This window comes from Moschus berezovskii, chromosome 24, assembly GCF_049115385.1.
Source record: "Moschus berezovskii isolate FMDL1 chromosome 24, NW_MosBer_1.0, whole genome shotgun sequence".
In the NCBI taxonomy this organism is placed as follows: Eukaryota; Metazoa; Chordata; class Mammalia; order Artiodactyla; family Moschidae; genus Moschus; species Moschus berezovskii.
Window position 1 is genome coordinate 15,599,638 of NC_142483.1, and position 470,531 is coordinate 16,070,168.

General features: G+C 40.8%; 1 protein-coding gene, 1 non-coding gene and 1 pseudogene across 2 annotated transcripts; 1 reads left to right on the plus strand and 2 right to left on the minus strand.

Moving 5' to 3' along the window:
- Positions 1 to 16,368: 16,368 nt before the first annotated feature.
- ERC2 (ELKS/RAB6-interacting/CAST family member 2) lies at positions 16,369 to 320,878 on the minus strand. Its single transcript, XM_088831678.1, has 5 exons — positions 320,141 to 320,878; positions 161,807 to 162,223; positions 41,552 to 41,626; positions 18,057 to 18,212; positions 16,369 to 16,383 (listed from the first exon to the last, which is right to left on the minus strand). Exons 1-5 carry the CDS (start codon positions 320,795 to 320,797, stop codon positions 16,369 to 16,371), a joined length of 1,320 nt encoding a protein of 439 aa, XP_088687804.1. The 5' UTR covers positions 320,798 to 320,878.
- LOC129548219 (U2 spliceosomal RNA) lies at positions 108,864 to 109,048 on the minus strand. The gene has a single exon (XR_008684300.2). It is a non-coding gene; the product is annotated as a U2 spliceosomal RNA (small nuclear RNA).
- LOC148774005 (uncharacterized protein MSANTD5 pseudogene) lies at positions 287,775 to 288,431 on the plus strand (annotated as a pseudogene).
- Positions 320,879 to 470,531: the final 149,653 nt, after the last annotated feature.

Sequence of the window (470,531 nt, forward strand, 5' to 3'; positions counted from 1 at the left end):
CTAGGTCATTTTATTTGCTTCTTTTTAAATTTCCTTGGTATTTTTATAGCCTCTTGCCCTTTAGCCATATTTTCAACTCCTTCTTTTATTTAACATATTAAACATACTTATTTCATAGCGTTTGTCTTAAAATTTCAATTTCTGAAGTCTTCCTCTTCTAGTTCTGCTGTTAATTCTTTCTACTAGCTTTTGCTTACAGTGGTTTGCTTTCTTGAAGGTTTAGTAAATTTTTTAAATTTTTACTCAAATGTTTGGAACTTTCTCTGGAGAAAAATACTGAGGCATCTTAGTTGAACATATGGTCCTTCAGAGCATTTATCTCAGCCAATACCTGGGCACTACCAACCACGGCTTCCTTTAAACTACATTCTATACTGAATTGTCTTGGATCACCTCACAGTGCACATCTGCGTAAGAGCCAGCTGTGGTTACAGATTCTCAGTGTTAGTTTTTTTCACCTTTATCTTGGCTCAAAGATTTAAAATAGGTAAATAAATGATTTTCCCCAGAGCCCTTTAGTCTAGGTGGGAGGAGAACAGAGTGGGCACTTTATTTTTACTTTACTCCTGCATTAAGAGTCTAGCTGTCTGGGATCCCAGCTTTATGTGGTAGTGGGATTCCTACTTGGCTCCTCATTTTGAGCAGGCTCAAGCTTCTGTCACTTTCCTTCAGTGTCACTGTGACTGTGAAAACTAAAGTTCAAGTTCATCTGTCTAGCAAAGCCAACAAGAAGACAAAACCAAGAATTTCCCTGGTGGTCCAGTGGTTGAGACTCCACACTCCCGATGCAGAGGGCCTGGGTTCGATCTCTGGCCAGCGAACTAGATCCTGGATGCCACAACTAAAGATCCAGAATGTCACAATAAAGATCCCATATTGTCTGCTACTGGAGCAGACAAAAGAGTTAGAAAAAGAAGAAGATAGAACCAGTGCTGTAGTTTTCACTCTAGTCCCCTGCTTTGGCTTAATCTTGGCCCTTCAGATTCTTTCTAACTTGAAAGTTGATAAGTACATTTTTTTTCATATGATTTTTTCATTTTTTAAAATTTATTTTTTAATTTTAATTGGAGGCTAATTACTTTACATTATTGTATTGGTTTTGCCATACATTGACATGAATCCACCCCGGGTGTACGTGTGTTCTTCATCTTGAACCCCCCTCCCACCTCCGTCCCCCTCCCATCCCTCTGGGTCATCCCAGTGCACCAACCCCGAGCATCCTGTATCATGCATCGGACCTGGACTGGCGATTCGTGTCACATATGATAGTATACATGTTTCAATGCCATTCTCCCAAATCATCCCATCCTCGCCCTCTCCCACAGAGTCCAAAAGACTGTTCTATACATCTGTGTCTCTTTTGCTGTCTCACATACAGGGTTATTGTTACTATCTTTCTAAATTCCATATATATGCCTTAATATACTGTATTGGTGTTTTTCTTTCTGGCTTACTTCACTTTGTATAATAGGCTCCAGTTTCATCCACCTTATTAGAACTGATTCAAATGCATTCTTTTTAATGGCTGAGTAATACTCCATGTGTATATGTACCACAGCTTTCTTATCCATTCGTCTGCTGATGGACATCTAGGTTGCTTCCATGTTCTGGCTATTATAAACAGTGCTGCGATGAACACTGGGGTACACGTGTCTCTTTCAATTCTGGTTTCTTCGGTGTGTATGCCCAGCAGAGGGATTGCTGGGTTGTTTCGCAGTTCTATTTCCCGTTTTTAAAGGAATCTCCACACTGTTCTCCATAGTGGCTGTACTAGTTTGCAGTCCCACCAACAGTGTAAGAGGATTAGGGTTAGGGTTAGGGTTAGAGTTGCTTGTATATTTTTGAGATTAATTCTTTGTCAGTTGCTTCATTTGCTATTATTTTCTCCCTCCCATTCTGAAAGCTGTCTTTTCACCTTGCTTATAGTTTCCTTCATTATGCAGAAGCTTTTAATTTTAATTAGGTCCCATTCATTTTTTTTTTTTTTGCTTTTATTTCCAATATTCTGGGAGATGGGTCATGGAGGATCCTGCTGTGATTTATGTTTTGCCTATGTTCTCCTCTAGGAGTTTTATAGTTTCTGGTCTTACATTTAGATCTTTAATCCATTTTGAGTTTATTTTTGTGTGTGGTGTTAGAAAGTGCTCTAGTTTCACTTTTTTTACAAGTGGTTGACCAGTTTTCCCAGCACCACTTGTTAAAGAGATTGTCTTTTCTCCACTGAATATTCTTGCCTCCTCTGTCAAAGATAAGGTGTTCATAGGTGCATGGATTTATCTCTGGGCTTTCTATTTTGTTCCATTGATCTATATTTCTGTTTTGTGCCAGTACCATACTCTCTTGATGACTATGGCTTTGTAGTAGAGCCTGAAGTCCGGCAGGTTGCTTCCTCCAGTTCCATTCTTCTTCCTCAAGATTGCTTTGGCTATTCGAGGTTTTTTGTATTTCCATTAAAATTGTGAAATTATTTGTTCTGCTGCTGCCGCTGCTAAGTCGCTTCAGTCGTGTCCGACTCTGTGTCCGACTCTGTGCGACCGACTGAAGCGACTTAGCAGCGGCAGCAGCAGAACAAATAATTTCACAATTTTAGTGGAAATACAAAAAACCTCGAATAGCCAAAGCAATCTTGAGAAAGAAGAATGGAACTTCTAGCTCTGTGAAAAATACCATTGGTAGCTTGATAAGGATTGCATTGAATCTACAGATTACTTTGGGTAGTATACTCATTTTCACTACACTGATTCTTCCAATCCATGAACACGGCATATTTCTCCACCTATTAGTGTCCTCTTTGATTTCTTTCACCAATGTTTTATAGTTTTCTATATATAGGTCTTCTGTTTCTTTAGGTAGATATACCTGGAAAAAGATATTCCATACAAATAGAGACCAAAAGAAAGCAGGAGTAGCAATACTTATATCAGATAAAATAGACTTTAAAATAAAGGCCGTGAAAAGAGACAAAGAAGGACACTACATAATGATCAAAGGGTCAATCCAAGAAGAAGATATAACAATTATAAATATATATGTACCCAACATAGGAGCACCGCAATATGTAAGACAATTACTAACAAGTATGAAAGGGGAAATTAACAGTAACACAATAATAGTGGTAGACTTTAATACCCAACTCACACCTACGGATAGATCAACTAAACAGAAAATTAACAAGGAAATACAAACTTTAAATGATACAATAGACCAGTTAGACCTAATTGATATCTGTAGGACATTTCACCCCAAAACAATGAATTTCACTTTTTTCTCAAGCTCACATGGAACCTTCTCCAGGATAGATCACATCCTGGGCCATAAATCTAGCCTTGGTAAATTCAAAAATTTGAAATCATTCCAAGCATCTTTTCTGACCACAATGCAGTAAGATTAGATCTCAATTACAGGAAAAAAAACTATTAAAAATTCCACCATATGGAAGCTGAACAATATACTGCTGAATAACCAACTAATCATAGAAGAAATCAAAAAAGAAATCAAAATATGCATAGAAATGAATGAAAATGAAAACACAACAACCCAAAACCTGCGGAACACTGTAAAAGCAGTGCTAAGGGGAAGGTTCACAGCAATTCAGGCAAGCCTCAAGAAACAAAAAAATAGTTAACTAAATAACCTAACTCTACACCTAAAGCAACTAGAAAAGAAAGAAATGAGGAACCCCCGGGTTAATAGAAGGAAAGAAATCTTAAAAATTAAGGCAGAAATAAATGCAAAAGAAACAAAAGAGACCACAGCAAAAATCAACAAAGCCAAAAGCTGGTTCTTTGAGAGGATAAATAAAATTGACCAACCACTAGCCAAACTCATCAAGAAACAAAGGGAGGGGAGAGAAACAAGATGGCGGAGGAATAGGATGGCGAGACCACTCTCTCCCCCACAAATTCATCAAAAGAACATTTGAACGTGGAGTAAAGTCCACAAAACAACCTCTGAATGCTGGCAGAGGACGTCAGGCACCCAGAAAAGCAGCCCATTGTCTTCGAAAGGAGGTAGGAAAAAACATAAAAGATAAAAAGCGAGACAAAAGAAGTAAGGACGGAGCTCCGTCCCGGGAAGGGAGGCTTTAAAAAGAGAGAAGTTTCCAAACACCAGGAAACACTCTCACTGGCGAATCTGTGGCGAGCCTTGGAAGCTCAGAGGGCCACATAACCCTCTTTTTTTTTTAAGATTTTTTAAAAACCCACAGATTACCCGCCAAACGGTAACTCCCAGGGGAGAAGCAGCGCAGACGCCTGCAGAAGCCATTAGCAAGCGGGGGCTGGGCAGGGAGGAGCCGGCTGAACTGCTTAGAGAGAGGACTGGGCTTGAATGCCGCGAGAACAATTTGAGAGAACTGGGGAGAGCAAAGCAGACTGTGGGATAGCTTCCCCACGAAAAGGCGGAAAGCTCTAACCTATGACTCGGCCAGCCCCGCTCACAGAATAAAGGACTGAACAGAGTGAGCCGGCTGCGGCAGTCCCATCCCCCATCCCCCGCCAAGACAGGCAGGGAGCGCAGCCAGAGCCAGAGCGGGCAACCGCGGCCCCAGAAAGGCATCTGATACAAACTGCAGACAGGCTTGTTGCTATTCAGGACTTCTTGGGCTCGGGCCGGTCAATCTCCCCCTGAGAAGGTGTGCCGGTTGTACACCCAGAAAACTGAATGGCGGGGACTGGGGCGGCAATAAGTCGCAGAGACCGCGCTCGCCAAACACCTGGTCCCCTGAGCTGCTCAGACCGGGGAAGGCACAAAACGCAGGCCCAACCAAGTCTGCGCCTTTGTGGAGTACCTGAGAACCTGAACTTGAGCCGCTCAGACCTGGGAAGTGCATACAACCCGGCGCCGGCCTCAGACAGTTCCCGGCAGAGCAATCTAAAGCCTGTGCAGTATAGACTGGGACTGCATATGTGCTGTGAGCGGGGGCAAACCCAGTGTGGCCGAGACGCTGCGAGCACTCCCCACAGACGCCAGAGATATTCGACTGCAGCGTCCCTCCCTTCCCAGAACAGGACTGAACAACTGAGCCTTAAAAAGTGTCCACCCACCCCCTAGTATCAGGGCAGAAATTAGACACTGAAGAGACCAGCAAACAGAAGCTAAAAGAGAGGGAACCACCTTGGAAATGACAGATAGAGACGTCTAGAGGCTACTCCAAGAATAAGACCAAAAACCAGAGGCAAGAGGCTTAAGGCCGAATCCTGAGAACACCAGAGAACTCCTGACTCCAGGGAACATTAATCGATAGGAGCTCATCAAACGTCTCCATACCTACACTAAAACCAAGCACCACCCAAGGGTCAACAAGTTCCAGAGCAAGACATACCACACAAATTCTCCAGTAACACAGGAAACTAGCCCTGAGCTTCAATATACAGGCTGCCCAAAGTCACTCCAAACCCACTGACATCTCATAACTCATTACTGGACACTTCATTGCACTCCAGAGAGAACAAATCCAGCTGCACCCACCAGAACACCGACACAAGCTTCCATAACCAGGGAACTTCAACAAGTCACCTGTCCAACCCCACACACAGAGAGGAAACTACATAATAAAGAGATCTCCACAAATGGCCAGAAGAGGGAAAGACCACCCCAAGCAAAGCATTATAAGCAAGATGAAGAGGCAGAGAAATACCCAGTAAGTAAAGGAACAAGATAAATGCCCACCAACACAAACAAAGAGGAAGATATAGGGAATCTACCTGATAAAGAATTTCGAATTTTGGTGGTGAAAATGATTCAAAATCTTGAAAGCAAAATGGAGTTACAGATAAATAACCTGGAGAAAAGGATTGAGAAGATGGAAGAAAGGTTTAAGAAGGACTTAGAGGAAATAAAAAAGAGTCAATATACAATGAATAATGCAATAGATGAGATCAGAAACACTCTGGAGGGAACAAACAGTAGAATAACAGAGGTAGAAGACAGGATAAGCGAGCTAGAATATAGAATTGCAGAAATAAATGAAACAGAGAGGAAAAAAGAAAAACAAATTAAAAGAAATGAGAACAATATTAGAGACCTCTGGGACAATGTTAAACGCTCCAACATTCGAATCATAGGAGTCCCAGAAGAAGAAGACAAAAAGAAAGACCATGAAAGAATACTTGAGGAGATAATAGTTGAAAACTTCCCTAAAATAGGGAAAGAAATAATCACCCAAGTCCAAGAAACCCAGAGAGTCCCCAACAGGATAAACCCAAGGCGAAATACTCCCAGACACATATTAATCAAATTAACAAAGATCAAACACAAAGAAAAAATATTAAAAGCAGCAAGGGAAAAACAGCAAATAACACACAAGGGGATTCCCATAAGGATAACAGCTGATCTTTCAACAGAAACTCTTCAGGCCAGGAGGGAATGGCAAGACATACTTAAAGTGATGAAAGAAAATAACCTACAGCCCAGACTACTGTACCCAGCAAGGATCTCATTCAAATATGAAGGAGAAATCAAAAGCTTTACAGACAAGCAAAAGCTGAGAGAATTCAGCATTACCAAACCAGCTCTCCAACAAATGCTAAAGGATCTTTTCTAGACAGGAAACACAGAAAGGGTGTATAAACTCGAACCCAAGGCAATAAAGAAAATGGCTACGGGATCGTACTTATCAATAACTACCTTAAACGTAAATGGGTTGAATGCCCCAACCAAAAGACAAAGGCTGGCTGAATGGATACAAAAACAAGACCCCCATATATGTTGTCTGCAAGAGACCCACCTCAAAACGAGGGACACATACAGACTGAAAGTGAAGGGCTGGAAAAAGATATTCCATGCAAATAGAGACCAAAAGAAAGCAGGAGTAGCAATACTCATATCAGATAAAATAGACTTTAAAACAAAGGCTGTGAAAAGAGACAAAGAAGGAAACTACATAATGATCAAAGGATCAATCCAAGATGAAGATATAACAATTATAAATATTTATGCACCCAACATAGGAGCACCGCAATATGTAAGACAATTACTAACAAGTATGAAAGGGGAAATTAACAATAATGCAATAATAGTGGGAGATTTTAATACCCCACTTACAGCTATGGATAGATCAACTAAACAGAAAATTAACAAGGAAACACAAACTTTAAATGATACAATAGACCAGTTAGACCTAATAGATATCTATAGGACATTTCACCCCAAAACAATGAATTTCACCTTTTTCTCAAGTGCACACGGAACCTTTTCCAGGATAGATCACATCCTGGGCCATAAATCTAGCCTTGGTAAATTCAAAAAAGTTGAAATCATTCCATGCATCTTTTCTGACCACAATGCAGTAAGATTAGATCTCAATTACGGGAGAAAAACTATTAAAAATGCCAACATATGGAGGCTGAACAACACGCTGCTGAATAATGAACAAATCATAGAAGAAATCAAAAGAGAAATCAAAATATGCATAGAAATGAATGAAAATGAAAACACAACAACCCAAAACCTCTGGGACACTGTAAAAGCAGTACTAAGGGGGAAGTTCATAGCAATACAGGCACACATCAAGAAACAAGAAAAAAGTCAACTAAATAACCTAACTCTACATCTAAAGCAACTAGAAAAGGAAGAAATGAAGAAGCCCAGGGTCAGTAGAAGGAAAGAAATTGTAAAAATTAGGGCAGAGATAAATGCAAAAGAAACAAAAGAGACCATAGCAAAAATCAACAAAGCCAAAAGCTGGTTCTTTGAGAAGGTAAATAAAATTGACAAACCACTAGCCAGACTTATCAAGAAACAAAGGGAGAAGAACCAAATCAATAAAATTAGAAATGAAAATGGAGAGATCACAACTGACAACACAGAAATACAAAGGATTATTAGAGAATACTATCAGCAATTATATGGCAATAAAATGAATAACCTGGAAGAAATGGACAAATTCCTAGAAAAGTTTAACTTTCCAAAACTGAACCAGAAAGAAATAGAAAATCCGAACAGACCCATCACAAGCATGGAACTAGAGGCTGTAATCAGGAATCTTCCAGCAAACAAAAGCCCAGGTCCAGACGGCTTCACAGCCGAATTCTACCAAAAATTTAGAGAAGAGCTAACACCTATTCTACTCAAACTCTTCCAGAAAATTGCTGAGGAAGGGAAACTTCCAAACTCATTCTATGAGGCCACCATCACCCTAATCCCAAAACCTGGTAAAGACCCCACAAAAAAAGAAAACTACAGGCCAATATCACTGATGAACATAGATGCAAAAATCCTTAACAAAATTCCAACAATCAGAATCCAACAACATATTAAGAAGATCATACATCATGACCAAGTGGGCTTTATCCCAGGAATGCAAGGATTCTTCAATATCTGCAAATCAATCAACGTAATACACCACATTAACAAACTGAAAAATAAAAATCATATGATTATCTCAATAGATGCAGAGAAAGCCTTTGACAAAATTCAACATCCATTTATGATAAAAAACCTCCAGAAAGTGGGAATAGAAGGGACATACCTTAACATAATAAAAGCTATATATGACAAACCCACAGCAACATTATCCTCAATGGTGAAAAACTGAAAGCATTTCCCCTAAAGTCAGGAACAAGACAAGGGTGCCCACTCTCACCACTACTATTCAACATAGTTCTGGAAGTTTTGGCCACAGCAATCAGAGCAGAAAAAGACATAAAAGGAATCCAAATTGGAAAAGAAGAAGTAAAACTTTCACTGTTCGCTGATGACATGATCCTCTACACAGAAAACCCTAGAGACTCTACCAGAAAACTACTAGAGCTAATCAATGATTACAGTAATGTTGCAGGATATAAAATCAACACACAGAAATCCCTTGCATTCCTATACACTAATAATGAGAAAATAGAAAGAGAAATTAAGGAAACTATTCCATTGACTGTTGCAACGAAAAGAATTAAATACTTAGGAATATATCTACCTAAGGAAACAAAAGACTTGTACATAGAAAACTATAAAACACTACTGAAAGCAATCAAAGAGGACACTAATAGATGGAGAAATATACCATGTTCATGGATTGGAAGAATAAATATTGTAAAAATGAGTATACTACCCAAAGTAATTTATACATTCAATGCAATCCCTATCAAGCTACCAACGATATTTTTCACAGAACTAGAACAAATAATCTCACAATTTATATGGAAATACAAAAAACCTCGAATAGCCAAAGCAATCTTGAGGAAGAAAAATGGAACTGGGGGAATTAACCTGCCGGACTTCAGGCTCTACTACAAAGCCACAGTCATCAAGACAGTATGGTACTGGCATAAAGACAGAAATATAGATCAATGGAACAAAATAGAAAGCCCAGAGATAAATCCACGCACCTATGGACAACTTATCTTTGACAAAGGAGGCAAGAATATAAAATGGAGAAAAGACAGTCTCTTTAACAAGTGGTGCTGGGAAAACTGGTCAGCCACCTGTAAAACAATGAAACTAGAATACTTCCTAACACCATACACAAAAATAAATTCAAAATGGATTAGAGAGCTAAATGTAAGACCAGAAACTATAAAACTCCTAGAGGAGAATATAGGCAAAACACTCTCCGACATAAATCACAGTGGGATCCTCCAAGACCCACCTCCCAGAATATTGGAAATAAAAGCAAAAATAAACAAATGGGACCTAATTAAAATCAAAAGCTTCTGCACAGCAAAGGAAACTATAAGTAAGGTGAAAAGACAGCCTTCAGAATGGGAGAAAATAATAGCAAATGAAGCAATGGATAAAGGATTAATCTCCAAAATATACAAGCAGCTCCTGCAGCTCAATTGCAGAAAAATAAGTGACCCAATCAAAAAATAGGCCAAAGAACTAAACAGACATTTCTCCAAAGAAGACATAAAGATGGCTAACAAACACATGAAAAAATGCTCAACATCCCTCATAATCAGAGAGATGCAAATCAAAACCACAATGAGATACCATTTCACACCAGTCAGAATGGCTGCTATCCAAAAGTCTACATGCAATAAATGCTGGAGAGGATGTGGAGAGAAAGGAACCCTCTTACACTGTTGGTGGGAATGCAAACTAGTACAGCCACTATGGAGAACAGTGTGGAGATTCCTCAAAAAACTGGAAATAGAACTGCCATATGATCCAGCAATCGCACTCCTGGGCATACACACCGAGGAAACCAGAATTGAAAGAGACACATGTACTCCAATGTTCATTGCAGCACTGTTTATAATAGCCAGGACATGGAAGCAACATAGATGTCCATCTGCAGATGAATGGATAAGAAAGCTTTGGTACATATACACAATGGAGTATTATTCAGCCATTAAAAAGAATACATTTGAATCAGTTCTAATGAGGTGGATGAAACTGGAGCCTATTATACAGAGTGAAGTAAGCCAGAAAGAAAAACACCAATACAATATACTAACGCATATATATGGAATTTAGAAAGATGCAAATGATAACCCTGTATACGAGACAGCAAAAGAGACACAGATATATAGAACAGTCTTTGGGACTCTATGGGAGAGGGTGAGGGTGGGATGATTTGGGAGAATGGCATTGAAACACGTATGTTGTCATATGTGAAATGAATCACTAGTTCAGGGTCAATGCATGTTATAGGATGCTCGGGGCTGGCATGCGGGGATGACCCAGAGGGAGGATAAAGGGAGGAGGGAGGTGGGAGGGGGGTTCAGGAGGGGGAACTTATGTAAACCCGGGGCGAATTCATGTCAATGTATGGCAAAACCAACCAATATAATATTGTAAAATAATTTGCCTCCAATAAAAAATAATTACCAAAAAAAAAAAAAAAAGAAACAAAGGGAGAAAAATCAAATCAATAAAATTAGAAATGAAAATGGAGAGATCACAACAAACAACACAGAAATACAAAGGATCATAAGAGACTACTATCAGCAATTATATGCCAATAAAATGGACAACTTGGAAGAAATAAGTACATTTTGAATTGTATGTTTTTAAACTGTATTTGATTCATCATTTGCCCCAGTAATTGAAACTAGAAGAACCAAGCTATTGATAATAACTACTGAGCATAAACAGAGTGAGATGCTTAAAAAGAAGTGAGACCTCCATCTTCAGAAATTTTCAGGGTTCAGCACTTTACTATAAAAGTTGATATAGAATCCCACTTGCAGGGTGAACCCAGACTAGATAGGCGGACATACAGGTTTCATCATACTTGCCACATCTACAGGTTTGGTAATGGCTGCCCGGAAGGCAGTCTTGAGAAGAATTCTGAGTATGCTGAAAAGTTCACTAAAAAGAACTGTGGGATATTATCAGTGCACTTTGGGTATGTGTGTCTGGGTGGCAGCACTACTCAAGTCTGTGCAATCCACGAAATACATTATTTCTTTGTAGTTTAACACATCACGAGTCTATGATTTTTAGCTAGAACAAAGTAAGTTCTCTCCCCATATCCCTCTCTTTTTCTCACACACAAGAACAGAATATAAATAAAATGAGGGGAAAGAGAAAATTATAAAATGAATTAAATCTGTTGTGATCAGCAACTACTCAAGGAATATATACTGTAATGTAATAGACATTACACTATAGAGTTGATTCAACATATGAAACAGATTCATCTGAAAATAAAACTCAAAAAACTTTCAACTCCACATGCCGAAACAATGATGATATTTATAGTAAAGAAAAAAAAGCTGATTAATGCTAACGTCTACAAATATCAGAGTAGAAACCTCATATGGGAGTGGGGTATTGAGAGAGGAATGTGAAAGAAATTAACATCAATGGAATGGTATTTAATAGGAAGGAAGACATGGCAGGTTCTACATATAGCTACTTCATTCAATAAAAATAGATTGATAATGATAAAACTATCTCAGTCTATAAATATTAAATAGGCAGTTGCTTTAAATAACTTGCAGACTATCACTGCCGTGAGGTAAATTTTAAATATTTTATGCAGACAATAACAGGAAAAAAAGTTTTTCTAAGGGGAATATAGTTGTGGGTTAAAAAAATCATATTCTTCCATAAAAATATGCCTTTGGCTTCTTTTATAGCCATAAACTCAATAAAAATGGAAAGTGATGCAATCGAACATACATGAGAACTAAGGCTGGGGAAGGTCTGTCTCCGTGACGGGAAGAAGAAAAACCAATCAGAATTACATCACATGCTTTATATGAAGTCCATGTGGACATCATGCACACTTCATCTCGTATGAAAGTTCTTCCATCACTTACATCTGTGACACAACTAACACCAATAAAACCGACTCTGCCAGTGAAAATCGCTTCTTTTTCACTGCAGATACGGCCCTCACATCTAGAAAGTGATGTACTTATTATCATGCAGTTTGGGTTATGAGGTTTGTAATCCGTCAGAGGTTAATAAGAAAATGTGTTACAAATTGAGAATAAAGGGGGAGATCTAAGACAGCAGAGTGGCATCTTTGGCAAACTCTGCAGAGGGAGTGGCTAACAGAGAAGTACTGGGGTCAGCAGATGAAAAATGTGTGAGACTAGGAACAAAGCCTTGTATACAACAGGGAATGCCATCATTCTTTCCCTAGTAGGAAAACAATTATTTATATGGTACATTCCATTCTTAAAGCCTTAACAGTGCTGCTGAAGGTAACTCATGCTTTTCATAGCCTCTTACATTCTGCCCTCACAGTTTGACTCCTCTAAACCTTGTGAGTATGGGTAGAAATTGGACTTTCCAACAGGGGAGAGCTGCACAGCTTGGGGGGTCTCCCAGAGTCTCAGTTCTCAGGGACAACATGCATGTGCCAGAGGGCTTGAAAGATGCACGTCTTTTCATCCTGACTGACTATGTTTGGTAGCCCAGGCTTTGCACAAGTTGCAATTCTAAACTCTGCCTTTAAATTTTTGAAATTCACCTTCTACTATTTCAAAAATGTTATGTCATGGCTATCTATGATATCATATTTATAAAAGCAATTTAGGTCTTCACTGCTACTTCATCTAATCACAAAGCTTGCAAGAAGCCCTACCAGTCCTAGTTATCTGCTCAGCAACAAAATGGAAGCACACGCTATTTCATGAGACTACTAAAAATACTTTCTTTCCCTCCAACCTACTGTCTTTACTCATTTTAATAATTAATCCAAGCAGCACTCACTTTGCATACCACAACATTGTTTCCATATCAAATTCTCAGCTAATGTGGAAGCTCCAATACTTTGGCCACCTGAAGCAAAGAGCTGACACATTGGAAAAGACCCTGATGCTGGGAAAGATTGAAGGTAAAAGGAGAAGAGGATGGTGGAGGATGAGATGGTTAGATAGCATCACCAACTCGATGGACATGAATTTGAGCAAACTCCAGGAGATACTGAAGGACAGGGGAGCCTGGCATGATGTAGTCCATGAGGTCACAAAGAGTCAGACACAGCTTAGTGACTGAACATCAACAGTGTCAATTTTTCATTGAAACATTTAAAATTATTTCAACACAATTCTATCTCTGAAAATGAGTCTGTATATATCACTATTAGCTGTCTTTATTATATATTTCTGGAGAAAGAAATGGCAACCCACTCCAGTATTCTTGCCTGGAGAATCCCATGGACAGAGGAGCCTAGCGGGCCACAGTCCATAGGGTTTCAAGAGTGGGACACAACTTAGCAACTAAATGACAAGAGTGATTATCTATTCGGAGCAAACAGTTACACACAGAAATTGAGATTGATTGAGATTAAACCCTGCTAATGACAAGGAATCAAATGCTGAGTTAAATGTATCACCAATGGGTCATGAAAGTACTTTTCAGCTAAAATTTTAAAAATATAAGCAAATGAGAACATAGATACTCTAGGAGCTATTTTTTAATGATTAGGTTGACTTTAAAACTTTTAAAATCTTTTTAATTAAAAAAAAAAGTAAGCTACCAAGTAACTAAGACAGAACACATTTAGACCTCTATTAAAGTAATAGATCAGTGGGCACTGCCAAGCCTGGCACCTTCGTAAACCCTGAAGATGCCTCTCCAGAAGACCTGGTAAAAGAAAGGGCACTCTGAAAATCTTTCTATATATTCATTACAAGAGCCACAGGCGGAAGTAACAATATACAGCTGCAATTTTCAGATTTAGTTTCAAAGAGTTCTAGTCCCCTCCTTGTGCAGAATTTCATAAGCATTTCTGAAATGTTCCTCTACCATGACTCTGAGTCTCTGTGTACTATTAAAACAACAGTTTCTGAAGTCAACTGTCCCTGCATTAAACTTACCATTTTCTGCTAGATGGGATCCAAAGTCACCTTATGATTTCCACTTCTACCACTGCTTCAGTAAACCAAATGAGTTTAACAATTACATTTCCATTTCCCAAGTACATTTCAGAATCTCTTGATTTTTGCAATTTAAATCTAATATTTCTTTTTTTTTTAAGTCTGTAATTTCATATAGACTGGAGTTGTTCTACTTCCTTAACTGAACAGAATTTGGGATAAAATGGTATTTTCACATATCCTTCTATGTATGCTCAGACATAGATTTGAGTTGGCAGTCTTCCCCAGACCTATCACTGTAGTTTTACCAATCTGATTACTTTGACCAAAACAAAAAACAAAACACTAACTTTAACCTTGCACAACTTGCATTATTCCAGCCAGAAATGAACTCTCCTCCTATCAAGTCTTCAGGGTGGTGTTTTGAGTACATTTCTTACTTTCCCAACTAAGTGGTAAGTATTGGGAAATGGGAAATATTTTGAGCATGCACAACTTTTAGTGCCCCTATGGGGACCACAGAGCTCAAAATCCACCATTGAAAGCTTTATCCATATAATCCCGCATATAAACAAAAGAATTCAAGAAACTCCAGTGGTGACACTAAACAGTTTCCTTGTCAATGTGTGTAAACAACTATTGCACAAATTAATTCCTCAGATATCTGTGATGTTCACAAGCAACACATTCATACAAACTATGTAGAAAAGTTACCCAAATAGGCTACAATGGACCATGAAGTACACTAGAAATCCAATTTTCAGTTCAGTTCAGTTCAGTCACTCAGTCAAGTCCCAACTATTTGTGACCCCATGGACAGTAGCACGCCGGGTTTCCCTGTCCACCACCAACTCCCGGAGCTTGCTCAAACACATGTCCATCGAGTTGGTATTGCCATCCAATCATCTCATCCTCTATCATCCCCTTCTCATCCTGCCTTCGATCTTTCCTGGAATCAGGTCTTTTCCGATGAGTCAGTTCTTCACATCAGGTGGCCAAAGTATTGGAGCTTCAGCATCAGTCCTTCCAATGAGTATTTGGGGTTGATTTCCTTTAGGAAAGTGAAAGTCGCTCAGTCATGTCTGACTCTTTGCGACCCCAAGGACTACACTGTCCATGGAATCCTCCAGGCCAGAACACTGGAGTGGGTATCCGTTCCCTTCTCCAGAGGATCTTCCCAACCCAGGGTTTGAATCCAGGTCTCCCAGGTCTCCTGCATTCCATGCAGATTTTTTACCAGCTGAGCCACCAGGGAAGTCTAATCCTTTAGGATTGACTGGTTTGATCTCCTTGCAGTCCAAGGGACTATCAAGAGTCTTCTCTAATACCACAGTTCAAAAGCATCAATTCTTCAGCACTCAGCTTTCATTACAGTCCAACTCTTACATCCATACATGACTACTGGAAAGACCATAGCTTTGACAACAAGGACTTTTGTCAGCAAGGTGATGTTTCTGCATTTTAATATGCTGTCTAGGTTTGTCATAGCTTTCCTACCAAGAAGCAAGCATCTTCTAATTTCACCTGCTGCAGTGATTTTGGAGCCTGAGAAGAAAAAAAAATCTGTCACTGCTTTCACTGTTTCCCCATCTTCACATCTATGAAGTGATGGGACCAGATGCCATAATCTTAGTTTTATGAATGTTAAGCTTTAAGCCAGCTTTTTCACTCTCCTCTTTCACCCTCATCAAGAGGCTCCTTAGTTCCTCTTCGCACTTACTAAAATTATTAACACATTTGATTATATTTCTTCAATAATAATGGATATAGTCATCGCCTATTTTTTTGAGTCAGATGCTTTAATTGCAGTATTTCGTTTAACATTTTGAGTCACTCTCTAAGTTTGCAGTGCTGCCCCCACTTCATAGATGAGGAAAGTGTGGCTGAGTGACTTAAGTCACTCCTGAAGGTCATGCAGCTATCAAGGGCAGGTCAGAAATCTGCCAGAGTCTGCTTCAGTCTTCAGCCTGCACTCTTTTCACCTAACTCCTTTTCTCTCCATGAACATCCTTCTGACTTAACCACTCTGGGAACCCTTGAAAGTAACTAACCATTAAAAGTTAAAACTAGCTCAAGGATGGATGGTGCCTCAGAAGACTGTGGGCTAATAAAGGCCATCACTTGCTTCCTGAAGACCATATACATGTTTTATTCACCGGGACACAATCTATATTGAGGGACAGGGTTTACAAATTTCAAGGCATTTTCAGTTGTACAAGTGGCTTGAACTATCTTCCACTGATATATGACAGGATAAGGTGGGGAGGAAAAGTTTGAGCCAAAACAATCATTTCCCCCAGTCTTCATGGATTCACTCAGATCTGTAAATCTGGTCTTCATTCCTAGAGTGATCTGGCCATTGTCTGCAGGCCACCCTACTACTGTGCTTGTGGCACGTCAGCTCAACTCTCCAAGGGGAAAGGACTGCAAAAAGAAACCAGAAGGGAGGACTTAGCAAGGAAACCTGCTCTGAATTTTGTGGCCATCACTAAAAGCAAGGGGTTACATTCAAATACACTGGACATTCTCCTTCTCATATCTCTACTCCTTGATGCAAATTTTTAGTCAAAATTTCAACATTAACTTACAGATGGAAGTTGACAGAAGTATAGCACGGTTTTTGTTTTTCCTAGAGAAACACATGTACACACACATACAGAGTAAACACTACATATTATTTCTCTCCTGTAATTTTGCAAATTCTCTGCAAAGACTATCCATGCATTTCACAACTGATAAAAATCATAACCATTATTTAACTTCCCACTGCTTTCTCACAGAAGCGTGCATCACTCAACTCTGCTGCATTTTATAAGGCAACAAACAGCAAAACCTGGAGTAAGAACAGGGGTACATAAGAGGAAGTGGTAGAAAAAAATAATAATTTTAATTGGTGTGGTTATTGTTTTCAAAAAGAAAATGGCTTAAATAGAGGAATAAATAAAAGTATTTCAAAGTCTCAAAAGGCTGATTGGGCTGCTCATAAATTGAATAACTCTGCATATATAAAAAGAATAGATTTTCAGGTGATTTGTCCATTTGCAACTCAAAGTTTCATTTTGAAAAATACAAGCCAAATTCTTTAAAACTAGCAATACTGATAAAAAGTAATGGAAATGATTCCTATAATATTATTTCATAAATATTCCACAGCAATAGGTAATAATAACACTCAACAACAATGTCTCACATGACTGAATGCTTTCTAGAGATCAGTCAAGGGAGTAAATATTTTAAATGCATAATCTCCTGGAATTGTCAAAGTGACCCGATGATGAAGGTATTTTTCTTTTTCTTATCAGTATTTCACGGATGAAGAAACTGAGGCTCACAGAGGTTGAATATTCAGCAAATGATAGCATTGGGGCTCAAAATCAGTTCTGTCAAATACTATATTAAAACCAAAAAATCTTCATACCATTGAAATCAGTTAAATTGGCTTCCAAGATTAACACCTTTTAAGACCATCACCTTCCAGGGATGGGCCAGAAATTTGGCAAAGATAGAAACTTTTAAAAATAGCAAACTTATGAAATCTCAGGAAATTTGGACAGCAAAGACTATTAAAAATAAATGTTAATTCCCAAGACAGAGGGACACTGAAAGAACTCATTAGAAAATCCTGAACCCCTTAGTAAGTAGAAATTCTACCAAAAGTTTTACCTGATTTTCCGGGAATCTATGCTTTTGAACTAAAAATTTTCCTCATTCTTCTTTATTGTCTATATATTTCATATATCACATAAAGCAGATTATGTGAGTATTTGGGGAAAGTATGTATATAAACCATAACTTTCCAGTCACATTAAGAATATAAAAGTTTATAACTTTGGACCATACCTTGGTTTTCATGAACTTGGAGTGACTTTTGTAAACCTCTATTTGTTTTATCTCTTCTTCACGGTCCTCAGTGTTCAAAACACCATTGGCTTTTAACATCTGGATCTCATCCTCAAGATCCCTTATGTTTCGCTCCAATGAAGCGATTTTTGTGTCCTGTTGGTAAAAAAAAAAAAAAAATAGAGAGGGAAAGAAAATTGCTTTTTAAATATTATCCAAACAATTTCAGAAAGCAATTTATTCAATGGTAATACATTAACTATGGTGTACACAGAGCCCTGAACTCAGAACAATTTACTTTTTTCACCTCTGAAGATCACTTGTGAGATTATTTTTTAAGCTCCCAATAAACAGTTTATATCAATACAAGACAGAGTGACCTAGATATGTTTGCTGCATATCTAGCAATCAAATTACTAAAGAAATAGTGATAAAAGTGATCTAAAGTTTTAAAAACAAAAATGACATTTAAGAAGACAAATTTATAATTTCAGAGATAGTTTACTAGTGAATATTTTTGAGTCTACTTGTACACACAAAAACGGTTTGTTCATGTGTGTATTTTGTGGCTAGTTTTATAAGGCATGCTTGGAATTTGACTGTGAAAGAGAAGGAAATTAAAATCTACTAATGGGGGAAAGGATTCTCATCTAAAATACAGACATAAGTAAAATTAAATAACTGAATCATGACCTAGTATGACTGACACACTAAATATTGAAAATTTATAGCAACTGGAAAGAATATATATATCACATCATGATTTACTTGGCAAGCAGACAGCTTCCTGTGTGACAAAAAAAAAAATCACGATCTTGAAGGGCATTTCTAACCTATTGATTTACAGAGTTAAAAAAAAAGCTAGAAATATAACACTCAAATGTGGGGTTAATTGAGGACAAACCATAGATAACTTTTTTAAAGAAGGAAATGACAGATTCTACACAGAAGGTAGAGTGTAATAAGAAACTGATGCACTAGAAAGAGAGGAGAGGAAAGAGGAGATGGATTATATAGGGAAAAACAGTTCCTCAACCTCAGGTATTAAACTGAAATCAGTGCTTGGAACGAAACACACTGGAAGTATGACGTCAAGTTTTCTCACTGTCACCATCTCCCTGCCATTGTATTGTGTAGATCCAAGGAGGTTATATTACATTTGCAATTGGAAGTTAATGAAAAATGAGCCACTAACTCATTTTTTTTTACCAATTCATTTTTTTAGAATCTAAGAAATTAAAGAGTCCTAAAAGTAAGGACAATGAATGGGCTATTCTATTTATCACAACTCAGAAAAAACTTTAACAATTATGTCTGTCCTGATTTTGTAGCTACCTTCTATTTTACTTTCCTATATTACATGCCCAATGGCATGTCTCATTATCATGAACATTGCCATCACTGTTAAAAGTAGAAAAACGAGAACCAGCAGCAGCAGCAGCTTACTGAGCTCCACTGTGTTCCCATACCTGGGTGCTCTAAGTGCTGAAGACACTTATTCTTAAAAAAAAAAAAAAATGCAAGAAGATGAAATCAAATGATTTTGAAATTTATAACATTATTATGGAATATAACGTTCCATTCTGTAGTATTTCATTTTCCTTTTAAAATAGTATTTATTGTATCTTTTCAGTTATAAAAGTAATATACTTGAAATTCACCAAAAAATGGAGAAAATTCCCTAAATTTCTATCATCCAGTGATAACTGGCATGTTTTTATTTATAGCCTGCAAGTCTTTTTCAACGTTAGATGCATATCTGGTAAATCTTGTATACTGCCAATTTGAGTGAGGAGAATGTTAGAGACCAAATGTCTAGGTGCCTCCAAAATTTATAAGTTGAAGTTTAATCAATCCCTGATGTGATTATATTTGGAGAGGAGGCCTTTGGGAGGTAATCAGGATTAGATGGAGTCATGAGTATGGAACCCTCATGATGGGATTAGCACCCTCATAAGAAGAAGAGAGCTTGTTTTCTCTCTCTGCCATGTGAGAACAGAGCAAAAGGGTGACTGAAAGCCAGGATTCTCACAGGAACACAACCATGCTGGCACCCTGATCTCAGACTTCCAGCCTCCAGAACTGCAAGAAAATAAATTTCTGTTTTTTAAGCCACCCAGCCTGTGGTATTTTCTTATAGCAGGCCAAGCTGATAAATGTAGGGAGTCCTTCTTAGTGATTCATTTGAATTCTAAGCTATGCTAACTCTGTAGATTTTAGCAGCAATAATGAAAAGGCTACCAAAAAAGAACTTTCACAATTTCATAAGAGTCTTTATAAATAAATGAGAGTCATCTTAAATCAACATTTTTTCTGACTATAAAATTAAGACATGCTCATTACAGAAAACTTGAAAAGTCACATAGATAACTATGATATCCACCCCAATCTCACCACCCAAATATACCCACTATTAACTATTTTATTTACCTCCCATGAAAGCCTTAAGACTATATTATTTCTTTAAAACATGAAGACATCTATTAAAACATTAATCATTAATCTATTAAAACATTAATGTACATTTCTGATCTTTACTGAGATACAAATTTTTGAGCACTTACAAATATCTAAGTACAATTTTTACAAGAATTTACCTATAAATTAAGTGTGAAAGAAACAGTCAACATTCCTGCTTTCTAATATAAAATCTCCTTTAATTTCAGATTCAAGTCTAAACTGACATATTTACATGTATGCACATGTATTTATACATAAGTATACACATACATAACGTATATAAATATATGTGTGTACAGAAATATACTTTGTAGTCCCATATTTTACGCTTTATTTCTTGGTAGCATTTGTTAAAATTTCATCTCAATCATGTAGGCAAAGGGAAAAGAAACCCTCAGCTTTCCTCTCAGTCAAATTCTAAGAGTTTAGTTAGCAGTGACCACAACTGCTAATTTCAAAATGGGTTAAAAGGAGCTTTTAACTGGACTTTTAAAAATTACACACTGCAAAAGAAAGATCAGAGTGAAGTCACATAGAAACACAGAAAATCTTTTTGATCTATACACATCTGAGCTAAAATTTCACCAAATTAGTAAAACATATTTTTAAAATAATATTTTAACTTTTACTATTTTTCTTAAATTAAGCAGTCTCTTTTTCCTCCCAAACTTTTTTCTTTTAGTCACAGATGTCCAAGAATCAGTTCAGTTCAGTTTAGTCACTCAGTCGTGTCCGACTCTTTGCGACCCCATGAATCACAGCACGCCAGGCCTCCCTGTCCATTACCAGCTCCCGGAGTTCACCCAAACTCATATCCATCGAGTCGGTGATGCCATCCAGCCATCTAATTCTCTGTCGTCCCCTTCTCCTCCCGCCCCCAATCCCTCCCAGCATCAGAGTCTTTTCCAGTGAGTCAACTCTTCGCATGAGGTGGCCAAAGTATTGGAGTTTCAGCTTTAGCATCAGTCCTTCCAATGAACACCCAGGATTGATCTCCTTTAGAATGGACTGGTTGGATCTCCTTGCAGTCCAAGGGACTCTCAAGAGTCTTCTCCAGCACCACAGTTCAAAAGCATCAATTCTTTGGTGATCAGCTTTCTTCACAGTCCAACTCTCACATCCATACATGACCTCTGGAAAACCATAGCCTTGACTAGACACACCTTTGTTGGCAAAGTAATGTCTCTGCTTTCTAATATGCTATCTAGGTTGGTCATAACTTTCCTTCCAAGGAGTAAGCGTCTTTTAATTTCATGGCGGCAATCAGCATCCGCAGTGATTTTGGAGCCCCCAAAAATAAAGTCTGACACTGTTTCCACAAGAATATCAAAAGAAAATAATGAAAGAAAAAAGATAAAAGAGAAATGGATATTGTAGAAATCACTTTAATAAAGATCTATTTTTCTGTCCTTATTGATATTTCTGTTCTTACAGTAAGAAGTCTATTTCAAGAACTCATAACCAAAATCACTAAACATGGAGAAAAGGAGATGGAAGAATATCAGCAAGATCTATGGAAGAGAAAAGATGCAAAATACGAACATATTAGATGGTACATTGATTCTGTCCAAGAAGATATTCAAAATGCTGAGCCAGAGAAAGACATGAGAAAATATAAGCATGAAAAATTAAGGCAAAGAAAATGACTGCCATGGTCACAGCTGCTTCACTGCTTCATTTTCAGGAATTCAAAGAGAACAATTTTTTTTTTTCTTTTTCAAAAATCTCTAAAACTAAGATAAATGACTAACAACATGTATTTTAGGAAGACTATGGAAGAAAACTATCTCACATGTCCTGATATGGCTCTATGTGGTACATAAACGTTGCCTTTCAAAACAGAGTTGCCTTTCAAAACAGAGGGCTTTCCTGATAGCTCAGTTGGTAAAGAATCAGCCTGCAATTCAGGAGACCCTGGTTCAATTCCTGGGTTGGGAAGATCTGCTGGAGAAGGGATAGGCTACCCACTCCAGTATGCTTGGGCTTTCCTTGTGGCTCAGCTGGTAAAGAATCTGCCTGCAACGTGGGAGACCTGGGTTCGATCCCTGGTTGGGAAGATCCCCTGGAGAAGGGAAAGGCAACTCACTCCGATATTCTGGCCTGGAGAAGTGCATGGACTGTATGGTCCATAGGGTTGCAAACAGTTGGACATAACTGATCAACTTTCACTTTTAAAACAGATACAAAATGCACATGCTCAGTAACTCAAGCACTGGTGTACAACGGAGAGAAAAAAGCTTAAGTGAAGACATATGCTGTGACATCCTCAAAGTGGAATTTTAGAAGGTAGAGCAATATTTTACTCTCAATCACCAAAGAATCTTCATCAGAATATCTTTACATACTATCTATAACTGATACTTTAAAATAATTTATGTAGTTATTTTCAAATACTCATCTAGATTGTATTTCACAAAGAAGCAAGCTCTCAAAGCAGCTAATTCTAGGCCTTCCTTAGAGATGGAGAAAGTGAAATAGAAACAGCTTTTCCTGAAGTTCACAAAAACCAAATGCTCTGTGAAAAGGGGCCTGCAGGGTCAAGTAAGTTTGAGAAATGATTATTGGGGATTCCCAATGCATATTACCATTAATCATTCTGCAAGGTCCTACAGCAAAGCATTCTATTTACTTTGATTTTTCCAGTGTTATTACTCCAGAAGTCAATTCTTGGGGGAAAAAATAGAACTTTAATGATCACACTAAGCCCAGGGTTATATACTGTAGAAAAGAGTCAAAACAACAATTTGGATTCTTCAAAAGAAAACCTGCCATGATTACCCCCAATTTAAAATAATTGAGGGCTTAAATATTCACATCACCTTGTCAGCTTCTGTCACTCAAGTCATTCACTGAGAGCCTGCTCTGAGCCCTGAGCAGTGAGAGAACAGGCAGACTCCCATGCTCCCTGAACTTGCCACTCCGTGTCTCAGGTGACATTTTTCAAATAGTCTTGGGATAGGAAAAGCATGAAATTGTTTTGCTTTTATAATATATTTTTGTTAAAAATTGCAGGAATGTTGTGGGGGAGACATTTCTCTGGGGGGCTAAAAACAACTGAAATATGTTTGCTTCATTCCCCATAAGTTAGAAAAAAATATCTGAATTGAATAGCTCTTTAAGTCATTTCTTTCCACATACTCATAAAATACTTGTATTAATACTTTATTTTATACATACAGATCATAACTCCTACTGAAAGATTCATGTCCAAGACTATTTTATATCCATCATCCAAAAGATGCAACTCTTTGCGACCCCATGGACTGTAGCCCGCCAAGCTCCTCTATCCATGGAATTCTCCAAGCCAGAATACTGGAGTGGGTAGCCTTTCCTTTCCCTTCTCCAGGGGATCTTCCCAATCCAGGGATCAAACCCAGGTCTTCCACATTTCAGGCAGATTCTTTACTGTCTGAGCCACGAGGGATACCCTTCTGATGGGCAAACAATAAATCACTGGAAGTGAACCCCTAGCAATCACCTACCCAATGGGCCCAGCCTGGTAATTCTGGAATCAGCCACGAATACTAGCAAGCACACGAGTGCAGGGACTATAGCAGTGAGGATAAATGCCAGGTGGAAAGATTTCATCTCTGCTTTATTATATATATATATATATATATATATATACACACACACATATATATAAAATCTTTGGATATATATAATCTTTGGATTTTTATAGGACATGTCTGCTATAGTTGACAGTAAATTTAGATACAAGAAGTTCTCTCAGTCATTCAACAAATGCATACTGAGCATCTACTGGCTACCAGGCGCCTTACCAGATGTGTGAGATACCAGGTAGATATGAACAAGATGGATGGGCACCCTTCCCTCTCTACCATGGAGCATGGTCTATATCCTTGTTACACAGTGTAGTCTACAGACAATAGCACTGACATCACCTGGGAGGTTTTTAGAAATGCAGAATCTCAGGCCGCAGCTCACAACTACTGAATCTGAATCTGCACTTTCATAAGGTCCTCGTGTGACTTGGGTATTTTAAATGACTTTAGGTGTCCAGCATATACAAAGGACAAGACTAATCAATGCAAAAGAGACAAGAACAACTTTACTGTTCAAGTACATTTAGAAAAACATGAAGCTATTCTCAAAAGATATCCAATTTGGCCTAAATGTATAGCAACTCTAGGAGTAAACTTTCTGGAGCAAATTTGCCAGTAAGGATGCCTTTATTATCCTTTTTGTGTTTGTCAAACATTATGTTCCTCTTAAACACCAAGAAACAGATTTCAATTCATGTCTAGGAACTGTGAACCCTGAAATGGTGAGTGGGTGGAACATCAAAAAAGCAGTATCATTTAGTCACAAAAAGTAACAATTATGTTATTGCTGAGTGTCACAATGTGCTTTCCTTTCAAATACAGAAAGAATTACTAGTTTCATTTTAATATCTGGCCAAGAAAGAAAATACAAGGTTTTTTTTTTTTTTTTTTGAGAGCATGGAACTCTCTGTGATCACATAACAGTCTACTCTATGGACATTAATCAACAAAAATAGGGCCGAATGGTTTAAAGAGAAGATGTGATCTAATGTTCAGGAAACATCCTTACATAATTATATTACACTTTATTCAGAATAAAATTCTAGACTATTATTACTGGATACCACAGAGGCTCTTGAAGGCTTAACTTTTAAAAATCATCTAGTTCTAGCTGCAAACATAACTGAGCAATCCTCAGTTTAATGCCCTGCTTTTTGAAGGATTTATTGTGTGGGATTCACCGTGGTTATGTGAGCCCAAGTTAAGTACTCCAGAAAGAAATCAACTTGGGCCTAAGGCATGTTAGAAGAAAAAACAAAATTTCAAAAACTCTTCTTCCTGAGCCTTATCAAACTATACAAAGATGATGACCTAGATTAGAAGATGACAAGGGACAAGCTGTTTTTTTTCATGTTGTTTTCTTGTTTGTCTGTTTATTCAGATGGTATCTAATTCTTTAGAACAAAATATACAAGCACAGAATCAGGTTGGGCTAGTTCAAATAAAGGCAGTTAGGGTGCTTTGATGCTTCTTTTCATGGTCTCACTGGCCTACTTCTGACTCATTCTTCACGAAATCCACACCCCAGGAATGTATCATTCTGCTGTACCATCTATGGGCACATTACTAATGACCCTCAGGGAGAAGATGCATCTCGAGTGGTTCTTGATGGACACACTGTGACCTCTGAAGTTTTCGTCTCCATGTATTAATTTGTTGTGGAGGTTAACAGACTCGTGTCTAACAAACAGAGCTAAAATAAAACAATCCAACTAACCCTTAGAGAGTCACAAACCTGAATGCAAATCCTGCTTCAGGTTTTTATGCCTTTGGGCAAAACACCAAGCTCCCCTAAACAAGACTATGCTCAAGAGCAGGTTATGAAAATTACAAGTGATCTGTAACGCATGCAAAGTATCTATCATGAAACTCCCTCAGGAGAATAAAAGGTTGCTGTATTGGCCAACAACAGTATAGTAAGTCCCTATCCACTCCCAGTTCTGTGAAATACACATGTAGAAGACAGTAGCATCTATTTTCAATCCACCTTAATGACAATATTCCTAACCTTGCTAATCCTATAACCTAATGAAGTGATGAGAATAAAACGAGTGACAAGATGCACACCTTCCAGAATAATACCTACCACACAGTAGGTCCTCTATCAAGATTCCTTTCCTTCCTCCTTCTAGCTGTAGCGTGTATCTATTTCTTTTTAACTATCTGCTCAACTTCTTCCCCTTTTGGGAACTACATCACCCCAACTCCCTGTGGTTTTAGTGGGTTTTCCAGTCTGACCCTTGGTGACAAGCACCACCTCTGGACACTGAATGATCCAGGAGTGAACTCATTAAGCCATCAAGGCCAAGCAGAGTTCTTTGACAGAACTGACACAAAATCAAGGACCGTTCCTTTTCTGAGCTTATGAATGATAAGAAAAATATGGGTCGTGGCTGGTTGGTGTCTTCTTTGATAACATGTAGTAAGAATCTGCCAAATAATGGGGCCCTTATAACATCATTTGAACAGCAAGATACAGCTACATCTGAAACCTACACTCTTCAGAATATTAAAATACAATAGAGTTTCAGTCACTCGTAACTAGAAAGCATAATATACAAGAAATAGTGCAAAAGATAATACCAAAATATAGTTAGATATAGCCCTGTGTAAGAACACAGAGAAAGAAAGAAAAGTGACATCACTCAGTCGTGTCCAACTCTTTGCGACCCCATGGACTGTAGCCCACCAGGCTCCTCTGTCCATGGGATTTTCCAGGCAAGAATACTGGAGTGGGTTGCCATTTCCTTCCCCAGGAGGTCTTCCCAACCCAGGGATCAAGAACACAGAGAAGTCAGAAATTAAATTTTAATTAATATAAGTTAAAGGAATAAGAGAACAAGTATGGACTATGTAGGGATTCCCAGGTGGCAGAGTGGTAAAGAATCCACCTGCCAATGAAGGAGACATGGGTTCAATCCCTGGGTCGGGAAGATCCCCTGGAGTAGGAAATGGCAACCCACTACAATATTCTTGCCAGGAAAATTCCATGGACAGCAGAATCTGGTGGGCTACAGTCCATGGGGTTGCAAAGAGTTGGACATGACCAAACATGCATGCATGGAATATGTATCAAGGAGGAGTAAGACAGGACAGATTAAAAAGTATAGATCACTTTCAGTTGCATTGGAGTAGGAAATGAAAGAAGGATGGAGATGAATGATAAGCAGTCTTCAGAATCAAGCTAAGAGTGTATACTTGAATCTGACTGGGAATTATTTATAAGCTGGTAAAAAGAATGCAATAAGATGGCCACAGAGAAGTTAATAATAAAAACCTCAGTTTTCATTCCAATCCCAAAGAAAGGCAATGCCAAAGAATGTTCAAACTAACACACAATTGAACTCATCTCACATGCTAGCAAAGCAATGCTCAAAATTCTCCAAGTGAGGCTAGAGAAGGTAGAGGAACCAGAGATAAAACTGCCAACATCCACTGGATCACAGAAAAAGCAAGAGTTCCAGAAAAACATCAACTTCTGCTTTATTCACTTACACCAAAGACTTTGACTGTGTGGATCACAACAAACTGTGGAAAATTCTTCAAGAGATGGGAATACCAGACGACCTTACCCGTCTCCTGAGAAATCTGTATGCAGATCAATAACCAACAGTTAGAACCGGACACAAAACAAAAGACTGGTTCAAAACTGGGAATTAGTGCATCAAGGTTGTTTACTGTCATCCTGCCTATTTAACTTATATGCAGAGAACATCATGTGAAATGCCGGGCTGGATGAAGCATAAGCTGGGATCAAAATTGTGGGGAGAATTATCAATAACCTTAGATATACAGATGACACCACCCTTATGGCAGAAAGTGAAGAGCAACTAAAGAACCTCTTGATAAAGGTCAAAGAGAGTGAAAAAGCTTACTTAAAACTCAACGTTCAAAAAACTAAGATCATGGCATCCAGTCCCATCACTTTATGGCAAATAGATGGAGAAACAATGGAAACAGTGAGACCTTATTGTCCTGGACTCCAAAATCACTGCAGATAGTGACTGCAGCCATGAAAGTAAAATGCTTGCTCCTTCAAAGAAAAGCTCTGACAAACCTAGACAGCATATTAAAAAGCAAAGACATTACTTTGCTGATAATGGTGTGTATAGTCAAAGCTATGGTTTTTACAGGAGTCATGTATGGATATGAGAGTTGTACTATAAAGAAAGCTGAGCATTGAAGAATTGATGATTTTGAATTGTGGTGCTGGAGAAGACTCTTGAGAGTCCCTTGGACTCTCAAGGAGAGAAAGATGAGACCAAGAGATCTCATCAAGATATCAAGAGATCTCCCTGCAAAGAGATCCAACCAGTCAATCCTAAAGGAAATCAGTCCTGAATATTCATTGGAAGAACTGATACTGAAGCTGAAGCTCCAATACTTTGGCCACCTGATGGGAAGAACTGACTTACTGGTAAAGACCCTGACGCTAGGCAAGATTGAAGGCAGGAGGAAAAGGGGATGACAGAAGACGAGATGGTTGGATGGCATCACCGACTCGATGGACGTGAGTTTGAGCAAGGTCTGAGAGACGGTGAAGGACAGGGAAGCCTGGCACAGTGCAGTCCTTGGGGTTGCAAAGAGTCAAACACAACTGAGTGACTGAACAACCAAAGCTAAAAGGGAAGTTGAAACAGTAGAGATGATGGGTCATTTGCCCAGCAGTGAAAGAATTCTCAGATACAGTTGAGAATCAAGTATTGAAAAACCAGCAGCAGAACTGCCAGAGGAAAGACAGGTTAAAAAAAAAAAAGAGAAGAAAAGAAAAAGTTATGGAAATCATGGAACAAGTTGCAGAAAATTAGCAAGTGAAGTTTCAAGAAAGAAAGGAGGTCAAACAAAGATTTGAAGACACTAAAGACTAAAAAAACATTAGCGTATTACTGGTGACATAAGGGCAGTTTCAATGGAGTTGTGTTATAACTGGAAACTGAATCCCAGTGTTTTAAGTCGGAGTGATTGCGGAGACATTCAACAGCAATACTGCACAGGCCAAGAACCAACCAGAACAGCGGCCACCTGGAGCACTGCAACCAGGTCTCAGAGTCCCTGCGGGAGCAGGGGATAACTCTTTGCTGAATTTGGGGTAAGAGCTAGAATGGGAGGCATTCTCTGAGGGTTTGGGATAACCACAGAAGTATTTCAGTATTTTACAATCATTACAGCTATATCTATGCCTCTCAACTGAGTATCAGCCCTTCATACAAAGCTGCTTTAATTAATATTGAAAGTTTCTCACATTTCCAATGCATGGAAGGGAGCAACGGTTAATTCAAAACTATATCCATATGTCTGTGCCACAAACTAACACAGAGCCTCTCCAGTACCAACCTGTGGACTCGGTGCATCAGAAACTGGTTTTTTGTTGTTGTTTGTGCCTGTGTTTAAAAATGACTTGGCCTCCAAGGACATTCCCTTTAAGAATGGGATGACACAAAAATCAGTATTTATTTATAAGTTTCTCAGGTTAGGGAAAAAAAATCAAAAGATTTTCTTTTTATCTATGTTTTCTTTCCCATTTATGTTAAAATATAAATATATTTGGATTATCTGAATATACAGAAATGAATAGCACAGGACAGAAGCAAACAAAGTTTCTCCATTCTGGTATTTAAAAATGAAGTTAATATTAATAACAACATCAGCTCATGTGTATTATTAATTAAGGCAAGCACTGTGCTAGAAAATCTCATTTTGTCTTGCCCATAACCCTATGAAGTAAGTATTTATTTTACCCATTTTATAGGTCACGATACCTACAAAAGGTAATTAACTTGCCTAAGATTTCCTCTTTTGTTGAAATAACTTTCTGGGCTCAAGAGGGTGCCACATCGACAAACCAAAATACTTTAACTTTCATGTCCCTGTAAACGTTCTACTGGACCAGAAACATCGTATATCCAGTCAGCCAATCCCCAAACACTAAGCCAACTGTACACTTATTTCCTTATTCATTTTTACTTCAAACAAGGTCCTAGCAAATCAGATACTTTCTATTTTTCTCTTTCTTGTTCTTTATTCCTTATCCTAGGAAAGTTTCCTACCTTCCACCCTATTTTGCAGTTCTCTAAATAGAGACTGTCTGCTTCATGATAAGACTTCATGAAGCGTTTCTATCACCTGAATTTTCATCTCTAATCATTTTTTTAAAACATCTTTCATAAACTAGAATGGCTTCTTCCATAAAACTTCCCTTGACTAGAAGTGAGGAAGCCACACTGGGACCTTACTGTTCCTGGGATAATTTCAGGAAAGACTGGATTGAGAGACAGTCAACCACCTAGAAGCAAGTCTATTTTGGCTCTTTCTTCCACATAGTACTTTTAGCCCTTAAAGATCACAGAGCAAGGTCAAAAGAAAATAATGACGATGCTGGAAAGAAGAAAAGGAGGAAGTTTAAGAAACTGCTTCCAGATGACAGGGGTAGCCCTTCGGTGTCTGCAGCCTGCTCTCCCAAGAATGGATCCATGTCATCTTTCACAAACATCTGAATACAAACAAGGCTGATTTCCCAGAAATTGAGTAAAATACTATTTTGCAAAACTGTGAATGCATTTCAGAGAGTAATAAAAAGATGGACATCTGACACCTCTGTTCTCTTCCAACTCTCTTTGGGAAAAGATCAGGTGAAGAAGTTCTCCTGCTGGCTTTCTAGAACCTGAACTTGCTCTTCCATTTCTTTTAACACTTCCCTGAAGTCCCCAATAGTCCTGGTTTGAGACCTCATTCTAAGGATCTCCAAAACATAGCACAAATCCTTCTACATTCAAAACGCTTATCTCATGGAAAAAGCAACAGGCGGCAGAGGAATTCAGGCCACCCCAAGTCACCAGCGTGGCCTGAGGGATGTGGAAACTGGACCATGCCTTAGGGATGAGGCATGAGACGGCCGGTACACTATCATTACTGAAACTTGAAGTGGGGGTTCACTTGAGGCCTGTGGTTGACTTCTCAACTCTGCTGGAGGGGGGCACACGCCAATAAGGAAATTGCAGTCCCTAAATAAACAATAAGTTGGGAACCTGAGCACCAACAAGGGAGAAGGCAGGGGCTGCTGGCCTGGGCAAAGCTGGCCACGAGGGAGCAAACAAAGCAAAGATGTAAACTGCAAGAATGCCTTGTCAATTCAGACTCCCCAGGCAGGCCCTTTGAGAGTCCAAATTGCCAGTCACCAATCCTTCAGATTTGGTAGAATTTTTAAAGCAGGACACTTTGTTCAATCCTTTCATTTGCCAAATGAGAACAGTGAGAGCCAGAGGGGACAAGTGACTTGCCAAGGGCCCAACAGAGTCCCGGATCATTTATTATACCACAGACCTACTGGGAGTTACTGTTTTTTCTCCACTGATTTCTCATTTCAAAGATACTTTTAAAGTCTTTCCACATGTAAACTGTGTGTGCATGCAGAGCTAAGACTCTGCCTGAAACAAGCTTGTTAAATTCTTTCTCTCCAGTGGTCCTTGCTCAAAGGTACCTCCTCTTTTTTACAGGTAAAATTCCATTTCCAGACTGAAAAGGACTAGACGGACAAGCAGAGAATTCCTTGAGTATCTAATGTATGCCAGGATATTGCCATGTCTTAATCCATTTTAATCCCCATCACAACTCTACGAAGCCTGGTATCATGGTTCCATTTCACAGAAGGGAAAGCTGGACTTCAGAGAAACAGCAAGTGGCAGAACCAGATTCTCAATTTCCATACATAATATAACCTTCTCCACTTTGGAGTCTTCAGTTCAGCAAAAGAAATCAGAAGAAACTCTTTAAGATTTTTGATAGACAATTTTTCTTTCAACAAACTTATTGCTGTTTTTCCTAAATAATAATTCCTGATTATCCCTATATGATGAATGCATATTACTGAAAACATAACAACACAGGGGGCAAAAGAAGAAAAAATCCTATATAATCTCCCCTTCTAGAATTAATGTCAAGAATCTCTAGAATTAATGGTACAATATTTTCCCCAAACTTTTATTTCACACTAATAAATAAATAAAATCTCTTCATTAAAACTAACTTCCATAAACCTCAGAAATGAATCTCCCAGCTGGTTATTCTATAGCTCATTTTATATTTTAATCTTTGAGTAATCAAAGTTATTGATCCTTTTGTTTGTAATATCTTCATTTTTTACAAATATCTTTATTAATATACAATATATATACCATAAGATTCACTATTTTAAAGTGTACAATTATACAGTACTTTATGTAACCATCACCACCAACTAATTCCAGAATACTTTCATCACCCCAAACTGTTGTAACTATTAGTAGTCACAACTGTTTCTCCTCTCCCCCTAGTTCCTAATCTACTTTCTACCTCTTGATAGAAACCACTAACCTACTTTGTATCTCTATAGAGTTGCCTATATTGGACAGTTCATATATATATATATGGAATCATATAAGATGTGTCCTTTTGCAGCAGGCTTCTTTCATTTAGCATAATGTTTTCAAGGTTCATCAATATTTTAGCATGTATCAGTCTTTCGTTTCTTTTTCATTGCTGAATAACATTTCACTACAGATATGCCACATTTTGTTTATTCATATAAGATAAGGAACGTTTGGCTTGTTTCAGACTTTTGACTATTACCAATAATTGTAATATGAACACATAGGGACAGGTTTTTGTGTGAACACGTTTCCAGTTTGGTTGGGTATGTATGATAACTATGTTTAACATCTTGAAGAACTGCCAAATAGTTTTCTAAAAGGGACAGAACTATTTTACATCCCTATCATCAACTTATGAGGGTCTGGCTTTTCCACATCTCCTCAATATTTTTTGTCTTTTTATCTTAACCATCCTGGGGGTGGGGGATAAGTTGTATCTAACTGCAATTTAGATTTGCATTTCCCTTACGAAAATCACACTGGACACCTTTTCATGTCCTTATTGGCCATTTGTACGTTTTAATTGGAGAAATGTTTATTCAAATCCTTTACCCAATTTTTAATAGCATTTTTTTTGTTTTTATTGTTTACCTTTTCTTCATTTTTCAATAGATGTTTTAACTAAGGTACACTATTCATAGGAAAGTAGCCAAAACGTAGGTTTTCAGAATGAATTATGATTAAAGCAAACACACCTGGTTATATACAAATCATATCATTAAACAGAATATTACTTCTACTCCAAAAGCTTTGTTCAAGCCCTCGCCAAACCTCCATACCCTACTTCTTCCTCCAGATTAACCACTATGCAGACATCTAACACCATTGATTATTTTTGCCTATTTTGGGAACACAAATAAACAATCAAATTGTGTGTGTTCTTTTGTGTCTGGCTTCTTTCTACACTGTTTTGGGGGTATTCAATGATGTTGCTACATGAAGCAATAGCGTGGTCCTTCTCTTGCCAAATATCGTTTCATTGTATGAATATTTCACTATTTATTCATCCACTGCACTGTTGATAGCTATTTCATTTGTTTCAAATATTTTGTTATTCCACATGTAATTATGTTTTGTATGCTCTATTAAGTCTTGTTCACCTCTGTTAGATTTGTTCTTAGATATTTTGGGTTTTTTAATATCATCCTAAATTATATTGCTTCTTAAATTTCATTTCATAATTGTTCCTGGTATGTAGATGATTCATGTTTATACAATGACCAGCTGTTCATTTATTAATCTAGTAGTCTATATATGGATTCATATTTTTTACACACAAACTTGTGAATAAAAGGGTTTTATTTCTTCCTTTACAATTCTTATACCCAGGATATCCAGAATATTGTTGAGGAGAAGCGACAGTAATAAGCATTCGTTCCTTATATCACAAGAAACACTTTAAATATTTTACCGTTAAATATGATACTTGCTCAAGTTTTTCTTATAGCTATCTCTTAATCAGATTAGAAAATCTCCTTCTAAGTTTGATAAAACCTTTTTTTTAAGCATGAATGAATGTTACATTTATCAAATGCTTTCTCCACATTCACTGAAATTATATTAATTTTTCTCCTTTATCCTGCTAATGTAAATAACACTGATTGATATCGAAATGTTAGTCCAACCTTGCCTTCCTGGAATAAGTACAACTTGGTCATTTCCACAGGGTTTAGCTCACTAGAATATTTTGCACTGGTGTTTATGAGACAGAATGCCTATAATTTTCCTTTCTTGCAATGGCTTTGTTGGGTATTGATATCAAGATTATGCTGGCCTCATAAAATGGGAAGTGTTCACTTGTTTTCTATTTTCTGATATAGTCCCTGTATAATTGATACAGTTTTTCTTCAAATGTCTAGTAAAAATTCATTGAAGAAGTCATCTACAACTACAGGGTTTTTGGTTTGGTTTGTTTTTTAAATATTTTTTGATGGTAAGATTTCAAACCACAGAAACATTTTTGTTTTTAATATATAGTCCTACTCAGATATGCTATTTCTCATGCAGTCTTAATAAGTTGTATTTTTAAAAAGAACTGACCTAAAATTTCAACTTTATTTTTCAAAATGTTGATTACATTCTCTCATATTTCTAAGTCAGTAAGATTGATAGTGGTGCCACCTTTTAATTTTCATATTGTTTGTCTCTTTTTCTCAGTGATTCTGAACAGGACACCTGTTAATCTCCTCAAAGAATCCGTGTTTAGCTTTTAAGTTCATCTCTTGTATGTGTTTAAAAGATGATTGTTCCTTGGAAGAAAAGTTATGATCAACCTAGACAGCTTATTAAAAAGTAGAGACATACTTTGCCAACAAAGGTCCATCTAGTTAAAGCTATGGTTTTTCCAGTAGTCATGTATGGATGTGAGAGTTGGACTATAAGGAAAGCCGAGTATCAAAGAATTGATGCTTTTGAACTGTGTTGTTGGAGAAGACTCTTGAGAGTGCCTTGGACAGCAAGGAGATCCAACCGGCCCATCCTAAAGGAAATCAGTCCTGAATATTCATTGGAAGGACTGGTGCTGAAGCTGAAACTCCAATACTTTGGCCACCTGATGCGAAGAGCTGATTCATTGGAGAAGACCCTAATGCTGGGAAAGATTGAAGGCACGAGAAGAAGGGGAGGACAGAGGATGAGATGGTTGGATGGCATCACCGACTCAACTGACATGAGTTTGAGTAAGCTCTGGGAGTTGGTGATGGACAGGGAGGCCTGGCATGCTGCAGTCCACGGGGTCGCAAAGATTTGGACATGACTGAGCGACTGAACTGAACTTGTATGTGTTTGGTTTCTATTTCATTACTTTCAGCTTTTTTCTCTATTATTTTTTCTCCCACTTTCTTATAATTTCATTTGATTTTCTATTGCTTTTTAAAGTCTTCTCTCAACCAAACTGAATGATTTGTTCTTCTCCAGATGTCTCATAATTTCCAACCCCCTTGCCTTTGCTGATATGGCTTCTACTGTTTATAAAGAATCCCTCTACCCTCTATCAAAATCATGCCATTTTTTTCAAGGCTCTTCTCAAATGCAATCTTCTTCAAAAACATTCCGTCCCTTTTTATTTAATATCCTCTGAGCTTTTGCAGCCCATTCTGCTGTTCTTAGGTCAGTATTTAGATCCTGGCTTGTATAAGAGCCCTATTCCTTCCATTAGCCCCTTAAAGACTAAGCACTCACTTTTTCTGAAAGGCCCACCATAGTGCTCTGCATAAAAAAGCTGCTTGGTAAGCAGTGGTATTTGTAATTCAACTTCATGAGTTATATTCACACAAAATAAACCTGTTTATAGCAGGAATTATAAATTAACAACTTGAACATTTAGAGTCAAACACATATAAGAAGAGTTTGAGCAAAAAAAAAGTTACATTTTTTAAAAAAATCTTCCCTGCTTCTAAATGACAACCATATATCATCCAGAGCTAACATTTAACTTGACATTTTGCTTTTTCTGGCTATCACTTAAAACCCACATTTTTTCCCCTTATTTAAGGAAAATAGTTAAATGGGACAAGGCTTTTTTTTTTAAGCTGAAAGATGAGAAGATGAAGAAATTGCTCAAGAAAAAAATAAGCTAAAGGATAATTTCTTATATTGTAAGTGGATAGTGCACATCAAAAACACAGGGCTTTGCAAGTTTAAATGAGTTATGCTCCAGGTCGCTATAAAGGCTTCAGGGCAAGACTTAAAACCCAGGAAAGAAAAAAAAACAAGACAGGGCATATGTTGGCTGTAGGGTACATATTTTGGAGGCCCATTTGCAGGGTTGATAACATATACATGTAAAATGGATGAATCTTACCTTACAGCACAAAGTAGAATATTGCAGCTTACTAAAAATATCAAATAGACCTCTCGAGCTCTCATGGGCTGCCTCAACCTATTCTAAGACGCAAAACTCAGTGCATAATTTCCAAATGGAAAGAAAAATCAGTTGAACTTAGGAATCGTCTTCAGTAAAAGCAGACTGTAAGAGTAGGGAGTCTACGAACTTCAGAGAATAAACCTGTGTTCATATCTCAGCTGCCAACCTACCTGCTGTAGGACCTTGGGCAGGCTGCTCATTTTCCCTAAAACATGGCTTTTTCATCTGTGAAATTTGGCTACTCATGCCTACTCATGGGTTATTACATGTCAGATGCCTCACATCTGGTTCTCCATGTGTGATTAATGGTGTTTGAGCTGTAGATGTCACTGGTGATAAAGGTAGTATTTTTTTTTTTCTTGTTGTTAATTCTTCTTAGTAGCCACAAAAAGAGTCACGGCCTATTTTTAAAGGCCTAAGATCTATCATAATGCCTTGACTAGAAAAACGAAGCTTGACACAAATTTGCAATGAACATATAATCTTGGGAGAAAAAATAATTCTGACTGCTGTGTTTTGACTCATATAAAATAACAGTTCAAAAGATGGGTAACATAAACCTAGGTAGGCCCTTGAGCCAAAGAAAACATTTCAGCCACTTCATGGTATTCCTGACTAGATCCCAGGACTCAAATTACATTCACACTGGGAAGTGGGATGCATTCAATGGTTTGAAATTGAAATCTTTCCCTTCCTAATTATGTGATGCTGGGGAAAGTTACCAGGTAGTTCTTGCCTTCCCATGCTCCAGTATATCCCTTCCACGCCTGGTGAAACTGAACTGCTTGAATCTGATCAAACACCAAGCTATCTCTTAACGGAAAATTAGCTCAACACAGGTCAGTCAACCCCATGCAGAAGAACAGCAGACATCTGCCTGAACAAAAAGACAAGGCTTGGTTTGTGGATTTAAAATCAAAAGATCAACCTCACCATTAGAGGTAGCACTTGAACACAAAGTCATATTCTTTCACCACTAGCACATCTACGAGGCAGCAACTTGGTCAAGCTCAGTCTTGAACTGCTTACTACTCGGTTTCCACAGAAAAGCTTAGTGGAAATAAATGTTACACAAGAAGAACCACTCGTGACATAAAAAGTGCCAAAGCTGATTGTGTGACAAGAAACCTAAATAACCACAATCCTCACTTCAGTTGCCACAGAAACATTGTCATATAGTCATATTACACCCCTAGCTTCTTAATCCACTTTAGCTGACAAGTTCACCAGATCAAGTATATTATCTGCAACTCTTACTAAAACATGTCACTCATATATCCCATCTGATAAACTGTGCTGAATTTAGCGCTAACAAAGTTTTTTTTGATGAATGTCATTTAATTTATTAAGCTAGTGGATTTTAGAGAATTTCAAGTTTTTTCTTACAGCCTGAGTTATTAAATTTGGAGTGAAATTTTATGCTTCATCTCAGTAATTGTTATTATTCTAGGGTTGGTTGCTTTTTTATTTTTTTTTTTTTTTTGCATTTTTTAAAAACACAACCTTCACCCTATCCCTTCCACTTGTGATTGTTGGAGATGCTGCAGCCACTTAGCTCAGACACAGAAAGGGGCTGTCTGAAAACAGACTTACATGAAGAAAGCTAAAATGAGAGACTGAATGAGAGAAAATGGAATCTGTTAACATCTTTGAGCCCCAGGAGCAAGCTATTCCTGAACAATATCTTGTTTTTCCCAGTTACATGAGTCAATACATTTCCTTTAGGCTTTAGCCATTTTAAATTAGATTTTCATTCACTTAGAAGTTTTAACTAACAAAGAAAAAAAACAGAGATTATCTGACAAGTACTGTCACTACCCTAATTCATTTTCATTTTAAAAAAAATCACTAGATACGGCTTTATGAATGAACCCAAGAAAGTGAAACTGGAACATCATGTTTATGACATGTCAAATTTATAACAGAAGTAGGTTGAAGGAAATGGCAACCCACTCCAGTGTTCCTGCCTGGAGAATCCCAGGGAAGGGGGAGCCTGGTGGGCTGCCGTCAATGGGATCGCACAGAGTTGGACACGACTGAAGCGACTTAGCAGCATCAGCAGCAGGTTAAAACACATTCTTTTCAAGGAATTAAAAGAAAAGGGGGGAAATCATTTAACTACAGTTTTAATTGTTCTCCATAAAAGCAGGAAAGGGAAGCTTAGTAAAGAATCTTAAGTCACAAAAGCAAGAAAAGGAGGAGCACTGCAACATCTACAGCAAAACTAATTTTTCTGAAAGACACAATATTCTAAGTGCAAACCTGGAACATACCTGCCAGACAAAATCAGGATCAAAATTAAAACTTGGAGCTTCCTGCAAGATAAATCACAAATAACTTCATTTACTTTGCTTCCTTTCATATTTATTCAGGTGACTTTAGCCCCCCCTGACTGAACTGGGTGACAGCAGTTGTGATGGCTGCAAGAGAATTGCCTCCACTTCGGTGTACGCAGATGGCCCTCCCCCACAAAGACGTATTTTCACAACTCTAAAAGCCCAGAGAGGTACATAAACATCTACTAGAACTACCATACTGTGGCTCTAAAAGAGCTCTAATTGGGGCAAGATTTCACAGATCTTCATAACAACTTTCTGAGTTGACATAAGCTATATTTTTGGAGAAGATGAGGACTCATAATTGCACCCTCAGTTTCTTTAAGAAGTAAGAGAAAAGTAGGGGTAGCTTCTAAACCCTTAATTCATGTCACTTCCCTGAAACTAAATGTCCAACTGACTCCAGGAAAGCTCCTTTTAACTTCAGGTTTTGCCAAGGTAGTGTATGACACCTTTATCCAAAGGTGTTTAAATTAAAATACAACCATGTCTCAAGTTACACCTATTAGTTTTAAGGGTTAGTTCTATTTGGTAGTCAACCCTAATGCTTATAAAATGTGGGTTTCCAATATTCCCTCCCATTTCACAGAAACATAATATACAAAATCAGAAGAGATCACAGCCTTCATCACAACCTTACACACATGACTGAGGAGATGACCTTCTACCAGCTGCCCCCATAACTCAATTTATGCACACTGAGTATAGATGCTAATGGGACCCAGACTTCTCCACTGATAAAACAGAAGGCAGTGCTTTGTAAATTAACAGGCATTCAAAGACAACAGAAAAACTCCAGGCTCAGTTCCCTGACACTATATTGATTATCAATTGTCCTAAAAATGTGTTCTACCAATCAGCATCACTGGCATCCATTTAAATAAAAACAAAACTCCAGACTCAAATTTACTGATAACATACGGAGTGAATTTGCCCTAAAAATTATATTTTATAATTTAAAACATATTTTATATGGCCTTCTTATGTAGATAGCCCAAAGGAGTATTTTTAATTAACTATTAAATTGTAATAACTATTACTATTTTTTGTAATAGTTTTTAGTTTTTAAAAATAGTTCTAAAAATATTTTTTAATAGTTTTAAAAAGTTTTATTTTTTCTAATAAAACATATGATGCTAAAAAGAGTAAGCTATAAGCAAACAGACTTTATACTTAAAATCACAAAAAAGCACTAATAGTCTTTGTATTGAGACCTTTAAAAAGAAAATGACCACTACTCTGGGAGAGATGCCACTCCTGGTTTCTCCAAAGAGTTTTGAAACACAATCTTTCCTTTAAAAAAAAAAAAAGAATGCTTTGGAAACAGTTTTATATACATCCTCTTCTATTACTAATTGTGTTGGAACTGGGGAGGTAGGTAGAAAGGAGACTGAATGACTCTGCAGAAAACTGAAATAAAATCTTTTGTCTTGTCTTTTTTCTTTTCTATTCTTTTTTTTTTTTTTTTAAGCCTTAGCCAAGTTTCAAGTTTGGTTCTGATGTGAAGTGAGGAAGAAATCTCTGTTACAAGATTCTACACTCCCCTACAAGTGTAGAATAGTTAGTTTATTTACAAAATAAATCAAAATTACGCAAATCCAAAAAGAACAGATGAACCAAGATTAGCAATTATTTTTTAACCTTGCTGGCATTTGATCCCGTTGATAATATTTTTCAAATCAATTTGTTGCAAATGTATTTATAAGTACCATGAATCATGTAACCTCACTTAGGTGACATAAAGTCTTAAAGTAAATGTTCTACATTATTTCCAAAAAAAATCCACTTGGATGAAGACATTGTCATTGACTAGGGGGAAAAAAAACAAAACTCAAGTTAGACTTGTAATGCCAGGAACTCAGTAGCTTGTATTAGTTTCCTTCCCCCCCAGACTTGGGAATTTTTTGGCAGACAATCCAAAATAATGTGTTCCAAGACAGAAAAATCATTACCCTATCAGCAAGCTTTAGAATTCTTTTGTAGAAAGATGGTGACCAACAAACTCTCAAATGTTATACTTAGGCATGAAATATCCAAATTGCAAACATCATCATGAATTTTTTTCTTCATGGAACTAAAATCAATAATTATTTATTCTTACAAGAAATACTCTACTATATGCTTCCTTTTCGCAAAAACTGAAAGTAAAAGACTTCAAATCTTTATAAACTGACAAAGCAACTGGGTTTCATAGATTGGTTTCTTAATGGCTCAGTCATCATTATTTACTACATTATTCTTTAAATGCCCTAAATCCATCCATGAGGATCTTTGCTTCTTTTAAGTATCTCTATGCTCCCCCAGTTAAATAGAATACTTTGTATCTAATAAATTATTATTAATTTCAGACTTAGGAGAAAATACTGAAGTCATAAGAAAGTTATTATTCTTTGAAAAATAAATTTTGCTGATAGCATAATTTTAATTATTTAACACCTCCATTGCACAAAAAGCAACTTATCTTTGCCAAATCTTAGTTTCTCAGGGTGTCTTTTCATTGTCATGTGAATAGAGAGGAGAAAAAAAATTATTCTAGCTTTAGAAATTTACTTTTAAGACACACACAAAACCCTCCCTTAGGGTTGAAAGCACTGGCTATGCTGGAAATGAAGCCAGCTCCTTTCTGCCACAGGATACTTGAGCCCTTTATTCTTTTGCCCAGAAAATGCATCCTCATTAAAGAGCCAATAAATTAAATATACCCGAGAAGGCAAAAAAAAAAAAAAATCCAGAAGAAAAGCACCCATGAGGGTGCCTAAGGAAAAACACAACTGTCCATTTCATGTGTTTGTGTTAGTCACCATCAAGTTTAGAACAAACTCTGGGGAAACAGCTGTTTTTGAAAAATGTGAATAGCTCCTACCTTCATTTCAATGACAGTCTGGAGAGCCTTCGTCTTAGCTGGCTCCGGCTGAAGTTGGCTTCTTCGGTGTAATTCCTGGGGAGGAACACGATAGAAATAAGCCTGACGGTTCATCTTTCCGTTACACCATGACTTTTGCACAGGTACCACTCAGCCCACCCGGTCCAGGCTCTCAGTGTACAGACATAAACAAGCCACAGGTGCCTCTTCCCCCACCCTCGTTAGCATCCCTGCTGCCTGGAGCTTGCGATCCGGTGAAAAGCTCCTGGCACATGCGCTATTTCTGAAACTTCCATCAATAATTAATGTCAACTGTGACAAAGCCAGCAAGTAATCATAATCCAAATACTGTTCAACACTGGGGCTGTTGCCCAGCCATCAAATCATAATTTACTAAATTACATTACTCTGTGCTCCCAATACAAACACAGCAAGGAAACAGAGGAAAGAAAATGACTAACGTGGTTGCAAATCTGCTGCACGCATGGTATTTTGCTACTGAAGTAGGTTTGAAATGAGCAATTTAAAACATTTTCAGTACAACTGTGTCACTTTTTGCAGTGAATTGGTCTGATGAAACCCTATGAATCTCTTGCTCCCTAATTTACAGTTTCAGTCCGTGCTCAAAACCACATCTGTGTGTGATATATTTGTGCATTCATGATGCCAAGAAATTAAAACTGGCATTAATATCAATAGTGTTAGAGGGGAGAAAAAATGGGTTAAAGCTAGATATAGACTCAAGAAATTCTTTATAGATAAAAAGTGAAAAAACATAATCACAATTTTAAACTTCAAGGCTTACTTTTTGTATGTCTCCAAAAAAAAGTCTATCAAGACTGAAAGATAGCCTTGGCAGAAGAGAAGAGATAAGGTTATTCAGTTCATACTTTATTTTTCTTAATGATAATTATCAACAGTTTTATGAAAGTAGCCAATGACAGGAATAAACAAAAATGCTTACACACATCAAAATTGCTGGTACAGTTACTCACCTATGGAATAATTCCATTAAGGCTTATTTGAATTATAAGTCACCTATAGATAATGCTATAAGATTTATTTGTTTCCAGAAAAGTCATTTAATATCAACATGGAGTAGTGCTAGATCTTTACATTCCCTGGGCTGGGAAGATCCCTTAGAGAAGGGAACAGCTACCCACTCCAGTATTCTAGCCTGGAGAATTCCATGGGCTATGCATGGGGTCACAAAGAGTCAGACATGACTGAGCGACTTTACACTCCACTGGACCACAAACATTTTTAAAAAGGAAAAGAAAAACCTTGAGTGTTAAAGAAGAGGACCAATATAATTTCTGGCTTTCTCCAAGTAAAGACATTAAAAATAACCCTACCATTACTACCATCTATTATCATCACCATTTCATTAAGAAAGAATATTTAATCAAGAAAGAAATTTTTCAGAACAGAGTCACAGAGAAAAAGATAGTCCTTCCCTGGATTCCAGGGTTAAGAAAACAGGCAACCTTCCACCCATATCCTATTACTTTGTTCTTAGTTTCCAGCAGCCCAAGAAGACCATGGTCATGGACCACGGGACATACATCTAGGGACTAGCACTGGGGAATTACTGCTACACCTCTGGACTATAGCATATTTTCTCCTCAAAGGCATCTCTGGCACAAATCAGCAGAGCTATGCAAAACTACTTCTCAACCTTGAATTTGAGAAGAATTAGAATTGGTGCTTGGGCAATATTCAAAATGATCTCAACATCAGTTAGGACATTTTTCCCCCTAAAATATTTCTGTAAGGAATGAGTCCAAGTATTACTGAACCTAGTTTCAGTATATTATCAGATACATCACATAAGGAATTCAGCCTTTAAAAAAAAAATAGTCGACTTAGCCCTCAACATTACTTCCAAGATTGTTGGAGTTCACTGGATCAATAAAATCTTACAGATGAGAAAACAGAAAGTAAGTAACCTGTCAGGACTGTTCCATGGTAAGTCACAGAAGAAACACATTTCCAGGTCAACAACTCTCATAACATGTGGTATCAAAAGTATCTTAATGAAAAAAACTGAGAATGAAATTCATAATTTCATACCATAGCCAGTAAAGTTTCAGAATAAAAATCATAAGATAATTTGAGGAGAGAGGTTAAGCTTGTATAAAACAAACAAAAATAATTGTGAAGCAACCAAGCAACACAACAAAAATAAAAACCATTAGGGTAAAAACATGTGCTGTTAAAATTTCTGCCAAGCACGAAAACATTTTTAAGGGCAAACATGCAATAACAAAGCTAAACTTGTAGTAATAGCTTTGCAAAAATGAAAACAGAGTTCTCTTTGCTGTGACTATACAAGTCCTATCATAAACCATTTAAAAAACCAGCCCCAAATCTCTCTGTCACTCCTTAATAAATAAAATTTCCAATTGCCCAAGAATTATAATTTTCCTATTTTAAATATATTTCAATCAAATCAGACTTCACAGTTTCTGAGGATCACCTTAATTCTTAAGGTGTCAGATAAGTGAAGATTATGAACCACATGAAAACTTTTATGTGAAAGTCACTCAGTTGAGTTCAATTCTTTGTGACCCCATGGACTATACAGTCCATGGAATTCTCCAGGCCAGAATACTGGAGTGGGAAACTTTTCCCTTCTGCAGGGGATCTTTCCAACCCAGGGATCAAACCCAGGTCTCCCGCATTGCAGACAGATTCTTTACCAGCTGAGCCACAGGGAAAACTTTATGGATTGCCTAAAAGTCCCATCTCAGCCACTTTATTCATCTCTTAGATTTGCGATCCTTAAAAAGCACACTCTGATTGTAGCAGAAAGGATCAGTTGCCCAATAAAGATTTGTGTTCCTCTTCATTAGTGTGGAGCTATTGTTAGGAAATACCACCACCACCACCACCCTTGTTTCAGGTGAGACATGACTTATTTCTGGCCAGTGGAATATGGTTAAAAATTAGGAACTCAAGGCCTTAAAAATCTCTTACCCTGTCCTCATTTCTCCCTCTTTTTCTGCCTGCTGCTAAAGGAACACAAGACCCAAGAGGATGGCAGAACCCCAAGAGAAAAGGAACCTGGGTTTCTAAAATGCCATGTGAAAAGTCTACTGAACACCCACATTGGATGGTGGTGCACATGAAAAATGAATTTGTCTTAAGTTAGTCTCAGTGTTTTCAGCCTTTATACGTGGAGATCCCAGCTCTCTATGCTTTAACTACTGCAAAGTGATTTTAACATGTGAGTGCTGGCCAATTTTTTCTAAACTTAGAGTAAGATGAGTTGGTTGCTGGTGCTCCAACTATCCTTAATCATCTGAAAGATGCACCCATTAGGCAACGATCTTAAATAAAACTAAAGAAGTTCCCCAGGAGCATCTGGGTGCAGGGATGAGGGAAGATAAGATTTTAATTACTCTTTAAGTTTTAAAATGACAATATTGAAACATCAAGTTCAGCGCTTCCTATGTTTTTCTGGGTCACTGATTTCTGTAAGAATCAGTCGGAAGCTACAGATTATCCCCAGAAATGGACATAGAGGCGTATACCAACAAAATGCTGCATCATTTCAGCTGGTTCACAGGGCCTAATCCAGCACCCAAGAAGTTCACCTTTGAGCCATACTACAGGCTAAAAACCACTTAATGAGACAAAAGACACTTAATGACAGTTCATGGGGATGGGCAGTCAGGACCCTGTCCAGTCCTAGCCTGAGACCTTGGTCATGTTCCCCTTTCTGATGAGTAAAAGAAGCTTTATGAGTGAGTTTCCATTGGCCTTCCAGATCTGAAAACATCCAGATTTTCAATAACAGCTGATTCTGAAAAGCTGGTCTCTGGTGGATAGTTCTAATCACACCCATTCTCATTTCAAAAACAATAAAAAGAAGAAAATTGGCTATTTCACTGTGACACTGATATTGAGGTTATTTTTCTATAATATAATGACTAGGATGGCCTTAGCTGGTATAAAACTGCCAGCTCCTCCAGGTGATCAACATGGAAATATAACAAGAACCCAGAATTTTGAGCATGAAACCTCAAGTGGTTCATCAGGATGACATTTCTTGGCAGTTAATGAGACTCTAAAGTCTAGTGAGTTAATCTGGATGGACACTGACAGGATGAGCCTGACAGGATAACGTTTGCACATACCATATACTTTCTTTGGCAGACAAAAAAAAAAATGCAAAACTTAACTTTCTATCCAAAAGTAATTTACTATTTATATCTGGCCTTTCCACCTTACCATTCTGGTAATCTACTGCCGTGTAAAAAATCACCCCAAATTTAGTGGTGTCCAATCACCACCATTTTATTATGCTCATGAATTCTGGGTCAGAAACTCATAACAGGCAGAGCAAGGAAGGCTGATTTTTAAAGCATGGTATTAGAGTGCTGAAACAGCTGTGGCTGGCGGATCCACTTCCAAGATGGCTTCTTCACCTGTATGTCTTCTTGGCTAGAAAATGCCTTGAAGACCAGGTTTACCTGAAATTCTAAATCTGAGCGACTATATATGGCCTCTCCATGTGACTTGGACTTCCTCACAACATGGCAGCCCCAGGGTCCTCCATACTGAAGCAAAGATTCCAAGAAATAAGCCAGGGACTTCATAGCCTTTTATTATCTACCCCCAGAAGTCCCATGAAAGCATTTACAAGCATTCTCAAACTTCAAGGAGGAGTGCAGAATATTCTGAAGCTGTACCTTTTAATTGCCACTTTTAAGGAATAAAACCAGTTGGAGAAACCAACAGGAAAGAAACTCAATAATCTCAACATCAACACAGATCAGTCTTAAGATACAGCAGATTCATATATACAAAAAACAATTTGATATAAGGGATATAGATAATATAGTAGTAAACCAAGCAGAAAAACATCCCAGCTCCATGTTTTTTCACTTCAAATTCCAACAGAAGAGAGGCATAACAGTACCTCTCTTAAAAAGATGACCAAAACAGTTTGTCATAAGTGTTGTATAAGTCACAAAGGTGGACCAGGACTTTGAGAGCTGAGGGACTCATAGCCATTTTAAATTGGGTGATTAGGCAAAGTTTCAGGAAAAAGTGACATGTGAACAAAAATCTAAAGGAAATGAGGGAACCAGTTACGCAGATATTCCAGGCAGAGGTAATAAAGAGTAAATGCTTGCGTACCTGCCTACAATTTTATAAGGGATACAGAAAGTGGTAGGTAGAGTTCAGGGGTAGGGGATGATTGGAAGATAGATATATATTTAGAGTCCACTGTATGGATACTTACTAGTTTCACTCTGAGGAAAATGGGGAGCCAGGGGAAGGCTCTGAGAAAAGACAAACCATGATATGGATATGATGCACATTCTTAAGGATTCCTCCAGATGCTGAACTGAAGTATGGTTTTGGATTGAGGAGGGAGGTAAGAGAAAAATCATAGGGCCTGGTAGAAGAAATTGGAAAAAAAAACAGCAAAAGACAAAAGAATCTTAGACTACAATGACAGAGTTGAAGGCTATGGCAAGGAATTGAGTTTGGATATGCTTTGAAAGAGAGGCTCACTTGATTTCATGATAGACTGCCTGGGACTACAGAAAGAGAAAAGTCAAGTATGGCTTCAGGGCATACCAAGACAGAGAAGACTACGGAGAAGTGGGAGTTAAAGGGAATCAAAAGTTGGGTTTTGCATGTGTTAAGTCTGTGATGCTATTAGACATTCAAGTGGAGATGCTAAGTAGGCGGTTGAATAGATACGCTGTATTTGAAGGGACAAGTAAAAGCTACAATTACAAATTTGATATCAGTGAATACACAGCACTTAATGCAACAAGCCTAGATAAAATCAACTAGGGGTTAAGCATAGAGAGGAGAGGAGAAATCACAGGACTGAGCCCAGGGGCAATCCAACATTAAGGGGTCTCAGAAGTAAGGAGGAAACAGCAAAGACGACTGAGGAAAAAATACCAAGAGAGGTAGAAAGAGAACAAGGAGAGTAGTATCCTGGAAATCAACTGGAGAAGATAAACACAGGAGGTAGGAATGATCACCTTATCAACCGCTGCTGAGCAGTTAATAGAATGAGGTCAGAGGAATGGTCATAGGACTCAGCAACACACAGGACATTAATAACCTTGACTAGAGTAGCTTTGGTGGATAGTATGAGTAAAAGTTGACTGAAATGTGCTGTGGGAGAATGGAAGAAAAAAAAAAGACCCTTAGGCTATAAGATTTGCTCAGGCTACTATATTGCACAATGATTTACTGATCATTTATTTCATCAAAACTCTGCTTTAGATTTGTACATCCACGTTCACAGAAGCATTAACAGAAGAGCCAAAAGGTGGAAGCAACTGAAATGTCTTTCAACAGATGGATGAATAATCAAATGTGGTGTATATATATACATTGTATTACTCAGCTTTAAAAGGATATAAGACGATTCATCCATCTATTACAACTTGGATGAAATTTGAGGATATTATGCTTACTGAAATAAAGCAGTCCCCAAAAACAAATACTGTATGATCTCATTTATATGAGCCATTAACAGTCAAACTCATAGAAACAAAAAGTAGACTGATCATTGCCAGGGACTGAGGGCAGGGGAAATGCAGAGTTGTTTAACAGGTATAGAGTTTCGATTTTGCAAAATGGAAAAGTTCTGGACATCGGTTGCATAACAATGTGGATATACTTAATACTACTGAACCACTTAAGAATAGTTAAAGTGGAAAATTTTATGCTGCGGGTTCTTCTATTTACAAAAAAATTTTAAAGCCAGAAATACAACAGAAACTTAAGTCCCTCAACCTTCACCATTTCCACTCTTCTAGAAAGAAACCATTATCTAAAGTTGGTGTCTATCCTTCTTATGCATGTTCTATGCATTTGTTACATATGAATGTCCTCATAAATAGTGAAATCTAACAGTAGAATACATTGTTTTCTCATTTACATAAATGACAGCTGTCCACACTGTACAAAGCTTTGCGTTTTAGTTTTTAATCTCAATAATATTTATGACTTCAGAATTTGTATGTGTAAATATGTTTTCTATTGTTTTTCTATTAACAATTTTACAGTAAACTTTCTAGCACATGAAAAAGACCTCTTTTTTTGCTATCTTTATATCTTAAATATAAAGATAATTACAGGGAGGCCTGGCGTGCTGTGATATGGGGTCGCAGAGAGTCGGACACGACTGAGAGACTGAACTGAACTGAACTGAACGTTCAATAATAAATGCACAATAATTACGTTCTTTCTGAAACACTCTGTTTCTTCTGCTTAGAATAATCCTCTACGCTTTTCATCTCTTTATCAGTAGGAATTGGCAGACTACAGCCCACCAGCCCACCATCTATCTTGGTAAATAAAGTTTTATTGAAATACTATTATATCCATTCACTTACATACTGTCTATGGTTGTTTTCATATGGTTTCACTTCATGGCAGAGTTGAGCAGTTATAACAGAGACAAAATGGTTTCACAAAGCAAGAAATATTTAAAATCCTATCTGGCCTTTTATAGAAAGTTTGTCAACCCCTAGTCTAGGTTATCTTCAAAAAGAGGGAGGGGACATATGTACACACTGTTGTATGACAGAAACCAACATTGTAAAGCAATTATTCTTCAATTTAAAATAAATTAAAAATAATCAACCTAGCAATCTCAGAAAAAAAGAAACACCAAATCTTTGTGTGGTAGTTTAAAATATGTTCACAATTTTTTTATATTCACTTTCTAAGATGAAGCTTAAATATCTTAACCTGTAGTGCCTAAAGACTGGACTTAATAACTCAGTTCCAACAAAAAGAATACAGTAGAAGTAACAAGTATGACTTATAAGGCTTCATCATAAAAAACATCACGGCATTTGTCTTGCTTATATTCTTGGGTCACTCACTCTGGGAGAAGCCAGCTACCATGCCATAAGAACATTTAAGCTGAAACCTATAGAGAGGCCCATACGACATGAAACTGAGGCCTCCCACCAACAGTCAGATGAATGAATCATCATAGAAGTGGATTGTTCAAACTTAGAGAAGGCTTCAGATGCCTGCAGCCTTACAGAGTAGCTTGACTGCAACTTCATGAGGTACTCTGGAGACAGAAACAATGAATTAAGTGATGCCAATAATTCTTATTGCAAAATTAAGGCTTAAATCAAAGAAAGTAGGGAAAAGGGCCATTTGTGACCTAAATCAAATCCCTATGATTAGATAGTGAGGTGACGACTAGATTCAAAGGCTTAGATCTGGTAGACAGAGTGACTGAAGAACTATGGACGGAGGTTCGTAACACGGTACAGGAGGTGATGATCAAAACCATCCCTCAAAAAAAGAAATGCAAGAAGGCAAAAGGGTTGTCTGAGGAGGCCTCACAAATAGCTGAGAGAAGAGAAGCTAAAAGCAATGGAGAAAGGAAGATATACACAACTGACTGCAGAGTTCCAGAGAATAGCAAGGAGAGATAAGGAAGCCTTCTTAAGTGAACAATGCAAAGAAACAGGAAAATGATAGAATGGGAAAGTCTAGATATCTCATCAAGAAAATTGGAGATATCAAGGGAACATTTCATGTAAAGATGGGCACAAAAAAAGACATAAAGGGCAAAGACTTAACCAAAGCAGAAAAGATTAAAAAGAGGTGGCAAGAATACAAAGAAGAACTATACAAAAAAGGTCATAATGACCCAGATAACCATGATGCTGTGGTCACTCACCTAGAGCCAGATATCCTGGAATGTGAAGTCAAGTGGGCCTTAGGAGTCATTACCATGAACAAAGCTAGTGGAGGTGATGGAATTCCAGTTGAACTAGTGCAAACCCTAAAAGATGATGCTGTGAAAGTGTTCCACTCAATATGCCAGCAAATTTGGAAAGCTCAGCAGTGGCCACAGGACTGAAAAAGGTCAGTTTTCATTCCAATACCAAATAAAGGCATGGCCAAAGAATGTTATGCTCATTTCACATGTTAACAAGGTAATGCTCAAAATCTTTCAAGTTAGGCTTCGACAATACATGAACCAAGAACTTTCAAATGTACAAGCCAGATGTAGAAAAGGTAGAGGAACCAGAGATCAAATTGCCAGCATCCACTGGATCATTGAAAAAGCAAGGGAATTCCAAACAAATATCTATTTCTGCTTCATTGACTATCCTAAAGCCTTTGACTATGTGGATCACAACAAATTGTGGGAAATCCTTAAAGAAATGGTAATACCAGATCACCTTCCATTCCGTTCCGTTCCGTCGCTCAGTCGTGTCCGACTCTTTGCGACCCCGTGGACTGTAGCCTACCCGGCTTCTCCGTCCATGGGATTCTCCAGGCAAGAATACTGGAGTGGGTTACCGTTTCCTTTACCTGTCTCCTAATAAACCTGTATGCAAGTCAAGAAGCAAAAATTAGAACCAGACATGGAACAACATACAAGTTCAAAACTGGGAAAGGAGTAGATAAGTAGATATTGTCACCCTGCTTATTTAACTTATATCCAGAGTACATCATGTGAAATGCTGGGCTGGATGAATCACAAGCTGGAATCAAGATTGCCAGGAGAAATATCAACCTCAGATATGCAGATGATTCCACTCTAATGGCAAAAACTGTAGAGGAACTAAAAAGCCTCTTGATGAGGGTGAAAAAGCAGAGCGAAAAAGCTGGCTTAAAATTCAACATTCAAAAACCTAAGATCATGACATCCAGTCCCATCCAGTCCCAGTCCCATCACATCCAGTCCCATGGCAGATAGATGGGGAAAAAGTGAAACAGTGACAGACATTATATTCTTGACCTCCAAAATAACCACAGATGGTGACTGCAGTCACAAAATTAAAAGACACTTGCTCCTTGAAACAAAAGTTATGATGAACCTAGAGAACATAATAAGAAGCAGAGACATCACTTTGTTGACAAAGGTCCATATAGTCAAAACTATGGTTTTTCCAGTAGTATTGTATGGATGTGAGAGTTGGACCATAAAGAAGGCTGGGCACCGAATAATTGATGCTTTCCAGCTGTGAAGCTGGAGAAGACTCTTAAGATTCGCTTAGACAGCAAGGTGATAAAACCAGTCAATCCTAAAGGAAATCAGTGTTAGTCGCTCATCACCATGGACTACAGTCCACCAGGCTCCTCTGTCCATGGAATTCTCCTTCTAAGAATACTGGAGTGGGTAGCCATTCCCTTCTCCAGAGGATCTTCCTGACCCAGGGATTGAACTCGAGTCTCCTACATTGCAGGCAGATACTTCACCATCTGAGCCACCCCCAGAGAAGGGAATGGCTACCCATTCCAGTGTGAATATACTACGTTACATGGCAAAAGGTGCTTTCCAAATATAATTAAGATTATAGATATTAAGATAGGAAGATTATCCCAGATAATGTGGCGAACACAACCTAATCACATGAGCACATTCAAAGCTCAGAACTTACTCTAACTGGAGGCAGAATTCAACAGTACATTAAAAGGATCATGCACTAAGATAAAGTGTGATCTATTCCAAGGAAGCAAGGATGGATTAATATCCAAAAATTAATCAATGTGATACACCACATTAACAAACTGAAGACTAAAAATTGTATGATCATCTCAACAAATGCAGAAAAATTGTATGGCAAAATTCAACAACTATTTATAATAACAATTCTCAAGAAAGTTGATATTACAAAAACATACTCCAACATAATACAATCTGTATATGACAAACCCACAGCAAACATCATACTCAGAGAAAAGATGAAAGCATTCCCTTTAGGTTAGGAACAAGACGAAGATGCCACTCTCACCACTTTTATTCAACGTAGTATCAGAAGTCTTACTTAGGCAAGAAACATAATACTGAAAATCCTAGCCACAGAAAGCAGACAAGGAAAAGAAATAAAGGGAATTCAAATTACAAAGAAACAAGTAAAACACTGTAGATGACATGATACTGTACATAGAAAATCTTAACTCCAAAACACTGTAAGAATAAATGAATTCAATAAAATTGAAGATTACAAAATATACAGAAATCTGTTGTATTTCTATACATTAACTATCAGAAAGAGAATTAATGAAAAAATCTCATTTACAATTACATCAAAAACAATGAAGTTATTAAAAATAATCTAAAAAAAGAGGGAGACGACTTATAAAACTCCTTAGAAAACTGTAAGACTATGATGAAAGAAAGTGTTGATGACACAAGCAGATGGAAAGAGACACCATGCTCATGGACTGGTCAAATTAATACTGTTAAAATGACCAAACGCAATGTGCAGATTCAATGCAACCCCTATCAAAATACTAATGGCATTTTTTCACAGAACTGCAATGAATATTCCTAAGATTTATATGAAAACATAAAAGTCTCTGAAACACCAAAGCAATTACAGAAAGAAGAACAAGGTATCATGTTCCCTGACTGCAAACTATACTATAAAGCTATGGTAATCAAAATAGCATTATACTGGCACAAGAAAAGCAATGTAAATCAATGGAACACAATAGAGAGTACAGAAATAAATCCATGCTTATATGATAGTTGATTTATGACGAAGGAAACAAGAATATACAATGGGGAAAAGGCAGTCTTGTAATAATGTGGGAAAAATGACAACTACATGCAAAAGAATCAAATTGGACTACTTTCTCATATCATATACAAAAACAAACTCAAACGGATTGAAGACTTAGATGTAAGACCTGAAACCATAAAACTGCAAGAAGAAAATACAGGCAGTACACTCTTTGATATTCATCTTATCTATAAATATATATATTTATAGATATATTTTGCTTTGTCTTCTCAGACAAGGAGAACAAGGGCAAAAATAATCAAATGTGACTATGTTAAACTAAAACGCTTTCGCACAGCAAGGACACTGTCAAGAAAACAAAAAGGCCGCCACTGAAAGGGAGAAGATATTTGCACATGACATATCTGTTAAGATATTAATCTTCAAAATAGACAAGGAACTTATACAATTCAACATCCAAAAAAACAACTCAATTTAAAAATGGGCAGAAGACTTAATAGACACTTTTTCAAAGAAGGCATGCAGATGGCCAACAGACACATGAAAAGATATTCACTAATCACCAGAGAAATGCAAATTAAAACCACAAGGAGCCATCATCTCACTCCTGTCAGGATGGCTATCAACAAAAAGAAAACATGGAACAAATGTTAGTGAAAATGTGAACAGGAGGAAATTCTTGTGCACTGCTAGTAGAAATGGAAACTGGGGCAATCACTAGGGAAATAGTATAGAAATCCATCCGAAAATTTAAAATAGAACTGCCGAATGACACAGCAATTTCACTTGTGGATATTTCAGTTCAGTTCAGTTCAGTTCAGTTGCTCAGTCGTGTCTGACTCTTTGCAACCCCATGAATCACAGCACGCCAGGCCTCCCTGTCCATCACCAACTCCCAGAGTTCACTCAAACTCATGTCCATCGAGTCGGTGATGCCATCCAGCCATCTCACTCTCTGTCATCCCCGTCTCCTCCCACCCCCAGTCACTCCCAGCATCAGAGTCTTTTCCAGTGAGTCAACACATCGCATGAGGTGGCCAAAGTATTGGAGTTTCAACTCTGGCATTAGTCCTTCCAACGATTTACTCCCCCCCTAAAAAAACCAAAAGCACTAATTCAAAGAGATATATGCACCCTAATGTTCACCGCAACATTATTTACAATAGCCAGGATATGAAAGTAACCAGTGTCCAGCAACAGATGAATGGATAAAGAAAATGTGGAATATATATACACAACTGAATGTTAGCCAAAAAAAATAAAGTGAAATCTTGCCATTTTCAACAATACAGATGGACCTGAAAAGTATTGTGCTTAACTGAAATAAGTGAGACAGAGATGAACTCATTTGATCTCACTTATATGTGGAATCTAAAAAACAAAACCAAGACACTCATAGATACAGAGAATGAAGGGTGGTTATCAGAGGGGAGGTGGGTAGGGGTGGAAGCAAAATAGGTAAAGGGAATTAAATATATAATAGCCTGCGATAAACCATAATGGAAAAGATTACCTAAAGCAGAATGCATTTATGTGTATAACTGACTGACTTTGCTATACAGCACAACACAACACTATAAATCAATTATACTTCAATTAAAAATAAGTTATTTTAATATATTTTTTAAAAGTCTAAGCCTCCATTTATAAAATAAACCACAGGGATATAATATACAGCAAAAAGAATATGATCAATAATATAGCAATAACCTGATATGGGGACAGATGGTTACTAGACTTTCTGCAGTGATCATTTCATAGTGTATACAAATGTCAAATTACTGTATAGTACACCTGAAGCTGAACATTATATTGTACTATTTAAAAAAGAAAGAAAGAAAGAAAATCAAGCCTGAGCCTTCAGGGAACTCTTGGGAGTCAACTGTGCCCCAGAATCTGCCTCACTTGATGCCAGGAGGCTGGGCTTCTATAACTGCTCGAGTTAATCACTGTGTGGTGGCTGCCTGGACACTTCTGGAAGGGAGGAAGTTCAGCAAATCTAGTCACATGAAGACACACCTCTAGCAAAGATCACAGGTGTGAGTTTTGTCAGCACCACCCACAGCTACTGGAAGATGGGCACAATGGCCTAGTGAATGGGATGCCAGGGAGTCTAGATCAGGCAAAATTACCATGTGCTATAGTTCATGATTCAGAGGTTGTACACAGAACTCCAGCTTTGGTGTGAACCAACATGGACAGAGTAGGATGTGATTCCATTTCTTTTAGTCTAGATAACTGGTAACTGGCTTTAAAACTATTTTAGCAGTATAAGCTTGTTTTGTTCCCAAACAAAATTTTACATTACATACACACACACAGATGATAAAATTAACTGAGCATCGACTATGTTTCAGTGTGACAACTCTTAGAGATAGGGAGGAAGTAAAACAGATTGGTCCCTGTCATCATGAGGCTTAATATCTGGTATGATAGGCAGAAGAAATATGAAAAGAAACAAATTAAAAACTGCAAGTATATACAGAAGGTAAGAACTATACAAACAATAGCAATAAATTGATACTGAGATGGATAAAATGGGGGAGGAGACCCTATGATCCAGATATTTGCTGAATATGTGGTCAGATTTCTAATTCTTTAGCTCTAAATTGTAGTATCAGTTAAGGTTACTTTATTTCTCCCTGTTATCATCCCCCTTAATTTTAATCTAGTGATCAGGGAAAGCCTCCCAGAATGGGGAACATTCAAGCCAAGACCTGGATGATGAGCAGGAGTCAGCCATGCAAACACCTGTTGGAAGAGAGGCTAAGATAGAGAACAAACAAGTAAAAAAAAGTGGGGTCTATTCTGATTGATGGGGTGGGAGGAAAGGAAAGGCCTGGAGCCCCTCCACTCCATTGTGGGGATCCCTGAAGTACCTTCTAGGAACTCCAGGGCTCCTCAAAACACCATTTAAGAGCCATAATTCTGGGGATCATACTTCTGGTCACATATTCTCAAACTGGATTGAGAAAAGTCACAGGCTTTCTGTCCAGTTACCCTCAGGGACCACCCAACCATCATTCTACATTCCTGGATCTTTATGTAATTTTCTTCATGTCCTTTTCTTTCTCAAGTACTTGAAGAAGGCGTGGGAGAGGGAGGGCCTGGCTGCTTCACAGCTCCAACCAGAGGGCCCATTTTAGAGATGCCAGCAGGGGATGGCATATGAGTCAACAGCGTGTTCCCGGCACACCCCCACGGTCCAGATGGCTGCACATCACAGGAGCAGAGGGCGGCTCCTACGCAAAAGACTTCCCTGGCTGGAGACACATGCCACACTTTAGACCACGAGGGAACACGCTGTGGTAGTGGTGGTAGCATTTTCACAAAAAAAGGACACAGTCTTTCTTCTGCTGCAGGTTTTCATTTCAAATACCCATCTGTAGTAAAACCTTATACTGTAAGATACTGAGGGCTCATAGAACTGGAAAGCACCACAGGAACAAGTTGGTACAGCTTCTCACACACTGTGCAAATCTCTTCATATCCCTGATGCAGGTCACTGAGCTGACGTTTGAAAGATTTTAGATCTGGGTAGTCACAGCTCCATGAAGCAACACAGATAGTTGGCAATTTTTCTCTTTATATACATCAACTCGAAATCTGCTCCCTCTTAATCTTGTCCATTCGATCTGGTTCTTCATTACATAAAATTTAATAACATCCATGTTGGCCATTCACTGAGGTCTTTCCATGTCCCAAGCCTTGGACAAAGTACTTGACATAAAATATCTCATCTAATCCTCAACCCGAACTTAGGAGACAAGCACTTATCTTATCCCCACTTGTCAGGAGGAAACCCAAGCCTCAGAGAATAATGAGCAACCCAAGACCAGATCACTGAGTAACAAATCTGAGATTTTTTTTTTTTTTTTACCCACAGCTATCCTTCAAAGTTCAGCTAATTCTTGACATGCAGTCTCCAAAGAACAAATCTAGCTCCTTTTCTTAAGAAGGCACCCCAAGTATGGGAAAGAAAGCCACATCTCTCTCTTACAGAATTTTCTTCTCTACCTGAAATATCTCCAGGCCCTTCAGCCATTCATGGTAGAATACGAGAGCCAAAATAAGAACCATCCTGATGACCCTTCTCTAGAAAAGCTCCATGTTCTATCTCATTCCTAAATCACGGTGCCAAGAACTGGCCATTCCACACACAATCTGACAATGGTAGAGTCCATCCATCCTTACCCATTTTCTAAAGGGGCCAAAAATTAGTCAGTCATTTCAGCCACTCTGAGCCACTTTATCAAGCAAAGATGTTCCTGAATCAGAAACGGTGTGACCATAACTATGTGGGACAGGGTTGAAGTCTCTCATGAATAAGCACAGAGCCAATCTCCCCAGAGAAGTGCCCTATCCACAAGTGATCTTTGGCTTCCCTTGTGGGACTTGCAAACATTTGGCTTTCAGGCATCACAGATGGAGACTTTCAAACCACCATCCATGCACTTGATCAGAATTTTAGGGTTTCAGATGCTGAACGAAACCTGTCGGTACTGTTTACAAGTCAACTCTAAATCTGCTCAGAATCCTCACCATCTAGTCTTAAGCTGCAGCAGATTCTGTGCAGTTTTGGAATGCTTCATTGCATTTCTCTTTATTATTATAGTACACTAGTAGGAAACTGAAGCTAAAGGATTGACATTAATAACAACAAACACAAACCAAAAAACAGAGACAGGTGGCACTAGTACACCCCTCGAAATGGCTCTTCTCCAGTGTGAATCTGACACTTGAGCCAGGAAACTCTCTTTCAAGTATGAGGTAACAATCAGCGATCCCTAATGATTGTATCTAAAAAAAAAGTTGAGATTTCAGAATTTTTTGGTATCTCTAAGAACAGTAGTCTCTTCCTCCTATAAGTGTAATAACTGATTTTTTGACATCTGATTTGCAAACCATATCTGGCATTACCACCAACCAGCTATAAAACCTCAGGTAGGGAGCTACACTACTCTGGGTCTCACAGCCTCATCTGTAAATGGCGATAAGAGCTGCACTCATCCCATTTGTTATAAGGATGAAATAAGTTAACAGGTATAAGTCCAGTATACAATGGCCCCTAGAAAAGTACCTGGAACATAGTTCAATATGTTGGCTATTTAACATGTATTTAATAGTGTGACCAACTTCTCATGACCATTCGGAGTTCAGAGAGCATTAAGATAAGCAAATGCAGGAAGAACAGGGAGCTGAAAAAGGAGCATGGACCCTGGGAGGAGACAGGGATGATCACAAGAAGATGATGTCCCCAAGATGACAGATGGTCCCTTTGGAAAAGCATAATGGGCGAAGAGGCAGCCTAGCCAGAAGGTCAGTGATGGGTCATGTGAGGAGTTCATTCACAGGCACAGCTGGTCAATGGGAGGCCCTGGCAGAGGCCTTGTTGAGGGAGCTGGCAGCAAGGGGAAACTGAGAGGTAAGTTATAGTACTCAGGAGGTCCAGAGGAAAAAACCTAGGCCCCAGTTGAAAAGCAAGAGCAGTGGGACCCCAAGCCAGGGACTAGACCAGGAGGAACTACACAGAAAACTGAGGGCACACTCTGCTGCTGCTGCTGCAAAGTCACTTCAGTCGTGTCCGACTCTGTGCGACCCCATAGACAGAAGCCCACCAGGCTCCACACTCTGAGCAGTTACCAAATCCCCAGCACACAGCATACCCTCTAGTACACAGCCAACACAAGAGCATTTAACATCTGTCACCAAGAATCTCTCTCACACAACACTAACAACTCCCCAAAGTCCTGTGATTATCCCCACTTTACAGATGAGGAGACTAAGGCCCAGAGAGAGAAGAAGACTAGCTTAAGTGCTCAGATAAGAGAGAGAGGGATGGATGGAAGGATAAACAAAATAAATTGGCAACATGGCCTCAAACCTAAGGCATAAGTCATTTCCTAGAAAGAAGCTACATATCATCCTCTAACCTCCTGCCCAACCATAACCATTTCAATATCTCCTGCGCATACAGTCGTATTCATCCATCCATTTCCCACCAACAGTCCCCAGGTTGTCCGTGCTATTATATACCTTTCACTCATTACAATCTCTCAAAGTTCAGTTCAGTTCAGTCACTCAGTCGTGTCTGACTCTTTGCGACCCCATGAATCACAGCACGCCAGGCCTTCCTGTCCATCACCAACTCCCGGAGTTCACTCAAACCCACCTCCATCGAGTCAGTGATGCCATCCAGCCATCTCATTCTCTGTCGTCCCCTTCTCCTCCTGCCCCCAATCCATCCCAGCATCAGTCTTTTCCAGTGAGTCAACTCTTTGCATGAGGGGGCCAAAGTATTGCAGTTTCAGCTTTAGCATTAGTCCTTCTAATGAACACCCAGGACTGATCTCCTTTAGAATGGACTGGTTGGATCTCCTTGCAGTCCTAGGGACTCTCAAGAGTCTTCACCAACACCACAGTTCAAAAGCATTAATTCTTCGGTGATCAGCTTTCTTCACAGTCCAACTCTCACATCCATACATGACCACGGGAAAAACCATTGCCTTGACTAGATGGACCTTGTAATGTCTCTGCTTGTTAATATTCTATCCAGGTTGGTCACAACTTTTCTTCCAAGGAGTAAGCATCTTTTAATTTCATGGCTGCAATCAGTATCCGCAGTGATTTTGGAGCCCAAAATAATAAAGTCTGACACTATTTCCACTGTTTCCCCATCTATTTCCCATGAAGTGATGGGACCAGATGCCATGATCTTTGTTTTCTGAATGTTGAGCTTCAAGCCAACTTTTTCACTCTCCTCTTTCACTTTCATCAAGAGGCTTTTGAGTTCCTCTTCACTTTCTGCCATAAGGGTGGTGTCATCTGCATATCTGAGGTTATTGATATTTCTCCCGGCAATCTTGATTCCAGCTTGTGCGTCTTCCAGCCCAGCGTTCCTCATGATGTACTCTGCATATAAGTTAAATAAGCAAGGTGACAATATACAGCCTTGACGCACTCCTTTTCCTATTTGGAACCAGTCTGTTGTTCTGTGTCCAGTTCTAACTGTTGCTTCCTGACCTGCATACAGGTTTCTCAAGAGGCAGGTCAGGTGGTCTGGCATTCCCATCTCTTTCAGAATGTTCCACAGTTTATTGTGATCCACACAGTCAAAGGCTTTGGCATAGTCAATGAAGCAGAAATAGATGTTTTTCTGGAACTCTCTTGCTTTCTCCATGATCCAGCGGATGTTGGCAATTTGATCTCTGGTGCCTCTGCCTTTTTTAGAACCAGCTTGAACATCTGGAAGTTCATGGTTCACATACTGCTGAAGCCTGGCTTGGAGAATTTTGAGCATGACTTTACTAGCATGTGAGATGAGTGCAATTGTGCGGTAGTTTGAGCATTCTTTGGCATTGCCTTTCTTTGGGATTGGGATGAATACTGACCTTTTTCCAGTCCTGTGGCCACTGCTGAGTTTTCCAAATTGGCTGGCATATTGAGTGCAGCACTTTCACAGTGTCATCTTTCAGGATTTGAAATAGCTCAACTGGAATTCCATCACCTCCACTAGCTTTGTTTGTAGTGATGCTTTCTAAGGCCCACTTGACTTCACATTCCAAGAAGTCTGGCTCTAAGTCAGTGATCACACCATTGTGATTATCTTGGTCGTTAAGATCTTTTTTGTACAGTTCTTCTGTGTATACTTGCCCCCTCTTCTTAATATCTTCTGCTTCTGTTATGTCCATACCATTTCTGTCCTTTATTGAGACCATCATCACATGAAATGTTCCCTTGGTATCTCTAATTTTCTCAAGGGTGCAGTTCAAATTCAATATATTTCAAGAAGTTACACACACACACACTAATTCTTACTTCTAGTACTGTACTTTGTTTTTATTTCCATTAGAATGTGGACAACAATAGCAAACATTTTAGTTTTCATGTACAAGGTACTGTGCTAAATTGCACATGTTTTGTGTCCTTCAATCATCACAATTCCTTCTATTTCACAGGCAAGGAAACTGAGGAGCTGAGTGGCCTATCATAATAATTGAGATTCAATTCCTTGTCTGTGCTCTTAGCCACGATTCAGTTCAGTTCAGTCGTTCAGTGTGTCTTTGCGACCCCATGGACTGCAGCATGCCATGATTACCAACATTCTTTCTGCACATGTATGTGTATATCCTCCATGGGGCCCTAGAAATGGAGCAGACGGTAGCTCCCAAAGCCTAACATAACTTCACAGTACCTGCCTACTGTTGATACTCATCACTGTTTACTAAGTCTAGCTGACTGGCTTAAATTCCATCCATGTTTAAAATGAGGGTACTATTTGAAACAGGACCTGGCATATGGTAAGCATGAAATGATAAATTAAAAAATACTTAAACTCCAAGAAAGATGTTGCACTAATCTCATATTCTATCCATTTATTTCTTGCTTCTATCCATTTATTCAACACTTTAGGAGATTTAAGACAATGTTTAACTCTTATACTAAAGCTCTAAGGGGCATATTATTGTTCCCATTCAACACTGAGAAAATGAAGGATCAGAGAATCAGGACTTTACTCAAGTCATGGGGTGGGTGAGCAGTTGAGACAATTTGAACCCAGACTTCCCTGAATGCAGAGATCATGCTTTTCTGATACACGGGTCTCAGGCTTGAGGCCATGGAGGAACGTGAATCAATTCAAGGTGGACTTGATACTGTGTGAGCTGAATCAGGTGAATTCCCTTCAATGAGAGGGCCCATGTAGTCTGAACTTGGGACGCAGCTGAGCCTGAAGGTGACCCACTGGCCTCAGCGACAGCCAAGTAGAGAGTTGGAGAGCTCTGGAGACTGGGATACAGGGAGATGATAAATCTAGACTCCAAGAAATATGATTGTTTGACCCTAGGTATCAGACAGTTCCCTAAGATCTCCCCATGAAGCAGTACAGCCAAGGCCAGTATCCATCTCCCAAAAGAAGGACCTCAAAGGCAGAGGCATCCTTTGAACTGCCTCTGCTTATAAAACTACCCCAATTTTGATAAAATCTCTGTGTATGTTTGTTCTATTAATTTACAAAACTGGTATATGATGAACTAGCAGCCTTTATTAATGATGTTGGGAGAGAAAATTCACTAATGTACAGAAATATTCACAATAAATTAAGAGTTGTTTTCAGAACAGTGCATAGTTTAGCATTAATAAAAATATTTTGGAAAAAGTGACATAAAGATATACCAAAATGCTACCAGAGACTAGTTACAGGTAAGAAGATCATAAGCAATTTTCATGTTACTTTCTTATGACTCTACACTTTTTAAATTGACTAAAGGAAATGTGCATTCATCTTTTAAGAATTTACACACACTTGTTTTTTCTTTAAACTGCAATGCATGAGTTTATTTCAATTGTAGTAAGAACCCAACATGGCACTGTTATTAACATTACCCCCATTTTGTAGCTCAGGAAACAGAGGCTCAGAAAGGTTCAGTCACTTGCCCAGTCTCAGAACACTGTGATGGTGCAGTCAGAATTCAGAGTCCAGATCCTGGGACTCGGAGGGACAGTATGAGCAAAGTCACAGCAATAAAACTGCCAGGTCAGGGTCAAGGACAATTTCACATGTATGGTCTTACTTGATCTTCATTATCATCTTGTGAATTAAGCAGACCGATAAACTGAGACCTGGGGAGCTTAATTCATTTGGGAAGATTATCTAACAAGGTAGCCATCAAGTCTGGTCAAATTCTTCACTGCCTAGTAACTCTATCTCCTACCTGGTCCGTAAGGTCCCCGAAGGCGAATGAAGCTTCTATCTTGGTCACTGTTGTATTCGAGCACACAGCAAGGACCCAGCAAACAGCTGTGTTGTTCTTCAGTCATTAAGTCATGTCCAACTCTTGGGAGCCCCATGGACTGTAGCTCATCAGGCTCCTCTATCCTCCACTATCTCCTGGAGTGTGCTCATATTCATGTCCATTGAATCAGTGATGCTTTCTAACCATCTCACCCTCTACCGCTCCCTTCTCCTTTTGCATTCCATCTTTCCCAGCATCAGGGTCTTTTCAAACAAGTCGGCTCTTGGCATCAGGTGGCCAAAGTACTGCTGAGCCACTAAGGAAGTCCCCAACGAACGGCAGGTATTCAATAAAGATTTGTTTGAAGAGTGAAAGAATGAACTTCAGAAAATAGCACATAGTAGGTTACATGTTGCTCATCCTCCAAGCCCCTGCCCAAAAGCATGTCATCCAAGTAAGCTGCAAATGTTACCTTATGTGGAAAAAAGATACTTGCATATGTAATTAAGTTAATGATTTTGAGATGAGATCATTCTGGATTACCCAGCTGGGCCCTAACTCTGATGAAAAGTGTCTTAATACGAGAAAGACAGAGATTTGAGACAGACAAGAGAGAAAGACACAGACGCACAGAAGAGGTGATACAGAGATGCAGCAGAGACTGGAGGAAGTTCGCCCACAAGCCAGGGAATGCCTGGAACTGCGAGAAGCTGGAAGAAGCAAGAAATAAATTCTTCCCTAAGGCCTCCAGAGGGAGTATGGCCCTGCTGACCCCTTGATTTCAGACTTTTGCCCTCCAGAGCTGTGAGAAAGTAAATTTATGTTGTTTTAAGTCACCAGGTAATTTGTTACAGCAGCCCAAGGAAACAAATATACAGCACCCCTAATGGCCATGCTGGTGTATACCACTTTCCAGTTGACAGCACTTTCTAAGACCTTACAGTATTGAACTTCACAAAAGCCCCAGGAAACATACAGTTGTTTGGCCCACTTTTCAGATCAGCAAATAACTAACTTGGCACAGTGGGTAAATGTAGGGGTGCAATGGAGGTAAAGGGGTGGCCAACTGTCATGAGCTGCTCAAGTTTAGTTTGTGGGTGTCAGGAGTCACCAGATCAGAAACACTCCCAGTGAAAATGAGACAGGCAACAGCTCAGGGAGTTCAAGGAAGGTGGGGGTCATCGGGAGCTATTTCAATAACTGAGGAACGGGGGCCTGCAGAGAAGGGAGGCCATGAGCGTGGAGAGGAAAGGGACAATGTGAGGGATGAGCAAAAAAATAACAACAGCTGCTGTTTACTGAATCCCTACTCAGGCCAGGCCCCATGCCAACTGCTGACAGGCATCACCGTATTTCTAATCCTCACAGGGTAACTGGCATTATTTCCATTTTAAAACTCAGATCTGGCTCTTGAGGAGTTTGCCTCAAGTACCCAGCTTGGAGCAAAGGAGACAAGCTTTGAACTGACACCTAACTAGAATGTCCACATGTTCCACTACAGCTGGTAATGAGTGGAGGGGGACATACATTTTTTTTAAAAATGCTGATCATAAGAGCCACTACCGAAAGTGGTGAGTGGCTTTTAAAGGGCTTGGGAGGGTATTTTTCACATAATGCTGGGGGAAAAGTGAAATTTACCTGCAATCCTAGTATCAGAGATAACAGCTATCAATAGCTTCATATAAACTTGCTTTCCAGACCTTTTTTCCATGAATGTGTGTAAGTGTGATATATTGGGGGTAAAGTGGGAGTAGTATATGAGTGTGTGTGTTCTTTTTAATTAAAACAGGACAACACTATACATTGTGGGAAATACTACAAAAGGAAAATTTAATGTATATTAAGAATACAGCCCATTCTCAATGGAGTCCAGACAGCCACATACAGTCAGGCTGTTCCCGTCTAAATTCACTGCTGAGTAACAAGACAGATGACTTCCTTCCTTCCTTCCTTTTTTAACATATCAAAGACTAAAACTTCTTGAGATGAGTTATTGAGAAGATATAATGGAAGTTGAATAAACTGCTCTGAAACAATCAAGCTGTCCACAAAGACACAACTGGAGTCTAGCTTCTAAAAGCTGCGATGGTATAATTTTCCTGTTGGTCATTCCCTTGAAATAATAATTGAACTAGTAAGCCCATTCCTCATAAACACTTTCATCATCTTTGGCTTGACGAGGCCTAGCTACTGAGCTACAGATAAAAGTTTCTTCAAGATAGTAAATCATGAGCCATATGTTAGAAATTACCCTTACTCCCTTATAAATGGGACTATACCCCCCACCCTTTGTCCTTTCCAAAACAGTGGAAGGGATTTTTGGCAGCCAGACTCACATCAGAATCCCTGGGAATAACACTGCTAATCCCCAACACGACACTTTGAAGACTTCAGAGTCATATTTCACAAAAGTATTTTCACAGTGTTTGTAGAGATCACGCTTATAAAAACTGATTCAAAACAATGGAAAAAGATAACTGAAAACTGAGCACCAGTCACCTCAGGTATGAGAAAAATCTCTTGGTATTGGCTGTGCTTGAAACAGACACTGTCATGAGAGAGAACACATCATGATGGAAATCCCAGCTCTGTAGACCAATGGCCTGGACTCTGGCTCCACTATCCTCTAGCTCTGTGACCTTGACCAAGCAAGTTAACCTCTCTGTGTCTTAGCTTCAGTGTCTATAAAATGGGAATGTTACTAGTACTTACTTCACATGGTTATTAGAATTAAATCTATAACATGAAAGCGTCTAAACTTTTTGATAGCAACTTTCTGAAATACACTTTAGAATAGGCCTCCAACTTTAGAAACCATCTTGAATGATGAGTTGAGTCAAGGTTTCTAGAGGGCATGCAAGTAAGTGAATATACCTTCACTTCTCCTCCTGTTCCACTGGTCAAAACTTAGTCACACAGCCAGACATAAGCGGATCTGGGAAATGCAGTCTAGCTGTGTGTCCATGAAGAACTGGGGGGTGGGCTACTTATGGCAACAGCAGTCAATAACAATATGGATTTAAACAGAAATGAAAAGTTTCTTGAAACAATTCCCTCTACTTATTCGATCTGAGGACTTCTAATTCTATTCCACTCCATTTTGTTCTGATCTTTTTTATGTAAATCATGTTGGTCATGACCCAATTAGATGATTTCCAAAATCCACTAATACGTTCCAATTCATCATTTGCTCAGCAAGTATTATTATTGAGGATGGTGGTGACAGCAAGTGAACAAATGGACAAACTAGATACTTTCAAATTTTTCAGAAAATTCTTGGCATTTGGGTTCACAAAACTTTACAACAAAGACATGCTTGGGTCCTGACTTCCGGTATGAGGAATCTGAAACATACATCTAGAAACACTGATCACTTCCTAGAGCTCAGGCTACCTAAGGAACTAATTACAATCAGACATTGTAGAAACTAACAGAAATAAACACATTTGTATGTATGTGCGCATACAAATGAAAAGTGACAACTAAGAAGAGTTAAGAGAAGACATGAAAAGGGGGCTGTGACAAGAAAATAGGAGATTTATCCTCTCTGAATACATAACAGAAAGCACAGAGCCCAGAAGAAGCAAAGAATTTGAACTTCCTCTCACCAGGAGAGGCTACATGAGGGTTTGAAAAGGATGTGACTTGCTCAGATGTGCATTTCAGAGAGATACCTTAGAATATACTGGAGTTGACCTGACCTGAAGCAGAGAGACCCATGAGGAGGCTGCTGCAACAGTAAGTCAGAGAAAACAGTGAACCTGAGCTAAGGCAGAGATGCTAGGTAGAGGAAGAAGGGCCCTGAGTTGGAGGATACAGAGAGGTTCAAAGTGGTAGGTTTCACTGACCTACTATAGGAGATAAGAAAAACTCCCCAAGGAAGATGCACAGATTTCTAACTTGGACAACTGAGCAGATGAAAGTGCCACTTGTTTAAGATGAGGAACACAGAGAAACAGAATTTGATGAATTCAGTTCTGTACAAGCTATGTTTGAAACACCTGGGGATCAGTCAAAAGGCACCCAGCTGGCATTAGAAACAAGGGCGAGAGGTGAGGTAACAGTGCTGTGAAGACCCAGATTTAGGGACTTTCAGCAAACGAATGATGGCTAAAGTCAGGGGGTAACCCTGGGACTGGATCTAGGCTGAAAGGACACTGCAGGCCAAACCTCAACCATTAGCCCACTACACGACATAAGGTGGCCGAAGAAGAAATGGGGATGACCTTAGGTGCTCACTAGAGAGAACGGGCAAAAGCAGGCAACCCAAGGGACCTTGGACTATGGCACAGTTCCATTATTCATTCAAGAGATGTTTATCAAACATATACTATATGACAGGCACAGCACCAGACACTGAAGAAACCATGATAAACAAGAGAGACACAGTGTCCACCCATGGTCTGGTGGGCAAGAAAGCTAAAGAAGCAAATTTTAAAAATAAAATAGACAACGCTAAGAAGGAAACAGGGGGCAGAGAGAGAGAGCATTAGAAAAGAGGTAGGATCTCTTTGAATTACAAGATCAAAGAAGCCTTCTTTTAATAAGTGGCATTGAAACAAAGGTCTGTCTAGTCAAGGCTATGGTTTTTCCAGTGGTCATGTATGGATGTGAGGGTTGGACTGTGAAGAAAGCTGAGTGCCGAAGAATTGATGCTTTTGAACTGTGGTGTTGGAGAAGACTCTTGAGAGCCCCTTGGACTGCAAGGAGATCCAACCAGTCCATCCTAAAGGAGAGCAGTCCTGGGTATTCATTGGAAGGACTGATGTTGAAGCTGAAACTCCAATACTTTGGCCACCTAATGCGAAGAGCTGACTCATTGGAAAAGACCCTGATGCTGGGAAAGATTGAGGGCAGGAGGAGAAGGGGACGACAGAGGATGAGATGGTTGGATGGCATTGTCAACTCGATGGACATAGGTTTCGGTGGACTCCAGGAGTTGGTGATGGACAGGGAGGCCTCATGTGCTGCAGTTCACGGGGTCGCAAAGAATCGGACACGACTGAGCAACTGAACTGAACTGAAATAAAGACCTCAAGAATGAGAAAGAACCCAACAGAGGAAAGGGAAGGGGAGAGAATGGGGTTTTAGACAAAGAAAAGACAGTGAATGTTTAAAAAACTGACAGATCAGTATTCTGGAGCTTAGAAAGCAAGGGACATCATTAATAAAGACTATATCATAGGAAGGAGTTTAGACTTCACTGTAAATGTCATGAGAGCTATGGAAGTCTTTTAAGCAAGAGAATAACATGATATGACATGCACTTTTAAGAGTGTCATTCTTGCTGCCATGTAGACAAGGAATGAAGGACGAACTCTGAACTTAGGGATACCAGATAAGAAGCGAACGATGATAGTGGCCTACACCAGGGGGTTAGTTGGGGACACGGAGAGGAGTCAAATGGCTGTGAAATGTAAGTGGAGGTATAGTCATCAGGACTTGGTTATAAATAGGATGCAGTGGGTGAGAGGAACAATCAAGGATAATTTCTAAATTTCCAACTTGATTGGGTATCTATCTCTCAAGGTTGCTGCAAGGAAAGAACAATATGCCCTGTATATCACTCAGCACCACGGCCAGAATATTAGGTGAGCAACTGTGAATAAGGACCTTCCTCATTCTTATTACTCCATGACATTCCAATTGCAAGTAGGTTTAAGGACTGCTCCATCCTCATTTACTACTTTCCTCTATTACACAGAATTCTGGACTGTTCTCTTCTTTCCCACATATTTTGCCTACTCAAATCCCCATCAGAAAAAAAAAAAAAAAAACTGAAAAAGACTTAGTATCTTTTTGCTAACAAAAATATCCTCCCCACCCCCCAGCTCTCACTTTTCTCCAAGCTCTAATAAGTAACTCACATTAGTCAGTTCCTCCCACTAGGGCCACCCTCACTCAACCAGGAATCAAAAACCATTCTTATTCTCCTGTCTAAAACTCCAAGAGGCTCTTGGCCAAAGATGTGAGTCCAGAAATTCCCGCAAGCAAAATTCATACCCCGGACTTAGCCATTATTTCCAATAATATACGTCACATTGACACCATTTGTCTTTTAGTAACTGAGTTGATTTTCTGCTGCTTAGGCCAGGGTGACTTGAGGAAAATAACCTTCAGATATTAAAAAAAGGGAAAAAAAAATTTAAAAGGAGTGCAAAGACCTCAAGCATCACATACAAGAGGAAAGGAGTCAAAGGAGTGCTGGAACCAGCTTGCTCCAGTTTGGGAGAGCTGATGGTGCACCTAGTCCCAATTCTGAATTCAAAGACATTGTGTCAGAAGCCTGAAATCAGCCACAGTGAGCATAACTACAACACAGAAATCCACAAAGGCAACAAATCAGGGGTTCCCCTCCCTTCTAAGAGCCTGTGGTTAAACCTTTACCAGTACACCACTGGAAGCAGCTTTTATTTTTAAGGTTCCATTTAATGGGGATTTACTGTGTACCAGGAGCTGTGCTAAATGCCTTATCATGTAATCTCACCGTGCTCAGCAACCCTCAGATACACCACCGACTCTGACAGAGCTCCTGTCACTCTTGCTGCCTATTCCTCTTCACCTAAACTCTCCTCAGTCCTTTTGTCTAGTTTTCCCCTCTCTCCTCACCCTATCTTCACTAGCATCTCACTAACACCCCGTTCAGCTCTCCTTACAAAACCCTGACTGAATGCCTCAAGAATTACATTCAGCAGACCATCTAGCATGTATCAAGTGAACAGAATTACCACTCCCTCCGTGTCCTTTCTGTTCCCAGTACAGACTTTCTCTCATGGAAGTTTATTATTTGTAGGCTTATCATTATTTATTATATGAACTATATGACAATGCTCATTCTTTTTTTTTTTTTATTTAAAAAACATGGGATGGAGTCATTTTGACGTCAGTCTTCTCAAGAGAACTGTATATTAACCAAAACTTTAGTCCAGGAGTGGAAGAAATCAGCATGACCCAAACCCATTTTCCTTAATTTTCTTCTCCTTTTTAAGGAACTAGAATTACAATTAGTTACTGAAAAAAAGAACAACGCAATTCTAAGCATCTCTTAAAACACAAACCTAGCTAAGTATCCCTTCCCAACACTCCATAATCTATCTATACAGATACAACTCTGCCACCAGGGGAGGAATGATCAAAGCCATTCACCTCAGTGGGTACAACAGGCTACACTCTAAGTAGAAACCCAGATTGTTAAGTGACTTCTATTAAAACACACACACACACACTAAGACAGTAGGTAACCATCAGGTACATACATTTTGCTATCAGCAAAGAATAAAGAGTTAAGAATATACTCTCATGCACAAAAAAATCAGTTCTTATGGAACAACTTTCTTTACAACACTAGAAGCATAAAGTCTTAATGTGTTTCTAGAGAATTCCTCTTCGCTTCTGGAAGGCAGGTCTCTGGACCACTTTCAGAAAGGGTGCTTTATTAACATGCTTGGCTACACAAGAAGCAAATGTTGCCATTAACTTAGAATCAAATTGCAAAAACATAACTTCTTCCAATCCCTGGATCAAAACAGCCATCAGAACATTGGTTTGGCCATCTTTGTATTCCACCATTAGGCAGAATACCACAAGACATTTGAGTGGAGCAGGAGGATTTAGCCTGCTGGCAATATCTGAAGTCTGCAATCACTTTCCCTAATAACCACTTGTAACCAAGAATGTCCTCAGGTGAAAACTCCGTTTTCCATTTTCAAAGCCTCAAGTTACCTTATCCATGAACTGCAGTGCATTTTGGGGGGATATAAAAATGTCACACGTTGAGGATGAAAACTGGTTTCTCTTAATTATCCAAAACATATTATATACCCTTATAAATAGCTATAACAGTAAATTGACAAAATCTGATTATAATAATTTTGTGTCTCTATAAAGCCTCCCAAAATGTCCTAGTTGAGGAACTCATATATGATTGTACTGCAAACCAGAATAAAGGACAGTTGGCAACCATAATAGAGAATTCTAAGCATCTCTAAACTCAAGCATTTAAAAGGCAGCCAAGTCTGTGCTACTAATTGCTTTGGAAAAATAAAATGCATTCCACAAGCACTGACATTGAAATCACACATGTCTCAAGTCCAAAGATTCTGGGGCCTTCCAGCTAAGACAGACCTTGGGCAAAATACAACTCTCTATTGCACCTGGACTCACATTTCCTGAAAGACAGCTTCTTTGTGCAGCTGAAACCTAAACCTCTTTGAGAAAACATTTCTGCCCATTACCAGGTTATCGGAGTCTATCAAGAATGGAATCACCAGCATCTCCCTGACTTGATTAAACTATCATTAAGTTCCTGAGAGAAGGACAGTGGCCTAACAGCCTATGACCTTAAGTAACTGTAAGAGTTGTTTGTGGAAGATGGAAGGGGTCAGGTTTTTCTGATCATTTTTGTAGTTTTTTACCTCTGGCTTAAAAGGGGTACAATTAAATCCTACTCATCCTAATTAGGACAAAAGGAAGGATTATTTCTTACGTGAGAATAGCCCAATTATCAAGTTATGGTATACTCTCTAATTATATATAATTTTACAACCATTTATTTAAAATCTACATAAAGTCTTTTCTTAAATGACTTAATAAATAAAATGCCAACTGAAAATGTTCCAGATTTGTTGAAAAGGCACATTCCCCTATCCATATTGTGTTTATGACAGATCAGGGATTGAGCATCCCCTGATTCATTCCAATTACTTTGTGACTACTCTCCCCACCCTCAATCCCACACACACAAAAAAAAACAGCATATTAAAAACAGAAAACACAAAGGATAAACTGAAACCTTGGGAACAGGAATTACAATATTTAAAATGAATTTGGAAGTGCTAAGTAAATGCCATCTCATAATAAGTTTGAAGATTAACCCAAAGAACAACCTTGTATAGAGGACCTGATGGGAGTTGTTTTTTATTGTCTTGGGGAAACTTTCAAGACAGTCTTGAGTGTATTAGTTGGGCTGCTCTAAGTTGCATGAGGGCAGGAGTTGTTTGCCTTGCTCACACCAGTGTACCCCATCTCCCAACATGGCGCCTGGCAGAGAACAGGCATTCAAAACATATTTGTTGCCTGGATGCATGATTTAATTTTTACTTTTGCTCTGCTAACTCTATTTAAGGTCTCAATTTCAATAAGAGACACACAAACATTTGTAATTAATTCCCCTGAAGCTTTTAGTGGGACATACACATTTAATTAGATGCACATTTAGAAAACACTGAAAAATCTTCCAATTACATCAATACAACATAACATTGCCCCCAACAGAGTCACTTATACTTAGCAAGAAAAGGTTTTTTGAAGAATAGTGTGTGTGTGTGTGTCTCATTATGAAGCCAAGAAGTTGGATTCAGGTTGTCTTTGAATTGTTTCTTCAAAAGTATTTTCACATAAACTCTTCTAACACTTCATAAAAAAAAAATAACTGCTTGTTTTAACGTAACTGTTAGTCTCATATAGAATCCTCATGTCTTAGAACAACATGAAATAGACCCAATCCCCCTTATTATCTGCCATTGAGAATCAACATCTTCTTAACTGAAGAAATTAGCAGGGAAATATATTAATCAGGTCATATTCTCTCAGATTTTATTTTCCTGTCCACAGATAACTAAATACTCAATTAGAGCAAGTAGGAGACTGTGTTCGTAATTGTGTATGACAATACTTACAATTACTGTGGAAATTTTCCCTATTAAGACCATCTCCAAATTCTCATCCCTGTGTCCAGGGTGCTCTCTTAGAAAAGGGCAGTATCTTTTCACAACATGGGTCACTGGAGAACATTGCATTCTGAGCAAGATCCCAATTACTCCAGCATCTGATTAATGTCTGTCCAAACTCTGGCCCAGTAACAAGACCCTCTGTATGTAACTCAACTAACCACCTAACAACCCACATCATTAGGGCCCATTATCTTTTTACAATGTTGATTCTTGGTATCCAAGGGCTGTGGTTCAGACAGACTATTTAAAGGCATTAAAATAACAACAGTCTTGCCAGCTGTGGGCATGGCCACCAAAACTACCATCAGGTCACAAGGCCAGATGCAAGAGATGCCAAGAGCCAGACTAAGGCAGAGGGAACACTCACTCAAGGAAACAAATCCATTTGTGTTCCCAAAGGAGAGCTGCTGCTGCTGCTGCTAAGTCACTTCAGTCGTGTCCGACTCTGTGTGACCCCCATAGACGGAGGCCCTCCAGGCTCCCCCGTCCCTGGGATTCTCCAGGCAAGAACACTGGAGTGGGTTGCCATTTCCTTCTCCAATGTGTGAAAGTGAAAAGTGAAAGTGAAGTCGCTCAGTCATGTCCGACCCATAGCGACCCCATGGACTGCAGCCCACAGGCTCCTCCATCCATGGGATCTTCCAGGCAAGAGTACTGGAGTGGCTTGTCATTGCCTTCTCCGCCAAAGGAGAGCACAGGGCAGCAAATACAACAGGTATGGAAAACCAATAGCAGGTGATGATAGTACCTCAAGTTATGTGTCTAATTCTGTTTAGCTGTCCCTTGAATTGATCTCTTTTCTTATCACATTTTAACTTGGGTTAAGGTTTGAAACGTTCAAATATTGAACAAATTTCATCTCCTTTTTCCTCTCACAAGACTCAACTCAACCAAAACAAAAAACAAAAAAAAACCCCACAGATGTGATACCTTAGAGCAAATGCCACTCATTGGTCTTTTTTTTCAAGTTAACCTGTGACTGTAAGCTCGTTATGAAAACAGGCATCATTATTGAGCCCTCTCTTTTTGTCAGGCACTGCTAAGGATTTTGTCTGTATTATTAATAATCTTGTACCAATTATTTCTATTTTACAAATGGGGAAAGGGATCAAGGAATGCTAAACAACTTTCCCAAAGTCACAAAGTCAGAAAAAGGTAGAGACAGGGTTTGAACCCAGGTCTTCCTGACACTAGAATTCGAGTTCTAACCCAAAAAACAACACTGCCTCCAAAGTTTTGGGGCCTTACGACTTACACCAACATTCTCAACTCAAGTAGTTCCCAGTTTTTTCCAAGGATAAAGACACCATTCCAAAGACACAACATTGCAAAAGTTAATATATAAAGAAGACCTTAACATAGAATCTGACACATTCTAAGGACCGGAGACACATTAGGTGTGTTATCATCATTAGCATTATTACTAAGGACCTCGGGATAGTGATTGTACTTTTAGGATACATTAATGATGGTGATCCGGGAGTTGGTGATGGACAGGGAGGCCTGGCGTGCTGTGATTCATGGGGTTGCGGAGAGTCGGACACGACTGAGTGACTGAACTGAACTGAACTGAACTGAATGATGGTGATAATGAGTGAAATGATTTCATATCTATTATAACAGTATTTAAAACTAGTACTATTATGCACTACTCTATACATCATTTGATCCCCAAAATATATGACATAATTTTCTAAGTACAAAAAATACTCATAGCACATGTATAGGCAGACCTTGTAAAACACAAACACACACACTACCAGATCCAGAACTCTTCTTGAGGTCCCAACTTTTCATTCAATGGCATTATAGAACCCTCTAGCAGTCTTCTTCCCCCTTTCATGAACAGTGTATCAATGGCACCGTACACCTTCAAAGGCACCACAAATGGATTTTCACATCATACAGATCTTCACTTAATTTCACCACTTTTAACATATCTAAGTTCTTGCCTATGCTGGTATTTAAATAGATGCAACACAGATAAGTCAGCCTATACTTTTACTATTATAATTTCTCCCACACACCAATAATAATCTAGCCAAATAACCAGAAGAAATGGATGGAGAGAAGCAAAATAAAGGGTGATTTCAAAGAGGGAGGTAAAGCATTTATAATATGAGAAATAGCCGACTGGAGAATTATCAGTTGCCATTCTGTTATTAAAAAGTTTCTCAAGATGTTTAGTGCTGCTGCTGCTGCTGCTGCTAAGTCACTTCAGTCGTGTCCGACTCTGTGCGACCCCATAGACGGCGGCCCACCAGGCTCCCCCGTCCCTGGGATTCCCCAGGCAAGAACACTGGAGTGGGTTGCCATTTCCTTCTCCAATGTGTGAAAGTGAAAAGTGAAAGTGAAGTCGCTCAGTCGTGTCCGACCCTCAGCGACCCCATGGACTGCAGACTACCAGGCTCCTCCGTCCATGGGATTTTCTAGGCAAGAGTACTGGAGTGGCTTGCCATTGCCTTCTCCAGTTTAGTGCGGGAATCTCTATAGCAATAAAATGTCTATTTCATAGGGATTCAAGACTGGGATTATTTTCAACAACATTATCCCCTGATTATTAAATTAATATGTATTATTTTTGAAAATAGGAATAATACAGAATAGTTTAAGACAAAAATGTAATTGCTATGACCCTTGTTGTTCAGTCACTCAGTCAGGTCTGACTCTTTGCAACCCCATGGACTGCAGCACACCAGGCTCATTAAATTAAAAGACACACTTCAACCCCCACATAATAACTATTAACATTTTTCTGTACTTACACTCAACCTCTTGTCTATGCATTTTATAATTTTTTAAAGTATTTACAAATCTGCTTATATCTCTGTAGTTATTTATAAAATAAAAATGAGATCATGTTAATGAGATATATTAACCTTATATTCTGTCTTTTTCATTTAACATTATGTCCTGAGGTTGGTGGTAGTGTTGTTCAGTCACTCAGTTGTGCCTGACTCTTTGCGACCCTATGGGCTGCAGCACGCCAGGCTTCCCTGTCCATCACCAAATCCCAGAGTCTGCTCAAACTCATGTCCATTGGGTCGATGATGCCATCCAAACATCTCAACCTCTGTCGTCCCCTTCTCCTCATGCCCTCAATCTTTCTCAACTTTAGGGTCTTTTCCACTGAGTCAGCTTTTCGCATCAGGTGGTCAAAATATTAGAGTTTCAGCATTAGTCCTTCTAATGAATATTCAGAACTGATTTCCTTTAGGATTGATTGGGTGGATCTCCTTGCAGTCCAAGGGACTCTCAAGAGTCTTCCCCATCACCACAGTTCTAAAGCATCAATTCTTCAATGTTCAGCTTTCTTTATGGTCCAACTCTCACATCTATACACAACTACTATAAAAACCATAAATATGAATATATAGACCTTTGTCAGCAAAGTGACATCTCTGCTTTTTAATACGCTATCTAGGTTTGTCACAGTTTTTCTTTCAAGAAGCAAGTGTCTTTTAATTTCATGGCTGCCATCAAGAAAAATAAAGTCTGTCACTGTTTCCATTGTTTCCCCATCTATTTGCCATGAAGTGATAAGACTGGAGGCCATGCTCTTAGTTTTTTGAATGTTGAGTTTCAAGCCATCTTTTTCACTCTCTTCTTTCATCCTCATCAAGAGGCTTTTCAGTTCCTCTTCACTATCTGCCATTACAGTGGTATCTCCTACATATCTGAGGTTATTGATATTTCTCCTGGCAATCTTGATTCCAGCTTGTGATTCATCCCGTCTAGCATTTCACATGATGTACTCTGCATATAAGTTAAATAAACAGGGTGACTATATACAGCCTTGACGTATTCCTTTCCCAATTTTGATCCATGTCCGGTTCTAACTGTTGATTCCTGACCTGCATACAGGCTTCTCAGGAGTCAGGTAAGATGGTCTGGTATTACCATCTCTAACTATTTTTCCAAAATATTATATGTAATGTCTTTAGAATATTCCATCTTATAGGCTTAAAGTATCTTAAAGATCACACAATTACCTTTTATTTAGAAATTTGAACATAGTTTTAGGAGAAGGTAAATTTTCTCAGGAAAAAAAGCAAGTTTTTATAAATGATTTGTATGGTATTTGATCTTTCCTGTAGCTCAGGCGGTAAAAAATCTGCTTTCAATGCAGGAGACCTGGGTTCGATCCCTGGGTTGGGAAGATCTGGAGAAGAGAATGGTAATTCACTCCAGTATTCTTGCCTGGAGAATCCCATGGACAGAGGAGCCTAGCAGGCTACAGTCCATAGGGTCACAAAGAGTCAGACATGACTGAGCAAGTAACACCATTTTATGGTATTCAGATACTTGGTAAATGCAAACAAAGGACACATCTCAATCTAGGCACCATGGGATCAAGAACATGTCTGTCTTGTCTACACCATGATATCTTCGGGGGCAGGAAGAATCCACGGCACAATATATAATCATTTAAAGGGAGGAAAAAGAAGGGATGGCGAGGCATTAGAGTTTGGAAGATACCCTTAGAGACTTGTACACTTGTGGATTCTAGGAAACTCAGTTCCCTCAAGGACTATGAGTCTCCTCTGGACAAAATGGAGATAAAGAAGTAAAAGGCTTGCACATGTAATAATGTTTTACTGTTTCATAGATGGCATTTTCACTAAGTGTAAACTGCTTCCATTTTGCAGCATGCAAACAAACTGGCAACACAGGAAAGTCAATTGTAGTAATTTGATCCCCCAAATGCATAAGGGTTTATCAGATCCAGACAATATGGGAATAAACTGACCCATCTTCAAGTAGATTTTCCAACTTCTTCTGAGACATCAGCTTGGGCAGGGTAGAATTTCCATGATTCAGCCTATCAAGTCATAAAGATACCAGAGAGACTACCACAAATAAATCACTAATCGATGCCAGAAATACCGTTTGTTCTTTCTGACTGAAAAAAAAAACGGTGATTCCAAAATTCAAGAACAGTTTCCGAACAAATATTTTAAAATAAAATTTTGCCCACAGTTACTTCTAGAAAGTTCCACTTGAGTCAACCAGTCAGGAATTCAAGACACCCGCTTGTTTTACCTATACATAAATTCTAGTTTTAAAGCAGTGCTTTACTATATGTTACCATTTTTGCAATGTAATGCCAAACAGTGCAAATATATTATAAACCCCCAATGTTCAGAGTAGCTAAAAAGAAAAAGCAACAGCTGAGGAAAGTAGAAATTTGTACTGTTCTTTACATTTAGAGTCTTTCTTGTCCTTAGAGTGCTCCAGAAGCTGGTAACTTTTTTCAAAAGCTAACTCAATAGCAAAGAACATACTGGTGCCTCTTTAGAAACAGGTAAATGGCAGCTTCTAATCTCTCCAGCGGGAAAGAACGCACACAGTGTAAGAAAGTACAGCCCAGGTAGTGATATGGGGTAGGGGACTGCTCTGTATTTAAGAGACACATTCATGAGATAAAGCAAAGAACCTGGACACAGAATAGCACACTGGGGCCCCTCTGCAAAAAACTTAAGTTACAACAACTTCAACTGACACTGCCAGAGGAACCAGGCACTAGAACAGAAAGACCAGAAAATTGTGGAATGGCCACAGACACCATCCCCTTCAAGTATTCAAGCTCAGAAAATGGGGTACATGGCGATGCAGTAGGGTCCCAGAGTTCACTTAGCCAGTTTCTGCAGAGCAGGGGGTCAAATTTCAAAACTCCTCTGCCTGCCAACGCAGGTTTTGGGATGTGGGTTCAGTCCCTAGGTTGGGAAGATCCCTGAAGAAGGAAATGGAAACCCATTCCAGTATTCTTGCTGGGAAAATCCCAAGGACAGAGGAGTGTGGTGGGCTACAGGCCCATGGAGTTGCAAAGAATCAGACATGACTGAGCGACTGAACAATTGCCCTGCTTAAACTCTTCAAAGCTCACCAATGACCCAATGGATCAAGTCCAAGCATTTGAGACTTTCTGCCATCCTGCCCAACCTCCTTTCACACCACTCCTCCCTGTCTCTCACTAGAGCTCAACTGATTTCAACTTCAAGAGAACATCCTACTCTTCCCTGTCTCAAATCTTCACCCCTGTTCTGCCTCCCACCTATGCACTTCTCTGCTCTCCACCTGGCCTGCTTCCAGTCTCTAATCAGCTCTCCAAATGCCCTGCTTGACCTCCCAGACTAAGCTGTGGTCTCCTAGCATTGGAGAAGGCAATGGCAACCCACTCAAGTACTCCTGCCTGGAGAATCCCAGAGACGGGGGAGCCTGGTGGGCTGCTGTCTATGGGGTCGCACAGAGTCAGACATGACTGAAGCGACTTAGCAGCAGCAGCAGTGTAGGTCTCCTTGGCTTCACTCCTCACTGAGGAAATTTCCTTTGAGGTGCCTTTAGATGAGAGCATGAGAGCACATAATCAGTGCTCAGTATTCATTTAAAAGTGGACAGATAGAATGTTGTTCCTCTTTCAAAGGGATTCAGAAGAAAGACCAGGGTCTTTCTTGTTGAAGCTTTAGCCCCAAAGTCCTCTCAAGAGTAGACACGAAACAAGGGTCTTCCTAGGGGCCCAGCCCAGCTGGGCTGCTCACTCTTACCACAGTGAACAGTTTCAATAAGCCCTAGTACTGTCCTATTTTTAACCTATAGATGAGTAACAGTTCCAAGCTCCAGAGAATTCTCAAATGAGTTGATCATGAAAAATACACTTGAAATTTCCACAGAGTCATGGCATTAAGTTCATTCAGACAAAAAAGCAATGCTCTGTGGAAATGAGGGGCAACATATTTCCCTTCTTTCTTCATTCTTGACAGCATAGTACAGTATAAAAATGTATACTTTAGACACAAACAAATCCCAAACATAAACTTTAAGAGTACTTTTACAATCAACAGACATTTTCCTAATATCAATGGGACATAAGTAAACACATACTCTAGCAAATTAAATCGCAAGTAAAGTTCCTGATCTTATTTCTTTCTCCTAATTAACTGACAATAGACTTCTTTTGCGCAAAAGTGAATTACCTGGGGGCTGATAAATCAGACACTTAAGAAGAGAACTTGGCAAGGGATTCTAGTCAGTTACCATGGAGATGTGCATTTCTGACATTTCCTTTAATAAAAGTTATTATCCATGGGAAAAATAATTTTTTGATGCTATCAAATTGAAAAGAAGAAAACAAGCCCCAAATGGCACATTTTAATATTTATGACTGACTCAAAATCTGCTTTTAAGTCTGAAGAATGCATATATAATAGAGTTAACCTGTTTCTGCATAATTTAATTACTGGTCTGATCGCATACTCTTGAGGGAATCCATATAGGTGTGTTTTGTATTAAATATTATATTTTATGCTCTAAAATGAATAATGCAGCCACACTGTAGGTGTGGGCTTTTACTTTGTGCTTTAGTTAAACTATCAGGCTTTCCTTCAGAAATTCCATAGCTGAAGACGCAAAATTGAATTCAGATAAGTAAACTGTCAAGGCCAGAAGTCTCCATTAAATGAAGAAATCTTGGATAAACCTCTGTGTCTTTTCAGTAACTGCTATTTTGTTTATGTCTCATCTTTCAAATTTGCATGTTATAAAAGCTGTAACATCAACATGAAAATTATTTGACTGACTGAAGTCATTCTTGATATTGAATTAACATTTAATAGAGGACACCATATACCCATATTTGAACATCTATAATACAACAAGAACTGACACATACTGATGCTTTGATCTTCATAGAAGTGCTACAAATTAGATGTTCCTAGCTATTTTATAGAAGTTTAAAATGAGAAATCAAAAGCTTGGCCAATGTATTCTTCACAGGGATGATACTGCCAACAAGCGACAAAAATTGGTTCTTAAGTAATGAGAAAATCTTCAATGTTATAATGGTTGGGGGCCATCCAAAGGCCAATCTTACCCCCATAAAATTTTATTCCCTAGTGTTTCATTTCTCTCATTATGGAGAATTTCAATTCAATTTAATTTTTCTTCCTAGGTAGGCAATAGTGGGAAAAAAAAAAAAGCAAGTTTGAGAAACTCTGACCTAACCCTAGTAAGTGATGGACCCATTCCTTTATTAAGTGACATTTCAGGAATGTCTATAGGCTAGGTACTGTGCAGGGGCAAAATATACAGTAGGAACAAAACAGACATGACCCTGGGGTTCCTAAAGCTTACAGCCCTAAAGGAGGATACAAATGTAAACCAAATAACTACACAAGTAAATATATCACTCCAGACCACAAAGAGTGCTCTGATAGAAAAATATGCAAACATGACTGAAAGGTCAGAAACTGCCTCTTTCCAGAAGTGACTTTAGGCTGAAACCTGAAGGCCAAGAAAGCTCAACCAAGGCAAAGAACTGTGAACAACAATGGTTGGCCTAGAGATTGAGCCAGAAAGACTGTAATGCTTTGAAAATAAGGAGATAAGAGAATTTGTGCTCCCTGATCTGTGAAACACTTTAATAGCTTAGTTTCAATTAGCCCAAAGAGCATGAGCAACAGGTTGAAATCACAGCTTTATGGCTAATAATCTTGGGTGGTTTATTTCATCTTGCTGTACTTCCACTTTGGCAATCAAAAAATAAAGATAGCATTGTCCACACATGGCTGTTATGAGGCTTTACATGGAATTTATGGAAAGCACCTGGCACATGGTAAGACCATAAAAACTGGTTTTGTACTATGATTGTTTATAATTATTATTATCAGAGTAAAACAACAAACAACAGTAGACTCCTGTGAATGACACAAAGGACAAAACAAAATCTAACCTTGATTTGGAGGTACTAGTAATTGCCTACCTATATTTATCCCCTACAATTGCTTAAACCATAATTATAAAGCTTTCTGCAGACAAGATCAGCTGCAGTCACACACAGGGACTTTCTAAGCATGGTCATTTTCATAGTCTGGCATGATCCCCAGGTTTTGCTACATTCTGCTATTCTGCATTCCCCATCATGTTTTCTAACATAATAATCTCATAAAAAGCTCTATGAAAAACAGGTTGTATGGGCAAATATAACACAATGTTGGTCAACTGCGTTTTGGGTTATAAGCCATCAACTGGATGACTGAAGTGGAAATGTATTGAAAGGTTATGGAGCAGCTCACAGGATCACTGGGAGGGATTGAGAACCAGGCTCAGATGCTTTGGATCACAATCCAAAGAACCACCACGGCATCTGGCATGGCTGTCCCAGCCATCACCACACTGACAGCTGCTGCTGCTAAGTCACTTCAGTCGTGTCTGACTCTGTGTGACCCCATAGACGGAAGCCCACCAGGCTCCCCTGTCCCTGGGATTCTCCAGGCAAGAACACTGGAGTGGGTTGCCATTTCCTTCTCCAATGTGTGAAAGTGAAAAGTGAAAGTGAAGTCGCTCAGTCGTGTCCGACTCATTGTGTCCCCATGGACTGCAGCCTACCAGGCTCCTCCATCCATGGGATTTTCTAGGCAAGAGTACTGGAGTGCCTTGACATTGCCTTCTCCGATGCATGTGACTGGTTGAGTCAATTACATACATTGCTTGAGGGATGGTTTCAAGGGAACTTGGAAAGCAAGCATTTGCTATTTTCCTCTTCTTTGGGGAAGTTAATTCTGATTCCTAGCGAGACTCATAAGGCAGAGATCTCCCTCCACCAAATATAGATACATTGTTTTCTATAAATAAAGTAGAAAAGAATGTCTACTTTATCAGTATGCTCTAAATGCTTTGAGCAGGTACTCTTAGGAATAAAAATAATTAACAATGTACTCTTAATAAATGTACATTCATTTATAAATTAAGGATAACAGTTTAATACTACATTCGTTGCAGCAACCTGTTGGAAGTCACACAAACAAATATCTGAGACATCCACTGTAACTTCAGAAGTCTGTAATTTAATTTGGCAGTTTGGCATCTGTTACTAAGATTCTCTTTTTTTCTCTGTTTTTTGTCAAGCTAACATTAGCTACTGACTAAGCATTAGCAAGTAAGTAACACAGAAGTCACCCACTTCTTCAAAACTAGAGAGTGAATTTAAACAGTGTTATTCTGCGGGAGTTGGTGATGGACAGGGAGGCCTGGAGTGCTGTGATTCATGGGGTCGCAAAGAGTCGGACACGACTGAGCGACTGAACTGAACTGAACTGATTCTGCTTGCTTTGGTTGCAGAAGTCAAAGGATGTCATTTCAGAACCCAACAAGGTATTAGCTCATTGAACAACAATCATTAACTCTTGCTTTTTGAATAACTACTATGCAGCACACCCTGGAGAAGAGTAAGTGCTTTACACGGAGTTCTGGTTCAGCTGCTTTTACAACCTCCTACAGAAGAGAAAACCAAAGACCACACATACAGGTACTAGCTTGCTCAAAGCCACACTCAATTCCAGGGCATGCTATCTACCTCCATGGAAATATCCTATCACTTTTGCACAAAACCTAAGAAGCAATTCAAAATTCCTGAAACACTCTACATGATAGTACAAGGAGAAGCTCTGGAATCTTCTGAGTAAAAAGTAAAAATTGAGGACACAAGAAATTATGATGAATCATGGAAGAAGCTCATATAATTCACTCACTGGTGCAAGGAGATACACCCTTTTACTATCATTTACTGTCAATAACATATTTAAATGTTTTTGAAGTTAAAGACAATGTTACTAACAACCCATCATGGGACTCAAAATGCTAAAAATCATTGAGGGTAGTGAGACCAAATGAAAATTCTCTGTGCTAAGAATGGCAGATAATATAAAATTTATCCTAGTTTATTGGAAGGGCATAGCTGCTTATGGTCATAAATTATAACCTCTGTTTTCACATTTGTGAGAAATATCCACAATGAATAGTTTGAACCCAAGGTCCTGAGTTCTCTTCGCTCCAATCATATTACTTTCCTCTCAGTTTCTTATACAAATAATTTCTCTTTCTCTGACTTTCTGCTTATGATGTCACTCTGCATGCAACACCAGGGTTACAAACACACTACCACCACCACCTGCTCCTTCCACCTGACTCCACTGGCCAACTGCAATTCCTCCCTCATCTCACCTGCAACATCACTTATGTGGGAAACCCTTACCAGACCATTTAAAGTAAGCTTAAGTACCCTCGCATAACCTTCCGCATCAGCTCTGTTCCTCTGTTCTTCCTCTTTCTGAACCATCAACACACTTTTACCTACTTACCAGTTTTGGACTCTCCATAGAATGGAAGGTCAGGAACCAAGCTGATTTTCAGAAACAAACTCTCTAATAATAAATTCTCAACAAATGTTCAGTTCAATCACTCAGTTGTGTCTGACTCTTTGTGACCCCATGGACTGCAGCATGCCAGGCTTCCCTGGTCATCACCAACTCCTGGAGTTATTTAAACTCGTGTCCATTGAGTTGGTGATGCCATTCAATCATCTCATCCTCTGTCATCCCCTTCTCCTCCTGCCTTCAATCTTTCCTAGCAACAGGATTTTTTCCAAAGAGTCAATTCTTCACATCAGATGGCCAAAATATTGGAGTTTCAGCTTCAGTCCTGCCAATGAATATTTAGAACGGGTTGAATCTCCATGTAGTCCAAGGGACTCTCAGGAGTCTTCTCCAACACCACAGTTCAAAAGCATCAATTTTTGGTGCTCAGCTTTCTTTATAGTCCAACTCTCACATCCATACCTGACTACTGGAAAAACCAAGTGACTAGACGGACCTTTGTTGGCAGAGTAATGTCTCTGCTTTTGAATATGCTATCTAGGTTGGTCATAGCTTTTCTTCCAAGGAGCAAGCGTCTTTTAATTTCATGGCTGCAGTCACCATCTACAGTGATTCGGGAGGCCCAAAAAATAAAGTTTCTCATTGTTTCCATTGTTCCCCATCTATTTGCCATGAAGTTATGGGACCAGATGCTACGATCTTAGATTTCTAAATGTTGAGTTTTGAACCAACTTTTTCACTCTCCCTTTTCACTTTCATCAAGAGGCACTTTCTGCCATAAGGGTGGTGCCATCTGTGTATCTGAGATTATTGATATTTCTCCTGGCAATCTTGATTCCAGCTTTTGCTTCAACCTGCCCAGCATTTCTCATGATGTACTACTCTGAAAATAAGTTAAATAAGCAGGGTGACAATACACAGCCTTGGTGTACTCCTTTCCTGATTTGGAACCAGTCTGTTTTTCCATGTCCAGTTCTAACTGTTGCTAGATGAATGAGCAAATGAATGGATGAACAGCTGCTATAGCTAGAGGCAAAGTCTGTCACAGTCAGAATGTTTCTATGGCTTAAAATACCATATAAAAGCCCCCTGGTTGTGCCATGGCAAAAGGAAAAAAAAAAAAGGAGACCTATAGGCAGACTCATTCAAGTCTGAGCAAGCTTCAGGTTATGCCCAAACCTTTCTTCCATCTTGCGAACAACCAGTTCCCAGAACAAGTTGGCTTTGGTTAAAGCCATTATACTTTTCCTCTCCCTCATCTTCCCAATAAACAGCCATTTTCAGCTGGGTGCCTTTTGCCATGTCAGGAATGAAGACACACACTGAACCAATACAGACCAAGCTCAGAATTTAACCGGTTCCCCCACACCACCAGATGTAAGGCAGCCATCCATGTCTGTCGACAAATGGAGCTCTGTGGAATCTGAACTGTCCTCACCTCTTCACATTTCATTTTTCAAAGGAATCTTTGTATCTAAAATGAATAGTTTGGAAACCAGAAATAGAGAATCAAAGTAGGTCAGTATGAATGATCCCATTCGAGGAGATTCCTTTCCTGGGAGGGCAAGGCTTGTCAGCGTTGTGGTGGCACCCCTGTTAACCACTGTCCCCATTTCACATCACACCGACTGAATTATTATGGAAAAAGCATTTTCCCAGAAGCCAAGATGGCACACACATTGAAGGCAATGTATGCTAAGAAATGGCGACCACGTTTGTCAAACATAAAGGGGACAATTAATAGAGGAACAACAAACTCTGGGCTACCAAAGAAAAATAGCTGAAAAATGACAACCAATAGTTGCCTTGGCAGGATAACCACACTATTTCTGCTGACACTTTAGCCCTATAATTTATGTAAGTCTACCCTTTTTTTTTTTTTTCAATCCACTGCTTCTTGGCACCTGCACTTTAGCTACTGAAGTTCTCTTTGGCATCACTCTATAGTAAGTAATCATGTCCCAGCACTGGTGGTCAACCAGAGGGTGGATTCTTTATCAGGGGGTCCTTACTCCTTGACAGACCATTTCCATGTTAAAATTTATTTGCAGTGTTCCCTCTCCACCAAATACATTTTAAAAAACATTCTACAAAACATCATCTTTGAAAGTTGAAAGCCGCCAAAATACACGTTAATTCACCCATATCTTTTTGCATTATATTTTTAAATAACATCAATATGAAAGAGATATGCATGGCAACATAGAATATGAAGAATGAAAAGTGATATACAGATTTAAATTTTCTGTATGTTCACTATATGTCAATTAGATTTACTAAGTAATATAGGAACACCCACAAAAAGTTGTGTATATTTTTAGATTCAGATCAGCAAAAATGCCCAGGTTTAGCACAGCCAAGGCTGACCAGAGTATGAAAAAAGAAGCCCTCTCAAATCCTATTGGTGTATAAATAAGCACAATTCATTTATGAGGTAATGTGGTGAAATCTTAATAGACTGGCCTACCATTCCTACTGCTAGAAATTTACCCAATGAATTTATTTACCCAAGCACCATGGTGTTTATGTAAAAGGGTGTCTAAGGCAGCACTATTTATGATCCAAAAAAGTCCAAATCCAGAATAAGGGGGAAACAAAATGGATTTTTAAAAAAAGAATCAGAAATTCTTAGAGCTACTGAGGTGTAAGGGGCCTTTCATAGGGATAGGAACAGGACTGATAGGTAAGAGAAATAGTAGGAGAGGAATGCCTTTGTTTATTACTATAAGGAAGTATTGCCACAGTCTATTCATCCTTCATGGTGTTTCAGAAATTTAACTACAGGAACTTTGAGCTACTTTGAAATTACTGTTGTAGTTGCAAGACAAAAACACTATGTAAAGACTGGACTAAGTAGGTCCAGGCTTTCTTAAAAATACACACACATACACACAAAGAGGATTTCTCTAAAAATACACACATACACCACAGAGGCATAATTTACTTACAATATTATGTAAGTTTCAGGTATACAATGATTCATAATTTTTAAAGGTTATACTCCATTTAAAATTATTATAAAATATTGGCTACATTCCCTGTGCTGGACAATATATCCCTGCACACACACACACGAATATTGAGGTGCATTTATCTTTTCTAGTTAGTGTTTTCTTCAGAAATAGAACTGGGACTGGAGTTGCTGGATTATATGATATTTTTATTTTTAGCTTTCTGAGGACTCTCCATACTGTTTTCCATAGTGGCTGCACTGATTTACAATCTCACCAATAGGGTATGAGGGTTCCCTTTTCTCCACATTCTCACCAACATTTGCTATTTGTGGTCTTTTGATGATAGCCATTTTGACAGGTATGAGGTGATATCTCATTGACACAAATGGGTTTTAATACACAAGTACAGGCGGCTGTGATGGCACACGAGTGTGGCCGAGAGGAGCTACCCCGGGCCTGAGGACAGGGGCCACAGCTGAAAGGAGCTACCCTGCATCAGAGGTAAGGAGCAGTGGTTGCGCTGTGCTGGAGCAGCCATGAAGAGAGACCCCACGTCCAAGGTAAGAGAAACCCAAGGAAGACGGTAGGCACAGAGAGAGGGGACCAGAGGGCAGACAGATTGAAACCACAATCACAGACAACTAGCCAACCTGATCACACGGACCCCAGCCTTGTCTAACTCAGTGAAACTAAGCCATGCCGTGTGGGGTCACCCAAGACGGGCGGGTCATGGTGGAGAGGTCTGACAGAATGTGGTCCACTGGAGAAGGGAATGGCAAACCACTTCAGTATTCTTGCCTTGAGAACCCCATGAACAGTATGAAAAGGCAAAATGATAGGACACTGAAAGACGAAGTCCCCAGGTCGGTAGGTGCCCAATATGCTACTGGAGATCAGTGGAGAAATAACTCCAGAAAGAATGAAGGGATGGAGCTAAAGCAAAAACACCACCCAGTTGTGAATGGGACTGGTGATGGAAGCAGGGTTCGATGCTGTAAAGAGCAATATTGCAGAGGAACCTGGAATGCTAGGTCCATGAAACAAGGAAAACTGGAAGTGGTCAAGCAGGAGATGACAAGAGTGAATATTGACATTCTAGGAATCAGTGAACTAAGATGGACTGCAATGGGTGATTTTAACTCAGATGACCATTATATCTACTAGTGTAGGCAAGAATCCCTTAGAAGAAATAGAGTAGCCATCATGGTCAACAAAAGAGTCCGAAATGCAGTACTTGGATGCAATCTCAAAAATGACAGAAAGATCTCAGTTCATTTCCAAGGCAAACCACTCAATATCATGGTAATCCAAGTCTAAGCCCCGGCCAGTAATGCTGAAGAAGCTCAAGTTGAACAGTTCTATGAAGACCTACAAGACCTTCTAGAACTAACACCCAAAAAGATGTCCTTTTCATCATAGGGGACTGGAATGCAAAAGTAGGAAGTCAAGAAACACCTGGAGTAACAGGCAAATTTGGCCTTGGAGTACAGAATGAAGCAAGGCAAAGGCTAATAGAGTTCTGCCAAGAGAATGCACTGGTCATAGCAAACACCCTCTTCCAACAACACAAGAGAAGACTCTACACATGGACATCACCAGATGGTCAACACCGAAATCAGATTGATTATATTCTTTGCAGCCAAAGATGGAGAAGCTGTATACAGTTAGCAAAAACAAGACCAGGAGCTGACTCTGGCTCAGATCATGAACTCCTTATTGCCAAATTCAGACTCAAATTGAAGAAAATGGAGAAAACCACCATACCATTCAGGTATGACCTAAATCAAATCCCTTATGATTACACAGTGGAAGTAAGAAATAGATTTAAGGGATTAGATCTGATAGACAGAGTGCCTAATGAACTATGGATGGACATTTGTGACATTGTACAGGAGACGGGAATCAAGACCATCCCCAAGAAAAAGAAATGCAAAAAAGCAAAATGGCTGTCTGAGGAGGCCTTACAAATAGCTGTGAAAAGAAGGGAAGCAAAAAGCAAAGGAGAAAAGGCAAGATATACCCATCTGAATGCAGAGTTCCAAAGAATAGCAAGGAGAGATAAGAAAGCCTTCCTCAGGGATCAATGCAAAGAAATAGAGGAAAACAACAGAATAGGAAAAACAAGAGGTCTCTTCAAGAAAATTAGAGATTCCAAGGGAACATTTCATGCAAAGATGGGCTCAATAAACGACAGAAATGGTAGGGACCTGACAGAAGCAGAAGATATGAAGAACAGGTGACAAGAATACACAGAAAAACTATACAAAAAAGATCTTCACGACCAAGATAATCACGATGGTGTGATCACTCACCTAGAGACAGACATCCTGGAATATGAAGTCAAGTGGGCCTTAGGAAGCATCACTACGAACAAAGCTAGTGGAGGTGATGGAATTCCAGTTGAGCTATTTCAAATCCTGAAAGATGATGCTGTGAAAGTGCTGCACTCAATATGCCAGCAAATTTAGAAAACTAAGCAGTGGCCACAGGACTGGAAAAGGTCAGTTTTCATTCCAATCCCAAAGAAAGGCAATGCCAAAGAATGTTCAAACTACCACACAACTGCACTCATCTCACGTGCTAGTAAAGTAATGCTTAAAATTCTCCAAGCCAGGCTTCAGCAGTATGTGAACCATGAACTTCCAGATATTCAAGCTGGTTCTAGAAAAGGCAGAGGCACCAGAGATCAAATTGCCAACATCCGCTGGATGATCGAAAAAGCAAAAGAGTTCCAGAAAAACATCTATTTCTGATTTATTGACTATGCCAAAGCCTTTGACTGTGTGGATCACAATAAACTGTGGAAAACTCTGAAAGAGATGGGAATACCAGACCACCTGACCTGCCTCTCGAGAAATCTGTATGCCGGTCAGGAAGCAACAGTTAGAACGTGGAATGACAGACTGGTTCCAAATAGGAAAAGGAGTGCGTCAAGGTTGTATATTGTCACCCTGCTTATTTAACTTCTATGCAGAGTACATCATGAGGAACGCTGGGCTGGAAGAAGCACAAGCTGGAATCAAGATTGCTGGGAGAAATATCAATAACCTTAGATATGCAGATGATACCACCCTTACGGCAGAAAGTGAAGAACTAAAGAGCCTCTTGATGAAAGTGAAAGAGGAGAGTGAAAAAGTTGGCTTAAAGCTCAGCATTCAGAAAACTAAGATCATGGCATCTGGTCCCACCACTTCATGGCAAATAGATGGGGAAACAGTGTCAGACTTTATTTTTCTGAGCTCCAAAATCACTGCAGATGGTGATTGCAGCCATGAAATTAAAAGATGCTTACTCCTTGGAAGGAAAGTTATGATCAACCTAGACAGCATATTAAAAAGCAGAGACATTACTTTGCCAACCAAGGTCTGTCTAGTCAAGGCTATGGTTTTTCCAGTAGTCATGTTTGGATGTGAAAGTTGGACTATAAAGAAAGCTGAGTGCCGAAGAATTGATGCTTCTAAACTGTGGTGTTGGAGAAGACTCTTGAGAGTCCCTTGGACTGCAAGGAGATCCATCCAGTCAATCCTAAAGGAGATCAGTCCTGGGTGTTCATTAGCAGGACTAATGTTGAAGCTGAAACTCCAATACTTCAGCTACCTGATGTGAAGAGCTGACTCATTTGAAAAGACCCTGATGCTGGGAAAGATTGAGGGCAGGAGGAGAAGGGGACGACGGAGGATGAGATTTTTGGATGGCATCACTGACTCGATGGACATGGGTTTGGGTGGACTCCGGGAGTAGGTGATGGACAGGGAGGCCTGGCGTGCTGCGGTTCATGGGGTCGCAGAGCTGGACACGACTGAGCGACTGAACTGAACTGATACCCAAGGTTACCAACACGTTCTTAATCCACCCACACACATGTAAGTCTACATCCAATATAGAAAGCCTTAACCCCATGGGAGACCCAGAGATACTAATAAAATTGAGATACTTTGTGTTCCCCTATGAGTCAGGCACATGCTAAGAGCTTTCCATGGCTACCAACTGAATGGAAGGCTGCCCACCAAAGAAGTGACTCACTCACTTAGAATACATTTCCTATCATCACCTCATTTCTTGGCCTCTGTTGGGAGGGAATCTGCGCTCCCTCCTTTCACTTTTCCATATCTGTCCCTTGTTTATCCTGTTAATCTCCCCTCAGGGAACCCCTTTCTGATGAACATCCGGCCTTCCATCGCCTAAGTAGGTTCTTCAGTAAAATCTCCCTTATAGGATTTGGTTTTCTCTTTCTGTATGCCATCTCTTTTTCCCCATTTGTTAACTGCTCCAAGAGGAAGCCTAAACTGTCAGCATACTTAGGAGGGGAAAAAAGTGTTATCTGACATCCAGAAGCTGGTTGGGCACTCACAGCAAAGCTGTGTTAATCCCCTGTTGGACATAAATGGCCTCAGAGAACACTGACTTCAGACAAGCTTACTCTGAGAAGTGAGACCAAACAAGACAATGTCATAATTTTGTCTAAGTACAGACAGTCATAGTAGTAAGGACCCTGTGTTACCAACATAATACCAAACACCCATTCTCATGGTTAAAATGAGTGACCACCACTTATTTACCAATGACAATTCTATCTTCAAACTATTCTGTCCTTCCTACACATAAGATTTCTTGAGCTACTCAGTCATACCCACTTTCTCACAGCCTCCAATCCAGAGCAGAGCCTCCTTCCCTGAATCACTCAACCCAAGCCCAAATCCTATATATTTTTTTCTAATATCCTCTTACTAAGACTCCCCACTTCCCTATAGAGCATGTTCTCTCTCACTACAAGTAATAAATTCAAAACGCTCAACAAGTGTGTTCTTGGTGGTCACTGGCTGGCTGATTGATGCTAACGTGGAAGGAAACAAAGCCTATGCTCTGAAGGAAAATGGGATGTCATCTTACCAATACTTTCAGCCCATCAACAGTCACTCACCCCCAATTCACAGGGCTGGGGCCAGGATTTCAGCTCCTCAGATCCAGCATTCTGCCATCCCAACCACTAGCATTTATGAAAAACCAGAACTATGCCTCATGCGATTGTATCATTTTTCTATTTATTAAACTAGTACTGCAACTGAGATACTATTATTCTGCTCCAAGATACATATTATCTACCTACAAAGGATTTTGTGACCTGCATTTTACTTATGATTTTTTCCTTTGAGCAACTGTCAAGTTAGAGAAAATACCTCCTGTCCATGTGCAAGAAGACAGTTTCAGTTTTGTTTTAAATTAATCCTCTGCAGTTTCCTTAGGTTAGGAATCCTGTTTGGCTTACCATCATCTTACCCAGCACCAAGCACCATGCTTAGAACATAGTAGAGGCTCAAAATATTTGCTAACATTTTGTAGTTACAAAATTTAAAGAACATGGAAAATGGTTATTAAACAAGGAAAAGAAAGAGGGACTTCCCCCATGGTCCAGTGGTTAATACTCCACTCCCAGTGCAGGGGACGTGGGTTCAATCCCTGGTTGGGGAACTAAGGTCCCACATGCCATGGGGTTCAGTCAAAAATATTTCTTTTAAAGCCGGATGCATTCATACAGGGACTTTCACCAGTGAAAAGATGAAAGTTTGCAGAGATGAGAAGAGAGTTGAAGGCACTATGGGTACGTGAGAAGGGTCTCCATCCCACTCCCAAGCTACCTTCCCAGCTGGTGGTCAAGAAGAAGAGCATACAAACAACTCCATCTAGAAGTCCTAGGCCCAGAGGCTCTCTTATCCATCTCCATTCCTAACAGCGTTTGGGTAACCCCCACATCCTTATGGAGGACGCATCCAAATCCTCTGATCTCTTTTGACTTCCTCCATCTCCAACTGTCTTTTTGTTTGCTCCGTTGCAACATGTTCACAATTCCCCTCAAAACTTTGTAAACCCCAAAAACTAACTCCATCAAACCTTTACACTAACATCCTGCGTTTTAACTTCACCTTCCACCCTCATCTTCCTTGCTCAACTACTTCCACCTCATCCTGATCTCCAACCCATGGATCCCAACACATCATCAGCCCTCTGGGCATTTCCTCACTTGCCCTGCTTAGATTCCAACCGGCTCATCATACCTACTCTTTTGCAAGGACCTTCGCATCCTTTGTTCCTCTCATCCCATAGCATTCTTAAGTTTACATACCTATACAGTGTGTTCTGCTACAACACGTGTCTTCATAAAACCAATTAGTTCAGATGTGACTGGTAAACAGGTGAAAGAATTCAGTAGAATGTAGAAGTTGGGTTGGTTCATAAGCAATTTTTCTGAGGCAACAGAGAGTAAGAATACAGGAGTAGATTTAAGCCTCTGACAGAAAAGACAAGAAATGGGTATCAGCTTGATTAAAGACTTTCCAACTCTATTTTTTAAAAATTAAAAAAAAAAAAAAAAGAAACCTCGTACATGTCCTCCTCCCTGCCCAGAGTCATACCCCAGGCTTACCTCAGGTTGTAGCAAGTAGTATTTCTTCCTATGCCCTCCTTAACACAAATCTTACCAACTCAGTTCTATTTCTATGTGCACTGCTTCAGCACCCCAAAACAATCTCTCCATCTCTCTTTTTTTGTGCTTTTTTATTTCCTGAGATACCAACAATACAAAGAGCTGTTTATAAAGAGGTAGCTCAGTTGGAATATTCATACCATGTTGGCAGCAGTGTAAACTGGAATGATCATCCTGGAAAACTATTTGACAGTATCTACTAAACCACCTTATAACCCAATAGTCCCACCCAAGATGAATGAATGAAGATGTCCACCCAAAGACATATATAAGAATATTCACAGCAGTTTTACTTATAATAAAAAATAGATGTAATATACAGCATGAGGAATACAGCCAATATTTTATAATAACTTAATGGAGTATAATCTATAAAAACATCAAATCACAATGTTGTACACCTGAAACTAATAAAACATTGTAAATCAACTATACTTAAAAAAGAAATAAAACTAAAAGCTTAAAACAACCTAAATGTCAACAACAGCAGATGGCATAAACAAGTATCAGTTCAGTTTCTCAGTCACGTCTGACTCTTTGCAACCCCATGGACTGCAGCACGCCAGGCCTCCCTACCTATCGCCAACTCCTGGAGTTTACACAAACTCATGTTCATTGAGTCAGTAATGCCACCCAACCATCTCATTCTCTGTCGCCCCCTTCTCTTCCTGCCTTCAATTTTTCCCAGCATCAAGGGTCTTTTCAAATGAATCAGTTCTTCGCATCAGGTGGCCAAAGTATTGGAGCTTCAGCTTCAGCATCAATCCTTCCAATGAACACCCAGGACTGATTTCCTTTAGGATGGACTGGTTGGATCTCCTTGTAGTCCAAGGGACTCTTAAGAGTCTTCTCCAACACCACAGTTCAAAAACATCTTTTCTTCGGTGCTCAGCTTTCTTTATACTTCAACTCTCACATTCATACGTGACTACTGGAAAAACCATAGCTTTGGCTAGACGGACCTTTGTTGGCAAAGTAGTGTCTCTGCTTTTTAATATGCTGGCTCGTTTATATATTCACATGATTTATTACACAATAATAAAACAAACTACTAATATGCATGGGCACATGGAATAATTTCGTAGATATGATGAGGAGAGAAGATGCCAAACACAGAATATAGAAGTCCACATATATATTACTACAAGGACTGGCAGGACTGTGGTCAGCTTGAGGGGATGTAATCAGGAGGTACACAAGGGTCTGTGGTAGACAGGGAATATCCTGTGTCTTGTTCTGAGTGATGATTACATGACTGTAAACATATTTTTTCTTTTCTTTCTTGCAGTTTTTTCTTTTACTTATAAAATACACAAAGCATAAAATTTATCATCTTAACCATTTTAAGTCTACAGTTCAGTGGCATTAAGCACATTCACAGTAGTGCAACAATCATTACCATCCATCTCCTAAACATTTTTCATTTTTCCCAAATTGAAATTACATACTTCAATAATAACTCCCCATAACCCTACATTCCAGCCCATGGCAACTACCATTCTACTCTGTCTCTGAGAAGTGGACTACTCTAGGTACCTCATATAGGCAGAACCATATGGTATTTGCCCTTTTGTGACGGCCTTATTTCACTGAGCATAGCAGTCATGTATGGATGTGAGAGTTGGACCATAACAGAAGACTGAGTGCCAAAGAATTGATGCTTTTGAACTGTGGTGTTGGAGAAGACTCTTGAGAGTCCCTTGGACTGCAAGGAGATTAAACTAGTCCATCCTAAAGAAAATCAATCCTGAATTTTCAATGGATGGATTGATGGTGAGGTTGAAGCTCCGATACTTTGCCCACCTGATGTGAAAAGTTGACTCACTGGAAAAGACCCTGATTCTGGGAAAGATTGAAGGCAGGAGGAGAAGGAGACAACAGAGGACAAGACGGTTGGATGGCATCACCAACTCAATCGACAAGAGTTTGAGCAAGCTCCGGGAGATGGTGAAAGACAGGGAAACATGGCGTGCTGCAATCCATGGGGTCGCAAAGAGTCGGACACGACTGAATGACTGAACAACAACAAACAACTTCACAGTCCACCCGCAGTGTAGGTTGAGTTAGATCTTCCTTACTTTTCAAGGTTGAATAATATTCCATTATATGGATATACCACATTAGCTTATTCATTTACCTATCTATAGACACTTGCATTGCTTGTGTCTTTTGGCTATTGACTAATGTCTCCTGAAAGAGCCTCTGGCTAGACTTAAATACCTGCTTGGGCTGTCCATGTTTCCCTGGTGGGGGGAGGGGAGAAGGACACCAATTATTGCTTTTGTTAGTGCTTTGGTTACAAATGTGCACAGATATTTAACAATCCTAATTTTATTTAGTTGCATAGATTTCTATTTAGTTAAAGAGATTTAACTAGTCCTATTTTTCCTATAAGTTCCCAATACCTTTAATGCACGATTTCACAGAATGTCATTTTCAAGACTTCATGTATTTTGTTATAATATTTAAAATATATGTTAACATTTATTTAGAATATATTTACCAAGTGCCTATCACGTTCCAAGCAATGTTTCTGTTTACTGAGACTACAACAGTAAACAAAATAGACCCAAAAGAGTCCCCCACCTTTCTAGAGCCTAGGTATGTAAAAATAGGTATTTTTAATGGGACAACTGATAGACATATTCATGTGTTTACTTTTAACAGTTCTCCCACTGCACTATCAACTCCATGACGGCAAGGTCTGTCCTCTTATCGAGACCCAAGCACAGTGCTATACACACAAAAGGTGCTTCTGCTATCCTTTAAAAACTTGAAAGGCACTTGCAGCCAAGCTTCAATTTTACAAATAAAAAAGATGGTTTGAGACATGACAATAGCCTCCCAAATCACACTGTTGATGAGTATCAAGCTGAATGGAATTGGGGTCTCCAGGTTCCCCTCTAGGACTTTTCAAGTACAAAGCAAACTCTAAGAACTAAGGAAACTTGTGTACTACTGTTGTCTAGTAGCTTAGTTGTATTTGACTCTTTGCAACCCCACGGAGTGTAGCACGCCAGGCTCCTCTGTCCATGGGATTCTCCAGGCAAGAACACTGGAGTGGGTTGCCATTTCCTCCTCGAGGGGATTGTCCTAACCCAGGGATCAAACCAGCATCTCCTGCATTGCAGGTGGATTCTTTATCACTGCACCACTTGAGAAGTACAATACTTTAGTACAAAGTCTGAAGGGTTTACGTCTTTGCTCAGAGATTCATCTAAGAAAAACTAAAAAACAATAACTAGCTAAAACAATCAAAGAAGATGTGACAGTCCTTGCCAATTTTTCCAGAAGGTTTCTAGTCATTTATAATGCTTGCTAATAACTTAAGTAGAACATATAACATTGATTGAGACATCTCCAATGATAAACAAAAAATGAGAATAAGCTCCATTGCTTTGAAATAGTGTTCATCACACTACTAACCCTTGTATTTGTAAAATAACTTCAGGGGCTTCCCAGGTAGCGCTAGTGGTAAAGAACATGTCTGCAATGCAGGAAACTTAAGAGACACAGGTTTGATCCCTGGGTCAGGAAGATCCTCTGGAAAAGGACACGGCAACCTACTCCAGTATTCTTGCCTGGAGAATTCCATCGACAGAGGAACCCGGCATGCTACAGTCCACGGGCTCATAGAGTCTCACATGACTGAAGATATAGTGAATTCATGAACACTATTTGAAAGCATGATAAAGACCATTTCAAACCCAGTATTGTTGAATAAGGCAAGTCAGCATCTATATATCATTACAGTAAGGTGCTTTTAAATTTTTCCAAATTATTATAGAGTAGTAGACTATTTCCTTGGGATCGTTGAATTCAAAATCATTAGGCAGGAAAAAAAAGAACTTCATAAATTATTCATGCCAGAATTATGTACTCAGAAAATATTATCTTCTTCACAGAACTAACTATATTTAATATTTGTGTTTTTTAACCATTTTATTGTTGACATAGGAATAGAAAGGTAAACTAAAGTTTGTGTCATAAAAAAAGTAATACTAAATGGCATTCAAATGTTCTTTGCCATTTCTCCCAGCATTTCCAAGATATGTACTACCTCTCATATAGATGATTATAATAGCTTTTATGCATATTTCACCCAAGTGAAAATAATAAAATTAAAAGTAAGGGAATAACAACACGTGTCATGTGTTAAGGAAAGCACCATGCCATGTGCTTTGGTCATCGTCTCTTAATCCTCACAGTAACTCTGAAAAGTAGAACTATTATTACCCTCATTTTATAGAGGTAGAAACTGACGCTTAAGCATATTCAAATCACTTGGAATTCAAAATAGGAAAGTGCAATCCCAGGGTTCATGTCGTTAACACTCTTCCATATACATATTTACTGCTTCCACTCTAAATTCAAATTTAGCTCTCTAAAGCATGGTGTTTCAATACCTTGCATGACTCCTTGTGTATGAAGAAAAAATTATTTCACTCAGCATTCAAAGCCCTTCCTGTCCTGACCCCAAATCTGTCTTCAAAACCTGTCTCTCACACTTCAATCACTGAACGGAGCATTTTTTTCCCCTAATATACAACAATTTCCCAAACCCTTCACCTGTGTGCATACTCTTAGGAATGCCCCACCAATTCATCTCTTCCTGTCAAAAACCAACCCATTACCCAAGACCTATCTACAAGCTGCCACCTTGTGGCAATCCTTCAACCAACTAGGCACATGGTGTATATATAGCAAATCTGATCAGAATATTCAAACACAAGGCAGCCAATCAGAACTCCATGAGATTCCAAGACATAACTATACGCAACACATTACAAAGTAAAGTGGTTGAACTTGAGGCAATTATGCATGGGTTACAGTTATGACACATTGATCTTCATTAACATATTTCTCTATGTGAGTCACAGAAAAATAGGCCGGGTCTGACAGGTTGAATTTTAGCAGTCAATCACCACCATTAGCTGTTCTCTTCAAAAATATAGAATGCTTAAATAAGAAAGGAAAATCATTCTAAAAAAATTATCTCTTCAGTTGCCAAATCAAGCGGAGTCTCTCTCAGGGAGGTTTCTCTTAACAATCTAGAATTTCTCTCTTTTTATCTTTCAGAAAGCATCCACCTATACTCCAATGGCCTCCATTCCAGAGGAGCTATGTGCATGTATCAGCTCTGCTGATGCCTGGGACTTTGTCCACGTGCACAATTCCCCTGGGCACAAGCAGATAACATAACACTCAACGAGCAACCCAAAGAAAAAAGTGAAAGTGAAATGGCCAGGGCCATGATATGGCCCTGCCATCCTTTTCACATCACAAAGAGAACCCTACCCACCACCAGTAAGTGCTTGCAACCATCCTTTACAGTGGGGAATTTGAAAGCATGTGGAAAGGTATGTGCAAAATCAGAATGGAGAAGGGGTCTTTAGGGATAAAATATAAAGTTGGAGTTCATCAATGAAATTGGAAAGATTAGAAGGAACAAATATACCCTGATGACCTTGCTGCCTGACAATGAGAGATGGTCATCTGAAGACACACTGTGGTGGTAAGTGCTGCTTCTCTGAAACGCAGTGCTCACAGGCTTACTTTGGCAGCTGCCTTGAATTTGAAACCTGGCTGACCAGGTATGTGACCTCAGGAAACTTACTTCTTGACCTTCAATTCCCTCATCTATAAAACAAAAATAGTACCTCTCCCAGTGACCTGGGAATTGAGACAACACTTAGAAAGCACAGTGCATGCCACAGAGTAAATGCCAATAAGTTATGGATGCTGCTCTGATCATTTTATATTTATTATCTGAAGGTATTAAAACAAAGACTTATCTGTCTAAAACTGCTGCCAATACACCTGGTGACTATGGAAATGCTCTATCGTTGGCTGTGCGGTCTACTACAGTAGTTACTGGCCTCATGTAACTCTTGAATACCAGAAAGATTGCTAGACCAATGAAGAAACTGAAGTTTTAATTTTTCTTAACTTTCAGTTCAGTTCAGTTCAGTCGCTCAGTTGTGTCCGACTCTCTGTGGCCCCATGAATCACAGCACGCCAGGCCTCCCTGTCCATCACCAACTCCCGGAGTTCACTCAAACTCATGCCCATCGAGTCGGTGATGCCATCCAGCCATCTCATTCTCTGTCGTCCCCTTCTCCTCCCGCCCCCAATCCTTCCCAGCATCAGAGTCTTTTCCAGTGAGTCAACTTGTCACATGAGTTGGCCAAAGTATTGGAGTTTCAGCTTTAGCATCAGTCCTTCCAATGAACACCCAGGATTGATCTCCTTTAGAATGGACTGGTTGGATCTCCTTGCAGTCCAAGGGACTCTCAAGAGTCTTCTCCAACACCACAGTTCAAAAGCATCAATTCTTCGGCGATCAGCTTTCTTCACAGTCCAACTCTCACATAGCCTTGACTAGATGGACCTTTGTTGGCAAAGTAATGTCTCTGCTTTTTAATACGTTATCTAGGTTGGTCATAACTTTCCTTCCAAGGAGTAAGCGTCTTTTAATTTCATGGCTGCAATCAGCATCCGCAGTGATTTTGTTAACTTTAATTAATTTAAATGTAAACAGTCTCATGTGGATACTGTATACTATATTGAATAGCATGCATCTAGAATAATTAAAATACTACTTTCATTTGAAGGGAGAATGATCTAGCCTAATGGCTCTAAAATCCCATCTGGTAGAACACTACCAATCAGTCATCAAGTTTTCAATAGTGCATAGCAAAAGAAACCAAAAAAGTTAAGTGTTTTGAATTTTTCATAAAACTAAATTCATTCCATTTTAAGGACTATGGCTGGCTCAGCGGTGAGGAATCTACCTGCAATGCAGGAGATGTGGGTTTGATCCTTGGGTTAGGAAGATCCCCTGAAGACGGAAATGGCAACCTACTCCAATATTCTTGCCTGGAGAATCCCAATCCATGGGATCACAAAAGAGTCGGACACGACTGGGTAACTAAGTAACAACAACAGTTCCTCCTTCTGAGACTGGATGCTCACTTTAAATTCTTAAGAAATTTCATCATTCCTTCAACAATTGTAACTCCTCTCTATATGTCACGTATTATTCAGGGGATACAGTTAAAGTAAAACATTTTTCTGCTTCATGAAGCTTACATTCTACTGGAAGAAGACAGACAATAAACACACACACAGAGAAGTCTACAAGGAAAAATAAAGCATGAAAAGATATAGAGACTACAACAGGGGGAGGGAAAGGATCAAGGAAGCACTTTCTCATGCTACAGCACTTGAGTAAATACCCAAAGGAGGTGAAGGAGTTAGCCATGCGCTGAAGAAAAAGTATTCCACACAAAAGACACAGTAAATACAAAGGCCCAGAAGCAAAAACAAATGTGACGTATCCAAGAGATAGTTTAGTATAGTTAAAGTGAGTAAGTAACAGAATATAAGGTTAGGGCATTTACCAGAACCAGCATGTGGATGGATACTGTATGGACTTTTTTTGTTTTTAGAAAATTTTTATCTTGCAATACTTTTGGACTTGTAGAATAATTAAAGCTAGTTCAGAGAGCAGATCGCTGTTTTCCCTAATAGCAAACATCTCACAGAACTATGGACAGTTGTCAAAAGCAGAAAACAGCATCAGTACAATAGAATTAATTAAACTCCAGACTTTATTCATGTTTCACCACTTCTCCCACTACTGTCTTTTTCTGTCCCAGGATCCAATCCAGGACACCACACTGCATTTAGACGTGTCTCCTTAGTCCTTTCTGCCCTGTGACAGCTTCTCGGTCCTTCCTTGTTTGTCATGTCCTTGCAGTGTAAAGAATATTGACCAGGTATTTTGTAGATGATCCCTCAACATGGGTTTTTCTGATGTTTTCCTTGTGTTTAGTCTAGAGTTATGGGTTTGGGGGAAAATACCACAGAGATGAAGTGCCCTTGTCATCACATTCTATCAGGTGATGATATGATATCCACATGATTTATTACTGGTGAAGGACTCTTGGCTTTTATTGTAAATGAGATGGGAGCCACGAGAGAGTTTTGAGCAAAGGAGGGACATAGCCTCATTTTTAAAAAGATCATTCTTGAGCTGTGTTGAGAACAGTTTGTAAGAGGCAAGAAACATGGAAAGCAATCAGGAGGTTATGAATGATTTGGGAGAGAGATGATCATGCTGGTTTAGACTAGGGCTGTGGCAGCTGAGGTGGTTAAAGAAAAAAAGAAAAGAAAGGTTGAATTCTAGATTAGAACAAAAGGAGAACAACCAAATCTGCCAATGTGGATGTAAGAGAGAGACCAAGGTAATGGAAAGATTTCTGTCCTGAACATCAGGTGGGAAACACTGAAAGAAGACCAAGGGGATGGGAGGAATTAAGAATCTAGGTTGCACTTACTGCATCTACAATCCCTATGAGATATATAAGCAGAGAGGTGGAGTAGCAATTGAACAGATGATTCTAGAATTCAAAGGTGATGCTGAGGTCAAAGATATAAATTTGAGAATCATCAATAAACAGATGGTATCTCAAGTCATAAACTGAGTGATCTCACCTAGGAATTGTGTGTTGAGAAAAGAGAAAAAGTCTGACATTGAAAACTAGCTGATGATAGCTAGGATTTTATTTTTCAATTTCCTAAGTTGGAAAAATTAAAAGCTGGCAACCCCTATGGCCATCTTCAAAGGTTTGGTGATATATATATAAATAATATATATACTAAACATGTACTTATTGTACAAAGTCCTGAGAGAGAACCATAGGTAACATCTCTAGTCCCCTCTACTATCTTCAGCAATTTTTCAAAGATTTCTTGGAAGGCAGTACTTTTCTTGGACTGGAAGTTTATACTTTGGAGAGGAGGGAAGGAGGTATGATTTTAAGGCATGATTCTAATATTTTTCTCCCTATCTTCTTAAGCACTGGTTTTCAAGCTTTGGTGTGAATCAGAATATTAAACTAGAGGACTTGTTAAACATGGACTGCTAAGCCCAGCCTCAGAGTTTCTCATTCAGCAGGTCTGGGGTCAGCCAGAAACGTTGAATTCCTAACAAGTTCTTAACTGATACCAATGCCGCTTATCTGAAGACCACATTTTGACAACTAGTGCTCTCAAGAATGTCCTTATGTCAAAGGCATAGCTGAGAAGATTTGTGTGGACACTAATCTCTTTTATTTACTTCCAGCAGGGCAATGATTGGTGGTCAACAGTGCCTGCAAGATTTTACCATATGATTTGCAAATCCAGCCCTAGATATTTACTGTGTGAATCATTTTCCAACCATCCAGAACTTCCAGGAATTCATGGACACCAAACCACACACTTCTGAAAGCCTTCCCTAAAAGGAAAGCTTAAGAGAAGCCCAGAGGATATGAAGTAAAGACACTCAAAAATAAATTCAACAATTACTTCATAGCAACACTGTCAAACTTTGACATAACCAAAGGCCATATGAAATCAGCTACAGCAAAACCTAAGTAATTCAGAAAAAAGACAGCCCAGCCAAACTGTGGGAAAAAATATTCTAATAAATCTTACTACTCCTTTTAAAAACTATACCACAATTGAGGACTAATAAGAAAAAGAAAGTTCAGTTAAAATTGTTCTACATTATTAAATACTACATTATTTTCTATTTTCATTATATTTCATTATTAAATACTACATTTTCATTATGTTCTACATTATTAAATAATTGTTCTAAATTATTAAATATATTCTAAAATATTAAATAAAAATTCAGAATTATGTCATGTATTCAGTCAAGTTTGCATTCGTAATTTAATGAAGTAAATATTTAGTGAAAGCATATTCTGGACAAGGCACTGTTGTAATAAACTATACTATCCACTTATCCCCTGACACAGTGATGTCTATGGCATGAGCTACTCAGTGTTGTAACAGAAATATATATATCATACTAAACACAGAGGTAAAACAAACCATTACACAGGGGAAATCAGTCCTAAGAAGGACCTGTAAGAATGGAAGGGCATCCCAGGTGGAAATACAGAAGACACCAAGTTTCAGAAACAGAAAACAGCTCAGCGAATTTTGGGGGAAGGCGGTAAAAAGTGTCAAAAGTGGAAGATGCTCTTAGGAGTATAGCAAAGGGTGAGGCTATTAAAGTGGGAGGGAGACCACCAAAGGCAACTGATAAGAATGTAGCCTTCACAGCACTTTCAACAAGAAGTAAATGGATAAAGCTTTACTCTATACAGGAAATAGAGCAACCCTGTCAGAAACCAGAATTTAGGCATAAAGAGAGTAATACCAATGTCAGGTATGAAAACTTTCCTGAGGTTCACACAATATGATAGAAAAGGTTAAGACAGAAATCAAACATTTGATTGCCAATATTCTTACTTGTTCCTCATAACCAGGTACTAGGCAGGAGTGGGGGAATTATCCCCTGTTGAGGCTCTAAGTGCTGCTTTAACAAAGGATTCTAATACAGCAAACCCTATTGATAATCACTGCCAGAAACCAGCGAGCTGATTAATATTCTCTAATGAGAGACCCTGGACTGTAAGGAGATCAAATCAGTCAATCCTAAAGGAAATCAACCCAGAATATTCATTGGAAGGACTATTGCTGAAGCTCCAATACTTGGACACCCGATGCAAGGGGCTGACTCACTGGAAAAGACTCTGATGTTGGGAAAAACTGAAGGGAAAATGAGAAGGGGTGACAGAGGATGAGATGGTTAGATAGCATCACCGACTCAAGCAACACGAATCTGAACAAACTACAGGAGACAGTGGAGGACAGAAGAGACCAGCATGCTACAGTCCATGAGGCTGCAGAGTTGGACACGACTTAGGGACTGAACAACAATCAGTAGGAATGTAACAAAAACTTAAACAGAAGCTGAAGAAATTTCAGTTCAAGTCCAGCCAAATCCAAGTGTCAAGTTCTATGGTGCATGCCTTTGCTTCCACTTGAGTTAGCTTGCACATCCCTTCAGAGGTAAGATCCATGGATTCTCTTATAGGAGGACAAAGGAGTCGGTTGTGGTGGAAAACATCAAGCCTTCTTACAGAGGCCAACATACAAAGCAGTTGGACCTGTTTGAAAGTATTTATTTAAAATTTTCATTCCAGTAAGAAATGAGCATCAAGGGCCAAGAGAAAAAGAAAGGCCCTCAAGGGGCCATCTTCACAGCTACCACGTGGCCCAGGCTACTACTGCTCTTATTCACTTTGGGACTGCAACAGTTTCCTAGTGTCCAGTGTGCTGGGGACGGTCAGAGTAAAGATTGTCCTGGTAAGTATTAAAGCACCTCCTCTTGCTCTCAGAAACATCCCAGTTTGAATGATGTATGGTCACTCTTCTTCTTATTTATTCTCACCTAACTTCAATCCCTCTCCACATCACAGGCAAAATGATACTTGCTACACTCCTACAATGCTGGATTCCTTCCCAGCCAAACCTTTCTTTTGCACCCACTGTGTTGGCATCCAAGGCCTGCCCTGCTAGGCTCATTCCTGCACCTTCACTTCTATCCCCCCAGAATGCTTTAGTTCCTCAGGGATGCTGGAGACTTCTGCCTTAGGCCCTCACACATGCTATTCCTGCTATCATGAATGCTCTTCCCCATCAATTCCCTTTCCCTGTAATTCCCAGTCAGCATGTAGAGCTCAACTCTAAAATCACTTCCTCAGGAAAGCCCTCCTTGACTACTTCTTCAGACTGTGCATTTGCCCTTCTACTTAAAACGCCTCATATGCAACTAAATACTTGTGTGTATAGTTGTTTAATGTTTGTCTCCACAGTACACAGCTCTCTCAGAGCAGGAAGTGTGATCGGGTTTGCTCACCATTGAATCCCCAGTCGCTAGAAGAGTGTCCTCCTCATAACAGGTGCTCAATATTACTAAATAAAAGAATTCACTTACCTGACCACATGTGGAAAATAAAGTCCTCATTTGTAAACTGACTTCATTTCTTCCAATGGTTTAGTGCTGAATAATTTCCCATTGATGTGCTTACAAATCCACAAACTTAATGGCTTAAAACAACACAAATCTTCTAATCTTATAGTTCTAGAGACAAGAAGTCCCAAATGAATCTCGCAGATTATAAGAAAGGTGTCAGCAGGATCGCTGAAGGCTCTCGGGGAGACTCCCCGTCTTTGCCTTTTCAAGCATTTAGAGGCTGCCTGCATTTGTTGGCTCCTGGGCACATTTCATCTCCAAAGCCAGTAATCACTTTACTCTAATATCCTCCTCTATCATCACATCTCCTTCTCTGAGTCTAACTCTCTTGCCTCTCTCTTTCACTTACAAACATCTTTGTGATTACCTTAGGCTTACGTAGATAATTCAGGATAATCACCCTATCTCAAAATCCTTAATTCGGAGACATCTGCAAGACCCTTTTGCCATGTAAAAGCAACACTCTCACACAGGTGTATAGAACAGTCTTTGGGACTCTGTGGGAGAGGGTGAGGGTGGAATGATTTGGGAGAATGGCATTGAAGCATGTATATTATATGTGAAACAAATCACCAATCCAGGTTCGACCCATGATACAGGATGCTCAGGGCTGGTGCACGGGGACGACCCGGAGGGAGGAAGTGAGGAGGAGGGAGGTGGGAGGGGGGTTCAAGAAGGGGAACACATGTACACCTGGGGCAGATTCACGTCAATGTATGGCAAAAACAACCAATATAATATTGTAAAGTAATTAGCCTCCAATAAAAAAAAATTTTTTTAAAACAAAAAAAAGCAACACTCTCACAGGTATCAAAGGATTAGACTGTCCACATCTTTGTTGGGGGGTATTATTTTGCCTATAAATGGTTTTAAATGTACTTCTTTCCCTCTAAGAATACTAAAAACAGCATCAACAGAAATGAAGATCTATTACAGTTCTGTATCTTAGAGAATTACTGTGAAAACTCACCTATAGACGAGGCAAAGAATTCAGTTCAGTTCAGTTCAGTCGCTCAGTCGTGTCCGACTCTCCGCGACCCCATGAATCACAGCACGCCAGGCCTCCCTATCCATCACCAACTCCCGGAGCTCACTCAAACTCACATCCACAGAGTCAGCGATGCCATCCAGCCATCTCATTCTCAATCGTCCCCTTCTCCTCCCGCCCCCAACCTTTCCCAGCATCAGAGTCTTTTCCAGTGAGTCAACTCGTCGCATGAGGTGGCCAAAGTATTGCAGTTTCAGCTTTAGCATCAGTCCTTCCAAAGAACACCCAGGATCGATCTCCCTTAGAATGGACTGGTTGGATCTCCTTGCAGTCCAAGGGACTCTCAAGAGTCTTCTCCAACATCACAGTTCAAAAGCATCAATTCTTCGGCTATCAGCTTTCTTCACAGTCCAACTCTCACATCCATACATAACCACGGGAAATACCATAGCCTTGACTAGACGGACCTTTGTTGGCAAAGTAATGTCTCTGCTTTTTAATATATTATCAAGGTTGGTCATAACTTTCTTTCCAAGGAGCAAGCGTCTTTTAATTTCATGGCTGCAATCAGCATCTGCAGTGATTTTGGAGCCCCCAAAATAAAGTCTGACACTGTTTCCACTGTTTTTCCTTCTATTTCCCATGAAGTGATGGGACCAGATGCCATGATCTTTGTTTTCTGAATGTTGAGCTTCAAGTCAACTTTTTCACTCTCCTCTTTCACTTTCATCAAGAGGCTTTTGAGTTCCTCTTCACTTTCTGCCATAAGGGTGGTGTCATCTGCATATCTGAGGTTATTGATATTTCTCCCAGCAATCTTGATTCCAGCTTGTGCGTCTTCCAGCCCAGCGTTCCTCATGATATACTCTGCATATAAGTTAAATAAGCAAGGTGACAATATACAGCCTTGACGCACTCCTTTTCCTATTTGGAACCAGTCTGTTGTTCCATGTACAGTTCTGACTGTTGCTTCCTGACCTGCATACAGGTTTCTCAACAGGCAGGTCAGGTGGTCTGGTATTCCCATTTCTTTCAGAATTTTCCACAGTTTATTGTGATCCACACAGTCAAAGGCTTTGGCATAGTCAATGAAGCAGAAATAGATGCTCTTCTGGAACTCCCTTGCTTTCTCCATGATCCAGCGAAGAGTTCAATTCAGTTCAGTTCAGTCGCTCAGTCGTGTCCGACTCTCCGCGACCCCATGAATCACAGCACACCAGGCCTCCCTGTCCATCACCAACTCCCGGAGCTCACTCAAACTCATGTCCACAGAGTCAGTGATGCCATCCAGCCATCTCATTCTCGGTCGTCCCCTTCTTCTCCCGCCCCCAACCTTTCCAAGCATCAGAGTCTTTTCCAGTGAGTCAACTCATCGCATGAGGTGGCCAAAGTATTGCAGTTTCAGCTTCAGCATCAGTCCCTCCAATGAAAATAAACACTTTCATTCTTTTGTTGGAAGAACTTCTCATGTACTGAACATCTCAGATGATTTGCTCTATTCAAAGCAACTGTCCTAGCCAAGTGTGATTTAAAGTAAAATGGCACACACAATTGAAGAGGATACCTTCCTGTGAGCGGGTTTATACACACACACACACACACACACACACACACACATATATAAACTCAATTGGGTAATTAGAGGGCAGAGAATCTAATTCAGTTAAACATTATACGTTTTATACCAACACACCAAAAATGTAATTCCATGAGATAGACTATAACTGACATCAAAGGTCTTGACACACAGCTCTTAATTTTTAGACTATAAACCTTGGAATTTCTAGGATATTCTGGTGGTTTAGTGTATTAAGACAGGCTAGTTTCTGTTGGGATACAGGTTCTATAACAAGAAGCAGCAGCATTTTTCCCCATTGTCTTGAAACAATTGATTCTTCCTGATCTTCTTTAGAGTTTACAGTGAAACAACTGCTTTCACAAAGTCTTTTCTGTCCAAAACCCTTCAGTGTATGCCACCTCTCTCCCTTCTCAGGGAACCAAGCATATTCAAGGCCACACACTGTGTTCTTGTAAGATCTGGTCTCTTTCCTTAAACCTATTGTGTACTGAGTTATATCCAGAAGAGTTCCCTCCATCCAGGCATCTGCTTATCCATGAAGACAAGCAAGCTGGATTTCATCTAAAAGTTAAATTTCCTGACTCTTGGTACTGACATTTGTCTTTCTCCCACCTCTTTTAATTTACTTTTACCTTATGCATTCAAGAAATATCACTGAGTACCTACTCAATACCAAACTGAGTATTGAGCTGTAATAGTGAACAAGATAGGCATGGCTTCTCTCTACGTGGAGCTTACATTCTATTGGAGAGATGCAACTAAATAATTATATTAGCAATTCTAGTAATAATACTTGCTACGGAGGAAAGACAGTAGAAGTCACAAAATGGTGGCTGCTGCTGCTAAGTCACATCAGTCGTGTCCGACTCTGTGCGACCCCACAACGGCAGCCCACCAGGCTCCTCTGTCCCTGGGATTCTCCAGGCAAGAATACTGGAGTGGAACAAAATAGCTACACCTGGGCAAAAACTGAACAAGAATTTCAGATAGTTGCCAACTTTAAAAAAAATAATACTAATAAGGAAATTTCACAGTAAAACAAGGACTTTTTGTTATTCTTAAAAACTGGCTAGAACTGAGGAACAGCTGTCCTTTTTTGATATGGCACAGGATTTCTGGGTTTTCTGAGTCCTCAGCACTCCCTTATGCCTCCCTGGCACTGAGCCCAAGTTCTATCATCATTTGTGCTATCATATTCTATCATATCATGTTCTATCATATTTATGCTACTATTCCTTTCTACTGATCTGAGCTACTAGCCATACATGATTATCTAAATTTAACTTTTAATTAATTAAAATGTAAATGGCAACTTATCATTTAGGTCCACAGTTACAGTAGCCACATTAAGTGTTCAGCAGCCACATGTTGCTAGTAGCTACCATCATAAACTAGGCAGATATAGAACAAGTCCATCATCATGGAAGGTTCTGCTATCAATAGTACATTAAACTGATAAGAACAGATACTACACATGATCTTAGCCAAAAGGCCGAGAAGCGATTCAATAGTACATTTCATTCTTTACATCACATACTTACCTCCTACAGACATACCAGCTTGCAAGTCCTGCTATAACATGATATGAAACTTCTTGAAAAGGAGAATCAAAGTGAATCTGGGAATTCAAGGAAGACACCCCTGTGGAAGTAACCACAAAGCTGGGGTCTGAAAGACAATCGGTGCTGCCAACTAATGTGCCAACATTAGCTGATTAAAAATAGCTGGAGAAAAAGTAATCTAGGTAGGAAGAACAAACCATAAAAGAATATAAAGTGGAATTTATCCTTATGGAAATCTTTCCTGATGATCTTAGTTCACTAATATCTCCTTACTAAAAAAAAATCCTTGGTTAATTACCACATATTGCAGTAGTAGTGGGCTGCTGCTGCTGCTAAGTCACTTCAATCGTGTCCGACTCTGTGTGACCCCATAGATGGAAGCCCACCAGGCTCCCCCGTCCCTGGGATTCTCCAGGCAAGAACACTGGAGTGGGTTGCCATTTCCTTCTCCAAGTAGTGGGCTACTACAGGTAAAGTCAGAGCTTCAGATAACACTGTCACACTTTTTTTTTCAAGTATCACTTAAGAAGCCATCTCCCTTTGAAGGGCACATACCCAGAAAATCAACTTTTCTTCCTCTCTGTTTCAGGATGATACTTTCCAATCCTGAGACTATTAAGTCCCTAAGTGTGAAGGCCATCTGCTGAGCAGACTGTTTCCATGGGAACAGCAAATGCTCTTGCATGGATTCCACTGTAATATTTTTTCTTTCTAAAGGACAACGACTTCTCTTGGAGGAAGGAATCCTCATTTTTTTTAGAACCTGCATCCTCTGTTAAAATGGTGTGCTTTGGGAGTTGTTTCGGGTCCCATGTGCTAAATTTGCTAACAGCTTCTCAAGCCCTAGGGTCTTTTTTTTTTTTTTTTGGAGGCATTTTTTAGACCCCTAGTGGTAAGAATGGCAAGCCACTCCAGTACTCTTGCCTGGAAAATCCCATGGATGGAGGAGCCTGGTAGGCTGTAGTCCATGGGTTCGCTACGAGTCAGACATGACTGAGTGACTTCACTTTCACTTTTCACTTTCACACATTGGAGAAGGAAATGGCAGCCCACTCCAGTGTTCTTGCCTGGAGAATCCCAGGGACAGGGGAGCCTGGTGGGCTTCCGTCTATGGGGTCACACAGAGTCGGACACGACTGAAGTGACTTAGCAGCAGCAGTGGTAAGAATATGGAAGCAAGTCTGATCTTCCCATAGAGGGAGACCTTATTTTCTGGTTCCATGCAACCAAACTCTGAGTAACAACTTTTCCAAAGTTTCATTAGTTTGTATAAGAATAGAGAGAAATATTGTAAATAAGTGAAGTGAAGTCGCTCAGTTGTGTCCGACTCTTTGCGACCCCATGGACTGTAGCCCACCAGGCTCCTCCATCCATGGGATTCTCCAGGCAAGAATACTGGAGTGGGTTGCCATTTCCTTCTCCAGGGAATCTTCCCAACCCAGGGATCAAACCCAGGTCTCCCGATTGCAGGCGGACGCAAATGACTTAAGTACTGACCTAAAAAGCTCATAGGCCAGAGATACAATCAGACTTGTAAACAAGCATAACCCTTCTAATCAGTACTAAAACAGACATATGTCACAGGTGCTAAATAAACAACCAACACATGTTGGTAAAAACATCAAGGCAAGTCAACATGTAAATTCTACAGAACCATCTCTCATATTGCTCTTCCACTGACCTCTCACAGGACACACAAGTGCAGTTTTTGAGGCAAAAATCAACTCAGCTTGTTACTTCCCAGCCTAAGCCATTTTGCCCACTCCCACATCCTTTAGACCAACAAGAGTTAAGGTTGTATTCCCATTAATAGACTCCCAAACCCACAGAATACCTGCGTGTATCTAATGCTACATTTTATATTTCATTGATCTGGTATTTTTCCAGCGTCAGTGGAGATCTCCCTCACGCCACCAGATGACGGCATCACCCTTCCTGGACTCCACATGTGTTTATTGCAAGAAGAAACAAAAATCCTCCATATTCGAGCCCTTCCAGTTGGCCTGTCTAATACTTGCTTGTACTTTCATCTTTGCTGTGAAGCAAACTTGTTAAAAAAATTTATTTTTCAGGTGCCACCATGGATAAATCTGTCTTTTGATCAGGGAGAAAGCATACGTGAAACTGGGAAAGGACACGTTTTCCTTTTTCTGGGAAGGTTTGGAGGATGTCAGTCACTGTAAAAATCTTTTCTTGGGAATGCCGTCCACATCTGCAAACTGTTCCTGTAAGGTCTATGTAGAAATCCATTTCAGAGCACAGCTTTGCTACATGATACGCAATCTTCTCTGAAAAACGCCACCCTTGGCCTCCTCAGCTGAACTATAAAGTCACGTTGCTTTCTTTTTTTCTATGACAGGACAGAAGGAAGTGATTCACACACCTGAATTCCCTAAGAAATGGAAAATGTCTCACAGAAGAGTGTTTTGATAGCTTTTCTTTCTTTCAAAGTCACGATGTACATGTGAGTTTCAAGGTTTCCTTATTTAGCACACAAAGGAAATTTGAGACGGGATAATGATGATGTGAATAATACATCATTTATATGATTTCTGCCTTTGCATTCTCCCCCTTTCTTTGCACTCTATCAAAGGCAAGCATGTTTCTAAATTTTAAGGTAGATTAAACAAATGTATAGTTTCTGAAGAAGATATTACCATGTTTGCAGCATTAGTTAGGTGTGTAATGTTGTCCAACTCCTCAACCTCTCTGACACTTAGATCAGAGGGGCCCTTCTCCTGGGCCTCACACTGTAAGGTGTCCTACACAGAACAACACTCAAAATGCAACTTTTTTCGTTTAAATCTCATAAGGAAGTTTTGTTTATTTATTTTTTAATTTGGTGACTGCCTGAACCAATAAGAGGGACTTGTCAGTGAAACCTGGCCTCCAGGCCAGAGGATGCTGAGCTGAGAGCACATGGAGGATGAACCAGTCTCTGCCACTGGGAACCAAGAACAAAATGGATGTCTGGATATACTGAAACCCCCAGATAACTCTGTTCCCTCCCTTCCTCTTGCTGGGAGGATGTGGTCGGAGAGGCACTTAGAACCCCTGGAAATCCTGCATCAGACAAGTGGGGCTTGGAGACAGAGAACCAGCCCACTCCACCTCCTACCATGTTCAGCCCAGCTGAGCCATGCCACTATATAGGCTCACAGGCCACAGGGCTGGCCCTGGAGAGAGTGAGGCTCCTGTAGTCTCCAGCCACTGTGCTGAAACCCCCAGGAGAAAAGGCAGGCACAGCTTAATTACACCTTTAGCATATTTGGATATTTGGTCTGTGTGACTCCATTAGCATTTGCCCTGGCTCCACTAATGGTAGGTAGGGCAGCCTGCCTCTGGTTCCCTGTCTAAAAATAAGAGAATTCAATTAAACTGCTCTACAGTTTAGACCTGCTCTAAAAAGTCATTATATTTTTCACTTAAGTACTTCAAGGTAAAGCGAGGTAAAAATTGCAATTCAAGGTGTCAGAAATAAATAAGATTTATTTTTCCAGAGTTATTCCAAGAAGAAATCTTTGAATGAATTGCCGCTTCTGGCTTGCCCTTTCCTACCTCTCATGCTCTATAAAAAGAATGTCATTAAGTAAAACTACAGTTTGAAATGCTTTGGGATACACACACACAAAAGTACCACAAATACCACACTGTAAAATTCTCCATGTGGTATAAGAATCACAGTTTCTCACTCGCTAATGATCAATTGCCAATTAACTTTTAACCACCTTTTTGCACCAAAGACCTTTCTTTTCTAAAATACACAAGAGGAAAAAACATGGAGACATTATTTCAAGACTCAGCATTCAAATAATATTTTTAAGAAAACAAATAAATGAAAGTTATGTCAAAAGTAACCAAAAACTACAAACACTGAGTCATGTTTACTATTTTTATTTAGGAACACTGACACAAAAACACTTAGATATGTCAGTTGTGAAATATTAATCTGAATTTTAATTTTTCTTTTTATACTAATTACAAAGACAGATGTGCTTACCATGCATGCTGCTTAGCCCATAAGCACAGCATAAGAAACAGCTTTCCCCTTCTGATCAGAGCCATAAATAATATTTCTATATTATGTCTTATTCCCATATATCATGGAACTGGTTGAAATGTATCTCTGGCTACTGTAAATCATAAATACAGTTAAGTGGAACCTCCTCCTTGAATGTAGAAAACAAGTACATAGCAACGAAATCTAGAGTAATACACGATTTAAGTGTGAGTTCCTTCATAGTCCATTTTAATTGATTTACACAGACAGGAAAGAGGGGGAACATTAAACCTTTTACAAACTTTCCCAAGCTCTCCTAATTAGGCCAGTCCTACATAAAGAGCTTCATAGTTTTAGAAAATCTGAGAGCAATGAAATAAAAATGAGATAAATTAGAGGAAAACACCCATATTCCAACACCTGTTCTCAAATTCTGTGCTTCTAACAAAGGGAAAGCTATAGTTAATAGACACAGTTCTGTGATCAGGTTCCTCACTGGGCCACAGAATGGTATTTCTGAAATTTTGGTCTATATTTTACCTTTATGAAGGAAATCTGTGAAACAAGCCAAAATCATCAAAGAGCCCAGAAAAGGCCATGCTTGACATGAGAGTTTATTTAACAGAACATTAACTGAGACATGTAAAGTAACCAATCTCTGTCAGAACTTAAGGTATCAGTTTAAAAAAAAAAGTAAATTTCTAATCTTTATTTAATATGTTCTCAGAATCTTTGTGTCTGGTAGGTTAGTGAGTAAATGTGAAGGCAAAAACTAAAATATCTAATGTAAGTAAATTTGTTTTAGATTCTAAGTCAATTATAAGACACATCTTAATTTATATCTGCAAAGAAAAAATTGTAATAACACCATCAACTGGGAGATGCATCCTAAACTCAGAGATACTAAATGTGTAAAAAAAAAAAAAAAAAAGTCTATCAATACACAGAAAATACTTCCAATCATTAAACTTACAAAAACTAGAATAAACATTCGTCTATAATGATCACTTAGCAATAATTTGTAAAATATATGAAAACACGAATGACTCTATAAACAACTTTGATAGGAAAGTGGAATGAAGAAAATTTTTTACATGTGTTCATAAAGACAAACAGTCCCCCTACATCAAGTCTCTGCCCTACTACTCTGGTTCAGCTTTCTCCCCCACCTCAGAGTTCCTACAATACTATCAGTTAAAAGCACACTAGTTTTATATGCATACACATATCCACTTATAAATACCCTCACCCACACTCCAGAGCAGGGGTCAACAAACTGGCACACAGGGTAAACCAGGCTGCCAGTTTTATAAACAAAGTTTTTTTAATTAATGTATTTAATTGGAGGCTAATTACTTTACATTATTGTAGTGGTTTTTGCCATACATTCACATGAATCAGCCATGGGTGTACATGTGTTCCCCATCCTGAACCCCCCCACCACCTCCCTCCCCTTCAGTCATGCTCTTTTGCTTATACACTGTCTATGGCTGCTGCGACCACACTACAGTAGCAGCACTGAACAATTCCAAGAAACTGAATGACCTGCAAAGCCTGAAACATGATATCATCAGACCCTTTAAATAAGAAAAAGTTTGCTGTGCCCTGTGCTAGAGCACAAGACCCTAGAGGGCAGGCAGGGGCCACATTATGAACTGGTCTTCCTCTCCCAGCATAGATTCTGGCACCAAGTAAAAAGCAGTCGATGATTGCTTAATGGTAGATTTTAGAAATCTAAGAGTAGCATGCCTTTATCAAGCAGAAAGATCTGAAGACTAATCTCCATTTCTAGAGAAGCTCTTCGCCCTGCTTTTTATCCTTCCTTATACAAGTTAAGATTCAGTATATGAATCAGCCCCACACTAGTCGTGCTGTCTGTGCTACTCTAGATAAGAAGATACCAAATAGAATTCAACATAGCATCTACCCTCAAGGGGCTAAAAGGCTACTTAGATTCATTTCAAAGTAAGCACATTGTAGACAGCACACAGAATCTCAAAGGGATCGCCCATTGAGTTATTTGAAGAGGACGTGGGTGCTTACTGTGTGCAAATACCATACAGGGACAAGGGTATCGTTGTGACTAGATCTAACAAAAGGCAAATGGAAGAAAAATGCAGTCCTTAAGGGTCCTCAATAGGGAAGAACTGATAGGACTTGTGACTGAAGATAAAACGAGAGAAGAAATAAGTGAAAGTCTTTCAGGTAGATTTTTAAAGAGACTATGAATTTCAGTAAGAACGTCTTCCACAGTGAGAAAGGAATGGGAGCACAAAGACGGGGAGACAACGTGTATAATATCATGTATTCTCCAAATATTTATGGAATGCCCATTCTGTGCCAGGTGATCTGTCTAGGAGAAAGGCAAGTTCTTTTTAGAGGCCCAAAACTGTCTTTAAGGAGAAGGCAATGGCAACCCACTGCAGTACTCTTGCCTGGAAAATCCCATGGATGGAGGAGTCTGGTGGGCTGCAGTCCATGGGGTCGCGAAGAGTTGGACATAATGAGCTACTTGACTTTCACTTTTCACTCTCATGCATTGGAGAAGGAAATGGCAACCCACTCCAGTGTTCTTGCCTGGAGAATCCCAGGGACGGCGGAGCCTGGTGGGCTGCCGTCTATGGGGTCACACAGAGTCGGACATGACTGAAGCAACTTAGCAGCAGCAGCAGCAGTGTAAACAGAGCACCGTGTAGGTGAGGAAAATAGTGGGAGTCAAGGCTTAACAGGTAGATTGGGGACCTAACTGTGTCATGGGAGGCTGGGCCAAAGAGGTTGGAGTCTTTTCTAAAGAATATAATATTTTAAAACTTACAATTTTGATATATATTTAATACATTATAATACAAGATCACTCGTCACACTAATCTTTAAAACCAATTCTATTCATAGCAGAGTACAGAGCAAAATGTGAATTCAACTCAACTAAGAAATGTACCACTGCTCATTCTCAAGTGTTTCAACTTGATCATTTGATCTGTTTCGAGATAAACAAAAGGAACCCAGCATATGTTAGTATAGCAGCCAGCACTGCTGGTTATGGAACAGAGGTTATTTCCAAATGACTCTACATTAACACTCCACATAATGTGCCACCCCTGTATTCAGGTGCATGTGTGTCTTAACACAACAGATGATATTACTGACAACTAACGTTGAATATTTCTTTGTTGTAGAGGGTTGACCTGTGCTTAGAGTGTTTAGCGCCATCCCTGTCCTCTACGCACTAAACGCCAGCAACACACACACATACACCCCACACTCTGATAAACAAAACTGCATCCAGTCATGGCTAAATATCCTCCGGGAGGCAGAATTATCTCCAACTAATCATCATTGCTCTAAATTTAATAATCCCATTTTCTATTAATAGTAAAAAATAACATATATTGAGATTTACAAACAGCCACTCACTATTTCAACCATGTTTATAAATTAATTCACTTAAGTCTCACAGTATTCCACTTTAAAGATGAAGCAATAATCAAAGAAAAGAAGTCCTAAGGCCACACTGCTAGTAAGTGGTAGAACCATTTACTGAACTTGAATTCACTGATGTCAGACCCTTAGCTCCTGATGGCTGCACCATTTTGCCTTTCTGTAAGCACACAAAACTGACAGCAGTAGACTAGATTCAATCTCTGTCTTTCCTATTCTGTGACCAGTGCCATGCAGGAGAGAGAGCACACATTTACAGCTGTGTCTGAAAAGCAGAAGCTCTGGATCTTCTGGAGAAGATCAGGAGTAAAATTCAACTACTGAACAACTGGTAGGACCCAGGCATGGATCAATTCCGTGACAGAGGTCATAAACACCTATACAAGTTTGACCATTTGATGCCGACAGGCTGAATATGAGCTCTACAAAATTTCGTTTTGCCCAAGCAAGCACTGCCTCAGTTGGAACCACGCATTCATAGAGACCCTGCAAGGTGCAGGGAACCAAAAACAGGCATAAAGTACTTGTAGCATCCAGCTACAAAATGGCTTCAAGAAAACTTTCAGTACATCAAACAGTAATAATTAATTTCAACTAAAAGTGAGGCGGACCCAAGTTGATCATATCATAAATTAGTATTAGAGAATATTTTTCATAGAAACAGTGCTTTGAAAGTAAGTAATGAATCAGGTTACTAAAATGCTGTGGACTAACAGTACTTAAGAAGTTTATTAATAGATGTTTAAATGACTTGCAATTCATCTATCAGTTATTTATAATGAATACAGTTTTCTATTATTTTTGAAAGCTGTTTGTGCTCTTTAATAGGATAAATGTTTCCCTTAAGCTGCAGTTTAATCCGTTAATTTGTTAAGCAAATCCTATGCAAAGGCAAACTTTTGCCAAGTCCATACAAACTGATGCAAATTTTAAATCAATTAATTAAGCTTCTACTTGAGAAATAATTGACAACTATTAAACTCGACTAGGAATAAAGGGCAGAGAGAAGAGGAGTTCTCAGCCAGCCTTTCCTGCACAGTAGAATCACCAGGGCCTACTTTCTAGTGAATCTGATTTAATTAATCAGATCTGGGGGTGGAACTTGCATACATTTTTAAGTTTCTGGGATAGTTCTCATGAGCCCCAGGAGTGAGAACAACTGAGTTAAAGGAATGACATTACAAAGGGGGAATCAGAAAACACTGGGTACAGCCCATGCATGCTGTAGGCTCTTGTATCCCAAAGTCTATCAGCTCTTCTACAAGCTCCTACTTCATGACCTTGAGCATATTACTTCCACTCTGATGTTTAACTTCTTCATCCGTAAAATGAGTATGTTCAGGGGAATAAAAGAGAAAACTCATTTAAAGAGCTTAGAGCATGTGTGCATGCTCAGTCACTAAGTTGTGTCTGACTCTTTGCAACCCCATGGACTGTAGCTCACTAGGCTCCTCTGTCTGTGGGATTTCCCAGACAAGAATGCTGGAGTGAGTTGCCATTTCCTTCTCCAGGGCATCTTCCCAACCCAGGGATCGAACTCACATCTTCTGCATTGGTAGGAGGGTTCTTAACCATGAGGAAAGCCCAAAAAGCTTAGAACACTCCCTGAAAGTGCTCAATATATTTAGTAGTTATCACACGCTTTCCAGAAGTGAATTGAGTCTTGGTCTTGACAATAAAAACGAATCTATGTGCCTCTGTCTAATAATGTATTAATTCCTATCAATTAATTTCTTAAAAAAAGAGAAATTCACAGAATTCAATTATATGCTCTATGGATTTCCTGTTTATAATTAACATGCAAATTAAATATCAAATTTTGTGTTTGCCCCTTAGGTGTCTGGTAACCAACAGATGTATTACTCTTTGCCACTTGAACCTCTGAGGTTTCTGATCTACATCTACAGCACGCGCATCCTTTCCAACAATTACACAAACATTTGCACCAACTGTCTTATCCCCAACTGCTAAGACAAAGATTTGTTCTCATCTACATTCTTCCTTGCAGTAATTAATCATGCAAACAAAATAAAGTAAGCTCCAGGTGGGGTTAAACTCTTTACAGTATTAGTTATAACACCCTAAAATAATTTATAATGGAAATTCTGAGATGTTCTTCGCTATGGAGCATGTTAGTCCTAGGCACTACGACAGAACATGTGTTCACGAGCGCATACAACTGTATGTATGCAATATGCATACACAGAAAAGGGTTCTGTTCATTTAACTCAAATTTATTCAGAACAGTTTTATGTTATTTATTTTCATGAGTTTTAGACAAGATCTTTTTTAGCACATTACAGAGGCCTGGAGGGGCTTTCTGCATACAAGACAAAGCCAGGCACTGTTAATGCAAAGCATAGTACCCCAGTGTTTTGAGAAACATGGCCAAACATATTTGAATATGAAGCCATCAGGCAAAGAAATCTTGGTGTCTAGAGCTGAGAAAAAAAATGACAGTTGAGTTCTCATTATCAGGAAATTTCTTCCTACCTTATTGCCACTTAGTCCAGCATACCTTGATCATACACACATTCCACAAAACATTTAGGATGTGAATATTTCACATCATTCATGTGGTAGTAAAATGTAAGGCATGAGAGACCAGATCTGCAGCCTTTGCCGGGCACTTAGCTGTGTAGACACTTCACCTTTCTAACCTTCAATGTGTTCATCAGAAAATGCCACAGAAATAGTATCTATCTCGTTCAGGTTGCTGTGAAGATCATATGAGCAAATATGTGTAAAATGCTTGGCACAGTCCCTAGAACAATACACTGAATACATATTAAAAATGATTATTATTATCTGCTTTATCTGATATTTCAATTATAAACCACACTCACAAAATCTGCATCAAATTTCTCAAAAAGGCTAACTAAATCAGAGTACAACACGCAAACTATGCTAAAAATCTAAGCTCCAAAAATAAACTAAAAACTAAGGCCCATGCCATGCTGAATACTAGGAAGGAAAAAGCTAAGAGAAAATGGAAAATGTGAAGCAGAATGTAGCAGCAGATCTGAGAGTCATGCTAAGAAAATCACAACTCATACAACTTACCTTAAGGAAGTATGAGAATTTTAATGTCCTTGGGGTGCTATTTGGGGTTCAGAAAGAATCTTTCACTATAATAATATCTCGGAGGCCTTACCAAGATTTCTTCTTCAAAAGATAGTATGAAAGAGCAAGATAAGACTTCACTCAGAAAGTGGCTTCTCACTACCCCTTGCAAATATACACATATTTCAGGTAATTCAGGAAGCTGTACAGGAAGCCTCCTCATTATATTTTTAAAAGCTCCCTTTCCATCATTAAAAAGGCACACATTTCTAATAGGTAAACATCCTTCAGTTGAACAAACTTGAAGCATGACTATTTCTAAGTAAAGTTGCCTTCATTTTCCAAAACTCCTGGGCACACTTAAACCAATGTGTGAAATTCCATGAACTCCAGGCAGTGGGGTGGCTGGCATGGGGGGCAGGGGGCAGCGGGGAGGGTAACAGCTAAAGTGCTTGAGCTTACAACAGTGAGACCCAGTGAAAGACAGACTGACAAACCCACAGACCAGCAAAATCTTAATGCCTAATAAAGCAATTTATTTTTAATAAATAGCCAATCACAAATTTACTAGATCATGAAGGTGACTTTAAGAGACCACTTAATATAGTCTGCCTGGAAAGGGAAACCGTCTGAAGGTGCACTGCCATCTAAATGAGTAATATTTCAGTGATCCCTAACAAAATTACATATATGTAATGGCTGAAGACACTTCTTATCCTTCAGAGAAACTAAAGAACATTCTCAACTGCCTCCAGATATCCTGACAGTTCACCATTTCAAGTAGATTAAAAGAACCACCCAAATGTCCAATTGAATTTTATCTGGCTAAAGTCCAACTTAAAACATGAAAAAAATAACACATACCGGTATTGTTCAGACAGTATTGTTTTTTGGGTTTTTGGTGTTTTAAGTTAGCTCCAGTGAGAAAAATTCATATACTATTTCAATTTACGCTGATATTTATCCTTACAGTTGACACAACTGCTTTATTTTAAATGGCTTGTAAAATGTTACAAGAATGGCCTTCAAATCAATTTAATAACTGATCTTTCCTCTCCAAGAGCGTGGTAAAAGCAATGTCCAAAAAGAAATCAGTCAAAAATAAAAAGGAAATCTCATTCAAGGCTGCCATCTAGTGGGAAAAACAGGTGGCTGTAACAAAGCTAAGCAACATTCGGATGGCACGCTTAAAATCCCAGAATGCTGAAACTCAGAAAAAAACTTAGTTCAGTGTTTTCCAAAATACGTTCCTTGCTAACAGGATTCTGTCATCAAATACATTTAAGACATGCTGGGTGAAACACTGGAAAACACATCTTTACTGCAGAATATTTCACAGCCTAGAATACACTCGCTCGCACTGGGAATCTTCAAAGAGAGATGTGGCATTTCTCACAGGCATTTGATCAAGAAAACTCTTTACTTGTGGATGCCTTTGAACTCCACACAGAGCATTGGAGTTTCACAGAATCATGTTTATGAAATGCTAATCCAGTCCATCTGAGTCACCAAGGAAACCTGCCCCCGAGACATTTTACAGATGAGGTCTCCAGCAATGTATGTAACTTGTCCTGGTTCCCAGCACTGCCTATAGCCTGTCAAGCCCCAGACCAGGTCTGTCTTGAAACCTGAGGGGTACATGCAAGTGATCTGAGGGTGGCAGACTACAGGACACTCTCCCGTACCCCCTTCTCTGACACTCAGTTCAGTCGATCAGTTGTGTCCGACTCTTTGCGACCCCATGGACCGCAGCACACCAGGCCTCCCTGTCCATCACCAACTCCCGGAACTTGATGCTCAAACTCATGCCCATCCAGTCGGTGATGCCATCCAGCCATCTCATCCTCTGTCGTCCCCTTCTCCTCCCGCCTTCAATCTTTCCCAGCATCAGGGTCTTTTCCAATGAGTCAATACTTCAAATCAGGTGGCCAAAGTATCAGAGCTTCAGCTTCAGCATCAGTCCTTCCAACGAATATTCAGGACTGATTTTCTTTAGGATGGACTGGTTGGATCTCCTTGCAGTCCAAGGGACTCTCAAGAGTTTTCTCCAACACCACAGTTCAAAAGCATCAATTCTCTGACATTAAAATTCTATTACGGAAGGCTTGGAGACTTCATTTAAAGTGCATATTAGGCTGGAAGGATATTCTAGTGCACTTAAATTCTGATTATAAAACTTAAAGGAGTATTCCTCCTTCAAGTTCTGATGGTTATTTTTAAATCTGGCTACAGATTGATCTTAACATTACATATCAACATAAGTGGGTTCATCTCTATAAGTTTTATTATTTTTAAAGTTAGATCTTTGCAGGAACAAATTTCAGTGTGTAAAATTTATTTCTGATGTCTCCCACACATGTCCCATTTGAGCATATGCCTGAAGGACAACCACAATACCTCGCAGTGATTATACATATCAAATATCAAAAAATTACAGGCTAGAATAATAAGATCAAAGGAAGACAGCCTTACATACCTTCCCTATCTCAACTACAGCAAACACGATGTAGAATAGTAACAAAAAACTACAAAAGCAACTTCACGCTACTGCTACAAATTATCCTGAAAATCTACTATTTTCATTTGGAAATAAATTTTTAATTTCAATAGCAAAAAAAAAACAACAACAACACTGTAGATGTTGTGTTTATTTGTATCCCAGTGAATCTATGGAGGACTCACCGTACACCTCGCTTGTTCAGGTGATGCTGGGTAAGGGGCCTCAGATCCACATCTTATATGGACAGCCTGTGCCACTGTCAAGTCTCCTAACACATGAGCCAGCGTTTGTCTCTGCTGTACCTTACCAGCTGCTTATTCTAAGGAACTACCTGTTCACAAACTCTGGTTCCACAGCCCACTCCCTTCTCTCAAGATTGAAAAATGAAATAATAATAGCATAATGGAAATTTTTAAAAGCAAGTAATAAAGTAACTTGTTTGGTATGTTTATAATCATTTTCATAATTATATAGTGTTCCATCACTGTTAGTTTCATATTTAGAGACGTTTAAGTTTTATCTTGTTTAAAACAGTTTTCCTTTATCTAAAAAAAGAAACAATTTTTTTTTTTTTTAAAGGAGAGAGATTGCTCTCAATACCTTTCGGCACAAATCGTTTTCTGTACTAAGAGTTATCTCAAAGGATAGACTCCAGAAGTAGAATTATAGAATTCAAAGCCCAAGACTCTTTTATACTGACAAGCTTTTTTCCTAATTTACACCCAGCATGAGACTTCTCATCCCTTTCTTATGAACAGGAAGCTTGAGAGTGCTCTGTAGGTGCAGATCCCCTCTCAGTGTAGTCCAGGACCAACATGCACAGCAACTGGGAAGCTCTGCAGATACTCATCTCTTTGCATACACACTCAGACCTGAACATAAAGAATACTCTCCCGTATACAACATGTAAATTCTAAAGACTCCCAAAACTCAAAAACAGTATGTTTTCAAAAAGGACTTGAGTTTCCATTAAAAAAAAACAATTCTTAATTAAGACCCCAACTTCAAGATGCTCAGGAAACATTTAACACTTACATATAGGATTGGTGTTTTAAACAGATTAACAGACCCAAGGGCAAAGTCCATTCTGAAGGAGATCGATCCTGGGTGTTCACTGGAAGGATTGATGCTAAAGCTGAAACTCCAATCCTTTGGCCACCTCATGCGAAGAGTTGACTCACTGGAAAAGAGTCTGATGCTGGGAGGGATTGGGGGTGGGAGGAGACGGGGACGACAGAGAATGAGATGGCTGGATGGCATCACCAACTTGATGGACATGAGTTTAAGTGAACTCTGGGAGTTGGTGATGGACAGGGAGGCCTGGCGTGCTGTGATTCATGGGGTCGCAGAGAGTCGGTCACGACTGAGCAACTGAACTGAACGGAACTGAACTGAAGGGCAAAGTGGAAACCAGATTAAACTACTGTCAGTTAGGTTGGACTAGTAGTTGAAAAACTTAGACTGATACCTAAGTTTGAAATTGGCACTGCTTTGCACCAGAGACCTGTTTGCAATTTTTCTTGGAAGACTGCTGCTGCTGCTGCTGCTAAGTCGCTTCAGTCGTGCCCGACTCTGTGCGACCCCATAGATGGCAGCCCACCAGGCTCCTCCGTCCCTGGGATTCTCCAGGCAAGAAGACTGGAGTGGGTTGCCATTTCCTTCTCCAAGGCATGCATGCATGCTAAGTTGCTTCAGTCATGTCTGACTCTGTGCAACCCTATGGACAGCAGCCCACCAGGCTCCTCTGTCCACGTGATTCTCTAGGCAAGAAAACTGGAGTGGGTTGCCATTTCCTTCTCCACTTGGAAGGCTATCCACTTTTATTCTGCTCATAGATTATAGTAACATGATGGGACGTTGTAAAGAGACTCTAAGAGGCATGACTGATCTGAAATACTTTCCTGGCCCCTCACGTATTTCCCCACACACTATACTCAGCCCAAGAGCTAACTCACCGCGTTCAGTTCACTTCAGTTGCTCAGTCATGTCCAACTCTATGCCACCCCATGGACTGCAGCACACCAGGCCTCCCTGTCCATCGCCAACTCCCAGAGTTTACTCAAACTCATGCCCATCATGTCGGTAATGCCATCCAACTATCTCATCCTTTGACGTCCCCTTCTCCTCCTACCTTCAATCATTCCCAGCATGAGGGTCTTTTCAAATGGGTCAGTTATCTGCATCAAATGGCCAAAGTATTGGAGTTTCGGCTTCAACATCAGTCCTTCCAATGAACACTCAGGACTGATCTCCTTTAGGATGGACGGTTGGACCTCTTTGCAATCCAAGGGACTCTCAAGAGTCTTCTCCAACACCACAGTTCAAAAGTATTAATTCTTCAGCACCCAGCTTTCTTTATAGTCCAACTCTCACATCCATATATGACTACTGGAAAAACCACAGCTTTGACTAGATGGACCTTTGTTGACAAAGTAATGTCTCTGCTTTTTAATATGCTGTCTAGGTTGGCCATAGCTTTTCTTCCAAGGAGCAAGCAGCTTTTAATTTCATGGCTGCAGTTACCATCTGCTTTGATTTGGGAGCCCCAAAAAATAAAGTCTGTCATTGTTTCCATTGTTCCCCCATCTGTTTGCCATGAAGTGATGGGACCAGATGCCATGATCTAAGTTTTCTGAATGTTGAACTTTAAGCCAACTTTTTCACTCTCCTCTTTCACTTTCATCAAGAGGCTCTTTAGTTCCTCTTCACTTTCTGCCATAAGGGTGGTATCATCTGCCTATCTGAAGTTATTGATATTTCTCCCGGTAATCTTGACTCCAGCTTGTGCTTCATCCAGTCCAGCACTTCTCATGATGTACTCTGCATATAAGTTAAATAAGCAGGGTGACAATATACAGCCTTGATGTACTCCTTTCCCAATTTGGAACCAATCTGTTGCTCCACGTCCAGTTCTAACTGTTGCTTCCTGACCTGCATACAGATTTCTCAGGAGGCAGGTAAGGTAGTCTGGTATTCCCATCTCTTGAAGAATTTTCCACAGTTTGTCGTGATCTACACGGTCAAAGGCTTTGGCATAGTCAATAAAGCAGAAGTAGATGTTTTTCTGGAATTCTCTCAGCTTTTTTGATGATCCAACAGAAGTTGGCAATTTGATCTCTGGTTCCTCTGCCTTTTCTAAATCCAGCTTGAACATCTGGAAGTTCATGGTTCACATACTAGTGAAGCCTAGCTTGGAGAATTTTAAGCATTAGTTTGCTAGTGTGTGAGATGAGTGCAATTATGTGGTAGTTTGAGCATTCTTTGGCATTGCCTTTCTTTGGGATTGGAATGAACTTTCCTCAAGAGACCCTAAACCACAAAACGTTTATTTTCCCCCACTTTTAAAACTCTTTTGCTGTTTCATTTTCTGACAGGACTCAGAAGTATTTCCACAGACTTGGCTATGAGTTAGAATGCATAGCACATGAAGGATAGCTAATTCATCAAGAGGAGAACCTAGCTCTGATTAATTTTTCTTCCCTCATCTTGCTTAGAAAAGGATTCCCAACATACTGGTCAGCTGATGCTGCCACACAACTGAGAAATCATTCATTCCTTTAAGTATTTATTGTACTTACTTTGTGTCCTGTTCCATACCAGGCTCTGAGAATCCAAAATGAATGCGAAATTAATAACTCAGCTTCACCCATGTATCAGTTGTGTGACCTTGGCCAAGTAAGCTAATTTCTCTGAGCCCCAGTTTCCTCAACTGAAACTGTGGGGTAACAGTGGTATATGCCTCACAATAGTAAATAATTGAACATACCTCCCGAATTAAGTGAGATAATGAACATGGTTTCCAACACCCATTAAATACTTGAAAAGTTCAGTCACTAATGTAAATAGAACCATAAATAAATTAGTTGATTCTGCTTAAAAACTATCCAAGCAATTGTTGAGATAATGTGCAAAATATAACATTATAAGTGATGTACAAAACTATGTTACATATAACTGAATTTCAATGTAGCCAAAAATTCCTAATTCCAATCCCTGCTGCTGCTGCTGCTGCTAAGTCGCTTCAGTCATGTCTGACTCTGTGCGACCCCATAGATGGCAGCCCACTAGGCTCACCCATCCATGGGATTCTCCAGGCAAGAACACTGGAGTGGGTTGCCATTTCCTTCTCCAACGTGTGAAAGTGAAAAGTGAAGTCACTCAGTCGTGCCTGACTCTTAGCGACCCCACGGACTGCAGCCTACCAGGCTCCTCCATCCATGGGATTTTCTAGGCAACAGTACTGGAGTGGCTTGCCATTGCCTTCTCCGAATTCCAATCCCTAGTGGAGAGTAAAGGTACAGGTGACTTAACCTTGTTAGAACCAGTTGGAAATAACTTGGTCACCACTAGTTTAACATCAGTCTTTTGCGATTCTCTTCCTTCCCCATCTTCTCATCTATCTCTAACTTCCTGATACTGGGAAAGCAGCATACTTACCATCTATAGGTCATGTCGGAGTAGCAGGTGCCACCTGACCTCTGCCATCAACTACGGATGACTGTAGCCCCGACCATTTACTCCAACAAGGCCCACATACTCTGATTCCTCCTTCTCCCTGCCCAGGTCTCCCCAGTCTTCATTCTCAGCATCTGCCATAGCTTCCCTTGAGGGTTCAGGTCCCATCAGTCGCTTTTCCCATACCACACTGGAGCTTGGGTCCCACATGGCTGGCCTTAGCCACTGCCACTTCATTCAAGAGGTCATTTAAATGTGCATCATCCAGTCTCCCTGGGAAGCAACTTCAGTTCCCTCACTGCTCGAGACTTGTCCTGGATTGTCCTGAAGTGTTCTGGATCTGAGGAGGCCATATCTAATTCTCTCTTCCCTCACATGTAACAGGGGAGGGTTCAGGGGTTCTCTTCCCAGGCACTCACTTGCTTTCCAACTTCAAACATATCTCCTTTGAAAACAGTGAGAAAATATGCTTAAGTACTTATTGACTGTAAGAAGGACTTAATTAAGCAGTTTCCATATCTGTAAAATAGGTATAATAATATTCATTTCATGGGACACTTAAAACTTCTGAAATGCAACAAGTGCTACCCATTTCCAACCCCTTTTGAGTTTTCCCTTCTAGATGGCCTTCTGGTCATTATATTCATAAGTTATGCCTGTTCTAACTATAAAATCCACCCTCCCTAATCTAACACCCAAAAATTCATTTGCAAACATATGCCCCAAGTTCCTGCCCACATAAACCAGCAAAACCTTGAGATTCTTTTGGTCTATAATATAGACCAAAATGCTGCTGCTGCTGCTAAGTTGCTTCAGTCGTGTCCGACTCTGTGCGACCCCATAGACGGAAGCCCACCAGGCTCCCCCGTCCCTGGGATTCTCCAGGCAAGAACACTGGAGTGGGTTGCCATTTCCTTCTCCAATGTGTGAAAGTGAAAGTGAAGTCGCTCAGTCGTGTCCGACTAGTAGCGACCCCATGGACTGCAGCCCACCAGGCTCCTCTGTCCATGCGATTTCCTAGGCAAGAGTACTGGAGTGGCTTGCCATTGCCTTCTCCGATACGTTAATGCATCACGGTTTAAATTCTTATCAGGCATGGCAAGCTTAATAACCATGCAGCTTAGGTGACTTATATTTCACCTAAGCCTCACCCTTACCACTCCAATCCCAAGAATCCGTGTCCCACCCTGAGTAACCCTTGAAACTCACATTTACATTTTCACTTAAGTTTTAAAAATTGAAATACTTGAAGAAATTAGCTAAGAGGTCATTTTCCAGGACATTAGGTTCAAGGTTACTAGTACATTGTAGACTTAAAAATTAAAACCAAAATCGAGGACGTGGCACATTTTACTTTTCAGCCAGTCCTTGCCTTTTGAGTATGAACTTTATCCTTTGATCAACTCTAGTCGTGAAAAGTGAAAGTCGCTCAGTCGTATCCAACTCTTTGCGACCCCATGGACTATAGAGTCCACGGAATTCTCTAGGCCAGAATACTGGACTGAGTAGCTTTTCCCTTCTCCAGGGGATCTTCCCAAACCAGGGATCAAACCCAGGTCTCTCGCACTGCAGGCAGATTCTTTGCCAGTTGAGCCACAGGGAAGCCCAAGAATATTGGAGTAGGTAGCCTATCCCTTCTCCAGCAGATCTTCCTGACCCAGGAATCACACTGGAGTCTCCTGCATTGCAGGCAGATTCTTTACCAACTGAGCTACCTTATCAGCTTATCATAGCTTCTTCATATCTTCTTTTTAAAATCTGACTACAGCACAGAAAGAAGGTTAGCTTCTTTCCCTACAGAAATGGAAAATGGGCCACCAGAGATTTAAAACCAATTCCCACCAAGTCAGTAATTACAGAGGTCCACCTTGGCATCCAAATTACCATCAGATTATTTTTTTTTTTAGAGATATCATGTCAAGGTAATCACTTCAGCTCACAATGAAGATGATTAGATATTCTGAGAGAATTCAGTTCCACAGATTAATCCCCGCCTCCCCCCAAAAAATGGTATCACATAAGGATCACATAAAATTACTTTTTGCCCTTTCTCTCTCCGTGTAAATAGCTGATATTACACAGCCTGAAAAACAGGGCAGAGTCACAGATTTCCTTATAACAAGCATTATAATAGATGGCTGAGGATGCAATAGGTACTGGAGGGATAACTTTGGTTTTAGAGTAACTTTAGGGCTTCCTCAGTGGCTCAGTGGTAAAGAATCCACCTTCCCTTGCAGGATACATGGGTTAGAATCCTGGTCTGGGAAGATCTCCTGAAGAAGGAAATGGCAACCCACTCCAATATTCTTGCCTGGGAAATTCAATGGACAGAGGAGCCTGGAGGGCTATAGTCCTTGGAGTCACAGAAGAGTCAGACAGAACTTATCAACTAAACAACAAATAGGTAATTTTTGATATAATATTCTAGATGCTGCTAAGGATATTAGTTATAATTTTCCATTTATGACATGATAGTACTCTTGCCTGGAAAATCCCATGGATGGAGGAGCTTGGTAGGCTGCAGTCCATGGGGTAGCTAAGAGTTGGGCACAACTGAGCAACTTCACTTTCACTTTCATGCATTGGAGAAGGAAATGGCAACCCACTCCAGTGTTCTTGCCTGGAGAATCCCACGGACAGAGGAGCCTAGTGGGCTGCCGTCTATGGGGTCGCACAGAGTCGGACACAACTGAAGCAACTTAGCAGCAGCAGCAGCAGATAACACCATAATGACCACCCTATGACAACAACCAAGCAGAACTCCATAACCCTAAGTAGGTACCCAAAAGGGGGGTGTCCAAACCTTTATTTTGTCCATGTGGTCATTCCAAGCAAGTCAGACCTGACTGGCTGAAACATGAAAACTGACCCAAGTTGGGCTCTCTCCCAGGTTCCAACTGGATCTATAAAAGCTAAATTTGAGAGCTTTGGGTTTGCTGATTTGATCATACGGACCAAGACAGCACAAGCGAGGCCTGTGCTCAAACAAGCTGGAACATCCTGGCAGTCCTCAGGCTCCTACCTCCAGCCCTTTCTCAGGGCCAGCAACATCCAGCACTTGAATTCCACATGCTGCCCTTGTTGTACAGACTCCTTTTCTAATTGTGCTAGCTATGATTTCTTGCAACCAGAGTCTTAACTTCCACATACACTGCCTGCTCAGATTCTCTTTGCACCTTCTTAGGCACCCCTCTCTGTCTTCTCTAGAGAGAAAGCAAATTTGTTCCACCAGTCTGTTTGGTCTGCAACCAGGGAAAGTAAGCTCTATGAGAAAGTTATGGGAGACCCTCAGGAAACCACTCCTCTCCCGTAAGTCCTGGGACACTCTGCCACTGCCAAACACTTTCTTATGGGAAACAGATGAGAATAACAGACTTTCCATAAAAGTTCAGTGAAAAGCCTACCAAATAAGGTAAAAAAAAAGATTGAATGAGATGTCACAAAGGGCCCTTAATTTCAGTACCAATTAAAAAAACAGGAGAACATCACCCCCATGCCAGATCCCCAGAATGGCAACCCACAGTGACTCCCAGAGACTTGGCTGCAAGTTTAGAGAGCCCCTCTGTCATGCGCCCTGTAGTTCTGTGAGGCAGGCCAGCTCTGGGGCCAAGCACTGCTCACACAGTTGAGGCATCCTTCTTCCAGGCAAATTGAAACTAGCAGGCCCGTAATTTGGCTCTGACAGTCAGACTCCAGAGCCTGCTTACTGACTACTCTCTACCTCTTCTCCCTCTGATCTCGTCACATCCCCCCATTTCCTGTCCAGTCCATCCCATACCCCATTCCAGATCAATCTTTCATAGGGACAGCTTTACTACGATCAACTTCGTGTTCAAATCCAGCAGCGGCATCGTTTCCCAGGCCAGTTGCAGAAAGCCAGTTTTATTACGTCCCACTCTTTCATAAAACCCTATAGTGGTTTCCTAAAGCAATTAACTGCTCACCATTGCCTACCATGTCTCACAAACTCTCTCTTCAGGCCTATTCAGCCTGATGAAAGCCTCTCTCCTTCTTCCTCGCTCTATTAGAGGTATTCTAAACCTGTGTTGTCCAGTATGGTAGACACCAGCCAGGAGTGGCCAATTAATTCAGTGCCTTGGTTGCACTAGTTACATTTCAAGTGCTTAAGGTCACATGAGACTATGGCTGCCATATGGCACAGCACAGCTCTAGACTGATTCTGACTATGGACCCATTATAAAGCCAATCCTTTTGCCTCCAATACATCTCATACCTTCCTTACCAATGCTCTCCTTAAATTCTTTTTAATCCTTCAAGCCTCAGCTTACACACCACTGATCCAGACAAGCCTTCTTTTTCCCCATGACTAGGTTAAGTAACCCTGTTAAACATTCCCAACCATATCTGATAACTGAAATGATTTAACTACATGCAATCTGTCTTTTTCCCCTAAAGATTGGCACTGTCTATCCTACGAACAGTTTTATCTACAGTGCCTGGTGGGTAGTCAATGCAGACTTCCAACTAATAACTTCATTAACACGAACAACACTTTGCAAGAAGGGTAAACTTTACCCGTCTTTCATCGTGGACTTCCTCTGATCCTCCCTGCCTGTCCTATTCTCTAGCCAAACTGCACACCCCACTGTCTTCTGGATCAGACCTGTATGTTCCTACCCTTGAGATTCTGCTTGACTGTTCCCTGTCTTGCACCCAGCATCATGTCTGGCACATATTTTGCACTCAGCAGACATGAGGTGGCAGGGAACCACTGGATCTCAGACAGAGCCAACAACAAGAGATGATCTGTGGAACTTGGATGACTACCAGGATAGAAATGCCAAAAGAGAATGATCTTAATAACAGTAAACTAAAGAAGCTTCTGGGAAATGTGAGGAAGTTCAACATATTTTTTGGCAAAATGACCCTTTTTTAAAAATGGTAGTGTGAAGGTCAAACACTGAATGACATATTGCATCATGGTAGCTGTCAGTTTTTTCAGAAACATTTTGCCTAAGTGAAAATTGATATTTATGTTTCATTCTTTTGTTCTGTCTGAAAATTAGCACAGGAGACTTCCCTGGAGGTCCAGTGATTAAGTCTTTGCCTTCCAATGCAGAGGGTGCAAGTTCAATCCCTGGTTGAGGAGCTAACATCCCATATCCCTCACTGTTAACAGAAGCAATATTGCAACAGATTCAACAAAGACTTAAAAAATGCTAAGGGGTTATTTTAAAAAACTAAAATTAACACATAGTTAAGTAAAGAGGAACTCAAAAGCCTCTTGATGACAGTGAAAGAGGAGAGTGAAAAGGTCGGCTTGAAGCTCAACATTCAGAAAACTAAGATCATGGCATCTGGTCCCATCACTTCATGGGAAATAGATGGAAAAGCAGTGGAAACAGTGTCAGACTTTATTTTTTGGGGCTCCAAAATCACTGCGGATGCTGATTGCAGCCATGAAATTAAAATATGCTTACTCCTTGGAAGGAAAGTTATGACCAACCTTGATAGTATATTAAAAAGCAGAGACATTACTTTGCCAACAAAGGTCCATCTAGTCAAGGCTATGGTTTTTCCAGTGGTCATGTATGGATGTGAGAGTTGGACTGTGAAGAAAGCTGATAGCCGAAGAATTGATGCTTTTGAACTGTGGTGCTGGAGAAGACTCTTGAGAGTCCCTTGGACTGCAAGGAGATCCAACCAGTCCATTCTAAAGGAGATCAGTCCTGGGTGTTCATTGGAAGGACTGATGCTAAACCTGAAACTGCAATACTTTGGCCACCTCATGCAAACAGTTGACTCACTGGAAAAGACTCTGATGCTGGGAAAGGTTGGGGGTGGGAGGAGAAGGGGACGACAGAGAATGAGATGGCTGGATGGCATCACCGACTCTGTGGACATGAGTTTGAGTGAACTCCGGGAGTTGGTGATGGACAGGGAGGCCTGGCGTGCTGTGATTCATGGGGTCGCGGAGAGTCGGACACGACTGAGTGACTGAACTGAACTGAACTGATTTCAGTCAGCTTTTTATTTTCTAGTTGATTCATAAATACAAGAGGTTTCTAATACAGCTATCTGTGCTAGGCTGCTATACACTCCTAGAAAGCAAAAACTTGAAAAATTTTGAAAGGTCAGAATAATACAGAGGCTTTCATTTGTAATGCACCAACTAAAACAGCTTCTAAATTGCTATATTAAGCCTAACTGGTATAAGTGGCTAACTTTCTCATTTAATGCAAAGCAACTCTTATTGTTCAGTCACTAAATCGTGTAAAACTCTTTGCAACCCCATGGACTTTCAGGCTTCCCTGTCCTTCACTGTCTCCCAGAGTTCACTCAAACTCATGTCCACTGAGTTGGTGATGCAATCCGACCACCTCAGAATCAGGGTCTTATTATAAGAAAGTTTAATTACTTTTAAATTTTAAACAAATATTAAAAGATAAAAACAGATAGGCTGGAAGTTTGATAAAATTTATTCTCACAGTCTAACAAAACAGGCTGAGGGAAATACATTGCTTTAAAAGTTACAATTTTCACCGGTCTTCTCCCAGAACTTTCAACACTATTCAGCTGACTTTCACAAGGTATTAAGGGATATGAATTCTAACCTGCTTTGGGGGTTCTCCAAATTTGGTTATTTAATGAGATATTACTCCTATTTTCTAGTTACACTCAGCTTGGTTGAGGATATACGAAGTCACTCAGTCATGTCCGACTCTTTGCGACCCCGTGGACTGTAACCCACCAGGCTCCTCCATCCATGGGATTCTTCAGGCAAGAATACTGGAGTGGGTTGCCATTTCCTTCTCCAGGGGATCTTCCCGACCCAGGGATCGAACCCAGGTCTCTCGCATTGCAGGCAGACACTTTAACCTCTGAGCCACCAGGGAAGGCCAGGGAAGGTGTATTGGTTGAGGATAAACATATATTAATAAACAGGAGGCTAAATTACTAACAATTTTTAAAATTTCCTTCTGTTCCGTTGCTCAGTTGTGTCCGACTCTTTGCGACCCCGTGGACTGTAGCCTACCAGGCTTCTCCGTCCAAGGGATTCTCCAGGCAAGAATACTGGAGTGGGTTACCGTTTCCTTCTCCAGGGGATCTTCCTGACCCAGGGATCGAACCCAAGTCTCCCACATTGGAGGCAGACGCTTTAACCTCTGAGCCACCAGGGAAGCCCACAATTTCCTTATCCACCATTAAAAAGAAAATGAAGGAAATTTCACAGTTATATATGAAATGTTATAATTTCATAAATACAAGTTTATAATGCTTACCATTATAAACATGAACATCCAAACAGCTTGAATAAAATTCTGTTACACATCCAAATATAAGAGAGCATATCTGAAAAGAATTGAGAATTCTTGACTAGAAAGAAGTTAATTCTGAGACCTGAGTTCCTCTTGGTCCTGATCTCAAATCTTCACAAGCTTTAGTTTCACCAGTGTCAAAATCCACAAGGAGATATCCAAATACACCATCATCAAAATTATCTAGAAGTCCTCTCTTAGATGATCCGAGTTAACCTTATTAAGACACACTCAATTAACTCTTGGTAAGTCTGTTCAAACCCTAGTTACTCTATACAATTTTAAAAAGCTTGGCAATTTAATTCACAGTCTAAACAGAATTACCATGAGAAATAAGTACAAGAGACACCGATACAATTAAGAAGAATAGGTTATTTCTAGCATGCGAAGTACAAGGAGAAAAAAAATACCAAAAGTGGACATTAAAGTGGATCATCTGAGACCACTTAGGAGAGAGGCAGATACCCTATATTCCCAAGACCACCCAAAGGTACCCACCCCTTCACAGGAAAAGAATAATAATAGATACTGCTCATCTCAACCCTGAGCTACGGGGAAAAAAAAAAAGGGCTCCAATATGTTCAAGACAGAATGTGTGTAAGAAAGCCAGGAAATATTCAAATAGCTGTAATTTATAAAGATTTCCCTCAAAGTGGTTAATCATTTTTAAAGTGTTGACATGTAAAGGGCGAGGCTCTGGTCACTTGGGGAATCGTCTTAGAAGAAAACCTTTCTCCCACAACATCATTTAATGAAGCACTGCATATGGATACTCAACATCGGAAGCTGTTCCAAGGACAGCATTCCAAAGTCAGCTATAACAACAAACAGCAGATGTCCTGAAGAGGCATAGTTATCTCCTCTGCACACCCAAGCTGTTTAATGGGGGTTGGGGGACAAAAAATTGTGTGACCAGATAGGCAAGCCACCAATTGCCGAAAAACAAATTTTCAAGGAAGGCACAGAATATCTAAAATAAAATTTAAAAAATAGACAAAGCATTCTCATTTTTACAAAAAAAAAAGAACCAAATAAATTCCCCTTGTACAACTGCCAGGCTCACGGGCAGATCTTCCAATATGAGATGATCAAACCTGAATAATTTCCTCAAGGGAATAGACACTAACAAGTAGCAAATTTACGTTTTAGAGTAAGCACATTTATTCTTTTTTTCTCCAAGACAACAACGTGAATGGTAGTAAAATATTAAAGTCTAGTTTCTAAACTCCTGTAATGAAAGAAAAACAGCCCCAATTCAGGGCAGGGTTGTGTGAGGGTATGATCGTCCAGCCCCTAGCATCAAATTACTGAGACCCATCAACTTGGTGCAAAACAGGACTTAGACATCTAGCTGAAATATAACTACTTCAGCCAAACCTGAGATACAATAAATGTGCTTCCCACCAGGTTCAGTTCAGTTCAGTCCAATTGCTCAGTCGTGTCCGACTCTTTGCGACCCCGTGAACCGAGCACGCCAGGACTCCCTGTCCATCACCAACTCCCAGAGTTTACAGAGTTTACCCAAACCCGTGTCCATTGAGTCAGTGATGCCATCCAACCATCTCATCCTCTGTCGTCCCCTTCTCCTCCTGCCCTCAATCTTTCCCAGCATCAGGGTCTTTTCAGATAAGTCAGCTCTTTGCATCAGGTGGCTGAAGTATTGGAGTTTCAGCTTCAACATCAGTCCTCCACCAGGTAGCCAGGCTATTTATGTATTTATTTACAACTTCTTCACCTGCTTCTAGAAAGACCCCAGTGAGCTGCTTTAAAAAAAAAAAAAAGTACCCTTAAAGAAGACCCCTGATTAGCTGCCTAAAAGACCAGCTCTGCATTTTCTTCACACATTTCCTTTATACCCTGAAAAAGTTTAATGGAAAAAACCACACCCTCATCCCAACCACCCAGACTATACATCACAAATTCACGGAGGGTGAAGCAATCCAGTGGTTTCCACCTTATCCTTATCTCATCCTTATCAAGGCATGCAGGAAGAGGGTGACCAGCTCTTTCCAATTTTCCCAGCACCATTCCAATTACTCCCCTCACTCCCAGACAACTGGGCAGTTAGTCATCCTACATAGGAACTGTGATATTCACACATCCCCGTGGCAGGGTCCAGAGATGTGGGTATATATAACCCTTTATCATTTTTTTTAACTCAGGGAAAAATAACTGAGTGGGAATCTCTTGGTCAGACTTGTATTCAAATTCCATTTTCTCCACAGCAATGTGAACTTAACCACTCTTAAGTCTCAGTGTATATAAGATAATGACAAAACCTTCCTCAGGGAATTATATAAGAACTAAATGAGATTATAGACTAAAACTTTTATATTATATAAGCTGTCTAATATTCCACCTATTACTTCTATCATTGGTATTATAATATTTTAGTTTTAACACATCATTTGCAAATTTCATGATCGCAACTATTAAGAATAAATTGTTTCCCCTATACCTCATAATTTACGCTCACAGTTAAAAAATCAGTCTATTAACATGACATCACCACCAAAAAATACAGGTGAGATCCTTCTTTGCAATGCAGTCAAAATGACCAATTTGGGCACATCCAGACCCAAGAAAAATAACCCCAGAAGTGTACCACTTCCAGACCCAAGAAAAATAACCCCAGAAGTGTACCACTTGAACAAAAGTTTTTTGTTCCACGTGAGTCCCTGTCAGTAACTTCCTTCTCTTTCCTACTCTGCCCTTCTAGAGGAGCCCTCTGTTATCTGCACCACAATTACTGTTACATCTGAAAAGGTTGAGCTGAAAGAGATACTTTTCCCTCCTCAGTGGCTGTTAAACACTGTGTAAAACTGCAGACTATCTCTAGAAGGAAATGGAAGTAAAAGTGGAATAAAATACAGCAACATGTGTAAAATGTGTCAACTCAAGGCATGACACTGAACAAACCAAAAATGCTCACATGACCAATACTAAGTTACAGAATAGCCCTGAGTCTAGGAGGCAAAGTCTTGAGGAGGAACATATACTAGCTGTGGTCTCATGTATAAAAAGAATATCACCATCACCGTGTCTCCAGCTGAATCGCCTGCAACCCACCTTTCTTCAGGGTGTCAGATGACCATCAACTGAGCTGATGAGATTCTTCGTTATAATCTGACTTATCTGCTGGACTTAGGTGGGCAGACTTCTATTTCTCCTTCACTCAAAAAGGATGGCAACATACACACAGACATCAGCAATAGCTTCAAGATGAAAGAAATATTCAAGGACCCCTTAAATGGGAAAATTAAACACATTATACTTTTCCTGTGGCTCAGCCACTTCTGGATGATAATTTGCATTGCTTTTCATACCATGGTAGGAGTTTACAAACAAAAGTAAGATTACAGGGTTGCCACCAGTCCATGTGGCTCCTTTGTGCAAATTAGAAAAGAAAGCACCTTCCTCAAGACATTTTACTTTCATTTGCTGGAAAACTGTTGGAATATAACGATATTGTTGGAACAAGGGACTGTGTTACCATCTTCTGACAAACTGTCATAATATTTATGCAAATCTATGATTCCATGATATACACAGCACATGAGTTGTGCAATGCCCAGTCTACACAACTGTACATTGGTTCTGGACAATGTCCCTTCATCTTCACAGTTATAATAAACTAGCTACTTTGTCCTGACAAGTCAAAAATTGTCTTGACAATTCATTTTTATACTGTTTGTGTGAGTGTGTGATTGCACATGTGTATGTATGTGCCTGCATTATGTTATTTTTAATGCATTTTAAAAAAAAAGATTTACCTATGTCAGATTAGATTACTGGCTCAAAGTGATGAAAACAGTTATTCTTATATATTGATATAAGGATAAGATATATTTTTATACCAAGGCAATGTCATGGTAGAAGAAACAGAAAAGGGGGAAAATTACAAGTCTCCAGCAATCAGTTTATTCCCAAGGCAAAAATGTACATTCTTATCTTGCATAACCAAAAATTTTACTAATGGTCATAAAAATAATTCCCCCATTTCAAAACTCACTTGCAATAGCAACAGGAATCAAGTTTACCATGTAAGATTCTTCTCCCATTAAATAGTTTACCGTTTAGCTGCCATCAGCTTTACCTTTCCCACCTTTAGACTCTGGCCTCTAAATGAGACCATTAAGAGTTCATGAGGCGCAAGATAATGGGTTTTCCAGAAATGGGATCCTGGTTTCCCAAGCAATGAGAAGGCCAGACCACAAGAGCCACAGCTTAAAGAAAGTAGATAACTCAAAAATAAAAATCAGTAAACAAGCAGATTTTTTACGGCCTCCTCTACTTGCAGAGCACTTAGACATACTGCTTTTCTTCGCCTCTTATATCATCACTACAAGTAATCGTGAGTGCAGCAGCAGCAGAGCCAAGTAAAACAGCTTTGTAAAGAGAGGGAAGGAAACCATTCCAATTAAGATCCTAGTAAGGGCCAGCTGCATATTTTGCTGCTTCAGCTGAATTCCCCCACTTTATTCTCAGAGTGCAGAAGGTTTTCTTAGTCCCATTTTACAGAAAAGGAAGCTGAGTCTCAGAGAGGTTGAACAACTTGCCTGAGGTCACACAGCATGGCTCTAAAGCTCTTCCCTTTCTGTTACACCATGCTGCCCTGGGCAGTGCTTTAGGTCAGAGCTTCTCAGACCTTCCTGTGCCCATAGGTCTCCTGCACATCTTGTTACTTGCAGGTTCTGACTCCAGAGCCCTAAGGAGAGCCAGAGATGCTACATATCAAACAAGCTCTCAGAAGATGCCCATGATCTGATGGTTGTTGGACCACACTTTGAGTAGTAAGGTTTGACCAATGGTTCTCATCTGAGGACAATTTTGGCCCCTACCCCTCCAAGGGACGTCTGGCAATGTCTAGAAACATCTGTCACAACTGGGGATGGTGGTACTTCTAGATCTTGCAAGTGGAGGTCAGGAATGTTGCTAAACATCCTGCAACACACAGGACAGCCCTCCACTCCAACAATAAATTGTCTAGCTCAGAATGTCACTGGGATGCAGTTACGAAATCCTGCTTTGGAGACCTCAAGTTCATTTAAACTTCCAAAGCTGCTGTCATTTGCAAACTTATACTGGGGTCAAATGTAGCTCCAGTATTTCAAAAAACTTCCTAAAGTAGAATAGAAAAGCAACCTGTGTCTAAAAAATGATGAAGTTTAATTTCCTCACAAAAATTCTGCCATTATACTGAAGAAAATCAAATCAGCAGATTACAAAGGGTTTCACACACTGCTCAGAGTTTCTGTAAGATCCTTGTTTCTTTGCACTGGAGGTCACAATTGAAAAGGCAAAGGATAAGATTATTTTTAGATGCGAATTTTATAATTTCCTGTTCTGGCAGCACAAACATTTACTCTGTTGACAAGGATCACATGAAACCATCTTTTATTATGCAACCTTAGCTATTGCTGCTGCTGCTGCTGCTGCTAAGTCACTTCAGTCGTGTCCGACTCTGCGTGACCCCATAGACGGAAGCCCACCAGGCTCCCCCGTCCCTGGGATTCTCCAGGCAAGAACACTGGAGTGGGTTGCCATTTCCTTCTCCAATGTGTGAAAGTGAAGTCGCTCAGTCGTGTCTGACCCTTAGCGACCCCACGGACTGCAGCCTACCAGGCTCCTCCATGGGATTTTCTAGGCAAGAGTACTGGAATGGCTTGCCATTGCCTTCTCCGTAGCTATTGCTACCTACCATCAATATCGTGCTGGGATTCTGCAGTGCTTTGCACCCAGCATCCACCCAGTTCCCAAAACTCAGTGAAGAAACCAATCATTCACCTGAATCTTTAATGTTCGTAGTACCAAAACACTAGATCAATTTTAACTTTTTTTAACTGAAGTAACTATACCTTGTTAAGAGAATCTCCAAATGTCATTTGTTTGACTATAGCATATACTTCAGGAAGACTGTACATGTGAACACAATTTGGAGGTAAGTTAAGGTTCGGTTAAATTCTTATAGTATTTTTGGGGGGTGGGGGGAGAATGGGCATCTAACATAGAATACTTGTGCTAACATATCAAGCTCCCAGGCTATCCACATCTGTCTGTCTTTCCTACTTTATCTATCAATAAACTTCTCACCCTAGGGACCTAGCCTGAAGGTCTCCCTCTAACACAGCCCCCATGAGAGGGTCTTTGTCATTTCAGTGTTCACCTCAAAATGTAGTTTACAGATGAAGACTCTCAGTAAAATGAATGAATGAACTCTCTGTCCTTGAATACTCTGCTTTCTGGGTTCTTCCTCCTTCCTAAAGAATCCATTCTAAGTTCTTACTTTCACTGCTTCCCTTCCTCCTCCTCGATCCTGAACACAGATATGCCGGGTTCTATCTTTGGACCCTCCTCCCTTTATGAGGGCTCTTTCCTTCCTCTTGGTGCAAAAGGCTCCCAAATCTACATCTCCAGCCCAGTCTTCTGCCTTGAGATGCAAACATACTTTCAAAAGTCAAATTCATCTGCCCCTTCCCAAACCCTGCCTCCCTCACAACTGTTACCCACGCTGAAAACTCCAGCTTCTCACTGACATCTCCACCCTCTTCGTCTTCACATTCTTAGCTGCCTCAAGACATTCTTTTCTATTCCCAGTCTGTCCCCAGTGTCATCACTTCAACTCCACTTCATGAATGGCGTCCTAAATTTTCAAAGCCAGCTCCTAATTGCTGAGTGCAGGTCTAAGGGAACCAGCATGGGGGTCAGCTATAGAAACAGTATGGCTTAAAACTTCCCCGTAAGAAGCCTTCACGACCCTGAATGCTACACTAACCCCATCCCCTGGTTCTCCCACACACACAAAAGAGGCAGTATCACCTAACGGTCAGGAACACAGGCCCTGACGCCACCCTGACTGTGACTCCCTGTAAGGTTCTGGACAGGGTAATCCACTTCCCTGTGACTCCATCTCTTCATCTGTAACAAGGAGAGATTAATAGGTTCTATTGGCTCAGAGGATAAAGCACCTGCCCCCAATGCGGGAGACCCGGCTTCGATCCCTGGGTCAGGAAGATCCCCTGGAGAAGGAAACGGTAACCCACTCCAGTATCCTTGCCTGGAGAATCCTATGGACGGAGAAGCCTGGTAGACTTACAGTCCACGGGGTCGCGTAGAGTCGGACACGACTGAGCGAGGGAACGGAATGGAACGGATTCCGTTAGGTTGTTGTGAGGATTAAGTGAGTTTCTGCATCTAAAGAGCTCAGAACAGTGCACGGCACATACCATAGGTGATTACTAAATGTCAGCCACATTGATGACAATGACCAGAATCTACTTAATAAGTCAGTATCACAAAGCAAAGCTCAGACTGGGGTACTCAGCAGTAACAGGGCACAGCAACATCATAGGCATCAAGATACAGGGCATTGAGAGGTACACCATTTATATAGTAGTATTGCCAGGAACACATAAGACCTTAGTCCAATCATGAGAAGATTTCAGAAGGATCAGAATTGAGGGAAACTCAGCAAAAGCACTGATCAATACTCTTCAAGGGTACCAAGATCACAAAAAAACAAAGAATAATTAAGGAACTATTTCATATTGCAGGAGACCAAGGAGAAATAACTACGGGATCCACAAAAGGACATTAGAAGAAAAATAGGTTCTTAGGTTGTTTCATAATATTGTACCAAACTAGGCAGAAACAATTTCATGGTTCTAATACTTTTACTAAAGTTATATAAGATATTAACACTGGGGGAGGCTGGGTAAGGAATGGATGAAAACTGCACTATTTTTGTAAATTTTCTATCACTCTAACAGTAGTTTCAAATAAAAGTTGGTTCTCCACAAAAGAACACCAATGCAACCTTACTCCAAAATCAGTCCACAGATATTTATAGAGCTCTCATCATGTACCAAAGACAGAACTATTGATAAGTCCCATGGATGCACAGTGAAGTTGAGAGGGTTCTTCCCTTGGACATTCACAGTAAACTGACACTTGATAATTTCTACGGAAATACATGCACAGGCAGGGACCCTAATTCAGTGCAGAGTGAGAGGGAGTAAAAATGAGGACTTCTGGAGATGGTAACATCCAGGCTGAATAATGCAGGACAAATACAGGTCGGTCAGGTGAAGATGCAGGAGTACAGGGTGCCCCCATTGTTTCTCAGACAGTAGGGGAGCCGCACCCACATAGGCACAGAGCCCAGAGGCTGGCTGTAGAGCAGAGTTTGAGGGGACTGGAAGGTTGAGGAGGAAGAAAGAAGAGGAGATAAGACTGGAAAAGCAAGGCCTTGCGAGCCTAGCTCAGGAGCCTGTATTTTTGTTCTACCAGCAACAAAGGGTTCTTAAAAGACATACAATAATTTTTCAAAGATGATTCTAACAACAGTGTGAAGAATTATAAGAGGTACAGAGCTGGGAAACTAGTTAAGAAGACCAGGCCAAAGGTAAGAGCAATGAAAATGGAAAAAAAAAAAAAAAACACGGACAGATCCAAGAGTTTGTAGAGATATTAAACAGGATTTAGTGACACCTTGGATACAGGGGTTATGGTAGGCAGAAAACTGGCTCCCCCCTCCACCCCCCACCACCACCAAGAAGGCCAAGCCCTAATCTCCAAAACCTGCACTTATTTTGTCTTACATGGCAACTTTGCAGATGGAATTAAAAATCTTGAGATGAGAAGATGATCCTAGATTATCTGGGTGGATCTAATGTAATCACAACGGTCCTTATAAGAGGAAGATCACAGTCAGAGGGAAGGAAACATGACAACAGAAACAGAAGTCACAGAAAGAGAGACCTGAAGGTGGAAGAAGGGGCCATAAGCCAAGGGTTGCAGCTAGCCTCCAGGAGCTGCAAAAGGCACAAAAAGGAATTGTACCATAGAGCTTCCAGAAGGAGCACAGGCCTTCCAGCACCTTGACTTTAACCCAGTGAAAATGATTTCAGACTTCTGACCCTCAGAACTGCATGAGAATTTATGCTGTAAACCACTAAGTCTGTAGTAACTTATTATAGCAGCAATAAAAAAGAAAAGTGAAGTCGCTCAGTCGTGTCCAACTCTTTACGACCCCATGGACTGCAGCCTACCAGGCTTCTCCGTCCATGGGATTTTCAAGGCAAGAATACTGGAGTGGGGTGCCATTTCCTTCTCCAGGAGATCTTCCCTACCCAGGGACTGAACCCGGGTCTCCCACATTGTAGGCAGACGCTTCACCATCTGAGCCACCAGGGAAGTGACAGGAAACTAATATAGGAGTGACAGAGAAAGAAACCGATAATGGCTCCAGTATCTGGCTGGGGTTGGGAGCCACACCACGCCGGCAGCCAATGAGACAGGAACACAGGAGGAAGAACAGTTTGGAGGAAGACAAGAACAATTTCTAGCAAAGCTTCAGATGACTCTTCAATGCACAAAATATTCATTTGCAAGTTACATATACAGCACTGGTACTCAGGAGACAGGTCCACACTGGGGATCGAGTTTCTCATAAAGCTGGTACTCAGTATATGTTTAGTTAGGCCTACTGAATTTATCTTCTTTTAACAAAAAAAGGAAAGATGGTAACGATAACCCTGTATACGAGACAGTAAAAGAGACACAGGTGTGTAGAACAGTCTTTGGGACTCTGTGGGAGAGGGTGAAGGTGGGATGATTTGGGAGAATGGCATGGAAACATGTGTATTATCATATGTGAAACGAATCACCAGTCCAGGTTCGACGCATGATACAGGATGCTCGGGGCTGGTGCACAGGGATGACCCAGAGGGAGGATAGGGAGGAGGAAGGTGGGAGGGGGGTTCAAGAAGGGAACACATGTACACCCAGGGTGGATTCATGTCAATGTATGGCAAAAAACAACCAATATAATATTGTAAAGTAATTAGCCTCCAATAAAAAATTAAAAAATAATTTTTTTTTAAAAAAAAGAAAAGAAAATAAGGATATGAACATGAGAAAAAAATAAAATAAAAGTTATGCTTATACTATTAAAAAAAAAAGTTAGCTGCAGGAGTATTACCATTACTATTACAAAAGGTTGTGAAATACACAATGAGAAATAATTACTTCTACAGGCAAGAGTGGGATTGTGGAAAGAATTCTATTCAACTTCCGACTCTAACATGCCAACTATATTTCCATGAGAAAATCACAACTTCTCTTGCCTCAGTTTCCTCATCTGTAAAACAGAGATTAATCCTATCCAGGATTAAAAGTACAATGGGTGGCGGGCACTTAGCTGAGTACCACGTATATACAACTCATTAAAAATATTTTGATGCATCAAAAGAATTTTTGTCATCCCAAAAGATGTAACAATTTCTGTTTCATGTTTTCTCTCCCCAGGCATTTTCTGTTTACCTCAAACACTTGGTCACCTACCATATTACATTCAAGATGTGTAAGATATGATCTCTGCTTTCAAGGAGTGCATAGTCCTGGCAGGAGGCAGGTGTGTCTCAATAATGATAAACCAACAGTCAGTACCATCTGTGTGCCAATTGCTTGTGATATTAAAAATGAGTTAAGATGTGAGTCCTGGTCTCAGGGAATGCACAGTCTTGAGAGGAGATATATATATATATATATATATATGTATATATAAAGAATGGTAAACTGTAAAAAAAAAAAACAACACACATTTACTGAGCACCTACTATGTGCCAGTCACTACATGGTAATTCATGGATCCTATGCATTATATTTAAGTTAATTTATTCAAGGTCTTCAAAGCAGGTATTTACAATTATAAACCACTCTATAACATTCTAAAACAATTACAAAGTGAAACCAGGATAGTCAAGCAAAGTGAAAGTGAAAGTCGCTCAGTCATGTCCAACTCTTTGGGACCCCGTGGACTATACAGTCCATGGAATTCTTCAGGCCAGAACACTGGAGTGGGTAGCCTTTCCCCTCTCCAGGGGATCATCAAACCCAGGTCTCCCACATTGCAGGCAGATTCTTTACCAGCTGAGCCACAAAAAGTCACACTCAAACCTGCCCAGCTAAGTACAAATGCCTATGCCCAAACAAGTGACCTATAAAATGCCACCAGGCAAGGTTTGTTTCTTAAGAAAGAAAGAAATCAATGTTTTGAAAAAGGAGTATGGATTTGCTTTACAAGGAAACCAACTGATACGAAGGTAACTCCTATCCCCTCCTCAATTTTCCTCAAGGAAACATAAATAGCATTTGTTGAACCAAGCCCTGTGGAAAGTGCTTTACATAGGTCACTTCACTGGAGACCAAAGAATAAACTCACAGGTAGATGAAAAGGTTTTGGAGGAGGCGGAGAAAACTGCAGATTACAATTACATTAAAACTACCAGAGGTCTCCTGTAAATTTCACTAGCATTCTTAGGTCTCTTGCAAAAGCCCAGAACTGCTATTAGACAACAAAGTAGCAGACAACAAAGACAATTAACCCCATAAAATAACCAGATGAAAACACAAAGGGAAGAAAAGAAGTGAGGTCAAAGTAAAAGAGAAAGAAACCAACATATGAAGAGACAGGATAAGATTTTAAATGAAGTCATAATAGAAACCAGATGAAAAATCTAAATGGAAATGCAAAGTTTCAAAGAAAACAAATCAGAGAGAAGGAGAGGAACTGGATGGGAAGCAATGACTAGAAGTTACTTCGACCTTATACAGAGCAGTAGATAATACAATGATTCTCATTTCTGAGGTCAGGTCTCACGTGAGATCTTGGGCAAGTTACTTAGCTCCCCAGCACCCACACCTCACAGGGTAGCACTGAGGAGTAACTTAACAAAGCACTAAGCTCTGGGCTGGCATCTAGATCCCCATGATCATTAATGCTATTAACACCCTGCCAGGACCTCCCAAGATGAGATTCCTTGAACCTTCCTCTTTCCACGTGATAACCCTCAGACAGTCAGTGCCACACAGATTTCTTGGAAGGCTGCTGGGAGATCTCAGAAAATGTGGTCATTTTGGACCATTCTCCTTCAGTTCTCTGTGCAAGAAGTAGCACGCTTGTGTTTGTAAGGCAACAAAGCAAGAAACCAGCATGCAGAGATAGCTACAGCCTAGAAAAGAGGGAAAAGAGAATCCATTTTCCAAGAAGCTTTCCTGTTCTCTGGAGAGCCCTGTGTCATCACAGGTCACAGTCTCCACTCAGCACAAGCATTCTCAAGTCTCCACTAGACTCCCATGATCACTCTGTCGGGAACAGTTGCTCACAAAGCATCCTGAGCATACCTAATGAGGTTAGCACCTGGCAGGTTTTTAAGGTGTCTCCAGTCACCAGTGTGGAATTGACAAGATTATTATAAAACAGTAGGCAACATTCTTATAAAATAGTCAAAGCTTGAGTCCTTAAAATAATCTCATCCTTGACTTGCATCATGAAAGTACTGCAAAGCAACAAATGGCGGTAACACCGCTGGGTATCACGAAGGTAAGGCAGAAGACCCACCTAAGTGGGTATTATTTCTATGTTTAAGGTACAATCAGGTTTTGCTTCTTCCTTGCTGTATGGCCCCTGCCAGAATGACAAAGCTCTCCACCATCCTTTAAAAGAAAATCACCTTGCAATGCATTGCTATTTGGCCAAGCACAGAAAAAACAAAGCCTTAAAGAAGATCATTTGTTTAAATCAGGATTAATTTTCAGCACATTTACAATGTGCACAGCATGATTCCACTTTTTGGTTAATAATATATGCAAAGATAGCTATTAAAAATCTCCAGAAGAGTATATGCATTAATTTTTAAATACAACTATCACTTAAATTTTTTCCACAATTATATTATGATATCTTAATAAAAGTGTACATACTGGTAAGGAAGCTCTTGATTCCAGATTCGAGTGATTGAATTGAAGAGGTGTTCTTTATAGCAACCATTTAGAGAAATATGTTTAAGTCATGCCAAGAAATATAAAAAGAAAGTGGCACTAATAAACCCCAAAGAAGTTAAAGGTGGAGAGGCAGCTAATCTATGTCAATCGGTTTCCGAATTTGAGCAGGAATCAGCAACCCACTCCAGTATTCTTGCCTGGGAAATCCCATGGACAGAGGAACCATGGGGTCTCAAAGAGTTGGACACGACTTAGTGACTGAACAACAGGTTTCTGGATGGGGGATGCATCAGGTGTTGATCAACATTTCCTTTCTATATGACCACTGGCCCCAGCATGCAGCATTTGAACAGCACAGAAACTCTGCCACACATCTGTGGGACTGTCTGTGAGAAGAGAACTTCCCACCATTAATAAGTTTTAAAAAAACATGCACTAACTAATTCATGCTGGAAGTCCAAATCCTCCCAAACTTCATTAAGTGATCAGACTGAGTTCAAAGATATATGCAGAATAAAAAGAAAAACTCAAGCCTAGAGAAAACTGAGGAAAGCAGGAAGGCTAGTGAACAAAATTTTACAGTCTGAACAAAGTTTTACAGTCAGGAAGAGGGTAAACTAGCGGACTTGGTTAAGTGGGTCAAAAATAAATATTTCAGTTGCATAAAAAGCCAAATTTGAGTTCAGATTTTTAGTGTGATATGCATAAATACTGCTATTTTAAAATTTTCCTTTACTTGAGATTTACTGGGACTCTGCCTGAGGCAAAGTATTTTAATAGTAATAATAAAATGCTAAATAGTACTTACAGCAAAGCATGTGTGGCCATGATGTTTTAAAGAGAAAGAAAAGGTAATTCTGAACATCTGTATTACATTTCCACGTGATAAAACCACCACACTCCAAAATTGTTCTGAAGTTTGGTGGAGCTGGGGTGGGGGTAGGGGTGGACAGTGGTTCATGCAGAGAAAAGTTTATTTAAAAAACAGAAAGGGAGACTCATAGGCCATTTGGGGGAAAGCAAAGATGACAACATTTATTGTAAAATAAAATTACCAATTAATAGAGTTCAGTAGTCAAAAAGTGAGGTCATGTGTCTTCTCAGATACATCTTTATTACCTTCTGAGGATCAAATGTCTCTAATTTTCACAAAGTCCCAACCTTCCCACGTAGAATCTCAGACCAAAACACCACCCCCAACTCCTTCCTTAAGATTTCTCTGTTACCTTTTCTCAGACGGAAGGAGAGAGGGGGAAATCAGAGAAAGCTTCACTCTTTCTCTCCTACACACACACACACGACAAACACACCTCTGGTTTTTCTCAGGCTTAAACTCCCACCTCCCCTCAGCACATATGTTTCCTAGTGCTATCCCCTGAGGTCAGTCTTTGGGTCAAGATCTGGGTTGCCCTTCCTCAGTGAAACAGAATCTCAAACAGGTGGGGCTGAGAATTACTGTATTTGCCATGTCCACAGGCTAACTACCAGAAGGAAGTGTCAATTGCTCTATACCAGAGTTCACAACCCAGGTGACTTTGGTCCCCAGAGGATATTTTGCAATGTGTGGGGCTGTTTTTGACTGTCACAACCGGGAAAAGGGGAAAGGTACTACTTGCATGTCGTGGACAGAGGTCCAGAATACTGTTAAATATCCTAAAATTGCACAGGACTGTCCCCACCACAAAACATTATCCTCCTCCAAGTCAGTCGTGCTAAAACTGGGAAACCCTGGCCTATACCAATGAAGCAAAATTCCATTAATAGGCAGAGTCCTCCCTCAACACTAAAAATGCTCAAAAAACTGGCAACCCAATTCACACAACCAAACATCACCAAAAGAGACCTGACTGCCCTGGGGCTGAAGGAAGGGCAAGGACAGTAAGGGGATTTCTCAGTTGTCATTCTGACCAGGTTCTAGGCTTCACCTAAATAGAAATACTTGCCATAGGAAAACCTAGCAATTATGGCGCAAGTGTGCTGTCTTCTGACTCTTTGTGACCCCATGAACTGTAGTCCACCAGGCTCCTCTATCCATGGAATTTCCTAGGCAATAATACTGGACTGGGTTGCCACTTCCTCCTCCAGGGGATCCTCCCAACCCAAGGATCAAACCCATGTCTCCTGCAGTGGCAGGTAGGTTCTTTACCACTTGGGCCACCTGGGAAGCCTAAGCAATTCTACAGCTCATCAAAAAATACTGTAAGTAAATACTTTTTAACACAACCTGTATACACATGGGCACTTTCTTTTTCATGCTAGTTCCTTCAAAGCAGCAGCAGACTTTTAACCACTAACTGCATAAGCCTAAAAAAATATCAATAAACACACTATTTTAAAAAACATAAGAGAAGGACAAACTGGAAGCCTGTGCTTTAGTTAGGCCAGAAATTCCTAATTCTAATGGAGTTTCAATGGCAATCTCCATTTCTCTGGTACTTTCTAGGTTAGTGAATACTTCACACAGAGTCCCTTTTTAATCCACACACGTTACCTTATCAACACCCACCTTTACTAAAAGAGCTGCAGGTTTTTGTGATAACTGGCAATACGCAATGTACTGTAACTCTGGAGATCAAAATCACCGATCTAATAATTATAAAAGAAAAATGTACAGAAATGAAAAAAAATGTGTCTTCCTATTTAAAAAAACTTAAAAGTTATACATAAAAGTAGTAAGATTTTTACACTCTACATATAATTAATACACATATGTTTTTAACCAAATATCTTGATTCAAAATCTGTTTACCTATTATAGAAATTAGAAATCTCCACTTTTTTCCTGAAGCTGAAGCTCCAATATTGTGGCCACCTAATGTGAAGAGCCGACTCACTGGAAAAGACTATGATGCTGTGAAAGATTGAGGGCAAGAGGAGAAGGGAGCGACAGGAAGAGATGGTTGGATGGAATCACTGACTCAATGGACATAAGTCTGAGCAAACTCAGGGAGACACTGAAGGATAGGGAAGCCTGGAGAGCTGCAGTTCATGGGGTCAAAAGAGTCGGACATGACTTTAGCGACTGAACAATAATAACCACAGCACTTTTTTAAAGGGCCAACCAGTTAATATTTCAGGCTTTGAGGGTCACAGGCCAAATAGAGGATATTACACAGGTGCTTACATAACCATTTCAAATGTAACTATTTAAACAGGTAAAACCACTCTTAGCTCCCAGGCCATAAAAAGCAAGTGGCACATCTTGCCACACACTATAACTTGCAACTCTTATTCTAAGTAAATAGTGATTCTTTATCACTATAAGGTCTCACTCATCTTTCTTTTTTCTACAAATAGTTCATATATAATTATATTTTTACTTTAGTAAGGAGGGTTTATTTCATTCTTTACAACTGATATCAGCCACTCAGAGGAATCAACCAGCAACCAATCTCACTGCCTTCTTTAACATTCTATCCAAAGCATTTAAGGCATCCTTCAACCTGTACACCAAACAGGAAACACAGATAAAGCCATCCCTTTCAACAGAGACAGGTGAATAGGAAAGTAGTTTTGCTTCACCAGATCTGTCCAATTAGAAAAGCAATGAAATGGGGCACCCATTAGGAGGTTGTAAATGCCATTTTAATGTCTCACAATTGACAAAGAAAGAAACCCACAATACCTAATAAAAACTAGATAAAAAGTAAAGTCAGTTTGAAGAGAGAAAGTGTTTCTTTTAGGCAATGAGGTAATGATAAAGCAAAAAAATTGAAAAAGAAGGCTAACTTTGAACAGATGAAATGGGAAGGTCTAATTCTAAGCACCCCCCATTTTCCCTTATTCTCTGCCATAAAAATCCACCTCTTCCCTGGGAATTCATGGAGCACCTACATGTGCAGTACCATGTTTATCTTAAGCAAGTACTTTCATTTTCATGAGCCACAAATGGACTGAAGAGGCCTAGCCCTGGTGGTACCTCCTACATGACACCGTCTAATCTTCTGCTTACTGACCTCACGGATTTACAAGCCCCAATTCAACAGGACCTGAAAAGATGCAGGTAAGGGGAGGAAACGAAGAAGGCAATGGCAAGCCACTCCAGTACTCTTGCCTAGAAAATCCCATGGATGGAGGAGCCTGGTAGGCTGCAGTCCGTGGGGTCGCTAAGGGTCAGACACGACTGAGCGACTTCACTTTCACTTTTCACTTTCCACTTTCACACATTGGAGAAGGAAATGGCAACCCACTCCAGTGTTCTTGCCTGGAGAATCCCAGGGAAGGGGGAGCCTGGTGGGCTTCCGTCTATGGGGTCACACAGAGTCGGACACGACTGAAGTGACTTAGCAGCAGCAGCAAGGGGGGGAAAAAAAAAGAGAGAGTGAGAATTTTGTATTTTTTTTCCTTTTTGGCCTTTGTGAAGAGAAAATATCCCTGAGCAAGAAGTCAGAAGATGAGGATTCTAGTCTCTAGTCTGTCCAGAGATTTCAGGCTGAAATCCCTGGCACCATCAAGGAGTGATTAGGGACAGATGCCTGGAACCAGAAGGCCCAGTTTTTAATTTTAGGCCCATCACTACTTGCTCTGAGAACCTGGAAAAGACACACCACCCATCTGGGCCTTGGCCTTCTCATCTGAGAGGCAGGAAACCACCACCTACCCCGGAGTATTGGTGGAAGGCACAAATAGCACTCCTGAAAAGTGATTAGCTTATGAGTGCTCAGTGAATGTTACCTGTCATCACTTCTTAACCTCTCGGAGCCTCAGTTTCCTCAGAGGGTTACCAGGTACATCACAGGAAATCATTAAAATGGAATGTGTTCTACAAACTATGAAGCCTCGTCCACATATAAGGTATTAGCTAATATTCCCATCCAAGACACACAGGACTTTGTTCCAGCTGAGCAACTTCCTACTGCTGCAATTTGAGATACACACTCAAATATCTGCAGTACCGCTGCTTCGAGAACTTTCTCACCCGTGAGGTTTTACTTGTGGTACACTTTTCACCAAATGATGACAATGAACCATTAGGTCAGCTGCCACAAAAATACATTTCAGAAAGCAGTCACACACAAGGTAGAGCAGGAGGACGGGGCAATGAGGACAGTAATCAGCATCTCTCCCAGCGAAATGTCCTGACTTCTCCCCAGTACCTCACCACATGCTCTCTGCAATATGCCTTGTGCCTAATGACTCCTTGGGGCTCCACAAGTCTCTGTTACTATAGAAAGCAACCAATTACACTCATTAAAATCAATATGGGGTAAAGCCTTGACCATTTCAAATTAGCATGCAGCGTTCAAATTTAAAGAGTGTGTTAGAATTTAAAGACAGGGCAAATGCTGCTAAACAGAAATGAGCACATTCCCTATGTCATCAGAAATGTGAGGGTAAAAGTTATAAAACTCTGCTTTTGGATGTGTGTTAGCAAGGTCCAGAAAGAGTGCTTTTCTGCAAAGATTCTTCATTGGGATCTATACTGATTTAAATGACTGGAGAAAATAGAACTCAGTGAGAACAAAGGAAATCTGTATCAAGTAGGCATCAGCAAATGAAAAGTCCATGTAATCTCAAAAGATACCATATTCAAAATTAGGTGCTTTTCTGAGAAAAGAAGCATGAAGAAGTAGGCAGTGCCTAGAGTCTTCTCTTAAGTAATAATAATAGTAAGTGACAATGCAGCCTTTAGAACAACCATACAAACTGGAAGCTCAGTGGTCACAGATAATGAAGTGTGTGTGAAAGCAATTGCAATAAAATGTGACCAGGAGTCAGAAGTACCTTGCGTATCTTGGGCAGAACTTCACGATCATTTCCTCTGTCACATTCTCGTCCTTGGTTGGACAGCTCCACCAGGATGCCATCAAACTCTTTTACATCCAAAGTCTCTTCTCAGCCCCAGCTCCTCCTACTGACAATTTTCTCCTGCTGTCTGTCCCACCACCTGCCTACACCAAGGCCCACGGTAGCTGTCTGCTCCTCACACTCCTGGTACTCAGTTCCTGACTTTCAAAGTCCTGCCTGCAGATGGGGATGACCTTGACCTTCAATTTCTTGGCCACCACCAGGATCCAGATTCTTGGTCATCTGAATGACAGTATCCTTCTAATTTATCTCCATCTCTTTATTCTCTCCCTATCTAACCCACTATCGATTAGCACTTAATCTTTTTTGATAATGCCATTCGCCAAGGACAATGTTTCCAAGGTTGCCCAAAGCCTACCAGGTAAAGACCAACTTCCTGTGTCACATGCTGAGAGCCCTCAGTGACATGACCTCAAAACTCCTGTTCAGTTTTATTTCCTTTTCCTCTTGACAGAGGGAGTTTCAGCTACTCCAAACTCCATATACTCCAAGCCCACCACAGTTCCCTCCTCTAATGCTTGGCTCAGCTATCTCTTCTCCAACCACCCTTCTCCACCACAGAGGTGGGGGAAATTCTTCCTGCCTTTGAAGACCAGCTCTGCCATGGATGAAGCCAGCTGTCAGCTCTCCTACCTCTAAGCTGCATACATTTAAGTGCTATCCAAGATCCTCTTGATGCACTAGCCCAAGAAGCAGTAGTATATCGTGGGGACAGATGTAGATTCTGGAACTAAATTTCCCAGGTTCTGCTCTTGGCTCCAACACTTACCTATGACAAGGTACAATTACTTACCTTTTTGTGCCTCAGCTTCCTTATCTGTATAATGGGGATTATGATGAGTTTTCCCTTAGTACAGCCCCTGGCACAGCACAAACATCAATAAAGTGTGAGCTGTTTCTTACTGCCCATCTGAATCCCTGACATACTTTCTATGGATGCTCCCACAGCATCCTGCATTTGGATGTTCACAATGTGCCCAATGATATGCAACACAGTTTAAAAAAACTAAAACTTCCAGTTAAGACTACCCTCGAAACTACTGCTCTATTCCAAACACAGAGCAATAATAGAGAAAACAAAAGAATGTGACACTTGTACAGTCATTATAAACTTTGCCAGTACTGACAAAATAAACCACAGAGCAACTCTCATGGTATTAAATTATTTTTTACTCTTCCAAATATTTACTGAGCATCTTGCAGGCAATATTTGAGGCCTGGAAATACTGGCAGAATGTATTGGTTAGGTTAAAAAGTACTTTATTAAAATAGCTATTGTTAGGTTCTGTATACACATATAAATATAAAACTCTTGCACAAAAAAATGCAAAATATTATGTTTATGTGGTCACTTGTGTTTGGGAATACTTTCTGTGATAAGTTTTCTTGGTAGAAATAGAATGTATAATCTGTAGAGTCAGAATTAGAAATGACTGCAACAGCAAAATCGTGGCTCAGCCAGCCCAACTGGAGACAAGTGTGTATTAAAGAGAAGGAGGCCATATGGTGTTGAGAGAGGGGGGACTAGGGTGGAGATTAGAAGTTTCGGCAATGATTACATAGGGGAGGTTTGAGCTGTCAGTAAAAGGTTTATGAGCTCAAGAACTTCTAGGTCAGACTTTGCCTTGGTGGATTCCTGCTGGCCTAGGGACAACTTGGATAAATAAATGAGGAGATCAAGAATTCATGTTGCCTTGCCCTTTTCGTCCCTGCACCCCTCCCCCAAGAGCATGGAGGGAAACCCAGGCCCAGTGTCCTGAGGGCTTTACTTGTCCTGGGTTAGTAGCAACTGTGGTCCTCAACGACTTCAGTGTTCCACCTTGCTTTCAGAGACAGGCAAGCTGCCCAAGGGTTTTAGTATAGGAAATCAACAAGCATGGCAGCAGAACATATATCCCTTCCCTTCAAACATCTTACAGTACAATTAAAGACGCCTAACTCTCAAGGGAACATTTTATGCAAAGATGGGCTCGATAAAGGACAGAAATGGTATGGACCTAATAGAAGCAGAAGATATTAAGAAGAGGTGGCAAGAATACACAGAGAACTGTACAAAAAAGATCTTCACGATGAAGATAATCACGATGGCGTGATCACTCACCTGGAACCAGACATCTTGGAATGTGAAGTCAAGTGGGTCTTAGAGAGCATCACTACGAACAAACCTAGTGGAGGTGATGGAATTCCAGTGGAGCTATTTCAAATCCTGAAAGATGATGCTGTGAAAGTGCTGCACTCAATATGCCAGCCAATTTGGAAAACTCAGCACTGGCCACAGGACTGGAAAAGGTCAGTCTTCATTCCAATCCCAAAGAAAGGCAATGCCAAAGAATGCTCAAACTACTGCACAATTGCACTCATCTCACACGCGAGTAAAGTCATGCTCAAAATTCTCCAAGCCAGGCTTCAGCAATATGTAAACCATGAACTTTCAGATGTTCAAGCAAGTTTTAGAAAAGGCAGAGGCACCAGAGATCAAATTGCCAACATCCACTGGATCATGGAGAAAGCAAGAGAGTTCCAGAAAAACATTTATTTCTGCTTCATTGACTATGCCAAAGCCTTTGACTATGTGGATCACAATAAACTGTGGAACATTCTGAAAGAGATGGGAATCCCAGACCACCTGACCTGCCTCTTGAGAAACCTGTATGCAGGTCAGGAAGCAACAGTTAGAACAGACTGGTTCCAAATAGGAAAAGGAGTACGTCAAGACTGTATATTGTCACCCTGCTTATTTAACGTATATGCAGAGTACATCATGAGGAACGCTGGGCTGGAAGAAGCACAAGCTGGAAGGAATCAAGATTGCCTGGAGAAATATCTATAACCTCAGATATGCAGATGACACCACCCTTATGGCAGAAAGTGAAGAGGAACTCAAAGGCCTCTTGATGAAAGTGACAGAGGAGAGTGAAAAGGTTGGCTTGAAGCTCAACATTCAGAAAACAAAGATCATGGCATCTGGTCCCATCACTTCATGGGAAATAGATGAGGAAACAGTGGAAATAGTGTCAGACTTTATTTTTTGGGCTCCAAAATCACTGCAGATGCTGATTGCAGCCATGAAATTAAAAGACGCTTACTCCTTGGAAGGAAAGTTATGACCAACCTAGATAGTATACTAAAAAGCAGAGACATTACTTTGCCAACAAAGGTCCATCTAGTCAAGGCTATGGTTTTTCCTGTGGTCATGTATGGATGTGAGAGTTGGACTGTGAAGAAAGCTGATCGCCGAAGAATTGATGCTTTTGAACTGTGGTGCTGGAGAAGACTCTTGAGAGTCCCTTGGACTGCAAGGAGGTAAAACCAGTCCATTCTAGAGGAGATCAATCCTGGGTGTTCATTGGAAGGACTGATGCTAAAGCTGAAACTCCAATACTTTGGCCACCTCATGCAACGAGTTGACTCACTGGAAAAGAGTCTGATGCTGGGCGGGATTGGGGGTGGGAGGAGTAGGGGACGACAGAGAATGAGATGACTGGATGGCATCACCGCCTCTGTGGACATGAGTTTGAGTGAACTCCGGGAGTTGGTGATGGACAGGGAGGCCTGGCGTGCTGTGATTCATCGGGTCACAAAGAGTCGGACACGACTAAGCGACTGAACTGAACTGAACTGAACTCTCTTGTAAGGATCAGCCAAGAAAACATTAAGGAGCGTGAATATAGGAGGATTTTAGCCTAGAAAATCCCATGGATGGAGGAGCCTAGTAGGCTGCAGTCCGTGGGGTCGCTAAGGGTCGGACACGACTGAGCGACTTCACTTTCACTTTTCACTTTCACGCATTGGATAAGGAAATGGCAACCCACTCCAGTGTTCTTGCCTGGAGAATCCCAGGGACGGGGAGCCTGGTGGGCTTCCATCTATGGGGTCACAGAGAGTCGGACACGACTGAAGTGACTTAGCAGCAGCAGCACATAAACTGCTTTTTCTTTAACGAGATCAGTAGTATTTTGGGTATTTGATTACTAAAACCTTCATATGGAACAGTATGTTCTCTGTGGAAAAAGCTAGAGAACAAGGTAAACTATTACTACATCAAACAATGTCTTATCAAATCAACCTGTATCCAAAAGCATCAGACGACACTAGTGAGTAATGCTTGTATTTGAGCCAATACTTCAGCTCACATTAGCCTGTCGGTTGTAGTTCTTGGGCAATAGTTCTGGTCTTCCAAATAAGTTGAGATCATAATCTTTTTGTTGTTGTTTCCTGCCAGGCAAAGAAGTGGTTTCACCCTCAGCCTTTTCCAGACCACCGAAAGACGAGACACTAAAGCAACCTGACTCTGCCCATGTGTGACTCCTGCCAATTCTAAATCTCCTGAAACAATAGGCTAAACAAGGCCAGGATTCTAGGAGATGAGGTTTATATGAGGTCCAACACCTCTGCCTGAGAATGAATCATAAAACCACTAACACTCCATTCCCCAGCATTACACCATTCAGCCCCAACTGGGTTGAATCGTGCAAAATGAAAAGGGAATCGGGAACACACTGAACTTAAAACCTCAAGTACATTTTAAATCCTGTTTCAGATTCATTTAAATTAACAGAGGTCAGGCGACTTCTTTTTTCAAGTTGGGTTATTCTTACTGGTTTAATACCAAAAGCAGTCAGCCACATTTTTCCACTAAAAAAAAAATAAAATAAAATAGGGAACAAACATTCTAAAACTCAGTAGAGAATGTGGAAACAGCTTACAATAAACTCTGCCTTCTAGAATAACTGATGGAAGAAATTACCCAGTTTTTTGACCGTGGGAAATTATATGTATACTATTACATATTTTGTAGGTCACAAATTAAAAGCACAATTATGGAATTTAGAAAGATGGTAATGATAACCCTGTATACAAGACAGCAAAAGAGACACAGGTGTATAGAACAGTCTTTTGGACTCTGTGGGAGAGGGCGAGGGTGGGATGATTTGGGAGAATGGCATTGAAACAGGTATATTATCATATGTGAAACGAATTGCCAGTCCAGGTTCGATGCATGATACAGGATGCTCGGGTCTGGTGCACTGGGATGACCCAGAGAGATGGGATGGGGAGGGAGGTGGGAGGTGGGTTCAGGATGGGGCACACATGCACACCCGGGGCAGATTCATGTCACTGTATGGCAAAACCAATACAATAATGTAAAGTAATTAGCCTCCAATTAAAATTACAAATAAAATAAATAAATAAAAGCACAATTTGTATTTTCTAGCACAGTGTTTTTCCAAACTGTTTTACAAAGAACAACAGTGCAACAAGAGAAAAGCAAATCAAGTCAATTTGAGAGGCTCTACCTTCCCCAGTCCTCTTCTTGGAAATCATTGCTACATATTTGCACATTAGAGAGAAACAGTCCTATAGTAAGCTCTACGAAATTCAACATTTTCCCAAGTTCATTTAGCCCTGCAGCCCTTTTCCTCTCAAAACACATATCAATATTCCACAAAATGGCCATACTGTGGAGTGTACTTTTGAAAAGATTCTTCTAGAACAGGAATATAAGAAATGGTGTAAGAGCTGAGACTCTGGAGGCAGCCTAACTCAAATATCAGCTTGTTCGCTGTGGGAACTTGGGCTAGATTTTTTACATCACTTTTCTTCAGTTTCCCCAGGCAAAAAGGGGAAAGCAGAAAATGGCCATATCTCCTAGACATGGGCCTTGCCATCTAACTGGAACAGTTTTCTGAGAGCCTTACATGGCTGGTTCCTTTTTGTCACTGCAGTTCACAATGTCACGTCCTCCAACAAGCCCTCCCTGACTATCTAATATGAAGTTGACCCCTCTCAGTTCCCCAGTACTTCACCCTCTTCTTTTCCTCTGATACTTTTCTGTTTAACTATTCAACTGCTGTTTCACCCCAATAAAATATCACCATGAAGTCAAGTTCTATCAGTTAACATTACTCTATCCCCAAACAGATCCTCAATAAGTAGTCACAAAACGGATGGGGGGATGGATGAATGAACAAATAAGTTGGCTGTGAGAATTAACCATGAATCAAGATCGAGCATTCTTCACAGTGCCCAACACATACGCATCTATCCAGATGTTTCTATAAAAACATGTGATGAACCATGAGTGCTTAATCGATTCATAATTATAATTCTTGCACTATTTAACTTACCTCTTCCTGCTGTATAGTGGGTAAACATTTCATGGCATTTATTCAGAGGTGTGTTGGCTCTCAGGGATGGCACCAAAGGGGCAGTAGACTCTGAGAGTCGCATCTGCTGACTTCCATGGTATCAATATTGCCACCAAAACCAATTTCAAACTACCGAAATTACTGGAAATATACTAAATGGCTCTCAGAAGCCGGTAACCTCTTTCTCTTGGGAAAAGTCCTTTCAGGCCTCGAAATCTTATTCAACATGTTCATCACAAGTTTAAAATGATAACTTTTTTTTTTAACAGACACCTTTTTCACATTTTCGATTCTTGATGAGTCAAGATAAGGGTTATCCACTGACTTTGGTCTGACGCTCAAGGAAAACAGTTGGATGTGTTGCCTGCATTTTCTGTACCACTTCTTGTGAGCTTTTGCACTAATGTTTAAGGTTTTAAGCATGACATGTATTTATGCTAGATCATTACAAGGACCAACTAATCTTATAAACATAAATCAAACAGTGTTTAGATTCATTTAAATGAAGATATCCTAAAAGAATCAAGCCACCATCAAGGCACCATTAAATACTACCAATGAGCAGAATCTGTCAAGAGAAGACTGACTATCTGATCCCAAGATCCCAACATGGTCAATGCTGCAGGTGGGGATTTCTCCAGTATCACAGCCTTGCTATACAGGAAACATGACCCCTTGGCATGCAAAATAAAACAGCAGCTTTTTTAAACTATAGCAATCAACCAATCTTTTCAAGGTCATCAGAGAAGACCCTGATGCTGGAAAAAATTGAAGGCAGGAGGAGAAGGGGATGACAGAGGACAAGATGGTTGGATGGCATCACCAACTCAATGGACATGAGTTTGCACAAGCTTTGGGAGATGGTGAAGGACAGGAAGCCTAGCATGCTACAGTCCATGGGGTCTCAAAGAGTCAGATACGACTGAGCAACTGTACAACAACAACAATCTACCAACCACAGTTTTGAGATAACACAATCAAAATTTCAAAATCCACAGACATTCTACATGAAATAATATGGCAATAATCACTACTTCTCCTCTGTAAATTAAATGGAAAGTCTATAGTGCAAGCCAGGAAGAGATTCTTTACACAGCAATAGATAGCTAATACAGTGGAGCAGAAACTAATTCACCCAAAATTCAGCAGCTTAAAAACATACATTTATTATCTCACAGTTTATATGGAAGAGGAATTTAAGCACATCTCAGCTGAGTCTCTCAGAAAAATGAAACCAAGTTGTCAGCCTAGAAACTGTTATCTCATTGAAAGAATCAACTGGAGAAGATCCACTTCCAAGCTTACTAAGTGATGGGTGGCAGTTCTCAGTTCTTTGTGTATGTTCGAGTGATCAATTCCTAACTGGGTGTCAGCTGGAGACTACCTAGAGGTTCCTTACCACACGAGCCTCTGCCACATGGCAACTTGCTTCAAAGCATCCCAGCTGAGATGGCAACAGACTGTACGAACAACATGGAAGTAACAGTCTTACTAGTAAACTATTAATCTGCTAAGTCACTTCAGTTGTGTCCGACTCTGTGCAACCCCACAGGCTCTCCCATCCCTGGGATTCTCCAGGCAAGAACACTGGAGTGGGTTGCCATTTCCTTCTCCAATCTATTAATCTAGTAATTAGATTTTTTTTTAATCTATTAATCTAGTAATTACTAATAATCTAATCATGGAAGTAATATTGGAATCCCACTACCTTTGTCATTCTATCATTCAGGATCAAGTCACTAGGTTCAGCCTAAACTCAAAGGGAGGAGATTACATAAAGATATGAATTCTAATAGGTATGGATATAGGGGCCACCTTAGAAGTCTTCCCACAACATTCACACTCTTGGAATATGAATGGGAAGACCAGGCCCAACAAAATATATCTTTAAGTATCTAATGTGAAGCCAAGCTCTCTGACTTCCCAAATATGTAGCTGGGGTCTCATGAGAACAAAACCAAGGAGAGTAAGCATGTTGCTGCTGCTGCTAAGTCGCTTCAGTCGTGTCTGACTCTGTGCGACCCCAGAGACGGCAGCCCACCAGGCTCCCCCGTCCCTGGGATTCTCCAGGCAAGAACACTGGAGTGGGTTGCCATTTCCTTCTCCACAGAGTAAGCATGGAGCATATTAAATCCAAAGACACAAAAGTCTACTCAAATGTTGTAAGCAAATACAATCTAATATCAGAGAAAACCACTGGGAGCAGCTGCATTACCAAGTCCCAAAATGAAAGCTATGCTTTCTGAGCAATCAAACAAATGACTCACTGGAAGGACTGCCCATCCAAAAAGGTACATAATGCCAAGAAATCTAGTTTGGTCTGAAAACAAACATCTTTTTGAATTTTTATTTATGGCTGCAGAATATTTTGAAAATATACTTAATGCCATTTCACTGCTTCCTGTTTTCTGTGAGATCTGTGTCTGTCACAGCATTTTATTTTGCCTACATGGTACTTTTGAGATTCACATCCACCGCAGTAGCAAGGAACTGCTATAAAAATTTCAAACCTTGAAGGTCACCTACATTCTTTCTAAGATCTATCCAACTGCATATTCTCAGATATCTGAGCATCCCAATATTCAATGGTAGTGGCAAGCCAGCGAGGCTGCCTCTGAGAAACTTCAAATGATTTAATTCACCAAGTACAAAATGCACACTCAAAACCAGGAACACTCTGTCCTACATGAATGTAAATGTAGGCAAAGATTATCTAAACGTTTAAAATTGGTCTGCACATTTTCCCATTGATTCCAGAAATATCCTTAGGCTTTACTTTCTAACAATCCCACACCAAATTTAGCTATGAAGCATTTAAGTTCATTGTTTTGCTAATCACCTATTCATTTTGCTCCTTTAAAAAGAGGATATTTAACATCTAAAACTTAAACAGTACTGTATTTAAAAGACCCTGAAACAATGGCCATCTGTAGGAAAGCAACTGTAAACTACCTTAGAGTTTATGTGTGCTGCACACACTTGGATCCTGAATAAGTGTTGAATAATAATGGAACACACGTGTGGTGGGCAGGGTGGGGGGAGACTAATGCCAAATTCCAGTTTAAAGGTGATAAGTAGACAGGAAGGTTATAAAACAGATGACAAGGGGAATTTTGTCAAGGCTATAGATAACGTCCAACCTGTGATAATAACTTGGTAATATATTTAATATATTTTAACTTGTAAAATATGACTTTAGAGAAATAAACTGAATGTCCTTACCTCTCTAAGATGTATGTTTTCCTTCTCTTTCTGGTCTAAAATCACTTCCAAGTGGCTGACTTGAGACTCAGCCTCTGCCATCCGACGTGTCCGTTCATTGTCATCCTCAAGACTTTTGGACGGCAAACCTTTACTCTGCAACATCTCAAGAAGCTTTTTAATTGACTCGTCTCGGGCATTGAGGGTCTGTTTCTGCGTTTCGATTCTCAGCTCCATTTCCTCCAAGGTCTTCCTCAACAGGAATAGCTCCTTAGCCTGTCTGTCATGCTCAGCTTGGAGCCGCCGGAAGTTCTCCTCGGTCAGTTCGATGGTGAAGTGCTCTGCTCCTCGGTTGCCACTCTCTTGCTGCAGGAGGTGGTTGAGGTCTCTCTGGGTTCGCAGCTCATCCTGAAGGGCCTGGATTGTCAGCTGAAGGTGCTATGATGAGAAAGACAGAGCAAGAGAGGAGAAAGAGAGGGGAAAAAGTCAATGAACATGCCAAATGCTGCTTGCTGCTATCACACTATGAAGATGGAATGTTAATCATGAGGTCCAGAGGGGCCAGCTGTTAGGTTCTCCAAGGTGACTTCAGAAGCAAGGGACAGCACATGGAGAAGGGGAGTTAATTCAATGATGCTTTCTGAATGTTTTAAGAGAAAGGTACACATACACAGAAACGGTGTATTAGTGTCAGTTACAAGGAAAATTACACATCTACAGAGTTTTAATTTAGAAGTGGAAAGGGTTAGAGGGAAACTTTCACAAACACACCTTCTTTACACCCACAATGCTCCAGACTCAGTATTCCTTGTTTCCTAAGGTTTCTTTATTCTACTATCCATTACATTCTGTGGTAAGTGTATGTCCATTTAAAAATAAAAATGATAGCATCCACTACAAGTAGACATAAACAAAGACTTTATTTTTACAAATAAAGCTGTGAACAGGTTTAGTAAACAGGATTACTGCATCTGCAAGCAAAAGGGGACAAATACAGACACACAGACAGACACACTCAAACACACAAGGAGGTGAGGCTGTGCAGAGCAAAACAAACGAGCGGCAAAGAGTGGACAAACCTTGGTTCTTCTGGCATCCAGTAACTGAACAGCATGGGAAACGAAAGAAAATGAAGCAAAAATCAACACAAAGAAAAGTCCAGGGCAAGCAAAGGATATTTAACAGAAAGAACTTAATCAACATAAAGTACCTTCACAGAGAAGAAAAAAAGAAAATCAGTTTCTTATTATAGCAAAGACCCATAAGCTACATAGAATTTACAGCACTGATGCTTGATAAACATGATTTTAAAAAAGAAAAAAATGGGGTTTATTCCACCTTTAATTTTCCTAAATCTCACCGACCCAGGAACCCAGTATCTTGGTTGCTATTACCAGAGAGGAAAGCACAACACTCCAGAGCTACCCACGCATCATCCCATGTCACCATTTTAATCAAAATCAGAGTGGAAGTGCCAGAGAAACAAAACTGCATGAAGACAGGTGGTGAATTCAGCAACACTTTCCCAAGAGGGGCAACCCCAGACAGATCAGACCAGGCAGCCATAAGCTGAAGGCATTTCTGTCCTAGGAAGTAACCCAGGGACTTCCAAAACACAGTCACTGATCCACTCACCAAACACATTCTCCTGATACAGACCAGACACAACACTAAGCACAGAAATCGATGAATGCAAGGCATAGGTCCCGCCTAAAGGGAATTCACAGTATTGTAAGGCATGGACAATAAAATAACATGAATAAATTACATAAATACTGGAGGAGTCCACATTGGGAAATCCTTCTAGAAGCATTCCCAAAGCTGATATCCAGAGGGGTTGAGATTTTTCGGAGTGGGGCCTGTACCCAGAAATTAGCACCAAGTGATGCCTTGCTTATTTAACTTATATGCAGAGTACATCATGAGGAACGCTGGGCTGGAAGAAGCACAAGCTGGAATCAAGATTGCCGGGAGAAATATCTATAACCTCAGATATGCAGATGATACTACCCTTATGGCAGAAAGTGAAGAGGAACTCAAAAGCCTCTTGATGAAAGTGAAAGAGGAGAGTGAAAAGGTTGGCTTGAAGCTCAACATTCAGAAAACAAAGATCATGGCATCTGGTCCCATCACTTCATGGGAAATAGATGGAAAAACAGTGGAAACAGTGTCAGACTTTATATTTTTGGGCTCCAAAATCACTGCAGATGCTGATTGCAGCCATGAAATTAAAAGACGCTTGCTCCTTGGAAGGAAAGTTATGACCAACCTTGATAGTATATTAAAAAGCAGAGATATTACTTTGCCAACCAAGGTCTGTCTAGTCAAGGCAATGGTTTTTCCCGTGGTCATATATGGATGTGAGAGTTGGACTGTGAAGAAGGCTGATCACTGAAGAATCGATGCTTTTGAACTGTGGTGTTGGAGAAGACTCTTGAGAGTCCCTTATACTGCAAGGAGATCCAACCAGTCCATTCTAAAGGAGATCAATCCTGGATGTTCATTGGAGGGACTGATGCTAAAGCTGAAACTGCAATACTTTGGCCACCTCATGCGATGAGTTGACTCACTGGAAAAGACTCTGATGCTGGGAAAGGTTGGGGGTGGGAGGAGAAGGGGACGACAGAGAATGAGATGGCTGGATGGCATCACTGACTCTGTGGACATGAGTTTGAGTGAACTCCGGGAGTTGGTGATGGACAGGGAGGCCTGGCATGCTGTGATTCATGGGGTCGCGGAGAGTCGGACACGACTGAGCAACTGAACTGAACAGATCTGATCTGATGCATTTATCAAACTCTATTGGTATCCAGGTCAACTTTTCACTTAAAAACATCCAATGAGAGATTCCTGTCTACTGTCTCATTTGTGTGTCACAGCATCTCCCAGGGTAGCAAATGCAGAGTAACCAACTGGTATGTATTTAATGACAGTGATTATAAATTTTTTAAAATATAACTCACCCCTGTAAAGTTACATTTCAATGCTTTTTAGTACATTTACAAAGTTATACAACCATAAACAAATGAATTTTAGAACATTGTCATCATCCCCAAAAGAAATCCTATACCCTTTAGAAGTCAGTCCCCATCTTCCTCCCTATCCTCAGGCTCTAGCAAGCACCACAACTTCCTGCCTCTATGGCTGTGCCTATCTTGGGCATTCCACACCAATGGGGTCATCCCGTTTTCAGGTCTATCCATGTTGTAGCATATATCATGCTTCATTTGATAGATGAACAATATTCCAATATAGGGACATACTACATGGTATTTATCCATTCAACAGTCAATTTACACACAAATATTCATATTTGAATATGAATTATTCATAGTAGCCAAAAAGTGGAAACAACTTAAATATCAGTCAACTGATGAATGAGTATATAAAATGTGGTATATGCATAAAAAGGAGCTGTATTTAGTCATATAAAGTATGAAGTACTGGTGGACACTGTAACATGGATGAATCTTAAAAACAGTATGCCACATGAAAGAAGCCAGTTATAAAATACCACATGTTACATGATTACACTGACAGGAAATATCCATAATAAGCAAATCCATTGACAGAAAACAAACTGGTAATTGTCAGGGGAGATTGTGGGGGAGATGAAGGATGTCTATTAAAGTAGCATTTCTTCTTGGGGGTGGTGATGAAAATCAGCCCTTGAAAGATGTTTGTTTTTGAGGGGTGTTTCTTTTAGGGGTGATGAAATGTTCTGGAATTAGCCGTTTGGTTGAACAACTTTGTGAATATACTAAAAACCAATGAATTTTACATGTTAGATGGATGAACTGCATGGTACATAAATTATATCTCGATAAAGCTGTCATAATAAATGTGAAGTGGGACTACAAGGTAATGTGACCTTCCTCCACCAGCCCACCAGCCCTAAACCACACCAAAACAAAGTACACAGGAGTATCGACAGCAGCCATTGATATGTCTGCTGCCAAGCCTCTTGAGAGCATGCCACTGTCTTCAAGCCATTTAAACATTCCTGACAAAGGCAAATCTTTGTCCTCTTAAAGTGGCTTGGATTTCTGGAATGACCAAAGTTTACTTGGAGACAAATACAATGAATCACAATGATCGTACCAGAAATTATCCCTTCTGAGAGTGACCAAAATAAGGTTAGTTGTCTTATGTAGTTCATAAACTAGTCAGAAGGGAATTCCAAAAAATGCCAAAATGCTTTGAGCAAAGACAGCAGCACAGGAAGACAACCCTGTTAAGGCTGCTGCCCCTTTGGATGGGCAGGTTGTCTAGTGCCCTGATCCTTTGCTTCCAAACCTGCAAAATGGGACTAATCATAATGCTTACCTCAGAGTTCCTGTGAGGAATAACTAAGGTAATGCATCAAGTGCCAGGCTTGAGAATGAAGGAGGAAAGGAAGTGTAGTAGACAAGAGAAGTAGCAAAGAAGAATAAGAAGGAGAGAGGAATGAAGGGGGGAAAAATCAGTCCATTTATCCATTCAATATGGATTTACCCAGTGTCTTCCTCATACCCGTGAAATATCAAAAAAAAAAAAGAAGCGGTCCTTGCTCCCAATCCATGTGGACACATAAACCAATAGCAGCAGTATGACGGAAGTCACAGCCAGGTGGCTAGAAAGGCAGGGAGGGTGTAGCCCAGGCTAGAGAAATGCAAGAAAACACAAGAGCTACCCAAACTAAGAGGTACCATGGAGCGACGTCTTGAAGAATAAATGAGAGCCAATCCTGGGAAGAATGAAGGAAAGAAAAGAGAAAGTATAAAAGCCCAGAGGCAAAGACAGACTAGACTTATTAAGGAACAGTAATGGGAAAAATCTTTATAGCCCTCCCATAGTCAAGGTACCGTTCTAAGCATTTTTCATCTTCACAAACACCCAGTGAGACAGGGAACTTAATGAATGACAACATGCAGACACAAAGTGGTTAAGTAACCTGCACTAAGCTACCCACTGGGTAAGTGCCACAGTCAGGTGTTCATCCACCTGGAAGTCTGACCTCAACATTTTGCATGAACCAGTATACTACCTGAACTCTGAACTGGTATAACTACTTCTCCAGGGGGTCTTCCCAACCCAGGGATTGAACCCAGGTCCCTACATGGCAGGCAGATTCTTTATCATCTGAGCTATCAGGGAAGCCCATATACACTTCAGGATGGCTGAAGAAAGAAAAGGGAGTGGGGGCAGGAGTGGTGAGAGCAGACAAGGCAGGCAACTGTGACAGCTATAACAATTCTCAAAATAAAACTTAGCCACTCTAACCAAGCAATACCTCACTCTGAAGTTGTCACAATGGATATCTCTAGGTTGTACATTAAGAAAATTTACTTTCCAGGTAATCATTTTATTAGTCACTGAATGACTTCAGCATTGACCAAACACAATCTGATAATCTATAATTCAGTGTTTAAAAATGTCTCAAATCTATTTTTCATTTAGTTCGTATTCTCTTTTTTAAAAGTTTATTTTTTAATAGGTGGGAAATTGCTTTACAAGTTTGTGTTGGTTTCTGCCGTGCAACAATAATCAATCATAATTACATATATATATATATATATATATATATATAGGCTAGGGTATGCTGCTGTGACAAAAACACAAAACCCACACCCTGAAAGACGAATCCATCTGACATCCTGATGGCATAGAATCAGAATTCTTAGAGCTCACAGAGGCCTTAAAGATTAGCTTGTTAACTTCATCTTACAAATGAGAAAATCAGATCCACACAGGTTAAATGACAGGCCCCAAAGCACACAAACATACTGCAAAACCCAGAATCTTGGTTTCTGGGATCCTCGACTCCATCCTCCAACAACCCTAAGAGAAGACCAAAAGGAGGTGGGTCTCCAGTTTGACAACTTAGAAAATAGCAGTGGTGTCTCTTATAGGGCAGATGAGAGACAACCTAAATTATTTGACTTCTACATCATCCAGTCCTATCCAATAGTTTAACAGCACCGGACACTCCAAGGGTAACTTATAAGACCTCATTTCTAAGACCTTGCAATTAGTAATGACTGCTATGCAGCGATTAGAGATGAGGTGTTAGTCACTCAGTCCTGCCCAGCTCTGCAACCCCATGGACTGTAGCCCACTAGGCTCCTCTGTCCATGGAATTTTCCAGGCAAGAACACTGGAATGGGTTGCCATTTCCCCCCCGACCCGACCAGGGATCTTCCCGGACCAGGGATTGAACCCATGTCTCCTGCATTGGCAGACAGATTCTTGACCACTGAGGCACCAGGGAAACTCTCTCTAAGGGTTAAATTTTAAAAATAAAAATGCAGTTTTCAATCTCCCCGCTTCTATAATTACTCTGTTCCTTCACACTGAATCATCTCCCAGTTCTCAACCATGAAAGCACATTTAAATCTCACTGGATCAATAATCAGAGGTATGCATTTCAGTTTGTAACCTACATCAGGGAACTATAAACCAGCAACTTGTTAGGATGTGTCCAGGAGCCATCTCTTTGGAGTTTCTCAGTCATCACTGTGGTGTCAACTCCCCAAAGCCTCAACCACTCTTCCTGCTGCTTCCATTCGACTGCATATTAGGAGAGAGAAGCCCTTCCAATATCCACCTGTGTTGGAATGGGACATTGCGAGGTGATCCAACCTCATTCCTGGGTGCCAATCAAATTTCTATCAACTTGGCACTTATAACACAAGTATCAGTTCAGTTCAGTTCAGTTCAGTCGCTCAGTCGTGTCCGACTCTCCGCGACCCCATGAACCACAGCACGCCAGGCCTCCCTGTCCATAACCAACTCCCGGAGTTCACTCAAACTCATGTCCACAGAGTCGGTGATGCCATCCAGCCATCTCATTCTCCGTCGTCCCCTTCTCCTCCCGCCCCCAACCTTTCCCAGCATCAGAGTCTTTTCCAGTGAGTCAACTCGTCGCATGAGGTGGCCAAAGTATTGCAGTTTCAGCTTTAGCATCAGTCCCTCCAATGAACATCCAGGATTGATCTCCTCTAGAATGGACTGGTTGGATCTCCTTGCAGTATAAGGGACTCTCAAGAGTCTTCTCCAACACCACAGTTCAAAAGCATCGATTCTTCGGCGGTCAGCCTTCTTCATAATAGGTGGCAAAACAGCTAATTCTCTTCAAGCACAGAAGTGAGTCTACGGTTGGATGAGTAATCAGAAAGCTTTTTACTTCCCTTCCTGATTGTGGGATCATCCTCCAGTTGTCCTCAAAGAATCAAAGCTAAGAAGGCAAACTTCCTTATCCACAGCTGACCACTGAGGACACCAAAGTAAGTAAAGCAGCTGTGACAACAGACATCCAGGCTTCTCTCTGCAGTCACTCTGCTAGGAGTCCAAACCTAGCCTTTAACCCAGTTCTTTTCAACCTTTTCTCCCCACGCTTTATTACATACTTTGAACTCTATCCTGGATAGTAAAGGCTAACCCCTTTACTGACTCACTGGAAAAGATTGAAGGCGGGAGGAGAAGGGGACAACACAGGATGAGATGGATGGGTGGCATCGCAAACTCAATGGACATGAGTTTGAGCAAGCTTCAGGAGTTGGTGATGGACAAGGAAGCCTGGCGGCCTGCAGTCCATGGGGTCGCAAAGAGTCAGACACGACTGAGCGACTGAACTGAAAAGCTAACCCCAAATCCAGTAAACAGAAGGAAAAAAGCTTAAAATCATTGGTCTGGCCATTAAACACAGGTAAATGGTATTGGAACCAAAGAGATGAGTTGTGCACTTTATTCCAAGTCACAGACAATAAAGTAGGTCATAAGGACTTCTGCTTCTGGTGTTATGGCAGGCTTATTTTCTGATACAACCTCCTAGTACTCAACAGTCAGATAAAGGCAAAGTATATCTTTCAAAGCATCGCTGTGCTCACAAAAAGGCAAGGGAAATTGCCAAAAAGAAGAGAGATTTAGAGAGAGACAAAGTGAGCTCCTCAAGGGCAGGTTCTGGGCCAAATGTGTATCGTACCCCCAACTCCAGCACATAATCAGTACCCAATAAATAGTGAGTAAAATATGGACAGAAGATGAGAGGACCAAACAGGAAACTGTCTACCCAACAGTCAGCACAGGAGGACACTGTAGGGGAGAAGAGTCTCCATTTTTCTTTGGTTTGCTGTAGTTAGGCTGGGAATGGGGCCGGCGGGGGCAGGAAGGGGAGGCAGTGGCGGTGGGAGAAGTAGGAAGAATATTCTTGACCTCAGATTACTCTGTCCTGTTCTCTCTCCCAAAACTCAAAATTCCTCACGTCCACCAGCTCACTTGTCTGACAATACTGCTCCAAAGCTGCCAGAACTATGTCCACTTCACAAGAGAATAAATTGAGCTGGCTTAAGGGATTTTATTGCAATCACATCATTAGCAAACATGGGCCAGAGTCTAAAATTGAGGTTTCCTCCAGCCAATTCTAAAGTCTCCCCTGCTCTAAAAATACTATAGAACTTCATTTTACACAATTCTTACAGGCTTCCATACTCACTTAATTTTGAAAAAAGAAGAACAATGAAAAATAAGAAACTAAGCCATATTTGAGTTTATATGGGAAAGGGGAGAAAATACACTTTGCTTTAGCCAATGTTTCGGAGAGTACTTCCAATAGCTACTGGAGTCAGAATCTAATCCAGATTTCAGAATGTCTAAAACACAAAAAAGGTAAATAGAATGAAAGCATAATTATATATGTATGATGTGCATGGAACACACAATTATTTAAGTAGGGCCTAGCCAGATGTTTAGAATCTACTGTGTCTTATCCCCAAACATGGAAAATGTGAGTTCCTGGCAGATTTGAAAAAATTTGTGACCTTAAGCTCTTTTCCACACTATGGGGAAAAAGCAAAAAATGATAAAGTTTTGGACTATAAAGCAGTTTAGAGTTTCACTGCTATGAAAACCGTCTCTGAGATTTATAAAAATATGAATTGGCTTATATCCAAAAGTCTTGAATTTTTTTTTTTAATAAATCCTTACTCCTTCTCAAGAAAGGGCTTAACATAACTCTTTCAAAGAAAGCAGAATCTCTTTGCAGACAACTTGGCCTGCTCTACTGATCCTGTGACTTTATTTTCCTATTTATCATTTTCCAGTTTGTCTCTAATCATATAATAAAGGCAGGTTCTCTGATCCCTTTTTCCATAATCCTGTGTGCAGGATGTGCAGTACTCCTTGTGGCTACAAACCTTCCACAGGCTGTGTCGTGTGTGTGAAAAGACAAACAGCAGGCATTGGCTAAAAACATGTGGCCTCAATGTGCTGTGGAAGAGGTGCTCTATTGAGAAGAGGACAAAAAATTAATAGTTAGACATATGATCTAGGCGTTCTCCTTTAGGGTTGAAGAGGCAAATAGCTAATAGAGAATACTGATAGGTGACTTTTTTAAGCACCAAAGTACCAGTATCCTGGGATTCTCACACAGATGCACTGTCAGAGAGAACTGCAGAACCCACTCTGGTTGATAAAATGTGACATTTTGCCAAGATTGATAATATTAAAAACAGTATACATGGGAAAGCCCTCTTGGCAGTTGCTTTTGTAAGCAAGAAGGAGTTCTGGTTTTCATTACAGACCAATACGATAAGGTGGCACAATACTGGAATATTGTACTGAGCTGAGAGCTAGGATTTAAGTTCTAATTCCAGCTTTCCTACTTATCAATTACACGATTGGGGAAAATCACCAGACTTGCCTGGGCTTCCAAGAGCAGTGGTGATGAGCTGGGTTTTGAATCCTGCAGCTACCCATGACAGCCTATGTTACCTTGAACAAGTTACTTAAGTATTGTGAGCAAATGATTCATCCATAAACAAGAAATAATCGTCATAACTAACTTACAGAATTCACACAAAGACAACAAGAGATGTTCATCAAGTGAACAAGTTCCCACAAAGCATGAAGCACAGCGCCTGGCACATAATGAGGGCTCAATAAATGTTCATTGTTTTCATTGCTGTGGAGACTGTGGTGGTGGCTAGAGGCCCAGAATTAAAATGTCTCTCCTTCCTCCTTTCATTTGGACAGGGAAAAGAAATGAATAAACATTAATTTTTGACCACTGAATACATGTAACAGTGAGAAACAAAATGCTAACTACTATGGCATTTTTTAAATAAGGGAAAACAGGAAACAGTTGTTTTAAGCCCAACTCAAAGATGGATAAAATTGATTTCCCATCAACTTGTCTATAAATAACTCTGCAAAGGGGTTCTAGGAAATAACTAACTGTTTCTATTTTGAAGGTCAGGGTGCTTTCCCTGTTACCCAGTAATATAAAAGCAACTAAAGCAAAATGGCACCCCTGACACTGACACTGTTCAACTTGTTACAGGTGGAAAAAAAAACAAAACAGAATATAAGATATAGATATTTTTTTAACGTGTTTAGAGAAGTAATCCCAAACATGTAATCATGAAAATAATGGTTAAAATTGGAATGTTTCCAATTATTAATAGTCACTGCCACATGCAGTTAGAGAACAGTTTTTCCATTTTAATTGCTTCAGTTCACTTCAGTTCCATTCAGTCACTCAGTCATGTCTGACTCTTTGCAACCCCATGAATCACAGCACGCCAGGCCTCCCTGTCCATCACCAACTCCTGGAGTTCACTCAAACTCATGTCCACAGAGTCGGTGATGCCATCCAGCCATCTCATTCTCTGTCGTCCCCTTCTCCTCCCGCCCCCAATCATTCCCAGCATCAGAGTCTTTTCCAGTGAGTCAACTCGTCGCATGAGGTGGCCAAAGTATTGGAGTGTCAGCTTTAGCATCAGTCCTTCCAATGAACACCCAGGAATGATCTCCTTTAGAATGGACTGGTTGGATCTCCTTGCAGTCCAAGGGACTCTCAAGAGTCTTCTCCAGCACCACAGTTCAAAAGCATCCATTCTTCGGTGATCAGCTTAGCAAATCTTTACTGTAAATGGTATTTTAAAATCTTTACTGCAATTTCCTTCCCTGTCACTTTCCTTTCACCTCCCAACATGTCCATTTAACAAAACTGCTTACCATCTAAATATTTTTAATACAAGTAAAATAACTTAGATTAATATCGATGTAAAATGTTGGGTGGCAGGCTTTGAACTACTGATTTTTCCCTACTCTAACCTACATCCTTGCTCAAACTCTAGCCCTTATTATTGAAGTTTTCATAAGGAGTTCAGTTCAGTTCAATTATTCAATCGTGTTCGACTCTTTGCAACCCCATGGACTGCAGCATATCAGGCTTCCCTGTCCATCAAAAACTCCTTAAGCTTACTCAAACTCACGTGCATAGTCAGTGATGCAATCCAACCATCTCATCCTCTGTCATCCCCTTCTGCTCCCGCTTTCAATCTTTCCTATCATCAGATCTTTTCAAATGAGTCAGTTCTTCACATCAAATGGTCAAAGTATTGGAGTTTCAGCTTCAGTCCTTCCAATGAACACCCAGGATTGATCTCCTTTAGGATAGACTGGTTAGATCTCCTTGAAGTCCAAGGGACTCTCAAGAGTCTTCTCCATCAACACAGTTCAAAAGCATCAATTTTTCAGCACTCATCTTTCTTTATAGTCCAACTCTCACATCCATACATGACTACTGGAAAAACCATAGCCTTGACTAGATGGACCTTTGTTGGCAAAGTAACGTCCCTGCTCTTTAATATGCTGTCTAAGTTGGTCATAACTTTCCTTCCAAGGAGTAAGCATCTTTTAATTTAATCACTGCAATCACCATCTGCAGTGATTTTGGAGCCCCAAAAAATAAAGTCTGCCACTGTTTCCACTGTTTCCCCATCTATTTCCCATGAAGTGATGGGAATGGATGCCATGATCTTAGTTTTCTTAATGTTGAGCTTTAAGCTAACTTTTTCACTGTACTCTTTCAGTTTCATTAAGAGGCTGTTTAGTTCCTCTTCACTTTCTGCCATAAGGATGGTATCATCTGCATATCTGAGATTACTGATATTTCTCCCGGCAATCTTGATTCCAGCTTGTGCTTCTTCCAGCCCAGCGTTCCTCATGATGTACTCTGCATATAAGTTAAATAAGCACAGTGACAATATACAGCCTTGACATACTCCTTTCCTGATTTGGAACCAGTCTGTTGTTCCATGCCCAGTTCTAACTGGTGCTTCTTCACCTGCATATAGGTTTCTCAAGAGGCAGGTCAGGTGGTCTGGTATTTCCATCTCTTTCAGAATTTTCCACAGTTTATTGTGATCCACACAGTCAAAGGCTTTGGTATAGTCAATAAAGCAGAAGCAGATGTTTTTCTGGAACTCTTGCTTTTTTGATGATCCAGCAGATGTTGGCAATTTGATCTCTGGTTCCCCTGCCTTTTCTAAATCCAGTTTGAACATCTGGAAGTTCACAGTTCACATACTGTCGAAGCCTGGCTTGGAAAATTTTGAGCATTACTTTGTTAGCATGTGAGATGAGTGCAACTGTGTGGTAGTTTGAACATTCTTTGGCATTGCCTTTCTTTGGTATTGGAAAGAAAATTGACTTTTTCCAGTCCAGTGGCCACTGTTGAGTTTTACAAATTTGCTAGCATATTGAGTGCAGCACTTTCATAGCATCATCTTTTAAGATTTGAAATAGCTCCACTGGAATTCCATCACCTCCACTAGCTTTGTGTATAGTGATGCTTCCTAAGGTCCACTTGGCTTTGCATGGCAGGATGTCTGGCTCTAGGTGAGTGCTCACACCATTGTGGTTATCTGGGTCATGAAGATCTTTTTTATACAGTTCTCCTGTGTATTCTTGCCACCTCTTCTAAGTATCTTCTGCTTCTGTTAGGTCTATACCATTTCTGTCTTTTATCGTGCCCATGTTTACATGAAATGTTCCCTTGGTATCTCTAATTTTCTTGAAGAGGTCTCTAGGCTTTCCCATTCTATTGTTTTCCTCTATTTCTTTGCATTGATCACTGAGTAAGACTTTCTTATCTCTCCTTGCTATTCTTGGAGAATAGCATGAGGAGAGATTCTTCCTAAGTACTCTCCTGCTTCTCGAGTCATTGCCTATGAAGAGGCAGGGGGAACTGACCTCCATGCTGCTCAGAATGTGACCACTGGACCAGCAACAACTGCATCTCCTGAAATCATGTAAGAAAAATGGAATCTCAGATCTCACTCAGACCTGCAGAATCAGAATCTGCATTTTAACAAGACTACCAGGTAATTTGTAGGTGCATAAAGTCCTGAGAAGCACTTTTCTGGACTTGAAAAAAAAAAAAGCTTTAGCACTATTAAAAATAATTATATGGTAATTGAAAGGTGAGGAAGGAAAATATAATGAAAATAGTACTGTAATATAGTGTTAAGGAGCACACTGAAAAGTGAGTTTGGGTGATATATAAAAACTGAGTAAACTATGAGTTCAGTTCAGTTGCTCAGTCGTGTCCAACTCTTTGCGACCCCATGAATCACAGCACACCAGGCCTCCCTGTCCATCACCAGCTCCCAGAGTTCACTCAAACCCATGTCCATCGAGTCGGTGATGCCATCCAGCCATCTCATCCTCTGTCATCCCCTTCTCCTGCTCCCAGCATCAGAGTCTTTTCCAGTGAGTCAACTCGTCACATGAAGTGGCCAAAGTATTGGAGTTTCAGCTTTAGCATCAGTCCTTCCACTGAACACCCAGGACTGATCCCCTTTAGGATGGACTGGTTGGATCTCCTTGCAGTCCAAGGGACTTTCAAGAGTCTTCTCCAACACCACAGTTCAAAAGCATCAATTCTTCGGCGATCAGCTTTCTTCACAGTCCAACTCTCACATCCATACATAACCACTGGAAAAACCATAGCCTCGACTAGACGGACCTTTGTTGGTGAAGTAATGTCTCTGCTTTTTAATATGCTATCTAGGTGTAGTGTCCCTTAATACAATACTAGATGAAATAGGCAAACAGGGTCATTCATTCATTCATTCAACTGTAATTGAACTATGCGCTGACAGGCATATACACTAACCTTCCTTTCCAAGTCAAAAAAAGAAATCTTGGGACTTCCCTGGTGACCCAGTGGCTACGATTCTGCACTCCCAATGCAGGGGACCTGGGTTCAATCCCTGATCGGGGAACTAGATCTCTCATGCCACAACTAAAACCCAGTACAGCCAAACAAATAGATTTTGTAAATTAAAAAAAAATAAGAAAGAAATCCTCCCAGGTTAAATATAGATAAATAAACATATTTTATTATACATATATTTTATTGTATATGTATATTATGACTTAAATATAAGTAATATATATTTTAAAACAAAATAGATGACTATATTATAAATATTATAATTATATAATATCTTCATATACACTGTTTATTTTTAAGTGATACATAATATCTGAATTTTAATTCTGTACTATTATGTCTCTTGCCGCTGCTGCTGCTAAGTCACTTCAGTCGTGTCCGACTTTGTGCGACCCCATAGACAGCAGTCCACCAGGCTCCACCATCCCTGGGATTCTCCAGGCAAGAACACTGGAGGGGGCTGCCATTTCCTTCTCCAATGTGTGAAAGTGAAAAGTGAAAGGGAAGTCACTCAGTCACGTCCAACTCTTAGCAACCCCATGGACTGCAGCCTACCAGGCTCCTCCATCCATGGGATTTTCCAGGCAAGAGTACCGGAGTAGGGTGCCATTGCCTTCTCGATGATATGCAATAATAGACATGAATTAAGAGATCAGCAAACTTAGAGAAGTATAGACTTCCAGATGGAAATAGAGTAAAAAATTAATTTGACAGTCGAAGTCCTAGATACTTGATTGAGAACACTACTCCCAGTTAAGAACCCTATCTTTGACGTCTAACAGTTTTGGGTCCTTCTCCAGCTTTGGAACTCACTAGCTGTGGGGTCAATCTGATCATTCATTAGCTATAGGGTTCCACATCCTTTGGTGGGCTGTGTGATACTAACAGGTTACTTCTGTTCTCTAAATTTTACTCTCCAGCTCTTTTAAAAGCTAACAGAGACATCCCTGATGATCCAGTGGCTAAGACCCTGAGTTCCCAGTGCAGGGGGCACAGGTTCAATTCCTGTTCAGGGAATTAGATCCTGCATGCTGCAGCTAAGATCCGGCATAGTCAAATAAATAAGTACTTTAAAAAAAAAGAGTGGTAATAATACAAACATGTCACAAAACCATGATGAAGCACACAGATAATGCATATCAGATACTTAGCAAGTCCCACTCCAGTCAGCAGGAAGCCATCATTTTTAAAAGCTGCTATTATTATTAATATACAAAACCAAAATGCAATGGAAAGGAACAATAGTAAAGTGGCAGGGTTGTGGGGGGAGGGTGAAATTAAGTTTGTCATATACAAATAAAAACCTTTAACCCAGAAAAAATTTCTGGCTTGGCCACTTCAAATGCTAATCTTTCAATATCAAATAAAATACTCTCAAAGAACAGCCACAGATTTTTCTACAAGCTGGTGTAACATTTTTAAAAGACAACAAATATCTAACAACAAAATACAGAATGTTGGTGATGAAAGGGATTAGAATAATCATTTTTGCTCCATTTTATAGGAGGATAAACTGAGGCCCAAAAAGCCGGACCACTCCTCACCCAAAGTCATAGCAGAGACGTCAGCACTACTAGCTATAAAGCCCAGGTATGAAACTCACAGCAGAATGTTTTCTCTTGGTCTGTACCTTCCAGTCCCCTGCCACCAGTTTTATTTGGTCACGTAACTACGGAAGGATCCTGTTACCACATAATTAGTGTCAGGACATGTGCAACAGCTGCCACGAACCGGATTTCCACACTGGAGTCAAACGTCTTTGGCCCAGGCACATCCCTTCTACCACATACCACCGATGGTGTAGCTGCCGTAACCACTCTCCATTCCCCAATGGCTCCAGGACTTCATGAGCTGGAACAGATGATTAAGTCCAACCACGATGAAGTAACTCATCTCTCTGAAAGGACTTCTTAAAGAATATCTTTTAGAGAATTTTAAAAGGTTTAGCATTCTTCCACCTGAGAGCTTCAGAGATTTGAAAAGGGTTTACAGGAATTTCCCCCCCAAAAAAACGTGAGATACATGTCAAGAATAAAGGGGTCACTTAGGAACCTGGAAAATATAAAGGTAAGTCACAGGAGATCCATGTTATCATGGGAAAGCCAAAGAAAAAACAGAGAGAAGGGATGGTTGTCTTACAGATACCATCACTGGAAGAATGTGCTACATGGCTGAGAAATAAGACCCCTCAATAGCAATCATGAATCATATCAATTTGAGGTTATTTTATCTGGATAATTTTATACGTTATTAATAATGAAAGTTTTCCTTAGCAGAGACTCAGAAACCCATGTAGGCATTCATAAGCATATGGATACATTTCATATGTTTTAAGAGTCTTTCTCAAATCTTTAAACCAGTGAAAGTGAATAGAACTTTCTCCAAAAGGATAGTAAAAATTATTTTTAAACAAGGACTTGCAAAGTACTTTTTTCATCCTTGGATATTTATTTTGTTTTATAATTCATTTGAGACCTTTTAAGTCAGGAAGGGAGAAAAAATGGCTTTCAAATTTGAGTCTGGAACAGAGCTAACCCATCAAGTCCAACAGGGATATAAAGAAAGTGTCTAACAGTGCAGACACTGCCGGTGCCCGGAACAAAAGCATTATTGAATGGAAGAAGAATTTAAATTGAAGCAAGTCCTAATGTAAAACCTTAGTAACTCCAAGTCCTACTGCCATTTTTTTCCTAATAAGATAAACTATTAGTTCTGGGTTACATAAATTTCAACATACCAGAGCCCTTAGCAAGTTACAGGGAGGCCCATGGCTCTCCTGAATCCACACATTTGTACATTATTTAAGATGCACAATTGTCCTTCTCACCATTACGAGTCCTTAGCTGTGGAGTACGAAAAGGTTGGTGTACAAAACCAGTGAAGATGGGGGCCTAAAAAAATGAGTGGAAGTTTTTTGCTGTGTCTTTAAAGGTTTTATTTCTTTACTTTAAAAATCCAAAGGGAAATAAGAGTGGAAAGAATTGCAGGCTTTATGGTTTTAGAAAGGAGGAAAAAAATAAACATAGGATGACTTTACAGTTTACAGTGTCTGCGAAGAGCCTCCTCATTTATTCCTTTAAATAAGCTTTCAAGTCATCTTTTAAATGGCAAAGAAAATTCTGTTATTGGAGGAGTTACTGAAATCCAGTGTGGATTTCAGTTAAGTGCCTGAGTCTTGGACTCAAACAAGAACTGGATCTACCACTGTTTATGTCTATACTGTTTAATCTCTGGCAAATAGTTTGCCCTCAGTTTCTTCCACTGTAAAATGAGGATGATACACTTTTACAGTGAATAGATTTAATATTTATGTTTTTATGTAAATTTGTATTTACACATTTATGTGGATACACATATATATATATGGATACACATATAGCTAAATACAGTTTACGAATTCAATACACACCCTCTCTTCATGTTGCAATCAGTACTACTAGTGAAAAACACCATTTTGCTAGAAAATATCTTTAAAGGTTATTTAGCAATTCACTCAATAAATTCTAGGCAGCATAACATTAACTAGTTTCCTCAGAAAGAAGTCTATTTCTTTTTTGAAAGAAGCCTTTTTTGTATTAAATGTTAACACAATCTTCCGTCAAATTCACTATCTGCTCTTCCTTCATTTGAGTCCAGTTGGACAGTTTAAGAGTATAAGCTGGTCATTAATTTCTGCCAAAACCACTTTCAGGCAACATTCACTCAACTCACGTTTACCTAGCACAAGATGTCCTTGGCCTTGAGAAGCTCCTAGTCAAAAGAAAGTGACACATGTGGAGACCAATAATCAAGACAGAAAGGGTAGGGAACCTAAGGGAGTGTGTGCAAATTGCTGAGGCAACACGGTGAAGGGAGGTGTCAATGTGGTCTGAGCACAAAAAACTCCACAGAAGATAGGAACTTTGAGCGGGGCCTAAGAACAAAAGAGAACTTCCCAGAGGCTAAAAGGGAAGGTATTTCAGGCAGGGTAAAGGATATGAGAAAAGTCTAGAAGTGTGGAAACACCATGGCGTATTGGTGTTTCCAGCAGCAAATACAGCAGCAAAAGTGGCAGGAAGTAGTTACAAAAGTGGCAATGATTATCATAAAGGACTCAAATGTCATAAAAAAGGATGTGAACTTCAAAAACAGTGGTATAAATCAAGTGTTTAATACTGCATATTACAAACTGTGGACTTATGAGTGCATTCTCAGAGGTCTGTGAGTTTCATAGAAATTTGAAATTTCTTTAATTTTAATAATAAAAATAAAATTTTATAAAATTAAGATATAACTTTGCTTTGTACTGACAATTTCTATTTTATTCATTCAAAAAAAAAAAAAAATACCTACTGAACATCTACTATGTGCCAGGCACAAAACAAGGCATTGGAGATATAACAATGAGCAAAAGAGACAAAGTACCTGAGTTCACAGAACTTAGAGAATCCAAAAGGGGAGACAATCAGTAAACAAATTAAAGTATAGCACACCAGGAAACAGTGCTTCAGAGATAAAACATGAAAATGGTAAGGGGGTATTAATTCATGCAGGATAGACAGGTAGTCCTACTTTCTCACCAATGTGACATTTGAACAAAGATATCTGAAAGATAGCTTCAGAAAATAAGATTTCATTTCCCCACAGTTGTCACAAACATTCTTAAAGGTCTACAAGAACGCTTCCTATTTTTACCTTAGAAGAGGTTCATATACCAAAGTTTGGGGGAAATATAGGGATATATTTTAGAAGTAGAAGACAGCTACAAAGGAAGGAAGATTACAGGCAGAGAAACCAGTAAGGAATGTACTTAATTCAAGCGAAAAGGACACTGAGGGACTAAAGATAACCTATACAATTTCCAGGAATATGGCAGGACAGGTAACTATAAACACCAGAAAATGCTAGAGAAAATACAAAATGAAAAGATAATACAAAAATACCACTTTGCATGCACAGATGAACATGCGTGTAAGTAAGAGAAATCCTCGGAAGTAAAAAACAAAACGGAAAACAGTGAAAGGAGGTAAGGGTTCATCTGTCAAGGGCTCAAGGCAGGAGCAGAGGGAGTTAGCTTGGGTTAACAGCCTTGGAAGTGTGCCAGGAGAACAGGCTCTAGACAAGTTAAAGCTGAGACCCCCTCCATAAAACTGGATCCATGAAACAGTAGACAATACCACAGAAAAATGATAGCCTGAACTCCGTACTCAGGTAAAAGTAGTTTCTCCAAGGGTCTACCTTCATGTGATTAGGGGGTTCATTTTACAAAGCCTAAAGGTCTGGGAACATCCAAATGGAGAAATAAAATTAAACACAAAAATGATCCTAAGGTGATACCTGCAAAAATAATCGCTATGAAGGTATGGTCTCTCAACCCAGCCCATGCAGAGCCTCAAAGATCAAATGATATTCAAAGAAAGAATGACTAAAAAAATTCTAAAACTAATTAAAGACTGAGGGAAGCAAAATGTATACAAGCAAGGTAAGTAAAATTAAACTCACACCCAAGCATAGCAAAGCAGAACTACAGAACAAACATAAAGAGAAGCAGAGAGCTATTGATACAAAAGAACAATGCAAGATGAAAATAAACTTCAAGGAAGTAACGCTATCATTTCAATAACAAAAGATAGAAACTGCTAAGACAAAACTGTCAACCTTAGAATTTTACTCCCAGGTAATCTGCCATTCAAGAATGAAGAAAAAATAAAGGTATCTGGAGACAATAAGAATTTACCGCTAACGTAATCCACCTGAAATACCAGTGTGTTATACTAGCTCATAAGAGCCAAATTTTTAGGACTCTTGAGAGTCAGTTGACAATATGTTGATTACATGAAATCAGCCATGGTGGGAGTATTTACACCTTGGAAAACAGCAAACAGTAAAAATCAGGGCTTTTTGCCCCCAGGGAACCAGCTGTTAAACATTAACCTGCACACCACTAATGTCAAGGAACTTCTAGAATATGTACTTCAAGAAAAAAGAAAAACCCAGAAGGAAGAATTGATACAAATGAAGGGCATGTGATCAAATAAATACGGTAAAAGTTGTAATTCTAAGCACTGATAATATAAAACAATAATAATGATAACTAATTTGGAAGGAATCAGGAGTTTATCAACTGGATAATGAGCTTATGCTATGGTAACAATTTCAAAACCTCTATGGCTTAAGACAACAGATGTTTATTTCTGACTCATGCTACATATCCTTCAAGGGCAGGAGGACGGGGCCCATTGTAGCCCCCCAAGGTCCTCATCTCAAAACATTCTTTAACAATTGCTATAAGTTATGTGGTGAATTATACACTAGCTCCCGAAACTTTCTGTGTCTCATACTTCACTGACCAAAGCAACCCATATGGCCATGCCTAATTTCAAAGGGGACAGGAAAAAACAAAACTACAATATGCCCAGGGGGATAGATAAAGAAAAACCATGTATGAGTGGAAGCAAATGACTGGTGTTAAAATGTTCCAAATTCTTCATGAATTTTTTTGAGAAAACTAAAATGAACAGGTTGACTTTAGACTTTAAGTCAAGTGTACATGTTAAAAATCAAATGTAATAGTTAAAAGAACAGAAAGTAGAATTATAACTTCCAAATTTGTAGAAAAGGAGGATAAAGAAAATATAAACAATCAAAAAAAGAGGAAATACACCTATAAATCCAAATATATCAGTAATTACAACAAAGGTAAATAGAACAAACTTACCACCTAAAAGGATAAAAATCATCTTTTAGCAATTTTTAATGCTGTTATATCTGTGTACAAGAAATATACCTAAAACTTAGGTCAGTGAATTCCAAGCTAAGGCTTCAAGACACCTTGCTACTTGCACTTTACAAAGGCACAATAATCTACTTGCCTGAAACAACTAATAAACCAGACAACATATAAAACAGAGGTTTCAAGAACAGGGACCCCTAAGAGATGGGAATCAAATGCGGTGAACACTATAATTGCCCCAGCCTATCACGTGAAGGGAAGATCCAGACTATAGCACAAAGAGGAGAATCCTAAGCAAAGACCCACAGTCTCCCTAATTTGGGAAGTATTTGGAAAGATCAAGGCAACGAGACTTCACAGAGCAGTGAGGTGCAGAGGGTCCCCCTTCGGCATTTAGGTATTAACCATCACATGGGTGTGAAGAACCTCCTGAGGCCAGGAAAAGAACCACTCAAAAGTGTAGAGGAAACCATACTTGGAGCTCAGATTTTGCCCTCTTCATATGAAGAAGCCCAAGATACCCTCTTTGAGACTATAAGACCATGCATGAAAAGAAGACCCAGCCAAAAGCCAGCACCAACTACAAGACAAGTGACAGAGGCCACCAAAAACCAAACAGCCCGGTGAAATCACCAGATGACTGCAGCCTCATGAATGACCCTAGAAAAGATCAAAAGAACCACCAAGCTGAGCCCAGCCAAGTTAGGCCAAAACAAATGATCCTCACAACTATAAGCAAATAAAAGCATTATTTTAGGTCCCCAAGTTTCAGTTCAGTTCAGTTCAGTCACTCAGTCGTGTCCGACTCTTTGCGACCCCATGAATCACAGCACGCCAGGCCTCCCTGTCCATCACCAACTACCAGAGTTCACTCAAACTCATGTCCATCGAGTCGGTCCCCAAGTTTAGGGCTGACTTATTACACTGCAATAGGTAAGTGATATAAAAGCAACCTAAAAGAATGTTGTTTATACAGAAAATGAGCCATAAGTGGCCCATCCTTGACACCTGTCAGCATAACTAACATATAAGGGCAGCCATGGAAAAGCTGCACAAATAGACCTTCATACCCAGATAACCACGACGGTGTGAGCACTCACCTAGAGCCAGACATCTTGGAATGTGAAGTCAAGTGGGCCTTAGGAAGCATCACTATGAACAAAGCTAGTGGAGGTGATAGAATCCCAGTAGAGCTATTTCAGTCCTAAAAGATGATACTATGAATGTGCTGTGCTCAATATGCCAGCAAATTTGGAAAACTCAGTGGTGGCCACAGGACTGGAAAAAGTCAGTTTTCATTCCAATCCCAAAGAAAGGCAATGCCAAAGAATGCTCAAACTACCGCACAATTGCACTCATCTCACACGCTAGCAAAGTAATGCTCAAAATCTTCCAAGCCAGGCCTCAGCAATACTTATAGTCTCAAAGAGGGTATCTTGGGCTTCTTCATATGTAGAGGGCAAAATCTGAGCTCCAAGTATGGTTTCCTCTACAACTTCCAGATGTTCAAGCTGGTTTTAGAAAAGGCAGAGGAACAAGAGATCAAATGCCAACATCCGCTGGATCATGGAAAAAGCAAGAGAGTTCCAGAAAAACATCTATTTCTGCTTTATCGACTATACCAAAGCCTTTAACTGTGTGGATTACAATAAACTGTGGAAAATTCTTAAAGAGATGGGAATACCAGGTCACCTGACCTGCCCCTTGAGAAATCTGTATGCAGGTCAGGAAGCAACAGTTAGAACTGGACCCGGAACAATAGACTGGTTCCAAATCGGGAAAGGAGTATGTCAAGGCTGTATATTGTCACCCTGCTTATTTAACTTATATGCAGAAAACATCATGAGAAACGCTGGGCTAGATGAAGCACAAGCTGGAATCAAAATTGCTGGGAGAAATAACAATAACCTCAGATATGCAGATGACACCACTCTTATGGCAGAAAGTGAAGAAGAACTAAAAAGCCCCTTGATGAAAGTGAAAGAGGAGAGTGAAAAAGTTGGGTTAAAGCTCAACATTCAGAAAACTAAGATGGCATCCGGTCCCATCACTTCATGGGAAATAGATGGGGAAACAGTGTCAGACTTTATTTTGGGGGGCTCCAAAATCACTGCAGATGGTGATTGCAGTGATTAATTTAAAAGATGCTTACTCTTTGGAAGGAAAGTTATGACCAACCTAGATAGTATATTAAAAAGCAGAGACATTACTTTGCCAACCAAGGTCTGTCTAGTCAAGGGTATGGTTTTCCCAGTAGTCATATATGGATGTGAGAGTTGGACTATAAAGAAAACTGAGTGCCTAAGAATTGATGCTTTTGAACTGTGGTATTGGAGAAGACTCTTGAGAGTCCCGTGGACTGCAAGGAGATCCAACCAGTCCATCCTAAAGGAGATCAGTCCTGGGTGTTCATTGGAAGGATGATGTTGAAGCTGAAACTCCAATATTTGGCCACTTGATGCGAAGAGCTGACTCATTTGAAAAGACCCTGATGCTGGGAAAGATTGAGGGCAGAAGGAGAAGGGAATGACATAGGATGAGATGGCTGGATGGCATCACTGACTCAATGGACATGAGTTTGAGTAAACTCTGGGACTTGGTGATGGACAGGGAGGCCTGGTGTGCTGTGGTCCATGAGGTCACAAAGAGTCAGATGAGACTGAACTGAAGGGCAGTCAGTCCCAACTTATAGCACAAGTCATCTCCCTCTTACAGGAAATTAAAACCATTCTGGAAACACATTTTAATTCAGAGAATCTGGAAATATCACAGTTCAAATGTCACATCTTCTGCAAAACACTCTCAAGAGTCTGCTGATGGAAATACCCACTTCTTCCTCTTGTTTCCATGAAACATTGAAGAAGGCCCTGCTTTTATACCTACGTCAGGCTATTGTGCGGGCCTCCCATCCTCAGCAGCAGTGGGCTGCACGCACAGCTGAACAGCTCACCTCTAACTTGTGGTGAGTTACTTAGCACAGTTACTGTCCCTCAGCAATAACTACACTGTGTGCAGCATGCTGGGCTATTTTAATCCTTGAGAAAGAGGTCAGGACAGAGATTAAAGGATGACTAAGGAGGGAGCTCTGTGGGAGTGATGACAGAGGGAGCTGGCTTTCCATTTATCAAGACCCACCCCCTGCCATGACTCACCCTACCCTGGTGGGGAGAAATACTGAGTGCGGTCTCAAGAGTCAATAGTCCACAATACGGTTCAAAACTCTAATGAGCCTTTGTGCATCCCCCAGTCAGGCTGCTTCCAAATGAGCATCTGTCTGCTGCTCTTGGTCACAGAGGAAGATGAGAAGCCCAGTCTGAAAAGCCCAGATGAACCATCGACACAATGTTACTGAGCCTGTTGTAAAGTTAAAAATTAAAATCACCCTCAGCCCAGGGCTACCTCTGAGACTCCCTTCTCACCACTCTCAGCTTCCTCACTAGGCTGCAGTGACCCTCGTCTCCTGGCTGTTCCTCAAGGACAACAAGCACACTCCTGCTCCAGGGCTGCTGCCTCTACTCTTCCCTCTGACTGGAATGCTCTTCCACCAAATGGCTGACTGGGTCCCCTCTCACTTTATTTAACTCTCCACTCAAGCATCATTTCCTCAGGGAGGTCATCGTGAACTACTCCATCTAAATTAGGCCCCTCACATACACTCTGGTATTCTCTATTCCCCACCCACTTTTCTTCCTCATACCACATTGCATCACCAGACATTTCCACCATCTACCTATCTTTAATTAGTGTGTCTATCTTCTAACTAGATGTGAGCCCCATGAATGTGGGGATTTGACTGCTTGTTAAAAACTGAACACTCAGTGCAGAAAATAGTGCCATGAACCTAGTGGACAGCCAATAAATATTTGTTCCATGAATTAATTTACTAACTATACAATGTGTCCTATACAGTACAAACGTGTCCTCAATATGTTTTGAGTGGCTCATGAAAATTGGATTACAAGCTCTATAAAGATGGGTGCTATACTTGTCTTGCTCATTTATATAAAAATAGTAACACTTAAAAAGTGCTTACTCTGCATTGAGCCTCACGTTAAACTCTTTATATGCATTTTATCTCATCTTCTTCAAAACAACTTTATGAAGTAGATTCAGTTCAGTTCAGTTCAGTCGCTCAGTCATGTCCGACTCTCCACAACCCCATGAATCACAGCACACCAGGCCTCCCTGTCCATCACCAACTCCCGGAGTACACTCAAACTCATGTCCACAGGGTCGGTGATGCCGTCCAGCCATCTCATTCTCTGTCATCCCCTTCTCCTCCCGCCCCCAACCTTTCCCAGCATCAGAGTCTTTTTCAGTGAGTAGATTACCATCCCCTTTTTACAGATGAGGAAAGTAAGGCTTAGACAGAGGAAGTCACAGCCAAAATGTGAGTCTGACTCTGAAACCCAAGTCCTTAAAGCCGGTATTACGCAGCCAGGTTGGAAACAGAATGAAGGAATGACTGGAGTTTGACTTGCTCCTGTCACAGACTCTTCTAAGTAACTCTATCCACCCACAGCCAAGCTCCATGTCAGTTGGCCCTGCTCCTGCCTCCTCCCCAGTCCACTGACTAAATGGATCAAGGAAACGTCTTCTCCTAATAGTCCATGGTCTGAGTGGGCCATGATCCGTCTCTCAGAAAACTGAAATTGGAAACTGAGTGCCGGAGGAAGTCAACAGAGGAAGCAAAATTGCAAAGAATTCCTCAAGAGGATATGGGGCCTTGGCAAACCAAAGTCCCAGGGAAGGCCAAGTTGTGAGGATGCAAAATGAACATGGAGAAGGCTGTGGAAGGTAGACAGTAACGAGGGGAGAAGAAAGCAGGAAAGCCATAGAAATGACCAAAGGAACAGCCAACTTGGATACGAACAGTGCTTCAGTTTCAGCTCCAGTGAACCTCTCTTAAAGTAGCTTAACAGTCTCAACCAACCACAGTGCAATAAATTAGACTAAAAGTACTTTGCCAACAAAGGTCCCTCTAGTCAAAGCTATGGTTTTTCCAGTAGTCATGTATGGATGTGACAGTTGGACTATAAAGGAAGCTGAGCACTGAAGAACTGATGCTTTTGAACTGTGGTGTTGGAAAAGGGTCCAACACCCTTCAAGGGACTCTCATGAGTCCCTTGGACTGCAAGGAGATCCAACCAGTCCATCCTAAAGGAAATCAGTCCTGAATATTCATTGGAAGGACTGGTGCTGAAGCTGAAACTCTAATACTTTGGCCATCTGATTCGAAGAACTGACTCATTTGAAAAGACCCTGATGCTGGGAAAGATTGAAGGCGGGAAGAGAAGGGGATGACAGAGGTTGAGATGGTTGGATGGCATCACCGACTCAATGGACATGAGTTTGAGTAAACTCCAGGAGTTAGTAATGGACAAGGAGGCCTGGCATGCTGCAGTCCACAGGGTCGCAAAGAGTCGGACAAAACTGAGCGACTGAACTGAATTGAAAGTATAGGATAAGAAATGGCATTCTTATCCATAGGACCCTCTCTGGAACCACCTTGAACTGCTCACTAATCCTGGACATGTAGGAATGAGAGCTGGGAGAGTTCCAGATTTCAAATTTTTCTCCTTCCATCACTGCTGACCTTCTCAAGGACACCAACTTCTGTTCATGTCCATTTCTGACCAGAAGGAGACCTCCTGCAGCTGTGCATACCCAGATTGTTCAGTAGGTTCCCTCACCAGAGCTTGTGGGCCTCTAGTGACTCATTTATTTCTCTATGCCACAGCCTCTAGTTCTCAGGAAGCAGCAGGATAGGGGCTGCATCAGGCATCTGCTCCACCTCTCCTCGACTCCTCTGTTCTCTGAGAACTCTCCTCACTCACGATTTCTTTCCTCAAGGGCCCCACGATCTCTGTTTCTACAATCTGGCTTTCTTTTGGTGAACTTCAGTTCATCAAACCAGGGATGCATATGTATAGATTTCACTTAAGTTTAAGAGTTCAAGTTCTTTCTCTACGAATGTTCTGATACCTACGCAACCTGGGAGCATACAAAAGGGGGTGCTGCAGCCTAAATCCACCTGCTGACCAATTTCAACTTGGTCCCAGTCAAAATATCCTCATAGAAGACAACTGAAAGGTACCAGACCCCTGTACACATTTCATTACTCTAAGTACGTATTTGTGCCGCTATCGAAAGCAACGCCACATTCCCTCAAGAGAATCAGAGAACCACAATTCACTCCTTCCAGTTTGCATATGATAAAACCTGGAATTATAAAAAGACAAGGAGGAACCTCAGGTCCAAACAAGTCAAGTATAAGTAAGGAGACTTCCTCTGTAGGATCTACCCTCCTCAAAGCACAATGTGGTTTAGTTCAGAAAGCACTAACTAATGGCCAGTTTCAACAGCGTTATACAGGAACCTATGACCATGAGATGTGTTAGGTCCTCTTCAAGGTAGCTAAGTGGGAGGGAGGTCAACCTACACATTTATATGATAAGACAGGAATCTGTACATGCCATACCTGAGACAAAAATAAAGTGCTACAGCAACCTCAATCGGGGTGTAAAAGATAAACGTGACCAGAAAGACTCCAAGGAGAAGGTCCTCATGCTTCCAGTCTGAGTTTGAATATTCTCTGCTCACAGAGGCTTCCATGACCTCAGAGAATGGCACTGTGTTCTGGCTACACAACCCCACAGCACCTTGATATTTCTTTCACTTCTGTAACTGACTCATTATTTCCCATATTTTTATCACCAGATGCAAACTCCACAAAATCAGGAATCTCATCCTCAGTACCTACCAGAGTGCTCTGCACACTGCAGGCACACAGTAAAGAAATACATGTGTATGTACACACACGTGTGTGTGTGTGTGTGTGTGTGTGTGTGTAATGAATTGAGCTAGAAATGAGTAGGATATACCACAACCATATTGGAGAAAGAGAAAGTACAAATGGGAATTTTTAAAATAGCCTTTGCAAAGGCACAGAAGTGAGAAAGAAACAGAGGGGAAAAAGGCAATGTGGGAGGGCAAATCATGGCATCAGTAACACTTACCAACCCCTTACAGTAGCTCCATACACAGATTCTCTCATTTAATCCTCCAGTACTCTTAAGACAGAGGTAGTATTATTAGCCCTGTTTTACAGAGGGGAAGTTGGAGTAGAGAGGGTCAGGTAATCACCCAGAGTTATACACACGCAAGGTCACACACTGAAGAGTAAGAGCCAGACTGGAAACCCAGTCTGAGATCAGTGAGTCTGATCTCAGAAGCTGAACTCATCACCATCTCACACTGTATTTGAAAAAGAACAGCAGACTTTGTCAGAAGAGAGAGAAAAGTCTAGATTTGGTGTTTGGAAAAGTACAAGAACATCTCCTCTGAGATCTGGCTTCTTGAAAGATGCCAGCCACTGGCATCCTAAAAGAAATTCAAGTAAAAACAGTGGAAAAGCAGTTCCACTGAGAGCAACATCTACATCAAAGCTCAGATATTTTCCTGTGTCTTCCAGAAGTACCTTCTCCTCCACTCCCGATTCCTCCTAGGTCACCTTCTTTTATTTTCCAATAGAAAGGTATTTATGGATCCTGACAATGATTAAAAGCAAAATCTTATTTTGCAAATTGTAGCACGGGAAACAGACTTCCAATATTTAAAAGACTTTGTTATAAACAAGCTAAAGTATAAATTCTATTTTGGAGGAAAGCTTAAGTTTATCTTACTCTTTTACCCTAATTTCATTTAGAACATAAATCAGAAACAAATTCAGTTATACAAAATGATAAGTGATGAAAATTATTCTACACAATAGTACTTTTTTATATTTTATTTATTTTAAATAGGAGGATAATTAGTTCACAATATTGTGATGGGTTTTGCCATACTTTTTAAAAATAATTTAAAGGACCTTCCAAAGCAATGACTGGTTAAGTAACCATCTGACATTTAAAGTAAGCCAATGACTTCTGTGACTTTCTATCTTACGGTAGATTTTGAAGATTCCCCATATCCTGAAGGAGATACAGTTCACACTTTTATATTTTGTAAAAATAACCACTTTCATGACTTCCCCCACAGGCTAGTGGTTAGGGACCCGCCTGCCAATACAGGGGACATGGCTCGATGCGTGGTCCGGGAAGACCCCACTCATCACTGAGCAACGAAGCCCAAGCACCACACTACTGATGCCGGCGCACCTAAAGCTTGTGCTTCACAACAAGGGAAGCCACCACAGTGAGAAGTCCATGCACCACAACGAAGAGTAGCCCCTGCTCACTGCAGCTAAAGAAAGTGCACACGCGGCGATGAAGACTCAGCGCAGCCAAAAATAAACACTTAAATAAAATTTTTAAAAAGACCCACTTTACTGCCTGCTTTCCTCTAAAGGACACAAAGACAAGTAGCATATTGTTTTCATTCACCGCCTCTTCCTTTTGAAGTTAAGTTAACTCATGTTAAGAAGCGTGTGGTGGTAACAGGCAGTTACACTTTTGCTACCAGGTATTATCATTATTCTAAATAAACTTCTTAAGTTGTTGCTAACCATATGCGTAACTCCAACCTATAATCTGATAGGAACAAAGTAAGATAAATATTACTCTCTTATTTATTGATTTTTAACTAAACAATGTTATAAAAACTTCAGCAGGGGCCTAGTCTGGGCCAGTGCCCCATTTTTTTAAGTTTTACCTCTTGGAACCCTATCCGTCTTTCACAGTAAAGAAAGGAGAAAAATCCTTCCATTCTTCCTGCAAGGAGGGTGGGGAAAGTAGTCATTTTGTATTCTCATAGCACTCTTTTCTTTTTAACTAGGTCTGCCCTCAAAGTAAACTATTTTGCCAGAATCTAATGGAGGGAAGGGAAATACCCAACTCCAGATTGCACTAGTCTTGTCTCTCCTAAGAAAGAGAAAATGAAACTGAGAAGCCTTAATGAAGGTCACAGCCCAGAGGCACAGGCTCACTGCTGCTGCTGCTGCTGCTGCTAAGTGGCTTCAGTCGTGTCCGACTCTGCGCGACCCCATAGACAGGAGCCCACCAGACTCCCCCGTCCCTGAGATTCTCCAGGCAAGAACACTGGAGTGGGTTGCCATTTCCTTCTCCAGTGCATGAGAGTGAAAAGTGAAAGTGAAGTCACTCAGTCGTGTCTGACTCTTAGCAGATACCTAATCATAGGACTATTAAGGAACAACATTAGACAAATTTCTAGTTTTCCAAGTACTTTTGCATGTATTTTCTCATTTAATACCAACCTGTGAGACAGACAAAGAAAAGAATACAGGCCCATTATGCAAATAAGAAATGTAAGCTCTGGGAGGATGCAAAACACTGATGTGGTCCAACTTTAAATCCAGCTATTTAAACCCTTTCAGTTCAGTTCAGTTCAGTCACTCAGTCGTGTCCGACTCTGCGACCCCATGAACCGCAGCACGCCAGGCTTCCCTGTCCATCACCAACTCCCGACGTTTACCCAAACTCATATCCATTGAGTCAGTGATGCCATCCAACCATCTCATCCCTTTCAGTCCAGAGTAGTTTTCATTAAGCCACACATTTTCCTAAACAATTTACAGATGAGAAAGAGTTCACTAAGTTACTGAATCAAAATTTAATTATAGTGCCCAACTTATAATACTAATACCATTTATTGAGCCCTTACATTAAGTATATTGTCATCCTGCTTATTTAACTCATATGCAGAATATATCATGCCAAATGCCAGGCTGGATGAAGCACAAGCTGGAAATAAAGATTGCTGGGAGGAACATCAATAACCTCAGATACGCAGATGACACCACCCTTATGGCAGAAAGTGAAGAACTAAAGAGTCTCTTGATGAAAGTGAAAGAAGAGAGTGAAAAAGTTGGCTTAAAACTCAGCATTCAGAAAACTAAGATCATGGCATTCAATCCCATCACTTCATGGCAAATAGATGGGGAAACAATGGAAATAGTGACAGATTTTATTTTGGGAGGCTCCAAAATCACTGCAGACGATGACTGCAGCCATGAAGTTAAAAGACACTTGCTCCTTGGAAGAAAAGCTATGACAAAACTAGACAGCTTATTAAAAAGCAAAGACATTACTTTGCCAACAAAGGTCCGTTTAGTCAGTTCAGTTCAGTTCAGTTCAGTCGCTCAGTCGTGTCCGACTCTCTGCGACCCCATGAATCACAGCATGCCAGGCCTCCCTGTCCATCACCAACTCCCGGAGTACACTCAAACTCATGTCCACAGAGTCGGTGATGCCATCCAGCCATCTCGTTCTCCGTCGTCCCCTTCTCCTCCCGCCCCCAACCTTTCCCAGCATCAGAGTCTTTTCCAGTGAGTCAACTCGTCGCATGAGGTGGCCAAAGTATTGCAGTTTCAGCTTTAGCATCAGTCCCTCCAATGAACATCCAGGATTGATCTCCTTCAGAATGGACTGGTTGGATCTCCTTGCAGTCCAAGGGACTCTCAAGAGTCTTCTCCAACACCACAGTTCAAAAGTATCGATTCTTCGGTGATCAGCCTTCTTCACAGTCCAACTCTCACATCCATACATGACCACGGGAAAAACCCTTGCCTTGACTAGACGGACCTTGGTTGGCAAAGTAATATCTCTGCTTTTTAATATATTATCAAGGTTGGTCATAACTTTCCTTCCAAGGAGCAAGCGTCTTTTAATTTCATGGCTGCAATCAGCATCTGCAGTGATTTTGGAGCCCCAAAAAACAAAGTCTGACACTGTTTCCACTGTTTTTCCATCTATTTCCCATGAAGTGATGGGACCAGATCACCAGGTCATAGCAAACATCCTCTTCCAACAACACAAGAGAAGACTCTACACATGGACATCACCAGATGGTCAACACCGAAATCAGATTGATTATATTCTTTGCAACCAAAGATGGAGAAGCTGTATACAGTTAGCGAAAACAAGACCAGGAGCTGACTGTGGCTCAGATCATGAACTCCTTATTGCGAAGTTCAGACTTAAATTGAAGAAAGTAGGGAAAACCACTAGACCATTCAGATATGACCTCAATCAAATCCCTTATGATTATATAGTGGAAGTGAGAAATAGATTTAAGAGACTAGATCTGATTGATAGAGTGCCTGATGAACTCTGGACGGAGGTTCGTGACATTGTACAGGAGACAGGGACCAAGACCATCCCCATGGAAAAGAAATGCAAAAGAGTGAAATGGCTGTCTGAGGAAGCCTTACAAATAGCTGTGAAAAGAAGAGAGGCAAAAAGCAAAGGAGAAAAGGAAAGATATAAGCATCTGAATGCAGAGTTCCAAAGAATAGCAAGGAGAGATAAGAAAGACTTCCTCAGTGATCAATGCAAAGAAATAGAGGAAAACAACAGAATAGGAAAAACAAGAGACCTCTTCAAGAAAATTAGAGATTCCAAGGGAACATTTCATGCAAAGATGGGCTGGATAAAGGACAGAAATGGTATGGACCTAACAGAAGCAGAGGATATTAAGAAGAGGTGGCAGGAATACACAGAAGAACTGTACAAAAAAGATCTTCACGACCAAGATAGTCACGATAATGTGATCACTGACCTAGAGCCAGACATCTTGGAATGTGAAGTCAAGTGGGCCTTAGAAAGCATCACTACTAACAAAGCTAGTGGAGGTGATGGAATTCCAGTTGAGCTATTTCAAGTCTTGAAAGATGATGCTGTGAAAGTGCTGCACTCAATATGCCAGCAGATTTGGAAAACTCAGCGCTGGCCACAGGACTGGAAGAGGTCAGTCTTCATTCCAATCCCAAAGAAAGGCAATGCCAAAGAATGCTCAAACTACCGCACAATTGCACTCATCTCTCACGCTAGTAAAGTCATGCTCAAAATTCTCCAAGCCAGGCTTCAGCAGTATGTAAACCGTGAACTCCCAGATGTTCAAGCAGGTTTTAGAAAAGGCAGAGGCACCAGAGATCAAATTGCCAACATCCGCTGGATCATGGAGAAAGCAAGAGAGTTTCAGAAAAACATCTATTTCTGCTTCATTGACTATGCCAAAGCCTTTGACTGTGTTGATCACAATAAACTGTGGAACATTCTGAAAGAGATGGGAATCCCAGACCACCTGACCTGCCTCTTGAGAAACCTGTATGCAGGTCAGGAAGCAACAGTTAGAACTGGACATGGAACAACAGACTGGTTCCAAATAGGAAAAGGTGTACGTCAAGGTTGTATATTGTCACCTTGCTTATTTAACTTATATGCAGAGTACATCATGAGGAACGCTGGGCTGGAAGAAGCACAAGCTGGAATCAAGATTGCTGGGAGAAATATCAATAACCTCAGATATGCAGATGACACTACCATTTGGTCAAGGCTATGATTTTTCCAGTAGTCATGTATGGATGTGAGAGTTGGACTATGAAGAAAGCTGAGTACCAAAGAATTGATGTATACTGTTGTGTTGGAGAAGACTCTTGAGAGTCCTTTGGACTGCAAGGAGATCCAACCAGTCCATCCTAAAGGAAATCAGTCCTGAATATTTATTAGAAGGGCTAATGCTGAAGCTGAAACTCCAATATTTTGGTCACCTGATACAAAGAACTGACTCCTTGGCAAAGACCCTGATGCTGGGGAATATTGAAGGCAGGGAAGAAGGGGACGTCAAAGGATGAGATGGTTGGATGGCATCACCGACTTGATAGATATGAGTTTGAATAAGCTCTAGAAGTTGGTGATGGACAGAGATGCCTGGCATGCTGCAGTCTATGGGGTCGCAGAGAGTCGGAGACAACTGAGCAACTGAACTAAACTGAACTGAACTAGTTTAGGATGGACACTAATAAGTTCTTTTCATGCATAATCTCATTTGATGCTCACTGCATTCCTCAAGAGAGAGATACTACCGTTTGGTCCATTTTCCAGTGAAAGACTCGGGATCGTAAAGACCCAAGGTCACAGCTTGACCACATACAACAGTCATCTGCTGCTGCTGCTAAGTCACTTCAGTCATGTCCAATTCTGTGCGACCCCACAGATGGCAGCCCACCAGGCTCCTCTGTCCGTGGGAATCTCCAGGCAAGAATACTGAAGTGGGTAGCCATTCCCTTCTCCAGGGGATCTTCCTGACCCAGGAACTGAACCCAGGTCTCCCCCACTGCAGGCGGATTCTTTACCAGCTGAGGCACGCATACACATGCACACACACAAAAGCATAGAGTTGCTTTTGCTCTGAGAGGAAAGGTGCTGAGGGAGATATTGGGAAGTATTGTCAAAGCATACAAACTCATCTTACCCCTGAGTCATCACCATAATGATAATAACCAAAACAAAAAATAATAGCAGCCTCTAGTTATTGAACTCCTACTGGTACCAACAGTATGATGCTGCTGCTAAGTCACCTCATTCATGTCTGACTCTGTGTGACCCCATAGACGGCAGCCCACCAGGCTCTCCCGTCCCTGGGATTCTCCACGCAAAAACACTGGAGTGGGTTGCCATTTCCTTCTCCAATGCATGAAAGCAAAAAGTGAAAGGGAAGTTGCTCAGTCGTGTCCGACTCTTTGTGACCCCATGGACTATAGCCTGCCAGGCTCCTCTGTCCATGGGATACTCCAGGCAAGAGTACTGGAGTGGGGTGCCATTGCCTTCTCCATGAATGGGATTAGTACCCTTATAAAGGAGACCACAGAGAGCTCTCTTGCTCTGTCTCTGCCATGTGAGGATGCAATAAGAAAATGGAAGAGGGCCCTCACTAGAACTTGTCCACATTGGCAATCTGATCTCAGATTTCCAGGCTCCAGAACAGTGAGAAATAAATTTCTGATGTTTATAAGCCACCGAGTTACGGTATTCTGCTACAGCAGCCTCAACTAAGACACCCTTTGATCCCATAATTGAACTGCTAGGAATCATATCCAAGAAAATAATCATAAAGTCTCTTTTATTTTGAGAGACAGGAGGGGATAAAGAGAAAAAAAGGAAGAAGAGAAAAAAAATTTTTTTAATTCCCAGTGTGGACACTGTGGAACTTCCCAAGTGACACCAGTGGTAAAGAACCTGCCTGCCAATGCAGAAGAAAACCACGGGCTCGATCCATGGGTAGGAAAGATCCCCTGGAGGAGGGCATGGCAACTCACTCCAGTATTCTTGCCTGGAGAATTCCATGGACAGAGGAGCCTGGCGGACTACAGTTCATAAGGTTGCAAAGATTCAGACACGACTGAAGTGACTTAGCATGCACACACACATGGACACTGCATTTTCCATTTACTTGAGCTCAACAGTAAGAATATCATATTTTTTAAATAAGAGATGACTCCTTTGGAGGAAGTCATATGTACCTTTCTCATTGAAAAGGTAAAATTTTCAGTTCATGCTGCCAGAATGTTTTCTAGTATCCAACACATGGCCACACTTGGTTAACACATAGTAGCCCCTCACAGATAGGATAAAATCAGTTGACTGGAGCCATGAGCTAATTGTCAGAGACGGTCCATTAAATTCTTATGCTCTCTCTCCTCTACAGCTGGTAAGAATGTAAACTGAAACACCCTCTCAAAGAGCAGAGTGGCCATCTGGATCCAGAGACTCAAATGTGTGCCTTCCCTTTGATCTCCTGAGTACATTCCTAGGAATGCAACCCTAGGAAATCATCTGAGAAGCAGGCAGTGATTTAGGTTGCAGAACATTCTTTGAGTTTTCTCATGTTGACGAAGTCTAGCAAATAACTGCAATGTGGAATACAGGAGAAATGGTTAAATAAGTTGTGGTTCAGCTATTTGGTGGATGATGAAGTAGAGAATAATAAAAATCCCATCTCTCACATATATTTTATGGTATGGGTAAATGCTTACTATAAAACATTGTGACTCAAAACTCTATTGCTATTAAAACAATTTTTCGAAAAAATAAAAATTACGTAAGTTGTTTTAATTTTACATATATGCATATCAAAGACTCTAAGGACATACTCCAAAATGCTAATTAATGAACAAAAATACTGTCTTTGGGTACTAGAATTATTCTTTTATTTTCTTCTTTATACTGCATATTTTCCAAATGAACATGTATTTTTCATCAGAAGAAGATAATTTTTTCAAAGAATGAATTTCAAAATCTATATTCACCTTAAGGGAAATTGATTTGTGACATCTATACTAGTCAAATTATCCCAGAGAAATGACAATTCATTAGAGCACAACAAAGCATAAAATTCCAAAGAAAAAGATAAAACACATTCCAAATTATAACTCCAGTCATTCCCAGGAAGCTTTTCCTTACATTTAGCCTACTCCCTCTGACTATAATTTAGAACCATGAAAAAGCTGGCTTAAAACTCAGCATTTAAGAAACTAACATCATGGCATCCAGTCACATCAGTTCAGTTCAGTTCAGTCACTCAGTCATGTCCGACTCTTTGCGACTCCATGAATCGCAGCATGCCAGGCCTCCTTGTCTATCACCCAAACTCACATGCATCAAGTCGGTGATGCCATACAGTCATCTCATCCTCTGTCATCCCCTTCTCCTCCTGCCCCCAATCCCTCCCAGCGTCAGAGTCTTTTCCAGTGAGTCAACTCTTCGCATTAGGTGGCCAAAGTATTGGAGTTTCAGCTTTAGCATCAGTCCTTCCAAGGAACACCCAGGATTGATCTCCTTTAGGATAGACTGGTTGGATCTCCTTGCAGTCCAAGGGACTCTCAAGAGTCTTCTCCAGCACCACAGTTCAAAAGCATCGATTCTTTGGTGCTCAACTTTCTTCACAGTCCAACACTCACATCCATACATGACCACGGGAAAAACCATAGCCTTGACTAGACGGACCTTTGTGGGCAAAGTAATGTCTCTGCTTTTTAATATGCTATCTAGGTTGGTCATAACTTTCCTTCCAAGGAGTGAGCATCTTTGAATTTCATGGCTGCAATCACCATCTGCAGTGATTTTGGAGCCCCAAAAAATAAAGTTTGACACTGCTTCCACTGTTTCCCTATCTGTTCCCATGAAGTGATGGGACCAGATGCCATGATCTAAGTTTTCTGAATGTTGAACTTTAAGCCAACTTTTTCACTCTCCTCTTTCACTTTCATCAAGAGGCTTTTGAGTTCCTCTTCACTTCCTACCATAAGGGTGGTGTCATCTGCATATCTGAGGTTATTGATATTTCTCCCGGCAATTTTGTTTCCAGCTTGTGCTTCTTCCAGCCCAGCGTTCCTCATGATGTACTCTGCATATAAGTTAAATAAGCAAGGTGACAATATACAGCCTTGACGTATTCCTTTCCCGATTTGGAACCAGTCTGTTGTTGTGGGTCCAGTTCTAACTGTTGTTTCCTGACCTGCACATAGGTTTCTCAAGAGGTAGGTCAGGTGGTCTGGTATTTCCATCTCTTTCAGAATTTTCCACAGTTTATTGTGATCCATCCAGTCAAAGATTTGGCATAGTCAATAAAGCAGAAATAGATGTTTTTCTGGAACTCTCTTGCTTTTTCGATGATCCAGCGTATGTTGGCAATTTGATCTCTGGTTCCTCTGCCTCTTCTAAAACCAGCGTGAACATCTGGTAGTTCACGGTTCATGTATTGCTGAAGCCTGGCTTGGAGAATTTTGAGCATGACTTTACTAGCGTGTGAGATGAGTATAATTGTGCGGTAGTTTGAGCATTCCTTGGCATTGCCTTTCTTTGGGATTGGAATGAAAACTGACCTTTTCCAGTCCAGTGGCCACTGACGAGTTTTCCAAATTTGCTGGCATATTGAGTGCAGCACTTTCATAGCATCATTTTTCACGATTTGAAATAGCTCCACTGGAATTCCGTCACCTCCACTAGCTTTGTTTGTAGTGATGCTTTCTAAGGCCCACTTGACTTCACATTCCAGGATGTCTGGCTCTAGGTGAGTGATCACACCATCGTGATTATCTGGGTCGTGAAGATCTTTTTTGTACAGTTCTTCTGCGTATTCTTGCCACCTCTTCTTCATGGCAAATAGATGAAGATAAAGTGGAAGCCATGACAGATTTTATTTTCTTAGGCTCCGAAATCACAGTGACTGCAGCCATAAAATTAAAAGATGCTTGCTCCTTGGAAGTAAAACTATGACAAACTTAGAAACAGTGTATTAAAAAGCAGAGACATCACTTTGCCAACAAAGGTCTACATAGTCAAAGCTGTGGATCTTCCAGTAGTCATGTACGGATGTGAGAGTTTGACCATAAAGAAGGCTGAGCACCAAAGGATTGATGCTTTTGAACTGTGGTACTGGAGAAGCCTCTTGAGAGTCCCTTGGACAACCAGGAGATCAAACCAGTCAATCCTAAAGGAAATCAACCCTGAATATTCACTGGAAGGACTGATGCTGAAGCTGAAGCTCCAATACTTTAACCATCTGATACAAACAGCTGACGCATTAGAAAAGATCCTGATGGTGAGAAAGATTGAAGGCAAAAAGAGAAGAGGGCGACAGAGGATGAGATATAGTTAGATAGCATCACCAACTCAATGGACATGAATCTGAGAACTCCAGGAGATAGTGAAGGACAGGGAAGCCTCGAGTGCTGCAGTCCATGGGGTCGCAAAGAGTCAGACAGGACTTGGTGACTGAACAGCAACAACTTGTTTGTAATCCGGTGATTAGTCTCTGAATCCCTAGGTGTCACAAAGTGCCTGACACAGAGAAATAAATGTTTATTTAATCTCGAGAGCAACCATCCAGTGAACTCTGGAAGCCATGATTTCATTATCCCCTCAAATATTCTTAGCCCCCTTCTTCTAGCAACAGTCCCCCTCTGCTTTGGCTAACCCCTGCTCCCTCCTCTTGACTCAGGTGAGGCTGTCTGTCATTCACAGCCACCTGACCAGACACAAGGACAGTTTAAGAAGTGGGGTTCTGAACCAAGTAGGGGCAAAGTCCTTCCTAAAATCAACACGGGGATACTGAGGGACAAAAGCACTTCCCCTGACTGCACCACAGAGGCCAAATGCTTGGAGCATTTGGGGGCCACCTTCTCCATATGAAAAGTCACATTAGAAAGCCATGTCTGCAGGAGGACAAAAGGATACTCACAAGAAGAGGGAAGGACAGCTGTGAGATAAACAGCGATAAGACTGCAGAAAGGGCTGCAGAAAGATGCCCAGGTCAAGAGGAACAGAAACCAATGAAAGAGTAATCTAGAAGCCTGGAAACCCCATTTCCAGCCTTGATGACATCATTCCTACAAGTTGGCCTCAGTTCTGTCCTTTCCAGAAATTGTGAGACAATAAATTCCCATTTTCCTTAAGCTGATTTGGTTTCAGTATCTATATGTAAAACCAAAACTGTCCTGACTTCTTTGCTATAAACATGAAATATTACATTAGAATCCTTAAGAAATATTACATAGAAAAAAACTACTGCTTTGTTTCTAAGAGATAAAAACCATGCCTGATAAACTTACTTACTTAAAATAGCTGAAAACACTTGAAAACTTGCCAAGCTGATAGATACTGATGATAAAGTTGACAATAAAAATCTCTCATGAAAAATTTGAATGTGAGGCAAAGCTTATAGGAGTGGGATATAAAAAATATATGTTTATTGAAAGGCAGCATTAATACTAGCACATTAAGTTAAAATGTGATTTCTAAAAGATAGATTCTGTATTCAGCTAGTAAGACTATTTAAGATGCTCACAATTAAAGAATCAACTGAAAACCCATTTCATCTCAAGGTCCCACTTTCTCTACAGTTAGCACATAAAGGGTCCATATGGGACACAAACATGTCAGGCACAATTTTTCCATGATTTTCCCTAAAATAGATCATGATTTTTGCTGTCATTAATGAATAAAATAACTGAGGGGATATTCTGATAGGCAGCAGCTCCAGTGTACACTGTATATAGATTGGAACATTTTGCCTAAGTATTATTAATGACCCATAAGCCATAAGACAAAATGCAAAACCATGGGCAAAACACCTTAAGCTAATGGAACCTTGTAAATCAGAAGGCAGTGCCTGAAGGGAAGTACACTGAGAAGTAAAAACACATATTAAAAATTCAAATCGATCAGGCAACAGACCAAAAATGCCATCTAAATAATAATTAGAAGTTGAGTTCACATAAGTTAGGGCTTACTTGAAAACTATATCTGAGGATAAAAAAAACAATTTTGCCTCTATACTCTGGTGAGTCATCCTTCCATTCATTCAATCAGTCATTTCCTTGCTGAATGAACAAACACACAAAGTTTACAGCTGTACACCAAGCATAGGATACCTGTGGATAAACAGAGTGGGTGGGCCTCAACCCTCATGGAGCTTACAGTTTTAAAGGAGTTAAAATGCACTGAGTATTTTTAAAAAATGAAACAAGATTAAGCAATTTAAAATAGTTCACTGAAGCTGGGTTCTAAAGGGGAAGAGATGCTAGTTAGATGAGGAAGAGTGAGGGGAGAGAACTCAGACGAAAGAACACCAAGGACACAATTCCTGAGGAGAGGAGTAGGTGTATTAAAGGTACTTAGAGGAATCTAGGAAAGAGAGACAGCACAGTGCAGTGGGCACGAACGTGGACTCTAGAGTCAATGGACCTGCGTCAGAGTTCTAGTTCTGCCCAAACTTTGTTAACCAGGTGACCCTGAATAAGTTTACTTATCCTCTCTGTGCTTCCTATTTAAAATAGGAATAATAATTTCTATACACTGGAGTTTTTAGAATAGTATCTGGCACATGGAAAAGTATTAAGCAGTATGGTTGGAACACAGAGAAAAGGTGAGAGTAGTGTGAGACTGGGACCAAACCACACGGGGCCTCGATGAGAAGAAATATAAGCAGACCGGCAGTTATCAGGGGTGTGATAACGAATGGAGATGTACCAGTCGGCAAGTAAGGAAGTTTCTATTGTATGTGGCTGAAAAAGAAGAACAGATCAATAGGGGTAGTGTGAAGACCTCAGAAAATGTTTATATGACATTATTACTCTACATGTTTAAGATTTCAATTTTATCACCAATAAAAAAGAGAAAGCCAGATACTAACCCATCTATCTTTATTACTCTAACTCCTACTAGAAAAACACACGAACTGTTTTATATTCTCAGCATTTCAATAGGGGCATGGGAGGTATGGTCAAGTGACAATTTGAGAAAAATAAATTATCATAGACAGATACCTAAGGCAAAGTCTCAACAATAGGACCAGTCGAGCCTGCCCTTAATAGTGACTGCATAAGCCAAAGGGGACTTAAGAAGTACTTCAAGCTCCCAGATACATGCATTTTCTTCCACGTGTTTTCCTCCTGGAAAACAGGCTCTTTCTTTAAAAGAATGACTGCCAAAAGGCATGCCCCACATCTGCAAGCAGGAAGGCACATGTCCACTGTGCCAAACCACAGTTCCCATACTCTGGCTACCAGGTAAACCCCAGCCTGTCAGCACAGAAGCAAGAGCTCAGGTTATAGGGTTAAGGAGCTCAGATCCCAGGTTTCGGTTCTAGCTCTACCACAGGCTGGTTACGTGACTCTAAGTAAGTCACCTAATCTCTCTCTAATCCTCTGGACCCTCATCTGAAAAATGGAGAAAGCAATTTCACTTGTCCCTAAGGGTTGTTATGAGAATGATTTGATATACTATTTATAAAGTATTTCTCATATGGAATAAGCACTTGATAAATGGCAGTTAAATTATTATCTCTGTGTGACTCCTGCAATGCCACCAAAACTGGGGATTAGAAGAGGTAGGGAAAGAAAACACTGCTGGTAAACCGGTTGCCTGTTTAGAAAAGTTGGCCTATCGATTAAAATGGTGAAGATATACCTACCCCTAGCTCTGGTACTTCCACTCTTAAGTGTACACCCAACTGAAGCACATCCTATATCCACCAGAAGACAAGAGCAATAAAGTTCACAGGCGTATCATTAGGGGGAACATTGACTGAAACTGCCCACCCTGGCCAGGCAAGACAGTAGCCACTTGCATGAATTATCTTACAACAGGAGGTCCTGTCAAGGAACACAGAACTAACAAGCTACCACCAACTGGAAGAATTTGGAAAAGGCAAAAGGAAAGAGAGGACACCAGTTCATGTGTCCTACCAACCTCCCAGAATCCATCTCTCTGGAATGCAGCTTGGCTGAGCAATGTGCACGCCACCAAGAAGGAACCTGAGTCAGAGTGATTCACTACAGACAGCCGGGAAGCCAACCCCAAGACTGTGAGTCATGCGGCAGAGCAGCTTTCCCAGGTCCGCTTACACTGCTGCTCTCTGCCCAGGTGCCCATTCACAATGAAATCTCTTGCCTTCTCAGCACATGAGTCTCCTTGGACAATTTATTTCCGAGTGTTAGACAGAGTATGCTCTTGGGACCTGGGCTAGGACCCCTTCCTGTAACATATCATTCATAATAGCCAAAAACTGGAAATAACCCAAACGTCCATCAACAGTAGAATGGGAAAATAAATAATGAAGTGATGGTATTTTACATGATAAATTGCACATGGTCCCAAAAATTAAAAAAACAAGGTTATTCTCAACAAAAGGGATGAGCTTCTGTGGTATTCTGGCGGGAAGAAGGACTTTCCTCCCTGAGGCAGCCAAGCTGCAAGGATGAGTCTGGACCTTCTGGAGGCCACTTTCTCCAGCTGGGCAGAGGGAGCAGTGTCAGCATAGGGGACAAGACATGGCTGACAGAAGAAGCAAAGACAGCTGAGGGCTGCAGAGAGAAAAGGCAAGGGCTTGAGAATAGTGCCTCAGGCCAACAGGAGCAAAGGCAGAAAAGGCTCCGGAAGCCTTGAATCCCTAGTTCTACCTCTGGAGCCCTGATTTCTGCAACTTAGCCTCAATTCTGTCCTTCCCAGCTATGGCGAGACAAGACAGACCAGATCTTGTGCTCAATTCTAACAACAAAAGTAAATAATATGCGAGAATTTCTCTTAAGGATTTCACAGTTTAATTAGGAAAACAGACATTTCAACAGATAGCTGCAGAGCACTATAGGAATGTGAACCTTAATCAGAATAGAGAAGGAGAGGGAAGGGTCAGGGAAGGCCAGCTGTGAGTTGAGACCAATAGAATAATTTGGATTCATCAGGAAAAAGGGAAGATAAAGGATGGTCAAGTCAACACGGGTGAGGGGCAGTTCAAACAAAGGGAGGAAGGTAAGGAAAAGAATTAGTGGAAGGGCAGTAAGCACTCTAGTGTTGCTGGAGTGACGTGTGGTTTGCAGGAGAACCCAGGAAGCTGTCATAAGGGAGCTGAGAGCCACTTAAAGGATTCTGGACTTTGTCATCTAGACAGAAAAGCCTTTGAAAAGCTTTAATCATGGAAACAATGGGGTCCAATTTCCCTTTTAGAAATAACAAGATGTTTTCTAAGTCCACTGTCTGCCAGCAGGAATCTCTCTCTTACTCCCTCCCTCCCTCACCGGGCTCCTCCCACCATAAGCCAACACCCTGATTCTCTAAAACTCCCACCAGCACAGACATGTTCATTTCTTGCACTTGTCACCCTATGATGTGAATAATAGGGTCAGCATCAGCTAATGACAGAAGCAGCAGATCAGCTGTCCTGAGAGCTGGGTTCTAGTCTGCCCCACCACTATCAGGCCTTGTAACCCAGGGTGAGCCACTCATGCCTTCTACTCTATCTCCTCTACAGGCAAAATAGGAACTAAGAGATCAGTTGCAGATATCTCAGAGGGTTGCTGTGAGAAGTGTTTTACAGTTCAGTTCAGTCGCTCAGTCATGTCCGACTCTCCGCGACCCCATGAATCACAGCACGCCAGGCCTCCCTGTCCATCACCAACTACCGGAGTTCACTCAAACTCATGTCCACAGAGTCGGTGATGCCATCCAGCCATCTCATTCTCTGTCGTCCCCTTCTCCTCCCGCCCCCAACCTTCCCCAGCATCAGTCTTTTCCAGTGAGTCAACTCGTCGCATGAGGGGACCATAGTATTGCAGTTTCAGCTTTAGCATCAATCCTTCCAATGAACACCCAGGATCGACCTCCCTTAGAATGGACTGGCTGGATCTCCTTGCGGTACAAGGGACTCTCAAGAGTCTTCTCCAGCACCACAGTTCAAAAGCATCAATTCTTCGGCGATCAGCTTTCTTCACAGTCCAACTCTCACATCCATACATGACCACGGGAAAAACCACAGCCTTGACTAGATGGACCTTTGTTGGCAAAGTAATGTCTCTGCTTTTTAATATATTATCAAGGTTGGTCATAACTTTCCTTCCAAGAAGTAAGCGTCTTTTAATTTCATGGCTGCAATCAGCATCCACAGTGATTTTGGAGCCCAAAAAAATAAAGTCTGACACTGTTTCCACTGTTTTTCCATCTATTTCCCATGAAGTGATGGGACCAGATGCCATGATCTTTGTTTTCTGAATGTTGAGCTTCAAGCCAACCTTTTCACTCTCCTCTTTCACTTTCATCAAGAGGCTTTTGAGTTCCTCTTCACTTTCTGCCATAAGGGTGGTGTCATCTGCATATCTGAGGTTATAGGTATTTCTCCCAGCAATCTTGATTCCAGCTGGTGCTTCTTCCAGCCCAGCGTTCCTCATGATGTACTCTGCATATAAGTTAAATAAGCAAGGTGACAATATACAGCCTTGACGCACTCCTTTTCCTATTTGGAACCAATCGGTTGTTGCATGTACAGTTCTGACTGTTGCTTCCTGACCTGCATACAGGTTTCTCAAGAGGCAGGTCAGGTGGTCTGGGATTCTCATCTCTTTCAGAATTTTCCACAGTGTATTGTGATCCACACAGTCAAAGGCTTTAGCATAGTCAATAAAGCAGAAATAGATGCTCTTCTGGAACTCTCTTGCTTTCTCCATGATCCAGCGGATGTTGGCAATTTGATCTCTGGTGCCTCTACCTTTTCTAAAACCTGCTTGAACATCTGGGAGTTCACGGTTCACGTATTGCTGAAGTCTGGCTTGGAGAATTTTGAGCATGACTTTACTAGCGTGTGAGATGAGTGCAGTTGTGCAGTAGTTTGAGCATTCTTTGGCATTGCCTTTCTTTGGGATTGGAATGAAGACTGACCTTTTCCAGTCCTGTGGCCAATGCTGAGTTTTCCAAATTTGCTGGCATATTGAGTGCAGCACTTTCACAGCAACATCTTTCAAGACTTGAAATAGCTCAACTGGAATTCCATCACCTCCACTAGCTTTGTTCGTAGTGATGCTTTCTAAGGCCCACTTGACTTCACATTCCAAGATGTCTGGCTCTAGGTCAGTGAAGATCGTGACTATCTTGGTCGTGAAGATCTTTTTTGTACAGTTCTTCTGTGTGTTCTTGCCACCTCTTCTTAATATCTTCTGCTTCTGTTAGGTCCATACCATTTCTGTCCTTTATCGAGCCCATCTTTGCATGAAATGTTCCCTTGGAATCTCTAATTTTCTTGAAGAGATCTCATGTTTTTCCTATTCTGTTGTTTTCCTCTATTTCTTTGAGTTGATCACTGAGGAAGGCTTTCTTATCTCTCCTTGCTATTCTTTGAAACTCTGCGTTCAGATGCTTATATCTTTCCTTTTCTCCTTTGCTTTTCGCTTCTCTTCTTTTTGCAGCTATTTGTAAGGCCTCCTCAGACAGCCATTTCGCTCTTCTGCATTTCTTTTCCATGGGGATGGTCTTGGTCCCTGTCTCCTGTACAATGTCACGAACCTCCATCCAGAGTTCATCAGGCACTCTGTCTATCAGATCTAGTACCTTAAATCTATTCCTCACTTCCACTGTATAATCATAAGGGATTAGATTTAGGTCATATCTGAATGGTCTAGTGGTTTTCCCTACTTTCTTCAATTTAAGTCTGACGCGGGAGACGCCAGCCACCGGCGGCGCAGACGTGGGAGACGCCGGGCCCCGGCGCAACTGACCAGGCAAAGAGGTGTGGCCGAGAGGAGCTGCCCCACGTCCAACAGGTGGTGGCTGCGCGGGCACAGGAGGGCCGTGAGGAGCTACTCCACGTTCAAGGTCAGGAGGGGCGGCCTTGAGGAGATACCCCTCGTCCAAGGTAAGGTACAGCGGCTGCACTTTGCTGGAGCGGCTGTGAAGAGATTTTCCACGACCAAGGTAAGAGAAACCCAAATAAGACAGTAGGTATTGCGAGGGGGCATCAGAGGGCAGACACACTGAAATCATAATCACAGGAAACTAGTTGATCTGATCACATGGACCACAGCCCAATGTGGTCCACTGGAGAAGGGAATGGCAAACCACTTCAGTATGCTTACCTTGAGAACCCCATGAACAGTATCAAAGGGCAAAATGATAGGATACTAAATGAGGAATTCCCCAGGTCGGTAGGTGTCCAGTATGCTACTGGAGCTCAGTGGAGAAGTAACTCTAGAAGGAATAAAGGGATGGAGCAAAAGCAAAACCAATGCCCAGTTGTGGATAACAGATGATAGAAGCAAGGTCCGATGCTGTAAAGAGCAATATTGCATAGGAACCTGGAATGTTAGGTCCATGAATCAAGGCAAATTGGAAGTGGTCAAACAGGAGATGGCAAGAGCGAACATAGACATTCTAGGAATCAGTGAATTAAAATGGACTGGAATGGGTGAATTTAACTCAGATGACCATTATATCTACTACTGTGGGCAGGAATCCCTTAGAAGAAATGGAATAGCCATCATGGTCAACAAAAGAGTCCGAAATGCAGTACTTGGATGCAATCTTAAAAACAACAGAATGATTTCTGTTCATTTCCAAGGCAAACCATTCAATATTACAGTAATCCAGGCCTATGCCCCAACCAGTAACGCTGAAGAAGCCGAAGTTGAACGGTTCTATGAAGACCTACAAGACCTTTTAGACCTAACACCCAAAAAAGATGTCCTTTTCATTATAGGGGACTGGAATGCAAAAGTAGGAAGTCAAGAAACACCTGGAGTAACTGGCAAATTTGGCCTTGGAGCACGGAATGAAGCAGGGCAAAGGTTAATAGAGTTTTGTCAAGAGAACGCACTGGTCATAGCAAACACCCTCTTCCAACAACACAAGAGAAGACTCTACACATGGACATCACCAGATGGTCAACACCGAAATCAGATTGATTATATTCTTTGCAGCCAAAGATGGAGAAGCTGTATACAGTTAGCAAAAACAAGACCAGGAGCTGACTATGGCTCAGATCATGAACTCCTTATTGCCAAATTCAGACTTAAATTGAAGAAAGTAGGGAAAACCACTAGACCATTCAGACTTAAATTGAAGAAGTGTTTTACAGTGGGTCAAAAATCACATCACCAGCATCACCGAACCTGCCACAGGGCTTTAGAAATAGTGGTATCCTTAGGCAAAATAGAACAAATACTTTATTTGTTCTCTTATTAATTAAAAGTATATAAATTCCATCATGTGACAAACATATATAAATATGGCATCCAAATTTTATTTAAAATCAATTAATAAGAATTTCTCATATCTCCCCATATCTGATATTGTATCTGAGGTAATTTATTTTTATTTCATTGTTTTTTCTGTAATATGGATAGTATTAACTAGAACTAAGAAGACATATCTTGTTGGATAGCTAATATGTAGCTCAAAATGAAAGAATGAAAACCATGTTAAAACACGATGAAGACACAAGTCTTAGAAAAAAGAACACAGATACCCCAACTGTGTTCTCTACAGGTAATAAGACACTGGTACCTCAGCAGGGTATCAAAATCCCTGAGGAAGAATCACATGTTTCCTGAAATCAGGTAGCAATATTGCCTCTAAGATAAAGCTGCATGAATCTAGTGAAAGAATCACTGAAGTCTGGGGATTTTTTTAATCTAACTAAATTACAGAGCATATATTTTGTGCATTATTAATTGCCTTGGGGCAAGTTTTCTTTTAACAGCATATAATAGTCTGACAATTGCCCACAAGGTGGCACCAAACTCATGCCCAGAAGACAACCAAGGGAATTTTTTTTTAATCGTAAAGCAGATGTTCCAAATACTCAACAGACAGCTTCCTTTATAGCTGATCCCCAACAATGCATTTATAGATATTAGCTTCTTCTCTCTATATGATACAAAAGTTAAAACCTATTGCCGCCTACAAGAAAACTTAAAGTAGACAGACCTCCTCTCAAGATAGATCTGTTCTACTTCTGTGCAGTTTTCAACAGAAAAAAAAACAAAGTATGTAACTCCTAAAAATAAATGTCCCATTTCTGGGGGGGAGAATTCTGAAACTATCTTAACACACTGAATGGTACCCAGAAGTTGATCATTCTTTCCTTTGTTTTAAACTTAATTTAATTGAGCTTAGATGAGTGGATGTAAATCTTTAAAGACCTGAATGTTATTTAAAAATTGAAACAGAATTGCAATTAATACTTAATGTATCATGGTTATTTTTAAAGAGTGAGATCTATTCTTGGAGACCTTCTCCTTTCTATCCCCCTCCACTCTATTCCATCTTACAAAGGCTGTTCTAAAGTGCACTGGTCCACACCAGGATAGAGCTCTCGGAAACTCTAATGAAAGTCATTCTGGGAACAGACACAATGCATCACTGTTGGGTTAGGGGATGTTTCTGCCAATTAAAAAGAGCGCACTGGGCCTAAGCCCCTGGGAGCCGAGTCTTCCATTTCGAAAAAGCAGAGGTTGTACAGAGCTTTAGATTATCCTCAAAGAGCCAGTTTCCTGTTAGCATGAAAAGAGGAAGCTACCTGTTAGGAACAGAGCGCCCGCCACACAGAAGGGGGACCACCTTTGAAGGGCTTGTGTCAAGAGTTCACCAACATTTTACCAAAAAAAAAAACAAAGAAAAGTTAAAAGAACAAGGTAGATAAACCTCATTCTGAGACCACCAAGCTAGCTTTCATCAAGCAGCATCCCACTGGGCATGCCCAAGAAGCTTCTCGAAGCCTGTTAGCAATCATGAGTCATTTGTTCAGCCTCCAGAACACGGCTCTACCAAAGAAACATCCTTAATTGCAAGTCCTTGGTTTCTATATATTTGTGATTCCTGAAAATACAAGGTAAACTTCATGTCCACCTATTTATGTTTCCTAAGCAAGGCACCACACACGCCTAAACCACATGCAAGTAGTTTGAGGTCTCAAGGACAAGGCATTTGGGGAGGTTTGTGAAGGTGCTCTCTGTAGCCAGCGTGATCCACCGAAGCAGACACTCCCACAAGCTGGCTGGAGAGGCAGGGTGGCAAAGAGGGGCAGGGGGGTGACTGCATTAACAATGATCATAGAACCTGCTCATTTGACACTCTGCTTTCTGCACACCTGCAGTGCTGACCCTCCCACGTTGCCTTTTTCTCCACTTGAGGAATACACTAATCTAGCATCTCAGAACACAACTATCTTCCAAGCAATCTCAGCGTGGGGCAATCTGGCTTGCATTTTACCTCAAACATCCTAGATCATTTTTAAAATGCTGCAACAAGCCCTTTGTTTCCCTGATTTTTAAACCAACAGTGTTACTTACTGGCATCACAGAATGGAGAACAAATTCATACAATAATGTAATAACAAAGCGCATATCACTTCTCTTAATTCACCAAGCGATGCAAAAACCTGTAAGAATTTAACAAGAATATGGCATGATGCAGTGATGCAGCTTTGATTAAAAGGGGTAGAAAATTACCATTCATTAGACATTTTCCATGTGCCAGCTACTGTGGTAAGCATGTGTAAGTTTTCTTTTAAAATCATATTTCACAATGCAAACTTCAGAAGGACCCATGACATATCCCTGAGTGTGCCCTTCTGTGGCATTCAAAACACACACTTACCACCATGATGACACAGAGGTTAAGCGGCCCTCATCCCTGCTTTCAAAGGACTCACACCCTGGAGGGGAACCAGTGTGAGGCTCCTGTGAGGCATGCACCAGGTGCTTCCAAGGAGAGGGTGACTGCTCATCCATGCATTTAGACCCTACCGTTACTAGAACAATGCTTCATTGATGAAAGAGGAATAAAGTAGAATACACAAATGAACAGACTGGAGTAGGGAAAAAAATCAGTAAGAATCTGAGAAAAGATTTTCCATGGGATGAAGAAATGATCTCTCACATGAGGCTCCTCTCTTAGCTCACAAAGGAAAAATAAGTTCTCTAAGAAAGGGGGTGTTTACTTCAGTGAAGTTCAAGCCCCTCAGCTGTCTTTGCCTGATCTTCCCATTCCCTTTGCCTCTGTTCCCATTCAAGTCCTAGGCTGACCACATCCCTACCTTTACAAGCACTACCAGGCCAGGCCATACCAAACTTTCTTCCCCTCATACCGCGTGCTCTTTCTCCCTCCAACAGACTTAGACTCTGATTTGTTTTTAAGGAACCACCTCCTTTATGCAGCCTGCTGAACTATACACACACATACCCCTCCACACACACACAAAGGCTTTGTCGGTTAGAAGTTCCAAGGAATCAGCTCCTTTATGCAGCCTGCTGAGCTACACACACACATACACATACCACAGGCTTTGTTGGTTACAAATTCTAAGGCCAATATTTCCCCACTAGGCTGTAAACTCCTTGAAGGGAGGGGCTTTGTCCTGTTAGTTATCGTGTCCCCAATGCCTGTAACATGATAAGTAGTTAATAGATAATTATCAAATTATAGAATTTTCATTTTTAGATAACTTGACTTTCTCCTCCAAAAGACTAAAGGCTCACAGAAAACCAAAAGTGTCTGGCTTCCAGCAAGTGTACCAGAAATTTTCAGTAAATAAGTAAACAGTAAACCTCAGGCCACAAGACAGAGTTGTTGAAATTACTGTTTCTTATTGTAAGGCTCAATCACTTCCGTCATCTCCGACTCTTTGGCATTGGATTTCCCAGGCAAGAATACTTGAGTGAGTTGCCATTTCCTTCTCCAGGGGATCTTCCTGACCCAAGAATCAAACCCACATCTCCTATATCTCCCGCATTTCAGACGGATTCTTTGCTGCTGGAAGAGCCCTCCTTATTATTGTAAAGTGGTTTTTTTAATAACAAATTCTCTTCTTCTACAAAGTCTTGCCCTTGTTAGCTTTGCACATTCTGTTGTTTGCATTCAAATGCAAAAGTGAAGACTCCAATAACAACGAAGAAAGGATTACTTATTTCAATAATCTTATCTGTTGAAATTTAACATTCTTTTCCCCCAAAGAATACAATGCATGATCCCCAGCTCCTAACCAGCTCTGCCTGTGATTCAAGGACTTGTCAGAGTAAATAGACAGAGAGAGGCAAATGGATATTTCAAATACCACATAAAACAAAATATCCTTTTACATTTGCAAAATAAATATCATTTCATTGCTCATATCTCCTGGATAAAGTGGCAAGAAGAAAAAAAAACAAAGAAAACAAACATAAGGAGAAGACCCAGGGTCTTGCAGGATGTTTAATAACCTGGGTTAAGCTGGCCACTTGAGTCTCTGAACACAATCAGGCCTCCAACGTTTGGGCCAACAGCCCTTCCCTCCTCCTCCTCCTCTTCTCCACCCGCCCTGATTAGCACACTGAGGGAGCCAGACGGCAACACGCCTTCATATGGTCTGCTGAGCACAAAGCTCAAAATTACTGTAACCAAATGCCCTAATGCCTGCTTCCAATAAATGCCTGCACTATCGCTCAAAAGGAAGAGCCAGGAGCTTCTCCCAGCTCCACTCCTCCACCTCTGCCCCTGCACACCAAAATCTCAAGAAGCTGTAGGGAAAAAATATCATCCTTCAATAAAAGATGAAACTTTACATCAATGTACAATGTGTTTATTATGAAAATAATTTAAATTATTTCCTTAGTTGATTTTTTTCTGTTATCAAGCCACTCCGTCACATCATTAACCCCAAGTAAATAAGAAATTGGGATTGGAGCATTTTCACTAATGGGACATCAGTTAATTCCATGGTGCCCTTGTGATAGTGAGTCAATCATTCAACAGTGCTGAGTGCCTACTATGTGTCAAAGGTTATTACACTTTACATTCTACTCATCTGTTAGATGTTTCAAGGACAGAGACATGTACTCCCAGTTCTAAGCACTGTGACTATTACAGACATGAAGAGATGTACAACACATCTTCAATGATTGGGTCAACAAAATCATCATGGGATGTGTTGATGAAAAGCACACATACCGGCCAAAGCACATACCGGCCAAAGCACACATGCATCTCCTCAAGGCCACTAACAGCACCAAGCCACACAGCAAGTATCCAGCTTAACCTTCTCTAAAATCAATGAAGCCTGAATATAGGTATGCCTTTCATGTGTTTTATTCAATTATTCATCAGTAGCTTGTATTGAATATCTATTTATGGCCACCCACTCCAGCATTTTTGCCTGAGAAATCCTATGGACAGAGGAGCCTGTGCGCTACAGTCCGTGAGTTTGCAAACGAGTTGGACACAACCTAACAGGTAAACCACCACCACCACCTGGAGACACAACACTGAGAAAGAGGCAGAGCCCAAGCCTTGTTGAGCTCACGGTCCAGGCAGAAGAGCAAGCATCCAGCTAGACGCTGCCCAGAGAAAGCAGCAGAGGCCATGAAAGGAAACCACAGGCGTTCTAATTCAACTGAGACAGGAAAAGGGAAATAACTGGTGCGTGCAAACAATCATATGTGTGGTGAAAGAGAAAATGGTACTGGGGGACTGAAGAGATGAGGAAGAGTTATCCAGTTCAAAAACAACACGGCATTTATACAAAAAGGAAGACTACAGGCTTGGGGAGACAAAGAGAACGTGAAGAAACTGAGAGCTCAACTGGAAGGTTCTGCAGTGAACTTTTATGTGAGAGTGTGTGAGAGCAGTAAAGGGGCATCAGAGTACTAAGACTTCTGCTGCCTTAGAGAACCTATTCCCCACACACAGCCCACACTTGGGAGTACGATGACACAGCAGGGCAAACACAGCGTAAGTCACTGAGTATGGAGGCTCTGAGTGGCTTCTGGGAAACTGGGAGCCATGAATCACTTGCCACTCTGCCTGTAGCTTGTGCCAGGCCAAGGGGAGAAAGAAAGTGACCTCATATAGCTTTCAGAGCCTGGCTCTCTTTATTATTTGGAGATTTACCCCTCACCCCACAGGAAGGCCAAAACCACCCAAAAGGATATCACCCCAGAAGAAGAATCACTGGGCCACAGGATATAAATATTTTTGAGGTTTCTGAAACATTTTCTCCATTTCATTTTGGCTTCTTATGTTACTAAAAATATCTATGGAATAGAATTTAGTGTAACATTTTAAATAAAAAAGATCCACTATGCCTATAAAAGAGCTGCCCTTTTTGAATTTGCTAACAATATTTTTAGAGACTACAATGTGATCTCCATGGCTATGTCAGTATTTTTTAAACTTCTACTCGCTAACTAGAACATGTTAAAAACTGATACTGGCCAACATTAACATTCCTCATCCTTTCATAAGATCACGGCAATAAAAAATAAATAATGACTTTTCATTAATATTGATTAAAAAGTATTTTGGTCACCTAAGCCAGTATTGAAAAATAAGGTCTTTGATTCTTAAAGTACATGCTGCTGCTGCTGCTGCTAAGTTGCTTCAGTTGTGTCCGACTCTGTGCGACCCCATAGATGGCCTCCCACCAGGCTCCCCCGTCCTCCCCTAAAAAAAGAATAATAATGGTAGCTTAGTAATGTTTGTTATTGAATTTAAAATATTTTTTCCCTATATTTATTTCATAGAAATAATTATTCCTTATTTTAAACTAAATCTTTCATCAACAATTACAATTATTCAAGTGCTAGATATTCTGTGAATTACTTGTGCCAAAGAGGAAACAAAGTTCAGAAACCACCCTCAAGAAAGTGACCATCTAGTAAAGAGAACCAGGCATGCAAGCAATTGTATCTAATGTGTTAGTCTATGTAAAGAATTATGTACAAAGAACAAAGAGAACATTAAGAAAGGAACATCTAAGTGCATCTGGGAAATTCAGAAAGGGCTTATAGAGGAAGTAACTCTTAAGCTAAAACTTAAAGGACTTAAAGAGAGATAGACAGGCAGATTGAAGGAAGGTTTTTCTAGGCAGAGAACATTACAGGGAGGTCAGTAAGGACAGAACACAAAGAGACTGGGAAGGCTGTGCATAAGCTTGCCTGTCATGCTGGGGAGTTTGCTTTCTCTTGGGCTGGCACAGAATCCATGAAGATTTCTGAAAATCAAACGATCATGATCCAATTTAGGTTTCCTATGTATATGAAATGGGGGTAGACTGGAATAAGATTATAAAAAGAGTGAGTAGTTAAAAAAATAATAGTCCGGGTGAAAGGTTATATATCCTGAAACAGGACAATATTGTTGGGAATCAACAGAGAGGTATACTACAAATGGTATTAAGGAACCATTTAAGGTTCCTGCTGCTGCTGCTGCTAAGTCACTTCAGTCGTGTCCGACTCTGTGTGACCCCATAGACGGAAGCCCACCAGGCTCCCCCGTCCCTGGGATTCTCCAGGCAAGAACACTGGAGTGGGTTTCCATTTCCTTCTCCCATGTGTAAGGTTCCTGAGGGACCTGAAAATTGACTGGATATTGAGAGCAAGAGAAGATAGAATGTAAAAACGTGATTTCCAGGTTTCTAGCAAGTAAATTTAGAGTTGTGCCATCCTATGACGTCAGGAACAGAGAGGCAGCAGACAGGAAAAAGAAGATAAGTTTTGGCTGAACACTGTAATGATTGGGCTAGATTAAAATAAACTATAGAAACTGACAACCCCCAAATATCACTGGTTGAAATAATAAGGACAAATTTCTCATTTATGCTACATGTCTATTGTGCTTCAACAGACCTCCTTCTGGGGCACAGACTGACGGATACCCTGCCGTCTGGAACACTGCTTGATTCAAGAGGAGGAAAAAAGTGTGCTAAAGATTCATACCCTGACAATTAAATACTTTGGCCCAGAAACGGGACACATCACTTCCAGTCACAATCTATTGGCTAGAAGTAGACATATGACTGTGCCTAACTTCAAGAGGGAAGAGAAGTTGCAAACGTCCTGATGTAGCCCAAAAGAGTCCAGTAACAGAGGAGCACTAGGTATCTGTGGTCATCAGTCATGTCCATCAGGGACATGTTAGGTCTGAAGCACCAGGGAGACAACTCAAGTATGCTGTCTAGAAGGCCATCCTATATGCAGGCGAGAGCTCAGAAAAAGTATCAGGGAAGGAGACACTGACCAAGGAGCTACAAGAATAAACGTGAAAATTTTAGTTCTCAGGGCATCTATGTGAAAATGAATTTCCAAGGTTAACTGGTTCACCCACAGTTACAGAGCAGCATGGATATGGTGGCACCAGGCCTCCAGGAGTCTGACTTCAAACTCAACATTCTTTCAGAAGATGCCTCTAATGGAATGTCTTATTTGGATAGACTCTATTCAAGCAGCAATGATCTGTTCGAGAAAGATGGCAGTATCTCAATTTTATCAGCAGGTCCAAAAAATCATGCATGTTTGTCCATTCTCTCCGAAAGCCAAGGTAAACTTTGGTGGCACTCACTCACACTTGCACAATGCCTTCACTTTTTTTTTTACCATAAAGATTCATCCTGTGTGTCTGGTTTTTGTAGTGTCAGAGTTACTTTTCTAAACTTGTCTGTCATGCGTGCTAAGTTGCTTCAGTTGTGCCCAACTCTTTGTGACCCTAGGGACCATAGCCCACCAGGCTCCTCTGTCCATGGGATTCTCCAGCATGAATACTGCAGTGAGTTGCCATGCCCTCCCTGCGGGGCTCTTCCAGACCCAGGGATCAAACCTGTGTCTCTTACATCTCCTGCACTGGCAGGCAGGTTCTTTACCACTAGCACCACCTGGGAAGCCCTATGTGTCACGGACTTCTATTTTAAGTCAGAACTAAAATTTATACTAGAGATTTATAGTAGAAATTTATACTAGAGAAGAAGTCTGCAAAATTTTTGCTAACCAAATGGGCATGGCTGTATTCCAATAAAATCTGACTTATAAAAACAGCCAGCTAGCCATATTTCGGAGAAGGCAATGGCAAGCCACTCCAGTACTATTACCTAGAAAATCCCATGGATGGAGGAGCCTGGTAGGCTGCAGTCCATGGGGTCGCTAAGGGTCGGACACGACTGAGTGACTTCACTTTCACTTTTCAGTTTCACACATTGGAGAAGGAAATGGCAACCCACTCCAGTGTTCTTGCCTGGAGAATCCCAGGGACGGGGGAGCCTGGTGGGCTTCCGTCTATGGGGTCACACAGAGTCGGACACGACTGAAGTGACTTAGCAGCAGCAGCAGCAGCCATATTTGGCCCACAAGCAACAGTTTGCAAACCTCTTCACTACAGGACAAACTTAATTAATAACAATACTACATAGAAGTATATTATTAAGAAATAAGTAATTAGGGACTTCCTTGGTGGTCCAGTGGTTAGGACTTTGCACTTCCACTGCAGGGGTCACAGGTTCCATCACTGGTCAGGGAACTAGGATCTCATGTGCCTCATGGCATGGCCAAAAAAAAAAAATCACTAATTTGGAAATCAGTACTGTACAAGATGGAAATCTGGAGACTACAAGAACAAACAAACTCTCTTAAATTACATGTATAAAGCTGGAATCATGGATTTTTGTGCAGCACTTGTAAAGCCCTCCACAATCCAGTCTCAAAGTTCTATACTTAAAAACTGAGCCCATTTTTAAGCTGCTACCTCTCACCTCCAAACCCGTCTTCCCATACCATTTCTGTGATGCTAGGGCTGGGGCTCTGTGAACTATGCTTCCACTTTGTTAGCTGCTGTCTCTTAGGCTACGCCCATAGAGTACACTAGATGGAACCTACATGCTGGAAGAGGGAGGTGTGGATTGTTCCTTCCTGTCTATTACCTACTGGCTTCCTGTTCTGTGGCTGGCCTAGCCCTGCTTCTTAACTCCAGAAGCTGCACTTCCTTTCTGTGGTGGCTGCTGACTGAATCCAGTTAGCAGTCTTTCTGGAACCATTGTGTTCCTCATGGACTGCCGTTCTATCCTATCTCCTCTTCAGGTCCAGGTCCCAGCCCTCCGCCCCTCACCTGAGCTCATAGTACTCCATAACACCAACAAGGCAGTACCATCTCTCAGAGGTCTGGATGCCAGGCCCTCAGCTTCCTTCTTCTGAGCTCAGAGGCCTCAGCACCAGCCATTGTTTTGAAGATGGGACTTTGGTCCCACAGGGCCCCTCCACCAAGCTTCCAAATTTTAATGATCCCAACCCCAGGAGTGGCAAACACCTCCTGTGGTTGCTACTTCCATGATGCCTCAGTATCTTCTTCCTGCCTTTTCAGCTCTTCAATATCTGGTTGATATTGTTTTGTATTAAAGTCTCTCTGTTAAAATATTTAGTGTAGTTTCTGTCTCCTGACTCAACCCTGATACAAACACAGTCCAGCAATTTCAAAATAACTCTAATCTTCAATGTTGTTTCTTAAGCACTATGAAGTAGACACATAATTCTGAACTTTCCTTAAAATCCCATCTGCTGCTCTCAAATACTACAGCTGCTCCCATTCCTGACTCCTCGAGAGTCTCCTCTCCCCCCTGAAATTCCTTCCACCCTTAGCTTCTCCTCTGGTCTCTTTTGTCTTCCTCCCCAATTCCTTTCCTCCTAATTGCCCATCACAAAATCCCAAGAACCAGTCTGCCAAAAAGAACGAGTCTCAGAAAGTGACAGAACTGAGGCACTTGGGCTCCCTTCCTCATGTCAGAGGTACAAACTGAAATGCCCACCATGGGAAGGAGGGACAAAGGATTCTCGGTGGCCACACACAAGAACTCCATGACTCCAACCTCATCACTGTGTATGTGCAGTTTTGAAACTACATTCAGCCTCAAAGTCAGGGACAATTGGAAGTTGTGGGGTCAGTGGGAACTGCAAAGTATATACCTTTCAAGATTTTTTATGAGAAAGTTCTGAATTTTTTAATGCTGGCTCTTTACCATTTTGTGCAGATTAAATGAAACTTGCCTAATCCTGCCTGCATGCCCTGTTTGCTACCACTGCACTATGCTAGCCCCAAATGCATTAGGCATATTGCATTTTTGTCAAACATTTGATGATTAAAACTATTTTTAATAGTTACATACAGAGCTCTGAGTTATGACAGCAAACCAAAAATAGGATTCTTTCCCCTGTTACTTTCGGTATCATCACCAAAATGAAAGAAAGCAAGCAACAAAGAGGCGGTAACAGACGATACTACTTAACTTAAACCCGCAGAAAATCTGGGATTCAACTTAAAAAAATTAACAGAATAAAACAGCTCTCTAAAACAACACTTTCAAAGTTTATTTTAGAAGATGGTAGTGCTACATTATTTTTTAAGTAATATTTACAGAACAGTTTGTTCTAGAGTTCTACATGACACAAATAGAGTAGGCCTGGTATACACACGCCTAAAGGGTGACAATGAAATTAGGGCTTGATCCGGTGGTAAATTACCGTCTGCTCATCTCAACAACACCTAAGGCTCCGAAATGAAGAAGGCATCATTTGAATAAGCCGTCCACTTGGGTATACATAAGGGCACACACCCACTTACCTCTCAAACCCCCCATGTACAATTACCCAGTCTGCAAAAGAAAGACACACTGGCTCTATAATTATCAGATGTGAACTAAAAAATCATGCCCTTTTAAAAGCTTAGCTACATTTCCCAGCCACACTTTACCAACCTCAGAGCAAACTCCAAAGCAATATGATGCCAGATACCTAGAAAGTCTAATAGCAAAGACCAATGAGAAATCCACCTGCTGGGGGACCAAGCAACATCAGTAACGCTGACAGTGGCTGTGGGGGGAGGGCAGGGGGTAAGAAGGAGTTAATTTCTTATTCTTTATTCCAACATGTCCCTGTGAGTTATACCTACAGAAGGAAAACATTACAATTTCCCGCAGCCAACTTGTTTTTTCTCCCTCCGTAAGTGTTTACAGTCAAATACCACAAGAACAAATAGCTGTGAAAAGAAGAGAAGCAAAAGCAAAGGAGAAAAGGAAAGATATAAGCATCTGAATGCAGCGTTCCAAAGAATAGCAAGGAGAGATAAGAAAGCCTTCTTCAGCGATCAATGCAAACAAATAGAGGAAAACAACAGAATAGGAAAAACAAGAGATCTCTTCAAGAAAATTAGAGCTATCAAGGGAACATTTCATGCAAAGATGGGCTCGATAAAAGACAGAAATGGTATGGACCTAACAGACGCAAAACATATTAAGAAGAGGTGGCAAGAATACACAGAAGAACTGTACAAAAAAGATCTTCACGACCAAGATAATCACGATGGTGTGATCACTCATTTAGAGCCAGACATCCTGGAATGTGAAGTCAAGTGGGCCTTAGAGAGCGTCACTACGAACAAAGCTAGTGGAGGTGATGGAATTCCAGTTGAGCTATTTCAAATCCTGAAAGATGATGCTGTGAAAGTGATGCACTCAATATACCAGCAAATTTGGAAAACTCAGTGGTGGCCACAGGACTGGAAAAGGTCAGTCTTCATTCCAATCCCAAAGAAAGGCAATGCCAAAGAATGCTCAAACTACTGCACAATTGCACTCATCTCAAACGCTAGTAAAGTCATGCTCAAAATTCTCCAAGCCAGGCTTCAGCAATATGTGAACCGTGAACTCCCAGATGTTCAAGCAGGTTTTAGAAAAGGCAGAGGCACCAGAGATCAAATTGCCAACATCCACTGGATCATGGAGAAAGCAAGAGTGTTCCAGAAAAACATCTATTTCTGCTTCATTGACTATGTCAAAATCTTTTGACTGTGTGGATCACAATAAACTGTGGAAAATTCTGAAAGAGATGAGAATACCAGACCACCTGACCTGCCTCTTGAGAAACCTGTATGCAGGTCAGGAAGCAACAGTCAGAACTGGACATGGAACAACAGACTGGTTCCAAATAGGAAAAGGAGTGCGTCAAGGTTGTACATTGTCACCCTGCTTATTCAACTTATATGCAGAGTACATCATGAGGAACGCTGGGCTGGAAGAAGCACAAGCTGGAATCAAGATTGCTGGGAGAAATACCTATAACCTCAGATATGCAGATGACACTACCCTTATGGCAGAAAGTGAAGAGGAACTCAAAAGCCTCTTGATGAAAGTGAAAGAGGAGAGTGAAAAGGTTGGCTTGAAGCTCAACATTCAGAAAACAAAGATCATGGCATCTGGTCCCATCACTTCATGGGAAATAGATGGAAAAACAGTGGAAACAGTGTCAGACTTTATTTTTGGGGGCTCCAAAATCACTGCAGATGCTGATTGCAGCCAGGAAATTAAAAGACGCTTGCTCCTTGGAAGGAAAGTTATGACCAACCTAGATAGCATATTAAAAAGCAGAGACACTACTTTGCCAACAAAGGTCCGTCTAGTCAAGGCTATGGTTTTTCCATTGGTCATGTATGGATGTGAGAGTTGGACTATGAAGAAGGCTGATCGCTGAAGAATTGATGCTTTTGAACTGTGGTGCTGGAGAAGACTCTTGAGAGTCCCTTGGACTGCAAGGAGATCCAAACAGTCCATTCTAAAGGAGATCAATCCTGGGTGTTCATTGGAAGGACTGATGCTAAAGCTGAAACTCCAATACTTTGGCCACCTCATGCGACGAATTGACTCACTGGAAAAGACTCTGACGCTGGGAGGGATTGGGGGCGGGAGGAGACGGGGATGACAGAGAATGAGATGACTGGATGGCCTCACCGACTCGATGGACATGACTTTGAGTGAAATCCGGGAGTTGGTGATGGACAGGGAGGCCTGGCGTGCTGTGATTCATATGGTCACAAAGAGTCGGACACAACTGAGCAACTGAACTGAACTGAACTGAATCATAAGAACAAGCCCACCTAAAATCTAAAACCTTACTCTCTAAGAGCCAGAGAAGAGCCGTAAGATGCCTCCACAGAGTTCATATGGTTGGCAAAAAGGCTTTGTCCTAAAGACTCCTTGGAGATGTCCTGTTTCTTCAGTCCACTGACTTTTTTGACACAAAATTCTAAATAGCCTGTTTGATTTTCAAAGTTTACTGATCAAACTCAGCAAATTTACATGGAGACAAATCAAAGGCACTTGGGGCCAAAAATGGAAAATATGTATATATATATATATATGTGTGTGTGTGTATATATATATATATATAGTGAAATGCCAGGGCACATGGTGAAGGTATTCAATGTTGAAGACAAAGGGAGATGTGTCAAAGAAATGAAGAGGAGTGCATGAGTCCATCACTCAAAGTGGGCCTTAAAAAGACAGTGTTACTGGTTGAAAGGTCAGAAGAGACTGGAGCCAAGTAAAAGAGAAGGCAGAAACAGACAACATGCTCAGATCAACAGGAAGAGAACCAATATGAAATAGCCTGCTGCTGCTAAGTCGCTTCAGTCGTGTCCAACTCTGTGCGACCCCATAGACGGCAGCCCACCAGGTTCTGCCATCCCTGGGATTCTCCAGGCAAGAACACTGGAGTGGGTTGCCATTTCCTTCTCCAATGTGTGAAAGTGAAAGTGAAGTCGCTCAGCCGTGTCCGACTTTTAGCGACCCCATGGACTGCAGCCTACCAGGCTCCTCCATCCATGGGATTTTCCAGGCAAGAGTACTGGAGTGGGGTGCCATTGCCTTCTCCGATGAAATAGCCTAGAGGAGCAAAATAACATGATTCTCACAGCTAGTTAAAGTAGCACCTGAGGTTTGTTTTGGGCTTAGGCACATAGGCTCCAAGTCTAGTGCTTCACCTGCTTTATTTTATTCAATCCTTTCAACTACCCTGTGAGTTGGGTATTATGTCCATTTCACAGACAAAGTTATATGTGTGGAGAGTTAAAGCCAGGGTTACTTGGTGAGGAAAGGGCACACCCAGAATCAAATTCCAGGTCTGCCTGGTTCCAAAGCCTGTCCTGGGGAGGAAAAAGAGAGGGGAAGAGAGAAAAAATAAATGATGATATTATTTAGTATGCAAGGTACCCACCATGCCCCTGACTCTGCATCTATCACTGCTCTATGAAGGACCATGTTACTCTAGCACAGCACCTGGCCCAGGTCTATACTCTCTGCCTCTAATTAATGAGTACATGTGTCTTTCCATAGTACAATTCTATAATGTAGGTACTGTTTTTCTCATTGTACAGCCGAGGAAAACACTGTTCTTTAAAGCATTTGGTCTTAAAGGGAAGGGAAAAAACATCCCCAGAGAAAGATAAAACCAGGAGCTATTCTGACAGGCCAAACGACTGCCCTTGTCAAAACAACTGATGGAATACTGGGAAGGAAAATAAAGCAGAACTAGAGGATGTAAAGTAACAGACATTTTGTATTATTTATTTTTCTTTCCTTTAATATTCGAGATAACATAACTTGCAGTAAGATAAGCAAAGGAAACAGCTCTCTTTGCAACAAAATTTCATTTATGGACCAAATTCCTAAGAAGTTTACCCATGACAATGATACAATGCATCATCACTTGAAAGAAAAGAAAGAGAGATTCAGAGACAGAGAGAGACAGAAAAAAAATAAAACTAACAATCCGGAAAATTAGGCAGCTCATTATGTGTTCTCTCGTCCAAATTTTGCAGAATCACACTTAAAGTGACAGATGTGAAGAGGAAGGAGGTTCACACTCAGAAAAGCAGGAGAACTATTTTGGGGACGTTTGTTAGAAGAGGTGGCAAAGTGCTTGAGAACTAGCGCACAGTCAGAGCTTTGGCATATTCACTCATTCATGTACCCATGCATGCATGCAACATTCACCACATCCTGACTATCAGCCTGACTCACCAACAGCAGCCGAAGATACTGTGGGGAGTCAAACATAGTCCCTACCTTTAAAAAGCTCACAATCTGCTGGAAAATTTCAGGCAAGTAACAAGTTAATTGATTCTACCCTTAATAGAGTATATCCGAGGAATTCTAGGAACTCAGCCTAGGGGAGCAACAGTCGAGGAAGGTTGCTCAAAAGTGACATGTTATCCCTGAAGGAAGGGATAACCAAGGAAAGAAGTGGAGGGTTGGAGAGGTTGTCAGGGACAGGACTTCACAGGCCATGGTAAGATCTTTCCATTTTATCCCAAAGAAAACGAAAAGCCATTCAATATTCATTATTAGAGGAATTACATGTCCAGATTGGCATTAAAAAATAAAAACCTCGAGAAAATTATAGATAACAGACTGGAAAGAGGTTGAGATTGAAGAAGGGGAGGTAAGTCAAGAGACTACTGCTGTTGTTCAGGCTGGAAACATGGAAACCTAAACCAAGGCTGAGATTGGGGAAAATAAAAAGGAGGGAACTGAGTCTAGAGACATTTGGGGAAAATAATCAGTGGGAATTGGAGACCAATTTGGACAGGGGTTATGAAGAGTCTTGGGTGACCTCAAAGTATGTGATTTGGTTGTAGTGAGCCTGGGATATTGGAAACATTCCCTAAGAAAGGAACACAGGATGAAACTGGGGGAAAGATGACAAGTTCTGACTTGGACATACTGAGTTTCAAGTGTCTTTGCCTGGTGAGAGCTTCTAGTCATCTGTGGCCTCTGTATCATACTCACTGAGTTATCTATTGCTACATAACAATATCATACACATTTAGTAGCTTCAAGAAACATCTTTGTCTCACAGTTTCTGTGGGTCAGGGGTCCAAGTGTATTTCAGTTGGTTCCTCTGCAAGGCTGCAATCAATGTGTCAGCCAGGGCTGGGTTCTTCTCTGAAGCTCAACTGGGGAAGACTCCATTTCCTAGCTGATGTGACTGTTGGGAGCTTTCAGTTCGTTGTTGATTGATATCCACCCTAGGCTCCTTGTCATAAAGCCCTGTCCATAAGCATGGACAATATGACAACTTTCTTCTTCAAATCTAGCAAGAATGAGTGTCTCCTTGAAACACAAGCATCACAATCTTATGTAACATAATCACATGCATACCATCACCTTTGCTGTATTTTACTGGCTAGAATAAAGTACAGGTCCTCCCCCTTTCCTCTTCATTTAAGGGCAGGGGATCACATTAGGGCATGAATCTAGGAGGTAAGAGTCATGGAGGCCACCTTAGAGTCTGTCCACCATGGTCATTTTCATTTGGTCTCCAAAAGCTGGAAACCCTTGGGCCTTCTTTCTTATCTCCTACAGTCTCAAGGCCTAAGGAAATAGATAATGAGTGATATACAAATATAGATTCACAACCCATCCATCCTTCTCAATTCGGTCTCTTCTACGAAATCTTTCCAAGGAGGCTCTCCCCTCTGTCCCCCTGCCCCACTCCATTCTCATCTGATAGCATTTAAAATGTAAACTAATAGTTTCCAAAATTTGCGGGCCAAAAATTGCATACTCTACAAAGAAATAATAATAGGTACCATTTAATAAATTTATTTATATTTTATTTATATCTATTTATAAATAGATGATTTATTTATTATCACGATTTATCATTCCCTATGTTGTTGCTGTTCAGTCCCCCAGTCATGTCCAACTCTTTGCGACCTCATGGACTGTAGCACACCAGACCTCTCTGTCCCTCACCATCTCTCAAAGTTTGCCCAAGTTCATGTCCATTGCATCAGAGATGCCATCCAGCCATCTCATCCTCTTGTGCCCTCTTCTCCTTCTGCCCTCCATCTTTCCTAGCATCATGGTCAGCTGTTCTCATCACTCACTATACCGGAAACCATATAGGCAATATCTCATTTAATCCTCAAAATGATATATTAAGTGAAGTGCAAATAGTATTTCTATTTTACAGATGGGAACAGGAAGACACAGAAAGGACAAGACACTTAACCAAAGTCATATAGCTAATTAAGTGGTCTGTCTGTTAGTCGCTCAGTCCATGTAACCCCATGGACTGTAGCCTGCCAAGTTCCTCTGTTCATGGAATTCTCCAGGCAAGAATACTAGAGTGGGTTGTCATTTCCCTCTCCAGGAGATCTTCCTGACCCAGGCATCGAACCTGGGTCTCCCACATTATAGGCAGATTCTTTACCATCTGAGCCACCAGGGAAGCCCAATTAAGTGGTGAGAACTGGGTATTCTGACTCCAGACACCACACTCAAAACCAGATCAGGCACTTAAACATAACCACGTATACTTTTAGGATCCTCTGAATGATAAAAAATAACCCAAAGCTACTTAGAGTTCAATAAATATATTTATAGTTTTTTTCCAAAAATAAAATCTATAAACATTTGCAAAACATAGTACATACATGTGCAAAAGGTCATTCCCTCAACAATGAGGATTAGCAACCATTTTCCCCACACAGCTCCTCAGCTGGGCACCAGGAGCTCCTACTGTATTGTTTTGCTGCTGCTGCTGCTGCTAAGTCGCTTCAGTCATGTCCGACTCTGTGCAACCCCACAGACGGCAGCCCACCAGGCTCCCCTGTCCCTGGGATTCTCCAGGCTACTAGCGTTATACTCTGAATCAGTGGTTCTCAACCAGCAGTGGTTTTGCCCTCCTGCAGACGAGTAGCAATGTCTGAAGACAATTTTGACTGTCATGACTAGGGAGGGTATGCTATTGGCATCTAGTTTATAAAACTAGATGTTTAGGGATGCTGCTAAACTTCTTGTAAAGCACTGGGCAGCCCCTATAACAAGAAATTATCCAACCGGAGAAACAATATTGTATTTCAATACAAAATCCCTTCGTTTTATATGTATTTGTCCTAACTGCAAGATAAACCTATGCCATCAGAGCAGCAACTATCTGAGTTCCTCATCACCCTACCTTTCCCACTCTATGCCTGAATTCCAAACATGATGAGTGTACAAGAGATAGGGATTGAAATTTATTTCCAAGATGGAGTAGGCTTTATTTCTACAAGAGTGATTTATTCAATACTAAAGGCTAATTTACTTCTGGAATTAACACAGCTTTACCCAGAGCAGCCTCTGGCACCTGTATATCTGAATTAGCAAACAATTCCCTGGTTTAGAAAAGTCAGATAAAGGAAACGATATTCAAGATAGAGACCAATAGACAAATAGATCCAGAAGCATCATCAAATGTCAAGAACTAGAATGTGTTTATTTCCTCGTTATTATTCACCCCTTAAACATACGAAAGGCAAAGACATGCAAATGAACCAGCTTCCAAAAATGATTCTTTTTATTTTTTAATCACAAATCATTGTGAAGGAAGAGAACAGTGCTCTAAAGCAAGTCAGATATATTCACTGAATGATGAAAAGAATCCCTCTTTTTGTTAACACAAGTAAGAATTGTGTGTCTATTAAGTAGAAAATACATTATAATTTTAAGAAGGAGAAGAAGCCATTATTCTATTTTCAACATAAAGAAATCTAAACCTGTACTCTAGACCATAAGTCAAATGACTATTTCAATTAACTTTCTACCAAGTAGGAAACCACCATGCTGTGTATTTCCACGTGTCTGTGAGCCAATCTCAGGGTACAGTTCAGATTCTCTTTAGCTCTCAGATAAACAAAAAACAAGTCCATTGAACCCCAAAATAAGTTAAAACCTTTGGGACCACACTTACACTGCTGAGAAGACTCCAAAATTGTTCCATCTGCTCCAGCACTATACTTACCACAGGGGAGCTGATGAATCAGACTGGACAGGGCCACACAGGTCTCTGAAATTCCTCAGGAGCATCTTGATTACATCCAATTAGTGAGGTCACAGACAGAAGCCCAGTGACTCAGACACCCTTGAAACCCAGCACAATCAGCAGGGCTGAAAAACCAAGGCCATTAGCTCCTGCTGTTTCCCACATCTTAAAGAATCAAACCCAAGCTGGTTGTGAAAGACAATGGCCACTCTGTACAATCAACGACAGATTATTTTTAATGGGGGCAGGAGAGATTCAAAGCAGAGGGAGACTTCAAAATCACTAATCATCACATTTGGAATTCTCTGAAGGTTATTCTTTGAAACAACAGATCTAACTTCTCGAATATATTTTTCCTAGGCACATGCCTGAGCACATGCCAAACAGCATCAGAAAACAGTAATGAATGTATGTACCAGGGCCTGCGATAAAGTAGCCTGGGTGAAGTCCCTCTGAGCATCAGCCTGGGTGAAGTGGCCTGGGTCAAGCCTATCTGAGCATCAGCCTGGGTGAAGTGGCCTGGGTCAAGCCTATCTGAGCATCAGCCTGGGTGAAGTGGCCTGGGTGAAGGCCATCTGAGCATTAGCCTCACTGACAGGGGGCAGTGAACTCATGTGAGTGGATTGAGTCCTTGGTTAAGATCTGGTTTGGAGTCTAAGTAGGCATCTAATTGGCATATGCCTACACCCTGTCCTTCATTCACCTACATTGGCTGAGCATTTACTCACACATGAGGCCTTTTTCCTGACTTTTCCTTCCTTTCCTGTATCTTCTCACTCAGATGCTAAACTTTCTCCACTTGATTAAGTGGCCTGAATAAGTTCTACCTCCTCAAAGAAACCAGCCCTGACCAACTCTAGCCAACATGACCTCACACTATTCTCTAAATATGGAGTATCAGGGCAGCAGTTTGTGGAGCTCTTATGATGTTCCAGGTACCGTGCTCAACTCTTTATATATAACTGACTTTATTTAATTTTCCTATGCTGGGTATATACTACTTCCCTCACTTTACTGATGAGAAAACTGAGGCTAACAGAGGAAAAAGTATGACAGATGACACAGCTAGTAAACAGTGGTGCCATGTCTATCTTGGGCACTAAATCAGGGCTCAGTAAGTTCTTCTGTGACTGGTCAGATCGTGACTATTTTAGCTTTGCAGGCCAAATATTCTTGGTGTAACCTCTCAACTGCTTCTGTCATTGTAGTGTGAAGGCAGTCACAGGCTACACATTTAAAAATGAGAAGAAAACAACATTCTTACCTCACCAGCAATATGAAATCAGCTGGTCCGTGGGCCTGCACGAAACCTTCCCTTGTGTAAAGTCAACGGGCTACAAGCACCTTGGCAACACCCTCCCCACTCCAGCGCACGTAGCCTCAGACGCACAGGAAAAGCAGACTGCACTAGGAGCGTGCTAGAAACCAGACTCTGTCCCTATTTCCCGAAGACCTCACAAAAGCCTTCCCACCACGCAGGGGCCACACTGTTCCCATTTGAACTGATGTGCTTCAAGAAGTAACGGAAATTCACAAGGCTGCCCAGCTGGTTAGGTGTGGGAGCTAGGATTTGAACTCAGACTGGACAACCCCAGAGCTGCATTTCCCACCTTCACAGCCTGTATTTGCCCAGGTTCACTGAAGCTGGAACCCACACCTCCTCAGAGTCCTAGTCTCCTGGCTCCTCTGCTACCCATGCATATCCACAAGAAACATGGGGCCACTGCAGCCCTGGCTTTCCAAGGCAGGTCTCACAGGGAATGCCACTTCTCACCACTCGGAACAGGCAGAAAACATTCCTAAGGATAACTGAAGATCAACGGTCATTTACGAATACTTGATTTCATATTCCATTGTCAAACTTTAATGAGCCATTACATTCAGTGGAATGACTGATATAAGGGATCAAATATATCATGTTCCACAATGTCATTTTTTAACTACAAATAAATATTGAAAGCACCAGGGAAATCACTTTCCAGAGTCCGTTTCATTTACAGTCCCACCCCATATGTGCCTGGGTCTATTCCCAGGCACCAACTTGCCATATTAAACCATGGTCTATATAAAGTTTCCTCCTCCATAAGACTTCTTCTGCCCTAATTCTGCAAATAATGGATAAAGACAAGTCCTGATGCTGGCTGAGGACAGAAAAGGGAGAAACGGATCCTAATTACAAAAGAATAAATCTTTGCTGGGCTGACTTGTTATCCAGTGGAGTAAGCATGGGTTTTAGAGCCAGAAAAGTAGTTTACTATTGGAATAACCTTGAACCTTACTAATCCTCAAATTCCTCATCTCAAACATGAGAACAAAAAACAGCTATGGCACAGGTTCTTGATAAATGAAACAGTATTTTTACTAAAACTGGTCCAAACACCAGCCCACGACTGGTCCAAACACCACACAGACCTTTTTCTCTTATGTGAGGTTTTTATTATAAAACAAAAAAAAAAACAAAATAATTTTCATAGTGGTTGCTGTATTACTTTTCATACACATTCTTTTAAATTTCCAAATTCAGTTCAGTTCACTCAGTCGTGTCCGACTCTTTGCGACCCCATGAATCACAGCACACCAGGCCTCCCTGTCCATCACCAACTCCTGGAGTTCACTCAAACTCATGTCCATCGAGTCGGTGAGGCCATCCAGCCATCTCATCCTCTGTCGTTCCCTTCTCCTCCTGACCGCAATAACTCCCAGCATCAGGGTGTTTTCCAATGAGTCAACTCTTCGCATGAGGTGGCCAAAGTATTGGAGTTTCAGCTTCAGCATCAGTCCTTCCAATGAACACCCAGGACTGATCTCCTTTAGAATGGACTGGTTGGATCTCCTTGCAGTCCAAGGGACTCTCAAGAGTCTTCTCCAACACCACAGGTCAAAAGCATCGATTCTTTGGCACTCAGCTTTCTTCACAGTCCAGCTCTCACATCCATACATGACCACGGGAAAAACCATAGCCTTGACTAGACGGACCTTCGCTGGCAAAGTAATGTCTCTGCTTTTTAATATGCTATCTAGGTTGGTCATAACTTTCCTTCCAAGGAGTAAGCATCCTTTAACTTCTTGGCTGCAATCACCATCTGCAGTGATTTTAGCATAAGGTAAAGAGGCACTGTGACACATTTAAATGGGAATTATCTAACGTGGTGGTCTTTCCAAATTTTTTCTTTTTTAGGTCCACAGCCAAGTGCACGAAATAGTTAACAGATTTAAAGCATATTTCAATCTAGCTTACATAATACAGCAAACACCTTGTGTTACTTAGGGCCAGACATACCTTGGTTTCCAAAAGGTAACTATATCCCGTAAATGTGTTATAGATATCCAGTCAGGATGGTAACTTAGGCCATGGAAACCAAAGTCTTGGTTCACATCTCAACTTCTGACACTTCGTAACTCTGGATATGGACAAACCTCTAGCCTCTTCAAGCTCTGTTACCCTCATCTATAACATGGCATGATGGTACCTGCCCCATGAGTTTGTTATGAGGGGGAAGTGAGATAATCCACGTAAATGCATATTAAATCCATATTAAATTGTAAAGCATTTAATACACCACCTGACTCCTTATAAGGATTCAATACCTTCAGTTCAGTTCAGTTCAGTTCAGTCGCTCAGTCGTGTCCGACTCTCCGCGACCCCATGAATCACAGCACGCCAGGCCTCCCTGTCCATCACCAACTCCCAGAGTTCACTCAAACTCACAGAGTCGGTGATGCCATCCAGCCATCTCATTCTCTGTCGTCCCCTTCTCCTCCCGCCCCCAACCTTTCCTAGCATCAGACTCTTTTCCAGTGAGTCAACTCGTCGCATGAGGTGGCCAAAGTATTGCAGTTTCAGCTTTATCATCAGTCCTTCCAATGAACACCCAGGACTGATCTCCTTTAGAATGGACTGGTTGGATCTCCTTGCAGTCCAAGGGACTCTCAAGAGTCTCCTCCAATACCACAGTTCAAAAGCATCAATTCTTCAGCGATCAGCTTTCTTCACAGTCCAACTCTCACATCCATACATGACCATGGGAAAAACCATACCCTTGACTAGACGGACCTTTAGGTAATGATTTTTAGTGTTTTATTAACCTTGGCTTATGATCACTGAGTAATTCTAAAGAATATGCAGCTCTGAAAGAAGAGATGAAAGAAATGTTGAGCAATAACATTCTGGGAAGGTGGATGGTCTAAGGTGACACCTTGACAAGGGGCTAACTCACTTGGTAGAAATTTATTTCAACATGTGTACACGTGTGCGTGCATCTGCAAAGACGTGCATGTGTGCCAATTTCTAGAATATTTGCTAAAAACTCCACCACATTATCATCATGCCTTGTGAATTAACCAGACTGGGGAGTCTATCACAGAACAACTGTCAAGTTAAAATTGGATCTTTACTGTCCAAATGAAGGCAGTTTTTCAATTTCCTTTTCCTTTCTCTACTTCTCATCAACCTCCCACAAATGAACACGCTAACTCAAGCCAAGAATATACAGCTCAGAAATGAGATTGGGGAAAAAAATTAAAATGAAAAAGAAAAGCCTAGAAAAATAAGGATATTAGAGAAAGTAATCAAAGAGCAATACCACTTGATTATTCACACAAATAACACTATTAGCTGCCCTGCACCAGATACTCTCTGAACTGCTCTGTTGTCTCTAATCTTTATAACAAACATGCAGTGTACATATTCCTATTCCCATTGAACAGAACAGGAAATCAAGGCTTTTACAGATAAAGTGACCTGCCCAAGGCCATCTAGTTCATAAGTGGTGAGTCAGGATTACCCTGCCCTCTCTGGTAATAAAACTCTTCCAAAGAGCCCCTGCCACTTCTCCAAGCTCTATGAGAGGTCCTGAGTCCTCTATAATAAAGAAACTAACCTTGGCTTTTGCCTTCTAGGAGCATACAGTCTAATGAGAAGAACAGAGGCAAGGAATGATGATACAATGTAAAGCTAGATCTCCAGGGCTAAAGACAGTATGTCATGGGAGCTCCAAACAGAAAGGGATTCAGTCCAGAAATGAAGAGGCAATATAAAGGTTAAGTACTGAAGGATCAATAAGATGAACAACACCTTGTTGGTGTTGTTCAGTCACCCAGTCGTATCCAACTCTTTCAACTGCATGGACTGCAGCACATTAGGGCCCCCATGTCCCTCACCATCTTCTGAAGTTTTCCCAAGTTCATGTCCATTTCGTCAGTGAATAAGAGCTTGCCAGTCAGAAAAGAGGGAAATGGGCATCCAGGCTTATGATAATCATGCAAACAGAAGCACAGAGACAGAAAAGATCCTTGCATGTTAGAGGTTGTAAGATCGGAGGTGGATGAATGAGCTGTAAGGAAAAGGGAAACAGGCTGGAGAGGAATCTACAGGTTGATAGTAAAAAGTCTCGTCAGTCATGCTATATAGAATGGATTCTGTAGACAAATTATACGCAGAAAGAGAGAGCAAAGCAGCTGCTGACCCAGAACAGAGTAGAGAAGATGAAGCAAGAGGACAATGGGGTGAAATAAAGCCATATTCACAGGTTAGAGACGTCACGAGAGGCAAGGACATCAAAGGCTGGCATGAAACACAGGGAAGAATAGACGATGCCTTCTCAAAGGAAATCCAACCAACCAGGCAAAAACAGTCTGTAAGAGAAATAAGAACAGCATAGGATCCTTAATATTTAGGAAACAGAATTGAAAACAGAACAAAACAATAGCATATTTGAGTTAGACCAGTAAGAAAAGTGAAGTCACTCAGTCATGTCCGACTCTTTGCAACCCCATGGACTGTAGCCTACTAGGCTCCTCCATTCATGGAATTTTCCTGGCAAGAGTACTGGAGTGGGTTGTGGGAGAGAAAGTTTCAAAAGTGAAAGTAATGGAGATTAACTCAAGGTCTCCAACAGAGATCAACAGAATTTAAAATGTAAGACTCAATTGTCTATGTTTCAAGAGGAAATTAACTAAAAGAAATAAGAAATTGAAAGCAACAAAAACACCAAGTTTGATTTGGAGCCGGGGCCACCGGACCATGGGAGACTCACAGGGACATCAAGAAGTGAACCGGCGCCATCAGTGACAGCAGAAGGCCCAGCAAGCCAGCCAGAGTAGTAGAGATGGCGCCTATTGCTAAAGCGAGAGAGGCCATCCCCATTAAGACAGTCTTCTGTATTTTTCCCTAAGAAATGCATCATAAATCACACACAGAAGAGGGATTCAGGGTACAACCCAGGAAACACTAAGATCTGAAATAACAACATAACTTCCTTGTTATCCTCAATATTGCTCCCACAATGCTGCCTCCAAGTCACGGCTCACATTTGAGAATTAAAAGTTCTCAAAAAAAAAAAATCTGTTTCAATGACACACACCACTTCTACAAAAAGGAAAGTGCTATATTTCAATTGATATAGACAGAACTTTAAAGCCCAGCCAATCCTCTGTCTGGAGATTCAACAGAGTTCAAATAAGACAAAATATCTCCTGTCAAACAGATGGAAGGACACTGGTTGACCAAAACCAGGGTAAACACATGAAGAAAGATGTATGGACCAAGTTACCAGGGAATCAAGGAGGGATTTTAAGTGTTTGGAGACCATCTGGTTCAACCTCCTGCTTTAGAGATTAGGAAAATAAAGAACCAAACAAGAAAAACACACCCAGGCTCTGCTAGCACATTAGGAGGGCAGAGAGAGAGGAAGGAAGAGAGGGAGGAAGATAGAGAGAAAGAGAAACCAGAACTTGTCAAAATTTCCATTCCAAGATGTTTTTCCCAAGATCCAGCACCCAGGTCCTCAGGTAAAGCAGCCCTCTTCCCCTAAGGGCAGGCGCAAACCCGCCTTGGGGAATGAAAGACACCAGGGAAAAACAAGGCACAAGCTGTTTCTGCAACACTCTGAATTACTGATTTTGGTGATGGTTCCACCCTCAGAGCCTGCTCCTGTTTTGTGAGTGCCTCCAGAGTGCCTCAAATTATTTTTTTTCTCCTATGAAAATGCAGGAACAATGACACGTAAGTCTATTCAGCGGGGACAACTAGCTATTTGCATCTGCAAGGAGGTTGACAGTGAGCTCTTCCTGACAGACGCCATCCTCCTCCCTTGAGAACATCTGTCCTACTGGAGTAGAGGAATCTCTGCTCGGGAGCTCTGGAAGCTCTGTCCAACAGCTGGGAGGAAGCTCCTCCTTATTTACAGTGCAGCCTTTCTTGGGGTTTTGAGCCTGAGTTTTCTAGTGTCTTGAAAATCTGCCCAGAAATTGGCAGACACATCTAACAAAGGATGTAGTTTTTTCATAGTCTCATCTCCTTTGGAAGACATGAACAGGAGAGCTGCAATCTGTCTTTAGGACAGTCACATACAGAAATAAAGAGTGGTTATTCTACATGGCAGTATAATGAACATCATTTCTTCATGATACTTTTATTATACAGAGGAAAACAAAGAATTGAATCTGTGGATAGCAATATATTAAAGAGTAGAGTGATAACAGAGCATTACAGAAAGGACTATAATGAGAAGTATATTAAAAGTGTAAGCAAACTTTAGGATAAACTCCTGATGAACGAAAATGGCCATAATTTTACAATGAAAACAGATCTGCTGGATTTCAAATTGAACAAGTCATCCACAGAATGAAAAATAAACATACAATATTTCAACCTTAGAAGTTAAGCCTTTGTTTTGAAATCAATTAATCAAGTACTCAGGACTACCAACTGGCATCAAACATCACAGGGTATGGGAGGGAAAGGTAAAGAAGGCTTCTTATTCAAAGCAGCTTAAAACTTAAGTTGGTACAAGCAAGATGAACACAACTGAATTAATGAAAATGAGGATTTATACAGTGTGAGGCAGAAGTCATCAGGCAATGACATTGCAACATCATGTGTTCCTTTCTGTCAAATTTAGTCCCAGAGTGTCAGAATTCTTTGTATTGAAAAAAGGTGAAACTACACACTGACTTTTGCTTCACTTTAAATAGAAAAGCATTTCTCTATCAATGCAATTTTTAAAATAAAATTAGGCAAAATGACAAATTAGTCTTCTAACCTTTACTCCAGTACTTCTCAAAGTCCAAGAACTACCTGCATAGGAACCAACTGGGATACAGTTTAAAATGCAGGTTTCTCGCTCTCCTCTAAGGCCCACTGAGGAAGGCTTCTGAGGTGGGGCCAAGGAATACGCACTTGTATAAACACTGTGTGCAATGCTAAAGTTTACCCAGGTCTGACAACTGGGGCTTCCAAACTGGCCCTGTGCCAAGCCTCTTCCCTGCCTATGTCAGGGTGTTCTTTCTGAAACAGAAACTTCATCACATCATTCTCCTACTTAAAGAAAGAAAGAAAAAACCTTCACAGTTCCTTCTTTGCCTGCAAAACTAAACCCAAACTCCTTAGTGCAGTTTATAAAAATTAGCCTACCTTCAATGTCTAGCCCCTGCCGTACCAGAAACACTTTCACAATATACAGTTAAACTAAAAAGTAGACTCCAAAGCAATGTGAACATCTGATACATGCTACAACATGGATGAAACTTGAAAACAGTGCACATGAATAAGCAAAATACAAAAGGACAAATACTATATGTTTCCACTTACATGAAATATCTAGAACATGCAAATGTAGAGGGACAGGAAGTAGATTGGAGGTTACTAGAAGCTTGAAGAAGAAGGGGAATGAGTATTTGCTGCTTAATAGTTACAGAGTTTCTATTTAGGGTAATAAAAGAGTATGGGAAATAGTGGTAATGGTTGCCTGACATTGTGGCTATAATTTTGCCATTGAGTTATACACCTAAAGCTGGTTAAAATGGTAAATTCTATGTGATGGATTGGAGAAGGCAATGGCAAGCCACTCCAGTACTCTAGCCTAGAAAATCCCATGGACGGAGGAGCCTGGTGGGCTGCAGTCCATGGGGTCGCTATGAGTCAGACATGACTGAGCAACTTCACTTTCACTTTTCACTTTCACACATTGGAGAAGGAAATGGCAACCCACTCCAGTGTTCCTGCCTGGAGAATCCCAGGGACTGGGGAGCCTGATGGGCTGCCGTCTATGGGGTCACACAGAGTCGGACACGACTGAAGTGACTTAGCAGCAGCAGCAGCAGCATGTGATGGATATTTATCACAATTTTTAAAAATTAATAATGTAATATACCAAAAACCATTGACTTGTACTCTTTAAATGAGTGACTTACACTGTATATAAATTATATCTCAATAAAGCTGTAAAAATGTACATAAAATACCAGTGTGGGAGAAAGACAAGGGAGGATATACTCTCTGGATGACAAGATGCAGAAGGTTCTATTTTCTGAGTTTCTCTATAATTTCCCAAAATTTCATAATGAGCTTGTGTGTGTTGCCTTTGCATTCAGAAGAAAAAGAATAAGTGTCGTTTTAACACTAAAAGTTTAAACAAGATAAACATAAGATCGGAGAAGGCAATGGCAAGCCACTCCAGTACTCTTGCCTAGAAAATCCCATGGATGGAGGAACCTGGTAGGCCGCAGTCTGTGGGGTCGCTAAGGGTCAGACGCGACTCACTGACCTCACTTTCACTTTTCACTTTCACACATTGGAGAAGGAAATGGCAACCCACTCCAGTGTTCTTGCCTGGAGAATCCCAAGGACGGGGGAGCCTGGTGGGCTTCCGTCTATGGGGTCAGTTAGCAGCAGCAGCAAACATAAGATATCAGCCATGATCTTCTCAGGGGTCAGGGCACTTGGCAGTGGGGTAGCAGCGAGGACCCCAGGCATCTAGTGCTGCCTGTATTCTTCACTGAGTGAGCATCCAGCCACTTCCATGGGACTGTGATACTATATGTCTTGGTGGCCAAAAGAGTTCAATAATGAGGCCAGGAACTCTGGAGGAAAACGGCCAGGATTTCACCACTCAGGAGAGTGAAAAGGTTGGCTTGAAGCTCAACATTCAGAAAACAAAGATCATGGCATCTGGTCCCATCCACTTCATGGGAAATAGATGGAAAAACAGTGGAGACAGTGTCAGACTTTGTTTTTTTGGGCTCCAAAATCACTGCAGATGCTGATTGCAGCCATGAAATTAAAAGACGCTTGCTCCTTGGAAGGAAAGTTATGACCAACCTTGATAGTATATTAAAAAGCAGAGACATTACTTTGCCAACCAAGGTCCGTCTAGTCAAGGCAATGGTTTTTCCCGTGGTCATGTATGGATGTGAGAGTTGGACTGTGAAGAAGGCTGATCGCCGAAGAATCGATGCTTTTGAACTGTGGTGTTGGAGAAGACTTTTGAGAGTCCCTTATACTGCAAGGAGATCCAACCAGTCCATTCTAAAGGAGATCAATCCTGGATGTTCATTGGAGGGACTGATGCTAAAGCTGAAGCTGCAATACTTTGGCCACCTCATGCGACGAGTTGACTCACTGGAAAAGACTCTGATGCTGGGAAAGGTTGGGGGCGGGAGGAGAAGGGGACGACGGAGAATGAGATGGCAGGATGGCATCACCGACTCTGTGGACATGAGTTTGAGTGTACTCCGGGAGTTGGTGATGGACAGGGAGGCCTGGCGTGCTGTGATTCATGGGGTCGCGGAGAGTCGGACACGACTGAGCGACTGAACTGAACTGAACTGAACTGAAGCCCCTCTCAGAGTCTCTGTTTCCTCATCTGAGCAATGGGAATAATAATGGCATGTACTTCATTGTTATCAAAAAAGTAAATTAATTAATTTACATGAAGTACATAAAACAATGCCTGACATTCAGTACTCTGACCTAAGAGTTTAGTCAATTACCGGCTGCCGGTTTTTTTTAAATTGCTGCTGTTGCTCTGTTACACTCGTATGACTATTTCTTAACCATTCTTACTTGAGCAGAGACTGCCAAACTATGGTCCAAGGGCCAAATCTGACCCATCACCCATTTTTGTATGGCCTATAACTAGTATAGTTTTCACATTTTTTAATGTTTAGAAAAGAACCAAGAAAAATTATTTCATGACATATAAAAAATATTTTAAAATTCAAATATCAGTGTCCATAAATAAACCTGTATTGGAACACTGACACTCCTATACATTTACATATTACCTATGTTTGCTTTCATGTAGTTGTATGAACTATCTGACCTGCAAAGCCTAAAATACCTGACCTCTTTACAGAAAATGTTTGCTGACTCCCAGATAAGGAACCCAAGAAAGTCCCCTGTTCCTCCTTACTCTCAGCTTGACAAGTCTGTATTAGCATGGTCTGTCAGCACTGGGTCTGAGCACCCCTCTCTTTGTACTGAGTTCCTTGACTATTCTCTCTTTGGCAGTAACTAGGCTTTGGTATCAGTTTCCATTTGTTTGGAGGAATCAGATCATTCCTTTTCATCCCTCTTTGCTCTCTTTTGTCTTTCTATTTTGTGTTGTACGATCTAAAAAGTGTTTATCATAAAAAGAATCACAAGGTATAGAACACAGGCAATTAATGCACCAATCGTAAGACAGGCCCTGATAAGCCTGCTGCTTGAGCCATGCTCACAGACTGGTGATTCTGTGGTTCTCATCAGAACAGTATCCATTTGGGCAAGTTTTTCTGTGCGTCACCAATAAAACCAGATAAAGTTCTCCTTCCATCCCTAATTTTTCTTCTGAGAACTTGGTTTTAATCCAAAAAGAGCATTCTCTCTGGTCTTCCTGCTAGGCGGGCACAGATTGTCAGGTCTGTGTTTTTGTTGTTGGTGGTTTGGTTTTTGTTTTGCTTTGTTTTGTTTGCAGGGTGGGGTTTCTTTTTAATTGAGACATAATTGACATATAACATTATGTTAGTTTCAGGCATACAATATAACGATTCAATATTTGTATACATTGCAGAATGATCACTACAAAAGTCTAGTTAACATCTATCACCACCCATGAATCATTTTTTCTTACAGTGAGAACTCTTAAGATCTACTCTCCTAAAATATTCAAATACATATTATACTATAATTAACAACAGTCACCATGCTGTACATTACATTCCAGGACTTATAACTGGAAGTTGGTAGCTTTTGACCTTTACCATCTCAACCAACCCTGCCTCTCACTCTGTCAACCACTTTTGAAAGGAGCCAACTATCAGGTTGAGGGTCCAAGATGTTAAGTGCATAAGCATCACTTTCAGTAACTGTTGCCAGCTCTCATGAGGTCATCTAAGCCATCTCCACCAGGGAACTCCTGATTCTTATGTATCTACTCTCATTAAAATCCTAATTCTTGCCTCTATCTCACCTAATTCCACTAAAGATACCTTTAATGGACAATCTACAGAATATCTGACTTAAGCAAAATTGGTTTCTGAGAGGTACCTTAGGGCTTCCCTGGTAACTCAGAAAGTAAAGAATCTGCCTGCAATGTAGGAGACCTGGATTCCATCCCTGGGTCAAAAAGATCCCTTGGAAAAGGGAATGACTACTCACTCCAGCATTCTCACTTGGAGAACTCCATGGACAGAGGAGCCTGGTGGGCTATAGTCCACGGGATCACAAAGAGTTGGACATGACTGAGTGACTAACACTCACTTTTACTTTAGGGGGGAAAAGGGAGGAATAAGATTTCTCAGGCTCAATAAGCACCACCTTTTATTGATAGGCAGAGGCCACCAAACAAAATTCTGATTCAAAAATGGCTTCACTAAAAGATTCTTTGGCCAAAGCTAATGAACAATTTAATAATCTTAGTTGTTATTCAATTGCTCAGACTATTTGTGACCCCATGGACTGTAGCCAAAGGCTCCTCTGTCCACAGATACTGAGTGGAAGAATACTGGAGTGGATTGCCATTTCTTTCTCCAGATCTTCCTGACCCAGGGATCGAACCCACCTCTCCTGTGTCTTCACATTGGCAGTCAGATTACCACTGAGCCACAGGGGAAGCCCTTAACAGTCTTAAGCAACCACAAATTAAATCCTAGTAAATCCTCCTCCTCCATGTCCTTCAGTTGCCTCCATACATTTAGTACCCACTCATCCCCCAGCCTTCTCATCTTTCTTCTTTTGCACGTCCGTCAACTTCTCTTCCCCTTATTCAAAGCCTTCACCTTTTCTCAATGACTCTCCTAAGACTCTGAGATGCCAGCTGTGTCTAAAGATCCATCCTGCCCATGAGCCTGGTATTCAAGCAACTATAGAATTTAAACCTTGAACCTAAATAACTATAATTAAGGGTTTTCCTAAATCCAGACAAGACCAGCAACCATTCATAGAATAATTTAGAATTCTTTTGTGTGCATATGACTCAGGATTACTAGACTTTTATCAACCTGTACACATGTTTGTTGGAATTTAAATCCTGAAGAGCAAAGGCTAATTGAACTGTCTAAGAAAAGGCCCTACAGTATCTCTCTTTCCACAATAAACCTGAGGGTAAAAAAATGAAAGACCTGAAAACGTAAAATCTTCTAAAAGCCATAAACAAAACTTCCAATAAAATTAGATTGGACCATAATTCAGTCGTGCCAAGAAAAGATGAAAAGAAACTATAAGAAAGTTTTAGAATAGAATGAAAAATAATTTCCCACAATATTCAGGAGTTAAAGAACATTAACAATGGCTTTTTCACGTTGGCCAAAGGTACTTTCACTAGCCCTAAGACCATATGGTCCACTCCCTGGGGTTTACACTAGCTATTCTTCTATGAATATATGTGCTGAGGGATTTCATTTAAAATACTAGATTCTATCTTGCTACACAAATACACGGCAAAATATTGCAATGTACTCAGCCCTATTACCAACACATTAAGGCTCCCTTTTTACAGCATCTTTCTAAACAGCCTTTTCATGATCTTGAGATTTGTCAACTGGAAGAAACATGAGAGAAAAACTTCCCTTTAACCTTGCTGGAAGAGACATTAGGAGGTACTGTCAATAACAAATCCAGCAGTGAAACTCCAAGGAGTCAACGCCTAGGTTCATGCTTCACAACTAGGGAAGGAGAATTCCAAAGAACTACTCGAACAGGGGGACCTCAAATTGAAAATTGTCAGAGATCCTCTAAAAGGAGCCAATTTTCAGAAAGATGCCCAAGGGTTTTAGAACAAGCTGATGACCTCAGATAGGGGAGAATTTCTACTCAAGGCACTGCCCCAATTCCTGTTTCATTTATCACCTGCCTCCTTATAATCATTCTCATTTTCTATAGATTCCTGACTGTTTCCACCCAATACAGCACCTTTTCTCTTTTCTTTCCTCTTCATAATAATTGTTAGGTCAGAAAACAATCATTCTTAGATTAATCCAAACAGCAGACACTACCTCAATCTAATTGATTCCTGATGCCCCACCTAAAACTGGATACCCATGATGCAGTCCTTTAGTCAATTCCATTCTCATCAAATGAGACTATAGGGAATTATAGTCAATGGCATTTCCACTTTCATCTATGTGGCCAAATGATCTTAAATCAATCTGTGACTTTGCTAATGACCCTCTCTCCCAGAAAAAAAAAAAAACTAATTATTACAACTGTTGATTCGATCCTAGGTAATTTCACATTTGAATTCAACAAATTTCCTAGAATAATGGTTCAAATGTCACCTGAAGGAGACTTTCCTAGATTCAAATATGAAAGCCAATTATGTGACGCTTTGGAGCTGATCTCATGATGTGAAAAACTCATCTTGTTCTATATATCCAAGAGCACCTTCTGGATACTACTCCTTTTGTACCCAAGATACCTGATGTTATTAACATTAGCCTCAAACTAATACCTCATATACTTCAGGAATAATAGTCCAAGACGTGTCCAGGCACAGAGACTCTACTTCTATAATTCACTGAGGCTGGGCATGAGCTCCAAAATGAGGTCACATTTGATTATTCAGGGTGAAATGACTGACTCACTGTTTATGCAAATAATCAGAGCAATGTTCCCAATGATGGGAATCTTACAAACAGAAATACCTACAAGAAATTAATGACTAACTCTGGCAGAAGTTATTAATACTACCACTTCTGAAATAGATGAATATGGATTAGTCTCAATTCATTGGCACAGACAGTGAAAGACAATTGCATTGCTCCACATTTCTTGTTGGCTGATCACATGGTGTCTGTGCAATTGCTAATGCTGCTTGCTATACTTGGATCAATTAAAAGAAAAGATAGGAGAGGTTAAACACTACCTTCAAGAAACAAGTTACTCGGCTGTCCAAGGTTGATCCTGATGGCCTATAAAATTTTTAGACAGAGTTGAGCAACTGGAGTACCTGGTTCTGAAGCAACTTAAATGGCACTATTAATTATTCTCATTTTTGTCAAATGGTCAAATGACTGCAATACGAATACAGCAACAAAAAGGTCAAGAAGATACTGCAACACTACAGTTGACTGTGAAGACTACTGGATAACCTCTGACAAGTGATGGTCTGGATCTCTGATCTGTCCTGAAGTGGTCAATCACTCAAAAACAAAAGAATGATGAAAAGGGAGGACTGGGAGAATGAATATACACATGAACATGGTCAGGACAAACAGAACTTTGACCCCAAAATCTGCGGCAGCCTGCGACAGTCAGGATTCGGACAATGACTGCTAGCTTCCCTATTTTTCAGTTGTGCTTCCAACTTGGGACCAATGCGAGGAAGCCAAAATATTCTCCCCTGAATCAACCACATAAGATGCCTTGCTTCTAGTTAGCCTGCTTGCCCATGCCAACAACCTACAATTAAATCATATATACCTGAAGTGAAGTGAAGTCGCTCAGTCGTGTCCGACTCTTTGCGACCCCATGGACTGTAGCCTACCACGCTCCTCCTGGGATTTTCCAGGCAAGAGTACTGGAGTGTGTTGCCATTTCCTTCTCCAGAGGATCTTCCCAACCCAGGGATCAAACCTGGGTCTCCCGCACTGTAGGCAGACGCTTTACCATCTGAGCCACCAGGGAACCAGAGAGTTTCCCACTGTACCAACTGCCTCTAAGACCCTCTGTCAAATGTAAGTGATGGTGGCTGCCTTCCTTGCCATAGCAAGCTCTGAATAAATAGCCTCTGTTTCTTGTCCTTTGGGTCATCTTCATTTCTACACTACATATAACCACATGCACACACACACAGCACGGCCATGTGCAACACTTTAGAAACCTCAGTAGCCATAGAAGGAGGGTCACTCTTTACTGAGGTAGCACGTTCTCACCTCTCTATTCTACCCGCCAAGGGCTCAGGTATAACTGCTACCACCTATCCAATATCCCCTTCCCAGATAGGCAAACATGCCTGACATCAATGCATCCGGACTCTGCTCAGAGATGGAGCTTCCTAACCCTATGCTATGGCATAGCCACAGATGGGTTACCACTCTGCTAATAAGTCATTTAGTCTGTCACCACCATCTCATCCAAGCTTCTCCAGTCACAAGCAACTTCCAGCTGCTCACTCTAGAGTAACATATAACATTATCATTTTCTGTGTTTGCCATTGTTTGAGGAAACTGGGCAAGTTCTAAGGAGTTTCCATGCCACTAAGTCCTTGGGTCTCGCATGAAGCATGCCATCTTTTGCAGTGTAGGAATCTGTGTGGATTATGCGGATTTGGCAAGATGCCCAAAATAAGGGGCTCCAAAATCACTGCAGATGGTGACTGCAGTCACAAAATTAAAAGATGCTTGCTCCTTGGGTGAAAAGCTATGACAAAACTAGACAGCCTATTCAAAAGCAGAGACATCACTTTACTGACAAAGGTCCGTATAGTCAAAGATACGGTCTTTCCAGTAGATATGCACGGATGTGAGAGTTGAACCATAAAGAAGGCTGAGAACCAAAGAACTGAGGCCTTTGAACTGTGGTGCTGAAGAAGACTCTTAAGAATCCCTTGGACTGCAAGGAAATCAAACCAGTCAGTCCTAAAGGAAATCAACCCTGAATATTCATCGGAAGAACTGATGCGAAAGCTGAAGCTTCAATACTTGGCCAACTGATGCAAAGAGCCAACTCACTAGAAAAGACCCCGATGCTGGGAAAGACTGAGGTATGAGGAGAAGAGGGCGAAATAGGATGAGACGGTTGGACAGCATCACTGACTCAATGGCCGTGAGTTTGAGCAAACTTCAGGAGAGAGTGAAAGACAGGGAAGACTGGCGTGCTGCAGTCCATGCGGTCGCAGACAGTTGGACACAACTTAGTGACTGAACAACAATAAAGGCGATTTGGCAAGAGGCCCAAAATGAGAGGAGCATGAATGTGATTCTTTTGGTGGGTAAGAGAGCTACTAGCCAAGGAAATAAGCTGAAGACTTCTCTGGCTAGGAGGAATCCCATGCTTTCAAATTCTAAGGACTATACAAGTTACAAGCTGCAGCATGACTCCAAACAGGTGAGATCCATGATATTCCCACATTCCCACTGATGGCAGGACATTCAAATTATACTGATCAACATTAGTTATGTTAAATAATATTGCTAAGGTTAATTATATCCTAACTATACATCTATCACTCAATAAGCTTTTACTGTATTTCAGGCCCTATTATCAAGTTCTTAACATGTTTTCTCACTTAATCATCACATCAACTTGATGATACCAGTTCTACTAATGAACCCATTGCACAGATGAGGAAACTAAAGCTAACAACATTGGAGCGAGACCACACAGCAGAACAGGAGACAGAATCCAGCTATAATCTGTTAAACATCATACCTTAAGCTACCAACTTATAATTTACAAGGCTACATATAACCTATATTTGACTGACCACATGTTAACAACTGAGGCATGACAGGTTAATATAAAGAAAAATAAATGTGAAAAAGGAGAGAAAATTCACATCATTATTCAGCAACTGAAAATCAAATTCTGATTTATATGAAGTCAGCTATTAATACTATGCCAATTCTACTTAATACTTGTGTTGCACTTTGACAACATGGAATATAAATTCCTTTTAGTGTTCCAATTTACTGTAGTTTTAAAATTGACTTTGCAAGTGCCTTCCAAATTATTTCATATGATAACTGTGAAAGCAACTTCATTTACTGCAAGTCTATTTTATGCACCAGGCCAGCATTTCATCTGCATTTTTCAGCCTAATATTAAAATGGACATTTAACTAATACATTTTATTCATAATGATCCCATAAAATTACATGGAAATCACACTAAATATTAACACCAAAAAACTATATATCAGACTAATAATTGTGTATTATTTCAAAAGAACTAGATTCAATAACTTGCTATTTTAATACAGAGTCATTTTCTATCAGCTAAAAAGAGGAGGAAATTTTAAAGTCATTTAGTCTACTCAACCTTAGCATTTGTTACTTCCTAAATTTGCGTATAAGATGCGAATAACTGGGGGCATCACCATAGCGTGAAAGCATATTTAAGACTCAACAGGAGATTAACCACAAAGTTTTCGCCTTCCCCCTCTCATTCTCCCCTCCCACCTTTGTGCTTCACACAGACAGTAGCATACTAGTCTAAAGCAAGAGTCAGCAAAGTTTTTCTGTAAAGAGCCAGATAGTAAATATTTACTCCTTGTCAACCAGATAGTCTGCTGCAACTATTCAACTTGGTCATTGTAGCATGAAGCAGCCAGAGAACATGCCTAGACGAATGTATCTACTGCATAAAATTTATTTTTAATTAATTTTTGTTAAATTTCATTTGCTTTTAATTTATTTTATAAATTTAATAGACATTTGTAATTCAGGCAGTTTTCTGAAATACTACTCTGTGGATCTTTTCCAATCATTTAAAAATGAAAAATCCATTTTGCTAATGGGCTGTATGAAAATAGGAGGTGCTACTGATTTGGCCCCTGGGTCCTAGTTTCCCAACTTTTAGTCTAAAGCAGAGTTGCCCAGTTTCAGTTTTTTGAAGTAATCACATACTCAGTCAAGTACACATCTCATGTCCCCACTTCAGTGCAAAGGTCATTCAGTATTTGTCTTCAAACAATAAACAAAGCTAAAATTCAGTGCTTACTGCATGCCAGGACACGTATAAAGTGCTTTGAGTGGATAATTTCATTAATTCCTCTCCTTAAAGGTAGGTTCCATCATTACCTCTATTTTATAGGCGAGAAAACTGACAGAAATTTTCCCAAGGTTATGAAACTGATAAGAGCTAAGCAGCCTAATTCCACAATCCCTGCTATTCATACTCCACTACTAAATGCCTTCCTAAAACAGCTTCTGGGGACTTCCCTGGTGATCCAGTGGTTAAGACTTTGCCTTCTGGTGCACAGGGTGCGGGTTCAATTCCTCGTGGCCGAAAGACTGAAACATAAAATGGAAGCAACATCGTAATGTATTCAATAGAGATTTTAAAAACTGGTCCACATCAAAAATAACAATCTTTATTTTAAAAAAGGCTTCTGTGAAGCAGGAGGGAAAAAAAGACAGTAAACCAGGAAGTTTTAAATCAAGAGTAAAAAATAAGAGACATCAGCAGAGCAAAGGTCACAACCACCAACATAATAAGGGAAGTTCCTATTTCTACATGTCTTTTGAAAATGACTAGTCTCAGTTATCTCTTTTATTTAACAGTGAACTCTGTCAGTTTCTATGTAATAATAGTTATTATTAAGTGTGAAGACCTGGAGTCTCCCAAACTCTTGTGAAAGTGAAAGTCGCTCAGTCATGTCCAGCTCTTTGTGACCCCATGGATTATACAGTCCATGGAATTCTCTAGGCCAGAATACTGGAGTGGGTAGCCTTTCCGTTCTTCAGGGGCTCATCCCAACCCAGGGATTGAACCCATGTCTCCCACATTGCAGGAGGATTCTTTACCAGCTAAGCCACAAGGGAAGCCCTCCCAAACTCTAACTGTGCATTTATTTAATACTAAGAATGTCACCTTCATATTTTACCTTTTTCAGATTAGATGAAACTAGTCATCCCTTGGTATTCTTCCTTGGTACCTACATTAAGGGAGGAGACCCAGGACATTTCCAAAGTTACCACGATATATCTGCCCATAACAAATAAGATGTATGAAATGTCTCCCCAAAATATTTCCCTCTGGGAAAGAGACTCCAAACTCTCTTCCTGTAAAGAGGAGGCCATGACCCTAGAGGCAGGGCTAGGTGTGGAAAGGGGGCAAGAAAAGGAGAATGGCGGCAAGGAGAAGTAAGCTCTGGGGCCAAAGGAATGCCCAAAACACTGAATCTGAAGGAGTGGGAAGAGAAGCAAGAACTGGATCTAAGACCAACGGTACTTGGCCAGGGTCAGGCAGAGAGGGTAGGGTCCAGGAGACCCAGCAGGAGAAAGAACTTGGCAACATATGTGTACTGAACATAATTTTGTGCCACAAACTTAAGCCTTAGGGACATAGCCATAAACAAGACAGATAGGCTTATTCCTTTCCTCCGGCTTTACAGGCTATTGATGAAAGGCAGTCCACTAATGACAATAATGGTTTATTGTTGTTTATTTGCTAAGTCATGTCCAACTCTTCTGAATGCCCACGGACTATGGCCCACCAGATTCCTCTGTCCATGGGATTTCCCAGGCAATATTGGAATGGGTTGCCATTTCCTCCTCCAGATCTTCCTGACCCAGGGATCAAACCTATGCCTCCTACATTGCAGGCAGATTCTATACTGTCTGAGCCACCAGGGAATGGTAGAGGAACATAAAATGAGGAAATACTGAATTCAGTGGGAATATCAGTTTGGAGAGAACCATTAAGGAAGCTGTTAAGAAGCTTTTAAAAATGGTTCCCAGTGACTCCCAACTCCTAATACGTTATGCATGTCCTGTGTAATTCCCTCCCCTTGAGTACGGGCTGCACTTATCAACTTTCTTCTAATGAATAAAGTATAGCAAAAGAGACAGGATGTCACATCTGAGATTATGTTATTAAAGACTGTAACTGCTCCCTTGTTTGTATCCTCTCTCTTGATGTCTCTTACATATTCACTTTGAGGGAAGCCAGCTGCCATGTGTGAGCTGCCCAACGGAGAGGCCCAAGTGGCAAGGAACCAAGGACAACCTCCTACAACAGCCCATACAGAAGTGAGACCTTCAGTCCAACAGCCTGCAAGGAGCTGAAAATCCTGCCAACAACCTCATGGGGTGAGCTTAGAAGCAGATCCTCCCCTCAAGCATTCAGATGAGATCACAGCCCCAGGTTATACACTGATTGTCACCTGTTGGAGACTCTTGCTTAAAGCCACTGAGCTTGAGGTAAATTTATTAGGAAAACAAGTAACAAAAGGAAAGGCAAAGGAAAGCAAAGCAAAGGAAAACAGATAACAAACCAGGTTGCTCAGAAAATTTTCACCTCACTCTTTCAAACATCTCTTGTTCCCCACAAAAAATACAGTTTATAGTGTTTTCACTACCAAAGTCCAGAAATTCTGATACAGTAACAATGATATTACAAATGAAACCATCCCTCTCAATGGGTGAAGCTGAGCCAAATTCAGTTCAGTTCAGTTCAGTTCAGTCGTTCAGTCATGTCTGACTCTTTGCGACCCCATGAATCACAGCATGCCAGGCCTCCCTGTCCATCACCAACTCCCGGAGTTCACTCAAACTCATGTCCATCGAGTCGGTGATGCCATCCAGCCATCTCATTCTCTGTTGTCCCCTTCTCCTCCCACCCCCAATCCCTCCCAGCATCAGAGTCTTTTCCAGTGAGTCAACTCATCGCATGAGGTGGCCAAAGTATTGGAGTTTCAGCCTTAGCATCAGTCCTTCCAATGAACACCCAGGATTGACCGCTCTTAGAATGGACTGTTTGTTAAAGAATCTCATTTGATCTCAGGAAAGAAATTATTTGAAAGAAGAAAGTCCTTTCTTCGCCAGTGGGCTGGGTATAAGAGTAGGACAGAATAGAGGGATTGCTGTAGAATCAGAATGGCGGGAAAATGTAGTAAATAAAGAAGTCACAATAAACAGGAGGCTTTTTCTAAAATATCATTCAGAAGGCAACAGATCAACTAGTTTCCCCTAGATTTAATTTTTCAAGGGTACTTCAATGCTCCCACAGCACCCTGTATTTCTCCCATCAAATCCCTCAATATGATAAACTGTAAATGATTTGTTTACTATCTAGGCCAGTTGAGGCAGGTCAGTCTCAGGTACCACTGTATCCTCAGTGTCGAATCCAGTTCCTGCTACCCAGTAAGAATTCAATATATTTTTGCTAAATTAGTAAAATATGACTCCATATCTATGACAGGTCATATGCATAAAAAAAGACCAAAAAGGAAAGCATCAAAACATAAACAATAATGACCACTAAATGGAAGAGAATTTTTTTAATTTTTTTAAATCTTTTTAAATTTTCTTTGACAAACTTGTTTGCATTTTCCAAAATGTCTGTAAAGTGGAAACACCAGAGACCATCATAAAACAAACCTTTTGACCTGAGGCAATTTATATTTACAACTTTATAATCTTGAGATTGTGTCCTAACTTTCCAAATTCAAAGACTTATTTATAATAGATTATCATCTCATTTGTCAATTTTTCAGCCTGACAACTGAATTCTTAAGTACCATGTAGAAACTTCCAAATACAAATAAAGAGATCGACACCTGCAGAGCCATATTACAAACACAGTTGCCACCGATTTTCATCTTTAAATAGAATTAATCACTTCACACCTTAGACCTCAAAAAAGGTATCAAATGGGAGAACATATTGTATTAAAAATAACCACATGAGAACATTTGGACTGCACAGTACACTGGTTCCAAGGAGTCTTTAAAAGGCAGTGGAGTATCCAGCCTATAAAACAAGATTACCCCCAAATGCAGTCAATTAAGTAGAAAGTGATTTTGCGTGCATGTGTATAAAAACTACACAGTTTTATTCTGGATCACTGGAGTAATCACAAAAGCAGCAGAGAACAGCAACTCCCACAGAAGCTCAATACCTTCTATTTTGGAAACAAAGGCAGCCACCTGAACTTACTCTCCAGATAGACTTAAGATTTAAACAGAAAATATTTTCTTCAAATAATTTCAAATTTCAAAGAGAGCTCAAAATCATCCACATGCCCCCTGTTTTGTACTTCACTGAATAGGCCAATTGAGTGGGGCTCAGAGATAGGCTACCATTCTCTCCTAGTCAAGACTATATCCACAGTGTGCCAGTAACAGGTATGGGACATCTCCGCTGCATAGGGCACTCTGATTCTGGCAGACACACCTCCATTAAGGAAGCCTTGGATTAACAGATACAAACTGCTATGTATGAAAAGATAAGCAACAAGGATATACTACATAGCACAGGTATAATCATTACCTTGTAACAACCTATAATAAAGCATAATCTGAAAAAATATTAAATCATTATGATATACACACTGAAACTAACATAATATTTTAAATCAACTATTCTTCAATTAAACTCCTGACATACTTCACAATCTTATTTTTTTTTTTTTTGGTACTCACTATGTCACACTCAAAGAACATCCCAATTCACACAGCCCACGTTTCAAAGTAGGTATCTGTACTGGACACGGCAGGATTCCTATACTTCTCCTACCTGATTACTCAGTAGACACCTTTTTGTGTTACTGATTACTTATCAAAACAGCTTATCTCTCATGAATTTAAACAAAAGTCCAACCACACAGAGATGAAAAAGCAAAATAACCTAGAGTGATTTCTATTTGCTCATGAAATAATATATATGAAGCACCTTCTTTGTGCCAGGTATTCAACCAAGAGCTTTACACGGCTCATCTCATTTAATGCTCACAACAATCTTTTGAGAAGGTACAACATAATCCTTATTTTATAAATGAGAAAACTGAGACACAGAAAATTATTCTGTCTCAGGTATACTTCTAGCAAGTGGTGGTGGTGCTTCAATTTCAACCCCAAGGAAGCTGACTCTAGGACATACACTTACCTACCACACTTAGTCAACAATAAGGGTCAAAGAAGGACAGGAGGTAAATCATTAAGAAACCTTAGTCTGATTTGACTGTGCATATCAGAAGACATTTGGGGAAGTATTTGAAAAGACTAGGACAGAAGTCTAGTCTTAAAGTAAAGAGATAAATTCACCTACCCAGGTTAGGAAGGGAGGAGATCAGGAAACATATTCAAGGGGAAGAAAAAAAAAAAACTAGTGATGAACTGAAAATTTCTGTGTTAACAAATGATGATCATGATGATGATGAGAAGCAACATTTTGAAGCCTTTTCTCTGAGCCAGGCTTTCTGTTGAAATCAGGGTTCCTCAACACCAGCACTATTAACATTTTGGACCAAATAATGGCTATGGGGTTGGGGAAGCATGTCCTACACTTCACAGGATGTTTAGCAGCATTTCTGGCCTCTACTCACTAGAGATCAATAACAGTCCTCTACCCCCACAAGACAGGTCGATGAAAAATCTCTTAAGACATTGCCAAATGCCCCCTTGGAAGGCAACATTGTTCCCCCAAGTCGATGAGCCTCTGTACTAAATGCTACATATTCATTATCTCATTTATTCTTCATAGCAGCACTACAGGAAGCAATATTATCGCCCTCACTTTACAGATGAGAAAACTGAAGGCCTGGTTGGGCAGCTGACTAGAGGTCCCCCTGCTCTAAATAAATGAAAGAGCTCAGACTGGAATCCCAAGTTGGTCTGATTCTAAAGCATATTTGTACTGCCGGTCAATACAAACGCCCCTCCCATCTCTGATGCATGCAGTTTTGCACGTCTTTCCACACCCTCCTGTGATTCCAGAGAGGAATATAAATAAAACGACAGCTTCAGGGCTCATTGCTGAGAAGTTCTCCTCCTGCCACAACCACATTTAAGGGTCCCCTTTCATCTTGTGCTCTTTTAACTCTGTCTATATCCATCTTTTCATGGTTAATCACCTCTCAGGAAATAGGTATAGCATGAATGAACAAATAAAAGCTTAAAGCATGAATACGTGCTCATGGAAAACGTGTCCTTGAAACATTCTTAATACAAACACCTAACCAACTGCAATTAAAAGACATAAAACTGTTTATATAGGGAATTTCAACTACCGGCATATCATCTTTGATATAAAGTGAGATATGCCTAAAAATGCAAACTTCATAAATGGAGCTAAAGATCAAATTGCTCTGAGTTGTAAATTTGTTCTTGAAATACTAAACACATGGGAAACAGAAGCTAAATTTTTGTCTTATTTTTATATGTGAAAATTACTTATAATCTGCCTGTTAAACAATTCAGAAATTATTTTACATGATAATTGACTATCGAACTAGGCCAATTTACACCTACAGTCCCTCTGAAACCACCTAAAAACTGGGACAACAGCAAAAGAAAAAAAAACACTTCCATGTGTGTCCATGTCCTTCTGTTTCTTAACCCTCAGTCCCCAAGGCTAAAAAAGAGAGAAAATCAGAAAATGTTAAGTAAACACAAGCAATTAATAAGGAAGCACTTTTCAAGCACTGAAAGTTTTGCATGATTTTGTTTGACTATGCCAAGGAAAATCCCACAACGCTCACACTTAAAACAGGCCATTATTCCAACATGTTCACAGGCAATGTTTTTTCCAACGAGAAAAAAAAAAAACGGAAATTTCTGCTCACCACCTCATTGTCAATATTCTTAAAGAACTGGATGATCTGCTTAATGCCCTTACCCCATCCCAATGAAGAAAAGGAGATCTGTATTCACACTATTTTTTTTAATGTGTCAGCCAGTTACAGAAAATAAATTCAATAGCACATTCTCCTTAGTGTCTCAAGCTGAAAAGCGGAGAGAAGAGCGGGGAGGGGGAGAGAAAAAGAGGGCAGGAGAGGAGAGGAAAAAATGAAAAGGGGAAAAAAAAATAAGAGAGAGGGGGAAATAAAAAACTATCCAAGTGATCTCTTCTGATGACTTACATGAGGTTCTAATCTCACCACAGCTCTGTCTCCTCATCAGAATACATCTCTCTCCCCACAGAAAAGCCCAAAATTCCTTCACTGTGCACTCTGAAATCCAAGGTCTTCAAGAGCAAAAAACCCCTATTCCCTCAGCCTCTTCTAGAGTGATAACATTCTTTCCTGATTTGATATATTCATCTTCTAGGCTCCTTAGCAAATATTTCATACCTTCTCTTTCTTCAAAGTTCCAGCAACTCCTTCCTCCATCCTCAATTTCAGTGATGGTCTTCCTACTCATCTCACCCAGAAAACTGAAGCTGCAGAAGAGAGTTCCCTTGACCTGCTGCCACCTCAACTACCCATGAACTTGCACCATCTCTCCTATAACGCTGGGCACCCTGTTCACAGGCCTATCTATGGCAGCCCCTCCTCTTGTGTACCAAATCTCATCGCCTCTCTCCTATTTGAGGACACCACTCCAGCAGTGCTTTCTCTACCAAGTCATATCCATCAGGAGACAAATGAGTTGTCATATCTTTTATCTCAGAAACACCCTCTCTCGATCCCTACTTCCTCCTCTACCTGCTGTCCCAATTTCTCTCCATTCTCCTTTTCAGCAGAATTTCTTTAAAAAGTTGTGTAAGACAATGGACTCCAATTAGAATCAAGTTTTCACCCCTATCATTTCTCCGAAAGAGTTCTTAACTCTCTTTTTCTTGAGGTTATCAGTGATCTTGATAAGAACAGTGGTCAATTCTCAGTTTTCATATTACCTGATCCACTTAAAGCATTGGAAACAACTGATAATGCCTTGCCTTATCATGAATACTTTTCTTCACTTCATTTCACTGTGAACAGGGACTACAGTCATGAAATTAAAAGACACTTGATCCTTGGAAAGAAAGTTATGACAAACCTAGACAGTGCACTTTGCCAACAAAGGCCCGTGTAGTCAAAGCTATGGTTTTTCTAGTAGTCGTGCATGGATGTGAGAGCAGGACCAAAAAGAAGGCTGAGTGCTAAAGAATGGATACTTTCAAACTGTGGTGCTGGAGAAGCTTCTTGAGAGTCCCTTGGACTGCAAAAAGATCAAACTAAAGTCAATGTAAAGGAAATCAAGCCTGAATATTCATTGGAAGGACTGATGTTGAAGCTGAAGCTCCAATACTTTGGCCACCTGATGAGAAGAGCCAATTCACTGGAAAAGACCTTAACAGAGGGAAAGCCTGAGGGCAGGAGGATAAGGGGGCAACAGAGGATCAGACGGTTCGATAGCGTCACCGACTCAATGGACACAAATCTGAGCAAACTCCAGGAGACAGTGAAGGACAGGGAAGCATGGCATGCTGCAGTCCATGGGGTCACAAAGAGCTGGACATGGCTTAGTGACTTAACAACGACCACCTATTTCCAACATCTAGAACACGGCCTGGCACATGGTGATACTCCACAAAATATACTGAATAAATAGAACTGTGACAGCAAGCAAAGCAACAAATCACATCTGAGAACTAGAAAGTTAATCTCTGTCATGTCCATGGTTTGTTATTATTATGAAATGTATAACATAAAATTTACCATTTTAAGTGTATAGTTCAAAGACACTAAGTACATGCACATTATTGTATAACCATCACCACCATCCATCTCCAGAACATTTTTCATGTTCCCAAACTAAAACTTCATACTCACTAAAAAGTAATTCCCCATTCCTCCCTCCCCCTAGCCCATGGCAACCACCATTGTACTCTCTATTTCCATGATTTTGACTACTCTAGATATCTCCTATAAGTGGAATTATATAGTATTAGTTGTTATGTGACTGACTTATTTCACTTAGCATGCCTTCAAGGTTCATACATGTTATATATATAGCAAGTGTCACAATCTTTTTAAGGGTGAATAATATTCCATTGTATGTAGACACTACATTTTTTTAATCCATTCATCCATCAGTGGACATGTGGGCTGCTTACACATTTTGGCTATTATAATAATGCTGCCATGAACATAAGTGTACAAATACTTGAGTCTCTGCTTTCAATTCTTCAGAGTACATATCCACAAGTAGAATAGCTGGATATATATAGTAATTCTGCTTTTAATTTTTTGAGGAAACATCACTGTTTTCCACAGCAGCTGTATCATTTTATATTCCTTCCAGCAATGCACAAGGGTTCTAATTTCTCCATTTACTTACAAACACGTATTATTTTTGGGTTTTTTTTAAACAATGGCCATCCAAATGGGTCTGAGGTGATAGTTCACTGTGATTTTGATTTGCATTTCACTAATGAATACCAATGTTTAGCATCTTTTCATATGCTTATTGGCCATCTGTACATCTTCTTTAGAAAAAAGTCTATTTAAGTTGCTGGCTCATTTTCTAATCAGGTTACTTGAGCTTTTTGTAGTTAAGTTGCAGGACTTCTCCGTATGTTCTAGATATTACCTCTTACCAAATATATGATTTGTAAATATTTTCTCCCATTCTGTGGCTGCCTTTTCACTCTGTTGATAGCATCCTGTAATGCATAAAAGTTTTTAATTTTGATGTCATCCAAGTTACCTGTTTTTCTCTTTGTTGCCTATGTTTTTAGTGTCCTGTCCAAGAAAGCATTGCCAAGTCCAACATCATCATTCCCTATGTTTTATCTGTTTTTCAGTTTTAAATCTGTCTTTGATCCATTTTGACTTCATTTTTATATAGAGTAAGGTAACGGTTCAATTTCATTCTTTTGCATGTGGATATACAGTTTTCCCAGCACCATTTGTTGCAAAGACTGTCCTCACCCTGAATGAATAGTCTTAGCACTTTGCAGAAAATTATTTGACTATATGTGAGTGCCGAAGAATTGATGCTTTTGAACTGTGGTGTTGGAGAAGACTCTTGAGAGTCCCTTGGACTGCAAGGAGATCCAACCAGTCCATTCTAGAGGAGATCAATCCTGGGTGTTCATTGGAAGGACTGATGCTAAAGCTGAAACTCCAATACTTTGGCCATCAGTGAATCCCTCACACCTGTAGGAATGGTGGTGGTGGTGGTTTAGTTGCTAAGTCATGTCTGACTCTTGCAACCCCATGGACTGCAGACCTCCAGGCTCCTCTGTCCATGTGATTTCCCAGGCAAGAATACTGCAGTGGGTTGCTATTTCCTTCTCCAGGGAATCTTCCCAACCAGGACCAAAATCCAGTCTCCTGCACTGCAGGCGAATTCTTTACCGACTAAACTACCAGATACATAGTATACACATCACATCCCTGCAACCAAAGCCCAAGACAGACATCACTAACCAAGTAGAGCACTCATTCCTGTAAGTCCAGTTATATTATAAGAATCTTTCTTAAAAAGGAAGTTTAGACAACCCATAACAGGCAGTCGAAGCTGGCACACAAGTTGAAACATGAGATCGTCCTGGCTAGAGATTATCTAAGGTCCATATTAACCACATAGTTATCTATGACTACAAAACACAGCCAAAATCCTTCTACCACAATAACCTAAAAGTCCATCCAGCACTATCAAAGAATAATTTTCCCAACAATCACATGTACCTAAATGCACCATATTTGATCAATCATGGGGGAAAAAACCAACATAATGTGTACCTTATAAAGGCTTTATATATCACATGCCAAATATTTTCTGTAATATTGAAATCTCTACATAAAAATCTCCACATGGTTATTTCATCTATGTCTGGACACCTCCTCCATTGATGGGATACTCACTACTTTTGGAAATATCCCATTCTTTTTCTTTTTTTTTTTGAAGCATTGCCTGCCAGGAAAATCTATAAACACACACGTTCTTTTAAAATGCTTTGCTTTAAGGAAACTATAAGTAAGGTGAAAAGACAGCCTTCAGAATGGGAGAAAATAATAGCAAATGAAGCAACTGATAAAGGATTAATCTCCAAAATATATAAGCAGCTCCTGCAGCTCAATTCCAGAAAAATAAATGACCCCATCAAAAAATGGGCCAAAGAACTAAACAGACATTTCTCCAAAGAAGACATAAAGATGGCTAACAAACACATGAAAAAATGCTCAACATCCCTCATAATTAGAGAAATGCAAATCAAAACCACAATGAGATACCATTTCACACCAGTCAGAATGGCTGCTATCCAAAAGTCTACATGCAATAAATGCTGGAGAGGGTGTGGAGAGAAGGGAACCCTCTTACACTGTTGGTGGGAATGCAAACTAGTACAGCCACTATGGAGAACAGTGTGGAGATTCCTCAAAAAACTGGAAATAGAACTGCCATATGATCCAGCAATCGCAATCCTGGGCATACACACCGAGGAAACCAGAATTGAAAGAGACACATGTACTCCAATGTTCATCGCAGCACTGTTTATAATAGCCAGGACATGGAAGCAACCTAGATGTCCATCTGCAGACGAATGGATAAGAAAGCTTTGGTACATATACACAATGGAGTATTACTCAGCCATTAAAAAGAATGCATTTGAATCAGTTCTAATGAGGTGGATGAAACTGGAGCCTATTATACAGAGTGAAGTAAGACAGAAAGAAACGCACCAATACAGTATACTAACACATATATATGGAATTTAGAAAGATGGAAATATAACCCTGTATATGAGACAGCGAAAGAGACACAGTTGTATCGAACAGTCTTTGGGACTTTGTGGGAGAGGGTGAGGGTGGGATGATTTGAGAGAATGACATTGAAACATGTATGTTGTCATATGTGAAACGAATCAGCAGTTCAGGGTCAATGCTTGTTACAGGATACTCGGGGCTGGTGTGCGGGGATGACCCAGAGGGAGGATAAAGGGAGGAGGGAGGTGAGAGGGGGGTTCAGGCGGGGGAACTCATGTACACCTGGGGTGAATTCATGTCAATGTATGGCAAAACCAACCAATATAATATTGTAAAATAAAAAAAAAATAAATCAAAAAAATAAAATAAAATGCTTTGCTTTTTTCAACTTGCTTATTATCTGCATTTGGGTCCCTTCAAAAAGACTCTCTAAAGGCACCAAGACTAGGTAAACCTACCTAGAATGAGACCACTGTAAAAGGGCTTTCAGTTCAGTTCAGTTCAGTTCAGTCGCTCAGTCGTGTCCGACTCTCCGCAACTCCATGAATCACAGCACGCCAGGCCTCCCTGTCCATCACCAACTCCCGGAGTTCACTCAAACTCATGTCCACAGAGTCGGTGATGCCATCCAGCCATCTCATTCTCCGTCGTCCCCTTCTCCTCCCGCCCCCAACCTTTCCCAGCATCAGAGTCTTTTCCAGTGAGTCAACTCGTTGCATGAGGTGGCCAAAGTATTGGAGTTTCAGCTCTAGCATCAGTCCCTCCAATGAACACTCAGGATTGATCTCCTTGCAGCTAAATGTCCTGAGCTACAGGTTGGATGGGGTAAAACTTGGTTCCTGGGGCATCTGACATAAACTTGGACCTTTCCAGAAGGCAAACTATCTTGAATTAATGATAAATATATAGGCTTCATAGTCATCTCAGTTTTGGACAAAGTAAAGAGAGAATGGAAAGGGCTGTTTTTATGAAAAAAGAGAAGACTTCACATTACCGCTCGAGAGAAAACAGCTCTATAAAAAGTAAAGATCTAGTGGAAATGATAACTAAAATACTTGAACAAAAGTTTGTATCTACACCTTGAAACCCCAGATCACTTGTTAGGAGGGCGAATAAAGATGGAAAGTCAAGAATCACTCAAAACTCAGTAACAGCAAAAAACAAGACGTCAACTTCAGAATATTCTAGATTAAATTAAACAGTAACAACAGTTGAGTCACAGTGAAAAACCTCAGCATCCAGATTTCTTTGACCCCTGTTCTTGATATGATGCTTACAGAGATTGGTTCTGATTATACTTTTCTCTTAGTTTATTCTGACAGAAAGAACTGGATCATGGAATTATCCCCAGAACTGCCCGATCCTGACAAACATGCAAATATTCTGGAAAGCACTTAAAAATATAGGCTCCATCTTGGAATACTCTAAATCAGAATCTCTACATTTGGATTTTGTTATCTGGGCTTTTTGTTGGTGGTGGTTTTAAGTTCCTCCAAGGTGATTCTGATAATAAATGCAACTTGGGAACTGTTGGTCAAGATCCCACAACTCTACTGGTTTTCCATTCTGGAGAGACAACATTAATAACTGGCTCTGCCAATGGACAAAGCACCAGAATGATTGGGAGATATGTGCTGTTACCAAAGATGATGAATTGCTAGACCACACAGAAACCTGAAGCAGTGCACAAAATAAGATGCTAATTATAAAGCAAACACCAAATATAGCACTATATGTAACTTAAGATTTTGGCTAGGTAAAATAATAGGTATAACTGAAGCTCTCTCATCTAACATGAATAGCATATAAAGATGATCACAACTGGAGCCTGAAGCCTTTTGTTGATAGCAAGGAGTTGCCTAGAACCATCTGTAAGATGGATTCAGGTAGTTTTCAAGTGTTCTTTTGTCACAGAAATCCCTTAGATAAAGAGAAGATCTGCCATAGACATTCTCCCCTCACTGTGGCATTTATACTTCAATTCAAAAGCAACAGAAACCCAGCTGCGATGGTCACAACCAATAGAGCGTTTCCTTCACAAAATAAGAAGTCTGGAAGTAGGTGGTTGCTGGCATTAATTGTGCCGCTTAATGATGCCATCGAGGACCCATATTCTTTCACTCTTTCTTTACTCTTGTCTTTATACTTTGCATCACTGTAGCAAAATAGCCACTTCAGCTCCAGACATCATATCAACAATCAAAACAGAAGAAGAGGAGCTTCCCTGCTGGCTCAGTGGGAAAGAATCTGACTGCCAATGCAGGAGACATGGCTTCGATCCCTGATCCTATCCTAGAGGATCCCACATACCATGGAACACCTAAGCTCATGCAACTACTCAGGCTGTGTTCTAGGCCCTGGGAGCCACAACTACTGAGCTCACGTGCAGCAATTACTGAAGTCCATGTGCCCCAGAGCTTGTGCGCTGCAACAACAGAAGCCACCACAATGAGAAGCCTGCACACCACAACTAGAGAGTAATCCCCATTTACCACAACTAGAGAAAAGCCTGAGCAGCAACTAAAACCCAGCACAGTCAAACAAATACATTTTTAAAATTTTTTAATTAAAAAAAAAGGCAAAAGGAGATTTCTGTTACAAAATTCAACAGTTTGGCCTTTGTTTACTTTTGTCTAAGCCATGCTGGAGAAGACTCTTGAGAGTCCCTTGGACTGCAAGGAGATCCAACCAGTCCATTCTAAAGGAGATCAATCCTGGGTGTTCATTGGAAGGACTGATGCTAAAGCTGAAACTCCAATACTTTGGCCACCTCATGCGACAAGCTGACTCACTGGAAAAGACTCTGATGCTGGGAGGGATTGGGGGCGGGAGGAGACGGGGACGACAGAGAATGAGATGGCTGGATGGCATCACCGACTCAATGGACGTGAGTTTGAGTGAACTCCGGGATTTGGTGATGGACAGGGAGGACTGGCGTGCTGTGATTCATGGGGTCGCAAAGAGTCGGACACGACTGAGTGACTGAACTGAACTGAACTAAGCATTCACATCACATTATCAGAGTTCTTGGTTTCTCTTTAACCCATGCAAATGCAAAGTGATTTTTTAAAACCCTCTAAAATGAACATGCCAATAAAATGGTCAGTGGCCCATACTAAAGATCGCCTCTCTGCTGTTCCTCCCTTGCTTATTTGACTATTCAGTCTCTACCATTTTGCATCTGTGAAACTGGGATTAGGTCAGGCAGATGCAAGATAATATTCTTTCACCATGACAATACCACTGTCTCTACTAATGCATCCAAGCCTTCAAATATGATGAGGAGAGTTTATAACCTCTCTAGCTGGGCTCTTCTCATCACCTGAATGGAAAAGAAGCTAATCAAATTCTATTTCAAAGAAGAATATCATTGCCCTTCTGTCACCTCTGTCTTTTCCAAGAGTATCCTCACAAGACGTGTATGACCCAGCCATCAATGCTAAAGAAACATGATTGGATAAGGGGATAGAACAAGTTCCACACTCCCATCCCATCTCAGACTCTCATTTTCAACAAAGCGTCTCGGCCTGTGACTAGAATGATTTGGTGTGCAGCAAGAGCTAGAATTAACAGGTAAATATCTTCTTATACATTTGTAGATAGATATGATCCTTACAGATGATTCTTGTTTTCATCTACCATTCTATTTCTATCCATGATCATGCCTTGCTTTTGAGTAAGACTTTTTCAATGTCATATTTACAGGTCCAAATTCCAAATTACCAATTTGAAAATAAATATTTATGAAGTACCTACATTCTAAAGGAGATCAGTCCTGGGTGTTCATTGAAAGGACTGATGCTAAAGCTGAAACTCCAATACTTTGGCCACCTCATGTGACGAGTTGACTCACTGGAAAAGACTCTGATGCTGGGAGGGATTGGGGGCGGGAGGAGAAGGGGACAACAGAGAATGAGATGGCTGGATGGCATCACCAACTCGGTGGACATGAGTTTGAGTGAACTCCGGGAGTTGGTGATGAACAGGGAGGCCTGGGGGGCTGCCATTCATGGGGTCGCAAAGAGTCGGACACAACTGAGCAACTGAACTGAACTGAACTATAGGCTAAGGACTACGCTCAGCACTGTACATACAATGGTTCCAAGAGATTCCACAGACCCTCCCTCACGGACTTTAAAGTCTGACTTCCCAGTCTACTTCAAAGGCCACTTCCTCCAGGAGGCCTCCCATGACTCCATTTCTCATTCCACTTGCTCACAGTACTCTCTACCACACTACACTTTCGGTCCATACCAGTTTCTACTTTGTATGAAAGTACATTCATAGAAGAAGTACTTTTTTTCTCTCTTGCCCATTCATAAGAAGCTTAAACACACATTCATTTTGAACCCCAACACCACCTCCCCCAATATCTTGCTTATAAGTGGCACACCCCCTCAAAAACAATGAACTGAATAAAACACACAAGGGAGAATAAATGTATCAACCTTAAAATCAGCAATAACTATACTTCGTAACCTAAAGAAAAATTAGGAGGAGAATTTGTGAAAACGATGGGGCAGTATCTATGGAACACTCATTAGACTAAGGGACAAAGAGTACAAAAAAAATTATAATAAACATTTTAAAGAATTCTTCATGTAAATATAAACAAGGAATATCTCACTTCTAGTCTGACCACAGTTTAAACGGGGGAAAGCAAAAAAATATAAGCCAGTTAAGCAAGAGCTGTTAGGTGGAAAATACTGATCACAGGGGGCATTTTTTACATGGGAGAATAGAAATATATCAAGGAGTTCAATTAATAAATGAAGGAGAAACTGTGCCAGTCAGCCAGACCTTGAGGTGAGAATCATACTTCATAGAGAAAAAGGGCAAAATACAGAGAAAAAGCAGGTCTCACCACGAGTGATCAGTATTCTTTTATCCACAAGAGTCAGGAGAAGAGAAGGAACTTGACCAAGCAGGGCTCGTGACCTCCAGAGCTATATGCAAAATACTCAGCCACCCAATGGCAGTATCTCAGTGCACAGGATGAAAATGAGAAAAGTCACCTCCAAATGAAACCATCCCACCTATAATGACAGGTGAAGTTTACCCATGGCCTTGTTAGTGCCACCTCAGGTGTGCCACAGAAACAGTGATACCCTAGGAAGACAAGGCATTAGGTCAAGACTGTGCTCTCAAGGATCTGGCCTTTTGCTTGTACAGCTGACTCTGACTGGAATCAGTGGAAGTAACATGTTATTGTCTGGTCCCATTACCACATTCTGTCTACTTTGATTCTGCTCCTTAGAAGGAAAACCCAGAAACAGAAGTTCAAGTTGAGAACCCACAGATTTCATTCTCCAGGTAAAGAAAGGTTCATACTATTCAAGAAATCTGCAGGAATCTGCCTTGCCTTGACCTATGAGGGCTAGACCCATCCAGATGGAGGTTAAGAATAGGAAGTTAACAGCAACTATCAACGGCAATTTATCAACTATAAATCCATCTTCGCAAAGGTTGCTAAATTTTAAGGGTTAAATCTAAAGCTGACTCTGAAAGGAAGCCTAAAATAAGGTTGAAATTTTAAGAATGAAAAATCACCTCAGTTAATAATTCCTTTTTCCATTCTAAACCAGTGACAGTCAATAGAATAAATGACCTTGTCAAACTCGGGAATGGAAGGATGTGCTCTTACAATGAAAAAAATAACCCTTTTCTCAAACCTCTCTCAACAGGATAAAATGCCCTGACTAGTAACTATCTCTTTAATTAGCTTTTCCATCAGTTTTTTCATCAAGAGTATTGCACTCTCCAGAAAAGATTTATCACTCAACTTCTTGGAAATCCTCCCACTGAGTTTCAGGAAAAAATTACAACCAGCTCAACACTGGGATTCTAATAATGTTTTTCTTCCTACACCAAAAATAGAAATTCATGAATTTCTTCTCAGAGCTTGCTTTTCAAATTAACTAAATCTAAGTCATTTTCCCCTGTCCCGTCTCCATCTAAGAAACTAAGTAGTAGGAATGTTAAAAGCTACATTATTAGTGAACAGCAACAAAGGACAGCATAAGGTAGTGACTGGTTGCCTGGTACACTGGGTTTAGAATGGTTTTAAAGCCAAAACTAGGTTTAGTAGGAAAGTTTTGTGACTGATTAGTGATTTCTGCCACTGGAACCAAAATGGAGATTATCAGTATGATATGTCATTGGGGAAAGCTATGTACATACTAGTTAGAAATAAGAGGAAAGAACTGAGAAACATCTTCAGTAGAAGCAAGAAGACTCTTAAGCTGTTTTTAAGATTCAGCTAGTTCACATGCAATTAATCAAGAGTTCACTGACCTGGCCTCATGAAAAAATGGAATTATCATGCCACAAAATGTAATCTAATGCTTTAGGCCTACATAACATCCATGATTAGCAGGAAGTACTACAGGAACCAGAGATCAAACTGCTGACATCCATTGGATCATAAAGAAAGCAAGACAATTCCAGAAAACACACCTACTTCGGCTTCATTGACTATGCTAAAGCCTTTGACTGTGTGGATCACAACAAACTGGAAAATTCTTAAAGAGATGGGTATACCAGACCACCTTACCTGCCTCCTGAGAAATCAGTATGCAGATCAAGAAGCAACAGTTAGAACCAGACATGCAGTAACAGACTGGTTCAAAATTGGGAAAGGAGTACAATAAGACTATATATTGTCATCCTGCTTATTTCACTTAAATGCAGAGTGTGTGTGTGCTAAGTCACTTCAGTTGTGTCCAACTCTTTGTGACCTTATGGACCATAGTCCACCAGGCTCCTTTGTCCATGAGACTCACCAGGCAAGAATACTGGAGTGGGTTGCTATGCCCTCCTCCAGAGGATCTTCCCAATTCAGGGATCGAACCCACATCTCTAACATCTCATGAATCAGCAGGTGGATTCTAGTGCCACCTTGGAAGCGCTATATGCAGAGTACATCATGTGAAATGCCTAGCTGAATAAATCACAGGCTACAATCAAGATTGCTGGGAGAAATATCAACAACCTCAGTTATACAGATGATACCACTCTAATGGCAGAAAGTGAAGAGGAACTACTGAGCCTCTTGATAAAGGTGAAAGAGGAGAGTGAAAAAGCTGGCTTGAAACTCAACACTCAAAAAACTAAGATCATGGTCTCTGGTCCCACTACTTCATAGCAAACAGAAGGGGGAAAAGTGGAAGCAGTGACAGATTCTCTTTTATTGGGCTCCAAAATCACTGTGGATGGTGATGGCAGCCATGAAATTAAAAGACGTTTGCTCTTTGGAAGAAAAGCTATGACAAACCTAGACAGTATATTAAAAAGCAGAGACATCATTTTGCTGATAAAGGTCCATATAGTCAAAGCAGTGGTTTTTCCAGCAGTCATGTACAAAGTGAGATTTGGACCATAAAGAAGGCTGAGCATCGAAGAATTGATACTTTCAAACTGTAGTGCTGAAGATAACTCTTGAGAGTCCCTTGGACTGCAAGGAGATCAAACCAGTCAATCCTAAAGTAAATCAACTCTAAATATACATTGGAAGGACTGATGCTGAAGCTGAAGTTCCAATACTTTGGCCACTTGATGTGAAGAGTCAACTCACTGGAAAAGACCCTGAAGATGGGAAAGACTGAAGGCAAAAGGAGAAGAGGGTGGCAGAGGATGAGATGGTTAGATAGCATCACCAACTCAATGGACATGAATCTGAGTAACTCTGGAAAATAGTGAAGGACAAGGAAGCCTGGCGTGCTGCAATCCATGGGGTCACAAGAGTCAGAAATGACTTAGAGACTGAACAACAACAAATACTACTTATAAAGACCCCTCCCAGGTTGGAGAAGACTACTACTTAAGGTTGGACTCTGACAGTCTAATAGAGCTTTGAGCAAAGTGCCATGGAGAAAAAGCACTGACTTAGAGCACCTGCTTCAACTTCTAAATGTGACTCATACTATGTCAGATTGATCCCAGCAATTACATGGGAATACTGGCTGTTGCACTCATCTCGAAGGATGTTGCGGGGATTAAAATGAGAACCTAAGTGAAGCACTGAGACCTCAACATACCTTGAACACTTTTCAATCTCATACCTAGGAGACATTACAAAAGTTAATGCTCAATTAGGCTCCCGAATACCAACACTGCAATTTATTCTCCATTGAAAAGTTGCCATAAGACTGAGTTCCCCTTTACTCTGGATTGAGGCCCCAGTGATACTCCATCTAAACTGCCTGCTCACAAATTTCAGTGGGCATCATTGACCACACCCTCCTTCAGCAGTGAGAGGACAAAAATAAAACGTCTGTGATAAACTTTTGTCTAGAACTTTAGAGTTCATCAGCCATTGACTGCAAGAAGACCTTTACATTAACTAGAGGTATTTCCATCATTTTCATTTTAATAACAACAAAACTGATAAAGATTAAAGGAATAGACAGTGGAGGACAGGGAAAGGCTGCCCTGGATTGTAAATATCATGCTATGTCTTCTCTTTAAGATGAGTGTTATCAACTCAAGTCAGTAGGTAAATTGTGACAGCTGAATAATGACCCTGTATTTTCTGTTATAACTTAGAAATGAATCAAATAAAATGAGCTACTATTGTAAAGGTAGAAATTAAGTTTTCATATAAGGGAGACAGTATTGATAAAGCAACCATGCACAGGAATGGTTACTAAGGAGACTGTGGAGAACATCTCTCCAGGAGGAAGAAGAATGTACCTGCAACCAGATACTTTATTTGTCACATTAAAACAGGCCTCTGAGTTTTCAGAAAAAAATGTTAAAAAATAACCTTCTCTGTACCCTGGGCATCATAACATTCAAATCATATCTGATGGAAGATTAATTATTCCATTTTATGGCTGTTATTCAATTTTAAGTTGAAACAAAAATTGCCATGAAGCTACCACAGACAAAGCATATATAGCAGATGGCATGCTGTGCACAGTATTCAAACAAAGATATTAGAATCCTGTAGTGAAAATAATAGCAAAGATGCTATCCTCTGCTAGATAAAGGTGATGGGGACTTCATAAAGACAAATTATTTTTAAGGGATGTTTTTCAAATATCAAAATTATCAAGCTACAAGTGGATTCATCCAAGCAAAGGTGTGTATGTGTGTACACAGAAATGTCCAATAACATTTAACACCATCACAAAGGTTTTATCCCCTTTACAAGGTTTCCTGGACCCTAGATGAGGAAAAATCCCAGCTGTATCTTTGTTTCTCTATCCTGAACCAAGTTAATTTCATGGCATGATTATTTCACCATGATATTGACTGCTAATAAAAGCATCGTCTGTCTATCCTGCTGGAGCTTATTATAGGTCAGTTTAAAACGGAAGTCATGGGCATCTGCATAGTGACTCAAAATAACTGCTCCTCTAGAGAGATGAGATGATTCACGTTCATCTCTCTTAGTGAGATGCACTTTGCCCAAGGATAATCGTGCTCATTAACTTCTATCTACTCTTCTTTCTTGACCATTATACTAGAATTAACCGTGACACAAAGTCCTCTTTCACAACAAACTCTTAGTATAGGATCAGTTCAGTTCAGTCGCTCAGTCGTGTCCGACTCTTTGCGACCCCATGAATCACAGCACGCCAGGCCTCCCTGTCCATCACCAACTCCCGGAGTTCACTCAAACTCATGTCCATCGAGTCAATGATGCCATCCAGCCATCTCATCCTCTGTCGTCCCCGTCTCCTCCCGTCCCCAATCTTTCCCAAAATCAGAGTCTTTTCCAGTGAGTCAACCCGTTGCATGAGGTGGCCAAAGTATTAGAGTTTCAGCTTTAGCATCAGTTCCTCCAGTGAACACCCAGGATTGATCTCCTTTAGAATGGACTGGTTGGATCTCCTTGCAGTCCAAGGGACTCTCAAGAGTCTTCTCCAGCACCACAGTTCAAAAGCATCAATTCTTCAGCGATCAGCTTTCTTCACAGTCCAACTCTCATATCCATACATGACCACTGGAAAAACCATAGCCTTGACTAGACGGAACTTTGTTGGCAAAGTAATGTCTCTGCTTTTTAATATGCTATCTAGGTTGGTCATAACTTTCCTTCCAAGGAGTAGTGAAGTTGCTCAGTTGTGTCCGACTTTTTGCGACCCCGTGGACTGTAGCCTACCAGGCTCCTCCGTCCGTGGGATTCCAGGCAAGAGTACTGGGGTGGGTTGCCATTTCCAAGTGTCTTTTAATTTCATGGCTGCAATCACCATCCGCAGTGATTTTGGAAGCCAAAAAGATAAAGTCTAACACTGTTTCCACTGTTTCCCCATCTATTTCCCATGAAGTGATGGGACCAAATGCCATGATCTTTGTTTTCTGAATGTTGAGCTTCAAGCCAACCTTTTCACTCTCCTCTTTCACTTCCATCAAGAGGCCTCTCTGCCATAAGGGTGGTGTCATCTGCATATCTGAGGGTATTGATATTTCTCCCAGCAATCTTGATTCCAGCTTGTGCTTCTTCCAGCCCAGCGTTCCTCATGATGTACTCTGCATATAAGTTAAATAAGCAGGGTGACAAGATACAACCTTGACGTACACCTTTTCCTATTTGGAACCAGTCTGTGTTCTATGTCCAGTTCTGACTGTTGCTTCCTGACCTGCATACAGGTTTCTCAAGAGGCAGGTCAGGTGGTCTGGGATTCCCATCTCTTTCAGAATGTTCCACAGTTTATTGTGATCCACACAGTCAAAGGCTTTGGCATAGTCAATGAAGCAGAAATAGATGTTTTTCTGGAACTCTCTTGCTTTCTCCATGATCCAGCGGATGTTGGCAATTTGATCTTTGGTGCCTCTGATTTTTCTAAAACCTGCTTGTACATCTGGAATTTCACGGTTCACATATTGCTGAAGCCTGGCTTGGAGAATTTTGAGCATGACTTTACTTGCGTGTGAGATGAGTGCAATTGTGCGGTAGTTTGACCATTCTTTGGCATTGCCTTTCTTTGGGATTGGAATGAAGACTGACCTTTTCCGTCCTGTGGCCACCGCTGAGTTTTCCAAATTTGTTGGCATACTTAGTGCAGCACTTTCACAGCATCATCTTTCAGGATTTGAAATAGCTGAACTGGAATTCCATCACCTCCACTAGCTTTGTTCCTATTGATGCTTTCTAAGAGAGACGCCGGTTCCGGCGGCACAGACGCGAGAGACGCCGGCCCCGGCTGCATAGTATAGGATAGGGAAGAATTCACTAGCTTTCTATGGGAGGTGGGGGGGTGCAGTGAAGTGGGAGGGAAAGTCCCTGAACATGCATTTTTAAAGTGTCATTTTAACACAAGACTTTTATATGAATTTCGATAGAAAATGGCTTCCGATAAAGACCACGATGATTATGATCAAAGGATGTCAGTAAACAAGGGTTTCATGTTTCTAACCTTCTTCATTCTCTTCACTGGCCACTCACTCTGGCAAGCAAAGTCAAATAAGCTGCCATGGGCTAGGAAGTCCCACCTAACATGGCAACCACTAAGCTCCATAACCTGAAACTGCCCACTTTAATCTCTTTCTTGCCCAAAATTCCCTTTCAGTTCCTTTCAGTAAGCACTTCCTCCCACAGGTCTTCACTGCCGTTATTCCATTTGCCTGGAATGTCCTACGCTTACACCCTTCCCCAATCATCCTTCTCATTATAGCTAAAATCTATCACACCAGACTACTAGTTTTTAGAACCAAGAATTAAGTCTTTTTCACCCCTGTTTCCCAAATAGTTAAGACCATTTCCAGCACATAGTGGAAGCTTTATAAATTTATGGAATAAATGAATGAATGAACTGAATCGAATAACTAGAAAGTTCTCTAAGGGCTTCCCTGATAGATAAGGGAGAAGGGATAGGTTACCCACTCCAGTATTCTTGGGCTTCCCTTGTGGCTCAGCTGGTAAAGAATCCACCTGCAATGCAGGAGACCTGAGTTCGATCCCTGGGTTGGGAAGAGCCCCTGGAGAAGGGAAAGGCTACCCACTCCAGTATTCTGGCCTGGAGAGTTCCATGGACTGTATTAGTCCATGGGGTCACAAACAGTCAGACACCACTGAGCAACTTTCACTTTCACTTTATCTAATAACCTCTCTCCTTTAATTATTTCCCCAAATCAAACAGGGGCCAGCGGAAATTGAATCCAGAATCAGCAAACCATCACCTACCAGTATTATAAAACTCAGTGAAGACCACAAAAGCAACATAGCACAAAGTTTAGTGAGCCATCAATCAGAGTTTCTTTTTGGGGTTATGAATTAAAATTTATTGTAGTAATGCTTGGTCCACTATTCGAATATACTAAAAGTCACTAAGTGTACACTTCAAATGGGTGAATTATATGGTAAATGAATTACATCTCATTAAAGTTGTTATTTTAAAATTTTCAGACTCTAAGCTATAATACTAAAGTACTTTATTTTAAACCTAAAGTTTCTTAAGTTGTCTTTGGATTCAGTCTTAAATTGCCAAAAGAAGAACTTGGGTTGTTTTGTGGCTTAAGAAATTACTGCTGTATTTTGAATGAGACATTCAAGAAGAATTAGAATCTCTCCTTTCACATAAATGGATGGTCCTCCAAAAAGGGTCTCCAAATGGGTACTAAACTATGACATCTATAAGGAATTAGAGAAAAGCTATGTAAAGTAAGATTCAATTTTCTGTTTATAGTTCTGATAACAACCTGAGGATTTAAAACTTTGTGGTTAAAGAGGAATTCATGCTCACTGCTGGTGGGAGGAGAAATTTGAACAACCATTTGGAAGGCAATTTGGCAACACTTATTAAAATTTTACATATTCATATTATTTTACCTAGACATTCTCTCTTAGTAGTTCATTCTTCAGAAACACTTGCTTAAAGGGAAAATTGTAATACTGAAAAACTAGAAACAAACCAGATGTCCAAGGGTAAGAGACGGGCCAAATAGCCTGTCCACTCAATAGAATATTTGACAGCTGCTAAAAAGAATGAGGTGGTTTGACATGTACTCACATGGAAAGGAGTTAAAGAGGTATTGTTAAACAGAAAAAGTAAGTTAGAATATAATATCCATTTATAATTTAATACACACGTAGGAAAAATGTAAAGGAAAATAAATTTAATGAGCGTTATCTTAGAGTGATGGGATTTCCATCTTCTGTGTTAAGTATTTCTTTCAAATTTGAATTTTTTACATTTCAAATTTGAACTGCATATTTCTCAAGCAGAGAAAGGAAAAAGATTTTTTTAATTTCCCTTTTCTTTGCTTGGCACACTGAAGAACTGGGGGGTGGGGAAGTGGAAGGAAAGGGAGAGACTGATTCTGAGGGAGGCAGAAATGCAACTGTCTCCAGTAACTAGGGAAAGTGAGAACTTCCTACCTCTCATTGTAAAAGTCACCCCTCCCCCCTTTAAAAAAAAATCTGCCACAGCCCTCCCTTTCTCCACTCTCAAACTTAACCACTTTCCATTTACAACCACCGAATGGCAATCAATCAGTTCTCATATCTTCACCCTCTTGTTGGGGCACAAGCTCCCAGAAGACTAAGGACTCAATTCAATCTATCTCTAGGTTCTCCACAACATAAAGGACAATGCACATACACAGCGTTCTAGAGAGCTTCAGCAAGCATATCAGAACTTTTAAAAAACAATTTTTATTTTCAAAGTCTTTTTAGTGGTTTTTGGTTTAAAATTCAGGGAGGACAAAAAGATAATGTCTTCCTCTCACCCTGGATTCTCACCTGGCAATGACTGTAACCAATGTTGTGTCTCTTATTTCAGGGATAGTCTACATATATATGTGAATTCCTATAGCCCTTTTTCTTTAAACCAATCTTAGCATAAATTCTGTTCTATAGCTTGCTTTTTTCACTTACATAATTAGGCAAATGTTTCATATTAGTACATATGGATCTAATTAATAAAACCATATTAATTTTGTTAAAGGCTTCCCAATGTTGTACTATATAGCTGCAGTACTATAATTTAGCCAGTCTCTCCCTGACATATTTAGTTTGTATATTATTTAGGATAAAGTCTAGCTATACTGAAGGTAATAGTAGCTTACACAAGATAAAATTGTCTTTCTTTACTACAAAAAGGTGTGAAAGTAGGTACTTTAGGGCTGCGCTGGTACTCTGCAATGTCAGATACCTATGTCTCTGCCCTCTTATTCTGCCAGACAAGGGCTCATTCAAAGTTCACTTCATGGTCGAAGATGGTGGCTCCAACTCCAACTACAATGGCCATACTGCAGTCAACAAGGAGAAAAAGAACACACACACACAAAAAAAAACAGGAGAAAAACATGTCCTCCTTTTAAGTACAATTCCTAGAAGCTGTGCATGCTACTTATAACTTTGTGACAAGATCCTGCTTTGTTACAAAGAAGGCTAAAAAAATGTCCACCCAGGCAGCCATGTGCCCTCCATAATTTAAGAATTCTTTTACTTTAGGATATGAGATAAAACAGCGAGGTGGACATAATCCATTCTCTACCAGAGGTTTCTTCTAATCTTTTGTAAGGCAAACAAAGCAGCAAAGAACATACTTATGCATCTGCCTTCATACAACTACATGACAGTAACCTTGGACAAAGTGTTATAAGAGGGACTTGAGAAACTTCAGAGATTGTATTCCAATTCTCTCATTTTACAGCAAGGATAGAGACGCAAAGAGGTGAAGCAGCTTGATCACATTCACATAACTACCTCCCAGCAAAACAGGTCTGCCAATTAAAATATATGACACATGATAAAATTTGAATTTCAGGTAAACAAATTATTTTTCAGTAAAACTGTATTACATGTAGTTATCTGAAATTCAAATTTAACTGGATAGCCTGTATTTTTATTTGCTAATCCCAGCAACTCTACAGTAGAGCTAGGTATGGAATTTAAATCTCTTGACTTTCTCTCCCACAGTTTTTTCTGTGTACAATATGGTCCTATCAAGTGAACACTCAGTTAGTACGTGAGGTAGACTCAACATAGCACATCAATAATCCACAAAGAAAATATCTCTCACTGAAGATTAGTTTTATATAGGCTCAAGACATGCTATTCATGCCACATGCTTAAATTAACTGAATTTTCCTAAGTCATAGATACTTGAGTAACAAACTAACCATTTCATAGAGGTTACAGTAAATGTTTCAGTCCAAAAGCTATTAGAGCCCCTGTGCTCCTATTCAAAACAAAATTAGCCTTAAGTCAACACAGACTTTCAGAGACTGAAAGTAGGCAAATCTTACTAGAGTCCTGGTTTATTATACATGCAGAGAAGGACACAAGGATGGGCACAGTCTTCAGTCATTTCACAGTAGTGATAATGTCTGGAGATGAGGATCCAAGACGGAAATCTCAATTATGCCAGCAAATATAATTTTATTACATTTCATTATATTCATGGCTTAAAAAATTAAAAACTAACAAATCAAGACCTCTTCATAGCCTCTCTTCCTGACTACAAACCAACACCTCTGCAGATTTTTTCATATCACAAAATTTTACAGGTACACAACAAACTTTATAACAAAGAAATGAAAAATGATAGCTCTAAGAACATTTTTCATGCTAGGCAATTAAAGAAAACTGCCTAAAAACTTATCTGACCAAAGTTAGCACACTAGGGATGGGGGGAGGGAAGCGAAGAGGGTGAGACCCTAATTGTTATCCAGTCTCTAGAGTCAACCAATTTCTAAGAAACATGAAGAACAGAGGAACACTTTAAACTCTGCAGGGATGCAATCAACAAAAACCAGTCTGCAGGAAACTGTACAGGACAAACAACCTGGGCTCTTTAACAAATGAAGGGGGGAAAAAAGTAAATAAGACTTTAAGGCATCAACCAATCACAATGTGTGGTCCTTATTTAAATCTTGATCTAAATAAATTACTATTTAAAAAAAACTATGACACTTAAGAATGCTTAGCTGCTCAGTCAAGTCCAACTCTCTGAGACCCCACAGACTGTAGCCCACCAGGCTCCTCTGCCCGTTAGCTTCTCCAGGAAACAATAATGGAGTGGGTTGCCATTCCCTTCTCCAGCGAATCTTTCCAACCCAAGCACTGAACCTGGATCTCCTGCATGGCCGGTAGATTCTTTACCACCTGAGCTACCTGGGAAGTCCTATGGGCACCGATGAGACAATTGGAAATTTTAACACTATTTGGTGATATTAAAAAAAATATTGGTAATTTTTCAGTACATGTGATATATTTAAAACTTACAATTTTTATTTTAAAACTTTTTAATCCTTATCTTTTAGAGATATAGACTAGAATATTTATGGATGAACTGCTAGGATGTCTGGGTTCTGCCCTAAAATAATTGAGGAGGATGTGGGTGAGGTATGGATGGGGCAGGTGTGGTCACAGGCTGATGAATTGGCAGAAGGCTGTATATTGTCACCCTACTTATTTAACTTATATGCAGAGAGCATCATGAGAAATGCTGGGCTGGAAGAAGCACAAGCTGGAATCAAGATTGACAGGAGAAATATCAATAACCTTAGATATGTAGATGACACCACCCTTATGGCAGAAAGTAAAGAGGAACTAAAAAGCCTCTCGGTGAAAGTGAAAGAGAAGAGTGAAAAAGTTGGTTTAAAGCTCAACATTCAGAAAACTAAGACCATGGCATCTGGTCCCATCACTTCATGGCAAATAGATGGGGAAACAGTGGAAACTGTGGCTGACTTTATTTTGGGAGGCTCCAAAATCACTGCCGATGGTGATTGCAGCCATGAAATTAAAAGACACTTATTCCTTGGAAGGAAAGTTATGACCAACCTAGATAGCATATTGAAAAGTAGAGACATTACTTTGCCAACAAAGGTCCGTCTAGTCAAGGCTATGGTTTTTCCAGTGGTCATGTATGGATGTGAGAGTTGGACTGTGAAGAAAGCTGAGCACTGAAGAATTGATGTTTTTGAACTGTGTTGTTAGAGAAGACTCTTGAGAGTCCCTTGGATGGCAAGGAGATCCAACCAGTCCATCCTAAAGATCAGTCCTGGGTATTCACTGGAAGGACTGATGCTAAAGCTGAAACTCCAATACTTTGGCTACCTCATGCGACGAGTTGACTCATTGGAAAAGACCCTGATGCTGGGAGGGATTGGGGGCAGGAGGAGAAGGGGACGGCAGAGAATGAGATGGCTGGATGGCATCACCGACTTGATGGACATGAGTTTCAGTAAACTCTGGGAGTTGGTGATGGACAGGGAGGCCTGGTGTGCTGCGATTCATGGGGTTGTAAAGTGTCGGACATGACTGAGCGACTGAACTGAACTGAACTAAATGAGTACACAGGGAATCACTACACTATTTTCTGTTTATATTTCTGCATGTTTGAAATTCTCCATTTTATTAAAAAAAAAATTCTAGCACATGCCAAAAAATTAGTATATGCCAACAACCTAAAATAAAACCTGAGTAGTATAGTTATGAATACCTGAAATATGATAATATTGCATCAGAAAAAATAATTCAAACAAGCCCATTATTTCAGACCCCACTGTGATTAATGTATTAACTCAGATAAAACCCTTTGTCTTTAGCATTTTTCAGAAGGAAAGGTTTGACTTACTTGTCATGACTTAAATTGAGGAAAAATACTACTCAAGTTATTTCAAATACATTTAATTTTCCTGCTGCTGCTAAGTCACTTCAGTCGTGTCTGACTCTGTGTGACCCCATAGATGGAAGCCCACCAGGCTCCCCCGTCCCTGGGATTCTCCAGGCAAGACCACTGGCGAGGGTTGCCATTTCCTTCTCCAATGCATGAAAGTGAAAAGTGAAAGTGAAGTCACTCAGTCGTGTCTGACCCTCAGAGACCCCATGGACAGGAGCCCTCCAGGCCCCTCTATCCATGAGATTTTCCAGGCAAGAGCACTGGAGTGGGGTGCCATTGCCTTCTCCTAGATAGCATATTAAAAAGCAGAGACATTACTTTGCCAGCAAAGGTCCGTCTAGTCAAGGCTGTGGTTTTTCCAGTAGTAATGTATGGATGTGAGAGCTGGACTGTGAAGAAAGCTGAGCGCCAAAGAATTGATGCTTTTGACCTGTGGTGTTGGAGAAGACTCTTGAGAGTCCCTTGGACTGCAAGGAGATCCAACCAGTCCATTCTAAAGGAGATCAGTCCTGGGTGTTCATTGGAAGGACTGATGCTAAAGCTGAAATTCCAATACTTTGACCACCTCATGCGGCGAGTTGACTCACTGGAAAAGAGTCTGATGCTGGGAAGGATTGGGGGTGGGAGGAGAAGGGAACGACAGAGGATGAGATGGCTGGATGGCATCACCAACTCGATGGACATGAGTTTGAGTGAACTCCGGGAGTTGGTGATGGACAGGGAGGCCTGGCGTGCTGTGATTCATGGGGTCGCAAAGAGTCGGACACGACTGAGCGACTGAACTGAACTGAACTGAGAAACCTCAACAGCCATACTGAAGTAATTTTTATCAGCCTTATTAGGCCAAAATCTTGCAGGGGGAGGGGGGGAACCGCCCTTATCCTGCATCCTCTTTTAGTTTGTTTTTTCAGGCAAGTCCCAAGCAGGCAAGTCCCAAGGTTATATAACCGAAACAACACCTGGGGAGACAGCTTGTGAACTCTTCTAGCTCTGTTTGAACCTATCACAAAAGCCCCTAATTTTAAATTAGTCCAGTGCCAACCTGGAAGTATTAAAACACATAGGACCTTTGAGCAAACAAAGCATAGTTCAGCCTAGGCATTTTGCCAGTAGATAGCTCAGGAGTTACCCCTACTTTACAAATGAAGAAACTGAGACTGAATTCACAGATTCTGTAAAATAAAAAGGCAGGGACTAATTCACTTGAGTTTAAACCCTTTAACGACTAGTCCCAATATTCACCCATTACTCCCACATGGAAACATATGGTCATAGGTACAAATCTTTTTCAATATAAATTACTATTTCTGTAACCTGATCATGGCTTCCAGTCCAATCACTTTATGGCAAACAGAAGGGGGAAAAGTAGAAACAGTGACAGATTTTATCTTCTTGGGCTCCAAAATCACTGTAAACAGTGACTGAAGCCATGAAATTAAAAGACGTTTGTTTCTCGGAAGGAAAGCTGTGACAAACTTAGACAGTATATTAAAAAGCAGAGTCATCGGTTTGCCAACAAAGGTCCGTATAGCCAAAGCTATGGTTTTTCTAGTAGTCATGTACAGATGTGAGAGTTGGACTGAGGGCTTAAGAATTGACACTTTCAAATTATGGTGCTGGAGAAGACTCTTCAGTGTCCCTTGGACTGCAAGGAGATCAAACCTGTCAATCCTAAAGAAAATCAACCCTGAATATTCACTGGAAGGACTGATGCTGAAGCTGAAACGCCAATACTTTGGCCACTTGATGTGAAGAGCCAATTCACTAGAAAAGACTAATGCTGCAAAAGATGGACAGCAAAAGGAGAAGAGGGCAGCAGAGGATAAGATGGTTAGATAGCATCACTGATTCAAGGGGCATGAATCTGAGCAAACTTCAGGAGATAGTGAAGGACAGGGAAGCCTGGCGTGTTGCAGTCCATGGGGTCATGAGTCAGAGACGACTTAGCAACTGAACAACAAACAACCTGATCAATATTTATTTCTATCATCAACATCCTTCCATTCATCAAGGCCCACCTGATTATGCAAAGGGAAGAATATTCAAGGCAGAAAGAAACCGTAATTTATTTAGTCAATCCTATAAACTGGGTATTTAGGTTCTTTCTAATGCTTGCCACAATAAAAACATTAGAATGAATGTTCAGATAGACACACCTATGTGAGTCTGCTTCATTTTTTCTCCAGGATAAATTCTTAGAAGTAGAATAGCTGGTGGGCAAAGGGTATACACATGAAAAAATATGGATTATAACAACAAAGCACACTCCAGGAGATCTGGGACAATTTAGACTCCTGGTAATAACAATTAGGGTCCATTTCACCACTCTGCCCACTACTGTACATTAGTTTTCCTTTTAAACTTTGGCAATATAATAGCTGAAAATAATCTCATTATCTTAATCTGCACATATTTATTAGAAGTAAGGTTAAATATCTGGGTTTCTCAATGGCTCAGTGGTAAAGAATTCAATGCAGGAGACTCAGGTTTGAGCCCTGGGTTGGGAAAATCCCCTGGAGAAGGAAATGCCAACCCACTCCAGTATTCTTGCCTGAAAAATGCCATTAACAGAGGAGCTTGGCAGGCTACAGTCCAAAGGACTGCAGAATCAGACATGACTAAACAACTGAACACACATACAGACACAAAGTTAAATATCTACCCGTGAATTCCTTTTTCCTGTCCTGGGAATTGCCTGTCTTTGTTTTCCACTAATTTTTCTACTTCACTGTTACTCTTGTTACTATTGATTTACAGAAGCTCTCCACCTCAGCACTACTGACATTCGGGGCTGGATACATCTTTGCTATACGGGACTGCCCTGAGCCTTGTAGGATGTTGGCAGCAGCTCTGGCCTGTACTCACCATACGCCAGCAGCACTCCCTTTGCTTTTTCTGAAAACCAAAAATGTCTCCAGGGATTGCCACATGTCCTCTGGAGAACAAAACTGCCCCCTTGCTGTGCTTAGTGGATTAAGAACCGCTGTGCTTAGTGGATTAACTCTATTCCAACTACATGCTGCCACCTCTGGATATTGCTCCCCACTTCCCCACCCAATAGGAATGTCCCTTCAATATTTTTTACAGATGGTCAACTAGAATGCTAATTTTCTACGCAGTCTTCTCAGCACTAAACAGCTATAATTGTCCCAAAACTCAGGTAAGTAAAATTAAGTCTAAATATCTTTAAGTTCCAACTGGTAGTTTTATTTATACCTTCCAGAACTGTACTGCTCAACAGAGGAGCCACTAGTCACATATAAATTTAAATTACATGCAGTTAAAAAAAATTAAAAATTCAGTTCCTCAGTTACACTAGCTACATTTCAAGTGCTCAATAGCCACATATGGCAGGTGGCTACCATACTGGACAACACAGATACAGAACATTCTCATCATCTCAGAGTGTCGCTTGGACAGAGCTTCTCTGGAACCCTGCCACTCAAAGTGTGGTCCATGGACCAGCAACATTGGCATTGCCTAGCAGCTTGTTAGAAATATAGAATCTTGCATCCCACACTAGATCTACTAAATCAGGATCTTCATTTTAACAAGATCTCCAGGTAATTTATGTGCACTCTGAAGATTGAGAAGCATTGCACCTGGAGACTCAAACATCAAAGGCCAGTGATCAAATGGGCACTCATTCCCCAAGTCTGCATACTTCTCCAGACTAAATGCTATCAGCTTTTCACCATGTGATCTAATTTCCATAACTTCACTGATCCAACTCTTCACTTCCCTCTATCACCTTCCCATTTATAAAGAACAGAAGGGGAAGCCATGCTTCAGGAAAGAGGTCTGACACTGAGACCATCTTCTCTGAACTATACATCAGCTTCCCTGGTGGCTCAGATGGTAAAGAATCTGCCTTCAATGTGGGAGGCACAGGTTTGATCTCTGGATTGGGAAGATCCCCTGGAGAAGGGAATGGCTATTCACTGTAGGATTCTTGTCTGGAGAATCCCATGGACAGAGGAGCCTGGCAAGCTACAATTCGTGGGGTCACAAAGAGTTGGATGTGACTAACACTTTCACTTTTCACTTTCCTTTTAATATAGCCTCAATGTGCATTCGTTCTGTCATTTAGTAGTTTCCCATCATCCAGGTTACACCAGAGGCACATAATAAAATTGTGGTCAACAGGTTCCTTGGGCCTTCTTCATGGAACTACAGTGAAGTCACAAGTACCACAGACTTTTCTGGGTGACTGTTTGAACAAATGTTCTGAAATATACAATTATCGATATTAAATTTAACCTTGTTGGCTTCTGCCATTTGGTTTCATCTACCAATACTTTGGCCACCTCATGCGATGAGTTGACTCACTGGAAAAGACTCTGATGCTGGGAGGGATTGGGGGGCGGGAGGAGAAGGGAACAACAGAGAATGAGATGGCTGGATGGCATCACCGACTCGATGGACATGAGTTTGAGTGAACTCCGGGAGTTGGTGATGGAACAGGGAGGCCTGGCGTGCTGTGATTCATGGGGTCGCAAAGAGTCAGACACGACTGAGCGACTGAACTGAACTGAAGTGAACCAAGCTCTTAATGCATCCTAATTCTTTCATCCTACTTTGTCTGAAAACTTGATGAATATGCCTATGCCTTCTTCCAAGCACTTGAAAATGTTAAACAGGAGAAAATTCAGAACAGTGACCAAAAGTCCCACAGTGTCTTCTTCGTCCTGCCTGTATGAATCCACTCACTATGGTTCTGACCCAGCTATTAATTAGCTGATTAATTGTACTGATACTTGAAATCACTTTCTAATTCTAAAATGTATTGTTTCAGAAACCATTAGAATTTTTCTAGCAAAAAAAAAAAAAGAAGAAAATTGCAAGATTAGATTTATATTGTCTTCAAGATTGAAGACCCTCTAATTTTTCCTATGTCCTGTCTCACTACCAATACCCTATGACAAAAGCATGACACACTCTCATTTATATCCAACCCCAAAATTAGGTCAACCAAAATGACTGCCTTTTCATTGAAATAAATACGTTCATTTACGTTGAAACAAAGTATTTTATGGATCAACACTTAACCTGTACCTGTGATGGGATCAATTCCCCAATGCACAAAGGTGGTCCATTCACAAAATATCTCATTAATTACAAATTACATCTAATAACTCAATGATTCAAGTTTTTTTTTTTAAACCCTTGAAAATCTTTATTTTTTATTGGAGGCTAATTATTTTACAATATTATATTGGTTGGTTTTGCCATACATTGACATGAATCCACCCCGGGTGTACATGAGTTCCCCTTCCTGAACCTCCCTCTCACCTTCCTCCTCCCCTTATCCTCCTTCTGGGTCATCCCCGTGCACCAGCCCCGAGCATCCTGTATCATGCGTCGAACCTGGACTGGTGATTCGTTTCACATATGATAATATACATGTTTCAATGCCATTCTCCCAAATCATCCCACCCTCACCCTCACCCACAGAGTCCCAAAGACTGTTCTATACACCTGTGTCTCTTTTGCTGTCTTGTATACAGGGTTATCATTTCCATCTTTCTAAATTCCATATATACGCGTTAGTATACTCTACTGGTGTTTTTCTTTCTGGCTTACTTCACTGTATAATAGGCTCCAGTTTCATCCACCTCATTAGAACTGATTCAAATGCATTCTTTTTAATGGCTGAGTAATACTCCATTGTGTATATGTACCAAAGCTTTTTTATCCATTCGTCTGCAGATGGACATCTAGGTTGCTTCCATGTCCTCACTATTATAAACAGTGCTGCGATGAACACTGGAGTACATGTGTCTCTTTCAATTCTGGTTTCCTCGATGTGTATGCCCAGGAGTGCGATTGCTGGATCATATGGCAGTTCTATTTCTAGTTTTTTAAGGAATCTCCACACTGTTCTCCATAGTGGCTGTACTAGTTTGCATTCCCACCAACAGTGTAAGAGGGTTCCCTTTTCTCCACACCCTCTCCAGCATTGATTCAAGTCTTAAAACATTCTCTTCCTTTTTTTTTTAACAAACATACTTGACATAAATGAATGAATGATGGACCTGGTAAAGAAAAATATTAGACATATGTCAACATCTATGAGATGGCCTCTTATTTTTCAAATGAGTTAAAATTATTTTTATACTTCCACTAAATCAATTCTGGAGATTTTAATTTTTACATTCCCTCTTATCCCTTTGTCATCTTGTTTTATCTTCTCTGTCTCATCCTGAGAAAGTTCCTTTTTGTGTTGCTTCTATCATGCATATTAATTGAACATATGCACCAAAAAATATATATATTGCATGACTCTTACAAAGGAGGCAATCTGAGTGATTCAAAGAAATGCAAGATAAGATCTCCTCCTTGAGGGGTTAATAATCCAGTGGCAAAGAGAAGACTTATACACAAATAATTATGCTAGAAAGCAATATACAGAGCATCCTATATAAGAACTACAATCGATAAGCTATAAAATATTCAAACTCGATTTCTGGCTGGGATCATTCCATCATTAGAAGGGAAAACTTCTCAGAAGGAACACCATTTGTACTGGTTTGAAAGACGGATTGGATTTCAACATGTGGGTGGGGAGAAGATCTGGAATTAATCCTAGCCAACCAAGCAAAGGAGCACAGCAAAAGAGGTACAAATACAAGTGGATCCACTTTAGCCAAAGTAAAAGATGCATGGTGGCAAATTAGATAGAAAAGGCCAGAGCACAAGGGGCGGGCACAAGTGATGATGAGAAAAAAAAAAAATGGATGGACCCAGATTAGGGCACTGGCTGTCAGCAACATCAATATTGACACAGTGTCTAAGCCTGTCTATTATCAGGTTTAACTGAAGGGACGTATCAGTGATTGTTTCTTCATGAAGTATGATGCAGTGATTCCCATATGGTTAAATAGTCTTGTTTTTAAATATCTGGATGGTATTTAACAATACAATAATATGAATATTCTCTAGTATTGGACATTGAGGTTAGTGCCTATGTTTTATTACTTAAAATATTACAGTGAATATCGTTTTACTTTGTGCTCATATAATTCTTAGATGAGGAAACAAGGTCATACTGTATACCACAGAGAACTATATTCCATATCCTAGAATAAAACATAATGGAAAAGAATATAAAAAAGAACATATGTATGTGTTTAAGTGAGCCACTTTGCTGTATAGCAGAAATTAGCACAATATTGTAAAGCAACTACAATAAATTTTTTTTTAATTCTTAAAAGAGAAACTACTGGTCAGAGAATAAGAATATTTTTAAGACTCTTAATATACATTTACCAATTTCATATCAGAAAACAGGTATCTATTTAAACCTTCAACAGTAGTATAGAGGTATAGTATATGAGACTGTATTCATCTCACCAAAAGAATGTGGGTTTCTGGACACTGTACCCCTTCCCCCAGTTGTGTGAGAAGCCAGATAAGAAAGGGTCTACTGTCCCAAGGAGATACAAAAAAGGAGCTAAGGTAGAGACAGTCTCACCTCCTGGGTGAATGTGACTCCTCACTGTGCAACCCAGGACTTCACATACAAAGTGGCTCATGATTGTGACCTGTGGAGCCTCATAAGGCCCCAGGCTTAGAAGAGCCCTGTGCTTGTTTTAATGTCTGTTATCCAATGATTTTTGAACAAAGGCCTTGCATTTTCATTTTGAAATGAGCCCGAAAAATTATGCTGCTAATCTGGCTCACACCTCATAGCTAGGAGAGTATAATCACATAGGCATATTTAAAACTTCCCCCAACCAGCACAATACCATTGGGTTTATAGGAAAGGAGGAGGAGAAAAATCTAAGCAAACCCGCATTAAAAGCATTTTTAAAGAACATGTATTTTTCAAAAAAGCCATTATCAAATTACCTCTTAATTTCATTTGTTACACAGATCAAGGGGACAACAAAATTAAATCGAAATCACAGAGATTGAGAGGAGTCATGAAACAAAAAAAGTAAACAAATTTTTAAATCCTAGAGAGACAATAATTCAGAAAAACACTATGTTCAAAGTCAATGAGAATTTGGCTTTTTCTATAACTATATCATCTTCCCAGTAGGGTCCTGAGCTGAATAAATGTAATTTCTGCTTGGAAATTTTCCTGGAGGCCATCTGGAAAATTAAGACAGACAGGATAAGTATCTTTTTATTATTCTGAGCCACATAAAACAATTGGTCTCAGGAGTCGATAAAAACTATTCCAGAGGAACTCAGACCACTAATCTTGCTATTCTCAACAACTTTCTCCAAACCCCAAATTTAATAGACTATTAGTATTCTTAGTGTGAACACTGTCCTTTTTCCAAGTTTTATTTAAAGTTTAGAAGATCAAAAAGTATTAGAATTCTGCAGATGCATTCACAGGGGGGAGGCTCCAGACTTCAACAGGCAAGAAACATTATCAGATTTAAATCCAATTCTACATCCTTCTCCTATCCTAATTCCCATTCTGACATTCCTGAGAGCATATTCTTAAATCTAGTCTCAGATTTTGCTTCTGAACTACACAGGGTCCTTCTTAGAAATGCTGATTTCTGGGTCCCACACTGGACCTCTGAACCAACATATTTGGAGACAGGACTTCGATATCTATTCTTTTGATAAACAGTGGCTGAGTCTATGCACAAACCAGAGCTGCTCACACTTCATTGTGCATTACACATCACCCAGGGATCTTGTTATAATGCAGGTTCTGATTTATTAGGTCTGGGTATGTGTTTAAGAGTCTGCATTTCTAACAAGCCAAGAGCAGTAGCTCCTTCTCTGGCTGCACATGGGCAAGTTTTTTAAACCTCAATGTCCAGGCCATATCCCAATTGAATTACAATCCCTGTGACCAGGTCCAGGCATCACCCTGGAATATGACTGTGTGTAGATATCCCCTAAGCCTCATTTTGCAACTCTATAAAGTGAGAATGGTACCCACATCTCACAGACACCATTTATCACTAATCATTTTCCAAACTCTCTGCACTCCTATCTTGGGGTCCTTCACCTTGGAACCTCTGCACACACTACTCCTCAACTACCAGCTACCTTCACCCTTGGCCTTGTTAAGTCCTATTCTCTGTCTTCACACTGTAGCTCACAGGGAAGATCTTCTGACCAGGCACCAGTGCAAAATGAAATAAGGTTCCTGCATTTATACTGTTCATAGCATCCTGAACATCCTTCAGAACATCACATAGTTTATAACTAAGCAATTTAATGCAGGTAAAGGAATAATGTCTGCCTCACCTCACTCACTAGCCTTGGTAGGCCACAGATCCCCTCAGAGGGCAGACCTCGACTCACCACAATCCCAGTCACTCCCCAGCGCTTCATAATAAAAACTACTAATATGTTTGGCTACCTTAATCTATGCCAGGCTCTGCTATCAGCATTTTATAGGGCTTCATTACTTTAATCCTCACGAAATCCTCTGAAGTAGGTGTGACTACTATCCCTATTTTATGGATGAGAAACTGAAGCACAGACGCTAAGTTGCTTGACCAAAGACTCACAGAAGAGCATTCGCGAATCAATCAGAATTTGAACCCAAGCAATCTGGGTTAAGAAGAGGAAGGAGGCACAATGAGAGACTACAAAGGTTCCCTGGGGACTCAGCCTGTTTCCCAAACATACACCTTGCTTTGTAATGGTCACAATGCCAGGGGAGCAACATTAATTCAATTTGCAAGGTAGACACCTTAGCTTAGGCTCATTCTTTCAAAACAGATGTTTTCAACAGTCCCTGTTTTAACATTGAGAGTCCATGACTACAGAAGTAGTAGATACCTATCAATTATCAGATAGCATACAGAGGAATAAGCAAACAGAAACTGTGGTAAGTGCAGGGAAGGAACCAAGTAGGGTGGCGAGGCAGGAGCCTGTAGGCACCCTCAGACAGCGTCAGGGCAAAGTCTCTTTGGCTGAAACGAAAAAGACCAGAAGCCAACTATTCAACCAGGAGGCGTGGGGTGAGGTGCGGGGACGCAACACTGGCAGGGGCAGCGCAGGCAACGCCCCGAAGCCGGAACAGTAAAGGATGGTGTGGCTGATCCTGAAGGAAGGCCACAAAGAGTAAGGAGATAAAATCCAGGAGTCCAGCCGGCCCCAAAACACACCTCCAGATTCAGAAACTTCGTCATCCATGTTTCACCTAGTCAGTTACCAAAATACTTACTAGTGTGTTCACAGTGCCTCCTCAGGATTTCTGGCCTATGCTTCTGAGGAGAGCAGGCGCGGTGAGACGCCAGGCTCTGAGGCGAAGCCCCACCCTCTTGAGCTCATTGGTCTGGAGGTCGTCACGTGACCCCAGAGCATACTCTGGTTTCCTGCCCAGCAACCTAACAGCAGCACCTTGTAGAAAAACTCTGCAGGGGAAAGCGAGGTGACCATTAGATGAAGATTCTCTCAGGAATTTAACCAGAAATATATCATTGCCTGGGAAATACCATGGGCAGAGGAGCCTGGCGGGCTACAGTCCATGGGGTCTCAAAAGAGTCAGACACGACTTAGCCACTGAACAACATGAAAACAATAAACCAGTTGAATATAGGGAGAAAAGTGGATAGGGAAGGAAGTAACTGTGGCTACGTTAATAACAGAACTCTTGAGTAAAGACTGAAAACTCCTGCTCCCCAGCCCCTAGTGTCACCAAGCCCCAGCCATACCTCGGTTCTTATTATCAGGTTTCTGGAAGATTTCAGCCATCTTAATACCATTTGAATGTTTTAATTAAATGCTTATTCTGTGCTCTGCATTAAGGGCTTTTTCCATTGTCATCTCACATGGTCTTCCCTAGCAAGTGCTGAAATCATTATCCCAATTTTTACACTTGAAGAATATCCAAGAAGCTGAGTTACATTCCCCACATCATAAAACTGTAATGGGCATACCTGAGACTCCAAAGGTCTGTGCAATTAGCTATTTTGATGAATCAATTCTCATTTTCATAAAACAGATCCTCATTACTGGAGTTGGCCTGAGTGAGACTCTGTTTCTTATGGTGGACTGAGTATACTTTCCAGTGTATCTACACAGGTAATTATAGAGTGATGGCTTTCTAAAAAAAACTATGCAAAGCTAGATCCAAAATGTCAAATGTCAGGATAGATAGAGAGCAAACTGATTTTAATTTAGGTCCATGTGATAGAGAATATAAATTTAGTAAATGAACTTTGGTGATAGATTTAAAGACAGGTAATAAAGCATACATTCATTAAATATATCACATAATGTAATACATAAATATCAAGCCATATGAGTAAATTAACAAAGTTTAATAGCTCTTCTCACTTCTATAGTAACTTCACTTCTATAGTAAAAATGACTAACATTTACTGAATATATTGTGTGCCAGGCATCATGCTAAGTGCTCCATGTATATTATCTCATTAAACCTCATTGTGGGGAAAATAATAAAATAACTCCAGTTCACAGATGTGACAATCGAAACTCAGAGACAAAGTAGCTGGTTTTGTTTTTAGAGGCAAGTTTTAAATGCAGTTATATCTAAATCCAGAAGCCTGTACTTAATTATTTCAAGTATCTCAATTATAGCAAAAATCATATACCATGTCATAATGGGTTATTTGAAGGTATATACTCCACCATGAAGCCACCTTGGAAGAGTTTATGGACTCTTCTATCCACCTCTATCCTCTCCTTGCCTGAGATAGATTAGAAATATAATGTTAATACAAATGAATTAGCTAGTGTACTTCTAATACAAGACCTTGGTCAGCCATAATTCCTGCTGAACCCAGGCTGTTGGGTGAATTTTGAAGGGTAACGAATTATCACAGAAAAAAATCGGCATCCCCAGAGACTGCTAGAACCAGACATATTTCAGGAGATCACCTGATCTTGTGAATTCCAGCAAGGTAGAGTAAGTGCCAGCTCTCTTCAATTCCTGGATTAGACATTGTGGCTGCAGAGGAATTTCAGAATACCAATGGAGAAAGTGACAATTCAGACTGAAAATACTAGCCACCTCCAGGATGTAGAGAAAGTAAAAGAAACTCGGGGAGCAGAAGTGCCCTCAGACCAGGGTGTCAAAGCTTGGAGTGACCACGAAATTAGGAGTTTCTTAGAAGAATGGGAACTCCTTGAAGGTGAAGCATTAAAGAAGAATTTTAATGTAGCATCAAAAATAATTGCCAGGCATCTCAAGCAAAGGGGCATAATTAAGAGCAAGATAAAATGTCTCCAGATGCTCATAAGTATGCATGACTTATATTGGACCATACATGAAGTCAACCAGAGACCAAGGAGTGAACCTTTGCCATGTCCTTATGGAGGGACCCTTCACAGGATCTTCGGACATAGGTTGGAGATAAAGGAGTTTTCAGAAGTGGCTGCCCTCCCAGCACCTGTGTACCAGCCTCCTGACTGTGCCATCCCTGATTACTTTGAGGAGCTGTTGTGGATTCCCCCACATATGATTTACATAGAAGATCCTCATGTACCCAGGTGGGAGCTCTGGAACATGAACCTTCCACAGTCAAGTTCATGCCCGTTTCCTGCATTTCTCCTACTATACTCTGGCCCTCAGTCACCATGGTCTCCTACCACACCCTGGTCTTCAGCAACAGGGGTCAACTTTTTCTGACACCGAGTCAGATGGAGAGTTTACAATTAGAAGTTTACAATTTGATTCAAAGTACAGACAATAGAGTAGAACATCTCTCTAACCTCATGACTTCTTTCTTCCTAGCCCAATGTAATGAGGAAAAAAAAAAAAAAACTATAAAAATAGGTGACTGTTACCCTCATCCTTTTCTGCCTTGTGCTGGATTTTGGATGGGACCTAGGATTGTAAAATGTCCCTGGGGCTGTAGGGGTTGGGGTTCACATTACAGGTAACCTGAGACTTGTTACCTTTTCTCTTTACTCTCTCCATCATGCTACTTGCATGGAGGATCATTAACATCAGGGACAACTTAGACATTCAGAGATAAGTGAGCTCAGTCACACCCTCTTCATTTCCTGAGTGCGATTGTGGAAATTGTTTAATGTTTCTGATAATTATATATATATATTTAAGAGTTGCTAATTTTATTTTTTTACTTTACAATATTGTATTGATTTTGTCATACATTGACATGAATCCACCCCGGGTGTACATGTGTCCCCCATCTTGAACCCCCCTCCCACCTCCCCCCCATACCATCCCTTTGTTTCATCCCAGTGCACCAGCCCCGAGCATCCTGTATATGCTTATTTTTTAAAAGAAATTGCCCATTCAGTTTTCAAATAGCTGTATGTTACCACCAGGAAGGTCTGAGTCATTCAATTTATTTCCTCATTATCATTATGTGTTGTCACAATTTAAATTTTTGCAGTTCTGACAGTTCTTTAGGAAGTGGCATCAGCAGACTCAGCCCATTTTAACATGCTCTGAGCAGAGCTTAGAATGATGGTCTGGTCTCTGCCCATAGGCTTCTCTGTTTAACATCCCAAAGTGATGATATCTCATTGTGGTCTCAGTTTGCAATCCCTCTTGGCTAATGACTTTGAACATTATTTCATGTGTCTATATGCCATCTGAATATCGTCTTCAGTGATTGGTCTCTTCAAGTTTTTGGTCCATTTTCTAATTGAATTGTTTTGACTCTTTTGAATTGAGAGTTATTTATTGTAGCCTTCTGTGAGATGTGTCATGTGTAAATAATTTCGTGCCTTTTTTTTTCTACAAAACCTCATATGGACAGGATAAAAGTTAAATTTTGATTAGGTCAATTTTCAGATAGTACTTTCAGCTTCTTTGATAAGAGTATTCTAATTATCTGCTCCATATTAGGTAATTTGCAGTAGTCTGTGTGTTTTAAGAATTGGTCCATTTCTTCTAAGTTGTCAAATTTTAAGTGTATACAGTCATTCACAGTATATCCTTGTTTTCTTTTGAGTATCTACAGGAGCTCTAGTGATGTTCTTTGCTTCATTTCTGCTATTGATAATTTGCACTGTCCCTTTTTTCTTAGTCTTGCTCAAGGTTTGTCTACTAAATAATATCAAAAAATCATTTATTAGTTTCACTGACTTTTCTTCATTCTGTTTGCAAGTGTATTACTGCTTCTATCATTATTTCCTTCCTTCTGAGTCCTTTGGGTTTAGTTTGCTATTTTTATTCTAGGTTCTTGAAGTGGTAGATTAGATTATTTTTCAAAGACTTTTCCTTTTTCCTAATGAATGAAATTAGTGCCATTAATTTTATTTCCACCACTGCTTTTGCTGTGTCCCATGGATTTTAATGTTACATTTTAATTTTATTTCAATGTATTGTTTTTCTCTGTAGACTGTTCTTTGACCCATGGATTATATATATATATATTACTTTCTAAAATTAGAGATATTTATATTGCCATTGTTTCATTGGTTTTCTAATTTGATTCCACTAAGACCAGAAAACATACTACATATGATTCAGTTTTTAAAATTTGTTTTATGGCCCAAAAGATGGTCTATCTGGGGGCACCTGAAAAGTATATCCTGATGTCAAATGAAGTACCTTGGACTGCAAGGAGATCCCACCAGTCCATTCTAGAGGAGATCAATCCTGGGTGTTCATTGGAAGGACTGATGTAAAACTGAAACTCCAATACTTTGACTCACTTGAAAAGACTCTGATGCTGGGAGGGATTGGGGGCAGGAGGAGAAGGGGACGACAGAGAATGAGATGGCTGGATGGCATCACCAACTCGATGGCTATGAGTCTGAGTGAACTCCGGGAGCTGGTGATGGACAGGGAGGCCTGGCGTGCTGTGATTCATGGGGTCGCAGAGAGTCGGACACGACTGAGCGACTGAACTGAACTAAAAGATCCTCTTGTTTGAAAAAAAAAAAAAAAATCGGCATCCTGATAATGAAACATCTTAGTTATAAAACTCGAACTGCCATCAGTCCCCAAACAGCTAAATTCTTCAGCTTCCTATTAACAGATTGATTTGTAACAACTATGTGCTACTCAGAGGAAAGGGAAAAAACTGAGCATCTCTGAAAATCTCATAAAAATTATCTGTAAATAATGAAAACGATGTTGAAATATTAACGCCTCCTCCATGAGCACATCAAAATGCTCCCTCAGCCACCTTCCATCTGCTTGCCCGCCTCTTCCAACGTGAGCACAGCCTCACTCTGCTTTCAGCTTATTTGATGTCTAAAAAGATTAAGCCAAAAATTGTTTCAGCACTCTGGAAAGTATCAGCCTCACATTTCAGACACATTTGGACATCCTAATTTAAAATTTGGTGGAAAAATAGCATACTTGTGGGCTGTTCCTTGCCATATTTTAAATGAATCTCTCACAAAATTTATTTCTCTATCAAAATCATAGGCATGAACTTCTAAATGGAAGTAATAAGAGGAATAGCAACAATAATAGCGGCTAACACTATTAGGAAATTTACAGTTCTAAAGAGCTTAACACTGTTCTAAGCACTTCACACAGTCATTCATTTAAGGCTTCCCAGGTGGCATAGTGGTCAAGAAGCTGCCTGCCAACGCAGGAGACACAAGAGACGCAGGTTCAATCTCTGGATCGGAAATATCCCATAGAGTAGGAAACTGAAACCCATTCCAGTATTCTTTCCTGGAGAATTCCCTGGACATAGGAGCATAGTGGACTACAGTCCATGGGGTTGCAACAAGTCAGACACAATTAAGCACAAATGTGACTATTATTAGCTCCATTTTACAAAGTAGAAAACTGAGGCCCAGAGAGAGGCATTCAGTGACTTTATCCAGTTCAAAGGACACAGTAGCAGAGCCAATGACTGAAACCAGGGCTCTGGACTCTAGATTCCATGATCTTATCCACTGCACCAAGCTGCCTAGAAGGTTTCAGTCACTACTTAACTTTAATCCTTTCTTTTCCAATATCTGTTGTCATTATCTTATAACAGCAGCGAAAAAAAGAAAGAAAGAAAGCTGGAGGGTAAGTGTACCTGATTGAGCAGTGGTCTCAAATAAGATAAGTCTAAGTTCTAAGCAGCTGAGATAGCTGGGGAGATAGTGGGGAGAATATTAGACTGATGATATGTCTAAGACCAAACCCCCTGAATCTGTGAATGGGCCTAATTTGGAAAAAGCATCTTTACAAATATAATTAAAGATTTCAAGATGAAGTCTCCCTTGATTTAGGGGAGACTCAAGTACCATGACAAGTATCCTCTTAAGAGAAAGGCAGAGGGAGATTTGAGACCCAGAGACACACAGAGATGACGTGAATACAAGCAGAGACTGAACTGATGTGTCTACAAGTCAAGGAATGCCAAGGGTTGCTGGCAGTCACCAGAAGCTAGGAGAAAGACATGGAATGTATTCTCCTTCAGAGCCTCCAGAAGGAACCAACCCTTCAGACACCTTGACTTCAGATCTCTGGATTCCACAACAGGGAGAGAATAAATGTCTGCTGTTTCAAGTCACCAAGTTGGTGGTTATTTATTATGGTGTCCCCAGAAAGCGAATGCAGTGAGTTATGGACCCAAAAACCTTGAACAGAAAACAGATCCTCACTTTACAGGTCAGGAAACTGAGGTTCAGAGTAAGGAATCCATTATCATTGCTGTTCAGTCACTATGTCCAACTCTTTGCTACCGCATGGACTGCAGCACAACTCTCACAGAGTTTGATCAGATTCGCGTCCACTGAGTTGGTGATGATATCTAAGCATCTCATTCTCTGCCACCCTCTTCCCCTTTTGCCTTCAGTCTTTCCCAGTATCAGGGTCTTTTCTAATGAGTCAGCTCTTCCCATCAGATGGCCAGAGTATTGGAGCTTCAGCTTCAGCATCAGTCCTTCCAATGGATATTCGGGACTCATTTCCTTTAGAGTTGATTGGATTGATCTTTTTGCAGTCCAAGGGACTCTCAAGAGTCTTCTCCAGCACCACAGTTCAAAAACATCAATTTTTCGGCACTCAGCTTTCTTTATAGTCCAACTCTCACATCCATACACGACTACTGGAAAAACCATAGCATTGACTAGATGGACATTTGCTGGAAAAGTAATGTGTCTGCTTTTTAATATGCTGTGTAGGTTGGCCATGGAGAAGGCGATGGCACCCCACTCCAGTATACTTGCCTGGAAAATCCCATGGGCGGAGGAGCCTGGTAGGCTGCAGTCCATGGGGTCGCGAAGAGTCGGACACGACTGAGCGACTTCACTTTCACTTTTCACTTTCATGCATTGGAGAAGGAAATGGCAACCCACTCCATGTTCTTGCCTGGAGAATCCCAGGGACGGGGGAGCCTGGTGGGCTGCCGTCTATGGGGTCGCACAGAGTCGGACATGACTGAAGCAACTTAGCAGCAGCAGCAGCAGGTTGGCCATAGCTTTTCTTCTAAGGAGCAAGCATCTTTTAATTTCATGGGTGCAGTCACCATCCACAGTGACTTTGGAGCCCAAGAAAATAAAATCTGTCATTCCTTCCATTTTTTCCCTTCTATTTGCCATGAAGTGATGGGACCAGATGCCATGAAGGGATGAGACTAGATGCCATGATCTTAGTTTTTTGAATGTTGAATTTCAAGCCAGCTTGAACCTCTCATCAAGAGGTTCTTTAATTCCTCTTCACTTTCTGCCACTAGAGTTGTATTCATTAGCATGCTGTCAATCACACAACAGGTTTGTGGTAGAGCCAAGACAGGCTCTGGGCTGCATTCTGGTCTCCCAATTTCTGGGCCAGTGTCTTCTTTAGCATTTCTTACCCACTTCTTTGAGAGACAGAATCATTTGTGCATTTTAGAACCTGACCACCTACATCTGTGTCCTTGTTCCACCATTTGCTGGTTGTAAGCCTCCATTTTCACATCTGTAAATATGGGAATAGGAATGACAACTACCTCACAGTGCTATTTTGGAGAACAACTGAGTGTGTGTGTGTGTGTGCCTGATACGCAGTTGTTGTCTAGTTGCTAATTCATGTCTGACTCTGTGTCCCTGTGGACTGTAGCACGGCTCTCAATAACTGTGAGCTATTGCTGGTATTTTCTTCCAATATCTATTAAGTTATTGATAGAGGACAAGTTATAAAATCAGGATTATGGCAGTACCTAGAAAAAAAGTGATAGACACATTAGCGGGGTTTATCTTTATGTGTGGATATCTGTGACAAACACATTTCTCATGAAGGGGATTGGACATCAAGAGGTCCATCCATTACCCTCAACTTGCACCTCTCTGACAGTCTTCACTGTCCCTGCCCCTATACAGGGGTGCCTAATATGGTTGTCCAGTGACCAGGACATCAGCTGGAACACGTTATGCTCGGGGACAGAGTCACAGTAGAGCAAGAGGAACACAGCCCTGCCCCATCTCCTCTCCCACTTCTGCAGCCCCAGCAGGGCAAGCTGGCCCCAAGCCTCCCATCTGCTTCCTCCTCTCCCTTTCCTCACCACTCCTGGAGACAACACTTTCTCAGACACCTGCCATCCACACAGTTCTCTAGCCACGGGGACCAGGAAGGCAGGCAGTGCCTTTCCCTGCCTTGCAGGACACGGCCCTGTCCACCTGCCTTTACTTTTTCAGTTCTGGGTATTCGTGGGGTAAGCACACCAAAGTCTTCTCTTCTTGCTTAACCTGATGTCCCTGAAAGCAGGGTGGCTACCTGGGTTCAGCGTGCAGGAAGTGTGACCATTTGGGGTCTGGTGGAGAGGGACAGCAAGCTAGGACACCTAATCAAAAAATCCCTGCATGGAGACATACTGAGTCCATCCTCAGGGATTATTAAAGCCATATTCTGTTTTCCCTTTGACTGCTAGTCTTTAGATGATCAGATCCCCTCATCAGACCCTGGAGAGAGGCAGAAAGAGCAGTAGCATTCAGATACCAAAATCATACCCAAACTCCTAACAAAGTCATATTACTTGTTGATGGAAAATGTATATAATAAGCTATGTTTTTTCAAAGAATAATGTTCATTATAAAGTGTCCTCCGATATATTGAACTTCCTATTAGTCATCTGAATGATACTGTAGATTTTAAAAATACAAAGAAAATGAAACACTTGGGGAAATTAAAGTAATTTACCCCCCAAACCAAATAACCATCAATCTGTTGTAATGGTTTGCCCCCTAGATTTACATACATACATACACGCACACACACATGCATACACACCACATGCCTTGTCACATATCCCAGTATAAAATCCAAGCCAGCTGCTGGAATTACGCTAAATACCATTGGAATTAACAGTGTCCTTAGGAAATGTAGTGCCGGGATGCTGATTTCATCACAATTCTATCCGCCTGTACTTTTTTGAGGAAGTTCAAGAACTACGAGCAGCTGTAGAAATCCAAGTCATCAGAAAAGCAAACAAAGGCAGCTCCTCTCCTGCAAAGCAAATTCCCTAAAGGAATCTCAGCATCTGCCTTCTTAGCATAAAGGGGCAGCACCTTAATCTACAGTGAATTTTTAATAGTTCACTCTTCCCATTTATTCCATTCATTTGGGAAACATGATCCCTTTTACTCCAGGCTGGACACCAGACTTCCACCTCACTCTTAATCATGTCAACTGTCTTTGACATGACTTTAAGAATTAATCGGTGCCTGATATGCCTTACCTATTTCTCTTACCCTAAATATCCAAAACCAGATCTTTACCCAATTCTGATCCTGTGTAGGTAGTTCTGAAACTCCTGGAGTCCAAAAAAATGATTAAGATGATGCCAATACCCTCTCCCACTGGTGGAGTCAGGATTTTCACCGAAGACTCTGAGGCCAAAATGTGCTCCTATTTGACTAACATCTTGAAAATGAATATGTTCTTCATTTCATCTTCAAACAAAGAATACACATCTGTCAGCCAAGGGGAAGACCAGAGCAACATGGAGAGAGACATGTCCCACCTAAGAACCACAACCCAACAACACGCTCTGAGTTCAGAGCTACAGGGTCTGCTCGGTAACCAAGAACATTCAGAAATTCTGCACTTTTGGGAGCACAGAGTGTATTTCTGCAACGTTCCTATCAGAATAGTAATTAATATAGCTGGGAAATGCCATCAACAGAAAAAAAAATTAGCCTTTACTTGTAAAATTTCTCCTAGGAAATTCTTGTGGCTCCTGTCTCCACCAAGGAGAGTAATGGGCTTGCTGGGTCACTCCACAGCAAACAAAGCACCCCATCACCAGCACCTGAATAAAGCTACCAACACATCAAACTGGGCCTCCAAACATCTATCTTTCCCTGCTTCAATCACACCTGCTTCATCCTAATCCCATCTCCCATCAAATCTCACTGTGGAGTCATAAACATCACTTCTTTTTTTTCCTTTTGCCACAAGTGCACTCTTAACTTCCCTGAAAAACTGTGAGTAGCCTTAGAGTTATGACATGTTTCAACTAACATAAGACTTTGAGACTTTTTTGTTTTTCAGTACAGTGATACTTCAAGGGAAACGAAGGTCCAGGGAAAGGAGGTAATCTGGCCAAAACCAAATCCTGTTTGGCATCAAAGTCAACTCTAAATTAATCCCTAGTCTGGAGCTTTCTTTTTTTGTTATCCTATTCTCCTTAGGATAAAAGTTACTTCTTTTACTCCACACCTACTAATGTCTCTTTATCTGGATCTTTCCTGACCACCTTCTTTCTGGGTTTCAGGAAGAGAAACACCACCTGCCGAAGGGTGATCTCGTCTTCTCCCTCCTCTTTCAGACTTCGCTCCACCAATAACCCCTCTTTCTAAAGTAGAAAATATGGCCAACTGTGTGTCACATTGGTGGGGGGAGACTCCCAAATTCTGCATCTTCTCCAATTACCATTCTTCAAAAACAAGTTCCTTGCAAGAAAAGTATAAAAATCAACATTATCACTAGCAACCCACTGTACTTTAATATCCATTCTCACCACCTCCGTAATGTTAAGAAAAAAGCCAATTCCCCTAAGCCCACATCCCCATTCAGTATCATCCCCTGGATGAGTGAGACTTTGCAACAAAACATGATCAGAACACAAACTCCTGATCTCCCAGCATCCTGATCCAGTTTTGCCCTCAGTCTTCCCAAGTGGATTAAGTTCAAACCTTGACTCCTTTCGTTTCCTCCACTAGAATGTAACCTCCATAGAGGCAGGAATTTTTTGCCGTTACTATACTCTGAGCAGCTAGCCAGCACATGGTGGAAATTCCGTATCTGTTGCCTTGATCCATTTCAGTCATTCAGTCATCATTTTGTTTGAACCCCTTAGGAGACAGCGGTGGTATTTCCAGTGGAAAGTACATAGACACATTTAAAGACCAGTGGAGAGATTACAGTTAGAGAACTTGATATGAGAGGCCATTCCTTTGGTGCAAACTATTAAAGTGTCATTATAAGAGTTTCAGCTGGACAGAGATTATGCAACAGATGGATTCAGTAAACAGAGATGAACAAAACAGGCCAAAGTTTACAAAAATCAATCAGTCAAACACCTCCTCTGAGTCCTCGGGAGTCTAGTTTGGTTGGATTAATGTGGAAAGCTTTCTAGACCTGGAAGCCATGTGATCTTTGGACAACTTGAGAGTTTGCCTTTCCTGAGAGTTTGCTGCTGCTAAGTCACTTCAGTCGTGTCCGACTCTGTGTGACCCCATAGACTGAAGCCCACTAGGCTCCACCGTCCCTGGGATTCTCCAGGCAAGAACAATGGAGTGGGTTGCCATTTCCTTCTCCAATGTGTGAAAGTGAAAAGTGAAAGTGAAGTCGCTCAGTTGTGTCCGACCCTTAGCGACCCCACGGACTGCAGCCTACCAGGCTCCTCCATCCATGGGATTTTCTAGGCAAGAGTACTGGAGTGGCTTGCCATTGCCTTCTCCGCCTGAGAGTTTAGACAATAGCATTTATTGGGGAGTCATCCTCATCTTTTTTTCTGTATTACTTCCTATAGTGATACAAAAATTTAGTTTCCATCTCATGCTGCAGAAAATATTCCAATGCAGCCTACCAGAAAAATGTAATATAAGTCTCTCCCCACTCCCCGCTTTTTTTTTTTTAACCAATAGAGAAATCTGGTTATGGTCTGAAATTCTCGAGAGTAGCCATCCACAAAACAATGCGAACTGGCTTAGATTCATTTAAGAGGGTCAATATCTCAGTCAAGAGAACTCTCCGAGCCATCCCTAAGAAGCTCATCTGAATCAGTTTAAGAGTAGGATATTCTTTTTTTATTTATTTATTTAATTTAATTGTATTGGTTTTGCCATACATTGACATAAATCTGCCCCGGGATTCCACTGAATCTATAAATGAGGAAGAATAACAGACAATAAGGAAAAATATTCCCATGATCGTGATATGGCATCTCATTGGCAAATAACAATACTCACACATCCAATGATGACATTTTAGAGATGGCGTCTCCCTCTCTCTCCCTACTCCTCCCTTTCCTCTCTCTCTCTCAGTTTCTCTGGGTGTGTGCTTCTGTCTCTCTCTCTGTCTCTCTCATATACGTATACACACAGTAATAACCAAAAAGGCATGTCAGATAACTGAACGAATGAAAACTGGGCTGTTCTCAACCCAAAAGGCACAGAGCTTCTGCTTGGCCTGTAAGCACATTTCCCTCTGGGCCATGGGCATATTGACAGAGACCTTAAACTAATCCTTCTGTTGTACCTTGGCAGAGTTCACAGTGCCAGGAACACATAGGAAAAATCATGGAAGCAAAATACTGTGCCTCCATGTAATAATAAGCACTATACGTACTTCTCTTGAATCAGAAAAACTTTTAAAGGTGATCTCCGTGGTCCAGTTTCTCTTTCTCCTCTCTAAACATAAGTGCAATAATTGGACAACTATGTTTGCCCTACCTTCATCCCAATGCTTTATGAAATCTCTGACCATCTAGTTGCTCTTGGCCATTCTCTCCATTGAAAACCTATACGCCCCACCATCCACTCCTGCTCCCCGCTTCCATCACTTTGAATATTAGTCCATTGTCAAAGACCGACTCCAATGCCACCTTCCCTATATGAAGTCTTCCTTCTCTGGGCTGCTAAAGCGTTTTAATTGTATCTTTTAATGGCAGGCACAATAGTCATCTCTTTTCTGTGGGTCATTTTAAATAGATTTTTATGAGTATAGTATTTTCCCTCTAGACTAGAGTCTCATGGCAGGAGCTAGGAACTACTCAATTTTATAACCACTAAACTTCTACACAAAGAGCACTGAATATTTATGACTCTATCAATCAAGATGCAGAGGGCTATTAGTAAACCTCAACTCAAATGGGCTTAAACAAATTGCAGGAAGTCCAGAGGTGGGATAGTCTTCAGGTATAGCTCTGGTTTCATTTCTCTGCCATTTTCTCAGCTCTCTAACTCCAATCAGCTCAGTTCAGTTCAGTCACTCAGTCATGTTTGACACTTTGCAACCCCATGGACTGCAACACAACAGGCCTCCCTGTCCATCATGAACTCCCAGAGCTTACTCAAACTTATGTCCATTGAGTCAGTGATGCCATCCAACCATCTCATCCTCTGTCGTCCCCTTCTCCTCCTGCTTTCAATCTTTCCCAGCGTCTGAGTCTTTTCAAAGGAGTCAGTTATTCACATCAGGTGGCCAAAGTATTGAAGTTTCAGCTTCAGCATCAGTCCTTCCAATGAATATTCAGGACCGATTTCCTTTAGGATGGACTGGTTGGATCTCCTTGCAGTCCAAGGGACTCTCAAGAGTCTTCTCCAGCACCACAGTTCAAAAGCATCAATTCTTCAGTGCTCAGCTTTCTTCACAGTCCGACTCTCACATCCATACATGACCACTGGAAAAACCATAACTTTGACTAGATGGACCTTGGTTGGCAAAGTAATGTCTCTGCTTTTTAATATGCTGTCTAAGTTGGTCATAACTTTTCTTCCAAGGAGTAAGCGTCTTTTAATTTCAGGGCTGCAGTCACCATCTACAGTAATTTTGGAGCCCCCAAAAAATAAAGTGTCACTGTTTCCACATCTATTTGCCATGAAGTGATGGGACCGGATGCCATGATCTTAGTTTTCTGAATGTTGAGCTTTAAGCCAACTTTTTCACTCTCTTCTTTCACTTTCATCAAGACACTCTTTAGTTCTTCACTTTCTGCCATAAGGGTGGTGTCATCTGCATGTCTGAGGTTATTGATATTCCTCCCGGGAAACTTGATTCCAGCTTGCGCTTCATCCAGCCCAGCATTTCTCATGATGTACTCTGCATATAAATTAAACAAGCAGGGTGACAATATACAGCCTTGACGTACTCCTTTTCCTATTTGGAACCAGTCTGTTGTTCCACGTCCAGTTCTAGCTGTTGCTTCCTGACCCGCATACAGGTTTCTCAAGAGGCAGGTCAGGGGGTCTGGTATTTCCATCTCTTTCAGAATTTTCCACAGTTTGTAGTGATCCACACAGTCAAAAGCTTTGGCATAGTCAAATAAAACAGAAATAGATGTTCTTTTGGAACTCTCTTGCTTTTTCAATAATCCAGCGGATGTTGGCAATTTGATCTCTGGTTCCTCTGCTTTTTCTAAAACCAGCTTGAACATCTGGAAGTTCACAGTTCATGTACTGTTGAAGTCTGGCTTGGAGAATTTTGAGCATTACTTTACTAGTGTGTGAGATGAGTGCAACTGTGCAGTAGTTTGAGCATTTTTTGACATTCAAACTCCCATACATGTTGCCTTTGTCCACAAATTGGTTTCCGTCATGGTTATCATCATCATTTATTATTTGAATGTTTACTCGTGCTGGCATGCTGCTAAGTATTTTTACATGAACTCCCTTATTTAATCCAATTAAATGCAAATCCTATTAAATTTATCCTTATAGTAGTAAATTTGTATGTAAAGCAGGTACCATAATTATACCTACATTACAGGTAAGGAAATAGGTTTAGCCAGATAAAATAAATTTCCCAGAAGTCCCATAGCTGGAAGTGGAAACCAGGAAATTAATCTCCAAACCTGGTGCTCTCAGCCACTGTCAAAAACAACCCAACAAGAAACGAGAAGGCAGGTCCCACTAATGCCACGTTACCAGTCTGCTCTCAGAAACTCTGAACAAGCAACATGTCACATGTAAAGGGTGTAAGTGTGGCTGCCAGAATTATAATACAGGCTTCACATATGAATGCCACTGCACATCCTACAACAAGGGTAGGAAATACCTAATAGGTGTTAAGAAGGCATTCAAGACTAGCAATAAGTTGAGACTTTTTCATAGAAGTTAATCAGAAATCCTAGATGAGATTTGGAAAGCAATGACTTTTTCAACATGGGCTTCCAAGTTGTTTAAGGCAAAATCCATGCCTGTCCTAAGATCACCTTGGGTCCACAGGGTGGGCCACTTGATACTTCAGCTGACCCTGGCTTTGGTGACCAACTTTGGAATTCATCTGTCTGAGCTCAACCTCAGCTCTGCCACTCACTAACTGTAACCCTGGTCCAGTAACCTGCTCTCTGAGCCTTGCCTTGCTTGCATATGAAATGAGGATAATACTAATAGTACCTAATTCATAAGGTCATCATGGGGATTAACAAGATACCATATGTGAATCCTGTGGCAAAGGGTTTGAAATATCATTATTCCATTTAGAATACACGTAGGAAGTACTTTATGAGCTACACTGATCATTTTTATTCTTATCAAGGGAACATATTGTAGTCAGGTGGGTGTGCTAAATGGGAAAGTGATTCATAGACCTCACATGCTTGCCTGAGAAAGGCAGGAGCCCATATCTTCCCCAACCCTACCTCCCCACCCCTTCCAGAAGCCCTACATTGGCTCAGTATTGAGAGGATGCTGTGCCCACTCTCCTGGACTCTAGCTAGGCTTCGACAGAAGAGACAGAATGCTCATATCAAGGATTCTTCTCAGAAAGGTTAAAAAAAAAGAGCAAGAAATTTCCTTCCTTAGTTCAAACTTCATGCTCAAGTTCCAAGGTAGAGTCAACTATCTATCAAAAACATCTTACTCACATTCTACATAGAAAAAAAAAGAGGTGAGTCTCACCTACATTTCATGAAATGGTGAAGGGACTGAAAGGGCATCTCACACTACTTTGGAGTCTTCTTCAGCTCTAAGAACGTGACTGGACACAGTGTTACCCAGTTAAATGTTACTTTCTAACTTACCAAAATCTTTTGTTTCATGCTCTATCACAAATGACTATGGCATGATTTAATTTGCCATCTTACAGTTATTTGCAATTACAAAGAAATGAAATAGAATTCTCTGAGGTGAACTGGGAATTTTGGCACCCCATGACAAACATAATGACCTAAAAGTCCTCCGTAAAATATTTAATGTATACTTTATTATGACTTCCAACACCATGCAAACTCTTTAAAGGTAACTTATTCCTCTGCATGCATGCATGCTTAGTCACTTCAGTTGCATCTGACCCTTTATGACCCTATAGACTGTAGCTCACCAGGCTCCTCTGTCCATGGGATTCTCTAGGCAAGAATACTGGAGTGGGTTACCATGCCCTCCTCCAGAGGATCTTCCCGGCCCAGGAATTGAACCTGTGTCTCCTGCGTTGCAGGCAGATTCTTTACAGCTAAGCCACCAGGTAAGCTCCAGCTTATTCTTAAGGGTAGACCAAAACCTAACACTTCTAGTAGATTGTACTTGAATATATTTAGTAAATATAGTACAATCTATCTACAGATTTCCACCCTAACCAACATACACACTCTCTAACCATCACCAAAATCCTGGCACAGGTCCCCACTTCTTAGCACAAATTGAACAGCAGTGAGCCAAAGACATGTCTCATATTGCCAATAGCTCATTCGTTTCATTAACTGCTAGGAACTGCTGCTGCTGCTGCTGCTAAGTCACTTCAGTCGTGTCCGACTCTGTGCGACCCCATAGACGGCAGCCCACCAGGCTCCCCATCCCTGGGATTCTCCAGGCAAGAACACTGGAGTGGGTTGCCATTTCCTTCTCCAATGTGTGAAAGTGAAAAGTGAAAGTGAAGTCGCTCAGTCGTGTCCGACCCTTAGCGACCACTACTTACTCCTAATACACGTGCAGTACTTAACATTAAATCACAACATATAGACAGAGCTTTACCTAAATATCCCTAATTAGATACCACTGGGGTTCAGAGCATGGATAAGGAGGAGAAATGTGCACAATTCAGATTTTGCACATTTTTCTAAGGAAAATTACAAAGTTTAATGAAAGCTTCTCAGCAAGTATATGGTCCCTAAAGCTAAAAATTACAGACAGAAGTTTTTAAACTTTGAGAAGGCAAATTTTATTTATTTGATACATTTCTAAATTTGAACAGCTTTTAAATTTAGTCATCAGGTGCACTACATTATCCAACTTTTAGTCTCATATATTTACTTTTTTGTACTAGTTTCAGAATTCATTGGAAACTTTTATATTGCTCAGTCAGTTCAGTGCAGTTCAGTCGCTCAGTCGTGTCCAACTCTCCGCGACCCCATGAATCACAGCACGCCAGGCCTCCCTGTCCATCACCAACTCCCGGAGTACACTCAAACTCATGTCCACAGAGTCGGTGATGCCATCCAGCCATCTCATCCTCCGTCGTCCCCTTCTCCTCCCGCCCCCAACCTTTCCCAGCATCAGAGTCTTTTCCAGTGAGTCAACTCGTCGCATGAGGTGGCCAAAGTATTGCAGTTTCAGCTTTAGCATCAGTCCCTCCAATGAACATCCAGGATTGATCTCCTTTAGAATGGACTGGTTGGATCTCCTTGCAGTATAAGGGACTCTCAAGAGTCTTCTCCAACACCACAGTTCAAAAGCATCGATTCTTCGGTAGATATATTGCTACACATGGATATTTCAGAAAGCTCTTCTAAGGGACAAATCAGTAACTGAGATTTTTTTTCAAACTTCTTAGATAATATGTACTCAGGAGTCAAATTTTTTTAGAACTCAAGCTAACTGTTACATTTTAGAAGATGTAAGATTATAACACGCCTAGTTCTAAAACTCTACAGACACTATCACCAAAATTTCAACCAATTTGGAGACCCAAGTGTCCAACAAGACTAAGGAAGTTTATGAACAGTGGAGAATTTTCTTTTTTAAGTTCCAGACAGGGGACTTTCCTGGTGGTCCAGAGGCTAAGACTCTATACTCCCAATGCAGGGTGCCTGCGTTCAGTGCATTTCACAGGCCACCACTAAGAGATGGCATGTTGCAACTAAAAATCCTGCATGCTGCAGTTAAGACCCAGCACAGCCAAAGAAAGAAAGAAACAAATGAAAATAAAGCTCCATACAGGATGTAATCTGACATTATATAAAGGAGTTGCATGTGTTCACTAAGATAAAACAGCATGACATGGTCTCAGTCAATGCTACTTCTGGAATTTCTTCAGTGGGCACAATCAGAACGGGGGACTGACAAGATGGATGTGACACTCAGAAAGATTCCAGATGGCCGCGGAAATAGCTAGTTACAGACGGAGGTAACAGTAGTTAACTTTCTTTGAATGGTCTTGGGAGCTTGCCTTAATTTCATTTGTGAGGAAGCTCCCAGTTATACACTGCACAAACGTATTTCCCAGGAATAGCTGTCCTTTCCTCCTTACCACCTGACCCACAGGCTCCCCAGTAGAGAATCTACCCATCATGGCCTTTCTCAAAGAGACTCTCCATCGTTCTTCTGGTGTGGGGCAAGGGAAGGGGAGCACAGACCCCGTGACTCCTTTGGCCACAGCTGATGGATCAAGAACAGGCTCTGGATTCAAACTGGGCCAATAAGATTCCTGTTTCTCTGAATTTGAAATAGAGAAACTAAGCAGTGTCTACTGAGCACCTAAATGGAGAAAACATGGATGCTTTCCTTCACTGGTCACTGTTTCACACGCAACATATAAAACCAGCTATCAAGAGAGGAGAGAGAGAAATCAGAGAGCAAGAGGCTGACTTTGTCCTTATCCCTGCTCATTTTCCAGCGAACTCAAGTCAGCTGAACTCCAGCCCACCAAGACACCTGGCTATCCTGCCTAGTCTTAGTGATTCCCCAGCCCTGTAGTTTTGCTCTTGTGGGCCCAGTGAATGTGTCAAAGTTAAAACCACCTTACAGGATCTGTTAGGCCTCTAATGAGCATCCTGAGAGATAATCTGTCTTATTCCTCTGCCACCTGTGGTTTTCATTTTCTAGCCAGTCCTGGAGTTGCTTCCTCTCATCCTTCTGGATGGGTTTCCAAGGGAGAAGCGTTCCTTTGACATTCTCCTCTGCTCATTCACTTGACAAGAATGCATTTGCTCCTTCCTGCTTGCCCTCTATGCACTGTTGCTCCCAGCAACATGCTCCCTTCCTCATTATTGCTTTCCACCTTTTCTGCACACCTCCTTGACAATATCCTTAAGATACTGTCAGCCAGCACACTACTACTCACAGTCCCTATTAGGTCTTCCATGTCAGCACCAAATTCCCTGGTTTTCAAGCAAATCTATTGTTGTTTTCCCTTTCGAGAGGATGGAAAGAAACCAGTTTTGGATCTAGGCATCCCTGAGATTCAAATCCCAGCTCTCCTGAATGGTGGTGAGATCAGACAGACCACTTAATCTCTCTGTGGCTTGTTTCTCATTTATAAAATGGGGATGCCACATGTCTTGCAGAGCTGTTGAGCTCACACACATGGAAAGCAACTAGTAAGTTCCTGGTATATAACAGGAGCTCAAAAATGCTTATTTCCCCTACATTTAAGATCAATGTGAAATAGAAACAAAAGTACCATAAAAACTCAGTTTAAAAAATAAATTTCATTCCCTTTAAAGGGTTGTCCATTTCCTTATGAGACTGATGTCCATTTACCAAATGTCTACTTGTAAAAAAAAAAAAATTCAAGGTATTTGAAGATTCAAGGTTTTGTTCAGGTCAAGGTTTTGTTTTGTTTTGAAGACATCATTCACAATTCTTTCCCATGCAATGACAAGTCAAGTTTTAACTTTTATATCATTATTTTTACATAAATATATACATTCTGATCCCTTCACAAAGTGAATGAACTGAGTATAGGAAAAGTATCAAGAAAAATGAAGATATACTAACTACCAATCAACTCAGGGTTTCTCAGCCTTGCATCCTGTGACCTTGTTGGACAGAGAATGGGGGGGGGGGGTCTAGTGCACTACTGTAGGATGTTAACTGGCATCCTTGGCCTCCATCCACCAGATGCCAGCAGTACACCCCACCCAGCTGCAACAACCAAACGTCCTCAGACATTGTCAAATGTCCTCTCAGGGGCAAGACTGCCCCCAGTTCAGAACCACTAAGTTAATCTGATCAATGTATAGTGCCAAGTCAGACAATTCAAACCCAGTTATGAGTTTATAAGACAAGAAGTATAGTCAAAAACCAAGTAAATGGTCTTTCCAGTAGTCAGGTAAGGATGTGAAAGATGGCCCACAAAAAGGTTGAGCGGCGAAAAATTGATGCTTTCCAATTGTAGTGCTGGAGAAGACTCTTGAGAGTCCCTTCAGCTGCAAAAAGATCAAACCAGTCAACCCTAAAGTAAATCAACCCTGAATATTCATTGGAATGACCAATGTTGAAGTTGAAGCTAATACTTTGGCCACCTGATGGGAAGAGCAGCCATTGGAAAAGACTCTGATGCTTGGAAACATTAAAGGCAAAAGGACAAGAGGGTGGCAGAGGATGAAATAGATAGCATCATGAACTCAATGGACATGAATCTGAGCAAACTCCGGGAGGTAGTGAAAGACAGAGGAGCCTGGTGTGCCACAGTCCATGGGGCTCCAAAGAGTCAAACATGACTTAACAACTAAACAAAAACAAAGTAGCAGTCTCAGTCAATGCTTCTTTGCTCCAGAATATTCCTACTGAAAAAACAAAATGGCAGCTCATGACTTCCAAGATAACAATCAAACGCTAGCTTCACAGAAAAACAGAGAAAACACTGCACGTGCCAGAATTCTGTGTGTCAGTCTGCTCTAGTTCTTGGCTGCTTGCCCACATTCTGCCTAAAACCTACTTCTCAAACTTTTGGAAATGCTTTCCACAGCTTTCAGAACCTGACCTTTAGAGCAGCTTTATCTATGTGTGTGTGTGAAATAGATTTATAATTTTCTCTACTCCTGCAAAGCCAAACCACTTATTGAGTCCAAATGCCAACTGGGGATGGTGGGAATTTGCACACAGATGTCAGTGGACTCCAAAACAAGAACAGGAGAGCTCCACCTGCAACTAATTATAGAAACCAAAATTGCACTCTGGCCAGAAGAGGCCAGGTTCACAACCCATCTGCTTTGGCTGATAAAATCGCTCTGGTACTTTTTCTCCTGTCAACATAGACTTGCTTCTTAAAATGCTCTGAGGATGTTTTCTGTAGGGAATTTTATTAGGCAGTGAATGTTTTGGGGGTGACCACTCCCTCTGCCTTTCCCTCCCAGAGCTTGGTTTCCATAAGTGCCTTTGGCACAAGTGAGACTAAAATAATCTATTCATTAAAATATTCCAAAATGTTTGCTTTGGTTGATGGTGTGCTGTTGCTATCCCATCACCAAAATAAAGTGATCCAGAGAGAAAACAGAAGATGGAAGTCATTTAATTTTCCCAAGGTCTAGCATAAAAGAATGTTTATTTTCCTCCCATTAGTCAAGTTTTTCATAAGAAAACCTGGGAATAAAAATCTGTAAAGCTACTAATGCAGTGCATATGGCTGATCCTAGAGCTGACTGCAAGAGATTACTGAAGCAAAAGTCAGCTGACATCTGTAACAAAGCTGTATAGTTCACTTCAAATCATTCTCCTACATTCCAGCAAACAAAGAAATCAAGTGTTGGCTCTGTGCCATCTCATCTATCTTCAGGACCAAAGGAAGTTTTCACCTACCCATGAAAGACATTTACGATTGTGGCTTCAATCTAAACAGGTCATTGCCTAAGTCTAAACCAAAGTTTTTCCACCTCTCTGGAAAGGTAGACAAAAGCTACAATTCTCTGTAGAGCTGAGAAAGATGATTTCAAGACAAGGAAGATGAAATATTTTTTTCTTCTAAGATTCAGCATTCCAAGGTACGCTGTGGTGCTAAAAACTAGTTCATATTGCCTAGTTCTAAATCCATGTGGCTACATAAAGTGGGAAAAACACATAAAGACACTCACTTCAAATCAGAGTTAAAGTGAAAAAACTTACAAACAGATATGACATATGACTGACTTCATTTCTCAGAGCTCTTGAAACAACTTGCTGTAGCTGCTTTTCAGTCGCTAAGTTGTGTCCGACTCGTTGTGACCCCATTGACTCTAGCCCATCAGGCTTCTCTGTCCATGGGATTTTCCAGGCAAGAATACTGTATGGGCTGCAATTTCCTCCTCCAGGGGATCTTCCCGACCCAGGGAATGAACCCAAGTCTCCCGCTTGGCAGGCAGATTCTTTACCAGTGAGCCACCTGGGAAGCCCTCTTTATACGACTCACAAGCCCTTAAAACATTTGGAGAAAGAGAATAAGGACAGTAAAATTAGACACCTGTTTTTGTCCTAGAGCATCCTTTTGCCCTTCATCTCAATTCCTTTAGAGCACTGCTCCTCTTCCAATGCATGCAGTTCTAACAGGTCATCAGTCACAGCAACCCCTCCTCAAGTACCTGTCCCTTTCCACCACACACATTCACTAAGTCCTGAAGAAAGAATATAAAAAGGCAGGACTAAACTCTATTAGCAAAGGCTAATAGAGTTTTGTTAAGAGAACGCACTGGTCATAGCAAACACTCTCTTTCAACAACACAAGAGAAGACTCTACACGTGGACATCACCAGATGGTCAACACCGAAATCAGATTGATTATATTCTTTGCAGCCAAAGATGGAGAAGCTCTATACACTTAGCAAAAACAACAACAGGAGGTGATTGTGGCTCAGATCCTGAACTCCTTATTGCCAAATTCAGACTTAACTGAAGAAAGTAGGGAAAACCACTAGATCATTCAGATATGACCTAAATCAAATCCCTTATGATTATACAGTGGAACTGAGAAATAGATTTAAGGGACTAGATCTGATAGATAGAGTGCCTGATGAACTAAGGACGGAGGTTCATGACATTGTACAGGAGACAGGGACCAAGACCATCCCCATGGAATAGAAATGCAAAAAAGCAAACTGGCTGTCTGAGGAGGCCTTACAAATAGCTGTAAAAAGAAGAAAAGCTAAAAGCAAGGGAGAAAAGGAAAGATATAAGCATCTGAATGCAGAGTTCCAAAGAATAGCAAGGAGAGATAAGAAAGCCTCCCTCAGTGTTCAATGCAAAGAAATAGAGGAAAACAACAGAATGGGAAAAACAAGAGATCTCTTCAAGAAAATTAGAGATTCCAAGGGAACATTTCATGCAAAGATGGGCTCGATAAAGGAAAGAAATGATATGGACCTAACAGAAGCAGAAGATATTAAGAAGAGGTGGCAAGAATACACAGAAGAACTGTACAAAAAAGATCTTCACGACCAAGATAATCATGATGGTGTGATCACTCACCTAGAGTCAGACATCTTGGAATGTGAAGTCAAGTGGGCCTTAGAAAGCATCACTACGAACAAAGCTAGTGGAGGTGATGGAATTTCAGTTGAGCTATTTCAAATCCTGAAAGATGATGCTGTGAAAGTGCTGCACTCAATATGCCAGCAAATTTGGAAAACTCAGCAGTGGCCACAGGACTGGAAAAGGTCAGTCTTCATTCCAATCCCAAAGAAAGGCAATGCCAAAGAATGCTCAAACTAACGCATAATTGCACTCATCTCACACGCTAGTAAAGTCATGCTCAAAATTTTCCAAGCCAGGCTTCAGCAATATGTGAACCATGAACTTCCAGATGTTCAAGCAGGTTTTAGAAAAGGCAGAGGCACCAGAGATCAAATTGCCAACATCCTCTGGATCGTGGAGAAAGCAAGAGAGTTCCAGAAAAACATCTATTTCTGCTTCATTGACTATGCCAAAGCCTTTGACTGTGTGGATCACAATAAACTGTGGAACATTCAAAGAGATGGGAATACCAGACCCCCTGACCTGCCTCTTGAGAAACCTGTATGCAGGTCAGGAAGCAACAGTTACAACTGGACATGGAACAACAGACTGGTTCCAAATCGGGAAAGAAGTACATCAAGGTTGTATATTGTCACCCTGCTTATTTAACTTATATGCAGAGTACATCATGAGGAAAGCTGGGCTGGAAGAAGCACAAGCTGGAATCAAGATTTCCGGGAGAAATATCAATAACCTCAGATATGCAGATGACACCACCCTTATGGCAGAAAGTGAAGAGGAACTCAAAAGCCTCTTGATGAAAGTGAAAGAGGAGAGTGAAAAGGTTGGCTTGAAGCTCAACATTCACAAAACAAAGATCATGGCATCTGGTCCCATCACTTCATGGGAAATAGATGGGGAAACAGTGGAAACAGTGTCAGACTTTATATTTTGGGGCTCCAAAATCACTGCGGATGCTGATTGCAGCCATGAAATTAAAAGACGCTTATTCCTTGGAAGAAAAGTTATGACAAACCTAAATAGTATATTAAAAAGCAGAGATATTACTTTGCCAACAAAGGTCCGTCTAGTCAAGGCTATGGTTCTTCCAGTGGTCATGTATGGATGTGAGAGTTGGACTGTGAAGAAAGCTGATCACCGAAAAATTGATGCTTTTGAACTGTGGTGCTGGAGAAGACTCTTGAGAGTCCCTTGGACTGTAAGGAGATCCAGCCAGTCCATTCTAAAGGAGATCAACCCTGGGTGTTCACTGGAAGGACTGATGCTAAAGCTGAAACTGTAATACTTTGGCCACCTCATGCGACGAGTTGACTCACTGGAAAAGTCTCTGATGCTGGGAGGGATTGAGGGCAGGAGGAGAAGGGGACGACAGAGAATGAGATGGCTGGATGGCATCACTGACTCGATGGACATGAGTTTGAGTGAACTCCGGGAGTTGGTGATGGACAGGGGGGCCTGGCGTGCTGAGATTCATGGGGTCGCAAAGAGTCGGACACGACTGAGCGACTGAACTGAACTGAAAGTCCTTCCATAAATTTTCTAAATTTTAAGTGAAGATACAGGGATCTCTTATCTCTTCAATTGTGATCACCTCATGAAGGAGAAACTAAGGCTCACATGTAGAGGCTGATACTGAGAACCAGAAACAAAGCAAAATCTGGCTACAGTGTGAGGCCCTGCATCCAGTCAATCGCAATCTCCACACCTGAGTCTTTTTGCATTTTCTCTGCGCATGCGTGCCCAGTCGCGGTCAGTCATGTCTGACTCTCCGCAACCCTATGGTCTGTGGCCCACCAGGCTTCTCTGTCCATAGGATTCTCCAGGCAAGAATACTGGAGTGGGTTGCCATTTTCTTCTCCAGCAATTCACTGCAAGAACTAATAAATTTCCATTTTTTGCTTTTACAGGCTTTGAGTAGCATTCGTGTCACTACTTGGAGTATCGCCCAATACCATTAGTAAGTAGGTTTTTTTCATTCTAATGTGTAAGGTCCTTTAGAGTCTTATTTCACCTCACTGAAATGCCCTCACCTATTTTTTAGTCGCTCAGTCACGCCCAACTCTTTGCAACCCCATGGACTGCAGCCCACCAGGCTCCTCTGTCCATGAGATTTTCCAGGCAAGGACACTGGAGTGGGTCACCATTTCCTTCTCCAGGGGAACTTCCCAACCCAGGGATCAAACCCGGGTCTCCTGTATTGCAGGCAGATTCTTTACCAACTGAGCTACAAGGGAAGCCCAATGGGTATCATGACTGGTGATAATTAGAATGTGTGTGTGTGTGCTAAGTCGTGTCTGACTCTGCGATCCCATCAACTGTAGCCCTCCAGGCTCCTCTGGTCACAAAATTTTCCCAGTGGAAGCCCCCAAAATTAGAATAATAGTTGTCGATTCCGATTTTCTATGTTTTATCAGTTAGAAAGGTACTGAGCTACAAGTAATAGGATACCCAACCAGCAGTGACTTAACTAGGGGTTATTTTCTCACATGACTAGAAGTCTGGAGGCAGGCCCCTGCTGCTGCAACTGCTGAGAGACAGCAGGACATATGTCTCCAAGCTTTTCTCATCCTCTTTCCATGGTTACTAACAGGCAACATATTGACACTCAAGACAGAAGGAAGGAGAAAGGAGCATTACTGGTGACATTTACTCATTTATCAGGAAAATACAAGTTTTTCCAGAACCTCCCAGATGTCCCCTTGGGTTACATTGGCCAGTTACTTGAGGAAGAAGAGAAGTCTGAAGGTGAGCCATTAATCAGACATCATTAGGATATTAGAAGGACTAGCCACTGAAGGAACCTTTGACCACAACAGATGGCTCATCCATTTTACAGTCTCAAACTTTAATGTCCTGATTCTAGAGCTGCTCTTGAAGTAGCCTTTCCCCACCAGTGGCCTTTACACCCTCAGTTTTAGGGTTATTTATCATTTCTGACAGATAGTGATATATATACACACACATATATCTATTGGACAAAACACACACACACGCACATATGTATATATTCATTCCACTCCCTTTCTGCTTTACAGGGAATATATTTCCCTGACCCCCTGACTTTGGGCTTGGCCACATAACATGCATTAGGCAACAGAATATTAGTGGACATGATGCAAACAGAGGCCTTAAAATGTGTCTGTGTGGTTTGGCTGGACACTTGCCATCTGTGATCCACCATGAGAAGATAAAAGACCTGAATAGCTGCTTGTTCCAAAGAGAATGTGGAAACACGCAGAACATACCTAGAACCTGGTGCTCAGAGTTTGGATTTGCCCAACCAAATTGCAGTCAACCTGTAGATATATAAGGGAAAGGTAAGTGCTTATCTCTTTAAGCTAGTAAGCTTGGGGATGGCTTGTTAGACATGGCTTATTACTGCAGCACTAGCTGCCTAATACAGTTTTAAGGTAAGTTTCATGGTCAAGTAAGTTTGGGAAATTGTTAGGTTAAGCAAGTTTAATAAATATTTCTAACTGCATGAGTCAGAGCATTTCACATGCTGATATGTTGTATTAATTAGAATGCTAGGGCTGCCAAAACAAAGTACCAGAAACTAGGTGGTCCAAACAACAGAAATATATTGTCTCACAATCCTGGAGGCTAGAAGTTCAAGATTAAGGCGTCGGCAGGTCTCCTGTTCTGAGGACTGTGAAGGAGGACCTGTTGCAGGCCTGTCTCTTTGGCTTATAGATGCCAACTTCACCCTGTCTCTCCCCGTGGCCTTCCCTCTCTGCATGTCTATGTCTGTGTCCAAATTTCCCCTTTCAGTAAGGACACCAGTCATACTGGACCAGACCCATCCTCATGACCTCACTTTAACTTGATTATCTCTGTAAAGACCTTATAAAGTCACATTCTGAGACACTGGGGATTAAGACTCCAACATATCTTTTCTCAGGGTGGGACACAATCCAATCCAAAACATACAGCATTATGAATTTCTAGGAGAGAAGTATCTCCTATGTTGTGTCTTAAGCTTCTTTGGCCAGAAAATTCCCTTTGGAAAGTGTAATTTCCCTTGACACACTTTGGAAACTGGGCTTTGGGAGATCCATGGGTTTCAGAATAATAGAAAGAAGATTTAGGGATAAGACAGTGAATATATTTAAGTCCCACCCACAAACCTGATGGAACCCTACTCTCCAGGAATAAGGCCTTGATCTCACAAACATTCAGTATTCAAGGTGACTGCAGCTGCATTTAACTGTCAATGGCCACCCCTTCACAATGCAGCTGCTTCACCACCTTCCTAGCAGGAGATATAGTTAATTCCATCACCCACTTCCACCTGGTACAACTCTTTGTATCTGGACACTCACAGTGAAATGAATATTTAGAACAGAGTTGAATGACCTCTGTTGAGATGGCCCTGCAGTTACATAAATAAAAGAAAAAATAATAATAAGAGAAACACAGAAATGTGCTCCATCTCGACCTTTTCAAGTTACAGGCTCAAAATGAGAATCAATAAATCATATGTGAAGCTAGCTCAAAATCTCATCAGAAACCCATATTAATATTGATTGAGAGTAGATCACTTTCTTTTGTGTTAAGCCAGAAATAGAAATTATCACATAACCACCACTTAAAAGCCATAACACTCCCCAGACAGGTTTACTTACACTTCTTAGGTTACATTTCCCAGTGACCTTGTCCCACTTCAGCACACACGAGATGGGTAAATATTAGATCGAGCACAATCTCCCAGGGTCTGATGCTATTTATATTCATGCAGATCCTTGACTAGCCATGCACAAATTATAAAAATGTCTAAAATTCACCTTATGAATACCTAGTTTGGAAAAATAATCCATTAAAAATACAAAGTTAATAATAGCATAAAAAACTCAGGTATATAAAAAACCAATAACTTATACGCACAAAACTGTAAGATGCAAGTCCTTATGAACTTTATGAAAATGTATTCTCTACCACAGTTTCTCTCTCTCATCTCCATTACACAGGTAAATAGAATGGAGTTGTAAAGAAAAGGCAACTATATAATCTTACAGAAAAAAAAAAAATGGGTCACTTAACTTCCCCATACATAGCTGCATTCTCAATATCCATTCTAATCCCACAGGCCATTAAAAATCAAAAAGGGGCTATCTCAAGTGGCAGCCTAACATCCATTCTGAATCTTTTCTCCTCGCTTCTACATAAATCACTCTATAGGTGTGACAATGAGAGCATGAGACTCCACCTCACTCTTCCTCCATTCAAGAAAATACATCATGAAGCAAAAAGCACAAGTGATAGCATAACGATAACTTTGCATCCATGCACTCTAGTTTCGACAAACAAACCAAAGATTCCAAATGTCAGTACTGCAACTCTTAGTATCTCAAATGTATTTCTATACATGCAGATCTGTGCCTGAGACATAGGGCCTTGGAGAGAATCAGGAAGTATGAATGGAAAGAAAGTCTGGGGTGAAACATCCATCCAGAAACCTGAGTGTCTATACTTCACTCATAAGATATTTGGTTACAGCCACCTGTCTGCTGGCTCTAAGGTCTGCACTTTCTTCAATACAGACAGTGTGTTCAACATCCTCCCTTAGATCTGGAGTTGGGTTCGGCTTCCTATGACAGAACCACAAAGACCTCAGAACACACTATGAAGGAGCTGGTGAATGGGAACCTTCTGTAATAACTGCATGAGGGTAAAAGGTCTATGCTGGTGATCATTAAATTCACAGAACTATAAATTTAATATACAAGAGCATTCAAGTTTCCTCACCTCCAGCTATAATGGACCTACTTCCTATTTCTATGCACATAGCACAATTCAAATCATTTTCAATCACCTGAATTTAGGTTAGCAAAATGCTACTTATCCAAACACCCTGTGATAGAACTACATTTGTAGATGTAGTCTCTGTTGTGGATAAAGAACACTTGATTGTGGTTTCTTATCTCTTTTACATTCTTTTCTTCCATATAGAAAAAGGTTCTGTGATTTTTTTTCCTCTAAAGGGAAAATATAATAAATTACAGTAAATAGTGAGTGGTAGAAAACCTAAACAGCCAATTGTGGCAAAAAAAAGAAATAAATTCCTAATTAACAATAAAATCCTAATTAAACTAAATTACATTCTGAATCATTCTATCAAAACTATTCATTTTTTAAATCTAATATATAAGTATGATCTTTCTATTACAGTAGGATTCTATTCACAGCTCAGTGATCTTAGAAGGAGGTAGTAAGCATAAATTAAGATCTTAGATGTTGGCATAAAAGAGGCTAAAGCCTTAAGTCACTCAGTCCAGCTCAGTCACTTACCAGCTATGTGAATTTGGGCAAGCTTCTATTCTCTCTACATTTATTTTTAATCTGTAAAATGAAAAAAAGTCTAGCACCTACCTCAAATGACTAATGCAAACATTAAACATGATAATGTTACACAAAGCTCTAAGCACAATGCCTAGTACATAGTGAGCTCCCAAAAGAAGTCTACTGGCTGCAGCAGCAGCAATAATAGAAACAGAAGCAATGGCAGAAGTCTGGACTGTTCTCCAAACTTTATGTCATCTAGCTCCACTTTTTGAGAAACATAAAAACAACACTGGTAAACATTTTTAGTGTCCCCTCATGTCTGACTCTTCTGTCCCTCCTGGAAAAGAGGACTACACCTCACAGTCCCTCATACTTGTGTCACTTGCAGCCCAAGGAACTGAGGAGCCAATGTGCCAACTCCAGGCACTCCCTTCCTCTGCTGTAGCAATTCTTGAAACCATGGGCCAAGATGCAGAAAACCTGGACCCTGAGCCACTGCCTGGAGGAGAGCTGCCCTGGAGAGTCACTTGACCTGCTTCATACTCCAGGTAAATGAGAAACAAATCTCTGATGTGTTAAGTCACTGAGATTTGAGGTCTATTGAGCACTGCAGCAGGATCTGCCCTATTCTGACCAACAGGTATTCATATACCTCTAAAAGGGATCCTGATATACTTCCAAGGGGGTAGGGGGAGACATTCAATTTTTTTTTTAATAACTTTCTTTTTGTCAATCTTTATATTCTTTATTTTGTAACACTACCTAATATTGCAAGTACTTTTCAAAATCCCCATGCTTATCCCCCCTTTTATATTTTTAATCTAAAAAAAGAAAGCAAGAGGGAGGGGACACATGTATACCTATGGCTGATTCATGTGATATATGACTAAAGCCAACACAATATTGTAAAACAATTATTCTCCAATTAAAAAGAAATAAATTTTTAAAAACAAAATAATTACAGTTTGCTAACAGGTTAATACTGGGGCCCCAGAATTAACCTGGGGCTTTCGCTGGGTCATATGTTGCATAGTCATATGTCACCCACAGAAACCATGGTAACGTGTAATCGTATTAGAACAAGGAAAAGGTAATGGGAGCACCCTCAAATATTCACTTGCTTCTGGCTTAAGGCAAAATGGAACAGTTAAGTGGAATTGTGGATATTACCTGCTTTAAACTGAACCATACCTTACAAAATAGACAAGGGGCTTAAAATATTTTTAATAAAAGCAAAAAGGTTTTCTGTGTCATTAAAATTTACTTTAATACATACCACTCCAGTACTCTTGCCTAGAAAATCCCATGGACAGAGGAGCCTGGTGGGCTACAGTCCATGGGGTTGCTACTAGTCGGACACGACTGAGCAACTTCACTTTCACTTTTCACTTTCACGTATTGGAGAAGGAAATGGCAACCCACTCCAGTGTTCCTGCCTGGAGAATCCCAGGGACGGGGAAGCCTGGTGGGCTGCCGTCTATGGGGTCACACAGAGTCGGACACGACTGAAGCGACTTAGCAGCAGCAGCAGCAATACATAGTTTCATTTTGTCTCTTCCATGCTAATTCTTTGTGAATGTTATAGAAGACACGTAATATATTAGCACACTAGCACCTCATGTAATTAATAGATATACATACATGTATAAGTAGGTAATCTGTGCTCAAAAAAAATAATGATAAAATCATAAGCAAAAAGTAATTTTGGAGATGACAGTTTATAAAATGGATTCCATACCTTTCGTCACTTCTTGCATCATTCCTAAACTGCTTTAACCTTTTTCGAAAGCAACTAAAAAGGGAAGAAAATCAGTACAGAACTGGGGAAATGTACATAGTAGTAATAGAACTTCATATCCCAGCAAAGTCATAAAAAAAAAGGCAGAAATTATAGTGAAGGGCACTGATTTGATTTAGGAATGAAGAACAAAGCTTTCTGTTCCAACTAAAAATCACATTTCCACATCTGAAAACCAGCAGAGGCTCTGTCAGATAATCAAAGGGATAAGATGACTGCTTTCCACACACAGAAGGAGAATGAAGAGCAGATTCTCAAACAGATCAGAAATGTTTCTATGAACACTTGGACTCCAACGGTGTAGCGGGCAAGTAAACGTATACGAGGTCAGCAGATGGATCCCCAGAAAGGCAGAGAGCTTCATTAGGCCAGCATCAAGACCAAGTATCAGAGAATCACTAGTTTAGCCAAGTTAGAATTATCTTCAGCTTCTACAGAAAGTTAAATGACGTTTGAGAATTTTTTCCAGCCAAATGGCACAACACTCTACTCCCCATCTCTTAGCATTTATCCCACTGGTAATAAGAGGTGAGGCTGAGACTTAATCCCAGGCTTGTATTACTCCCGAGCCCCTGTGAACAGCAGCATATACGTGAGCCTCACAGTGTAGGTTTCCCAGGTGGCGCTAGTGGTAAAGAACCTGCCAGCCAATGCAGGAGACCTAAGAGATGGTGGTTCAACTGGGTTGGGAAGATCCCCTGGAGGAGGGCATAGCAGCCCATTCCAGTATTCTTGCCTGGAGAATCCCATGGACAGAGGAGCCTGGCAGTTCATTGGGTTGCACAGAATCGAACTGAAGCAACTTAGCATGCACAGTGTAGGAAGGATTTGAAAATGGAAACTAGCTGGGAGTGAATAGACAGAGGCAGGGAGAGGGGATGCTGAGAAGGCCACTAATGGAAGGGAACAGAAAGGAATGAAAGTGAGAAATCCTGAGTATGTGCAGGAATTCCCAAGTGGTAGTGTAGGGAGCAACAAACTCTGGAAAAATCTTCAAGAGGTAAGAATAACAGACCACCTGACCTGCCTCTTGAGAAACCTGTATGCAGGTCAGGAAGCAACAGTTAGAACTAGACATGAACAACAGACTGGTTCCAAATCAGCAAAGGAGTACGTCGAGGCTGTATATTGTCACCCTGCTTATTTAACTTATATTCAGAGTACATCATGAGGAACGCTGGGCTGGATGAACCACAAGCTGGAATCAAGATTGCTGGGAGAAATATCAATAACCTCAGATACTCAGATGACACCACCCTTACGGCAGAAAGTGAAGAATTAAAGAGCCTCTTGAGGAAAGTGAAAGAGGAGAGTGAAAAACTTGGCTTAAAACTCAACATTCAGGAAACTAAGATCATGGCATCTGGTCCCATCACTTCATGGCAAATAGATGGGGAAACAATGACAGAGTTTCCTTTCTTGGGATCCAAGATCACTGCAGATGGTGACTGCAGCCATGAAATTAAAAGACTTGCTTACTCCTTAGAAGAAAAGCTATGACCAACTTAGACATCATATTAAAAGCAGAGACATTATTTTGCCAACAAAGGTCCGTCTAGTCAAAGCTATGGTTTTTCCAGTGGTCATGTATGGATGTGAGAGTTGGACCATAAAGAAAGCTGAGCACCGAAGAATTGATGCTTTTGAACTGTGTTGTTGGAGAAGACTCTTGAGAGTCCCTTGGACTGCAAGGAGATCGAACCAGTCCATCCGAAAGGAAATCAGTCCTGAATATTCATTGGAAGGACTGATGCTGAAGCTGAAATTCCAATACTTTGGCCACCTCATGCGAAGAGCTGACTCATCTGAAAAGACCCTGATGCTGGGAAAGACTGAGGGCAGGAGAAGGGGACGACAGAGGATGAGATGGCTGGATGGCATCACCAACTGAATGGATATGAGTTTGAGTGAACCCCGGGAGTGGGTGATGGACAGGGAGGCCTGGCATATTGCAGTCCATGGGGTCGCGGAGAGTCGGACACGACTGAGAGACTGAACTGAACTGAAGTGAGTGTAGGGAGTGCAGTAGAAGGAGGTGGAATGAGATAAGACTACAAAGGCAGGCTTAGGAATTCCAGGAGAAGGTGCTGTAGGCTGAGTCAGAGGTATACTTCATTCTGGAGGCAACGAGTAATTATTGACGGCTTTAAAGCAGGGGAAAACTAATCTTGCTGTGACATGGACGATGAACCAAAAAAGAGTAAGAATGTGCCCTGCACATAGTTAGATGCTTAATTAGTACTGAATGGATAAAGGTACAAAGGCTAGGTTAAAATTTATCATGTTTCTCGAACATAATATCAAACCCATCCTATCCAATCCCATTCAGTATTTTTCAGTTTGCTATTTAGTGAACCAACTTCCCTCATTCTAGAAGGAAATAACGTTGCTGGTGCATAAAAAAAAAAAAATCAATTCACCAGTCAGATGTAGTCTTCTAAATGTTGCTGTTAATGTGTCTACTCTTACAAAAAAATCTTCTATTCAGGGGGAAGCACATCTGAGCTGCTTTTGGGACCACTGAAAAAGAAAACAAAATTAACCAAGTATAAAAGTTAGCCAGTGAGGTGTGGTTCTCCCTCTTCTGCAACAATGTGAAAGGGTTATTGGCAAATAAGCAGATCACAAGCTGTAACTTTATCTTTCCTATGCCCTCTTGTAGTCTTCACGTCAAACTTGTACTAAGCCATAGGTTTCTTGATGATGCCAGACTTTCTCCTGTACAGGCCGTGGTACCATCTGCAAAGCATCAACTACTCAGTGAGAAACCAAGGCTGAAAACATTGACATGAGTCATAACCTACCTGATTTTCTTCATGGGAAACCCTCATCTGCTCCTTGAGGACAGACATCCGAGCTGCCTCTTCTTTCCTCAAGACTCTCTCCTTCTTGAGCTCAGGACTCCAGAAAGTCTTGATACTGTTCATGGAAGATCCCAACTTGCTATCCTTGATGTCGAGCTCTTTTCGTAGGAGGTCATTCTCTCTCTGAAGTTCCTTGAGCTGGGCTTGAAGGTCTAACATGGTGCTATCTCTTACCTGCCTCAACATGGAGGGGACCTGGTGGTGGTGGTGATGGGATGAGCTGGTCAGACCACCATGTTGATCCGTGTATGAAAGGACATCTGTGTGGGAAAGTCCAGCAGAGGCAATATTGGGACTGCTCCCCATAGCTGTGACTCGGCCTCCATATACAGCTCGATTTGTGGCCCTTCCCAGAGTCATAGTGCCCTTTGGGTAAGTTGTTGAAGCCACCCCCTCATGATCACTCAGATACATGGGTCCAGATGTAGCATAGGCTGCATTAAGGGACTGGATATTCTCCATGGACAGAGTCTTGCCTGTTCCTCCACCTCCCCCACTACTTGTTCTTCGGTGGCCCAGACGAGGAGACCGTGGCAAACGGGGTGATCTGGAAGGGCTACCTTCCAGATTGGTGATTGTTCTTGCACTTCCATACATTTTTCTTCTCTTATGAGGTGCTACAGAAGAGAAGGAATGCTATATTAGGTTGGAGATTAAGCCAATGTTTCCACCGTTGGCCAGAATTTTCACTGCATTCTTTTCACAGTCTGTACTGGAAAATGCATCCAATCAGAGATCTGAAAAATGAGGAAAAAAATCAAAAATAAATTTATTTAGAACTCTGACCATTAACAGCATTATATTTCAAAAATATGTGTGCATATGTGTGTGCGTACATATAGATGATAGACTGATAATGAGAATGATAGATAAGAAAGAGTCACACCCATGCTTATTTAAAAAGAGCAATGACCCCAAACTTTACTAACTACATCTAAACATTTTGTAAATTTCCCCCATCATGCACCCAAGCAAGGTCAAAAGTTCTTAGAGCAAAAAAGAAGCTCATTTTTCCTTGGGAAAATGAAACTCTGCATTTTGGTCTGTGCTAAGTGATAGTTGGGGCCTCCAGGAAAATCACCATAGAATTCTGTATCATAGAGATCTTAACTATAAAATACTCCATCTGAGGCACTTGACCCTCATATACAAGTGGCCTGACAGTAACTCTGATATCTTGTTTCCAAGAATGTCAACTAATAGTCAAACAGGTTGTCACCTCCCTTCCTGCACCCACTGCAGACATCACTAATCCATCACAATCTCTTTCCCACTAAATTCAGGACTCTTATCAACACAACATTCTAAACAGTTTACCAACTAACTGATACTGACACATGAGTTGAAACCTATTGGCCATCCTGAAGTTAGAAGAAAAGAGGTGGCTCAAACCAACAAGTCTCCTATCAGTTCAGTTCAGTTCAGTTCAGTCGCTCAGTCGTGTCCAACTCTTTGCGACCCCATGAATCACAGCACGCCAGGCCTCCCTGTCCATCACCAACTCCCGGAGTTCACTCAAACATACTTACTGCCAAATCCTAAACGCTCTCACCAGAGAAAATCACAGTCCCATCTCTCTCCTGGAGAGATCCCCTGGAGAAGGGAATGGTTACCCACACCAGTACTTTTGCCTGGAGAATTCCTTGGATGGAAGAGCCTGGCGGGCTACAGTCCATGGGGTCACAAAGAGTCCTACGTGACTAAGCAACTAACACTTCACTTCACTCCATGGTTATGCAAGTACTTTGGGGCAGATTTATGTAGCCAGGGCTACAAGATTGTGATTATCCTCCAGTGTTAAGATCCAAATGGTCTTAATGGGTGCATCTCGGCTTCCCGTTCTTCCTCTTAGGGTGTGTTTAGTGTACTTTCTTTTTCTTCAGCTTTTAGACACGGAGACCACAGATTTTTGGAGAGAAGCCAACTGAGGTTCAAATATCCACTCTAATGCTGACAAGCTGAGTGACCATGGCAAACTATTATGTGCTTCCTTTCTCTGATCCATAAAATGTGGGTAAAATTACCTAAATCAGTACTGTAAGAAACATGTAAGATAATGTTCTTAAAACACCCAGTTTGATACCTAGCACAGAATAGTCAATAAATAGTTTTTGTTGGTAGTATCAGTGACATAAGTACATTAATAGCATTATAGAAGTCATCTTTTATTTTACCTGCATATCATTCATTCTCCCTCCACTCCCCACCCACCCCCACTTTCTGGTAATACTCTTCATTTTTCTCAGATAAATTATTTCCAAATCTCTACCCACAATACATTAGGTTTAGGTAAGGCTGACTCTCTTTACTCTATTCTGGAGGATGCCAGTGGTAAGAACATGACCCAGACCTGGCTGATCATCACATTCCATCCCCTAGACATGATAGCTGGTTTAGGGATGGGCATGTGACCCACAGTGGTTCAAAATCAGTCCATGTCATGACTTTTGCTAGAATAACTGGAAAAGATAAACTCTTTTTCCAGCTAGAATTATCTGCTTTCAAGATAGAGTTTCTGAGTACTACCATGTGGAAAGTGCTTTCCTGAGAGTGAAGTTAATGCAAAGGAAAGCAGAGTCAATCTTTGAACAGTGTGAAATCAAACCAGGTGACATCACCTGATACTCTGAACCCAGCAGTTACTGAAGCTACATCTATCTCAAGGCCATTATAGCGACACATGCCAGGCAGACTAACTACGTTAATGGTCCCAACTCTATACCCTTCTTCTATCTGAGTCCTTGGCTATGCCCTCCCAATCTGACTCTGGGTTCAGTCATGTGACTTGCTTTGGTCAAAAAGGTGATAGTAAATGTGAAGCCTATAATAGCACTTATGTGTTTACCCTCTTGTTCATTTTCTTCTGCCACAGAAGTTAGAACATGCCCACTCTAGCCTGCTGAAAGATGAGAAACACAGAGTCAAAATGTCCTTTAAGTGAGTGAGTGAAGTTGCTCAGTTGTGTCCAACTCTTTGCGATCCAATGGACTGTAGCCCACCAGGCTCCTCCATCCATGGTATTTTCCAGGCAAGTATACTGGAGTGGGTTGCCATTTCCTTCTCCAGGAGATCTTCCCGACCAAGGGATTGAACCTGGATCTCCTGCATTGTACGCAGATGCTTTAACTGGATGAGCCACCAGGGAAGTTTTTTCCTAGCCAATAACCAACCAACCCCAAGACACTTGAGCAAGCCCAGCCAAGATCAGTAGAGCTGCCTAGCCACCCAGTGGCTGACCACAGGTGCATGAGCAAGTCCAGCTGAGATCCAGAGGGCCCCATACACTCACAGATAATATTAAAATGTCTTAGTATGTCACTGATGTTTGTGGCTGGTTGTTTTGGAGCATTACTAAGGCAACAGATAGTGATACATTCACCAATAAATTTTCTTTTTTGCTACAGTCAATCCTAGTCAGAGTACCTGTCATTTATGCTCAAGAGACTCCTCACATATAGCATAAAGAAACACTTTGCATACAGGCTTCTTCTCTCCCTAAAAAGTCCCTCCAAAGAATTATAAACCTGTTTCTAACTAGTGAACTTAATTTCAAATCTCTATGTTGCTCAAAGCTTAATTTTGTTTTCCTTGAAAACATACAAAAATCATTTTGGATCTAAACTTTTGCACAAATAATCTGTTGTTTTTAAAAAAAAAAAAAAGGTGAGTCAACAGGCCCAACAATAGGAATTCAGTTACATAAATGATGAGAGACAGACAGACAGAAGTTAGAATAATGTGACCATTACATGAATATTTAATGAGATAGAAAGATGCTCATGACATACTAGTAGTGAGCGGTAAGTAGACTAACAAAAAATTTTATGGTCGATTCACATTTTAAAACATATATGCATACACACTAACTTGCAGAGAAGACTGGAACAATACACATTAAAATGTTAACAGTGATTGGGTTCAAATGGTTTTCATTTTCTTCCTTTTGTTTATTTGCATGTTCTAAATTTTCTACAATATATTTTCCACTGTCTTTTTTAGTCTCTATTTATTTCAACTCTGATCTTTGTTATTTTCCTCCTCTGAGTAACTTGGAGGTTAGTTTGTACTTTTTCCAGTTCCTTGAGGTATAAAGTTAGGCTGTCTATTTGAAATCTTTCTTTTCTCTTAACGTAAGTATTCATCACTATCAACTTAAGAAAATAATGTGTTTCCTTCTATAGTTCCAATAGTTAAATTAATTATTATTTTTGCTATGCTTAGAACTTAGGCCCTAGCTAAGCCACCACTTACAGATATTATCTTCCAAGAAGAAGTAATGAAATCTAACTTGTCCTTCTCTATCTTCTCTTGTGTCTAGAGGCTGTCATTTCTGAGGTCTCTAGCTAGGTTTGAAGTCCCAGTCCAAATTCAGTAAAATTTACACCCACACAGATTTAATCTTCAGTAACATTACCAGCCCAGCTGGCCAAGGCTTCAGAGAATTGCAACCACCAACAAACAGATTTCTTTTTAGAAACACACACAACACATATAACATATAACATACACATAACATATACATAACACACACATAACATATAACATGCACAGATATATTAACTTGTTTGAAATAATGCTTCTTTGTTTAAATACTTGAATACTCTTTTTCTACATTTAGTATCAGCAGTTTAAGTGTCATAGAATGGATTGAAAATTTTCCAGTTTTCATATAGCCTCAAACAGTTAGCATAATATGAAACTTCTCTATTCCTGAAATGTTTGGTAGAACACACTCATAAAATTAAATGTGCTTAGCTGTTATCTTTTAACTTTTTACTATGCTCACTGATCTGTCCAGATTTGTGACCTATTTTGTGTCAATGATCATTAAAATATTTCTTCAGGAACAGTCTGTTGTATTGAGACTTTTCAGTCTTCCTAGTATTGTTCTGTATAATTCTTTCTTCACAATTTTAAAATCTCTTCAAATTATGTCTCCATCACATTCCTAATGTTGCTTATATTTTTCTCTTTCTCTTGATGACAACATGACAAATGCTAGTCTGTGTTCTACTGATACATTTTACTATAGTTTGTCTCCCATTTCATCAACATCTCTTTATCCTTAATAGTAATTTCTATTTCCTATGTGTTTATTTTTGTTATATTTGCCATTTTGCACTAAATGTTCATGTATCTTCAGTCATGTTTTCTGACAACTGCATATAAGATTACATGTACTGGCTAGACGTTTTATGCATAAAATCCTTCTGTAAACATCTTGCTATTTTTCTTCTGAAATTTTTTCTATTCTAGGAAATATTCAGGATATATTTAAATGTCAAAGTAGTTAGATGTTTTGGGCTAAAACTTTGTAGTCTTAATTTATGGCATTGAGATCACAGAATATAACATATATATATCTCCTAACCTTTGAAACGTGCCAAGACTTTCTAAATGGCCCAATAAATGATTAGTTTCCTTAATTTTTAAAACAGCTAATAAAAGTTCTTAGAAAATATTTAAATTCATATATGTATACAGAAGAAAATGAAAACACTCTCAATTTTGTCCTTCATAGACAACCTCTATGATGTTGTTGTTTCCAATTCCTATTGTGTGTATTTATATAATTTCAGATAAAATTCATATTGTATTCAGATGCTGCAGAAGTGACACATTCCAGCTCGGGGCCTAGCCTTGAAGAGGCCTAGCAGCTTCTGATTTTGCTCTCTTCAAAAGCAGGGTTGTAACTGAAAAAAGAAACAACACAGAAAGGCCCTGGAAGATGAGATACCACATGGAGGGAGACCATGAGAAGGTGAGCACAAGTATCCCAGCCAACAGCCAGCGCTAAGATGCCGGACTGGTAAGACAGCCACCTTGGACCTTCCAGGCCAGACCAGCTGCCATCTGAAATCAGCGCATGAGTGACGGCCAACACTGTGTGTAGCATGAAGGACCACTCAATCAGTCCACGCTGGGACAGGAAATAATTCATTATTGTTTAAAGGCTTCTGAGCTTGAAGGGTTTTGGTTGTTTTTACATAGCAAAAGAACTGAAATAGTCACTAAGTGTTTCACTGAACGGCTATCCAATCATTTCCTCCACTAACCACCTATCATGAGACACGCTGGGACATGTTGTTGTTCAGTCACTAAGTCATGTTAGACTCTGCAACCCCATGGACTGCAGCATGCCAAACTCCCCTGTCTTCCACTATCTCCCAAAATTTGCTCAAATTAATGCCCATTGAGTATGTCATGCTATCTAATCATCTCATTCTCTGCCGTCTCCTTCTTCTTTTACCTTCAATCTTTCCTGGCATTAGGGTCTTTTCCAATGAATTGGCTCACTGGGACACTTAATTTCTTCTTAAAATTTTAAAATATCTCCATCAGTATTCTGATAGAGAAAGCTTTGCCTACATCTCTTATTACTCCCCTAGGATAAAAGTCCGGAGAAGGCAATGGCAAGCCACTCCAGTGCTCTTGCCTGGAAAATCCCATGGATGGAGGAGCCTCGTAGGCTGTAGTCCGTGGGGTCGCTAAGGGTCGGACATGACTGAGCGACTTCACTTTCACTTTTCACTTTCACACATTGGAGAAGGAAATGGCAACCCACTCCAGTGTTCTTGCCTGGAGAATCCCAGGGACGGGGGAGCCTGGTGGGCTTCAGTCTATGGGGTCACACAGAGTCGGACACGACTGAAGTAACTTAGCAGCAGCAGCAGCAGCAGGATAAAATTCTAGAAGTAAAATTATAAGATTGAAATTTAAAGGCTCTTGATATCCACATCAAAATTCCCTTCAGAAATGTTAACACAATTTACACTCAGACCCCTCTCACCCTTGGATATTTTTCCTCCACAGCCTCTAGTCTTTATTCTCAACACAGCACAGAAGCCATCTTCTCTTAAGGCTGCTAAACGTCTCTGAATTACCCAACTCAGGATCACCACATATTTAGTAAACACACTTTAAGAAGTATTTATGAAGCACCATTAATGTGCTACAGTAGCTCTGCTTTAGGCCGGTGTTCTTCAACAGCACTTGCCTATTCAGATAAACAAGGCCTAATGGGGTTTTGATTGTACACCAAGGTGTCTCAGACACTTTAGGACACAAAGCTGTACCGTAACTAGAACTGAGGGACTTCCCTGCCAGTCAAGTGGTTACAACTCCCTGCTTCCACTGTAGAGGGTGCACATTTGACCCCTTGTCAGAGAACTAGATCCCACATGCCACACAGTACAGTCAAAACAATATTTTAAAGAAACAAAATTGAGAATGTAAGGTGTAAATAAATTACTAAATTTATGTGAAAAGAGAATCCCTTTTCCCTTCCGAATACCTGAATTCACTGAACATTCCACTTTATTCATGCAATAATTATATTTTAAGCATCAGCTTAATTCCCACTCTTGAAAGCTCGGGATAAAGCAGTGATTGAAACAGACACAGCTCCTGTCTATGGGAAGTTTACACACTAAAGGAGACTTTCTCAACATTTTCTTCATCTCAGATCTAACAAAGTTTGAGGGGAAGATGGTGACAGGAATTAGGAACTGCTTGAAGGGCATGGACATGAAACTGACCCAAAAGGCTCAGAAATGACCTCTTTTGAGAAATACAGAAGATCAAGCTAATGACTGTTTGGAGTTTTAACCCTCTAGCACAAGAAATTAATATAATTCTGTATTTATTTTTCACACAACAAAGAAATGAGAATTTAAAAAAGAACACAAGTCAGTCGTCAGCAGGTGGTGCCTGTAAGAAGGGAAGAAATCAGTTGATGTTTCTTACGTCAAGGTCACAACAGACAAGAAGCATTTTGCATAACTCATCAAACCAAACAGGAACTCCAGAGAACACTGAAATGGTAACAGAATAATTTTTTTTATCCCTATACATCTCTTTCTTAACAGAAAATTTTAATTAGCAACCTAGGCCCAATGCTTTATTTTGGAATTAGTCTCTTCCACCAAATTTACAAAGAGCAGGATGGCTTCCTGGAACCATTTCACTACTAACTCCAAAGTGGTGTAGATTTCGCAGATGACAAAAAGACCCAGTTGACAAGGTAAATTGGAAGTGGTCAAACAGGAGATGGAGAGAGTGAACATCAACATTTTAGAATCAGTGAACTAAAATGTACTGGAATGGGAGAACTGAATTCAGATGACCATAGTATCTACTACTGTGGGCAAGAATCCCTTAGAAGAAATGGAGTAGCCCTCATAGTCAACAAAAAAGTCTGAAATACAGTACTTGGGTGCAATCACAAAAACAACAGAATGATCTCTGTCTGTTTCCAAAACAAGCCATTCAGTATCACAGTAATCCAAGTCTATGCCCCAACCACTAATGCTGAAGAAGCTTAAGCTGAACGGTTCTATGAAAACCTACAAGACCTTCTAGAACTAACACCCAAAAAAAGATGTCCTTTTCCTCATAGGAGACTGGAATGGAAAAGTAGGAAGTCAAGAGATATTTGGAGTAACAGGTAAGTTTGGCATTGGAGTGAATGAAGCAGGGCAAAGGCTAACAGAGTTGTGCCAAGAGAATGCACTGGTCATAGCAAACACCCTCTTCCACCAATACAAGAGATGACTCTACACATAGACATCACCAGATGGTCAATACCGAAATCAGATTGATTATATTCTTTGCAGCCAAAGATGGAGAAGCTCTATACAGTCAGCAAAAACAAGACCAGGAGCTGACTGTGGCTCAGACCATGAGCTCCTTATTGCCAAATTCAGACTTAAATTGAAGAAAGTAGGAAAAACCACTAGACCATTCAGGTATGACCTAAATCAAAACCCTTATGATTATACAGTGGAAGTGACAAATAGATTCAAGGGATTAGATCTGACAGAGTGCCCGAAGAACTATGGACAGAGGTTTGTGACATTGTACAGGAGGCAGTGATCAAGACTATCCCCAAGAAAAAGAAGCGTAAAAAGGCAAAATGGTTGTCTGAAGTGGCCTTACAAATAGCTGTGAAAAGAAGAGAAGCCAAAGGCAAAGGAGAAAAGAAAAGATATACCCATCTGAATCCAGAGTTCCAAAGAATAGCAAAGAGAGAGAAGAAAGCCTTCCTCAGTGATCAGTGCAAAGAAATAGAGGAAAGCAATACAATGGGAAAGACTAGAGATCTCTTCAAGAAGGTTAGAGATACCAAGGGAACATTTAATGCAAAGATGGACACAACAAAGGACAAAAATGGTATGGACCTAACAGAAGCAGAAGATATTAAGAAGAGGTGGCAAGAATACACAGAAGAACTATACAAAAAAGATCTTTATGACCCAGATAACCATGATGGTGTGATCACTCACCCAGAGCCAGACATCTTGGAATGCAAAGTCAAGTGGGCCTTAGGAAGCATCACTACGAACAAAGCCAGCAGAGGTGATGGAATTCTAGTTGAACTATTTCAAATCCTAAAAGAGGAGGCTGTGAAAGTGCTGCACTCAATATGCCAGCCAATTTGGAAAACTCAACAGTGGCCACAGGACGAGAAAAGGTCCATTTTCATTCCAATCCCAAAGAAAGGCAATGCCAAAGAATGTTCAAACTACTGCTCTCATCTCACACACTAGCAAAGTAATGCTCAAAATTCTCCAAGCCAGGCTTCAACAGTACGTGAACCAAGAACTTCCAGATGTTCAGGCTGGATTTAGAAAAGGCAGAGGAACCAGAGATTAAATTGCCAGCATCTGATGGATCATCGCAAAAGCAAGAGAGTTCCAGAAAAACATCTATTTCTGCTTTATTGACTATGCCAAAGCCTTTGACTGTGTGGATGACAATAAACTGTAGAAAATACTGAAAGAGATGGGAATACCAGACTACCTGACCTGCCTCCTGAGAAATCTGTATCCAGGTCAAGAAGCAACAGTTAGAACCGGACATCAAATAATGGACTGCTTCCAAATTGGGAAAGCAGTACATTAAGGTTGTATATTGTCACCTTGCTTATTTAACTTATATGCAGGACACATCATGCAAAATGCCACGCTGGATGACACAGAAGCTGGAATCAAGATTGCCGGGAGAAATATCAATAACCTCAGATACTCAGATGATAACACCCTTACGGCAGAAAGTGAAGAGGAACTATAGAGCCTCTTGATGAAAGTGAAAGAGGAGAGTGAAAAAAAATGACTTAAAATTCAGCATTCAAAAAATGAAGATCATGGCATCTGGTCCCATCAGTTCAGTTCAGTCGCTCAGTCGTGTCCGACTCTTTGTGACCCCATGGATCACAGCACGCCAGGCCTCCCTGTCCATCACCAACTCCCAGAGTTCACTCAAACTCACACTTCATGGCAAATAGATGGGGAAACAATGGAAACAGTGACAAACTTTAGTGTGTTGGGCTCCAAAACCGTTGCAGATGATGACTGCAGCTGTGAAATTAAAAGACTCGTGCTCCTTGGAAGAAAAGCTGTGACCAACCTAGACACCATATTAAAAAGCAGAGACATAACTTTGCCAACAATGGTCCATTTAGTCAAACCTATGGTTTTTCCAGTAGTCATGTATGGATGTGAGAGTTGGAATAAAAAGAAAACTGAGCACCAGAGAATTGATGCTTTTTGGTGAACTGTGGTGTTGGAGAAGACTCTTAAGGGTCCCTTGGACTGCAAGGAGATTCATCCTAAAGGAAATCAGTCCTGAATATTCATTGGAAGAACTGATGCTGAAATTGAAACTCCAATACTTTGGTCACCTGATACGAAGAACTGACTCTTCGGAAAAGACCCTGATGCAGGGAAAGATTGAAGGCAGGAGGAGAAGGGGTCGAGAGAAGACAAGATGGTTGGATGGTATCACTGACTTAATGGACATGAGTTTGAGCAAGCTCCGGAAGTTAGGAATGGACAGAGAAGCCTGGCGTGCTGCAGTCCATTGGGTCACAAAGAGTCAGACACGATTGAGAGACTGAACTGAACTGACAAGGTAAAACAAAGGCAAATTCCCATGGCTGTCAAGTCCTCCTAAGTCTCTGATTCCTTCCTGTTCTGAGTCATTCCCAAATCCCTCAGCCCAGATGTGTTTAAGTCTCCTGATATATTTTTAGGTACTTGTTTTGACACTCGGGTTTTTTTTTGGTTGTCGTCTCCTAATTCTCATCTATCCTTTTTTTTTCAGTTCTATAAAATGAATCTCTGAGAAACAGCAAGATCAACTTTACTCAGTAATCAACAATGCAAAGACTCCTATTACCCCTTACTGACTTCAAGAAAACCATTTCTATGCTTTTCCAACCACCTATAAATACATTACAGAAAATGAGGTAGCAGTTAAGATCTTATTGTTTTAAATACTATTATGAAGCCAAGATAGGCCCAATCATTGAGCTTTCTTGTAAACTCTCAAAAACACCTTCTTTCTAAACACTATTAGAGGGACAGATGTAGAGAACAAACATATGGATATCAAGGAGGGGAAGGGGGTGAAATTCAGAGATTGGGACTGACATGTATACACTCTTAGCACTATGCATAAAATAGATAATTAGTGAGAACCTACTGTACAGCTCAGGGAACTCAGTACTCTGTGGTGACCTAAATGGTAAGGGAATCCAAAAAGGAAGAGATATATGTATATGTACAGCTAATTCACTTTCTTGTACAGCAGAAAACAAACACAACATTGTAAAGCAACTATACTCCAATAAAAATTAATTTTTAAAAAATACATGCTTTCTTATATATTTGTGATGTACAATCTTGAGGATAAATTGGATCAAACTGGGCATAGAAACAGACAAATATTGCTGAATGTAATAAGAAGAAATTAATTGCACACCTTTCACTTGAAAAACACCTTATAAATAAAATCTGAAGTCCAAAAGTAGGTTCCATTTAAGCTTCAAACACTAAAATAAAAAACTGTACAGGCTTTATGAACCTATATGAATTCTTTCTCCAATTACATATGGATTCATAAATAAAATAAACACTCATCCACTCACTCTCAAAAGGTTTAAGGACTCTTGAACTGTAAGCTCGGGGGGAAAAGATGGAAAGAGTCTTGATTCCGGTCTAACTCAAGTATCTTAGACTATCATGGTCTAGAATGGCCTATTTTAAGAAAAATCACTTCCTGCTATCTCCTCTAAATTAGGTTAAGTTTATTTCCACAGATCTCAGCCTCAGCCCATCACCTGAGCCCTGCTGACAGACCATGTGAGCTGAGATCATCACTATCTCCCAAGATTTATCCCAACTTAAAGTATCTCTTTTTTTTTTTCTTATTGGCAACCCTAACTTTTAAAATACTTTGTGTCACAGACTACAGTTAACTCTAAAACCTTTCTAGAGGAAGTGGCTACCCAGGAGCCAGATGCCACCTGCACATGTGCGGTATGTGACTAGTACAGTGTTCTTTAATTCTTTAGAATTCTGATCTAGTTGCCGACATAAACAGAAATAGTCATTTCACATTAAAACCAGACTCTGGCTTCTCCTCAAAAATCTGAAAATCTGACAATGTCAGGCCTGCTTCCCTACATGCCAACAACTGATCAGAGCAGCTGCCCATTCAAGAACGGATGTGAACCTTCTAGTTGGCCACAGCTCCTGTCCATTCCCTATTATCTTTTAACAGTCTGATTCCCTCTTTTCATGTTTGCCCCTACAGGCATTTAAATTTTACCACTTCTACTCATTAAAAGATCTTAAATAAAAATTTGCTCTCCTTTATCACCTACTTCAAGTCCATCACCAAATCCTATCAATTCTACCTCTAACATCTCTCTCAATCTCCTTATTTCTACTTCTATTATCACCACCCTTTTGCACCAGCATGACTGCCTAAGCTCTCCCATACCCTCCTAAACCATCTCCCCTTTCCTAAAACTCCTCCATTCTATTTCTCACACATGAGCCGAACTATTTTAAGGAACAATTCTGATCACAAAATGTTTTCCCTTACTCACTTAAACCCCTTCAAAGCTTCTCAGTGCATTTTAGACAAAGACTAAAAATCCTTCCCATGGTCTAAGGCCACTCAGGATCTTGTTCCAGCATCCTTTCTTGCCACTTTCTTCACTGACTCTGCCTGGGTCTTCTTTCTGTTGCTCAGATGAATCAACAGTTTGGTACTAAGATAAAGAAGTGAAGGAAGCCAATACAGGGTGCATTTTCGAGGAAGTTTCTGCTACAAACAACTGGGTTCAATTCCACTGAAAGAGCTCCAAGAGACAGTGTAGAACCTGCCTCTTAGGTATACCTCTTTAAAGGCAGAGGGCTGCTCCCCTGGCACTCCCAGTCTGTGCTACATGGAGACCAAGAAAAAGCTCTAATGTTCCAATACAGTTCGTGAGTGCTGAGGAAATGTGGGTGGGGCACCAACATCATCTGCTGCACCATGCACGGCCCACCAGTGGCTGAGCTTGGCCCTGGGAGACAGGATCAGCCTTCCGTTGTGGGACCACACAGTGATTATCATAGAGGGACCCACAGCATCTTCCATTTGAGAAAGGCCAGTCTCACCAGCAACACCTTGTGGCACAAAGGTGCAATCATGTGGCGTAACCGTGGGACAAAACATCTCTGGGCTTGGATTTATACCCGTTTCCCCCTCACTTCAGGGCAGTGTAATCCTGGGGTAGGGGTCAAGCAGGGAGATGAGAAAAAATGGAGAGAGATGGAAGGAACCCTAGTGGAAAGACACAGAACTTCCAGCTAAGCTGGCGGGTGAGTTCTAGCAGTTTTTGTTTCCTCTGGACAAATGAAAATTGAAGCAAGGTTTCTGAATAATCCATATATGACCTAAAGCACTTCCCACATTATAATTCCATATTAATTTGTGTGATTCTTTGTTAGACTCTCTCGACCTTCCTACTTTAAACTCCTACACTGTACCCCAGGGCTTAACATTTGTTTTAACATTTGTGGGACCCAAGGCAAGAGTACAAACAGAAATCCAAGTACCATATGTCTATATATTTTACAGTTATAAATTGAGATAAAAAACTAGCAAATAAAGTTAATTTTATCTTCTTACCATGACAAATATAAAGATACAGAAGATGAGGTTTAAATTTTGAACTTAGAATTCCTGGACTCTTCAGAGTTTTGGCCAAAACAAGGTGGCAAGAGGCAGGCGTTCCCCCAGCCAACAGCCTTCTCGCCCCAATTCTGGTTCAACCACATCCCAGGGTCCTCACACATATGAACTCCACAGACTGTACACTAACCTAGCTCTGTCTATACCAGGGGCCAGCAAACTTTTCCTTAAAAAGACCAGATAGTAAATATTTTAGGCTTTATGGGCCATTTGCTCTCTGTTCACTCTGCCACAACTGTTCACTCTGCCATTTCAGCACAAAAGCAGTCACAGGCAATTTGTGATCACATGAGTGTAGGTGTGTTTGAATAAAACTTTATTTATAAAAATATGTGTTAGGTACACTTAACCCACGGGCAGTAGTTTCCTGACACATGGTCTATACTTTCACAAATAGGTACCCCTCAGCTATGGTTTTTCCTGTACTCGTGTACAGATGTAAGAGTTGGATTATAAAGAAGGCTGAGTACTGAAGAATTGATGCTTTCAAACTGGTGCTAGAGAAGACTCTTAAGAGTCCCTTGGACAGGAAGGAGATCAAACCAGTCAATTCTCAAGAAAATCAGTCCTGAGTATTCATTGGAAGGACTGATGCTGAAGCTGAAGCTAAAATACTTTGGCCACCTGATGTGAAGAAGTGACTCATGGAAAAGACCTTGATGCTGGAAAAGGCAGCAGGAGAAGGGGATGACAGAGGATGAAATGGTTGGATGGTATCACCGACTTGATGGACATGAGTTTGAGCAAGCTCCAGGAGACAGTGAAGGACAGTGAAGCCTCACATGCTGCTGCCACGGATCACGAAGAGTCAGACATGACTTAGGGACTGAACAACAACAACAGCAGCAACTCTAGGCCTAACAGTGTACACAGGAAAGTCTTTGGCAAAGAAATCCAAGGGGACCTTGGAAGATCACTCAGGGTCACTTAAGCAGTGGAGGTCCCAGGCCTGTACGTGCCCAGAGTTGACTCTGGAATGCCAGGCAGAGGTTCCAGGTGGGAACCTCCAGGTGGCCCTACAGACCCCTCCCCCATGGGGAACATGCAGGAAGATGAGAGCCACAACGGGCCCTCTGAAGCCTCAGGTCCTATGCAGGTGCTCTTCCTGCCCAGAGCTAAGGGTACACAGAAGATACATAAAACAGTTTCTGAATATTTGAAAGAACATATATTATGAACTCTCATCATATGATTGAAATCACTTCCATGGCATTTAACGCAATAATTTTGTAATTGTAGCCAGAGAGGTGAGACATAGTGTTTTAAAAAAGGAAAGAGAAGACCTCAAAATTAGACCTGTGTGGAATCCTATCTCTAATTTCTTAATGTGCAGCTTTAAGTAAATTACTTTTGTCTGCCAATCTTTATTTTTCTTAACTGTAAAATGAGTATAGCAGTATTGTCCTTAGTGATTTGGGAAAAATTAAGATGATAGAAGAAAAGTAATTAGTACAATGTCCAGCACGGAGCTAATACTCAATAAAAGCTAACTTTGATCAGCCTAAGGCTACCAGAACAGGGCACAGTGGTTTTGAACCTGAAAGTTGTCTTAGATTATCTCAGCCCACTAAGCTTGCCTGGTTAGACATTCCAGAGTCAAACTTGGCTCTCTATTCAAAAATGCTTAAGACATCAAACATTTTTTAAATCTGGAAAGAAAAATAGACATGTTCCCATTATGTGAAGGCTACAACACCATATATATACATACACATATATATAGGTATTGAAAGTCCTAATAATAAGCCTTTTCTGTTCATGAGGTTGCCGACAAAGGTCTGTCTAATCAAAGCTATGGTTTTTCCAGTAGCCATGTATGGATGTAAGAGTTGGACTATAAAGAAAGCTGAGCACCGAAGAATTGATGCTTTTGACCTGTGATGTTGGGGAAGACTCTTGAGAGTCCCTTGGACTGCAAGGAGATCAAACCAGTCAATCCTAAAGGAAATCAGTCCTGAAAACTGACTCCTTGGAAAAGACTCTGATGCTGGGAAAGAGTGAAGGTGGGAGGAGGCGGGGACAACAGAGAATGAGATGGTTGGAGGGCATCACTGACTCAATGGACATGAGTTTAAGCAAGCTCCAGGAGTTGGTGATAGACAGGGAAGCCTGGAATGCTGCAGTCCATGGGGTCACAAAAAGTTGGACACAACTGAGTGACTGACAAGCCATTTCCTCTTTACCACAATGACATGAATTAGGGGGAACAAAAAGCCTAGCTTGATGTAGCAGAGATTTTCAAAAATACTTTCTCATCATTTCCAAGAAGCTCTCTGCAACTCAGATACTCTCATCCACACATCACGACTCTCTCCTTTAGTTCCCCCAAACTCATTTTATAATTGCTATTTTCCATGTGCAGATTTAGCATGATTACATGTTCAGCTGCCTTGGCTATATTTTACGATAAGGTGCTTAAGTGAAAGGCTGACTACATTCTATACTACAAGGTAAAGACTCTGTATACTGCTGCTGCTGCTAAGTCACTTCAGTCATGTCTGACTCTGTGTGACCCCATAGACGGCCTCCTACCAGGCTCCCCCGTCCCTGGGATTCTCCAGGCAAGAACACTGGAGTGGGTAAGGACTCTGTATACCAAGTATTAATTAATTGTACTTTCCAGGGACCATTTTTCTTTTAATTTCAAACATTATCAATTTCTTCTAAGGGATTAAATTTAAAATCTGGAGCACCTAAAAACTTTTGTTACAGGAATAGACCACTAGGTACTACACAGCTATACCCACAAGTTTAAAATATAGCAAAATCCCAAGCAACAATCAGTAAAAGTAAAACAATTTGAGATGTTAAATCAAATTTTAAGAAAATAATATGCTGATTATAACAACATTATTCATTGATTCATAAAGTTTCATAAATGTAACAAATTAAGTTGGTTCCACTGAAGAGATAAATAAGGTTTTTAGATTCATTTTTAAAACATCTGTGCATTTCCTTTAATCTGCAAACGTAAAATGTCAATTGGCAAAGCTCTAGCTATAGTCTGCTTACCAAAAAAACAAAATTTCAGGAATTATTGGGTCTTACACTAAAAAAAATCCTCAACTGCCAACTAACAGATGTTTCAGAGAAAATGACAGAAAGGTAGAAGAATAATAACTCTACCTCTTTGCCCCTAAACATCCAATCACACAAAAATTTTCTACATTTAAAATCAACACGTAAGGATTATGTCTAAATAGCCTCTTACTAGAAAAGAATATACACATAATCATATACACAAGGAACATTTTTAGCAAAAATTGTAAACTCAAAAAAAAAAAAAATCCACAGTCAATAGCAAGGGATGGGAAACAGTTTAACTGGGCAGATGAGACAAGCATTCATCTATGTGTTCCAAAAAAAAGATACAGAAAAAATGTTATATGCTAACTCTGGGGTCTCTGAAAAATATGATTGATCATCATAGAGGAGTCACATGAGGCTTCAGCAAGGCCCAAGTTCAGAGTGTTTAATAGTACTCAGTAACCACTCTAAAAAGTGAAATTGTAATGAATAAAAGTCAGTAACTGCATTAAGTCATCAAGTTAAAACTCTTAGTCCATAGACAAGGGTAGACTTATCTAACAAAATATATTAAAAGGGAAATTACAGAGCATAGTTTAAATCGATTCAATAGATATTTCAAGAACAAATCTGTAATATGATTTCTGATCTTCAAGAAACTCAAATTCCTCCATTTCAAAAGGGAACCATAGCCCCTTTATTCAGGTTTACATAAGAAACTCCAGTTACTGTGAAAGGCTGCCAGGTGCTGTGAGCATTGGAAATAGATGAGAGAACCTTTCAGGTAGTGACAGGGTGTGGTCTCATATGGAGAAAACCCTATAAAAGAAAGACAGAATAGTACCAGAGAGAGAAAATCCAGTTTTTAACCTGAGCAAAAACTAAGAAGGAGGGGGCAGGTCCATAGTTGTATATATTAAAGAATTTACAAATCTCCTGAGAACTTAAGGTTGTTTTTATTTCAATAATCTAAAAATAAATAATAGAAGGATATTCTTGATCATCACAGCAGCCATGCCCATTGCATTTGAGCAACAAGCTATACCCTAAGGAATCACCATCGGTCAAAGTGAAAGAAAGATGGACTTGTAAATCTAAAGGATGTGTCCTTACCCAATGAAAGGTAAGGGATGTCAAGTTCCTCAGCATGAAGCAAGTTTCTCACAAGTTGGATATTGTGAATATGGTGGGAGAATTGAGTCATCACTCAGCACACAGCAGGGTAGACCAGATGACTGCCAAGGAGCCCGGCCAGAATAGTTGGCATCATATTCCAGTTATAAGCAGTAATTTAGTTAATGTGGTTAAATTAACGTTGTTAATTTGAATTAGCAACATGAAGTATACTTAATTTCTAAATTGATTTAAGTTTTAAAAAGATGCAGGAGCTTAGAAATAAAACCTTACCAGTTTTATGCTTATACCATTAAAGGTGTCATTACAATAAAAATAACTTAAGTCAACCCTGGAGTTCTACAAGAAATGACTTTCTCTAAAAGGGATCTTTGAGAAACCTTGGTTAAGTGATTAAACATACACCAGGCTTGAGTCCTGAAGCTCATACTTATCATCTGTTTAACCTTAAGTTAGTTAACAAACCTCTCTGAGCCCTAGTAAGTACCTCAGTAAGTAACAATGGCCTCAGGAGTAACAAGAGCTACTTCACAAAAAGAAAGTGAGTCATGACTAAATCAGAGAAAGTGTAAGTGCTCAGCACAGTGCCTGAGACTTGATAAATATCAGTACAACAACCTTCATCATCGTCTATATTAGCTACAGACATATTGTACTGATTTCTTAAAGGATGATCATCATGTTGTCAGTAATTAGTCCTTTGTTCTCTATTCATTTCACAAATGACTTTAAACAGCATTCAGATTCTGAGTCTCAATGTTCCCTTCAATCTCTATGATCAGTTCTTGAAAAGACAGTAACAATTGCTTCAATTATTAGGAAAAATAATACTAGCTACATAGGTGGTTTCACATGGATCCTGGGAAGAAAACTAGACCATTATGTACAGTATGTTTCTTCCTTATGAGTAAAAGAAGAAAAACAATATTAAATATGTTGCAAAGGATCTAGAAAGATTAGATGGTTTAAAATGCTGCTAAGCAATTTGCACATGAGATAAAATTTTAGCCAGGGCAGCAAAATGCCTCATTTGTTCAAAGTAGTCACTGTCCCTCTCTAATCAGTTCATCTCTATAGAGTCTCTCCCTCCCTTTGGGGGAGAACCTTTCCTATGCCACTGACACAAGGCCTAGCCATGTGACTGGTTCTGTAGAATGTAATGTGAGCTGCAATGACACATGTCACATCCAAATAGAAGCTGTAAGAGCAATCTTGTGAGTAAACCATTGTTTTTTCTTCTCTACCATGAGAACACACTTAATCTTAGCCAAAAGGCTGATAAGCTGGACTGTGAAGAAAGCTGAGCACCGAAGAATTGATGCTTTTGAACTGTAGTGTTGGAGAAGACTCTTGAGGGTTCCTTGGACTGAAAGAAGATCCAACCAGTCCATCCTAAAGGAAATTAGTCCTGAATATTCATTGGAAGGATTAATGCTGAAGTTGAAACTCCAATACTTTGGTCACCTGATACGAAGAACTGACTCACTGGAAAAGACCCTGATGCTGGGAAAGATTAAAGGCAGGAGGAGAAGGGGAGGACAGAGGATGAGATGGTTGGGTGGCATCACCGACTCGATGGACATGAGTTTGAGTAAGCTCTGGGAGTTGGTGATGGACAGGGAAGCCTGGCGTGCTGCAGTCCATGGGGTCACAAAGAGTCAGACATGACTGAGCAACTGAACTGAACCATGAGAACAGCTCCTCTGAGGAAGGGACCACTCCTTCAGCTTGAGCCCCAGAATAAAGACAATGTGGGGTAGAACCATGCAGTACCCAAGAGACAGAAGTAAGCCACTGTGATGTGGAGTTGTTATCTCAGTGTAACTTGACAATATCTGACTAATACACAGCTCCCACAAATGCAGTACTAAAACAAAATATTTAATATGTAGGTTAAAATACAGAATAACATATCCTCACTGATTGATCTCTCATTTCTTTCCTCCTTTTGCCACAGTACCAATCTAATGCCATCTTTTCAGGGACAAAATATCTCATGTTAGATCTCTAGATAAATGCAAAGCATTTGTAAATGATGTTTTTTCATACAGATACACAGAACCAACCATTTTAACTGCCTCTAAATATATTCTCTTTATCATTCTTGGGCCTTGATTTCTTCCCTAACAAATAGGTGCTCCTCATGCTTGGACATCAAGATGAAGATAATTATTAGAAAGGCTCAAAGGAGGATAAATCCTGCTGAGGTAATGTAGTTGCATCAATGGGCATGGGAGGAAACTCATGACTCCAGAGGTCAGCACCTGTGTTAGTGCCTGCCCCGAAGCAGAGCCCCATGAAGAGTCCAGTCATGCCTGGCCCAGGAATGCATCCCCACTGGATGTCAGAAGAAAGGGGACCCATACATCTGCTATCTGTGATTCCAGTTACAATGGATCTGTGAGTTCGAAATTGCTCCATATGATGCCACTGTCTTCCCTGCAGCATTTTGCAAAACAGATGATTCAACTCTGATAGGTGCTTGAAGGCAATAACCACATCTCATTCATCTTCAAATCTCAGTACTATTACACTTATAACAGCACTCAGTGTAGAGCAGTTAAAAGCACAGGCTTTGAGTCAAGAGTCCAGAATTCAAATTCTAGCTTTTCTACTTACTTGGGTAAAGACCTTGTAACAAATGCCCTTAAGTGCCCCACTAACGTCCCTCTGACTTGAACATTTTAGAGTGCCCCAAAGGACTTCACACAGCCAATATCAGCATCTCTGCTGAGGGACTCTTGAACCCTGGAAAACTATTCTACTTTTGCAAGGGGTGGGATGTAAGCGCCAGGGAATTAATCACTCTTAAAAACAATTGGCAGGGGCTTCCCTAGTGGCTCAGTGGTAAAGAATCTGCCTGCCAATGCAGGAGACATGGGCTCAATCCCTAATCCAGGAAGATCCCACATGCTGCAGAGCAACTAAGTCCATGTTCCGTAACTATTGAGCCTGTACTCTAGAGCCTCAAAGCCGCAACTACTGAAGCCTGAGGCCCTAGAGCCTGTGCTCTGCAACAAGAGAAGCCACTGCAATGAGAAGCCTGCACATCACAGCTAGAGAGTAGCCCCCACTTGTCGAATCTCGAGAAAGAACTGCACAGGAACGAAGAACCAGCACAGCCAAAAATAAATAAACAAAATTATTTTTTTTAACCGACAAATATCTATACACTAATGTTCATGGATACATTACTCATAATAGCAAAAATGTAGAAACAAACCAAATGTCCATCGACAGATAAACAGATAAACAAAATGTGGTATATAAGTACAATGGACTATCATTTATCCTTAAAAAGGAAGGAAACTTCAATACATGCCACAGCATGGATGAGTCTTGAAAACACTATGCTAAGAGATGTAAGCCAGACACAAAAAGACAAATATTGTATGATTCCACTTATAGAGGTAACTAGAATAATCAAATTCATACAGGCAGACAGTAGAATAGTGGTTGCCAAGGGCTGGGGGCAGGAGGCAATGGGGAGTCATTATTTAATGGGCACAGAGTTTCAGTATGCGATGATAAAAATATTCTGGAGATAGAGTGGTTATCATTACACAGCACTGTGAATGTACTTAATATGACAGAACTGGACCCTTAAAGATGGTTTAAATGATAAACATTACAAGTATTTTACCACAATAAAAAATAAACATAATAAAAATGAATTCTCTAAAAGGAGAGAAAAAACAACTGACAGAAGTTGGTGGCTATACACCCCTGTTTCCTCAACCCTCACATGAGATCACACAAGTGTTTTACACTATTCTTCAGCGTTTCCTTGTAAGATTAAACTCCAGTCATCACTGTAGTAACTTACTGAAGAACATCTCAGCTATCAGCTGCCTTCTCCTCCCTATCTTATATCCAAGTTCACCTACTGGTATTCCCTGTGTGTCCCAAACAATTACTTGTACTAGAATACCAAGATGAGTATTCTAGAAATATTCTAGAAAGCTTCTCTCTTTCTGGGAGAAGCTAAACTAAGACACACAGGCAAGTTTCTTAACTTCTCCAAGTGCTAATTTCCTCATTTTGAGAAATAATACTTGGATCATGGAGGTACTGCCAAGATTAAAAGAAAGAATTCTTGATTAGCACAGTGTCTGACACACGGAAGGTACTCAAGGTGGGTTTCTGAACTTCTGGCCCAATAGTTACCTGCCATTTTGATAAACTGTCTCTCTCAGCTTCAGGAAGAGACTAGAAATCCAAGAGTTATTCTTTCCCATATTCTATCTGATTAACACCTCCCATGATTTCACATTCATCATTTAACCACAAGAAGCATGGAAAGGAAATGGAATTTTGCACCCAACACAATTCTTTGCTTAGAAGTGGGCAGAGCCCACGAGGGAAATTAAACAAGCTCCCAAATATCAATCAGCATTTCCAAGGCAGACAGATCACTGTCATACCCTCCTGACCAGGGGAATCAGAGGGCTGTGGGTTTAATTGTACATAAACCTTAATTCTTACCCATCTTTCTCTTTGGCTACAAATATACCATCTTGGCATCACTAAGGCATATGACGAGGACTAAAATGTATTTAGTCTTTTCCTGTTCCACAGTGTACCAAAGGAAACCATGGAATTATAAAAATCCATTGAGGTATATCCTTTGCTAGGTCCATTGTATTTTTTTGGTTTATCTTTACTGGTTTGCCAAAATACAGTGAATTGTGCTAAGCATTATGACCAACAATGCCACTAAGCAAACCAAAGGAATACACTATCGACTCTGGTGGACTTTTCTACCTAAGACTGGTGAGTTCAATTTCTATTACTTTTGCAGAAAATACCTTTCTTAATATATATGTATATTTTTAAACAAACAAAAGTTGACAACAGTTATGTTAAAAAGGGAAGTTCTGTTCTCCAAAACCAATGTGACAAAATCCCAAGTTACATCTTGATCTTTATCATTATCCATAAAGCTTTTTTCCAAAATTCCCTATGTCCATAGCCTGTATCTTCTTTCTTATCCCTCACAACTATGTAGAGTTGGTCACCTTAAGTCCACAGCATCTGACTAAGTACACACCATCTATATTGGGCATTTTTAATAGTGTCTATCTTTGCCTCAATCATATTATGTTTATGAGGCTCATATTTCTTACCTTATTACTGTCTATTTTTCCATTTCCACTTACTTTTATAAAATAATGAGAAGATTAAAGAAACACTCAAATGATTACAAAAACTCTGCTATACAAACACGGTGATGTTGTTGAAATATTGGGTTGACCAAGGGTTTTTACCTGAACAAACTTTTTGGTCAACTCTATAAAACTATTTTTTAGCAGGTAAGGCCATGATATAGCAGCTCAAATGTTGAAGCACATAAGTCAAGATTAATATATGAAAGGCAGTTTATTATGCTACCACCTAGAGTACAAAAATCATACAGAAGTCAAGTCACAGGCCGCTGAGATATATGACACACTGAAAACAATTTCAGCACATAACTCTCAGTCTTGTACATCTCACAGAATAATTAAACCATTTTCACTCATGAGCTTCCTCACATCACTTTCAGAAGCCGTACACTATGAATTACTTCAACTATTTCCTTCGACTGGTCTAACAGAGTCTGTTTAATTGCACCCATTAACTGCAAACATTTTAAAACAAGATCTATACTCTGTGCTCTGCTAGAGACTCACTGAAAAGAACCTGGTCCCACACAATCCACAGAGATGCTCAAAAACAACATCCCGCTATAGATCTTTTTTCAGGAGCATCTTCACCTGCAGAAAGTGTGTTTGGTCAATGAAATCAGGCTGGACACTGCTAGGATTCCCAAGACCATATTCATAATCTTTCCATTGTTTTCCAGGTCATCCTGCTAATACCCAGTGTCAAATTCCACACTCCCACCAATACCAGAAGCAGGTAGTTATTGCCACAAAAGCGGAACGAAAGAAGAATAAAGAGAATTCAGCATCTCTGATTGTGTCAGTCCCCTACTGAAACCCTTTGATGGTTAAGCTTGAACTTTATCTCCTTTAGTAGATCACAGAGTCTTAATGCCTGTTACTCGTGCTGGCCTCTCTCACCAGCCGCCACCCCAAGCCAAGCTAATTTCCAGCTCCACAGGTCTACTTTAATATCCCCAAGCCCCCAAACTTCCATTCTCTTGTTCATCTTTGGATCCGGACTCGCCCCTCTGTTATTGTACCATCAAAACCCAAGTCCACACCAGCTAATTCCACTTACTGTTCTATGTCACCTTAGGTGTTAACCTTCTTCTAGACACCTCCCCCCATCACTCATCCACAAATCTCCTCGGTTCTCCTGGAGGAAGACAGCCTTGGTATTCCCCCATAAGAGCTCCCACTCCAGTAGCCTGCTTACTTGCTTCAGTTCAGTTCAGTTCAGTCGCTCAGTCGTGTCCGACTCTCCGCGACCCCATGAATCACAGCACGCCAGGCCTCCCTGTCCATCACCAACTCCCGGAGTACACTCAAACTCATGTCCACAGAGTCGGTGATGCCATCCAGCCATCTCATTCTCCGTCGTCCCCTTCTCCTCCCGCCCCCAACCTTTCCCAGCATCAGAGTCTTTTCCAGTGAGTCAACTCGTCGCATGAGGTGGCCAAAGTATTGCAGTTTCAGCTTTAGCATCAGTCCCTCCAATGAACATCCAGGATTGATCTCCTTTAGAATGGACTGGTTGGATCTCCTTGCAGTATAAGGGACTCTCAAGAGTCTTCTCCAACACCACAGTTCAAAAGCATCGATTCTTCGGCGATCAGCTTTCTTCACAGTCCAACTCTCACAACCATACATGACCACGGGAAAAACCATTGCCTTGACTAGACGGACCTTGGTTGGCAAAGTAATGTCTCTGCTTTTTAATATACTATCAAGGTTGGTCATAACTTTCCTTCCAAGGAGCAAGCGTCTTTTAATTTCATGGCTGCAATCAGCATCTGCAGTGATTTTGGAGCCCAAAAAACAAAGTCTGACACTGTTTCCACTGTTTTTCCATCTATTTGCCATGAAGTGATGGGACCAGATGCCATGATCTTTGTTTTCTGAATGTTGAGCTTCAAACCAACCTTTTCACTCTCCTCTTTCACTTTCATCAAGAGGCTTTTGAGTTCCTCTTCACTTTCTGCCATAAGGGTAGTGTCATCTGCATATCTGAGGTTATTGATATTTCTCCCAGCAATCTTGACTCCAGCTTGTGCTTCTTCCAGCCCAGCGTTCCTCATGATGTACTCTGCATATAAGTTAAATAAGCAAGGTGACAATATACAACCTTGACGTACACCTTTTCCTATTTGGAACCAGTCTGTTGTTCCATGTCCAGTTCTAACTGTTGCTTCCTGACCTGCATACAGGTTTCTCAAGAGGCAGGTCAGGTGGTCTGGGATTCCCATCTCTTTCAGAATGTTCCACAGTTTATTGTGATCCACACAGTCAAAGGCTTTGGCATAGTCAATGAAGCAGAAATAGATGTTTTTCTGAAACTCTCTTGCTTTCTCCATGATCCAGCGGATGTTGGCAATTTGATCTCTGGTGCCTCTGCCTTTTCTAAAACCTGCTTGAACATCTGGGAGTTCACGGTTTACATATTGCTGAAGCCTGGCTTGGAGAATTTTGAGCATGACTTTGCTAGCGTGTGAGATGAGGGCAATTGTGCGGTAGTTTGAGCATTCTTTGGCATTGCCTTTCTTTGGGATTGGAATGAAGACTGACCTCTTCCAGTCCTGTGGCCACTGCTGAGTTTTCCAAATCTGCTGGCATATTGAGTGCAGCACTTTCACAGCATCATCTTTCAAGACTCGTAATAGCTCAACTGGAATTCCATCACCTCCACTAGCTTTGTTAGTAGTGATGCTTTCTAAGGCCCACTTGACTTCACATTCCAAGATGTCTTGCTTAGGGCCCCACTAAAGGCTCAGGGGCCCCCCTGAGTACCTCAAAATCACCTTCTCTGTACAGTTGCATCCCCTGTGCCAGCAGAGAGTTAGCATGAAGCAAGCACACACATATAGAGTGAATATATAATATAATGGCTTAACTCTTTGTTAATAAAGTCCATCATGAAAGCATACTAATCAGTTTTGTTTTCCAGGATAAAATCATTAATAAAATCACAGTTACTTAGTTGATCCTTTGCATAAAAATCTGCTGTTAAAAGAAAATCATTTTAGACTTGGAGAAGGGCCAGATGATTTTGATATATATCAAGAAACAGAAAAATAAGTAGAAAGCTAGTGGTAAAGCCAGGAATAGAATTTAGGTCTCTTGACTCACAGGTCAGGGCTCACATCTCTATATCCAAAAGAATCTGCTCTGAAGTTATTCTAAGTAACTATTCATATTGCTGATTTTAAGGATGTCCTGTCAACGTATTCAAAGTCTGTGTATGAAGATAGTTCTTTCTCAGGCTTAACAAGAAAGGAAAGAATTTTCCTTATACACCCCTACTAACTGCTCCATGCTTGCAAGCCTGATGAACAGCAGTTACTGAAACTCAGGGGCTTTTGTATTCACCCAGCATCTAACAGGGGCTATTTCAATGAGCTTATAAGAAGGCCAAGCTTTCACCCCATTTGTCACCCAACCTCCTGCATCCCCCCATGGAGAAGTTTCAGACACAAGATGGCTAAAGAACCAAAATGGGGTGGGGGAGAGTGTAGAGGGAATTTGGGAATTTTACCCAAAAGGAACAAAAAACAATCACCAGGAGGAAAGAAAACACATCTAAAGCCCTCTCCTGAGAGCTGACCGTGGAAAAGGATCAACAACACTGCTCCACTAGGATCCTGCCCTTTGAACCAGAGCCTTGCTTCTCCAGGGATGGCAGTTAGCTCGGAGCCAGCTGGCAGGAAGGCAGAACGGCTAATGTGCCTTAAAACAGGAACAAGAAAGCCATCATAGTAGGAGTTTGGCATCTACACCAGGTTGACCAAGAATATAACTAGAGATCAGACCTATCTCACATCTTACGGAACCCTCAGCCATCCACCTTCAGAGTGTTATTCTGCACCTGCAGAGCAGCCCCCAGACTCCAAATCACCTTGGGGCCCTACTTTCATCACCCTGGGCCCACAGAGGATGCACTGCCCATCCTTCACACTCACCTTGTTTTAGAGAAATCTACTACATAGAACAGTAACTACCGAGCACAAGTTGGTATAATTCCTTACATAAAACCCTGCCCTTTCTTGCTATAATTAGCCATACTGTTTTAAGGGAAAGCCTCTCACAGTTTGCAGAAGGATCTGAGTGTATTCTTAAAGAACACACTGCTCAATTCCCATTCAAGCTCTTGTCTTCTGAACCACTAAGAAGTTGCCTTGAATTAATAGTGTGCTCTTAATACACTTACAGGGGAAGGCACTTTGCTGCCTGTGATTCATTCATATTCTGAAATCACAGAATGACAACTACCTTTAGGGGTGGAAAGCTGTAAGGCAGGAAGAAAGATGGAATGTTATTAGACTCCCATGCGTACATACAGATGTGCGTGCACACACTGCACATATACAGGAGAAGTAAGAGAGCAAAATATAGAATTTGATGAAAACACAGCAAAGTAAAACTGCTGGTATCAGGCATCTACAAACATTGCCACTGGCCTTTCATCTAGGTATACTTAGCCCAGAGAGAGCTGGTATAAGGCATCAATGAACATTGCCACTGGCCTTCCATCTACAGGTGTACCTACCCCAGATAAACCCAGCAACCCAACCCATCCTCCCCATCTGCTGGAGCCACAATCTCACCATTAACTTCCAGGAAAAAGTCATCACTTAGTTCCTTCCTAAAAGTGCTAGCTGCCTTTCTTTTCTTCTCTCTCTCTCCCTTTTAATTTTGTTGAGTGCCCACTAGGTGCCAACAACTAGAGATTTCCTGGAACTTCAAAGCAATACATCTGAAAAATGAAAGTGGAGAAGGGATGTGCAAGATGTTAAAAGCAGAGCTTGAGGCACAGTTCTGGGAAACAGGGCCAGTCAAGTGCTAAGGACATTCAGCTAGAGCAGAAGTTGAACTGGCCCAAGAGAGGGGTGACCGATTACATCAGCAATTAAGTCAGTGAGACAGTGGCCTCGAATTTCCCCAGCTGAGACAGAGCGAGTAGTGATTCATGCAGAGAATTCGGCCCTAGCCATAAAAAAGAGACAATCTGGCTCTTGCTGGTGCCTTTCCTTGACATTGGTGGGGCTCAGTGGTTGCTTCTGTTGTTATCGTGTGAAAACACTCTCCTACTACACCTAGTGATAATTCAACAGCCTGAGAGTCAGGCAGATGTGGGTTCAAGTTCTGGCTTTCCCACGGCATGAACTTTAAGCAAATTCCTCTGATCATTTATTTAATCAACAAATACTTATTCAGCAACTATAAGCACTGGGGGTTAAAGTGCAAATAAGCACTTCGCCTTCTAAGCAAAAGGCAAAAACTTTTGTCTTCATAGGTTATCAAATTCTTGGAGTCTCAGTTTCCTCACCTATAAAATGGTGATAATATACTTACCATTATAGGCACTATGAGATGAGAAATATAAAGCACCTACCACATAGTAAATGCTCATAACTGGTATCCTTCATAGAACAGAGAAAACTTATTCACAAACCCCAACTACAGAGTAAGCTCCAAGTGAGGAACTATCTATGGTTCATCCATACACCTTCAGTGCCTATCACATAGTAGATACTCAATAACTGTTGAGTACCTACTACATTCATTCACATCAATGAATGAGCCCTCAATCCACAGTAGCCATTATTATGGTAACTGAAAATAATCATTCTTTCCCGAGCCACTGAGGTTCTATTACCTTAAAAAGCAATAGGGCATTAAACGCTTTTTTTTTAAAGTAAGGTGTGCTACACAATATTTATTTGGACTTTTTTTTTTTTTAACATGACAGCAAACATAGTTAAGTATTCCAATTCACGGGGCTTCCCCGGTGGCTCGGGGGAAAGAATTTACCTATAATACAGGAGACACAGGTTCGATACCTGGGCTGGGAACATCCCCTGGAGAAGGAAATGGCAACCCACTGCAGTATTCTTGCCTGGGAAATCCCATGAACAGAAAAGCCTGGCAGGCTACAGTCTAAGGGGTTGCAAAAGAGTCGGACACAACTTAGCGACTAAACAACAACATTCCAAATAGTACAACCTATGCGTACAGAGACCTACACAGACAGTAAATGTACATGCTGCCTTCTATTTTTCTAAGCACAAAGTAAGGACAAGCTGGCCAGGACTCAGGTTGATCCAGAAGACACTTCAAAAGCAAGTTAAATAAAGTTTAGCAGATAAACTAAAGATGCTAAAGATTGCTAAAAGATGATCTATTAGTAAAGATAAGTTTCTTAAAATACTGCATAAACAATCACAAAATCTCAATAGCTTAAAACAACAAAGGTTTATTTCACTATAACATATAGTCACATTATATGTCCAACTGACTGGAAGATTTGTTATTTAGTGACTTGGGAACTGTGGCACATGGAGGCTCCATCTCAACACATGTTTCCATGATCATCACAGCAGAACAGAGTATGGGACAGTCTCACACTGGAAATTAAGTGCTCTAGAAATAGAGGTAACACAAGTCACTTTCAAAGTATACCTAGAGAAAAAGTAGCCATGGTGAACACTAACAATCTCTACCCTCAGTTCAGTTCAGTTCATTTCAGTCGCTCAGTCGTGTACGACTCTTTGCGATCCCATGAACCGCAGCACACCAGGCCTCCCTGTCCACCACCAATCTCTACCCAGGATGATACTAAAACACAGCAAGCTGTGGAATAACAAAGTGATTTGTTAAAGAAGATGCTCCAATAAAACATCTGGACAGCTCTAAGATTCACATAATCCTGGACCTGGGAGAACATGTAGGGAGCATTTCAGAGCAGTAGCCTCAACATAAAGACATCCCAGACTACATAAACCCAGGCCTTGAATTTTCAGAGCAACTCTGCTTTTTTCTATATTAAACTGAAGGTCCAGACAACTTTTTATTCAGGAAACAAAAGTTCCTACAGCTGAAAAACATTTGAAAACCACTAATGTAAACCAAATCCTTTATTTCATAGATTAAAAAAGGTAGAGAAACAGGGGGAAAGGAGGCCCAGGAAGTTAAACTGACCCTACCCCGCCTCTAAGAAAGCACCAAAATGTTTAGCAGATGTGGAAAAAAGTCCACTAACAGAATTCGTCGTGCTGTTGCACCAGTCTCTGGCCTTCCCCTTCATCTCTGCTACCTTTAACTGGTGCAGTAGAGCCAGACCCAGATCAAAATCATGTCATACAAGGTCATCAAGGGTTCAATAAATGGAACAGACAAGTGGAAGTCCCCATCTATTGCACTAAATAATGGTTCACATGCCATTAACAGTTCTCCACGTTACTCATTCCCTACTTCCCGGCAAATGTGAAACCATTAGTAGAAGTTAATACGAACCTTCAGAAGACTTTAGTTTTGTTCTCAGAAGATAGCACGTTAATAGCTGACTACAATTTGTGTTCAGTCAGTTCCAGTCTCCTCTCACATTCCTGACTCACCTTTGTGTTGAGCTCTTCCTCCGACTTCATTCACACTAAAGCACTGGGTGACGTCACCTCGGTGGTCCTCCAAACTCCAGTCTGTGTCTTTGTCAAGTCACCTTACCCAGCGGCCCCTCAGTATCTGCAGGAGACTGGCTCCTAGAATGCCCGTGGATACCCAAATCCAAGGATGCTCAAGCCCCTCACAGGCAACCCTCCAGACTCAGAATCTCCATATAGTGAGGGCCAGCTGTATTCTTTCGCCCAGTAATAAAACTCAAACTTTTCAGCTGAAATCCAGTTTCCTCCCTCAATTTTACTCCAAACTACTTTTCCAACAATGTCTTTATTGTGGTACTTATCTGCCCAGCCAAAGGCAGTATGATGGCCTTCCGTTCCGTTCCGTTCAGTCGCTCAGTCGTGTCCGACTCTTTGCGACCCCATGGACTGTAGCCTACCAGGCTTCTCCGTCCATGGGATTCTCCAGGCAAGAATACTGGAGTGGGTTACCATTTCCTTCTCCAGGGGAATCTTACCGACCCAGGGATTGAACCCGGGTCTCGCGCATTGGAGGCAGACGCTTTAACCTCTGATCCACCAGGGAAGCCCAAAGTCAAAATGACTCAATAATGAATCCTAGATCTTGTGCAAATGCCTTAATCTGATTTTCATATTCTCACCCTTGAAATAGGTATGATAGCATATATTTGCAGAGGCTCTTGAGAAGTTAGATGTATCAGTGAAGATTATGTTTGACTGCAAGTAACAAATAGTAGCTTACAACTAAGGAGGTTATTTGTTTTAAGTAATAAGAAGTATTGATTTAACAGGGGAAGGCAGTCTAGGCTTGTACTGTGGCTCAACAATGTCATCAAAACCAACAGCCTTCCAGGTTCCAACTTTGTCATGTTTAATATATGCTACCCATCTCCTGAGGAACCTGCACACAAGTCAAGAAGCAGAAGTTAGAACCAAAAATGAAAAAAACTGACGGGTTCAAAATTGGGAAAAGAGTATGACATGGCTGTATACTGTCATCTGCTTGTTTAACTTCTACACAGAGTACATTACTCGAAACACCAGGCTGGAATCAAGGTTGCTGGGAGAAATATCAACAATCTCAGCTCTGCAGATGATACCACTCCAATGGCAGAAAGTGAAGAGGAACTAAGTAAGAGTCTCTTGATGAGGGTGAAAGAGGAGAGTGAAAAAGCTGGTTTAAAACTCAACATTCAAAAAACTAAGATCATGGTATCTGGTCCCATCACTTCATGGCATGTAGAAGGGGGAAAAATGGAAGCACTGACAGATTTTATTTTCCTGGGCTCCAAAATCACTGTGAGCAGCGACTGGAGCCATGAAATTAAAAGATGCTTGCTCCATGAAAAGAAAGCTATGACAAACCTAGACAGCGTATTAAAAAGCAGAGACATCACTTTGCCGACAAAGGTCTGTACAGGCACACCTATGGTTTTTCCAGTAGTCATGTGTAAATGTGAGAGTTGGACCATAAAAAAGGCTGAGCACCAAAGAAATGATGCTTTTAAATCGTGGTGCGAAAGAAGACTCTGAGAGTCCCTTGGACAGCAAGGAGATCAAACCAGTCAATCCTCAAGGAAATAAATCCTGAATATTCATTGGAAGGACTGACGCTGAAGCTGCAATACTTTGGTCACTTGATGTGAAGAGATGACTCATTAGAAAAGACCCTGATGCTGGGAAAGGCTGAAAGTAAAAGAAGAGGGTGGCAGAGGATGAGATGATTAGACAGCATCACTGATTCAATGGATGTGAATTTGAGCACAGTGCGGGAGATAATGAGAAAGAGGAGCCAGGTGTGCTGTAGTCCATAGAATTGCAAACAGTCAGACATGACTTAGCAAGTGAACAACAACAGCAACTCATCTTTGTTAATGAAGTTGGCTGCTGCTCCTCAAGGCACTGCACCCATTTTCCCCACAGCAAGAAGCAAAAAGGGGTCAAAGCATCATTCTTAAGACCTGAGTTTCGTGGCCATTCACATAAGAGAGTCTGGGAGTGTGATATAGGCATATTCCCATCTCAAACAAAACTGGAGTTCCTTTAGCGAGAAAGGAGAGAATGAATACTAGATAGGCAATCAGAAAGTAGATCTACCCCAACATTAAATGAGGTATTTACCAATATATCCAAATAATAAGTGATATATTTCACTTAAAGTACTAAGCAGAGTGCAGAGTACCTAGCACATAATTAACTGCTCAATAAAAGCTAGGCTATAATTACTATTATTATAAATATTATTGTTATTATTATCAACTTATTATTCACCCCTCTAGCCAAATGGAATAACTCATTATATCCAGATGTGTACCTTACACTTCCACTATATCCCCTGTTCTATCTCTAACACTATCACTGCTTCAAGGAAGCAGGAAAATGCCATTTCATCTACAAAATGTTTCCTGACACCTACTCTTAATAAGTTCTATGGTAACAGGACTCATATCAGACAAAAGCTCCTGAGCTCCTCACTCCATTGAGCACAGGCCCTCAAACACAGTAGGTGCCTGGATCATTTAAGTAATTCATGTATATACTCATGTATCTACTCATACCTGCTTTTACAGTCAATCCTCTAGAATCAAATATAGTATATTCCTGAAATGCAAAATACTATGTTTATATGTCATAAAAATAGGGGTAGGAGTGAGGGGATGAAGACTGCATTCTCCAAGAATGAGAAGAAAAAATTACAAAATTCTAAAAAATATATATACATATATATTCTTTTTACACATTGTAGTTCAGATTACAGTTCATTAAATAGTCTATCCCCAACTATGGGCAGAGTCTACTTTTAACCATGGATGTTGGGCTTCACCACCTACTTTGGTATATCCAAAAATATTGTTAATGGAAATGACATTAGCTTGTACAGTTTGACTTGGCTCTTGAATACACTGATCTGCCATGAGAAGAGCATGCCCCATGTAGCTGCTATCCCTTTAGCCTGGGCCCCAGAACACAGGTGGAACAGCCCAGGATCCAAGCTACAACCTACAGCAGAGCCATCACAGGAGCCCAACCTAGATCAGCCAAAAATAACCGTCAATGACAGACTCATGAGGGTGAGAAAAAATACCTGTTGCTGTAAGTCCAGGAGTTTTGTTACACAGCAAAAGGTGACTGTTTTTCTTTTACCATTTGATATAATTTCACATTTCTTACATAATCATTCATTTTGCTCCTTTTCTTCTCATAAAAAAGAAGTGATTGAAGCATCTCTGTCTTTGGTACACCTAATGACTTCTATCTTTGGATCAACTATTTTAAATTTAGAGACCTACATTATCATTAATATCAATGCTTCTGTTTTCCTTTTGTTCTACTATCTTTCTAAAACAAGGAAAATCACAATAAAGTATCAAGGAATAATATAAACATTGCTAAAACTCAACTGTTGGCTGGCAGGTAGATCTCCCACATGACAGCCAATGTGTTAAGCTATTAGCTGATAAAAAGGGGTTATTAAAGGAAGTCCTCCGAAGAACTGATGCTTTTGAACTGTGGTGCTGGAGAAGACTCTTGAGAGTCCCTTGGACTGCAAGGATATCCAACCAGTCCATTCTAAAGGAGATCAGTCCTGGGTGTTCATTGGAAGGACTGATGCTAAAGCTGAAACTCCAATAGTGTTGCCACCTCATGCGACGAGTTGACTCACTGGAAAAGACTCTGATGCTGGGAAGGACTGGGGGAGGGAGGAGAAGGGGACGACAGAGAATGAGAAGGCTGGATAGCATCACCGACTCGATGGACATGAGTTTGAGTGAACTCCAGGAGTTGGTGATGGACAGGGAGGCCTGGCCTGCTGTGATTCACGGGGTCACAAAGAGTCAGACACGACTGAGTGACTGAACTGAACTGAACTGAAGACTTATTCACAACTCCAGCTGGAACCTTAAGGTATCAAGCAAGATGGAAGAGTATGCATGTTATTTTGTTTTACTTTCTTTGACGTTACCATTAAGCTTGGAACCAAATTTCCTTTGGGCCAGAAATATATAACACACAAAGTTACCTAGTTTTCTTGATGGTGGAGGAAAAGAGCCTTCAAAGCGGCAAGGCAAACAGCACAGTGCAAAGACCATTAATATCACAGTGGACTCTTAACAGAATAAGCCCTATGTAAGCTGGAAGAGTACACACTGCAGACTGAACCCATGCAGACTGCACAACCAGAATTTGAATTCAAAGCCATGCCCAAGGTCATGGGGTCTGGATTAGAGAAACACAGGCTCAAGTTCTCACTCTCACACTAAACTGTGGCAATATACTTTATTTTTGTTTCCTCATCTATAATTTGGGGATAATAATAGTCCTACCTACCTCATAAGGGCTTCCCTGGTGGCTCAGATGGTAAAGAATCTGCCCACAATGCAGGAAGATCCCCTGCAGGAGGAAATGGCAACCCACTCCAATATTCTCACCTGGAGAATCCCATGGACAGAGAAGCCTGGCAGACTACAGTACATGGGGTCACAAAGAGTCGGACACAATTGAGTGACTAACACACACACACACACACCTCATAGGGGCTTTGCAGGATTGAATAAAGAAAATACATGTAAAGTACCCCTAAAGTGCTTGCATATGCAATAATAATGATGATGATAATTGACAAACCTGGCTCCTACATGAGGACTATTCTAATCAGTGTACTCTAGCCCACAATCTGTTCACGATATGCTCAATGCAGAGCTTTATATTCACATTCAGGTACATTTTCTGTAAGGTGACAGCTCTCCAGATCAATCAGTAATTTTTCCACTGAATTAAGGGAGAAGAGTATTGAAAAATTGGCTGTTCACTAATAGAGAGTTGAGAAGGATCTGGTCTTCTACCCACAATCCATCCACCCTCGAAAATCTTGCTGGTGAAAGTCATGTCTCCATCACGATTCACACACCACCCTCCCAAACTGTGAAGGCTTTAATTAAAGGAGAGACGCAAATCAACAAGATGGCTCATCTCAGAAGCAAATTCACCTTAAAGGCAAACTCATCTACCCTCCAGAAAACATCTGGCTTGACCCCACTGCCACCTCCAAACTGACATCCAAACTGGAAGTGAAGAAGGCAGGTTTCACTTCCAGAAGTTGAGTTACACCGTCAAAAACTAAAAGAATCCCTTCTCTTCATGGATTCAAATAAAGCATGTTTGCCTGCTTCGAAAATATCTTTATAAATCCCCCCAATAGAGCAAAGAGCTAAGTACTGTATACTGAGAAACAATGTGACTTTACAAGGACAAGACTGACCATAGGAGACAAAGTGCCACACCCTTTTCCAGATAGCTCAAGAGTAAATGGTATCTCTTATAAAGTAGCCTGCAATTCTGGAGAAATCGGTTGACAATTCTAATCCCCAACACACTCTCCCATTTCATCCTTTATACAGATTCATTTTCATTTCTAAGCCAATGGCCTGAGCATCCCCAACTACTACAACTAAAACGGGGGTGACAAATACAAGTGAAGCATTTTTGCTTCTGAGCCCATTTTTGAAGTTTTCTTCCCGCTTGTCTGCCTCTCACAGCTGGAACCTCATACCTGGTGTAAACCAATGGTTAAGTAAAACCACTGATTTAAAAAGCCAACCAGGAAACTAACCATGACAAGTGGGAACTGCCCTCCTCTCACAAGCATTGATTGGCTCTTGAGGTTCCAGCGGTCCCCGTTCTGCCCACATAAGTGGCAGGTGTGGCTGTCAATCACGGAGGGAGCTGACAATTCACCGCTCCGGGAGTAAATTGCCTTTCATCCAGCAAAGGCAGGTAGCCGCCTAAAATCGATCTGCTCGTAACAGAGGGGACCCTCCCTCTGAGGCAAGGAGCAAAGAGACCCTTAAGTACAAAATTTAAAAGGCAGGGCCGATCCGAGTTTACGAGAGCTGTTTTATTATCCCGCACCAAAGTAGCCCTTAATCTTCACTGTCCTAAGATGATCTTTCAAAGGCTCGGACAACAATTTAAAAATAAAATGAATAGGTACAACCCTATAAGTATCCCTTCTCTTGTATAATTCGGAGATGGGAAGGGGGAGAGACAGCAGGTCGTTCAGTTTAATTTCACATCGTATTCGTTTTCATGGACCACCACCCCCTACTCCTGGCTAATAAATCCGACTTCATTTTCCCTGACACGGATTTTTTTTTTTTTTAACACGCTCCCCTCGGAGCCCACCTAAGCAGCCAGGTACCCCACCCCCTGGGCTGGGGCTCCACCTTCCTCTACTTTGTTCTGCCTGGGGATTTCCCGAGACCCTTGCCCCTGCGAACACCCCCACCCTTCAAGGCAAAAGGGGGGAAAGCCAGACGAAAGAGGGGGAGCAGAAAAGAAGAAAGGCGAGAGCAGTCAGGGTGGCTGCCGGGGAGGGACTGCGGGAGGCGGCCCGGGCCGCCAGGTCGAGCGAGCAGCGCCCGCGCGCCGGAGGAAGCCGTGCACTTGTTCCAATCCGGGGGTTTCTACATCAAGACAAATCCGCCCTTAGGCCGCCCCATCCTTTCCCCCGCCCCAGCAAGCCCAAGTAGAGGCGGCTGGTTCACCCCTCGGCTACCCCCGATAACGCATTGCAGCTCCCCACGAGTGAGGGGGACCCGGCACGAGGGATGCCCCGGAACGGCCGCCCCGAGGGAGCCGGGCGCCCAGCGGCCCCGGCCCCGACGTCTCACCTTTCTGATGCTCGCCCCGGGGCCGTCCCACATGGATTTCTACAACCTCAGGTCTCCTTGGCCCCGGGCGGCCGGGAGGAGCCGGCGCCGGCGCCAGAGCCGGAGCCCGAGCGTGCAGGAGCGGGAGGAGGAGAAGGAGGAGCGGGGCGCGGAGGGAGGGAGCCCGCGGAGGAGGAAGGGCGCCGCTCGCAGGGCCGAGGCCGGGCGCCGGGCCGGGCGGGGCCGACGGCCGAGGGGGCGGCGCCCGCCGCAGTCCCGAGACGCGCGCTCGCGCGGGCGCAGCCGGACCTGCGCTCCGCCGCGCCCCCGGCCCCGCCGCCCCGCGCGCTCGCTCGCTTGCTCTCCGCGGCCCTGCCTCGCATTCCCAGCATTCCCGAGGAGCCGCTAGGGGGGCCGGGGCTGGGACGCGGGCACCTCCGCGGGGGGCAGCAGAGAGCGCCCGGCCCGGGCGGGGTGCGGGCGCTGGGGGGCTTCAAGCGCCTCTTCCCGGGAGGCCACCGTCTCTGAGCTTCTCGTCTCCATCTCCTGTTCCCGATGCTCCTTGCCGGGTACCCCCCTCCAAAAGCTGCCAGGCACTCCGGGGAAATAGTTAGGTGGCTCCAGCGACACGTCAGGGATGACACTTGGTGGAGGGGATGCAACTATCTTTCAAGTTAAGCTTTAGAGTGGGAGTCTAGGTTTCCCTACCCTGGCGCCCTCCCATTAGCTTAATTTTCTTTGGGAGGCTGAAGTGATTTCACAAGGCATTTACTTGTTCCTTCAACGAAAGAAGAGAATGGAAGATGAGTGGAGCCAGGAAAAAATACCATCATCATCATCATCATCATCATCATAGCTGCCATCATTCACTGAGTGCCTCGTCTGCACCCAGCAAAGTGTGTGCATTACCCTATTTTAAGGTAGGACGACAGTGTCAGTTCATTCACACTCATATACACACATAAATACACCTCAATATAATGTGCATGAGGAGTTGGACAGGGTTTGCTTTGGAGAAAGCTCCCACCCAACAAGTCTGGAGCCTCAACTGCTACCATTGTCTATTCAGGGAGTCCAAAGGTCATGGAAATCTCCAGATTTGGGCTCTTTCACTGAGTAGTCAATTTGCAGGACTAAAGCAGTGATTTCCTTCCTGTTGCAGTGAGTCTTTTGGATGTTCAGACAAATGAAGCAAATCCAGACATGGGATGTCTGGGCGAGCAGAGGTATGGAATCATCCAAGACCAGGGATGACCTTTTTTCTTCCTCTCAGAATTCAAATATTAAATGAAGGACTTTGCCTGTGAAAGAGGAACATGCCTTCTTGTCTCAGTCCAAGTGCCCTAGTCCTTAAACCTTTCTTTGTGTGTGTAGGTGCATGCACTCCAGTCTTACCCAACTCTTTGGGACCCCAGCGACTGTAGCCGTCAAGGCTCCTCCCTCCATGGTATTTCCCAGGCAAGCATACTGGAGTGGGTTGCCATTTGCTTCTGCAGGGGATCTTCCCGACCCTGGAATCAAACCCACATCTCGTCTCCTGCATTAACAGGTAGATTTTTTTTTATCACTGTGCCATCTGGAAAGCCCAAACTTTCCTTTTACAACTGGTATTTAAGATTTTTCACAGACTCATGGCCCCTAAGGTCTCTTTGCCCACATCCTCTTCTGTCAGTCACCAAAAAAATCAGCGTTCATTCTTTTGACCTGCATGCTCTGTGGGCAAAAGCAAGTTACACCTGTTGTGTTTAGTTTCCCATGTACATTCATGATACCCTCAAGTGAAAAGGTTTGCTGTATAGATGAATATATAAAGCCTTTTCAGGAGTCCTTTGAGTAGTCCTATAATCCCATGTCTTTTAAAACGTAACCAACGTTTTATAGAGTACCTTTTATGTGCAGCACTTATGTCTTCTCAACTACTCTCACAAAAACTCTGTAAAATGTAAAGTTGGATAACATGTCCAGCTAAGAGTATATTTAAATTTATGCCTAAGGTTAACTACTCTTGGGCACCCTATCTCTTTTCCTTCGTTCCTTGGATTCTAAACAGGAATCCTTGGACTTCATGGGGAGAGTTTGTTTCCCAGAGAGATCTTTGGTTCTCAGCAGATTTCTTTCACATTGGGTCCTTGAAAAAGTAATGAATAATTGTTCTAAGGAGAAAGCAACTTTATATAGAACAAGGACTGGAAGCTTTATGGATCTTAAAAGTCATCTTTATCCTTTTGAGACTTAGCTTTCTTACCTGAAAAATTTTAAAAAGCTGAACCAAAGGATCTTAAGATTCCTTCTAGAACCAACATTCTCTAACTCGATGTTTAAATATGTATATAAACACATACAGTGTTCAAAATGCTTACAAGTAGCCCTTGAGGGCTAAGGACAGAAAAGTATAAAACGTGTTATGTTTTATAAAACCTGTATATAATAGGTTTGAGGTGCCATAGGCTCCAGGTTCTTTGTTGGTTTTTTTCTGTTTTGCTTTGCTTTGTTTTTTTTTTTTTACATTTTTTTCCATCCTGGTGAACCCTTCCAGCAAGTCTGAGGAAGCACACTTTGTGCAGGTGCTTTTTCTCACATATTCATCCATTCATTCCCTCCACAAATAGTTACTAAGTATCTAGTCTGTACTAGTTCCTGTGGGTTCAGAGCCCCTGCCTTCAAGGATTGTACAGTGTAGTTAAGGAGAAAGACAAGAAAACAGGCCATTACAGTATCACTTACAAGGGACAAAGCTCTGAGAATTGTAGGAGCATAAAGGAAGGAAGAGTGAAAAGGCTGGCTTAAAACTCAACATTCAGAAAACTAAGATCATGACATCCAGTCCCATCACTTCATGGCAAATAGAAAGGGGAAAAGTAGAAACAGTGACAGATTTTCTTTCCTTAGGCTCCAAAACCACTGCAGATGGTGACTGCAGCCATGAAATTAGAAGATACTTCCTTCTTGGAAGAAAAGCTATAGCAAACCGAGACAGCATATTAAAAAGCAGAGACATCACTTTGCCAGCAAAGGTCTCATAGTCAAAGCTATGGTTTTTCCAGTAGTCATGTATGGATGTGAGAGTTGGACCATAAAAAAGACTGCGTGATGAAGAATTGATACTTTCAAACTGTAGTCCTGAAAAAGACTCCTGAGAGTCCCTTGGATTACATGGAGATCAAATCAGCCAATCCTAAAGGAAATCGAGCCTGAACATTCATTGGAAGGACTGATGCTAAAGCTGAAGCTCCAATGCTTTGGCCACCTGATGCCAAGAGCTGACTCATTAGAAAGACCCTAATGCTGGGAAAGATTGAAGGTAAAAGGAAAAGAGGGAAACAGAAGATAAGATGGTTCAGTGGCATTACCGAATCAATGGACATGAACTTGAGCAAACTCTGGGAGATAATGGAGGACAGGGAAGCCTGGCCTGCTGCAGTCTATGGAGTCGCAAAGAGTTGGACACAACTTAGCAATTGAACAACAAAGGAAAGATGATCAACTTTTTGCCTTGAGGTTCAGAAAAGACTTCCCAAGGAACTGTCATCAAATTTGCTTTCCATATCCAACTTTCCTGCCCTATCCTGTGCTCAGTCTGAAGCAGCAGTCTGCATGCTCTGTGAACCCAACCAGAGGAGATCAAATCTGGTGGACATTGGCCTCTGGGTGAGTTATCACAGACTGTCTCCACAGTATTTGAAACTGTGCCATGAGAATAAGTCAATCAGTTGGTACTGAATGGTGAGCTGGCAGACCATGGTGGTCCAACTCAGAACCATGGCAACTAAAACCATGATGCCAAGGAAAGCTGGTCTGTGGAAAGGAGAAGAGAGAGCCATATAGACAGAAACCAAGATGCCTAAAAGGCCTGAAAGACTTAGATTGCTAGCTGTTTACTTGATATCCCCTGTATAGGTATCTAACTAGCATCCCAAACTTGATTTGTCCTAAACAGAACTCTGGATTTTTATTACTACATACCAAGCCTCTTCTCTTTCAGAGTTGCCCATTAGATTAACCACATTACTATTTAACTAGTTGCTCAGGTCCAAACTGAGGAGCAGCTCTGATTTCTCCTTTTGCTGATTTCATAGCCACCCCACCAGCCAGTTCTGTTAGCTCTACCCAGGGCCATATCAGAGCCTGAAGCAAAAGGGAAGCTGTTTATAAGTAACCCAGAACAGTCATTCACCAGGCAAAGAATATAGTTAGCTGAGAAACAAAATACCTAAACAACTCACAATTATCTATCCTTCTTAGGCATGAGGTAATGTGTACATATCTCTTTGCAAGATAGATTTTAGTTCAAGAGAAATATCACTGGACTGACACAAAAGAAAAAAGGCCCAATTACCTGATCAACTAGCACCTCTATGACAACTGATTGGATCAGAAGTAATCACCTGACCCTTAGGAAGCCCATCTGTTGGCTCAGCTAAGCCAATCTAAGCCAGTTCTCTCTGCCAAAAATGTTTTAAGAGTTTTGTAGCCCTAAGCATCATACAAACATATCAAAATCCAACACCATTAAAAAATATATATCCTTTTCCCTGTAGAAATTTTTTAAAGTTTTCTTTAACTTTGCTTTTAAAATTATTTACTAATCCATCTTGTTGCTTTGTCCATAATTATCAAGCATTCTCAAGAATTATTGTGAGATGAAAAGAAAGATCTAACTTCCAGTTGTTTTCAAATGAAATAAAATATGTATAAATATGTAAAGCCATAAATCTGTGTTCTGTAGATATTTATAATTAAACATTAATTCTCTATTTACAGTTTTCTGTATATCTGTAATCTCAAGGCATACAAGTCTTTCAGGAGTTTGTAAAAAAAAAAAAAACAATGTTGATTAAATTCCAAATTATATCCATTTATCTAATTCCTTGGTTTCTAGTAACTTTACATTTCTGTGATTCTGACTACTCGTGAAGTCTGGCCACCTTTGCTGTCCTTGGGTTCCATGAGAGGCCCATGTGTCCTTCCAATAGTTATATACCTTCTTTTTCTGTCTCAAGTATCCTGAGCAAGTTTCTCTTCCTTGCAGCCCCAAATTCTCCCAGAATTGGAAAACCAGTTCCCTAGAGCTTAGACAAAGCCCTTCAATCCAGTTCATCAGAATCCAATGAATCTGGTCCAGTGACCAGATTCAGATTCCCCCCAAAAAAACAAACCTTGGAGAAACCTCTTAAGTAGACATTATTACAGGCATTGGGGATTCCTCATTATGCTTCTGAAAAGATGTGGCAGATGGCCATGCTGAGGCCTGAGCCTGGGCTGTGTCTGTTTCTATATGGTATTTTCCATGAGCTACTACCCATCCCTTAGGCCTCCTCTTCCTTCAGTATCCCTTGACTTGACTAAAGGTAGTTCATTATCACATTTTAAATTGTGCTAAAAGCTGTAAAATTAAAAGGACTTTTAAACCATGCCCATCTTTCAAGAACAATTTCAAGGTGGAAAGTCCCCTTAGAAGTTCACAAGGAGAGAAGTAACTACAGGTGCAAGGTTTTAAAAACTTTAAATACAAGCATACATATTCTTTTAGTCTCACCCAAATCCTGATTCCTTAGACTTGTGCTGTTTTCTACTAAAGCGGTTGCATTCAAATAACACTGTGTTTTTCCTTCTAAAAAGCTAAAGGCACTATAGAGAATTAAGCTATTCTAGAAGCCATGAAGCATTCTTACCTTGAATCCTGTCTATCTCCATCCACGCAAGTGCTGAAAGGACACAGCAAAAATTTTAAGCAAGCTGCTGCTGCTGCTGCTGCTAAGTCACTTCAGTCGTGTCCGACTCTGTGTGACCCCATAGATGGCAGCCCACCAGCCTCCCTCGTCCCTGGAAAAATTGATAAAATTGGGTGGAGGTTGTTGAAACATTAAAGATGTCTGAAATATCAGTAACACAAAACCAGCCTTTTTACTATTTTCCTCCTTAGTGCCAAAAGTTCAGCGTTGGATAATTGTTACATTGGCAGGAGTTTTAAATGAATCTGTGAAACTCCATGCTAAACGGGCAGGACTAGGGTAAGGCAGGTGAGACTAGCTTTGGGGGCAAAATTTAAGAAGGCACCAAAATCTTAGTAATCAAGGTAAATCATATCTTAACACAATATTTTTGAAAAGAAAATAAGCAAACTACAGTCCATGGGCTGGCTGCCCATTTTTGTAAGTAAAGTTTTACTGGAACTTCTGAGAAACAAAGAAAACACAGGGAAAAAAGGATCTGGAGCTTCAATTATACGGATTTTATAAGGTTCCAAACAAGAGTTTCTTAGGCTAGGGCTTTTAACTGAAACCCGGCTTCTTTATTTTTTTGGGTTCCAAAATCACTGCAGATGGTGACTGCAGCCATGAAATTAAAAGATACTTGCTCCTTGGAAGAAAAGCTATAAGCAACTTAGACAGCATATTAAAAAGCAGAGACATTACTTTGCCAACAAAGGTCCATCTAATCAAAGCTATGGTTTTTCCAGTAGTCATGTATGGATGTGAGAGTTGGACTATAAAGAAAGCTGAGGGCCAAAGAATTGATACTTTTTGAACTGTGGTGTTGGAGAAGACTCTTGAGAGTCCCTTGGACTGCAAGGAGATCCAACCAGTCCATCCTAAAGGAGATCAGTCCTGAATATTCATTAGAAGGACTGATGCTAAAGCTGAAACTCCAATACTCTGGCCACCTGATGTGAAGAACTGACTCACTGGAAAAGACCCTAATACTGGGAAAGATTCGAGGCGAGAGGAAAAGGGGACAACAGAGGATGAGATGGTTGGATGGCATCACCAACTGGATGGACATGAGTTTGAGCAAGCTCCAGGAGTTGGTGATGGACAGGGAAGTCTGGCGTGCTGCAGTCCATGGGGTCACAAAGAGTCTGACATGACTGAGCAACTGAACTGAACTGAGCTTCTCAATGTTCCAGCACTGCTGAAAATGCCTGTATTCATCTGTTATCTTTACAGTTCAGAATCTCTCTGAGCAAGAGAAAAACATTTGCCCAAAGGGTCGGTTCTTGGGAGAGAAAGGGTAACAAGCCACCAGTAATGCTTCCCTGGTGGCTCAGACAGTAAAGAGTCCGCCTGCAATGCAGGAGACCTGGATTTGATCCCTGGGTTGGGAAGATCCCCTGGAGGAGGGCATGGCTACCCACTCCAGTATTCTTGCCTGGAGAATACCATGGACAGAGGAGCCTGGTGGGCTACAGTCCATGGAGTGGCAAAGAGTCGTACACGACTGAGTGACTAAGCACAGCACAGCACAATGTTTCTTGAAACCAAAATGATCTCCTTTACCCAACTTAACCAAGGATCTTGAAACTCTACAAAATACCTGCTTTAGGGTACATATTTGAAAACTCACTGAGATAAATGTCTGAATAATCATACTGAGTGCTCTCTATATATAAGCCATTATTCAGTAATAGGAGAATTGTTCATGTGAATTTGAAGAGTGGAATCACAGTTGTATGGCAAAAATAGATGTTATGGCCCATTAATCAGCCTGCCTCAGGACAGGGGCCAGTGCTAAAGGTAAAACAGGGCCTGGACCCAGGAAACAGGGGAGGGTGCTTGTTTCCCTTCCAAGTGTTGGGGGTATATCCTACCACCTACAAAAGTGGCTCAGATTACTGAATGTTCTACCACCAAGTAACCCTTCAAAGCTTCATAACTTACGTTGCCAAAAATTCATCACTTTCTTGAGACAGACTTTGGATCCTGTTCTGAGAAACGGAATTCTTTTCCAAACAAAAGCCTTAACTACACAATTAAATGAAAGAGGATGAATTTGCTTGGAGGAGAAAAATGAAAGAAAACAAGTTATTTTAAATGATAAAAATATGTAGTCAGTTGGCAACAGCTTTAGAAGGACTGCGCCTTGTTCTAATGAGATACGCTATCAACTGAACATGTAAGTTACTTATTTAGGACCTTTTTTACTTAACCTTTTAAGGAAAAAAAAATTTTTTTTAACTTACAAAAGAGGAGCTGGTTATAAAATAAAATGCCAACATTCCAGAAGAGTTGAAAATCTACTCTCAAAGACAACTTTTAACAGCCTAATATATATTCTCTTGGATTTTTTGAATGTATATTTTTAACAAAACTTGGGTCCAATTACGGTTTTTGACTTTCGGTATCACTTATATCCTTCTAGCTTTAGACCTCACTCTTCTAGCTTCAGATGTTTTCACATCATCTCCCCTCCTTGGCCACAGGGGTCGCTACAAGGGCTAAACATGTGGCCACAGTCAGACCAATCAGAATCCTCTCCTGGGATTTTTTTCAACAGGACCTCTGTGTTTTGTGTTTTGTTTTTTTTTTTAAACTTTTATTTGGTATTGGGCTATAGCCAATTAATAATGTGATAGTTTCAGGTGAACGGTGAAGGGACTCAGCCATACATACACATATAGCTCTTCTCCCCCAAACCCCTCTCCTATCCAGGCTGCTGCATAACATTGAGGAGCTCTGTTCTTTTCTAGGCAAGAAGCTATAGTGATGTAATAACAGAGTTGGCAGCATCCATGACTCCACTGCCATGGCAAAGTTTCTCTGTGGCTGTCTACTACTTGCAACCAGGAGGATACTCATATACATATTCTTCTGCAATTTTATTTTCTTCAGCTAAAACTACATCATGGACAGTTTCCATGTCAGGGCAAATCTCCCTCTTCCCTTTCAATAGCTGAATATAGTCAATTCTGTGGATGAATGTTTATGACTTTTTTCTAGCACCAAGAACATAAGGTTTTACAAGTGATAAACACAGAAAAATATATTCAGACAGAAGAGCTGTAGCCACGTTTAAAGTGATGATGATTGTTTTGCAAATGAGGGACCAGCACTAATAAAGTTTAAGTAGCACTTACTCCCCAAGCACCCATGCAGGACTCATTATCCTTGCTTTAGTGAGACTATTTTGTGGCATTTAATACCACCTCTGCTAGATGACTAAGGCCTATGCCTTCTGTATCCCAGTTTCTCTACCAATCTAGTAGTAAATTTGAACTCATCCATTCATTCCAAGGATCTTTAAACCTCTGTTAGAGGGAACATTTTGAGGGAAGTTGAGAGGAGGTATATATTTGCATTAGGTACTGAGGCCTGGAACCATAAGTACAACTACTGTCTAATTTGAAGGTCTAAAGATCTGATACCCAGTGTTTCAACTGAGAAGTCTCCAAGACATGGAGCAACTATAATAAAGAGTTAGACTTGGGCTTTGTGGTCCACAGTGATAGAATCTAGTCCCAGTCCCTCCCTTTATGATACCATGTGTTCTTGGACAATTTGCTTAACCCCTCTCAGCCTGTTTTCTCATGAGAAAAAAGGGAGATGGGTGATTAATAGTACTTGCCTCACAAGTAACTTGAAAAACTTAAGTAAGAAATTGAATAAGGATTCCTATGACTGTGCTGGGCCCATAGTAAATGCTCAATAAATAGACATTAGTATATCATCTTCATGATATACAGTAAATTCAGTTGTCTGGGCTGTATGCTGTTTCCACTTTGCAAGTTTTTCAACTGCCAGTGTGACTTTAAAAAACTGTTCTTTTTAAAGTTTTAGAACATGCTTGAAAAGCTGGGTGCTAGCCAGGATACAGTTGGAAGCAAAACAGTCCTAAAAATAAGAAAAATATGCATGACTTTTTAAATGTTGGGTTTCTCTTTAAAAGCAAAATTATACCGTGAGTAAAGATCAAAATTCATTCGTTCTGTGACCTCGTTCAAAAATGAAGTTTATTGGAGCATGATGCATGTCAGATGTTGTTTAGAGTGGCATGTGCCCTTCTCATGACATAGGAACATACGCTGCACGTCTGGAGTTTTTTCTAGCAGGTGTTTCAGGCTGAAGAAGGAAGACAGGCCTACATTTGACTGCCACATTCACAGTACCCAGGCCTTTCCTGGATTATGTTCTACAAAGTGCAAACAGGTACAAAAAGGATAATTTTCTAGAGCCGTAAAGCAAATAGTTTGTGAAATAGAATTCAAAAGCCTTTCCTGTAACAGTTTTGAGGTCTCAGAAATTCAGACTAATATTCATAGAAAATCCACAGTGGAAAATACTGCAACCTGATTTAGGATCTGATTTAATGCATTCCAAGAAATGGGCTCCTTCTTGCCATTGCTACTGCTTATCACCCTCCTTTCCCACCACTCGGCTTAGTACTTCTGTCCAGCTTTAAACCTCAACTCAGTTGGCATTTCCTCCACAAGCTCTCCCCTGAGCCCTCAGTTAGGTACCTGTGGTATCAAATCGCATTGCCCCCTGTGCTTCTCTAGGGCTCTTACCATGACTTTAATGGAATGACTGATGATGCGTGATCTCAGTGCTTTTCACTTGACTACTGCTTCAGTTTCATCGGGAGTAAGTGCTGACCCCCGTGTCAGGTCCACTGTCATGATTCAGTAGATACCTGTTGAAAATTTGAGAAGAAAAAATATTTTACCCTATGAATTTCAAATCAAAGAATGGAAATTCAAAGAGCAGCTGATTTTCTAAGTAACTCTCCTTATGAAGATTAGAAGAATGCTTTTATTCCAAGTAACCAAAAAAAACCCACAAAGCTATAACCTTTGGTGTCATATCATCCATATTCTATGAAATTAATTGGTTATCAGGTTCAAGTGAAAGAAAGTGATAATTATAACAATTAGCACTAACTGGATGTGTAACTGGCTAGGTCCAAAAAATAATTAAAAGAGACTAAGAAAAGAGAGGGGTTTCAAAGCCATAGCTTACTCCCTGCAAAGGAACACTTGAAAATAAGGGTTCTAGACAAAAGCCAAAGTGCTTAGCAGGTCACTGATGCTGCTGCTCACCTTCTCAGCAGCACCTGCTACATTAGATTTTAACACAACATTGAATAGAAAAAAAAAAATTGAGACATCTTCTCCTACCCAGAGCCAAGTGGCATCTGATTTAGCCCCTCTTTGTGAGAGAAGACACATTTATACCACAGGGCTATCCATTCCATTATTGAAAGGATCAAAGGCTTAGGTCATTTTTTCCTATATGAAGTCAAAGTATGTCTAACTCTACCCATCAAAACCAGAATGAATGGATGTGTGAATAAATTAATATTCTTTAATTCTGAAACCCAAATGAGGCTTACGACTCTATTCTAAAATAGAGTAAACCTCTAGGTTTCTTTGTTCTGTCTGTGAATTGTGAGCAACAATTTGGAAGCGTATGTGTGAGTATGTGTATGTGTGTTCAGGTACATTTGTTTAACATAATTGTGTTTTGCCACATCAACATAAATTTTAGTGGGTTTATAAGATTCTGAAGGCTTACTCCACTGTAATTATTTTTATAACCTTTGTAAATTCTCAAAGTCATTAAAAATCAAAATGCTTAAATTTAATTGTGGATTAGACCCATAGATCTGCCTCCTCTTTAATAGAAGACAAAAGATGGAGAAGAATCAAATGTTTTGTCTGTTTTGCCACAGCCCAGAACCTTTCTTCTCTGGGCAAGGAACTATGTACCATAAGGAGTAATTCTTTAATTACTTCTAATTATAGCAAATGCCCAGTATGTCCTGGGTCTCCAGGAACATGACTAACCTTGCAATGACTGCAGATGAAGTGTGGGTGAGGACGTGAATGGTGGGCATCGCCTCCGCACTGCCTCCTCCTCTAACCCTACAGTTGAAATCAGGTGCCCACTAACATCATGGGCCTGGAGGCTCTTTCCAACAAGTTTTTCAGAATATTAGGGAAGCTCAGATATTGAGTCATTCTTGCAAGATATTTTAGGGAAAAGTGAGTTAGTCATTAGGGAACTATGGCTTTGGAGACCAAGAAACACCCAAATTCCACCCAAATTCCAGCTCTAACTAAGCCAGGTGACACTGGCCAGCTTACTCATCCACTCAGTAGAATGAGGATAACATCTCATACGGTTGATCTGAGGATTCCATGAGCCAACTGATAGAAAGCTTATTGCACTGCCTGGCATAAAGTAAATGCTCAGACATGTTAGCTACAGAGATACCCAGGACAGTCTCCACACTTTGATTTAATCATCAACAGTGGGGCACCTACATGTCCAAGAAGCCCCCCACACCAGATAAATCTAGTGTGTAGCCAGGGCAGAGAACCGCTGGTACAGTTTTGAACCAAACACTGACCAAGGCTGGGAAGGGAACCTCTGGGAAGGGGACATATATGATGAGCAAGACAATTACATGCTTTGGAAGGAGGAAGAATGGGTCAGATGGTAAAGAATCTGCCTCCAATGAAGGAGACCCGATTCAATCCCTGGGTAGGGAAGATCTCCTGGAGAAGGGAATGTCAATCCACTCTAGTATTCTTGCCTGGAAAATTCTATCAACAGAGGAACCTGGAGTGCTACAGTTCGTGGAGTTCCCAAAGAGTCAGACACGACTGAGTGACTAACACACACAAGGAATACAGGATTTGCCAAGGGTTTAAAGGCATTCAATGGGGAATTATTGAGATGGAAAAGAAGAGGGCTATCAAAGTCTTGGTCATAGACTGAGCTAGGTGATGGCAGCTTGTTTTCTGTTTCAGTTATTGGTGATGGAGTCTGCCCACTGCCTCAGAAGTCCTGTCTGAGTTCTGTGCAGATGAGCCTCTGATCCAGAAGTGATGGAGCCACTTCTGCTGGGTAAGGTTCTGAGAGACCAGAGGACAGAGAAGCTGGTTTAAGGTCCAGATGATGACGGACAACACTAACAACAATAATGGTGATAGCCACCACTTTCAATATACATTATTGCACCAAGCATTAACAGACTTATAAACAATAACAAGAACCAGTTCAGTTTGGTTCAGTCGCTCAGTCATGTCTGACTCTTTGCGACTCCATGGACTGCAGCATACCAAGCTTCCCTGTCCATCACCAACTCCCAGAGCGGATTCAAATTCATGTACATTGAGTTGGTGATGCCATCCAACCATCTCATTCTCTGACGTCTCATTCTCCTCCTGCCTTCAAACTTTCCCAGCATCAGGGTCTTTTCCAGTGAGTCAGTTCTTCCCATCAGGTGGCCAAAGTATTGGAGTTCCAGCTTCAGCATCAGTCCTTCCAATGAATATTCAGGACTTATTTCCTTTAGGATGGACTGGTTGGATCTCCTTGCAGTCCAAGGGACTCTTAAGAGTCTTCAATAACACAGTTCAAATGCATCAATTCTTTGGCACTCAATTTTCTTTATAGTTCAACTGTCACATCTGTACATGACTACTGGAAAAACCATAGCTTTGACTAGACAGACCTTTGTTGGTAAAGTAATGTCTCTGCTTTTGAATATGCTGTCTAGGTTGGTCATAACTTTTTTTCCAAGGAGCAAGTGTCTTTTAATTTCATGGCTGCAGTCACTGTCTGCAGTGATTTTGGAGCCCAAAAACATAAAGTCTCTCATTATTTCCATTGTTTCCCCATCTATTTGCCATGAAGTGATGGGACTGGATGCCATGATCTTTGTTTTCTGAATGTTGAGTTTTAAGCCAACTTTTTCACTCTCCTCTTTGACTTTCATCAAGAAGCTCTTTAATTCTTCTTCGCTTTCTGACATAAGGGCAGTGTCATCTGCATATCTGAGGTTATAGATATTTCTCCCAGCAATCTTGATTCCAGCTTGTGCTTCCTCCAGCCCAGCATTTTGCATGATGTACTCTGCATATAAGTTAAATAAGCAGAGTGAAAATATACTGCTTTGACATACTCCTTTCCCAAACTGAAACCAGTCTGTTGTTCCATGTCCAGTTCTAACTGTTGCTTATTGACCTGGATACAGATTTCTCAGGAGGCAGGTCAGGTAGTCTGGGATTCCCATCTCTTTCAGAATTTTCCACAGTTTGTTGTGATCCACACAGTCAAAGGCTTTGGCATAGTCTATAAAGCAGAAGTAAATGTCTTTCTGGAACTCTCTTGCTTTTTCGATGATTCAGTGGATGTTGGCAATTTGATCTCTGGTTCCTCTGCCTTTTCTAAATCCAGCTTGAACATCTGGAAGTTTATAGTTCACGTACTGTTGAAGCCTGGCTTGGAGAATTTTAAGCATTACTTTGATAGCGTGTGAGATGAGTGCAATTGTGTGGTAGTTTGAACATTCTTTGGCATTGCCTTTCTTTGGGATTGGAATGAAAATTGACCTCTTTCAGTCCTGTGGCCACTGCTGAGTTTTCCAAATTTACTGACACACTGAGTCAGCACTTTCACAGGATCATCTTTTAGGATTTGAAATAGCTGGACTGGAATTCCATCACCTCTACTAGCTTTGTTTGTAGTGATTCTTCCTAAGGCCCACTTGTCTTTGCATTCCAGGATGTCTAGCTCTATGTGAGTGATCACACCATCATGATTATCTGGGTCGTGAAGGTCTTTTTTGTACAGTTTTCCTGTGTATTCTTGCCACCTCTTCTTAATATCTTCTGCTTCTGTTACGTCCGTACCATTTCTGTCCTTTATCGAGCCCATCTTTGCATGAAATGTTCCCTTGGTGGCTCTAATTTTCTTGAAGAGATGTCTAGTCTTTCCTATTCTATTGTTTTCCTCTATTTCTTTGTATTGGTCACTGAGGAAGGCTTTCTTATCTCTTCTTGCTATTCTTTGGAACTCTGGATACAGATGGGTGTATCTTTCCTTTTCTCTTTTGCCTTTCACATCTTTTCTTTTCTCAGCTATTTGTAAGGTCTTCTTGGACAACCATTTTACTTTTTGCACTTCTTTTCTTGGGGATGGTTTTGACCACTGCCTCCTGTACAATGTCACAAAACTCCATCCATAGTTCTTCAGGCACTCTGTCAGATCTAATCCCTTGAATCTATTTGTCACTTCCACTGTATAATCATAAGGGATTTGATTTAAGTCATACCTGAATGGTCTAGTGGTTTTCCCTACTTTCTTCAATTTCAGTCTGAATTTGGCAATAAGGAGTTCATGATCTGAGCTATAGTCAGCTCCCGGTCTTGTTTTTTTCTGACTGTATAGAGCTTCTCCATCTTTGGCTGCAAAGAATATAATCAATCTGATTTTGGTACTGACCATCTGGTGATGTCCATGTGTAGAGTCATCTCTTGTGTTGTTGGAAGAGGGTGTTTGCTATGACCAGCACATTCTCTTGGCAAAATTCTGTTAGCCTTTGAACTACTTTGTTTTTTACTCCAAAGCCAAATTTGCCTGTTACTCCAGGTGTCTCTTGACTTCCTACTTTTGCATTCCAGTCCCCTATAATGAAAAGGACATCTTTTTTTGGTGTTAGTTCTAGAAGGTCTTGTAGGTCATCATAGAACCATTCAACTTCAGCTTCTTTGGCATTACTGGTCGGGGTGTAGATTTGGCTGTGATATTGAATAGTTTGCCTTGGAAACAAAGAGAGATCATTCTGTAGTTTGTGAGATTGCATCAAAGTACTGCATTTTGAACTCTTTTGTTGACTATGATGACTACTCCAGCAAGATGGTAGGAGGGGTGAAATCACATTTAGAGTCAAAGCCCATACCCGCCAGAGACACTCAGAGGGCTCAGACAAACTTTGTGCACACCTAGGACCTAGGGACCCCACAGAGAATGAGCCAGAACTGTGTCTGAGTGTCTCCTGTGGGGTACAGGTCAGTTGTGGACTGCTGCAGGGGCAGGGGCTCTGGGTGCAGTAGACCTCGGTATGGCATAAACCCTCTTGGAGGAAGTCACCATTGGCCCCACCATAGAGCCACCAGAGCTTACACAAGACTGGGGAAATAGACTCTTGGAGGGCACAAACAAAACTTGTGCACACCAGGACCCAGAAGGGAGCAACAAAACAACAATAGCTGAGATCCACTGAGTACTTACTACCTGTTAGGCATTAGTCTAACCACTTTATAAGCTTAGTTTTATTTAACCTTCAGAGCAATCCTCTGAAACAGCTACCACTCCACTATAAGAGGAAGGGGAAACTCAGAGAGGTCAAGTGAGTTACCGAGTCTCCCATAGCTATAAGGTCAGGCTCTCACTGGGTTGTCTGCCTTCCAAGCTCCTGACCAACTGCTAGACAATGAAGACGCCCACCATCTGACATTCTCTGCAGCTCTGAAATGCTCATCCTAGCCTTCGAATAAGCAACTGCCTCTCAGAAGGTGCTGCCCACATAGTTGCAGGGTATAAATCTGTACCAACCTCTTCCAAGCAGGCTGTAGTTGGGTATTCCAATTTTAATTGTCAACAGCAGTGCCAAAGTAGTTCTGGCCATTCAACCTACTTTGTCTGAGAGAAGGCAGCTTATAGTCTGTCAAAGCAAATGCTGCAAAACACTTAAAGACGGAGGGTAGGAAGAGATAGTCTCAGGTGGGAACAAAAGTCAAAGTATACATTTCTTCCCAGCTTCTGTTAAAACATAAAATGACAAACCTCAGCTTCTGGACAGTGGGAACTTTTTCCAGATTATCAACAACTGTGACATGTTTTTGAGTATCTCTCTGGTCTTCCATGTCTGGATTCATCGTTTTGAGGAAGTGTATAATTATAAGTAGCCCTATTCAGGCCTTCTCTGGTAGTCCAGTGGTTAAGAATCTGCTTTCCAATGCATGGAATATGAGTTCAATCCCTGGTTGGGGGACTAAGATGCCACGTGCCAAATGCCCCTGAGCAACTAAACCCCTTGCCACAACTAGAAAGAAGGCCCCAGGGCCTCAAGGAAGATCCCTAAGCACTGCAAAAAAGTTCCCATGAGATGCAACAAAAATCCCATGTGAAGATCCTTGCCAGCCATGAAGAAGTTCCCAGGAGAGGTAATAAACATCTCGTGTGAAGATTCATGCACTAGAGCAAAGCTCCCAGGTGCTGCAACTAAGACTGTTGCAGCCAAATAAATAAATAAAATATTGAAATAAAATTTAAAACTCAAAGTAGTCCTATTCACAGCACCTTCACCTCAAGGGACTGAAGCATGTAGATGTCAGAAGAAAACCAGAGAAGACAATGAAATTTCTGGCTTATCGCTGCCTTCAAGACTTATCTTTTGACGTATACCTACCTGAACAATTACAGGTAAGTAATTGTACTACAGGGGGTTCATTAGAGAAAGCAGAAAATAGGATGGCAGACACTTTCATAGTGGCCGTCTACAGAGGAAGATCTGAAGATAAATAAGACTTTATTCTATTCCGGGTTCCTGGGTTTCATTATGGTCTGAGGCTGTTCCCTGCTGTAGAACATGTCCATTGTGGCATTTACAAGCTGCTGGAACTTGACGTTAATGATTGCTGTTTGTGCATTTTAGCTATCCACCTATCTAATGTATCACTCTCCTTACAACCCTTTGAGGAACAGAGTGCTGCTTTTATCCCCATTGACAAATAAGGAAACGGAGGCACAGTGCTTGCTTAGCTTTACATGGCTAGGAGTAGAATTAGGACCTCTGATCTCTCCAATAAATTCATAGCCAACCATGTTTATACAAGCTTGGACTGACTTGGAGTTCCTGTCTTGAACACTCTGAAAGTAAGTGGGATATGAGCCTAATTAAAGATGATATGAAAGCTTCACCTCACTTTACCCGTCAGAGAAGGGGAAGACTAAACATGGGAGGACTGGGTGTTGCACTTGGAGGACTCATTATTCATTGACCACTTGTTCTGCACCCGGCATTGGGCCAAGTGCTTTACATACATATATATCCTCATTTAGCACTCACCACAGGGCTTCCCAGGTGGCTTAGTGGTAAGGAATCCACCTGCTAATGCAGGAGACGCGGGTTCAATTCCTGGATTGGGAAGATCCCCTGAGAAGAAAATGGCAACCCACTCCAGTATTCTTGCCTGGAAACTTATATGGATAGAGGAGACTGGCAGGCTGCAGTGAACAGGGTCACAAAGAGTCAGACATGACTCAGCAACTGAGCATGAGCACTCACCACAATCCTGAGAGGTGGGACGTAGTAGTCCCCACTTGCAAGATGAGGGACCATATTCCACAAACTGACTCTCCCCACAGGTGGTCATTTCTAACAGCAAAGCCATTACTGCTACCCAAAACACCATATTGCCACCTGTAATTGATGGCTTGAGAAAAGGAAAGGCACTTGATTAAAGTAATTCAGTGGTTTGAACCTTAAAAGTACATCATTTTAAGATTTCGCATGCCTAAAAGAAAAATTGGGCACATGTTTTTAAGGAGCATTCAAATTATTTCTACATTTTCCATTGCTACTCATAGCACAGTGGAGGGATTAAGCATTCTGGCTGATTTTAAAACAGGAGAACTTTTCTAAGCCTCAGTTTCCTCATCTGTAAAATAGAGATAATATACCACTTCACAGTGTTGTGAGAATTGAATGATATATAAAGCATTTAGTACAACTCTTGTTAAGTAGCGGGTACTCAATGAAACACAGCTTCTATCTTATTATAGTAATATAATGATACTGGTAATAGTAAATAAGAGGGAAGTAACTGTAATAGTATATTAAAAAGCAGAGACATTACTTTGCCAACCAAGGTCCGTCTAGTCAAGGCAATGGTTTTTCCCGTGGTCATGTATGGATGTGAGAGTTGGACTGTGAAGAAAGCTGATCGCCGAAGAATCGATGCTTTTGAACTGTGGTGTTGGAGAAGACTCTTGAGAGTCCCTTATACTGCAAGGACATCCAACCAGTCCATTCTAAAGGAGATCAATCCTGGATCTTCATTGGAGGGACTGATGCTAAAGCTGAAACTGCAATACTTTGACCACCTCATGCGATGAATTGACTCACTGGAAAAGACTCTGATGCTGGGAAAGGTTGGGGGCGGGAGGAGAAGGGGACGACGGAGAATGAGATGGCTGGATGGCATCACCGACTCTGTGGACATGAGTTTGAGTGTACTCCGGGAGTTGGTGATGGACAGGGAGGCCTGGCGTGCTGTGATTCATGGGGTCGCGGAGAGTCGGACACGACTGAGCGACTGAACTGAACTGAACTGTAATAAGCAAAATATTCTCATTTCAGATTGTAACTTTTATTTTCTTTTTTGTTAATAAGTATTTATCATTGATGGGTGTTTCATTGGTGTTTTCCCCTAGAAGCTTAGATTGTGACTTTGGTGGGGAGGGTTCAGGAGTCATACAATGATGACTGCTTCTGCTAGGAAAACAGAAAGCCAGGACAGCATCAACAGCAGGGTAGAAAGACATGATTTATTAGCTCTTTTCTTCTTACAAAACCAGCGATGCAGGTGCACCAAATAAGGACCATGCAGGAGATACCAGGTTTTCTTCATTTAAGAAAATGATGTTGGAGCATCTACCAATTGGCATACAAAGTTGTGGGGGGGAGGGACTTTCTTGTTTAAGTGAGGAACAATGGTAAGCAGCCGGGAGCACCTCGAGGCTCTGCACACCCTCACTACTTGGAAGAGACAGCGGCAGCTCCACCTGACTGGCCCCCAAGGCTGTTGTAACTGTACCGAAGCTAGGACTGGCTGCTATCCTTCAAGAAAACAGAAAAACTCTGCTTGCCTACATCCAGATACATTACTGTTCTGTTAACTTGTCTGTGAATATATGTCTTATACAGGTTTAATATCTCATTTTCACATTATCTTCCTGACCTCAGGGGAGTTTTTGCCCTCTGTGAGCCACGGTCTTCTTATTTATAAATTGGTTATAGTAAGAGTAAGCCATTAGTTTTAGTAATAGTAAATTCCTTGTGAAGTGGGCACAAACTACAAAAAGAAGTCAGTCCTTATGTGATATAGCTCAATTCATAGCATATTAGCTTTGAGGGTAAATTGAAATACACATGGAAGCGTAGAAATAAAAATAACAAGTAAGTATTATGAGAGATTACCTAATAATATGAACCATGTGTTAAATAATATATCTGAGGATTTGAGTTGTCCCAGTATAGGTATTTATAAAGATGGGTAAGGAATATAGAGTATATTTTGGAAACTAGGACAAATTATTGCTTAGGCTCAAGTTACTGAGAAGAATTAGCCACTGAAAATAGCAATAGTTGAACCTGTGTTTTTGTTTGTGAAATAGTCACTCTGGAATCTTCCAAAGTGGCAATCAAGCAGGAACATTGTTTTTCACTGTGTGGAAATCAGTGAAGACCACCCAAATGAGAACAAGCAGAAGCTGTTAATTCAGAGTTTAATACAGCAGGGAATCGGTCACTATCACCTGAATTTGGCAGTTTCTAATGCAGGCATTAGAGAAGCAAGCTTTATGATGTTAAAAGAAAAAAAAAGGAGGGGCCTCAGGTGTGCCCTCAGTTCAGTTCAGTTCAGTTCAGTCGCTCAGTCGTGTCCGACTCTCCGCGACCCCATGAATCAGCACGCCAGGCCTCCCTGTCCATCACCAACTCCCGGAGTTCACTCAAACTCATGTCCACAGAGTCGGTGATGCCATCCAGCCATCTCATTCTCCGTCGTCCCCTTCTCCTCCCGCCCCCAACCTTTCCCAGCATCAGAGTCTTTTCCAGTGAGTCAACTCGTCGCATGAGGTGGCCAAAGTATTGCAGTTTCAGCTTTAGCATCAGTCCCTCCAATGAACATCCAGGATTGATCTCCTCTAGAATGGACTGGTTGGATCTCCTTGCAGTATAAGGGACTCTCAAGAGTCTTCTCCAACACCACAGTTCAAAAGCATCGATTCTTCGGCAATCAGCCTTCTTCACAGTCCAACTCTCACATCCATACATGACCACGGGAAAAACCATTGCCTTGACTAGACGGACCTTGGTTGGCAAAGTAATGTCTCTGCTTTTTAATATACTATCAAGGTTGGTCATAACTTTCCTTCCAAGGAGCAAGCGTCTTTTAATTTCATGGCTGCAATCAGCATCTGCAGTGATTTTGGAGCCCAAAAAAACGAAGTCTGACACTGTTTCCACTGTTTTTCCATCTATTTCCCATGAAGTGACGGGACCAGATGCCATGATCTTTGTTTTCTGAATGTTGAGCTTCAAGCCAACCTTTTCACTCTCCTCTTTCACTTTCATCAAGAGGCTTTTGAGTTCCTCTTCACTTTCTGCCATAAGGGTAGTGTCATCTGCATATCTGAGGTTATTGATATTTCTCCCGGCAATCTTGATTCCAGCTTGTGCTTCTTCCAGCCCAGCGTTCCTCATGATGTACTCTGCATATAAGTTAAATAAGCAAGGTGACAATATACAACCTTGACGTACACCTTTTCCTATTTGGAACCAGTCTGTTGTTCCATGTCCAGTTCTAACAGTTGCTTCCTGACCTGCATACAGGTTTCTCAAGAGGCAGGTCAGGTGGTCTGGGATTCCCATCTCTTTCAGAATGTTCCACAGTTTATTGTGATCGACACAGTCAAAGGCTTTGGCATAGTCAATAAAGCAGAAATAGATGTTTTTCTGAAACTCTCTTGCTTTTTCCATGATCCAGCGGATGTTGGCAATTTGATCTCTGGTGCCTCTGCCTTTTCTAAAACCTGCTTGAACATCTGGGAGTTCACGGTTTATATACTGCTGAAGCCTGGCTTGGAGAATTTTGAGCATGACTTTACTAGCGTGTGAGATGAGTGCAATTGTGCGGTAGTTTGAGCATTCTTTGGCATTGCCTTTCTTTGGGATTGGAATGAATACTGACCTCTTCCAGTCCTGTGGCCACTGCTGAGTTTTCCAAATCTGCTGGCATATTGAGTGCAGCACTTTCACAGCATCATCTTTCAAGACTTGAAATAGCTCAACTGGAATTCCATCTCCTCCACTAGCTTTGTTCGTAGTGATGCTTTCTAAGGCCCACTTGACTTCACATTCCAAGATGTCTGGCTCTAGGTCAGTGATCACGTTATCGTGACTATCTTGGTCGTGAAGATCTTTTTTGTACAGTTCTTCTGTGTATTCCTGCCACCTCTTTTTAATATCTTCTGCTTCTGTTAGGTCCATACCATTTCTGTCCTTTATCGAGCCCATCTTTGCATGAAATGTTCCCTTGGAATCTCTAATTTTCTTGAAGAGCTCTCTTGTTTTTCCTATTCTGTTGTTTTCCTCTATTTCTTTGCATTGATCACTGAGGAAGGCTTTCTTATCTCTCCTTGCTATTCTTTGGAACTCTGCATTTAGATGCTTGTATCTTTCCTTTTCTCCTTTGGAGAAGCTGTATACAGTTAGCGAAAACAAGACCAGGAGCTGACTGTGGCTCAGATCACGAACTCCTTATTGCAAAGTTCAGACTTAAATTGAAGAAAGTAGGGAAAACCACTAGACCATTCAGATATGACCTCAATCAAATCCCTTATGATTATACAGTGGAAGTGAGAAATAGATTTAAGGGACTAGATCTGATTGATAGAGTGCCTGATGAACTCTGGACGGAGGTTCGTGACATTGTACAGGAGACAGGGACCAAGACCATCCCCATGGAAAAGAAATGCAAAAGAGCGAAATGGCTGTCTGAGGAGGCCTTACAAATAGCTGTGAAAAGAAGAGAGGCGAAAAGCAAAGGAGAAAAGGAAAGATACAAGCATCTAAATGCAGGTGTGCCCTAATTGGAGCTAATTCTGAATATTAAAGCTGTGGTTGTTAAAAAAAAAAAAAAGTTGTGTTCAGAAATAACACAACTTTGAAAATAACACCGAGATAAGGTTCTGACAACAAACTAATTGACACAATGTCACACAACACAATAACTTAAACCAAAAAGTTCTTTGGGGCCTGGATCAGCTATAAAATTCTTTCTCAGTAGATAATTATCGATAATAATTGGTTTTGCAGGGAGGCTGCTTTGACGGTTTTGTTTTTACCAATTTATACACTGCTTCTTAGAGTAGCATTTCCCCCAGGAGTCAAAATGCATTCCATCAAACGGTAGCCCCATGCTCCTCGAAGAGGAACTGGATACCATAAATCTCAAAGAATCCCAATGATCATTAGCAAATGAAGTTTTGCAGTATATAAACTTGTCTGTATTTGAGTATTCACCAGTTATTGCTCCATGAAATCCTTTTTCACTTCAGCACTTGTTTAAATCCTGTGAAACTCATGTTCCAAAAAAGGGACCATGGTTCTCAAATTTTCGTGTTCACAAGAATCACCCGGGGAGCCTGATAAAACAGATTTCTCAGCCTCCCCCTGGAATTTCTGATCCAGCAGGTCTGGGTTTTGCATTTCTGTGAGTTTTTAGAAACTCATACTACTGACCCAGGGACCATACTCTGAGAATCATCACTCTGAGATATGTAGAATTACTCGGCTCTACCACTCTTTTTTTTTTTTAACTACCAAGCTATCAAAATCCATAGCATGTTAGATCTGAGATGGAATTTGCTTTCATTTATTCAACCAGTATTTATCAGGCACCAACTATTTGTGAGGCAGTGGACTAGGCAGTTGGGATAAGTGAAGAAACACTGACATGCTATCTATCCTCTCAGAGCTCTGAGTATAGTGGTGAAAAGTTAAATAAACACGATTGCAAACTGTGGTAAGAACCACAGAGGAAAAGCAGAGCATGGATGGGGAGGGATTAGCAGGGGTAGCTTAGTTTATCTTGGTCTGATAGGTTAAATGTGAAACTCATTGCAGCTCTTCCCAATAAGATCAGGCTTTCCTACTCTTTGAATCTGGACTGCCCTTGTAAACCCACTTTGACCAACAGAATGTGGCAGAAGCGGTGTTACACATATTCTAGAATCAAGGCATCAGTAGGCCTTCAGCTTCCATTGTCACCTTCTTGGAACCCATCCTATAAAAAAGTTGGGATAAAAGACTCTGGAGAGAGACCCACTGTCCCAGCTGAGCCCAGCCCCAAGTCAACCTGCCAGCTGACTACCAACACAGGAGTGAACTCAGGTGAGATAAGCAGAGCAACCATTCGGCCAATCCCTAGAGTCATGAGAAATGATAAACACTTGTTTTTTGTTTTTTTTAATTTAGCTATGGCATGTGGCATCTACTTCCCTGGCCATGGATCAAAGCTGGGCCACCTGCACTGGAAACAAAGTCTTAGCCACTGGTCGACCAGGGAAGTCCCAACACTTGTTTGAAGCCTCTAAGTTTAGAGGTGCTTTGACATGATGCAGTAGGGGACCATGCAAGGGCTCTGGGAGAAAGGTCATTTAGACTGAAGACTGAGTATTCCCACCTGAGAATGGTGGAGTCCTGGCTCAGAGTGGGCAGCTCTCAGCTTTCTCAAGAACTGAAGGGAGAGCCCCACAGGAGTGGGTAGCTTGGAGGGGTAGTAGCTCCTGTGATGAGCTGTCCACACACTTTAACCTCCTCAAGACTGAAGCACTCAGTTCTCTGGCTTCTTGCTGGCAATGATGACTGACTGCATTCAGCTGACCCCTCTCTGGGAATTTACTTGGCTGAGGGGAGAGCTGCCTGGCCTAAGGTCATGACCCTCCTGGGCCATGTTGCACCCAGTGACAAGTCTAAACGTGTATGTGGGGGCGGGACAGATGTTGATATAAAGACTGGCCCCTTGCCACAGCAATTTGAGACAACACCAAAACTTCTGGGGGGATCAGTGAGACCGTTGTTGGGACTGCACCACAGTTCCCTTTCTGTGTCTGACCATTGCTGCTTCCTTCACTCACTGTCTGCATGGGTGCCACGCACACCCCCAACAAACTTCCTACATGCCAACTCCACCCCAGAGCTGCCTTCCTGGGGAACCTAGAGTATAGGTGGAAAGAACATCTGGGGGACTATTTCAGTAGCACAAGAGAAAGAAGAAGCTAGTGTCCATTAATCATAGTGGCTTTGGGAATGGAGATAAGCAGACAAATTTGAGATGAAGAGGTAGAACTTAGAAAATATGTGGTTATTTGACAAACGGGGAAACTGAAAGCAAAACAGGATTACTAATAGTGCCATGGTAAGCCTTACTAAAGCCCAAGGCAAAAGGAAAAGTCAGTAATACTAATCTTGGCTTTATTTAAAATCTTGGTGTTTTGCTCATTGTGGTTTTTTGCACTAATTTTTATTTTTTTTAATGTTATTTTTCTTTGTTAAATTTTTTGACACCTTCTTAATTCTTGCACTAAAGACGTATACCTTAATCACCTCACTCTCATCTTAGTCCTGGGAAATGATTATTGGTTAAAGACAATAAGTTTTGCAATAATTTGTTATTCAGCAATAACTAGTGTGCCTTTGAGCATTTACTTAATCTCTCAAGGCCTCAGTTTCTTAACCTATGAAATCATATTTCACATGGTTATTTTGAAAGTTAAATATTTCAGGCAAATATATTGAAACACATAGTGTTTTGATGTGTCCACACTTACCATGAATAGAATCTTAAGAGTTAGATTCTGATTGTAAGATACCAGGGAAATGTCACATTTTTTCAGAATACTGATGAGAATTTCCTGTTCTATTTCTGAAATGAATTTTCTTATTTTCTCTGATTTTCAACATCCTTGCCTGGAAACTCCCGTGGACAGAGGAGCCTGGGAGGGTTATAGTCCATGGAGTCACAAAGTGTCGAACACAACTGCCTGAGCTACTGAGCTCTCACACGTGCAATTTTCTCTGCATATATACTCTTTTCTAAAGTAATCCGTATGAACCTAAGTCTAGAAATGTAAATATGAGGGATAATGCCCAAGTGCTTCAAAGCAACTGGTAACATTTGCTGTTCCAGATGGAAAAAAGGCACTGGGAGGTACTGTCTTGATTACCATTAACACTTACTGAGGAAATGTTAGGGCACTGGGGCAAACCCATCACACACATTTTGTCATTTAATCTTCCGGGCCACCCACAAAGCAAGCATTTCCCAATTCCCCATTTTACAGGTAAGAAAACCGAGGAAAGTAAGCCCTTTGCCCAGTAGTACAGCTAAAAGGCATTTACCTCCATACCGACACTTTCAAGGGCTCTACAGTATATGGATAATTTATAAATGGAAGTGTTTCTCTCAGTTCCAGCTGCGCCTTTGATGGGACAAATCACCTTTCCATTGCCCACAGCAAAAATCACATCTGGGTCTGCTCACCCAAAGTACTCCGAGTGCTTCATCCCTTAAGAGTTAGCCCTTTCAAAGAGTTCTCTATTCATAATCCGAATCATAGGCTGGTGCTGAGTCAGCATGTTGAGTCTTACTGGTATCGCCGCTTCTGTGTGAATAACAGCATGTGCTGAATAAGAGGTTTGGAGTTGCTTTAATTCCCTCCCTGTGGCTTTCACTTCAAGAATTGGCTTACTCTGCTGCTGTGGCCTGATATGCCGGTACAACACGCCAGCCTTCTTGGATTGCAGAACTCCAATTTTTTCCGTACCTTCTGTTCTCTTTTGCCCTTGAACTTCACATATCGACTTTTTGCTTTAATGCACCGGTTACGTTGAGAAATTCAAGGTCAAAGAAAAACATTTCACAGGGCCTAACTCTGTAGGAATTAGAATCAAGCAGGGAATGGAAGTGGAGAAGGCAATGGCACCCTACTCCAGTACTCTTGCCTGGAAAACCCCATGGATGGAGGAGCCTGGTAGGCTGCAGTCCATGGGGTCGCGAAGAGTCAGGCATGACTGAGCGACTTCACTTTCACTTTTCACTTTCAGGCACTGGAGAAGGAAATGACAACCCACTCCAGTGTTCTTGCCTGGAGAATCCCAGCGACGGGGGAGCCTGGTAGGAGGCCGTCTATGGGGTCACACAGAGTTGGACACGACTGAAGTGACTTAGCAGCAGCAGCAGGGAATGGAAGAGATTTTGTGAGGGCCATATTTGTTCCCATGAGTCCGGGTTACCTGTACATCACTGATTAACTCTGTGCACAGCTAGAGCTTATCTTGAGGAGACTCATACTCAGAAACATCCGGGTTTTTTACTTTAAAAAAAAAAAAAACAGATGTTTAACATCCAGAAGGCATAGTATTTATTTTTACTCTTTTTATTTACTGAAGTAGGAAGCCTTCTGGGGGAAGAGATCAGTGTATTGGTGTAGGTAATTAAGCTCATATTAGGTTGCTAAGCACCTGTCATTAATCTTGTGTTCCAAAGTTTCAAGAAGTTTAAAATCAGATCCAATTGAAAATGAATGCCCCTCTAAAGAAGATATAAATATCCTTACCCAGGAAAACAAACCCTTGACCTTCTGGTTTATAGAAGTCCTTTAAAGTATTAGATTCTTATGTATTATACTGTCTGCACAAAAGGGGGGAAAGGAATTACTTATTCATGCATATTTAGGATCAATTTAGCTTCAGTGGTTCATTCCACATTGTCAAGAGTGTATATCAAGCACTCTTCCCAAAAGGTCTGTGCCAGCTGGAGAATTCTCTGACCTAATATTCACAGAATCTTATACTTGCATGGTCTTTTTAAGGTCATCTCATCAAACACTTTCCTAGTGCAGAACTTCCTCCCTGACATTCCTGACAGATGGTTTGCAGATGCAGGCATGACTCAAGCACCATCTCTCCTATCAAGCTTCCCCTGAACTTGCTCAGAATTTACTGATACCCCCAGTGAGTCTCTGTAACACTTTATACATCACAAATGCTATGATTATGGTGATCATAAAAATAGTTGCAACTTACATGGCACTTAGTATGCATGAGGCACTAATATATGTATCTAATATGATAAAAATAATACTGCATGATAGGCAGCATCAGATAAGAAATGGGATAAACCTGCTCTCCAGTAACTTGTCCAAGGTCACAAAGCTAGGAAATAGCAGAGACACATGAAGTATGAGGGAGCTCAAGCCAATTTTCCCACTTCCCTCTCCATGTTTCCCCTCCCAGACAGCAGTTAACATGTCATATTGGAATTACTCTGTACTCATATGTTTCCTCTCCATTGATAGCAAATTTCTTGAAGAATAATGTGGTGTTACTTCCCTTCTAATCTCCAGCCCCTACTGCACATAGGGTTCAGTTCAGTTTAGTCGCTCAGTCGTGTCTGACTCTCTGCGACCCCATGAATCACAGCATGCCAGGCCTCCCTGTCCATCACCAACTCCCGGAGTTCACTCAAACTCATGTCCACCGAGTCGGTGATGCCATCCAGCCATCTCATTCTCCGTCGTCCCCTTCTCCTCCCGCCCCCAACCTTTCCCAGCATCAGAGTCTTTTCCAGTGAGTCAACTCGTCGCATGAGGTGGCCAAAGTATTGGAGTTTCAGCTTTAGCATCAGTCCTTCCAATGAACACCCAGGATCGATCTCCTTTAGAATGGACTGGTTGGATCTCCTTGCAGTCCAAGGGACTCTCAAGAGTCTTCTCCAACACCACAGTTCAAAAGCATCAATTCTTCGGCGATCAGCTTTCTTCACAGTCCAACTCTCACATCCATACATGACCACAGGAAAAACCATAGCCTTGACTAGATGGACCTTGGTTGGCAAAATAATGTCTCTGCTTTTTAATATACGATCAAGGTTGGTCATAACTTTCCTTCCAAGGAGTAAGCGTCTTTTAATTTCATGGCTGCAATCAGCATCTGCAGTGATTTTGGAGCCCAAAAAAATAAAGTCTGACACTATTTCCACTGTTTTTCCATCTATTTCCCATGAAGTGATGGGACCAGATGCCATGATCTTTGTCTTCTGAATGTTGAGCTTCAGGCCAACCTTTTCACTCTCCTCTTTCACTTTCATCAAGAGGCTTTTGAGTTCCTCTTCACTTACTGCCATAAGGGTAGTGTCATCTGCATATCTGAGGTTATTGATGTTTCTCCCGGCAATCTTGATTCCAGCTTGTGCTTCTTCCAGCCCAGCGTTCCTCATGATGTACTCTGCATATAAGTTAAATAAACAAGGTGACAATATACAGCCTTGACGCACTCCTTTTCCTATTTGGAACCAGTCTGTTGTTCCATGTACAGTTCTGACTGTTGCTTCCTGACCTCCATCCAGGTTTCTCAAGAGGCAGGTCAGGTGGTCTGGGATTCCCATCTCTTTCAGAATTTTCCACAGTTTATTGTGATCCACACAGTCAAAGGCTTTGGCATAGTCAATGAAGCAGAAATAGATGTTTTTCTGGAACTCTCTTGCTTTCTCCATGATCCAGCGGATGTTGGGTAGGGTGTCAGTAATAATTACTTGCTGAGTAGGTCACTTCCCTGTACCTCTGTTTTCCCAAAGCCTCAAACCCTGAATCTCGATAACTTCCCCCACTCTCTCTAGAATTACACTGATGTGGACTAATAATCCGGAGAAGGCAATGGCAAGCCACTCCAGTACTCTAGCCTAGAAAATCCCATGGATGGAGCAGCCTAGTAGGCTGCAGTCTGTGGGGTCGCTAAGGGTCGGACACGACTGAGCGACTTCACTTTCACTTTTCAGTTTCACACATTGGAGAAGGAAATGGCAACCCACTCCAGTGTTCTTGCCTGGAGAATCCCAGGGACGGGGGAACCTGGTGGGCTTCTGTCTATGGGGTCACACAGAGTCGGACACAACTGAAGTGACTTAGCAGCAGCAGCAGCAGCAGGACTAATAATCAGGAAGCAAAGTATATCCTGGGCTTATCTAGAGGCTCAGACGGTAAAGAATCTGCCTGCAATGTGGGAAACCCAGATTTGATCCCCTGGGGAAGGAAATGGCAATCCACTCCAGTCTTCTTGCCTGGAGAATTCCATGGACAGAGGAGCCTGGTGGGCTATAGTCCATGGGGTCGCAAAGAGCAGGACACGACTGAGCAACTAACATGCTTTCAAAGTTTATCATATTGAGGCAAGTCAGAATTCTTCAATCAAGTGATGTTGATGAGACTTGAAAGGGGTTCTATATGCAGAAAGGTATGACTGTGTAGACATGTATTTAGAACCAGTTTGCTTTTTATAAGATTGTTGGTAGAAATAGAATGCCTTGTCAGTAAAAGTGGAGAAATAAAAGACCTCAGCCCAGCCAAGGAAGAGGTATAATGAAAGCAGAGTCTATGTATTTTTTATGATCTTGAGTCTGCAGGAACGGGAAGGCACTGAGCGGGGAGTTTGGGAGCAATCCAAGCAGAGGATGTATGGAAAATATTTGGGGTTAGTAATAAAAGGGGACAGAGATATGTCCAATAAGAACTTTGGGGCATGTCTTAAGTATCTTTGGCATCACCACCTCTGCATGAAGATCCCTTCGTGTGATCGCAAAACCACCAGAGTTCTCTTTCCTGTGTTGCTAACTATTGAGACAACCTCTTGCCTTGATTCTTCTCCACTCTATTGGCTCTCAAAGGTGTTGGATCCACTCAAGGTAGGTGGCAAGGGGATTAAACATTCAGCCCAAATGGAAGCTACTCCTCCTTCACTGTGGAAAGTTTTTCCTCTGCTCTACTCTATGTCTCTCTTTTTCTAGCTCTTTACTTGTTCTAGCCCCCATTACTTCAATGCCTTCCTCATTTGTCCATACCTTATTTTTTTTTAAGCTGTTTTTGTTTGGCTGTCCTGGGTCTTTGTGGTTACGTGGGCTTTCTCGAGTTGCAGTGCACAGGCTTCTCATTGCAGTGGCTTCTCCTGATGCAGAGCACAGGCTCCAGGGCCAGCGGGCTCAGTAGTTGCACCGCGTGGGCTCTAGAGTGTGGGCTCAGTCGCTGCGGTGCACAGGCAAAGCTGCCCCCCAGCATGTTGAATCTTCGCAGAGTAGGGATCGAACCCGTGTGCCTTGCATTGCCAGGCAGACTCTCAACTACTGGACCACCAGAAAAGTCCGTTGTCCTACCTTATTTATCTTTCGTAGCCCTCCTCTGCTGTGAATCCTTTACTGACTACAGCAGCTCACACTGACCTGATTATGAACTGAATTATGCCCCTGCCCTGCAAGTTAGTATGTTGAAGACCCTAGCCTCCGGTGCAACTGTATATGGAGATTGGACTTTTACAGAGATGTTTAAGGTTAAATGAGATCATAAGGTTAAATTAAGTCATGAGGATGTGGTCCTAATCCAATACAACTGGTGTCCTTTTAAGAAGAGAAAGAGACACCAGGAGTGCAGGGCACAGGGGAAAGACCATGTAAAAACACAGAGATAAGGTGGCTGTCACCAGGCCAAAAGAGATGTTAGGAGAATCGTATCCTGCCAACACCCTGATCTTGGACTTCAAGCCTCCAAAACTGAGAAAGTTAATTTCTGTTGTTTAAGCTACCTAGTCATTAATATTTTTTTATAGCTACCCGAGTCAATGATAGCACACGTAGAGTTTTTTGGCCTTCTACCTGGCCTGCCTCTATGGCAGCTTATATCACCTGTTCTTGGTCATTATGTCAGATTTAAGTCTATTCTGTTTAATGCTCCCTTATTCCTAAATTATTTCATTAACATGTGTCTTATTTCCCAAAGCACAGCATTAACTTACGGGGGGAAAATGAGGTTGTACATGCCTCTTTTATTCTAAAATGCCTGAGCACTCAATCAAAATTGCTTAAATAAATGATGATAAAACTACTCCTGCTGGTTACCAGTTTTGTAACCTTGGATAAATCACTCCTCAGTTTTCACATCTGTAAAAAGGGAATAAATTCTATCTCCTAAATAAAGTTAACCTGAGATTGTAGTAAAGACGAAATAAGATGGAATTGTTTGGCATATCATAAGTGTTCCATGAAAAGAACTATTATTGTTATTTTGTCCTAAAGCCACATGTGAGAAAAGGAAAATCATCTCATCCAGAAGGCACAGAATCACTACAGATTTCATCTAAGAAATACATGTCTCCCGCCTTTTACTTTTTCTTGTTTTGAGATGAACCAGACCAATTTTTACTGGTTGGAAGAGATAAATAATGGAACCCAGGTTCCCGCTTTCCTCAGTGGCACTCCAGAATGGAATGCTTTCTGCCTCAGTAATGTTTTCCAGCCCTATTAGTTGTTACATTTCAATTTAAACAGCAATTTGATGCAGCTAAAGCATCAGCTACAATATACTCTGTTTACTGAGCACATTAAATATAAGAATGAATAAAAGTTCAAATAGACTTACTAATACTTGATGTGAAGACCCTGGTTTTTTGCTTTAACTTTTTTAAAATTCTAGTGTTCCAAACACAATTCTGAACAGATTGCACAGAAAGAAAACTTAACCGTACTAACATCTTATTAGAACACTTCTGATTACCCACATGCAGATGGGGATGTAATCTGTTAGGGGAGTTCAGTATTTGTGATGATTCATTTCCCCCACCCCATTGAAACAAATCAGAGGAATTATCCTGCAATTGTACAATTTGCAAACATTGATGAATCTGGCATGTTAGCTGATTTTTATGACGACTCTGTTGTGAAAATCATCCTTTAATTTAGAATCTCCTCAAAGGATTGGTTGGCTCAGGAGTCTTTCCAATGCCAAAGACTTCCCACTCCCCAAAATCTCACTGACCCTTCCAAAGTCAAAAGTTTAATCTGTACTAATTAAACTTGGTATCAGTTCAGTTCAGTTGCTCAGTTGTGTCTGACTCTTTGCGACCTCATGAATCGCAGCACGCCAGGCCTCCCTGACCATCACCAACTCCTGGAGTTCACTCAAACTCATGTCCATAGAGTCGGTGATGCCATCCAGCCATCTCATCCTCTGTCGTCCCCTTCTCCTCCTGCCCCCAATCCTTCCCAGCATCAGAGTCTTTTCCAGTGAGTCAACTCTTCGCATGAGCAGTTTAAAAATGAGTCTTATAAAATAGCACAGACTCAAGCCATGTTTTCTCAGATCCTTGGATTTGATAGAGCTACATCTGAAACCTCACAGCCAAGAACCTTGGTGAGTAGCTTATATATCCTTAACTGTCTGTTACCATAACTCTTGCTAAATGGACGCGTGAACTGATCTGTTGAGCTACCAAGGGACTTCGGTGATTTGATTTTGGTGAGAAATTTCTAGGGTAACATCCATTTCACTTTTTAAAAGCCTTCTCAAAAAGCCCCTTGCTGGAAACCAAAAATGAAAAAAAGAAACTAAAAAGAATCAAATTTTCTAGTGACATTAAATACAAAACTTAAAAAAATTAAAAAGGATACAAACAGAGGGAATAGTGAAACATTCTACCTCAATATTTTGGTTTATAGAGTTCCTTTTCATCTTTCCTTTTTCAAAGTATAAGTGGTACATACTTATTGTATATGTGAATAATAATACAAATGTGTATCAAACAGCAAATAAAAATATCCTCACCTTTCCCCCTGACATCTCAGTCTCTAAGTAAAACTAACCATTAATATTTTAGTGTATGCATTTTTAGATTATTCTACCTACACAAAGGCAAATTCTTTATCTTAATGGATACCATCTCCTACCCTGTTTTTTAATCCAACAAAATGTTATGGGTATTTTTCTTGCCTATTAAATATAGGTATAAATCAATCTTCCTATTGATTTAAATCATATAAATCAATCTTCTTATTAATTCTGCATGTTAATTGCTGAACCATAATTTAACCTTATTTCAGGTCAATAGTATTTATATTAGTACTGCTTTTCACTACATCAAACAATGGCATATATCTGTATGATTGCTGTACAAAGATACTGCATACTTACTAATACTTTTCTAGGTTAAATTCCTAATGTGAAATTACTAAACCAAAAGCAATACTCTTTGATATTTTGATAGGTTCTGCCAAGTTATTCTTTAAAGGACTGAAAAGTTTGAACTTGAGGAGAGTGTATACTGTTTTCATGCTTACTTCCTCAATCCTTCAACAACTTTGAGCACTGTAGACAGTTTTCAGTTTTTACAAAGTTCTTATTTCCACATTTGTGTTTGCAAACTCTTATAAAGAAAACAGTAAAATGAAGGGCCTGGCCATTGTTTTTACACTATGTGACAAAGGACTTTGAAACTTGGGTTCTTTAAGTTAATTCAAGGCAATAAAATCTTCAAAGAGAAAAAAAGCTTATGTTCTTTTCCTAGGCTATATCTTCTCCCAATTATTTGAGAACTAGGCAGGAATTCCTATTTTCTATGTTAACTGAAGCTTCCACCCTGAGTTCCTGGACTGCCAATCTCACTAGAATTCCTGATGACAAAGTGACATATCTTTTCTTTGACAAGGAGCATATTGAAATACTATCACTTGCCTACCCTTTCCTGACATACTAGAGTTGATTCATGCTGGAATGACATAAAGAATGAAATAACTTAGTGTATTCCCGTACTCCAACCATTTCTTAGCCACAGAGCTTGGCAGTGGAAGCTCCAAGAGACTATTTAGATTCCCCCAGTATCGCTCTGAGTTGGACTATAAAGAAAGCTGAGCACCAAAGAATTGATGCTTTTGAACTGTGGTGTTGGAGAAGACTCTTAAGAGTCTCTTGGACTGCAAGGAGATCCAACCAGTCCATCCTAAAGGAAATCAGTCCTGGGTGTTCATTGGAAGCACTGATGTTGAAACTGTAACTCCAATCCATTGACCACCTGATGTGAAAAACTGATTCATTTGTGAAGACCCTGATGCAGGGAAAGATTGAAGGAGGGAGGAGAAAGGGATGGCAGAGGATGAGATGGTTGGATGGCATCACCAATTCAGTGGACATGAGTTTGAGTGAGCTCCGGGAGTTGGTGATGGACAGGGAAGCTTGGTGTGCTGCAGTCCACGGGGTCGCAAAGAGTCGGACGCGACTGAGCAACTGAACTGTCACTCCAACAAGCTACCTGAAAAAGGGAAAGTGTTAGTCACTCAGCCATGTCGACTCTTTGCAACCCCAAGGACTGTAGCCCACCAGGCTCCTCTGTCCACTGAATTCTCCAGGCAAGAATACTAGAGTGGGTTGCCATGCCCTTCCTAGCCTGTGCATTTCAGCACCTGGACAGCTCTCTGGGCACCACCTCTAGAGGGAGATCTTGGTAAGCATCTTGTTGAGCCCTCTAGTGGTAGCTTTGGTTGTTGCATAACTGGTTCGTTGGGAGGTGGTGGTGGTTGTTTTTTTTTTTTCTTTTTTTAAATTTAATTTATTTTTATTGGAGGCTAATTACTTTAATATTGTGGTTTTTGCCATACATCGACATGAATCAGTCGCGGGTGTACATGTGTCCCCTCATCCTGAATCCCCCTCCCACCTCCCTCTCCACCCCATCCCTCTGGTTTGTCCCAGAGCACCAGCTTTGAGTGCCATGCTTCATGCATCGAACTTGCACTGGTCATCTGTTTTGCATATGGTAATATACATGTTTCAGTGCTTTTCTCTCAAATCGTCCCACCCTCACCTTCTCCCACATAGTCCAAAAGTCTGTTGTTTACATCTTTGTCTCTTTTGTTGTCTTGCATATAGAATCATCATTACTGTCTTTCTAAATTTCATATATTTGTGTTGATATACTATACTGGTATTTCTCTTTCTGACTTACTTCACTCTGTATAATAGGCTCCAGTTTCAACCACCTTGTATTGAATCCACCATGTATTGAAGTATAGTTGATTAGTGATGTTGTGTTAGTTTCTGGTGTACAGCAAAGTGATTCAGTTATACATATACATATATTTATTATTTTTCCTAATTCTTTTCCCATTTAGATTATTACAGAATATTGAGCAGAGTTCCCTGCTCAATAGGAGCAACAAAGTAGGAGCTTGTTGGTTACCTATTTTAAATACAGCAGTATGTACATGTCCATCCCAAATTCCCAATCTATTCCTCCCCCACACCCCTCCCCCCAGTAACCATAAGTTTATTCTCTGAATATGTTTCTGTTTTGTAAATAAGTTCATTTGCATTGTTTTTTATATTCCACATTTAAGTGATATCATATGGTATTTGTCTTTCTCTTTCTGACTTAGTACCGGGTCCAGCCACGTTGCTGCAAATGGCATTATTTCATTCTTTTTAATGACTAAGTAATATTCTGTTGTATGTATGCTCCACATCTGCTTTATTCATTCCTCTGTTGATGAACATTTAAATTGCTTCTAAGACTTGTCTATTGTAACAACACTGCAGTGAACACTGGAGTTCAAGAATCCTTTCAAACCATGTTTCCCTCTAGATATGTGCCCAGGAATAGGGTTGCTGGATCATACGGTAGCTCAAATTTTAGTTTCTTAAGGAAACTCCATACTATTCATAGTGGCTGTACCAATTTACATTTCCACCAAATGTGTAAGAGGATTCCCTTTTTTCCATACACTCTCCAGTATTTGCTATTTGTAGACTTTTTGATGATGACCATTCTGACCTGTGTGAGGTGGTACTTCACTGTAGTTTTGATTTGCATTTCTCTAATAATTAGCAATGTTGCTCATCTTGCAGATATTGAAAAATCCTTGCATGCCTGGGGTAAATCGCAATTGATCGTGGTGTATCTATTGTTGGATTCAGTTTGCTATTATTTTGTTGAAGATTTTTGCATCTAAGTTTATCAGTGATATTGGCCTGTAATTTCCTTTTTGTGCAGTATCTTTGTCTGATTTTGGTGTCAGGGTGATGTTGGCTTCATCAAATGACCTTGGGAGTGTTTCTTCCTCTACAATTTTTTGAAAGGGCTTCAGAAGGATAGGTGTTAACTCTTTTCTAAATGTTTGATAGAATTCGTCTGTGAAGCCATCTGCTCCTGGACTTATTCCAATGAGTATTCCCAAGAACTACCACTGCCAGTGTCCTTGTCCCTGCAATGAGCCATAGCCGCCCCCTGCCTCCACAGGAGACCCTCTGATACGAGCAGGTAAGTCTGATCCATCCTCTTCTGAGGTGACTGCTTTTTACCCCTGGGTCCTGATAATGCACAAGACCTTGTATGCACGCCTCCCCCCAAGAGTGGAGTTTCTGGTTCCCCCAGACCTGTGGAACTCCTGCAATCAAAACCCACTGGCCTTCAAAACCAGATTCTCTGGGGGCTCCTCCATTCGTTACCAGACCCTTAGGCTCTGGGGAGCCTGATGTGGGGCTCAGAATTTTCATTCTTATTGGAGAATTTCTGTGATAAAAGTATTTTCCAGTTTGTGGGCAGCCTGCTTGGCATGTATGCTATTTGATTTTATTGCAGTTGTGCCCCTCATACTATCTTGTGGCTTCTTCGGCTGTGGGGCATCTTTTGTGGTAGGTTCCAGTGTTTTGTTTCTGATGGTGCTGTTGTTGGTGGTCGTTTAGCAGTTAGTTGTGATTTTGGTGTTTCCATAGGAAAAGATGAGTTCATGTCTTTCTATTGTGCCATCTTGTCTGTGCACAACTGTTTCTTAATTACTCTAGTAATAATAAAAGACCCAAACATCTTAAGATTATAACAAATAAATTTGCAAGTTTTCATTACCCTCTCCTCCTCAGAGGTAAGCACTAATAATAAATAACACACATACATACAGTTACTTACCAAACTCTAGCTTTTTGAACAGATTTATTGTACAGCCATTTGCTTTTATTTTCAGATAATAGAATTTCCAGGATTTTTTTTATCTGAGCACACATGTTTTCTCATATTCCTGGAAGACAGGAGTGGTTGAAAGTGTGTGTCCTGGGGAAGAGTTGATCATGGATCCTAACTCTGCCACTGCCTAATTGATTGACCTTGGCCAAATCACTTAACATCTGTGTGCATTAGTTCACTCATCTGTGAAGTGGAGGTAGTAAAAGTTTGTATCTCCGAGGAGTTTTAGAGGAAAAAATGATAAAATATAGGTAAGCATTCAACAACTCTCAACTGCTTTTAGTATTACTGCTGTTAATTACTCATTAACTGCTAACAGAATTACAGAGTGTGGCTATATCATAAATTATGTAATGGCTCCCTTATTGATGAACATTTCCCTTGTTTTACAGTTTACCTGTATTGCAAATAATGCTGTAATGAACACTCTAGTATATATGTCTCCATTCCTGTGTGTAAGCAATTCTTTAAGATCTGTTTCCAGTAGGAGAGTGAAAATTTTTAAGTTAGCATCCAAAATTTCCTAGAATACATATAATTGGTTGGTTTGCACAGTGATGTTGACAGATTAAGAAACCATCTCCCCTAGATTGATACAAGTCAGTATAGGCCTAAGTGCCAGGAAGAGAAAACAAACCAGTGAGAGCACGTGGAAGGGAGACTGGGAGAAAGACAGGTGGGCATCGTACTTTCAGTTCAGTTCAGTTCAGTCGCTCAGTCGTGTCCGACTCTCCGCGACCCCATGAATCACAGCACGCCAGGCCTCCCTGTCCATCACCAACCCCCAGAGTTCACTCAAACTCATGTCCATCGAGTCGGTGATGCCATCCAGCCACCTCATTCGGGCATCCTACTTTAGTTGGGTAATTAACAAGGACTTCTCTATGGGGGTGAAATTAGCAAAGGGAATTAGCTAATTACCCTAAATGAGATAAATGACTAACAGCAAATGATTTACAAACATGTGTGACCAAAAAACAGTCCTGACTTTCTGGTTCTTTTCTTAACTCTTCCAGTGAAAGCAAACACTGTATGCACCCTTTTACAACCCTTCCACTTACCCACACGTGGTCTTTATCTGGGAATTTTTGCCCCATCCATCTTACCTTCCCTTGAACATAACCATTCTACAGGCGAGGCTTAGTTCCTTATGCTGCACGGTTCCCCAGCTTCTCACCGGAATAGTGTCCTCGGTTAGGCATTCTGTGGGTACTTGAATGTTAACAACTGGGATGTGACTGCACTTCCAATTGAATAATCCTTGAGGTTGCTATGCAACATGTCACTTGGCTACTTGTACTCACTCTGTTCAGTGACACGGGAACATGAAAGGGGAGGCATGTATATTCTACAGGTGTCGATTTTCAGGGAAAAAATGAGTCCTTCACTAGGACCTTGGGCTTCAATCAAAAGAAAGCTATTTTATGCTGGAGAGGTTTCTTAGATGCGGGAGTTCATGCTTTTAGATACAGATCTGTAAGCATTCAAGGGTTTATTGAACCTATTTCACCGTAATATGTTTTGTTCTGGGTTTCAGTTGTACCAATTAGAATGCTTTTGGCTACAAGGGAAAACATTCTGAAAGAAATGGGGATACCAGACCACCTGACCTGCCTTTTGAGAAACCTGTATGCAGGTCAGGAAGCAACAGTCAGAACTGGACATGGAACAATAGACTGGTTCCAAATAGGAAAAGGAGTACGTCAAGGCTGTATATTGTCACCCTGCTTATTTAACTTATATGCAGAATACATCGTGAGGAACGCTGGGCTTGAAGAAGCACAAGCTGGAATCAAGATTGCTGGGAGAAATATCAATAACCTCAGATATGCAGATGACACCACCCTTATGGCAGAAAGTGAAGAGGAACTCAAAAGCCTCTTGATGAAAGTGAAACAGGAGAGTGAAAAGGTTGGCTTGAAGCTCAACATTCAGAAAACAAAGATCATGGCATCTGGTCCCATCACTTCATGGGAAATAGATGGGCTAACAGTGGAAACAGTGTCAGACTTTATTTTTTTGGGCTCCAAAATCACTGCAGATGCTGATTGCAGCCATGAAATTAAAAGACACTTACTCCTTGGAAGGAAAGTTATGACCAACCTAGACAGTATATTAAAAAGCAGAGACATTACTTTGCCAACAAAGGTCCGTCTAGTCAAGACTATGGTTTTTCCCGTGGTCATGTATGGATGTGAGAGTTGGACTGTGAAGAAAGCTGATCGCCGAAGAATTGATGCTTTTGAACTGTGGTGCTGGAGAAGACTCTTGAGAGTCCCTTGGACTGCAAGGAGATCCAACCAGTCCATTCTAAAGGAGATCAGTCCTGGATGTTCACTGGAAGGACTGATGCTAAAGCTGAAACTGAAATACTTTGGCCACCTCATGCGACGAGCTGACTCACTGGAAAAGAGTCTGATGCTGGAAAGGATTGGGGGCAGGACGAGAAGGGGACGGCAGAGAATGAGATGGCTGGATGGCATCACCGACTCGATGGACACGAGTTTGGGTGAACTCCGGGATTTGGTGATGGACAGGGAGGCCTGGCGTGCTGTGATTCATGGGGTCGCAAAGGGTCAGACACGACTGAGCAACTGAACTGACCTGAACTGAAGGGAAAACAAACTTCAAGGGGCTTGAAAATAAAGAAACTGTGTGTGTGCTATGTGCTAAGTCACTTCAGTCGTGTCCAACTCTTTTCAACCCTTTTGACTGTAGCCCACCAGGTTCCTCTGTCCATGGGGACTCTCCAAGCAAGAATAAGGGAATCTACCCGACCTAGGGATCAAACCTTTGTCTCTTATATCTCCTACATTGACAGGTGGGTTCTTTACCATTAGCACTACCTGGGAAGTCCAAATAAACTGTCTAATCTTATTCAATAAATCTGGAGGTGGTTGACCCCAAGATGATTTATTTGGGAGTTAAAAGGCATTATCAAGGATCCAAGATCTATGCTTATGCTTTTCTGTCCTCAGCAAAGCAAGAATGGCTCAGGCCGCTTTTCTTTCTTTTTTTAAAAGATGTGCTTATTTGATTGTGCTGGGTCTTCACCGCTGCTTGTGGGCTTTCTCTAGTTGCGGCAAGCAGGGACTACTGTTCATGTGGTGCACAGGCTTCTTATTGCAGTGGCTTCTTTTGTTGTAAAGCATGGGCTCTAGAGTGCAGGCTCAGGAGTTGTGGCACACTACATAGTAAGCATAGTTGCTCCATGACGTGAGATCTTCCCGAACCAGGAATTGAACCCATGCCCTCTGCATTGGCAGGCAGATTTTTTTTAAATACATATATTTTATTGAAGTATAGTTGACACAATGTTACAGGTACACAGCAAGGTGATTCAGGTATACATATATTATTTTTGAAATTATTTTCAATCATAAGTTATTACCCATACTATATAGTAAACCTTTGTTCAGTTCAGTTCAGTTCAGTCGCTCAGTTGTGTCCGACTCTCCGCGACCCCATGAATCACTGCACGCCAGGCCTCCCTGTCCATCACCAACTCCCGGAGTACACTCAAACTCATGTCCACAGAGTCGGCGATGCCATCCAGCCATCTCATTCTCCGTCGTCCCCTTCTCCTCCCGCCCCCAACCTTTCCCAGCATCAGAGTCTTTTCCAGTGAGTCAACTCGTCGCATGAGGTGGCCAAAGTATTGCAGTTTCAGCTTCAGCATCAGTCCTTCCAATGAACACCCAGGATTGATCTCCTTTAGAATGGACTGGTTGGATCTCCTTGCAGTATAAGGGACTCTCTAATTTTTAATTAGAAATCTAGCATTCTATTCATACTAAGTCAAACAAGTGGAATTAAAATGTCAATAATTTTTTAGTTAGCAAAAATTCATGTTTTCTAAAATACATATACATATATGTATACAAAAACTTCTTTACTATACTTGATAAAATCTTGAGAAAGAATATAAAACAAAAGAGATGGAGAAATTGGAAAACAAACTAAATGAAATGGGAGCACTGAATATGAAACAGAAAAAGTGAAACAAACTAGATAAAAGTAAAAGATTATCATATAGCCCAGTTGTTTTTAAACATGACTGCTCATTAGAAACATGTCTGAAGCTCTGGAGAAAAATAGCAATACCTGAGCATTTGTATTTTTTCAAAAAATTTCAAGGTAATTCTGATATGCATCTGGATTTAAAAAAATGATTACAGATTTTTCTATTAGATCCTAGTTTTGATATAGCGTTGTATTATTTTTCTGTTGACCAATCATGATACAATGGTATTGAGTAATAGTTACATAATCACAATAGTAAAATATGTTTATCAGTTTTCACAATCAATTGCCAGACATAAATAAAAGATAATTACAATTTCAAGCCATAATGGAAACATGATTAACTTAACAATATTAAAAAATTACATACAATTGGAGGGGGGGACATCAAGCAGAGTGATGTGGTAAGTGGAAGTGCATACGTGAACATGTTTTCATTCATGTAGTCAGTCTGTGTCTTTTGGTTGGTGTATTTAATCCATTTACATTTAAGGTAATTATCCATATGTATGATCCTATTGCCATTTTCTTTATATATGTATATATATATATATAACAGATTTTTTAAATTTAATTTATTTTAATTGGAGGCTAATTGCTTTACAATATTGTAGTGGTTTTTGACATACATTGACATGGATCAGCCATGGGTGTACGTGTGTTCCCCATCATGAACCCCCGCTCCCACCTCCCTCCCTATCCCATCCCTCTGTGTCATCCCAGTGCACCAGCCCTGAGCACCCTGTCTCATGCATCAAACCTGGACTGGCAATCTGTTTCACATATGATAATATTCAAGTTTCAATGCTATTCTCTCAGATCATCCCACCCTCACCTTCTCCCACAGAGTCCAATAGACTGTTCCATACATATGTGTCTCTTTTGCTGTCTCACATATAGGGTTATCATTACCATCTTTCTAAATACAGCTAGTATACTGTATTGGTGTTTTTTTTTTCTGACTTGCTTCACTCTGTATAATAGGCTCCAGTTTCATCCACCTCATTAGGACTGATTCAAATGTATTCTTTTTAATGGCTGAGTAATATTCCATTATGTATATGTACCACAGCTTTCTTATCCATTTGTCTGCTGATGGACATCTAGGTTGATTCCATGTCCTGGCTATTATAAACAGTGCTGCGGTGAACGTTGTGGTACATGTGTCTCTTTCAATTCTGGTTTCCTCAGTGTGTATGCCCAGCAGTGGGATTGCTGGGTCATATGTCAGTTCTATTTCCAGTTTTTTAAGGAATCTCCTTACTGTTCTCCATAGTGGCTGTATTAGTTGGCATTCCCACCAACAGTGTAAGAGGGTTCCCTTTTCTCCACACCCTCTCCAGCATTTATTGTTTGTAGATTTTTGGATAGCAACCATCCTGACCAGCGTGAGATGGCACCTCGTTGTGGTTTTGATTTGTATTTCTCTGATAAAGAGTGATGTTGAACATCTTTTCATGTGTTTGTTAGCTATCTGTATGTCTTCTTTGGAGAAATGTCTGTTTAGTTCTTTGGTCCATTTTTTTATTGGGTTGTTTATTTTTCTGGAAATGAGCTGCAGGAGTTGCTTATATATTTTTGAGATTAATTCTTTGTCAGTTGCTTCATTTGCTCTATTATTTTCTCCCATTCTGAAGGCTGTCTTTTCACCTCGCTTATAGTTTCCTTCATTGTGCAAAAGCTTTTAAGTTTATTTAGGTCCCATTTGTTTATTTTTGCTTTTATTTCCATTACTCTGGGAGATGGGTCATAGAGGATCCTGCTGTGATTTATATTGGAGGGTGTTTTGCCTATGTTTTCCTCTAGGAGTTTTATAGTTTCTGGTCTTGCATTTAGATCTTTAATCAATTTTGAGTTTAATTTTCTGTATGGTGTTAGAAACTGTTCTGATTTCATTCTTTTACAAGTGGTTGACCAGTTTTCCCAGCACCACTTGTTAAAGAGATTGTCTTTTCTCCATTGTATGTTTTTGCCTCCTTTGTCAAAGATAAGGTGTCCATAGGTGTGTGGATTTATCTCTGGGCTTTCTATTTTGTTCCATTGATCTATATTTCTGTCTTTATGCCAGTACCATACTGTCTTGATGACTGTAGCTTTGTAGTATAGCCTGAAGTCAGGCACGTTGATTCCTCCAGTTCCATTCTTCTTTCTCAAGATTGCATTGGCTATTCGAGGTTTTATGTATTTCCATACAAATTGTGAAATTATTTGTTCTAGTTCTGCGAAAAATACCGTTGGTAGCTTGATAGGGATTGCATTGAATCTATAGATTGTTTTGGGTAGTATACTCATTTTCACTATATTGATTCTTCCAATCCATGAACATGCTATATTTCTCCATCTATTAGTGTCCTCTTTGATTTCTTTCATCAGTGTTTCATAGTTTTCTATATACAGGTCTTTTGTTTCTTTAGGTAGATATATCCCTAAGTATTTTATTATTTTCATTGCAATGGTGAATGGAATTGTTTCCTTAATTTCTCTTTCTGTTTTCTCATTGTTAGTGTATAGGAACGCAAGGGATTTCTGTGTGTTAATTTTATATCCTAAAACTTTACTATATTCATTGATTAGCTCTAGCAATTTTCTGGTGGAGTCTTTAGGGTTTTCTGTGTAGAGGATCATGTCATCTGCAAACAGTAAGAGTTTTACTTCTTCTTTTCCAATCTGGATTCCTTTTATTTCTTTTTCTGCTCTGATTGCTGTGACCAAAACTTCCAAAACTATGTTGAATAGTAGTGGTGAGAGTAGGCACCCTTGTCTTGCTCCTGACTTTAGGGGAAATGCTTTCCATTTTTCACCATTGAGGATAATGTTTGCTGTGGGTTTGTTATATATCAGTTCAGTTGATTTCAGTTCAGGCGCTCAGTCGTGTCCGACCCTTTGCGACCCCATGAATCACAGCACGCCAGGCCTCCCTGTCCATCACCAACTCCCAGAGTTCACTCAAACTCATGTCCATCGAGTCGGTGATGCCATCCAGCCATCTCATTTTCTGTCGTCCCCTTCTCCTCCTGCCCCCAATCCTTCCCAGCATCAGACTCTTTTCCAGTGAGTCAACTCGTCGCATGAGGTGGCCAAAGTATTGAAGTTTCAGCTTTAGCATCAGTCCTTCCAATGAACACCCAGGGTTGATCTCCTTTAGAATGGACTGGTTGGATCTCCTTGCAGTCCAAGGGACTCTCAAGAGTCTTCTCCAGCACCACAGTTCAAAAGCATCAATTCTTCGGCGATCAGCTTTCTTCACAGTCCAACTCTCACATCCATACATGACCACGGGAAAAACCATAGTCTTGACTAGACAGACCTTTGTTGGCAAAGTAATGTCTCTGCTTTTTAATATACTATCTAGGTTGGTCATAACTTTCCTTCCAAGGAGTAAGCGTCTTTTAATTTCACGGCTGCAATCAGCATCCGCAGTGATTTTGGAACCCAAAAAGATAAAGTCTGACACTGTTTCCATTGTTTCCCCATCTATTTCCCATGAAGTGATGGGACCAGATGCCATGATCTTTGTTTTCTGAATGTTGAGCTTCAAGCCAACCTTTTCACTCTCCTCTTTCACTTTCATCAAGAGGCTTTTGAGTTCCTCTTCACTTTCTGCCATAAGGGTGGTGTCATCTGCATATCTGAGGTTATTGATATTTCTCCCAGCAATCTTGATTCCAGGTTATATATAGCTTTTATTATGTTGAGGTATGTTCCTTCTATTCCTACTTTCTGGAAGGTTTTTATCATAAATGGATGTTGAATTTTGTCAAAGGCTTTCTCTGCATCTATTGAGATAATCATATGGTTCTTATCTTTCAATTTGTTAATGTGGTGTATTACATTGATTGATTTGCAGATATTAAAGAATCCTCGCATCCCTGGGATAAAACCCACTTGGTCATGATGTATGATCTTTTTAATATGTTGTTGGATTCTGTTTGCTAGAATTTTGTTAAGGATTTCTGCATCTATGTTCATAAAGAAAACTACAGGCCAATATCACTGATGAACATAGATGCAAAAATCTTATTGCCATTTTCTTAATTGTTTAGGTTTTATTTTCTGTAGGTCTTTTCCTTCTCTTCTGTTTACTACCTAGAGAAGTTTCTTTAGCATTTGTTGTAAAGTTGGTTTGGTGGTGCTGAATTCTCTTAACTTTCGCTTATCTGGAAAGCTTTTGATTTCTCTGTCAAATCTGAAGGAAAGTCTTGTTAGACAGAGTATCCTTGGTTGTAGTTGCATGCTGTGCAGCGCTGGAGTGGCTGTGAGGAGGTACCCAACATCCAAGGGCAGAGAAACCCTAGCAAGTTGGTAGGCACTGGAGCAGCGGCTGCACAGTTCTGGAGTGACCTTGAGGAGATATCCCATGTCCAAGGGCAAAGGAGAAGCTTCAAGAGATGGGTGTACCAGGCCACCTGACCTGCCTCCTGAGAAATCTGTATGCAGGTCAAGTAGCAACAGTTAGAACTGGACACAGAACAACAGACTGGTTCCAAATTGGGAAAGAAATACATCAAGATTGTGTATTGTCACCCTGCTTATTTAACTTATATGCAGAGTACATCATGAGAAATGCTAGGCTGGATGAAGTACAAGCTGGAATCAAGACTGCTGGGAGAAATATCAATAACTCAGATATGCAGATAACACCACCCTTACGACAGAAAGCAAAGAAGAACTAAAGAGCCTCTTGATGAAAGTGAAAGAGGAGAGTGAAAAAGTTGGCTTAAAACTCAACATTCAGAAGACTAAGATCATGGCATTTGGTCCCATCACTTCATGGCAAATAGATGTGGAAACAGTGAGAGACTTTATTTTTGGAGGCTCCAAAATCACTGCAGACAGTGACTGCAGCCATGAAATTAAAAGACACTTGCTCCTTGGAAGAAAAGCTATGGCCAACATAGACAGCTTATTAAAAACCAGAGACATTACTTTACCAACAAAAGTCCATCTAGTCAAGGCTATGGTTTTTCTAGTAGTCATGTATGGATGTGATAATTGGACTATAAAGAAAGCTGAGCACCAAAGAATTGATGCTTTTGAACTGTGTTGTTGGAGGAGACTCTTGAGAGTCCCTTGGACTGCAAGGAGATCCAACCAGTCCATCCTAAAGGAAAGCAGTTCTGAATATTCATTGGAAGGATTGATGCTGAAGCTGGAACTCCAATACTTTGGCCACCTGATGTGAAGAACTGACTCATTGGAAAAGACCCTGATGCTGGGAAAGATTGAAGGCGGGAGGAGAAGGGGATGACAGAGAATGGGATGGTTAGATGGCATCACCAACTCAATGGACATGAGTTTGAGTAAACTCCAGGAGCTGGTAGACAGGGAGGCCTGGCGTGTTGCACTCTATGGGGCTGCAAAGAGTCGGACATGACTGAGCAACTGAACTGATTCTGCTGTTGATTCCTTCTAGTGTACTATTCATCTCTGTTTCTTTGTTCTTTAGTTTTTCTATGTCTTTGGTAAACTTTTCTTGCATCTTTTCAGTCTTTGCCTTCATTCTTTTCCCAAGATCCTGAATCATGTTCACTATCATTTTCTGCAAAGTTGCCTATCTCCACTTCATTTAGTTGTTTTTCTGGGATTTTATCTTGTCCCTTCTTCTGGGACTTAACTTTTTGCTTTTTCATTGTGATTAACTTTCTCTAATATGGTTTTGTTTCAGCCACTGTGAGACCATGCTTCTTCTTGCTTCTTCTGTCTGACCTCTGATGGCTGAGGCTAAGAGGCTTGCATAAGCTTCTTCTTTTTTTTTAAATTTATTAATTTTTTAATTGAAGGATAAGTGCTTTACAGAATTTGTTTGTTTTCTGTCAAACATCAGCATGAGTCAGCCATAGGTATACATATGTCTCCTCCCTCTTGAACCTCCCTCCCATCTCCCTCCTCATCCCACCCCTCTAAGTTGATACAGAGCCCCTGTTTGAGTTCCCTGAGACATACAGCAAATTCCCATTGGCTATCTGTCTTACACATGGTGATGTAAGTTTCCCTGTTTTTCTCTCCATATGTCTCACCCTCTCCTCCCCTCTCCCCGTGTCCATAAGTCTGTTCTCTCTTTCTGTTTCTCCACTGCTGCCCTGCAAATAAATTCTTCAGTACCATCTTTCTAGATTCCATATATATGCATTAGTTTATGATATTTATCTTTCTCTTTCTGACTTACTTCACTCTATAACAGGCTCTAAGTTCATCCACCTCATTAGAGCTGACTTGAATGTGTTCCTTTTTATGGCAGAGCAATAGTGCTGGAGAAGACTCTTGAGAGTCCCTTGTACTGCAAGGAGATCCAACCAGTCCATTCTAAAGGAGATCAATCCTGGGTGTTCATTGGAAGGACTGATGCTAAAGCTGAAACTCCAATACTTTGGCCACCTCATGCGACGAGTTGACTCACTAGAAAAGAGTCTGATGCTGGGAAAGGTTGGGGGCGGGAGGAGAAGAGGATGACAGAGAATGAGATGGCTGGATGGCATCACCGATTCTATGGACATGAGTTTGAGTGAACTCCGGGAGTTGGTGATGGACAGGGAGGCCTGGCGTGCTGTGATTCATGGGGTCGCAGAGAGTCAGACACGACTGAGCAACTGAACTGAACTGAATATTCCATTGTGTATAGGTACCACAACTTCTTAATCCATTTATCTGTTGATGGACATCTAGGTTGCTTCCCTGTTCTAGCTATTGTAAATAGTGCTGCAATGAACATTGGGGTACCTGTGTCTTTTTCAAGTTTGGTTTCCTCAGGGTATATGCCTAAGAGTGGGATTGCTTGGCCATATGGTGGTTTTATTCCTAGTTTTTTAAGGAATCTCTGTACCATTTTCCATATTGGCTGTGTCAATTTACATTCCCATCAGCAGTGCAAAAGAGTTCCTTTTTCTCCACACCCTCACCAGAATTTATTGTCTTTGTGATGATGGCCATTCTGACAGTGTGAGGTGATATCTCATTGCAGTTTGAATTTGCATTTCTCTAATAGTGAGTGATGTTGCGCATCTTTTCATGTGTGTGTTAGCCATCTGTATGTCTTCTTTGGAGAAATGTCTGTTTAGATCATTTTCCCTCTTTTTGATTGGGTTGTTTGTTTTTCTAGTATTGAGTTGTATGAGCTGCTTGTATATTTTTGGAGATTGATCTTTTGTCAGTTGTTTCACTTGCTATTGTTTTCTCCCATTCTGAGGGTTGTGTGAGCTTCTTGATGGGAGAGACTGGTGATGGGAAAAATTGGGTCTTGCTCTGGTGGGCAGGGCCTTACTCAGTAAAGCTTTAATCCATTTATCTACTGATGGATGGAGCTGCACTCCCTCTATGAAAGTTGTTTGGCCTGAGGTGACCTACCCCTGGGGTCTGTGGGCTCTATGGCAGGGTTAATGGTGACCTCCAAGAGGGTTTATGCCAAGGGGAACCTTCTAGTGCCCCCATCCCTGTGGTGAACCCCTGCAGACTCATGCCTCCACAGGAGACCCTCCAACACTAGCAGGTAATTTTGATTCAGTCTCCTTTAGAGTCACTGCTCCTCTCCTTTGGGTACTGGTGTGTACAAAATTTTGTTTGTGCTCTCCAAGACTGGAGTCTCTGTTTCCCTCAGTCCTTTGGAAGGCCTATAATCAAATCCCATTGGCCCTCAAGGCCAGATTCCCTGGGGATTCCCGGTCCCTTTGTCAGATCCCTAGGCTGGGAAGCCTGACATGGGGTTCAGAACCTTCACAACAATGGACAAACTTCTTTGCTATTACTGTTCTCCAGTTTGTGGGTCACCCACCTGGCGGGTAAGGGGTTTGATTTTATCGTGACTGCGCCCCTCCCACTGTCTCACTGCGGCTTCTTCTGTGTCATTTTACGTGGGACATCTTTTTTGGTGGGTTCCAGCAGCCTCTTGTTGATGGTCGTTCAACAGCTAGCTGCAGTTTTGGCGCTCTCGTAGCAAGAGATGAGCACACGTCCTTCTAATCTGCCTTCTTGAACCAGAAGCCTGGCAGGCAGATTCTTAACCACCAGACCACCAGGGAGCCCACACACACAGCTTTTTTGTGGGAGCATCAGAGTTGTCCCCGCATTCACCTGATTCTGAAACCCATCCAGTAAACTACCAGACTTCACCCCTCCAAAGAAGGATACAGCTAGAGGCCAAAGTCATTAGGAAACATTATAAAAAGTAATGGGACTTGAGTCTGACCTTGAAGGGCAAACAAGTTGAATAGACCAAAACTAGCAGCTAAGATGCATCTTCAGATGTAGGAAAGGATGCCCACAGGCCCAGAGGTGAGAATTAGCCTATTACAAGAAGTCAATGGAGCAGGAAGATTGATCTACTTGAATGATACGAAGAAGTGAGAAATGAGAGAGAGTGAGGGCAGATTGTGACTGGCCTTGAAATCAGGTGGGAGCTGGAGGGGATGAAGGAAGAATTTGATTATGTCATGATGAGCAAATGGGAGGCAGTTTGGACATAGACATGATATCAAAGAAAGATGGTAACCTTAACCCTGTATATGAAACAGCAAAAGAGACATAGGTGTATGGAACAGTCTTTGGGACTCTGTGGGAGAGGGTGAAGGTGGGATGATTGGGGAGAACGGCATTGTAGCATGTATATTATCATATGTGAAATGAATCACCAGTCCAGGTTCGACGCATGATACAGGATGCTTGGGGCTGGTGAATGGGGATGACCTGGAGGGAGAATATGGGGAAGAGGGAGGTGGAAGGGGGATTCAAGAAAGGGAACACATGTACACCCGGGGCAGATTCGTGTCAATGTATAGCAAAACCAACCAATATATTAATGTAAGGTAATTTGCCTCCAATAAAATAAATAAAAACAAAAGTCATAGTTTGGACAGTGGTTCTCAACCAGGATGACTTTTCCCTGCAGGGGACATGTGGCAATGTCCCCTGATACACTTTTTGTTTTCACAACTGGAGAAGGTGCTACTGGCATCTAGTAGGTAGAGGACAGGAAAGGACAGCCCCCCACAACAAAGAATTATCCACCCCAAATGTCTGTAATGCTGAAGCTGAGAAACTGTAGTTTAGGAAGTAGTCTGGCAGTTGTCAAGATGGAACGGAGGGAAGAGGATGGATGCAGAGCCCAGGAAGATGGTCGTTTAGGGAGATAGCATTAAGACCAGGGTAGGAGGTAGCAGGGGATGAATAGGAAATGGAATACACTCCAGGTAGTCCAAAAAAAAAAGACGTAGTCTGTAATCACTCTTACCAGCAGTCTTCTGCAAAATGTGAGCAAGCTAAGCTTAAGACTTTCTTTTTCTTTTTAATCATCTATAGGCACCTTATTTTATGATAAAAGATTGTAAATGATGCACAACTTCAAAAAATTGCCACCTTGAAGGTAGGGCACCGAGCTTTAAGTATAGCAGTAACATTTTCATTCTTTTTTAAAAATAAACTCTGAAGCAAATTTGGCAAAATGTTAACATCTGTTAAATTTGGATGGTGGGTGCAGGAATATCTGTTATATTATTTTCCGTGCCTTATGTATACTTGAAATTTTTCATGATTAATGAAAAACAGGGTAGGAGAAGAAAGAAAAAGCCTTGGAATGGTTGTGATAACATTCATTATGAATTTTTACTGGTATTTACAAATGCCATTTTTCAGTTAGAGAAGTTACATGTGAGTATGTCCTCATTGTAAAAACTGTCCAACAATACAAGAAATATAATAAAGATTAGACAGTCCCCTTTTATTTTTTCCAGCCTTTTTCTCAGCTACAGTGAATGTTAGTGTGTGTTCATCTAAATCTTTATGCATTTGTAGAAAGGAAGGGAGAGAAGGACAAAGGGGTTGAGGAAGAGAGATTTGTGGTATCTGTATTTAGATATCTAAATCTATCTTTTCCATCTGTCTTATGTGCAACCACTCCACTCATGTAATGTGCTTTTCTTATTAACACATCTTGCTGCTGCTGCTGCTGCTGCTAAGTCACTTCAGTCGTGTCCGACTCTGTGTGACCCCATAGACGGCAGTCCACCAGGCCCCCCATCCCTGGGATTCTCCAGGCAAGAACACTGGAGTGGGTTGCCATTTCCTTCTCCAATGTGTGAAAGTGAAAGTGAAGTCGCTCAGTCATGTCTGACTTATAGCGACTCCATGGACTGCAGCCCATCAGGCTCCACCGTCCATGGGATTTTCTAGGCAAGAGTACTGGAGTGGCTTGCCATTGCCTTCTCCGTAACACATCTTAGAGGGCTGCTTTTCCATGTCAGTTCTATCTGTCTGTCTTTAACCTCTTCGTAATACTCCATAGTATGGAGGTACCATAATTTGTTTACAAAGATTGCTGTATATTTAAGTTGATTCCAATGTTTTGTCATGTTAAACAACATTGAAACATATAATTTTGTGTTCCTTTGTAAGAATTTCTGTAGGGGAGATTCCTAGAAATAGAATTTCTGGGTTAGAGTGTACACATATTTCTAATTTTCATACACATTCCTAAAGCAGAGTATGAGCTATCCATTTTTCTAAACTGTCAGTGATGTTGTATACAGTCTTTAAAAGTTTTGCTGTATTTATCAAAAGTACATCTAGGAATCTGCTCCTGAGACGTACTCACACACAAGTGAAATGACAAATATACAGGGCAATGTTCACGGGAAAATACAGAGGAAAAAAATCGTTCCACTACCAGGGAAATGTTTAAATAGACTGTGTTTGTCACTGTTCAGTCGTTAAGTAATGTCCGACTCTTTGCAGCCCCATGAACTGTAGCATGCCAGGCTTCCCTGTCCTTTACTATCTCCCTAAGTTTACACAAACTCATGTCCACTGAGCCATTGATGCCATCCAACCACCTCATCCTGTATCATCCCCTTCTCCTCCTTCCCTCTATCTTTCCCAGCATCAGGGTGTTTTCCAGTAAATTGGCTATTCGCATCAGGTGGCCAAAGTATTGGAGCTTTCAGCATCAATCCTTCCAAAGAATATTCAGGGTTGATTTCCTTTAGGATTGATTGGTTTGATCTCCTTGCTGTCCAAGGGTCTCTCAAGAGACTGGTATGTTTGCATGATGAAATTCTATACACTGTAAAACAGATAATGAGGAAGCTCTCTGGGTACCCATAGAGGAAGCTCTTGAAGGAACAAAGTAAGGTAAAGAGCAGTTTATTCAGGGCCTGATTGTCATTCATAAAGTGGCAATAGTAAATGTACATATTTTCCTATATACATATATTAATTATCTCTGAAAAACTACGCAAGATACTGATAACATTGGTTGCTTTGGGGAAAAAGAGAAACTAGAGATCTAGGAGAAACAGGCAGAAAGGGAAACTTCCCCGTGCATTTTTATACCCTTTTTCATTTTTAGCTTTGAACTCTTTAAATGTTCTTCCTACTCATATAATTTATATTATTTGAAATGAAGTTTTGAGAGTTACCAAATGATAGGTAAAAAGTGCTCTTGTTGTTCCTTGCAGCGCAGTTTGGCTGGTCATATCGAACTTATTTTTGTCCTCATTAACCACCCATATTTATTTTCCTGTGACTCTCTTGCTTATATCTCTTTCACATTTTGCTGTTGACTTTTTTCCCCAACTGTTTCATAGTTCCTAATATATGAAGGACTTTATTTTTACAGTTTTGTTGAAATATATTTTACATACCGTAAAATTCACCAGGGAAGTGCATACTTCAATGACTTTTACCAAATTTGTAAAGTTGTGCTACGGTAGTACACCGTATATCCAGAACATTAATCTTTTCTTCCAGAGTTCTTTGATGCCTCTTAATTTAAACATAACACTTTGCAAGCCTGAGTAGAGGCAATGTTTTTCCCAATCTGATGTTTGTCTTTTAGTTTAGACTTTGATATGCACATTTAAAATTTTTCCTAGTTAAATTTGAATACAGAAGGACAGAAGAGACAAAAACACGGGCCAAATACTAGTCCTTTACTGGATCTCTTTAAAAGATGATTAAAAAAAAAAGCCACACTATTCAAGCAGACCATATGAAATGTTTAATTTTAGTCACTAATTTCATTTATAAAGAGTAAATATGAACTGTGGGTATCTAAGAATATGTAAGACCATTAAAACAATGTAGTAAAATTTGGTACACTGCAAAGTTATGAAATCTATATATAATGGTATATGTCACTTACACAGTTTAAACAGAGTGAAGTAAGCCAGAAAGAAAAACACCAATACAGTATACTAACGCATATATATGGAATTTAGAAAGATGCAAATGATAACCCTGTATATGAGACAGCAAAAGAGACACAGATGTGTAGAACAGTCTTTGGGACTCTGTGGGAAAGGGTGAGGGTGGGATGATTTGGGAGAATGGCATTGAAACATGTATGTTGTAATATGTGAAACGAGTCACCAGTTCAGGGTCGATGCATGTTACAGGATGCTCGGGGCTGGTGTGCAGGGATGACCCAGAGGGAGGATAAAGGGAGGAGGGAGGTGGGAGGGGGGTTCAGGAGGGGGAACTCATGTACACCTGGGGCAGATTCATGTCAATGTATGGCAAAACCAACCAATATAATATTGTAAAATAATTAGCCTCCAATAAAAAAGAAATAAAGAATAGTAACACTAAACCCATATTCCTGAACTAGTCCCTTTAAGTTACTTGTGAAAAACTTTTCAATCAGGACAACACCCCATCCCCCACCAACACCTCCAATGCAGAAACTGCTTGGGAAGTGTTGATTATTCTGCTCAACATCAGCTCTGAGCCTCCTGTCAATTGTTCCTGCCTCAGAATTTCAAAAATAACCAAAGCTAACATTACAGACCACTCTTTTTAGTGTCAAGCACCACAAATAGTGTGTCAATAGTGTGTCAATTCCCATGGTGACTGCAAAGTAGTAGCAATGTTAACTTATAGCTAGTAAACCTGATACACGGAGTAAAGTACCTTCTCCAAGGTCATATAACGAGAGCGCTAAGACTTGCACCCAGGACCATTACTCCAGCTTTATAACCACTGAATTCTATGCCTCCCAGAGACTACAAATGATAATAAGTGGTTCTGGAAATTTTTAAATCTCCTATTTATAAGTAACTTTCTTTATTCAGAAGTACATGTACACCGTTTTTCAGCAATCAGCACAGTGTGTGTGGTGTGTTTTCTTTCTAATGTCTCCATAGTAAAGGTTTTCAGGTTGTCTAAATAACTCAGTCTTGTTCTGTCTGTCCTGTTCTTTTAGCTCTTCCTGTATCCAAATGCTTTTCCACAGCAGCTTTTACCTTTTGGGCCCAGCTGGAATTTTTTTTTAATATTTTTAAATCATAGACACGTGATCAAAGTTTCACCTACTGCCCAACTTTCTCTCCTTGTGGAGTCATAGGAACATATTTAGACTGCTTTCCTGCAAACAAGTAAACACAGATAAAATCTCTTATAAGACAAGCCATTTTGATAATGATCTTTTCCTACCTGAATTTTCATCTTTAAAATTCTAAAGGGAGCCAGAAAACAGTTCCATTCAATACACAGTATTGCATAGTTCTTCTTGTTAAGACTTCTCTGGAAATAAGTCTAAGCCTAAATTGAATTTAAAAGGCAACTTCCACTTAGAAGAGATTGGTTTCTAAGAGCAGCCAAAATTTCAAGAGTCGTGTGAAAAAGTGCCAAAAACACCACCTTTCCCCAAACCCAGAGTTGTCTGTTTTCTGAGCTATGCATCTGTTCTGAATAATTTCTTCTGATCTGTATACTTTACTCATACAGCAGCTAAAACTGATAGAACTGGGCAGTGCAAGCATCAATGGGCAGCTTGTGTCACATCTTAAGCATAAACATGAGTAGATTCAGATTCACTGGTAATTTATCTTCCTTACAGATTCCCCTTTTACATAGAGTTGCCAGATAAACTGCATGCCAACTATCACATGGGAGTTATGTTGCTTTATTTAAATATCCACAAAGCAATCAATAGCTGATGCACTCATTATATCTTTTAGAATAGAATCTGTCCCAAAAGCATGTTAACACACTGTATGAAAGAATAATTCTTGAAGAAATCCATCAATTTACACTCTGATGCAAAAAGGACTATTATTTCAGTTGTTCTCTGTGTCAGGCCTTTTTAATTAATACACACTCACAGACACACACACACACCTGTTATCAACCCCAGAGCAAGCATTATTATCCTTATCTGAGAGATGAGGACAGTCCCAGGGAGAGAGTCTGTGATGCCCAAAGGCATATAGCTGATGACTAGCCACTGAACCATGGGTATTTGGCACCAATCCCTGGGCTGTTTTTTTCTCCTCATCAGGTTTATTAACCTTTTTCTAGGTTCAGCAGACTCCTTAGACTCACAACTTTGTGTTCATTTAGGTCTTCATCGTTCTGTTAAGGAACCAGACTCCCACAATAATTTCATTTCAGGCTATTTGCCATTGAGATAACAGATGACTCTCCTTCAGGATGGAACTGATCTTGGGTGACCATGGCCTGCAGTGGTTTGGAGTGGGGCTTGGGTTCCCAGCCAGAGATGGAGCCTGGGTTGCAGCAGTGAAAGCACCAGATTCTAGCCGCTAGACTAGTGGTCAGTGACAAGGGCCCTGGCCTTTGGTTTTGCAGAAAAGAATTTCCACAAAGACAGAAAGTAGTGAAACAAGTCTTTATTAAGAGGACTAGAGTACACTACACGTGGGTAGACGTGGGCAGACTCAGAAAGAGAGTCCGTGAGTCACACCCTCATGGCAGTTTGAATTACTTTTATTGGGTATTTCTTCCGGGTTTCCTTTGGCCAGTCATTTTTATTTGCCTGGCTCACAATCCATATTTGGAATATCTCAGGATCCTCCCATGTGTGTGCATGCATCTCTTAGCCAAGATAACATCTGGATAGGGAACATCCCTTGGCATCACTCCCCTTTGGCCACCAAGGATTCTTTTCTGTGCATGTGTGGTCAGGGAGGTCTCTTAACTTTGGGAACGTGAAATGTGTGGTCTGGGCAGGGCCCAACATTCTCCCTTAATAGTCCTGCTATTCTTGTCTTGGAGTTTTAGTCAATAGAGAAAAGTGAAAGTGTTAATCACTCAAACATGTCCAACTCTTTGGGACTCTATGGACTATAGCTGGCCAGACTCCTCTACCCATGGAATTTTCCAGGCAAGAATACTGGAGTGGGTTGCTATTCCTTTCTCTAGGGATCTTCCTGACTCAGGTATCGAACTGGGGTCTCCTGCATTGCAGGCAGATTTATTACCATTTAAGCCACCAACGTCAATAGGGAATGAATCTCCAATTGCTATACCCTGGGTGGGACCCATCTGCCTTCTGCCTCAGAACTATGCTGATATACTTGCTAATCCCTCCCCTGGTTTGCAGACCTAAACTGCGTTCAGTCTCTAGTCACAGAAGAAGTCCTTCTGATCTTGCATTATAGTTTATAGAACAAGGATGGTAAGTATGTAGTATATGTGCTATCCTCTGCTTCTGTCAGCCAAGGAAGACAATCAATTAGGGTGTGGTACTTTCCCTACAGGATTCAGGGTTGGCCTCAGAATCCTCTCCATCTGCCACTCCAGGCAAATAAATCAATTAAATTTGGCAAGTGAAATGAATTTCATTTGCCATCACCAATATAAGAAAACCTCCCTTAAGTTTACTAGATGCAGAAACTTCTGTTAATTACTAAAATGCTTGCAATACCAAAAATTATCCAAAAATAATAATATCCAAGTATACACATATGGAAATCAAATTGTCTTACATAAGTCAGAATATACCTCATAATAAAGAAGAATTTGTAATTAAGTCAGAACATTCACCAAATAGGCATTGATTTTTACTGTTTAAATATTTTTGAATTTTTATTGAAGTTTAGTTGCTTTCCTATAGTGTTAGTTTCTACTGTGCAGCAAAGTGAATTAGCTATACGATACACGTCTTCCCTCTTTTTCGTTCATTTATTTATTTATTGGTTGCACTGCATCTTTGTTGCAGTGTGTGGGTTTCTCACTGTGATGGCTTCTCTTGCTGCAAAGCACAGGCTCTAAGGTTCAGAGGCTTCTATAGTTGGGACATATATGCTCAGTCATTGTGGTACACGGGCTTAGTCACTCCATGACATGGAATCTTCCTGCACAGGGATCAAACCCGTGTCCCCTGCCCTGGCAGGTGGATTCTTATCCGTATTCCCTCCTTTTGGATTTCCTTCCCCATGTAGATCACCGTGGAGCACTGAGTAGCATTCTCTGGATTTTTATTGGTTGGCCCCGCTGCTGCTGCTGCTGCTGCTAAGTCGCTTCAGTCTTGTCCGACTCTTAGCAACCCCATGGACTGAAACCTACCAGGCTCCTCTGTCCATGGGATTTTCCAGGCAAGAATACTGGAGTGGGGTGCCATTGCCTTCTCTGTTGGTTGGCCCTAAAGTTTGTATATGTAGAGTATATCATGAGAAATGCTGGGCTGAATGAAGCACAAGCTGGAAACAAAATTGCCGGGAGAAATATCAATAACTTCAGATATGCAGATGACACCACTCTTATAGCAGAAAGTGAAGAAGAACTAAAAAACCTCCTGATGAAAGTGAAAGAGGAGAGAGAAAAAGTTGGGTTAAAGCTCAACATTCAGAAAACGAAGATCATGGCATCTGGTCCCATCACTTCATGTCAAATAGATGGGGAAACAGTGGAAACAGAGACTTTCTTTTGGGGGGCTCAAAATCACTGCAGATGGTGATTGCAGCCATGAAATTAAAAGACACTTACTCCTTGGAAGGAAAGTTATGACCAACCTAGACAGCATATTAAAAAGCAGAGACATTACTTTGCCAACAAAGGTCCGTCTAGTCAAGGCTATGGTTTTTCCAGTGGTCATGTGTGGATGTGAGAGTTGGACTATAAAGAAAGCTGAGTGCTGAAGAATTGATGCTTTTGAGCTGTGGTGTTGGAGAAGACTCTTGAGAGTCCCTTGGACTGCAAGGAGATCCAACCAGTCCATCCTAAAGGAAATCAGTCCTGAATATTCACTGGAAGGACTGATGTTGAAGCTGAAACTCAATCCTGATGTGAAAAACTGACTCATTTGTGAAGACCTTGATGCTAGAAAAGATTGAAGGCAGGAGAAGAAGGGGACAACAGAGGATGAGATGGTTGGATGGCATCACTGACTCAATGGACATGAGTTTGAGCAGTCTCCGGGAATTGGTGATGGACAGGGAGGCCTGGCATGCTGCAGTCCATGGGGTCGCAAAGAGTCGGACACAACTGAGTGACTGAACTGAACTGAAAGTTTGTTCAGGTTTTTATGCAATCTTACAGAAAAATCTGGATGAACATTTCGGCCAACCCATTACTTCAGATGAAATCATAGAAGCACCTGGTGCTACTTGTCTACTTTTATTAGGCCTTAGATCTCTGGTATATCAAATGAAATTTTGAAACAACCAATCAAAGTAGTTTTAAAAATTCATCTGAGTAGAAATCTGGAGAGATTAAAATTTCTCTTCTTTTGCTGTAAGAACCTTTTTTATGCTTATTTGTTTATGTAACAAACATTTGCTGAGTGCCAACCCTACCAGCCAGTGCTCAGTGCTGGTGATGCTAACAAGACCGTGTCAGAGGGGTTCTGTGTCCTCCCAGAGTTGTGCTTCCCAGGGAAGCAGCCCCATCTGTGGGCAGTTCAGTGTAGGACCGAGGAATAGGAGGTTTATGCATCTTCAGTCTTGCTTACCTAGAGATACTGCTCCAAGTAGCTCCAGAAGCTTCCTGATACTTCTTTTTGAACCTCAGGGAGCATTTGACAGCTAACTTATATCTCAAGAAAAAACAAAACCCTAAACACAAATATGTTCTGTCAAGTATTGAGAAAAACCTGGTTTGTTTCATGCACCAATATCCTTTCTTGAAAAAATTATTCGCTATAAACTGAGGGCAACAGTCCAATATCCAAAGAGAATCTTTCCTCTCAATAATTTCTCTGTTTTATTTTAAAGAGAAAGAAATAAAATTAGGGGAAATGGGCATGTATGTGACAGGTAGGATGAAGGAAGAAGAGTGAATACTGTCTATTAATTTCCAAATGCAAAGTGTGAATTCTTCTTTTGGTCTCTTGAGTAAACTTTGGCATAATTTTATGCCTTGGATATTTGAAATACTCAAATCTTCAAACTGTTACTTTCCTTCTGAATTAACATAACGCTGGGATGTGATGATCCCCATTAGAGTGCAGACTCCACATGGGTAGGGACTGTCCCCAGCACAGTGCTCAGCACAGATACCTGATAAACAATTAAAGAATGAATACATGAATAAACAGTTCATCTGGAGACTCAAGAGTTATAATGAATGGATCCCACTTTCTATATTTATTATGTTCATTTTGCCTTTTTAAAAATTTTGTTTTATTATTTATTTTTTGACTGTGCTGGGTCTTTGTTGCTCTGTGTGGACTTCCTCTAGTTGCGGTGGGCAGGGGCTACTGTCTGGTTGCAGTGCACAGGCTTCTCATTCTGAAGGCTCCTCTTATTGTAGAGCACAAGCCCTGGGCTATGTGGGTTTTAGTACTTGCAGCAGTCAAGCTCTAGAGCGTGGGCTCAGTAGTTGTGGCACACGGGCTTACTTGCCCGGCAGCATGTGGAATCTTCCAGGACCAGGGATCAAACCCATGTCTCCTGCATTGGCAGGCAGATTCTTAACCTCTGGAGCACCAGGAAGTCCCCACTTGACCTTTGTATCTGATTTAAAATTGCTTTGCTCCAGTGCCATCTCTAATACATTTTGTGCATAACTATTTCTCTGCTGCTGCTGCTGCTGAGTCACTTCAGTCGTGTCCGACTCTGTGTGACCCCATAGACGGAAGCCCACCAGGCTCCCCCGTCCCTGGGATTCTCCAGGCAAGAACACTGGAGTGGGTTGCCATTTCCTTCTCCAATGTGTGAAAGTGAAAAGTGAAAGTGAAGTCGCTCAGTCGTGTCCGACCCTTAGCGAACCCATGGACTGCAGCCTACCAGGCTCCTCCATCCATGGGATTTTCTAGGCAAGAGTACTGGAGTGGCTTGCCATTGCCTTCTCCGAACTATTTCTCTAGACATTCCTAAGTTTAGGAAATTTTCTTTCTGACATGTTCTAGTGTTTCAATCTGGTGTTGGGGGAAAAAACTTAGCTGCAGCTTTGAAGGGTATTATAACCCTCTCCAGTATTCTTGCCTGGGACATCCCATGGACAGAGGACCCTGGTGGGCTCCAGTCCACGGGGTCATAGAGTCAGAGACAACTTAGTGACCAGACAACAACAATAACCCTGAAAATAAATTTTAACATATTAGTTTTATATTTCAAACTTACAATAAATAAAGGACTGCGTTTATAAAATGTAATCTAATCTAGAAGAATTTGATGAAAATAGCATATCCTGGGCTCCAGCCAAAAAGGAAAATGGATTCTAGCTACCCCTCTCCCAACATAGTGATCCTTAGAGCAAAAGCTGCTGAGGAGGGAATGGTACCTAATCTCCAGGCCTGCTCATTCATTTGCACTCACAGTTACCTGGGAAGAAAGGGACCATATGGATATCTGGGGTCTTGCCCAATAAGCATTCTTGTCTCGTTAGATAACAGCACCCTGACCTTCCTTTGAATTTGCAGGACCCATTGAAAGCAGTCTTGGTAGAATGTTAGATAGAGCCCACCTAGCCCAAACACAGCTGTGACTCAGTTAGATGATCTGTTTAGAACACAAATCATGAACTGAAAAACAAGAGGACAGAAAATAGTTGAAGTGTAATCATTCCAATAGCACCCCCTAACATTCACTGGTTCCAGACCCTGAGATTGCAGGACCTGTCTAGTTTTCTTTCAAACTATCTGATATCTTTTCACTGAATATTGGTTTATTTTTGCTTTGTGTTTTGCTTAACCAGAATTGATGGTTTTGTTGCTTGCAACCAGAAAATCCTGCTCAGGCTGGAACTAAGGTGCTAGTCCTTTGAGTTCAGAGCTATTGAAACTTACCTGGTAGCCTAGGTTTAAAATAGGACACAGTTGCCCTACTGTGGGCCCGATGGCACAGTGATAAATATATCAGGTACATGTGTCACTGATACAAGGGGGTTTCCTTACATGGTAAGAGTGGAAATTTCACAGCTGACATGTCCCTACTCTGAGCCAAGTGATAAACCCAGAGATCAGGGTTCTTCCCAATGCAGACTTCTCACTCCGTGCACGTTGCTAAGGTTTCCACTTTCAAGGGGGAATCTCTATAACATGGAGGAAGCTATGTCCACTCACTGAGTCCTGCATGTGTGTCCTTTACACTGAGTATTTGCTAGCTAAGTGGTGCAACAAAGACAGGACAGCTTTAAACCAAGTTTGATCATCCTTCTCTCCAGGATCCAAGTTCAGTCCACTTTTTATGTCCTGGCCCAGTTCAGGGAACTGAACAAAACAATAGAGATGGGAAGATGGGACAAGGAGGGTCTTAGGAGGAAATATAAAGATGGGAAGGGACGTGTGTGTGACCTCTGTATGAGGAATTAGGTGGAAGGAAGTCTTCAGTGTAGGTCCAAACCACAGCCAAACCAGAACCGGAACCATGCAGTCATCTTTCCTAGTGGGGGACAGACGGTGTGAGGGGATCTAGAAAGCTATAACCCTGAGACCCAGTGATCCCGCAAAGAGGGAAAGCATGTCCTCCCTTGAGGAGACTCTGATGCCTGAATTGGACCTGCAGCAGCAGCAGCAAAAGTCAGTAGGCACAGGAACTCAGCTCAAGCCATGTATCTTCTAACCACAGATAGATCTATCAAATGCTGATTTGATGGCAGCAGTATGAGTAAGAGTGTCATAAAGAGCAGGTGTATGTGGCCATTTGGGTGTGTCTTTTCAACTGCACGGCTTTCTTTAGAAGATGATGGCACGTTTCTGATTCTGAAAGGAGCAGAAGATTCTGGAGCAAACAGTATTCTGGGCAGTGGCTTGAGAGTCCTCAAGCCTTAAAGGGGGCACACCTAAATTCCACACGTGAGGTGAGAATCCTCAGAACCAATCCTGGAGAGCTTGGAGCTACTGGAGAAGTCTGAGATGGACAAAAAGAAATCATAAGAGGTGTGAAAGGAACATGATCAACTTGTTTGACCTCTGAGAAAAATCTTTTGAGATCCCTCAAGCCAATAAAGGACAGAAATAGTATGGACCTAACAAAAGCAGAAGATATTAAGAAGAGGTGGCAAGAATACACAGAAGAACTGTACAAAAAAGATCTTCACGACCCAGATAATCATGATGGTGTGATCACTCAGCTAGAGCCAGAAATCCTGGAATGTGAAGTCAAATGGGCCTTAGAATGTATCACTATGAACAAAGCTAGTGGAGGTGATGGAATTCCAGTGGAGCTATTTCAAATCCTAAAAGATGATGCTGTGAAAGTGCTGCACTCAATATGCCAGCAAATTTGGAAAACTCAGCAGTGGCCACAGGACTGGAAAAGGTCAGTTTTCATTCCAATCCCAAAGAAAGACAATGCCAAAAATGCTCACACTACCGCACAATTGTACTCATCTCACATACTACTAAAGTAATGCTCAAAATTCTCCAAGCCAGGCTTCAGCAATAGGTGAACCGTGAACTTCCAGATGTTCAAGCTGGTTTTAGAAAAGGCAGAGGAACCAGAAATCAAATTGCCAACATCCGCTGGATCATCAAAAAAGCAAGAGAGTTCCAGAAAAACGTCTATTTCTGCTTTATTGACTATGCCAAAGCCTTTGACTGTGTGGATCACAATAAACTGTGGAAAATTCTGAAAGAGATGGGAATACCAGACCACCTGACCTGCCTCTTGAGAAACATGTATGCAGGTCAGGAAGCAACAGTTAGAACTGGACATGGAACAACAGACTGGTTCCAAATAGGGAAAGGAGTACGTCAAGGCTGTATATTGTCACCCTGCTTATTTAACTTATATGCAGAGTACATCATGAGGAACACTGGGCTGGAAGAAGCACAAGCTGGAATCAAGATTGCTGGGAGAAATATCAATAAACTCAGATATGCAGATGACACCACCCTTATGGCAGAAAGTGAAGAAGAACTAAAGAGCCTCTTGATGAAAGTGAAAGAGGAGAGTGAAAAAGTTGTCTTAATACTCAACATTCAGAAAACTAAGATCATGGCATCCGGTCCCATCACTTCATGGCAAATAGATGGGGAAACAATGGAAACAGTGGCTGAATTTATTTTGGGGGGGCTCCAAAATCACTGCAGATGGTGATTGCAGCCATGAAATTAAAAGACACACCTTGGAAGGAAAGTTATGACCAACCTAGATAGTACATTAAAAAGCAGAGACATTACTTTGCCAACAATGGTCCGTCTAGTCAAGGCTATGGTTTTTCCAGTGGTCATGTATGGATGTGAGAGTTGGACCATAAAGAAAGCTGAAGACAGAAGAATTGATGCTTTCAAACTGTGGTGTTGGAGAAGACTCTTGAGAGTCCCTTGGACTTCTAGGACATCCAACCAGTCCATAGTAAAGGAAATCAGTCCTGAATATTCATCGGAAGGACTGGTGCAGAAGCTAAACTTCAATACTTTGGCCACCTGATGCAAATAACTGACTCATTTGAAAAGACCCTGAAGCAGGGAAAGATTGAAGGCAGGAGGAGAAGAGGACGACAGAGGATGAGATGGCTGGATGGCATCACCGACTCGATGGACATGAATATGGGTAAACTCCGGGAGTTGGTGATGGACAGGGAGGCCTGGCGTGTTGCAGTTCATAGGGTTGCAAAGAGTCAGACACAACTGAGCGACCGAACTGAACTGAAGTTCTAATCTGCTGGTGGCTCTCCTTTTTTTAACATGTAAAACTAGTCATGTGTCTGCTCGCCCTAGTCATGTCACAGGAAATAAAAATCCAATGGACTACCAGTTGCAGTGTGGTCTGGACCCAGTGCATGATGGAAACTAAAATATGGTTTTCTTTATGTCATCACATAACCAACAGTTAAGCCATAAAAATTTGCCAAGTTTCAAATTCAGTTGTGGTTTAGAGAGAGGCTGAGTTTATAAGTGAATCTGAGGGTGTCAGGTTTAAGATTGGTCTGAGAAGAAAGGAGTGGGGTTGAAGTGACCCAGTGCCTGCTGGAAGCATTTTTGCATCATTCAGCCATTCCAGACTTCATCCCGGGAGCTGGCTCAGATGCGGAGTATCCTACCCACAGATCAAACCAGGGAGGGCTGGCTGCCTTGAGAGCACCGTGGGAAGCCAGCACAGTGAAGAGCCTACACAATTTGCCAGTTCTATTCTCTGGTTCCCAAACAATCAAAATGTGAGTAAAAGAAGAGATCAAAAGCAAAGGTCAGGTTTTCCAACCAAGAAAGATAGCAATAGCAGAATTTTTTTTAATACTGAATACAGAAATAAGAAAGAATAAGACTTTTAATCCTGGTTTAGTTACTCACAAAGGTGAGTCACTTTCCTTGTCTGCACTGTTTCCATGCCTGTAAAGTAGAAGGTATGAACTCAGTAAGCAAAATGCCTTCTGCTTTCTGATGGAGTAGAGGGTTTGTGGCATGTGTTTCAGCTGTTGAGGTTCTTACTACTCTTTATTGGCCTTCCCTGGTGGCTCAGATGGTAAAGAATCTGCCTGCAATGCAGGAGATGTGAGTTTGATCTTTATAGTCAATAGCATGATTGTTTAATCAGCCGTTCTCCCACAAGACTGTCATTTTCTCTAGAGCAGGCACCACACCTCCCCTGTCCACCACTGAGACCCCAGCAGCCTGCATTGCTTGATAAATATCTGTTGGCGGAATGAAAAGCAAATGCCAGCTCCAATGCTTCTAAGAGGCAGCTCTTAGACCTTATGAAAACATGACTAAAGTCTTTACTCAACTTAGAAAGAGGTGACTTGATATAAATCTTAAAAAGTAAGCCAAGATCAGTCATTTCATTTTGCTTCTTTAAGTTTTTATAAAAGCCCAATGATGTATTATAATAATATATCATTGTTATTATACATCCAAAAATATTTCCCACACCTCTGATATGGATAACACTACCATCCTATTATGACTTCCATAAAAACCATAATTGGAAACTGCATTCCAAGTTAGCTATCCCACATCATCCAAGTCTCCCTCTCTCTACCCCAAGAATTAATATTCTTATGATGTCAATAACGCAAAGCAATCTACAGTAATCTCTATCAAAATTCCAACAGCTATTTTTGTTGAAATTGAAAGGCTTACCTTCAAATTCTTATGACATTGCAGGGGACTCTGAGTAGCCAGAACAAACTTGAAAAAAAAGGAAAAAGTTGAAAGACTCTCCTTTTGCCAATTCTAAAATTTACTACAAAGCCATGGAACATTGTGGTACCACCATAAAGATAAATATGTAGACCAGAAGGATAGAGATTATCCAGAAGTGTAATTGATTTTTAACAAGGGTGCCGGGTCCCTTTAATGGACAAAGAAGAGCCTCTTTCACAGTTGGTGCCAGGACAGCTGCCTTCTTGCATGCAAAATAATAAAGTTAGACCTCTACCTCACTCCACATACAAAAATTAACTTAAAATGAATCGAGTTCCTAAATATGATGGATCAACACATAAAATTCTTGGAAGAAAACATACGATTAAATAATCATGACCTTGAATTTAGCAATGGATTAGTAGATATGACACCAAAAGCACATGGAAGAAAAAAATGGATGATTTAAACTTCATCAAAATGAAACTTCTGTGCATCAAACAGCATTACATATTTAAAAAATGAGAAGACAGCCTACAGAAAATCGTGTATCTGAAAGGCTTAATATCAAGAATATTAAAAAAAACTCTTGCAAGCTCAAAAAAAAAATAGACAACCCAATTTTAAAATGGGTAAATGATATGAAAAGACATTTCTCCAGAGAAGACACATATATGACCAATAAGCATATGAAAAGATGTTCAACATCATAGTCATTAGGGAAATGCAAATCAAAACCACAAATGGATACCACTTCACACCCACTATGATGGCTATTTTTTCTTTTTAATGGAAAGTAACAAACTTTGGTTGTGGAGGATATGGAGAAACTGTAGTATTCATGTTTTGTTGGTGAAAATGTTAAATGGTGTAGCCATTGTATGAAACAGTTTGTGTATGTATTAGGTCCTTTCAGTTATGTCCGACACTTTGTGACCCTATGGGCTATAGCCCGCCAAATGTTTTAGTGGTTCCTCAAAAAGTTAAACATAGAATGCCATTTGCCTGAGCAATTTCATTCTGTTGTAGCCACGCGTTCCAGAAAACAAACTCACTCAGAAGGACAATACAGATAGTGGAGTACAGTTTATTCCACTGGTGGGCCCAAGGTCAAGGACCTCTTAGCCCAGGACCCCGACCAGTTTTTGTGAAAACCTTATATACCCTAAGTGTATAAGTTTCCTTGAAACTAGTCTGAACAAAGGAAAAAGAAAGATGCAGTCAAAGTTAATCCGTGATCATATGCCTTAAGCCTAGGTAGTTAACAGTGAACAGTTATCAATAGGCCTGTAGTCATATCCCAATGAGCATAATAGAATGTATGATTCTGTTCCATTACACAGATAATTAGGGTATTCTTTTAGGCGATAGAGAGCACTGGGGCTCTTCCTTCCAGAGGCCTGGTTTTCCAGATGGTATGTTGTATCCATAGATACTGGGCATATAGCTCAAAGTCCACAGTCCGGCCCAAGATGAAGTCCTGCTTTCAAGATAGAGACTGTGCTGTTTTCTCCTTCAATTCCTAGGTAAGAATTAAAAATAGCCATTCAAGCAAGTACAGGTACATGTATGTTTCAGTTCAGTTTAGTTGCTCAGTCAAGTCCGACTCTTTGTGACCCCATGGACTGCAGCATGCCAGGCTTCACTGTCCATCATCAACTCCTGGAGCTTGCTCAAACTCATGTCCATCGAGTCAGTGATGCCATCTAACCGTCTTGTCTTCTGTCATCCGCTTTTCCTCCTGCCTTCAATCTTACCCAGCCTCAGGGTATTTTCTAATGAGTAGGCTCTTCACATCAGGTGGCCAAAGTATTGGAGTTTCAGCTTCAGCATCCGTCCTTCCAATGAATATTTAGGACTAATTTCCTCTATGATTGACTGGTTGGATCTCCTTGCAGTCCAAGGGACTCTCAAGAGTCTTCTCCAATACCACAGTTCAAAAGCATCAATTCTTCAGAGCTCAGCTTTACTTATGGTCCAACTCTCATGTCCATACATGACTACTGGAAAAACCATAGCTTTGACTATCCAGACCTTTGTTGGCAAAGTAATATCTCTGCTTTTTAATATACTGTCTAGGTTTGTCATAACTTTTCTTCAAAGGGGCAAGCATCTTTTAATTTCATGGCTGCAGTCACCATCCGCAGTGATTTTGGAGCCCCCCAAAATAAAGTCTGTCACTGTTTCCATTGTTTCCCCATCTATTTGCCATGAATTGATGGGACCGGATGCCATGATCTTCGGGTTTTTTTTAATATTGAGTTTTAAGCCAGCTTTTTTACTCTCCTCTTTCACTTTCATCAAGAGGATCTTTAGTTCCTCTTCACTTTCTGCCATAAGGGTGGTATCATCTGCATATTTGAGGTTATTGATAATTTTCCCAGCAATCTTGATTCCAGCTTGTGCTTCATCCAGCCTGGCATTTCACATAATGTACTCTGCATATAAATTAAATAAGCAGGGTGACAATATATAGCCTTGAAGTACTCCTTTCCCAATTTGGAACCTGTCCGTTGTTCCATGTCCGATTCTGACAGTTCCTTCTTGACCTGCATACGGATTTCTCAGGAGGCAGGTCAGGTTGTCTGATATTCCCATCTCTTGAAGAATTTTTCACAGTTCGTTGCGATCCACACAGTCAAAGGCTTTAGCATAGTCAGTGAAGCAGAAGTAGATGTTTTTCTGGAACTCCCTTGCTTTTTCTATGATCCAGCGGATGCTGGCAATTTGATCTCTGGTTCCTCTGCCTTTTCTAAATCCAGCTTGTACATCTGGAAGTTCTCCATTCATTTACTGTTGAAATCTAGCTTGGAGAATTTTGAACATTACTTTGCTAGTGTGTGAGATGAGTGCAATTGTGTGGTAGTTTGAACATTCTGTGGCATTGCCTTTCTTTGGGATTGGAATGAAAACTGACCTTTTCCAGTCCTATGGCCACTGCTGAGTTTTCCATGTTTGCTGGCATATTGAGTGCAGCACTTTCACAGCATCATCTTTTAAAATTTGAAATAGCTCAGCTGGAATTCCATCACCTCCACTAGCTTTTTTTGTAGTGATTGACTTCACATTCCAGGATGTCTGGCTCTAGATGAGTGATCACACCATTGTGGTTATCTGGATCATTAAAATCTTTTTTGAATGTCTCTTCTGTGTATTCTTGCCACCTCTTCTTAATATCTTCTGCTTCTCTTAGGTCCATACCATCTGTCCTTTATTGTGCCCATCTTTGCATGAAATGTTCCTTAGTATTTCTGATTTTCTTAAAGAGATTGCTAGTCTTTCCCATTCTGTTGTTTTCCTCTATTTCTTTGCATTGATCACTGAGGAAGGTTTTCTTATCTCTCCTTGCTGTTCTTTGCAACTCTGCATTCAGATGGATATAGCTTTCTTTTTCTCCTTTGCATTTTGCTTCACTTCTTTTCTGTTATTTGTAAGGCCTCCTCAGACAACCACTTTGCCTCTTTGCATATCTTTTTCTTGGAGATGGTTTTGATCACCACCTCATGTACAATGTTACGAACTTCCATCCATAGTTTCAGGCACTCTATCAGATCTAATCCATTGAATCTATTTGACACCTCCACTATATAATTGTAAGGGATTTGATTTAGGTCATACCTGAATGGTCTAGTGGTTTTCCCTACTTTCTTCAATTGAAGTTGAATTCGGCAATAGGAGTTCATGATCTGAGTCACAGTCAGCTCCCATTCTTGTTTATGCCAACTGGTATAGAGTTTCTCCATCTTTGGCTGCAAACAATATAATCAATCTGATTTTTGGTATCGACCATCTGGTGATGTCCATGTGTAGAATCATCTCTTGTGTTGTTGGAAGAGGATGTTTGTTATGACCAGTTCATTCTATTGCCAAAACTCTGTTAGCCCTTGCCCTGCTTCATTTAGCAGTCCAAGGCCAAACTTGGCAGTTACTTCAGGTATCTCTTGACTTCCGAGTTTGCATTCCAGTCCCCTATGATGAAAAGAACATCTTTTTTTGGTGTTAGTGTTAGAACATCTTGTAGGTCGTCATAGAACCGTTCAACTTTTGCTTCTTTGCCATACGTGGCATAGATTTGGATTACTGTTGTATTGGATGGTTTGCCTTGGAAACAAACAGAGATCATTCTGTTGTTTTTGACACTGCACCAAAGTACTGCATTTTGGACTCTTTTGTTGACTTTGAGGGCTACTCCATTTCTTCTAAGACATTCTTGCCCAAAGTAGTAGATATAATGGTCATCTGAATTAAATTCGTCCATTCCAGTCCATTTTAGTTGACTGATTCCTAAAATGTTGATGTTCATTCTTGCCATCTCCTGTTTGACCACTTCAATTTATCTTGATTCATGGACCTAACATTCCAGATTCCTATGCAATATTGTTCTTTACAGCATCGGACTTTACTTCCATCACCACTCACATCCACAACTGAGCGTTGTTTTCACTTTGGCTCAGCCTCTTCATTCTTTCTGGAGCTATTTTTTCTCTTTTTTCCAGTAGCATATTGGGCATCTACCGACCTAGTGAGTTCATCTTTCAGTGTCATATCTTTTTGCCTTTTCATACTGTTCATGGGACTCTAAAGGAAAGAATATTGAAGTGGTTTGCCATTCTCTTCTCCAGTGGACCACATATAAACATATATGTTTACAGAAGCACTATTTACAATAGCCAAAATGAGAAAAGAGTCAAAATACCTATCAACAAATGAATGGATAAACCAAATTTGGTATATACAAAGGAGTATTCAATTCAATTCAGTCGCTCAGTCGTGTCTGACTCTTTGCGATCCCATGAATCGCAGCACGCCAGGCCTCCCTGTCCATCACCAACACCCAGAGTTCACTCAAACTCATGTCCATCGAGTCGGTGATGCCATCCAGCCATCTCATCCTCTGTCATCCCCTTCTCCTTCTGCCCCAATCTCTGCCAGCATCAGGGTCTTTTCTAATGAGTTAACTCTTCACATGAGGTGGCCAAAGTATTGGAGTTGCAGGCACAGCATCAGTGAACACCCAGGACTGATCTCCTTTAGGATGGACTGGTTGGACTTCCTTGCAGTCCAAGGGACTCTCAAGAGTCTTCTCCAGCACCACAGTTCAAAAGCATCAATTCTTCGGCGATCAGCTTTCTTCACAGTCCAACTCTCTCATCCATACATGACCACTGGAAAAACCATAACTTTGCCTAGATGGACCTTGGTTGGCAAAGTAATGTCTCTGCTTTTTAATATGCTATCTAGGTTGGTCATAACTTTCCTTCCAAGGAGTAAGCGTCTTTTAATTTCATGGCTTCAGTCACCATCTGCACTGATTTTGGAGCCAAAAATATAAAGTCAGCCACTGTTTCCACTGTTTCCCCATCTATTTGCCATGAAGTGATGGGACCAGATGCCCATCTGATCTTAGTTTTCTGAATGTTGAGCTTTAAGCCAACTTTTTCACTCTCCTCTTTCACTTTCATCAGGAGGCTTTTGAGTTCCTCTTCACTTTCTGCCATAAGGGTGGTGTCATCTGCATATCTGAGATTATTGATATTTCTCCTGGCAATCTTGATTCCTGCTTGTGCTTCTTCCAGCCCAGCGTTTCTCATGATGTACTCTGCATATAAGTTAAATCCTGGAATGTGAAGTCAAGTGGGCCTTAAAAAGCATCCCTACAAACAAAGCTATTGGAGGTGATGGAATTCCAGTGGAGCTATTTCAAATCCTAAAAGATGATGCTGTGAAAGTGCTGCACTCAATATGCCAGCAAATTTGGAAAACTCAGCAGTGGCGATAGCACTGGAAAAGGTCAATTTTCATTCCAATCCCAAAGAAAAGCAATGCCAAAGAATGTTCAAACTACGCACAATTGCACTCATCCCACACGCTAGTAAAGTCATGCTCAAAATTCTCCAAGCCAGGCTTCAGCAATACGTGAACCATGAACTTCCAGATGTTCAAGCTGGTTTTAGAAAAGGCAGAGGAACCAGAGATCAAATTGCCAACATCCACTGGATCATCAAAAAAGCAAGAGAGTTCTAGAAAAACATCTATTTCTGCTTTACTGACTATGCCAGAGCGTTTAACTGTGTTCAGTTGAGTTCAGTTCAGTCGCTCAGTCGTGTCCGACTCTTTGTGACCCCATGAATCACAGCACGCCAGGCCTCCCTGTCCATCACCAACTCCCGGAGTTCACTCAAACTCATGTCCATCGAGTCGGTGATGCCATCCAGCCATCTCATTCTCTGTCGTCCCCTTCTCCTCCTGCCCCCAATCCTTCCCAGCATCAGAGTCTTTTCCAGTGTGTCATCTCGTTGCATGAGGTGGCCAAAGTATTGGAGTTTCAGCTTTAGCATCAGTCCTTCCAATGAACACCCAGGATTGATCTCCTTTAGAATGGACTGGTTGGATCTCCTTGCAGTCCAAGGGACTCTCAAGAGTCTTCTCCAGCACCACAGTTCAAAAGCATCAATTCTTCGGCGCTCAGCTTTCTTCACAACTGTGAAGCTTTCTTTAACTGTGTGGATCACAACAAACTGTGGAAAATTCTGAAAGGGATGAGAATACCAGACCACCTGACCTGCCTCTTGAGAAACCTGTATGCAGGTCAGGAATCAACAGTCAGAACTGTACATGGAACAACAGACAGGTTCCAAATAGGAAAAGGAGTATGTCAAGGCTGTATATTGTCACCCTGCTTATTTAACTTATATGCAGAGTACAAAGGAGGAGTATTCAGCCATAAAAAGTTATGAAGTACTGATACTTGCTGCGACATGAATGAACTTGAAAACATTATGCTAAGTGAAAGATGTCAGACACAAAATGACAATATTGTGTGATTCTATTTATATGAAATATCCAGTATAAATAAATCCATAGAGACAGAACAGACTTCCCCCACAGGGACTTGGGGAAGATTGTACTGGAGAGAAATTCCTCAATGGTTAAGGAAGTTTACTATGGGATGAAAGAAATAGTTTGTAACTAGATAGAGATGATGGTTGCACACCATTGTGAGTGTAATTAAGGCCACTGAATTGTTCACTTAATCTGGTTAATTTTATGTTACATGAATTTCACCTCAATAAATTATTTTTTAAAGCAGACAGCACCTAAAATATATTTTCCTGTTAATGTGCTATTTTTAAAAAACCACTTTATTAAACATTTATTTTAATACAAAAAATAATTCCAAATTAAATAATTCCTTCTGGAGAAAAGCCCAGGAAAAGAATATAGAGCTGTTTATAACTCATTGTTAACTTGAAATGCTGCTGAATCCTTGCCATGCTTTTGCATAATATGGTTCAGTGAAGTGTATGGTAATGAGCAGTTCATTTGGAGCCGTTTTTCCAAAATAAGGATGCTATTCATGAACTGATTCTTGGAGTATTTATAGTTAAATGCCAATCTTTGTGGGTTTTTTTTTTTCTGGTTTATGAGAAGACTCTCTTTGAAAGCCCCAGTTTGTGACTCGAGTAGCTGAAGGAGCCTAAGCCTGCTTCTCATTGATGAGTGAACTTCCTCCTCCTCAGAGCCAAGGATTTTAAGCCAGTGTAATAGTTTGCTAGGGCTGCCACAACTGAATACCACTGGCTGGATGACCTAAACAACAGAAATAATTTTCTCCCAGCTCCGGAGGCTAGACGTCCAATGTCAAGGTGTCAGCAGGTTTGGTTTCCCCGGAGGCCTCTCTCCCCGGCTCACAGATGGTGCCTTCTTGCTGTGTCCTCATATGGTCTTTTCTCTGTGCATGAACATCCTGACATTTCTGTGTCCCCACATTTCCTCTTCTTGTAAGGACACACTAGTCACATTGGGTTAGGACCCACCCTAGCTGCCGGATTGTAACTTATTCACCTCATTAAATGGTCTTTCTCCAAATATAGTCACTTTCTAGGTTTCAGGTATTCGGGCTTCAACATATGAACTTAGGGGTGGGAGGCACACAGTTCAGCCCACAACAGGCAGTATCTAAACTGGCCCAACAGATTATAAAAGTTTCAAGTAATAGTGCAAAATTAAACTGAACTTACTACTGGCAAAGATAGGCAGTTTCATGATGTTTTTCTCATTCTGCTGTTGTAGGCAAAATACAAAAAAATATTAAAAAGCATAAAAATGCTTTTGCTTTCCAAACATCTAATTTTTTTTCCTTTTTCTAGTAGGACCTACTTGTATCAGTGGAGTAGTACCTAATCAAGGTCTCAGTAATCGTAATATCTTTTTAAAGTACATGGTGCCGTGTAGATTTAACTAAGTGAAAATTAGGTGACCTACAGACTTATTCCCGTTGGGAAATACGTGACTATTGGGAGTGTAAGTCCCCATTTGTAAAATAGAAATGATACCCATCTTGTCTATATCCCTAGACAGTATTGGGAAGACAGAGAGATAATACATAGTAAGGTAGTTCTAATCTATGAAATGCAAATTAATACTAAGTGAAACTCTTACTAGTGCCATCCAGTTCAACAAATGGAGAGTGATGCAATTACTTAAGACAATTGTGACAGAAAAGTTTCAATTAATTTTTATGTGGCCTTTACTTTTTCAGCTTAGTTTTATTTCAAAAATTACTGAATGTGTTTAGAAAGAGTAGCAAAATGTATACATGTATGTGCCATTAAGCAAGCTGCTCTTTCCATTAACTAAGAAAAGAATCTGGAGGTAGGGGTTTAGAAAGGGAAGAAACTGTCAGATTCTCATTTCACTTCCTTTCTGTGTGTGCTTTTTTTGAGGGGGGGAATAAATGTATTTGAACTCAATCAGCACTTTTTGTGAAGGAAATGCGTGAGATACAGGGGATTTGAGAACTGGCCAGTGTCTATGGCAACACAACATTTGAAATAATGACAGGACACATCAATCCTATCTGATAGCAAAAGAAAAGAGCTAAATGTGTATCTGGAGAAAGGTGTCAATCAGCTTCAATTTGTCTTCTGTAAATAAGGATTCTCTTCTGTTCAATGCAAGTTCAAATCTTTTCATTTGTCTTTCCTATCTACATAAATTCTCACCAACAAAGCATTAGAGAAGAGTTTCACAATTCATAATTAACTTTCTCTTTTTTCTCCTTGTTAGTTACATGTTGTGAGTACTGTAGGAAGGTTGAGTTGTTAACACTAATTATTTTAATCTTGATTTATTATTCAGCTTTGCAAATGTCAGTCCCCATATGTGTCTATTTCCATACCTAATTCAAAGGTTATAGGTAAGATAAAGATACATAATTAAAGTTTTGAATAAATAATTCTAGTCTTATAAAAACTAAAAAAAAATGAAAAATGAGTACCACATCATTTTATAAACTTAATATAATCTTGATATAAAAATAAAATGAGTATATAGGAAGTTACAGACCAATTACACACATGTACATCAAAACAAGAATCCTGAACAAAATATCATTTACCTTTTAATCAATATAAACTAAATTATACACTACTATCATGACTAAGTTGGATTTAGCCAAGAATGTAAGATTGGTCTAACATTGGAAAAATTTGTCAGTGTATTTAATGATACTTATAGATTAAAGGAGAAAAAAATCATATAGTCAGCTCAGTAGGTTCAGAAAAAGTATTTGATGAAAGGTAGCACACTTGCCTGGAGAATCCCAGGGATGGGGGAGCCTGGTGGGCTTCCGTCTATGGGGTCACACAGAGTCGGACACGACTGAAGTGACTTAGCAGCAGCAGCAGTAGCAGCAGCACACACAACAAAAATACTTATAACCTCAGAATGAAAGTGAGCTTCCTTAATCTGCAAAAGGAAAATTACAAAATACCCTTCATAAGGGCACAATATTGAACACCCTTTTTTTCCCAAGTGAACTAGGATCACTTTATTTTTTTAATACTGGAGTATAGTTGCTTTACAATGTTGTTAATTTCTGCTGTACAGTAAAGTGAATCAGCTTTTCATATACATATACCCTCTTTTATGGATTCCCTTCCCATTTAGTGAAAGAGGAGAGTGAAAAGGTTGGCTTGAAGCTCAACATTCAGAAAACAAAGATCATGGCATCTGGTCTCATCACTTCATGGGAAACAGATGGGGAAACTGGGGAACAGTGGAAACAGTGTCAGACTTTATTCTTTTGGGCTCCAAAATCATTGCAGATGCTGATTGCAGCCATGAAATTAAAAGATGCTTACTCCTTGGAAGGAAAGTTATGACCAACCTAGATAGCATATTAAAAAGCAGAGACATTACTTTGCTGACAAAGGTCCGTCTAGTCAAGGCTATGGTTTATCCAGTGGTCATGTATGGATGTGAGAGTTGGACTGTGAAGAAAGCTGATCGCCGAAGAATTGATGCTTTTGAACTGTGGTGCTGGAGAAGACTCTTGAGAGTCCCTTGGACTGCAAGGAGATCCAACCAGTCCATTCTAAAGGAGATCAATCCTGGGTGTTCATTGGAAGGACTGATGCTAAAGCTGAAACTGCAATACTTTGGCCACCTCATGCGACGAGTTGACTCACTGGAAAAGACTCTGATGCTAGGAGGGATTGAGGGTAGGAGGAGACAGGGACAACAGAGAATGAGATGGCTGGATGGCATCACCGACTTGATGGACATGAGTTTGAGTGAACTCCGGGAGTTGGTGATGGACAGGGAGGCCTGGTGTGCTGTGATTCATGGGGTCACGGAGAGTCGGACACGACTGAGTGACTGAACTGAACTGAACTGAACTGAGTAAACAGATATGAATTAATAAGTATTCACCATTGTTTTTTGAAAGATACTATTTTATAGTAGCAAAAGTAACTATGAAGATAAAGATAGATATATTTATTAAAATAAATCTGAGAAAAAGTGTCCAAGACTTCAGTTGTTAAAATTGCAGAATTTTTTGAAAGGCACTTAGGAACATCTCAAATAGAAGTATTTTCTCTGCTCATGAATAGGATGCCTTTGTACCATAAAGATTTCCATTCTTCCTAAACTGACCTGTAGATTCAGTGCAATTCTACTGAAGGAACTTGACAATCTAATATTAAGTATATGCAGACAAGGAAAGACCTTCCAAGATGAAAATCGAAGCAGAAAGGCTTGTCATGCTGGGGATCAATACTTGAAGCTTTAGTCATTAAAACAATGAAGTATTAGCACAGGATAAGCAAATATACTAATAGTTTAAAAAAAGGGGGGGCCCCACACATACAGAAGCTTGGTATATAAGAAGTGGCATTGTAGATAAGCAAAAGGATCTCAAACTTACACCATACACAAATATCAATTACAGGTGGATTAAAGACTTTAATGTGAAAATCACAACTTGTGGGACAGGGAGAGATGAATGGGTAGAGTAGATAGGCTTTTTATGGCAATGAAAATACTCTGTATAATATTATAATAATGGTTACATGTTACATTTGACTAAACCTAACAGCGACTGAACATCAATCATCATCAACATAGAATGTATAATGGACTTCCCAGGTGGCCCTAGTGGTGAAGAATCTCCCTGCCAATGCAGGAGATGCAAGAGACGGCAGTTTGATCCCTAGGTCAAGAATATCCTCTGGAGAAGGAAATGACAACCCACTCCAATATTCTTGACTGGAGAATCCCATGAACAGAGAAGCCTGGTGGGCTTCAGTCCATTGGGTCACAAGGAGTGGGACACAACTGAAGCAACTGAGCACACACACATAGAATGCATAATATCAAGAGTGAATCCTAATGTGAACTATGAACTTCCGGTGATTATGGTGTATCAGTGTAGGTTCATCAATTGTAAGAAATGTACCATTTCAATGGAAGATAAAAATAGGGAGGCTATGCATGTATGCGGATAGGGTATATGATGTAACTCTCTATTCTCGTCTTTCAATTTTGCTGTAAACCTAAAACTGCTCTAAAAAAAGTCTTTAAAAAAACAACTTGGAAACTTTCTTGGGTAGGGAAATTTTTCTTAGGTAAGATAAAATACAATGTGAACGGCTACCCACTAGAGTATTCTGGGCTGGAGAAGTCCATGGACTACTGCAGGTAGATTCTTGACCAGCTGAGCCACCAGGGAAGCCCATAGTAAAGGACAGTATTTACTTATTTTAGTACATTCAGATTGAGAATTTCGATTAACAAACACCATAAAAGAAGTGAAAAGATAGGTCACAAAGTAAAAGTAGATATGTGCAATGCATGTAAGCCACAAAGAATTAGTATTCAGAACACACATAAAAATATCAGTAAGAAAAAGACAACCCAATATAAAAATGAACGAGTAAGAGAATACACAGTCTAGAATAGAAAGGAACAAAATACAAATGACTTTTCACAAAAGAGATTATACAAATGACATATATATATAGAAAGATTAAAATCTACATGGGTAATCAGGAAAGTGTCAGTTAAAACGAATGAAATACCATTGTATTTCTTCCAGATTGGCAAAAGTTAACACATCTGAAATACCAAATGCTGGTGAGGATTTGGAACAAGAGTGCTTGGGCAAATGCTGGTAGGAGTATAACTGGAAATAATTTAAAAAACATTTTTCCCTGTCTGATAAATTAGTTGAGTCTATATGACCAGAAACTAGTAAAAAAATTATGTATAGCAGCATTATTTACAAGAGAAAAAATAAAACATAACAGACAAAAACAGACAAAAAGCCATAAAAGCAACTTCATTGTCCATTAAAGGTAAATTAATTTTTTATGTGGCATGTTCAAATAAATTTTATACAGCAATAAAAAGGTGAACTATTGTTCACCTATCAACATATGATGAACCTTAGAAACGTGACGTTGAGTGAAGGAAGCAAGTCACAGAAGGCTACTTAGAATATGAATCCGTTCATACAAAGTTGAAGATCAGAATAACAAATGCATTGTAAAGGATACCAGTTTGCTCAGACTGCCATAACAACGTACCACAGACTGGATGGATTAAATAGACATTATTTGTCTCACAAGTCTGGAGGAGAGAAGTGCGTGATCAGTGTGTGAATAGGGTTGATTTCTTCTGAGGCCTCTCTCCTTGAGTTGCAGATGACAAGTCTTCTCCCTTCTTCACATGTTCTTTCCTCTGTACGTGCACCTGTCCAAATTTCCTCTTCTTATAGGGACACCAATCATATTGCACCAAGGCCCATCTGAATGATTTTGTTTTAGTTTATCTCTTTAAGACTATTTCCAATTACAATAATATTCTGAAGTACTAGGGGTTAGGATTTCAACATAAGAATTTAGGAGAAAGTTTATCCCATAATAGGTGCCTACATATGGGTAAAGGAATAATGAAAAACAAAAAAAATAGAATAGGTAACTAACATCAAAATAGTGGGTCTTCTTGAGGGCTGGGAGAAAGCTGAGCCCAGAAAGGATCTCATGGGAGATGCCAATGCTTTTTGTGAAGCTCTAATTCTTATGTAAATACTCTGATGTTAGTGTAGTATATCCCTTACATATGTTCTTTTGTGTGCTTGCAAATTTTGTAATAATGCACTTAAAAGAAAAATAGAAGATACATATTTCAGGATAGATTTGGTTGCATGCAACAGAAATCCAGCCAACTAGCCGAAGTGCAAGGGGAATCTATTGGCTCAATATCTGAGAATATATTGGGTTGGCCAAAAGTTCTTTCAGGCTTCCTGAATAAATTTTTTGGCCAACCCAATAGAAGTCAAGATGGCTTAAACATCAATGGTTCCTAGGACTCAACTGTCATCAGGTTCCTCACTTGTTCATTCTCTCCTCTCATGGGTACTTCCTTCCTTCCACCCACAGAGAAGCCAAAGAAATACCTTTGGGTTTGAGCATAAAATGTGCTCAGTTACCCTGAAGGATTTTCACTGTTAAATTATCATCCCCCTTTATATTATTTGGATTTCTTTAAAATGAAGTAGTTAATTCATGTACTGGATAAACTTTTAAATTTGTATACCACACCACTTTAACATCTATAAATAGAGAACATTTCTAGTTATGGTTTTCCTATTTCCACAGTTAATTCATTTCAGACAATATTTCTGAAAAGAAAACTGTGAATAATAGTAGGGTCCTGGGGTTCATAGTCTTGTCATTTTGGAATATATAGTTAAATTTATAAAAGATGTAGAGAGTAAATTCCTGAACATGTGTTAATTGTGAAATTTCCATATTAGCTAATCTTTTAAGAATTAGAACTTTGCCACAATTAGATATCACACTTCCATGTTAGCTCTTCTTATAATAATTAGTTCAGTTCAGTTCAGTCGCTCAGTCATGTCCAACTCTCTGCGACCCCATGAATCACAGCACGCCAGGCCTCCCTGTCCATCACCAACTCCCGGACTTTACCATAATTAGATACCAAATTCTAAAATTTACATTTGCTTCCTTTTTGAGATCTCTCCAAGCTGAATAAAAAGTAATTATGTGTAAGCAATGATAAAATGTTTACCCTTGAATTGACCATCCAATCCATCTCAAAAATCCAGTCTCGAAAACGCATCAAATTCTTATTCTCAGGGAGAATTAATTTATGAAGAAAAAAAAAGTGAAGACATTCATACAGTGAAATGAAATTAGTTTTGTTTGTTATTGCAATAATATTACGTCCAAATGGATTCATACCAACTTGAAGAGAGATAACCACAAGCTTTTCGTACTTTGCTGCTGCTGCTGCTAAGTCATGTCAGTCGTGTCCGACTCTGTGTGACCCCATGGACTGTAGCCTACCAGGCTCCTCCGTTCACAGGATTTCCCAGGCAAGAGTACTGGAGTGAGGTGCCATTGCCTTCTCCATCGTACTTTACTCAGTTCAGTTCAGTTCAGTTCAGTTCAGTCGCTCAGTCGTGTCCGACTCTCCGCGACCCCATGAATCACAGCACACCAGGCCTCCCTGTCCATCACCAACCCCCGGAGTACACTCAAACTCATGCCCACAGAGTCGGTGATGCCATCCAGCCATCTCATTCTCGGTCTTCCCCCTCTCCTCCCGCCCCCAACCTTTCCCAGCATCAGAGTCTTTTCCAGTAAGTCAACTCGTCGCATGAGGTGGCCAAAGTATTGCAGTTTCAGCTTTAGCATCAGTCCCTCCAATGAACATCCAGGATTGATCTCCTTTAGAATGGACTGGTTGGATCTCCTTGCAGTCCAAGGGACTCTCAAGAGTCTTCTCCGACACCACAGTTCAAAAGCATCAATTCTTCGGCGATCAGCCTTCTTCACAGTCCAACTCTCACATCCATACATAACCACGGGAAAAACCATTGCCTTGACTAGACGGACTTTGGTTGGCAAAGTAATGTCTCTGCTTTTTAATATACTATCAAGGTTGGTCATAACTTTCCTTCCAAGGAGCAAGCGTCTTTTAATTTCATGGCTGCAATCAGCATCTGCAGTGATTTTGGAGCCCAAAAAAATAAAGTCTGACACTGTTTCCACTGTTAGCCCATCTATTTCCCATGAAGTGATGGGACCAGATGCCATGATCTTTGTTTTCTGAATGTTGAGCTTCAAGCCAACCTTTTCACTCTCCTCTTTCACTTTCATCAAGAGGCTTTTGAGTTCCTCTTCACTTTCTGCCATAAGGGTGGTATTATCTGCATATCTGAGGTTATTGATATTTCTCCCAGCAATCTTGATTCCAGCTTGTGCTTCTTCCAGCCCAGCGTTCCTCATGATGTACTCTGCATATAAGTTAAATAAGCAAGGTGACAATATACAACCTTGACATACACCTTTTCCTATTTGGAACCAGTCTGTTGTTCCATGTCCAGTTCTAACTGTTGCTTCCTGACCTGCATACAGGTTTCTCAAGAGGCAGGTCAGGTGGTCTGGGATTCCCATCTCTTTCAGAATGTTCCAGTTTATTGTGATCCACACAGTCTACTAGCTAGTGGTATTTATACTTTCAGAAAGGAACAGTAGATGAGTAACAGATGCAGAGGGCTCTCATGGAAATATCATTATAGAAGATTTGAAGAAAGCATCCTTCCTTTTGGAAGATAGAAAGCATCTATCCTTTTGAAGAAAGGATAGAATCAGACTATATTTCTCCCCTTTGTAACTCTTGAGGATATAGTACTTTGCACACTGGTATAAGAAAGAAAGAAATATTTAAGTGATTTCAATATGTACATTTAGCTGACATTTATACATGATATGTACCAGGGACCCCATTTATTGAGCACTTATTATATTGCCATGGACTACATGTAAAATCACAGTATTTGCAGTGTTTCCCTCATTTTTCTCTGGTTCAGTTGAATTTAACCAGGTCAAAATTTCTCCAGAGAGAGGAAAAAGTAGATCAGTGGTTGCCTGAGGGCAGGGGAGGGAGAGTGGATTGGATGTCATTTATTTTTGAAACTGGATTTTTAAGATTGATTGGCTTGCCTAATCAGCAACAAACATTTTAAAGTCTAGTCATTTACACATAACTACTCTTTCTTTCAGGTTATGATTATTTTAAAAGAAAAATACGTGAATTTTAGGGCTAACTTCTTGGAGTAATGGTAGTGTTCTAAAACTGGTAATGGTGAATGAGTTTTCAAAAGGTTCCCCCAAATTCTTTTTTTTGAAAATGTTATTTTATTTTATTTTATTTTTTTTTACCTTACATTAATATATTGGTTGGTTTTGCCATACATTGACATGAATCCGCCCCGGGTGTACATCCCCCAAATTCTATGGAATTAAAATATAAGGCCCAATGTGATATTGAAACTTTGTTCTAATATTTAAAATACTTACATGTACCAACTTTTATGTGAAATAGGTTTTTTGCATGACAAATGCCTCTAAAGAACAGTTATGAAATTTGATCTGTGTTTTCATGACTGTTTTATTTTACATTTAATAATGAATGTAGTATTGCTAGAAATTTTAAAGTGAAAGCAAAATAATTACATATATGATAAACATTTAATTTTATTTAGTAGACACATTTTAAGGTGTCATATTTAATGAATGACTACACACACAGATATGAAATCATCTATCTTGGCTCTTGCAGTTTATTCTAATTTCACATAATTATTCTCCATAGAGAATAGTCCATTTAAAATAAAACTCTTAAACTTGCTTTAAATTATGTTTTTTTTATTGTGAGTTATATAACATGATCCTGATTAACATACCAGAGAAAGCGGCTACTGTTGCTGTTTAGTCGCTCAGTCATGTCCAACTCTGCAATGCCATGGACTGTAGCCCACCAGGTTATTCTGTCCATGGGATTTACCAGTCAAGAATACTGGAATGGGTTGCCGTTTCCTTCTGCAGGGGATCTTCCCAACCCAGGGATTGAACCCTCATCTCCTATTTGTCAGGCAGATTCTTTACCACTGAGCCACCTGGAAAGTTACAGCTTGATAAAATGTGACATAATTTTTACTGCAAAATTTATATTAAATCTCTAGATATGTATCTCAACTCAATAGACATGAGTTTGAGCAAGCTCCCAGAGATACTGAAGGACAGGGAAGCCAGTTGTCCTGCATTCCATCGGGTCGCAAACAGTCCAACACAACCGAGCAACTAAACAACAGACATTTATCACTGACATACAAAGAAGTTAATTATTTGTGTCCTCAGAAAAGTAGGCAACCTCATTAACCTACATTAACAATTTTTTCATTAATTGAAGTGTACCAATATCACAAATAGGAACAAGTAGAGTTATCTATAAACCTGTGCGTATGTCACACTTGACAGGTGCTGAGACAGAAGTCCTATTTTCAGGATGAACTGATAACTAGGGTATAACACAGGCTCCCTCCAGTCAAAGACTCTGCACACGCTGCTTACAGTGTTGGCCATGCTCTTCATTCATCCTTCAGATGTCAGTTTTGGCATCTCTTCCTCTAGAAAGTTTTTTCTCAACCCCCAAGCCAGATCAGGCTCTTACTTTTCTCAGTTCAGTTCAGTTGCTCAGTCATGTCTGACTCTTTGCAACTCCATGAATCGCAGCACGCCAGGCCTCCCTGTCTATCACCAACTCCCGGAGTTCACTCAAACTCATGTCCATCGAGTCGGTGCTGCCATCCAGCCATCTCATCCTCTGTCATCCCCTTTTCCTTCTGCCCCCAATCCCTCCCAGCATCAGGGTCTTTTACAGTGAGTCAACTATTCTCATGAGGTGGCCAAAGTATTGGAATTTCAGCCGAACACCAAGGACTGATCTCCTTTGGGATGGACTAGTTGGACCCCCTTGCAGTTCAAGGGACTCTCAAGAGTCTTCTCCAACACCACAGTTGAAAAGCATCAATTCTTTGGTGCTCAGTTTTCTTCACAGTTCAACTCTCACATCCATACATGACCACTGGAAAAACCATAGCCTTGACTAGATGGACCTTTGTTGGCAAGGTAATGTCTCTCTTTTTAATATGCTATCTAGGTTGGTCCTAACTTTCCTTCCAAGGAGTAAGCGTCTTTTAATTTCAGGCTGCAATCAGCATCTGCAGTCATTTTGGAGCCCCCCAAAATAAAGTCAGCCACGGTTTCTACTGTTTCCCCATCTATTTGCCATGAAGTGATGGGACCAGATGCCATGATCTTAGTTTTCTGAATGTTGAGCTTTAAGCCAACTTTTTCACTCTCCTCTTTCACTTTCATCAAGAGGCTTTTTGGTTCCTCTTCACTTTCTGCCATAAGGGTGGTGTCATCTGCATATCTGAGGTTATTGATATTTCTCCTGGCAATCTTGATTCCTGCTTGTGCTTCTTCCAGCCCAGCATTCCTCATGATGTACTCTGCGTATACGTTAAATAAGCAGGTTGACAATATACAGCCTTGACGCACTCCTTTTCCTATTTGGAACCAGTCTGTTGTTCCATGTCCAGTTCTGACTGTTGCTTCCTGACCTGCATACAGGTTTCTCAAGAGGCAGGTCAGGTGGTCTGGGATTCCCATCTCTTTCAGAATGTTCCACAGTTTATTGTGATCCACACAGTCAAAGGCTTTGGCATAGTCAATAAAGCAGAAATAGATGTTTTTCTGGAACTCTCTTGCTTCTTTGATGATCCAGCAGATGTTGGCAATTTGATCTCTGGTGCCTCTGCCTTTTCTAAAACCAGCTTGAACATCTGGAAGTTCACAGTTCACGTGTTGCTGAAGTCTGGCTTGGAGAATTTTGAGCATGACTTTACTAGCGTGTGAGATGAGTGCAACTGTGTGGTAGTTTGAGCATTCTTTGGCATTGCCTTTCTTTGGGATTGGGATGAAAACTGACCTTTTCCAGTCCTGTGGCCACTGCTGAGTTTTCCAAATTGCTGACATATTGAGTGTAACACTTTCACAGCATCATCTTTCAGGATTTGAAATAACTCAGCTGGAATTCCATCACCTCCACTAGCTTTGCTTGTAGTGATGCTTTCTAAGGCCCACTTGACTTCACATTCCAGGATCTGTGGCTCTAGGTGAGTGATCACACCATCATGATTATCTGGGTCATGAAGATCTTATTTGTACAGTTCTCCTGTGTATTCTTGCCACCTCTTCTTAATATTTTCTGCTTCTGTTACATCCATACCATTTCTGTCCTTTATTGAGCCCATCTTTGCATAAAATGTTCCCTTGTTGTCTCTAATTTTTTTGAAGAGATGTCTAGTCTTTCCCATTCTGTTGTTTTCCTCTATTTCTTTGCATTGATCACTGAAGAAGGCTTTCTTATTTCTCTTTGCTATTCTTTGGAACTCTGCATTCAGATGCTTATATCTTTCGTTTTATCCTTTGCTTTTCGCTTCTGTTCTTTTCACAGCTATTTGTAAGCCCTCCTCAGACAGCCACTTTGCTTTTTTGCATTTCTTTTCCATGGGGATGGTCTTGATCCCTGTCTCCTGTACAATGTCATGAACCTCCGTCCATAGTTCATCAGGCACTCTATCAGATCTAGTCCCTTAAATCTATTTCTCACTTCCACTGTATAATCATAAGGGATTTGATTGAGGTCATACCTGAATGGTCTAGTGGTTTTCCCTACTTTCTTCAATTTAAGTCTGAATTTGGCAATAAGGAGTTCATGATCTGAGCCACAGTCAGTTCCCCGTCTTGTTTTTGCTGACTGTATAGAGCTTCTCCATCTTTGGCTGCAAAGAATATAATCAATCTGATTTCAGTGTTGACCATCTGGTGATGTCCATGTGTAGAGTCTTCTCCTGTGTTGTTGGAAGAGGGTGTTTGCTATGACCAGTGTGTTCTCTTGACAAAACTCTATTAGCCTTTGCCCTGCTTCATTCCGTACTCCAAAGCCAAATTTGCCTGTTACTCCAGGTGTTTCTTGACTTCCTACTTTTGCTTTCTAGTCCCCTATAATGAAAAGGACATCTTTTTTGGGTGTTAGTTCTAAAAGGTCTTGTAAGTTCATAGAACCTTTCAACTTCAGCTTCTTCAGCATTACTGGTTGGGTCATAGGCTTGGATTACCGTGTTATTGAATGGTTTGCCTTGGAAAGTAACAGAGATCATTCTGTCAATATGCATTTCCAAGGAGCATATCTTATAATCATTAAGTTAGTGCTGAATTAATATCCATCTTCTGCAATCCTACCCTCTATAGAAGTGGAGCCCATATCTGGTTTTTCTCTTTATTGACTATTATCTGTTTCTCCTAACAATTGCCTGGCACAAAGCAGATGAAAAAGGAGAAGGAAAAGAAAAACACACTAGGTTTTTTTTCCTGGATCCATCCCTCTTTAGGTCCAGATAACTTTACTGACAGTTAATGAGGGGTGATTGAAGTCACACATTCAGAAAGCAGTCAGATTGTGACCATGTGCCTGGAGGCAAGTCAATCAGACCCAATCTCTCCCTGGAATTTACACAAGAGGGCAAATATTTGGAGGTAAATATGTCAAGGCGAGGTTGTCACCTGGTAAGCCTGAGGCCCTGTGGAGATGGATGTCAGCTTTTGTCCCACAGGAGCCCTGGAGCAGTAGCCTTTGGCTCTGTGCTTTCTGAGATGCAGTTCTTCAACTTGCCTTTAAATCTTGTGAGCTACTCCAAATATTTTATTCTTGCTTAAATTAGCCAGAGCTCATTTCTCTTGCTGCTGCTAAGTCATTTCAGTTGTGTCCGACTCTGTGTGACCCCATAGACGGCAGCCCACCAGGCTCCCCCGTCCCTGGGATTCTCCAGGCAAGAACACTGGACAACCAAAGAACCCAAACTGTTACGTTTTCCAGACTTCTTTTTTCCCTAATCAGACTAAAGACTTCCATACTGCACTACCTCTCAAGACTAGGGATTAGTGCTTTTTATTTTAGAATTATAGCTAACAAATATTCTACATTTATCCAACACAGATGCTCAAAGTAAATGCCTCTTCCCACCTATTATTTCAAGTTGACCCAGGCCACGCCCTTTTCCAGCCCCTCCTCCAGTGAATCTCTAACACACCTTCTCTGAATCCTCCTTCATTTTCCATTGCTGAGCTGTGATGCATGGTTCCTTTCAAATCCCAAAGAAACTTTCTCAAAATTCAAACCAATTTTAAGCCCCACATCCCATAAATATACTTCAGTCCCACAAAGTCCCTCATTTCTCTCAAGTTTACCTACCTCCGTCCCATCCTTCCTCCTTCCCTCTTCTCTCTTCCAATGAGACTCCTAGACATCCTGCCGCCTGTGCCCACCTGTCTGTCTCTTCTGGTCCCATCACCCTCTTGGTAGTCACAGCCAGCATTCATTGAGCCAGGGACAGCTCCAGATACTTTGCATGAGTTACCATATCAAATCCTGACAACAGCCTTCTAAGGTAGGGAGTACTCTAGCAGATCCGGGCAATAAGGCTCAGAGAAATCAGTTTCTGCAAGTAAACAACATTTGTGGCTTCCCTGGTGGCTCAGCTGGTAAAGAATCCGCTCAGACAACTCAATACCTGAGCATGTGATCTGAAGCACCATGTTTATCTGCCTCCATATTTTTCAGATTTCTCAATACTGTTCAAACCTGCACTGCCACCCCAAATAAAATATTTTCTCAATCCTACATCTTCCTGTGGCCTTCTTCCTCTCATTTTCCAGTCTTCACTGAATCCGCTGTAGTCTAGCTCATGTTTCTGACCCCACTAAATCGGCTACAATTCTGATCACAAAGGGCAGGTCTGATCTAATTTGCTAGGCACAGGGTACCTCATAACTCTTCATGGGATTCCTCTATCCATTCACCAGATGGTTTTGAGCTCCCACTCTGTTCCAGAAACTGTGGAATATGCAGTGGGTACACAGCATAACAGATAGGATCCCTTCTATCACGTGTGCGAGATGACTAATGATCTCCTACCTGCCCTCCAGGGGCCATTTCAGCCACTTCTCACTTTTTCTCCCACTTGAAATGAACTCTTGCAGCACCGATCATGCCACCACTCCCTCCTTGAAGTTTGGGCCTGTTTTAGCTTGCACAGGGCTTCTTGCCCTTCTTCTCCTTCAGGGACAATACCTTCACATTCAGTTTGTTGTTTCTCTTGTTCTTTCTTTTTAAAATATGGGTATGTATGTTTGCATTTGGTTGCACTGGGTCTCAGCTGTGACATGCGGAATCTTTGTTACAGCATGCGGGATCTTTAGTTGCCTCATGTGGACTGTTTGTTGTGGCAATGTCAGATCTAGTTCCCTGACTCGAAATTGAACCTGGGCCCCCTGCATTAGAAGCATGAAGTCTTAGCCAGTGGACTACCAGGGAAATCCCAATAAGTTCCTCTTTTTCTGTCAACCCCTTAAGCATTGGACTTCCTCAGAGTTCTTTCATGGAGCACCTCAAAGTTAATAAGCCTGAAACTCAGTTCCCCCAATTCACACCTTCCCATCCTTATTCCTTGTTCATGTTAATGGTGGCATGTTTGGTGACTGGTTGGTTTAGTCGCTAAATTGTGTCTGACTCTTGCAACCCCCGGAGAAGTGCAAGCCACTCCAATACTCTTGCCTAGAAAATCCCATGGATGGAGCAGCCTGGTGGGCTGCAGTCCGTGGGGTCGGACACGACTGAGCGACTTTACTTTCACTTTTCACTTTCACACATTGGAGAAGGAAATGGCAACCCACTCCAGTGTTCTTGCCTGGAGAATCCTGGGGACGGGGGAGCCTGGTGGGCTTCCATCTATGGGGTCACACAGAGTCGGACACGACTGAAGTGACTTAGCAGCAGCAGCTTGCAACCCCATGGACAGTATCCCACCAGGCTCCTCTGTCCATGGAATTCTCCAGGCAAGAATACTGGAGTGCCTTGCCATTTCCTTCTCCAGGGGATCTTCCCAACCAGGAATCAAACCCAGGTCTCCTGCATTGCAGGCAGATTCTTTACCAACTGAGTTATGAGGGAAGCCCAATGGCAGCATATGACACCCAATGTCCCTCTCCCTTTCTGCCTCCATACTCTTATCCAATGGTCAGATAATCCTGATAGAATTTTTCATCTTTAGAAGTTCAATTAGGGTCTTGTTAATATCGTCTGTATCTCTACGGCAATTTTTTAAAAATAGGCAGTACAGTTAGAGGTAACTGATTTAATGCCCTTCTCTGCTAATTCTAACACATGTGTCGGTTCCCAGTCAGTTGCAATTGATCGATTATTATTATTATTATTTTGCTTTCCTACTTCTTTGTTCAGTTCAGTTCAGTTGCTCAGTCATGTCCGACTCTCCGCGACCCCATGAATCACAGCACGCCAGGCCTCCCTGTCCATAACCAACTCCCCGAGCTCACTCAAACTCATGTCCACAGAGTCGGTGATGCCATCCAGCCATCTCATTCTCGGTCGTCCCCTTCTCCTCCCACCCCCAACCTTTCCCAGCATCAGAGTCTTTTCTAGTGAGTCATCTCATCGCATGAGGTGGCCAAAGTATTGGAGTTTCAGCTTCAGCATCAGTCCCTCCAATGAACACCCAGGATCGATCTCCCTTAGAATGGATTGGTTGGATCTCCTTGTGGTACAAGGGACTCTCAAGAGTCTTCTCCAACACTACAGTTCAAAAGCATCAATTCTTCGGTGATCAACTTTCTTCACAGTCCAACTCTCACATCCATACATGACCACGGGAAAAACCATAGCCTTGACTAGATGGACCTTTGTTGGCAAAGTAACATGTCTGCTTTTTAATGTACTATCAAGGTTGGTCATAACTTTCCTTCCAAGGAGTAAGCGTCTTTTAATTTCATGGCTGCAATCAGCATCTGCAGTGATTTTGGAGCCCAAAAAAAAAAAGTCTGACACTGTTTCCACTGTTTTTCCATCTATTTCCCATGAAGTGATGGGACCAGATGCCATGATCTTTGTTTTCTGAATGTTGAGCTTCAAGCCAACCTTTTCACTCTCCTCTTTCACTTTCATCAAGAGGCTTTTGAGTTCCTCTTCACTTTCTGCCATAAGGGTGGTGTCATCTGCATATCTGAGGTTATTGATATTTCTCCCAGCAATCTTGATTCCAGCTTGTGCTTCTTCCAGCCCAGCGTTCCTCATGATGTACTCTGCATGTAAGTTAAATAAGCAAGGTGACAATATACAGCCTTGACGCACTCCTTTTCCTATTTGGAACCAGTCTGTTCTTCCATGTACAGTTCTGACTGTTGCTTCCTGACCTGCATACAAGTTTCTCAAGAGGCAGATCAGGTGGTCTGGGATTCCCATCTCTTTCAGAATTTTCCACAGTTTATTGTGATCCACACAGTCAAAGGCTTTGGCATAGTCAATGAAGCAGAAATAGATGTTTTTCTGAAACTCTCTTGCTTTCTCCATGATCCAGCTGATGTTGGCAATTTGATCTCTGGTGCCTCTGCCTTTTCTAAAACCTGCTTGAACATCTGGGAGTTCACGGTTCACATATTGCTGAAGCCTGGCTTGGAGAATTTTGAGCATGACTTTACTAGCGTGTGAGATGAGTGCAATTGTGCGGTAGTGTGAGCATTCTTTGGCATTGCCTTTCTTTGGGATTGGAATGAAGACTGACCTCTTCCAGTCCTGTGGCCACTGCTGAGTTTTCCAAATTTGCTGGCATATTGAGTGCAGCACTTTCACAGCATCATCTTTCAAGATTTGAAATAACTCAACTGGAATTCCATCACCTCCACTAGCTTTGTTTGTAGTGATGCTTTCTAAGGCCCACTTGACTTCACATTCCAAGATGTCTGGCTCTAGGTCAGTGATCACGTTATCGTGACTATCTTGGTCGTGAAGATCTTTTTGTACAGTTCTTCTGTGTATTCTTGCCACCTCTTCTTAATATCTTCTGCTTCTGTTAGGTCCATACCATTTCTGTCCTTTATCGAGCCCATCTTTGCATGAAATGTTCCCTTGGAATCTCTAATTTTCTTGAAGAGATCTCTTGTTTTTCCTATTCTGTTGTTTTCCTCTATTTCTTTGCATTGATCACTGAAGAAGGCTTTCTTATCTCTCCTTGCTATTCTTTGGAACTCTGCATTCAGATGCTTATATCTTTCCTTTTCTCCTTTGCTTTTCGCTTCTCTTCTTTTCGCAGCTATTTGTAAGGCCTCCTCAGACAGCCATTTTGCTTTTTTGCATTTTTTTTCCATGGGGATGGTCTTGGTCCCTGTCTCCTTTACAATATCATGAACCTCTGTCCAGAGTTCATCAGGCACTCTATCAGATCTAGCCGAGTGGAGCTACTCCACGTTCAAGGTTAGGAGGGGCGGCCTTGGAGATACCCCTCGTCCAAGGTAAGGTACAGCGGCTGCACTTTGCTGGAGCGGCTGTGAAGAGATTTTCCACGACCAAGGTAAGAGAAACCCAAATAAGACGGTAGGTATTGTGAGGGGGCATCAGAGGGCGGACAGACTGATATCATAATCACAGGAAACTAGCTGATCTGATTACATGAACCACAGCCGAATGTGGTCCACTGGAGAAGGGAATGGCAAACCACTTCAGTATACTTGCCTTGAGAACCCCATGAACAGTATCAAAGGGCAAAATGATAGGATACTGAATGAGGAATTCCCCAGGTTGGTAGGTGCCCAGTATGCTACTGGAGATCAGTGGAGAAGTAACTCTAGAAGGAATAAAGGGATGGAGCAAAAGCAAAACCAATACCCAGTTGTGGATGTGACCGATGATAGAAGCAAGGTCCGGTGCTGTAAAGAGCAATATTGCATAGGAACCTGGAATGTTAGGTCCATGAATCAAGGCAAATTGGAAGTGGTCAAACAGGAGATGGCAAGAGTGAACATAGACATTCTAGGAATCAGTGAATTAAAATGGACTGGAATGGGTGAAAAATTTAACTCAGATGACCATTATATCTACCACTGTGGGCAGGAATCCCTTAGAAGAAATGGAGTAGCCATCATGGTCAACAAAAGAGTCCGAAATGCAGTACTTGGATGCAATCTTAAAAACGACAGAATGATTTCTGTTCGTTTCCAAGGCAAACCATTCAATATTACAGTAATCCAGGCCTATGCCCCAACCAGTAACACTGAAGAAGCCGAAGTTGAACGGTTCTATGAAGACCTACAAGACCTTTTAGAACTAACACCCAAAAAAGATGTCCTTTTAATTATAGGGGACTGGAATGCAAAAGTAGGAAGTCAAGAGACACCTGGAGTAACAGGCAAATTTGGCCTTGGAGCACGGAATGAAGCAGGGCAAAGACTAACAGAGTTCTGCCAAGAGAACGCACTGGTCATAGCAAACACCCTCTTCCAACAACACAAGAGAAGACTCTACACATGGACATCACCAGATGGTCAACACCGAAATCAGATTGATTATATTCTTTGCAGCCAAAGATGGAGAAGCTCTATACAGTTAGCAAAAACAAGACCAGGAGCTGACTGTGGCTCACATCATGAACTCCTTATTGCCAAATTCAGACTTACATTGAAGAAAGTAGGGAAAACCACTAGACCATTCAGGTATGACCTAAATCAAATCCCTTATGATTATACAGTGGAAGTGAGGAATAGATTTAAGGGACTAGATCTGATAGATAGAGTGCCTGATGACCTCTGGACAGAGGTTCGTGATACTTCTTCGTAGGTCTGGTCATTTTTGACTGGATGCCAGATGTTGTCAATCTTACCTTGTTGAGGCCTGAATATTTTTGTATTCCTATAAATCTTCTGGAGTTTTGTCCTGGAATGCAGATAGGTAACTTGTAAACAGTTTGATCCTTTCAGGTCTAGCTTTTACAGTTTGCTAGGTAAGTCCAGAGCACTCTTGAGTCTAAGGATAAGTATTCCTCTATACTGAGACAAAACCTTCCTGATTGATCTACCCAATGCCATGAATTATTGATTTTTCCAGTTTGGTGGGTGATAATGGTACTGCTCATGGCCTTGCCTGAGTGTTAGGCGCTGATCTCTCTAATCCTTTTGAATGTTCTTTCCCTGGCTTCAGTACTCTCCTGAATCCTGGAGGGAGAGTCTCTGCAGATCTCCAGGCTTTCCCTCGCCATTAACCCTGTGCTCTCTGGTGCTCTGCTCTATGAACTCAGCTGACCCAGCTCTGTCTCCTCCGTCAGGGACCCAGCTGATTTCCCCTCCCTGCACCACAGAATGGAAACTTTGCCAAGGCAGTAACCTGGAGCATCTATTGCAGGGCTCATCTCATTCGATTCCTGTTTCAAAAGGATCTCTGTCCTCTGTTGGCCGATGCTGATGTTCAGTGTTTTGAAAACCATTGTTATATAGTTTGTTGTTAGGGTTCAGGTGGTTGTTGTTCAATCGCTTAGTCATGTCTGATTCTTTGCAATCCCATGAACTGCAGCACACCAGGCTTCCCTGTCCTTCACCATCTCCTGTAGTTTGCTCAAACTTATATCCACTGACAGTGATGCCATCCAGGCATCTCATTTTCTCTTGCCTCCTTCTCCTCCTGTCCTAATCTTTCCCAGCATCAGGGTCTTTCCCAATGAGTCAGCTCTTCACGTCAGGTGACCAAAGTATTGGAGCTTCAGCTTCAGCATCAGTCCTTCCAATGAATATTCCAATATCCAAAGATTGATATCCTTTAGGACTGACCAGTTTGATCTCCTTGCTGTCCAAGGGACTTCAAGAGTCTTCTCCAGCAACACAGTTCAAAAGCATCAATTCTTCAGCATTCAGCCTTCTTTATGGTCCACCTCTCACATCCGTACATGACTACTGGGAAAACCTTAGCTTTGAGTAGATAGACATCTGATGGTAAAGTTATGTCTCTCCTTTTTAATACGGTGTCTAGGATTGTCATTGCTTTTCTTCCAAGGAGCAAACGTCTTTTAATTTCAAGGCTGAAGTCATTGTTCACAGTGATTTTAGAGCCCAAGAAAATAAAGTCCATCACTGTTTCCATTGTTTCCCCATCTGTTTGCCTTGAAGTGATGGGACTGGATTCTATAATGTTAGTCTCTTGAATGTTGAATTTTAAGCCAGCCTTTTCACTCTCCTCTTTCCCTTTCATCAAGAGGCTCTTTAGTTCCTCTTCACATTCTTCCATTGGGATGGTGTCATCTGCATATCTGAGGTTATTGATATTTCTCCCAGCAGTCTTGATTCCAGCTTGTGATTCCTCCAGCCCAGCATTTCACATGATATCCTCTGCATATAAGTTAAATAAGGAGAGTAACAATATACAGCCTTAACGCACTCCTTTTCCAATTTGGAACCAGTCCCTTGTTCCATGTCCAGTTATGATGTTGCTTCTTGATCTGCAGACAGGTTTCTCAAGAGGCAGGTAAGGTGGTCTGGTATTCCCATCTCTTGAAGAATTTTCCGTAGTTTGTTATGATCCACACAGTCAAAGACTTTAGTGTAGTCAGTGAAGCAGAAGTAGCTGTTTTCTGGAATTCCCTTGCTTTTTCTATGATCTAGGAGATGTTGGCAATTTGATCTCTGGTTCCTCTGCCTTTTCTAAATCCAGTTGAACATATGGAATTTCTTGATTTATGTACTGTTGAAGCATAGCTTGAAGGATTTTGAGCATTACCTTGCTAGCATGTGAAATGAGTGCAATTGTGTGGTAGTTGAAACATTCTTTGACATTGCATTTCTTTGCGATTGGAATGAAAACTGACCTTTTCCAGTCGTGTGACCACTACCAAGTTTTCCAAATTTGCTGGCATATTGAGTGGAGCACTTTAACAGCATTATTTTTTAGGATTTGAAATAGCTGAAATTCTGTCACCTCCAGTAACTTTGTTTGTAGCAATGTGTCTTAAGGTCCACTTGACTTCATACTCTGGGATGTCTGGCTCTAGGTGAATGACCACACCATTGTGGTTTTCCATGTCATTAAGACCTTTTCTGTACAGTTGTTCTGTGTATTCTTGCCACCTCTTCTTAATTTTTTCTCCTTATGTTAGGTCCTTGCTGTTTCTGTCCTTTATTGTGCCCATCTTTGCAAGAAATGTTCCCTTTGAGTCTTCAATTTTCTTGAAGAGATCTCTAGTCTTTCCCATTCTATTGTTTTCCTCTATTTCTTTGCATTGTTCCCATAAGAAGAGTTTTTTGGTTTTTTTGTTTTTTTTTTAATCTTTCCTTGCTATTCTCTTGAAGTCTGCATTTGGATGGGTATGTCTTTCCTTTTCTCCTTTGCCTTTTGCTTCTCTTATTTTCTCAGCTATTTGTAAGGCCTCCTCAGACAACCACTTTGTCTTCTTGCATTTCTTTTCCTTGGGAATGATTTTGATCACTGCCTTCTATACAGTATTATGAACCTCCATTCATAGTTCTTCAGGAGTTCTGACTATCAGGTCTAATCTCTTGAATCTATTTGTCACTTCCACTGTATAATCATAAGGGATTTGATTTAGGTGATACCTAAATGGTTTTCCCTACTTTCTTCAATATAAGTCTGAATTTTGTCTTTAGGACTTCATGATTTGGACCACAGTCAGCTCCCAGCCTTGTTTTTTCTGACTGGTATAGAGCTTCTCCATCTTTGGCTGCAAACAATACAATCAGTCTGATTTTGGTATTAACCAAAATACCATGGTCAATACCATGGTGATGCCCATGTGTAGAGTTGTCTCTTATGTTGTTGGAAGAGGGTATTTGCTATGACCAGTTCGTTCTCTTGGCAAAACTGTTATCCTTTGCCCTGCTTCATTTTGTACTCCAAGGCCAAACTTTCCTGTTACTCCAGGTATCTCTTGACTTCTTACTTTTGCATTTCAGTCCCCTATGATGAGAAGGACATCTTTTTTGATGTTAGTTCTAGAAGATCTTGTAGGTGTTCATAGAACTGTTCAGTTTTAGCTTTGTTGGCGTTAATGGTTGGGGCATGGACTTGAACTACTATGATATTGAATGGTTGCCTTGGAAACAGACTGAGATCATTTTATTATTTTTGAGATTGCACCCAAGTATTATATTTAGGACCCTTTGTTTATTATGAGGTTTTCTTCATTTCTTCTAAGGGATTCTTGCCCATCTAGTAGATAAAATGGTCATCTAAATTATATTCTCTGATTCCTGTCCATTTTAGTTCACTGATTCCTGAAAAGCTGATACTCACTCTTGCCATCTCCTATTTGACCACTTCCAATTTAGCTTGATTCATGGACCTAACATTCCAGGTTACTATGCAATATTGTTCTTACAGCATCAGACTTTACTTTCAGCACCAGAGACATCCACAACTCGTCACCGTTTCTGCTTTGGCTCAGCCTCTTCATTCTTCCTGGAACTATTTTTCTACTCTTCTTCAGTAGCATATTGGACACCTACCAACCTGGGAGTCTCATCTTTCTGTGTCATATCTTTTGCCTTTTCATACTACTCATGGGGTTCTCAAGCAAGAATGCTGAAGTGGTTTACCATTCCTGCTCTAGTAGACCATGTTTTGTTGGAACTCTCCACCATGACCAGTCCATCTTGGGTGGCCCTACACGGCATGGCTCATAGTTTCATTATGTTACACAAAGCTGTGATCCATGTGATCATTTTAGTCAGTTTCCTATGAATGTGGTTTTCATTCTATCTGCCCTCTGATGGATGAGGATAAGAGGCTTGTGCAAGCTTCCTGATGGGAGAGACTGGCTGTGGGGAGAACTGGGTCTGGCTCTGGTAGGCAAGGCCACACTCATCAAATCTTTAATGCAATTTTCTGCTGATGAGTGGGACTGTGTTCCCTCCCTGTAGTTTGGCCTGAGGCCAAACTGTTGTAGAGGTAATGGTGACCTCCTCCAAAAGGACTTAGGCCAGCATACTGCGCCTCCCAGGACTTCTCCTGTTGGTGCCCCTGACCCTGCAGGAGGCCACTGTTGATCCATGCCTCCACCAGAACTCCCAAACACTCACAGCCAAGTCTGACTCAGTCTCTTGTAGGGTCACTGTTCCTTTCTCCTGGGTCCTGGTGCACACATGGTTTTGTTTGTGTCCTCCAAGAGTCTCTGTTTCCCTATTCCTTTGGAAATTCTGTAATCAAATCCCATTGACCTTCAAAGTCAGATGGTTCAGGTAGGAGGCCCTCTTATTCCATATTGACCAGAGAGAAAGTCTTACCACTGAGTCTTAATGAGTCAATGTATCTCAAACATTTGCAATCCATTCCCCTCATATCACCAGAGTTTAGTTTTTTCCTAAACTGTTAATCTATTTTTATTCCCCTGCTTCAAGCACCCCTAATATTTATAGAATTAAATTTGAGCTGCTTAGTATAGCATACTTCATGTCTTCATGATCAGACTCTGTCCATCCTCAGTATGTACCATTATATGTTTAGCTTTGTATGAAATATAACGTTGCACACTGTACCACTGTACATTTGCTCACCGTGCATTGTGCCATTGGCTCTAATCACATTGAGTCATTTATAGTCATCTTCTCCATCCCACTAAGCAGCACTTACCAAAACTGACCCTCCTGTCTTTGCACACACTGTTTATTCTTCCTGGAATATTCTTTCTTCTCTTCCACCCAGTTAACTCTTCTTAAATCTAGAAGATCTTCTGAAGCACCTGTAAACTTTCCCCAGATCTTTGCATCCACCAAGTAGAATAGCTCACTCTGCCTTTTTGCACCACTATGAACTAAATCTTTTGTATGCCCCTTTCAGAACAGTAATCACACTGCATTGTCTGTTTATGTATCTGTTTCCACTAATATATAGTACAGTCCATGAGGATACAGAATGTGCTTTTCTTCATCTTTGTATGCCCAGTGTTAAATTTGTGTGTGTGTGTGTGTTCAGTTGTGTCCAACTCTTTGTGACCCCATGGACAGTAGTCCGCCAGAGTCCTCTCCATGAAATTTTCCAGGCAACAGTAGTAGAGTGCATTGCTGTTTCCTACTCCAAAGGATCATCCTGACCCAGGGATCGAACCCATGTCTCTTACATGCCCTGCATTGGCAGGCAGATTCTTTACCACTGAGCTACCTGGGAAGTATTAAATTTATCCAACCAATAAATGTTTATTCAGGCCACTGTTGATCCGTGCCTCTACCAGCGACTTCCAAACACTCACAGTCAAGTCTGACTCAGTCTCTTATGAGGTCACTGCTCCTTTCTCCTGGGTCCTGGCACTAAGTGTTAAATTTATCCAGCCAACAAATATTTGTTCATGATGTACCAGGCATGTTTTATGTCCTGGGTACACAGCTTTGACCAGGACAGAGTCTTGGCTCTTGTGGCATTTACATGGGAGTGAAAGAGGCAGAAACAAACATATAAGTGTATGGCATGTGGACAGATCAGAAGAAGAGAGCCCAGTTCAAAGGCTGTTGTACAGGAAACAGATATTAGCTTAGAATAGGATGAAGAGGAGAAGAGGAAGAGAACTAGACCCCTTAAAACACAGTCAGTAGGATTTATAGGTGGATTTATTGGGAGTGGGAAGGAAAAGGAGAAATTAACGATGGCTTTCAGATGATAAGTGCCTAATAAATTTGTGGATGGATAAGTTTCTTGGTAATTGAAAATTAGTTTTAGTAAGACGAAGCAGTGAATTTTATTTAGACTCTGGCCAATTTCACCAGGAATATTTGCCTTGGACTCACTAATTACTGTAGAATAGTAATATTGAGCAAAATGAGTGCTAGTCAGTGGTCAAAAAGTACAAACATCCAGTTGTAAAAGAAAGAAATCCTGGAAAACTAATGTGCAGCATGGTGACTACAGCTAATTATACTTACTGTATATTTGAAAGTTGCTAAGAAAGTAGATCTTAAAAGTTCTCATCCTAAGAAAAAGAATTCTAGCTCTGTGTGGTGATTGATGCTAATGAGACTTTTTGTGGTGATCATTTGGCAATACATATGTATACAGAATCATCTGCTGTTCACCTGAAACTAACATAACATTATATATCAATTATATGTTCAATAATTTTAAAAAAATGAATAGTAACACTGAGGTTAGACTCCAGAGTTAGATTGATTTGGCTTTATCCTTACATAACTGTCTAATCACACTCAAGTTATGTAACTTCTCTAAGACTCAGTTTTAGCATCTGTAATACGAGGATAATACTATATCTACAGTTGAGTTTTAGTTTTTTTAAGAATAATCTCATAAGTCTTCCCTGGTAGTCCAGTGGCTAAGACTCTGTGCTACCAAGGCAAGGGGTCCCGGGTTTGATCCCTGGTCAGGGAGTTTCCTTGGTGGCTCAGTGGTAAAAAAAAAAAAAAATCCGCTTGCCAATGCAAGAAACTCAAGAGACGTGAGTTTGATCCCTGGGTCAAGAAGATCCCCTGGAGAAGGAAATGGTAACCCACTCCAGTATTCTTGCCTCAACAAATCCTATGAACAGAGGAGCCTGAAGGGTTACGGTCCATGAAGTTGCAGAGTTGCAGTGACTGAGCAACTAAGAACACACACACAAGGAATTAGATCCCATGTAATAAGACCCAGCCATCTCATTCTCTGTCGTCCCCTTCTCCTCCTGCCCCCAATCCCTCCCAGCATCAGAGTCTTTTCCAGTGAGTCAACTCGTCGCATGAGGTGGCCAAAGTATTGCAGTTTCAGCTTTAGCATCAGTCCTTCCAATGAACACCCAGGATTGATCTCCTTTAGAATGGACTGGTTGGCCGACTCTGTGGACATGAGTTTGAGTGAACTCCGGGAGTTGGTGATGGACAGGGAGGCCTGGCGTGCTGTGATTCATGGGGTCGCGGAGAGTCGGACACGACTGAGCGACTGAACTGAACTGAACTGAATAAGACCCAGCAGAGGCAAATAAAGAAATATTGCTTAAACAGAATAAACTGAGATAATGCTCTTATGATACTTATTCCTATGCCTAATATATAGTAAATATTCAATAAATTGGAACTTATTCCAATATATTACTAGTGAAATAATCAGTTGGTTGTTTTGTTGTTCTGTGTTCAAGAATATCATGATTAGGGCTCCCGGCGGCGCAGACGCGAGAGACGCCCGGCTCCCGGCGGCGCAGACGCGAGAGACGCCCGGCTCCCGGCGGCGCAGACGCGAGAGACGCCCGGCTCCCGGCGGCGCAGACGCGAGAGACGCCCGGCTCCCGGCGGCGCAGACGCGAGAGACGCCCGGCTCCCGGCGGCGCAGACGCGAGAGACGCCCGGCTCCCGGCGGCGCAGACGCGAGAGACGCCCGGCTCCCGGCGGCGCAGACGCGAGAGACGCCCGGCTCCCGGCGGCGCAGACGCGAGAGACGCCCGGCTCCCGGCGGCGCAGACGCGAGAGACGCCCGGCTCCCGGCGGCGCAGACGCGAGAGACGCCCGGCTCCCGGCGGCGCAGACGCGAGAGACGCCCGGCTCCCGGCGCAACCGACCACGTGCAGAATCGTGGCTGAGAGGAGCTGCCCCGCACCCAGGGTTAGGGCGGTGGCCGAAAGGAGCTGTACCACGTCCAGGAGGCGGTGGCTGCTTGGGCACCGGAGGGCCGAGAGGAGCTGATCCACATTCAAAGCAGGAGGGGCGGCCTTGAGGAGATACCCCTCGTCCAAGGTAAGGTACAGCGGCTGCGCCTTGCTGGAGCAGCTGGGAAGAGGTACTCCACGATCAAGTGGAATATAAGAATCCAGTGTTCTGGGGAGGAAGGAACAAGATGGCGGAGGGATAAGACGGCGAGACCACTTTCTTCCCCACAAATTCATCAAAAGAACATTTGAATGCGGAGTAAAGTCCACAAAACAACTTCTGAATACTGGCAGAGGACATCAGGCTCCCAGAAAAGCAGCCATTGTCTTCTAAAGGAAAGAGAAGAAATCAAGCTCCACCCACCAGAACACTGACACATGCCTCCCTAACCAGGGAACCCGGACAAGTCACCCGTCCAACCCCACACACAGCGAAGAAACTACATAATAAAGAGATCTCCACAAACTGCAAGAAGAGGGAAAGGCCACCCCAAGCAAAGCAATATAAGCAAGATGAAGAGGCAGAGAAATACCCAGCAAGTAAAGGAACAAGATAATTGCCCACCAACACAAACAAAAGAAGAAGATATAGGGAATCTACCTGATAAAGAATTTCAAATTTTGATGGTGAAAATGATTCAAAATCTTGAAAGCAAAATGGAGTTACAGATAAATAACCTGGAGAAAAGGATTGAGAAGATGGAAGAAAGATTTAATAAGGACTTAGAAGAAATAAAAAAGAGTCAATATACAATGAATAATGCAATAGATGAGATCAGAAACACTCTGGAGGGAACAAACAATAGAATAACAGAGGCAGAAGACAGGATTAGCGAACTAGAAGATAAAATTGTAGAAATAAATGAAACAGAGAGGAAAAAAGAAAAACGAATTAAAAGAAATGAGGACAATATTAGAGACCTCTGGGACAATGTTAAACGCTCCAACATTCGAATCATAGGAATCCCAGAAGAAGAAGACAAAAAGAAAGACCATGAGAGAATACTTGAGGAGATAATAGTTGAAAACTTCCCTAAAATAGGGAAAGAAATAATCACCCAAGTCCAAGAAACCCAGAGAGTCCCCAACAGGATAAACCCAAGGCGAAATACTCTAAGACACATATTAATCAAATTAACAAAGATCAAACACAAAGAACAAATATTAAAAGCAGCAAGGGAAAAGCAGCAAATAACACATAAGGGGATTCCCATAAGGATAACAGCTGATCTTTCAACAGAAACTCTTCAGGCCAGAAGGGAGTGGCAAGACATACTTAAAGTGATGAAAGAAAATACCCTACAGCCCAGATTATTATACCCAGCAAGGATCTCATTCAAATATGAAGGAGAAATCAAAAGCTTTACAGACAAGCAAAAGCTGAGGGAATTCAGCATCACCAAACCAGCTCTCCAACAAATGCTAAAGGATCTTCTATAGACAGGAAACACAGAAAGAGTGTATAAACTTGAACCCAAAGCAATAAAGAAAATGGCTACGGGATCGTACTTATCAATAATTACCTTAAACGTAAATGGGTTGAAATTTTCAAAAAGGCTAGGAAACAATTCTCATAGCCATCAATAGTTCAGTGCTGAGTTCATGAATAGTTTTTAAAGTTTGGGACAAACTGTAGTATTTGCTATTTGAAGTACTATTTGTAATTGGCATATTACGATGTAACATTGGTCTTCATTTCCAACTTAAAACGCCTAAAAATACCTAACAGGTTTTTAGATTTGTGAATTTTAGTTGAAATGTATTTTATGATGTTACTAAACCTGCAGAAATATTGAAATATTTCAGAGAACTTATTCACTGTACATTTATTTTATTTATAAAAGTTATGAAGTGTAGAAAGTTTTACTTGTTGGGTCAAATGCTTGTTGCTTCAAATGCTTGTTGCATTTGAAGTGCTAGTTACAAGAAAATCAAATACCTTCAATGTATAAATGCTATTAAGTTTTTAAAGGGCTCTGGAGTATAAGTAAGTTTGTTTAAAGAAATTTAGTCTATTCAACCTGAATCAGCTCTGTCAAACATTAATTAAAAGCCTCATTTTAAAATAAATAAATAAATAAATAATGGTGGTGGGAGGGAGGGTTGGGAAGCTGGCTGGAGGTAGAGGTGGTGAAGTTTATAAATCTAATTAAAAATGAAGTTGCATTTCCATTTTCCAAATCCACCCATCCACCAGCGTACTGTGTCACTAGACATTATGTACGATTTTACTTTGCGACAGAAACCATTACATTTAAAAATTCATTACAGCAAGGTGAGTTAAACACATGATGGATGCAGCTTTAATTCTGCCATATATTATTACAGTTAAAATGTAAATGATGAAAAATATTTTGTACTTATCAGCATTTATGTGGAAATGTGTTTTACAGTGATATATGATGTTATATTTCTATTATTGTGATGAAAAAAAAAGCAATACAAAAAGACGAAGTGTTTATTAAAACATGAAAAAAAAAAAAAAAAAGAATATCATGATTAAAATTTCTGTTCACACCCAACAATTCTCTATAGAAATAAAAGGTAATTCTTGCTCTGCTATATTCTGTGTTCTAGAAAAATCCATGAAGTTTTCAAAAATATGTACCAAGTAAAATACAAAGTTAAATTATCACAGAAATCTCTCCTACAGAGTGAAAATTCTACAGTGGTCTAATAGTTTCAAGTGTCTTTGTAACATGGCCCATTTTCAAATATTTCTAATATTGGGAGAAAAGTCCATCTGGTGAATCTTCTAGCTAACACAAGGAGTTCTCAGTTCTTCTGGGCCTTTCCCAGGGAAAGGTGCGTGGACTTGAGGAGGAGATGGTGTATCTCCAACAGGGAAGGAGTAAACAAGGTCTGTTACCAATTTCTTTGGAAATTAGGAGTAAATGAAGAAGAATTCTGGTGAGAAAAATGAGAGAGAAGAGGAATTTCCAAATGGAAGAGAGAACGAGAAGAAAGAAAGAGAGAAAAAAAAAAAAGAAAAACAACAGGGCCTAATGAAGAGCAGTGTACTGAACACACATCACTCCAAAGGCTGGGGGAAAAAGATGCTCTGATGGGTATTTGTTTTGACACATTCTACAGAAGTAGGGAGAAGGAGAGAATATATACAAGGGGATAACACGGGTAGTAGAACCTGGCAATCCTCAAGAACAGTCACACTGGAGACTTCCCTGGTGGTCCAGTGACTAAGATTTGGCACTCAAAGCAAGGGACCCAAGTTCAATCCCTAGTCAGAGAATTAGATCCTATATACCAAAACAGAAGATATCCCACATGCAGCAACTAAGGTGGGCATAGCCAAATAAATAAATGCCTAAATCTAAACAAAACAGTTACCTGTACTAATATTGTGAACACATTATCACAATAACCACAAATGCTACATTCTGTTATTACCTCCATTTTACAGTAAAAGAAACAGACTCATAGAGGCCAGTGAACTTCCCCTAAGTCACACGGGCATCAGCATCAAAGCAGGAATTTGAATCTGGTTCTGTTTAATTAGAACTTGGACTCTCCTCCATCTTGCTGTGCTCCCTTATAGTTCTTGCCAAGGGATGGGTTTCCCTGGTGGCTCAGAGGGTAAAGAATCTGCCTGCAATGCAGAAGACTCAGTTTCAGTCCCTCAGTTGGGAAGATCCCTTGGGTAGGAAATGGCAACCCACTCAGGTATTCTTGGAGAAATCCATGGACAGAGGAACCTGACAGGCTACAGTTCATGGGGTCACAAAGAGCTGGACACGACTGAGCAACTAACACTTTTCAAGGTAAGCAGCAGATTCAAAAGAATCTGGAAAAATCTGGAAAAGAGTTGAGGGGGATTCAAAGAAAATGTACTGGCTATTACCTCATATCTGCCATTCTTAAAATTGATTTCATTTAACTCTTTGTGTTTGATTTTTTTTTTTATTTCTTGCCAAAAATATAATCCGACACCACGGTAAGAAAACCTGGATATTCATAAATAACCTTATGAAGGGGTTTTACTTGTCAAAGTCAAACTTGAAGTTCTCACTCAGACCATTGCTCCAGTCTTGGGAAAATGAGGATTGCTTGGTATTCTTTGGAAGTGATGATTCCTATTCCTGCTTAAGAATTAGCTTTTACTTTATTAATGAAATATTTTAATGAGTTTAATATAATTAGAAAATATGTCTCAAAGTCCCTAGGAAGAAAGTCATGAGTTTCTATAATTTTACTTTCTCCATATTAACCATTTAAAACCATAGTTTTCCTGCTAAAATAAATTTCATCTATGAACATGTCCATGTTATTATAGGAAACTGGACCTACACTGCCATCTGCTGTGTCAAGATTAGGTACAAAATCACCCATATAAACTGGACTTGAAGAATGCAAAATATACATATGAAAAATTTGCATCACCTTGCTGTATGGAAAATAAGTGCAAGGGAAAATATATGCTTGTGGTTACTTATACTGGAAGCATGGAGAGGAACTTTATGTATGTGTGTTTTTAATACAACGTAAAAAAAGGAAAAATAATAAAACCTGTGTCCCCACAACCTATATTTAAAAATCAATATTATCAATGCTATCAATGCTCCCTGTTTGTCTTCCTGGTCCCATTCTCTACCACTCCCACCTCCACGCCAAAGAAATCACTCTCTAGCATCATGTTTCTGTTCCGTTCCGTCGCTCAGTCGGGTCCGACTCTTTGCGACCCCATGGACTGTAGCCTACCAGGCTTCTCCGTCCATGGGATTCTCCAGGCAAGAATACTGGAGTGGGTTACCGTTTCCTTCTAGGCCAAAGTGTACATTTAATAGGTAAGTATGTTCACTTTTTACCATTGTGTCCTTTATTAAGGCTTACCATTGACAAAGTCTCTGAGCTAGCAGCACTTCATCTTGGGAGGTTAGTAGAGAAAACTGTTCTGATATTCTTGTGCCCAAGAGTATTTTCCCCAAATTTAAGAGCCAGTGCTGTCCAGCTAGCTTCTTGATTGCCTCAAAGTCTTATTTATTTATTTATATCAAGGGCAACAGAGTTTTTAAATAAATGAGAGATTTTAAGCAGCATAGTGACTTAAGCAGACTCACATTTTAGAAATCTTTCTGGCTAGAGAATAGGAAGCTGTTGGAATACCATTGTGGAGAGATGGGAGGGGCCCAAACCAAGTAGAGGAGCAGTCATGGAGAGAGATTAGACTCATCCATCTACAAACTGAACAAATCTTGGACAACCCATCTAATATTTTATATGAAGAATCCAAGGTCAAAGAGGGTTAATTGACTTAACTCCTGTAGTGGTTTTCTTCTTTTTCCTCTGCTCTTTCCTATTTCTTGAGACATTCCTCATAATTGCCCAATTAAAACCTTCATCCCTTCACACCTGAACAATTTACTTAATTTAATTTTGCATTTATCTAATGTATTGGTCTTTTGGTTTGTATCATTTGCTCCTGGAGCCAAGAAGACTGCTAATTAACTTGCTCTGCAGAGCAGCACTCCCAAATGGACCGCCAACACTGCTCCACAGTGATGGTCTGTAAGGAGAAAATGAAATCCATAAATGAAGGCATCAGGAAGTCCTTCCCACTTATGTATTCCTGAAAATGTCTTTGAATGGTTGCAGGCAAAGCTTCAGAAATCAGTAAACTGAAGGCTCAGGGTGCAACCTTACAAGAGGAATTGCTGAGTCATAGGGCAGATGTGTAAACATTTCTTTTAAGAACCATCACAGTGTTTTCCAATGAGATTGTACCATTTTACATTTCCACATAAGAAGATGAAGGTTCAAGTAGTGTCACATCTTTCCCAACATTTGGTGTTGTCAACCTTCCAGTTTAGCCATTCTAGTGGATGTGAAGTGGCATCTCCTTAGGTTTTCAACTTTCACTGTGGAAATTACTGTGTGGCCGGCATCTCTCTCCTGATTGGATCCAGGTTGATACAAACACTTAAGTAAAGGGAAAATGAAACACCTTTTTCACTTAAAGATATTTATCAGGTACTTGATAAAGGCACCAGTTTCCAATGACAAAAATTGTTTACTCAGAATTGAAGTACCATATTTAGAAAAAAAGGAAATGATTTACACATTTGGGATTTAGCTGGCTGGCTAAGAAAAAGCACATAGAGATTTTTTTCTTATCGTTTTCTACTGACATAAATAGCTCAAATAATCCTAACCATGTTTGTTTACTTTAGGATGAGCAAGATGTGCAAATTTTATTATCTTAGGAGGGTCTCTGCAATGCTGAGATACTTAAAATTGGCTTAATCTAAATTCAAGGGACTCACAGACAATCAAATGACTTACAAGTTCTTTTTCAGTTAAAAAAAAATTCAAAACCTACTATCATCTGTAAGGAAACATTTCTTAATTGTTTAAGTAGAATTCAGGGAGAATATTTGTATAAAAGAGAGAAGCACAGTACAGTAGTTAAGATCATGAGCAAGTTACATTAAATCTCTGTGAATCAGTTTCCTCTTCTGGGAAAGGAGGATGTCTGTAATTTTTACCTTAGTTTTTGAAGTAGAAAAAAGTAAGTGATCTAAAACTTTACAACTTATTGGGTTCAAATAGCACTTCTTCTGTAACAGTATTGATTATTGCGAACACTTACATGGCATTTACATGCTTCTTGTTGTTGTTCAAATGCTAAGTCATGTACAACTCTTTGCATCCCCATGGACTGCAGCATGCCAGGCTCCCTTGTCCTTCACTGTCTCCCAGAGTTTGCTCAAACTCATGTCCATTGAACCGATGAGGCCATCCAACCATCTCATAATTTGTCACCCCCTTCACCTGCCCTCAGTCTTTCCCAGTATCAGAGTCTTTTCCAGTGAGTCAGCTCTTTGCATCAGGTGGCCAAAGTATTGGAGCTTCAGCTTCAGCATTGGTCCTTCTAATGAGTTATCAGGGTTGATTTCTTTTGGGACTGACTAGTTTGATGTCCTTGCTGTCCAAGGGACTCTCAAGAGCCTTCTTCAGCACCACAGTTGGAAAACATCGATATTCGGTGCTAAGCCAGGTTTATGGTCCAACTCTCATATCTGTATATGACTACTGGGAAAACAGTAGCCTTGATGATACGGACATTTGTCAGCAACGTGATGTCTCTGCTTTTTAATACTCTGTCTTGTTTTGTCATAGCTTTTCTTCTGAGGAGCAAGATGCAGTCACCTTCTTCAGTGATTTTGGAGCTCAAGAAAATAAAACCTGTCAAGGTTTCCATCTTTTCCCCATCTATTTGCCATGAAGTGATGGGACCGGATGCCATGATCTTTGTTTTTTTCAATGCTGAGTTTTAAGCCAGGTGTTTTACTTTCCTCTTTTGCCTTCACCAAGAGACTCTTTAGTTCCTGTTCATTTTCTGCCATAAGGGTGGTGTCATCTGCATATCTGCGGTTATTGACATTACTCCCAGAAATCTTAATTCAAGTTTGTGCTTCATCCAGCCTAGTACTGCATTTAAATTCAGACTTAAATAGAAGAAAGTAGGAAAAATGACTAGACCATTCAAGTATGACCTAAATAAAATCTCTTACCATTATACAGTGGAAGTGACAAATAGATTCAGGGAATTAGATTTGATAGACAAAATGCCTGAAGAACTATGGACGGAGGTTTGTGACATTGTACAGGAGGCAGTGATCAAGACCATCCCCAAGAAAAAGAAATGCAAAAAAGACAAAGTGGTTGTCTGAGGAGGACTTACAAATAGTTGAGAAAAGAGAAGTGAAAGACAAAGAAGAAAAGGAAAGATATACCCATTTGAATGCAGAGTTCCAAAGAATAGCCAGGAGAGACTTAAAAAAAAACAGGTCTTCAGTGTCAGACTTTATTTTTTTGGGCTCCAAAATCACTGAGGATGCTGATCGCAGCCATGAAATTAAAAGACGCTTACTCCTTGGAAGGAAAGTTATGACCAACCTTGATAGTATATTAAAAAGCAGAGACATTACTTTACCAACCAAGGTCCGCCTAGTCAAGGTTATGGTTTTGCCCGTGGTCTTGTATGGATGTGAGAGTTGGACTGTGAAGAAAGCTGATCGCCGAAGAATTGATGCTTTTGAACTGTGGTGTTGGAGAAGACTCTTGAGAGTCCCTTGGACTGCAAGGAGATCCAACCAGTCCATTCTAAAGGAGATCAATCCTGGGTGTTCATTGGAAGGACTGATGCTAAAGCTGAAACTCCAATACTTTGGCCACCTCATACGACGAGTTGACTCACTGGAAAAGACTCTGATGCTGGGAAAGGTTGGGGGCAGGAGGAGAAGGGGACGACAGAGAATGAGATGGCTGGATGGCATCACCGACTCTGTGGACATGAGTTTGAGTGAACTCCGGGAGTTGGTGATGGACAGGGAGGCTTGGCGTATTGTGATTCATGGGGTCGCGGAGAGTCGGACATGACTGAGCGACTGAACTGAACTGAACTGAACTGAAGTGATTAATGCAAAGAAATAGAAAAAAAAAAATAGAATGGGAAAGACTAGAGATCTCTTCAAGAAAATTAGAGATACCAAGGGAACATTTCATGCAAAGGTGGGCACAATAAAGGGCAGAAACAGTAAGGACGTAAGAAAAGCGGAAGATATTAAGAACAGGTGGCAAGAATACACAGAGGAACTGTACAGAAAAGATCTTAATGACCCAGATAACCATGATAGTATGCTCATTCACCTAGAGCCATACATCCTGGAGTGCGAAATCAAGTGGGCCTTAGGAAGCATCACTACAAACAAACTAGTGGAAGTGATGGAATTTCAGCTGAGCCATTTGAAATCTTAAAAGATGATGCTGTTTAAGGGCTAAACTCAATATGCCAGCAAATTTGGAAAATTCAGCAGTGGCCATAGGACCAGAAAAGGTCAATTTTCATTCCAATCTCAAAGAAACACAATGCCTAAGAATGTTCAAACTACCACACAATTGCACTCATTTCACAACGCTAGCAAAGTAATGCTCAAAATTCTCCAAGCCAGGCTTCAACAATACCTGAACCAAGAACTTCAAGATGTTCAAACTGGATTTAGAAAAGGCAGAGAAACCAGAGATCAAATTGCCAACATCCATTGGATCATCAAAAAGCAAGAGAGTTCCAGAAAAACATCTACTTCTGCTTTATTGACTATGCCAAAGCCTTTGACTGTGTGGATGACAACAAACTGTGGAAAATTCTTCTAGAGATGGGAATACCAGACCACCTGACCTGCCTCCTGAGAAATCTGTATGCAGGTCAGGAAGTAACAGTTAGAACCGGACATGGAACAATGAACTAGTTCCAAATGGAGAAGGAGTCCATCAAGGCTGTATATTGTCACCCTGCTTATTTAACTTATATACAGAGTACATTATGTGAAATGCTGGGCTGGATGAAGCACAAGCTGGAATCAAGACTGCCAGAAGAAATATCAATAACCTCAGATATGCAGATGGCACCACCCTTATGGCAGAAAGTGAAGAGGAACTGAAGAGCCTGTTGATGAAAGTGAAAGAGAGTGAAAAAGCTGGCTTAAAAGCAACATTACAAAAACTAAGATCATGGCATCTGGTCCCATCACTTCATGGCAAACAGATGGGGTAACAGTGGAAACAGTGACAGACTTTATTCTCTTGGGCTCCAAAATCACCATAGAGAGTGACTGCAGCCATGAAGTGAATGGATGCTTGCTCCTTGGAAGAAAAGCTATGACCAACCTAGACAGCATATTAAAAAGCAGAGACATTACTTTGCAGACAAAGGTCTGTCTAGTCAAAGCTATGGTTTTTCCAGTAGTCATGTATGGATGTGAGAGTTGGACCATAAATAAAGCTGAGCACCGAAGAAGTGATGCTTTTGAACTGTGGTGTGGAGAAAACTCTTAACAGAGTCCCTTGGAATGCAAGGAGATCAAACCAGTCAATCCTAATGGATCTCAGTCCTGAATATTCATTGGAAAGACTGATGCTGAAGCTCCAATACTTTGGCCATCTGATGCGAAGAACTGACTCAGTGAAAAAGATCCTGATGCTGGGAAAGACTGAAGACAGGAGGAGAAGGGGATGACAAAGGATGAGATGGTTGGATGGCATCACCAACTCGATGGACATGAGTTTGAGCAAGCTCCAGTGTTGGTAATGTACAGGGAGGCCTGGGGTGCTGCAGTCCATGGGATTGCAAAGACTCAGACATGACTGAGCAACTGAACTGACTGACTGCATTTAGGACTCTTTTGTTGACTTTGAGGTTTACTTCTTTTCGTCTAAGAGATTCTTGTCTACAGTAGTAGATAAAATGGTCATCTAAATTAAATTTGCCCATTCCAGTCCATTTTAGTTCATTGATTCCTAACGTGTCCACATTCACTCTTGCCATCTCCTGTTTGACAACACCCAATTTATCTTGATTCATGGACCTAACATTCCAGGTTCCAGTACAATATTGTTCTTTACAGCCCTGAACTTTACTTTCACCACTAGACACATTCACAACTGGGTGTTGTTTCTGCTTTGTCTCATCCGTTTCATTCTTTCTGGAGCTCTTTATCCATTCTTCTCCAATAGCATATGGGACACCTACTGACATGGAGGGTTCATCTTTCAGTGTCATATCTTTTTGCCTTTTCATACTATTCATGAGGTTCTCAAGGCATGGGCCATGTTCAGTAAACCTTTTAATTCAATTTTCTGCTCATAGTTAGTGCTGTGCTCTCTCCCTGTAGTTTGGCCTGTGGCAGCCCAGTCCTGGACTCTGACGTCTCGCATGTGTTTAAGCTCATGTAACCCTTATAATGGGGCTTCCCTGGTGGCTCAGAGGTTAAAGCATCTGCCTCCAATGCGGGAGACCCGGGTTCGATCCCTGGGTCGGGAAGATCCCCTGGAGAAGGAAACGGTAACCCACTCCAGTATTCTTGCCTGGAGAATCCCATGGACGAAGAAGCCTGGTAGGCTACAGTCCATGGGGTCGCAAAGAGTCGGACACAACTGAGCGACGGAACGGAACGGAACGGAACCCTTATAAGAGCCCTATGAAGTAGAATACTAGTATTCATCTTCATTGTTTCAAAGATAAAGCTGAAGCAGGTTAATACCTTCCTTTGATCTCACAGTCCTGTATGCAGCAAAGTTGGATCTGACCCCAGGCAGCCTGGATATAAAGCTCTGGAAAACTATGCTGTGGACTGAACAGAACAAAGGGCTTGGATACCTCAAGGGCTCCAAGGCACTGGTAGTGAAATCCAGAAGTAGTTAGTCTTGGCCAAGATGCCTGGGTGTTCATTGAAAGGACTGATGCTAAAGCTGAAACTGCAATACTTTGGCCACCTCATGCGACGAGTTGACTCACTGGAAAAAAACTCTGATGGTGGGAAAGGTTGGGGGCGGGAGGAGAAGGGGATGACCGAGAATGAGATGGCTGGATGGCATCACCAACTCTGTGGACATGAGTTTGAGTGAACTCCGGGAGTTGGTGATGGAGGCCTGGCGTGCTGTGATTCATGGGGTCGTGGAGAGTCGGACACGACTGAGCGACTGAACTGAACTGAACTGAAGATGCCACCAGTGCAGCTTGGAGCATGATTATTGCCAAAGTGACACTCTTTGCACCCACAAGGTAGTAATACCTGCGGTAACTCCATTGCATATGAATGAAAGGTATGCTTATAATACCTGCAAACTTCAAATACCCTTACACAATCAATTCAAAGTATTTAACTGAACTCTTTTCTGGAGGAGTGGATCTCAGGCAGACCATAAAGAAAGATGGAGTGTTAAAGGGTGCTACACCAGGAAACTGATCCTTGATTCCTGCCTCACAATACACTTGGGATTGAAATAGTCTTGCACCAATTTGAAGTGCAAGAGGTGCACAGGCTTCTCATTGCTATGGAGTTTCGTGTTGCAGAGCCCAAACTCTAGGGCTCACGGGCTTCAGTAGCTCTGGCGTGTGGGGCTTAGGTGCTGCACATCTTGTGGGATCTTCCTGGATCACGGATTGAATGTGTGTCTCCTGTATTAGCAGGTGGATTCTTTAGTACGGAGCCACCAGGGAAACCCTACATAATAACCCTGTTTTTATTGATATATAGTTGCTATATAATAGTCTATAACTTTCAAGTGTACTACATAGTGATTTTATATATCTGCATACATTATGAAATGATCAATGTGGTAAGTCTAGTAACAATCTGTTCCCATTAAAAGTTACTACAATATTATTGACCATACTCCTTATGCTGTTTATTATATCCATGTGACTTATTTATTTTATAACTAGAGGTTTTTATTTCTTAATTCCCTTCACCTATATAGAATATATTCCTAGAACAAGTGGGAAAAATTAGATAGGAATTGGAACATTCCATATTATCATAAACTTGATAATTTTCTGAGGTGTAATAATAGTGCTGTGGCTATGTCTTATTCTTTGTAATACATGCTTTCATATTTACGGGCAAAGTGTTAATGTCTGTAACTTACTTGCAAATAGTGATGCAAAAAAAGGTGAGTATGGATGTGAGAGTTAGACTGTGAAGAAAGCTGATCGCTGAAGAATTGATGCTTTTGAACTGTGGTGTTGGAGAAGACTCTTGAGAGTCCCTTGAACTGCAAGGAGATTCAACCAGTCCATTCTAAAGGAGATCAATCCTGGGTGTTCATTGGAAGGACTGATGCTAAAGCTGAAACTCCAATACTTTGGCCACCTCATGCGACAAGTTGACTCACTGGAAAAGACTCTGATGCTGGGAAAGGTTGGGGGCGGGAGGAGAAGGGGACGACAGAGAATGATGGCTCGATGGCATCACCGACTCTGTGGACATGAGTTTGAGTGAACTCCGGGAGTTGGTGATGGACAGGGAGGCCTGGCGTGCTGTGATTCATGG

Bases quoted from the DNA above. Each gene is read 5' to 3' on its own strand.
- ERC2 (XM_088831678.1), bottom strand. From the start codon at position 320,797: ATGTATGGAAGTGCAAGAACAATCACCAATCTGGAAGGTAGCCCTTCC. The intron at 162,224-320,140 runs GTAGGTTATGAC...TTCTCATCATAG, and splicing joins TTTCCCATGAAGAAAATCAG to CACCTTCAGCTGACAATCCA. The intron at 41,627-161,806 runs GTAAGGACATTC...GTTCCTCCCCAG, and splicing joins AAAACATACATCTTAGAGAG to GAATTACACCGAAGAAGCCA.